Source organism: Lissotriton vulgaris, chromosome 9 (genome assembly GCF_964263255.1).
Source record: "Lissotriton vulgaris chromosome 9, aLisVul1.2, whole genome shotgun sequence".
NCBI classification, from domain to species: Eukaryota; Metazoa; Chordata; class Amphibia; order Caudata; family Salamandridae; genus Lissotriton; species Lissotriton vulgaris.
The window spans coordinates 1,082,458,617-1,083,035,332 of NC_141697.1; positions in this window are offsets into that span (position 1 = coordinate 1,082,458,617).

Sequence of the window (576,716 nt, forward strand, 5' to 3'; positions counted from 1 at the left end):
AACCCACCAGCATTACTGTTAGCCAGCAGAGAAGACTGCCACGGTCTCCTATCTATTGTAGCAACATTTAATACAGCGGGAGGACTGCAATCAGCTTGACAAAATACTGCCACCAAGGTTGGATGTTGGTAGTACCACCAAGATCTATATTGGACACATAGTCTCACTGTAAAAATCCTGTAGTGTTGTTGATGCTTGGAATTTTGTGTAGAGATTGACAAACCCTTTGGTGCCTGAAATAGGACCAGCAATGCCACCAGTAGGGTTTATTATTGTCCCTAAGCAAAACACAGGTTGCAGAATGATACATGATAGCAGCAGTGCCATGTTGCCCACAAGGATTGGCTCAGCAGCATTACTTGGTTGAGAGGGTCTGACAGGTGGGAGTTCCTACCCTATTCAGAGATGATGCATCACACATCCTCCTCTGACTGACACTTCCAGGATGCAGCCCACAGACACTCATTTATTCTGGGTCACATCTGCCACAGTGCTATCTGTGCTGATGCCTGGATGAGTAAGACAAAAGTGTTTCTTGCTCAACCTGCAAACTGTACACATGTGTATGCACGCACTTTCATAAGTAACCTGCAAAGACCTTTTCCCAATTCTTTAAAGCATCATACTATATTTTAAAAGGTGTATACTGAGGGTTACAGATTGAAACCATTGGAAAGAGAAACTTACACTGAGAGGCTTATTTAGAAGCCCCTTGCGCCACCGGTGTGTCACTTTTACCGTGGGTAATAGTGACATACCGACGGCGCAGGGGGCTTGTAAATAAGCTCTGTGTGGCTTTATTTGGGGTATTTGCAGCAGAGGTCCAAAAGCAAACAACATATGGAGTGTTTATGGTTCTGAACCCATTTTCTCACATTATGCAATTTGGATGGAACAAATACAAAAAGATTGAAAATGTTGTGTAGAAGAAGACAGTTGATGTCAGAATTTCATACATTGACAAAGTGACTATGTAGTGTATGTCTAAATATGTCATCATGGACTGAATTACACAGGAAGTACTTTTTTAGCTAATTATGTTATGTATACTGGAGGTCTTGTGTGCTATTAAGAATGTGGAAGTTAATTATCAATGCACTTTGCTTATAAGCAGTAAAATGATATCACACGCTTGAGAGTTATGGACCTGCCCAAGGAACCTTTGAATGAAAATAGAGGTAAGAGGGAGCATCATTTGAGAATAATAGAGTCCCATGTTATATTTATGTTACAGACAAAAGTGACTGGTGGACTAAATTATCACATATAAAATACTGACAAAATCGCTACTAGGATATCCGTTGATAAAGGCTGTGTAGATATGCTTCTGGAACAATTATGCACCTTTCTGCACTTGCAATTTTGTTTATACCCTTTTCGGTTTACTTGTATGCAGATATGGCTTCATTTTAATAAAATGAAAGAGCAAAATAAATGTACATACTTGAGGCTGGAAGCAGGGTGTCAGTCTGAAAGCCTTCTCCACAGTCGCTCCCACAGAGTGCCCCTGAGTAGCGGATGCTGTTGAAGTGTGTGTTTAAAAGTGAGCAATAATTGATATTAAAAAGAGAATCCATAAGTGACAACATAAAGTGAAACATATTTGCTAAGGCTAAGAATGTTCAGAGTGAAATATTGTATCATACATTCATAAATCAATAGAGTTTGGAAGAGAGGAAAAAAGTGGGAATGGCTTCGGATTGGAAGAATACATTTAGAGAATTTGATTCGTAGATTCAGGAGGGTATGCTGAGGTAAAGGAAATCTTTTCACAGTCGTAAAGTAAATGCATAATTATTAGTCACTTAAATAACTGATTCAAAGAAATATCTGGTGAAAATGCTGCCAAGTGAACTTTAGGTGACTTACTCGAGCCAAAAGTTAAGGGTAATGTCTAACTCAATTGTAAATTGCTCTTCACGCCTCCTTCTGCTTCCAGTCTCATTTGAAAATATGTGTATATATTAACCAATACATACACTATCTAGAGATTACTAGGTTTTAAAGACTGACTCGACAATAATCCAGAAAAGCAATTCCACTGCCTAGACCTATTTCACCCCAGGGTAGGCATTACTATCAGAAGCCTATTATTTATTAATTAGATTCATTGATTTACAATATGAGGATAAAAAAAATCAGAACAGATCAAACTTTATTTAGGGGGATATTATCAAAAACGTGTGATAATTATCGCAAAATGTGCTTAACGCAACTTTGCATATCGCAGTCTACCGCGGGAAAATAACGTTGTGTTACTGGTATATTCTCAACCCAGTGGCACCATGCGATAGTCTCACGATAATGTGTCAAATTACCGCATTAAAATAATGGGACGCGGAAAAAATGCAAAACACAAACAAAGTTGTGATGCCCCAAATCGCAATTCAAAAATCTGCGATAACCAGCAACAGGCCTGCAATTCCCACGCGTCATGCGGTAAAATGCATTATAAAAGCAGAACTTGAAAAAGGCAAAAATAAATAAACTGCGTAACACCATGGATGCACCCGGACTGAGTGCAGAGGACAACACATACCCCACAAGCCCCACAGATGACCAGCAAGGAACCTCAGGGTCAGGGAAGGCCAAAGAGACCACACAGACACACTTTGATAGTTTGTGGAACTGGCTACGGGCACGTGCTCCCGGCCCCTTTAATTGCTAGGGTCATATGTCCAGCATATCCACGCCACACTTGGCATTGTGTGCATTCGCTTTCATGGGTCAAATGCCTCCTTTGCACATGCCTGGTTCCCACCTCCCCCCACATTCTGCTATTGTGTGGCTGAGGGGCCATGCTGTTGATGGATTGTGTGCATGGCTAGCCACAGTTACCACAGTAAGTTGTGCTGTCATGTCTGGTAGGTGGGAATGTTGTTTGGCATGCTGTATGTGAGTTTGTAACATGTGCATTCCCAGAGTTGTGAGTTGTATGATTGTGGAGTTGAGATTGTGGTGTGTTCATTTGGTACTTACCAACGAGCAATGCATTCCCATAGGTACCAGCCTCAAAGCGCTGGTTGATGAAGGAATGTCGTAAGATGAAGGAATCATGCACACTGCCTGGGTAGTTGGCGACGACATTGGTGAAGAGTCCCAGGTGGTAGACTATTGCCTGCACATTGATGGAATGCGTGTGCTTCCTGTTGTGGTAATTGTGTGCAGTGGAGGCAGGGGACACGAGGAGTACATGTGTGCAGTCGATTGCCCCCAACATGTCCTGGAAGACAGCTATGGCATAGAAGCCTTGCTTGGTCTCCAGCTGTTTATGCACAGTATGGGGGAAGTGAAGGTGCTGGGGTACCAAACTGATGATGGCATCCAAGACAAGTGTGAGGAACTTTGATAGGGCTGGCTGTGAGACTTCTCCGACTCTGGCGGTTGTTGGTTGGAAGGTACCAGAGGCCAACAGGTGCAGCATAGCCAGCACCTTTGCCTGCGGAGGGATGTTGGTTGTCTGCTATGTTGGTACCGTCAGCCTGTGGGCAATGATGGTCAGGATGTGGAGGATGGTTGTCCTTTTGAGCTTGTAGTGGGCAATGACATCCTCTGGTGTTAAGTCTGTGAGACTGGTGCATTTTCTGAAGGTCTGCTGTCTTTGCGGTGCCTCTCTGGTAGTCCAGGGGGCGGGGGTTACTGGGGTGTGTGTCGGGCCTGAGGGTGGTGGTGGTGGGTGTTGAGGCACTCTTCGGGGTCTGAGCTGCATGATCAGTAGCTCCTTGGCATCTGTTGTTCTACAGGTGTGGCACTAGGCTAAGCTCCCTTTTATGGTGCATGTTGTCATCCGACTTAACACTAGGTAGGAGCAGGTGTTAAATCCATGCTGATAATAGTGTTAGTTGCCGGTGTCAACGGTGGCAATGTTTTTTGCAGCTGCTATCTCAGGAAAACTGGTGATATCAGCTGTTAGCACCAGCTTGTGAATAGGGCGATACATTTATCACTACTTTGGCTGCAATAAAGTGCCGCTAACTCAGCGATAAGTCCTTCAGAATATACCCCATAGTGTGTTATAAAATGTATTGTTTAAATAGGAATAATGATTGGGAGCTGATTTATAGGCAACAATCAAAACGCAAGTGGACTGTATTTGATGTACGATAAAACTCATGTAATTAAAAGCAATGATTAAATGTCCAATTAATGTAATCATTTGATACACAGAAAATATTAATCAGACTAGAACTGTTTTGTGTACTAAATAAAACAATTAATGAATTGGAATAATGGGTTATGTTTTCTGTCCATGTGCGGATGTATTTTATTAGCCATGAGGAAAAAGAATGCTCTGCAAAATAAATGGTGGATAAGCAATGAGAAAAAACAAAACTGTTTTCTCATTATTCAAAATTTGGAAAATTAAATCAATTCAAAACTAAACAAAAAATAATAAATCTCAAAAGGGGATATAAGATATTTGAACACTTTAATTTATGTGCATTTTTTATGGTGCCCTTATTATGTGAATCTGATCTGTGCTGCAACAGATTCCCTTATGGAAAGGGCGCTACATTTTGTGATCACCTTATTTGCTAGGCCTTGAAATCTCAAACTCCTTCACTATTGGTTGTGCATGATATCAAAAGGATTTCCCAGTGGGGCTGAAACCTGATGAGGACTTTCCATCAGTTGATCAATGATAGAATACATATATAACAAATATGGGCCTGATTACTACTGTGACGGACAGGTTACTCCATCACAAATGTGAACGATATCCCGGCCACCAGATTACGAGTTTTATTATATCCAGTGGAACATAATGGAACTCATAATATGGCTCACAGGCTATCCGTCATGTTTGTGATGGAGTAACTTGTCCGCCAAACTCATAAGGCCCTATGTGTTTCATCCTGGATTTTCACTGCATCTGTTTCTGAACTATTTATTTGCAGGCAAGACAGCATCTATCTTAATAAACAAAATTAGATTCAATCAGTAGATAATGAATTGATACAAAATTTCAAACACCTGCAACAAAACAATCTTATGATTGACATGCAGATTGATGGGAACCAGCGGACCTTTCTGGCTGGTCCACTGCTTGGTAAAGGCTGTAAATCAGTACCTCTGTACCCATCCTAAATATTGTTTGTGGCAATGTGATCCTCCCTAACCATTGAGAAATGACTGCCATGTTCTACATAGTGTTCAACATCTCTTCATTGATGCAGCTACTGTATAGGGTTTGAATGAAGTTCCTGGCTGTTTGCGCAACAATATCAATGTCGACTGTTTATACATTTAAGGACAGCTTCACTGCAGGTTCCTGGCTGCTGATACATACTTCAGTTCGAGATTGTCATGAGTATTGATAAATGTTTGGAGGGCACTGTGGGTTTGTCCATAGTCCCAACGGTCATCCTGGTACTTTTTTTTCCAATGCTTATGTCTCAAATGCTTTTCAGCACCAGGACTGGATCACTGAATAGGTGTGCCTCTCTATGTGTGGGTCTCTGATGCCTCAGTGAACTGGTCAAGTGTTAACTAACATCTGTGGTTCTCGATTAGTTTCTGGTTTACACTGTTGGTAATTTACCAGTCTACAACAATGAGCATTATAAATAAATGCTACTAGTGAGCCTGCAGCACTGATTGGGGCACCCATTTAAGCAGCATTTAAAAAAATTCCCAGGCCTGCCATTGTAGCCTGTATGTGCAATTTCAAACTGCCATTTGGACGTGGTACAATATGCCTTTTGCCAGACCTAAACCTTCCTCTTTACTACATATAAATCACATTTAGGGTAGACTGGTGATTGGACAAAATATCAAGCTGGAAATATTGAATGCAGAAATATCGGAACAAATATTGGGACACAACAATATTTTTTATGCAGAAATATCGTTCTCAAAAATATCGATTTGTTTAGGTAAATAATAATGTTTTCAGGAATACTGTTGTTGTAAATGTTGTTTTTAATAGTATAGTTGCAACAAAATAAAATGTTTATTATCTTTATGTGTGTTAGTATATATATTATTTTTTAGTGTTATTATTGTTTGTATTTTAAATATAGTTCATAATGTTAAGTGCTTTATAGTTTTTAATTTAGTTATAATAGTAATGTATATTGTCATAGTGGGTTGCTAGATTTGTACAGGTGTAGGGTGGGAAGTTAATTAAGCATAATTAATTCATATTTAATTATTACTGTATTATTGATTATTTAATGTATTATTAATCAAGTGAATTGTTTTAAATCATTTCCAAGGCGTGGATTGCTGGGTTTTTAGGGTATAGGGTGGAAAGACAATTATTAATTGATACAATGATTAATACATAATCATTAAATGATTAATTGATTGACAATTAATACATAATTTTGATTACAATAATGATTAATTATGAATGTCTTAATTAACCTTGACTTAGTTATTAATTGTGGTAATTGTGTTATATTTATTTATTTTAGGGATATTTTAAATGTGAATGTGTGATAAGTTAATTAAGCAATACATATTAGGCAATTAGTTGATAATTAATTACTAAACTGGTTACTAAATATGTTAAATGTTTCATTGTTTATATATGTATATATATATACTTCTGTTTTGGTTAATTAATAAAGTTTATATTAAGAGTTTTAAATCGGTATTAAATGTATAGAGTTACGTTTTATATATGTTATGTATTTGAAGTGAAGTATGTTCTATTACTGCATTGACTGGAGTGGGAATTACATTGTATTTGTATGCATTCATTTGTTTTCATAATTTTTTGGCTGAATAAGAATGATTCGTATTCAAAACCATTAGACATACATATATTTGTTTTCTCTTGATAACATGTCCGCCATTGTGGTACTCACTAAAAGACACTTTGGGTGTTTTGTCCGTTTTATGGATTACTAGCAGCCCCCCCCCAGCGTTGCCTGTGGCAGAAAGGGGCTGGAGGCAGTACACCTGCTCCCGCCCGACCCCCTCCCTCACCGACTCCCTCCCGCCCCGACTCACTCGCGCCCCCCTCCTGCCACGACTCACTCGCGCCCCCTCCGGCCCCTACTCACTCGCGTTCCGACATTTGCATCACACAGTTTCACTTTCCCTTTCCTTACCTGTGCCACCGCTCCTCACTGCACAGCCGCTCGTCACTGCACCGCCCTCCTCCTTCGTCATCACGCACGTCGCGTAGCGGCCAGCGCTAGGTCCCGGCCGGCGCTACTTACAGGGGACTACTTTGTTTACAAACGTAATTTTTTTAATTTACTTTAAAAAAAAAAATTATATAGCCTATGTCCATCTACACACCCTGACATTTTCATAGATGTATCGGGTGTGTAGATTGGTGCTGTGGTTCCCGAGTTTACCTGGCCAAAAGGTGCAAGTTCTCTCTTTATAATAGTATTATAGACTGGAAAGAGTAAAAGGACAATTGTTTGGTGTTTCACTTGTAAACGTGATCAAGCTGCAAAGCAAAACGCGCTGTTTTCCAGCCTTATTAAATTTCTACGTGCACAGCAACTTCCAGAGAGTTGGTGACGTTTTTATTCAGACGAGTAAAAGTGCCTTTTGGATATATATATATATATATATAGACACACATATATATTTATATGTGTATGTTTGTATTGGTTTATATTAATATACAGAATTAAATGTAACTTACATTTATTTTATTTACATTAAATTATTGTTATATAGCAAAATACTTTGATTTACTAATCCAAACTATACAAATATTAAAAAGCAATCTTTTTGTATGTTTATTAACGATATTAGGGGCCTGTTTATGCCTGTCGGTCGGAGCCCTTCAGCCCGCATCATAATCAGCTGGTCAGATTCTTTTCCGACGACCCATTTTGTTGGGGTCGGTCTGTAGGGAATCCAAATCGGTTTTCCGAATGGCTTCTGACGGGCTCGGAGAGCCTCTCTGCCATTTGGAAAGCCTGCAGTAATCCCGCAGCCTGCTCTTTCCAGCTGAGGGATTACAATGGCAGATTCCCACTGCCTTTCTGTGCCGGCCTTTCTGTCACAGAAAGGCATTGGGAATCTGTCTTTTTCGGGGCCCTCAGCAGGGCCTCCATGGGTGCATGGCCACCGAATGTTGGCCTAGGGGGTACCCTGTTGACACCTGCACCTGGTGGTAGGCCACTTATTTATTTATTTATTTAAAGGTTTTGTAGAGCGCGTAGTAACCCTAGAGCATCCCAGCGCTAAACCTGAGTCTCCGGGGGTTTCAGCCGAGGAGGGAGTTATGGGTGAGGAAAGAGGAGGGTCTTTAGTGATTTCCTGAACTGGAGGAGATTGGGTTCTGTCCTCAGTCTTCGTGGGAGGTTGTTTCAGTGTTTGGCCGTGTGGACCGAGAAGCGGCGGCCACCGGCCCTGGCTTTTTTAACTCTGGGGACTGTGATGAGATTTTCTCCGCTGGACCGGAGGGCCCTTTCCGCTTTGTAGGGGATGATGAATTCCTTAAGGAGGGGGGGGGCCATTGTTGTTAAGGGTTTTGTGGGCCAGACAGAGAGCCTTGAAGGCAACCCTTTCTCTGACTGGGAGCCAGTGAAGAGACTTGAGAGCTGGTTTAGCAGAGGATCTTGCAGGTGTGCCAGTCAGCAGGCGGGCGGCGGCGTTTTGAACTTTCTGCAAGGTGTTGAGGGTGGCTTCGGGAGCTCCCAGGTAGATTGCGTTGCAGTAGTCCAGTCTCGCCAGGATGAGGCCCTGAATCAGGAGCTTCTTGGCGTTCGCAGGGAGCAAGGGGAAGATCTTTCTACAGGCTCTGAGGAGTCCGAAGCATGTTCCTGCCGTCTTTTTTGCCTGTGTTCTGAAGCTTAGGTTGTTTTCGATCCAAACGCCTAGGCTTTTGACCTCTTCCTTGGGGGCGGGGGGGTCACCCAAGCAGTTGGGCCAGAGGTGAGGCGGCAAGGAGGGATCTTTGTGGCCGAGCATCAGTATCTCTGTCTTTGAGCCGTTTAGCTTTAGTGAGGAGAGGTTCATCCAGCGGTGGACTTCGGTAAGACAACTGTGGAGGTCAGAGGGGGAGTGGTGGGGGTGTGAGAGGGTTACCACCAGCTGGGTGTCGTCGGCATAGTTGATGATTGATACGCCGAACGGACTGACCATTTTCTCCAGTGGGGCCATGTATACGTTAAATAACGTAGGGCTCAAGGATGAGCCCTGCGGTACTCCACAGCGGAGGGGGATGACGGGTGAGTGGCTGTCATTCTCCCAAACTTGGAAGGAACGGCCAGCTAGAAAGGATTTTAGCCACTTCCGGGCCGTACCCCTAACTCCGATTTCTCCCAGTCGTTGGATTAGGGTGAGATGGTCCACAGTGTCGAAGGCCGCACTGAGGTCCAGGAGGATCACTGCCACTGATCCTCCCATGTCCAGAATGCTTCTGGCCTTCTCCACTGCTGCCAGGAGGGCGATGTCAGTGCCCTGGCCTGGACGGAACCCTGTCTGGGAGACCCCTAGTAGGTTGTTGCTCTCCAGGAATAGTGACAGTTGTTTGTTCACTAACTTTTCCGTGATCTTGCTATTTCCTGGGAGAAGGGAGATGGGTCTGTAATTAGAGAGGTCCTGTGGGTCTAAAGAGGGTTTTTTTAGTAGGCCTTTGACCGCTGCCGCTTTCCAGCTGGGGGGCACTATGCCCTGCGAGAGGTAGGAGTTGATCAATGCCGTGAGGGGGGATAATGGTGCTGGTCACTTTTTTCAGGAAGCGGAGGGGTGCGGGGTCGAGGGGTGACCCACTTTTGATTGAGGCCAGTGTTGCCCGGACCTCTTCCGTGGTGACTGGACCAAAGGCGTCCAGGGAAGGTGAGGGGCTGTCAGGCGGATGGGGGGGATAGGTGGTAGGAATGGTAGGATCCCGATCCGTGTGACCCGGTTCGGAGGGGGGAATGGTCAAGAGAATTTTTTGTATTTTCTCGTCAAAGAAGGTAGCAAGATTAGTACATTTGCTTTCCTCTTCTTTGGGGTCGAGTGGTTTGAGGGGGGGGTCAGGTTCGTGAAGGAGTTCTTTGAGAACGGCGAAAGTTTTGTGGGCCGAGCATGCAGCATTTTTGATTCTGCTCTCGTAGAATGCGATTTTGGTGTTACGTAGCTCCTTTTTGTAGGCATTTACGGAGGTACGGAATGTTTCTTTTTTCTCTGCTGTTTTGTCCTTCCTCCAAAGGCGTTCGTTCCTCTTGCAAGCCTTCCGCAGAAGGTTGAGTTCGGGGGTGTACCAGGGGGACGGGTTAACTCTCTTGGTGCATTTCAGCGAGCTGGTTTTCGGCAATATGGCATCAAGAGATTGGGTGACCCAAGTGATTAATTCTTTGTCCGCGGCTATGGGGTCTTGAGAGGGGAGGGGAACGTTTTCCCTTAGTTTGGCCGCCCATTCATCTGGGTCCAGTTTATGCCATCTTCTAGTATGGGTTCTGATTTTGGGGGGTTGGGGGGGCGGAGTGTGGATGGCCAATACAAAGGGGACCAGGAAGTGGTCGGTCCAAGGGAGGGGGACGTGATCTTGGGTTTTCAGGTCTAGGATGTTTGTAAATATGGGGTCGAGCAGTTGCCCTCTTTCATGAGTGGCCTGTGGATTTTTTAGGTCAAGGCCGGTGGAGGTGATGTCCTGTAGCAGTTCTATCGCCTGCTTGTCGACCGGGTCCAAGAAGTGGACATTGAGGTCCCCCAGTAGTAGGTAGTTGGAGGAGGACGTACACTCAATGATCTGATCGATGATTTTACTTGGAAATTCTGCCAGGTGGCCCGGGGGGGCGGTATACCAGCATTCCCGACAGCGAGGTAACTGGGGAGATTTGTATGGCGAAGTGACAGCTTTCACATCCCTTGATGTTGCCGTCCGAGGTTCTGCAGGTATAGACGTTTTTGTAAATTATGGATAGTCCACCTCCTCCACCCTCTGGTCTATTTAGCGAGCACATAAGGTACCCGGGAGGGAGTGCAAGGACTATGTCGGGCCGTTGCTGGAAGTGAGCCAAGTTTCAGTTAGAAACAGGATATCTATGGCGTGGTTTGCGATTAGGAGGTTGATTTCGTGCGCGTGCTTCACGAGCGACCTGCAGTTGAGTAGGCCTAGTTGAAGTCCACTAGGAGCCGGGTCCGAGCCGGCAGGGTTGCAGAGGTTGCATCTAATGAATGGGTTGTCGCCCGTCTGGGTGCGCGTGCAGGCTGTGTGTTTCTGGGTTTTTAAAGCTAGAAGCTTGTCCCGTGAGTATGTCAGGTTATTCCTGGCGAAAATGGGCATAGTGGTAGGGCCTGGGGCCGGCTGGGCCCGGACGGGCCCAGACGGGCTTGCCTTTGGCGCGCTGACGGCGCGCTGACGGCGCGCCCGCTGCGCCCGTCCGCTGCGCGTCCGTGGTGCACACATATTTTTATTCGGAGGGTGGGGGAGTGATGGGCGTGGCCTCCGAGGGGGCGTGTCTTCGCGGGTCGCCGGTAATGGCGTCGGGAAATGATAATCTTTCCCTCGAGTCCGTGTCAGCTTGTGATCAGCTGCGCAGGAGAATTAGGACTGAGCTGTGTCCTGTATGAGTAGCGAAGTGCAGTGAAGTTAAAATTACACAGAAATCAGTGACAATTCAATTTTTAAAAATTACCCTCCCGGCTTCCGCCTTAGGAGTGCAGGTGAGGTGCCTGCCACAGGGTGCAGGGATGAACTGCACCTCTGCTCTTTGCAATGAGAGTATGCATTCCGTTCAGAATGGATGTAAATGTAAATGTAAATTGATACTTGTATAGCGCACTACTCACCCGCAAGGGTCTCAAGGCGCTTGTACGAATACCGCTGTGGAACCCATCCTGGCTTTCTCTGTGAGGCGTCCACTCCTGGGCACCCCAAAGGTGGAGGCCAGGCATCCTTAGTGTCGTGGGGGCCGTTGTGGAGATTAAGCAAGCTATTGCCCAGAGTTACAGAGTGGGACTCCATGAATGGAATAGGCCCCGAGGCGAGAATTATCAGGTATGTGGAATTTTGAGCCCAAGACCCGCTGAGGTGGGGAACTGAACCCTGGTCCGGGGCTAGACCTCTGCATCAGGGTCTGCCGCTCTAATCATTGAGCCACACTTCTCCACCTCGGATGGGGATGCTCCGATTGTAATGAATAGGATTGCGACCAAACAGGGTTTGGTCGCATCCTACTTCCTGGACTGGAACCGACAACAAGAGGTTCCAGTTCCTAACCGATGTTAGATGGATACCGGTCTGCAGGTTGGCAGGATGGACCACCCTTGATTGTTGAAGAAGGTGGAGCTGTCACCTGTCATACTTGCACTTCAAAGGCTCTGCCTCATCTCACACACAAAGGACTCCACACTACCATATTGTGCCTGAAAATAGACTAAGACAAGGGCAGGGAGACTCCAGAAGCTTCTCCCATGTCAAAGGGTGCTTTAAGTGTAACAAGAGTACACTCCTGAACCTGTGGATACTACAGAAGAAGGACTGTCCTGCTGCAAGAGAACTACCCTGCTGCTGGAGACCTGCCTTGCTGTTTGAGAAGAAAAACTGGACCTGTACCCTTCATCCCAGGCTAAAGTGACTCCAAGGTTCTGCTGACTGACCACCTGTTTTGAGCTACAGGGACACAATAAGCTTCAGAGCATTCCCTGCACCTGCCCAGCTGAACCTGCTCCACTGGACTTGCTTGGATCTCCAAATGGACCTCCCTGCACCCTGCTGGCATAAGTTCCTGATCACCAAGAGGCCCCCCTCAGGTCTTGTACTCTTCTTGTTGTATTAGTTGAGCTCCTCCTAAAAGGATGGGGCCCATTCACACTAAGATCTTGTCACCCACATCGACCGCCAATACAAAGCTCTGGTAAAGTCGGCTCTTTGTGCTATAGTGATCTCCACTGATGACCGGTGATGACTGTTTATCTGGCCTGTTCTTTGTGCTACAGTGACAACCATCCACAATGTTCTCCCTGCACCCTCTTCCAAAGCAAACAGAACTCTTTGCGCTGGACTTTAAAAAGTAACTTTTTCAGTGGAACAAACCTGGTCCCTCTATTGTGGCTCCATAGTGGTCGGCCTGAACTTGTAACTTGTGCTTTCTGCTTTTACAAGCTATATTTTCCTGAAATATTTAAAATTTCATATCTCCTGTTTACTGATTCGATTGTTTGTTGTTTTGATGTTAAATAATTAATTCAATTTTACTCTATTTTTCTAAAAGGGTGTGGGATTTTCTTGTGTTGTGTTTTCTTTTTATTACTGATTGAGTGCTGCATAAATACTTTGCCCATTGCCTCTAAGTTGAGCTTGACTACTTTTGTGCTGAAATACCAGACATTTAAGCACTGGTTAAATTAGTGACTTTTTGTGGTTCACACTGACAAGAATTACAAGAAGTATGGTTTCAAACCCCTCAACCATCCTCAACCCAGTTTCTCATAGATGTGAATTCTCTGTCAGAAATGTTTTGATGCAGAACTGGAGGACAAGCATCCAAAGACCAGACTACAAGCAAAAGATTGACAGATTCTCAGTTGCCACCTTCTTCCAGTTAAACTTGCCACTGAAAACACTAACTGGCTTTAGACACTGTTCTGCTCAGACTGATTTATATCCATCTTTCAACTTACCATTCATCTGCCTTTTGTGCTCATCCAGTTCCGCAATTACTTTCCCATCCACTGAAAGGCAATCAACTAAATGATCCTGCTGTTGTGTCCTATGGGTTAAGTTTCGTTTCTTGAGACAGAATCGCAAATGAAGCAAACAATACCAATACATCCTATCAAAACATGTACATCCCTACCTGCAAAAAACTTGCTTGGGAAAAGAGAGTAGGGATCTTCCAGTAGATTCCAACAATATGTCCATCCTTGGACACTCTGCTTCAAGCATACAGCCCTATTTTCTCATTTTTGTCTTCTGTAATCTTAGGTTATTCCCCTGTCTTTAAATGTAACCATGATTAGTTATAATGGAAGCCAAGTTCTTCAAATGTATCTAGAAGATGCCATTGGATAAAATACTAATAAACAATGTGAATAGATTGTAAGGGAGCATAGATTAGATTAGATTAGATTAGATTAGGTTTTATAAAGCGCGTTGTCACCCGTAAGTATCCCAGCGCTAAGATCCACACATCTGAGGGTCACTGGGGCGAGGGGGAAAGTCAGATCAAGGGAAAAGGTGCATTATAGCCGCTTCCTGAATCGGAGATAGTCTGGTTCCGTTCTAAGGTCGCGGGGCAGTGAATTCCAAAGGCGGGCAGTGTTAACAGAAAAGCGCCGCCCACCCGTCCGCACCTTCTTGACTCTGGGGATGGTGATAAAGTATTCCTGATCGGATCGGAGGGCTCTTGGGGCTTTGTAGGGCCTGATAAATTTTCTCAAAATAGGGGGGCCTTTGCTTTGTAGAAGTCTGTGAGACAGACACAGAGCCTTGAACTTCACCCGCTCTCTCACTGGCAGCCAGTGGAGGAGTTTCAGGGCTGGTTTGGCGAAGCTCTGGCTGGAGTATCGGTAAGGATCCGAGCCGCGGCGTTCTGGATCCTCTGTAATTTGTCAAGGGTTGCCTCGGGAGCGCCTAGGTAGATGGTGTTACTGTAATCCAGCCTTGATAGAATAAGACCTTGGATTAACAGTTTCTGGGAGGCAGGAGGAAGTAGGGGCAGAATCTTCCTGATTGATTTAATGAGCCCAAAGCAAGTCCCCGCGGTTTTTTTTGGCTTGCGTCTTGAAAGACAGATCTTTTTCGAGCCAGATACCCAGGCTTTTAATCTCAGACTTAGGAGCAGGGGGATCACCCAGGCAGGGGGGCCAGATGTTCTGCGAGAGGGAAAGCCCCTGCTGGCCAAGGAGGAGAATATCTGTCTTTGAGCCGTTAAGTTTCAAAGACGAGCTATTCATCCATCCTTGTATTTGTGTCAGACAGTTGTATAAATCCGATGGTTCTTGGTTTGGGTGAGACAAGGACACCACTAATTGAGTATCATCAGCGTAGCTGATGATACTCACTCCGAACGGGTTGACGACCTCCTCCAATGGGGACATGTAGACATTGAATAATGTCGGGCTCAGGGAAGAACCCTGAGGCACGCCACATTGGAGGGGGGTTTCGGGGGAACGTGTGTCATTCTCCCAGACCTGGAAGGATCGTTGGCTAAGGAAAGAGGTGAGCCAGGTCAGCGCAGTGCCCTCCACACCGATATTCCTAAATCGATGGATTAGGAGCCGGTGGTTCACGGTGTCGAAGGCCGCACTGAGGTCCAGGAGGATCACTGCCACTGATCCTCCCGCGTCCAGAAGTGCTCTGGCCTCTTCCACCGCTGCGAGAAGGGCGATGTCAGTGCCCTGCCCTGGGCGGAATCTGGTCTGCGAGCACCTAAGCAGATTGTTGGTTTCCAGGTACTGCGAAAGTTTTTTATTCACACGCTTTTCAGCTATTTTGCTGGTTCCGGGGAGAAGGGAGATTGGCTTGTAGTTGGCCAGATCCGAGGGGTCCAGGGAAGGTTTTTTCAGTAGCGCCTTGACGACAGCCACCTTCCAGCTAGAGGGAACAATTCCCTGTAGCAGTGAGGCATTAATGAGATGGGTAAGGGGAGGAACGATGGTCGGGGCTACTTTCTTAAGGATGCGTAGCGGAACAGGGTCCCTAGGAGATCCGCTTTTGATGGTGTCTAGCGTGGTTGCGACCTCTTCGGCTGTTACTGGTCCCCAGGAGGTTAGACGGGGAGAGGTGGAAATCGTATTGGTTCCTTCTTCCTCGCTAAAATTAGTAGGAGGAATGGAGACAAGGATTTTCTGAATCTTCTCCTCGAAGAAGTTGGCAAGTTTAAGGCATTTTTCTTCATCTGCTTTGGGGTCTGGCGGAGTTCTTGGTCCGGAGTGAGGGGCTTTAAGTAGTTCTTTTAAAATGATAAAAGTTTCCTTGCTGGAGCAAGCGGAGTTTTTTATCCTTTCCTGGAAAAATACGGTTTTGGTATTGCGAAGGGCGTTCTTGTAATTATTTAAGGAGGTATGGTAAGCATCCTTCTTAGCAATCGACTTATCCTTCCTCCAGGAGCGCTCCGTTTAGGACCCACCTTCACCCTTTCTCCTTTTCCCATACTAATTTCTTGTGACTTAGGATACTGCATTTTTAGAAATTGAGTTTCTGGTTGGCAGAGGTATGCACCCTGTCCAAGCAGGAACCACCATTCTAGTTAGGGTAAATCAGATGCACACCATAAATTAACCTGTTCTAACCCTTTGGTATCTTGGCAGAGTAGGTAGGCTAAACGTAAGAGGAAATGTGTAAATTATTTGTGCAAAACTTCAAACAGTGGTCCTTGGTAAAGCAAGAAGATATGTAGAAAATGATTATAGAGTACAATTGGTTCTATATAGTCTACCCAGCCGGATAGACAGTTTAATATAAATGAAAAAGATTTATGTCTGAGGACAGTTGCAATATCCAGTGGGATACAGTCTTGTATCCAAAACAATACATACACAGTGTGACAAGGTGAAAGGGTGGCAATTTATACACATGAAGAAAAGAAAAACAAAACGAAATGCAAAACAATCAGGTGAAACAGAACCGCAAAGGTTTACTTTCTACCCTTGGATCGTCAAGACTACTCGTACCATACTCTTAGTGTTATCTCAGGCTTAGAGTATTTTGTTGTCCTGATGATGATCCCAGTTACCCCTTGAAAGGGATCGAAACGTCGCCGACCATACAAAACAGCGTACACACAAATAAGTGTATCTCAATGTGTTACGTCTGTGGTTTCATATTAAGCTTGTCGCATTATGCATATTTATGAGCAAGTTTCACTTCTGTTTCACCTGATTGTTTTGCATTACGCTTTGTTTTTCTTTTCTTCATGTGTAATGTATATAGAACGAATTGCGGTCTAGATTCATTGTCTACATATCTTCTTGCTTTAACAAGGACCACTGTTAAATACAACAAATTATTACCCTAGGTCCTTCGCTACCTTTAGGGTTCCCTAGTCTTCTAATAAACACACTTCAAACAGTAACACCATGAAAACACGAGTTTAGAACAATAGATTATGATGTTATAAATAAAACAAGACCGAAATGACAGAGTTATGGATTTTTAAAGAATACATAAAAATATAGTGCTTAAAAGATTAAAACACCAACTGGGGACATCTAGTCACTCTTGACTGGAGTAAATCCAAAGTTTCAGGCTGAATGTGATGGAGTGCAGGTCAGATACAGGGACCAGCCTTGGCCCGGTGAAAAGTACCTGGAATGCATTGTCGACTGAGATGAGATGCGAGAAGCAAAGAGGCGATGCCTCGAACTGCAGGATAAAAGGTGACATGTCATTCTTTAGCCATGCAAATTGGACATGTGTTGTCATTGAGACACAGGATGTAAGCGATGCGTCAGGAACTTGAAGCATTGCGCCACACAGTTGGCAATGCGAGGCCAGCGGTTGTGCAGCAGCGATGATGCATAAGCAATAAGGGAGATGTGCCCTTTCCAATTGGTGCAAATTCATCAATGCATGGGTTCTAGCAGTTGCAGCACTTTGTACCCACTTCCAAGAGCCTAAGACTAGATTGGCAGCACTTGGCAGGGCAAGACTTGCAGCAATCAAAGTCCTAGTGGTGTTGCAGGGTGATCAACATTCTTTGATGTCCCTTAGACTTAAAACAGTGGGTAAGACACATTGCCCTTGGAGTCACTCTTGGTTCAAGTGAGATGGGTCCAGTCCTTCCTCAGCAGGAGAGAGGGTAGCAGACAGCAGGGCAGCACAGCAGAATATCAATTCATTCAGAGCAGCAGTCCAGCAGAATGGCAGTCCTTGTAGCAGCACAGCAGTCCTTCCTCCTGGCAGAGTTCCTCACAGGTCCAGTAGTGTCTGAGTAGGTTGCTGTTAGAGGTCCAGTAGATATATCCAGTTGGGCCTTTGAAGTGGGGGAGACTGGCACGGATTCCTGCCCTTCCTGTCCTGGCTCCAACCTTACTACAGCATGCAGCCCTTTGTGTGTGGACAGGACACAACCTATTTAGGTGTAAGTGTAAGCTCCTCCCTCTCATTCACCCCAGGAAGGCCCATCAAGATGTGAATGGCCCATCAGTCACTTTGTGTGTGGCTCTCTAGAGGGATTGTTCAAAGCCAGCAGTCACCCACCCTAGATGTGTATTCAGAGACAGGTAAAAGGCACCAAATAGGCTAAAGTAAAAAAATTACAACTTTCTAAAAGTTGTACTTTCAAAAGGACAATTTAAAATACGGCTTCACCATAGGTTGTGATTTTAAATTGTGGTTCCAGAGCCACCAAATATGAGGGTCCAATCTCTTCCCAATTGGAAAATACATGTATAAAATGTAACAGGGTAATCCCAATATTATTCCATGGGAGAGATAGGCCTTGTAGTAGTGAAAACATAATTTAAGAATTGTTCACTACCAGGACATTTCCTACTTTTTCTCTTTTAAGTACACTGCACCTTCTACCATATGTATTAAAAAGGAAGGTTTGGGCATGGCGAAGGGTTAAATTGCCAGGTCAACATGGCAGTTTAGAACTGCACACACAGGCTCTGCAATGCCAGGCCTGAGACATGTTTAAGGGGCTACTTAAGTGGGTGGCACAATCAGTGCTGCAGGCTCAGTAGTAGCATTTAATTCACAGGCCCTGGGCACATGTCGTGCCCTTTACTAGGTACTTATAAGAAGGTTAAATATGCCAATTGAGTATGAGCCAATGTGGCCATGTTTAGAGGAGAGAGCATATGCAATTTAGCACTGGTTAGCAGTGGTAGAGTGCTCAGAGTCCTAAAGCCAACAAAGAAGAATTCAGCAAAAAGGGGAAGAGGATGGCAAAAGGTTTGGGGGGGAGGCCATGCATTAAGGGCCATTTCCAAGACACATGCACTATGGTGTACCTTGACTTTCTAAACCCACCCAATGTTAGAGAAATGGTGACAAATAACAAGCAGTCATGTGTTTTCTCAGCTAAATGTTAACCACCATACCCACTTGCCGATTAGCTTATCAATTCTAACACCTACTTTTCTTTGTCTAAGTGCTTGTATTTACTCACAAAGCAAAGGTGTTCAGTGGTTCTTCTTCACTTGCTAAGTTATCTAAGGTTATGACAAAGATGTGTGTATGGTTCTGACCAAGCCACATCAGCTAACATGATGACTTTAGCTGAGGAAACCTGATAAACCCATCACACTGATACCTTCATATATAGAGGGAAAGACAGAAAGTTTATGGGAGAAGCTGAAGACAATATGTTGCCCTGAAATAAAAAAGGACTATCTTATGTTTTATTTATCCCAATAAGCACACTTGGTGATTATGACCATTTGGAATAGGCAGTAATTTTCAGAAATCTCAAAACTCTTCATTTATGTAATTTCCTTCTGGAGATCTATCCATCCGATGGGTCACAGTCCATATATAAACAATCCAGAAGGCTGAAAAATTCAGGAAGCAACACAAGACCTTCTCAAAATGTGACTCCATAGCTAACCAAGGTGTTTGGGTACAGCTTGTACCATAGGGTTTTTGAGCACTTGGTCATAGTGACTTATTGTCCCTGTTCACAAGAAGGTGTACCTCTCCTCGCCTGTCCTTTAGTGTCTAATTTCTTTGCTTGACTCACTAGTGAAAGTTTCAGGCTGTATTATCCTGGACAGATTAGAGGAGTGACCTGCAAGTGTGAGATTTTATCTGATTTACAATGTTTCCGTAGTGGCTTCGGAAGAGTAGAACAGGATCTCAATTTTAATCTCTTAGTTGGTAAATATACACATATCAAGCAGAGTAACGTGTTTTTATCTTTTGTTGATTTAACTGGCTTTTTTGATTGTGTCACACATGACAAGTTAGCAACTCTCAATGAGTCCTTAGGGGCACAAGTCATCTCTTATGCAGATGATACACAGCTTCTTTGTGCTTGTGAGAAGGTGTACCTCTCTTCTCCTGAAGCTGATCTCATGATGTCTCACCAAGGTGTTTCACTGGCAGGATTTGCACCATCTGAGGTGCAACTCTGATCAAATGGATATCGTGACCTTCAGAGATGTCCCTCACAATTTTATGGAAACCTGCTGGCTGAGCGAAGTGCCGCACCCTGGTTCCTCACAAAACTGTGTAAAGAACTTATCTTCGTCCATGCTCAGATTCAATGTTGAAAAAATGTCTACCTCTTCTATCTGAGTCTGCTGGTAGAAAGGTAGTGCAGGCCCTGATTACATCGAGACTCGACTATAGGAATGCCCCGTACCTCGGCCTCCCAGGCTATCTTCTTAACAGACTGCATGTGGTGCAGAACTCAGCAGCAAAATGGCTACTCAGGCTCCCACCTAGGTCTCACATGACCCCTCACTTGAGGGTCCATCATTGTCTCCTGGTAAAAAAAAAGAGGGCGGTCTTTAAAGTTATGGTCCTAATGCATAAGACCTTGCACTAGACGGGTGCTTCATATGTCAGAGAGAGGATCAGCACATACATTTCAGCAGGCACCATTCGCTCTGCCTCAGCGTACCTTGCAAAAGTGCTCCGCATCAATCACCTCAGAATAGGTGGGAGATCCTTTTCCTACCTAGGACCACTCTATTAGAATAAACTCCCACTAGACTTTCGTCTAGCACATAGCCTTGATATTTTCAAGAGGAAACTAAAAACTTGGCTCTTTAACAGCTAATCCAGTTGCCTGGTTGGTCTATCGCTGCCAAGCACCGGGACACTCTCCTGAGTAGCTGTGTGCTTTACAGAACAGTATAACATAACATAACAGAACAAGTTGTGGATTATTATGATTAAGCTTGGAGTGGACCCTCCCATAATCCAGTTCCTGAGGGATTTGGATTTGGGGAGTAGAGCCAGAGTCTGCTATGGCCTCAGGATGCAATGCACTAATCCTTTTAGTGTGGAACTGGGAGTCAACTTGGGATGCGTTCTTGCCCCCTGTTTACTTTATATATTAACAATCTAGGTAATGTTTTAGTAGAAAATTGAGTTGACCTTCCCCAAGTTGGCCAGCTGCCAATTCCGTCCCTCTTATATGCATTGCAGACAATGCCATTCTTAACCCCTGGCTTTGCAATGTTTTCTGTCCGTTTTGTAGATTAAATGAAAGATTGGGGACTTTTAGTCAATATAGGTAAAATGTTATAAGGAAATTTAGGAGGAAACAACTAAACTGTCATGATTTTATGGTCCGTGACACAAAGATTAATTTTACCTCTTCTTTTTCTTACTTGCGTATTTTGTTTGCCTGACAAGGTTTTGTGAAACAGTCGATCGGTACCGGAAAATGATATTTTTGAAGGCTATTAATGCACTACAGAATTTTGTGAAATAAATAGGCAAGAAAGCACCCAAGTAAATCCTAGCTATATATAAGGCCAAGTGTTTGTCACCCACCCTTTATGGGGCTGGGGTTTGGGGTTATAGCGACTGCCAACCTCTTCAAGTGGTGGAAAACTATTTTCTCAAGAACCTTTTATCAGTTCCTCAGAGTTGTTCCTCAGTAATCTGCCATTCAGAACTGGGGGCCTCCTTCATAGTGGATGTTGCTAGAGCGCAGCCAATCTGCCTTTGGTATAACACGTGGACATTAGAGGACACTACATTAAACCGAGAAATTATTAGGGATTTATTTATTTATTTATTTATTTATTTATTTTATGTATTTTGTAGAGCGCCTGAATCAGCCCCGAAGGGTATCTCTGCGCTTTTGCTTCCGTTGTGGTGTTGTGTTGACAGACCAGGACGATACTGCAGTATGGTAGGGGAATTACTAGGCCTGAGTAAAAAGATATGTTTTTAATTTCTTTCGAAAAGAAAGAAGATTGGTGGTATGCCTCAACTGTGCAGGCAGGGAATTCCACAGAACTGGGCCTTTGAGAGAGAGAGCCCGACCACCTTGTCTGGCTCTCTTCACTTTTGGCACCTGCAGCATCTGGGAATCACTGGAACGCAGGACGCGGCCGGGTGTGTACAGTACAAATATATATTTTAGATATTTAGGTCCTGATCCATAAATGCACTTGTGCATTATACAACATGTTTTAAAATTGACACGTTGTCTCACTGGAAGCCAGTTGAGATGAGAAAGAAGGGGACGTGATGGGGTGCGTGGTTGGGCGTTCACGATTAGTCTTGCTGCAGTATTTTGTATCACCTGCAGTTTATCCATTTGTTCCTGATTGGCCGAAATGAGAAGTCCGTTGCAGTAGTCCATCCTGTTGATGACTAATGTCTGTACCAACGTCTTCCTGTGGGTGTCAGGCAGGAAGGGAAAGATACATCGAAGCAGCCCAATTACCTGGAAGCAAGTTCCAGTGACTTGGTTGACATGATCTTTCAGTATCAATGCTTGGTCCAGACGCACTCCCAGATTTTTAATGGTCTGCTTTGGGGCGGGAACCGGTCCCAACTCCAGGGGCCACCAATCTGGGGACCATAGTAGAGTGGCCCCTCCAAACAACATGACATCGGTTTTAGTCACGTTGCATTGGAGAAAGTTCTGGGCCATCCAATCCGCTACAGCTCTCATCCCGTCTGCAAAGGACTGCATTATTGTCGGCGTAAGGGTTTGGAAGGGGAACAGCAACTGGGTGTCATCGGCGTAAGATATTGAAGTGAACCCATGAGATCTTATTATGTCCGCCAAGGGGGCCACGTACACGTTAAAGAGCGTGGGGCTCAAACACGAGCCCTGGGGCACTCCCTTAGTGAGCTCCCTACAGATGGATTTGTGGGAGCCCAACTTGACACCCTGTTGGCGGCCCGTGAGAAAGCTTTCCAGCCATGACATGGCGGTCCCTCCTATTCCCATCTCCCTCAGACGGCCGAGAAGTATTCCATGCGACACCGTGTCGAAGGCAGCGGACAAATCTAATAGCACCAGAATCACTGAGCCCCCCCCCCATCAAGTGACATCCTGATGTTATCAGTCACTGAAAGGAGGGCTGACTCTGTGCTATGATTTGGCCTAAAACCAGATTGAGAGTGGTCTAGGCCGCCCGCTGCCTCGATGTAATTGGACAGGTGCGTATTGACATGTTTCTCGGCTAGTTTGCTAAGGTATGGCAAGAGGGAGATGGGCCGGAGGTTGGCAAGCTCCGTCCAGGGGAGGGCAGCGTTCTTACGGATGGGGTTCACCACAGCTCTCTTCCAATCAGTTGGCACGTGTCCCTTCATTAAAGACTGGTTTATAACATCTTGAATGTAAGGTCCCAGCAGAGTACTCAAAGGGGCTATGATTTTGGTGGGGAGGAGATCATCAGGGGACCCAGTTTTTACATGGGTAATCAATAGTTGGAGATCTTTACTATTAATTTGAGGAAAGGCAGTCAACGAGGAATTGATGTTATTAATTTAGGATACCTTTTTGCTTTTGGGATGTTAAGATTTTTCCATAGATGGAGTCAATTTTATTCTCAAAATAGAGAGAGACCTCATCACACAGAGTCTGTGAGAAGTCGTCCGGACTGATACATGCCGTGGGCTTAACAAAGGTTTCAAGAATCCTGTATAGCTCCCTAGGTGAATTTTCCTGCTTCAGTGAGTTGTTGGGCCAAGCTAGTCTTGCGGGCGGCTTTGATGTTTTTATAATAGTTTACTTGCGCTATACGATGAGCCTTCCTATTTTCCTCAGAGTGGACTCTCCTCCACCTCTTCTCTATTCTCCTACATTCCTGCTTCTCGGTTCTGAGTGCCTCCGTGTACCATTTTTCCTGTTTGGCCACAGGAAACTGCCTAAATGATTTCAGGGGGGCAATTTTATCTATGGCCTCTGTGAGTGAGTCATGGAATTTGTTAAGTGTATATTCCACTTCGTCTGTATCTCTGAGGTCGGGCTTCTCCCAGGCTTTTTGTAGTGCCTCAATGGTTAATTTACGCCATTGTCGGCGCATTATTGGAGATAGAGGTTTCGTACTGGAAGATTTATTAATTTTGAATATGTTGAAATCTATTAAAAAATGGTCAGTCCAGTCCAAATAGATCGTGCCATTGCAAAGTATATTTCCACAGTTCGAGAAGATCAGGTCAATGCAATGTCCTCCCTCGTGTGTGGGTCCCTTGTTTTTTAATATTAGACCCAAAGTAAGCAAATCTGCTAACAAGCTTTTGGTGTCTGGGAGTTCTGGTAGATCAGCATGGATGTTGAAGTCGCCTAAGAGTAGGAAATCTTCTTTTGCTCGTATGTGTGGGGCAAGTATTTCCAAGAGGGAAAAAGAAAAACCCGAACATGATCCAGGGGGTCGGTAAAGGAGTGCTCCCTTATTGGTCTTTCTGTTGGGGAAAGAGATTCTAAAAATTATGATTTCTAGTTGTGGACAACATTTTTTATATAAAATGTCCAATTTCAGATAGTCTTTGTAAATAATGGCTACGCCACCACCTATTTTGTCAGGGCGGTCGGAATTATGGAATTTGTAACCTTCAGGGACTCCCAAGGCAATTGCGGGCGTCGTGTGGGGCTTTAGCCAGGTTTCTGTAATGAAACATATATCTGGGGTTTGAGTGTGCACTAAGTCCCAAATAGCGAACTGGTGTTTGGGCATAGATCGAGCATTTATCAGGATACAGTGCAGGCCATCAGTGGGAGCATTTATCCTATTAGGTTTGATGGGATAGGAACTGGTAAAATGGCAGTTTAAACAAGAGAAAGGCCCTCCTGGGCAAGGCCAGTTGTCACGAGTGCAACCGGAAATGATAGGTTGTCTTAAGTTCAACAACTCTAAGGCTTCGTACCTGAAAATTTTAGGTTCGTGAGTGCTCGGCATAGTGAGGGACCCCTCAGCCCCGTCCTGTCCCGGACGGTTGCAGACGGGCAGCTCTTTGGCTGGTCTTCGGCGGGGCTGCGAGCGATCGCTGCGCGCTCAGAGAGGTGCGAGGGCTAAATAGCCCTGAGTGCAGCCACTAGAGCGCTAACCGCTCCTAGTGGGACCGGAAGTGGTGGAAATGCCTACCACCCCCTTGCTAGAATGGGAGGTGGGAGGCGTCTGCCAGCGCTCTAAAGCGAAAAATAAAGGGCACAAGAGTGTGGCCAGAAGCGAGTGTTGGTGCGGTGAGGTGCGGGGAAATCATCTTCCTTTCTACAAATCCCTTGGCTGAACTATAGTAAAATTCTTTTTTATGATTTAGGGCACCCAGAGTATTTGAATTCCCCTGATACACTGATGCTAACCAGCAGAAAAGCTCAACAATATGCTTGTTTTTCCTTCTTTGAGAACCTTAGACTACCCACTGACCTTATAAGACCCAGTGGGCCCGATTCACAGAACTAACTTAAGACAAAATCCTAAACTTACTACTTTTGGTATTCACAGAAGTTAGGATTTTGTCTTAAGTTTGGCTTAAGACAAACGTAAGACAGACTTAAGACAAACTTAAGACAAAATCCTAACTTAAGTCTGTCTTAAGACAAACTTAAGACAAAATCCTAACTTCTGTGAATACCAAAAGTAGTAAGTTTAGGATTTTGTCTTAAGTTAGTTCTGTGAATCGGGCCCTCTGTTCTCAACCATCAAATGATGTTGGTTACCTATGACATTCAACCTTATCTTATTTTTGTCCAGAATGCTCAACATAGATTCTTTTTAACAAGATTCAGGTTGAACACATTCCATCAACTGATAAACTTTCCTACTACTAATGATTGGTCCAAGACACTGATTGAACTGCCCTTCTGATAATCTGTCAGATCAATGTACTATGCATACGGTGTGATATTGTACATTTTATCAGACTCTGAAGAAGAGTATTTTATTACCTTGTCTGCGTGAATATAAATGTACACAATGCCACACAGGCCATCTGCTTTTAGACTCCCCCTCAGATTTTTGACAGCTAAATGGGTAGATGGGTTGAGAGTTAGTTGCCCTGTTTGTGGTTCCACTAACGAAACTACGGGCCATTTTTTATTTTCTTGCACAGCCTATTCGGACCCAAGACGTGTATGGTTAAAACCGATGTGCAAGAATTTAGGGACTACCAGTAGTACAGTTGCCTTGCGTATTATATGCACTAGCAGTGAGATATGGATATCAATAGCAACTGCCAAATATCTTGGATGGGCATGGTCGATCAGACAGAGACTGCTAGTCATTTGACTATTCTCTGTCTGGGTAAATTGTCCGTATGTTGTATCTATGTTTTTATTACAAATTTGTTAGACTTGGGTGTTTTTTAACTTTTTAGTACAGTTGCCTTGCGTATTATATGCACTAATAGCGAGATATGGATATCAATAGCAACTGCCAAATACCTTGGAAGGGTATGGTTGATCAGACAGAGACTGCTAGTCATTTGACTATTCTCTGTCTGGGTAAACTGTCCGTATATCCTATCTATGTTTTTATTACAAATTTGTTAGACTTGGGTGTTTTTTAACTTTTTAATTATTTTTTAAAAAATGGCTAACTTTTGATGTGTGAAATTGTTCAGAATTCGAACATGTATATTGAGTCATAAACTGTAAATAGTATGCTTTAGCTTTTTAATATAATTGATTGAAAATGTAATTTTATTTTTAAATTTAGACTGTTCTGTGCTTTTATGAGTGAAATCTCGAATAAAGCATATTTTGACTTGACTTGACTTGCTTTTAGACTCTTTGTCTAGCCCTCTGGTCTGCTGCATGTTGTCTTCTTATCTATCCTCAATGTTTAAACAGAGGAAGCTTTTCTACTTCTGTCATGATGCTGATATCCTAAAACGAATTAACATATATACGTCTTGTTTGCACTTTCTCAGATGTAATATGTATTTCTGTTTTAAAAAGTTTTTTAATACAACATTTTTTGTTACTGCTTCTTATAATGTGTGTTCTGAATGTGATGGTTTTTATAACATAAATCGAATAAAGGTTATCTTGACGTTTTCTTTTTTTACACCAGAGCTACGGAACTGAATCTCTCCTGTGCTCAATCTAAGTTCATCACTCCAAACACTTCAAAACCACTCAAACAATTATCGATCAGTCGTGATCTCTCCTGCTTACAGTCCTTGGCACTAAGTTAAAACTGAAATCACACTGTTCTTCTTCTCCCTGTTCTTTAGCACTAGCAAGCAAACACTTATACTTTCGCATCCTCTGCTGACCTCTCTATCGCACGCTTTTCAACATATACTATTCTGCATTTTTTTAGACTGGAAAGCAGATTAATTACTACATTCTAACTAATCTGCTTTCGAGTCTAAAAATCATTATCCATCTTTCTGTCTATGATTTTATTACATCTACATATGCTTTTTATAGTGTAACTCTAAGGCCAGTACTACCAAATCTCCTTACCTTGAATGAGATTATATTTTGTGTGTATTTGTTCTTTTGTATTAAACATACCATTATTTTATGTACACCCTCCAATTTATGTACAGTGCAAACTCTGTCCATATTATGGTGCCTTTAACACCTAATATTTTGTTGTTTATTTGTTTTTAAAGCTTGAACCTGGTCTGCGTTTACCTGGGTTCGTGTTCACAGTGAACTGATAGGCTCCCATTGAAAATGAAGCAATACTTCTTGGGGTTTAAAAAATTTCAAATTTGTGTTTGTGTCCATTTCAACCCCACTTTGCCGGTGCTAGCCAATTTGACGAAAGCCCCACTGCACCTTTACCACGTAACATTAATATGCGCATATTCCATGAAGATATGGCAACAGTATGTCCATCAGATTTCTTTTTCTCAACTTGGCGAACACTTGTACATGTGTATTACATGTAAATGGATTCACTTCACATCCCCTAGTGGACCTCAGGAGGGCGATGCATTTCTAATCAAGGATAGCTACCACGCTGGCTTTGACAACTCTAGGCTAATCATCACTTGTATATGACAGTGTGCCATACTGCCACCTCAAGCTGAATAATCATTGTACTTGTCCTTATTGTTTATTTTCATATGTTTATTTTCATATGTCCTTTCATTTGTAGTATTGTATGTTTTGCTTTATTCGAAAACAGCCAATAAAAATATTTTTGAAATACAAAAAATGTAAATGGATATGTGATATTAGTTATAAAGCATATTTTTGATAAACTTCAAATGTGTACTGATGTTCAGTTTGAATAAATGCAAGAAGATACTTCGATCTTCCTAGTGTCTACTTGTATTTAAAAGTACTTCTCTCGTGCATAAGGACTGATAACTCATTTTGAGCCCCAAGAATGAATGGTTGTGGCTCAGAAAAGCTCACTACGTTAGGAAGCCAAGCCCTATCACACGAGGGGGAAGGAGGAGGCCAGGGGGAGTTGGTAGAGAGTTGGGAGGGGAAGTTGAGAGTCTTACAGCTGCAACTATTGTTCACAAGGCATAAAGAGCAAAGATTGTTCTCCAGAAAACTCATAGTTACCATTTGGTTTAACCAGACCATCACCAATACGATTCTGTGTGCCACCAGTCATCCTTATCAGAATTGGGCTGATGTTATTCAACAATAAAACGGGTGGCATAGCTATCTGAGATTATTATCTTCACATACTACAGTGTGACATCATCGGTTCACCCCTATGCCAATCCAGTTAGTTTTCTTCCAAGACGAACACTTTCTACTCATTACTGAGCGCCAGAGATTGGGAAGGTAAACTCTAGATCCCTCAGTACATTAGGGCTCCTGCTGATCCTGTCCTTGAGCCACAACCTGACTGAATTCTGCTTGGATGTTAGGAAGATAGGGAGTGTTAACTGAGGAGGGGAAGCCGCATTGCTAGTTACCTGCCTGTCGCTGCTCGGGACTCCGGACCACAGGTCTCAGCTTGCCTGCTACCACGCCCAACACCACGTCGGGAGGCGTTTCTTAAGCGGCCTGGGTCTCCTGCATTGCAGGAAGCCGAATTGCCAGTTACCTGCCTGCCACTGCTCGGGACTCTAGATGGCAGGTCCCAACTTGCCTGCTACCACGCCCATCACAGAGTTGGGAGGCGCTTCTTAAGCGTCCGCGTGCTCCCGCCTCGCGGGAAGCTGCATTGCGTTACCTGCCTGCCGTTGTTGGGACTCCGGACCACAGGGCCCAGCTTGCCTGCTACGACGCACATCACCAGTCCAGGATGCGTTTTTTAAGCGGCAGGGGGCTCCTGCATCGCAGGAAGCAGAATTGCCAGTTACCTGCCTGCTGCGGCTCGGCACTCTGGATGACAGGTCCCAGCTTGCCTGCTACCTCACCCATCACTGCGCCAGGAGGTGCTTCTTGAGCGGCCCTGGGCTCCCGCAGTGCAGGACGCATGCGGGCATGCCAGGGCGCGGGCCTATCTACGCCCGTCCGAGCCCGGAGGAGGCTGGCTGGGTCTACTCTTTTGATTCGTCACTGGACACATTCCAATACCTCTCCACGGCAACATCCTGGGACCTGTTTCAAAACTTTTGCATGCCTGAAAAGCTTGCTCTTCCTTTACACCTGCAGCGGATGAGGAACAGGTAGGAAGGCAGTTTGCCTGTATAGAAATTTTGCGTGGTTGTGGGTTAGCAAGCCGGGGCTTCGGCTTTTTGAATTTTGGGAAGATATCTCTTATTGTAACTTGTAACCAAGTCAATATATTCAATCAACTATAAACTTTACCAGCCTCTGGGACATTAACCTGCTATTAAGCACTTCATTCTGGTTGTGATATGGTAAAGGGCAAGGTGAGCTTAGCCCCGGGAGGGCACAGGCTGGCACTACAGCCCAGTGGCAACTATGGATGCGTCTATCCAGCGGCCGCAGCTGTACTGGATAAGGAGATTAAGCTTCTAAATCACTGTCTCACCAGGTCCCCGGTTAACGCTTCACCATCAAAACTGGTAGATACCTGACCAACTCTGACCATCGTTGAGAGTAATCCATCAAACATCTTGGGTTTGCAAGAGACCATGCAGGATCCCATTGAGACAAATAGCTATGCCATAGTTCATCAGCTACCTCTTTCTCCGGCAGTCATAATCACCAACCAGGGGGATGATAATGCACCCTCCAATCAAGGTCATGCAGCAGTTACTCATTGTATGCATTTGGTTAATCAAAAAGCTGCAGGTCCAACAACACGATGGAGCCTAACAGTGGCTGAGTCGGGTAGCTCAGGGACAGGCATTAAATGAAAATTTCTAACAACGGGGTCAAGGCCAAAAGATCAAAACCCAATCCGATGCCACAGGAGTCATTGGCCACCCAAGCAATGACGAAGGATGACCTGATGGGTGTTTTAGAAGCTTTCCAGGAGTCTATGAAGTCTTTATTGGGTGCTACATTGAGTTCATTATTCCAATGTTTGGACTTGATTAAACAAGGCCTATCGGACCTCAAACACTGTGTATCAACAGTAGGGGCAGTTGTCAACCCTGGTCTAGGCACCCCAACTGCTCCTTTAACATCAGATAGCCCTAACCTGACAGGCCTCCCTACAAATGCTAGGGGTCACTCACAACTATTAGGGGGAGAGGGACGAGTAAACCCCTTAGTGTCCATTTCGGGTGCACACCATAATTCCATGGACAGGCCGGCCAGGCGGGATCCTTCAGCTTTGGAGAATGTTCGACCGGGGGCACCCTCAGGGTGGAGGGGAGCCCCCATGCAGATTTTCCCAGTCATCCATCTGCCAGCAGAATCTTCACCTTATGTTGTGATATTGGGGAATGTGCAAACCCTCTCCCTGGGCTCCAAGGAGGATTTTTTTCAATTAAATAAACAAAGTCTTACATTGGTTATCACAGAACACCACCTTGGGATTGAGGGTGGAGCAATATATGGTGCCTAGGGTTAGCTGAATTGGAATCTCCCTTAAACCCTGTAAGGGCAACTGTGTTATTATAAACTTTAACTGGCCCCATATTGCGGAAAGGATCCTAGTACTTGACCTGCACCCTGCTCCTTTTGTTCACAAGTTGTCAATCATGACCTTATGCCTTGGCTTCTTCTATAAACCGGTGGCATTGTGGTACAACAATGTGAACATTTGCAACATGGCTTATTGTAATAGTTGAATGCCAGTAGACAGAACCTGCAGGAACGCTTGTACAGGCCTGCTTTCCACCTTAGCTCCTCCGAACCTGAGGCCTTCAAGTAGACAGGATCTTGGTTCACCTCCTCTGGAGCTGTCAAACAGGTTTTCCTCTCTGGCTGCAATGAATGCTTGTGATAGACTTGGTGGCCCCTCTTCTATGGACCCAACAGAACCCAACCACCAGCGGGCTTGCCCACAACAAAGCCTTGGGTGTTTTGGTGAAAGTGCTAGTAACTTTATATCTTGGAACATTGCAGGAATAGCCAATAAATTCTCTGATTTGGATTGCATTTGTAAAGATTTTCTGTGTGTTATGCTCTCAGGAAACTTGGCTGATTAATAGTAGCTTATTGTTAGAAGGTTACAAGTCTTTCTTTGCTCCAGCATCCCCCTCTCCAGCTGGAAGACCAAAAGGTGGTCTTGTACTTTATATTTCTATAGCAGTGGATTGCAAGACAGTGGTTCTGCCTACACCGAGCCAATGTATTTAGTCTCTGGCACTAAGAAAAGTGTTGATCAATCTGGGTATTGTTAACTTTTATAATTCAGCAAGGGCGGGTGTAGCATCACTATGTTGGGTTCTTTCATAATGCAACACCATAATACAGCTCTTCAAAACCTCATGCTTGCTGGGGATTTCAACATCAACCAATGTGGAGTCCCAGGGGTGGCAATGTTGGCCGACCTGGGATGTCCATGTGTGTGGGAAATTGATTTTGAACACTCCTCACAGGGGAACATGTTGAATGAGTTTCTCCACAATTTGATTCAATGTTTCTTTTATCCACATGTGACCCCCATAGCAAGGCTGTTGTTTTCTCATTTAATGGGAGAGGTGGAGGCTCACTTATCAGTTTTATATTAATTTCAGCGTCTGTAAAATCTCTATTCATTGGATTCAAGATCCAAGTAAGTGCCCATAGAGACCATAATCCCTTGTGTATCAAAATCGTGGTTCTTTACTATTGCCTTAGAGAGAAGTTGGGCAAAGTGGGTCTGTGCGATCAACAGACGGTAGAAGGCGGCTAAAGTGATCACAGATCTCCCCAGATGAATTATATAAGTCAGTAAAAGACTCATGTGCTAGTGAATTAGCACTGAGTACTTCATCACAAACATCTTCAGGGGAGGTCATCAGTGCCTTCAATTCAATTTCTGCTACAGTAGGTGACCCTCTAAGTATCTCAGGCCAACGCCCAGCCACCCAGGCCCCAAGATGGTTCGACCCCTCCTGTTCTCTGGTGGCTAGAAAGCTGCGGGAAGCTCTAAACAGAAGCCCAAGAAATCGGACCCTGGTCAGATTGTGTAAAAAAAACATAAACTGGAACTGGCCAAACGTAAGTCCGCCTTGAAGGAAGAGGCATGGAGACGGTTAATTGAGACCAGCACGATGAGGGACAGCTCGAGATTCTGGGGCATTATTAACAGTCCTCTATTAAACCATGATGAAGGCTGTGCAGTAGTTGCACATATCGCAGAGGATGAGTGTGTGCTCTACTTCGAACTATGTATGAGAGTCCCGTTGAGCTAAATTGCTCGCATAGCTGTGAGACAGTCAGTGTTGACCTGGTTTTTAAAAAAGAAGAGCTCGAGAAGGGTGTCGTCGGGTTGACTAGTAACAAAGCCCCAGGAACAGACGGTATCCCCCGGATCTCTATAAATCTCCTCCAATTTTCTGGGCTCCGGACCTTGCGGCAGTAGCTAATGCTGCGGGAAGGACAGGTTTGCCTTAGTCCTGGGCCACCTCGACCATTGTGCCAGCTTTTAAAAAGGGAAATCGTGATAGCACCCACAATTATAGACCAATTTCAATGTTGGTTTTGGTGGTTAAGGTGGTGGGCCGAGTGTTCCTAAAAAGGACGACTAGCGGGGCAGTGGAATATGCTAAGTTATGAAAAGTTCATTATGTGGTCAGGCTGGTCGTTCCACGGTGGTCCAGTGCCTTAACCTAACCATGAATCTTAATAAATATATAGTTGCTGGTTCTGGTACCATTTATTTTGCATTCATGGACCTGTCCTCAGCGTTCGATTGAGTGTATAGGACTCAACTTTGGCAATCCAGGATTGATATCGGGGTAGAAAGAAACATTGTTTATTTTTCAAAAGATCTTCATTGTGCAACCAACACCAATGTTAGATTTTCACAGGATTTAAGAGTAAGATGCAATTTTTACATAAGGAGAGGTGTATGCCAAGGGTGCATCTTAGCACCCTTTTTGTTTTATCTATATATCAATGATCTAGATAAAGCCCTATTGTTAACAGGGGTAGATTATCCATACATTGGCCACCATGGTCTTCCAGTCCTCCTAAACGCAGACAATGTGGTCCTTATCTCTAGGACCACCAGGAGGCTCCAAACCTCCTTGATGCATTTTTTGCCTATAAATGACTCTAAATCCTGCATCAATTTTGGGTTGGATCTGCTAAATAACCCCGCACAGATGTCTTTTCGTATTTGGGGTAATAATGGACGAGCATATGAAATGGACCCTTTAAAACAAAGAAAGAGGGGAGACTTGGTACGGGTAAATGCAGCTATTTTTAATTTTGCATCAAAACTTGGAAAGAGACCTACCGCAGCTCTTCTTAAGATCTACCAGGTCAAGAGTTTTGTGACAGCTTCTTATGGTAGCGAACTATTGGGGCACATTACCACAGTTGATTTACAAGTAGCTGAGAATGTATTTCTGAAACGTTTACACGCTTTTCACATACCTTGGCTTAGACATATCAAGAACAGTTTTGTAAGGCTAGGAAGAACAGAACTGTATACTAACCCTGAACGGGTATCTAAAAAGTATGTGAGGTTAATAACTAATCTTAGACAAAATCCTAAACTTACTACTTTTGGTTTTCACAGAAGACATTTAGTAGTAGTAAAGTTAGGATTCTGTCTTAAGTTAGGATTTTTTCTTATGTTAGGATTTTGTGTTAAGTTAAACTTAAGTTAGACTTATGTTTGTCCTAACTTTACTACTACTAAATGTCTTCTATGAATACCAAAAGTAGTATGTTTAGGATTTTGTCTCAGATTAGTTCTGTGAAGCAGCGCCAGAGTCTTTCAGCAGCTTAAAGAAACTGAAGAGGGAAGAACTGGAGCTGAAGAAAACCAGTGTTCATAAATTCATCATTTTAAACACAACACCGTTAGCTGAGGCGTATCTCTTAGGGGTTTTAAGTATATTTGAAAGGATTTTACTAACCAGGTTTCGATTGGCTCGCTTCCATTTTTTGTTGGCAATCCCGAGGGGGTTAGCAGAGGGCAAGCGTTAGCATCCTGTGTCTGCGGCGATGAGTCTCCACAGGATCTGCTTCACTTCATATTGTTTTGTAAACTTTATGAAGTCCCTCGAAAATATGTTATTGCCCTGATTTTAAAGAAGATGAATTTTACACAGTCCGTCCAGCTCTTATTTATTTACAGTTGTTGCATGACCAATGTAATTTCTTTGTTCTCAGTTTCCTGAAATCTGCTATGAAGGCTAGGTCTTGCCTTGATTAAATGTAAGCCTTGGCCAAGGGTTTATGCCACCTCAACGATATACATACTTAAGAAAGAGGCCTCGGAACTCTCTGATTTAACTGTTTAAAATCTTAATTGTGGGACAATGGTCCATGTATTTCACTTTGCATCCTAGGCTCTGAATCAACAAGGACTCTCGTGGAATGTGTCTTAAGTGTGATGTATTGTGTTATCTTTTTATGATATTTTATGTATCGACAATTTTTAATAGCGATGAATTGGGTTATCTTTTTATGAGATATTGGGCCATATGTAGGTAAAACGCGAATACCGAATCCTTAATACCGATTCATACCGAATCGGTCTTAAGAATTAGGTAAACGTGATGTAGATAAAAAAATCGGTAAACATTACCGATTCGTAGCAAATCGGTATTAAATACCGATTTTGAACAGATCGGTAATAAAAATAAATACCGAAAGGCTATCACCGAATCGGTGTTACCGAATCCATTACCGAATTCAGAAATACCGATTCGGTAATTTAAAAAATAGCGTTTTGGTGAATCAGCCAATCCTGACACACCCAATTACTCCCCAAACAGGAAGTTGCCACACCCAGCCAGGTGCACAGGGCCTGGAGCTGACTGTGAGGCAGGCAGGCAGGCAGGAGAGCTGAGGAGCCAGCAGCAACACAGCCACAAGAAAGGAAGGAAATAGCACTGAACAAGCATTGAAATGGCAAGCCAGGACAGGGAGAAGGAGGGAGGTGAAAGAAAAAGAAAACTCAAGTTCAGCGACAAGGAGCTTGAGATCCTGATCCAGGATGTCAGCCAGGAGTACCACAAGCTGTTTGGAGCCCAGTCCCACCAAGTGCCAGAGGCACAGAAGAGGCAAATATGGAGTGGCATTCGGGACAAGATCAATGCCATGGGTGTGACCCTGCGCACCATAGAGGACATCAGAAAGAGGTGGTACGACCTTAGAAAAACAGCAAAACTGAGGATGGCTGAGAGACATAGGCTGGCAGGGAAAACTGGAGGAGGAAAAAATCGAGCCCCAGTACCAACACCACTGGAACAAATGGTGGAGTCCACCATCCAGCGGGAGAGTGTGAGTGGCATTGGAGACGCAGACAGCTCTGCCAGAGCAGCTAGAAATCAAGGTAAGAAGCATGCCCAGCATGCTGCCCTACCCCCTCCCCAACCCCAACCCCCATAGTGGTAAAAGTGCTCCCACTCCACACCATGTCTTACTGGTTACCTGCAATGCATTCTGGGTGATGTAGTCAGTGTGAACTCATGATCAGGACTGTCAGGGCAGCTAACACAATAGCATGGTTATAGAATTGGATAGGTCAGGAAAACCACATTGCACTGTTGGCATGTACTTTAATGCAATGGCATTGCAGACAGAGCATTGAGTATATTTACATTTGTGTCATTACAGGCGAGTCATCTCGCAGTGCAGCTGAGGGCAGCAGAGGCAGGTCAGCCAGGCCAGAGGGGACCAAACAGGATGAAGACAGCATGCCTGCAGGGAACACCAGCTCTGCGCCATCGCAGCCAGCCAATCCTCCACCACAGTCATCACCACAGCGCCAGGGAGGGCCGCAATCCCCTCTCACTCAGTCACCACTGCGACGTTCACCAACACCACCACCACCAACACCACCACCACCACCACAGTCAGGCAGGCGGCATGCCATGATCACCCTCCAGGAGATGGGGGAGTCGGAGGAGGAGGGCAGACAGGGCAAACAAAGGCCCATAGGAGAGAGATCCAACAGGGAGCGGGCTGGTTCTGCATCCGAGGGCGCCCACATGTCATCACGACGCCGCAGGGCAAGGCCAGACAGTCCACTGGCATCTGAGCAGGGTGACAGTGTGTTTGCTGGACTGGAAGGCAACATGCTGAAGGTCCAGCGCCTGCAATGGAGGGAGATGAAGTCATTACACAGGGAGGTGGCAAACATTAACAGACATATGCACAAGATGGAGAAGGGCATCAGTGCCATGGGGGAGAATTTGTCTGCAGGGATGGAGAGGGTAGCTACCACGGTGGACAACCTCTGCAGCCAGCTGGAGCAGGACCGTGTTGGCAGGCGCCGGGAGAGACTGAGACTCCAGGACTATACCAAGACGGTGAACCGGCTGGCTACTACGACATCACTGATGTGTCGCCGGTCCATCGCCATGCAGGAGGAGATGGCGCATTGCAGCAGGGATGTGGCCAGGGGGATGGTGTCCATGACCTCAGTGCTAGAGCTCATGCAGAATGCCAAGGCCTCCAATTTGGAGGGGGGGGACAGTGAGGAGGCTACCAGCCGTGGTAGCATTACACCCTCACCCACAGAGTGCAGGAGGCGTAGTGGACATAACGTCCCAGCACAGGAACAGTCCAACTCACGAGACAGTGTTGATGGGGAACGTGCATGTGCAGTGCGGGGACGCAAAAAGTGAAGGACAATGGCTGTCTACATGCATGTGATGGGTGATGTAACCCATGTCCAATTGGACGATGCTCACAATGCTGGAGGTGTGCAAAATAAACACCTCTACATGTAATTTGAAATGGCTCAGTGTCGTCACTCACTCAGAAATAGTTTGTCGTAATCTCTGCCCGTCTCTGTCTCCCATCATGCTCAATAGCAGCACCAGCTGCGCTGGGCTCTGGCTGAGGGTTGTCCTCGTCCTCGTCCTCTGACTCAGTTAGTTCCACTGCTGTTCCTTTTTTTAGTGGCCAGATTGTGTAGCGTTGCACACGTAGCAATTATCTTGCTACATTTGATGGGGCTGTACAGACGCGCACCTCCTGTTTTGTGGAGGCAACGGAATCTGCTTTTGAGCAAACCAAAGGTGCGCTCCACCACGTTGCATGTGCTCCTATGTGCCACATTGTATCTCCTCTCCCTTCAGGTGGTTGGGTTCAGATATGGTGTGAGTAGATACGGCCGGAGGGCATATGCGCAGGCACACATGAACAGAAGTAAGTGGCATTGATTGGTGTGACCAACAGCTTGTGCCAGGGTGTACATCTGGGTGTGTGACATTTACTTACCTAGTATGTATCCGTCGGCAAATTCACCAGCAAGCAGACGTGTATGTATGCTACTGTTCCTGAAGATGTAAGCATCGTGGCTACTCCCGGGGTATTTTGCCACAATGTCTGTTATTATGTGTTTGACATTGCAGATCACCTGCACATTGATAGAGTGGGTGGATTTGCGGTTTCTGTAAATGTATTCACTTGCTGCTGGTGGGCAGATGGAAATATGGGTCCCATCGATGCAGCCGATCACGTGGGGGAAATGGGCAATTTGATAGAACTCCAGCTTGGTTCTCTGCAGCTCCGCCTGTGTACTGGGGAAGGAAATGTAATGTTCAATTCTGTCCATCATGGCGTCCAGGAAGGTGTTGAAGAAACAGGATAGACAGCTCTGTGACACTCCACCCACTGCTGCTATCACACCCTGGAAACTTCCTGATGCAAGGAGGTGCAGGCAGCAGAGTACCTGGACATGGGTGGGGATTGCGTGGGCCCTTGGCGTCTGATGCTCCAGCTAGGGTCTTAGGTCCCGTATTAGCTCCAGGATGGTGTCTGGGTGCAATCTGTATCTCTCATGTATTTCTGGGTCTGTCAATTGGAACAAAGTGATGCGTAATCTGTACACCCGCTCCTCACGTCTCCAGAACCTCATTCCTGCTGCTCTCAGGCGTAGCCGCCTTGCAATGAGATAGAGGCCTGCCATTATGTTCACACTGATGCATTTTGGGTCTGTTTATATAGACTGCTCCTGAATACCACATGCTCCTGAAACGTGCTAAATACCGAATCGTATTACCGATTTTGGTCAAATTCGGTTTTACCGAGGTTTGCTACATAGCATTTTGGGGTTTTTACCGAATCGTTTTTACCGAGTCGGTATTCATTGTTTCGGTAATTTCAATTCGGTAATTTTTGTTTTTTACCGAATCGTTATTATCTAATCAATTCGGTATTACGTACATCTCACATGGCTAAATATTTGTCGGTAACACCGAAAATGACCCCTTTTCGGTGTTACCGATCGGTATTTGGCCTCCTACATATGGCCCATTATGTATTAACAACTTTCATTGTTATATATGTTGAATCCTAAAAAAGTTTTTGATTGATTGATTGATTGATTGACTTAGGAGCAGGAAGTGGAGGTGGTTCAGGTAAGTCTTTGCACTTACAAGAGTCCAGGAGAAGGACTTTCCAGCAGCAGGACCACATATTTGAGCTGCTCTTTTTATTCCTTTGTTTTCTAGTGATACATTTGGGGTTGTATGGTACTTGTTTTCCCTGGTAAACAATGGTGCACTATATCTGAAAAACACACACAAAGGTGAACTTGCTCAGTATGTACTAATGTTGATAAGAACATTGAAATAGAACCAAAATCCACCCTACTAGAGGTAGCACTGTTCATAGGCTCCTTTGCATAGGAATATGGGAAAGTGGTTTTCGGTTTGTGCACCATTTTGTTTTCTAAAGAATACAGTGGTGAACAGCTTAAGGAACAGTGCCTCTGCAAATCCTTCTTTGCACTGTTTTTCTGAAGAATTATTTAGCTTCGTAACTGTTAGTCATGTAGAAAAACTGATTTAATAAATGTTAAATATTCTTTCACTTTACCAAAGAATCAATCATTAAATGTAAATTGACAGTGGTGCGGTTCATACAGAATCCTCTCGAAAATGTCATAGAATTGTTTCTCTCACACTTTGGTAAGTATAAGACATCAATAAAATTGCAGGCTCTGTAGTGTTCTAGTTATGAGAGGCTATCCAAAATACATTCATTGCAGGTAATATCAGCAAGTCAATTCGGCTTGGTCTGATAGCTTATAACTTTTCAGACGTGCACTTTATGAGCCTCAGACTGTCCTTTCTTTAAGAGTGCTTCAGCAGGCGACTTGCAAGGCTGTTTCTTTTTCAAAGTACTATGAAGTGTTTGACATGAACTCCATTCTAGCACATACTGAATAACATAAGACCGTCAAAAGAACATTACTTTCATTTCGCTGAGAAAGATGTCCGAAATTTCTGCCCTCATTTTCAGGAGTCTAGTTTTGAAGTGCCTCTCTGAATACATAGCATGGACAGTTCATTTTAGTGCAATAACAGCAGCCATCAAAGTCAGGAACAATCCATTTGTTGATCTAAAATAGATATAAAAATCAGTACAAAGTTAAATAAAGCTATAATTTAAATGCAGTGGTTTTGTTATCGTTATTATATGTTATAAGCCTTCGACCTATTTGTGCATAGTATTAGTCAAATCTCGTACATCTTGGCACTAGAAGTCCATACATGTTATCTACACTTCAGCCATTTGAATATTGTGGCATTCGAACACAAAATAGATTCTTGGAAAAATCACCTTTCCCATTTGAATATAGTAAAACCCGCAGGTGCAAGTGGAATAGTACAATGGTGCTTGCATCTAGGACCTATAAATTGTAACAGTGTTAAGTAATAGTTTCTAAAACTCTGTTATGAGAAGAGTGGTAGGTGGGATGGAATAGTGGTCTACCGGGTTTTGCTGAGGAAGGTTTTATATATATATATATATATATTCACTGAAAAAACCATAGGTTTCACACCAGTTATAGTTAGGAATTAGCATTTAAAAAACCTATTAAATTCACTGACAAAACCATAGGTTTCACACCAGTTATGGTTAGCTGGAAATTTTACTGACATAAAACCATTGAAATTCCCACGTTATAGTTAGTTGGACTAACTATAACTTGCGCGCCTGCAATGCACTGCTGATGACGTCACATATTACATCACTCATGACATGGTCAGTGACATCACTCATGACATCACTGATGACACCATCCAGTGAATGTGTGTCTTGCTGAAAAATAAATTTGTTTTATATATGTATTTGTAAAGGTCGATGGAAGAATAAATGTTTAAATAAGTGTGCAAATGGATGTTTTTTTAAAAACAAATTGGTTGGTTAACTGGCTTATTAAGTGTATCTTAGTGAATACATATATTAGCGAGTATTGTTTAAATATTTAAATGTTTGTATCAGTGTTTCTCTTTGTGTATAAGTGGCTGCAGGGGTTGGTGACTGACTCACTGTTTGTATGTGTTTTGAAGACAGCATATGTGCAGGACTGTATGGGTGGATGAGTGTGTATATGTGTGTGTTAGTGAGTGAATGACTGTCTCACTAGTGTCTTCATTAGTAACGACATATGTTTTAATCTAGTATATGTGAGTATTGATGTATATAAGTGAGTATATGTGAGAGTGAGAGATTGTAGGAGTTCCTGTTTAAATAAGTATGTGTTTCTATAAGTGATTGTTTAAGAGAGTAAGTATGTGTAAGTTTCCTTAGAAGTAAGGTGGTAGTGTGTGTATAAATGTATATGCAAATAAATGAATGTTCAAAAGTTTATTTGCATGTGTGAGTATGTGTGTGAGTAACTTTTGGATGACTGCTGATGTGTAACAGGATGTATAGGTGTATCACTACATATGATGAGTGAGTATATATATGAGTGACTATATAGAACTGTTGGTGAATGAGTGGATGTGTATATAGATGGTGGAATTACTGAAATGGTTGTTGTTACTGGTTTGGGTATCTCCCTTTTTTTGAAAATGTTTGTTTCTATTTTTGAATATGTGTTTCAAGCGTTACATTACACTGAAATTAGGTCCGTCACTCTAACACAAGGATGGTGTCATCAGTGATGTCATGAGTGATGTCACTTACCATGTCATGAGTGATGTAATATGTGATGTCATCAGCAGTGCATTGCAGGCGCGCAAGTTATAGTGAGTCCAACTAACTATAACGTGGGAATTTCAATGGTTTTATGTCAGTAAAATTTCCAGCTAACTATAACTGGTGTGAAACCTATGGTTTTGTCAGTGAATTTAATAGGTTTTTTAAATGCTAATTCCTAACTATAACTGGTGTGAAACCTATGGTTTTTTCAGTGAATTTCAAAGGTTTTTTAAATGCTAATTCCTAAATATAACTGGTGTGAAACCTATGGTTTTTTCAGTGAATTTCAAAGGTTTTTTTAATGCTAATTCCTAACTATATAAGACCTGAAAGCCCACCAGGAATCTCCAGTATGCGCCAGGGGACTGCATTGCAGAGAGGTGTAATGAAGCCACAACCCTTTTTCCACCTCTCTGCAATGCAGCCCCGTGCATGTTTGAAGAGGGGACTCTAATTCCCCTTGCATTCTGGGGGCCCCTGGGGGCCAATTAGCCCACCTGGAACCTCCAGTATGCGCCAGGGGCTGCATTGCAGAGGTGTAATGAGACTATGCCCCTTGTTACACCTCTCTGCAACGCAGCCCACTGCCGCGTTTGCAGAGGGGGAACTAATTCCCCTTGCATACTGGGGGTCCCTGGGGTCAACTAGTCCACCAGGAGCCTCCAGTATGCGCGAGGGAGCTGCATTGCAGAGAAGTGTAATGAGGCCACACCCTTGTTACACCTCTCTGCAATGCAGACCACTGGCACGTTTGCAGAGGGGGGACTAATTCCCCTTGCATACTGGGGGTCCCTGGATCATATCTGCCCAAACACCGATATTCCGAACGATTGTAAATGACTTTTCTTGAGAAACATTTGGATTTGGATTATCATGTCCTATACTTTGGAATTTTTGAAAGACTGACTTTGAGGATGCTATAAATTACTCAAGTCTGCCCGAATTGTGTGGGTAAAATTGATACCTAGTCACTTTGAATAAGAATATACTTATGTCTCGTCTAACATTTGGAAGAAATATCTAGTTATATGACAACAGGATACCGACATAACTTGAAGGAAATAAGAACGCCCTGAAGAAGTTCTGTTGTACAGAACGAAACGTTTCGGCTGGCTGTAGTACATAAACTTAAGGAAAATAAAAGCATTTGAATATACACCAAGATTCAGCGCTTCAATAAGGACTCTAAGTGATATGATTTGATTGGACTCATTGTGAAAGTGGTGCTGTGCCAAACTTTGGAATATTCTCCACTACTACTTACTCTCTCCTACTCCACTACTCTCAAATACTCACTCTCTACTACTCATTCTCTACTACTCTACTCACTCTCTACTATCTCTCTACTACTCACTCTTTACTACTCACTATTACTCTCTACTACTCACTCTCTACTTCTCACTCTCTACTACTCTCTACTACTCACTCTCTACTACTCTCCCTCTACTACTCACTCTCTACTACACACTCTCTACTACTCACTCTCTACTACTCTCTCTTTTTCAATGTGAAATCTCAAAATTCTAATTAGAATAACTTTGGCGCCGGTTGACGAATCTGCCGGAAAATTTCCTCAAAATGGCCTTGCGGCGTTCCGGTCCTTCCCTGAAAGTTTGGTGGGGATTCGTCAAGCGGGGGCCGAGATAAAAGGGGGGTCCCAAAACGTGTTTTCCCCATGTTAATTACCATAGGGCGGTCGACCTCACTTTTAGCCCGAATGGCTGAATGGATTTCCACCAAACTTGGCAAAAATGTAGGGACTGGTAGCCTGATGTGCCTTTGCTATGTCTCAAGATATGTGCTCCAGTGAATTTTGAGAAATTTAGGTTCAAAAAAATATATATATCTATAGCCGCGCCCCGGTACGCGCACCGGGAAGCGCTCCGGGCGCACGGAAAGCTGATTGGCTCTCGGGTGTTTAAAAACATTTGAAACAGTCCGGAGCGGTCGCCATCTTGTGTCTCGGTAGGATCGAGACACAAGAGGTGGCAAAAGGAGGGGGAAATGACCAAAAGGGGGCAGAGTAGACCCCCCTGACCCCCTAGGTTTGATGTGGGGGCTATAAAAGGGCCCCGCGGGGCAAAAAAAAAGTAATATTTGCGCGGGGGGAGTGTCCGGTACACGCACCGGGGAGCGTACCATGGGGAAAAAGAATGACAGACTTTTCAAAAAAAATGAAGCCTTTTTTTATAAATTGGAGGTAGTTCTAAAAAGAACTGTTTTTTTTCTTCTTTTTGTTGTTTTATATTTTTTTAATGTTTTTTGAACATTTTGTACTTTTTTTGACTTTTATGAACTATTTTGTATTTTTTTTGTTATTTTTATGGGGAGAAACAAAAAACAGGGAGTTGAAAATGGCTCAACTGGAGCAAAAGAAATCAGGAAAAAATTAGGGTTTTTTGGGGCAATTGTGGTTGTCACCAGCAAGGAGGATGAGCTTTATGCTCTGCTCACCATAGGAGATGGTCATACCACAATAAATACATGTAATCCTAAATTCTCCAAACCGTGGTTGTATGCAAAGGATTGTCTCCCTTGTCTCTGGTCCCGATGGAGTGGGTTGTTTTCGTTTGGAGGTGCTGGGAGTAGATTGGGGAGGGTTGCTGGCCAGTTCTCTCATCTCTGCGGCAGCATAGTTGTTCGGATGCCTAATCATGGTATTATTACCAAAAGAATATTTTTTATTAGGGTTACCCCTTGAAAGTTCCATGTCACAGATAAGGCAAGTCACCTTTGCCGCATTCACTTTTTTCTTTCCCTCAGGGATGGAAAAAAAACTCCCATACAATGTGTGGCTTGGGTTGGTATGGGGTATTGTCTTCTGACAGCCACCTCCTCGTCCTCCCCTCCTCCTCTTCCTCCTCCTCTTCTTCTTGACCACCAATGTGATGTTGTGCTGGTCCTCTTGGTGGTGGTGGTGGTGGTGGTGGTACAGATGCTCCAGCTGCTGCTGCTACTGTAGCCTTTTTAAAGTACAATTTTTTTTTACAAAGATCTCCAAACAGGTCTTCCTCAGTCAAAGGACAAAGTCAGAATAAGGAAAAAAGGTGGGGTCTTTCATCATTTGGAAAAAAAAACTGTCCTGAACCAATGAAAAGTGTTATTTTCAGGCCACATGACCCGGGCTTTCTTCATTTGGAAACCAAAACTGTTCTGCACCAATAAAAAGTGTTATTTTCAGGTCACATGACCCGACGCGCTTCCGCTACATGCCCCGGAGCACGCTTCGGGGCGCGCCCTGGGGCGCGTCGCGTAAGCACGTCGGATGCCTACGTTGCGCAATCGTATTCGCTCGAGTGCTTCCGGGTGCGCTTACGCCGTGCGTATCATGTGGACGCGGCTACGCGATACGTCACAATGTAGTTTTCATTCGAGGCAATAGCGCTAACGGGACGCTCACCGGTGCGCGCCCCGGGGCGCGCCGGAAAACTGCGCTTTCCGGTGCGCTCACCGGGGCGCGCACCGGGAGCGCTCCAGGGCAAAAAAAATAAAAAATAAATTAAAAAAAGAATTATTATATAAATATACAATATTGAGGGGGCGGGAAGTACTATTGATTCACCTATACAGTTGCCTAATACTAATGTGGTGGTTCAACTTGAAGACCATAATACCACAGTTAGTATTGCAGAAGGCATACTTCTGGCTAAGATAGAGTTACTAATGAAATCCCTGCTCTTACCACTATTCGAAAGGACAAGACTATTGAATAAAAAAATGGATTCCTTGGATAGGTTGGTTAAAGATAATATAGCATCTACAAACAGAACTCTTGCCAGTTTAGCCCCCAAAGGCTTGCCCCCCACTGCCCTGTCATCATCGAAGTCTACTCTGGTGAATAACAAAGCAGGGGCCTCAAGTTCAAAAGCGGGACCCACTACGTTAAAAGCCCCGCAGCCAACAACTGTATCGGCCCCCAAGAAAACAGTTAGCTCTGAGGGCGCACCTAGACAGAAGGCCGCAAAGCAACCCCAGGCCAAGAAAACTCTTAGTAGTCACGACCAAAACATCCGGCCCTATATCAAACCTATCCCGAGGAAACAATGTGTTAATCTCCCCCCAGAGTCACAGCCTTACACCATCATCTTAACTGGCGTGGCTCCTTTAGTAGATGGTAAAAGAGAAACACACAAGGACCTCTACAATAAAGTAACATTCTGGCTTAATAAAAATCACCCGCTCCCACCCAACATGAATCCTGAAATTCTTAATGTAAGAAGGGTGGATTGGATAGGTTATGGTAAGAAAGATCTTGAGGGGGACTGTGTGGTGATAAGTTTCAGAGAGCCATGGGTGGCTGAATTTATCAGCAGGGAACCTAGATTCGGAAGAGTTGGGGATGTGCAAACATTATTGTTGAATTATTTCTATCCTGCTTTATATACAAGTAGACCCCACACCCCATTTCAACATTCTAGAAGAGACAGGCCAAGAGAGAGATTTCACTTTGATACCCCAGTCTACCCTTTCTTTCACCCGCACCTCACAAACCGGTTTGCTCCGCTATCCGGCTTGGAAGGTGTGGATTGACTTGACAATCTACTACCGATTCCCGGGCCGAGTGAAGTTGTACTGAGTTCCCCTAACCCTACTCCATCTCCCAGGGCTGAGATTGTAACAGGGCTGAGTGGTAATTCCCAAGGGGAGGTAGAAAGGGTAAAACTTCCAAATCCCACATATAGACCCCTGGTCCCTGAGGAGACTGTGAATCCATTTAACAACTTGCCGAAAGAAACAAGTAATACCCTCACAGTCTTGTCTTGGAATATAGCGAGATTAAAAGGGAAAATGTCTGAGGATGACTGGGGCTCTTATGTGGACTCTTTTGATGTTATCATTTTACAGGAAAGCTGGTCAACTGATGCCATCTTTCGGGTTGGCTATCTTAACTACTATAAACCAGCCTGTAAAGGACCTAAAGGTCGTCCTTCAGGTGGTCTGGTTATTTGGATCAGACAATCCCTAGCCTTTAAAATTATAGACATTCCTACCTTAAGTAGTGATATTATTGCCTTGAAATTGTCTGGTAAAAATAACGAGGACTTTTTTCTGATTAACATATATGCAAGAGGGCAACCTGGTGGGAAGCCTGCGAGAGCAGCTAGCGATTTAGATTCCCTATTAAACAATATTGCTAGCGACAAATGTATAATGGTGGCAGGTGATTTTAATTGTTCTTTTGAACCTTTTCCTAGTCTTGACAAAGAAGGATATGGGGAAATCGATCAAATTTGGAATATTCCACCATTATCCATCTCTCCAATTAAAAAAGTTACCGAGGCCGCAATGCAGTGGTTAGGCCTCTGCCTTGAATGGGATCTGCGCGCAGCTAACGGTAGAACTAAATCAGATTCGATGGGAAAGGTCACTTTGACAATTCCCAGCATTCGAGCCGTATTGACTACTTCTTAATAAAGATAGAGTTTTGGAAAATCCTAGAGGATATGGAAGTAGTCCAAAGACCTGAAAGTGACCATAATCCCCTGGCAATTAAATTACTACTGAATGAGGGTCTCAGATTGGATTCTGCATCCACTACCGTTACAGCCGAGGCTGTTCTCACGAATGACTGTAGAACGGTACGCTGGACTAGGCTTATAGACAACCCTACCGTATTAGAAAGGGTTGCGGTGGAGGTCTCAGCAGCCACCAATTCGATGGTACCCATAGTTAATGAAGGCACTTCCCTGGAAGAAATAGGGTCGATCCATGAGTCTCTGTTTAATAAGATTAAAACTTTTTTTAATGAACCCACAAAAGGAAGGAATAATGGTCCAGTACCAACTAGGACCCAATGGTATGATAAATCTTGTCGTCTTGCCCATAGCACCCTAATAGCTGCTATTAAATCCAAGTCAGCCAATGATATTAGGCTAGCTAGGGTTAATTACAAGAAAGTACTTAAAGAGGCAAAAACCAACTGGGTCGAACAGCGCTGGTTAGATTTATACCAAGCAAGCACCTCATCTAACCAACAAAAATTCTGGGAGGTTGTGAGGTGGGGTGGGACTGGGGACTCGAAAGTCCCTGTTAACCATGTGCCTGCAGAACAATGGGTCAAGCACTACGCGACGCAGTTTAGTAACACGGTACGGATCTCCCACACTTGGGAAGATGCCAGTGTACAGACTGCGGTGCCCATACTTGACCACATTGTCTTCACAGAAACAGAAACTGTAGTTGCTCTTAAACAAGTCCAGAACGCTAAGGCCCCCGGTATGGACTGTGTCCCAGCGGACCTTTTTAAGTATGACCAGGTGCATTGGGTTCCGTACATAACTACCCTAGCAAATGCGATAGCTAGAGGGACCAGGATCCCAAATTCATGGAAAGGGGCAGAGATCCTGCCCGTGTATAAAAAAGGGGACAAAACTGATGCAGGAAACTACCGACCCATCAGTCTTATTGATGCCCTACAAAAGGTAGTGGCTAGAATGCTTTTAGGAAAAATCGACACCTGGATGACCGAAGCTGACATTCTCTCTCCATTACAAGCTGGCTTTTGGGCTCACATTAGTACTGTAGATCAGATCTTAAGATTTGTTATGATCTACTGGAAAACTGTGTTTTTGAGAGGTGGCACGATATACGCTGCATTTGTGGACCTCAAATCAGCGTTTGATTTGGTCCCCAGAGGAAAGATGTGGGCTGCATTAAGAAAGATGGGAGTTCCTTCTGCGCTCCTAGAATTTACCATCAGGATGCACGAGGGAAATTTTGCTAGAGTTAGGTGGGGCCGCCAGGGCCAGGTCACAGAACCCTTCCCCGTGACTCGTGGAGTGGGAAAGGGCTGCGTCCTGGCCCCTACCCTTTTCATACTTTTTATTAATCAAGTGGTTAAGTTTCTCTCAGAAACCCCTACCGATGCCCCATCACTGGGTGGGACTAAATTCCCCCTTTTAATTTTTGCTGATGACACGCTCATATTGGCTAAAACACAGAAGGGTCTGCAGGTAGCTATAGACAAATTTGTGGATTTCTGCAATGAGAACGATTTAGAAATTAACATCAACAAAACCAGTGTTTGTTACAACAGAAAGCGGCTCATTAATGAGGGAGAAACGTCTATTTTAGAAGTCACGGTTTTTAAACTTCACGATCACGTTGTAATTTTCGTGCAGCTCTTACTCTATTAGAAAGGACTTTCATTGTCCACCTTTCAATTGTGAAATGTGTGTAGATCACACACAGCAGAAATCTGCAGATTCTGACATAATGATACTCTGTGGTTTAACCCATTATGAAATATGCATATTAGTTGCTTACGCCCTAATTTTCTTTCCTATCCACAGTAATAAATGCGGTTGGCGTTCTCAATAAAACGGGTGACACTAAATAGTGATTAATCATTTAAACTCTGAAATAGAGACTAAAATTATCAAATGAAAATGTCTTTTTTTTTTTTTTCTATCATGCATTTTTAATACAAATATTGGTTGTTGTATCTGACCAGAAAGTTTAACAAATTCGTACAACAAATGCTTTATTCCAGATGGGACTTATCATGGCTCCATGTAGTGTGCAATACTTACCAAAGAACGGAAGACTTTACCTCATACTCCACACGCCTTACTCCCGGTGTATAAAATAAAAGTCCCAAAGGTAAGCCCAGCATTCGTGCTTTGGCGAATTAGTTTGATAATATCTTACTAAGTTACACAAAGGTTATAAATATTAATTGGATGTCTTCACACACTCACAGGTTTAATGCTTATGTGGCCACATGATATTCTGTCGATTGCAATTTTTCTCTGCTCACCATACAACTTATTTGGTAAGTGAGACCATAAAATACTTAAGCAGAAACAATGGTAGTTAGAATTATGGGTTTGGTCGGATACATGGTCTTAGCATTTCCGCCAATGAAATGCACATCCATTTACAGTGGTTACTTTTTAAACTTTTTTTGCAGAATCGTGAAATATGCTATGGCGCAAGATACAGGATTTATGTGTTATGTTTACATGTCTAAACACGTGCAAATTAATGCAACATGGGATTGCCAGCAATACCAATATGGACATGATGAGGGCACATTGGGAGTGTGCATATTTGAGGGTGATGAAATAGATAAATAACAATGTGGTGTTCATATTATCAAGTGTATTTCATGTTATTTATGTACGTACATTTAAAAGAGTATATCATTTTGATATGAACATGATGAGCAAACACTAGGACGATGTGTATAAATTCATGGTGAAATATATAACTAAGTTATGCAAAAGGTGGCTTTTATTCATTGTATCCTTTTGTGACATCCTGTTTTGTATGTAAATTACAGACTTGAAAAAGCCCGCGGAGGGCGAAACGTGTGTCGGCTGTGACGGTGTGGCAAAAGAAAAAAATTATAAATAAATGGACTTTGAATAATAATGAACATTGTACATGTCTTTTTGAGGACTACAAGGAGTTTGTGAAATAACTTGTTTCGGATTGCGGTGGCTGAATGCCAGTTGGAGAACAGTAACTAGAAGGGATGTGCGCTGGTACTTCTATCATAATTTGTGTACGACATTTTGTCTCACTTTGAGTGAGCAGGATATCGTGGGTTGTTACTTTCAGGTGGATAAGCACGATACCAGAGTAGCACTCCAATATAGGGTGTCTAATGTATTATATTGTAACTATTACTAAGGGGAATACCTGTTTGTAGATGTGCGGATCAAACAAAGCAAATCCACCGTGTGTTTCTTGTTGTCTAAACATATTTTACCAAGTAACATTTTTTAAACTCTCCAACCTATGTAGATAATAATACCTTATACGTATTACTATCAAAATTGAAACCTTTACAGCTTCACAGTTTGTAACTTTTCCGAACATGTGCAGACAGTTAAAACGTGAGCACGTGTAAACTGCAAAACGTGCCATCTACATAGGCGGCCAATCTCTGTTGCAGGTTCCGTTTTCTAGCATTGGATTCTCATTTTGCGTCAACAAACATATTCCGGACTTGTAAGTTGTTTCAAAATGGCATAGGCATAGTACTTAGTTATAAATTGTGACTATTTGTCAATATTTAAACATTTATATGTAGAAAAAAATGTTATTCCATGTTTTTTGCTTTTTCTCTGTAATGTCAGCTTGTTCTTAGAAATAGATATATTATAACAAATATTACTCCTTTTCTGGCTCCTTCTATCTTTTTATATTATATAATATTGATACTGTACTTCGCTCGAGAGGTGTTGCTAACCCGTCGATGCAAACCCGAAACATTTACAATCAACGTCACAATGATACACTTGTTATTATGTTTTCCCCAAGAGATCACATACTGTTAATATGTATATTATTACATTAACAGTCTTAGTGATCCTAGCGGAATTCACAATCCGTCGTCACAAACAGTAACGACAAGTAAGCAAAGTTACCGGTTTCGGCTTTCAGTCTATTTTCCCTTTGTAATCATATGCTGTGAGAATATATACATATTATTATTCTCACTGTCATGATCTCAGAGGAGTTTATTACCCGTCGCCAAGAAGATCTAATTTTTTCACCTCCCGGAGAAAAGAAGTTCAGTAAATAATTACCGCTCGAAACTATTTCATTATGGATGTTCTGTTAACCCCTTGAAAGCTCATGACTAGCTGAGCTCGTCATGAGCCACGGCGCTCCGGTGCTCATGACGAGCTCAGCTCGTCATGAGCCGTGGAACGCTCGCATGCGGGGATAATTCCCCTGCTGTGCTGAGCGTTCCACGGGAACGGGTGTGGCCGTGACGAGCTGAGCTCGTCATGAGCACAGGAGCGCCGTGCCTCATGACGAGCTCAGCTCGTCATGAGCATGGGGGTGCTGTGCGCGCCCCCCTCCCCCCAGCACAGCGGCGGAATATCCCCCGCATCGAAGGGGTTAAATACATAACTTTATTTTCCTTTACTTTTTACTGTAACAATGGTATCAATCGTTATATTTAATAGATTGTCCTATTGCTACAGAAGAGGAATGGGAGATTTTTCAACACCATCTGTAATATAATTATCAAATATTTATAAGTACTTGATCAGATATTTTTATATATATTAAAATATAGCTATCATGCCTACTTTGGTACTTTAAATATTTAATAAACCCTACATTTCTGAATGTTATTTTCTGATTTCTATTCTTATTTGCGATTCCTATTCACCTTCTCCCTAAAGAATATATAGGACTAAGCGTCGGCGTAAAATCCGTTTCGCGGGCGAATTTGCGGATTTTTGACGATTTCGCGATCCTCAAATCGCCCGAATTTACCCAATAATCCGCAAATTAACAAGCTACGAATTTTTTTGCTTGGTCGCGCTTGAAAAATACAATATCGCGCGCGCTGCGTTGAATTACCGTGAAAATCATGATTTTGATCAGAATAACTCCTCAGATTGACATTTGGCTGCACTTTTTGGTGCAGGAGTCCATTTTTTGGGGTGGGGTGGGAGGAAGGAAGTGACCCAGAGTCTCCAACTCCCTGTTCTTGTCCAGCAGGCTCCTCCCAGTGCTTTGTCCATGTCCTGGTCACTTTTAATTTGGCTGTGGAGCTGGAAGGATTACTTTTTGTGACTGCTGCTGGATATGTGTATTTGAGGACTTTTTGGACTTTGGAGTTTGGATCACTTTTGGACTTGAGATTTTACAAGTAAGTTGGTGTTGTTTGTTTGGAGCATTGCAGTTGAGGCAACTACAGTTCTAAAACTTTTTTCACAACTTTGACAACATATATATTGTGGTGGGTAGCCACAGTATCCAGTAGCGCCAGGGTTAGTCATGGGTGCATGATACAACTGTTTCTGTGATATGTTTTTAACTTAATTCTCATTTATGTCATGGAATTTTAGCTCACTGTTATATGTTTTTTTTTACATTTTGGGGTGCCTGTAAAGCCTCACTATCCAGTAGGCCCAGGTGTAGTGAGTGGTGCATGGACCTAGTCTTTCTATGGGGTGTCATGAATGTAAACTTCATTGAGGGCATGTATGGCATTGAATTGTGGTGATTTTTGTGTGTTTTTCGACTTTTTGGGGTGTTGTTGGGGCCTGGCCATGTGGGTGGGGGCCATTTTGAGGCCTGGTACAGCCAGGGCCTGGCCATGTGGTGGGGATCAAGGGGCCATTTTGAAGCCAGGCAGTGTGCTCAGGCCAGCACCCAGGTTGGCTTGCTTTCAACCATTATGCCCAGGGGTACTCAGTGGTGCATGGGCCTAGTCTTTCTGTGGGGTGTCTTGAATTTAAATATCATTGAGGGCATGGATGGCATGCGATTGTGTTTTTTTTTGTGTTTTTTGACTTTTTGGGGTGTTGTTGGGGCCTGGCCATGTGGGTGGGGGCCATTTTGAGGCCTGGTACAGGCAGGGCCTGGCCATGTGGTGGGGGTCAAGGGGCCATTTTGAAGCCAGGCAGTGTGCTCAGGCCTGCACCCAGTTTGCCTTGCTTTCTGAGGTAATTGAAATTTTTATGGTCAAGTATGTCCCCTAACGTGTACCCCAACGCCTCCATGTACGAGTTTAAAGTGCATGTAACTTCCCTCCGCAACCGAATCTGATGACGCAAATGCATTTGCGTCCAACGTTAACATGTCCTCTATCAGATCCACCATGAATGGATTGATAATTCAGTTCCTAACCATGCCTTGCCAACGTCTTTACATGGTGCACTTTCACGTTTTTCTTGGCTCTGTAGAGCTAGGCCCTGATTTCTGCCTTCGAACCACTTCTGTCTCTGCCTCTGAAAGCTGCAGCATGGAGATGCATCCCTGACCTCTGCCTTACTTCCTGCCAAGCGAAGCGGTGCCTGGCTCGGCCTGGCCTGCCTGCCAAAACAGTATTTTGCCTTCAAGTTATCAGCGTAGCCAGTTCAGCCTCCTCGAAAACACATTCCAGTCTAGTGAAATAGGTAAACATATCCCCGGCTGCAGAGCAAAGGGCCAAGCCTTCCTGTCTCCTTCATGTAATTCATTGCTCCCGTTACCATGGTAGGCCCATGGCCCCGTGCATTGCACCTAGACACATATGCGTTTAGTATAGAATAGCCTCTGCCCGAGAGACCTTTTACTTTAGATTAACATTCCCCCAAACACAAGATATCAGACATGTTATAGGAACAGGTCGATCTGACATGTCAGACTTTTGTCTCCCCTACTAGTGCTAAAGTCAAGCCCTCAGTTTTCTCCAGATACACGTCAATCACACGTCATACCAGCTGCGCGCGCACCCAGGTTATAGGTTTCAGCTGACTCTGCAGAATCTTCTATGCATCCACCCACTTATGACACGTTTCTGTGACGTTTCCAGCACACACCTCCATGCACGCCTTTGTACACGCCTTTTTGCTACGCACATGTGTTCTTATCATATTCTTTTCACTTGTCATGCCTACTGTATTCATTGCTATTGCACAGTTTTACTATATATGTCATGTACTGTTAATAAATCGTTGACATCTTTTTGCCATCATTGCATATACCCCCGAACCCTTGTATTGATGGAATTGATTTCCATGGCTCGAGCCATCCCGAATTAAAGCCCGAATGACTCAGACACCCCGGACTCTGCCTCTCATTTGATTGAGCTATTCTTTTACTTGTCAGTAATTATACGGAAAAAAAGTATACGGTAAATCATATTTACCACATAATTTGGCGCCCGAATAGGTACCCCTCCCCCACCCCATGCGCCGGCGATGCGTCGCAGGCCTTGCCCCCTGCCACAGCCGTGACGGACTCCTATGCGCATCTGCAGGTTTTCCTGTATCTCCCTCAGGCCTACGGAGGTGACGGAGACTGCGATCGACATCCAGACGAGGCGGTGAGGAGTGCGGAGGATCCCGACCAGAGCCCAGCCGAGAGAACAGTGTCCGAGGTGTCCAGAGGCCCACCTGTCCGAAGCATCGAGGCGCATGCGTAGTGCGCAGCAGCAGTGACGTCGTAGCAATCCAGTCCAGTCGAGTTTCCGAGGCCTTCCGTTCCGTGCTTCCTGGTGAGTACCGTTGCTGGGGACGCATCAAGACGGGTGCATTAATTTGTATCTGGTCAAGACGGGTTTGGGTACACAGATCCGGTCTGCACTGTTTTAGCAGTGTATCTGTACTGTTTAGCAGTGCATCTAGTAATTCAGTTATTCAGCGGTTCAGTTTTGTTTTTGTTATAGAATTCGTTAATAGTCAGGATCTGTTCGAAATGTTTCAATGTGTTTAATATCGTGGTATGAGTGATTGTTTGTATTTCTTTATTGTGTTTATTGTGTCCACGTCCAGAGTAAGGTAGCGATGCCTTTGTTTTCGAAATTACGTCAGATAGGAACTAGGAAAGGGATACTTGAAGAAGCAGTTCCCATCCCACCTAGGGACACTCCAGGACATTTTATGTACCATAAGCATGGCTTAGATGCCATACTGTACTTAGATTTATGGGTGGACTATACAAAAGACTTGGCAGAGAATCAGAGATGGCCCGTTACAGGGACATGGGATGCCGAGTGCATCATGAGAGTAGAAGAAGCGTTATGGAAAAAGAAAGCCAGACAATCACAGAAAGATGCCATAGAATTGTGGCGCAAAGAATCGCATAGACGGACAGAGAAAGCACTCAGAAAAACAGAAAAGAGTAGAGAAGATTCCGAAAAGTCTAAAGAAAAAGAACTACTAGAAGAAGGACAGCGAGTCAGAATGGAACAACACGAGAGACAGAGTAATGCTCTTATAACAGGACTGTATCCAGTTCTGGCCGAGGGCCTGCCCAAGGCGACCCCGGAAATACCAACTGATCTGCCCCCTCCATTGGTCCCGACTAAAGTACGTCATAAAAAGACCGCAGCAGATATTTTCCTTTCAGCCTATTTAGATGATGCAGCTCCCGCATATACCAATGTACCTCGACAACCCGCCAATAATAATCTGCCACAGCATCTTCCTGCTGATCAAGCCACGGCCCCTCCACGCCATCAACTTCCCGCACCTGTTGTCACTTCCCCTACTGGTCCCCCTACTCTTGGTCCTAATAATCCTTTTGGTACAGATACGACTCAGAGGCAGTCGTCCCCGATAAATATACCTCCCCCACACCCAATGACGACAAGTCATGCTCACGGTTCTGCCTCAGGAGGTGCTTCAGGAGGTCCCTATCACACTCCGCCACAATTACACCGAGTGACAATGAGAGAATTAGCAATGTCGCGTACACCTAAAGCAAGCCCAGCCGAAAAACTTAAAGAGTACCTTACAGATTGTAAGTATGATCCAGTACCTGGCAAGACAGGACCCATGATGTTAGCCTCATTACGTCTACGCCGTGTTACAGATTACCTGCTGTTATTACCAGAAATGCCAGAACATCTAGACAACATATATCATTTTATTAGAACAGGACAGAGGCCAGGTTGTGTTCGTGAAGCCATGGCACATCAGAAAGTTGAGACACAAAGTATGATATTACGATTTCTGATTAATTGTTTGATAAGGGAACAAGACCAGCCAGGCTTTTCGCAAGAAGAGATGGAGGGATTGTCGAAGTGGAGTCAGAATATAGCAGATTGTAAGCATGATAAAGAGAAATGTATAGAGGCCATGACTAGAAAGATCCATAAAGAAATAGTAGCAATACATGCCAGACGGGAGGCTGAAAGGCCTCCCGAGTCAGACGATAAAGACACCTCAGAGGAGGAGGAAGAAACAGAGAATCCAACAGCAACTCAAGAAACGATGGCATACGTAGGGAGGGCGAAACTCCCTAAACAGTATTCTCTTGATAGACCTTTCGACAGACCCATTCGTCTGGAAAACAAGAAACGTTACCTTTCCCCGATACCAGAGCAATGTTCCCTTGAACATATTTTCCAAGTTACTGATAAAATCCTGAAAGAAAGAGTAGGTCATCATGAACTCAATACCTTACGTGATCAGGAACTAGCCCGGTCCGCAGTCCAATGGGCCGGGGATGACAGTATATATAAAGATGATTTAGTAGTGCAAACATTTTTAAGTCTCACTCCAGAAGAACAGCGACTAGCTGGTATATACATGACCCAACATCTTATTGTACAGTATGAGAATCAACAATCTGATCCAGGTCCATTGTATAACCTATTGCAAGACTTACTCCTGAATAGATGGAGAGGCCTAGGTACTGATTTGATTAATGTAATTCTCGAACAACGCCATAAATACAGAACGTTCTTGACTCCACGTTTTGTGCCTGTTCCACCCCCAGTAAGCAATCCTTTTCACCTAGATAGACAGAATCCTTTACGAGAAGTACATCCCATCCGTAAACCAGATGATACACTAGAACGTGTATTTGTATACACGCCCATAACTAAAATGGAATTATTAGAAATGTAGAAAATAGTGCCAAGTCATGATAAAGATCCAGCAGGGTTTCACCGTGAAATAAAGGACATGTTACTCATGGGAGATTACACGTATCCCGATATTATGAAAATACTGAAAGTGTTATTGCCTGCCGGTATTTACGAGAAACTCAAAGAAAAAGAATGGGAGGTGGGAGACAAAAAGATTAATTGGACTCAATTGGAAGACAAAGAAAAGGGTCGGACCCCAGGTTTAGGTCTTGGGGATAAGACCAAAGCATTACCAGGATTATTAGTACAGGTTTTGCCAAGATTGTTGACAACTAAAAAGGAGGACTGGGATGCAATCTCAGCCTGCAAACAGAAACACGATGAAGACACTAGTGATTTTTATTCTAGATTCGAGAAATGTTTTATTATAAATAGTGGCCTGAAAACAAGTAGCGAGTCTTACCCACACCTATTTGTGACTAAATTAGTCGAGAATTCCTTACCTCAGGTTAAGAACCGCGTATTGAAAGTCGAGAGCACATGGCAAGCGAATACGCCTTCCCAAATGTTACAAATGTTACAATATCACCAGAACAGAATTAGGGAGGAACATGATCACGAACAGAGACGTATGAAAGACACGAAAATGAAAATGCTAGTTGCTCAGTCAATTCCAGCTGATGGTCAGAAAAAGGGTACGACACAGTCCAATAATTCGGCGGCTCCCGTTAAAGGGACATGCAACTATTGTAAACAGCCAGGTCACTATGTAAACGATTGTGCAGTTCTGAAACACAATATAGCCACAGGTAAAACTAAAGAGAGACCACGTCCGCCTAGACAGGACCAGGTCCAACAACATATTCCGCAGAACGTGCAGCCTATGCAGGTTCCACAACAGACCGTAGAGGTACCACAGCCCCAACCCATTGCCGCGACACAGCATGTCACAAAGCAGATGTACCAGTATGCACAATCTGATTACCCCGATTATCAGCAGTACACATGAAACAGCTTAGAGAGGGAGGTTGGCTTGCCTCTTATTGAGGTTCCTGTAGATCAAGAAGGTCCTTATGTACATAGTCAGGTATTAGGGAAGGATAGAAAGTTTTTGATTGACACAGGGGCAAGCAGAACTACCATTAGCCATGACGAAGTTCCAGGGGCACCCCTCTCAGGCTCACAGAATGTTTCCCTTGGATTTTCAGGAAAGCCTATTGTTAACGAAGTATCGAAACCTGTTCCCCTTGCAGTTGGTCCATTATCCTGTACTACAGATTTATTGCTCACGAAATCATGTCCAGAAAACTTGCTTGGTATCAAGACTCTGAAAGCTCTAGGAGCTGTAATTTGTTTTTCTCCGGAAGGAGTAAGGCTGTTCCTTCGTGATTTCAAGGGCCATTATGTGTTAAGAGATTTCGATCCCAGGTTACAGAATGTTCCTGCACATTTATGGGCACAAGGCCCCACTGATGTAGGTTGTATGCACATTACACCATACCGTGTTACACTCAAGCCAGGAGTTGTACTGCCCCGAATCCGACAATACAAGTTACCACCCGATGCTGTAGTGGCTTTACTGAAAATCATTGACGAGCTCATTGCACAAGGAGTGGTTGTGGAAACCGACTCCAATGTTTGTAATTCCCCTATCATTCCGATTCTTAAACGCACTGATCCAAATGCACCCCCAGTCTATCGATTAGTGATCGATTTGCGAGAGTTAAATAAATGCATTGTACCACAGTATCCTGTGGTCCCAGACATTTCTTCATTATTGACAGCTATTGATTCAGAGGCGACGTTCTTTACTGTAATCGATCTCAAGAACGCCTTCTTTAGTGTCCCCATTGATCCGGAAAGCCAATACCTTTTCGGATTCTGTTTAAATGGCCGTAGCTTCAAATTTGCACGCGCCCCTCAAGGATTCACAGAAAGCCCCAGCATCTACAGCCAAGCATTGAAACGACAACTTGACAGTATTCACATGCCTCCTAATACTGCCCTACTCCAATATGTCGATGATCTATTGATCACCGCCCGAAGTGAATCAGAATGTGAACAAGCATCACTGAAAGTTTTGTGTTTCCTGGCGGACAAGGGACACAAGGTGTCTCCTTCGAAGCTACAATTCTGTGCCCAGCAAGTGGTGTACCTTGGGCACTCGCTGTCCAAGGAGGGGAGACAGTTGACACCAGATCGTATCCAGTTAATTGCACATCTGCCACAACCCAAGACACAGAAAGAAGTCCGAGCCTTTATTGGACTCACTTCCTATTGCAGACAATGGATTCCCCAATATGCATTTCTAGCTAAACCACTTATACAGTTAACAACACAAGAGGCAGCGTCTTCGTCTGTCCTCCCATGGACTCAGGAACATACACAAGCTTTTGATGAATTAAAGAAAGCCTTATGTCAAGCACCTGTTTTAGCGACACCATGTTACAGCAAACCTTTTACACTTTTTGTCACAGAACGCGATGGCACAGCGCTATCGGTTCTCACTCAGGTTCAAGCAGACAAACACAGACCGTGTGCTTATTTTTCGAGTACATTGGATCCAGTAGCCCAGGCCTTGCCTACGTGCTTGAAATCAGTTGCAGCAACAGCTCTAGCAATCAGACAAAGTGATTCCATTGTATTGGGACATCAATTGACAGTACAGGTTCCACACTCTGTGGAAGTTCTTCTAAACAGAACACAGACTCAGCACTTGACCATAGCACGACTGACAGGTTATGAATTGACATTATTCCAACCACACATAGAAATCAGACGTTGCAATACACTGAATCCTGCTGCACTTTTACCATCGAGCACAACAGATCCTACTCCACATGACTGCGTGGAGGTCATTAACACAATCACGAAGCCCAGACAAGACTTGACAGATGTTGCATTACCCGATCCAGACCTGACACTTTATGTGGATGGTTCATGTATGAGAACAAATACAGGAGAGCTAGTGGCCGCATATGCAGTGACCACTGAAACTGAAGTCTTAGAAACACATCGCATTGACACCCTGTCAGCTCAAGCAGCAGAGCTCATTGCTCTGACCCAAGCCTGTATACGAGCCAAGAACCTTAAAGTAAACATATACACAGATTCACGTTATGCATTTGGAGTCGTACACGACTTCGGTGTTCTCTGGCAAGAGAGGGGTTTCCTGACCTCTCACGGAGCCAAAATCCAGCATGGTCCCCTCATCCAAGCTCTGTTGGAAGCAATACATTTGCCTACAGCCATAGCCATCATGAAGTGCAAAGCACATACAAAAGTCACAGACACTATTTCTCAGGGTAACGACCTGGCAGATCGAACAGCGAAACATACAGCCCAGACCCATACTCATACGACTGATATGACAAAGACTGACGTATCTTCACTGACACATTGCATGACAGTTAGGGACCCCACACAAGATGTCATTGATATACAGACACATGCTACTCCAGATGAAATAAAGAAATGGACTGAACAAGGAGGGGTCCAGACTGAACAGGGATGGATGACGAGGGGAAAGACCACATGGTTTCTCCCCGACTCTATGGTTCAAGTTATTATCAACACTGCACACAGTCCAGCACATTTAGGAGAGAAAGCCATGTTAGACAGTTTACAGAACCTCTGGTTCAACAAACATTTACGAGCAGCAGCAAAACAGAAAGTGCGTACCTGCATGATCTGTTGTCAGTTCAATCCAGGAAAAGGTATTCCCGTGGAACGAGGTGGATTTCATCCTCCCGACCATCCTTTTGAAGTCCTCCAGATGGATTATATCCAGATGGACAGATGCCGAGGATTCAAGTATGTCCTCGTAGTTGTATGTGCCCTATCCCGATGGACAGAAGCATATTCCGTCCCAGATTACACTGCTCCGACCACTGCCAAGCAGTTGGTTCGTGAATTCTTCCCACGGTACGGTTTGCCCCGTGTCGTGTATTCAGATAACGGTCAGCCATTCTCGTCCGAACTCATGAAGCAGGTTTCACTTCTGTTAGGTTATCAATGGAAGTTTCACTGTGTCCGACATCCCGAGGCAGCAGGTCTCGTGGAGCGACACAATCAGACTCTGAAAACTCGCCTTGCCAAAGTGTGTAAAGAAAAAGGAGTAGATTGGATAGTAGCTTTGCCAGTTGCCCTCTTTTACACGAGAATGGTAGCCCATTCTAGGACAGGGCTATCCCCGTATGAGGTGGTCTTTGGTAGGCCTCCTAATATGTGGGGGACGCCTATGCCACGAAAAATTACTGATGTTGATAGTACTATGCTGACGGATTACCTTGCTTCCTTGATGTCTGCACTACAATCATGTCGTTCACAGGTTGCGGCAGCCTTTCCAGACAACACCGAGGTGAAACCGCACGAGCTGGTCCCAGGAGATGTCGTCGTAGTACGCAATTTTGACAGATCAAGCCCTCTGGAGCCCCGCTGGAAGGAGCCGAAGATCGTCTTGTTAACCACCAGGACTGCGGTGAAGCTGGAAGGAAGAAAAGGGTGGCTCCACTCGAGCCACGTGAAACGATTTCATGGACTTCCGCCAAAGACTGATTCCCAGCCCTGCCACATTCCAGACACTGATACTAAACTCCCCCTGGTAGAGAAAACTCCTCAACAGGAGTACCGTATGAAATTGAGGTCTAGTAAGTCAGACAGTTTAATTGCTTAAGTCCCCTCCTGGGTGAAGCGGTTAGACAGTTTCTTGACATGTACAAGTTAGACCCCAATAGAGAGAGAGATAGACAGGAGATCAAGAAAAGAAATTATTGTAAAAATCTCCGAAGTCGCTGCATCTGCACATTACTTATTATGTTTTTTCTGAGTCTTACACTAATTTGCATCAGTTGGATGTTATATATGTATTTTCCCATTGCACATTCTTTTTCTAATGACACTACAGAACACACGTTTAGTGAACTACCCCCACATGAATTGTCTTATCGACTTGCGCTGCGCAACAATACATTCATCCGTATGTTACACCATTCTCACCAGATCAACAATGCTACTAATTGTTGGATATGTGGCCGACTCCCTCCCTATCAGAATTACAAGGGGGCTCTGCCCCTCTTTCCTTACACATAATGGTTCCTGTGGTGCATGGTTTAGTTTAATATCGTCTTTAGACACCGAATCCAGAGTTTCCCAAGGCAAATGGATATGGGGAAACCTGAACACAGTCATGAACAAAGCATGTTTCCCAGATGAAGAAGGTCTTCCACAAATGACAGGGACCGATCTAGAAAATGAAGTGTATGGATTAGGCAATTTTACACTTAACCTCATGATACTAAATGTTCAGTCAGAAACTAGTCCAGACTTGCCATCTATATCAGTTTTACCAGCAAAAGGTGTATTATGCGTCAGAAAGAATGGTTCAGTACATCTAGGCCATAGTGACTGTACTACTGTGGTCGAATTCAGTGATGAAGGCAAGTCTACATTCAAAGCTTCCCGACATTTTTATTTTATTTGTGGTCATACAGCTTATGTACGTTTACCCCTAGATTGGGATGGTACTTGTTTCATTGCATTTCTATTGCCACCGGTTTTTCTAGCCCCATCTGATTATCACAGGAATTCCCGCCTCAATCTCGTTAGACACAAGAGAGATCTTCCAATCGTTGATCAGACTGAAACCGCATACAGATTTCAATAAAGGATTCTTTCCTTATTTATGCACTGTCTCAAATAGTAAACTGATACGCAAATTAACCAGAATTCTCGAAGCAGTAGTGAATGAGACTACTTCCGCTTTGGGCAACTTAACAGAGGAGCAGTCTGCTATGAGACTTGTTGTTCTTCAGAACCGCCTTGTCCTTAACGTCATCCTGGCTGATAGGGGCGGAGCTTGTAGAGTCATCGGATCCAGTTGTTGCGTGTTTATTCCTAATAACGCGCCATCAGTCTATAAGGCCATTACCAGACTTCATGAAATTGCCCATCAGATACATCAGAACCCAGGCTCCTGGACTTGGTCCGGTTGGCTCTGGAGTGTAATAACAACCTGGGGATGGAAGCTACTGTCATTCCTAGGGATTATATTGGCCATAGTATTCAGCTGTTGTTTATGTCTTCAATGTGGGCCAGCGATTTGCGGCTTGTGCGCCACAGCTTGTATTCCCCGCTCAAGTTCACGTTCCCATTCCCGACTAAGGAAGGAAGAACAGATGATGTTATATGAACAGATAGATGGTCTCATGAAAATAGATATATCCTGATGGGTCCGTAGGGGACAAGGAGGGAATGAGGTAATTGAAATTTTTATGGTCAAGTATGTCCCCTAACGTGTACCCCAACGCCTCCATGTACGAGTTTAAAGTGCATGTAACTTCCCTCCGCAACCGAATCTGATGACGCAAATACATTTGCGTCCAACGTTAACATGTCCTCTATCAGATCCACCATGAATGGATTGATAATTCAGTTCCTAACCATGCCTTGCCAACGTCTTTACATGGTGCACTTTCACGTTTTTCTTGGCTCTGTAGAGCTAGGCCCTGATTTCTGCATTCGGACCACTTCTGTCTCTGCCTCTGAAAGCTGCAGCATGGAGATGCATCCCTGACCTCTGCCTTACTTCCTGCCAAGCGAAGCGGTGCCTGGCTCGGCCTGGCCTGCCTGCCAAAACAGTATTTTGCCTTCAAGTTATCAGCGTAGCCAGTTCAGCCTCCTCGAAAACACATTCCAGTCTAGTGAAATAGGTAAACATATCCCCGGCTGCAGAGCAAAGGGCCAAGCCTTCCTGTCTCCTTCATGTAATTCATTGCTCCCGTTACCATGGTAGGCCCATGGCCCCGTGCATTGCACCTAGACACATATGCGTTTAGTATAGAATAGCCTCTGCCCGAGAGACCTTTTACTTTAGATTAACATTCCCCCAAACACAAGATATCAGACATGTTATAGGAACAGGTCGATCTGACATGCCAGACTTTTGTCTCCCCTACTAGTGCTAAAGTCAAGCCCTCAGTTTTCTCCAGATACACGTCAATCACACGTCATACCAGCTGCGCGCGCACCCAGGTTATAGGTTTCAGCTGACTCTGCAGAATCTTCTATGCATCCACCCACTTATGACACGTTTCTGTGACGTTTCCAGCACACACCTCCGTGCACGCCTTTGTACACGCCTTTTTGCTACGCACATGTGTTCTTATCATATTCTTTTCACTTGTCACGCCTACTGTATTCATTGCTATTGCACAGTTTTACTATATATGTCATGTACTGTTAATAAATCGTTGACATCTTTTTGCCATCATTGCATATACCCCCGAACCCTTGTATTGATGGAATTGATTTCCATGGCTCGAGCCATCCCGAATTAAAGCCCGTATGACTCAGACACCCCGGACTCTGCCTCTCATTTGATTGAGCTATTCTTTTACTTGTCAGTAATTATACGGAAAAAAAGTATACGGTAAATCATATTTACCACATTTCAACGATTATGCCCAGGGGTACTCAGTGGTGCATGGGCCTAGTCTTTCTGTGGGGTGTCTTGAATTTAAACATCATTGAGGGCATAGATGGCATGGGATTGTGGTGATTTTTGAGTGTTTTTTGACTTTTTGGGGTGTATAACTGATGTTCCTCTGGCTTCCATTGCTTTTAGGTGCACAAGAGAACCACCAGTGCCAGGAATAAGTCCTGCAGCGGTGTGTGCAGCACAACGTCACGTGATGTCACGTATGGCCACAGACAAGACAACTCTGCAACTCGTGCAACTGCGGCCTGCTGTTCTGACATCTCAAGAAGATGGGCCCAAAGAAAGTTGGCCGTAGCGCCTCAGCAAAAAAAGGTGCCAGTGCCACTGCCAGTAAGAAGGAGCAGAAGAAGCAAGTGGCACCACCTACCAAGGAGACTGGTGTGCCCACCGACACCTTTTTTGGGAAAAAACTACGCCTGCAGCAGCAGCGGTGTCCGCCGGGGACCAAGCTGGAAGCAGCACCTCCGCTTCATTGGGCTCAGTGCCACCACGCAGAACATGAGTGCTGCTGCGGCAGCCACTTTGGTTGTTCAATCACCATCGACCAGTGATCTTGGCTCATCACAAGAAAGTACCATCCAATCAACGCCGGGTGTAACTCAGCTGACGAGTGTTCAACAACCACAGCCACAAACACAGGTGCAGCTAGCACAAGTGCAAGTACATGGGCAAGGAGAGGCGCAAGTAGAGCCGCAAGGAGAGGCGCAAGTAGAGCCGCAAGGTGAGGCGCAAGTAGAGCCACAAGGAGAGGCGCAAGTAGAGCCGCAAGGAGAGGCGCAAGTCGAGCCACAATGAGAGGCGCATGGACAGGTGCATGGAGAGGTGCAACTAGAGGTTCATGGAGCTGCACAACTGTTCCTCCAGAAGTAGGGGCACATCAGGAAATTGATATTCAAGAGGAGGTATCATCCGAGGAAGCCACTCCTCCTGATGATGATTATCCATTGTCTTCCAGATCCCCAGCAAGAAAAAGGTCAAGTAGGGATACTACTACTACCACAAGTTCTTCTTCAAGCCCCCTTCATTCTGATGACCTTGATAGTGATTGGAACCCAGCCATGCTGTCTGAGAGTGAGTCACGCCATGAGCCGACAAAGGTAGCTAAGCCTAAAAGGAAGGCTCCTGCAAAGCTTCGACTTATGGGTGATGACGACGAACAAGAAGTGGTGTCTTCTGCTGCTGATGAACAGTCTGACGACGACCCAGTCACTACAGTCATCACTCCAGCCCCAGCGGGCATGCAGCAGACACACATTTTGACTCTATCCTGAATGGCTGCTGAGCGGGATATGGGCGCTTGATACCACCAGATTCCAAAGTACGTGAATGCACGCAGGAAGAAGAGGACACCGACTTAGGTGACGGACGTTCTTCTCTGTTACCTGACCTAATCCTGTCTCAATTCATAGAGTTTGAGACCGAGCCCTGAAAATGACTTACTTTTTTTCGTCCTTATTCACTTTTATTCCTGTTTGTCTTTCTTTGCTTTGCAACTTATACCACAACAAAACTCTAATCACCTAATCACAACAAGTCCATCAGCAGCACTGTCTTCATCTTATATTCCTTATTGATTTAAAGGTGCCGCAGTATGCATTCCTGAGGTTCACAAGTTCACAACTCAATCATGCTCCTTTATACTCCTCCTCCAGACTCCCCCTATCCATTTCCTTCAAGGCAGATGGATGGATTACGACGAGTCCCCTCAAGTGGGACTGAAATTACTGACTGACTACATGCTTGCTGATTGCTGACAGAGTTACGTCTGATATTGACAGGAGAGGCTGCCCTGTGGGCCCTCACTTTCCAAAGAAGATGCGGACAAAAAGTAGAACAGGTAATGAATAATTGAGAAGATGGCATGCAGTGGACAGCAATGGCTGTCTGGCTCTGATGAAACCAATTGCTGTTTGTTTTTTGTGCATGAAATGATGATTCATATGTCTTGTCTTAGTTATTATTTAATCTTTCACACAGTAATTGTAACTCATGTCAACAACTTTGTTTTTTTTACCTTGTTTAATTAAAATTGTACTTCAAATTCAGGGGCCACTATATTGCATTTCACAAAATATGCAAAATGTCCTTGGAGGGAACTCACTTGCCAATATACCATGATGATTGATTAAATAATATATATTTTTTCTTTACAGTCACTCACTGGGATGGATGGATCATCAGCGTCGGTTTACGGAAGAACTATGGCCAATTCGTGAGTGGCAAACAGGTAAACCAGTCTACAACAACTACTACAGCAGGACTACATGTCTATCTATTTGTGGTATGTATTGGTCGAGGGCAAGGCAGTGTACTGTTGTTGTTATGCCAGGCAGATTCCACTCCAGACAGCAGTTCATGTAAAATTGGGGCTATGTGGCTTGCTGCATACAATTAGATATGCTTTGTCTGTCTGACAAAGAGCCTAGGTATGCTACATCAAGTTGCTTCACTCAGTGGTGCCTGCCTTGACACTCTGCATGGCACTTCCTCAAGCTTGGGCCAAACATCTGTTATGTTTGCAAAATTTGCTGTTTTTCGGTATTTCGCAAATCTCGCGAAAGTACCGAAAAATCGCAAATTCTTGAGCGGAACGGATTATTGGCCCATGCTTGCGGCACGGCCATGCAGACGGTCAAGGCTGGCACCACTGAGTGAAGCATCCTCCTGATGTAGCATACCTAGGCTCTTTGACACAGACAGACAAAGCATATCTACGGTTTAGGATTCAGTGCAATTTACTAGGATTTTTGGGTTTAAGTTGGTATGGTTCACGCTGATTCTAGGGCTCGGGGCCCAATGCAGGCTCGTTCACAATGATGTTAGCAATGTTTTAGGGGGGTTTGGTGTTCTTTGGTCCAGAATTGGCAGAATTTTGACCTTTTTGGTTGTTTTGCGGGCACGTGTGTTTGGGTGAAAACTAAGTGAAAACTAGTTGTAGACCTTCGTCTTCTTCTTCTTCTTCTTCTTCTTCTTCAAAGAGCGCAGTGGTTCGATTTTGTTCTGCCTTGCTGAGATTCTTGTGAATCGCTGGAACAAGTGACTGTCCAGGTGAATTTCAAGAGGATCGAAGTAGTGGAAGTGCTGAAAACAGCAATGTTTTGTGAACAGCGCAATTTGCCATGTTCTGAATATACCAGTATTGCATGTTTTTGGGGGGATGTTTGGGGGTGTTTTAGATTTGTGGGGGAGGGTGTGGGGGTCTGGAAGCACTGCTGGGATAGCATAATTTTTATTGGAAGTGATTTGAAGAAAATCCATGGTGGGAAAGAGGAGTTAGGGCCTAGCTGCAGTGCACGTTTGGACCGATGTTGACTGGTTGGCTGAAAATTTTCTAAGTATGAGTTTTTGCATTTTTGATTTTTGCCTGTTTAGGGGTGTTCTTCTTTTTTGCAGGTGGCTGCAGGGGTCTGGGGGCATAGCTCGGAAGGTCTAATATCGGAATCAAGTGTTTTGTACCAAATCCTTGGTGAAAAAGTTTTTCTGTTTTTGCTCACTTGCCTGTTTTTGTGGTGCTGTTTGGGGGCCTTCTAGGTTATTGGGGGTGTGTTTTGGGGTCTGGGAGCACTGCTGGCACAGTCTAATGTTGATTGCATTTTTTTTTTCAGAAAATTCATGGTGGAAAAGGGGAGTTAGGGCCTAGCTGCAGAGCGCATTTGGACTGAATTCCAGGTAGGCCCGAAATTTGCTGTCTCATTTTTTGCGGTTTTGCTTTTTGGCTGTTTGGGGGTGTTAAACTTCTTTCCGCCTGGGTTGTCGGGTATGGGGGCATTGCTGTGAAGGTCTAATACTGGATAAAAGTGGTTTGGAGAAAATCCATTGTGGGAACATTTTTAACTTTTCAGATTTTTCGCTCACTTTCGTGTTTTTAGGGGCCTGCTTGGGGGGGCTTCTGGTGTTTGGGGGGCGTTGGGGGGTCTTGGAGCAACGCTGGGTATGGATACTTTCGATTGCAAGTGGTTTGGAGAAAATCCATGGTGGCAAAGGGGAGTTAGGGCCTAGATGCAGAGCGCGCACGGAGTGATCTGGAAACTAGGCAGAAATTTGTCAAAGTCCCCATCTTTCCATTTTTGCTTTTTGGCTGTTTGGGGGGGTTAAACTTGTTTTTGCCTGGGTTGACGGGTCTGGGGGCATTGCTAGGAAGTTCTAATACCGGATAAAAGTGTTTTGGATAAATTCCATGGTGAAAAAGTTTTTAACTTTTCAGAGTTTTCGCTCACTTTCGTGTTCACGGGGGCTGCTTGGGGGGGTTCCTGGTGTTTCTGGGGGGTTTTGGGGTCTTGGAGCAATGCTGGGTATGGATACTTTTGATTGCAAGTGGTTAGGAGAAAATCCATGGTGGCAAAGGGGAGTTAGGGCCTAGCTGCAGAGCGCGCACGGAGTGATTTGGGATTGAGGGCTAAATAATTCTGTGTCACTTTTTGCGGTTTAGCTTTTTGGCTGTTTTGGGGGGGGTGTTAAACTTGTTTCCACCTGGGTTGACGGGTCTGGGGGCATTGCTATGAAGGTCTAATACCGGATAAAAGTGGTTTGGAGAAAATCCATCGTGGGAAAGTTTTTAACTTTTCCGAGTTTTCGCTCACTTTCGTGTTTTCGGTGGCCTGCTTGGGGGGTTCCTGGTGGTTCTGGGGGGGTTTGGGGTCTTGGAGCAACGCTGGGTATGGATACTTTTGATTGCAAGTGGTTTGGAGAAAATCCATGCTGTTAAAGGGGAGTTAGGGCCTAGTTGAAGAAAGCGTTTGACACTATTTTTAACTTAGGGCTCGTTAGGGTTAGCAGTATTGCATGTGTTTGGGGGTGTTTGAGATTTTGGCAACTGGGTTCTGGGGTCTTTTCTTGGAGCACTTGTCGAGAAATGTCTAATTTTGGTTGCAAGTGGTTTGAAGAAAATCCATGGTGGGAAAGGGGGGATTTGGGCCTACTTTACTTTCAAAGTACGTTTTGTCACCATTTTCCACTAGGCCACAGACAGGTAGCAGTATCGCACGTTTTTTGGGGTCTGATTGGGGGTATTCTAAAATTTTAGCGTCTGTGTTTAAGGGTCCGGGAGCACTGCTGGGAAGGTCTAATTTTGTTCTAAAATCGAAGTTTACACTACAACTAGCATGAGAGGAAAGATCCGCAAAATTCGCCCATACTTATTTATCCTTCAAAAGGAGACTCAGAGTACGCCCTTTCGAAACTATGTACTGTCGATTCTGAAACTGAAAGTGTGACATTTTGCACTACACAGCGTACGTACCTTATATTTTTTTCTCAGTGGTGTTTTAATATCACTTCCTGTTTTTCCATCAACATTTACAGGGCGGCTTTCACCCTGTGCAATGGAAAAAAGGATGAAGTCAGGCTTCACATTAGCGACCAGCAATTCAGCATGGGCCAGGCAGGCAGTGGACAGGGTGTCTTCTGGTCACCAACATTGATCGACGGAGCGTCAGATGGAACGGAGGAGCCGCAAATAAGAGGAATGGCTTGATGCATGCAACTTCCCAAATTCAACAGGACAAGTACAACAACATACAGTAACAGTATCCATTCATTTCTACTTATCTTTTAGGTAATGTTATTGCTGTGAACTTCTATGAGTGTGACTCTGCATTTCTTTGCTCTCTGCTTCTAAATTCATCCCTCCAGCCATTGTATAGTTTTACTTTGCTATTTTTCAAACTAATTTAATGAACGTAGGGGCAACTAACTTAAGACAAAATCCTAAACTTACTACTTTTGGTATTCACAGAAGTTAGGATTTTGTCTTAAGTTTGTCTTAAGACAGACTTAAGACAGACTTAAGACAAAATCCTAACTTAAGTCTGTCTTAAGACAAACTTAAGACAAAATCCTAACTTCTGTGAATACCAAAAGTAGTAAGTTTAGGATTTTGTCTTAAGTTAGTTCTGTGAATCGGGCCCATAGTTTTTCTCTGAGTGCAGAGATAGGCAAGTGAAAACGCATAATTACTGCAGCCCTGTACTGTCGCATTCTTTCATTCATTAGAAAGTACTACTTAGTTTAAGTAACCTAACCATCCATTTAGCAATTAACTTCATGCCTGCAGAAGTGCATGCACTTCCTTTATGTCCCTTAAAATATTTATGGATATCTTCGTACCCAAAGATTTGTTTATCTTCATTTGTTGTTTGTCCATGCTGTGTTTTTTTTCCTCTCTCAACAAAACTTTCCCAAAAAACCCCCTTCCCATCCAATTTTTAACCCCAACCCTCTTCCCCCAGGCTGTGTGGTTTTCATTGATGTGTGAGTAAATGACAGCAATAATTCCACACACACTCGCTGGGGAGGATAAGGTAATAGCAACTGAAAATGAATTACATTTCAAGGCTGGTGAAGGAATCGAAGGATATATTCTTACTCAGCTTGACACAGACCCATGACTATTGGAAAATCAAAGCAGATTTTCAAGGGCGCCATCAACTGGATTGATCATGAAGAACATCCTCCTCCTACACATGGCAAATGATTACGCTGCTGTGTCCTTCACTTCAGTACTATTTCTTGTAGTAGTAGCCAATGTCAAATTCCACGCAAGTAGTAGTTATACTTTCAATACTTTAGCATTTGTAAGGCTACATTTTGGCACTGTTCTAGTGTACTGTCACGTGCTATAGGATCTATCGTACAGTTCTAATGCTCCGCTCTGGCCAACCAAGGTTTCAATTTCTTTTTTTTCATATGCTGCAACTGCCACTGTGTACCACCCCTAGTACCACCGCAATGATGCCATTTCAACAGCCCAGGATTGCCAACCTTAATCGCCATTTGCCATGCAGCCAGCCCTGTGCCTAGCCCTATTTTCAAACACGAATTACAGGTAAGATAAGCGTTTGGGGGGATGAAGAATAATGGAGTAGTATGAGAGACGAGAGACTGGTGGTAGTACTAGTAAAGTCCTAGGACAATTGAATTCACTAACTCTGTGAGAGACACTTACTTTTGTAAACATTTGGGCAATTACTTACACAATTTGAATCAAGAAGCCACTTAAGTTTCAGGAAAACAAACTTACAGTTAAACCCCCCCCCAGCCTCAACTGCAGTAAAAACATGTATGCTATGTTTAAGTTGAAAGTAATAATTATTTATATCCCTAACAAAAATAAACTATCCTGCAAGACCCGACCCACCCCCCCACCTAACCTCAAAGAATTTCTGTGAAATAAAAAGTCCCCAAAGTGCAAAAAACCCAACTCCCAATTCCCACCTCCCAAAAGTCTTTAAAAAAGGGGCAAGGGACAGTCTCTCCTCCTCTAATGCCGCCGGCGGTTTACTTTTTGGGCCAGGTGGTCATGCTCCTTGCGGAGGTTCTTGAGCAGGATTCTCATTTTCTTCTTCTCCTGCTCAAGGTAGGACACCCTGAGGGTTAGGCGGTGCATGCGTGCCTTGCACCTGCTGTGGGGGGGCAGCTGATTTTTTGGCTGCTTGGCGGTGGCGGGTGGCTGCGGTACCACGGCTCCGTACCGCTGGAGGCCTGACCTGACTGGCTGACCCAGGGAGCGCGGAGGAGGATGCAGCAGTCGCTGTGGATGTTGTGGAGGTTGACTGCGTTTCCTCCTCCTCCTGGGGCACCAGCCGCCGATATTCGGTGACAGTCGCCTCCAGTTTCCGTTGCCGGGCCCGTCTATCCAGCTCCTCCCATGACAGTTTGGAAGGAGCATCTATACGAAGAAAGAAAAACATAGTCTGTAACCAATGCTAAGATTAACACAAAATAATTCAGCAGAAAGTTGTGCCACAGTAGAACTAGCAACTTGCAAGCACAATACATAACATTTGTGGCCTGTATCTATCTAACCTCCCACTTCTTCAGCCTTGCTCTAACATTAGTGGGAGTTTCAGGAATCAATTCTATGAGCACTATGGACTCACTACATTAGAGTCGACTATGACAGTACACCAGTCTTCTTCTTCTTCTCTCTTGTTTAGCAAAATTGGTACGTAAACTTCTGGAAGCCGGCATAATGCCAGCGCAGTCAACTTGCACCCGAGAAAAACAGACGCACGTCATGATGACACAGACTTGCATTACTGTACCAGTCCAAACATGCAGGTGGTGAAGCTCTTACTTTTCGATTACGGGTGGCACTGAGAATACTCTGTTACAAGGGCTACTGCTTAATTAATTTAACTTTCACCCTACAGTGCCAATGACTAATAGAAAAGGAAAATGAAGAAGATAAATATTATGAATATCTATCCCTTCACAGGATATGTATTTGATTACACATGGGATGACTTTAGGTGCTTTGTTTTTTATTGAGTGAACACTGATAGGCCACACATGAATGACAGAGTTGTACTAAAATTTTCAACAGAGGTAGTGAGTGGCCCCCGTAATCGCCGGATATATTCTGTGCTTGCAATACAAAGTGCTGCTACTATTCATGGTAGTATTCGGAAAAATTACAACTTCTTTTCCTTGCCTTTCCTACACTGGAACGGACATGCGGGTGCGGTGTTACATGCTCTTCAAAGTAACACTTAGTTCATCCAGTGACCGTCTACTCTCAGATAGTACCATGATCCAGGCATCCATTCATTCAAAGTAAATGTCAATCATTCTTCTTAATGTCTCAAGTGGACAAACCTTACTTTTTCTCATGGGAAAACAACATTTTCATTTTATTTTGGAAACCGCAAGCCATGCATCCGCGCTTGACTTGCATTTGAATTTCAACCAAAGGATATATTGCGCACAAATACAGTTTCTGTTTCACTCACCCAGGCAGTCCTCTTTTCTTTTTTCCTTCCACCCATCCTTGCTTCATCCTTCAACCGGCCATGTATCATATTCCCAGCCACCTCGGGCAGCATTCAAAAACACGTATCATTCTTTGCCAGTCATCATTACTTTTAACTCACTCGTCCTTCCACACTTACTTACACCCTTCTTTCCCTTTTCGTTCATCCCATCCATTAAGTTCATCTCTGATCTGACTTGGATTCTCGAAAAAACTTTCACAGCTGAGTTGAAGTCAATTTAGAGGAGGCTACTACCTGGTTAATAAAAACTTAGTTCTAAATTTGTAAGTCTTCTTAACAGTATAGTATACTTGTACTGTACAACATATACACCCGTGCAGACAGCACACTCTGTATTCTGCAATCTCAATAAGTAAGGAATATAATAGCTCACCACAGTCCGCCACTACCGTGGCATCCCTCACAGCAGCTTCCGCTGGCTGTTGCACCGCCTCCGCCGCAGGAGTGCCCACCTCCGCGCTGGCCCCGGCACCGGTGGATTGTTGTGCCGATGTTCCGCCTAGAAAATACATTTCAGATTCTTAGATGCCATATACACCACTCCCTAGTATTTTGTATAGGAATGAAAAAATGTCACTACGACTACACAAACAAATGTAATAATTTGTGACTGTCTAGTCAAAACTAAAAATTGCACTTTTTTCAGGGAAGGGTTTTGTCTTGATACACTTTTTGGCACAACTGATGAATGCTTGCTTTTTAACATGAACCGTTTTTCTCATAACAGACAGAAGCTTCCCTTCTAAGAACAAGGGCAACATCAGATCATCATCACTAGGACGGAGTCAGCAATGATTTAGCACCACAAAGAAGATTTGAAGTCCCAACCAGGTGAGGGCTCACCCACAATTAATGTGTGAAATCACTAAGCACTTTTCCATTTTCTATCCACCGTTTATGATGAACTTGATTTTAATAAATGTTTTTACTTTTAACCCCTTCACTGCGGCGGCTATTCCGCCGCAGTGCTAAGGGGGTGGGTGGGCCACGTGGCGGTCCCATGCTCTTGACGGAACCGCTCCATCACGGCACGCGGGTGAGCTGTGCTTGTGACGGAACGGTTCCATCACGGCCCCGCCCGCTCAATAGAACGTGCCGTGCAGGCGCGGAATTTGAGCCGCGCAGGCGCGGCGAGTGGGCCATGACGGAACCGTTCCGTCACCAGCACAGCCCACCCGAGGCTCGTGACGGAACGGTTCCGTCACGAGCATGGGAAAGGTTAATAAAGCTTTAGAAGTTAGACTCTGTGATTTTTAGTCATGAGTGAGTGAGCGAAAGGGTTTGCAATTTGCAAGCATGAGTCCGTGGCTCTGACAGTTCTGGACTCTGACTCCGTAGTCTTATGTCCTGGGTTGGATAATCATCATTGGGGACCAATCATCGATGAATTAGGGAGCTAAATTACTCTGTCACACTAGCTAGTCAGTAAGGAGATTGGGCGTTCATATTCTTTTATGACTGAGGTATGTGGAAAGTCTAACTGCGCCTATTATAATTGATAAACAATGCACTATTTAGTGTCCATAGTTCTGTTTGTGCAGAATTGTGCCTGCAACAATAGTAGTATGGATTGTCCTCCTATCCAATCAAAAAGTAAACTAGTATCTTATTCTTTCTTGGTGGTCATTGACAGTTTATTGTTGGGAATTGTCAAAGCATAAACATTAAGAAGACTTCAAAAGACATTATGGACAACACAGAGGACTGCACTCAGTGCATAGAGCTATCGCTGAATAAAATGGGAGTTTCGTTTAACACCTTTTGCCAACTGTGCAAGCTTAGTTAGCTACACAGACAGACTAATAATAATAATAATCTAGTAGTACCACAGGGAGTCATAGTAGAGGCAGGATAAGAATTTAGAAACAGTCTACAAGAAGATCAAAGACGATGTAGGAAAAATCGAATGAGGAACGTTAGTAAAATATAGATACTCTAAAAGATAGGGAAGTATAATTATTAATATTAACATGAAAACTTACTGGGGCCAGCAGAGGAGCCCTCGCCGGACCAATCCTGGCCTTCCTGGTCCTCCGCCGTCGCCGCTACCTCCTCCTCTGTCCTCTTGCCCCTGGGGAAAGCTGATGTACAACATGAAAGAAAGACCCAAACATGGATGATTGTTGTCAACCAAATCAAACAATTCAAAAGAACAATAACAAATTATTTTGGGGAAATAGCAAATAGACAACAATTGCACTACATTTATTGACCTATCTGATGTGGTCTACTAGGATGTTAGTATTGCTGGATTCGCGGACCGTCGACTTGGAAAGTTATGTAACTCACTAAACCAACTACAAAAACGTTTGACTAGGACTGGCAGGCAGCACTACGCAGCACGCGAAGTGACAGACAAAGTCCATTGTGATTGCAGACCAGTGAGAACACTAAAATGTAAGTTTCCTACTACATAACCAGTCATTAAAATACTCAAACTATCAATCCACCACCACTATCTCTTCTTAGTGGCAGGTGTACAAAGGAAGGACTGGACTTGAGTCTCTAGGGGCAGATTTACAAGTCCTTTGCGGCTCTTTTGCTCCGTCGTTGCGTGACTTTTGTGACGCAGCGGCAGCGCTAAAGAGGCGCCATGGGGCGATGTATATTAACAACGTGACGCATCTGGGAGATGCATCATGTTGTAATGCCCTGCGCCATCACGGGGTGTTCCGGCGCAAGGGAGTGCGTTCCTGCGCAGGAACGCATCCTAAAAGTGGCTGAGTGAAATCTACAAGATTTCACTCAGTCACTTTTAGGCCAATGCTGCGTCACTCAAAACCCTGCACCTGCTTGAAGCAGACGTACGGCTTGACGCAGCATTGGGGAGATAGGGCATCCCAGAGCATTGCTGGAGCTGGGTACGTGGTTGCGACACAACTCCAGCAATGCGATGCCTTTAGGGCACAGATGCGTGACGCTTCTGTATCGTTTTTGACCCATGGTGCGACGCATTGTAAATGCGGCGCACCATGGGTGGTGGAGGCGTGGCGCACAATTACTGGCGCTGCTCTGCTAATTTGCAGGGATGCGCCAGTAATTGTAAATCTGCCCCTTAGTGTCTAGCATTACACAGTTCTGTACAGTACACTCATGCATATTTACTGAAATGTGAAAGAAAGGGGGGGAGTCAGGTCCTGGGACGTGAAGTCGGCTGGACCATAAGTTATAGTTATTTGAAGAACAGGATGCCAACTGCACACTTACTTACGGTCCTCTATTTTGATGAAAAAAACAAGTGAAACTCCTGGGTTGATTGGGTATATATTACTCTTACCCTCATTAGTTTATTGTTTTCAATTTTTTACGGTTTCACATATGAATAGGACACTTAACGTTTTACTTTGTTTACACATAAAAACAATTTTCTACAACACACAACATTTTCATAACATAGATACACCATTTGTATGTACACAATTATTCATTTTGATATATACACACAAGACAAGCATTTATTTTCTTGCAAAAACAAAAGTCACGCTATGGACTCAACATTTCAAGAAACAATTAATGATTGAACTCAAACATTTGATAGACAACAAGTTAATGCAACCAGATATTCTTTTCAAAAAATAGACCATAAATTAATTCTTTAGTCTATTAGAAAACTGATGTCTATTCTCTTTTTGCGCCAACGCGTTTCGAACCCGGTATGTTCACTCAACGGATTCTCATCAGGGCTCTGTCTTTTTAGGTTTATCTAAAAGTGTATAAAACAAAACTTATTTTAGCTTCTTTGTCTATGATTTATGGGCTTCCATCTGTCAAGGGATAATGCCGCTAATGTTACCTGTTTTCCAGCGTTCGCTGGTCCGCAAGTACTATTTTATTGTTGACTGGATTTCTTTCACTCTGCACCTATAGACAATTAGAGACATAGTGACCTTTTCTAGTTTATCCTGACAAAGTCACGGTGGGCACATTTCTGCTTGACATACCTTACTGTGTCGAGTCTTTGCCCTTTTTAATATCTTCAGATTTAGTTTCAATTATTGTCTGTTGGTCGCAGCCTACGATTAATGAGACATTTGTTCAGGATTGTGTTCGCAATCAGTTGAGGGAGACAAAGCGCTTAACACTCGGTCGGGCATACCTGCTAGGTTTAACTCCCCGCTTCGGCTACAGACACTTTATTCAACTTCAGCTGCAGGCGCTCGCTCTGCGCATTTTAGATCAGGCTGTTACTGTCCTCCTGGGCCAACAGTCGTTTCCCTAAACATATAAATTTATATTTACAAACTGAACATCGAATGTGGGGCAAAGGAGTTGCTACAATGTTATCAGTTTGAGACTTACTTTGTATCGCAGCGATCCGGTGACTTGCTTATCAGTTTGTGGATGCTGCGGCCATCTTTTGATGGTGTTATAAACCTTTTCAAATGGACATTTTCGCGGCGGCCATCTCTTAGTGGGTTTTAGAAAGGAACATGTTGCATGTTTAATGCGCAAAGAAGGTGAATTGCCGTTTCAGTTGGAAAACTTCTTAGCAATATTAACACTGAAGCTTATTTCTTTCACACCATTTTCTAACTGATGAGCATGGAGTCCCATAGGTTTTACCGTATAAAATATGACCCTATGGTTACAACCTGGATACTTCAGATAATGAGTTGAGGCCAGTTAGTGCACTATAAAATTTCAGTATCAAATACGCCTCTTTTTGTAGCAAGATTTTATCAGGATCCATAGGTCTAGATTGTTGCAACACATACAGAATTGACCACTTAAAGTCATTTTCAGTGTGCTTGTTTTCAATAAAGTGTTCCACCATAGGGGCGGTTAGCACTTTATTTTCAATCTTGATTTATGTTGGGTTATGCACGTGTTTACGTGCTGTGTTGTCTTGCCAATATACATTTTTGTGCATGGGCAGGTAATTACATACACTACATTGCGTGTCTTGCAATTAGAGAAACACAAATGTTTCCACCTCACACTCCCATGTTGAAATTCCTTCCCTTCTATTGTCGTCCCGCATGCCGCGCAGGAACCACATTTCTGGTGTCCCTCTATGGGTCTCAACCCCCACTGTGACAATAAGCCACTTTTGGGTTTGGGTAATGCAATATCTGCCCGTACTATTTGTTGCCCAATACTTTTGTTTTTCCGGTACGCAATAAGCGAACGTGGGAAAGGACAATCAAGATTTTCTAGTAGGTGCCAGTTTTTTAGGACTACCTGTCTCAGTTTGTTAGTATCAGGCCCAAATGTGGTGACACAGACCAGTCGATCTAGTTCAGTTTTTGCTTTAGTCTGCAACAGGCATTCGCGAGGTGTACAACGTGCCCGCTTGAATGAGTTCTTTAACAGTTTGTTAGGATATCCTCTGTTTTTTAATTCATTACAAAATGTATCAGCATGTCTTTCATATTCAGACAACTCCGTGCAATTTCTTCTGATATCGAGCAGTTGGCCATACGGTAAATTGGCCTTCATGTTTCTAGGGTGAGCGCTTTGATGGTGCAGCATTGTGTTTTTGTCAGTCTTTTTTCTGTGAAGTGAAGAGATTAGCCTTCCATCTGTACATGTGATTTCCACATCAAGGAACGTCATTTTTGTGTCACTATGTTCCACAGAAAATTTGATGTCTTTATGTTTGGCGTTAAGCCTAGATTGGAACTCCATCAACTCTGTGTGGCTCCCCTGGCACAGGAGCCACACGTCGTCGATATACCGTAACCACTGCTTAATGTGTCCTCTGTATGGTTTATCATTTTCAATGAACTTTCTTTCATATTCGGCCATGTACAGTATAGCCATCTTTGGGGCATAAGGGCATCCCATAGCAGTACCTTTTGTCTGCATGAAGAATTGCTCATTGAATCGAAAATAGTTAAGCTAAGAAGTTTTCCAACTGAAATGGCAATTCACCTTCTTTGCGCATTAAACATGCAAAATGTTCCTTCCTAAAACCCACTAAGAGATGGCCGCCGCGAAAACGTCCATTTGAAAAGGTTTATAACACCATCAAAAGATGGCCGCAGCATCCACAGACTGATCAGCAAGTCACCGGATCGCCGCGATACAAAGTAAGTCTCAAACAGATAACATTATAGGAACTCCTTTGCCCCACATTCGATGTTCAGTTTGTAAATATAAATTTATATGTTTAGGGAAACGACTGATGGCCCAGGAGGACAGTAACAGCCTGATCTAAAATGCGCAGAGCACTTTTAGATAAACGTAAAAAGACAGAGCCCTGATGAGAATCCGTTGAGTGAACATACCGGGTTCGAAACGCGTTGGCGCAAAAAGAGAAAAGACATCAGTTTTCTAATAGACTAAAGAATTAATTTATGGTCTATTTTTTGAAAAGAATATCTGCTTGCATTAACTTGTTGTCTATCAAATGTTTGAGTTCAATCATTAATTGTTTATTGAAATTTTGAGTCCATAGCGTGACTTTTGTTTTTGCAAGAAAATAAATGCTTGTCTTGTGTGTATATATCAAAACGAATAATTGTGTACATACAAATGGTGTATCTATGTTATGAAAATGTTGTGTGTTGTAGAAAATTGTTTTTATGTGTAAACAAAGTAAAACATTAAGTGTCCTTTTCATATGTGAAACCGTAAAAAATTGAAAACAATAAACTAATGAGGGTAAGAGTAATATATACTCAATCAACCCAGGAGTTTCACTTAGTTTTTTCCTCAAAATAGTGGACCGTAAGTAAGTGTGCAGTTGGTATCCTGTTCTTCAAATAATTACTGAAATGAGCACAAAAAATCGAAAACAAATAAGCATAGTAGCACCGCCACTGAGCAGGAGAGCAGTGCACCTGAAATGCAATCTCAGAACATTTTGAAACATAATTTACCTACAATCTAATCGGCAGCATTATTGCTCTTCGGAAAAAACAAAAATTTGCAATATGATAACACATAAAGCTGGAGAAAACAGAGTAGTGATTAAATAGCTACTACTACTCCCCAAGCCCGGGGGTCTCGACGCCTAGCAGGTCGAGCAGGTCGTGTTCACGGTCAAGGAGGTCGGACCACCAATGCGTGGCCTGGTTGTAGGTGCGTCAGACCCGAGAGTGTTTATACATGACCCGGCACACCTTCTCCCACAGCTTCCGATGCTCCCGGAGCCTGTACCCGCGAGCGATACTCCCGCCTGCCGCGATGGTCTTGGGGAGGCGGCGCTGCACATAGTAAACCAGTGCGGCCACCTCCTCCGCGCTAAAGATCTCCCGGGCTGTGACTTGCTCCCCCTGCAATCGCCTGCATGGGAGCCAGGTACGGGGTGCGGGATACTTCCCCATCTCCTTCCCGGCTCCCTTTGCCATGGTCCTGGACAGTAATGGAAATAATAAATCGGAAAGAGAATAGGGAAAAAGTAAATAAAAGAAGAGGCAAAAAAAAGTCGTTTTCAAGTAACCAAAAGTAGAAGAAAAGAAAACACAAAATATAGATCTAGAAAAATAGAGGGATAGATAATAAGTAAAAAAGATTAAAAAAAACTTCAAACAAACAAAGGATGGCAAAGATTGAAGAAGGATAGGAAAAGCATGCCCAGAACCATAGCAATGAATGAAAAAAAAGATGACCGCGCCCATAAGTTTGTGCGATATTTTCCCAGCAAGTACTGAAAAACACACGCGAACTTGTAATACCGCGCCGCACACAACGCGAGATTGCCAATAGCGGAAACAGAAATACGCAATGCGCACAAGATGGCCGCGCCCATGTATGACCGCATAGGTAACTCTGCGGTCGTTGCGCTAGAAGCGGCCTGCGAAGACGCAAAAAACCCTGCGAACACGCACAAAAAAAAACAACCCACAAATTTGCACGAATTCGCGGATTGCGTGTTCCATTTCCCGTGAATTTGCGCCCCGCGGATCTCGCGAAATTGCAGATAAACGAATTTTAAAAAACTGAAAGCACTTAGCAGGTGCAAAAGTTCAAGCTAATTTGTAACTATTCCCTGTAGTGCTTCCTGAGGGGCCCCTCCAGAGTTCAGTTGCCTACCTGCAACTATTCTCTGACCCTGCTCTGACCCTCAAAGCAGGGTCAGAGAATAGTTACAAGTATGGCACAATGCTCCTGTAAAAAAAATTAAACTGCAATAGGAAGCACTTACAACTAAGGAAGCAGGTGCCAGATTTTAATCTCAAATTCAGTGACACATTAACCAGCCCCAAATTAATTCATCTCAGTTGAGACTGGGCAGGTGTGCTTTCCCCCCATAATCTACAGTGGTGAACCAGAGGGTGCTGTGATGAACCAGAGGGTGGCAGTGCTGAACCAGATGGTGACAGTGATGAACCAGAGAGTGCTGTGATGAACCAGAGGGTGGCAGTGGTGAACCAGAGGCTGGTAGTGGTGAACCAGAAGGTGACAGTGTCGGGATCTAGCCCGAAGCGCCTGCACAACGAACTACAATTACCGACGGTCCTGGGCGCGGGACTACATTACCCAGAGTTCCCGGCGGGGATTCCGGGATATCTGCCGGCCGACCAGGAAGTCCGGTGTCAGTGATTCTTCTGTTGTTTCCAAGGCGGCGGCTGCTCCTCGGATCAGCTCATTCCAGAGGCTCCGGGTATTCTACTCTGACCGGTATTTGTTCGAGCAGGTTATTCAGTTACAGATCAGCGCGCTGGCTAGCGTGCTGAGCTATGTGTGACATATCAATGTTTCCCGTTCTAGAGAACACGGAGATTGTTGTGTAGTGGATTTTCGCCTCGTGGCTGCGAGGAACAGTGGTGATTACGAGCGCTTCGCTCTGTATGTATAGGCTCATTGGAGGGAGAGCATATTGGTACTGTTTCCACCCTTCAAGTGACGGAGTGCAGGGGGGGATTGTAGGACCTCCGCACTGCCGTCACGAACCCAAGGCATAGGGTTCATTGCATCTTGGATTATTTGACAAGGCAAATACCAAAGCGGAGTGTGGTAGTGATTGAACTTCACACTGCCATGTTTGGGTATTCTTGGTATTTACATCCCTTCAAGTGGCGGAGTACAGGGGGGGATTGTAGGACCTCCGCACTGCCGTCACGAACCTAAGGCATAGGGTTCATTTGCATCTTGGATTATTTGACAAGGCAATTACTAAAGCGGAGTGTGGTAGTGATTGAACTACACACTGCCGTGTTTGGGTAATCTTGGAATTTGCATAGAAAGAAGGAACTCATCTGTTTCTGTTCGAAGCAAATAACAGTGTTACGTTACAGTTATTATTCGAGCACAGGAAGTGCCCTTTCATTTCACGTTTGGGGATCCTTTGATCCAAACTCATACGTTATCACAGTGGGGAGGAAGAGGGGAGATACAGCAAAGGGAGGTTTAGTGTCAAATCATATTCAGGTGAATACATGGTGGTATGGTGTTAGTAAGAACTAATGAGAGTATGGTTTAGCTATGTATTAACCCGTGTATTTTTGTCTTTCAGTTTCTTTATCCCTGCTGCCCCTTCCTTCTTCTCTTTATTCTTTCTGGGTTTTTCCCATTTTGGGGTTTTTTCCCTCGCCGTATCGTCTGAGCACCCTGTGTTTATACTTCAGGGTGTTCGGTCGGTCCGGAGGTGGAGCATTGTTGCTGCACGTGAATCCTGCGGAGTGCAAAGCCTTACAGAATCACTGACCCAAGAAATACACTCTGCCTGTTTCATATGTAGCAACAATGGCGTCCATGGAGGATGTGTTACAAGCCTTGGTCCTGGTACAGCAGGAGCTGGCCTCCTCCAAGGCTGAGACCGCAGCCTTGCGCGAGAAGGTGGAGCGTTTGAGTGGTAATCCGTTCAACGCTTCTGCTTTGACTTCTAATGTTCAGGTAACTGTACCCCCACCCATTCCATTGGCTACTCCTGAACGGTTTTCCGGGGATCCTCGTAAGGTGCATGTGTTTATGACACAGGTTCTCATGCATTTTTCCTGTAAACCGTCCTCGTTCCCCACAAATCATTCAAGGGTGGCATTTTTGATTTCTTATTTAATTGGGGATGCAGCTGATTGGGTGGTACCGTTGGTGAAACGTGATGATGCTCTTTTGTCTAATTGGGCAGAGTTCAAAAAGGAATTTGAGAGGGTCTTTGACCGAAGAGCAACCACTTTCAGTGCTGATCGTGAGCTGTTGACATTAAGACAAGGTAGAGGAGAATTGATAACATACCTGACTGCCTTCAATAGGCTTGTGGTAGAAGCATCATGGCCAGAGGAGAAAAAACTGTCTTTGTTTTATCAGGGGTTACATGATGATTTAAAAGATGTGGTAGCGCAGGTGGATCCTCAGCCCACTACCTTTGAGGACATGGTAAACCTGGTGTTAAGGTTGACAGTAGATTAACGGATAGGGGTAGTAACAGGAGACGGTGGGAAAGAGGAGCGTATTTTAGTGAAAGAAACCCAAGGAAAGTATCCGGGGGTACGGACTCTAGGTCTGAACCGATGGAGATAGGGGCTCTCAGAGCACCATTGTCTAGGGAAGAGAGAGAAGCCAGAAGGGTACAGGGCTTGTGCATGTACTGTGGTAAGAAGGGGCATTATGTCCGGGAATGTCCTTCTAAACCGAAAGCATCAGGGACTTTTGGTAGGTTTAAGAAGGTTGCGGTGTCTAAGACTGTACCAGATAACGAGCAGAAGGAGGACCGCACAGCTGGAGTAGACGGGGAACAAGCATGGAAACTTACCTCCCTGTCCTCCTCGGGTGATGAAGAAACAGAACCTCACCTGGTGGTGGTGATGACGTTAGAAAATGAGTTAGAAAGATGTCCGGTAATGGTGATGGTGGATTCAGGGGCGACTGGTAATTTTGTAGACGAAGGTCTGGTAAGACGTCTAGAATTGCCTCGAGTTCCTAGGGAGACGCCGGAAGATGTGTTGGCAGTGGATGGGCAGCCTTTAACCTCAGGTCAGATAACGGAGAGGACTGGTGATTTGGGGTTATCAATGGTGACGCAAGGGTATGTGCATTCTGAGGTGTTAACATTGAATAACATAGATGCTCCTCAGTACGAGATTATTTTGGGCATGCCTTGGCTGCATAAACATAACCCTGTGGTGAATTGGCAGTCAAAAACTATTCAGTTTGAACCAGAGACCTGTAATGACCATTTAACTCCTTGTATGTCTGCTAATGTCACCGTGTTAGCCACACCATTTTTGGCAGCCACTGCTGCGGAAAAGGACGTCAAGCTACCGGTAGTATACGCTTCTTACAGTGATGTGTTCAGCGAGGTGAAGGCAGAAGCTCTGCCCCCTCATCGGGAATACGACTGTCGAATTGATTTAGTGGAGGGGGCATCGTTACCATCCTGTAGAGTGTATGCTTTGTCTGCGCCAGAAACCTCCCATTTGAAGCAGTACATTGACCATTATTCTCGATTGGGATTTATTCGCCCCTCTCGCTCTCCTGCAGCTTCCCCTCTTTTCTTTATATCAAAGGCCAATGGGGACTTGAGAGCATGTGTGGATTACAGAGCATTGAATAAAAACACCATTCGTAATCGATACCCTCTTCCGCTCATTTCAGTCTTGCTCGATCAGGTGAGAGAGGCCAGGATTTACACCCGTTTAGATTTACGTGGGGCATATCACCTGGTTAGAGTAAGAGAAGGGGATGAGTGGAAAACGGCGTTCAAGACACGGTTTGGTTTATATGAATACCTAGTGATGCCTTTTGGGCTTTGTAACGCCCCTGCAGCATTTCAGTTTTTTATAAACGATGTGCTAAAGGAATATGTTGATCAATTCGTGGTGATGTATATAGATGACATCTTGATATACTCTCAGGACGTTTCATGCCACACGAACCATGTCTGCAAGGTCTGGATAAATTGAGAGAACACCATCTGTATGTAAAGCTGAGTAAATGTGAGTTCGGGGTGCATGAGGTGGAATTTTTGGGTGTGAATCTTAGTCCTGAAGGATTACAGATGTCAGAGAGGAAGGTACAGGCGGTGAGGGATTGGCCAGCCCCTAAGAATGTGAAAGAGGTACAGAGCTTTTTGGGGTTTGCCAACTATTATCGCAGGTTCATCGTACACTTCTCCCAAACAGCTGTCCCTATCACTAGGCTGTTAAGGAAAGGGAGGTCATTTGAGTGGACAGTGGAGGCTGAGCAAGCTTTTCAGGCACTGAAAAAGGCCTTTACTACCGCTCCAGTGTTGGCGCATCCTGTTTTGGAACATCCATTCATCGTTGAAGCAGACGCTTCGGATGAAGCCATAGGTGCGATCCTGTCTCAGAGAGATGTACATACTGGTCAGCTACATCCTGTTGCCTACTTGTCGAAAAAACTGAGTTCTGCTGAGGTCAACTATTCAATCGCGGAAAAAGAACTCTTGGCGATAAAAAAGGCTTTCCAGGAGTGGAGACCGTATCTGTGGGGAGCAAGTCAGGCAGTAACTGTGTACACAGATCACAGGAATCTCCAGTACAATTCCGCTGCTAGGCACCTTACACAAAGGCAGATGAGGTGGATGCTGTTCTTTTCCGAGTATAACTTTGTTGTAACATTTCGTCCTGGCTCGGAGAACAGAAAAGCGGATGCTCTTTCTAGACAGGGAATCCCCACCAAACAAAATGCAGAGGAACAGTCCATACTCCCTTCCACGAAGGTGGTTTGTGTAGTAAGAGCTGAGAAGTTTCTGGAGGATATCAAGGACTCTAGGTCCATGGAAGGTTGGGTTCGTTGGGCTTCTGCCAAACCAGACAGGAAGATTAAGCAGGGTTTACCCTTCTATGGAGAGTGCTTGTTTTTGCCTAATATGGAGATTAGAAAGAAGGCATTCAGTTGGTGTCATGAAGCTCCTGCGGCTGGACATCCAGGGATCACAAAGACTGTGGATTTGCTTAGAAGGCATTTCTGGTGGGAAACTCTGGTGAAGGACACCACTCAATGGGTGGGCAGCTGCGAAGTCTGTGCTAGAAGCAAGGGGGAAACATCAAAAAAGAAAGGGTTGTTAATGCCAATGCCCACGCCTGATCGTCCATGGTCAAACATTAGTTTGGATTTCATCACGGGCCTCCCAAAAGATCAAGGAAACACCGCAGGGCTGGTGGTTGTGGACAACTTGACAAAAATGGGCCATTTCGTACCTTGTGTGAACCTCCCCACAGCTAGCCAAACAGCACAGATAATGGCATCACAAGTTTTTCGTTTGCATGGCATTCTTGAGTCATTGTGTCCGATAGGGGGCCACAATTCATCGCTCGTTTTTGGAGAGTATGGTGTCGTGCATTGGGCATAGAATCAGCATTGTCTACTAGCTTCCATCCACAAACTGATGGACAGACAGAACGTCTAAATCAGACTCTAAAGAAGTATTTGCGCTGTTACTCGAAGGAGGCTCATGGGTCTTGGGTGGAGCTGTTGTGGATGGCGGAGATGGCCTACAACAACGCTTGGCATAGCTCCATAGGTATGTCCCCATTCAAAGCGAATTATGGGTATGATGTACGTACTTTGCCGATACATATACCGGAAGAGTTAAACGATCAACCCACGGTAAAGGAGCGGGTGCTAATGATAAGGAAAATACATAGCGCAGTGCAAAAACATCTGCTAAAGGCCAAAGAAACATACAAACGATGGGAGGACAGACATAGGGTACCTGGTCCTCAGTTCGAGGTAGGAGATAAGGTTTGGCTATCAACCAAATATCTTCGTTTCAAGCTCCGAAGCGTGTTTCATCCGCGCTTCATTGGGCCCTATCCTGTGGTGCGCCGCATCAATCCTGTGGCGTACAAATTGAAGTTGCCTAACACGTTACGAATACACCCCGTGTTTCATGTCCAGTTGCTGAAAAAAGCTCTTACCTCACGCAGAACAGCACCTCCTGTGCTGGCCAAGGATGGGAATCTGGAGTATGAGGTGAGATCCATAAAAGACTCCAAGTTTCGCAGGGGTGTCCTGTGGTACTTGGTGTCTTGGAAAGGCTACGGGGCGGAGGAGGACTCCTGGGAACCAGTTCACAATGTCCATGCTCCTAGAGCTGTGCGAACATTCCATGTCAGATACCCCGCAAAGCCTGGGCCTAGGAGGCGCTTGGGAGGAGGGCGTACTGTCGGGATCTAGCCCGAAGCGCCTGCACAACGAACTACAATTACCGACGGTCCTGGGCGCGGGACTACATTACCCAGAGTTCCCGGCGGGGATTCCGGGATATCTGCCGGCCGACCAGGAAGTCCGGTGTAAGTGATTCTTCTGTTGTTTCCAAGGCGGCGGCTGCTCCTCGGATCAGCTCATTCCAGAGGCTCCGGGTATTCTACTCTGACCGGTATTTGTTCGAGCAGGTTATTCAGTTACAGATCAGCGCGCTGGCTAGCGTGCTGAGCTATGTGTGACATATCAATGTTTCCCGTTCTAGAGAACACGGAGATTGTTGTGTAGTGGATTTTCGCCTTGTGGCTGCGAGGAACAGTGGTGATTACGAGCGCTTCGCTCTGTATGTATAGGCTCATTGGAGGGAGAGCATATTGGTACTGTTTCCACCCTTCAAGTGGCGAAGTGCAGGGGGGGATTGTAGGACCTCCACACTGCCGTCACGAACCCAAGGCATAGGGTTCATTGCATCTTGGATTATTTGACAAGGCAAATACCAAAGCGGAGTGTGGTAGTGATTGAACTTCACACTGCCGTGTTTGGGTATTCTTGGTATTTACATCCCTTCAAGTGGCGGAGTACAGGGGGGGATTGTAGGACCTCCGCACTGCCGTCACGAACCTAAGGCATAGGGTTCATTTGCATCTTGGATTATTTGACAAGGCAATTACTAAAGCGGAGTGTGGTAGTGATTGAACTACACACTGCCGTGTTTGGATAATCTTGGAATTTGCATAGAAAGAAGGAACTCATCTGTTTCTGTTCGAAGCAAATAACAGTGTTACGTTACAGTTATTATTCGAGCACAGGAAGTGCCCTTTCATTTCACGTTTGGGGATCCTTTGATCCAAACTCATACGTTATCACAGTGGGGAGGAAGAGGGGAGATACAGCAAAGGGAGGTTTAGTGTCAAATCATATTCAGGTGAATACATGGTGGTATGGTGTTAGTAAGAACTAATGAGAGTATGGTTTAGCTATGTATTAACCTGTGTATTTTTGTCTTTCAGTTTCTTTATCCCTGCTGCCCCTTCCTTCTTCTCTTTATTCTTTCTGGGTTTTTCCCCTTTTGGGGTTTTTTCCCTCGCCGTATCGTCTGAGCACCCTGTGTTTATACTTCAGGGTGTTCGGTCGGTCCGGAGGTGGAGCATTGTTGCTGCACGTGAATCCTGCGGAGTGCAAAGCCTTACAGACAGTGGTGAACCAGAGAGTGACAGTGGTGAACCAGAGAGTGGCAGTGGTGAACCAGAGGGTGACAGTGCTGAACCAGAGAGTGGCAGGGGTGAACCAGAGGGTGACAGTAGTGAACCAGAGATTGCTGTGATGAACCAGAGGGTGACAGGGTTGAATCAGAGGGTGACAGTGCTGAACCAAAGGGTGGCAGGTGTGAACCAGAAGGTGTCAGTGGTGAACTTGAGGGTGCTGTGATGAACCAGAGGGTGGCAGGGGTGAACCAGACGGTGGCAGTGGTGAACCAGAGGGTGTTGTGATGAACCAGAGGGTGGCAGTGCTGAACCAGAGGGTGACAGTGGTGAACCAGAGGGTGCTTAGAGGAACTAGAGGGTGGCAGTGGTGAACCAGAGGGTAGTAGTGATGAACCACAGGTTCGCAGTGATGAACCAGAGGGTGGCAGGGGTGAACCAGAGGGTGGCAGTAGTGAGCCAGAGAGTGCTGTGATGAACCAGAGGGTGACAGGGGTGAACGAGAGGGTGACAGTGGTGAACCAGAGGGTGCTGTGATGAACCAGAGTGTGGCAGGGGTGAACCAGAGGGTGGCAGTGGTGAACCAGAGGGTGGTAGTGGTGAACTGGGGGGTGACAGTGGTGAACCAGAATGACAGTGGTGAACCAGAGAGTGGCAGTGGTGAACCACAGGGTGGCAGTGATGAATCAGAGGGTGGCAGGGGTGAACCAGAGAGTGACAGTGGTGAACCAGAGAGTGGCAGTGGTGAACCACAGGGTGGCAGTGGTGAACCAGAGGGTGACAGTGCTGAACCAGAGGGTGGCAGGGGTGAACCAGAGGGTGGCAGTATTGAACTAGAGAGTGCTGTGATGAACCAGAGGGTGACAGGGTTGAACCAGGGGGTGACAGGGGTGAACCAGAGGGTGACAGTGGTGAACCAGCGGGTGCTGTGAAGAACCAGAGAGTGGCAGTGGTGAACCAGAGGGTGGTAGTGGTGAACCGGAGGTTGACAGTGGTGAACTAGTGAGTGACAGTGATGAACCAGAGAGTGGCAGTGGTGAACCACAGGGTGGCAGTGATGAACCAGAGTGTGGCAGGGGTGAACCAGAGAGTGACAGTGGTGAACCAGAGAGTGGCCGTGCTGAACCAGAGGGTGACAGTGGTGAACCAGAGGATGCTGTGAGGAACCAGATGGTGGCAGTGGTGAACCAGAGGGTGGTAGTGGTGAACCAGAGGGTGGCAGTGCAGAACCAGAGGATGGCAGGGGTGAACCAGAGGGTGGCAGTAGTGAACCAGAGAGTGCTCTGATGAACCAAAGGGTGACAGGGGTGAACCAGAGGGTGACAGGGTTGAACCAGAGGTTGGCAGTAGTGAACCAGAGAGTGCTGTGATTAACCAGAGGGTGACAGGGGTGAACCAGAGGGTGATAGTGGTGAATCAGAGGGTGCTGTGATGAACCAGAGGGTGGAAGTGGTGAACCAGAGGGTGGTAGTGGTGAACCAGAGGGTGACAGTGGTGAACTAGAGAGTGACAGTGATGAACCAGAGAGTGGCAGTGGAGAACCACAGGGTGACAGTGATGAACCAGAGGGTGGCAGGGGTGAACCACAGAGTGACAGTGGTGAACCAGAGAGTGGCAGTGGTGAACCACAGGGTGGCAGTGTTGAACGAGAGGGTGGCAGTGCAGAACCAGAGGGTGGCAGGGGTGTACCAGAGGGTGGCAGTAGTGAACCAGAGAGTGCTGTGATTAACCAGAGGGTGACAGGGGTGAACCAGAGGGTGACAGTGGTGAACCATAGGGTGCTGTGATGAACCAGAGTGTGGCATGGGTGAACCAGAGGGTGGCAGTGGTGAACCAGAGGGTGGTAGTGGTGAACCAGAGGGTGACAGTGGTGAACCAGAGAGTGGCAGAGGGGAACCACAGGGTGGCAGTGATGAACCAGGGGGTCGCAGGCAGGGTTGAACCAGAGAGTGACAGTGGTGAACCAGAGAGTGGCAGTGGTGAACCACAGGGTGGAAGTGGTGAACCAGAGGGTGACAGTACTGATCCAGAGGGTGGCAGGGGTGAACCAGAGGATGGCAGTAGTGAACCAGAGAATGCTGTGATGAACCAGAGGGTGACAGGGGTAAACCAGAGGGTGACAGAGGTGAACCAGAGGGTAACAGTGGTGAACCAGAGGGTGCTGTGATGAACCAGAGAGTGGCAGTGTTGAAACAGAGGGTGGTAGTGGTGAACCGGAGGGTGACAGTGGTGAACCAGAGAGTGACAGTGGTGAACCAGAGAGTGGCAGTGGTGAACCACAGAATGACAGTGATGAACCAGTGGCAGGGGTGAGCCAGAGAGTGACAGTGGTGAACCAGAGAGTGGCAGTGGTGAACCACAGGGTGGCAGTGGTGAACCACAGGGTTGCAGTGGTGAACCAGAGGGTGACAGTGCTGAACCAGAGGGTGACAGGGGTGAACCAGAGGGTGACAGTGGTGAACCAGAGAGTGCTGTGATGAACCAGAGGGTGACAGGAGTGAACCAGAGGGTGACAGTGGTGAACCAGAGAGTGGCAGTGGTGAACCACAGGGTGGCAGTGGTGAACCAGAGGGTGACAGTGCTGAACCAGACGGTGATAGTGATGAACCAGATCGTGGCAGTGGTGAACCAGAGGGTGGCATTGATGAACTGGAGGGTGGCCGCGATGAACCACAGGGTTGCACACAGGCTGGACATGTCGAAACAACATGGCCACGACTGTTGCAACCACACAAGTAAGTTCGCGTTCCCAAACTTGTGAAAAACCATCGCGAACTGGCAAAAACCCGTGCAAACTGGGAAAAAAAAGAAAATCCGCAAATTCGTACGAATTCGCTGATTATGCGAATCGCGAATTCGCTTTCGCACAAATTCACGGAACGCAAATTCGCAAATTTTGCCCATACCTATATAGGACCTGTACTATATATTATAGGAGTAACATTCTATATATTCTTTAGTGAGTATGTGATTTATTACCGGAACAGTCTGCAACTTGTAAACACTACGACAGCACGTTTCTGAATTATACGGAATAAAAATTTTAAAAATAATAATGCATGCATTTCTATGTAATATGAAACAATTTATATTTTACTGTTTTACTTGTTCTCTTGATCTGAGATAATGTAGTGCAGGAGTGTTTGTTGTAGCACTTATATTCTACTTTATCTAAAAGTACCTGATGCCCTCTTACATCAACAAGAATGTGGGGCAACACTTTTACAAACTGTAGCACAAAAAAGAAGTATATAGCCACTCTTAACTGATATTTTATGAAATTCCATTTTTTATTGTCACCCCTTTCATATATATTGCAACAGTTTCTGAAGAAAGTTTATTTGTATTTGCTTAATAAAAACTTTTTAAAACCTAGACTGAATTTTTTGCTGCGCAATCACACCTCCCCATCAGGAAAGTAAACCCCACATTATAAGTAAATAGTACTACTAAGAAGTTTGTCACCTACAAACTTGATCAAAGAAAACAGCGCAAGACACTGTCATGTTTCCACCGTGATTTATACACCACAAGTCAATTATATAAATGGCCCTTGAAACATATATAAAAAAATGTTTACTTCATAATTCCTCTCCACCACCTTATGGGCACTGTACACAGTTAATATTGTTCCTAAACTGCCCTCTACTACTTTCTTTCCCCATACTCCTTTGGAAAATGCATCACAATATCACTGACAACAGTGAACCGTTCCCACCCAATAAGGAGCATACTTGTGTTCGGAACACTTTAGCCCATAAAATGTCAATTTTGTTCCAAAGACGTAAAGGAATGACTGCTAAGCCTTCTACTTTAAACTTCATAAAGTCCCGCTTGGAGTACGTTACCCTAATAATCCCCGAACAGGAAGGAATCCTTAATAAAACTATTTCACGGACTTCTTCTACGACTAAAGGTTCCTATGAAAAAAATAAATATAAATCTCCAGCACAGTAACTATTTCAATTAGCAACATATTGCGATGAACTTCTAACCTCTGTACTCACGCAAGTGAACTATGGTAACAGGCAGAAAGGTAGTGGCTGTAGATTTACCTTGGATCCTCTACAAGACAGAAACGAAATCAAAATACCACAAATGCAACACCTTTGCACAGTTTTTTTTAATAAAAAGAGGCCCCGGGGGTGGGGGGGGGACCGAGTGGAGGAGAAGGCGGTCCCAGGAACTCCGGGGGGCCATGAGCCCCCCGCATACATATAGTTAAAGATCTGGGGGGTAGCGATCCCCATGCAGGGGAGACCCTCTAGCCCCCCGATTATGAAAAACAAAGTGCCCCAGAGAATTGGCCCCCTCGGAGGCTAATTAACAATAAAGCAGGCTTTGCAGTTTTTTTCTATTTCGTCCAAAACACGTACCCTGCGTTTAAAAAATATATATATATCCAACGTGACGTCATATACGGCGCCCTGTACACGTACTCCACGAAAGAATTGTTCAAAACATATATTTAATGTACATATTAAGAGAAGACATTATCTGGGATAATCATGAAAATAGTTTTTGAAAACTTTAAAAAAGTGTATATTACTTTTAAAATCAATTACGGAAATATCGCACATATGTCGTAAAAGTAAAGATAGTTTGAAGACTTATACATTTTATAAAGCAATATAGCGCTGCACACTAAAGAAGAAAAGTCAGCACAATTATTGACCCCTCTCCCAACATTTAAAAGCCCCTGGGGGAGGTGGTAAATTAATCGAGACTGAATATGTTAGTACAGCCTACTGTGCTCACGCTACCAGAAAAACACAACAACAGTACAAAGTCCAGATTTACATTGTAGTGATTTCTTAGTTGCAGGTCTAGTTGTCAGATCGACACACACTCTCTCATGGCTGGTATACACCCACACCACACCTATCCAGCACATCCGTCACTACACATGTGACCCTATGTATAAAAAAGACGGGTCCAAGTGTTCTACGCCATTTTAGAGTTGTTCCCAAACTACCAAACAAGAGGCCCACTACTACATGCGTGGCCTCCTTGGTCACTGAGTTAGTGGTGCCCAAAGCACTGAGTGGGGAGTGGGTGAACAACCTGCGATGATAATGATGGGAGCACGAGTATGTTGTTAGCCATATACATTTACCACCCATGATAAAGGCATAAGCATAATAATGGCTTTCTGGTGACGGACCCGCGTTGTAATGGCTGTGGTTTACGTGCTTCAAATTACTTTTTTGGTATACGAGTGACCAAGTCTGATAACATCGGAGGCCAAGGACAAACACAGGACATCTCATCGATCACAGACAAGATAGGCGGAGGGTGAAATGAAAGTAACAGGTATTAAAAAAACGGGGAAAAACTACTGAAATGGCGGAGAACGGAGTATGTAACAAACATTTGGCACCTCGGCAATATGATTATTAATATATTACAAAAGTATAGCAGCGGATGACACACACGGCCCGGGAGAAGAAAGCGGCAAATTTAATACCTTAAATGAGGACAGCTTTGCTTGGCGAACTTAAAGAAAAAGAAACAAACACGGGCTTGGAAACAAGGCTGCTCATGCATAGAGAGAACAACTGGTGCACAAAAAAAACCAGAAAGTTTCACATACTATCATAGAAATATAGCTCTTTTTTTCACAAGTAAAGTTAGTTCTCAAAAAGAACTGTGGGGCATATCATCAAGCCTGGGCGATAAAATTATCACCGCTTTATTGACAGGAAACTGCCGATAAAGTGGCGATAATGGGCTTCATAATATGCTCTGTGGAATTCCAATCGAAGCTCATGTTAGATGTCCTTCACATCTAACATGAGCTATGATTAGAATTCCATAGAGCATATTATCAAGCCCATTATTGCCACTTTATCGGCAGTTTCCTGCCGATAAAGCGGCGATAATTTTATCGCCCAGGCTTGATAATATGGCCCTGTTTTTTTAACCCCAATGGCCCCACGATATTTCCCGCGTCCTTCGAGAGCCGGCATTGCTTTGTCTGAGAGGGCAGCTTACATGCTGTTCTCTCTATCGAAAACCAATCTGCTTGCCTGCTAGAAAGAGAGAGCAGATTAACTTGCTCTCTCTTTCAAATTGGAAAGCGGTTTGCTGTAGTAAAGTGGGAACAGCGACGCTCCCGCCCTGCCATAGCAAACAGCAGTGCACCTGAGGTAAGCACCCCGAGACACTGCAGTAGCCGGCCCTGGCAGGCGGTGGTCCCCATGGCCAGCAAGGGCTCCAGGAGGGGGACCACACGACCCCCTCCCAACATGAAAAAGCCTTGGGGGATCTAGGTCCCCGGAGCTGAAAGGTCATTTTACATATTACTGACCCAGGAAGGTGGTGGTCCCCAGGGCGTGTACGAGGGAGGGGGAGCTGAAAAATACTTTTTTTTTAAACCCAAGGGGGTGGTGGTCCCCGGGGCTGCGTGGGGCCTTACGAGCCACCCTTTATAGATAAAAATTGCCCCAGAGATTTGCCCCCGGGAGGCTAATTAAGAATAAAACTTATTTCTAGTTTTTTTTACCTATACGCGTACCCCGTGATTTCTTATTTATTTTTTTTAAAATTGGGGCCCAAAGGTCCATGTGGGACCCCCTGAGCAGGCCTAGCAGGTCAGGATCTTTCTACACTGCTCCCTTTCCTTTTTTTTCAACTTTGTGGTACTGTTTTCTTGTGCCTCGTTTCTACCGAGGCACAAGATGGCTGCCAACACTTCCTGGTTTGGAGTGTTGACAGGCAGTTGACATCCAATCAGCATGCAGCTCGTGCTCGTAATTGTATGGATTTCGGTACGCGTGCTGTACTTCGTCTCTAGATAGCGCTATGATTTTACTTTTGATTTTCTCAGGAACTACTGAACGGATTTACAACATTTAACAAAAATCACATTCTGCGCATCCAAACTCTACCTCTCTGCTAAATTTGGTGTAATTCCGTTCAGCCGTTCGGGCTGTAGCCCTGGCTAAAGGTCCCTATGGAAAATTGCATGGGGAAAACACATTTTGGGACCCCCTTTTTTCTCTGCCCCCACTTGACGAATCACCCCCAAACTTCCAGGGAAGGAGCGGAGCAGAGAAGGCCATTTTCATGGAGAAATTCGCAAAGATTCATCCACCGGCACCAAAGTTATTCCAAATAGAATATTGTGGATTTCCTATGGAAGCTAGGTCCTAACTATAACTACCTACTGGCGACCGCCAGTAGGTAATATATATATATATATATATATATATGAAATACAAGCTCCTCTTCAAGTTTCGAAAGCGTTTCAAGCAGCAGCACACGCCGGCAAGTGAGGGAGACGGATCACAGGAATCAGCATAGATGATTTATTGGTTGCAAACACACAGAGAACAGCTACGCGTTTCAGGCTAACTCGCCCTCGTTCACACTGTAACATCACAATGAACGAAATGTTTTTTTATATATTTGCTGAAATGTGTATACACCCACTCTTAGTGACATCATCTATCACGTGACTAAGAAAAGTGAAGAAATACTGCCACTTGTAGTTTTTATAACATTGATTCTGCACGTTTAAGCTTTCAGGATAAATCCCAAAACAGCATAATTTTTGCAATTGCATTCAAAGGTAAACAATTATACACGTTTTAAATGAATAAATTAAAACTGTGTCAGAATACCCGTTCATGCCTCTGGTAAATAGGTTTGTGATAACTGTATCAATACATAAATATATCTCATTTTAAGACCATAAATTGAATCAGCCTTCTTAGGAAAAATGTATTGCAAAAAGCTTTTCAGGAGTTATAAACTCCAAGTGCAAATTTCAGCAAAGCAGCAATAGATGAAAAAAAGTGCAATTAAATTGTGCAAATTTATATGTGCAAAGAAAGCAGAATAAAGTGCAATACTGTCGACATCAAGAGATAAGATCATATTCATATTAAGAATCTCTCAGATCACTAAGATATAGTAACTTTATATTTCCAATGAATTTCATCTACCTCTTAAAAAAATCAGTAAAAAAGTAGCAAAAAGTTAAAACCCACAACCTATAAATATGAATAAGTAATAAATATATACATAAAACACAATCCAAAATATTTATACAATATTATATACATAGAAGTATAAAAAGGTAGTCAGAAAATACATCCTATTATATAATATAAAGAGTCAAATATTTACATCAAGGAATAACTTATTATCATCACAATAAATATGTTATTTAGATAAATTAAGGTACAGTTACATACACTTTGGACAGAAAAACATCATTTTTGACAATGTAGGTAATAGAATAGTTAATGCAACTCACCAACTCAACCTTCAATAGGGAACCTAACTGAAAGGGAGTATGTGTGTCCTAATGGTGAGAACCCAAAAATCACTCTAAATAATTTACCAGTAAGGGAGACCCTTTCAAAAAATGGTGCATCTCTTCTATGTTATTTAACCCATTGGGCCAGCGGCTATCAAATTCAAGTATCATTCTGGTTTCGAGCTGTCTTAATAACAGTTCACGGTCACCCCCTCTTTTTAAGTGTGGAATCGCCCCACCACAAAGTATTTTAGACAAGACAAGTCATTGTTGTGGACTCTTCTGAAGTGGCGGGCAACCGGATAGTCCGGATCATTGTGTAGAATTGCACGTAAGTGTTGTAATATCCTGACATACACCTGAAGCTTGGTACTTCCCACGTACTTTAAGCCACAGGTGCAAGTCAGGACATAAACGGCGTAATCTGTTTTACAGTTATAGTTGCCATTGATTGGTCTAGGATATACACAGAAGGGGTGTCGTAATTGGCCCGATCGGATTAGCGATTAGCTGAACCTACACGTTTCGCTTCTTAACTTGGCTATATACGATAAACGCCATTTTGAATGTTGCAGCGGCCATCTTAGACCATGAGCGGCCTCGTGGCCGACGTGCCCTTTAGTCCTTTGTCCGTTCCACTGACCACTCTCATCTGCCCAGCAACAGGCTATTTTTAGTACTGGTCAAGCCACACATGCGCAGTTCTCACTGACCCGTAAACCTTCAGGAATGTGCCGCTAACTGACCAGTGGGTTTGAAACTCTCCAATGAGCTGGTAGTATTCCAAAACATGACCATATATGTCTCTAAAACTGTGTCTTAACTTATGCCGCCTATCTTTTATTGCCCCAAAATTGTATATAAACGGGGTCACACCGGTGTTCGGTGTGATACCTCTTGCATTACCGAAGGGTGCTGTTTGAGTGTACCACCACCCCATGGGGTCCTAATAAACTTGTTCTTTGCATTTTACAGTTTCCGTGCCAACAGTTCTTGTGTAAGTGGGTAATCTCTGGAGCGTGTAGGCCTTGGGAACCCCGAAATACTTCAATTGGCGACCACGAAGGGACTCATCGGCGACTCGGATGCCCAAAGGAGAGGTCGTGACGAAGGCTTGGAAATCCGCCATGGGCGCGCGCTGCCACGAGTGACCCGAGTCTTGGCTGCCACGGTGTTTTTTCCTTTCCTTCCGATCTGACCTTCCAGGTGGCGCCGGTCTCCGACTGAGTTTCCGAAGTGCCCGCATCACTGAGAGAGTGCCGTTTGGCTGATTTGGCTTACAAGACCTTGGCAGTTGGAACCTGGACAGTTGAGTATTTGGTAAGAATTGTGTTCGGTAAGGTAGTCTTCGGACGCTTACTGAAGTTCTACGAATTGTGTTCGGTAAGGTAGTCTTCGGACGCTTACTGAAAAATCTGTGCTTTGTGACCGGTGAGGACGCTTGCCGAATTCTATGAACTTTGATTTGAGTTAGCTAACATTGTGAATTTGTGATCTTTGAACTTATATGTGTAGTGCACTTCACATAGGCAGGCATGTAGAGATGTTTCTCTAACTTTGTTTTTTCCCTTGAGCGGCACGATCGTGTGGAGAATTGTAAGTGCCATTTTTTTTCTTGGTATCACGCTTTCGTGATACTTTTTCGAACATGCCTGTTTTTAGCACACTCCGAGGAATGTGTTGTTTTGGAGAAGGTGCCTCAATCAGGTTAGCGGAATCACAGCCGGCTCCCCCAGAGGGGACTCCAAATAGGGAAATGTATATCAAGTTCGGCCTCCCCCCTATTATGTACAGTAAATTGTGGCATAAGTACACTAAGGCCGATCCCGAATTGCAATGGCCCCTACACGGGTCATACGATTTGAGTAAAATCCAATTTGTGGAGCAATGTATGTTTCAGCGCAGGTCTAGACAAAACATGTTTGATTGTGTGCGAATGTGGGAGAAAGCGGCGCGTGAACGAATGAAGCGTGAGGTTGCCTTGGCGGACAAAGAGCAGCGCAAGGCTGCTCGGGATAAGGCTTTACAGCTTGAGGAAAAGGAGGCTCAGGAGAAGAAAGAAAGGGAGGAACGGGAACGTAATTTGCAAACTGCTGGTCAGTTTCCTATTCGCCGACCACTTTATCCTGTCCTTAATAATGAAGTTGATGATTTTTCTTTGTTAGATCGGTCACCGCCTCCGTATGTTACGCCGACGGCTCCAGCTGTGGACTCTGACGATGACGGACGGGATAAGTCGGGCAAGAAGGGTGTATTGGCTCTCAGGTTTACTGCGGAGAGGTCCGCTCATTTACGTAGTTGGGCTCGCAAAGTGAATAAGCATAGTGTTACTCAGGATCAATTGATATCAGAGAAAGCAGGGTGGACGGATCTTGAAGTGATGTATTTTTTGTCTTCCTTGGCTGATGAGGTTGTAAGCGCATATCGAGATCTTTCTGACACGTTAGAGCCAAAAGTGTTGTCGGTGTACCGTGAAAATTTAGCTAAAGGTGACTTTGATCTTTCAGATGTTGACGACCTGTTCAAGCAATTGATCAAGCTGCGAGACGAGACAACCCATTTGAGGCAGGAACGGAAACGGAGGCAAAAAGAGTCCGAGCCGGGAAATGACGGGGCGGTTAAGGAGTGTTCTCTCCGTGGTTCAGATAAGAGCTCTGCGTTGCATGTTATGCCTATGCGTGAAGCCGCGCCTTTGTATGTTCCACCAAAAGGGGAAGGTACGGATGATGATAAGTTGTCGAAGGATGCGAAAGGGTATTTTGTGTATAATTGGGTATATACGCCATGGAATAGGGCAGATGTCATGGCACTGAAAAATTCTTTACCTGATCTCCGAAAGAACCCAGCGGCATTTTATGAGGGGGTGGAAGGAGCTATATCGTCTTGTGTGATGACTCTTGTAGATATAGATTTGTTTTTTGGGCTAATTTTACCACCTGATATGTGGAGGCAAATTCGTAAAAATAATGACGAAACGATTTTGGGGGGGACATGGAAAGAGATAAATGCTGCAGATTTAGATAGAGAACCAGCATGTAATCCTTGTCAGCTAATTCTAGATCTTCCGGCAGCTATTTTGCATAAATTGAAAACGCTTGTTCCCGCCAAAAAGATAGATTGGACCATGTTAACGTCGTGCAAACAGAAACCCGATGAAACGGTCTCAGATTTCTTTACCCGCTTCGAGGAGGCATTTCATGATTACAGTGGTCAATCTTTAACTGACGATACGGGTCGGTATTTGTTTGTAGATAAGTATGTGGCTAATCTCCTACCAGAGATTGCAAAGCGATTGAAGTCGAGTGAGAGTTCCTGGGCCACGGCGACCCCTGCGTCCTTGTTAACTATGGCTCAGTATTATGAGCGGCAGGAAGTGGAGGCTAAAGAAAGTGTAGAGAAAAAGACGAAGGAATTGAAAACGAAGGTGATGTTGGCGCAGGTTCGGGGAACACAGGGTAGAGGGAATGAGAGAGGTAGACGAGGTGGAGGTAACGCATCATATGGTCGTACGGACATTGCGGAGGATCAGTGTGCTTATTGTAAGGAGTTTGGGCATTGGGCCGACGATTGTCCGGTACTTCGTGAACAGCGTAGTCAGCGTGGTCGAGGTAGTGGAAGGTCAAGAGGAGGTTATACTGGAACGAGAGGTGGTGGAGGTGATCGTAGACAGGCTGAGGAGAGGGGCCGTGGCCAGGACGAACGAAATACGTTTGATAGACGGAATCAATATCAGATTTCAGAAGGAGAGAACGTGGAACATCAGGATTATGTGCATGCATAGGATTGCGTAGGATGGGGTAAGGAATCAGTTGAAGTGCCAGTAGATCAGCAAGGTCCATATGTAACAGCGGGTATTTTGGGTTCTACTGATCAGTTTCTAGTCGACACAGGAGCTACTCGTAGCGCTCCGTCGAAAAACTTGGTTCCGAGGGCTCCCCTGTCTGGCGAAATGATTACGTGTGTAGGGTTTGATGGCACACCCTCCCCCAGCCCATTGTCCAAGCCCCTTGCACTATGCATTGACAAATATTTTAGTTTTGGCCAATTTTTGTTATCGCCCCATACCCCGGATAATATCTTGGGCATTGACTTGCTTAAATATTTTCGAGCAACAATACGCTGCGCTCCAGAAGGAGTGCGGGTTATTCTGAATGACAACTACCCTGACCCTGACGATTGCCCCGACCCTGACAGATTTTGTGTCATTTTAGATATTCCTGCTCTGGCCTCTCTGCCGCACACGTTGTGGGCGACATCAGATACGGATGTGGGAGAGATGCGCATTCCACCAATACACATTACTGTTAAGGAGGGGGCCCCCCTACCACGAGTGCCACAGTATAAGATCTCGAAGGAAGGTGAAATTGCACTGACGCATATTGTTCAGGATTTGATTTCCGCAGGGGTGGTGGAGGAGGTCCCTTATAATGTTTGTAACAGCCCTATTCTACCGATTCTTAAAAGAGACTCAGATGGCAAGATCTATCGATTTATTATTGATTTGCGTGAAATAAATAAAATTGTCATTCCCCAATACCCGGTGGTGTCTGATATTACGACCTTGCTTACCTTGGTTCCACCGACAGCCACCACCTTTAGTGTTATTGACTTAAAGAATGCGTTCTTTTCCATCCCTGTTCACCCAGATAGCAGATATCTGTTTGGTTTTACGCTCAATAATAAATCGTATAGATTTTGTCGTGTTCCCCAAGGTTATACTGAGAGCCCTAGCATCTACAGCCAGGCTTTGAAACGTCAACTAGATTCCTTTACATTGCAGTCTGGCGTGGCACTCATCCAGTATGTGGATGACCTTCTGCTCGCCGCCGACTCCTATGCACAATGTGAACAGAGTACGCTTGCGTTGCTTTCCTTTTTGGCACACAACAATCACAAGGTTTCCAAGAAAAAGCTTCAATACTGTAGACCCCAGGTGACCTACCTCGGTCATCTGTTGTCTAAGGAGGGGCGGGCATTAACATCTGATCGAATTCAGGCAATTTTAGACACACCAGTCCCCCGCACGCAGAGAGATGTGCGTGCCTTCATAGGGTTGACATCTTTTTGTAGACAATGGATCATGGGTTTTTCACATATCATAAAACCTTTGCTAGCATTGTTGTCCAAAACTACACCGATGCCTCTTGAGTGGACAGACGAATGTCAGAAAGCCTTTGAGCAGTTGAGACAGGCTCTTTGTTCTGCACCTGTGCTAGGAACACCAGATTACACGAAACTTTTCACACTGTACGTGCACGAGAATGATGGGTGCGCATTGTCAGTGTTAGTGCAGTTACACGGGGATAAGCAGAGACCATGTGCATACTTCTCTGCCACTTTGGATCCTGTAGCACGAGGGTTGCCTGGGTGTTTTCGGGCGGTAGCGGCAACAGCAGTAGCCATACGACAGAGTGAGGGCATAGTGTTATCACACAAACTATTGGTGTTAGTTCCCCACGCAGTAGATGCCCTGTTAAACCAAACAAAGACCCAATATCTTACGAGTGCACGACTTACAGGATATGAGCTGACGCTTTTAGCGCCTCACATAACATTGAAAAGATGCGCTACTTTGAACCCCGCGACTTTATTGCCCTATCCGGCCGAGGAAAGTCAGGAAGAAAAACATCATGACTGTGTTTTCCTGACTGAGGAACAGACAAAGGGTCGTGTTGACTTACAGGATGTGCCACTTCCTGATGTGGATGGGGAACTGTGGGTTGATGGATCGTGTTTGAGGCTGCCAGATGGTACGACTTCCGCAGCCTACGCAATAACGACGCTTAAGACAGTGGTAGAAACAGCTAGAATACCACAAAAATCGGCTCAGGCAGCAGAGCTGATAGCCTTAACAAGAGCCTGCGAATTGAGTGCTGGCCTATGTGTGAACATATACACAGACAGCCGGTACGCCTTTGGAGTGGCCCATGACTTCGGACTTCTCTGGAGGGAACGCGGGTTTCTGACATCACACGGAGAGCACATTATGCACGGAGAGTTAGTGCGTGATCTCCTAAACGCGTTGCTTTGCCCCAAGAAAGTAGCAATAGTGAAGTGCAGTGCCCATAAAAAGATCACGGATAAAGTGGGTCAAGGAAACGCCTTTGCAGACAACATAGCAAGGCAGACGGCCATGTCCCGAACTAGCTCCCCTATGTACGTGGTACAATCACAGGCCGAGAGATGGAGTGATGCTAGAGCAGAGATACGGGATATTCAAAAATCAGCTACAGAATCTGAGTTTGCGGCTTGGGCAGCAGATGGGGTGCTAGATGACGAAGGTTGTTGGAGAAGCAAAGACATGGAGAAGTGGAAATTGCCTGTGGCTTACTTACAGGCGATGGTCCAGATGACTCATGGACTGGCCCACGTCGGAGCTCTTGCAATAACTCGGCTTTTAACACGAGTTTGGGAACATCCCGAGATTGCGAACACCGCAAAGAGAGTAGTGCAGACCTGCCTGGTATGTTTGCAACACAATCCTGGAAAGGGGGCCTATACTCCGAAAGGAGGGTTCGTTCCACCTTCTGCACCGTTTGAAGTGCTTCAAATGGATTACATCCAGCTCGAGCGCTGCAATAACTTGAAGTACGTCTTAGTGGTGGTGTGTGCTTTTAGCAAATGGGTTGAGGCCTACCCCACGAAAGACAATACGGCTTTGACAACAGCTAAGGTGTTGCTTAAGGAATTCTTTCCTCGCTTTGGAGTTTGCAAATTTTTGTGGAGCGATAATGGGCCCCATTTTGTTGGGAAGATTGTGGAATATGTACTGAAGGGGTTAGGGATTCAGCAAAAGTTCCACGCTGTATTCCACCCTCAGTCAGCAGGTTTGGTCGAGCGGTACAATGCCACCTTGAAGCTTAAGCTGGCCAAAATCGTGGCGTCTACATCGTTGAAGTGGCCAGATGCATTGCCGCTAGCACTGCTCTCTCTTAGATCAGTACCCCACTCACGAACAGGCCTTACGCCCTATGAGGTGGTGTTTGGCCGCCCCATGAATATCTGGGGGGTGCCCAAGCCGCGATTAATACATGATGTGCCTTGTGTTATGATGAATGATTATTTGGCACGATTAACAAATGATTTGCTCTCTATTCATCAACAGGTTCGAGAAGCGCTCCCTGATAACTCCACTGGAGAAGGCCACGATCTTCGTCCTGGGGATCATGTGATGATCCGCTCGTTTGAGAGAGCAAGCAGTTTGGAGCCCAGGTGGAAGGGCCCCGAGCAGGTCCTCTTGGCGACCCGCACCGCAGTACGAGTGACGAACAGAAAGCGGTGGGTGCATTCGACCCATTGTCGCCGTGTCTCTCCGGACCTGGTGACTCCTGCTGTGCTGACTGATTACAAAGAGATCTTGGAGAAAGAAAAGAGCCCAGCTGTGACGTCGGCCGAAGTGGAGGGAGTCTTCCCGGACCAATCTGCTACTGGAAGAGAGCGCTACAATCTACGACCGCGATAAAGAAGATTTTTGTTCCTTTTTAGACTGGTTGGTAACCGCTCCAGGTTTGTGAAACGGAAACCGGGAATTCCAAGGGGGGGGGATCAGTTCTGCCAGAGTAGCGACACCCGTCTTGGCCCGGAGAAGAAAACAACGGCTACCTCGGAGTTCAGCACCGTATTTTTTCTTTTTTTTTAGGGTATACACGTACGTGTATCAGAGATTATTTGTGAAAAACTGTGAACAATTTGTGTCGTTCGAGACTTTGCACAGACTTCCTTGAACTATGGCATCAACGGCATCGCGTGATAAGAAAATACTGGGTGCCTTTCTTTTTGTTTTCACGATTGTGGTGATAGCTGTTATAGCTTGGGTAGTTGAACTTGTGGTGCCTGTACGAGAACACTTGCTGCCGACTACCCCGGCACCGTCTGAACATTTCCATTTTACATTGCCATTCCATGAAGAACGCCATCGCCAAACGTACTTAAATAACAGCTTCATTCAGATTCTTCACCACACGCATAATATGACCAATACCTCTAACTGCTGGGTGTGTGGAATGTTGCCTGGGCACCAGAAGAGAGGGGGCACCCCACTTATTCCACTCCCGTTTTCGCACAATGGGTCATGCAATGCCTGGTACACCCTCCTCTTTACTTTGAGATGGCCAACCAAAGGGGGGGTGCTTTTCCGTTTGAATAAAGTATGTTCCCATGATAAGGATGGGTTTCCCCGGGCTGAGGGTACACGCTTTGAGTGGGAAGAGTATAGGCCTGATAATGTATCTGCTCCACGAATATATAGCAATCAGCGAAATGTGAATGTATCCAGTGCTCATGTCATAAATGTCATTGCCACAAAGGCCGATTTATGTATCCAAAACAAGGGCACGATTGCGGTAGGGAAAAGCGAATGTAATATTACTCTCACGTTTGATAGCCCGAATGGCATTTCATTTGTTGCATCTCGAAACACCTACTTCATCTGTGGAACGAAGGGGTACCATCAGCTTCCAGTGGGGTGGTTGGGCACATGTTATGTATCGTTTGTGCTACCTCCTGTATTCATTGCCCCTCCGATGTACCACAACGACTATACTCTGTATCACGATTTTGTTCTGAATAGAGTTAAGCGAACTGTTGCTCTAGAGGATATTGATCAAACGGACACTGCTTTACAACAATATGTGGATTTCAATCTGGGACTATTCTCCTTTGTGGGGGCTGCATTGAACAGCCGGAAAATCAGACGGCTGACTCGCGTTGTCGAGGCTGTTGCGAATGACACTGCTGTTGCCCTGGGGAATATTACCGAAGAACTGCAGATTTCTAGAATTGTCACCCTCCAAAACCGGATGGTGCTGGATGTTGTTTTGGCTGATCGTGGGGGGGCATGTAGAATCATCGGAAGCAGCTGTTGTGTCTATGTCCCTGATAATTCTCCATCTGTGTATGATGCGATTTCCAAGCTGCATAAAATCGCTGCCGAAATACACCCGGACAATGGAACTTGGACACTTTCTGGATGGTTCTGGTCCATGATTGCAACTTGGGGCTGGAAACTGTTGACAATTCTTTGTATACTTGTGGGAGCAATGTTCTTTATATGCTTGTGTATCCAATGTGGCCCTGCCTTATGTTCAATGTGTCTATCAGCTTGTTTACCATCGAGACAAGCTCTTGCTCAGGATAAAATGATGCTACACACAGAGGTGACAAAAATTATGTTAATAGACATCGAGGACGAACATCCAGACTATGTTCATTATGAGGTAGATTCAGCTAAACGCTAAAAGGGTCGTCTGTCGTAATTGGCCCGATCGGATTAGCGATTAGCTGAACCTACACGTTTCGCTTCTTAACTTGGCTATATACGATAAACGCCATTTTGAATGTTGCAGCGGCCATCTTAGACCATGAGCGGCCTCGTGGCCGACGTGCCCTTTAGTCCTTTGTCCGTTCCACTGACCACTCTCATCTGCCCAGCAACAGGCTATTTTTAGTACTGGTCAAGCCACACATGCGCAGTTCTCACTGACCCGTAAACCTTCAGGAATGTGCCGCTAACTGACCAGTGGGTTTGAAACTCTCCAATGAGCTGGTAGTATTCCAAAACATGACCATATATGTCTCTAAAACTGTGTCTTAACTTATGCCGCCTATCTTTTATTGCCCCAAAATTGTATATAAACGGGGTCACACCGGTGTTCGGTGTGATACCTCTTGCATTACCGAAGGGTGCTGTTTGAGTGTACCACCACCCATGGGGTCCTAATAAACTTGTTCTTTGCATTTTACAGTTTCCGTGCCAACAGTTCTTGTGTAAGTGGGTAATCTCTGGAGCGTGTAGGCCTTGGGAACCCCGAAATACTTCAGGGGGTAGAGTAGTGAGAAGTATTTATGCCAAATTTGCAAGCACGGCAGCTCGAACACTTGAAAAAACCTTTAGAAGGTTGTAGCCAGGGAATTTTAGATTTTAATTCTGGGAATGCTTTGTCTAGAATAGTGCCCATACTTCTGGCCCGTCTGAATGTAATAATGGGATTACTTGGTAGTTTGAGATTCAAAACATGGTCACTTTGAATGATTGGCCAATTCTTTTTCAATATAGCCGTAAGTTTTCTGTCTTCGCTACTGAATGTGGTTATCATGCGTGGACAGTCATCCTTCACTTCAGAAAATGCTTCCGATGCTGAATCTGTCAAAGTATTTGAAAAAAGACTTTCTCTAGTTCTTGATTTAGCCTTTTCTATGGCTTGATTGAGGATGGTGTCCGAATAGCCTCTGGTTTTGAGTCGTGTCAATAGATCTTTAAGACAAGACTCAAAGTCAATTGGAGAGCTACAAATCCTCTTGAGCCTCAGATCTCCCCATATGGTATGCTAGTAATTGTATGTTTAGGATGCATACTGGAAGCATGCAAGGTAATGTTTCCTGCTGTGGTTTTTCTGTACAGGGTCGTATTAATCTTGGACTCAGAGATATAGACTTCCACATCAAGGAACTGTATCTTATGTTTGTCAATATGGGCAGTGAAATTAAGATTGAGGAATTGTTATCAATGTTTTGTACGAATAGAATGGCCTCCTCCTTGGTACCTTTCCATGCTATAAAGATATCATCAATATATCTCAAATAGCATTTGACATTATTCTCCAGCCATTGATGGTGTTCAGAGGCGAGGACCTGTTCCTCCCACCAGCCAACGTGCAAGCACGCATAGCTGGGGGAGAAACAGGCCCCCATCGCTACTCCTCTCAACTGTTTGAAAATGTCTTTGCCAAATAAAAAGTAGTTGGTATGTAGGCACCACTCTATGAGACACAGGATGACTTTATTGTGCTCATAGAGGGAGGTTGGTCGTTTCGCCAAGAAATGTTTAATGGCAGAGAGCCCATGTTTTGGTCAATGCTAGTATATAGCGCTTCTACGTCAAGCAAGATTAACCACATATCTTGATCCCAATTGATATTTTGTATCTTGGTTAAAAAGTCACTAGTGACCCTTACAAAACTAGGAAGGTTTTTTGCTATGGCTTGAAGAAAAAAGTCGATGTATTCCCCTGCTTTCTCTCCCATACTTTTTATAGCCGATATAATGGGTCTACCCGGCACCGGTTTTACAGCTTTATGTATTTTGGGAATTAAATAAAGGGCTGGCAGTACAGGGAACTCAACATCCATAAATGTATATTCTTCAAAAGAAATAAGTCCTTCTCTTCTCCATTGCCCCAGCATTTTGTGTGGGACTCCTTTAGCATTGTCATACTCTTTTGATGTCGATTTTTTGTAGCAGAGGGGGTCACTTAACTGTTGTGTTGCTTCATTCACATAGTCTGCTTTAGGCCAAATGACCAAGTTCCCCCCCCTTGTCCGACTTTTTGATTACAATTTCATGGTTTTCCCCCAATTTTTCATTAATTTCACGTACTCCCTTTTTATGTGAGTAGTTTTTTTTTGTCTTTTGTTGTTAGTCCTTAAATATAATTTCTTGATGTCATTAGTGACACAATCATGGAAAACATTGATGGCGTCTTTAGGCATTACAGGTACAAATTTAGATTTACTTTTGAACGGGCTTAGCCCAGCTCCCTTCCGTGAAATCGAAATATATACATATATATATATATATATATATATATATATATATATATATATATATATATATATATATATATATATATATATATATATATATATATATATATATTTACATATGTAGATATATATATATATATATATATATATATATATATATATATATATATATATATATATATATATATATATATATATATATATGATAAATAGCTCACTGTCGCTCATATTCAGTCCTCATTACATTTTGTATATTTATGAAACTGTTATTCTGGACAGTGGAACAAGAAAAGCTCGTCAGACACTGCCAACAATCAATTAACATTTATATTTGTGTATGACTTTCTGTTATTATCAAGACCAACGTATTTCATTTCACTTTCTTGTTGAACGTTTATGAAGTCTGCAGGACCTATACAAAACATTTTGCCAGGAAGTGAAAGTGCTCCTCGCTCCAGACATCATCTGTCTTCGAGTTTTGACATTTAAAACAGAACTCGCAGTAATTTTAGTAGGAAACTGATCATTTGGGGCCCTTCGAGATGTTCAAAACCATGTCTCTTCGTTATATGCACTGCAGTGAGAATATCCGTAGCAAATTGAAAACAGGCTTTTGCAAACAAAGAATGGCGATGCCATATGCAAATCAAAACTTACATTGTGACTAGTTCCAAAAGAACAGTTACGTGCAAATAGTACTGCTAGGGCGGGCCGAGTGGCTACTGGGACTAAACTATAAAAGGAACACTCAAAATGCAACACATACCTTCACAATGGCAGTCAGATAAGCTACGGTGCGCACAACGAGAATCTTGTCAGCTCAACAAAGGAGGAGGGAAAGAGGTTACGTACAAGTGGCAACTCTATTGGAGATAAATGAGAAATAATTATATAGAAGGTACAAATTCTGAGGCAGATCATCTTTGGTATCATGGAGATGCCTGCTGCCTAACTAGGCTGGAATACACAACACAGTCAAGCCTTGCCAACTCATGTGCATATGGTGCGTTTGAGTCAAAGACTGGATGCTGTGAACATCTAACAAATCTCCTTCTTATTTTATTTATTTATTTATTTTGAAGTTTTATAGAGCGCTAACCAGACCCGTGAGGGTATCAGAGCGCTTTACAGTATTAAGGGAGGTGTCCAGCGCACAGGGAGGGGAGGGATCATTGTGTAAAAAAGGGGATACATAATGCAAGTAAACAAGTAGTCAACGTGCCAGCTACATGTGGGAAGGAACATTGGGTTAAAAAAAGGGATACATAATGCAGGGAAACAAGTAGTAAATGTGCCAGCTACAGGTGGGAAGGAAATTACAACAGATAGATATGTTGTATAGGAAAGTGCCTAGTCTCAACTCTTGCTCAATGTCAGTAGAAGGATAATCATGACACGTGTTCGTTAGGCAAGGTATTTACCAATTTTTTTGTCTTCTTCCTAAAATTTGCCAAGGATGGAAGTCTTCGGATGGCGGGTGGGAGAGAGTTCCAAATCCTTGGCGGAGCCCCAGTGAAGGCCCGGTTGTAGGTTTTCTTTTTCCGGAAGCGAGCAGGTTGCAGCAATAACGGGAGTTTCTGGGTCCACCTGATACCACGAGTTTTTGTGCTAGGAATGGAGGGGAGTTGTTATAAAGAGCTTTGTGGGTAATGCAGGCTAGTTTAAATTGTATTCTGGCCTCTAGGGGAAGCCAGTTCAGCGCTTTAAGGTGGGGAGAGATGTGGTCGATTTTCTTTGAGCCGGTTAGTAGTCTGGCAGTGCTGTTGAGGCAGGCTTTCAATGGGGCCAGAGATATTTTGGGTAGCAATGCAAGGGTAGATCATCCATATTCTAATCTAGAGATGACAAGTGCCTGTACTGCCGTTTTAAGGTCGGACACATCAAGGAAGGGTTTCAGGTTTCTTAAGTAGTTCAGGTGGAATCTAGCCGTTTTAGCCATCAAGTTTATATGGCCACGCATGTCCAGGCTGACGTCCAGGTTTATTCCAAGGGATTTTGCCGAGTCAACAATGGTAGAAAGGCAGTTTAGTGCTGAGATGGTCTCAATGCAACCTTGGATGTCTGGGTTTGGGTTTGGGAGGAGAGATCAGGAGGAGTTCAGTTTTATTTGCGTTGAGTTTAAGCTCTGTATATGAATTTCGCAAATTCTGAAAATATGACTGGTCGAAAATGGCCTACTCTGAAGGGTCACTCCAAACTGTTTGCCTTTCTCCTCCCATTTTTATGACATTTGTTTTCTTGGCTTTAGGACTCTGCTCACTTTACAACTGCTGATCAGTGCTAAAATGCATGTTCTCTCTGCATTAAACATGATATCATTGGTTTACAACTGTTTGGCAGATTTGATGTACTTTTAAGTCCCTTGTAAAGTGGTATACCATATATCCAAGGCCTGTAAATTAAGTGCTACTAGCAGGCATGCAGCACTGATTGTGACGCCCACAGAAGTAGCCTTTCAAACCTGTCTCAGGCCTTCCACTCCAGGGCCTGTGTGTGTAGTTTACCAGCACTTCAATTTGTCATTTAAAATTACTTGCCCAGCTTGAAATGTCCCTTTTATTGCACCTAAGTCACCCCTAAGTTTGCCCTAGGTAGCCCTAAGGGTAGGGTGGTGTGAACATTAAAGGTAGGACATGTTCTGTGATGTCCTGGTAGTGGCAACCAGTCTGTTTCATGTCACACTGCTGTGAGGCCTACTCCTCTCATAGGTTAGCATCGGGAATTCCTTAATACACTGTAAAACTGTAATTCCTGATCAGAAAAAAAGTAGCTTTTTCATGTTTCTTATGTTTGGAATTGTAATGACAAATCCTCCTGACTTGTAAAGTTGGATTTGGCATTACTATTTTAGAAATGCCACTTTTAGAAAGTCGAAATTTCTCCTTGCTTATAACCCTGTGAGCTTTACAGCCTGTCTCCAAAACATGGCTGGGCTGGGTGACAGCCTCGACACAGAAAGGTTAGGTGTGTCTGAGTATCCATCTCCATACATCTGCCTTCTGATGGCCATAATAGAGCAGGGTGGATGGGAGGGACTAACACTTCACTTCAATAGGCAGTGTCCTCTCCCCACACAAAGGCATGATTACTCCCTACAGATAGCTTGGCAGACAGGACTGGGTTGAAAAGGATACTTGTGCAGTTCAGTGAGCTGCTTTGAAGTTACTCCCACATCAAAGGCACTTTTGGGAAAAAGTACTGGGTCTCTGATCCCCTAAAATGACACTTTTGGATTTTGAAAGGACTCATCTTTAGATTGCAGACTTGGAAGGAGTGATTTTCTCTTTGGTGCCATGCTTTATGCTGTTCTCTGACTCTGCTGAAGGAGAGCTGGACTCTGACTTCTTCCAAGCGATCTCCAAGGGCTTGTTGGCTTGCCTTCTGTTGTTTGATACTCAGGGATATCAAAGACTCTACCTCTCTTGTGTGCCTGGCTCATTGGAAGTGGCCCAGATACTTGCAGGCAGGTTTTGGTGCATCTCCTGTCTGTGTGTGACAGTACAAGTACATCAACCCTGTTTGAAGGAGTAAAATCAGCACAGCATATCTGAACCAGAGGTTTGCCTCCTGAGATCAACATATCGGACAGTGTGGTGAGATCGACACATCCCCTTGACTGCGTGGCAGAAACCGACGCATGATCAACACCTGTCAACTCCAGCACCCGTCTTTGGATCCGACACATCGCCTTGACTGTAAGGAGAAGATTGATGCATCTCGTTGCTTGCGACCAAAAAAGGTACTTTGTCCACCAGTGCCTGAATGGGTTCTCTAGCTGGCCTGCGCTTCCACGAGGTCGGTCGGAAATTTGAGTTTACTCTGGTCCAGGATGACCTTAAGTAATCTTTATTACCGCTACTTGCTTCTAAGTGCTTCACTGCTTTTATTCTTTAAACATTCAAAATCCCAACTTCTATACATTGGACTATTGTTGTTTTTGTTTTGTTTTGTTCAGAATATAATAATCAATTTTTCTAAATCTATGTGGAGTCTTTTTGTGATGTATTCATTATGTTACTGTGTGTATGATTTGCACAAATACTTTACACATTGCTTCTTTAGATAAGCCTGACTACTCTGGGTCAAACTACGAGATGGTGGGAGCAGGTTATCTGTTAGTGTGTATCTAGCTTACTCTGACTAGAAGTGTGGCTTCAGTTTAGGCAGGGTGAATTCCTTTGCCAACCAGAACCTTAATTTCTTACAATGAATGTGTGATCACTTGAGCATCCTGGTTGTATTTGTTATTGTATATATTCATTACATTACTAAATTAAATGGTGGCAAATATTGTTGATTAATTCCACACTTGAGATTATGCTTTTTGTCTCATATCTATATTTAATTCTGATAATCTATGGTACCAAAGCAAGGTATTATGTTCAACATAGTTTATATACACACATATAGATTGATAATATGCCTCAATCTTCTGTTTGGTTGCATGAGAAACACCTGATTTAGAAATGCTGGTAAATTTCTTGCACAGTTGTAACAGTATGTTCAATTTCATGGCTTTTTGTAGCTATAAAATAACCATTACCATTTCAGGGGAGGTAAACACACACACACACACACACGCACAGACCCACACACACACACACACACACACACACATATACACACACACACACACAGTCACGTACCAGATACAATAAAAGAGCTTCAGTAGATAAGGAAGAAATGTTATGACATTCACTATTTCCCACACATCATTGGTAATTTTGTTGGAACACACATACTGATCTACCTTCAAGAAACTAATGAAGATAGAGGTGATGTCCCAGTTAACTTGTACTGTAAAACTGGCTTCACCCAACAGCCGTATTTAACCTTCCAGTAAGGCCATTTCAAGTTGCACAGGAAATGCAGTAGGGGATGGGAAGTTAAATGTCAAATTTGAGCACCAGTATATTTTTACACTATCCACATGAATGGCCAAAGTGTATGGCTTCAGAGAACGCTATTGCAGTGCTGTCTAGGCTGCAATTGTAATACAATTGCTGTAACATATGTGAAAGAAAAGGACTCTGCCAAGTACAAAACATATTTTATACATTAGATACATCACCTCTAATAATGCCTAATATATAAATGTAACATAGAACGCATATTAAAGAAATGCATGCCCCCCCTTAGGGAGAGGTGGTGGTTCCTCATTCCATAGCAGTGTGCTGGGAGGGAACACCATGCTACTACAAATGATCCTGGCTAGTGCCATCTTGAATTAGTAACTCTGGAAAGATTACGAAAAGGTGAAGAGAAGTGCTAACAATTAGTTTGAAGTCACCTAGAAACTCTATGCCAATCTCAAATCACTGTGTAGTGCACAGGATTAAAATGGCACCTCAATTCTACGTCCTCTAAACATTTATCGCCTGTAAGAATACAGAAAAGAAACAAGTGGAATTCTGCCTGTCTGACTACTAGATAAAGAAGCTTGAAGAGCCTCTGATCTCGATTGATACCTATGGACTAAAGCAGTTCTCTGATGGACTTGGCCCTTTTTGGCTAAAGTTCCCTAAACGTTTTGCCTTCCCCCTAGACTTTTTTTCTGATATGGTGTTGCCAACTTAGATGCTTTGGGCACTTTGCCACTGCGGATCAGTGACAAACTGCAAGTGCTCCCTTTGTAAAGTGTAATGGTAATTTGTTGTCCATCATTGGTATGTTTCCCTTAATTGTACAGTCCTTAGTAAAGTGCACTATGTGTGCCAGAGATGGTAATACAATTGCTACTAGTGGGCCTGCAGCACTAATTGTGCCACCCACACCAGTAGCCCTAAAGAGAGAACTCAGGCCTTCCACTGCAGTGCCTGCGCGCAGTTTGTTAAACTGCCTTGTTGTCCTGACAAGTACACCCAATTGCCAGGCCTTACCCTTCCATTTTTATGCACATCAGACACCCCTATGGTAGGTCCAAGGTACACTCCTGGGCAGGGTGCAGTGTATGTGAAAGGTAAGACATGTACTAGTGTGTGTACCATGTCCCGAAAGTGAAGTACTCTCCATTTTGTTTTTCACTGTTGAATGGCCATCTTTCCCAAGGGACAGAATGGGGGAAGCTGTGTGATATGTTTCCAGCCTATCTTCCCATAGGCTTAAGATGGAGAGGTTAAGGTTAGTGTGCCTGAACTCACAATTTAATAACACATCTTTTTGTGAAGGTGGTTTGTTGCATTGTGTGTTTTAGAAGTGGCTGAGTTTTTGTGTTTTAACATTTCTGTGTGTCTCTACCTGGCTGTGGATTGACTGTCCGGATTTGAATGTGATAGGCTCTGGGGAATATCTTGACCCAGGGGAGGAGGTGAGACAGTAACAGGAGGGGGGAGGAGTAGCCCCTGGAGGTGAAGAGGCCTGGGCTGCCACCATAAAACTATGGCTCCCTCTGCTGCCGAGTGATTAAAGATCTAGACCTCCACTATCAAAGGAAGAAGGTGTCACTGGCATGGAGAAACCCAGAACTGGTTTGGACAGGGGTCAGTGCCCCCTGAACACAAAGGCCTCAAAGACATTTAGGTCTATAACTATGAGAGCTGAAACCCCTGGACTTTGGGAATGGAATTGCTCATGACTGTTAAGGATTGAAACTACTTTGTGGTCAAGAGGAACCACTGCCAAGAAAGAAACAGCTGAAGAGACTGAAAGAAAGGACTGACCCTTGCTGTGTGTTCTGAGGATGGCCTGCAGTTTGCTGATTTAACCAAGGAGATGCCAAAGGGACTTTGCTGCATGATGTGCCCCTCTGCTTGAAATGACTTTGCTGTGTGCTGTGTCCTGAAGTAATTTATCCTCAAGTGCCCAAGGAGAGCTGGCTCCCTTTTGTGGAAACTCAGGAACACAAAGGTTTCCAGTGTGTATCAGCGACGCTGTGTGCGTGTGCTTTTTGAAGCCTTAGACCCTCGTAAGAATTGCCCTGTAATCGTGGGCACCAGGAGTCCAAGTGAGTCTCAGTGACTCTGTGTGCGTGTGCTTTGTGCAGCCTGAGACCTTTGTGAGGATCATCCTGTGATCATACGTACCCGGAATCCACGTGAGTCTCAGTGACACTGTGTGACTGTGCTTTGTGCAGCCTGAGACCTTTGTGAGGATTGCCCTGTGATCGTGTGCACCAGGAACTCAAGTGAGTCTCAGCGACGATGTGTGTGTGTGCTTTTTGCAACCTGAGACTCTTGTAAGAATTGCCCTGTGATTGTGGGCACCAGGATTCAAAGTGAGTCTCAGCGACGTTGTGTGCATGTGCTTTGTGCAGCCTAAGACCTTCGTGAGGATCATCCTGTGATCGTGTGCACCTGGAGTCTGAGTGAGTCTCAGCGACGCTGTTTGCGTGTGCTTGGTGCAGCCTGAGCCCATGGTGAAGATTGCCCTGTGATCGTGTGCACCCTGAACTCAAGGGAGTCTCAGCGATGCTGGGTGTGTGGACTTTGTGCAGCTGATGAGTACAGGCCTCAGCAAGGCCTGTGAGTGCAAAGGGTTCGCCCTTCTGTGCATGAAGTCCTCAGACTATACAAAGAATTTGGCACGGAAACTGAAAATACAAAAACATAGTTTAATAAACCTTTAATGGTGGTACTACAGCCCACACAACATTCTACAGTATTGTACAAGGTAGCACAAAAAACTCGAGCACACAGTCCCCTTTTATACACAATGAAGGGGCTCATAAGTAGGCGGATACAACTCAAGACATGATTTACAACCATATATGGACATTTCTTGAACATGATCAATACATAGGTGGGGTTAACGGTTCTTGAGACTCGCGGAAATGCACATTCTATCTACGCTAATCAAAGACAGATGTGACTCCTACTGAGCATGCGCTAGACGCACAAAGGACTATTTATAGCTTGTTGCTGGGCAAAAACTTCAAGGGTGACTAGCGGAGAGGTAGGACTCGCCACATGTCGAGCACATGGCAATATGTAGCAAACAAGATGGAGGCCAGAAAACGAAATGGAGTCCAGCCGTATAAAGAATAGGAGCGGGAAAACGGACAAAAGTTCACGATATCATGTCTTTAGCCAATGCTTAACATTATCGCTGTTTTTTTTTACAACAGACGACCCTTTCAGCATTAGCTGAAGACATTTGGTTTTCTAGGATAATCTAGATACTCATCGTTAATATCAATGCTCATCATTTCAGCTACCTCTCTAGTTATACTTTTCTGGTGGACAGCCTCAGCAACAGCTCTTTAATTAGGCACACAAAATGAAACACACAGAGAACATATCATTGGACTGCATTGAATACATACACAACATGTAAAAATAATTGCAATAATTATACAAATACCAGTGAGAACTTTCCAACCCCATGTGGAGTCCAGAGTCCAGAACCAGTTTGAGAATGTCCAAGTCCCATTTTTTCGACATGTATATCAGCTGCAATCTTATGTAATTTATTGATGGCTTTATACACAGAAGGAGTATGATCAGGGATAAACACGCAACAGCTACTCCCAATAATTCTACAAGCACCGCCTCTATCTGCTAACATCACATCCAAAACCATTCGGTTTTGTAACGCAACAATTCTAGTAATTTGTAGCTCTTCGGTGAGATTGCCAAGGGCTGCGGCAGTTTGATTAGTTACGGCTTCTACTACTCTCGTTAATCACCGTATCTTTCTACTATTCAGAGCAGCTTCAACAAAGAAAAACAATCCTAAATTGAAATCTCTATATTGTTGCAGACTAGTGTCTGTCTGATCTACATCATCAATAGACAAAGTCCGTTTGTATCTGTTTACAGTCACATTATTCAATAATTTCAAATCTTATGATATGATGCATACAGGTGGTAGTAAAAATGCTACATAACATACTCCAGACCATACAGCTGGTAATCGGTAATAACCTCTATTTCCACATACAAAGTAAGTGTTATGAGAGGCAAGAAATGTGCTATTACTTAAACCATGTTAATATGTGCAATAGGTACCTACAACTAGTAAATAATACCACATCACTAATAAGGTGCAGTCAAGTATGAATAAAGGAATCCTTGCTTAACTCTTGGGAGCTTGGCAGACAAGCAGTCAGGCTTATTTTATAGGAAAGCATTTAATGTAACCAAAACATTATGTAAGTAAAAACACAATACAATACAAATCAAGCACCAACTTATTAAAAAGGAGAATATTTGTATCTTTAAAATGACACCAAATGACAAAAATCCAATGTTGGGGAACAGAGAAATGAATTTATAAATAATAAACTGCAGTATAGGGCCTAGAAGCATAAAGTTCCAACTGTGGCTGTCTGGTCACAATGGACCGGGTCAAATCTAAAAGCTCAAGCCAACCACAATGGCGTTTGGGTAAGATACAGTTTCAGGTTAGTCCCAGTGAAGTTTTACCTTCTCGAGAAATGTGCCAAAAGTCCCATTTGCTGGGAAGACGCTCACCAGGATGAAGGAGAGAGTCACTGGCAGGGATCTGTGGGGCACGAAGAGTCATTTGACGTTGTGGATGAATTAGCTGGAGTCTCGCAGTTTTGAGCGGTGATACTTGCTGTGCAAAGAGATGCACTTGTGCATTTAACGTGTTGATCCTTTGTGTGAGCTGCATGGTTTTGAAGCAAATGGCTCTGTTAGTAAAGAGTCCATAAGCTTTCATTTAAGGGTTTAGACAGCACTCAAGGGCCCGTGACCTGAGAGACACCTCTTGGAGGTCATGAACTTCTAGCAGATGGGGCCGGGAGATGTAGTTTTGTTGATTCTTTGTTCCTTTGGGGAGATCAGTGCTGGCCAAGGGTTCAGAAGCGCTGGAGTGCCACTTGGGGCCTAGGACGCAATCTCCCACAATGCACCTGTGCAGCTCAGGACAATTCAGGTGTCAGCTGGAGTAGGCTGCTGCATGTGGCTTTATAAAGCACTTTTCCACCTGTTGCTGCTGAGGCAGTCCACTCTATATCTTTGATAACAGACACAGTCCTTTCTTGTGTTGGGCCGTGAGAGTGCAGCAGATGAAGTCCTTCTGAGTGCAAGTCATCTGTAATGCAGTCCAAGGGTCCAGCAGGGCAGTCCTTTTCCTCCAGATGTTTAGTGTAGGATCACCACAGCTCCTGCAGATCTCCCATATTTTTTCCCCAGTCTGGGCTGATAAGAAGGGATACACCCCAACCAATGGTGTCCAAAGTACCACTTAATGTCATGACCACTTCCTGGGAAGTGTGGCATATTTGTGTCCAAGAATACACATTTCTACAAAACTAAAATGGAGAAATGCTCTCCTTGGAATGCTGGTCTGGCTAGCCCAACCCACAGGTGTGGCTAACTTTTACCTACACTGCCCTTCCAGCCCCTCTCCTAATTTTTTGAAGTGGAGTTCCAATCTGGCTCATTCAGAGGCACGCGCTGAGGGCACCACAGTTCTTTACATTTGCACCTTGTATCTGCTATTTTGCATGAACTTCTTGTGTTTTTAAAATTTTACATGTACTTGCCTCAATTGCACTAGCTTTTAAAATTAATAATTTTAGCCTCGCTCTTGCTCACCTTATTTCTGTTGTCCCGCTGTAATTCTTGCTCGCCCCTCCTCCCTGTTCCGCCGCGGGTGTTCCCGTTTGCGCGGACGGAGACCTGGGCTACATTGCTAGTTGGCGGGGACGCCATCTTGGGGGCCAGGGTTAGCGGTCTAGTCGCCTGCCCCACTCGAGTGCATAAAAAGCAATGCTTACCTGGACGCGCAGCGGACGCGCGCATTGGGAGCGCCAAAGGCAAGCCCGTCTGCGCCCGTCCGCGGCCGGCCGGGGCCAGGGGCCACAGACCCTGGTCCCCATGCCGGCCAGCGGCTATGCTATAGCCCAGAGGCACTTCGCCACCTGAACTCCCCTTTGATGGGAGCCTGCAAACACACCGTCTAACTGTACAGCCTACCTCCACTATGTCAACATTGCAGCTTTTAGCTAGGAAACAATCTGCCCCCCCCCTACCATTAACAACTTGAATTTCAAGATGTTTTTAATAAATTGCAGATCCCTGCCATGCCACGCCACCAAAATCTCTATTCTTCTTGAAGAAGAAGCGCCAGAGGCGGTTTTCCTTACAGAAACGTGGCTCTACTCTAATTCTGATCCTGACCTCGTCCAAGCCTTGCCCCTGGTCTACGCCATCACGAGGATGGACTGCCCAGTAGGGAAAGGTGGCGGAATCGCTATTATCTATAAACACAAACTACCTGCAGAATCCTGGGCAGCCCTGCCATAGACTGTGAGAATGTTATATTCACCATCAAGTTCAGCCCAGTTCTCACTTTCACAGGCATGTTAATCTATGGACCCCCCGGTCCTTACCTGAACTTCTGCAAATCCCTTCCTGACCTGGTTGCTAACCTAGCCAGCTCATCTGCCAATTTCTCTATACTTGGGGATTTCAATCTCCATTTTGACGAACCCTTACAGACCCCTTCGGTAGAACTAATTAAAGACCTTGCGGTCTTCCAAATTTCGCATAAAGTCTCTAAACCCACTCATATAAAGGGCCACTCACTGGATGCAATCTTCTCGAACCTGGATACTGTGGTTGGGGAAAACCCTATACCAGTCCCCTGGTCCCCACCAGGCAAAACTATGAATACAGCCCCCATTCTTGTAAAATCCAGGCCTTGGTCCAATCTGTCATCAGAAAAATGGGCTACTACTCTGAAAGCCTCCAAACCTGCACCTTCGGCAGATATAGCTATAGCCAACGAAATTTTCAACCGCTGGATTACAAGTGCCCTGGATACCCTTATTCCTGAAAAAGACCCAACAGTCAAGGCCAAAAACCCCAAAAAGCCATGGTACACGGATGCTCTCCGAGTCTTAAAACAGAACTGTAAAAAATCGGAGAGAGCTTGGAGGAAAAACTTTTCCCCAGATTCAAAAGAAAAATACAGAAAAAATATCAGCCTCTACAAAGCCAATATTAGAACCGCACAGGCTACCTTCTACGAGGGAAAAGTTACTCCAACTCAACGCGCGAGATCTTTAATGTTGTGAAAACCCTCTCAAAACCTCCCCCAAATCCTGCTCACCCGACACATCAGGAGCCCAGTGTGACAAACTTGCCGAATTCTTTGTCACAAAAATCAACACTATTTTTTCCTCCTTTCCCCCTGTAAATAAAGACATCCCACTCACTCCCCCCGGTAACAGGCAGCCCGGCCTTGATCACATTTGCCGCCCCTTGGAAATGCCAGAATTAGAAAAACTGTTCTTCAAAGTTAAAAGTGGCTCTCCCAAAGACCACGCTCCCATACGTAGGCTCACACAGGTAGCAGATGTAGTCCTTCCGGTAATCCTAGAGTTAGTCAACACTTCACTCGCATCAGGAATGGTCCCCCCTGCCTGGAAGGAAGCCATGGTGAAGGCCTTGCTGAAGAAACCCTCCCTGGACCCGTCTGTTTTAGGAAACTACCGGCCCATTTCTCTTCTGCCCGGGATAAGTAAAATTCCGGAAAAATACTTCAACACGATTCTTTCCTCTTTCCTAGAGACCCACAATCTTCTCCACCACACTCAGACGGATTTCCGCCCACTTCAATGAACAGAAACTGCCCTGATCTCGGTAGTAGAGGAAACTAGAAAGATAATTGACTCGGGTGGCACAGCGGTAGTCCTGCTTCTTGATCTTAGCGCGGATTTCGATACCGTCAATCACCACATTCTAATCCAAAGGCTGAGCAACATAGGTATCTCCAGTGCCGCAATGGCTTGGCTCCAGTCGTTTCTTGATAATAGATCACTTCAAGTGTTCCACAATGAAGTATCCTCCCAAAAAAAAAACCTCCAATGTGGAGTGCCTCAGGGCTCCTCCCTATGCCCTAATCTTTTCAATGTATATACCCACATACTTGCCGAAGCAGTTCTCTCCTTTGGAATCCATAATATCACCTATGCTGATGACACTTAGCTGGTGATTGGATTCAACAAAAAGGACAGTAACCCCCCAGGCCTAAACTCCTGTCTTCAAGAAATAGCCTCCTGGATGAGGGACTCCTTTCTGAAACTAAATGGGGATAAGAACGAAAATATGGTCTTGGGAAATCGTTCCCCACTTGACATGAGAGAAATCTGGCCCACTGTCCTGGGCCCGGCTCCCATCCCCAAAACCGAGGTTAAGAGTCTGGGCGTTTGGCTGGACCAGGACCTATCCTTCAAGTCTCAGGCTCGGAAGACGGCCGCTACCTACTACGGCAAGGCAGGGCTGGCTTTAAAAATACACCAAACATCACAACAGTGCACACTTAAGTGCATAATGTCTCTGCTGGGGTATCTAAACCATCATGCCCTACCGTATAGCAGGGACTACTTACATGTTTGCACTGGAAAGTAGTCCCAAAATAATACCAAGTAGCACTTTGCTCTGCTTTGCATCAAGGGTACATGGGCTATATGTACATGGGCTTTGCCATGCCACCATCCCTGGGCTTTGACTCAAATCCCCATCTACCAACATTGATAGACAGGGATTTGTGTCAAAAGGTTATACCGTCTCAAGGCACTCAAGGCAGGCACAATGCATAAAAAAGTTTTTCTTTCTCCAAACGTTTCTAACTTTGAAGTGTGCTGTATTGTATAGAACACAAACAAATTGATAAAAGCAGGAAACTTCGCCAAAGTGTAGAATTTCGTAATGGAAAGGACCCATTTCAGTTCAAAACCTATGTTTCACACTCCCCCACCACCCTTGCATCATTGTTAAAAATGTGTGGATTGTCTCAAGGCAGCCTAAAGTATCCCAGCACAGAAAGACAAAAACAGCACCATATTTAAGTAGATATGATTCTGTTCTGCTCTCCCTCTCCTTTTCAACGTTTGTTGCTGCGCTGCATTGCATGACTTCTTCGCAAATTTGCCCCGTAGTTTTCTGTTCCCTTTATCCCAGAACCTTGGCATCTTCATGGAGACATTTGCTGAGGTATATGGGATGTTGATGATACCATTAGACAACAGATGAAAAACTCTTCTTCCTTGGTTTCATTTTCCTTCTCAGTAGGGATCATGGAGCATATATTCTTTACGATGTCTCTGGCCAAAAAGATGGATTTCCATTCCATCCTCCCTCCCTTCTATTTCCAGGTTGTTGCATTGAGTCAGAGATGAGGATAAGCTTATTATGGTCCTACTTTTTGAAAACAAATAACTTGCTTTCATCTACTGCTTCAGATTAAAGGCAAGGAAAAATGCATTCTTTTCTCAGATCCCTGTCTGTTCCCCCTATAACTTAACAACCGGATATAGTAATGGAAACTACATTGTTTTATGGGAGTGTGACCTCAACTAGAAGAATGCTGATAATTGTCAACCAGGCCACGCCATTAAACATGCATACATTCAGCCTCTGCTGAGAAGGAAACAATTGATTGTTCGGGGTTGGGCATATTTGTAGTACAGAAAGAGATTAAGGTTTGTATGTCAATGGGCATCACAATTCTCTTCGTACCCACCAGGCATCAGATTGTGATCCTTTGGTGCACTTCATCACAAACCAGAGAAGATGTAGATGGAGAACCACATCACAACATAGAAGACTGAGGTCCGGAAGCCAACCAACATGATTTTGATGAAGCTTGAGGTGAGTTTAGGTTCAGCCGATGGACACCGAGACCCAATGAGACCCTCCCCACATGAGCTTTCTAGCAGAACATTTGGTGTGCTCATGATAATTCCATTCTGCTGCTTCTGTACGAACACTGCCACATATCTAATGGTTTTCCAGGAATCCCCGAGTTGATGTAGTACGCGCTGAATGCACTTACTTCAAGTGTAATCCCATAATTGTTATTGTTATTGTTATATTGGATTTATATCGCGCCAATCACCTGCAGGTCTCTAGGCGCTTGGAAATCGATGGAATTCATACAATAACTGCATACAACACAGAGAGATAGTGCAACAGCCAACCTACAATGTACCCAAAACCCTTCCAAACAGCAATTTCTTTAGAGATTTCCTAAATCGCAAGCGATTCACCTCTCTGCGTAGCCCCTCAGGTAGCTTATTCCAGACAGAAAAAGGCTCTCCCTCCCTTGGTTACCAGTTTGAACCGAGGGCAGATCAGCAACTGAGAGTCAGAAGATCTGAGTGTTCTTTTTGGACTATACACTTTCAGATGATCTCTAATGTAAACAGGTGCATGGCCATAAATTGCCTTATGGGCCGTGCATAGACTCTTGAACTCTACCCTCTCTTTTATAGGGAGCCAAAGTAAGCTCTGTAACAAGGGAGAGGCCTTGGTCCTTCTGGGGAGTCTAAAAATCAGTCGCGCTGCGTCGTTCATCACGACCTGCAACCTGTTGGTTAGAGTTTTTGGGAGACCAAAATAAAGGGCATTCCCATAATCTATTCTTGAGATAATGGTTGCCGCTACAACTGTTCACAACATGGACTGAGAAAGAACAGGGGCTAGCTTACGTAGCTGCCTGATGATATTTGTGCAGCTTCCAACAACAGAGGAGATTTGGCTGTACATTGACAAGTCACAGTACAGCTTAATCCCCAGGCTCTTTACATTTGCACTCGGCTTTGGGGTTGACCCCAACTCCTGTGGCCAATAGAGGTCGCTCCATGGTGAGGTGGTAGATGGAATTACCAGTACCTTGGTCTTATCTGGATTGATCTTTAGCAGGTTTCCAGTCATCCACCGACCGTATACCACAAGATGTTCTGCGCTTGGGACTGCGCGGACTCTGTGTTATCGATACTCAGCACAAGCTGAGTATCATCAGCGTAATTAAAAACTCTACAGCCCATACTGGCCAGAGATGCAATCAGAGGTTGAAGGTAAAGATTAAACAGTAGTGGGGACAATGCGGAGCCCTGAGGCACCCCACACTCTAAAATTCCCACATCTGAAATCAAATCCCCCAGTTGTATCCTCTGTGTCCTTCCCAAAAGAAAGGATTTCAGCCAGTTGAAGGCCACACCCTTGACCCCGAAGTCATCCAGTCTTTCCAGGAGCAGGGCATGGCTGACAGTATCGAACGCCGCTGACAGATCTTAAAGGATCAGGGCGCTCGGTTTCTTAAAGTCAGCTATGCCACCTAATTCATCCAGCACCGAGAGCATCACCAACTCGGTGCTGTGATGTGCTCACAACCCTGCCTGTCGCTCGTGGAGTAAACAATGAGACTCCACGTGAATAGATAGAAACTTCAGGACAGAACATAACATAAAGAGCATACAATGTGCCATCTTAACTGGTTTCTGTAAAGGTGAAGTGACTGAATCCACTACCCCACCCTCCGTGTAGAATCTTGGTAAGTAACTATTGATTTGCATGCAGGAATTCCAAAAAACAGGTTGTTTGCTGGTGTCTCTGAAATTATTATTCACCTCTGCTAGTGTTGAGAAGACTTGTCAGATATCTGATCAGAACTGGTCACTGGGCTGCTCTTGCTCTCGGCATCTCTGACGGAACACTGGTTATCTTCTTGGGTTCCAACAGGCAGGTAAATCCACAAAAGAGAAAATTACGGCTCACGAAAGCACAACGCGAAAAGAAAAACTATGACGAGTGGGAGTGTCACAATGGGATTCCCCAGTAGACTCCTGAGTCTAATCGTAAAGCTCCATGAGGGGAATTATGCGAGGGTCAGATGGGGTTCCCAGGGGCAGTTAACGGATAGGGTCCCTGTGAGGAGAGGAGTACGCCAGGGCTGTGTTATGGCCCCGACTCTTTTCTCCCTATTTGTGAACGGAGTGGTGGACCATCTGAAAGGGGAAGAGTCGGATGCCCCATCCCTGGCGGGGGAAAGAATCCCCACTTTACTCTTCGCCGACGACACCTTATTGATCTCCAAATCCCCAGTGGGTCTGCAAAAACTCTTGAATCGATTTAGTTCCTTCTGCACTAATAGAGGCTTAATCATCAACACCTCGAAAACTAAACTGATGGCATTCTCCCCTTGCAAAAGATTTAAAAATAACTTCTTGCTTAATGGGGCTCCCCTGGAGTTGGTCGATTCATTTGACTATCTTGGAGTTCGGATAAATAGTCGAATGACCTGGAAGGACCATCTGGCCAAGATGTTACTCAGCCACCAAAGAGTATCTGGGGTGACTCTGAGGGAGCTTCGTGAGTCAAGTAGCAAACCTGTCTCCCCGGCCATGGCGATTTATGAGGTCCAGATACTCCCGGCGGCATTATATGGCTCCGAGCTCTGGGGGTTCGAAAATGTTTCAGATCTTTCCACAGCGGAAAATAACTTTTTGAGGAAGGTGGTGGCTCTTCCCGCTTCCACCCCGTTGATCCCCCTGAGACTAGATTTGGGCAGAAGAGCCCTTAAGGACTTGGTGAGGCTACGCCCATTGCTTTTCTGGACCCGTTTAAGAAGGACTGAGGAGCTTGCTAAATATGCTGAAGGGTTGGATGACCTTCTTCTGCTCGACACTGGCAAAAAAATAGGATGGCTGAACAATGTGAGAGACCTGGTTCTCAAACTAGGACTAAGGGATGCATGGGAGTCTCAAATGCCGCCGCCCAAGGAAGTGATTAAAAAGCTATACTGGGACTGGGTACTGGGCGAGGCACTGAGTGGTCCGAATGGGGGTTCACTCACGGATCGGTTTTTGGAATTTAAATGGGTGAAAAAACTGGAACCCTTCCTTGACCTGATAACCAAACCCCTAGATAGAGCGCTATATCTAAAACTGAGGTATGGGACGCTCCCGGTGTATGACTTCACGATGAGGTGGTCCAACTCTGGTGCCCCCTTGCGTTCGTGCCCAGGCTGCGCAGCACCAAAGGAGACTGTGGCCCACCTATTCTTTGCTTGCCCCGCCTATAAAGTGGCCTGGAAAATCTGGCTGAAACCTGTATGTAGGGAGCTGGGGTTGAGGTGTCATAGTCAGGCATTACGTGTACTTTCTACCGATTCATCATCCACTGTCATGATATGCGGGGTGGCAACATTTTTGGGTAGTGTATGGCTGACGCGCTCCCGGTTACTGAAATTGCATTCTAGGTTACCAATGGACTGATGCTTGTAACCTAAGTAACCCTCACTTAAACTAGTGTCTGTGGAGCATTCCTTAATCCAGGACTTCTTTTTTATGCCGTATCATTTTATAGTTTTAGCGGGAGAATTGAACATTTATTATGTATATGTATTCTTTCATGGTGAACAATTTTGCCGAATAAAGATTATTACTACTACTACAATGGGATTTAAAAATATAGGCTCCGAGAAATTAAGGCAATGAAGGAAGTCGAATGAATGAGTTCTGAAAGCTCTGAGGCAATGTACCACATCGGATAGCGCCAATTTAAAGGTTTAAGAAAAGTTTAACAGAGTGAAGGAAAAGAGAAATACATTAACCCAGTTCCTATAAACATAATACCCCAGGTCAGGGAAAATCTCATAATTCAATTTGAGAAGTTTCACGAGTTAGAACACAGACTGAAACCCCAGCTATAAAATACAATCTTTCTATTTGATCTCACTCTCATAATAATCTCGCTTCCTGCATAAAGTGGGCGTTTCATAAGAGATTGTTGGATCCACTGGTATGCCATTGTACTAGTTGACTAATACCAATGCTCTAATATCAACTTCTGTAATTGAGGTGAGAAGTTTACAGAAAGCCCTATCTTGACCAGCTACCTTTTCTGTGTGTATTTATGTTTTTTGTCCAATTTGCTTATTATAAACCTAGCGAAAAGTGTAGTTAGTGTGCTTAATTTTCCCTTATGGGTAGCAAGGGGAGTTAGGCCCAACGGGCCAGGTTCTGGCTGGACCGTATATATATCTGTGACCTTTAAAGGTTTAAAAAACATTTTAAATAGGTATAAATAAAGTACCAGATCAAATGAAAATAAATAGTTTGGTCTAGCCGTAATTTAAGATGCCAGAAGTTACACAGGTCCTGGCCCTTCCCCTTGTCACTGATAATTTTCCCTTATGGCACATTTATTTTGTCATACATCTACGATTTGTGTACTGCACATCTCATGTAATGTTTGTAGTTGTCATGCTCAAAGGGCAGGGAATCCATTTCTTGCCTTCTATTAAAATGCTTGTGCACACTGGGCATTAACGAAACATGCAAACTCTACTCTGATTAACTATTTATAAGATACAAATTATATTATAGGTATTTGTAAAATTTATTAATGAATATTATGTGCACACTGTACAATTGTCCATTTTAATCGGTCGGAAGGGCCCCCGAATACGATTCAGTCGGAACTGATTCCGAGACGTGTCGGTTGGAAGAGTTTCCACCGACCTTTTAATGAGGCCCATAGTTGTTTAAAATACAGTTTTTTTTATTATTGTTATATATTTTAGAATATATTTTTAAAATGTGTTTGATGACATTTTTTTGTATAAATATTGTTTATATTTTAAATATATTTCTTACATTTTTAATAGTTATTAAATGAAATGTAATTACATTTTGTGCTTTTAAGTTCCGTACTGGGTTGTGGGTTTATAGGGGTATAGTGTGGCAAATATTTTAGGTATACTGAATTAATGATTATTTTCTCTTTAATGTTATTCATTTAATTGATATTAAATTATGTTAATTGTGCTAGAATGATTTCTAATGTACATTTTATGTGCAAGTTGTGAGGCCTATAGGGATAAAGGGTGGGAAATATTGTATTTTTAATTAATTATTAATTAGTTGTTATTTCATATTAATTAATTAATTAATTGATAATTATGTTAATTGCCTAATTATTTTTTTAGGTGCAGCTTGTGGGGATTATAAGGGTAGGGAAGTAAATTACTTTAAGTAATTAATTAATACTTAGCTGTTAAATACTATAAATTATTTCATTGACAATTCATTATTTTAATTGTGTAACACATTTTTTAAGTAGAATTTTAGGTGTGGGTTAAGGGCTTTCTAGGGGTAAAGGGTGGAAAGTTAATTAATTTTAATGAAATAATATTTAGTTTGTAATTAATAATATTTTTGAAATTGAGAATTATTAATGCTAATGTTGCATTTACAATTGTTTGTAGAGTTTGACCGTGGATTGTGGCTTTTGTAGGGATATGGGCTTTTGTAGGGGTATGGGGTTGAAAGTATATTAATTTTGAGAAATTAATAATTATTTTTTAATTTATATTTATTAATTTGATGATTAAATATATTAATTATGTAAAGAATTTTCTGTTAAATTGTACGAGTGTGTTGTGTGTGTTACAGGGTATATTGTGGAAAGTACATTAGTTATAATTAGTTAATAATTACAATGTAATTAATGATAATTAGTTTAGTAACAAATATTGATATTAATAATGTACATAATTCTTTTTAAAGTTACGTTTTAGGTGCAGGTTGTGAGTTTTGTGGGGTTATAGTGTGGCAAGTAACTAAATAAAATTTTGTTATATGTGTTTAACATTGTATTCAACATATTTATATTTTTTTAGTAAGCTTTTTTTTTAAATAATTTGATTTTGTTCAAGATACTTTGGCCCTCATTAGGATGGCAGGTGGACTTTGCCCGCCCGCCATCCTCCTGGGGATTTGGACCGCCCGCCATAAGGGTGGGGGTCCCGTGGGGGGTATTAGGATGCGCCCGCCACAGTGGTGGGCGCATCCTGCATTTTTAACATTGTGGCAGGCGGTGCTCTCAGCACCGCCCGCCACAATGATAAAAATGCATGTATGCATTTGCATACACGAAGCGGCAGGCACGCCTGATGCCTGCCGCTTTGTGTTTGCAAATCCTGGGGTACCTACCGTGTGCACCCCCCACCTCGCCTTCACTCCGGGGGCCCACAGGGGGCCAGTGTCTGAAAAGTTTCAACGCTCCGTCCATCATCTCCTTGTGTTTGCTTTGTTAACACTAAGTTGGCAGGGTATGCCCAGGTTTGGGTCCCTTGCTCACTTTGGCACTGGATTCATGCTAGACAGGCTGATGAGGGGTGTTATCACAAAACTAGTCCCAGGATGCTTGTTTTCGGTCCAGGAAAAACCTGGGTTGGCACTGCAGTTTGGGCTGGACTGTTTCCATGAGGGACAGGGTCAAGACTGATTTGCAATTGGCTGGGTCTGAGCTGGCGTGGTAAAGTGAGCTAAAGAATGATGATGGATTTAAACCAGATCTGCGACTGGGTGTCTGAAAAATTTCATTGCTCCATCAATCATCTCCTTTTGTTTGGTTTGCCTACCTTGCAACTGGCTTCAAGCTAGCCTGGCTAATGAGGGGTCATACCCCAAAACCAGTCCCAGGATGTTTGTTTCTGGTCCAGGGAAGACCTGGCTTGCAGTTCTGGCTGGACTGTTCCCATGAGTGACAGGGTCACAACTGATTTTCACATGGCTGGCTCTGAACTAGGGTGGAAAAGTGAGCTAAAGAATGATGATCGATTTAACCCAGATCTGTGACTGAGGGTGAGTGTCTGAAAAGTTTCAGCGCTCCACCCATCATCTCCTTGTGTTTGCTTTATTTGCCCTTGGTTGGCACAGTATGCCCAGAAGTGGGCCTCTTGCTCACTTTGTCACTTGATTCACGTTAACTTGACTGATGAGGGTTGTTACCCTGAAAACTGTCCCAGGAGGCTTGTCTCCAGTCCAGGGAAGACCTGGCTCGGCAGTTTGGGTTGGACTGTTCCCATGAGGGACAAGATCAAGACTGATTTGCAATTGGCTGGGTCTGAACTGGGGTGGCGAGGTGAGCTAAAGAATGATGATGGATTTAACCCAGATCTGTGACTGGGGGTGAGTGCCTGAAAGGTTTCAGAGGCTGTCCATCATCTTCTTGAGTTTGCTTTGTTCGCTCTAAGTTTGCAGGCTATGCACAGCAGTGGGTCCCTTGCTCACTTTGCCACTGGATTCAAGCTAGCCTGACTGATGAGGGGTGTTACCCCAAAACCAGGTCCAAGATGCTTGTTCCCCGTCCAGGGAAGACTTGGCTTGGCAGTTCGGGCTGGACTGTTCCCAATGAGGGAAGGGTCAAGACTGATTTGCATATGGCTGTTTCTGAACTTGGGCGGCAAAGTGAGGAAAGGAACGATGATGGATTCAACCCAGATCTCTGAATGGGGGTGAGTGTCTGAAAAGTTTCAGCACTCCGTCCAACATCTCTTTGAGTTTGCTTTACAAATAGACATACCCATTACCTCGATACTCCATTTACTACAAACAATATTACTTGTGCAACCTTTAGATTGCCAGGTGACAAGGGCCCCAGCCTGGATGGGATGACTGTCCAGTTTTATAAGGAGCATGCAAAGGAATTTGCTTTACTTTTTGGTGGCAATGTATGAGGAGGCCAAAGGCATTGGGCACTTTCCTCCCTAAATTTGGGAACCCTCATAGTAATGCCCTTGAAAGCTGATAAGCAGCCCAATCCATGATAGGCATGGATATTAAAATACTGGCCAAAATGCTCAGTGGTAGGATTCTCCAACTTCTTACAGAAGTTATGCGACCAAATCAGTTGCGCTTTGTCCTGGTGTGCTCCACAGCTTACAACCTCTGCATTTTCTTTGCATTACTTCACACCCTGAACCCGCAGTTTTCAGATATAGCAGTGTTACTGGATGCCTCAAAGGCCTTCGAATCCCTGAAATCAACCTATCTCTTTGCATTTCTGTACTGTGTTGGCCTTAACTCCTCATTTCTCTATTGGATCAGGCTCCTAAATATGTTGCCCACCACCAGGCTCAGGATTATTGTATGGTCTTTGACCCCATTGCAATCAACAGAGGCACTCAACAGGGTGCTTCCCCAGATCTCATATGTTATTGTCATGGAGCACCTCACATCCTGACTGAGGCAACATCACACTCAACGTGGACTTAATTTTATGGTCTTGAGGCTTGTTGTACCTATGTACACAGATGATGTGATCATCTGTGTAAAAGATCCTGCTCAGTACGTTGTGCTAATGCTACACAAATTCATCAAATTTGGTGCAATAGCTGGGCTCATCATTAATTGTTTGAGCTTCCCTCTGACTTAGATCATGGTGTGGTTCCTCAAGGAGTTCCCCTTTGTGTGGACTAGTCCAGATGCCCGGTAGCTGTAATCTGGACAAGCAGAGACATGACCCATCTTTGGCAAGAACATTATGGAAAGGCTGTGGCTAGCTAGAAAAGTGGATTCCAACATGTGGTGCTGCCTACATTACTTTATTTATTTGTCAATACTTCCATGCACCTCTCTCTGGCCTACTTCGACTGTGTAAGCCCACCCATGCACAAATGGTTGGCTGAAAGATGTGGCCTAATGCCGAAGGAAATTGGAAGAGCACTGGATACTAATGCTAGTTAATTCACGTCCAAAGAACATCTGGAGCTTAGTGGCGGCTCCAGGCTGAAAGATGTGTCCTAATGCTAAAGGAAACTGGAAGAGCACTGGATACTAATGCTAGTTAATCCACGTCCCAAGAAGATCTGGAGCTCAGTGGCGGCTGGTGGAATTTGAAACTGATAGGGCATAAGAAAAATGAATCAATTAATGCTAGCAAGCGAGTGAAACAAATGAACTCAACATTGATAATGGGGTTTGCGAGGGTTTTCCCGCCAATAATCTTTTTAACAATTGGTGTGTTTTGGTGTAATTTGCAGGACTATTTCTGTGATAAATGGACTACAAATAAAATTCTTATAGGCATTCCTAAAGCAAAACTCACAAAGTATTTAATAAAATTCTGGGTTGCCAAGCAAGTCTGACCTCCGAAGGGAGCTAGGGTACCAGGCAAGACTGCTTTGGCTCTACTGGGGTGCCACACACCTTGATGAAAATGCAATGCAGTGAAAAGAAGGTCACAGCTTGTTATCACTTCACAGGTACTTAAGAGAGACATGCTTTTGACTTTGTTCATTCCCTGCATAAAAGACATATGCATGCACTATAGTAATGTCAGATGTGCTGGTTTGTCACAGTATTTTCACAAATATCAATTTAAACAGTACTATTTTGTTTCTGTTTCTTTTATAATTCTACTCATCTATATGTATAGTGTCAGAGTGCTTTAGATTACATGTACACGTTATATATTGACAATAAGTCATGAATGTGTAAAATAATGTAACAGGATATGTTACATAAGTAGCAAGGGGTAAGAGTCACATGTCCCTCAAAGCTCACTGTGCTATATTATAAGGATGACAATTTATGAACTGCAAATAACAAAAGCATCCGTGTTTTAAAAGCAGTAACCCACTTAGCTACATTAAACAAAATCTGTCATCAGCATTTTACATGATGCGCTTTGCAGGAGACATATTAACCCTCCATGCTACTTTGATTCAACACTGAGACTAGATAAAACAGATCTCTCAAGCAAATGCGTTAACGCCTAGAGTTAGATTTCCATTCTTATTATTCACTTATATATTCTGGTCTCACAAAGATCTCTACAACAGGTGCCTTTACACCATAAGATATCTTAAAATGCTGACTTTGCAAATAATCGAGCAGAACAGATTTAATGGCACGTTTCTCCTTGTTGCCAATTTCCTTATGGCAGAGCTTTTAAAAATATAAATGCATAAGTTGAGGCCCAGATTTTTCGTCAGGGTTGCATTACTTTTTTGGGCACAACCCTTGCACAAAATCTAACTTGTTAAATCTTGTAACGCTCAAATTTACTCATGATAGACTCATGATTGAATTCCGTTTGCAGATCAGGTACGGGAAGCAGAGGTAATGCTGCTGCTTTGAGCATTGCTCATTTAAATGTTGCCTGTTGTTTTAAACTGTTTTAGTAATTGCACAATAGTGTATTAAAGTGTATTGAATCTGACTTGTTCATTCTTTTGATACTTTCATCCCTGCGTTTCTATCTGTCTTCCTCAGACCCTAACGCCTGTAGCATTCTTTTATCAGGGGCAGCCAATCATGAAGGGTGGGGCCATCTAGCTGCTTCCGGACATTTAATGCCGGTTGCAGCGCGGGAGCACAGCAGGCACACTACAGTCGCGCTGATGGCACACCAAAGGCAAGCCCTTCTGCACCCGTCCGCGGTGAGGAGCGAGCCACCATGCCCAATTTTTAACTAATCCTGCATCTCAACGTAAACAACAATACTCTAAAGACTACTTCCTGAACCCTGAGACTCAAGGTAGATTGACTGACCTAGGGATTATGAACCCCAGGAATAACCAAACTTAACTTACCTCCTCTTAAGGGTAACCCCACTCTGAAGAAGTTCACTCATGAATATAGGGCCCCAGTCCTAACTTTGATATATCTGAACATTCGGTCCATTGTGAAATATCGATTGGAAATGTTTAATCTTTTATACTCCATAAAACCAGCTATACTCCTTCTTTCTGAAATGTGGCTCACCCAGGAGTTCATCTCGGGCATTCTTGCTGCTCTTCCCAGCCACTATTACATTATTCAGGCCAGTTGGCCTTTAGGTAAAACTGAGGGATATGGAGAGTAGCGGCCATAATTAGCAATGAGTTGAAGGTCACTACCGTAACAGGAATAGACATTACTTTTGTTCACTGTTTAGTCCTCAAACTTGACTCCCCTCCCCCTTAATTTGTCTATTGCTGTAAAGACACCCTCACAAAATGCCTCTCTTCCCCCAATGATTGGTGGGACAAATGTCCCACCTGGTAATCCATCACGCTAAAATATTGTTAATTAGAACATTGGAATGTAGAGCACTCCATTGAAGACAATGGAGTGCTCCCTGCTTCTACGTAAAGGCCCGCAGAACAACATTCCAATGTTCTACAAAGGGTTCTCGAAGCTCGAGGGGACTTATATCCCCTCGAGCTTCGAGAACCCTTTGTTTAATTTGTTAGAACATTCTGCCCTCTAGTGGCAGAATGTTCTAATAGCCTTATAGCCCTTCGTAGCAGGGCTATACCGGCAATTAAAGTCCCGCTGTCTGGTTAAAGTCCCTCGCCTCCGGTTCAGGCCTTTAACGATTCAGTGGGCATTTAATAGCCGGTATAGCCCACTACGGTGGCTATAAGGCTATATTAGGGACTTAAACTATTGGGCCAATAACAAATTAGGCAGCCCACACTCAACAGGAATGACCGACCTCCTCAATGGGCTAAATTGCACACAACATGTGACTACGCCCACTCATATAAAAGGTCATATTCTTGACCAAATTTGGACCACCAATCTTACAGTGCCGTATCTGACAGTATCCCCCTGCACTTTGTCCGATCATTTTTTCTTGAACTTCTTCCTCAACAATCTGATCAGAACTAAAAGTTCTGTCAAAACAAGTCTGATGACATTGTTTGGAACCATATTATTATCAGTGCCTTCTGTAACTCATTGCAATCTACTGTACCTATTTATCATACCTCTATTAATCTAATTGAAGAAAACATTAGATCCTGGCTGACAGATGCCAATAACACCTTCCCCCCCCCCCACCCCCCCACGAGGAAAGGTAATATGGGAGTCAGGATGCACAGAGGTTGTTCTCTGATGACTTGAAAACTCAAACATTGGCTTTATGCCAGGCTGAACGTACTTGGAGACGGAATTACAGTCCTGATAAAAAAGAAATTTTTCAAAACAACTTAAACAATATAACAAAAACGTTTCTTCAAACTAAAGTAGCTTACTTCTCGAACACAATTGTGAATTCTACAAACAAATCTAAAGATATATAAAGATATATACGCGATTGTGAATGAGCTGTCCTATCCTGACAGAATCACTGTTAAACTAGCCCCTACACAGGCACTGTGTGATTCGCTGAATACCTTTTTCATCAAATGAATATAATAATCTCATAATATCCGTCTGTAATTTTCTAAAGACTACACAAAGGACAACAATGCCTAGCACCTGCATAGGTATGGAAGGAGTGGCATAATATTTGTTGTCAAGGAGATCCTATGCGTCTATGGAATAATCCTATGCGTCTATGAAATAATGAGTTGTTGTCAGGAAGCCTTATCTGCCCGGCATTTTGAGATAAATAAGGATAGTTGTGTCTGTTAAAAAAAAAAATGTATTTTTGTATTACATAATTTCTTTCATTGAGTTGTTAATTAAATGTGTGTGGGTCTTGATTTCACTATTAACCTTTTCTCTACAGTCAGCATAAAGATTTATAAGAAGTTGGATAATATACATTTTGTTCAGCAGCAGAGGAGTTTGTACAACAGAGAAATGCATTAGTTAGACTATTGCTGGATTGTGTGTAGTCTGGTTTTAGTCCATCTCTAACTATATTGCGTTAACTGCCTCTCCAGTCTTGTCTCCATTCTTCTACATCTTTTTAACAGACTGGTTCTTTCTCTTAGGCATAAATTGGTAGCCTATTGCAGCTCAGAGAGCTCAGTGCTTACTGTGCCACTCTTTTATTGAAATCTTGGGTCCATAGAAGCACTGTGTTGATCCAATGTTCCCACCACAACACCCAAAGATAGGGGTTGCCTCCTACTGACTAGTAGTTGACCTACCCCTTTCTTGGTGAGCTGCCAGGATCTCATTGCCAGATTACCGTCTGACATAAATGTCAAGTCCTAAATCTCGTTTACAAAAATATGAACCCGTTGAAGTTAATATTAGCAAAATGACACACAATAGGAGTATGGTCACATATATCCTCATGTAGTTATAATAAGGTGGACTCGAAATTGTTACATTTGTGATAGAGTACTTGTGCACCAACATCTTAATGAGGCTCTTAATTCTTGTAAGTGACACTTAGGAACCAACATGTATGTCAGACAATAGTTACACTGCAATATTCAACATACAAGCCCCACAAATGACATACACGTAGGGAAGTCACTGGCTCACCTCTGTCGGCCACGTTGGCAGTGGCGTGCCAGTGGTATGCTTTCAATATGCTGAGATTACCACTGAAGAAGAACATTGCATCTGGTCTTCAGCTCTCACGGCTGTAAATTGGAATGACTAATGCAGTGGTAACCCGTTTTATGTAATTCAATTCACAAGTGAACCCGTTTAAGGTAAAAAACAAATACCTCCCATTTAAGTTATTATATTTGGATCAAGATTCATCAATGACATCGGACGATAAGTGACATGATATTCAGGGACTTAATGATTCTTTTTTATATAATAGATATGTTATTTTCCATCAGTTTAATTAAATAGTTACTATCTCTGTTTTGGTTTTACAGTTGTTATACCTAGGGAGTGATTTGTTCAATTAATTCCCGATAGAGATCTGCTGGAAAGCTGTCAGGTACCGTCGATTTATTTTTGTTCATCTTGTTAATTGCATTACTATTTTGCATTCTACCACACTATTTTTCATCATTTAGTTCTCTTCAGAAGATAATTGGGGAAGTTGAAAAGACTTCTATTGTCTCTTCCGCCACCTGTATTCTCCTGTGAAGATGGGAATAGCACTTCCCAATCATTCAGCACTAATTTGAACTTTCTTTACCATCATCTGTTATTTCTGCTGTTCGTTTTTAATAATTCATGTCAGCAGTTAAAAAAAACTTGTCATCAGTGTTCCAATCACTATAACACACAAAAGTGCCTTGTCAGCGTTTCCTTTACACTATGGTGAAGGCTCATGTATCATTGGAAGTGTACACAGACCTGTATTTCAATACCACCCATCTGCAGTTAGAAAATAACAAAGGACCAGATGTACAATAAAAGGTTGCAAAATGCTATTTACAAATTATGATCAGTAGTTTTGCAACCTGTTCGCAAATTTCAACCAGTATTTTTGTGACCAGTAAAGAACCTACCTATAGACTAAAAAGTCAGTTTTAAATAATTTGAATCATAGCGTGTTACAATCCGACTTACCTCATACATGTTATTGAGGTATGTCACAAATTGGGTTTCACTGTGATTGTCCATTATAATTCTAAGTATATTTTTCACAACGCATCAACACTGAAACACCTTAATGTTGTTGAGATGCTACACATTACTTTCCATCAGACCCAACAAACAATGTGTAAGGCCTGTCAGTGAACAATGTGCTTTTCAAATCATAAATGATTAATTCCTTTTTGAACTTTACTTCTTTTGCACTTTTTTCACTGGGTGGCACTTCGTCTTTCTGAGCTGTACATTCTGTTGTTTATGAATAAATCTGTAAGGTTATTGTGTTGGGATACTGATGAAGTCAGCTTGATTTCATTCAAAATGGCAGGAGAGCTCTCTTCTTCACCTATGTGTAGATGCTGAAGGAGATTTTGATATATGGTCCCAAGAAGTTGAATGTGCTGTGTGGGAGGGTAACCGTGTGTGAGATTAATTATTGTAATTATACTTTAGCCCATATATGTCACATACACCTCATGTTCGCAGGCAGGTCACTCCCCACTCCACCACACAGCCGCCAGCTGCCTCGTGTCGTGATTCCTCCCGCTGCCTGTTTCCCGCCGTCTCCTGATTCGTTCCTGCCGCTGCTTCCCTGCGGCCCGCCCCCCTGCTCCCCATTGGCCACCCTGATCCCACCTCCCAGCTGCTCCTCCCTCCCTCTCCCCCTCTTAAGGGGGCTGCGCAGTGGTGTAGGAGCGACCTTTGACCCTGCTCGAGGCAGGTCGCTGCCTCGTGTCCTGCTTCCTGCTGCCGTCTGGTTCCCACCGGCTCCCGATCCTTTCCTGCCACTGTGTCCTTGCAGCCCTGCCCCCCTGCTCCCCATTGGCCACCCCGTTCCCACCTCCTAGCTGCTCCTCCCTCTCCCCCTCTCAAGGGAGCCGCGCAGTGGAGTAGGAGCGACCTTTGACCCTGCTCGCAGGCAGGTCGCTCCCCACGCCACCACACAGCCACCAGCTGCCTCATGTCCTGCTTCCTGCCGCTGCATGGTTCCCGCTGGCTCCCGATCCTTTCCTGCTGCTGTGTCCTTGCAGCCCTGCCCCCTGCTCCCCTTTGGCCACCCCGTTCCCATCTCCTAGCTGCTCCTCCCTCTCCCCCTCTTAAGGGAGCCGCCCAGTGGAGTAGGAGCAATCTTTGACCCTGCTCGCAGGCAGTTCGCTTCCCACGCCACCACACAGCCGCCAGCTGCCTCGTGTCCTGCTTTCTGATGCTGCCTATTTCCCACCGTCTCCCAATCCTTTCCTGCTGCTGCGTCCCTGTCGTCCCGCCCCCCTGCTCCCCATTGGCCTTCTCGCTCCCCCCTCCCAGCTGCTCCTCCCTCTCTCTCCCTGTCTTATGGAGGCCGCACAGCAGGCGCGCCGCTGGCATGCAGAAGGCGCGCCAAAGGCAAGCCCGTCTGCGCCCGTCCATGCCTGGACCGCACCCAGCGCCAGAAACCCTGGATCCCGAGAACGGCCCAACACCAGACTCCACTACGACGCCAGCACCCTCTACGCACTCAACGCAGGCCATAACCACACCTGCTTCCAAGCCACCCCGAAATGGACTCACAGACCTTTCTCCTGCCACACCTGCAGCTTCACCTGCGACAAAACCACCAAACCCCTAAGGACTGGACCCAACCACCTCCACTGCATACTCCTCAACACCCGCTCCTCAAGCAAACACGCCGTCGAGCTCTGGGATCTGCTCGACACCTCTGCCCCAGACGTGGCCTTCCTGACCGAGACCTGGTGGAACGACTCCTCAGCGCCTGACATGGCCATCCCGGACGGCTACAAGATCACCCGCAGGGATCGCGCCAACCGAATAGGAGGAGGAACATCCATCGTCCACAAATCCACCCTCAAGGGCGCCTCCCATGCAGACGACACCCTCAACACTGCCGAACACCTGCACTTCCGTATCCACACCGACCCCAACACCACCCTCAGGGGAACACTCATCTACAGACCACCCAGGCCCCAAGCTCAATTTAGCGACTCCATCGCCAACATCGCCATTACCCAGACACTCGCCTCCATGGACTACATCCTCCTTGGGAACCTGAATTTCCACCTTGAGAACAACAACGACACCAACTCCGCCACCCTGATCGACAACCTCGCCAACCACGGCCTCAGACAACTCATCACCTCACCCACCCACGCGGCTGCCCACATGCTGGACCCCATCTTCTACACAGGCACCCACGTCGCCTTCGACTACACCACCGAACTCCACTGGACTGACAACCACTGCATCCATTTCACCTTCAACAAACCAAACATGCACCACCGCTCCCAAAAACCGCCTCACCGCTGCTGGAGCAGAGTCACCGAAGACCCGCTGCTAACCACCCTCGCCTCAAACCCGCCCACCGACCCCACCAGCCCAGACACCGCAGCCCGCAACCTCAGACAGTGGATCGACGACTGCGCCAACACCCTCGCCCCACTCAAGAAACCCTACTACAACCATGCCAGCAAGAGAGCCACCTGGTTCACCGACAAGCTGCAGACCTCCAAACGCGGCTGCCAGAAAATATAGAAGATATGGCTCCACGAACGCACTCCGGACAACCACGCAGCCCACAAGGACGCCACCCGGAGACATTACTACCTCATCAGATTAGCCAAGAGATCCTCCTTCAAAGACCGCCTGGATAATAACGCACACGACAGCAAAGAGCTCTTCAGCATCGTAAAGGAACTCTCCAACCCGAGCGCCAACGACATACCACCCTCACAAGAACTGTGCAACTCACTAGCCATCTTTTTCCACCGCAAGATCGCTGACATCCATGACAGCTTCAACACCATGACCGCCCGACCACGCCAGACCCCACCTCCCCTGTGAACACCACCAGCACCAACCGCCTGACCTCCTGGTCCAACGTCAATGACGACGAAACACGCAAGGTCATGAACTCCATCCACTCAGGATCTCCGTCAGACCCGTGCCCACACCACATTTTCAACAAAGCCGCGCTGCCATCGCACCCCAACTACGGAAGGTCATCAACATCTCCTTTGAAACAGCAAAAATCCCAGAAAGCTGGAAACACGCTGAAATCAACGCCCTCCTTAAGAAGCCCAAGGCGGACCCCAAAGACCTCAAGAACTTCCGGCCTATCTCCCTGCTCCCATTCCGGGCAAAGGTCATCGAGAAAATCGTCAACATGCAAATGGCCCGCCAACTGGAAGCCAACAACACCTTGGACCCATTCCAGTCCAGGTTCAGCCGAAACCACAGCACTGAGACAGCCTCATCGCCGCCACAGACGACATCATGCGCCAACTAGACAATGGCGAAACATCAGCCCTCATCCTCCTGGACCTGTCAGCCGCCTTCGACACGGTCTGCCATCGCACTCTAAAGACACGCCTCCTAGAAGCCGGAATCCAAGAGAAGGCCCTTGACTGGACCACGTCCTTCCTCTCCAGCAGAACCCAGAGCGTCCACCCCCCGCCCCTCCGATCCGAGGCCACCGACATCATCTGCGGCGTCCCCCAGGGCTCTTCCCTCAGCCCAATGCTGTTCAATGTCTACATGGCCCCCCTCGCACAAGTGGCCCGCCAACACGACCTCAACATCATCTCCTATGCCGACGACACCCAGCTCATCCTCTCCCTCACCCAACCAACCTCCACAAGGGAATGAAAGCTGTCGCCGACTGGATGAGGAACAGCCGTCTGAAGCTGAACTCGGACACGATGGAGGTACTCATTCTCGGACCCACCCCCTCAGCCTGGGATGACTCCTGGTGGCTGACCACACTGGGAACAGCACCGACACCCACCGACCATGCACGCAAACAAGGATTCATCCTCAACTCCTCCCTCTCCATGTCTAAACAGATCAACATTGTCTCCTCCTCCTGCTACAACACCCTCCGCATGCTCCGCAGGATCTAGAAGTGGATCCCATCCGAAACAAGAAGAACTGTGACATAGGCCCTCGTTTTCAGCAGACTGCACTACGGCAACACAGTCTAAGCAGGAATCCCATCCAAACACCTGCGTTGACTACAACGCATCCAAAACGCCTCCACACGACTGATCGTCAACGTCCCCACTGCAGCCACATCACCCCCCACCTGAGAGACCTACACTGGCTCCCCGCCGACAAGAGGATCACCTTTCAGCTCCTCACCCACTCACATAAAGCACTCCACAATTCTGGACCGGCCTACCTGAACAGCTTCTAAACACCGATCCGCCAGCTCCAATCCGCCAGCCTTGCCCTTGCAGCAGTCCCCCGCATCCAACGAACAACCTCCGGTGGCAGATCCTTCACCTACCTCACCGCCAAGACCTGGAACACCCTCCTTACCCACCTATGGCAGGCCTAAGACCTACTCGCCTTCAGAAGACTCCTCAAGACCTGGCTCTTCGAGCAGTAGCGGCACCCCCTCCCCTCAGCGCCTTGAGACCCTCATGGGTAAGTAGCGCGCTTTACAAGTACTCTGATTGATTGATTGATGTTACTGTTATAAACATTGTTTCCTCCTAACCATTGTACATTTATTGTCCGGTCCCTCCAGCTCAATTTTATAAGCAGTGTCTGTGTTTGTCCATTTACTTCTTATAAGCATTTGTTTCCTTTTGATCTTCCTTGCCTGGAAAATGTAAGAAATCAGGTGGGGGCGGGGTGTGTGTGTGCGTATCTTCTTTCTCTTCTGTCCTCTTAGCACTGTATAACTAAAATTCATACTTGCATAAATAAATTATTTTTTTCCTTGCCACTGAGTTTTGGATGCTATGTAGGCTTTAGCCCCCTGTTTATTTAGAAGTCAAACTTAGTGCAGTGGTGAAACTTAGCACCACCATCTCTTTTTAACATCTAAAGATCCTAGGCATTCATTTGCTGGGTGCCCCATAATTGCTTGTCCTGCTTACCTGGCCAGGTGGCAGTTACTGTACATTTTTCCCATTAACTTCTTCAAGCAGGCAATTGCCTTTGACCTCCTTCATCTTTGAAAATGTAAGTTGGTCGAGTGGCTGCACATACTCTTTCCTGTGGGTCTCCTGGCTGTGGCCCATAACCCCTGAACGTATTCATGGAAACAAAACATTGATAAGTTGAAAGCACTGAATTAATCTCAGCCACTGACAAATGACTTAAGGCTGCATACCAGGTCAAAGTTTTCTTGCACACCTTTCCACTTCAGACAGGAACAAGGAATATGGAAACTGGACCTGGGCCTGTTCCAAAAGGAACAGATAAGCCCGAACTGCATGACCAAGCCAACTGTGAATAGGAATGGATTCAATACTTGTGAAATGAAATCAAGGTTGCTAACTATAGAAAGCTGTGGACAGCTCTACTAACTCCACTAACGTCCCAGTAATACCATTCCAATCATTGTAAAAGAGTTTGCTGCTGTTTTCGATCTATGGGCTAGATGTAGGTAATAGAAATTTACCGATTCGAAAATATCGAATTTTACCGATTCTGTATTTTTGATTTGGTAAATGCTATGTAGTTAAATAATCTGTAAAAATTACAGAATCGTTAAGATTCAGTATTTACCTAATCAGTATTTACCGATTCGGTAATTGCCATTTATTCCTATGGGCCTGGAGGCCCATAGGAATGAATGTCAATTACCGAATCGGTAAATACCGATTTGGTAAAATAGGGAAAGAGTCAAGGGTGGCAGGGTGTCACATTGACACCCTGTTGCACCCCTAAATAGTGTTTGTGTGCACATGTGGCACACAAACATGCCCTAAGGGCATGTATGTCTGCCACATGGCACTCGTGTGAAGGCACAGATTTGCATTTACAGCGGTATTTGTTATTTACCACCTACTTATAGTTGGTGGTAAATAACAAATCCTTAAAGCAAAGAAGCACTCTTCAAAGTGTTTCCTACATGTCATTTACAGATTCGGTAAATATTGAATCGGTAAATGATGATTCGGTAAATACCGAATCGGTAAATACCGATTCGGTATTTACTGAATCTGTAAATTGGCCACCTACATCAGGAAGGCCTATTACCGGTCGGTAACAGCCAAAATTCATTAATTTCAGTCGTTACTGACCGGTAATACCCTTCCTACATCTGGCCCTAAGTTTCATAAATGTAAGTGAATAACAGATGACCTAGGTAGTCCTTGTCAGATGCTGAGTAGGGAGCAATGAAACAATTTGAAAACGTCTTTGTCCAGCTTTTTGAAAATTAAAATGATATAAATGATATCTATAAATGCTTCAAACTGTGACAAGAAAAAGCAAGTATAAAGCCCATAATAAATATTGATGGAAATGTCTGATATTATTTTCTATTGTAAAATGTATTGTTCCATCCCGTATTCCAGTTAGGAATGATATAATTCAAATCATCTCTCAAATCAGAGGCAATACCGTGATCGAAAATAAAATCGACCGAATTGATAAGATCTCTCACTTTTGAGCACAGTTTGCAGGTTTTTGCAGACCTGCATTCTTTGGCACGGTACTGGAAAAATATCCCTTCAAAAAGGCATACCTGTCTCTTTCCGCTTCTGGGACAATATTTTGGTTGTAAAGCATACAGATGATAGCAATGTGGAACTTAAAAAAAAATGTCATCTTGTGACACCTTGGGACACTATTGCAGAGGAAAAGTGAATTGTGGAGACTCAGTTCCACAAGACATCAATTATTTCTATCTGATTCTGTTCAACCTAGTATCTTGGCATGGTTTCGTGTGACTTTTTGCCTTCTGACCTTCTGCTTTGCTGACTTCAGTTTTGCTGGCATTAGGATTCTGGGCACCTTCCCACTGCTAACCAGTGCTAAAGTGTATGCGCTCTGTACTCTAAACATGGGAACATTGGCTTATCCCCAACTGGCATATTTAATTTACTAATAAGTACCTAATAAAGTGCACTATATGTGCCCAGTTCCTGTAAATTAGATGCTCCAGCACCGATTGTGTCACCCACTTCAGTAGCCCTGTAAACAAGACACTGCAGAGTCTGTGTGTGCAATTTTAAAATGCTATTTCATCCTGGCAAGTTAGTCTACTTCCCTGGCACAAACCTTCATTTTCATTGCATGCAAGTCACCGCTTAGGTAGGCCCTAGGCAACCCTAAGTGCAGGGTGCAGTGTATTTAACAAGCAGGACATGTACTTTAAAATGTTACATGCCCTGACACTTGCACGTGAATATAGCTGCAAACCTCCCTGTAGTTAGTCAGGAGCCAGGGCAGGGTAAACATGTACTTTGTGCATTTCAAAGGTCTCTCTTTGAAGTCTCCCCCACTTCAAAGGCTCAAATGGGTATAATTTACAACGACTTGCTGTAAGGGGCAGAAAGTGTTGGATTTTTGGATTTAAAATCCAACACCTTCCCTACTGTCGCACAGACTGGAGTTGGAATAGTAAATGATACTATTCCAAAATTCAGCACTCCTCCTACAGCATATCAATTTAACAACTTGCGTTGTAATACTTTGTGATGTAACAACGCAGTCGTGGTAATGACCACTTTGTAATGGCATGCAATATATTGTATGCGTTGTAACGTGGTCTATTCCTTCAAGGACATCCCTGCGTATCTAAATGACAATGCGGACCTGACTGCAAGGTTCTATGATGACACAGCTGCTTCAGTGTAAAGAGTTCAATGATGTATGGGACCTGGCTGCGAGGCTCAATGACAACGCATCGCTTTCAGGACAATGGTGTTATGGATGACACAAGAGGCCGGATGACGGTGCATCTACCCAACTGCATGAATCCAAACCGATGCTTTGTGCTCTCGCCATTGGGGCTTCCTCTGAAAAGGTACTGTTTTCAGCAGGGCCTGCTTGGCTTCTGTCTCCAACCCTCACTCCGTCGTGGTCAGCCTGAAATTTTGAATTTACCATCGTTAAGCGTGACCAGATATCCTCACTTGGCGCTTTATGCTTTCAAGCACTATATTACAGTTTAATCTTTAGAAATTCACATCTCAAGTTCTACCTATTTGTTTTTTGTCATTTTGGTCTTCTTTTACTCATACAAATATTCTTTATATTTCTAATCAGGAGACTTTTGTGGTATGTTTACTGTTGTTCTGTAATTAAAGCGTTACACACATACTTTACACATTGCCTCTTACGTTAAGCCTGACTCCTCTATGCCAAGCTACAAGAGGGTGAGCACATGTTAATTAGGTTTACTATGGTTGTGGTCCCTACTTGGACAGGGTGCAAATCTCTGGCAACTAGAGACCCAATTTCTAACACATACTATAAATGTTCTGGTCTCATTGTATGATTGATTGTGTTCTGCTGACACCACCCATTCATTGGTTGTAACAAAGGACACACTGAGGTTTTCTGACAGGTATGTCCTTACCACACAACATATCGGCCATTGTTGACTCATCATAGAGGTCGTCAACACATACATGTCTTTTTTTATCAGTGAACTTTACAGCTAGAAGTTCTGTGAATCTCATTGTTGAGGTTTCTCAATGTTTTTATGTGTTACCAATGGAGCTGGAAAGCTCTTTCGATTTCTGCTCGAGCTTATGCTCCCCAAAAAACTCGCAGTTGCAAGGGGAAGGGATCTGCCCCCTGGTTCAACGACACATTGAAAAATATGAGGCAGGGCTGTAAAAAGGCTGAAAGAAGCTGGAGAGGTGGGGGAATATAAGAATATGATTGAGATCTAAGGCAGACTATTATTCCTCCTTGATTTGTAACTCTAATAACAGCTCCAGGAGCATTTTCAATATACTGAACAGCTTTACCAACCCTGATTGCTCAAAGAATGCAATTGTTCCGTCCCAAGATCTTTGCGAGAACCTCGCCAAATTCTTTAAAGAAAAAATCGAGAAAATTATTGAAGATTTGGAGGTTTCTCCTGATCCTGCTCCCTCTCTCAATATGAGACTCGGATCTTTAGTGTGCGGCCCGGTTGGGTCAGCTGAGAGACCTCAGGAGCTCTTACTTGAATTCCCTCTCTTTACGAAGGAGGTATTTAGCAGCCTAGCCAGAGGGATTTCCTCTGGGTCTCCTCTGGACCCTGTGCCACACAAAATTTGGAAAGAATATGAAGAGGAACTATTTCCCACACTGCGTCCTGTATGCAATCAATCTCTGGCTACTGGTACTGGTCCAACCCAGTGGAAAAGGGCGGTGATTTCTCCTTTGCTGAAAAAGCCCTCCCTAGACCCGGACTGCTCTAAAAACTATAGACCTATTTCCCTGCTGCCTTTTCCAGCCAAGATTGTCGAGCGCCTGGTCAGCACCACCTTGTCTAAACATCTGGAAAATCATCACTTACTAGATGATGATCAAAGTTTTCGCCCACTTCACGGGACAGAAACAGCCTTGGTCACCGCCATGGATGAGCTTCAGAGGCGTGCAGACAGGAGGCAGGCAGCGTTTCTGATCCTGCTGGATATGTCTGCCGCCTTTGATACGGTCAACCACAAGATCTTGTTGAACCGGCTATCTGAGGCTGGGGTGAGAGGCGTTGCTTTGATGTGGTTTCGCTCATTCTTGCAGGATTGGCAGCAGGCGGTGTCTCTACCCCCTTTCAATCAGCCTTTACTCAGGTATCCCATGGGGTTCCTCAGGGCTCTGCAATTAGTCCCATACTTTTTAATCTGTATCTTAGACCTTTGATCTCACTTATTAAATCGTATAACATCAGGATTGTAAATTATGCTGACAACACGCAGATGATCCTCTCCCTTGAGGGCGACGACTCAACTTCTGTGGAGGTTTTCCACAACTGTCTGCGTGATACGTCACGATGGCTAATGGGTAACTCCCTGAATTGATTCCGGTTCCGATTCCGGTTCCGGGTCGCAAGCAGCAGTGAGGAGCAAGCAGCAGCGAGGAGGAGACGCGAGGAGGAGACGCGCAGTGCGGTGGAGTGGCGGAGCCGTATTGAGAGAGGCACTGCAAGTTGCACGGCAAAGCCCGTATGAAGAAGGGCGGTGGAGCAGCGTTCTGAAGAGGTGGGGCAGCGGAGCGGTGCGGTGCGGTAGAACAGCGCGGCACGAACCGCAGCCGCAACTGAACACCAGAGAGAGCAGAACATTTTTTGAGCCGCAAGCTGAAGGAAAGCTGAAGGAGGCGAGGCAGTGCAACGGTTCAGCAGCTGGAGCGAAGATAAGATAAGATAAGAATAAAAGTGAAAGAGTGGGGAAGGGGGGGCTTCAACCAGTGCCATTTTAATCCTGGTCCCGAATTTCACGGCGTTCCACAACTGGATGAGACTCAGTAAATCAGCAGGTACCAAGCGGTTTTAAGTATTAAGTATACCCAGCTGAGGAAAAATGCTGAGGAAACGCGGCGGTGGAGCAGGGAGTGATTGAGGGGGAGCGGCAGATTGCGCTGTGAGCACTGCGAGCAGAGGCGTGAGCCGTGAGCCATAGTCATAAAATTGATTTGACTAGTGCATTGAGCAGCATGCATTGACTTGTGCCGGCTCTGGTTTTATCTTGTGACAAAGCTCCGCCAGCTCTGCCCAGCCCCGCCAGCCTTTTTAGCTCTCCTTGGTTCCATTCATAAATAACATTACATCACGTCCCTTACATTCACTAAACCTCCTGTTATTTCCAAAGCGTTTCTGTTTCCGGAGGAGGAGGTGGAGGAGCTAGCATGTGCGGCATGAGCTGATGCTGTGTGTAGAGTATCCCATTCTGCCACAAACTTTTGCCATAATTCTTTTCCATCAATCTGCAGAGTCTACTACGGCGTCTATTTCGGTTACTACGGTTACAACATTTATCACGCCACCGCATCCCCAGTGCCAGACGGAGGTCAGAGTGTGGATCTGATTGGTTTCTGATTGGGCCACTGCTGAATCGCCCAGGGCTGGGGCAAGGTGGTTTGTGAATAGTAGTGAGTAGTAGTGAGGTATCTATGAGGCAATTGAGGAATTTTTGAGCCTGTCAACTCTGCAATCTTTTCCAGGGTGGTATTCTACTTTAATCTAATCTCATTTTGTATGGTTATCTGCCTTCAAACGCCTTTTATTAACAGCCGGAGGAATAATAGGTCTCAGTGGCGTTAAATCGTTGGGGCAATGGTGATGTCTATCAGGCGATTGCGCTCACAGTCTAAAGCAAAGTCAACAGAAACTATAGTTCAGAGCGCCAAGACCCTCCTGAGTCCTTTAAAACCTCAGATAACTATTCGTAGACGTAGAAGTGGTGCGCATCTAACATTGTTGAAATCATATCCATCAGTAAAGTCAATGTTTACTAAAAAGGGAAGAAGTACGAAGTACGGAACTAATCAAAAAATTGGAGACGAAGGGAAGGAGGGGAATATAACAGTGGTCTCAATGGACTCCGAAATACCTGCCAAAAATGGAGAGGAGAGTCATATAATAGGTCCAGAGGTGCTTTTCCCCATTGTAACTATTGTAAAGATGAAGGGGGATGAACCAAATGTAGGAACCCCTCTATGTGCAAGAAGAGCAGATCTGCAGCAAGCTGATGGGGATGAGCTACAGCAAGCTGATGGGGATGATAATAACTCGGAAATGGAAATGGAGATGGCCCTATCCAGTCTTGAGACAGTGGGCTCCCCTCAAGGCAAGGGTAGTGAAAGAAAGGAAGTAAATTCAAACTCTCCGCTAGCAGATCTGATATCCCTTTTTGAAAAGGCAAAAGACAATGTTAGCGTGTCCCAGAGGCTCATGTCGGACTCCCCTTTAGTAAAAATAAGTGATCTTACTCCAAAAATGGAACGGAAGAAAGAAGGCAGCTTACTTATTGGGCAGGCGAAAACAGAGGATTTAACCCTTCCGGATATTGCCATTCCATTGGAAAAGAATGCCGATCGAGTGAAATAGCTAGAAAAACTGGATGCTCAAGGTTTGGTTTCAGAATCTTATCATAACAAAGAAGAATTGACATCTCGAGAAGGAGTTCATATATACACGCCTATTATGTATAGTAGTACTCCTACTAAACTATCTTTGGTATCGGACTTACATGATTTGTCTGGTGAAGAACAATCAATGTCATATGATAAAAGGATAAGGAATTCCCTGTATTCACTGCTCGTGAATGAGAATACAGGGGCAGAGGGGCTAATGAACACGTTTTTTAAACTGGAAACCACCCTATCCGCAATCCTGCTTTTGCTTGAGAAAAGTACTTCTAACACCGATCATATTCTCAGAGTCCTCACGCCCATTTTAGGAGGGGTTTTAGATCTTAAACATCATTGACAATCTTGCGTGAAATGTGCTTCTGCTACAGTTAGTAAATCATGTCAAACGAATAATACAATAAATAATGCTGATAAAGTGTATGGGAAAGGGGACCCCAAAGATTTGTTGGCAGACTTTGATAGCTTGTCTCCTCCAAGAAATACAACTTCCAAGTCCGACCCATGTTAACGTTAAGGATTCTGTAAAGGTCCCCATACTGGGGGAAACGTTAAATGTAAGAGTCTCTCCCGTAACAGACACAGTGCGTGTTTTTCCTATCTTCAATATGTGTAAGTTAAAAAAACTTAAACCACAACAACCAGATGAAATAATTACTATCTTAGAGAGTTCAGCTGTGGGGGAAGCTTCTATAGTAAGAAAGTTAGCAAATAAAAACGGTCATAGGAGAAAAAAAAAGTTGAAAAATTGCTGGTTCCCAAAGCGCAAGCAGAGAAAGTTGCGGTTCCAACCAGCAAACGAAAAGGAAAACTCTTACATAGCCCCTGTGGACGAAAAGAATACTATGTCTTCTGTGGGGCAACTGAAAATGAGTATGACACCGAATCATGAGCAGGATTTTGCCCTTCAGCAGAATAGTTTGCCTATTAGGCCGAACACCAATCCGAATAATGATGGGGAAGGTGAAGGCAGGTTAAGAAGGGGCTCTAATCAGCACAGTAGCCTAGGTTTTAAAGAGGCTAACTTAAAAAGCACCATAACATTCCCGAGAGAAGAACTAAGTGGTGCCGCACAGGAGTTAATTGGTCCCATAGTGTCTTCAACGATCCCAGAATCAATTAATATCGGGGGAGTTAGTCGAAGAATGATTATAGTGGATAATAAAAATAAAGGGGTGAATTTAAATGACGATCTCCGCAGAAGTCAGCAAGATATTAATGCAATTAGGCTTCCTGAATCAGGAGCTCAGCAAGTGAATAAGACTTTAATTTTTATCCCACTCTTTGATGCTGAATTAATAACATTGAATAGAAGCACTCTCCTTAGAATTATATCTGAAATTGATGATTTAAAGCTAATTACCAGTAATGATATAGAACTGGTTCATCTAGACTGGAGGTACAAACCACATGTAACTAAAGTTATTTTTACATCTGCAGTAGTGTACTCACTCGTTTTAGCAAATGTGGACGGATTTAGAAAAAGAGGAATAGACGTTCTAAATGTTATGGTCCCTTGTGTTGTCCCGCCCAAAAAACCCAAAATATCTAATCATCGGCAGGGGAAAGGATTTATTAAACATGAGGGAGAGAATATACCCACAAAATTTGAAGTTTTGGAAATAACAGTAGGTAGGGTATCGGGTGCAAGAGAAATTAAGTTTTCAGCTCCCGAGGTCCAGGAGGTCCTTAATATAGATGGGGGAGATGATGTGTCCAAATGGAGCTGGATCGCAAGCACTTTGAATGGGGTAAAATCAACTAACACAAAACCCATAGAGCGGGGGTAGCCTTTTGGGGACAATTGTGTCGTGGAACATGGCGGGGCTAGGAAAAGAAAAACATAAGCTCAAATCTGTAGAATACCTAGCACCCAAGATAATTTTCCTCCAGGAGACGTGGGCAAGGGAAGAGTTTCAGTTAGAGAACTATTATGTGTTCTGTAGTGAGGCAAAAAAATCTATAAAGGGGCATGCTAGTGGGGGTCTAGCCATCTTGCTAAGTTGTGAGTTAGCATGGGACCCAGTGATATATAAACATTCTTCCAATTGCTGTATCTGTGCTAAGGTAAAAAATGGACAAAGATATCTTGGGACATGCAACCTTTCTGCTTTTGGTAAACGTGTATATTCCACCAGGGAAAGCATTTACTCCATTAGTTGTCTCCATTTGCTCTTTTGTGCAAAATTTATGTAGTGATGGAGAAAAAGTATGCATATTGATGGTAGGGGACTTTAACGCTAAAATAAGCAACAGCTCCATCTCATCCTTTTCCAATGTGGACGTGGAGGATGTTTGGTTTATACCGGAGTCAATATTCCCGGCCAATTTAAAATCTGACAAACGTGGCCTTTCATTGTTGCAGAATCTTAGGAATCTTGACCTAGTTTTATTAAATGGTAGATTCCCAGAGGACTCTCCCGCAGCAAACCCCTTTCATGGGACATTTGGCTATTCCCTTCTTGATTATATGGCAATGTCGTTTCAATTATTTGGGGCATGTTCACAGTTCAAAGTGCTTCCCACTAAATTGAGTGACCATAACATCTTGGCTGTAAATTTAGCATTAAACTTTGAGAAACCTGAAATCTGGAATCAGAGGAATGACAATGTAACTTATTCTCGAAATTATGGTCGCACCTGCTGGTCATACAAGAACCTTCCGAACTACCTGTGGGTATTTAAAAATATTGTGCCCCGTTCAATCTGGGTGAGCCCGATTATGAATTATGAAAGCTTAATGGCTGCCATAAGAAATCTGGGTAGAAAGAAGCAAGTTGTACGAATCGCCCCTAAAGTAATATTCCCTACTGAAATTAAAAAGCTTAATAATAAGATCAATGGGTTGATTAGATCCCAATTTATGGATCCTAGCCCTGTAAGACAAAAAGAGATATATAGATTAAAACAGGTCCAGAAAAGAAAACTAGCAGCAGTCCGTAGGGCCTCTGAAGATGAAAAATGGGTTAAGCTTAGGGAAGTGCATGCTCGGGGAATACTAGAAAGTACTGGGCCTTAATAGCTAAATTCTGTGATAGCAGAGAAAGGTCTCAACCCATGGTAATTCCAGAAACAGAGTGGTCTATTTACATTTCCTTACTGTATGCCCCTAATCTAGTAGATGAGGAAGTTGAGGGGTCTGTTAATACTATAGCATTGGCGGGTGATGTAGAAGCGCCATCAGAGAGGGAAATTGAAGGATATATTAAGGGGTCGAGATACTGGGGTGCAATGGGTCCGGATGATGTCCCTGTTGCCATAATAAAAAAGGACTGCGGCGATTGGGCAAAAGCACTATGTAGCAAGGGCACGGGTTCTCGCCCTACAGGGGGGCCTCCTTTAACGATATGCGACCCCCCCCTCTTGTCTCCACAGGCTCACCTTCCCCTTGGTTGGACACCGGCAGAAAGGTACAGCTGTGATGAGGAGGAAGAAGAAGGATGGGGTCCCTTTAAGTGGACGACGGACCTGATGGAGGAGGAGGAGCCTGTTGACGTTGAAAAAGGCGATCGCAACAGTCCACAGGTGTGTCTATTCACCGGAGGAGCGGACAGAGTGCAGGAGAGCGGAGTGGCGGGAAGCAGCGAGGCGGAGAGGAGTGGAGGAGAGAGTTGGTGGAGCGGAGCGGATCAGGACGGCGGATCAAGAGGATTTACTGAAGCGGACTTGAGAGGCTGCACGAGTTGGATAAGTGAAGAGGACGTGCAGGAAGAACGAGAGCCTGAAGGGGACAAGCAGGAAGCGGACTGCACGAGCCAAGAGACAGCGTCAACGGGGACGGGGAAAGACGAGACGGGAGCTGTGAAGCCAGGAGGCCAACCCCACGAGCCGCCCAGCCGTGCGCCAGGAGGTGTACGGCTAGCTGAGGTACGTGCCAGGGTCCTGGGGTGGTGGAGGAGGAAGGGTAGACGAATCACGTAAGGATAACTGGCCGTACTAGTAATAACAAAACACGATCCGGCACAGAGCACTTTCCATCCCTAGTCGAGCACTGTTTGAAACTTGCACTTCTCCCACACGCCCTTCCCTATAAAACCCAAGACTGCGGCCATAATCGCTGATGGTGTCCTCTCTTCTGTTTTCCTTCTTGGTGGCCGGCGAGGGTGTGCAATACGGAGCCTCCGGAGGAGCCCAGCAGTAGGAGGAGGAGCCCCGTCAGGAGGAAAGAGGAGGGAGTTCGCAGGAGGAATCGACAGGACAGGAGCAGGTCCCCCAGAAAGACATTCTTAAGAAAGAAATGTACCGATGACTTACTGTCCAGAATAAATACCACTGCTACAAAAACACGCTTGCTTCCAATTCCTGGTCCCGCCGTCACAGTGGTGGAGAATGCGGGCAATCCGTCCGTCTGCATAGAGAAGATGGAAGCAGTGGTGCAAGCCCTTGTGCATGGGCAGGAAAGACTGGAGAAAATAGCGGAACAACAACTAAGAGCCGCCGAAGCTGATAGAGAGATCATCAAGGCAGCCGTAGCGGCCCGTACACTGGACCCTCCTGTTACCATCGCCACAGCGGCCGTGGGAGGAACACCACACACCATAGGAGGGGTCTCTCTTCAGAAATACCAACCTGGGGAGGACCCGGACGCAGTCCTCCTAAATTTCGAGAGAGCAGCACGGGCCTGTGGCTGGCCTGTGGTCAAATGGCCGTTTTTTTTGGCCCCTTTGCTGGTAGGAGAGGCTCAGGCGGCCTACCAAGTGGCCAACCCAAGGGGGGACACAACATACTCAGACATTAAAAAGATAATACTGGACCATCTTGGCTTAGATAAAGAGGCCTATAGACTGAGGTTCCGCAAGGAGAGGGGCATACCAGGAGAGACCCCTAAGACCCTATTTGTACGGCTTAAGATGGCAGCGGACAAATGGCTTCAACCGACCGAGAGTACAAAAGAAGAAATCATGGACAGGATTTATCTTGAGCAGTTTCTGGAGGCTCTACCCTTTGCCACTCAGCGGTGGTTGAAGCAACATCCTAACCTGACCACCGAGCAAGCTGTCGAGATGGCCAATACCTTTGCAAGAGCTCCCCAGAGGACTCCCTTTATAGTGGAGTCAGACAAACAAAAGCACGTGATTAAACCCGATAGGAGATCCATACGGGTGCCGGAACAAGGGAAGCCCAGAATGTGGAAACCTGAGGCACTACCACACAGCGGACCCCAGTGCTTCGACTGTGGAACCTGGGGGCACATCGCCAGACACTGCCCTCGTAGAAAACAAGAGGAGGAGCCCATGGAGGTCGGCTATCTGCCCCGGACTGTATTATACTCAGCCAAGATGGGACAAGCTTACAGAGTGAGTATAAGTATTAACGACCATCCTGTAAAGGCGCTTCTTGACTCTGGATGTAGACAGTCTGTGGTCCAGGCACAACACGTACGACCCCATCAGATTGTCCCCCGAGAATCGGTGTACATAAGGTGCGTCCATGGGGATGTAAAGACATATCCAGTAGCCGTGATCCCCTTGGTACCCCAAAATGGCCGCCCCTCTAGAGTCAAGGTGGGTGTCCTGGCATCCCTCCCCGAGGACTTGATAATCGGAACGGACAACCCTGCCTTTCTTGAAATGTTCAAGCAGAGCCTAAAACCCTCTCCTCTGAGCGAACACCCCTCGACAAAACAGGTCCCCTCGCCTGCCTTGGTGTCCTCCGAACCTTGGGTTTTAGATAGGAGTTTTCAATTCGCTCAATCGAATGATGCAACTTTAATGAACGCATGGGAGAGGGCCCACCAAACACAAGACCAACTCCCCATCACGTATCCCCGCCTGTACATAAAGAATGATCTGCTCTATAGACAGGGGAAGGAAGGCGACCCCGAACAATTGCTGGTCTCTTTGGCCTTCAGGGACCAAGTGCTGTTCTATTCACATTCACATTTAGTGGCAGGACATACCGGTGCTGAAAAAATGACCCAGAACTTGTTACAATGCTTCTACTGGCCAGGAATATACAAAGATGCAATGGTATACTGCCAGGAGTGCGATATATGCCAAAAACGTAACATGACTCGTCCCCCTGCTGTTCCCCTACAACCCCTTCCAATAATCGGAGTGCCCTTCGAAAGAGTAGGGATGGACATCATTGGCCCTCTCCCAAAGACCAGGAAAGGCTACCAATACGTCCTGGTCCTTGTGGATTATTCCACCCGTTTTCCAGAGGCCTTCCCGCTGACTACGACTACCACAAAGAACGTAGCCGACAGGATGTTAGAGTTGTTTTCCCGTGTAGGATTCCCAAAAGAGATCCTAACCGATCAAGGGACCCCCTTTGTTTCACGACTCATGAAGGAAGTGTGTAACCTGCTCAACATACACCAGATAAGAACAGCCGTATACCACCCCCAAACTGATGGCTTAGTTGAACGATATAACCGTACATTGAAAACCACTCTTCGCAAGATGTTAGAGGTGAATGGGTCTGAGTGGGATCAGATTCTCCCCCTGGCACTGTATGTTATTAGGGGGCAAAAGCAAAGTAGCCTGGGCTTCTCGTCTTTTGAGCTATTATACGGCCGGCAACCAAGGTCCCTTTTAGATATGACCAAGGAGGCATGGGAAAAGGAAACCCACGACGACGTGTTGAACACCCTCGAGTATGCCCGAAATCTTAAGTCTAAATTGGGCAAATTACGGGACTTGGCATTCGCCAATCTAGAAAAAAGTCAAATCAGACAAAAGACGGCATATGACAAAGGAAAGAGATGGAGAAGACTCTCGGTGGGGGATTGGGCCCTGGTTTTATTGCCGTCATCAACGCACAAGTTCAAAGCCGAGTGGAGTGGGCCCTACCAAGTCATTGAAACAATTGGGAACACCAGCTACAAACTGAAAATACGTGCCAATTCCACTCAAGTGTATCACATAAACATTCTAAAGAAATGGCTAGGTAAAACCCCGGCGGAGGTTCACTTTACGAAACCTGACTGTCCTACACCGTTCAACACCATGCAGAGCCTAGTGATCAACGAGGACTTGACTGAGACCGAGAGGAAAGAGTTAGAAGTGACTCTACAAAAACATCCCCATGTCTTCTCCGACATACCAGGAAAAACCCGCCTGGCAGAACACTGCATCAATACCATCCCGGGGCGGGTAGTAAAGATTAAACCCTATAGGATTCCTGAGGCTCGGAGGAAGGGCATACAGCAGGAAGTGGAGGAGATGTTGAAACTCGGGGTGATAAGGCCTTCCCACAGCGAGTGGTCCAGTCCCATAGTACTGATCCCAAAACCTGATGGATCAAAGAGGTTTTGTATGGATTTCCGTGCCCTGAACGAAATCTCCACTTTCGACGCATACCCCATTCCACGAATAGACGAACTAATTGAAAAATTGGGAGAAGCGAAATACATAAGCACGATAGACCTCACAAAAGGGTATTGGCAGGTGCCATTGAAAGAGGAGGACAGGCATAAGACAGCATTCACTACGGACAACGGGAGATATGAATTCACAGTCCTACCCTTCGGACTCCATGGGGCACCCGCGACCTTTCAAAGATTGATGAACACTGTACTGAAAAACCTTTCATCCTTCACCTCTGCATACCTGGACGATATAGTCGTCTTCAGCCCGGATTGGGACACTCATCTGACACATTTGCATAGGGTATTCGAAACCCTCACCATGGCCGGGTTAAAAATTAACTCCAAGAAATCCAGGATAGGGTTTCACAAGGTCAAATACCTGGGTTATGTACTCGGTCATGGTATGATAGAACCACAAATCGAAAAGGTCAGAGCCATCATGGAAACCCCTTTTCCTCAAAACAAAAGAGAGCTAAGAGCGTTTTTGGGCCTCATTGGTTATTACCGGCGCTTTATCCAGGGATTCGCGGACTTAGCGTCCCCTCTCACGGATGCCCTACAGACCAGGGTGAAACAGTGCGATCTGAGAAATCCCTCCCCTGCCATGTCGAACGCATTTGTTTCCCTGAAAAGAGCGATAACCTCTGCACCGGTTCTCACTTCCCCGGACTTCTCGCGGCCCTTTTCTCTGCATACCGATGCCTCTGACTACGGCATAGGAGCAGTACTGTCACAGGAGAGTCCGGACGGTTGCGACCATCCGATCCTGTTTATCAGCAGGAAATTGTTTCCCCGTGAACTCAAATACCCTACTGTTGAGAAGGAGTGCTTGGCCATAAGGTGGGCCGTGGACAAGCTGGCTTATTACCTGGAGGGGCGCCGGTTCCGGTTGTACACGGACCATGCTCCCCTACTCTGGATGGTTCGCAATAGGTCTTCCAACGCGAGGGTCATGAGGTGGTTCCTCGCTCTGCAACCTTTCGTGTTCACGATATGCCACAAACGTGGGATTGACAATACCGGGGCGGACTTTTTGTCCCGCAATCCACTTCCCGAGCGGAAGTGTTCAGGGGGGGAGGTGTGTAGCAAGGGCACGGGTTCTCGCCCTACAGGGGGGCCTCCTTTAACGATATGCGACCCCCCCCCTCTTGTCTCCACAGGCTCACCTTCCCCTTGGTTGGACACCGGCAGAAAGGTACAGCTGTGATGAGGAGGAAGAAGAAGGATGGGGTCCCTTTAAGTGGACGACGGACCTGATGGAGGAGGAGGAGCCTGTTGACGTTGAAAAAGGCGATCGCAACAGTCCACAGGTGTGTCTATTCACCGGAGGAGCGGACAGAGTGCAGGAGAGCGGAGTGGCGGGAAGCAGCGAGGCGGAGAGGAGTGGAGGAGAGAGTTGGTGGAGCGGAGCGGATCAGGACGGCGGATCAAGAGGATTTACTGAAGCGGACTGGAGAGGCTGCACGAGTTGGATAAGTGAAGAGGACGTGCAGGAAGAACGAGAGCATGAAGGGGACAAGCAGGAAGCGGACTGCACGAGCCAAGAGACAGCGTCAACGGGGACGGGGAAAGACGAGACGGGAGCTGTGAAGCCAGGAGGCCAACCCCACGAGCCGCCCAGCCGTGCGCCAGGAGGTGTACGGCTAGCTGAGGTACGTGCCAGGGTCCTGGGGTGGTGGAGGAGGAAGGGTAGACGAATCACGTAAGGATAACTGGCCGTCCTAGTAATAACAAAACACGATCCGGCACAGAGCACTTTCCATCCCTAGTCGAGCACTGTTTGAAACTTGCACTTCTCCCACACGCCCTTCCCTATAAAACCCAAGACTGCGGCCATAATCGCTGACGGTGTCCTCTCTTCTGTTTTCCTTCTTGGTGGCCGGCGAGGGTGTGCAATACGGAGCCTCCGGAGGAGCCCAGCAGTAGGAGGAGGAGCCCCGTCAGGAGGAAAGAGGAGGGAGTTCGCAGGAGGAATCGACAGGACAGGAGCAGGTCCCCCAGAAAGACATTCTTAAGAAAGAAATGTACCGATGACTTACTGTCCAGAATAAATACCACTGCTACAAAAACACGCTTGCTTCCAATTCCTGGTCCCGCCGTCACACACTACAACCCTTATTTGTCCATTGCTATAATTTTGGGGACATCCCTTACTCCTGGAAAGGAAGCATAATAGTCCCGCTTTATAAGAAGGGCCCTAAAAACTCCCCGGCAAGTTTTAGGCAAATCTCCCTGTTAGATGCGACAGGAAAACTGTTTGCGAAAAGCATCCTGGTTCATCTACAAGAGTGGGTATTTGGAAATAATTTAATTCCCCTCTAACAAACAGGGTTTAGGAAAAATAGTGGTACTTTAGATAACATCTCTGCTCTGCAAACTTTAATTGATAAATATCCCGTTAGTCGGAAGACACCATTGTATGCAGCATTTATTGATTTCTCCACAGCGTTCGAAAGGGTGGATCGGGGGACGCTGTGGAGGAAATTGATCACTATGGGGATCCCGGGGAACCTGCTAAGAGTAATAATTGCTCTCCACTCTTCAACATGGACCCAAGTTTTGTTAGGGGGGACTCAAGGTCTCTCAAAGAAAATTTTAACTAACAATGGTTTGAAGCAGGGGTGTTTATTGGCTCCTTTGCTTTTCTCAATCTACATAAATGATTTACCGAGACAGATTGGGGAAAGCAAAGGGGATCCTCCCCAATTGGGTGACCTAAAAATAAGTTGCTTGCTGTATGCAGATGACGCTATACTAATGGATTTAACCCCAATTGGACTGCAGAGACGTCTGACGGAATTGGTTAGGTACACTAAGGAATACTTTTTAAAAATAAATGTCTTAAAGAGTAAAGTGATGATTTTTAGTTATAATGGCTGTAAGATTAGAGCAAAGTAAAAATGTTTTTAGGAAATGAAATAATGGAAATAGTAACATTTTACCCTTATCTAGGAAAAATTTTCACTAATAGGTGTTCTGCTAACAGACATATGGACCACTGCAAAAGTAAAGCTATTTCACAAGCTTCTGCAATTAATCGCTTGTACCTGCAATGTGGTAAAAGACATTTTTCGCATACTATTGCAGTGTATAAAATAAAGATTACCCCCACTTTGAATTATGCAAATGAAATGATAGATGAATGCGATTGGGTAAAATTCGAAAAAGTGGAAGGTAAAATTTGGCGAAAACTATGTAATCTGAGTCATGCTGCATCAATCGCCGCCCTTAGGCTTGAATTTGGACTTCTTTCGACATATGTTTTAACAAGGGCAGCTTGTTTAAGGTGGGGAAATGCATTGATAAATTGTCAGGAGAACCTATTAAGGTTGGCATTGTATAAGGAAATTTTCACTAATATGCAGTCAAAAAGTGTAATTTTTAGGAATTATTTAAAGTCTTTAGGCAGCTTTGGTTTAGACTCTGAAGGGGCAGAAGGTTTGGATAAAATCGCATTAAAGCATATAATTAAAAGTAGTATATATGTGATTTCATGGGAAAGAGACTTGAAAATATGCCGTGTGAATGGAAGATTGGACTGTATCGTGGAGAGCTCTATAGTTAAAAATCCTCAGCCGTATGTTCTTTGGAACTTGAATCATGGAGTTCGCAGAGTGATTTTATTATTAAGACTGAACCAGTTGCCTTTAAGGGTTGTAACAGGCGCTTGGGAGGGTATCCCCAAAAACGAAAGATACTGTGATCTATGCAATGGTGGCATACAAGTTCTCAATCATGTTCTGATTTTGTGCCCAGCCCTTCTTTCAATACGCCGCAAATACTTAAGGCCTGGTTTTTTACAGTATAAAATTTCCACAGCAGAACAAGCCCGTAACTTTCTCCTGTTCCCCCCATCTGAATTGATTTGTTTTAAAAATTTTCGTTTTTTTAAAGAATTTCTGAATGTCTATTAGAAAAATTAGTGGGTGATGGTGATCCTTAGGTTTCTATAGTATTGTATGATGTGACTTTATGCACTAGCTTTTTAAGTACTGTACGCATTTTAATCAGTTACAGAACATGACATTTAATAACGGATTTTTAATTGTGGATTAGTATTCCTGTAAGAAAGTTTATTTTCCAAGTGCATTTTCTTAGAAGTATAGCTCCTGGGCAATTATTTGTGAGAAATGCTCTCGAATAGGGTTCAAAGCGCTAGCACTTTATGTAACGCATTAGCACTTTATTTAGCACTTTAAAAAAATATTTGCTGCTATCGTGAATCTATGTTATTCTCCTAAAATGTTATGTGTATATAGGATGATAACTGTACTCTTTTTAAAATATGTGCCAACTAAACGTAGATAATTTTATAAAATTAGGGAGATAGTTAAAAGTTTTACCCACCTGAAATGATCTTTATTAGCCGGAAGTGTACATATTAGAATATTGTTGCCCATTGGAAGTGATGAACTCTATGAAGTAAAATGTTTTCCATTCCTTGAAGGATGCAATTAAGAAACTGAATTTGTAACTTTTTGTATTTTGGACATTGACCTCCGTAATAGTACAGAGTCTAAATGAAGAAAAATGATTGTTTCCTTGGGCGTAATCCAGGAAAATCGAATTTATACCCTTTTTGTATTTTAAATATTGTGATCTGTATTAAATGTTGTTTTAGGATATTTTATGTGGAATTCCTCGGAATTCCAAATCATAATAAAATAATTGAAGTGAATTGGATAACTCCCTCCAGTTTAATGCTGGGAAAACGGAGGTGCTCTTTACCGCCGGGAATAAGATCCCCCGTCCTTTTCCAGATAACTTTTGGCCTCCGGAAACTGGGACCAAAATACTACCTGTGAACTCAGTCCATAATTTAGGGATTATACTAGATCAGAGGCTCAGTATGGAGACCCATGTAAAAAAGACAACTGCCTGCTGTTTTGCCATCTTACGCTCCCTGAGGAAAGTCTTGCCACTTTTACCATCTCAAGTGCGTGCTCAAGTGATAAGGCTGAACTATTGCAACGCCCTTTTGCTGTGGTCCCCTGAGTTTTTGCTGGATAGACTCCAAAGGGTTCAATCAGCGGCGGCCAGGCTTGCTCTGGGGTTGCCTAGAAGAGCACATGGGTTGTCCGCCCTTGTGAAACTGCATTGGTTACCTATAAGGCAGAGGATAGATTTTAAGGCCCTCTGCCTAGTTTTTAGGGCTCTACACGGAACAGGTCCTGCCTCCCTGCAATCGAAATTTGCTTGATTCGCTCCAACTAGACAGCTTCGATCTTCCACTGCCAAGTTGGTGAAGGTGCCAAGGTTCAGGAAGGTCAGAGCCGGAGGCAGATCCTTTGAGGTGGCGGCTGCCAAACTCTGGAATTTGCTCCCGCTCGAGATCAGGCAAATCTCTGAACTGCTTCCGTTTAGGAGAAAGATTAAAACATGGCTGTTTCCCAAGGTAAATCTCTGAAAGATCACACTCTAGTCGCTAACGTCCGTTCTGAACCAGTCAGCGCCAGGATGCCTGCAAGGTGACATTGCGCTTAATAAATGTTTTAAATAAAATAAATAAATAAATACCAGATGATAGAGTGTTGATGGCATAGAGGCTCTGAATACTGGGAAGCCAGTTTAAGAATTGTACACATTTAAAATGTAGGCACAAGGTATTGCAGGATACATTAACAATTTTCTCCAGGATATTCATCGATAGGGGACAATGTTAAGGGACTAACTTGCTATCTTTGCCAGCACATACCCTGAAATATTGCATTTAACCAATTAAAGTTTCACATTATTTACATATGTTTATGTCATTTATAGACAGTTTCATTTGGATATATTGCAACAGTAAATGTCTACCTTTGTGAAGCATGAGAGAGTCATTCAATGATATGTACTGCATGGGGATGTACACCAGTTGGAAATGCATGGAGATATTGACAACAAGAGGCCTAATTCTGTGCAGCCAATATTCTTCTGGATGTTTTTTTGGGAGTGCTTTGAAATTGTTAAAGAAATGAAGAAATTTCAGGTGAAGTTGGTCGCAATTCCTATTTATTTGAGAAGTAAATGAATTAGAGAAAAGAAGAGGATGCCTTGAACAGTATGACTGAATGCTGGGTTTACAGTAAGACTGTGCCTAGTCTAAGACCCCTATTATTTTTTATATCAATTACATCCGGGGGAACCCATGTCCAGAACTTTGCATGCAAAGTTTATTTAGGATGTTGCTGGAAAACCGATCAGCCTACAGACCTGACAGTGGTACTTATTGCTCAAAAGAATGAAATAATCTTGAAAGAATTGGATTTGTGAGAAAGGCTGAAATGCGAAGAACACATCTGCACCTGAGAGAGGCATATGAATTTGGGAGGTAAGTGGGCACTGTATTTTTTTTGTCTAAAAGCTGTGAATGTGTTTACTGTGTTTGCATAAATGGGGCCTGCATCAGTTTGCACCTTCCTGAGTAGTGGTGATTGGTTTTCGTGCAGTTCCTAAAAATACATAGGATCTGCACATTTGTAAGTAACACAAACTAAGGTATTGGTGTCTAGACTGATTCTGGACATCCCCAGAGGATATGTCAGCCTATAGACCAGCTAGCTCACAGTGCCACTGTAAGCCCCCTAACCTTACCAATGAGCGAATAGTTTCTGGCAACCATTGAACATGACAATACTTGACCCTTCAGGGATTGTGGAAACAGTGTAATACTTTTTGCTCAGTGAATCATGTCCATTTTATCTCACAGAATAAATGTTGGGGACATTTTCAATCAGTATTTATTGAGCCAGCGTCATTTTAGTAGAAAACATGTTTGCTGCGACAATTATCAGACAGAAACAAATGTAAAAGATTACACGCACCAATAGAGTAAATAGAAGGTGGAATTCTACCATGGTGCTAAAACAGTGAATATATGCAGGCAGGCATATAAAAATTACTGTAATCAAGTGTATCCTACAACACAAACCCAACCTAAGTTACCTAAGCGTACGTAGCATGTATGTTGGTGTAAAGCCAAGAATTCCCTAGGAAAGAGCCAATCCCAATACCTGATGGGACAGAATGAAGCACCCCATCTTGGTCACAAGTTGGACACCTCACAAGGGATGTCTGACACCTGCGTGTTGAAGCTTCAGCGTGCAGGGACCTTAGTGTCTTGTGTCAGTGTAGAAGCATCTCCTCTAGTTACCTACAGAAGGTGCAGTTCTTTTATGCCACAATGATAGCCTTGGAGTTCCAACCACAATCAATATGCTGTGAGTAATTATGGAAGTGAGTCAAAATCAATAATTGTAATTTCATTTATTTTTTAAAACTTTATTCAGTCTAATCTAAGCCAATAAAGTATGCACATTCAATACATATCAATCAATCAAAGTATTCTTCCCAATTTCTAAGATATAAAAACTTCCATAAAACAATTTAAAATTACAATCAATTAATAGCATCCTCTCATGTAATAAAAGTGCTTTGTGCCTAATGGAATCAAGTAATCATAATAAGATATCTCTGGTAACAGCGTCCAAGCTTCCCTAGGCAAAATGACATCTCAATTAGTATAAGAAGCATACTGAGCATTTAAAATCACAAATGCTTGTCCCTGAACCAGACATTCAGACAATGGGGTTTGATGTGTCGGTCTTTAAAATCCTGAAAGCAACCAAATAGTGTCTAACTTCCAAATTGTGTCAAACAGGTCAAATCAACTTTCTTCGAAGAAAGTGATATTCAGTACAACAGTTTCTGGGATCTAGCCGCAAGCTGGGAAGATAAATGAGTGTGATTCAAAGGCCCAGATATTAAAAGACTTAGGGTTAAACAGCCCAAGAGAAATCTCACATAGAGGCTTTTTGCCATTGAAGGTGTAATCAAATTATGAAAGGGTTCAAACTTAGGATAGGACTTAAAACTTAAGAACTCAGTGGTTAATCGCCCTGCGGTCATACTATAAGCATACCGTTCAGCCACGGAAGCCCAATACAATTTTACAGTGGCTATGTCTGATTTGTTAATCCATTCTGGGAAATCTCAAAAATGTGTCACTCCCAGGGATCAGCACCAAGTTGCAACATGAAGTAGCCATGGGATCTGTTTGGTGCCGCTCGTATTTAGGACTTCTCCTAGGGATTTGCAATATTTCATTAACTCTGGGGTAGTCCTCAAACGCAGGCAATACATCAATGGTTTTATTGCAGCCCCGTGCCCAATTCTCCTCATCCCAAGATCTAAATGCAATGGGATCAGCAGAGTACTAGCTGGAACAGATATAAGGGATCTAACATATACATTCTCGCACACCACCAACTTATGTGTATCCTACCATCAGTTTATTGCTTGCTGCATCACATGTTTTCGAGCACAAAACGTGTTCAAACAATGACTTACCGTGAAATGCTTACATATTTTTTAAACAAGTACCAGAATTTATTTATATGTGTTTATTTCCATAGTACACATCCCACTTTTATATTATATCTGCAACTGCTCTAAAGGTAATGTGGTATTGGTTGCATATGTAGTGTTGTGCGCATGGCATGTCTCGTGTGTGTGTTAGCGTGTGTTTGTGTGTGCACGTGTGGAATGTGTGGAATGGATGCTTGGAGAGAATGTAAGGGACAGAGAGAGACGGTTGCTGAAGGATGAGGGTGGAGGTTGCTGTTGTGGTCGGTGTCGCTGTAATGTACTTATTACTCCAATAAAGAAGAAGTGAGTAATCCTTCCCTTGAAAACACATCCTCTAAAAACTCAATGACCACATCCGTAGTCCAAGGGAAGGAGTCCCAGAAGTTCTGGTTTCGGATAATGGGCCTCAGTTTGTGTCACAAAAGATGGAAGAATTCCTAGCGGTAATGGGTATCAAGCACATTAAATCATCACTATATCATCCCGAAGGTAACAGTCAAGTTGAGCATTTACTGGTTTAGTTCCTTGGTGGTTGAGGAAAAGGAATGAGAAAATGCAGTGCAATGACAGGGATATTGATAAAGAAATCAGATCGGAGGTCAAAAAGTATCAAGATCGCAGTCAGCAGTATCATGGAGGTAAGTGTAGTTGGCCTTTGGTTAAGATAAGTCAAATGGTTAGAGTAAAGAATCCTAGGATTGTGTTGAATGGTGAAAGTGTATGGTCCAAACCCTTGAGAGTAATGAAGGTGTTTGGAAGTGCAGTAGAATTGGAAGATGGCAAGAAGTGGAATTTTTGGCAATTGAGTTTTTGCAATGAGGGGGATGGTGTGGTAGGTTCATGATCTGGTGGTGTTGATGACGGAGCGTGTAGTGGATATATGTTAGGTGATGATTTTGGATTAATGAAGGATGTGGCGTCAACTGGTAGTACGGGTGGTTGTAGTACTAGATGTGACACAGGAGGTGACGTTGGAGATATTGTTGATGTTGGTTCATCTTGTACCAATATTGGTGTTGAAGGTGAGATTCTACGCCGTGGTAATAGAACAAGGAAGTTGCCTGTCCGGTTTTCTGATTTTAAGTTAGGGTAATTTTTTTGGTGTTGACTCAAGCTATTGAGGAGGAGGGTGTGTGGTATTGGTTGCATATGTAGTGTTGTGCGCATGGTATGTCTCGTGTGTTTGTTAGCGCGTGTTTGTGTGTGCACGTGTGGAATGTGTGGAATGGATGCTTGGAGAGAATGTAAGGGACAGAGAGAGACGGTTGTGAAGGATGAGGGTGGAGGTTGCTGTTGTGGTCGGTGTCGCTGTAATTTACTTATTACTCCAATAAAGAAGAAGTGAGTAATCCTGATGCCTACGATCCTCTTTTTCACAGGTAACAAGTTGGTAAACGGAGGAGCTCAGATTTATAAAACACCACTTCAAACAACTGGAGCGTAAATGGAGAATGAGTCAGGACAACATAGAGAAAACTACATTCAAATATGCCCTGAAACGCTGCCTCCAAATGATTCAGACCACCAAATGAGCTGCTCTGTTGGACCACATTGGAACCAAGACCAACTGAAGCAAACAAATCTTCACCATTGTGAAGGATTTCATGTCACCAGTGACCACCTCCAACCCGTTCACCCCCTCACAGGACCTCTGCAACAATCTCTTTCAATGTTTTAGCAACAAAATCATCACCCTTTGCAGCAATGTCAATGCACAACTGGATCCGACGGACCTCACCAAAAGCATCCTCATCTTATCTGAAAAACCAATGATAACCACATAGCCTCAGAAGATACTGCTGCCACCAGGAAGTCCAACCACTCAGGCACCTCAACGGATCCCTGCCCCACCAATCTGACTTTAGACTAACAATTTGAGCACTATGGTCACACTCATGCTGAAGGCCTCCACCTCTTCTCTGACCTTCAGATGCTTGGAAATATGCAACTGTCCACCCATCACTGAAAAAACCCTCCACGGTCCCTTGACTGCTTGCCAAATACAAACTGATCTCTCTGATACCATTACCGGCCACAGTCTTAGAGAAAATAAAAAAAAGACACCTCACTGAATACCTCGACAACAACTAACTCCTCCACACTACTCAGTCTAGGTTAAGACCTAACTACAGCACAGAAACTGCCCTCATCACTGCCATGGATGACATTTATATGATTCTGGACAGAGGAGACACAGCAGTAATAACCGTTCTAGAACCTCCAAAACATTTGACATTGTCGCGCACCCCATCAAGAACCAATGCCAATATGACATCCAAACACCCACACTCTGATGGACCTCCCCCTTTCTGAATGCAGAACACAGTCAGTCAGCATGGCACCATACACTTCGACGCATTTGATCTAATCTGTGGTATTACACAAGGATCCTCCCTGAGCCCAACCATCTTCAATGCATTCATGATCTCTCTAGCCAACATAAAGGACCTACCTACCTTAGAAGTCTCCTAACCATTCATCGACCGATCAGAGACTTAAGATCATCTGGCATGACACAATTCAAACTTCCCCGCATTTCCAGAGCAAAAATGGGGGGTAGATCCTTCCGCTACTTAGCAGTGAAGCATTGGAACGCCCTCCCAGTGCATCTGCGAACGGAACCCTCGGAAACTCTATTCAGAGCTAAATTAAAAACCCACCTCTTCCCGTAATAATTCCTTTTTGGTCTGTCTCTCCCGGTTCCTTTCCCATGAGAGTTGTCTGTCAGCAGTTAGCGCGGGGATACACGGTTTTGTGCAGACATGCGCTCTATTAATGTCCTATTATTATTATTATTATTAACTTCATACGCTCTCACAACATCAATGCTGTCCCCTATGTCAACAAAACTCAACTCATTCTATCATTCATGGAGAACATGCCCAGTACCTGGATCAAGTTCAATGCCTAATGCCCACAAATCTTAAATTGCCCGCTGGATGAAAACCCAATGTCTGAAGCTGAACAAAGAGAAGACTGGAATTTTGATCTTCAGGAAGAGCACTTTACCGTGGGACTCCAAATGGTGGCCAACAGAGCAAGGACTGACACCCATCACCTACAACAGGAACCTTGGGATTGTCATTGACAGCAAACTTGACATGACCTCCCAAGTCAATGCCATCATTGCTAATGCTTCCATACTCTGAAGATGCTGAGGATGATTTCAAATGGCTCCATATCAGCTCCTAGAAAACTATCATGCATGCCCTCGTAAAAAGCAAGCTGGACTATGAGAACACCCTCTTTGTTGGGATCAATAAAAAACTCACCAGACCATTCAGAAACCTGCAACCAGAATCCTTCTTAATCTTCCAGGCCACACTTACATCACACGACACCTGAAGGAGCTCCACTAGCTCCCCATACACAAATGAGCACAATTCCAAATTCTCACTCATACTTTCCAGTCAAAAAATAACACCTCAACAATTGTATCTGCTTTCACAAACCTTCCACACAACTCTGCTTGTCCAGACTACTTGCAAACATCGCATGCATACAGAAAACTAGACCCAGAGGTCGAGCCTTCTCCTACATTGCAACTAAAACGTGGCATAATCTGCCAAACACTTAAGAGCCTCCTCCTCACCTCTTTAATTCCGCAAGAAGACAAGGCTTAGTCCAACTAGACCCTAGGTGTAATTAGACTCAACCCTGCTCAGTGCCAGGATACCCTCTGAAGTGAGCGTGCACTCTACAAATCTGCATAACATAACATACCCATACCAACTAGAGACCAAGAGAGGAGGAGGTGGGGCAGAGTGTCTTGCAACCTTCCTTTACGCAAAAGAATATTGCAAACCACCCTCTATTTTTGGGACCTTACAGGAATGATAAGGAAATATGCAATACAGCGAGTCGCATGCCAAGAACTGCAATCTATTGCGAGGAGTAACTATACCACATGTGTTTCAAAACAGAAACTGTTAAAAAGGAAATGTTGGAAATAAGCCGTTGGAATTGCTGAAAATGACAAAAAAGTACATACGTTATCAAAATATAACTGTGCTAACAAAGGTTACCAACATTATTGAGTTTTAGTTGCATTTCTACACCTGACTCATTTGGGTAAATTAACATTTAAATGGTCCTTGAATGATTTCTGCACAGGTCCAAAACTCGCAAGTACCTTTCCCACTTAAATATTTGCTTCTACCAGAAATAAATGGCAGTATTTTGTAACTTTTATGTTTAATTTATGAATGTAGTCACCTACATGGTTCTGAAATCTATCATGCACATATTCATTAATCACAAAAATGTATACATCCTGTCGGATTGTGTTATTTCTATAAAGGTGTGTAAAAAACACTTTTTGTTGATAAACCCATTGATTCTGTCCAACAACGTCCCTTCTGCTATACTATAATGCCATTATGTACTCTTCATTTCTTCGATATAAGAACAAACTACTAGCAAAACACACTCAATTACAAAAATATGAGATTCATTAATTAGAATTAAGTCCAGTCTCCAAATACCGAGATAAAACGAGCCCATTCGCTTATTATTAGCAGATAAGGTTTCATTTTCCTTTCCCTTTTGCATTGAGCCACAATATGCTTCATTAAAACACCCTTGCTTTCAGAAATCTAATGCATGTTCAAAAAGTTCTCACCACTGGGGAAAAGAGTCTCCATTTGAGCTGTGATCCAGAGAAGCATTTATGGCCGATCGAGGATTATCAGCATATGGAGTCTATGTGTGTAGTGCTGCACACATCATTTGCATGTAGTTGCGCGCGTGCTCCTTTCAATTAACATATTCTTTGGCAGCAGTGGCATTCCTCAAAGTAGTTCAAGTGGTGCAGATGCCAAGTTCCTTGCTTGAGTGGCCTGATGTCTAGTGTTGCTGTCACTGGCAGTCAGAGTTGCACTTGGTACTTTGCCCCTGAGCTATTGGATGACTTGGCATTGGCTCCCGCTTCTTCTCCTTCCACAGCTGTTAATTATTATATTTTGGCATCAACAGTTGTTTCTGGATAGCTTTTCTCTTCTCCTTCAGTGTGCCAAAATCAAATGAAGTTTCTAGTTGACATTTTGAAACGCTTAACCAAACTTGTTCAAAGAATTCGAGACAGATTGGGTTGATAACCATTAGGATAATGATCTTCGTGGCATAGTTTGAGAAACAACAAATTAATACTGTCCAACTTGCAAGGCTGTGTCAGAAATCTTGCTGTAAATCCTACCGTGCTGCATTTAAAACACAAGGAATTGGGGGTGGGGGGGGATATTACTTTGTATTGGAGATGATTTGAAGCCTTTTTAGGATTGAAATTCAATTAAATATGCATATTGTTATGTGACATTTGCATAGGGAATCATCTGCCACTGGTAAGTCATGGCCTTGTTTTTAGGAGTCCAATGGTGATTTTCTAAATGTTTCAGACGTTTATCCCAGTTACTAGTCTCCATTTGGGAGCAAGCCATTAAGATCCTTGCAACAACAACCGCACGTGGTGCAGCCATTGAGATAAAATATAGAATTATGGCTGAGTAACAGTGATTTACGTGGATTTGTTTCATCGAGGGGTTCTGAGTGACGTCAAATAGACAACTGCAGTGAAGGTCGAGTTGTCTATGATGTCACTCGGAACCCCAAGCTGAAAAACATCCTGCTGTTCAATTTTTAACCATTTATAATTTTATGTTATGTATGGCCCCCATAATCCCTTTCCCCTGGCTTCAACTATTGCTCTGGAACAGCTTCTTCTCCCTGCTATCCTTAACCAAAACCCACTACCTTTCCTGCTTTTCTTCCTCCTCCTCCAGCTGTGCTTTCTGCTTTCCACCAAAGTCCAGAAGCAGAGCTGGGCTGGCAGGCTCTCAGAGAGTCTTGTCACCCGGCCTGGAAGGCCTTTATGAAATCGCAACAGTTGATAACCAGTTTTGTTAACAACTGTTTTGATATCAAAGCAAGATGCTATGACTTTCAGAAACTGAAATAAACGACGAAGGCTCTCTATGAGAGCCATACATAAAAATTGAATAAATTACAATTAAAAGTAGAATGATGCTTTTACAGCAGCAGCTCCAAATCTGGGGTCATCACTGGTTAGAAAAATGTAATATTACCTAGGCATATTACAGATTAGGAGGTACACACACATTAAATAGCAACATTGAAAGTAAAATAAATCAATATGCTTTGTAAATGTTAAGAAATCTAGATAGTTGGAAATAGCACTTGAACAGCAAAGGAAGTATTATAAAATGTTGAACATCCCATTTAGGGATGCATGGGATGCTCGCAGAGCAAGCACCCTCTTCTGAAGATGACTTTTCCTTCTTATTCCCTTCCTTTATTCTTTCATCTTTTCGTCTTCCTTTCCAGCTTTTCAGCTCTCTTTTTTTATTTTCATCTTGAATCCTTTTTTCCCCTGTTTTGTTGCTAATTTGCCTTTTCGCCTTTTTTCTTTTTCATTCTCCCTTTGCCATTTTTATGTTTCTACTTTTTCTTGATTCTTTCCCTTCTTCCTCTACTGCTCTGATTTAGCATTCTTTATTCTCTGTTGGTTTGTGACTCTCTATTTTTGGCATTCCCTTTTTCTTTTCTCTGGCTCATTCCTTTATAATTTTGCTTGTTTGGCTTTCACTGATTCCATTGTGTTTTACTCCTCTTTTTTCACACTGTTGGTATCTCTTTTATCTGCTTCTTTCTTCCTTCTTCTTTCTTTTTTCTTCCATTTCTACTTTCCTCTTTCCTTCTTCCCTTTTTTCTTTTTTCACATTTTCTGCTGCTTTTTTTTTAATTCCTCCCTTTCGTTCTATTTTTCAGGTTCTTTTCTTTTTTTCCGTCCAAATCCTTACTTTTTTAAACTTCTTTATACCTTTCTTTCACCTCCTTCTTTCCTTTTCTTTATTTCCTTCAGCGCCCATCCTCTTCTTCCTTTCTTCCATTTTTTTTGTCTTTGCAAAGTACTCCTAAATTAAGAGGAGTAACATCAGTTCCTTGGGTGAGTTTAAGGTCTGTTCTTTCTTCGAGTAGGAATATGATTGCTTTAGCAATCATGATGTCAATAAAGCCATCTACTGCTTCTGAATCTTATAGGGCCCAGCATTCTTATGGCCCTGTTGGATTTGCTACAGTAACTTTCAACAAAAGGTGATCTTGACTCTCTCCAGGCATTATGGACAGCTAGAATTACTGATTTGCAATTTGCAATTAATAGTGGCTCTCTAAAAGGGAGCTACTGTGGGCCAAATTGCATTTGCGACTCTCAATTTGCGGCTCGCAAATTAGGATGTACATCAGTGTCTCAGACACGGTTTGCAATTCTTAATGGGGTCGCAAATTGCATGCATGATTAATATTAACGAGGCAGGCTCAATTTGCGACCCCATTAGGAATGGCTAACACTCACAAGGATGGTGGCCTGCTGGGGTCAGCAGACTACCTTGTCTGTGACTGCTTTTAAATAAAGCACTCACAGGAATGGTGGCCTGCTGGGGTCAGCAGATTACCATGTTTGTGACTGCTTTTAAATAAAGCAGTTTTTTTTTTAAATGCAACCCGTGTTCCTTAAAGGAAAACGGGATGCATTTAAAAATAGAAAAATCAACTTTTCAGTTTCATTTTTCAAGGACAGGCCTGAGGCCACTGCCTATCCTTAAAAAATCTTTTTGGACCCATTCACAAAGGGGATCGCAAATAGTGACTGCGGTTTGAAAAAATGCACAATACCTTCCAAGAGCAGCTGAAGGACCACAAAACAGGAAGTGGTATCCCTGGAGGATCCTGATCAGCAGTCAAAGCATGTGTTAAAGTGCAGCGGCACAAACCAACACTGCAGGCAGGCTTCAAACATAGCACTGCAATGGCCAGCAAGCAGAGTGAGAAGTGAGCAAGGGAGCGCCGCTGCAAACGAAAGTTTTCTGAGAGGGAATTGGCCATCATCAGAGCAGAATGCTGCAACAGTCAAGAACAGATTTTTGGGCGTACATCTCAGACTGTCCGAAACTGTCAGAGAGTCTGAGAAGAGTAACATTTGGAGGAGAATGCAGCTGCAAATCAATGCCCTGGGTGTTGCAGACAGGTACATTGACAAAATAAAAAAAAGTGGTATGATCTGTAAACTTGGTTCAAGGAGAGGATGGCAGAATCGCTGTGGGACATCCAGGGAACAGGAGGAGGTGCATCTAAAGTACCCCACACTCATTTGCAAAAGCAATGGTGTAGAATACACTGGAGACAGAGGCAGTGTACGACTTAGGACCTCTCGACACGTCTGAACCACCCCTTTGGCAATTGCAATATGTCTACTATATCAGCATTCTTGCCAATACCCTGTTCCCCACATGCATGCAATGCACCCTCAACCAGAAGCACCAGATGCTTCACTTAGATGGTCAAAACATCACAGCTAATGCATTATGGGAAACGTAGTCAGTGACATAAACAGTGCAGTTGTAGTCTGAAATAAACTGAACATCATTCTACCACCACTGAGATAGTGTCTCACACGTTTATTTTATTCAACTTCACTTTTTCCACATATATACACCTCTGGGGGGAGAGGAAAGGCCTTGGTTATTTATTTATTTATGCAATTTATATAGCGCACAACTACTCGGGGCTGTCTCAGCGCTTATGATGTGGGCGAAGACAAGGAGCAGGGCCATATGGAGCAAGGGCAAGATGGGAGTACAGGAAGTCAGCAAAGCTACTCCCATTTCCAGGGCAGTGCTGACTTCAGATCACCACAGGCTACTGAAATTAGGGCCCCAGCATTCCACTTGCCAGCCACAATCACATGCAGTCCTTTCGCCAGGGTCCAGTACCTGCATCGAACACAGCAAACACAAAAGGCAGCAGCAGTCAAGGCTTGACCTTCACTCCCAGGCAGGATCTGGCAATCAGGCAGTGTTTGGTGGTCCAGAAAACGCCATGCTGTAGGTTCAGTGCCTGTAACAAAAACAAATAAGGCTTATTAAAAACAAGCAGGATTGAACAACAAGAGCCATCAATTGGCTAACAACGAGGCATGTTTAGTTGAAAAATGTGATGCCCTCACAGGGATATTTGGGCAACTGTGTACGGAGCTGTCAGAGGAGAGAGGGCAGCAAAGGTGCATGGAGCATGACTGAGCATGCTGAATTTAGACAATGACCATAAGGGTAATAGGGAGGTTGGTGCAGGCAACCACCCAACACTCATAGCGCACCCTGGGCATGTAGGTTGAGATGGGCCACTATTGAGCGAGGCCTGCAACAAATAACTGCAGCTGGTGAGGCAATTCAGTCCACCACATTGCTATTGGAGGAACTGGAGAGGGAGCAGACAGGTGGAGGTGTCTTGCCACAGTAGTGTCTCTGCTGTAGAACACATATGCTGCGGAGGAGCAGCAGCTGCCAGCCTGGTACTCCACTTGCCCGATCCCCCCATGCCAGATATGAAGGGAAGAAATAACTGTACACTGATATTGTGCCATACAGTTGCCCCTATTATTGTTTATGTTAGTGGTGGAGTAACTGCACAGCATGAACATCCATTTCTGTTATGAAGTTCATGGTGGGTGGGTTGTCCAGCACGTTTTTTTTGTGCCCAGAAAATAAAGGGTTACATATAATGTGAAATCTACGTTTCGTTGTGTCATTTGTGAAGGAAATTGTGTAAATGGACATATCGTACAGTGCAAAGTAATGTTTGATTATGTTATCCCTGCACCTTCTCCTCTCTGCTGCTCTGTTTCCCTTGATTTGCTGTTGGGCAGGTGGGCCAGGGTCATCATCCTCTGTGTCTGATCTAGACACACCTATGGGTAAGCCCTTCCTATAGGCAATGTTGTGGAGTATGGCACAGACTGCCACAATTTTGCGTGCAGTTTCAGGCGCATACGGCAAGGCGCTGCCACACTTGTAAGGCACCGGAAGCGTGATTTGAGGAGGCCAAATGTGCGCTCTTTCAGGGAACTGGTGTGCCTATGTGCCATATTGAAACACCTTTCGTGTGGGTTGTTGGTAGACAGTTAGGGTGTGAGGATCCATAGCCACAGGGCCTATGCACTGTGTTCTGGTGAGACAGATATAAGGGTGAGCCAACATACAGAGAGTAATGATTATGCTAATACATTTGTTGACAATACATTCCAGTACCTAGTAGGTTCCCTTCATCGAAATCCCCTCTTTCTAGTTGCTGGTATATGCAACTGTGCCTAAAAATGTAGGAGTCATGGGCGCTCCCTTACAATTTGTCCACAATGTCCGTGATGATGTTGTATGCATGAAACATTGAGGGAATGGGTGTTTTTGCAGTCCAGAATATGCATTCCAGACGAAATGGACATTTGGGCACATGAGTTCCGTCTATCAACCCGTTGACCAGTGGAAATCTGGCTATCCAGTAGAATTGCATTTTTGTGGTTTGCTCTTCCACATCATACCTGGGCAGGTAGATGGATTGGTGAATGTGGTGGAGCATGGCATCTAGGAAATTGTGAAAAAACTGAAAATCACACTCTGCAACACCCTCCGGCCACTGCTTTGACATCTTGGTAACCTCCACTGGCCAATAGGTGGAGAGAGCACAACACCTGAAAAATCTCAAAAATAGTCAGCTTGACTCTACAAATCCTCTCCTGTCTGCGCCTCCTCTGCTGTGAAGCCAAAATCCACATCCTCATTGCTATTGAATACAGGACAGCCATTGATAAAAGGTCTCTGATGTATTCTGGACCTGTTTTTATAGCTTGGGCCCAGTTACCACCTGATTTGCATTAGTGGTAAATTGCATATGCAAATGGGTAATTTTGCAGCTTCTCTTAATTTGCGACTCATTTGTGCTTACTGATTTGTGAGTCGCAAATAGCAACTCACAATTAAATCCGCCCACAAATTTTTGCGAGTTAGTAATCTGTCTCATCGCTATTTAAGAGTTGAAAATGCCTGTCGTACGTTGCGTACAGCCAATTTTGCACTCGCAAATCATATTGCGACGGATTTGCGACTTGCAAAACTGTCGTAAATCTGGCCCCTCGATTCTCCTTCTCACCCCATCTTGGTCTGCAGCTTAAGACCGTGGTTTTGCGCTTTCCCTGCAGATAAGGGTAGTTCATTACAAAATTACCTGTTTGACTACAACGCATGAGAGCGCCAGCCTTACACTGCTTCTCTCTCTCTACAAATGAAAAAGTTTTGGGCACTGCCAATCTGCATTGGTATTTCTAAAGTCAAAACTGACTTATTTGAATAAATGGGTTAGCGGTGGTGGGTCTGTTACCTAATGGGTCTTTTAAATCATCTTAAAGTTCGCAATAATAAAACAGGGCTGCAGAAGCTTCATCCTTCCGTCTTGTTTTCAAGTTAAGCTCACTGAAACATAAGAGATCTAGCCCTATCAATCGAATAGCAATTTGCGTGGTCTTTCTTTGTCCGAGGATAGCTTTGGGTTGTGCAGAAGTAAAGGTTAAGGGTTTGAATTTTGTGATGTTAAATGGAAGGCAGACTAGAAGACAGATCAGCACCTCAGTGACATGATGCTGAATCAGTGTTTCCCCTCTCACCACATGCTTGTCAGATTTTGTAAGGAATATCTGACAAGTTCGTACGGCAATCTACCTCACTCCAGCGAGTGTGTGCCTGTTCATACTAGCTATGGGAATGGAAGAAAGAGAGAGGGAGAGAGTTAGATCTGGGGTATGTCTGACTGACTGTCTGACTAGGGAAAGGGAGTGGGAGAAACACAGTCTGACCACAAAGCCAAAGCCGAGGCCAAATAGTAAAGTCACCATAAACCGGCAAAGGGTTTAATGTGCCAAAGAATAGGAAAGCCTAACCAAATCCAAACAGAATCAGGTCAGTGTAAACAGGCACACAAGTCAAGAAAGCCAAGTAACCGTAAAGGGATCCAACCAATAAAGCTGAAGGACAAGTATGGTGGCGGAATTAGCGACAGTGAAGTCCAGTACAACGCAAAGTTGGCAGGTCGCTACCTAGTGCTTCCATGACTACTAAATATTGCTGCTGCCCAGAAGTGCTGGTATACCAATGTGATCGTTTTTAACATAAAAGATATGACAATTAAGAGCGCTCTTGTAGAGATGGTGCTTATTTTTCTGATGATGGTATTGCTATATTTTGCATCAAGTGCAAAGTGCACTCAAGTTTACTAATTAATCCCCTCCTCTTCGATCTTTCCAAAAACCCCCGCAGCTCTTTAAAGGAATCAACTTTGGTTTGATGTGTTCGGTTTCTAAAGTTCCTTTAAAAAAAAAAACATTCACAGACATCTATTTGATGTCTGCAAACATCAAACTCAGAAAAAAAGTCTCGTGCAATTAAAATGTTTGGCATCCCACAAGAGGACGTTAGAACACGTAGTGATACAGTAAAGGGTAGAGCATGTGAAGATTCAAAAGTGAGTGATACTGTTTATAGACACATAACTTGATTTTCACAAATGAAAAAATTCTATTTTTTACTTTTTATGCAATACAGTAAATGTATCTGGCACAATAATCAGAACGAACATAACAAGGTTAATTTTGTATGCCTCTTATGTACTGGCACTTTCATAGAAGCATCTGATACTTGGTCTACTAGTTTGGGAAGTAGGTTCACCAAAGTAAAAAAAACGTAACATACTGGTTCTTGTCCTGCACGAGCTAATGTTCATATAACAGGGGTGTTTCAATGTGGCCAATCTGGTATTGGCTGTAACCTGGAAGTAGCAGCAGACATATTTTATGAGGAATTCTCTCATAGTGGAAAGTTCATAGAGGCCTTATCTTTGCCAGTGTTCCCATTGTGAAACATTGTGTAACAACAATGAAGTTGACCATTTTTAAGAACATCACAACATTGCCAACAGATTACTCTTTCTGCATGTTTACGTTCTGCGCCATCGCAGGGTTAAAAAAAACTGTCATACCCAAGACAGTACTGGACCCTAACAACCGACTAGCACTAATTGATTAGTTACTTTACGTTCTTTGTCTTAGATACTAAAGGTGAAAATTCTGCTCGCTGAGCTGGTCTACTTGCCTTTCCTTAAGGCATTCGGCAACATTATGCATCATGCAATGTCAGACTCCAATATAAAAGAAAGTTGGCTTTCCAGCTTTCCTAAGAAGTGGTGATATATGCCTTGCTGTTCAACTATGAAAACAGAACATAAAAGTTAAAGATAAAAAATGATTGTGCTGGCAAAATTTGAGATATAAAGGAATTGGTTCCGTGTATGCTCTGTTGCGATGTTCAACGTATTTTTGGAACTTTAACAATGTTGAAAAGTGTGGCACAAAAGTGCTTTTTGAAAAAGTTTTTCTTGAACTTAGAATGATCTTTTTTATTTAATTGACTAAAAAGAATGTTTCACTTCAGTCTTTTGCTCTGTTTATTTTAAACTTCAATTCGAAACATCATTTTGAGTCGTTTTATTCATACTTTTAATACTTTTCATTCTTACTTTTAATATATTTGTTTCCAACATTACTTAAAGTCAAGTGAAATGAAACGTTCATGTTCTTTTCTAGTAATTTTCTGCTTCTACAAAATGCAGCCTTGAATGCTTTAATGTTTCATTTCTTGTCAAGTTACACAAAGTTGAGTTTAACCTAGTAGCGGTTCAAACCTTTTAAAGTGTAATGTGGTTGTTTTTACAAAATGCGTATTTTTCTTTAGAAACTAAACATGGGGAAAACGAAACATGGGGCCAATTAAAAGGATGTTACGTTATAATAGTATATGGTGTAATAAAATGGTTAACAGTCCTTGCAGATTAACTTTCTGTGTCAAAACACTAAGCAGGTATGAGTAATTAGAAGAGGTTACTGGGTACCCTACAATATGACGGAGTCCATGGGACAAGTAGCTGCTAGTACCTCAAGTAGGAATGAAGAAAGACACAATAACGCTGTAGCTGTTAGAGAGGTGCTTTACCTCTAGCAGTGATGTTTGGTGCGACCTCTGTTAGAAGAAGAGGAATCCATGACTCATGGATATGGTTTCATTTCACTGCAAGCACAAACGGCGAACGCCGAAAAGCATTGCTGGCTAAGTACATGATGATCGTTTAAATCAGCAGCAGTGAAAAATGTCCTCACTAACTGGAAAGACACAAGTAAGACATTGTACAAAGGCTGGTTCAACAAATCACGCATCCTAGAGGAGCGGATAACATGGCACTACAGAACTCGCCCTGGAAACCGGCCTCCAGAAGGATGTGGAAGTCCCTGGACACATTCCTAGACTCTTTTGAGCCCCCATGAAAACGAGTTAGGCTGGCGCGACACAGCCTGGCACCCCAAGTGAAGCTCCACCCTATCAAGGAACTTAAATGGGCCCTACAGGTCCCAACCAATGTGACCCTCTAGGACCTCAAGGGATGACATCTGGTGTAACAACAGCCACACTGTATGTCAGACGTAATTTATAAGCAATGTAACTCTCAGATGCCTGTCCCCTATCTCTTCTTTCACCCCTTGCTTTCCTGCTCCTTTCTGTTCTTCGTTCTCTCTTCTTCACTGTTATGACGTGTAGGGCTTGCTAAGAATTATATTGTCTAATAGCGAGCGGAGTAAACAATGCAAACCCTGTAACAGAAGTGCTAATGTGTTCTTGTATAAAAATTAATGATACATTTTGAAATAAAAATCACCCAAAAGTGTCTGAATGCTATGTAGGCATGATAGCAATTATGTGACAAGCCAAGTGTATTTATAGCATTTGGAGTGTGTTCCATGCTGTGGACATCACATTTGCACACTGATGTTCAAAATGTACATACCGGTGAAAGAGGCCAGGTTGGATCTTCAACCTTCTCCTATTAGTTCCCATGAGTTAGGAGAGTGAGAAAGGGAGATATTTTCCAAACCTCGCTTTGCAGTACAGCGTGCAGTACACTTAAAGCCCCCATGAATCTACAAGTAAATTTTAAAATAGAAGAATGTATGTTTTATTTTATTTATGTTTCTTATAAAGAGCACTATCACCTTGCAGGCATCCTGGCGCTGGTGGCTCAAAGAGGGCGGAACTGTCGGACAGGACAGGGCAGAACGGGCAAGTGACACATACTGAGGAAACAGCCAGGTTTTAACCTTTTTTCTGAACGGGAGAAGATCCTTGATTTGCCTGATTTCGGGAGCAATTTCCAGAGCTTGGCCGCGGCCACCTCAAAGGATCATGAGGTGGCCGCGAAATGTAATATTTCTATGACCCTAGTGATCATAAACATCTGTATATCTTTTAATGTTAAAATACATTAGGGTGTGTGTTATGTATATGTTACGTACATTGTTATTCCAATGTTTGCAAATTTTTTTACAAATGTATCTTGCGTGGGTGAGTGGGTTTGCACTGATGATAGGCTTCATCTATTGCAGGAAATAAAAAATTCTAATGTTTTACTCTGTGTCTATTCATAATCCAGGTGGTGAGATAATTTATTATGTTGGCTTTCTGTGTGTATATATGTGTGCATGTGTGTATCTTCTTTGTCAGATATTTGCTAAAAGGTGACGCTGAATTAACATGTGCTTTGTACATAGTATGCGTGTGTGTGCATGTGTGCTTGTGTGTGCAGGCATGCGTCTTCCTTTAAATGCTTCCAATCATAAAGAATGGTGCCAAGTTGTTATGTGCAAATTAAAATTCTAACTTCTCTACTATTGTTTTTAGTGTATCTCTGGAATTATATTGATGGTGTGCAACTGACTGTCTTGCTTAAGCCTAATTTCAATTGTGCAGACGTATTTTGAATAACCGGGAATTTGGTGTTATTCTTACTATGTAAAATTTATGAAATTATGGTATTATGTCACATTGTGTATTTATGCAGATTTTGCTAAAGAGTTACTGTTGGCCCTTTTTGCAGGGTCATCCCAGAACCTTTTCCTCCTGTGTTGTTTCTGACCTGTTTTAGTTGGTTTTATGACTCTGAGCACTTTACCACTGATGTTGAGTGCTGTACTGGGGTGAGTGTATGACATTGTTCTGGATTCTGTCCATCAATTGTTGTTTTTGCATTTGTCACCCCGAGTGTGATGGGTATGCTAAGACGTGAGTCCCATGCTCTCCACACCACTGGAGTCAAGCTATCCAGGCTGATGACGGCTGATAGCCAGAAACCGGTCTTTGGATGCTTGATTCCGGTCCAGGAAAGACATGGCTTGGCAGTTCGGGCTGGACTGTTCCCATGAGGCACAGGGTCAAGGCTGATTTGCATATGGCCATGTCTGACCTGGGGTGGTGTGGAGTGCAAAAAACTATGGATTTAGGCCCAGATCTCTGTACTGGGGTGAATGTATGACATTGTTCTGCATTCTGTCCATCAATTGTTATTTTTGCATTTGTCATCCCGAGTGGGATGGGTATGCTCAGACATGAGTCCCATGCTCTCCACACCACTGGAGTCAAGCTATCCAGGCTGATGACGGCTGATAGCCAGAAACCGGTCCTTGGATGCTTGATTCCGGTCCAGGAAAGACATGGCTTGGCAGTTCGGGCTGTACTGTTCCCATGAGGCTCAGGGTCAAGGCTGATTTGCATTTGGCCATGTCTGGCCTGGGGTGCTGTGGAGTGCAAAAAACGATGAATTTAGGCCCAGATACCTGTACTGGGGTGAATGTATGACATTGTTCTGCATTCTGTCCATCAATTGTTGTTTTTGCATTTGTAACCCCGAGTGGGATGGGTATGCTCAGATGTGAGTCCCATGCTCCCCACACCACTGGAGTCAAGCCATCCAGGCTGATGACGGCTGATAGCCAGAAACGGTCCTTGGATGCTTGATTCCGGTCCAGGAAAGACATGGCATGGCAGTTCGGGCTGGACTATTCCCATGAGGCACAGGGTCAAGGCTGATTTGCATATGGCCATGTCTGACCTGGGGTGGTGTGGAGTGCAAAAAACGATGGATTTAGGCCCAGATCTCTGTACTGGGGTAAATGTATGACATTGGTCTGCATTCTGTCCATCAATTGTTGTTTTTGCATTTGTCACCCCGAGTGGGATGGGTATGCTTAGACGTGAGTCCCATGCTCTCCACACCACTGGAGTCAAGCTATCCAGGCTGATGACGGCTGATAGCAAGAAACCTGTCCTTGGATGCTTGATTCCTGTCCAGGAAAGACATGGCTTGGCAGTTCGGGCTGGACTGTTCCCATGAGGCACAGGGTCAAGGCTGATTTGCATATGGCCATGTCTGACCTGGGGTGGTGTGGAGTCCAAAAGTCCAAAAAACGATGGATTTAGGCCCAGATCTCTGTACTGGGGTGAATGTATGACATTGTTCTGCATTCTGTCCATCAATTGTTGTTTTTGCATACTAAAAGGCACATACGCCCCGGATACCTGGCGCGGTGCCGAAATAGTCCCCATCTGCAAAAAAGGCTGTCCTCTCAAACCGTCTAATTATAGACCAATCAGCCTGATTGACGTTAACCAAAAATTGATGGGACATATTATTTTTGATAGAATGCAGTGCTGGATGGATGAAAACGAGATTTTAACTCCATACCAGGCCGGTTTCAGGATGAGTACATCGACCCTGGACCAGATATTTAGACTCCAGGTCTTATACTGGCAAACGGTGAGTGTGGAGGGTGGCAGCCTCTACATGATCTGCGTTGACCTGCGGTCAGCATTTGACCTGGTCCCCAGGGGTAAATTATGGGGTGTACTACTGGACCTTGGTTTACCATCCTACCTTTTAAATGTGTTAATTAGGCTCCATACTGGTACCTACGCGCAAGTTAGGTGCGGGAAGCACTGTGAATTGTCAGCATGCTTTCCGGTGAACCAGGGGGTGCGCCAGGGGTGTGTCCTGGCCCCCACCTTGTTCTCCCTGTATATCAATTGGCTTATTAACCACCTTCTTGGAGCAAAGGACATTGATGCACTGAGGTTAGTTACGGGTCGGGTGCCCGCTCTGATGTTCGCGGACGACACCTTGTTGTTGTCCAAGACATCAACGGGCATCCAACGAACCTTGGACGGCTTTGCCGACTTTTGTGCAACCAGGGGCCTGGAGATAAATTTAGATAAAACTAAGTTTATGATTCTCAATCCCCCCAGGCAGACACGCCCAAACCCCCTTCTGGGTGGAATTCCTCTGGAGCGAGTTAAGACCTTCGAGTACCTGGGTATCACTTTGGGAGAACATTTGGGATGGGATACTCAGATATCGAGGGCTGCACTCAAGTTAACTAAAGTGGTGGGGGGATCCAGAAATTGCATAGAGAGTCTATGTTCAAGCCTGCTGCTCCTGTTATCGAAATTTACAATGTATAGGCCAGATCGTCCGCATTGTATAGGGCCAAATTCTGGGGCCATCAAAAACCCACCAATCTCGTGAAGGTAGAACATGCATTTTTGAAGAATTTATTGGGTCTCCCAGTGAGTACTCCACTTGTACCCCTTCGCATGGACCTAGGGCTACTCCCTATTGAGGTGGTAAGGGCATTGCGCCCCTTAATGTACTGGAGAAGACTATGGTCTGTGTCAGAACTTGTTTGTTACAAAAATGAATTCAGGAAAATTTGGGATGTACGGAAAAGTAAGAAGATTCTGTGGTTAACCCACATTAAGGCAACTAGTTCCAGGATTGGCCTACCAGAGCTCTGGGATCCTCCTGATCTAGCATGCTCAGTGATTATCAAGGTCGACTTAGTCCGCCACTTTAGGCGCCACAATTTAGCATCTCTACATGCGAGTTCAGAAGGGGGTAGACTGACCACCGAGTTTCTGCAAGTCAAAATGGACTATAAAAAAGGAAGAATTCCTAGATCTGATCTTCCCTTCACTTGCAACAAAACTTTATATGCAATTTAGGTTTGGTACTCTCCCACTTAGGGTGTTTACTTGTAAATGGGTCAGTAACAAGAGCATAGACTGCCCAGTTTGCAATTACCACCTGGAAAATGAAACCCATGTCCTCTTTTTCTGCCCAGCGTATCAGGCTGTACACAAACGTTGGGTGATACCAATCTGCAGAAATCTAGGCTTCCGTCAGTGTGATCAAGCATTCAGAGTCCTAAAGTACGATACGCACCCTCCCATTGTCTTTGCTGACTCGCATTTCTTGCACGGAATGTGGCATAGATGCAGGAAATTTATCAATAATGCAATGGGTCATTAGGAATCATTTCTGTTTTAAAAATATAAAGAACTATTTTGATAATGAATTTAATGTTTAATTTAGTTTTATGCTAATGGATTGAGCTTTAGTTCCAACTCTCCAAATATGTGTTTTAATGATGAGTCCAAATTTGTTATTTGTACTGGTATTATTTTTTTTTAATTCCTGCTATGTATCTATTTTATTCTGCACTTTTATGGTCCGTTGCGACCGAAATAAAGTTATTGAATGAATGATAAGAGAAGCAGACGAGAAAGAAGCATTGGTAAATTTACAGCCAATTGAAATGGATGAAAGGTAAGAGGCACAGGCGCAGAAATTAATGAGAAGCCAGGAAAGATGGGAGGCGCTTTTAACTTTATATTAAAAACAATAGATTTCTCAAGCAAGCGGAAGCGATGTGCAGGAGAAACCTAAAAGCCAGCCTGATTCCCGAAGTATGGGAGTTAATTCTGGAGCGCCTGACTGCTTTGCCAGGTTCCTTGCTACCCATCAGAACCTAACTAATAATCACTCCATTTATGAGATGCTTTCAAAAAGTGACATTATTCATAACATTAGTAGTATTAGTGATAATAGTAACAGTAGCGGTAGTAATAGTAGTGGTAATACTAATAATATACGGTTCCATACCAATCTTCTGCCTTAGTGAATTAATATTGATTTACTTAATTTAAAATCAACTAAGCCCTTATCCTTCATCTCTCTTATTATTACCATTCGTTTATATGTATTTCTATGTGAGGAATTTGGCATTCTGAAGCCCTTAGGCCAGAAACAGTCCATTTGAACGTCGCCTAATGTCCATATTGATTTACTTCATCATTTCAGTAGCTAAAGCGCATTTTTGGGGCTCAGTTGACTCTTAATGGACTTACGCTCGTTTAGCAAAGCACATTCATTTTGTGATGGCAAAGTGTTCATTCAATAAACACAGTCACAGACATCTTTACAAAGACACAGAGTGCATTAACGAGATCGTGAATTGTCCAGTCTTAAAACCACCAAGGAAATGGTACTAAATAGTGTCATCAATATTCAGCTTCCTATGCATGTGTTGAATCTAAAAACAATATAACAATGGATAGGAATAAAATAAATACCTATCATAAAAGAATATTTAGGTATCATTTCATGAGTTTTGTCTTTCTTTTCAATTACCATAAATTGGAAATACACCGTAAAGAAGTAAACAACATGTATTACTTCAGTAATGTTTCTTTAAAAAAAATCCTGGATCCAGGTTAAACTAGAGACAATAATTCTTTAAATATTAACAGGAAACTTGTGCCTGCTGAAAGCTGTTCAAAGACAGGTACACTTCAGAATCACAGAATGTGGAGTCCTTTTTGTTATGCAGATTGTTCAGGTGCTTCTTAAGTGCCCTTCTGATGTGACTTGAGTATTTCCTTTATATGCAGGAGAGTGCGTTCTCGTGCAAAGTCTTGGGCTGAATCAAAACCCAATCCCAGAGACGCAAACCGAGTTTAGAGAGAACAGCAACACATCTGATATGTATGCTAATTCGCGAGAAAGTGAAAGTCAGTAGATTCAATCTGTTTGTGTGCTTTATTTTATTTTTTCAAGTGGCTTTTGACGGAGTAGACTGGGACATGCCTTTGTTGAAATTAGCAAAATGGGGCATTTTCCCGTCAGTGTCGAGGGCCAGCCAGTCCCTGTACTGGAACGCAAGGGTTCAGGTTAAACTGGCACAGCATGTCGCTGTTTTAAGCAGAAGGACGACCTACAGAGGACTAAAGCAAGGGTGCGTCCAGCACCACTGGTTTTTAGTCAGTACATAGCTGACTTACAGACCTGCCAACTCACACGGTGCCACTGTGTGTCTCACAATTTTGGCTTCTATCACACAGACATCTGGTGAGTAGCCGAATTCACACCGTGACAGGAAAGACGAGCTGGAAACCACTGCACAAAGTGGCTGCCCAGCTTGTCTTTGGAGGCAGTAAGCAGTCGAAGTCCATTAAGGGGTGTAAAAACACCCAAGAAAATCGGCGAACGTCTCAGCAACCTTTTGTTTTTGGAGTGGAGGGGATGGTGAGCTTAATGGAGGTCTGGGATTGCACCACTTGCTGTGTGTGTGCATGGATGCCACACCTCTAGAACAGATACCCTCTGCATTCAATGTCTGCAATATGCAAACAACACAATAAAATTAATCCACACAGCAACAGGGGTACATGAATAGCTGGCAGCTATTCATACATGTAAAATTGAGAACAAAGTAACCGTCGGTACAAGTAAATAGGCCATTTTGGTTTTTAGTAACAAACAATGACAAGCATTGGCATAGCCAATAGGTCTCGCCTTTGGGCCCTTATAAGTGTTTTGCCAGACCTATTGTCTTTGCCAATGTGTTTAGGCTATGTTGTAGAGAAGTGTACCTGCTGTGCGGCATGTTGAAAAGTTATAATAAAGTAATAAGAATTTTTGTTACCTTATATGGCCATCCTGTGAATGATGTCACAATAGGTCTCAGACCCAGACATAATCAAACATTGTTGGCGATTGCTGGATATGTCATGCCAGTACTAGGTAAAGAGAAATGTTGTTTCCCTTCCCTGGAGGGCCCCTTTTAAGTGCTAATGAGGTTAACCTTTCCCAACCTGTAGTTATTGTCCCAGATATTGTTCTTAGTAAAGCACTTCACCCACCCCCTGGATCTTTTATGTTTATTTAAACACACTCTTAAATATAAACATAGATGCACAGATAGACACACACAAACGTGCAAGGACAGAAATATAGAAACATGCATGCATAGACAGACAAGCACACTTTTGGAAACACAGTCACCTGCAGCCGCATACACTGATGGATGCAACCACGCAAGCATACATATAGATTTGAAGTGAAAGCGCGAGACACTTAGAAAGAGAGCACGAGAAAGTAAATGAGAGACAAGAAAATGGGCTGTACTGATAGATAGAGACACCTGGGTCGGATTGGGATCACAATTTGGCCCGGGCACTGACGAAAAAAGTGGCCCACAATCATGAGGCGTGGCCCATATTTAAGGGGCGTGGCCCACATTCAAGGGGCGTGCCCATTCACGAAAAACCATTTGCCCAGACAAGGAATGAAAGTGGGAGGATACTCTTCTTGCGCAGGACACAGGGCCACGTTGACAATGGCCTACATGCTGATCAACTAAAAAAAACAGCAAGGCCCCTTTCTGTCACAAAATTATTCGAGCCCTCCAGCGCAGGAGCCCCTAAAAAGCAGGAAAGCCCCTGCTATTAGGAACCAACTTAGCCCTCCCCAGACCTTCAGCTCAGGAGCACATGAACATAGGTAAGGCCCCTGCAATTAGTAAATTAATCAGCCCTCCAGGCCTCAGGGCAATGTCCTGGCAGGGGAGCACAAATGCAGCTGCTGGGTCATCCAAGGTAGCCAGGTAGCCAGGGGGAGGCTGAGGTGAAGGGTGCGAGTTCCAAACATCACCTGGCCCCCACAGCGAGACCCATTCTTCCTCGTCCACTAAGCCCTGAATGTGAAGGGCTGTGGGCGAGATGTTAAGACAAACACTGTTTCTGGGCTGCGTGGGCCCCAGGGGGGGCGGGGTGAAAATGGCTCATAGAATTGAGCAACACCTTGCAAACAATCACCCCTCCCCAGCCCAGCCTCTGCGTGATTGCTTGGGAGGGCAGGGGGTGAAGGAGAGGCCACAGCTGATAATTGCTGTACGGCCGCACAGCGAGGCTGCTTTCATTTCTCTGTCTCTGTCTCAGTGCCCTCTTTGGGCCGTTTTTTTTTCTCTCCTTTCCTAGCCCACCCTCTGTGGACTGGGAAAGGGGAGAAAAAACCAGCCCACAGAGGGCACTGAGACACCGGCCCTTCGGCCGATGCCCGAATGCCCGCCTTGCCAATCCGCCCCTGAGAGACACGGATCAACTAGAATGAAATGTCAGCACAGAGCATGGGAGGTAGAGTGGGGAGCTGGACGATGTTTGACAAGTGAGAGTCAAAGGGACAGAGCCACTCCACGTTTCTCCCAAATACTGCACCGAGGAAGAATTTGAATCTACGGCAGAGTTTTTATTTCTCTCTAAGGTTTTTAACTGGCACGTACAGCCAACGACTGCTGTTTGGCTAATAAAAAACAGCAATAATCAGTGGTCGGTAGGCCTTACCGCTATTGTTTTGATAAGGAATTTGTTGACACTAATTGTTGCATTTGAATTTTCTCGATTCACTTCTCTGATTGGTGTTCCCGCCCCTGTAGAAGCACTATAACATATTATTCTATGCACACAGAATATGATTAGCAGCACATACAAACACAACCAACAAGATACACACCACTCCCAGCACCACTTTCGAGCGCATTCAGGCATCACACGCTACACACAGAAGAGGCACACACAAAAACACACAGAGGCGCACTCACAAAACCCAAAAATACACACTGACTAAAGGCAATAATACACGCGCTCACATACAGAATGCAATACATGCGTACATACAAAGAGACGCACATCATAAGTGGAAGTGGCGAAAGCCGCACTAGAAAGCCAGCCCATTGTATACCTTGGAAGCTATTATCTTTTCGCAGGCATGGCAAGAGCGACTCTGGGAAGCACTTCACAATGTGAGGTAAGCAGGGGGGGAGCAGAGGAAGAGGGGTCGGGCAGTGAGCGGAGGGAAGGTATAAATAGCTGAGTATTGAAGATTGAACGTTGCTTGGGCCCATAACTAAACTAAGAAGTTCTTACTAGAATAGAAAGCACATTTGATATAATATTCATTCCGGAGACCAGGGCCCAGGTCAGTATCCCACTCATTGGTTATGCAGAATTCAGATAGCCGGCCGAAGAAAGCCTGAACATTCCTGCCGTACTGGGGGTTGTCTGCAGGACCGCGGGATACGGGGCAGACCCGTCCTGACTGCGATTGAATGCCGGGGATCCTGCTCCGAGCCGGGCTTGAAGACGGGCCTGCGGTGGACTGGCTCTGCGGCCTGAGCACCTCTGTGGTGGTGCGTTGGGACCCGGGACATGCTTGTAGCCCCGGTGAGAGGCCCACAAAAGCAGGGGGTCCCGACTGCTGCAACAATGCTCCTGCATTAGCCCCCAAATGCTCTTTAAATACAATTAATATCGATTTCTGGCCCGAAACGCTAGTCCACCTCAGATGCTTTGTCCATTGCGAGGGATGCATTTCAAACAGTTCTAAACAGGCAAACACGCATGAGCTCGCTAGGGGGTATGCCTTTTTGTGAGACACTAGCTCCTCGTGGGATATCATGACCCAATGCTCTGGTAGTTATTTGACAGGTTGGCTCCTTCACAATTCTCATCTGGCTAGGCTTCAATACTGGGTGAAACGAGCGAAGAACATTTTTCACATAAAACACATTGAGGACATAGAAATGTTATGGTATTATCTAAGAAACCTCCTGGCCCTTCATTCCACACATGCAATCTGGGCCTACCCTTGAAATTATTAATTTGGGCGATTGAGGATTTTTAGGGGCTTGTTGAAGCTTTGTGATTTGACCCACAGTGGGCCAAAGTGAGAAACACGAGTAGTGTACAATCGCGAAGCACAAAAGTGAATCTGTATGTTGATGCTTACTGATTTAAATATACAAAAAAAGAAATGCCTCCATACAACCTCTTTAAAAAACAAACGTGTGTAAGCCGCGGTTTCTGAGTGTTTCTTACTTTTCAGGGGACATTGCTGCGAGCGCATTCCTCGCGTGCTTAGCACGTCATCGCGATTGCGGTGAAAACAAAGGTGATCCAGATCACTATGGCGTTCTAAGCACACAAGAGATGCGCGCACAGCAATGGTTGGAGAGGCGGAGTAAGGAGCGCGTGGTTGTGCACGTAACCGCAAGCTGGTGGCCGGCGGGTAGCAGTTTGAAAAGCCCCTTACTAAAGTCGAGCAAGCAGTGCATGCGCTGCTCTAGGCTCGACCTAAAAAATGAAAAGATAGCTTATAGGGGACACTAAATTTGAGACAGTGTCTTCCCGTGTTTGACCACATGGTGGCGCTGTCTGTCAAATTTTGCACAGCAACTGTTTTTATTAAGTCAATATACATCAATCATGAATAACACATGCCAGCCATTATTATTGGTTTGAGTGGCTGGGAATAGTCTGAATTGTCACACTTGAAGGAGAGTGATGGTTAGAAGTTGTGTTGATTCTGTCATTGGCAGTGCTAGCAGAGACAATAGCTGGTGCAAGTTACAGTGGCCTAATTTACAAATTAAGCACTGGACCTTATTTGAGATCCATAGAGAACACTGTTATCTGGGATGTCGCTAGATGACACTGGCTCTCCGAACAAATATTGAGCCAACCTGAAATCGAAAATTGTTTGCCTAACGCACAATTTTCCACCTCTATAACAAATTGTATGCACCATAGGTTACTTACTTTTGGTAATAACAGATAACTGTCTTTCTTTCTTCTATTGATTACGGACTGGCTGCTTTTCCAGGGAAGTTAGAGTCTTGGTTAGATCAGTCACATTTAATTTAATTTGGCAAATTTCCCATCTACATAATTCTACCTGCCAATCGTAAATCAGGCTGGAATTCTAATATTCTCCCACTTTCTGACCACCTGTTATGCATTATGACAAGTAAAAAAAAAACAAAGTTCAGAGCAATAGTTTGGCATACATTATCAACATATCCCAATAAATACTCACCATGATCAAAGTACCTAAACAAGGCACTATGCACATTACATTTTGAAGCACTTTAGGAAAAGTCTGCTTCATGATCGCACTTCAAACTTTTGACCAAGAAAATGTAAAAGGGTTATCTTTTCTTAGGGACACTGAAGTTCTAACATAAAAAAATACTTAACTAGGATTGAGGATTAGGGCATGCCAAATACCCTTTCCCATCCCTTTGCCAAAACAATGAGGCATCGGATTATCCGCATTTGATTCTTATGCGCCTAAAGACTCGCGCATCTATACAGCTCCTAGCGCAACCTGGATGATGAATATGCTCTGTGTGAATTGATTTTAAAAATTACACTTAGCTCGATCTTTTAAATATCATATGTGAATTTTTGCACTGTGTTTTTACTTGTTCTTAAAATCACGATTGCACTTTACCTTCCTGTCTTGTGGCGATAGTTGCCGCCCCTGCTACCCCGGTCCACCTTCAAGCGCTAGGCTTGTTTGTTGTGGAGGGTGCAGGGCGCTTCCTACTTCCGGGTTCCTTTGCCGGCGCAGGACAGTGATTGGTTAGAGGGTAGGGAGGCGGTGCTGAGTGCTAGCGCGGCCCCTACAAAGCCCCAGAAACTCCAGACGCTCTTCCTAAAGACACGCTGTTAGAACCGGCTGTCTCTAGTTGGCAGAGGTATGCACTTCTGACAAATAGGGACACTCCTTTTCTAGTCAGGGCAAGGGGATCACACCCTTCGATAACCCCTGCTCACCCCCTTGGTAGCTTGGCAGAGCAGAACAGGCTTATCTCAGAGGCGGTGCGTTAAGCAATTATGACCACATACAGTAACACAGTGAATACACTACAAATGGACACGACACCGTAGTATTATAAAAATAAGTATTTTTATATAAGGCTTAGCACAAGACCAAATAACGGCAAAACTGTACACAATCGGAATAAATACGTTCAGGAAGGAAAAAGGATAGTTCAAAGGTAGTTTCTTCTTTAGCACAAAAGTCTTTAGTATCAAGCAAATCTTCTTCTTGGAAACACAGTTCTTAGCAACAGGGTAACTCACACGGGAGCTACACAACGTCGAGGCAAAGATAATCCACAGGTGTGGCGTCGACCGCGAGGAGCGCTACGTCGGGCCTGGAGTCACACGGACCCCCAACAACACAGTACCTTAGGAAAATGAAGCACACGATGATCAGCGGCATCGGGCAATCCGGCGTCGCGTCTTCGGTGTCGATCAGGCCTCAGCAGGCGTCGTCGATGATGCAGTTGCACAGAGTGAGCAGCGCTCACGGCGTCGAAGGGGCACACAGGTGATGCGATCAGCAGCGGTGCAGACACGAGGTCCTCTGGAGCTAGAGCCGTACTCCCACTCACTGGCGTTGCTGCTGGCGTCGGTCGGGCCCAGCGTCCGGTCGTCGTGATTGCTGGTCCTTTCAGAGGTGCTGGATTCACACTTCCAGCAAATAGCACTTTAGCAGATGAAGTCTTTTAGCCCTGTGACTTCAGCAGGAGACTGGCACTCTCCCAGTCCTTGGAGATTTTCTTAGCAAGCGTGAGAGTACACACACAGTTCCTCTCTCCTGGTTCCTTGGCAAAAATAAAGAAGCACTGCAGGATTCCCCCAACAACAGCACAGTTGGCAGAAGGGGTAGGCAGTCCTTTAGATCAGCAGGCCTCTTGTCCTTGGTTACAGGGTTCCTTGTCAGAAGTGATCTGATTTCCTAGTTCAGGGGTCCTTCTCTTATACCCCTTTTCATCTTTGATCCCTTTGTCTATGCCGGGGATTTCCCAACATCCTGGGTCTGTGGTGGGTGGATCTAGGCAGTAGCACCTGGCCTATTCATTGAGCCGGGCTGAGTCCTCAGACGCCCCGCAGGAGGTGGAGCCAGCATTGATACTGGCAGGAGCAGAGCTATCGCCCTCCTGGCAGGAGGTGGGGCTAGGATCGTCCATGGCAGGCACAGAGCCATCAGTCGCTTAGCAGGAGGTGGAGCCAGCATTGTATCAGGCGAGGCAGGCTATCAACAACTACTCTCCCCCTACTCTCAACGTAAATGTCCCACTCATCCCACACTGACTCATCCAGACCTGTGGAGCCACCCAGCTCCTGTCACACACACGCAAGACCAGCAGAAACCAGATATGGTTAGGCAAGAAAATAGACACTTTCTAAAAGTGCTATTTTCGAACCCAGAGTCCAAAAACCATCCACACCAACGGATGCGTAATTAAACCCGAGTTCAGGGATACCAAACTCGACATTGCACCGTGCTCTCCGAGCCAGCTAGGATCATAGCATTAATAATCCCGGCGGCCCATTCTAAGCAATGGAGAGCAGGCTACCTCGCAATAGTGAAGCACGAAGATGGCGGTACTTCACTATCAGGACATGCCAACTTGGTCAGGCGTGTCCTACCTTACACTTACAATGCACCCTGCCCGCGGGCCTACCATAGGGGTGACTAACATGAAGTTAAGGGAAGGTTGGAGGGACTGGCAAGTAGGTATACTTGCGCAGCCGGCGTGACAGTACAAGACTGCACGTGGGTCTCGCAATGACCGACCCGTAGACATTCTTTTACGAAGCCGCTCCTGTGGGTGGCACAACACGTGCTGCAAGCCCACGAGCGGCATTTGTATTTACAAGCCCCGGCACTCCTGGTGCACTAGACTAGGGACTGACAGTAAACCAAATACGCCAAACATGGATACAATAGACACATCACTTTAACATCGGGAGCACTTGCGCTATGGCACTGATCAGCAGTGACACGGCGCCCAAAGCATATACCAGCAAAACATCGTAAAACAGTAGAGGCAAACAGAAAAAATGGAGGAGAGACTCAAGCCAATGATGTCAGGTCTAACACACGCGCATCTATACAGCTCCTAGCGCAACCTGGATGATGAATATGCTCTGTGTGAATTGATTTTAAAAATTACACTTAGCTCGATCATTTAAATATCGTATGTGAATTTTTGCACTGTGTTTTTATTTGTTCCTAAAATCACAATTGCACTTTACCTTCCTGTCTTGTGGCGATAGTTGCCGCCCCTGCTACCCCGATCCACCGCAAGCGCTAGGCTTGTTTGTTGTGGAGGGTGCAGGGCGCTTCCTACTTCCGGGTTCCTTTGCCGGCGCAGGACAGTGATTGGTTAGAGGGTAGGGAGGCGGTGCTGAGTGCTAGCGTGGCCCCTACAAAACACTCAGATGCCTAACACGCGCAGCGGCGACGACCATGCGCCGAAGACCCGCCAAAGACTAGCCTGTCTGTGCCCGTCCGTGCCAGGACGGGCCACAGGGCGGAGGGCTATGTCCATCAACTCAGCACTATACAGGTACTGTCATCCGAACAATTACAAGCTCTGCGCCCAACACCAAACCACAACTGCATTTTGTTCGAAATCCCCGACTCGGGAACAATTACTTGTCCCCATTGCAGTTGTACAATTTCATCCATTCAACCTTACCCCCCTCGTAGAAATAGACGCAGGAAACAAGCAAAGCAGCCCCTCCCTACTAACGATCATTACCTGTTTTATAGCATTAACTGTCGCTCCCTGCCTATGCATAGGTTAGATATTTTTGATTTATTAATGGATGATAAACCAAGCGCTCTGTTTCTTACGGAAACCTGGCTACACACAGGGTCTGGCCCTGATGTAGCCATGGCTCTTCCTCCGAACTATGCGATTGTTAGGATGGACAGAACTCGCAAAACGGGGAGTGGAATCGCCATTGTCTATAATAAAAAATTTAAATGTACATTTGAGTCAGTACTAATCCCTGAATGTGAAGCTGCATCTTTTAAAATCTGCCTCAGTCCTAATTTTACTATGTCTGGTATTTTAATATACCGACCTCCCGGAAACGGTACTAAATGGGCAGCTAAATTGGCTAATCAGATCACCCCTTTCCTTTTAGCATCCAAAAACTTCTCCATTATCGGGGATTTAAATCTTCATCTAGACAATAAATTAAATACGACATGTGTCAATTTGTTGGAAGATCTCATAGCACTTAATATTCACCTCATTAACTCTGGGCCTACCCATAGGGCAGGACATCTACTGGACCCCGTATTTTGTAATCTCCCTCAACTTATCTGGCTGGATACTACCCCCGTATGTTGGTCAGACCATTTTTTAATTAAATGCAAGCTTGAAGCACTTACTGCTTCCACTGTACAAGCCAGGTTGTTGCCCTCTTTTAAGAAAAACTGGAAATCCCTAGACATCTCCAAACTTAATGCAGAACTCAGCAGGTACCCACCAAATAAAAACCTAACTATGGAGAGCATTGCGACGGCCACACAACAATGGCTTGCAAATGCAGCAGAGTCCTGTTTATCTACCCCTAATATCAAGAGGAATTTACACCGTCCCCCGGCCCCGTGGTTCAATGAATCACTAAAAGAGGGAAAAACAAAATGCAAGGCCCTCGAAAGAGGGTGGCGGAAGGATTTCGATCCTGATAAAAAACCATATATCATACAGCTAGCAATCTTTATCACACTGCATGCAAAAAAGCATGGGCCACATATGTAGCTAACACCATTATGGGAGCTGCAAATAAAGCTAAAATACTGTTTAACACGGTTAAAGATCTCGCAGGAGCACAAACTACTGCTCCATTATGTCCTTTGAACGAGAAGCAGTGTCAGGACCTAGCTCAATTCTTTTCTGATAAAATTGACAAACTAATCACCGAGATAGATGGGAATAATCCTGACCCTTTGAAAGAAGAGTGGGAGTATACTCCGACTGTAAACCAGACCCTCCAAAAATGGCCACCTATCAATACGGATACCCTTATTTCTATTATGAAAACGATTAAATCTGGTTCTCCACAGGATCCCATTCCCATTAACATAGTTAAATTACTGGACGCACCCGCCCTTGAAATTATTGCAGACACTTTAAACTCGTCTCTGGAGCTTGCCACAGTACCCACTATTTGGAAGCACGCCATTGTGACCCCACTGCTGAAAAAACCGACAGCAGATCCAAACAAATTGGTCAATTATAGACCTATTTCACTCCTCCCATCCTTCTCTAAATGTCTGGAGAGGCATGTGCATTCAGCCTTATCTCTTTTCTCAGAGGAAAATGCCCATTCTTCACCCTACCCAGTCAGGTTTCCGTACAGGTTTCTCTACGGAAACTGCCCTATTGGGTATCTCTGAAACAATTAGAAAACTCCTCGACGATGGTCAGACGGTTGCGCTTGTTCTACTCGACCTAAGCGCAGCCTTTGACACTGTGTCGCATAAAAAATTACTTACTCGGCTGGAAAAAAATGGAATCGGTGGACCTGCTCTGCAATGGATCAGATCCTTTCTGAGCCAACGGACATACCAAATAGCCTCGGCTGCTGCATGCTCGGGACACTTCAAATCCCCCCATGGAGTACCACAAGGTTCGATCCTTAGCCCCCTTTTCTTCAATCTCTATCTTAGACCTTTAGCAGACCTTGTGGAAAAGGTGGGACTTACCTTCATGTCGTATGCAGAGGATTCTCAGATTGTCTTTTCATTATCTAAACCCCAGATATCATCTTCATCTCCCCTAAAAGAGGGACTTCTGCACATTTTCAACTGGATGACAACTAACCAGTTGAAATTAAATGGAGACAAGACGGAGATTCTCCTCCTGGGCAAACAGCCAGAGTTGTGGAGTACACCACACTGGCCTGCCCAGTTTGGCAGTCTTCCTATACCAGTGACCCATGCAAGGAATCTGGGGGTAATTCTGGACAATTCCTTGTCCATGAAGCAACAGGCCAACAAGGTAGTGGGCCTTTGCTTTACGATCATGAGGTGGCTCAGGAAGATCCTTTGGATGCTGCCTGCCCCCATGCAGAAAACGGTGGTCAATGCCTTAATTACATCCCGGCTTGACTACGGGAACATCCTGTATCTGGGCGCTAACAAGGCAGTTACTAAGAGGCTGCAGCTTGTACAGAATGCGGCCGCCCGACTCCTCTGTTTTATACCCAAGAACAACAGCGTGTCCCCTTACCTGCGTGAGTTGCACTGGTTGAGGGTGGAAAATCATATCAGGTTTAAGGCTTTGAACTATATGTTTAAAATCAAAACAGGTACCGCGCCCAAATACCTCCTGACACTGGCTTTTCCCTACATACCAGAAAGAAATCTACGATCCAAATCAGCAGAAAAATTTTGGGTGCCTAGATTCAAACTAGCCAGGATGGGAGGAAGATCCTTCGCACATCTAGGCCCATCCATCTGGAATACCCTCCCAATCCATATACGAAAGGAGCAAAGTCTTACCAGGTTTCGAAAAGAGATAAAGACCTGGTTGTTTGACCAGTGTTTTTGAACAACCACTGCTGTATTTCTTATCATTTGTCTGTGTTCTTAGGCGCCGGGAAACCCTTTCAGGGTAGCTGTTTGCGCCATATAAGTTCAAAAATAAATAAATAAATAAAAATAAATGCACCTGGCAGTTGAATTCGGACATGCAGGGTCAACAGAACAGAAACATGGATGAACGCCTCATCAGCCCCAGACATCACCATTGCCATCCCGGAAGGATACAAGATCATCCGTAAGGACCGCACCGACCAAACAGGAGGAGGCATCGCTATCGCCCATAAGAACTCCATCCGCATCTCAACCAGCTCAGACGTCAACCCTGCCAGCGCCGAACACCTTCACTTCCAGATCCACACCGACCCCAAGACCACACTCAGAGGCACACTACTCTACCGACCTCCAGGACCCCGTGCACAACTCAGCGACGTTATCACTGACTTTATCACCCCACACGCCCTCCCCTCCGAGGAATACATTCTACTGGGAGACCTCAACTTTCACCTGGAAAAGAGCAATGACAGCAACGCCACCTCCCTTCTGGACAATCTCGCCAACCTCGGACTCAAACAACTTGTCACTACGCCCACCCACATCGCAGGTCACACACTCGACCCTATCTTCACCTCCAGCAAACATGTTTCCTTCAGTCACACCACTACTCTCCATTGGACGGACCACAGCTGCGTACACTTCATCTACAATAAGACCACAACTCACTACCATCCTCAACCTACTCTGCGAAGAAACTGGAACAAAATCACCATCGACCAGATCTCCTCATCGCTTCTTCAAAACCCCCCTGCTCACTCCTCAAACCCCGACCAAGCAGCCATTAACCTCACCCAATGGCTATCCAACAGCGCCGACATCATAGCACTGCTGAAAAAACGTCAAATCAAACTAGGCAGCAAAAACGCCTCCTGGTTCAACGATGATCTTAAGAAATCGAAGAAACTCTGTCGCTCCCTCGAGAAGGCCTGGAAAAAAGACCCAAACACCAGCACCAGGGACGCCTTCAAAAACGCCACCCACATACACCACCAACTAATCCGATCTGCCAAGAAAGCCGCATTCAAAGACCGACTAGACAACAACGCCAACAACAGCAAGGAATTATTCAACATCATCAAAGAATTTACCAACCCCTCAGCCAACTCCAACGACATCACCCCCTCTCAAGCCCTCTGCGACTCCCTAGCTTCGTTCTTCCACAACAAAATCACAGACATCCACAACAGCTTCGACAACTGACCCGGAGACCAACCCACCCAACCTCCTGCAGGACCTTCACCCCCCTTGAACATCCTTAATGACTGGAACCCAATCTCCACTGAGGACACCATCCACCTGATGAACTCCATCCACTCAGGATCCCCCACAGACCCCTGCCCTCACCACATCTTCAACAAAGCAGACTCCATCATAGCACCACACCTCCGAGACGTCATCAACTGCTCCCTCAACTCCGCCACCTTCCCGGAAAGCTGGAAACACGCAGAACTTAGCGCCCTTCTGAAAAAAACCACAGCGGACCCCACCGAACTCAAAAACGACCGCCCCATCTCGCTCCTTCCATTCCCGGCCAAAGTCATCGAGAAAGCCGTCAACAACCAGCTCGCCGCCTTCCTCGAAACCAACAAATCCCTCGACTCCTCACAGTCCGGCTTCCGAGCCAAACACAGCACGGACGACATTCGAACTCTACTGGACAATGGAGACACAGTCGCCCTCATCCTCCTCGACCTCTCCGCAGCCTTCGACACAGTCTGCCATAGCACCCTTCTACAGCGCCTCAGAAACATCGGAATCCAAGGAAAAGCACTGGAATGGATCACCTCGTTCCTCACCGGAAGAACCCAGAGAGTCCGCCTCCCACCATTCAACTCAGAGGCCACTGAAGTCATCTGCGGCGTACCCCAAGGGTCCTCACTCAGTCCTACCCTCTTCAACGTATACATGAGCCCCCTCGTGGCCATCGCATGCCAACACAACCTCAACATCATCTCCTACGCGGATGACACTCAACTGATCCTATCACTCACCAAAGACCCTAACACCGCCAAAACCAACCTACATGAAGGAATGAAAGAAGTAGCCGAGTGGATGAAGCACAGCCGTCTGAAACTGAACTCAGACAAAACAGAAGTCCTTATCTTAGGTACCTCCCCCTCTGCCTGGGATGACTCTTGGTGGCCAGAGGCCCTTGGAAAAGCACCCATCCCGACGGACCACGCACGGAACCTGGGCGTCATCCTGGACTCCTCACTCTCTATGAACAGACAAGTTAACGCCATTTCATCATCTTGCTTCAACATTCTTCGCATGCTCAAAAAAACATTTCGCTGGATCCCCACCGAAACCAGAAAAACAGTCACCCATGCACTGGTTACAAGCCGCCTGGACTACGGAAACACCCTATACGCCGGTATCACCGCAAAACTCCAGAAAAAACTCCAAAGCATCCAGAACGCATCAGCCAGACTCATACTAGACATCCTACGTAAAGACCACATCTCTAGTCACCTGAAAAACCTCCACTGGCTCCCCGTCAATAAGAGGATTACTTTCCGCCTCCTAACCCACGCACACAAAGCACTTTACGAACTTGGACCCGAATGCCTCAACACACGACTTTCCTTCTACACCCCCTCCCGCCAGCTACGATCCTCCAACCAAGCCCTTGCTACCGTACCTCGCATCAATAAAACCACCATGGGAGGTAGATCCTTCTCCTACCTCGCAGCTAAAACCTGGAACTCACTCCCCACTCCCCTTCGTCTCACTCAGAACCACCTAGCATTCAGAAAGCAACTTAAAACTTGGATATTCGACAAGTAATTCCCCACCCTTCTTCAAGCGCCTTGAGACCCTCCGGGTATGTAGCGCGCTATATAAATCTTTTGACTTGACTTGACTTGACATACAAAGATGTCCCAAAAATCTACTTTCTTGGGGTCTATAAGTCTCATGTCCCATTTTTTAGCAGAACAATTGCTCTGTCCACTTTTTATCAAAAAGTGGTGCCGTTAAACAATGGGTACTTTGGGATTGCTTTAAGGGGAAAAGACCTTCAAATGACAGTGAACTTAGTCAAATTCATGGACGTCGCAATGCTTCAATTGAGGACAATAAAACCGGGTTTTAATCATTAACTAATCCCTTCTGATCGCTCCGTGACTTGAACGATTTGTAGATCTCCACTTGAAGCAGCATTGAGACTCCGGGTTTTATACCTTGGCAAATCTTACTATCTTCTATCCCTCATGTTTTTATGGTTTTAAGCCTTAATGATCTCCTTTAAAAAAATGCTGAGGTGAAATTATTTTATTGTTTTAGTTCATTTTACAATTAAATATTACATACTTCTTGCAAATACAGAAATGTCTTTAATTGTGTGAGTCAGTCATGTTCTGATGCAGGTACATAATCAAAAAAGCCTTGGCATTGAAGAACCGGGTTTTAGAACCCAGCGGCACAGGGATAACGCCTGATGTCTTCGGATTCCCCTGCCTTGGCAAACAGACACGGGACACTTCTTGATGACGTCAAAGACCAAATTTATTGGCTGCAACCAGGAACAGAGGTCTACGAGGCACAACACGGGTGGTTCGCTAGAGACTGCACAAATTCATGGAGCGGAGCATCGTCTTTTATGCTAAAAATCACATTCTTGGCTAGCATCAATTACATACAAACTGACCAATAGAGAGGTGACATTTCAAACATATCGCATGACGACAATCCCACTTTCCGTTGTCCAGCCCACCAGAAATGACAAGGCAAAATCCAAAATTCCTGTTCGAACGGGCCGGACAACCCCATCGTAAAGACCTCAACCCAAATCAATAATTAAGCCATAAAGGAAGGAACAGAAGCAGATGAGAAGCAAGATAGAAGGGTGTGTGCATGTACCATAAACTCAGCAATGTACTGCTCTTTGATCTCTATCTGACCAGCTTCTTAACAAGGAACTGGCTCAACGAGGTCAGCCTCGGGCAAGGGAGTCAGTTCGGCCAGGTCACACAGAAGTCAGCTAAGGTGTACGTGTCCCAAAGACTCGTTCAGCCGCAGTCACCAGCCTATATGAGGGCAACCACACAAAATGGATGCCGCACACAAAATGGAACCCGAGGGTTCAAACGAAATCCCTGAATACGTAGTGTTCTCATTGATCGGTTATGACGAAAACACTAGTACACACCGCACTCTTCATTTGTGGTCCATTGATACCAAAATCGTCTATATCCGACGACCTTCATTGAACGGGTTCAGAATCTACAGAACCACAGCACCTGTTAACTTTGAGCAATCTAGAAAGTAGGTCAGTGTTAGTTAATGTTAGTCATTAATGGATGGTAGTTTGTGGCTTAACGCATGTTCCAGAATTTTTCATGACATAAATGTGAGGAAAATGTGTTTTGTTGTCAAAGTTTGAGGCTTGCAAGGGATTCTGGGTAAAAAAGCCTGCTGAGAGCCGTGCAAGTCACCCCACCCTATGTTTCCCTAGAATGTCTGACAGAATATCAACAGACAGAAACTCGACCTACGAAAATATCGACACCGAAATATCAACATCAAAAATATCGAAGTCCTATCTACATAAAGGTGAGTACAAAAATATCGAAAAAATATACCGTAAAAAATATCGAAGTAAAAAATATCATTTTTTAAAATGTTTTAATAATAATGTAAAAATAAGTGAAAAAAATACATATAATTAAAAAAGTTATAAATATAAACATTAAAACATTTGAAAAAAATAATAATACATATAATTTTAAATAATAAAACATCTACATCTAAATTAATATATATATATACTTACTCCACATATTGCAACAATAGGGAAAGCGTTGGATAGCGTAGGGCTAAAAATTACTATTCCCACTCCAGTGAGTGCAACAGTAGGGAAAGCTTTGGATACCATTGGGGTAACAATTACTATTCCAACTCCAGAGAGTGCAACAGTAGGGAAAGTGCTGGATAGCATAGGGGTAAAAATTACGATTCCCACTCCAGTGAGTGCAACAGTAGGGAAAGCGCTGGATAGTGTAGGGGTAAAAATTACTATTCCCACTCAAGTGAGAGCAACAGTGGGGAAAGTGTTGGATTGCGTAGGGGTAAAAATTACTATTCCCACTCCAGTGAGTGCAACAGTAGGGAAAGCGCGGGATAGCGTAGGTGTTAAATTAACATACTTATCAATTACAATTTTTTTATGCAAAAAATAACATTAATATTAAATTTACAAAATATATTAATAAATACCAATTAATTAAAATTAATATTTACTTTAATTACATTAAATTATCCCACACTATTCCCCCTTTAACACACAGCACACTAGACATACAAAAACACAATTAATTTAACTATCAAATAATAACAAGTAATATTAATAAATTAGTATAATTATAAATTAACTAATTAATAAATATTAATTACCAATTAATAATGAATTCCCAAATAACAATTAATTAACAATAGATTCATTTACAATGACAATTAATACTAATGATTAATAAATGTATTATAATTATTATAATGAACTAATTAAAAAAATACCAATTAATTAATAATAAATTAATTAATAAGAAATCTCAATAAATAAAAACAATCTCCTCAATTTATTTAATGTAATGATTTCACACCCTATTCCCTTATAAACCCACAACCCATTACACATAAAAAATCACATAATCAATGTAATTATCAATTAATCACTTAATAAAAGTTAATCACCAATTAGTTATTAATTAAAAATAACAATAAATAAAAATGAATAATAAATGAATTCTAATTATTACACTTAACTAATTAGTCAAATTTAATGACCAAATAATAATTAATTAATTAATAATCAATATCAATTAAGAAAAACATAATAATGAATTATATAATTAAATTACTTCCCACCATATTCCCCTATAAACCCACAACCCGCTCTGATACTAAAACGCAAATTTTACTTTAACAAAATTGCTAATTTCTAAACATTTATTTAAAAATTTATAAAAATGCTGTAAAAATGTTTAACATACATATAAAATACATAATAAAATACTTAACACTAAAAAAAATTATATTATTAATAACAATATTTTTGCTTACGACATTACTTACTTCGATATAACTTACTTCGTTATTTTAAAAAACAATATTACTTACCTTGGGGTCGATATTCTGATCAACGATATTCTTGACTTCGATATTCTGTCACTACGATATTAAAAACTCAATATTAATGTAGGTCAATGTTTAAAATTTGATATTTTGACTACCCACCATTCCCATAGGTGTCTTGTTTTCCAAAATGTGTATGTTTTCTAGGTTTCCTTCGGTGCCAGCTGATATAGGGCCAAAAATCCACAGCTACCCACTTTGCAATAAAAGGTTCAGTTTTGAGTGGAAAATTGTGATGTATCCATTTGGTGTTTTGGAACTTTTGCTGTTCTTAGCATTAGGCCTACCCATGCAAGTGAGGTACCATTTTTATCGGGAGACTTGATGGAATGACGGATGAAAGAACATTTCTGTCTCCCTGCAGATTCCAGAACTTTCGGTCACAGAAATGTCAGGAAAATGTGTTTTTTAGTCAAAGTTTGAAGCTTGCAAGGGATTCTGGGTAAGTAAACCTGGTGAGAGCCACACAAGTCGCACCACCCGGGAAACCACTAGGTGTCTAGGTTTAAAAAATTTACAGGTTTGTTAGGTTTCCTGTTAGAAATGGGAGTCTCTAGTTGGCAGTGGCTTGCACCCTGTCCAAGTAGGGACCCTTATGCTAGTCAGGGTAAGGAAGCGTTACACACCCAAGATATACCCTAGTCACCCCCTTGGTAGCTTGGCACGAGCCTTCAGACTTATCTCAGAGGCAATGTGTAAAGCATTTGTACAAACACACATAGTAACACAGTGAAAACACTACAAAATGATATCAATAAAGTTTAGAAAATAACCAATATTTATCTGAATAATACAAGACCAAAAACAACAAAAAACAACATACACAAATCACGATATCCCTTTCAAAAGGATCAAAATAGTTCAGTCCATAGGAAACTATGGATGCATCACTTTTATCACAAAGTTCCTGAGATGTGTCAAAATGAAAGTCGAAATCAGGTGTAGGAGAGGTGAGGCTCCAGAAAAGCAAAGGATGCAGTGGTTCCTTACTCCAAGGGGAGTTGATGCGTATGTTCCTTACTGCAGCACAGAGGAGGTGATGCGTGGGTTCCGTACTGTCAGGGGAGGTGATGCATCAGTTTCCTACTGTGAGGGGAGGTGATGCATTGGTTCATTTCTGCACAACACAGCGACAAGCAGAGTGGTAGTTCCCCATCTACAGCTTCTCCAGCTCTTCTTTTTGGCAGAATCTCCTCTTAGTCCAGAAGTGTTCTGAGGTTATGGTGTCACAGCTCATGTGGGTGCACTTGCCTGGTCAACATGGCAGTTGAAAACTGCACTCAGACACTGCAGTGGCAGGTCTGAGACTTGGTTAAAGGGCAACTTATGGAGGCACAATCAGTGCTGCAGGCCCACTAGTATCATTTGATGTACAGGCCCTGGGTACACACAGTGCACTTTACTAGGGTCTTACCAGTAAATCAAACATGCCAATCATGGATAATCAATCCTAATCAAAATGTACACCACAGAGCATATGCTTTAGCACTGACGAGTAGTGATAAAGTGCCCAGGGTCCTAAAGCTAACAAAAACAGGTCAGAAAATAGGAGAAAGAAGGCAAAAGGTTTGGGGATAACCCTGCAAAAGAGCCAGGTCCAACGCAATCCCCTTCCACCTAAAGCCAACGTAGACTAATCAATACCTATATGGACTTCCCTGTTTAGTGCCATAGAACATGGATCCTGGCCCGCGAAAGCAGGGGCATGTTCCAGTTCTAGGCCTCTCTGAACCCAGTTGGGTCCCTCTGTCCATACCCTCAGAGCCCATTAAGCTAGCTCATGGGGAATTCTTCTCCTCACCTGTGGATCCTATCCATGCAACACCTAACCATACTTTACTTACGGATGTCTACCAGGAGACTGCCTATACCACCATGGCAAACACAGTGGTGTGGCCCATTTCACCCTTGAGGTGAAGCTCCTGTCCCCAACCCAAGGGCCACTCTATCCACCAGGACAGCAACCCAAAGTGGCTACTGATAGCTGTCAGTGACAAGAGCAGGGCCTCAGGCTGTCCAGGGCTCTCTAACCTCTTCGGTACTTCAGAGTGGGAGGTGGTAGCTCCAGGTGACAGGCACCCTTTGTCCACTCTCTCTCCCACCAGTTCAGGTGTTGTATCCTGAAACTGGTCTGTACTCTGTGGCTGAACAGGAGACTGGAGTTGGCTCTTACACACCTTGTCTTCCCCTCTGGGGTCCTGCACCCTCTACTGTGGAGAGGTACCCGCAAACTCCAGAACTATCATGGCACTTGTGGCAACTGTCCTGCACAATTCTCTCACCAGTTCAGAGGTGCTATCCTGCAACTGGTCCCCCCACCCATGGTCTGTACCATTAAGCTGCACAGGTGCCTGGCAAGCCGGGACTTTCAGGGTAGTACTCCTCCCCCCACCAAGGGAAAGATATTCTTCATGTGTTGCTTGAGAGTCTGCCTGGCACTGATCTCCAGGATAGTGGTCCGACCACTGTATTATGATGCAGTCGTTCAGAGTGCAGCAGGTGGAGAGACTGACTGATACTTCCGACAGGCTCAAGGAGCCCATCAAAGCATCAGTCAGAGAGTAATCCCTACAATGGGAGCGGTGCATGCGGAGGCACTGCCGTAGGGTTTACAATGTCTCTTTACCTTTGCCTTTACATGGCGGTCCGACCGCTATGTAAAGGCAGAGGGAAAGAGACATTGTTGGACACTCGTCTGACCGCCATTGTAATCAGGGCCAAAGTGTTCAGGGGACCAAAGGAACAAATGAGCTGGCACCTGGGCATTCCCAAGTATCTAGTTCCATTGTGGCCCTTACAGGAAAGTGTCATGTTTGGAATCACACAACCTGTCTCATCAAACCCGACTTATTCTCAAAATCTTATTTAATGTGGCATGCATCCAGGTGGCTACATTAGAGGTTGTATGAAACATCAAAGAGAGGAGGAAGAAGGGACTCATCCTCCAAGACGTCATAATAAGATGTACTTAGACTTATAGGTTGCCCACCTGGATGCCTCAGCCTTTCCTATGCCCTGGCTAACAGCCTGCAGCTGACAAGAATAAAATGTGACTCCCTGCCAGGATGTGTGAACGCACGCCAGGAGTCGGAAGCAAGGGCGGGAGGCGTCACCTCCCTTCATGACAGGATGCCTGGCGAAGTGGCATTCCACAGCGGTGAGTTTGAAAGCTCTCACCATTTCTGATATGCAGGTAGGTTTCCTCTCAGACGCGGAAAAGCCAACTCCCTGCCTGAGCCACATTTGCAACTCAGGCAGAAGGGAAAATTAAGTAGTCAGAGGGTGTACACCTCTAGAAGACTAGTCACACCCCTTGGGCGGGCTACCTTTTCTGTACAGCAGAAGAAGGTGTCTGCCATTTTTGATTGTCACTCATGGCTAAACGGAAAACACAAGGGGACAAACCAATTAACGAAGGCAGTACTTCGAGGGCACAACTTTGGACTCCTTTTTGGCTTGTGCTGTTAGTGTTGTTTCTAAGGAAATTGTATTGGTCAAAAGGATTTTGGTGTTGCCTATGGCTGCCTCTTGACTTCCCCGGCTGGCCAACTTGTTAGTCCATCACCTACCTTTCCAACTAGTCTAAAGGAATTCAATTGATTTGGCTACATGCCACTCACCTAGTATGCCTGTCCTAACAAGCAATAACAACTTAGACACTACGCAACATAGTGATAATAAACCCTGCGCCCAAAGAAAATGTCAAGCTAAGTGTGGTAGTAGTACCAAATCACAACCCAATAGCAAATGTAAAGCTGGAGCTAAGGAGCATGTGGTTCTTCTTGTGGCCCCCAGGCCGCTAGCAGGGCAGGCTCTGAGTGGGTCAGTAGCTGAAGTGGGTAACTCGCAACCCTTTGACTGGGATTGCATTTTGACAAAATCTCTTCCAATGTACATGTCTTTCTTTCCCCTCTTTTGGACAACATTTGTTTCCTGGACAATATTGTTAAACAATTGACTTCTTCTCTGAATGCTATTTGTGGCCAGTTGGCTTCAGTTGAGCCCCATTCGCAGCCCCCAGCATTGGTCATAAAAGTTCACAGCAAACTGTTGCTGTTCCTGTGCCTAGTACCGTGGGTCTTGTAAAGCCTCCACAAACCATAGCCGCAGGTGCTTCTTGCCCCCAACAGTTGGGATCTGAAGGAGCAAGTGCCCGTATGACACCTACTACAGGCAAAGATGACTCAGGAATTTCCCCTCCCCATCTTCAGGACCGCCTGAACCTCCACCTGCCTGTTGTCTGTATGTGGCCATTTCAACAGGAGTTCCCTCGGTCCAGGGTCCTGATATGGAACCCTATGCACAGCCTAAGCACAAGGTTTGTCATTGGCTGACCAGGCATATGGATTTCCACTTGCTTGAATATGATGATGTTCTATTAGTAAGGAGGTTGGGATGGGTTGATCCATCTTCTAAAAGCATTGGAGGAGATTGTGTGGTTGTTAATTGCTGGAGTCCTGATCTGACCCAGAGGTTTAGTTAGGAGGGGGCTAGAGCACATCTGGGGAGAAATGACAATAGCCTTGTTCCCTTGTTTTTTTTTACAAACTCCTTGTACCAAGGGAAAGGTTAGCGTCGAGAAAGGCGGGCCAGCATCGGCATCGGCCCGTCGCAAGTATGGCGGGAGCATCTGTGGTGGGGGCACACCCCGTCGCGTCACCATGACGTGGCGGGCACGCCTCAACATTGATTGGACCCCGGGTCTCCTAGTGACCCGGAAGTGATTGAATCACTTCCGGGTCACTGTGGAGCAAAGGCCAGGCCGGTTAGAACCAGCCTGACAAGAGAGGGGTTAAAGGGCCAGGGAACGCAGGAGTCTGCCTCTTTGATTCCGCGCTCCACGGCCTGCCCTCCAGCCTCTAGGAGGCTGTAATTCTTTTTCCCCACCCACCATCCCCTGAAGCAGATGATTGGTATTGTGTTTCATGAAGGTTTTTTCACAGGTTTGTTCCAAATGTATATAGATAACAGGTGTGTCGTACTAATATGTTAGGTTCCTTAGAACTTTATACCGTTTACAGGTCATCAATCATTGTATTTATTGCTATTCCTTGGTCAGGCGGTAAGGTCATGATCAGTGAGCAGTAAATTTAAGGTCCTTAGAGGGCGGCGCCATTCTTGAATTGGGTCGCCCAAGGGGCAGTAACAGCCTGTTGGCTAAATGGGTGTGGGGGAGGGGGGAGTCACGCTTTCTCTAGGCTGGTTGGCCACCCCGCACGTGCACAATGATGCCAGTAAACGGCGCAGAGATGCAAGGGCCCTCTTTAATGGAGTTAATAGAGCGTACGGGGGTAACCGGGGGGGGGGGGGGAGTACCCTCACGATAAATGGGCTCTCTGCGCATGCGCACTCCGACTGGAGGGCGTGGTTAAGTGAAAAGGATCTGACACCAGTTAGTGACCTTGCCATAGGCCCAAATAGGATACGCAGAAAAGTAATTACTGTATGATTATGGTTGATGCGTTAGATTCGGATAGGAAATACCTTGTACTAGAATTATATTAAGGTTTGATATCTGTATATACCTATTGTAATCAAATGCCATGGAACGTTTTTGCTCCAAAGAAATCCCTCTCATGTCCTTTTAATAATGTTTGTTAACGTAAGGGGGGGGTTCTCCGGCAGTCCGAGGCCATATAGGCCCTTACCCCGTGGGATTACTAATGGAGATCAGTTACCTGTCCAATTTTAAATATATTCTTGCCACTCTCTGACTTGGATGGCCTAGACTGACGTTCAGCTTTGTCCGTTAGTCGTGGCAACCCACTGGCTGTTGGGACAGTGACTTTGAACTCGCCCCTTTCCAAGGTTGGTTCAGTCACAACTTTATCCCCTGCGCCACAAAGCTCTGAATCTATTTCTCTATATACAGGTTCTCTACTAAGGTGTCATGCAGGGTCCCAAGCTGAGTCCCTCACAGTGATGGTGCCACTTGTCTTGGATGACTAAGCATCTCCCATGCCTTCGTATACAAAGATTCTCTCCTGGAATGTTGCTGACCTGATGTCCACACTTGAGTACCCCAATTGGGGTTCACTCAATAATTCATTTGATATATGTGTGTTTCTGGAGACCTGGTCAGTTGTCCTGCAGTACCAAGCTCAGTTTGTTAATGTTTCCTTGGCTGCTTCTTTGGTGAGGGGCAGACCTTCAGGTGGGCTGGCAGTTTGGATTAAAACCACCCTTTGTTGTACATCCAAAATGATTGCTTTGGGTAGTGCTGATGTTCATTCTGTCTCCCTCTCCTTTCCGTCAAGCAGGGTGTATTTGTTTATGCAATGTATATTGCAGACATAAGGGTAACTGCGCAGAGCTAATGATTATTGATTTGACTGAAACCCGAATGGCCACCCTGCCTGCAAACACTTTTAAAATAGTGGCAGGTGATTTTAATTGTAAGTTTGAGCCACTGCCTGTTCTTAAAGAGGACCCTATGGGTGATGAGGATCAAACTTAGGGAATGCCTGACCTTTCTCTTGACTGCTGACATCGTCCAGCTTACTGCTTATCGTATAGAAATGCCCTCAGGACATGCAATGCCAGAACTGTCTCCAGGACATCACACGTATTATCTCCCTCAGTGCACTAGTCTTATCAATTATATCCTAATAGGTATAAGGTTATGTTATATCTCTTGTAGATATGGCTGTAGTCCCCAGGCAGGATAGTGATCACAATGCCCTGGGACTAACGCTGGGTGCCTTAGGCATCTCCCTCCCATGGTCCCTGTATTACCAATTTAATAGAAGGTTGGTTCCCACTAATAACTTGGCAGGATCTGAGGTGGACTTGGGTAAAGTGTTTGAGATTGTGGCTGCAGGCCTAGATGCTATAGTCTCTGTAATTGAGAGACCAGTTAGTGCATATGTGTTGCCTAGCTTGGGTGAAACCCATAATTGCATGTTTTCATCACTTAGGGACATGTTCATGGTAGAGTCCCAGTCTATCCCTAAGAGGAAGTAAGACGCTTGCAGGTGTCCAAAATCGTGTTGGCTAGCTAGGAGTGTCTTTTCCCCTGCAATTAAGTCTGGGTTTAAAGCTGCCATTCAGATGGCCAGGTCACCACTGTATAAGTGTTCGATCTCTGATGCAAAAAGAAATTGAGAGCGGTCTAACTGGCAGTCCATGTTGAACACTATTGATAGTAAGGACTATCACTTTTTCTGGCGCATTGTTGTTAATAAAGACGCCGGTACCCAGAAATCTTTGGATAGTAACATCCCTGCAGCTGCCTGGGTAGAGCGCTTCTCCCAGTTATACTCGGGAGCGGTGGAACTGCGATCAAAACAAGCATCCCCCAATGACCTAGCTTTTATGGTGGTGAGTTCCACTCCACTCTCGCCAATGCAAGTGAATCTTCAACTAAACCAGCATTGCAAGTAATTCCCAGTGTCTCTGAATTTAAAATCTCAAGAGCCATGGATTGGATTATACCAAATATAGCCCCTAGGTTAGACAAGGTGCCTGGCGCCCTTATTTCTCAGTGTCTTTTAGTGCTATAATGAATGGCGCACCTAAGCCTCCTATCTGGGCTGGGGCAGAGATGATTCCAATCTTTATAAAGGTTCAAGGTCCCTGCCCTCAAACTATAAGCCGATCAGCCTCATTGATAGCGCACAGAAGCTGTTTAGTTGGGTCATTTTGAATTGGTTGAGTGAGTGGATAACCAACTGTAATAATTTCATTATTTTTCAGGCGGGTCTTTGAGATAGTATAGGGACTATGGATCAGGTGTTCCTCTTGCAACTGTTTATCTTAACGTGGTCATATCATATGTGCTCTTGGGAGGAGGCAGACTGTATGTTATCTGTGGGGATCTTCATTCTGCCTTCAACCTAGTCCACAGAGACCTGTTGTCGAAGGTTTTGAAGGAGATGATGATGCCTGGGTATCTTATAGAAATCCTCAATAAATAATTACATCTGTATAAGTATGCTCAGGGCAGATGTTAACCACAAGGTGAATTGTTAGACCTCATTCCGGTTGCTGGGAAGTCAGGCAGGGGCGAATTAGACCCAACTCTTTTTCTTTGTATATTAATGAACTGGTGTTGCAATTGGAGCAATGGGAGGGAGATGCTTCACATCTTGCATGGGTCAAGTTCCCAACACTCATGCTTGCAGAGGATACCCTTTTGTTATCCAAACCCCCCAATGGGAATTCAGAATCTGGATCTTTTGGATTGCTTTCGGTCATTCTGCAGGTAGCAGGCCTAGAGATCAACCATGGCAAGACCAAGTTTCTTGGTTTTTAACCCATGCCCACCACTCATGCCAATCTGACATTTAGGGCCTCATTAGGATCGCGGACGGACTTGCGTCCGTCCGCGACCACAGAGCAGGAGGGAACCTGGCATGCGGAGTTCCCTCCTGTGCAATTAGGATGTGACCGCCACCCTGGCGGTCACATCCTCTATTTTTAACATTGCAGCGGGTGCGGCTTCAAGCTGCACCCGTGGCAATGTTAAAAATGCACGCATTGCATTTGCATGCAGTAAGAGGCAGGCACCGTGCGGTGCCTGCCGCTTTCTGCATGCAAATGCAGGGGGGTACCATAGGTACCCCCCATGTGCACCCCCCAACCCCCTTCACCTCGGGGGCCCGCAACGGGCCCCCGCAGTGAAGTTCCGTATGCTTTTCCACGGCGGAAAACCCACCACGGAAAAGCATAATTTACAGGCCATCCTAATATGGTGGACGGTGTCTGGAAGACACCGTCACCATATTAGAGCTTTTCCGCCGCGGTTGTAATACGACCGCGGCGGAAAAGCTGTGGACGGAAACCAGGACCCACAAGCCATCCTAATGTGGCGGTGGGTCTTTGGTCAGTCCGCTGCGGTTTTTCCGCATCCTCCGGGCCGGCGGTGGCTTCCGCCGGGCCCGAGGATGTGGAAAAACCGCAATCATAATGACCCCCTTAATGTCTACACGTTTTAGCACCAACTTTAATAAATGGTGTACAGTAACAGAGAGCATCAAAACGCTAGAGCACTTCACTTATCAAAATGTCATCAGTGTACATTAATAAGCAACATGTGCATAAGAAATGTATTCGTGCAACTTCGTTTATATGTATTAGCATTATTTAATAGGTATGTTTTCTTCATCTCATGTTTTAAAGCATGCTTTTACGGTGCTTCTACTATACCTGTCTCAGTTTGATGTGTCACTGTGTTTAGCATGTGCAGAGTAGACCTTAAACTATTGGTCTCTTCAGTCAGCAAATGTGTAGTGTATTATGGTTTTTAAAATCATGCTGCATCAGATGGCCTTCTGTTATTTCACAAAGAGCACGTCCACAAAAAGTAGTTCCATTCACTACCAGGAACTGCTGTAGCCAAGTATGGTTTGCGAGGCCAAAATGTATTAATGCTTTTAGTCAATGTGCATTTTTTTTTTAAATATATTGTTGAGCATCACACAAAACATGATAAACCAAAGCAAGCATTGAAAAAAAGACAGCATGCTATTAGCACCCAACGCAAATGTTTGTTGTTGCTTGTGATGTTATCCGGCACATAGAAAGCTTACATTAGATTCCATTCACGACAAGCGATATGGCAATCAAAAAAATGAATCTACTTTAGCTGCCTTTGAACTGGAAAACGTGGGCTGATGTATATGCACCGAGATAGCCACAGGGAATACACACCTGTGATTAACCCAACTGGTCACTGGAATCGGTATTGCTCTCCCTGAATGCAGCTGAAACAGCATTTTCAGCGGCAAAAAAAGTTTAATTTTGAAGACGGCAGTTCAAGTGTGAAATTTTCCTGTTAGCTCTAGGCAGCAAAAAAGTGCATGCCTGACCCTGCTGACAGGATTCTAATATAAAACTGAAAGTAAGGGGCATGCTGCATAATGCAAGTAGCAGACCACATCAGACAGCAAAGGAAATTACTTTCTCACTATTTTTATTCCCAGGCAATACTACCATTGTGTTGACATGGTTTCTAACATAAGCAACAGGGTCTCAATGTAATCCGTGGCCTCCTGCTATAAATGTGTTCATCAGTGGAAGACTCGAGTGTACTGCAAATCCTTACACTCATAGCAACTGGGCGCCTCCACTTCAACCCATTACCTAATGAGCATATGAGGTTGCTGATTAAATGCTGTGAAGTTTGTTGAATCACTACATTACGACTTATTGCCAGTCTCAAAACAATCATTGCTAAAACCCTGCTTAGAGCAGGTTCTAAAAACTGGAAAAGGCAAAAAAAGCGTGTCTCAAAAACATTCTCAATATGTGATGCTCCCTGCGGCATGTTCATATGCTCAATCGTCATAAAGGGAGGATGTCTTGATCCCTGCTGCCTGAGGAATCATGATGACCGACTTTTAAATTGAATCTCAGCTTCCTTGCAATAAAAGACTATAGCAGCATAGCCTTTCTGTCTTTGCAAGGTTACATTAATGGAGGTCAGTCACTACATATGCTTGCTGGTGACAGAACTGCTCCGTCACCAGCCGCGGTTGAGCTGTGCTCATGACGGAGCGGTTCCGTCACTGCCCCGCCCACTCAATAGAACGCGCCACCCAGGTTCGAAATCAGCGCCACGCAGGCACGCCGGGCGGGCCATGACGGATCCGCTCCGTCATCAGCACAGCGCTACCGCGGCTGATGACCTAGCGGTTCCGTCATCAGCACGGAAGTGGGTAAGGACCTCAGCCTGGGCACTGAAGAATTGAACAGGGCAATGTTGCTGCCGGGTAATATTAATAGATAGGTTCATCGAGCTCGACTGCTGCCAAAATACAAGTACTCCTGCCTGAACTGATTCATTCATTAATTGTGCTGCTGAATCTGCTGGTGGAGGTTTGTCCGGAGGCAGCTGTCAAAGGGTAATAGACTACATCTAATCTGTCGTCCCATTGAGTGCCATATGGCAAACTAGGACAAGCGTATATTAATTTTAGTTTTTTCCCTAGTCAGCCCGCTAGAGAAGGAAAACGTGATTACTATTGTGTGGCACCACTGTGGGGGACACAGGGTACGCTTCGCCCCTGTGTGGTAGTAAGGTATCACCTGGACCTTTGGGCATGGATCAGAGGTACTCCTTATCCCTAGGTGATAGTAAGGGATCACTTGGACCTTTCGGCGTGGTTCAGAAGTACGCTTCATCCCGAGGTGTGAGAAGGGGCTCGCTTGAACCTTTTGGGCGTGGATCTGAGGTATACTTCCTCCCTGGGTGTGAGGAGGGGATTGCCTGGACGTTTGGACAAGGTATGCATGGGCCCTGAGTGTTATAAAGGGCTACCACCTTGATCTTATTGTTTTAGCCAAATAGTTTTTCTTAGGTACTGCCGGTTTTACAACTGGCAGTGTATGAAAGAAGTGGAAGGTGTTTTTATTTTCTTTTTTAAACAGTGAACACACCCTACCCTAAGTGTGATATAGAGTAATTCGTATGCTAGGGAAAATTGGGACCTCAAACAAGGTATAGCTTGTGTCTGGCCACAGATGGCCGATAACGGTCACGTTAATCCTTTTTTTCCACACAAACTGTTGCTAATTTTTCTCCTCCGAGCTGACAGTGACAGACGATTAGGCTTACTTAGCTCTGTGTGTTATGTAGAGCATCCTCTCTCATTAGGTTGTATATGTTAGGAGAAGGCTACATTTTGTACAGAAATAATCATTTTTCCTGTCAACCTTTCTCTCTTAGTCTCTTTTAGATTTTCTCTTTTTTGCATTTGTTGATATCTCAGTGCTGTTATATTTTGTAATATAATGCATGCCTAAATGTCATGTTGTGTTAAGTAAGTCTCTGCTTTATAAAGTAGTAATCAATGTTTCTGTACCAGAATTTAATGTTTGCTAGTTTACTGCTATAGATCAACTCGTACTGCTCTGAAAGAGCAATCACAGTTTGTTACAGGTTGTTACTATTTCATTTGTATTTGTGTATTATTTTTTGTTAAATGTACATAACAATGCATTGATTGTTTTGAGCTCATAATCAGTAGATTATTTTTCGGTACCACCCAGTGTACACTGTTCCCCAAAATTAGAGTAGGATTTGTGATAATTTAAAGTCTCAAGACAGTTAAAATTTTTAAGATTCTAAAATCAAGCTCCCCAATCCATCATGGAGACCCCCGTTTAGTCACATGCACCCGAGGTTCCCCACTCAAGCTAGAAAGTTAGTGGAACACTTCTACAAGTGGCATGCCCATACCAAAGCACACTTATACCCCTGGCCAGAGCGGAGAGCATTCAACACCAATACCATATAGTATATAAAGACTCACATTCAGACCCGGTGAATCTGACATAAAAAGGCTAAGTGAGAAGACCTACTTGATCTGTGGGCCATCTTTGATGTGGCCCCAACCTATTAGACTATCCCCCGGTCTGTAGGCAAGGCATCTCCATCTTCTACACCATACACTGGCAGAGATGTGCTCTTATTGATGCCAGACATCCCAGTCGCCGCTGAACTGGGTTGTAGCAATTTACCAGTCGAAGAGACTGTTGGACCTCCATAGGGACAGCAAGCTGCCGTGCAGGGAAGAGGATCACAGATCCCACCAGCCTGAGCGCAGACAGCCCCATCACAGTCAGGTGCCTGGCCCTCTTGGGGTTTGACCCCCACCTGTTGGTTGAGTTGAACCAGGAGAGCGTACTCCAGAGTGCCCCACTAGGTGCCATATGGTTAGAGGAAGGTTTGTGGCCCTATTAGAAGCTGATTCAATCCTTTGGAGGGAAAGAAAGGAGCACCAGTCCTGCAAAGTCCAACTCCGGAGGGGGAGTAATGGACTCCACTCCACCCAGGCAGGCCTATGGCATGGAGGAAGCATTGGGGAGTGGGGCTGGACCAATACATTGCCTAGGAGAGCAAGACATAGAACTGGGGGAAGGAGGCAACCCAGGAGGGAGATAGAGGACAGACAAGGGTTAAAGATGGAAAGAGAAAGACCTCTTGCCTGGGAAGCCCAGCATTAAGAGGAGCAAAATCCCTCTCCAAGGTCCCCCATGAAGATGAGCATGGAGGTTGGCCCCTCACTGAGTCATGAAAACCACCTGACCGTCAGTGCAGAGGGGGGCTGACCAGGAAATAAGCAACCAGAAAAGCCTGATAGGAATGCAATTGAGACATAGAAGGATCAGCATGGCACCGTTACGCATGCACGAGGAAGTGGCGATGAGGACACCTGTTGCTCTCCCTAAACTCACTGGTCAGACAGACCCATCCATAGAGAAATAATATCTGGAGAAGAGGGTGAGGCCTTTGCATGACCTTTCTGTCATCTACTAGCCTGCTGGACTGAAATGATGATCCACCAGTATGGCTTTCCCTGTCAAGAGGAGGGATCCTTCGAACCTGAAGACATGGCCATAGCCGAGGACTACATTCGGCATGGAGAGTGAGATCCGAAATGGAACTACCCCAACATGCAGGAGTGCTTGAGATGATGGGAGCGCTATGTCAGGGAAAAACTGACAGATCCACCTGAGCAAGGATTTGTCTGCTACTGCAGTAATGTGCAGCAGGAACCATCTACATGTCTTGGGCACAGATGGACAAAGAAGGGCTCGGGAATAAACTGCCCTCATTGATGAATGAGACAAGTAAATGGATCTCATGCTTCAAAAAAACACCACCGGTATAAACCAAGCTTTAGGAAACATCAAAATGCTGCTCAACAGCCTCATTGGGGAACAGACTGACATGGTGTTTTCTGGAGCCCGCATACCCACAGTCACGCTTATCAACACGGAGCATGACGGGACTGCATTTAACTCATTTAGACACCAAATCTGGACATCCCAAAGGGAGATAATCTCTGACCACCCAGACATAGGAGGACCTTGAGAAGAGAGCATGAAGCTTGGGGAGACTGTGATGGAATTCTTAGACATATGAGAGAATGATGAGCCAGGAGATAGGTCATTTCTAGACCAACACAGGTCACCAGGTCGCATTCTACTACAACATCCTTAAGAGAGAGTTACCCACCGAGATCCATACTGGACAAGATACTGTGGTAGGGCTAGACACCAAACCTTGGTGGGAAATAAAGGTCCACATAGTGCACTAATACTGGAAGAGAAAGGAAAAGGACACGGAAAAGCAAGAGCAGGTCCAGAGAGGCACCACCAAACTGGTACAACATAAACTAAAGAAGACTGCCCTTTACGGGGACCGTGCTATCCACGAATGTTCCAATGGCACCCATCTCAAAGGGAACTCCGCCTATGGACCCCAGAGGGAATCTACCCAGTCCTAGTGGCCATGGTCAGGGAGGTTGAGTCCAATCCAGCTTCAAGTGCAACTACTGTCACTAAATGGGGGGTATGGCTCACCTGTGCAGCCTAAAAGTGTACCACCATCAGAATGTGATAGTGCCAGGACCGTGCCCACAAAATATACATCCCCAAACCCAAGGAAACCAGTCTAAAGCCACCCCTACAGGGGATTGACTGAGCACAGGACAATCACTGCAAACGACATGGAGCTCAGCCCCTCAGGGACCAAACCCGCAGCCATGGCAGGGTGTGGTAACTGCCTAGGGTGGCAGTACCCTAGCACAATGCCAAAATACAAACACACCATAGTAAACATTTCCCGAAATGACCTATCTCCTTGATGCCGCTATCAGTCATATTTCACTGCCTGCCACCGCTGCCAGCCTTCAGGACGGCCATGCTATGTTGATCATGTGTTCATACTAGAACTCACCTTCTGGGTACCCATAAGGGGCCCAGGGCCACCACTTCTGTAGGTCCTCCAGGGTGGATATGGCTGAACCCACCTCAGGGCAGAAGACAGTCTCACATGGGAGCAGGGTGGGTCCACCAACCGGTGCATAAAAGCAGGCACCCAGGACCGCTCACCCAAGAACAACTTTGGGTGGCCTGCATACGTCTCCATCTCCTCAGGGGTTTCTGCCCAGTAGAGGGGCCTCTTTAGTTCCAAAATGACATGAATGCTCCAGCATCTGCAGCAAGGTTCCTGAACATACACAGGGCAGTGTTGGCCATGATTGCAGCAGAATCAATGAAAACTCGTCGAAAATCCAATCACACAACCCCAAAATACATCAGAATGCATTCACATCACAATCATCAAGCCAAACACATAAATTTCCCATGATACCTCCGATTCTTGTTGGGAAAACACTGCAAACATACACAGCACCAGCGATTTCCCTGCAGACTCCCATGGGGGTCCACATGCAACCTTCCAACCACTTCCAGTGTCCTTCGCTTAGAATTAAGACCACACCCAAAAGCACAGGTAACCATCCACCAGGACCCAAACATAGCAGCACAAAAACAGCCCAAAGATTCCCGATCCTTCCAGGAGAGCGTAGCCCAGTAATAAAGCTCAATTAGAGACAAACCTCACTCCAAGAAATGTGCCACGGCCACAAGAAAAAGCATTAAAAAACAGAACAATTAAACTGAAATCCAAACTCCCACTTCCCTTCCTAGTCGCACTCAGCAAATCTAGGTCAAAAGGACACCCCGGCCCAGATCAAAGCATCACACCTTTAAATTAAATGTCCCCACAGGTAAAGAGTACAGTCCATCCATAGCTAGAAGAGGCGCAACATTAAACTAAAAGAACACTAAAACACTTTAACACCCATTCCTGTCTTAAAATTCTATCCCCTCTCAAAGCAGTTTAGAGCAAACACTCCTAAATAATTCAGAACTTCCTTTTCAGTGCCCCATGAGGAATCTTTTGTTCATGGCTAAACCATTGAGCTCCTTGGTAAATTGTAAATGCAGGTATTTGTCAGATAACAGCCTGCATTTTCCAAAATTACCCACAAAACCACTTATCCTACAGGTCCGTGATCGAGCTGAAAGTGCACCAACACTTCTGTAACGCACTATTCCTTCAACCAAAGCTTTTTTTTTAAACTTATTATTATTATTATTTTTTTTAAATCCAAACCGGGTCATAGGAAAAAAGAAAAGGCAAGAGAAAGAAAGACACACTTTTAAGGCTGGTCAGTGTTACATACTCAAAACTTGGGCTATTTTCAGTGAAAAAAAAAATCAGCATTGACTAGACAGTAAGTACTAAGCTAAAAGGCTAACGAAGAACAAATTATGTCAAATAAGACAATCATGTACTGCCCAATAAATAAGGGGTGCAGGAAGGGCGGAGATGGGAGAGATGTCGAAGGCAGGGGGGGAGCGGAGTAGCGCCGGGGGTGCCGGAGGTAGGGCCAGGGGGGGCCAGAGCCCGAGGAGGGAAAAGAAAAAACAAAGTAATATAAAGAGGTCAGTGCATTATGCAGCCTGAGTATTCATAGTTCCAAGCCATCTGTTCAATGGGTCCCAAACCAGAGCTTTTAAGGGCTTTCTTCACAATGACAATCACTCAAGTAATACAGGACATTGACTTTTTGCAACAACCCCCTTGAAAGACATTGTTTACAATGCACCAAGAAAAAAGCAATTCTGGGTGCTCATTTGACAGACACCTCACTAAAGACAACTCTACATCTGACAAATGCTTTCCAAGTTATGTTTTTTGTATTTTTGTACATACCCTACTTAGCAGAGGTACTCTCGAGCTCCTCAGGAACTAAATATATGCTTATATTCTGCTTCTACATTCTTGCAATGCATACGCAGAGACTTCTCTCACCTTCTATACAATCACACTGAACCAAATGCTAGTATTCCTAATGCACTACACAGTGCACTTCTACACAATACCTGGTATCAACACATGACCACAGTAGATCACCTGTTCCAAGACCAACCCCACTGCACTGAATCTCATCACCGAGCCTAACAACATCCAATCCGAGGTAGACAGGATGCGCAGAAGAGGCACCATAGGTCAGGGCACTGTTTGGCCACAGAACCTTATAAAGGAAAGGTTCATTGAGGTAGCAAGACCACCACAGCAGTGCACAAATACACCTTCTCCCAACTCTCTCTGCAGTCCCAGGGTGAACCAAGGCAAGGACGAAAAACAATAAAAAAGTAAAGTCAGCAGATATTTGTATAATCAGAAGTATAAATCCAGCTCTCCCAGCACAGAGTCAGTACATCATGAGCACAAGACGTTTCAATAATTAGTGTTGAAGCTTCAGTAGAATGTATTATGAAGGGTTCAGACCAGGTCATAGCTAAATGAAATGCCGTAGTACACCACAAATGAAGTCATGAACTGCAGATACAGAGTTGAAATGAAATAGGAGAGAAATTTATTTCATAACATGAAGCTCCAGCCACTGGCACAAACAGTCCAGCTTTTAACTCGAACTGTCATTTCACCCCACGTCTCTACATTCTAAAGCAGCCCTTACTAACAGTGAGCACAGGTGAAGGGGGAAAGAACATACCATTATGGGATAAATGATGCAAGGATACCACATGGGGACACCTTCTTTAATGACAAATGGACCCCGGACATGGAATTCTAGTGCAGTGGCGCTAAGATACCAAGATTAATAGGTACACATAGTTGTATTAAAAGGGTCAGTCCCTAATTGTATGGAAATTTACGATGTACACTTTATATTTTAGAGGCAAATGAACCATAGATTTGGGTTACAGTTTGGCTACGATGTGATATTATATGTTCTGGACCTGCAATGGGGCACCTCTACATTGATGGATATCTACTGGCAGTGTAGCAATCTTGCTTACACCCTACTCGTCCCTAGATGGCGTGTCCTCTGCACCCTCATGACCATGCACACCTCTAAGCTGGTCAACCCTGGAAAAGATCTGTCTAAGTTGTCTCAACATCCGTTACAGAAGAAAACAACTCTGTTGCATCAGGCTTGAAGGAGAAGAACCGCTGATTATTTTGGCTGGGCTCAGTACAAGGACTTTCCAGGAGAATTTAGATTGTTCACAGAGACTCAAGTAAACGCCGGAGGGTCAATAGCCTTCTTTACCATGCAAACAAAAGCCAACACCTGCTGGTTACAAATAACCAGGTGGGAGCTGATGCTTGGCTTAAATGCTATCAAGAAAACTGAGAGCTATCCGAATTTTGGTGATGTAACATTGGAACTTGTTGGACTTGATGACAGCGATGGAAGGAGGGTGTTCACCAAGATTTGTGCTTCCTGTTGTACTTTTGTTCCTGGCAATGTCATGAACAATGGGACATTAGCTTGTGCCATCTAAGGACTACATCGCCTGTAAGCCAAAATGAAGAAGGAGGGAGGTGAGCCGGTTTCTGACTGGTTGCATACTATCTTTTCGTGGTCCCCCTATTGGTGTCCAAACTACTCATAGCAATGATGCCAGCCCTCATTGTAATACTTCTGTTTTGTGATTTCCTACAAGTGGGGGTTTCCTGCTGTAAAAACACAGTTCTCAAATTAGGTAGTATACACTGAGCTAGGGAAAAAGTTACAGCCTCTACACACACACACACAAACACACACACACTTTCCAATAACATAACTGACATATCATATGAGGAGGATAAATTAGTTGAAGAATCATCTCGTTGGAATGGGTAAATACAATGTCAATATGTACCAAGATATGTGCAGGCCCAAAAACGACAATACCAATAAATTCAATACCAATGTATGCTATTAACTTTGTCCATATGACAATATCAGTGCTCATGAATACAATGTCAATGTATGTTATAATCTATGCCTGCACAGCAATGATGACACCAGTGGTAGCAATCTCAATGTATGCTATAATCCATGTACAGATGACGATGTTGTTACCAGTAAAAGCGTTGTCAATGTGTGTGATGATCTAGGAATGCATAAACATGCCAATATCAGTTAAGACAATGCTAATGTGGACTATGACAACTGTACACAAGTTGTTGGAAGTACATTGATAAAAATGACACCAGTGACTGTCATATTAACTGTAGGACTTAAATGAACTCTTATCATTGCTGATGGAATTACCCAAAGTGACCTTTCCATCAGTCCTGAGTCAGAGATACGTGGTCAGATAAGCCCAGTGACCCATCCGCATGCCTATCGAATAACAGGTCGGAGGTGGGGTCTATCTTACCCAAAGACATATGCACACCCAGGGAATACCTATACCTGACTCGATTCCACAGATAGATAGTTACATCACAAACAGATCCATGGCAGGGTGGCAAGATGGCAGCGCTTGAGTCGAGTGAGCGTCACTCCCTGTCTCACCTGTGAGTTTAAATGGTTTGGAGCTGCTAAGGAGCCGCCGAAGGAGCTGCCGTGGAGAAAGGCTGTAGCGGTAATTGAAAACGGGGCCCAAGATTCACAAAGAGACGGTCGGCAGAAGTGCAAAAGTGGTGTTTGAAAAAAGTTTGGCAAAATGAATGCTGAAGGGAGATCTGGAGGCTGTGGTTGCGGTCTGCACGGCTCGCTTTCACTATCCTTCGGAGCCGCGCACACCTGGGAGCCTGTCGGGCGTGGTCAGTGGAGAAAGCCCAGTAGTGTTGTCTCGAGTCGGCTGGTGCTCAGCTCAGCACAATGCCGCCGCGGAAAAATGGAAAAGGGAACGGACCCGCAAATATGGTTAAACCTGCGGGGGAAGTGTCAACCCTCGGGACAAAGAAACAGCAGCCCTCGGGAGAGAAAACGGAGAGGCTGGGTAAACAGGATAAATCGGACAAATCGGATAAACTCGACAAGAGTGGCCCCCGAGCTATGCCGGTGAGTGCAAAGAAAGCAGGGCTAGTTAAAAGGAAACCTCCTCCCTCCGCAGGCTCCAAAGAGAATGACATTGCTGGCACTGAAGACCATGGGAGACCGGGGATTACTGCTGCTGCTGCACCAGGGGCTATTACAGTCGCACCGGAGGGGCCAGGACAGGGGAAAGTAGTTACAGTCCCTGCTATGTTTTCTAGAAAGACCGAGGGGAAGACTGTTGGTGGTGGTAAACATCCTAAACCAGCGCTGGCACTAAATTCGCCGATCAGTGGGAGTGCTGTTGATATCACCAGCGACCAGCGTACACCCGAGCTGCAGAAAACAGGGACTGGCGATAATTTGAATTCTGGCGGTGAGGGGGAAGAGCAGAGTGACAGCCTTGAAAGTGGGCCTCTCTCTCAGACAGTGGAAGAGCCATGTGCAATGGGACGACAAGAGACCGTTAACGCGGAAGAGACGGAGGGGTTCAGCAATGGGACTGTGGCTATAAATCTTTTTAGTGGGCAACCACACCAGCGCACTATTCCCTCTAGCATCGCGCCAGCGGAAGAGATTAATGGTAAAGGAGCTCCCAGCTCAGTGGATCCCCTGGATGGAGACCGTTTTTTTCCCTGGCTGAGGAGTCAGACACCGATCTCACGGCTAACTCTGAGAGCGGTAGCCTCACCTCAGATGAGGAGGATGGCAGCCCCCCTAAAACAGCTGACACTCTTAAAAAAAACACACCCCGACATAGCCGCAGTAAGGCCAAGCTAATTCCCTCGCACAAAGATGGGTCTGAGACCAGCGACAACCTTCAGTGGGACTACGCACAGGCAGCGATAAGCCTAACAGGCTCAGGGGGCTCAAGGGAGCGAGGAGGTGATCGTAAGGGATCTAGGGGTGAATCTCATTCACCGCCATCAAATACCCTGATATATGAGATGCTTAAATCTATCCAAAGCGAGGCAAGACAAGAGCACAAGAGGGCACAAATGGCGACTATGAAGATACAGGGGGCCATAAGGAAGAGCACGAAGGCCTGCTCAGTAGTCATTGCCAGAACTGCAGCCTTGGAAGAGAGGATTGTTGAGCTTGAGTCTGGGCTTCAGAGTACTGTCAACAAAACCACAGGACTCCGAAAATAGACTAGGATTGAGGAGAAAGTAGAGGGCCAGGATATTAGAGGTTTTGTCAGTAAGCTGCTTCAAGCCGCGTTCCCGGAGCTCTCTCATTGGTCTTGGGAAAGCGAGATCCAAAGAGTTCATCGCTTTCCTCTAATGTTGAAAAAAAACCCGGACCCCGGAGCTAAACCAAGGGCCATTCTGATTGTTTTTGGCAATTTTTTGTTACGGCAAGCCATCTTTGAGAAAGCCTGACCTGAGGCTAAGCGATCGGCAGAGGGACATTTATTTTTCGTCCGCCCGGACTTTTGCCACACAACTGTGGAACGCAGGTGGCGATTGCGCCTTCTGATAACTCCATTCCAAAAGAAGGGCTGCGAGGTCTTCCTAATTAATCCTGCACGGTTAAAGGTCATCTTCAAGGGCAAGATCCAGGTGTTCACCTCAGAAATACAGGCCGAGGAGTACCTTAAGGAACTTCCTGATGTCTGACGTTTGATGTTTAGTGGCCTGTGGATCTTGGACTGGGGTTAAGGTGGCAAGAGAAGTCAGGGATTGAGCTCTGAGTACTTGGTATGGCTTATCCGCTACACGCTATATGCTGATGTTTAATTAGATACTTTCTTCTTTGGGTTCTCCTTTTTTTTCAGGAAGGATATATAGACAGGGAGTGACCTTGGGGCACTCGGGAAGTGGGAGGCATCATATCGGTCGGCTGACCTATTTTGCCTGTTTTTGGGGTTGGGAATGGGTTCAGGGTGGGGCAGGGGGAGGGCGAACTAGGGTGGGGGAGGAGCTGTGGGAGGAGGCATGTAAAGGGTTTGAGGTTACCTTTAGAAACAATCGAAATGAAGTTAGATTGCTGTAGGGGAATGGCTGTTTTATTTGCTCTCTCTTCCTTTTCCTTGCTGTTTTTTCATAGGCATATGTGTTAGGAAGTATGGCTAGTTTCCGAATAGCCACTATTAACATTTGTGAACTAAATGACCCTGTTAAACGGCGCCGGGTTAGAGAAGATCTGCGTTTTCTTCTGACAGACATTATCTGCCTTCAGGAGATGCACATCGAGGCTAGCAGGCACAAACTGCTGGACATTGATGGGTATCAATTAGTTTCTTGGACCAGATTGGAGGCTAAAACCAAAGGAGTGGCAATTTTGGCTCGTAGGGGGAAGATGAGTGTAATTCGATCCTCGGTGGATAGTCTCGGCCGTTGGGTTATAGTACATGGTAGATTTCTTGATAAAAATGTTACTGTGTGTTCTATTTATGGCCCTATACTTGATGACCCAGAACTATATAAGTGGCTAAGGGTGAAGCTGGTCGGCTGGCCTTCACCACTCATTATTTGTGGTGATCTCAATATTAATTTGGGTTGCGAATGGATGAATCAACCTATGGTGTCTTACGTAGGGAGAAAACCCAAAGTCTATCAGGCCCTGTGATATCTTATGGAGCTACATGGGCTGATTGATGTATGGGCTGTACTAAAGCAGAAGGACCCGGGATTTACTTTTTTTTCGGCACCACATAAGACTTGTTCCAGACTGGATTATTTTTTTATCTCTGCTGCTCTTATGTTAGGCTCTAGTACTACGAGGTTTCCTAGAGTCATGTCGGACCACAATCCGCTTGTGCTCGAGGTCAAGGTACAAATCTGTAAAAATAAACCGGATGCTTGGACCTTTAATTGTGGTTTGTTTACGGATAGTAAATACACTGACGTTATGGCGCCCTGGATCTCGACATTTTTAGAGGAAAATTTAAATAGTACCGGGATCCAAAATGTATGGGATACGCTCAAGGCTGGGATCAGGGGGGAGACAACTCGGTATGGGTGGGAAAGCCAGAGAGAAGAGAAGGTGAAAATGCAGAGATTGTATAAAGACCTAGAAGAAGCCGAGACATTATTGGCTCAAGTAATACTAGGGGGTAGAGACAGTGATTCGGCTCAAACTCGGACCATCATAGCCAAGTCAGCCATCACAGAAGTGTCACAGGCTAAAGCAGCAGAGAAATTTATGGGATGGCGTTCCAGAATGTTTGAAAATAGTGAAAGAGCGTGACAGGTATTAGCTGCAAAAATTAGAGAAAGAGAATCTGCCTCTCGGATTAATGCTATCCTGGATCCTGATTCGGGTTTGGTGACAGAGGAGGGGGCAATTGCGCTAGCTTTTCAAAAATACTATAAAAAATGATATCATGAGGTTACTCTTGATAATGATATTTTGCAGGCTGAGATTCAGGAATATTTAAAAGATGTCGAGGTTGATGCCTTGTCCACTGAGGAGTTGAGAATTTTGGATGCCGAAATTAGAATAGACGAGCTCTGGCAAGCAATAGACTCTCTTCCGGCGGGCAACAACTTACTCCTGTTATGCTGGAGCTGTTTTGTAGGGTCTAAAGGGGGGAGGCACCCCCGGAATCATGGCAAAGAGCCAGATTTGTTTGCCTTTTTAAAGAAAGGCAAGAATCCAATTGAGACAGGATCTTATCGGCCCATCACGCTCATAAATAGTGATGTCAAAGTTTATGCCAAGTTCCTCGCTAATCGGCTCTCCGGGATGATCAAGAAGCTAGTATCCCCACAACAACACAGGTTCGTCCCCGGAAGAGAAACGATAGACCATATACGCCGCACTATTGCCCTTTTTGATTTCACCAAGGTTTCAGGAGACCCCATGGCTTTAATTCTGCTGGATGCGGAGAAAGCTTTTGACAGGGTCTCCTGGCCTTTTTTATGGGCCGTTTTACGGCATTATGGTCTAGGTGATGGGTTTTTTCTGTGCTATTCGGAGCATGTACCAACAGCCCACGGCTCAAATTTCGGTCATGAGAAGACAGACACCTATAATCACCATTCTAAGAGGCACTCGCCAGGTTTGCCCATGTTCCCCCTTATTATTTGCCATTGATATTGATCCTTTAATTAAAAAATTCCTTTTTAATATTTTGATACAACCAGTTAGAGCCAAAGGAGGAGATACTAAAATCCTTGGGTACGTGGATGACCTTGCCATATTGACTGTTTCCCCACAGATTGCTTTGGCAGAAATCCAGAGTTTGACAACAAAGTTTGGTAAGATCTCAGGATACCATCTCAATGACTTCAAAACACAAATAATTTGCAACGAGAAAATCAGCTTGATAGACTCACGTGTGGTTGGCAAGGCAAAATACTTTGGGATCGAGCTAAGTGCCAAACCTGAGGAGAATATAGAGATCAATCTTGTTCCTTTATTAAGTAAAATTGACTCTGAGGCGTGTAGGATTAATAATTTGCATTGAGAAAATTATTTAAAATCGGAAGATTACATATATATACACTCCTGTCACTGGAAATACTCTTTTGCCAGAAATTTTCAGGGATGGCCATTTTATAGAAAGGAATACGCAAGGAGTTTTGCAAATAGGGGACATTGCTTTGGAAACAGGAGTTATGTCTTTTGAATGTATTAGACAGAAATTCGGTATAAACAACCGGTATTTCTTTAAATTTTTGCAGATACGTGATTTTTTGAGTCGTAAAAGGGTTAGCTGGGTCCATATTCCGCTGGTTGTTGCGATCCAGGGTGGTCAATCAACTATCTCCACGCTGTATAAAATGGTAAATGAAACCAGATGTGACGATCTGGATAAACACTTTGGTCGTTGGCTGAATGTCGTACAGGCAGGACAAGAAATATGCAAAGAGTCATTAGGCTTCAGTCAAACAGCAACCATATCTGCAAACCTCCAGGTACAATGTTTCAAGACCTGGTTAAATCTGTATGTTACCCCACATCGTATTCATCAATGGGGTGGGGTGGATGGAGTTAATTGCCCTAGAAGTGGGGAATTTGCTGTTGATAGTGTTCACATGTTCGCCTCATGCTCCAGTCTGACCTCATTGCTGGTTGCGGTCGAGCAACAGCTGGAACAGATGTTTGGTTACTTGATCAAACTTTCACCACTGCTGGTAATGTTAGGAATAGCGGATATGGATATGAATGTATCAGAAAGAAAGTTATTATTTATTGCGATGGCCACACTGAGATTGAGCATTGCAACGGTTTGGTTGGATCCTGCCCCCCCCGAGATTTCACGAATGGTTTAGTAAATTTATAAACATCGGGAAGTGGGAATTGTTGGTCTTTAAAAGGAGAGGTCCGAGGGCTCGGAGGGAGGGGGAACGGATCTGGGAGCCCCTCTCAAACTGGTTGAACTCTAGGAGTTAAGGATGAGGGTAGAATGTCAACTTTCGAGGCCCAATGGGTCTAGGGCTATCTTTCTTGTGCTGGTTCTCCTGTTTTCTTTATGGCATTTTGGTTCCTTTCCCTTCTAAGCTTGATATGTATAGTCGGCTGGTTCTGCAAAGTATTTTTTTGTCTATTTTATGTATCGTGTTCTGCGACACTCCTGCAGTCCCGGGGGGGGGGGGGAGGAAAGGGTGGGGGGGGGTGGCAGAAAACCTGTGAAAAAGATGGGGAATGACAAAGATTAAATGTATGTTGATTTTTCTTTTTTCTATTTCTGAATATGTTCTTTTGTCATTCTTCTAATAAAAATTAAAAAAAAAAACCAAAAAAAACAGATTCATGGCAATGGGCATCAATAAAACACACTTGACCAAAAGCTTGCATTCCCCAAAAGTATCACCAGGCTATATGTCACATGTAGATAGAAACACTCAGCCAATCGGGAAATGACAAGCACACCACACATAGTGATCAAGCGTCCCTCATGTCGATCATCTGGACACATACAGATTGGCACACACTAGCTCTCCCCTAGGTCAAAGAGCCATTTGTGTCCTTATCAATATGCCCAACCTTGTTTATCTATGACTGTAATGCATTTGAAGATTGCAGCAAGAGGTTTATGGTACTTTCAAGACATGCATAAAACCAGCCAAAATGTTGTACACATGGAGAGTTTCCTCAGACAAATTCTGTTGAGACTCTCCTGGCTGCAGCATTCAATTAAACCAACTTTTACTGCATAGCCAAATGCCTGTTGTCTTTTCATTTCTTTAAGGTAAATTCATATCCGAGCAACATTGTCATGTCATGGGCAGCAAATCAATGGTATTTCTTAAAACTGTTAACCAATGTATAAATTATACCTGACCCCATGTGACATCTACTGATTAAAGCATAATAGACCTATTTAATGAGGGCTCGATTCGCGAGCCCCGGATTTTCGAGAGATAGTGACCTGCTCCGAAACTTGAAATTTTCCATCAGTAGTTGATACTCCAGGGGATTTCTGGGGGTATTTAAGGTGAAATAAATGCAAAACTGATACTGCCTGAACATTTATGAAGAGCAGGCAGTGGATGCAAGTTATGTTCTGTGAGTAGCAGTCTCTGATGTAGGCCACTGGTTGGTGTCAAGCCTTCTCTATTAGCAGAGCTTACTCTTGCCAAATTTCTTTTGGATTAATCTATTTGTACAATTAAGTCATTAGTGTAATCAGAAGCCTTTAGTGGAGGTTCTTTTGGAAGATCTGAAATGTTTTGTTACAGTCACTGTACCTCTAAATGCCGATGCATTGCATTTAATAGTCTCAGTGCTCTTTAAAGACCTTTACCTGAATGTGAGGAGTGTGGGTGTGTGAGTTTCATAGTTACAAATACTCAGGATTTTCATATTGAAAACTCCCTCCACTTAAATGTTTGATAAGGTATTCAATTAATCAGTTTCTAGGATATAATGTATTTATAAGTGCAAAGTGGCCTCACGTGACATTTAATACCTCCAATCCCACTTTAAAAATGAGATTTTTAAGCCAAAAGTTATTACATACTGAAAGACGACCTAGTCTGTAAAATGCAGGTAGCTAAAAGGCCTGGACTGGCTGAAGACATAAAAAAAGAAAATGATCCTCTTTGCAACTACACAAATAAAATGAAATAAAACAGGATTCCAGTAATGCCATAGACAAGAACATATAGCGATCAATGTGTTTGGCGAAACCTTGATTCAGTGGCAACTTTCCTTTTAAGTACACAACACTGTAGTCCTACAAAGATCATCAACTTTTCTCCAGAGGTAAATAGTAAAGTGTCTGAGGCACCAGCTATATATGCCTCTCTGTAGATTGCAGTGCATGTATAGCATAAACTAAACAAAAGAACTAAAAGTCAACTGTGTTTCTGAAGTGGTGGAGGGCAGCGTAAAACCAACATGGCTAACGCAGTGTTCCGTCACTTCATTGTGAATAAGCCCTGTAGGGGCATATTTACAAGCTTCTTGGGCCACAGTTGCGTCACTTTTGACATGGGAAAAAGTGACATCCTGGCAGCGCAAGGGACTTTTAAATAAGCCCCCATGTCATTAAAAATGTTTGATTATGTTGCGTCATAGACAATGGGGCATATTTACAAGGCATTGTGTCTCAGGAACGTCACTTTTAACGACATTCCTGTGGTGCAATGTCGTGCTCCATATTTACAAACTGGCATTAATCCACTTATTGTGCTTAACAATGTTTTGTAAATATGGTACCCTTTCACACAGGTACCTGCGTGAAAAGGGCTTGCAATGGGTGTTGCTGTGGGTGTTTCACCCCCATTGCTTTTGAAACTGCCTCAGATTTACAAGGATCTGTAAATCTGAGGCAGTGCCAAAAATTAGGTGTAGCGGTACTAGGAGACATTTTTTTATTTCTCCTCGTTTTTGCTTATTCTAAGTGTGCTGAATTCTGCATCTCACATAGAAAGAGCAAAATGCCATTAATGATTGTTCATGTGCAGGAAGGTGTTCCTTCCTGCGCATAAACAATTTTTAAATAATGCTGTTATGCTACTTCTACACATAGAAAGAGCAAATCACCATTATGGATTGATATGTGCAAGAACGAAGACCTTCCTGCATATAAACAATCATTCCTTGCAATGCAGGCACCCTTCTGCTATGGGGCAAGGGTGCCTGCGTTGGCCCTAGGCAGCTAATTTTAGTGCCAGGACCTTTTAAGGGTATTGATGGGTACAGAGGGCTACCAAGACAGATCATCACAGTTGAAGGTCAAGTTCCTTTGTAGTGCCACAAAACTCTCAGGTCACTTGCATTAGCCTTATAATGTCCAGTAAGGGTCTGTTGGTCCACGTATACAAGGTCAAATCTTCACCCTACTGCCAATTAACGAAAACCTTCACAGGTCAAAATTCAATGTCAAAACCATAAGGATTTATTCAAATTAAGAATCATTACTGAAGGCAAAATGTATTTAGTCAAATTCAAATCAGCATCAATAATGCATCAAAAATCACCTATTTCAAGAGATAATAACATAAGGTTCCCCTCAAAAGTAAGCAAATAGCCAGAACCAAAATATAGTTCAGCAAGAGGGTTAGCATTATTCTGCTCAGTTCAAAAGTCAAAGTGAAGTGTAAGTATTCTTAGGCAGACTAGAGCAGAGTCTGCTCAGTTAGAAAGGCAAATTAAAGTCTAAGACTAAATCAAATGTTATAATATGGAACTGCTGGTTGAGAAAGCAAAATAAATCTGGTACATGTCCCAATAAGTGCATATTGTATATGTTTCATACCGCCCAAGGCATACTCTTGACATGGTGAGCTTTGTCATAAAAGGGCTGTACTAATAATGTTTCATTCAAACAATCCAATAGTAAAACAAGAAAATGGGATCAAATAGAAACATTTAGGAACATGTTCTTTCATGCATACTTAAGGCAGGACATGAGAAAAATAATATGTCATTTATTCAACAAGTGAAAACAAAAAAAGAGTACAGCTGCTTAGAAAAGACACAAACAAAGGACCTTGACTATGTCACAACTACTGAAACATTCAGCTCATGGCTTAGTTCGTGAGGAACAATAACACATTTCAGCTGAGCTAATAAACAAAACCACGAAACAAATGCTATTTCACAGGAAAAGCACCGAAAAGAAACATACACATAGGCAACTCTTTTATGGAATTTGGAAAGCCATTTCATTTTTGTTACTGCACATCAAATGTCAATGCATGCTGACTTTGGCCTAGGCATGTCAAATGAAGCATAGTTTGCTAAGGTAAGCAGATTTAAACTAAGAATTATTTCAGTTTATAAAAAAACACTCCAACATTGCTATACCTGATGACTTCTAAATTATCACCATATAAGTTCTAAAAACTATGATATTAGAATTGGACCAATTATACGCATGGTTATAACACTTGCCTCCTGTTAAGAATATTCAGGGCCATCAAAGACTTTACCTACCAGTGCCTGGGCTCTTCTGCTGAGAGTCCTAACTTGCCAAGTGGTGCCAAATCCAGTTCCTGGGCCCCTGAAGGTAGAATCTGGTGAACTGAATGAGAAAATCCATGCATCCACTCCAAGCCTGATTTTATTGACACATTGCAACAAACTTCGATGCATCATCGCTGCTAGCATTTTGGATGTTTCCCGACCATTGCATCGACCATGGCTTTCACCGCAGGCCCCAGCTTTCTGTTCCAGCGCATCAGAAGAACTGCCACAGCATGAGTTTTAAGCACCACATCACCAAAGTCTGGGACATGCCTGCTTCGTGGCTAGTGAATTGGAGCAGTGCATCTGGATTTAGATGCATCTTCCCTAGGTGCCAGTTTCTTCATCGACATTGCCCAGCAGTAAGGAACCAAAGCTGCATGTCTGGATATCGATGCATCACCTCACCTTCTAGTAAGGAACCGACGCATCACCTCTTGTTCCACGAAGGAACCGATTCATCACCTCCCCTGCACAGCAGTAAGGAACCAACATATCACCTTCCCTGGCATTAAGGAATCAACTCACCACCTCTGCCTTGAGTAAGGAACCAATGATTCACTTTGCTTATCTGGCTCCTTGCCTCTCCTGCGCCTCGCACCGTCTTTGAATTTCAACATATCCAGGATACTTTGTGCTAAAAGTGATGCATCTGTAGATTCCTATGGACTAAATTTGCTTAGCCTTTGAAAAGTGATATATTTGCTTGTGTATGTTGGATTGTTTTCATTTTGGTCTTTTGGTTTTATTCAGATAAATGTTGGCTATTGTTCTAAACTGGTGTGGACTGCTTTTGCAGTGTGTGTATGTACAAATGCTTCACACATTGCTTTGAGATAAGTCTGACCGCTCATGCCAAGCTACCAAGTAGGTGAGCAGGGGTTACCTTAGCTGTGTGACTCCCTGACCCTGACTAGAGTGAGGGTCCCTACTTGGACAGAGTGCAAACCACTCCCAACTAGAGACCCCATTTCTAACACAGATCATCATTACTATTCAGTAGACCATCTGAAGTTATTCTGTGGCCATCCCCATTTGTGAGGGCATAATCTTGTTAGTTTATTTGGTGTGCTTCTCATACTCAGTAGATGCAGAGGAAGGGCATCTGATCATTTCAGTGAGGATGAAGCAGAAACCTCAGTCTATTTTGCTTTTGACATGCTGTTGGCCCTCTCTGATATACCTGATGTTTCATTATAGTAACAACAATGGTATTTCTGGTTGATGTTTAGTACAATACATAGGAGTCTCATCCCCTTATTTTACATATGAGTTCCTTTATCTGTTTCAAAAGACGTTGACAAGCCAAATTGCTCTATGAATTCTCCCAGCAGTTGCCTGGCTACAGGGAGTATGTCACAAGGCCTAGTTGAAAACACTCCGATCCTTTTGCTTAACAAACAACCACCCAAAATATAACACAAATCACTACAAGGTAGCCTCTCATCAAAATCTACAAAACTCTGGTGAAAAATGTTTCCTGTTTGTCACAATGTACCCGCTGCCTGATAATAAATCACTGACACAGATAAGAAATTTGGTAATTTGTTCAGGGGAGTGGAAGCCCCACTCAGGTAAAAACCATGGGGCATATTATCAAGGACAGGCGATACATTATCGCCGCTTTTATCGGCAGGAAACTGCAGATAAAGCGGCGATAATGGCCTTGATAATATGCCCTATGAATTCCAATCGAAGCCCATTTTAGATGTGTTCACATCTAACATGGGCTTTATTGGAATTCATAGAGCATATTATCGCCACTTTATCGGCAGTTTCTTGCCGATAAAAGCGGCGATAATGTATCGCCTGTCCTTGATAATATGCCGCCATAATCCTTCACATGGTGTACCATAAATGTAACTAAATTAATCTGTGCTTAACCCTCTGGTAATTTGGCCCAAAAGCAGTCAGGCTTACCTTAGAGGTAATGTGCGAATCATTTATGCAGCACACAAATGGTAATAAAGAGAAAACACCACCCAAGAAAAATCCCAAACCAATTTAGAAAAATTAGTAAAGTTTAATAAATACAATGATACCAAAATGGTAAAAATCCAATCTGTGGAACTATAGAAATTCCAATTTAAAACGTTTTGTGAAAAAAGCATAAAACACCACACAAGGTCATCTGGCTGCACATAACTGGGAGAAAGTCACAGGTTCAGGTTGACAGTGATGGAGCACAGGTCAGCTACAAGGACCAAGTTAGTACCACTAAAGAGGAGTAGTGAGAGAATCACTGATGGTCATCGCAGTAGAGTGAACAGCAGTCTGGGCATGATGGACTGTCATGTCATGTATCATGCTAAGATGGTCATATATCGTGGACAATCATTGCTGGACCTTCGCATTGTTAGTCACCTTGGGCTATTATTTCTGTAGCTCAGAATGCAGATCTCATGTTGCTTGTCTCACAGGAGCTTCAGGTTGGTGGTTGTCGCGGGCAGCAACGTCCCGGTGCAAAGGGACCCGATCGAGAAGAGACAAACTAAAAGTTTTTACCTTTTCCTCTGTGGAGAAACTCACCTGATGCCAATTAATGGCTCAGGACCTGGTGGGCACCTCTTGGGTATTAGGAGCTCATTCCGGAAGAGACCAGGAGGGCTCAGGCAGCTCCAGTTGCAGGTCCAGGCAGGTCAAGTGCAACAGGTCAGCTGGACAGTTGCATGGAGGACTCTGGTGCTTGTTATGTCCCTTTAGCTCACACAGGAGGCCAGCCAACTTATCATTGGAGTCCCTCAGGTTAACTTGGGATGAGGTTAGGTAGGTTCAGTTTTCTTTCTCAGGCATGAAGGCAGTCTTCTGGTAGCAGGCAGTCCTTCTGTAATTTCCACACGTCCAAGAATGTTCTGAAGATTGGTTCCATAGGTCTAATATTTATACATGGTGCCACCCTCTGTGTCGGGGGGGGCGGGGTGTAGGTCCAACTACCACATCTGGGTCTGGAAGGTTCCCCCTCCTTCCCTTGACAAGGCCCCAAACTATCTGGGGTGATAGAAGACAGGGTATTTTCTTATGTGTGTAGGTGGTAAAACCCTTTGAAATATACATAGGGCTCGGTACAGCTCTACCCAGCCTTCCAGCAAATATGGCCCATCCTGGCCACAACTAGGCCCCCTTTGTGTTACTGTATGAAAGCAAAACACAAACCACAACTGCAAAGCCTTTCAAAGTCATGTGGTTTAAGACACTGGCATAAATGGATAGGACAAGAAAATACCAAATTTCTAAAAATGTAATTTTCTGAATTGTGACTTAATATCCAAATTTACCATTAAAGACGATTTTAAGCTACAATTTATTTGAGTGCAGTTATTACATTTAAAAAAGGTACCCCGCGTCAATCAATGAAAGAGAAAGGCCTTACAACAGTGAAAAATGACTTTTGGATTTTTTACTGCCAGGACATGTAAAACGTAAGTGCACACATCCTACTTTTTAAATACAATTACCCTGCTCTATGAGCTTTTAGGACCTACTTTAGTGGTGACTTATTACTATTAAAAAGGAAGATGTGGCCCTGACAATTGTGTTTTTTTTCCCAAGTTGAAATGTGAGTTTATAGCTGCACTGAAGACTGCTTTTAATGTGCTATTTTAGTGGGTGGCACAATGAAGTGCTTCAGGTCTGCTAGTAGCTTTTAAATTGGAGACCCTGGCTACATTTGCTAATTACTTACAATTAAATATGTAATAAGGTGTAGGTCCAATTTAAAACTGTTTAGGCAGGAAGAAGCAGCACTTTACCATTGAGTCCTAATGCAAACAAAAACAGGTCCAGCAACAGAAGGAAACAATCTGGGGTGCCCCAGCAAACACTATCATGTCCAACACATTGTAAACATAACAGTCAAGCTATCATGTCTCAAAAGTGCAGGCTTATGTATTTATCTCACCATCTGCAAAACCATTGAATCTGGCACCACAACCCTCCCGTCTGTTGACATCCAAAGATCATCTTTCTCGTAATAATAACCTGTCTTTTCTCGACCTTTTCTTTAATCTACTGATGCTTCCCATGTATGTCTCTCAGCTCCTCAACTGTTTCCACTATCATAGAGTAAAGAGGATTCCCTTATCTGGAGGACATGCTACATTATTAAAAACTATTTAATCTGAGAAATGCTCAGTGTATCGCGATTCATCTTCCACTATTGGTTTAACCTTGTTTCAAAGCATCTGTATGTCAACACTATATCACGTTTGATGTACCTGCAATTCACATCTCTGCAACTGGCGCTTGAAGTGTACAAAGATTACAGTTCTTAGCAGAGATTGAGCTGTACAAGTGACAGATACATTTTTGGTGACCACTATGGTGAAAACAGGATATCATCATTGTCTAATTGTGGCCTTTCCTGACGAAGGCACTCCTCCAGTGCCGAAACGAATGTAGAATACAACAGTCAAATATTTGTGCCACACTGTTTATTTATGAAATTGAACACTAAATATCAATTTCTATGAACAATTTTTTGCCATTTATATGTTCTCTTTAAATTGAGTGTAGATTGTATGAGATGTGTGATTGTAGGCACAATTGGAATAGTATGATTGTATTTTCTTATTATTGAAATGATTATTAATGATTACTAATAAAATATATTTTGTAATTTTTGAAAATAAATAGTTTTGTTGGTTCTTTCTTCTAATCAATTCTTCTGTTCTTTTATTGATTACTCAAATGTTTATTGTTCTGTATTATTATTGTTGCCTTAAATATTTACACTGCACTATTTGAACTAACATTTACAAAAAGATGCTAATTTTGCTCTTATCCATTTCTGAATTTCAATACATCTCTAATGTGCTAGACATATAAAGCACAGTATTTTACGACTTCATCTGTAGAGTCATTAACCAAAGTGATTGTGTCATCTCAACTTTTGTGTGTGGCACATTTTATGACTGGGGTGTGAGCCCTGGTTAAGCCACAGCCACAATTCCTTGCAAGGTGAACAACAAAAAAATCCCTAAATTAATCTGTGCTTAACCATGGGGACACAAACTTTTTCTTATCTTAGAGGCAATGTGTAAAGTATTTATGCAGCACACAAACAGTAATAAAGTGAAAACACAGCACAAAAACATTGCAAACCAACTTAGAAACATAGAGTACATTTTTATAAATGATTTGACACTAAAATGAAAAAAAAGAATCAGTAGAACCACAGTTCATGAAAAGTGGAAACTAGCACCTACAAGATGCCAACCGCCGAGTTCTAGTGCCTCAAGACCAGGTAAAAGTCAAAAGTTTAGGCAGACAGTGATGGAGAGCAATTTGGATAGTGGAATGGCCCCGTCAGCGCTTACCTTTGAATTTAAGAGAATGATTGAATGAAAATGTCTGAGATTGTAAAGTTCAGTGGGGCAGACTGCAGGAGCTGTCCCAAGAGAGAGCATTGTCGTTGTATTGCCTTGGGTTGAAGCCACGTTAATCTGGTTGCCAAAACGGAAGCCAAAAAACTCCTGCTAGATGAAGCAGAGGGTTGTAACCAAAGGTAGTTTTATTATGTCAGATACCCCTTTGGCGAAGGACGACTGAAACAGATCTGCTGCTGTAGAGAAGAACATAGCAGGAGAAGTTGTGAAGTTAATCCTACTGGCGATACACCTTGGGTGGATAGGCGAGCGGGTTGGCCCCAATCTCCAGATTCTTCTCAAAGAACATTTTGGTCAACGTTTTGAAATCAAAATTTGAAATTGGCCTTCTGGGAGCATTTAGCATCTTAACTAAGAGTCCAGGACTGTTGGGACACCTCTTGAAGTTCAGGACTCAGTCCATCGAGGTCAAGGTGATTGTTCAAGAGGATGAGAGCCTATTATGTTACTGTGGCTCTGAACAGGAGATCAGCAAACTAGCCCTTGGAGTCACTCCCGATAGTCCTAAGTGCAGGTAAAGAAGCAGGGCTCAATTGCAGGGCTAATATTTGATGGTTCAATGCAGTCTTCAGGCAATAAAGCAGTTCTTCCAGGTACATTCGCTGCCTGGCAGAGTGCACAGCAGGTCACAGCAGCAGGCAGTCATTCCACAGGTCCAGTAGTAAACCGAAGAGTGAAACTGAAGGTCCTATTTTTATATCCATACGCTGATCTGGAAGATGGGAGAAGCATTTGCAAAGGTTCTTTGAAGCACATGGAATTTTCTGACTCCCCTGCCTTGGCTTCAAGCTGGCAGCAGTGTAAATACAGGGTTGCTCGGCCCAGGCTTTTCAGGTGAAAGTTGGGCTGCGCTCAGCTCTACCCCCCTTCCTGACAGCAGATAGCCCATTGAGGCACACCTAATCCCTCTATTGTGTGGCTGTCTAAGAGTAATTCAAAACTTTTAATTGCCGGCTACAACCAGTCATGTGACCCAAGACAGGACGCAGGCACAAAGGACTAAGGGCAGGATAATGTCAACTTTCTAAAAGTGGTATTTTAAAAATTGAAATGAAAAATATGACTTTACGATTAAAGAGGGTTTATCATTACAATTTCATATGTATCAAACATGACATATCTACCTACTCCCAATTAGAAAATATATCTATGGAAGGAGTAGGCCCGCAGTAGTGAAAAACGAGTTTAGGAGTTTGTCACTACCATGACTTGTAAAACTTAAAAGTACATGTCCAACCTTTTAATTTTAAAGCACCTTGCGCTATGGGCTTTTTAGGGTCCACCTTATAGGTGACTCATATGTAACAAAAGAAGAGTTCAAGGCTTGGCTAGGGTGCTTTTAAAGCCAAGTGAACACGACAATGTAACACTACAATTAACGTGTCCTAAGATAGGTTTTAGAGTGCTACTTAAGTGGGTGGCACAATAACAGTTGCATGCCCAGTGGTAGCGGTTAATTTACAGACCCTGGAATTATGGTATACCATTGTACATGTGACTTATAAGTAAATGAAATATGTCAATTAGGTAAATCTATGTTTTGAAGAGTAAACATAAGCACTTAAGCACTGGTTAGCAGTGGTAAAGTGCACAAAGACCTAAGGCCAACGAAAATGATTTTCAGAAAAAATTGGAGGTAAGAAGGCAAAATGTTTGGGGAAAGAACACCTTAAGGCTGACAGGTCCAAGACTTGTACAGTGTAACACTCAATTATGTGGTCACTTAGACGGCTCTTATAATTACAATCAATTTTGTAACTTGTAGTGAAGTTGCTTTGCACAAGGATGATTTCACAATATGTTTCACCCTTCAAACTGCATATGCTGCTCAAAGAGTTCCATGATCTTCCTTAAAATAGACAAGAACCATCCACAAATTAGATCAAATCAGCCAACTCTAATGGTACAACTTGAATGCCTCATCTTGGTTTGCTGCACAACTCACATCAATACAACCATGATCATAGTAATCTGTTTTGTCTCCTTAATCATCCTTTTACACAACCAAGAATGTGACAGGTTTCAGGGTGCTACAATGTCTCATTAAAATACTTCCTGCTGTCAAGATTATCTGCTTACACTACGGCATGCAAGTATTTGTAGGATGCTAAGTTTGAATGTGAGTCAATAATGTCTCCACTGAATGTGGAACAAACACAGTAAGTTTGTCCCCACCATAATGGCTTCACTCTGATTGATTGCTAAAGAAGCTGATGCAATATTCTTTATACAACCAGGCAGAGTGGCAGCAACGAAATCCAGTATTTCAGAAAAATATGCAATGGATCGCTCAGCTTCTCCATGTTTCTGAGTCAGAATCGAAAGTGTGCTCCGTTCGATGTCATGACAGAATAAATAAAAATCTCTCATAATTTCGCATTCCTAGAGCAGGTGCTCTACACAAACTATGTTGGCCCGCGTGTATTCAGCATCCCAGGGCACTGGGCCTTTGTTATCATTGTAAGTCAGCCTGTGTGGAGGCTTTGTAATGAGGGACATTTTTGGAATTCACTGGCGACAATAGCTAACTATTCCCAAAAATATCAGAATTTCTCTCTGTTTAACTGGTGGGTTCATTCTCCTATTTGTAGAAATTCGTTCTTTGGACACCTTTCTCACTACTTTTTAAATTACCTGTCATAAATAAATGAAGGTTTATCAGTACTGTAGCTTAGCAGGAATACTTTATGCTCATTGTGCCGTATGATTTAATACGGATATTCTATCTCTAATGAGTCTACTTCTCTCTCTTGTACTGGCTGCTATCACTAAGTCAGCAATAGAACTGGCCAGCATGGAATAACAGGGCAAATCTATCACTCTACAGTACATGGGAAAAGATTGAAGGACTCTCTGTATACACTTCTGAAATCCTACATCAAATAGGAATTTGTTTTCAGAATGGCAATTCTCAGATTAACATGACAAGAGAATCATGGTTTTATTAAATATATGGAGGCTAGCATTATGCATAAGCTTTTAATTGCCACACACATGCAGCACCTTTAAAGTTTATATCATATAGAACAATTCCAGAATTAGAATCCTAATCATCCATAACTAGTAGAACAACAGAACACTCTTCCTCTTTTCATTGCCAAACAGTGTAGAATTTGTCCAAATCCCAAAACGCGGAGTCCTCTTCTCTCTCTCCTTTATGAAAATAATCCTATCTAACAAATATTAAATTAACTCCCTTGTTCATTACTTAAACTTAAAACAATGTTCCTCCTCCGTCACTTTAAACTTACTAGAATTATAATCTCCTATTGTGTTATGTGAAACACTCCAAACAGAGCAAAATACTTCTTAAAATCTGGGAGTAGAAATCGGGATAATGCTAGCCTCTGTGTCTTTATTGAAATTCTGATTCTCTAGTCATTTTAATCTGAGAATCGCCATTTCGTTACAAGACAGGAGGCGATCATTATGCATGTTGAAAGCCCTTCAACACTACCTCAGGCATTTCCTCAATTGGCTTTAATAATGGCTTGCAAATATTTCCACATTTGACCAACCAGCTAGCTTTAAAATACCCTCTACAAACCAAGAAGCTTTACTTGCCATAGCTCCCCTGTGAGAAGTTGGCCTGGTATATGAAGTTCACTAATTAAAGTGGGCACCTTGCACCAGTCTTAACAACCCGTATGATGATTTCAGAGGTCAAATATAACCTTAGAAAGCTATTCAATTGGTAGCTGTGGAGAGCAGCTTTGAGGCTCAGTCTTGAACGAATGTTAAGCTGCTTGTTCTACCAGAATGCAACTTTATAGTATTGGTTAAATAAAAAGGAGAACTACAAAGTAGTTATAAAATTGTGTATTTATTATTAGAACACACCTTAAATACCTCACAGTATTTGCTACATGCAGAAAAACACAATACTGTAGCACAGAAACAATCATAAGTAGCACTAATACACAGTGGGCTCCCAGGGGACACTAAATCATATACTAAAATAGTGGTATAAGAACAAGGACTCGAGTAAAGACAGTGTCTAGATGATGTAGAATCACTGGGACCCCAAAGAACCACCTAAGGTGAGTAAGGAGGGACCCCACGGATGGCGGATGCAGTGTCTGAATACGGTGAACAGACAAAATATCGACTCCAAAATATCGACTGGACATAATATCGAGTTTTAAATATAGACTGGACAAAATATCGACTGGACATAATATCGACTACAAAAATATCGTTTTTCAGGTAAGTGAAGTAATATCGACTGTTTAAAATATAGATAGCAAAAATATCGAATTTTTAATAATATATAATATTTTATAGTGTATTTTTATGTAATAATATGTGTGAAAAGTGTGTATTAATGTTATAAAATATTTTATTAAATGGAATTAGTTTTTTTAATAATTGCGTTATGTAATTCTGTAGCGGGTTGTGGGTTTATAGGGGAATAGGGTGGGAAGTAATTTAATAATAATTAATTAATTCATTAATATATGTTTGTAAATATTTATAATTAATAATTAATTGATAATTAATAATAATTAGTTAATTAATTAATATAATTTTGTACATATTTTGAATTAGTAATTAATTGGTAATTGATTAATTGTAATTAGTTAATTACATTAATTAGAGTACATTTTAATATATATAATATTGTGTTATTAAGTAATTAATTGGGGAAAATTAATATTAATTATTAAAATAATTACAGCTAATGTGCTAATATATTTACTTTATTGTTATTGTTAATTAATAATTAATTGCTAATTAAATAATATTGATACATTTTGGGTAAAGGAGTATTTTTAGGTTTCAGGGTCAGTTTTTAGTTTTTGGGTAAAGGGGCATTTTTAGGGTTCAGGGTCAGTTTTCAGTTTTTGGGTAAAGGGGCATTTTTAGGGTTCAGGGTCAGTTTTCAGTTTTTGGGTAAAGGGGCATTTTTAGGGTTCAGGGTCAGTTTTCAGTTTTTGGGTAAAGGGGCATTTTTAGGGTTCAGGGTCAGTTTTCAGTTTTTGGGTAAAGGGGCATTTTTAGGGTTCAAGGTCAGTTTTCAGTTTTTGGGTAAAGGGGCATTTTTAGGGTTCAGGGTCAGTTTTTAGTTTTTGGGTAAAGGGGTATTTTTAGGGTTCAGGGTCAGTTTTGGGTTTTTGGGTAAAGGGGTATATTTTAGGGTTCAGGGTCAACAAATAAGATTGTAATTTTTTTTTTATTATTTTCATTTATTATTTAAGTATTATAATTTAATTTAAGTATTTTTAAGTATATTTTAGTAATTAAAATTTAATATTAATTTAATTTAACACTGTTTTTAATAAAGTCGATATTTTTTACATCTATATTATTGTTAACGATATTTTGTACTCGATATTTTTGTACTTACCTGTTTGTAGATAGAAAGTCGATATTTTGTCTGTCGATATTTTGGCAACGATATTTTTGCAGGTCGATATTTTGGCAGTCTATATTATTTCAGTGATCCTCTGAATACAACTGTATGCTACGTACAATTCAATGGGAGAGTCATAGTTGTAGTTTTAGAATGTAAGGACACTACCCAGTGGATTACGAGGAAACCCTTTGGAACATAGAAGGTTGGAGAGCCACCCCACCCATGGAAACCAAAGTACCAGAGTTGCCTATCAAAGGGAAGCCGGATGCATAGGGCTGAAGTGGTGTTGGAAACCGCCATTATTTTCAATGGGAGTCTTCAAAGAAATGCTACTGCTGGTAAGAAGAAAAGTGTCCGGTGGAACCCACAGGTGGATTCTTGAAGAAGGAGCCTGAAAGCAGTGGGGACAGAGTCTGGGTCACTCAGGAGTGACCAGGGCTCAGTAGACGAATACCCACTGATGTCGGGTGTTCCTGGTGTGAAGATGGAGATCTTAACTCTACAGCTGCAGGGACCAGAAGATGTTGAGGACAGCCAGGAGCCAGATATGAGCTGGTTCACAAAGGATGTTGAGTGATGAGGGATCGGTGTCCGGCGGGAGCACCAACAAGCCTTGACCACGGCAACCCATGAAGAAAGTCAAAGAAGAATATGGTCTGGCCCAGCAAGGACCAGGGGACTCCCCACAGCAAGGAGAGTCAGGGAAGGCCTAAAGCAAGCAGGGGAGCCTAAGAAAAGCAGTTTTGTCCCTCAAGTGGTTCCACAGACCAAATGCCCAGGAGTCACAAGGGGACCTCTAGCAGTTTTACAAAGTTACAGCAAGCAGGGCACAGAGTGCAAGCAGGCTAAAGTCCTTTGTACAAAATGTGTGCAGAGGTTGGGGCTATCAATAGCCCAATGCACTTAGTTGAGGAATGCCAACAAAAATATGCACTTGCAAAAGTAATTGGTGAACAGGGGTTTGGGTTATACAGTTCCCACGAGGAATACTGGAGTCAAACTTGGTTAGAAGGCAGCTTCACCTCAGGAAACATAGGAACCTACCACCTGTGTTGCTGGAGCCTTCAGAGTCCACAGGAGCTCAGGATCAGCAGACCAGTCAGTTGTGTTATGGTGCTTGCAAATGCAGTGGAATGACTACATCACCCGAATGGAGATACTTCAGTTGTTCTTGATGCTCCACAGGTTCTACATGGAGCCTGTATAGTGCACGGGCACAGACAGTGCTGTGGACAGAGAGGGAGATGAAGTTGGGTCCAGTCAAAGTCCAGCAAAGTCCAGAGTGTCTAGACGGTCAAAAGTCAGTGGTTTCGTGATCAGAATCTTGTCCTACAGTCAGGTAGGACAAGGTTTGTATCCACAGGAGAGGGTTGGACAGAATCAGGGGACCCTCCCAGGGTAGGGTCCGGACAGTGGGGAGGTTACTCCCATGTCTTTTGTCCAGTTTCACAGTGGAGCAGGAGCAAACGACTCCCAGGACTGGTTTGAACTGCACTATGCACAGGTACACCAAATGAGCCCCTCGTGCAGACTTGCAGGCACTTTGGAAGTGCACCCACCCAGCTCCAATACACTAAATCCTGTCTAGGAGGCGGTCACACCTACCTGTGACAGGATACCTATTGTGCTGCCATCTCTGCTCGAGCTTTGCTCAGCAGCAGGAGGGCAAAAATGTGTCTCTGGTCAGCAGCAACCCCTTTGTGCTGTCCGGGTTGAAAAGGCTGGTACTGGGAAGACCAGAGACTCCACGAAGCTTGCTTCTGAAGGAAGAAATCATACCACCCACACCGGTTACGGGTGTGGAGGTATGGTTCCAAGGTATTTGACACCAAACACGACATGGCTTTTTGCAGCCATTTTCAAGATTGCAGTTTACGCGAGCATATAATGCACCTCTACCTATATGTCAGGCTGCATCACCGACAACCCAGGAGAATGGTCTCCGAAGGCTGAAGGGGTGCTCTGCTCATGCAGGTGCATCCTCTCATGTAAAACCCAGCACCCTGCCTTCAGGATTGTCAAGGACTGTTATAGGGGTGACTTATAGTTTTTGTGAGTGGTGACCTATAGATATTGTATGGAATGTACAAATTTATGTGTGGTACATTGTCTTTAAAGAGTACTCTTCACTCATACTCTTTTAAGACAATGTACCACACATACATTTGTACATTCCATACATTTTGGTTAAAATACAGAAGTAGTCATAGTTTTAGTCCTTGTCTTAATTTAAAAAGATAGATTCTGTTACTTACTTCCAACACTTCACATCTGACACCCTCTTGCATATTACCAAGAATGAAGGATGCACCAATTAGTATGTATTATACTCAAGTTTCTATCTATAAACCACAACAAAAACAACCCCAAAAATAAATTAACATCCCGCTCCTGTAATAAATCATACACTTGCACTCGGAGGCCTCCTAATTATTATGCTCTTTATAATCCTGCATACCAAAATATGCCTTCCTACCAACTTTCCTCCAATTCATGCGCTGCTGAAAACACAGATCTATAACAGTTTACTGTGCAGCATGAAAAACCTCTTTTGAATTGCTCTACCAAAACGTTTACCACCTCTACCATAGGTACCTTCATGGGATCCAAACCCCTACTTTCCAAATTCCTCCATACCTAAGTCTTATTCCTGGTGCCCATGACTGCTCGAGTAATTCTGCTGCCCCTTGCGAAGGAACTACAAAGGCTCTAAATATCTGGACATCTTCCATACAAGAAGGTCCAACTTGTTATTCCTATCAAAGGATGCTCTTCCCCTACCTAAATTGTTAACAACCTTTCCTCTGCCAACATCTATAATGGTACTTAGCATGCTAGCTCTATAGCTGTTGGAAAACCATGCTTTTGACACCCAAAAGGGAGTTATCAGTATTGACTGACATCTCTCCTTCCTCACCTTCAGAAGCACTCTCTGTATCATTGCAAAAGGTGTTAATGCATCCCCCACTCTCTGACCATTTCTGTTAAAACGCATCTATCGCTAGTGCATCTGGGTCTGGCATCCAACTGTAATAAACTGGAACCTGACAAATCAACCTTGTCGCAAAAAGATCTCTAATGGATTCCAATTATGATCTGTTCTCTTGGACTTTAGGATAGACCAAGCTTCCAATTGCTGTAATCCATTCCATTCATATGTCTTGAATATCAATCTGCCACTGAATTCTTTTACCCCATTGATACTCTGCTCTGAGACCTATGTTGTGCTCCAGACAAAACAAAATAGAGCTATTTTACACTACCTGACAGATTCCTTGATCTGCTCCCCCTAGCTGATTTATGTAGCTTACCACTGAAATGTTATCCATTTTTATCAAACTGAATGTTCCTGGAAAATATTGCTGAAACTTCTCAAGGCAGGAAGCTCTTCTGCCAACTTCAGACAATATATGTGCTGATTCTTCTCCATGCTTGACCAAAGACCACCTGTCTTCTGCATCTCTATCCAAACTCCCCAACCAGAAAGACTTGGCATATGTCCCCAGGATGTAATCTGGAGGACACCTAAATGGTGGCTTCCCATTCCAAGGCACTAGATTGTGCATCCCAGCACTCCAACTCGTCCTTTTCTCTATACTCAGCTTAACTAAGTCGCCATAGCATAGTCCCTTTCCTAATGCATCAGCGTTTACACTGTGTAAGGCTAGATAATGTAAAGGTCCTGGGAATGAAGCTTGGCTTGACAAAGAACACAAGCCTATCATCCTTGCTAAACCTTTCAAAGTTTCCTTTGTCTTCCTACCACTCTCAACACTTCCTTTTTATCACTTTTCTTTTCGTTTCCGGTAAAAATATATATTTTTATTAAACTACTCCATCCAAAATACTCCTCACCTTTCTCAATTACTTCACCAGCTCCTCTTTCTCTTGAGACATGATAAATATGTCTTTGAAATAATCAATCATGCAAATTCCTCTCTCTCGCAAATGTGCTACTGCTGCTTGCATCACCTTTGTAACACACCAAAGCACTGATGACAGGCCAAAAAGAAGGCATGGAAACTGGTAGAGCTGACCTCTTCATCCGAGCTGTAAGTATTTTTGACTTTCCTCTTTAATTGGTACCGTAATGTAAACATCCTTGAAATCCAACTTTACTAACCAATCCTTTGGAAGAAGCAAGTCTCTCAATAAATGGAACCCTTCCATTTTGAAATCGACTGTAAACTAAAAACTGGTTCAACACCCATACGTTTATTACTGGTCTCAATTGTTTTTCATTTTTTTTCTACTAAAAATAAATTACTTACAAACTCCTTCAGGTGTTCCTCTACTGCACATATCACTCCTTTTTGTAACATGGCCTTTATTTCGGGTCCTCTGATAACTTTATTTCTATCTGCACTTATTCCTGAACTGGCAACCTCTGAAATTCTATCTCGTACCCCTGAACAGTTTTTATAACCCCCGGATATTTTGTTATTCACCTCCATGCCTTTACAAATCTTTTTAGACATCCTCCCACTTTCTCTTCGGAAAAAATAATAGTAATCCCTGCGCTCACCTGAAGATACTAAATTTGCTGATCCCCTTCCTCTACCTCCTCTTGCTCTTCTTCCTCTGTGGGAAGAAATTTCATGAACGTTGGAAGCCTCTTCCAGGTGCACAATAGAATTTGTAGTGGGACCTTGGCAAGTGCCGGCCAGCATAAGGTCCTTGCCTGTTGACCCGTGTTCAAAACACTTTTGAACACCTTTCTCAAATTAGTCTGTGTATTATCTAACAGTGTAAAAGTTTCAAAATGCTTTCCTGAACTTTTTTCAATGCCCTCACCAAAGAGCAAACCTTTAGCATCCACTGAAGCCTCCTTAGTAGCCAAAGGGGCCAATTGCGGCTTATTCTCATTAGAATCGTCTTCCGGCGCTCCATCAATAATCAAGCATCGGCATTTCCTAAGAACACCATATGCCGTTGGTTTCATCCTCTCAATAACTCATTATCAACCAGCTCAATAATTAAATTTCATGGCCATATTTTTGACTAATGGACCCCAAAACATTCAGAAGGTGATCCTGACATTGTTTCAAGGATTTTTCCAAACCTTTTCATGGGTCTCAACCCAGTTTAAATAAAAATGTAATCATGTCTGGATCAAGATTTGGTGGTAAACACACCTTTTTTCTCAATTTGAGGTCTAGAACACTCTGTTCTAAGTACATTCTGTATATCTCATACTAAAGATGTCCTTAATATTCTTTTATGAATTTACTTACATGATCAAAAGGCCACCAATCTGCACTTCTTGGATGACGTATATTATGAGGACAAACCATACCTTTACCCAAACGGGGTTTAACTACCTATATTTGAAGTGAAACTCGGATCATCTTTTATATCATCATTCAAATATATTCATCCTAATCCTTTCTCCCAAGAAGCCCCTTTTAGGAAGGCATTGAAAACTTGGATTTTCTCCATGTCTGACTCTCTGTGTAGAACCCTAGTGTAGTGGCTGTGTTTTAGAAACTGGACTTCTTTCCCTATCCAACTCTTCCACCTGGGTTGTGTAAGCGCCAAGATACTCCTTGGAGTGGTAGCAGCGCTCTATAAATGCCCATTACATTTACATTTACTCCCTTGAACAGGTTTCTATCCACATTCTGAAATTCATCATCTGACTGATCTTTTGTGCTTCTAGAGATACCTTCACTCAGCATGCCGCTGCAGGCACCTACCTTTTTTAATTGAGTTTAATCCATCTTTCTTTCCTTTCTCTAAAAGTTAAGTTTTTTTCAGACTTTTCACATGATTTTAATTTCTACGAAGTTCTTCCTTATCTGACAGAGACCAAAATTCCTCTGCTGACCCAGCATCTTCTCTTTCTGTCCCTCACAACCTTCACTACTTCTTTAACTGATGCCATTACTTCACTCTGAATTAATCTTTGTATATTATCCTCAGTAATTCCTTTATCCTCAACTGATAAATCCTACTATTCTCATCAGACGCCATCTCAATGTTTAATTCTAAGCACTAATCCCTTTCAACCTCCTAATGATATCCGTTTCCATGAATGAGCTCAAAAGGTGACTGCTGTTAGTTAACGGAAACTCCTTTGAAATAGGAACATATCTGTATAATTCTGAATGATTGATTGACCAAACAAAGATGGCTGTAAAATCTCTAGATTTTTTATAAAAGCAACTATCCCACCTTTTTTCGTCAGACCTGATTTACTTGTGGAACACAACTCCTACGCATAAGTCAAACCAATTTATTAATCTCCTTTAATATTAAAAAAAAAACATGTAACTTGTTGTGCTGTGCTTCCATTCAGATGTGGAACATGTACATCTTATTCCATTATAAAAAAATCTTCAATTTCACTCCTTTTTATTCATGTGCCACACAACCTAAATGGCATGCAAGCACACCAGTTGAAACCCGCCAGCCCCTCAAGAGTTGCTTGAGCGGCATGCAAACTCAAACACTTCGCAATTGTGAGACACAGCGGCACATGAGTACATCAGCGCAACATCGCTTGCCTCTTCAAAGTGGCACAAGTGCCCAGCCACCCCACAACTTTGAAATACCCTTGTGTGTCACTCCTAAAACGACATATGATCGCATTTTTGATTGATCCAGATGTTTTTCAAAACTCCTCCCATACAGTTTGTTAGCTAATAACTCATGCATTGCCTACAGCAATGCAGCGTGCTCTCTAAAATAGGTAACAAATTAACTTGTACGCGCAATGTCCTTTAACCAGATCCCATAATAATAACTTAATATTGCTTCTTAAAATTTATCACATACCAATAAAAATAACGACACCATTGTACAAACACACCCCAAACAGATCAGTCACAAGGCTTCTGGAAAATTAGAAGCTACCAACAATTAAAACAGGAAGAGTGTTCTGTTGTTCTACTAGTTATGGATTGTTAGGATTCTAATTCTGGAAATGTTCTTTATGATGTACCTTTAAAGGTGCTGCATGTGTGGGAGAATTAAAAGGGCATGCATAATGCTAGCCTCCCGTCTTGTAATGAAATCTGAATTTAAAAAGATGATAACTATTCTCAGGAGGAAGAATCAGGAAAAATGGTTGAAAATATATGGTTGTGAACCACTCAGTGCCTGCATGAATCTGTAATACAATTACTGCAAGATTCAGAACTCTAGAACAACACGGGATCACTATATATGTTTCATTTTGCATATGTCTTGTATTATGCACCATTTCTGCTCAGTTTCTTTATTCCAATAAACAAAGAGTTACATAGACTCCCTAGCCCTTCTTTTAAAATGCCCTGTTAATGAATGTTATCAATGGTAGGTGAGTTTTGTTTTACAGTAATCAGCCCAATTTCTTTTCCGATAAAAATCTAAAACCTGATTAATCACAGTATGTCTACATTCTGGAGGTAGATCTTCTGCAGTGAACACTGGGACCAATTCATCTTTGTCTTTTATGATCTTATTTTGATGTCTATGTTTTTATCTTGTGTTGGAATGCTGACACCATCCGATATGCAGTAAATCACACAGTTCAGTTGACAGAAGAGATTGCGACCCAACAAATTAACTTCACTCATCTCATGGACCTTATTAACTGTAACATTGATTTATGGGGCTTCCTTATCACTTACGGTTTCAATAACTCCTTGGGTAATAAGATTCCATACTTCTGAATGGTTTCCATTATAGTTCCTATGATTAGAAAAGGGGACTGGAAATCACCCAAATTTCACAGACTGATCCCCTTTTAGATAGCACTGTTAAGGTTGTAGGAAGGGTGATTTTTAACCGCATCAGAACTTTGGCAAATCAAAGTAAAATCTTGTGTCCCCACCAATATAGTTTCCGTTCGGGCTGGGTATGATGGAACAGTGCCTGGATTTGTATTTGTTGTTGGCAAGTATACTATTGGCATGGACTGCAACTGGCCTTTATGGACCTATCCACAGCATTTGACTTTTTCAATGGATCCAAGCAATTGCTGATATGTTCTAAATGAGGTTTGAGCTCGAATAGGTGGACAATTTTCATATCCTTTTGTGTAACCACCAAATTGAGATATGATTCTGCAGTTGAACTTGGCAGATACCTTACCTCTTGCGAGAGGGGTGCGTCCAGGCTGTATTATGGCTCCTGTATTTATTAATATTAATATAAATAATTTGTGTTCATATTTAGCCAGCACTACTGATATCCATAGAGTAGTGAATATGTTGGTTCCTGCACTACTTTACACAGACAACGCAGTTCTCTTGGCCCAGAACCCAAGAGCGTTGCGCATTCTCGTGGAGTCATTGGTGACTTTTATGTGTAGCCTTGATTTAATCAAAATTTCTGGAAGCTTCATATAATTGTGTGTGGTCCAGGTAAGAAAGAGTCTCCCTTAATGCAAATTAGTAGTCAATATCTGCACAGTGTGAGTCATTTTTTATCTTGGCATAGTTTTTGATTCATATGGCTCTTGGCAGCCTCATTACCTCCACAAATCTGAAATTGAACAGATTAAGGAAGGTTAAAATGAGCACCGATCAGAATATAGGTATTGTAACAATCGTGATGTGCCTAAAAATGTACAGTGCACAGTGTGCTCCTGCAGCGTTGAATGGTGCAGGAGTCTGGGGTTATCACAATCCGTATCCCCTATAGTTAGAGGAAAATCGTATTTGCAGATGACTTATTCATCTTCCTCCTTCAAGCTCCCATTTCATTATCCATTCATTCAGAGCTAAGCTTATCAATGATTTCAAACAAAAATAAGCTGGATGATGTTTTTCTATAGCTTGGTTGAGATAGGTTTCTAAATCCTTTTGTGAAGTAGGTTTACCTGATAAGTTACATGCATCTGGCACTTTACTTAAGTATGCCAACATTTTAGTTAAGACTAGATTTAAAGAAAACTGCTATTCTAATAGGTTGTGTTTTAAATCCAATAAATGCTCAGTTAAGGACTATATAACGCATTACATGCCTGAAGCACAGTCAATTCATCTATCTTCAACCCTTTAAAATGGGAGAGATTGTTACTTTTCCATTTCAGGGACGGCATGGTATGGCTACTTCCGAGTTTTTAGGAAGCCCCATACGATTTAGGTGCTTATGTAACAGCCTACCCTGGTAACAGGTTGTCTGTCCAAAATCCATTGCGTTTGATTTTTTTTTGTACATTTTATAGATCCCTTTTTTTTTATCTTTGAAGCCAATTTCAAAACACTTTAAAATTGGGAAGTGTGAAAATAAGCCATATTATCTTTAACTTATAGATAGCCCTGATGTCTGTCTCTGAGTTTGCACTTTTCTCAAACAAAGTTCAGCAAGGTGCAGGAAAGTGATGGAGAGCTGATTTGTCGGCTTTTCAAACTCTTTTAGTGCACGGTCTGTGCAGCTATGGTCCTCAAATATCTTATGTGAGCTACACAAGTTATTATTTTATTATTGCTTTTGTCACTGTTTTTGCTCACTGGTTGAATTTTCATGATAATTGATTGCTGGACTAATTTTCACTGGGACATTAGCTGACAACTTATTACCTATCTGTTTATTTGAAATGCCTACAACTTGGATTCCTTTTCCCAAGACTGGTAGGTTAACAACCTCCACTGGCTGAACAGTGCAACAGGTATAACCTGCATGGATTAATGTTACTTGATGATGTGAGAATGTGGATTATTAGCTGGAGCAGATGGTAGTCCACAGAAGTTAATAATGAGTGTATGCTTCTTAAAGCTTTTAGTAATTTAAACTTGAGCTCAACCCCCGGTAGCTACGGCAGAGAGCAGATAGGGTTAACATCTGAAAATGTACAACGTCTTTAGAAGTAATAAACTAATTCAAAAGTCAACAATACAACACAATAAAAATAGAGAATAATTTAATGAAAGACATGATACCAAAACAAAAGAAATAAAATAAGGCGAATTGGAGATTTGAGTATTTAAATGTTTAATGATAATAGCCACAAAAAGAGCTATGTGCCAACTGCGGTCACTTGGCTGCGCTTGACTGATATCTAGGCGTGGTTTATGGTTGACCGTGATGGAAAGCGGGTCATACACAGGGACGAGGTTGATCCCAGTGGAAAAGTTGCATCGAGAGCCTTCAATAAATCAAACAGTAGGGTTGGTGTCCAAAGAAGGGATGGATTCTAGCATCCGGATGAAGACTCTTTTTTTATCTTTAAAAAAAAATCTTTTTATCGAGCAGGATAAAAATAGGCATCACATTGAGAAATTGCAATATTACCAATAAAAGACATTGAAAACATGATCCAATATGTGCATTAGTGCACCTGGTGATTCACCTTCCGAATGAGCATTCAAAGCAAATATCAAAATTCCTTCTTAGCAGCAGTAACCTGGGTCTTATAACAGTACTTAAGTGAATGCAAAACAAAAATCCATTACATTATATAATATTATTAAATTCCTAGAGTGTATTGAGACCTTGAGATAAATTAACAAGAAAGTGCTCCCCCCTGTTAGTGCTTACTTAAATCTATTAACCTCGGCACAAAACTAACCACCTTAAGAAAGAGGAAAAAGTTCCCCAAATCACAATAAGCCTCTGGAGGGCCCCTACTCAATTTCCATATGCCTTCTCGAAAGCTTTAGTCCTAAATTAGATTAACCATTTCACCAAGGCTCCAGATTTACACATCTTCACTATGCCATATTACCAGTGATGATTTTGATATTTTGTAGCATTTTCATCCTTATCAACCAGACTACTTCCCATATTCAAAACCCTAAAGAAACAAAGAACTCCCTCCTGCTGCATTCCAATCATGTTTTCACTTACAAAGATACTCCCCTCTTCTTTGCCTGTTCTATTTCAGTGCTCACACCCCCACAGCAATCCTCCACCCTTGACCCCCACTCTCGAATCTGGGGATTACCCACCTTCCCCTTTGAGTATCCCTTCCTGCAACTGGTGCCCTGAAACTGCACCCGGTGCCCGTCATGTGATCCCCTTGCTTCCCATATAAAATGAAAAAAATCTCAATCTCCTGCAAGAAAATCTATATTTTTGATATCTTGGACAACAATGCTTTGGCCTTCTCAACTGTCACAAACAGATTAAATTGGCCACCAATGAGACTATTCGATTTGGACAGCTGGAGCAACAAGACTTGACGTCCCCCCCCTGTATTTTGAACTTCCTGATGAGACCCTCAAAGGCCTTTCGGCGATGTGCTGCCATGATAGACAAATCAGAAATCCTCCTCATGTAGGCATTGTCATCAATAGCAAAGGATTTTTTATGAATTGCAGTAGCTAGAATCTGCTCCTTAATACGAAAGTCAGAAAAGTTACATGGGTATTTTGCATCAGCTGGCTGATGAGCTGAAACCCTGTTTGCCCTCATTACTGTCAAATCAGACAGTGCATCGGTTTGAATGTACTTTTTGAACAACTACTCAATTAACTGCAGAGCACTCTGAATGGTCCATAGAGCCCGCTACCCTCCAGTCACCCAATTAATCAAACATCAGAGCTCCTTGAATGATTCTCCATCTATTCAACCTTTCTCTCTAGATAGTGAACCTTTTTTTGCTCATTTAGGTCTTTATTAAATGACACAACTTTATCCTCCAAGTTTGAGTTTCTCTGCTTGGCTTTTTGGATCCATTTCACTATCTGCACAAATCTCTCCTCAATCGTGGCCAGCTTTTGATGCAAAATTTCGATCTCCTGAGCCTGCTGCTGCTTCAGATCATAAATTTCTGCCAAAATAGTCTGTAACAACATTAATAATTTTGGTTGCTGAGTGAATAACCAGTTGCCATATTTAATTCCATTATCAATCTGCTTATCTAGGGACAGAGAAACGGAATATTTGGGAGCTGCACACTCCCCTCCTATTTTTTTTCTTTGAACTTGGGGTCGTCCACCTCACTGAAATGTGTGTGTTATATTTGCAGAGTCCAATACCTGGAAATCTTCAACTGACAGCCACCCCTATCTTTCTGGCCCATTTGACCACTATCCCCTCAACACATAACTTGTTTACCCTGATTTTTCACTGTCAATTAGACAATAGCTTTTAGAACAGGGGATAGTACTTGACCTTAACTGCTGGATTTAAAATTGAAATAGTAGTTAAATCTGTATTTGTGATGCCAGATATCTGATTAACTTCAAGAACATTTCTCGCTGATCCCAAGCCTGTGACTTTGTTGGGCGGGGGGGGGGGGCGGGGGGCTGGGGCTTGCTTCAGGATTCTCTCCATCGGAGTTCACCAGCAGGGTCCAGGACGGGTCCAGTTTAAATTGTTCAGTTGGGGTCTTCCGGAAAAAGCACTCCTAGAAGAATGTTTTGTCCTCGTAGCGTAAAAGGGGTTCTTCTAATTGACACTTGAAGTCTACTTCTATGTCCTGGTTGCAAGTGGGAACAGGTCCATCCCTTAGAGTTCACTTCAAAGGTATCAACAGCAGGTACAGTCCTTTGTCCTTCTTCTACAGTTCCAGTAGCGTTTTCACAGGGTAGCAAGGGCCTCAAGAGCCTGTGAGTGGGGCTGGCTCCTCTCTAACAAAAGGAAAAAGTTCCCGGGGGTAACTCTACCCTGTGTGCCATATTGCAAACAATCCCACAGTGCCCCTCTCTACCTAAAATCGAGATGGTAAATTCTGTTCTTTCCCTGTGCAGATATCCGGTGCCTGCTCTAGAGGTGTGGCAAGGGAAACAAACAACTTCTCCACTGTGGTCCATCAAAACCATTTTAGAGGGCAGCTCTTCTTCCACTGGGATTGGTGCCTGGCTGACTAAGGGGGACAAAGGAGGGGACAGGCCCTACATTTAGCTGCATCTACCCGTGACAAGGCTGGCCTCTTTTAAGTTTTTTAAATCCAAGGCACTGCCCAGATAGTCATCCTGTCAGAGAAAAATAACACCTCCCACACCAATACCTTTGTCTCAGCTCTGGGGAGAGTTCACACCTTATCAAAAGGGCTATTCAGCTCCTGGGTAACAGTTTTAAGTGTATACAAATAGGCTTCTGTAGGATATAGGCAGTTAAAACGTAACCTTTTAAAAGTACCTTTTACAAATCTGACTTTACCAATAGATAGAGAATGTAATAAATATTTTAAAAAGTCCAAGAATTAACTTTGTTGCTGGGTCGTAGGGGGACAATTACATTATTAATTTTAATATTGTTTCCAAATACTTAACTATAGAAAAGCTAACCCTCCTACAGTGAAACTAACTTTTAGGACCTTGTGTCTCTAAGGACATGTTTACCTTTGAACTTTTACATGCAAGCTTACTTATAAATACCATGTACACTACCTTATGAACATTTAAGTCTTTAAGTGTGACTGATTAATATTTAAAAGTAGTTATTTTGCAATTTGAAAACTGCACTGTCACTGCAATGGTGGCACAATGTGTGCTGCAGTCCAACGACGCCTTTTAACTTACCGGCCCTGTGAAGTCTAAGTACCTCATACTAAGGACTTATAGGTAAATTAATTTTGTCAACTAGCAGTTTCACAATTTTATATGCTGTTAGGGGTCAGAGCACATATGCTGGGCATTGGACAGCAGTGTCGAAGTATGGATAGTTCAAAACAAAGAAATAATATCCGGCAAAATTTTGAATTGACCATGCAAAATCGGGCATTTTCCTACATACCCCCAAACAAAAATAAAATAAAAGCCAAGAAGCTGCAGCCATTCCCTTGTTAGTTCTTTTTCATTTCCATCTGAAAGGATGTGGAAAAGCTCTGTTTTGGCTCTGTATAATCTGAGCCTGGGTGGAGTTTGCGGAGTTCCACGTAGCATAAATCCGCGAAGTGCAAAAAAACCTGCACTGAGCTCCGTGGAGCTCCGTGAGCAGCAGAGTGCGTTAAGTAAATGCAGTTCGAAGTGGTTTTCAGTACCAGGTGCTTGTCCGCACTATAAATTCATCGCGAATGGCACCATGCACAGCGCAAGTGGGCGCTGCTTTCTTTCTGATGCTCGAGTAGATTTTTACCCGAGTGGCAGCATTCTCAATGCAAACAGACGGTTTCTCAACACGAACGGTCGCGAGCATACGCAACCACTCACAATGAGAAATCTGACCGCCAGTGTTGAGAAATCTCGCTGGGAGGTTGTTTTTCCACACTTGTGCTTGCCAACTTGACAGGGAGGTGGATTTTCCTCACTCGCACTCACCAACATGACGTTGATGAACGCGAGCGAGCAAGAGAAGAAAAAAACTCTATTTTGCAATGCGAAGAGGAGTTTTTCAGAACTCCGCGATCTCCGCATAATGCAGAGTGCGCAAAACTCCATGAGCAGAGTTCATCGCCAGACTTAGTTGAATCCAGTCTCACATCTTCTTGTCAAGTCCACTCACTGTGGGAAGCTACATCACCACAACAGTATTAGGTTTACCCTCCTATTCTGCCTTTGACAGTACTGCTACTGTCAAGCTGATGTCAGCCTTTACCTGGGGAACCCTTCTCATATGCAGATCCCACTTGGTATAAAGCTAACTCTAGCCTGCCCAGAGAGGCAGCCAGGCTGGTGAACAGCACCTCTACGGCGAAGGAGGTATTGTGACCAATCTTGCCTCCCAGGTCAGTTGTCTGTCCCCAAATGAGGACCAGTGCAGCCCAAAAGGCAAGTAACCAGCTGAGACTACAGATAGTTGTCACTGTCAGGAGCCAAGCCCCTAGCCATCTATTAACAGATAGAAGTTCCAACTGGTGCCTGGAGTAAGCCTTGCTTTCAGCAATGGAGCTGGCAAAGAGTCACTGAGTTGTGCTGAGATCCCATTGGCCTCTTAGGTTTTCCAGAGTAAGGGTCAGGTGAACTTTACGGTTCAGACACCCTCGTTCTGCCCTCTCAAACTCTGTTTCCTGTGAATAAGTAGGGGCCTGCCAATCCAGAACTTCTAAAGTTGACACAGAGTCCGCCTCAAGTGTGACACACTCTTGTGGTGTCTTGGGGAGTTCCGGAAGTCTGTTTAGCCCTGGTCTGATGTTTCCTGTTGCTGTGAAAGTACAGAAAACACCTTTAGTTCAGCTGTTGCCTCAGCAGTGCCAGTCTTGCAATCTTCTCCTATCAGAATAGGTTACCTCTGGCTCGCTAGTCCTCTCACTGTAGGTGGCCTCTTGCTCTTACCCTTTCCTCTCCTCCAGGGCCTCTGTACCCTTCGCTTATGGTCAAAACTCCCCAGAAATATAGTTTTTTGCGGAGCCATGATCAGTCGCCCCACATACCTGCTTTTCCATGTGTAGGAGCTCAGTGCAAGGATGCAGTCTAAGGAAGGAGAAGACTGACAATTGCTCTCCTCTTGTCAAGTACATCTCCCATTCTAGGGATACCAAGGCCACAAGGCAGACAAATTCCGGCCATTGGCATTTGTTACCCTGTAAACCTCTCCTGTTAGACACTGCTTAGTGCAAAGTAGCCCCCCAATACCATGATTTTGCTGCCATCTGTATTTCTTGTTGCCTAAACTGAGCCTCTGGCACAGCTCTACACGGTTTGGTTTCACCACCCATGGGTAAAATGAGTGAACTCAGTTCCAAGAGGCAACACTTGAATGAAAAAGACATGTTTTTGTAGCTCCAGAGGAGAACCCCACCTAATAAATAATTGTGGTGTAGTCAATGCTTTTGGGCTACTAACAGTTACTATACAGGGATCCAGGGAGACAGTAGTAATAAGAAACAAACCTCTTACCATTTCTTCAATACCACACACACAAACGGCATTACGAAGAAAACACTTTAACTAAATAGCATATTTATTTCAACAGGTGCACCTATTGCTCAGCACATCTAAAATATTCACATAGAATATGATAAAAGCAGCAAAAATTCATGTTGCGAACAACAAGAATAAAAGGAACATTTTTACCATGGTTAAAATGTCATCTAACAACCTAACACTGTACAATCTACTTATATGCACTGTGCTAGGAGAACATGGAGTAGCATAATTTACATCTAGATTTTCTTAGAGAGAATTAGCGCACTGCATACCTGTTTGCAGCCAAATGCTGTAATTACCAGGAGTCAAGGAGGCTGTCTTCCCTGTGAAAGAAAAACACATGTTGCATCAACATCAGCTCTTCTCGGATTTGAGGTTGCTATCATCTCTCAGTAGAAAGTGCAATGCCAGAGCAACTCTGACAAGTAGGATCTTCTCTGGTAGCATCTTGCTTGAGATAATGTGAGGCAAAGGACATATACTCACAAGTGGTCAAGTGTCAATCCTTTTATAATATATCTTATCTAAGATGGAATTTCCAACATCACCTTAGGAATGTTTGATGTAACCAATGAGTATAAAGACGATAGTCTAAGACAGATCCTGTTTAAACAAATGAGGTACAAAATATGACAATTCAGACTACACTGTTTTGCCTATTGTTCTTATTTTGACCTTAAAATTGAGATAACAAGGCGCTTGTTGCAGGCTGATATCGCATTAGGTGTCTTGTCGATGTCTGTTAGTCCTGTCTGCCCTAGGGTGGGCATTCCCAAACATCTTACCTTAACCCTCCTATTTTGCTGAATTTGTTTTTGTTGGTCTTAGGACTCTGTGCACTTTATTTCTGCTAACCAGTGCTAAAGTGTTTGTGATCACTCCCTAAAACATGGTAAAATTGGCTTACACCTGATTGGCATGTTTAATTTACATATAAGTCCCTAGTAAAATGTTATACCATATATCCAGGGCCTGTAAATTAAATGCTACTAATAGGCATGCATCACTTATTATGCCAACCACTTACGTAGTCCCTTGAAACAGGTCCTAGGTCTGAATTGCAGCCTGAATGCCATTTTATATGGCTATTTCGACGTGGCACAATAAACCCCTTGCAAAACCTTGTTTGAATTGAATGTGGGTCAAGTGATTTCCAGTGGATGAGATGAAATCCAACATTCCATGCATCACCTTCTTGTTGTTGCTTTTGATGTTCTAAGCGTGCCGGGTATTCCCAGACATAGGTCCTGGGCTTACTGTGCCTCTGGATCCAAGCTATACTCAACTGAATAGCTCATCTCATGGGCAAATCCACCCCTGGGTTGCTTGTGTTCTGGTTCAGGGAGGACCTGACCTAGCAGTTCAGGCTGGACAGGGTCAATGCTAATTTGCATATGGCTGGGTTCAAACTGAGATGGAATGGTGGGTGAAAAACAACGGACTGGGAGGTGGCCCTGAGTGATGGGCAGTGGCCGAGATTATTTCAAGGGTACACAGTCAAAATATCGAGTATTAAATACCGACCTACCAAAATATCGTGTATGAAATTTCGAAGGTGTAGAATATCGATGTCAAGAATATCGTTGGACAGAATATCGACCCTAAGGTAAGTAATATCCAAATTCTTTATATCGATGTAAGTAATATCAAAGTTAGTAATATCAATAGCATATATATCGATGTCACTATTTTCGATGATACTAATATCGATATTTGTGTCATTTTATTGTTTTTTATTATGTATGTGTTATATGTTTAAGTTAAGTATTTAAAATAATTAATATTATATGTGTATTAATTTTATATATTAATAAAACTATTTATGAGCAAATTATATGTTTTAGTACCGGACCGGGTTGTGGGTTTATAGGGGAATAGGGTGGGAAGTAATTTAATTATGGTAAATTGATTATTAATTAGTAGGATTTATTATTAAATTGTAATTAATTGGTAATTATTTTTAATTAATTGGAAATTAATTTTAATTAATTGATTAATTGATAAATATGTTCTGTAGCGGGTTATGGGTTTATAGGGAAATAGGGTGGGAAGTAATATAATGAAGTTAAATTAATTAATAATTAGTAGTTATTATTAATTAATGTTAAATAATAGGTAATTACATTTAATTAAGTGGTAAATCATTTTAATTAATTGATTAATTGATTTATATGTTCTGTAGCGGGTTGTGGGTTTATAGGGGAATAGGGTGGGAAGTAATTTAGTTATGTGTAATTAATGATTAATTAGTAGGAATTATAAATTAATGTTAATTAATTGGTAATTCATTTTAATTAATTGGTAATTAATTTTAAATAATTCATAAATGGCTAAATGTGTTCTGTTGCGGGTAGTGGGTTTATAGGGGAATATGGTGAGAAGTAATTTAAATTTCATTAAGTAATGTTTTTAAAATATTTATTTTGTTAATAATATAATTGTTAAATAATTATTAATTGGTAATTAAATATTAAAAAATAGTATTTTTTACTATTTAGTATTTGTTAAATCTATTTAGCTAATCATGTTTTTTATAATTATGTATAGGTATGGTATATGGTTTATATATTATTAAAAAAAAGCTTTTATTTATAAGTATGTTATTTTAACCCCTACGCTATCCAACACTTTCCCTACTGTTGCACTCTGTGGAGTGGGAATAGTAATTTTTAACCCTATGCTATCCAACGCTTTCCCTACTGTTGCACTCTCTGGAGTGGGAATAGTAATTTTTACCCCTACGCTATCCAACGCTTTCCCTACTGTTGCACTCTCTGGAGTGGGAATAGTAATTGTTATCCCTACGCTATCCAACGCTTTCCCTACTGTTGCACTCTCTGGAGTGGGAATAGTAATTTTTACTCCTACGCTATCCAACGCTTGCCCTACTGTTGCACTCTCTGGAGTGGGAATAGTAATTGTTACCCCTACGCTATCCAAAGCTTTCCCTACTGTTGCACTCTCTGGAGTGGGAATAGTAATTTTTACTCCTACGATATCCAACGCTTTTCCTACTGTTGCACTCTCTGGAGTGGGAATAGTAATTTTTAACCCTACGCTATCCAATGCTTTCCCTTCTGTTGCACTCTCTGGAGTGGGAATAGTCATTTTTACCCCTACGCTATCCAACGTTTTCCCTACTGTTGCACTCTCTGGAGTGGAATATTAATTTTTACTCCTTGTTATCCAACGCTTTCCCTACTGTTGCACTCTCTGGAGTGGGAATAGTAATTTTTACCCCTATGCTATCCAACGCTTTCCCTGCACTCTCTGGAGTGGGAATAGTAATTTTTACCCCTACGCTATCCAACGCTTTCCCTACTGTTGCACTCTCTGGAGTGGGAATAGTAATTTTTACCCCTACGCTATCCAACGCTTTTTCTGCTGTAGCACTCTCTGGAGTGGGAATAGTAATTTTTACTCCTACGCTATCCAACGCTTTCCCTACTGTTGCACTCTCTGGAGTGGGAATAGTAATTTTTACTCCTACGCTATCCAATGCTTTCCCTACTGTTGCACTCTCTGGAGTGGGAATAGTAATTTTTACCCCTACGCTATCCAACACTTTTCCTACTGTTGCACTCTCTGGAGTGGGAATAGTAATTTTAACTGCTACGCTATCCAACGCTTTCCCTACTGTTGCACTCTCTGGAGTGGGAATAGTAATTTTTACTCCTACGCTATCCAACACTTTCCCTACTGTTGCACTCTCTGGAGTGGGAATAGTCATTTTTACCCCTACGCTATCCAACGCTTTCCCTACTGTTGCACTCTCTGGAGTGGGAATAGTAATTTTTACCCCTACGCTATCCAATGCTTTCCCTACTGTTGCACTCTCTGGAGTGGGAATAGTCATTTTTACCCCTACGCTATCCAACGCTTTTCCTACTGTTGCACTCTCTGGAGTGGGAATAGTAATTTTTACTCCTACGCTATCCAACGCTTTCCCTACTGTTGCACTCTCTGGAGTGGGAATAGTAATTTTTACTCCTACGCTATCCAACGCTTTCCCTACTGTTGCACTCTCTGGAGTGGGAATAGTAATTTTTACCCCTACGCTATCCAACAGTTTCCCTACTGTTGCACTCTCTGGAGTGGGAATAGTAATTTTAACTGCTACGCTATCCAACGCTTTCCCTACTGTTGCACTCTGTGGAGTGGGAATAGTAATTTTTACTCCTACGCTATCCAACGCTTTCCCTACTGTTGCACTCTCTGGAGTGGGAATAGTAATTTTTACCCCTACGCTATCCAAAGCTTTCCCTACTGTTGCACTCTCTGGAGTGGGAATAGTAATTTTTACCCCTACGCTATCCAACGCTTTCCCTACTGTTGCACTCTCTGGAGTGGGAAAAGTAATTTATACTCCTACACTATCCAATGCTTTCCCTACTGTTGCACTCTCTGGAGTGGGAATAGTAATTTTTACCCTTACGCTATCCAACGTTTTATATTATTAATTTTAAAAATATTACAGGTATATTTAATTTTTTTATATTTTTTACATTGTATCAATGTTATTGTTTTATGTTTGTAAATGTATTTGTAATTTAGAATATAATTTATTATTTTATAAATTAGTAATTTAATTATTACAACTTATTTTTCAGTACATTTATATTATATATTTACTGTATATATTTAATTAATTTATTATTATTATATATGTAGTATTTATTAATTTTAAACATTATTAGATACTTTTAACTATGTAGATGTTATTTATTAGTGTTGTTTACTTTATTTTACATTTATATTTCATAAGAAAAAAAACAATATTTTTAACATCAATATTTTTAACATCTATATAATTTTTTCGATATTTTTGTACTTACCATGTTGTAGATAGGATGTCGATATTCTTGCCCTCGATATTTTAGACTCGATATTCCTGTAGGTCGATAGTTTGTAGGTCGATATTTTGTCAGTGATCCTAATTCAAGCATTCCATTCATCACCTTATTGTTTTTGTATCTGGTGTCCTAAATGTGGGAGGTATGCCCAGGAGTGGTTCCCAAGCTCACTGTTCCACTGGAACCAAGCTATACCCAGCGGAAGAACCCATAACAGGTGCAAAACAGGTCCTGGGTTGATTATATTCCAGTTCAGCGATGTCCTAGCCTGGCAGTTTGGGATGGACTGTTTCCATGAGGAACAGGGTCAAGGGTGATGTGCATATAGCTGGGTCCAAACTGAGGAGGCATGGTGGGTTAAAAACAATGGATTGCTATGCAGCCCTGAGTGATTGCCAGTGGCTGAGATTAGCTCAAGCATTCCATCAAGCATTCCATCAATTACCTTGTTGTTTTTGCATTTTTTGGGCATTTCTCTGCCCTAACTATTTCGTGCCTGTAGTCTGTTCCTGGGTCACATGACTGGGTGTTGTTGGCAGTTGGACTTAGTTTATTCCTCTCAGACTGCTACACAATAGAATGAACCACTTCTGCCATAACCGATGGCCTCAGCAGGATCCTATTCCAATGGCCTTCTGCCTTTGAGAGGAGTTTGCTGGATATAGTCTTCAATCTTGGCCTTCTGGAGTATTTTACATGTAAAAAAGACTAAGAGAGAAATTTAGAGTTTGTGGAAATGGTTCTTCAGTTTTCTAATGGTGGTGATGGCTGGTTCCTCTTTTGGAAAACTTACTCCAATGGCCCGATAGGTAGGGATAGATTTAGTAAAGACATCAGACCACTTGCTCCTTTGTGACCCGACGGTCTGATGATTTTTTTCTTTCTGTCCAGACACAGAGAGAATACAAAATAATGACTCTCTCACCCAGGGAAATATCCTCCTGGGATTGGGGCCATTAGTTATTTGTTTTTTTAAAACAGATTAATGTACAGAGATGTCTGCTGGGCCGGTGGTCATCTCTAAATATGGCAGACAGAGTTCCTATTGAATTGTAGAGGAAAAATCTTCAGCCATCTCAACTGACTACAATCCTAAACCAGGCCCTATGTCACAAATGTCTACAACTGCTATAAAAGGCCTTCCTGGTAACTCCTGCAGCCTTCAAGTCAGAAGGCTGGCCTCCTGATGCCAGGTCTCTCTCCAGTCAGGGATCCTTCAGGGTCAAGTTCACAGTGGCCAGCAGGGCCTCCTTAGAGTCAGCAGTCCTTCTTCTTTTTTGGACCTATAGTAGCTAATAGGAGGACTTAACCCCTGGAGAGCAGTTCCAACTCTTGCTTGCCAGATGAAGTCATTCAGGAATCCCCTTTTTTCTTGAAGATGTTTTCTTTCCAGGTCCTAGAGTATTCTGAGGAGTTAGTTGTGACAATCTCAGCTTATACACTTGCCAGTGATCAAAGAAGTGCCCACCTTGGCTACTTTCTTGTAGACTTCCTTCCGTTTCAATACTTCGTTTTTAAATTTACCGTAAAACATTACAGAATCCATCTGAGAAATGATGCAAAACAGTCAGGTGTTCGAGATTTCTGAGTGCTTTAGCCAATGAGAGCATGTCTGAAGCATTATTCTGTAAAAGTGTGAATTCAAAAATGCATTTATTTTTGGGAAACGACTGAACATGCAGCAAAGATTACAGAAAGCTGAGGTAAATGTATTAATTAAGGATTACTGAGGAACTGGACAAATATAAACATGCACCAAGGATTACTAAGTGATGGGGCAAATTGGAAAATGCATTAAGGATTACTAACTGATGGTGCAAGCAATTCTGATTTATGGGTAAAAATTATCCTCAACATTTATGAGTAATGATGCAAATCCAAGCACACCTTAAAGATGTCTGACTATTTCTTGAAATACCAGCACACACCGATTATGGCTGAGTGACTGTGCACATTTGGGTATACATTAGTGAGTGATGGTGTGAATCTGAACATGCACTAATGGTTACTAAATGATGTGGTATCTCTTAATATGCAGTAGAATCATCAAGCGTTATACTGTACTGAACAGACACGAATGATAAGTGATGGTCCAAAGAGGTGGCCATGCCCCCAAGACTTTTAAGTGATGATGCAAATCAGTGGCAGCACTCGAGGTGTCTATGTACATTTCTGAATACACACTCAGAATTTGTTAGTGGAAATCTAAGCATGTAGGATGGTTCACTTAGTGATGGACGATATTTAAAGACACACTGATAACTGCTAAGCAACAGGCGAATCTAAAAATGCAGTAAGAATAAAAGTACAAAATGTATCTCTAAGCATTCTTTTGTAATGTGTGCATTGGCATAATTGTGACAATGATTGAAATGTTAGAAGCACACCTTACGCAATGTTGCTCACCTCTAGTGTAACAATTAATGTAGCACAATGGCAGTAGTCCTTTATAAATTGTAGACATTCTTTGCACAATTGTGCACACTCATGGTGTAATGCTTACCATGGCATAACACATGCAATGTTTGGCAATATAACATTGTGCTCTGATGTCATGTTCTGTTAAATGAACAAGTGTTAAGATGCTAAGGGGCATATTCTCAAGGAGCTATCGCAGAGTTAACGGCACTTCATCACAGGCAATGTAGCAATAAACTTACCACCCCATTCACAAGCTGGTGCTAACAGCCCATAGCACCAGTTTACCTGCAATAGCAGCCGCAAAAAACATCGCAACAGACGACCCCGGCAACTATCGCTAATGAGATGCAGAGTAGGAGTTCCTGTGCAAACACCTGTGACAACTCCACTCCGCCGCATTCTCACCGACCAGCCAGATCTGCAATATGACCACAAAACATGCAATAAGGCATGTTAGCAGCAGGAAATTAACACCTGCTCTGACCTGGTGCAAAGCCGGATGGCAGCTTGCCCCACAAAAGGGAGCCCAACCCACAGCCATACTGATCTGCATGATCAGTTGCTCCACAGATGCCAAGGAGCAACTGATCATGCAGATCGGAGCCCCAACAGTCCCACAACACCCACCGCCGCCACCCCCAGGCCCTCCACAACCCCCCCCCCCCCCACCACCCCCCGGACCACCACAGAGGCATGGCAGACACAGACTGTGGACCTTCACAAAATGCCTCACAGACATGACACCAGAGTATGTAATTGCCCACTACAGGCTCAAAAGGATAACCATCCTCCGCATCCTGAACATCATTGCCCACAGGCTGATGGTACCAACACAGTGGACAACCAAAATCCCCCCATAGCCAAAGCTGCTGGCTGTGCTGCATTTGTTGGCATCTGGTACCTTCCAACCAACAACCTCCAGAATTGGAGGAGTCTCACAGCCAGCCCTATAAAAGTTCCTCAAAACTGTCTTGGATGCCATCATCAGCTTGGTACCCCAGTACTCATACTTCCCTCACACTGTGCAGGGACAGGTGGAGACCAAGCAAGGCTTCTACGCCATAGCTGGATTCCCACATGTCTTTGGGGCAATAGACTACATGCATGTCCTACTTGTGCCCCCTGCCGACACTGCACTCAATTACTGCAACAGAAAGTACACATATTCCATCAATGTGCAGGCAATAGTGGACCACCGGGGACTCTTCACCAATGTCGTTGCCAACTACCCATGCAGTGCACATGATTCCATCATCTTCCGACAGTCCATCATCAATCAGGGCTTCCAGGATGGCACCTAACCAAATGCTCTGCTCGTTGGTAAGTACCAAATGAACACACCACCCACCTAAACTCCACAGTCATGCAACTCACAACTCTGGGAATGCACTTGTTATAAACTCACATACAACATGCCAAACAACATGCCCACCCACCAGACAACAGCACAACTTACTGTGGGAACCTGGGCCAGCCATGGACATGAGCCATCAACGGGATGGCACATCTGCCACCCAGTTGCAGATTTTGGGGAGAGGTGGGTACCAGGCATGTGCGAAGGGGGCAAGTGACCCATGAATAATATGTACACAATGCCAAGTGTGGCATGGATGTGATGGCCAGACTACAGTATGCAGACCACACACATATCCATGTCGACATACACCGCTGTTGTATGGAGTGTAGTGGACAGTGAACACAACCATGTCACCACAGTCAGTGGGAAAAATTGCGGAAATGTAGCTTGTTACATCCCCCCCTGTAAGCGTGTGCGGAGTGGGCAGGCCAGGCGTATGCTAGACCAGTACAGGGGTGTGAATAAAAAACATGTAGCTCTGGGCGTGGTTCTCTTCCTGAATGCCCAGCGCCTCTCCCCCCCCCACGAAGCCGACGCCATCACCGTGAGCAGTGTTGCCTGCGATCCTGTGCACCTGCTGCACCCCAGGCCGCTGCTCCCCGAATACATCTTGTCCACCCCAGCGCATCCAGGCCTCAATGCCCACCTGCCAAGACCGGTGTGTGTCGAAGAGGGCCCATCATGTGCCGGTGCAAGCTCCAGGCCTGGGGCCCAAGACCTTGGCAGCCTCCGCGGACCATCACGGCCTCTACGACACAGGCCCGCAGAACTCCATTCTTTTGGACGTACTACACCGGCATACACAGCGGATAAGTAGGAAACACAATTGGTACTGAGTTTTGATTACACCATGGCAGGGAACAATTATTTAAGGCTGAGGTTAAGTCACTATACTCCCTTCAATGTGGTGCTACTAAGGCTGTGCATAGGACTTGCACCAAACATGTCTGTGGGCACTTGCTGACTGCGGCCTTTGGCCCACATGGCGGTCATTCAGGCCTCACACCAATCCAATGTAGTGCGTCACCGGTAGGACACAGCATCATCACTGGCTAAACACATGCTCAGCTCTGGTGCCACTACCTATGTCACCCACAAATCTAATACATATGCCATCCCGTCATGTGTTAGAGATCCAGGAGGAGATGGCTGGACAGCAGTTAACCCAATCTGACCGCAGCCTCCGTCAGACACTGCAGCCAACTAGGTCGCATTTTTGGAATGGAGTCTTGATATCTTCTTGGCAGTTTACATGTCACAGTATGCAAGGAGATGAGTAAGGGGAATACACGCTTCAGTCCGGAGAAGAAAAGGCTCAGCCTTACAGAGGTGATAAGACACTACCAACAACTTCACTGGTGCCACTGACTCTGTGCAGCGCATGCCTACCTCACGTGGCTGTGGGCTCCTGATGACCGCTGGCTCCGGCACACACTGCAGTGGAGTAGGGCACACATTTTGAACCGAGTCTTGCCCTCTACATGCTAGAGTCCATGTAATTGTACAGGCCTCATTGCAGACTGTATCCCCTTCCAGCTCTGGTGCCACTGAGTGTGTGCCCTGAAATTCATGATCATTCTCAGTTTGTTCGTCTGTAGCGTCTGGGCCCATGGGCTGGAGGTTGTTGTCCTCTACATAAAGCTGATACTGACAAGGTGGAAAAGTGGAGTCTGTAGCTTTCAACTCCGCTTTTTGCCTATTCCTGCTTGCTTCTGCCCTTTGTATCATGCCCTGGAGGGACCTGTCCCCCACAACCCTCTGCGATATTCCCCTTGGACATTGACGAGTACATGCTCAGCTCGCGTGGCCCTACCTTAGTGCACCGCAAGTCACCGTCACGTGGCAGTGTGCCTGTGCCGGCCGCTGTGTAACCGGGGCCACAAACTCTGTGCGGCTCAAGTCAGGGACACATGATGTCCGTACCTTGTACTGCTGATGGTCTGCTCACTGTTGTGGTTGTTGCCAGCACCACCTAACCCCTGAGTGGTGGCTTACATTACCCAAAACCCATCCAGCTAGGCGTCACTGGAGATGAGACCCTGGCAATAAAAGGGGCCAGGTGCACATGACTGTAGCCAGTCCCACAAATTCACTCAGTGTGCCCTTGTGGTGATTATTTATGCATGTGGGACCTGGGCTATTCCACATTACATTGTGCTGTGTACAGTGTGCATAACCATGTCACTGCAGGCAGTGGGGTAGACCCAGAACATGTAACCGTGCTGTATCTTCAATTGTGAGTAAACGGGTTGGACAGGCGTATAACGGTATTGGGTAGGGGTGTGGCCCCTCCACACGTGGCTCTGGGTGTGGTTCAGCATGGGCCTTGCCAAGGATTTGGCTGATGTGTGTGTCTCTGTTGTAGTGTCTGCGCCACCCATCCTGAAATGGACAATGTTGCTATGTGGCTTGCCCCCGGTGTTCATGGTCGGCCAAAGGGGTACATGGGGGAGGGCATGTCCGCTCGGGGTCAGGAATCACACATGCCAACTGTTGTGTGTGTCGCTGTTGGCACAGCATGAGCCAAAGATGTACCCTCAACTACATTTCAAGTGCAGCCAGGCAGGTGTTATACATCTGTGTCAGCCCTGTCCTTGCAATGGGCCTACACACACATGGCCGGCCACATTCTGTGTTGCATCCTCAGTGTGTCATACTCAGGCTTGTGGACATGCGCATAAAGGCATGTCAATGGTGTGCCGTAGGGGTGCATGTGATGTAATTGCGCTGAGCACACTAGTGAATGTGCTCGAGGGATGTGCAGCAGTGAGGCTACGTGGTACACAGTGATGCAGCTCATGTGCAACACGTAGTACATGTCATTCAGGAATCACTAGGTCACACATTTTACACACCAATGAACCAGTGAGCCTGGCAACACATCATGCTGTATGTAGTCATGACTCATGTCTCTCTGCACTGTCACAGGTGACCAAGGATATGCACTCTGCACTTGGATGATGACACCCCTCCGACATAGCGGCAGTACAATTTGGCCCACAAATGCAACAGGAGTATGATGGAGCGCACATTTTTTGGCATGTTGAAGTCACTTACAAGGTGCCTGGACATCACAGGTGGTAAGCTCCTATACAGACCAGACCTCATGTGCAAGATGATCGTTGCATGCTGTGTGTTGCACAACATATGTGTACGCAGTAAGGCCTCATGGATACGAGTGCCAAATGCACTGGACGATCATGATGAAGATGAGGCAGGTGGACCACACCACACTGCAGCCGCAGCAGGAATAGCCCATTGGGACTACATCATTGACAATTTCTTCTCTGGTTGACTTCACATTGTGTGGGTCCTTAGCAGTGATGGCACAGTACGGTGACAGACTACAAGCACTGCATGTGCTAATTAAAGCATTCCGATACACATTCCCACGTCACTCATTTGTACAGGCACTTCATTCAGACAAGTGTGGATGCAACATGATTTGCTGTCAATTGAGGGATTTGTTAATGGATGGTGGGTTTGTCACCTCAGTGCGGTGAGGCTGTTTATGGTGTCACGTATGCAAACTGCCAGTTCTGTGTGTCAGTTATTAAGGTATCCCACTCTTCGGCGTTTCACATGTGTCCCAAATCATTCCATTCTGGCTGTCATATGTGGCCTACAAGTGACAACAGGGATTCTTTAGTGCTCTGATATGTGCCGCCATGTTGTTGGGATGCACCCTGTGTCTCAAGTCCCACAACATGGGCAACATGTATGCAAGGGAGAGTCACTGCCCCTACATGAGTCCGTGCTTTCATTCTTGTTTGATCATGGACATGGCACGTCGGTGTGCAGGGGGTGTTGTTTGTCCCCCTGCAATGTGAGGGGGAGATGCGATTTCACGGTGTGTATCATGTTTGTTTCCGTTTTGGTGCAAGTTACATACTGAATGCATGTTGATGTACATTGTGGCTGTTTGTGGGGAATTGCATGTCTGATTTGGACAATGGTCATTTGTTCTACATCACAGCTGTGGGGTTATGCTAGCATGTTGTCATTTCACCATTTATTTACTCTGCTTTTATGAATGAATGAATGAATGAATGATGTAATTTATAAAGCGCTGGTTATCATGCCAATGAAGTATCTTGGCGCTGAGAGTGGGTGTAGAGGGAATGTGGTCTCTAATATCGCTGTAGTCAGATGAAAGATAGGGCCAAACTGTCTGGTACAGTGAAGATCCAAGTTTCAATGTTCTCTTAAAAATGGACTCCGTCTGAGTAAGTCTCAATTGGGTAGGTAAATAGTTCCAGGCTTTTGTCCCTAGTACAGCCATAGGTTTGCCTCCTCTAGACTTCAAACAAATGTGGGGGGGTGCTAGTAGGTTTTCCTTAGAGGAGCTCAAGTTATGAGCAGGGACATAGGCTTTTAATCTGGTCCTAAGGTATTTGGGACCACTTTGTTTTACAGCTCTGAAGATAGTCACAAGGATTTTAAAGAGAATTCCCTTGTTATGGGTAGCCAATGGAGGATTTGAAGAGCCTCGGAGGCAGAGGACCCCTTTGGTGAATTAAGTACCATTCAGGTTGCTGCATTTTGTACAGTCTGCAGCTTTTTAGAGTGCTCTTTTTTATACCTGCATAGAGGCTGTTGCAATAATCTAGTCGTGATAAGATCATTGCCACTGCGACTGACTTGCGGGCTATGGCTGGCAGGAGGTCAAAGAGTTTTTTCAGAGTTTTTATCCAGTGAAAACAAGTACCTGCTACCGATAGGGCCTGCTGATGAAAAGATAGAGAGGTATCAAATCGTACTCCAAGATTTTTTACAGTGTCCACAGTATTGGGGGTGGTGCAGCGTTGGTTGGCCACCACATTATTGGGTGAAAAGATATAACATTTTCCCAGCAGCAGAATCTCCGTCTTTTGGCTGTTACATTTAAGATGGTTGGTCTTCATTCCTTCGAAGACAGCCAAGAGACATTGTTGGAAATTTTCTCCAACTGCTTTGGATTCTATATCCAGGGCATGGATGATCTGTGTATCATCGGCGTAAGACACAGTCTCAATGCTAAAAAAGATGATATTAAATCTAGCAGGGCCATCATATTTATATTAAAGAGTGTGGGGGTTAAAATTGAGCCCTGAGGCACACCTGAGAGCAGCAGCTTCTCAGTTGAAGTATAGTTGCCAAGTGTTACTGATTGTCTTCTGTTTCCCAAGAATGATGTTAACCAGGCAAGTGCCTTCGGTGAAATCCCCACACTTAATTGTTTACCCAGAACAACATGGGCGACAGTATCGAATGCGGCCGATAGGTCCAACAGAATCAGCACTGCCATCTTTCCTTTATCCAAAAGCAATTTTAGCTTCTCCGCAGTGTGTAGGAGCACTGATTCTGTTGAATACCCAGCCCTAAGACTTGATTGCCTGGGGTGTAACACGTTGGCATTTTCCCACCAGAAGCATGGGATTTGAAGGCCGGTCGCTGGTTTTCACTGGTTTTTGTGCCGCGATATGCATCATCGCAAGATTTATTGCGTTTGCGTTTTGCATTTTTGCGGGTGGCATTGATTTTAATGCATACATTTGACACGTTATCTGGAGACTATGGCATGGTACCGCCGTGTTGAGAATGCTTGGTTAACACAGCATAATTTTCCCGCAATCGGCTGCGATGTTGTAAGTTGTGTTAAGTTACTTTTGAGATGGTTATCACACGTTCTTGAGAATGATTTTTTTTGTAACATGCATTCCACTGTAGAAGTTATTTATGGCACTGATATTCACTTTAGGTGTAGGGAAGTGAATCACTCTCATTGTATAGGTACTTTGATATACATTTGTTGTGTTACCCTAAAGGGGCTTCAGCGTGCCAGCAGGAATTCCTACTTTGGATAATAAGAGTGAAGCAAGTCTGATTGTTCTGTTTGGCTATATTTCTGGCACAGAGATTCACAATGTTGTCTGGGAAAGCAGAGCCCAGTGGCATGGGAGGGGCGTGGTGGGGCAATAGACTGGCCGGTAGTGGGTGACTAGTGGCCATTCCATATTACCACAATACTGTGCAAGGTGGGTCCAGTCCTGAGGACAAACATTTCAGTGTTTCAAGTATTAATTGATTTCACTAATGTAGACGTGTGCTAAGTTTCTGAGAAGCAGATGTGCTCTAACTGTGGACAGGGTGTGAGAGCGTGAGAAGTCAGACACACTGAGCAGTGCCAGCCACCCTCAAGCTGTGTCTGGACTCACTGTGTGCATCCTCAGATAAGCCTTCAGGTGTGAGAACTTGCTGTACACCTCGCCACAGCCGGGGTCGGGACACTTGTTTTTTCTGGGGCATCTCTGGATCGCCCCGGTCCCTCCTATACCTCTCTTCTCTTTACTAAAGTTCTCTTGCTCCCTCTTGATTACATTCTGGGGATATAAAATAAACACACCGCTGCACACATGAGCCCCGATAGCGCAATGTTTTTGAATTACTTCCTTATACGGCTGATTACTGGCGTGGGTGCCCACTGCAGACCTAAAAGACGTAAGTCTGAAGCCGGGCTAGTGCTTGTTAGTTCAACTAGAGTGCTAAGTTTCACGTTGAGGTTCCTGCTGCAGTCCGTGAATAGCGTCTGCGGTTTCAGTCACCCAGCTCAGCGCCAAACGGTCCTGTTTTGAAAGAACGAGAATACAGTGGCCTAGATATGTCCTTGCAAAAACTGCAGGGTGGACATGAGGAAAGGTATATCATTTCTCTCCAGCATGTCAAAAACAAAACATAGCATCTGCACCAGGGGTCGAAGAGAATAAAAAAAATATTTATGATGCAATAGGTCTCACATTTAAATATGAGACCTGTGGCATTGGAAAGAAGTGGCCGCCATTGTCCCGGCTTCTTGAAAAGAGAAAGCGCACATGGCGCACTGAATGTAAGTATAGCACGTTGTGCCTGCAGTAAGAGAAAGTCAATAAAGAAAATTGTGCTTACAGACTAAACAACTCATACTATGTAACGACAGAAGTAAAAGAGCTAGTCGCCATGGGAGGTTACTAATGAAGACGAGGCAATACTAAGGAGGGTCTAACAAGCCTATTTACGAATCAGAAACCAGCATTTACGAAGGATATTGACACAAGCCGATGATAAATATGCGAGGAAAGTGGGTGGGGTTTCTATTCCATACTCCAGTACAACAAGTCTTGCAGAGCAACGCAAGTGCTGACTCTAGGCTTGACCTAAAAAATTTACTACCGTGAGGTTGTCATGTAATAATGGGTGCAGCCAGAGCTAGTAGCCATTGTGAAGTGCAGGTCACAGAGCATTATATAATCTAGCACAAGCTGGATGTTAATTCTTCTGATCTGTTTTTCTAAAGCAGGAAGGAGATATTGTTGACACCTTTTTTTTTAACTCACTGTAGTTCATTACAGGAAAGCTAAAATATCTGAGTGTTGCTACACATTCTGATCTACAACGCTTTTAATTACATTTACACCCAAAAGCAGGGTCGCTTTTTTGTTAAACAAAGAGGGAAATTGAAAAATATATATTTTTTTACTGAGAATACATTTGTCAAAAATAATTATATGCAAAACAAATGCTACAGCACTTTCAAAATTTTGAATTAAATATTTAATCTAAATATATGAAAATAAATTAAAAATAAATTCCTAACTAATAAAACCAAAATATATTTTATATGCTTTATTAATTAGCAAAAATGATGTGTAGCATTAGGTGGAGTGTCGTGGCTCACTGGTTAGAGGCGGCAGACCCGGAAGCAGAGGTCGGCCCGGGACCAGGGTTCGATTCCTTCTTGCCTCGGTGCCTACTCCAACCATGGGTCCCACTCAGCAACTCTGGGCAATAGCTTGCTTAATCTCTACTAACGGCCCATCAGCGCTGGGGATGCTTGTCTTCACCTTGGAGATGCCCAGGAGGGACCATCTCACAGGGAAAGCCAGGATGGGTTCCCCAGCGGTATACAGCATCGGGACGCCCCTTTGCTGTGGCAGCTGTGCGCTTTACAAGTATACAACATTTAATTGAAATTAATGTAACTTTATTTTAAATTATTGTTACGATAATGTTTACATTTATTAAAGATTATAATATTTTATAATTAAATAATACTCATGTTCATTTTGTATATATTTCCTAATATTACATTATAAAATATTTTTATGTTTAACTATTTTAAATAATGTAATATAGTTTAGCATTATTTCCTATGGAGTTTAAAACTGAAGTCTCTAACTCCATTATTCTCTATAGATGGTATTGCAGTACCAGTACAAGGTCATGTGTGTTGCTGGACTTTCTCCATCTCTGAACTGAAGAAATTTGCTGCTGTTTTGGGTCCCTTTTGGGCCTATGTAACTCGAGCGGCGCAGTTTGTGAATGCCAATGTGCATACTATTTGTGGGTGTGTAAATTTCCTTCCCTAAACCCCAACCTAAACACTCTCAATACCCCTCCCATTTACTAGTAAGTATTCCCCTTTGTCCGGCCACTCCTCATGGGCCTGTTAACATTTACACCTAAGTAATGACCTAATATGCGTGAGGAACACACCATAGAAAAGATCGGATAGGTGAATGTTGACATTTAGATACGTAGGCTTGCGAAAATCATTTTGTAGCAGGTCTAGTATTACTATTTTAGGGGCTGGTAGTATACCTTGGCTTTCATTTGTAAAGCACTCTTTCAGGGCAATTGGCATGGAAACCCTTTGGATGGATCCAGAAGTTTCCTACCTAGCTATTTCTAAGAAAACCCTGGCAAACGCTCTAAAAGAGTATAAATTGACAAAATGTTTGCAGTTAGCTAATCCAACGAGCCTTACGTACCAGTTTCTTTATTTTAAGAGTCATTATGAATTTGAGAGGGCCCTGGATTCTATACAACCAATATTAGCAAGGAAGTTGTTCCTTCAATTTAGATATGGAACTCTGCCGCTACACGCGACTACTAATAGGTGGGCAGAAGCTCCCAATCGCCCGTGTCCTGGGTGCCTCGCAGAGCAAGAATCGTTAATTCATGTTATGTTCTTCTGCACGACATATAAACAGGCCAGGTCTAAATGGATCATCCAACTTTGTAGGCACCTGGGCATTAGGAATTTCCTAGATTTTTTTAGGATCCTTAAAACTGATACTGATCCGGTTTACGTGGTTGCAATTTCAAAGTTTTTGTTCTCTATGTGGTTATCTCGTAGGAATTTGTTAAAATTGGAGTAGATTAAAAGTATTCAATAGCACCCCCTCTTCTGTTATATCTGGTACTAAGATTATCCTTGGAAGTTTTTTATCCTGGGTTGTCATGGAGGGAGATTTGGTGGTATGCACCTAGGGACCGGGAGATAAGGGCAGCTTTTTTAGATTTTTTAAAGTTTTATGAATTTGTACATTTGAATTATATTCTTATAGTGTGTTTTAAAACTACGAAATCCCATAATGACGATTTAAAAATAATTGTATCAATTTATTCTCCCTAAACGCCAATGTACGTTATGATGATTTTCGAAGTTACCTTGGATCTGTTTCAATATTTTTTTTTAATTGATTGTGCTTTTATGGCTATAATTATGGAAAACAAGGACGTTTTTTGAAATGAATTACTATTTTAGTACTACTAAACATACAACATAATGAATTTTGTGTGTAGACTCTTAAGGTTTAAAACACATTTTGTTAGAAAAAGATGCTAGAAACCTATCTGCCAAGATTAATATAATTTTTTCCTTGACTGATTTTCCATTGAGCACACAAGATACTACTTTTTAATAAACCGTTATCAGAGATTCGTTACAAACTATCTAGGAGCCACAATCCCTGTATAAAAGCCAGATTATAATGTACTACAGGCAAGGTGTGACATCTTCAGTCACCTGAATTAAGAAAATGATGCAGATGATCAACTGTAATGAGCTTTTACAGTTGTTTTGTGCGGTCACCATGCTATTGACTGATTCAGTAGCCAATGTAAAAGGTAGGTCACAGAGCATCATATAAGCTACAATTGAAACAAAAACAAATACAGGCTTTTAATTCATCTGATCTGTGATCTAAGGCGAATAGTGATCACCAGAATGAAGATATTTCTAGCAACCTACATGTTTCTTTCCATACCGTAAGTCATTACAGGAAAGTTAGAATCTGTGCACTTTTCTACACATTTTGAGATTCAGCATTTTTCTGTCTGATTTACATTAAACCGCTTCGAATATTTTTTTTCAAATTACTACTGAATTTTGGTGTTTGATTTTTTTCTGCCGATTTTCTGCACACATACAATTTCTCTAAGATGTAAGACAAGACAATACCGTTTTAAGTGGTTTGTTGGAAGGGCAATGGTGTGACCATGTCTTACAAAGAATAAAATACCCCTAAAGTCTGTATCTTTTCTCTAAATTACTTGTTACTTGTTACCATATATATCTTACTTGAGGTTTACTTCATGAAATATGTCAGTCGTGTAACTGATGAAACAGAGGACAGTGGTCCAATACAGCATTTCATGTTTATACATATTTTAGCAAGGTCAACTTTACTGTAAACATATTTTATCAAAAGCAATTTGATAATGATGTTGTGATCACCTACAGTCTCAGGTCGTAATTCGACTAAGGCGTTATCCAAGAATAGCTGCAATCAAGGTTATGTGGTCTCCATCAGTAATGATGTATTCAAAACTGTGAAAACTGAGGATAGATGGCCATCATTAAACTAGGGAGAGGACAAAATGCTGCTGTGCATGTGTTGACAACCAATTTACTTTTCACAGTTTAGTGAAAAATTGAGTATACATCCCTTGTCAGTAGGAGGACAGCGTGCTCTATTTTTTCCCATGATCATTACAGGGATTATAGATGGCTCACCAATGATCTGATCATACAGCTTTTATGCTAAAATGTCAGCATAAAGATAATAAGGATACGTTTTTAGTTCTTCTTTTTCTAAGAATCTGCCCCATTGCAGTTTAAAAGGCAGAACTGCATTTTAGATCTTAGAGGACAAATTTACTAAACTTTGAGGCATCACAGCAAGGAAAATTGCTGTTCTACATTACATACAAAATGAAAGGTACGAAAATGTGCATATCCACTAAGGACCCAAGTACAACTTTGACTTGCGGTGCCGTGTTCGCCCGCACCACCTAAAGCTGTAGTCAGACTGCCTGCCACATTAGGAGTTTCCTTCTATCAGACGGGCTTTGTTTTCGACGTTCCCATGACAGTGCCCTGAAAATGGGCAGCGCAATGGAAATACCTAAAACAGTTCCTGCACGGCATGGACTGAAAAATCCATGCCGTGCAGGAGCAGGTGTGCAGCACACAGGGGGACACATGTTGTGCACATATGTGCATCCACAGGGTGTGATGCGCCAAAGGGGCCCTTTAGGGCATCCTTTGCTTCCTTTCTGCCACAATTTTCATGGCAGTTCCACTGTCATGAAAATCGTGGCAGAGAAGAAGCTTGTAATATGATTGGCGGGACTGCAGCTCTCTCGCCAAGCATATTAATGCCTCCTGACAGCCGCAACATCGCCCAGGAGCGGTGGCTACCTGGTGGCTGGGTAAGTCCCACTGCCCATATCGTATAAGTGCAGTTGGGAGACTGCTAACGGTGAGCCCCCGTGAGTCTGACGATGTGCCCGACTCGCCACACTTCAGGCTGCTGAGAGCCAATGCAACCCAAGTGTTCCTCCGTTGTGGTCTAATAGTTCTGGTGTAGGAAGGGGCTTAATCCTCTTTGTATGTACAGCACAAGGGAAAGTGATGAGGAGAAATAAACATATATCTCATGTTAACCCACCCTCAGGTAGGCACACAATTTCGGCAGAAACCCATGTTACTGCTTTTTGTAAATTTGGCTTCTGTCTTACTCACATTTTGAGCTTGAAAAGGTTGAATCGGGCAAAGCCATTGAATGTGTTTATAAAAAGACATCAATAGGTATATTTGATTGCTGTGAGACTGGGCTTTCAACAAACCGCAAAGGCCATTGGTTGCTGATTGTTGTACTTGGCCCTTTCTGCAGGATCATCCCCAAACCTTTTGCCTTCACCCTCCTGTTTTCTGAAATCGTGTTTGCTGGCTATAGGACTCTGCACACTTTTCCACTGCTAACCAATGCTAAAATGGCTGTGCTCTCTCCTTAAAATATAGTAGAATTGTCTTATAACAAAGGGCATTTTTTGTGTATTTGTACATTTTTAGTAAAGTTACACTGTCTGTGCCCAGGGCCCATATAGGAATCACTATTACAAAAGCCCTTCTTGGAATCAGTACTGGTCATTTCAAACTCTTGCCACTCCATGTAGAGCAGGGAGAGCTAGAGGAGGTATCCTCACTCTGATAGCAACCACTACTAGTGTAAAGGTTTTAAAGTTTTGGAATAAATCTCCTTTTTTTCACAACCTGCTGTATGAAGGTTTTAAGGTTTGAGACTGGACTTTTATGAAATATTATAATAATACATTTGATGGTGACTCATCCACAGTGGTGGACCTATTAGAATAAGAGATAGTTTCAGAATGTCCGGAACATCCCAAATAGCTTAACATATTTAGCCTAGGCAACTTTAATACACACAGCTGTGACCTAATGTGTAAGCCAGTGTGTGGGCTGATGAATGTGGAGGGGGACATGATGCCTCACTTCACCCATAGCGAGTATGTCGATACATTTAATAGGAGATGGTCATCAGAGACCTGGAGATGATGAATCAAGTGAAAAACCCTTCTGTACTATTAACACCTTGGGTGCTAAGCTGATCCCCCTCTAGTACTGAAAGTTATTGAATCCTCTTTTTCATGACGAGCTCAGCTCGTCATGAGCACACGAGAGGTGTACTTCATGACCAGCTGAGCTCGTCATGAGCATTGAAGGGGTTAAGAAGAACTTTTGGGTCCCACATTATGAGCTATATCATCAAATATATTGTGTCCTCCAATATGTTGGGTCATTTATTGATGAAAATAGAGGTGAATCGATTACATTTTAGTGACCATGCGGCTCTCTTTCTTTATGATTTTGTGAGCTAAGAGCAATATAATTGAGATTAAGGTTCGTAAACCAGTCCTAACAAGGAGAAATGGTTACATATTAAAAGGGCAAGGGTGGATAAGGAGAGATTTCTACCAATTATTCTGGCCCAAAGACAGCCCGAATTGGTGGTCTGACTGGATCCTAATTCTGATCCGGGCAGCTCACTGGAGGCATTTATTGTACTGCTGGCTGAAACTAACAGCCAGCTGGTGCGGCCTTACCCCACTAAGCAGTCTGCAATAGTTAGATTATTTGATGCTCTAAATAGCCTAAATAAAGAGATTAAGGGTGATTCCAAGAGATATAGCCTGCATGATTAGCATCAAGCATCTCAGTGGCTTAAACTAAGAGAGCAAATAGAGGAAGCTAGGGTGAACTTGCTATCTGCAGCATTAAGTAAAGATAGTCTAGAATTTTGGAGTTATGAACACCCCTTTTTTGAAAGAAGGAAATGGTCTGTCCTTAGATCTCCACTTTGAGGAGGATGTTTGGGTAGATAATTTTGTAAAATTATTTGGGCAGACAGATGAGACCTTAGCCCCTTCTAACAACTTGTGGTTGATAGACCATGGTGGCAGACTGGCATTCAACCAGGCTGAGGTAAGACGAGGAATGTCCCAGTGTAGCACGGACAAAGCTCTGGGACCAGGTGCAGTTCCCATAGATTTTTTGGGGACCTCCTGGATCTTTGGGCCCCTCTATAAACCAATATTTTTAATGCTGTAAGCATGATAGGACCCGCAGATTTATGGAGAAAAACAATAATTATCCATATTTTCCAGAAGGGAGATAAGTCTTTGCCACAGAACTACAGACCAATCTCCCTGCTAGATCGCACTGCCAAATTGATAGGTCGACTCTTATTGAATAGGCTAGAGGAATGGGTAGAAGAGAGGAACGTCCTTATACGGATCGTATGGATACAAAAAGGGAAAGAAACAACAGACTAATGCCACATTTTAGTATGGTAATTGCCAAATATGCAAAGGCAAAGAAAGGCCAAATATATATGGCCTTTGCAGACCTTTCTGCCCCTTTCGACTGCATCACCCATTCAAAGCTATGGATAGTCATGGAAAGTATGGACATAGACAATTTAATCATCGTCTTTATTCACCAGATGTACTCCCAGGCAACCGCCTGCATCCGGTATGGGAAGAATGGAGAGTGCACCAGGCCTTTTAAGATTCTTTGTGGAGTTAGAAAGGGCTGTGTCCTCACACCCTTCCTATTCTCATAATATACTAATGGGGTGGAGGTAACTTTGTTAGGAGTTATAAAAGGTGTTCTACAATTTAACTCAATTTCCTTGTCCATACTGCTTTATGCAGATGGTGTGGTCCTTAGAGCAAGAACTGGGAGCAAGAACTGGGAAGTTTCTGCAGAAACTAATTAAGGGGTAGACCACATACCTGCACAGTTCAGACCTATGGGTTGTTGAGGCAAAATCCTATGTTTTGGTGGCAGGGGATCACCCAAAGGAAAATTTCTGGAAAGAGTCTATCAGTATGGAGGTAGTGGACACATTCTCCAATTTAGGTATACTCTTTGACACAAAACACTCTTGGAAAAATATGGCCAGTAGAGTACTTCTCTTAGAGAAATGTATAGCAGGCATCGTTACATCGGTTCAAAAACCCATCCCAGAAGTTCTGAATGTGTATATATGAGGCTGGGGTTTGCGGTTTTCTGTAAACAGATTCTCTTTAGCATACAGAAGATGGTTTCCTTGAAGGGTTGCTAGCCCTGCCAGGGACGTGCTCAAATTATATCTGTCACACAGAACAAGATGCCCCATACCTTTCAGACAATGTCCTCCCTGCATCAATTATATTGTGGCACTCCAAAGTGTTGTGTATCGATTTAGATTCCTTATGAATTTCCCGATTCATGCCCTTATATAGGTATAATTCACATTGCCCTTATATAGGCATAGAAATTCAGTCTTTTTTAGGCATAGTCCATGGTACCCAAATACAGGCTTGGCTACTTCCATCGTTCATCTATGTCACAACGAGTTCTTGGAAAACCAGACTCTTAAGCCGTTAGGAACTTCCCCTTGCTTGGATATTGATTTCTCCAAGAACTCACTTATTATGCATGAACATCTATTCCTTAGGGTTTCATTCATGATGTTCACATGCCCGACTTTTACGTCAATACTGGCATTCCTAAACACCTTCATCGTGGAGAAGTGTGGCTCACTGGTTAGAGGAGGCAGACCTGGAAGCAGAGGTCAGCCCGGGACCAGGGTTCAATTCCCGGCTCGGCGGGGTCTTGAGTCCTAAAATGTCCATGGACCCGACAATTCTCGCTCCGGTGCCTTCTTGATTCACGGGTTCACACTCTGTGACTCTGGGCAATAGCTTGCTTAATCTCCACAACGGCCCCTTGCGGGGGATGCCTGGCTTTCACCTTGCGGATACCCTGCCGGGGTTATCTCACAGGGGAATACCAGGACGGGTTCCCTAAGCAAGCGCTTAGAAACCGCTTGGTGATTTGCGCTATATAAATTCCTGTACATTTACATATAAATGTACATTCACTTACTATGGCAAAGCATGGTGTGGTTCGGTGCAGTTCTACCTACTTGCACGACGTAGCTCGCCACAGCAAGTACCAAAGGAAGCCAACTCCCCAGCTGATGCACTGATTACAAGCTGTCATCCTCCTGCCGAGAATCCAGCTCCAGTGTTTCTGACTCACCTTGCGGGGTGTTGGGAACTCGAGTCCCGGGAAATAGATACCAACCTCTCTCATTCTAAGGTATGAAGCTGATAAGAGCCTATAGAATCCTTTGGCAAATCTTGGCAAAACTAAACCTATGCTAAAACACCACCTACTTCTTCCCTCGTACTAGACCTAGCTTAGGTACACTGGGGTAGGTGTATTTTAGAAGCACCAGTTGAGTACTTTAGCCTGTGTTATTTATGTATGTATTTTTAGGTCTCGCCTTGGCAGTGCATGCATGTGCTGTCTAAGGGAGACTTAAAGTAATCTGTATATCGGCTGAAACTCCCTGTAATTAGTCTTTCCTCTTGGGATTAGTTTACCTGTGGCATTGCTGTTCTTATCTTGCTTTCTGTTGGCCGTTGATCCTCTTGTAACTTCTGTGTAGTCCCAAAGCAGCGGCGCCGAACTACAGTTTTCGTCCGCTCCGCTTGCACTTGTTTTTTTTGTAATTAAATACATTTGCGGGCACTATTCTGCTTTCAGTTTTGCAGTGAGTGCGCAGCTTTCTTTGTATGTGTCTCACAGTATTTGCATTTTTTTGGGGATGATGCATGAAGCAGGCGCCAAGTTATTTAAATACATCTGCTGACTAATGCTGTGCGAAAATAATGAGAAATCAGAAATTTCTGTCCTGCTGAACAGCTGTAACTATACTTCCCCAATAGCACGCAAGCTTCCCCTTCTTTGTAGTGTGAGACACAATTTTATTATAGCAGAATGATGACATCGGGCGAAACAGCAGGCATACCATTTCTGCCATTGTGCGGTGCGTGGACATTAGGGGGAAATAAAAATGCAGGAGAGTGAGTGGCTGAGGAGTCTGTATTCCCTGCAGTAAAATGGTTACTGTTGTGGGAGTGAGGCCCTCTAGCGCTTGGTCCCTGGTGCCATTGCTCCTGCTGTACGAGCTCAGCCTCTCTCACACACTCACGTGCTGCACTTCGGCCTTCACTCTGGAGTTTGCCCGGGCCCCTGAGACAGACGCTCTGAGCAGCACATGCAGTGCAGGTGAACTATGAGGGAAACTGTTAACCAATTTGGAAGCCACCCCTGCCTATCCATGTGGGCCATCGGGATTGTAGATGAAACATGAGGATAAGGACAGTGGCTGCTGGCATCCTAGCCCCGAAGAGAGCTGACAGATAAACACAGCTCACCTGCATTGGTCAAAGAAGTCTGCTTCTACCCCCCCCCCCCCCCGGGGAACTTAACTCATCCCAGAATTCAACTGGATTTGAATCAAAGGGGGCCTTTGCTTTTCCCAACCTCACCGGACACTGAGAAATGCATACTTCTTGTACATTGATTCCAAAAATATTTACCAAGTGCACACCACAAATGTAAATGCCTCTAGGCGCTTTGAAACAGGCATTCTTACCAAGCTCAATGGCAGCCAGCTCAAAATGTAAATAAAATTAAAAGAAATTCCCGTGACACATTTTAGGGCATGTCTATGTTATAACTGGAGTAAATCTTTGCAAGCCTGCTCGGCCTTTCAGTGTGCTGTGATTAAGAAAAAAAAATCCTATACTATATATCAACAAAAGAAATGTTTAACAGCCAACCTCCCCTAAACACCCTACTTGAACCTGGTTTTCCTTCAGTTGCTTCCCGCCTTCCAGTAGTTAAAGGAGGAATCCATGAATAGAGAGTTGAGTGCGATAAGTAGCAGAATATTAGAACACAATTTTATCGCACTTTTCCCCAAACTTCTTCTCCAGTCCTGCGAGTTTTAAACAAAGACTTGTCCTCTGTTTATGCACTGGTGCGGAAATGCTTCATGGTCTGGGACTGCCGGCCACCCCCAGCCTTAACATGCAAACAATAATTTTCTATAATTTTTTTTAATTTTTTTTATTTTTATTTTATTAAATTTTACAATAAATTGTCACACATGGAGACAAAAACGTTACACATACACATTTGCAGTATAGCATAGCACATGTTACAATCCGCACATGAAAATACACAGTTGCAAACCTTGAAATCAAGAAGTAATCACTGGCTAGACTGTGCAAAGCAGGCGCGTCTCAACTCCCATACAGAACCGTGCATATGTGGACTTTGACCTTAGGCAATGAAAAACAAACCCCCCACACAACAAAGCAAAAATAAATAAAAAAATTCAAAGAATATAAAACAAACCCCGTTCCAGTCCTAATGCAAGACTGATCAATCCAGATACCATCTGCAGGTCTGAACATTGCTCTAGGTCTGCCCCATTGCCACTAAAAGGGTCCCACCTCCACCTGCACCCCCTCATCAGCAATATCCTCTCAATCAAGGGCAATCTGTGCTCCCCTTGGCACGTGCAAGCAAATATAGGCGCAGTGGCTTCCAGATGTCTTTCAGCCTGGACCTCAAGGGTAGTTCTTCCGCATATACACTTAGGCTGTCTCTACAATGCACCAAGTCGGCCAGCCAGTCCTTCAGCGCAGGGCACCTACCCCTCCCCCACGCCATCGCCACCCTCCTTGCAGCCATAAGCAGCGCCAATCGCACCAACCTGCCATTCACTCCCTTAATGTGTGGTACACAGCAGAGAAGGCACACCAGCGGCGTACTGGGGAGATCTACCACAACCATTTCACACAAGCTACACACTATTGCCTCCCAATAGTCAGCCACCGATCGATAGTTCCACACCAGGTTCATAAAATCAGCATCGTCCTGACCACACCTGTTGCATCTCGCCGTCTCCCGCAAGCCATACTTACACAGACGTGCTGGGGTGTGATACACTTGGTGTAAAAATTTGAAATGAATAATTCTGAGGTTGCCATTTGTACTCAGCGACCCAGTCAGTCCGCATACATTCCGCCAATTGTCTTCAGAGATAGCAGTATCCAGACACTCATTCCATGTGGCCCGACTTTTGTCTTCACCCACCACTGATTCATCCTTAATTATCTTATATAATTTGGACAGTAGGCGTTTCTTATTAGGCACTGTGAGAACCGCCTGTAGAGACTTCAGAACCGGAGGCTCCTCGGGAAAGGTGACGTAGTGTACCCTGGCCGCTCCTCTCAGATGATGTACCGCGAAACGGAACTGATTCCGAATGTGGCTAAGGTCCCCCTGCTCTAGGAAGGTGCCATTTGGGTAGACATCTCTAAAATGGGTTATTCCCACCTTTCGTAGCACTCTCATAGATGGGCCTTCTCTCGTGACCGATAGCTGCCCATGCCATTCTAATCGCAAGTCTGGTGCATATAATGGTAACTTCTGCGCCAGCCGTGCTATACGTTGCCACGCTGAGACCGTGGCATCTATAGAGTTGATCTCCAATTTAGGGGTACCTCGCGAGCTGTGTTTGACAACGCTGTGCAACGGAACCGGGTCAGCATCACCCTCCTCCACCGCGACATGTGGCGTGAACGCGTGTGGCCTGCACCAGTAGTACAGGTATTGAGCCTGCGCGCTCAGATAATACACATAAAAATCCTTAGCTGCAAAACCACCATCGCTATACCCCCTGGTGAGTGTGGACCACTGAACTCTCACCCCTTTACCTCCCTACACCGATCGGAGCAAATGTCCCCGAAGCGTCTTGAAGAAGGACAGATTAAGCACTATAGGCACTTTTACAAATAGATACAGGAACCAGGGCGACACCACCATTTTGATGAGAGCTATGCGATCTGCCAGCGAAAGCGGTAATAGCAACCAACCCTCAAGCTCTCTAAGTGTGCGCAGGCTCTACCATAATTCTCCCTGACGACAACCACCGGATCCCGGTGCACCCACACTCCTAGGTATTTGACAGGGTCTGCCGACCATACCAGCGGGTTCTCAAGATCAGGGCATCTGGTCACCTCCGTGAGTGGGATTATAAACAACTTGTTCCAATTGATTCGGAGTCCGGATATACGACCAAACCGCACCAACTCTCGCAGCATTTGCGACCGAAATCGAGACGGCTCCTACACAAACAACACCATATATCAGCATATAGGGAGATCGAGACCGGGCGGTGGTGAAAGTTCAGCGCCGCCTCCATGTGGCGTTGTCGTATTACACACGCGAGCGGTTCCAGAACAATCGCGAACAGCATGGGTGATAGGGGGCAGCCCTGTTGAGTGCCTCGCGTTACACTCAGTGGCTCGGATGTTAAGCCACCTACCCTCACCCTGGCCGACGGCGCCGTGTACAGCACCGTACTCTATTGGAGGAAAAGAGGGGGGGAATCCCATACGGCGCAGCACGTAGTGCAAATATCGCCATTCGACAGAGTCAAACACTTTGGCAGCGTCGAGTAACACCGCCGAGGCCTCCAGCGTGGGTTCAAGCACATGGAACATGGAAAATAGCATGCGTAAATTGTGCGAGGTGGACCGCTCAGGCACAAAGCCCGATTGATCCGGCAAAACCAGACCATGCATTAGGGGCTGCAATTTGGTAGCAATAATTTTCGCCAGGATCTTTGCGTCGATGTTGATCAGTGACAACGGGCGATAGGAATCGCAACACTCCGGGGGTTTATCTTTTTTAAGCAATGTGACGATGAGTGCTTCCCGAAGGGACGGAGGGAGCATCCCGACCTTGAGTGCCTACGCATAAACCTCCAGAATATGTGGCGCAAGAAGGTCAGCGTACTTTTTATAAAACTCAACCGAAAGCCCGTCTGGGCCCGGCACCTTGCCATTAGCCAACGCTGCTATCGCTAGCTTGGCATCCTGCTCATCGATGGGGAGACACAAGTACTCGCTCTGTGCATCTGACAGCCATGCACATGCAATGCCATCTAGATACTCATCCAGGTCCTCCGTAGACGGTGTGCTCCCCATGCCATAGAGGTCCGCATAGAAGCCACGGAACTGTTCCGTTATGGCCTCCGGGGAGCAGTGCACCCCGCCCCTGTTGTCCACTATCCAATCTACCCGGCTCTGCTCCACCTCTCTTTTATCTTGAACGCCAACGTCCTGCCTGGCCTGCCCGCTTCTCCATTACAATGGGCTGGCTGCTTACGCAATACATATTTCATCTCTGCCTCCTCTTGCTCACCATGCTCCACAACCAACTCCTTGATTCTGGCCAGTGTAGCCAGGTCCGGCCGGCCAGCATACTCTTGCTCAAGCTCACGGAGCTCCGACTCCAAGGTCTGCAATCGCGATCTGATATCTCGAAGGATACCCGCAGCCGTCCCGATACAGGTCCCCCTAAAGGTGACCTTGAAGGCCTCCCACAGCGTCGCCACCTGATCAACCGTGCCTTTATTTAGAGCAAAGTACTGCACTATGGCGTCACGCACAGTTTTGTGCATAGATTGAGTCCAGGAGCGCCTCGGCTCGCAACCGCCATGTGAAAGGGCGGGTATCTCAATAGTAGATGCACTGGGTTATGGTCCGACAGTGTGCGGGCCAGTGGCATCACCTCGATCACCCACTCCAGCAATTCCTCCCCCATCAACCAGTAGTCCAGCCTCGACCAGCTGCCATGCACTGGCGTTGCATGTGTGCCCTCTTGCCTGTCCGGGTTACGCACTCTCCACACATCCTGCAATCCAAACGCCTCCTTGACTCGCAATATGCTTGCAGCGACCTTAGGGGTGCGGTGCGTTCCTGGATTTGACTTGTCTAACTGCGCATTTAGGTAGGTATTGAGGTCTCCGCCCCAAACCACAGGCGCAGCAGGCCATCACCGCAGTTGCTCACAGATGCGGGTCACGCACGCTGGATCGTCCACTATTGGGCCGTACATGTTCACAAACACCATCAGCGTGCCACACAGCTTCCCACATAATATCACACATCATCCTTCACCATCTGCATACGTGTGTAGCTTTTGAAAATCAACCCCCCTTTTGATCAGAATCAACACTCCCCGCGCATAAGAAGAATAAGATGCAACAAACTGACAGCCGGCCCATCGGCCAAGCGCCCCACATATCGTGCTCGAGGCCATGTGCGTCTCCTGCAAGAAAGCCACCTGTATGCCATGCCAAGTTAGGTGCGCCGCCACCTGACGCCCTTTCTTGGGAGAGTTAAGGCCACGCACATTCCAAGTTAACATGGCCCAATCAGTTAACAATGCTAGATAGCCGCAGAGGGGCACAAGAAACACGCTCCATTGACGCTTTAGCAGTTCAGGCGATGAGCGCCACAGACATTGTCTTGCATAGGTAAGATTGATCATTATTTGGCATAAACAAAAAACATACATTAACTCCAAAAACCTTCCCCACCTCCACCCACCTCCCACTGCAACCTTCCAATCAGGTCGAGACCATCCCCCCCGTCCATCCTTTGCGGGTGATACCCATTGGGGGAAGAGGTACAGCTGCGCAAACTCGCACTGAAGTGCGGTTGCCGGAATCAGTCTTGTTCCAGCACCCCTAAGGCTCTTTCAGTAATAACACAGTGAAAGCACACTCCCCTGCCCTGGGTCCCAAGGAGAGTAACAATATACATCAACGCCATACCCTCCTATCCTCATAAGCTAACTAGAGCGATAACTCCCAGAGCGGGCTATAACAGAGTTAGACTGTCAATATTACAAACTTGAGATAGAAGTCCAATATTGCAAGTTAGCAGTTTTTCAGTCAGCCTCATCCAAGCCCGACTCCTGCCTCTCTGGCGCAGTACGCTGCTCGCGTTGCCTGCCCTTGCAGAGGTGTTTCATGAATTTTAGTGCCGATTTGAAGTCCGTGAAAAAATTAGCCTGTTCGTCATGAGTCACTTTCAATTTCGCGGGGTACAGCATGGCATAAGGCACCGGCGCCTTTTGGAGCAGCTTTTTCACTGGGACAAACTTGCGCCGTGCCGACTGGACTGCCGGGCTTTCTGTTGGCCGTTGATCCTCTTGTAACTTCCGTGTAGTCCCAAAGCAGCGGCGCCTAACTACAGTTTTCGTCCGCTCCGCTTGCACTTGTTTTTTTTTGTAATTAAATACATATGCGGGCACTGTTCTGCTTTCAGTTTTGCAGTGAGTGCACAGCTTTCTTTGTATGTGTCTCACAGTATTTGCATTTTTTTGGGGATGATGCATGAAGCAGGCGCCAAGTTATTTAAATACATCTGCTGACTAATGCTGTGCGAAAATAATGAGAAATCGGAAATTTCTGTCCTGCTGAACAGCTGTAACTATACTTCCCCAATAGCACGCAAGCCTCCCCTTCTTTGTAGTGTGAGACACAATTTTATTATAGCAGAATGATGACATCGGGCAAAACAGCAGGCATACCATTTCTGCCATTGTGCGGTGCGTGGACATTAGGGGGAAATAAAAATGCAGGAGAGTGAGTGGCTGAGGAGTCTGTATTCCCTGCAGTAAAATGGTTACTGTTGTGGGAGTGAGGCCCTCTAGCGCTTGGTCCCTGGTGCCATTGCTCCTGCTGTACGAGCTCAACCTCTCTCACACACACTCACGTGCTGCACTTCGGCCTTCACTCTGGAGTTTGCCCGGGCCCCTGAGACAGACGCTCTGAGCAGCACATGCAGTGCACGTGAACTATGAGGGAAACTGTTAACCAATTTGGAAGCCACCCCTGCCTATCCATGTGGGCCATCGGGATTGTAGATGAAACATGAGTGTGAGAAGTTGGCCTGATATGTAGTGTTTCCAATTCTGGAACCACTTGGTATCAGTCCAAACAAACCCCAAAGATGTCTGGTTGTAAGTCAACCTTGTTAGACAAGCTATCCTAGAGGTAGCATGGACTAAGCAGCCTTAAAGGCTTAACTTAAGAGGTCGTGTTAAGCGAGCTGTTTTACCACATACAATCCTGTAATCAAATGAAAGGACACCACACAAGTATATATTATAAAAATATATGTATTTATTTCTAAATTACTCCCCAGTACTCTTTATGAGGAAAGGGGCACAAGCGTTAAATCAAAAGCACAGTATAACATACAAAGTTGCACAATTTTGGATGAGGGCCGGTGGCCACTCAAACCATATACTAAAAAAGTGGTATAAGAGATACCAATCGAACAGTGGTTAGGCCTAGGGCCTAGAGAATCGCTGGGAGCAGTCAGGACTAGCAATGCTGAAGTCGGGAGTAGCCCACGGGACTCGGGTGCAGCACGGAAAGTGCGGCTTGCACCAATGCAATGTCAATGGTGCGTAAAAGTTACACAAAGTGAGTTTAAAGATACTTCCGCTGAACCTAGAGGAACAAAACTTAAGACACAGACCCTAGAGGTGTGTACCAGTGTGGGAACACCGGCGTTGCAATGTTACCTCACCCACAGGAAGCGGGTGCACAGGGTCGAAGTGGCGTCGGGTTTTGACACGCAGGCTCTTGGTGCTTGGAGCTGAAGAAGCTGCAGGCGATGTGAAGCAGAAGCGTCCGGTGTGATCCAAGGGTGGATCGAAGTCGAAAAGTACCTGAAAGCAGAGGGGACAGAGTCTGGGTCACTCAGCAGTGACCAGGGTGGAACCAGGACGGAACCAGGCAATGTCGGACGCAATCAGGTGGTTGTCGAGAGGCTTCTCTCCGCTGTCACGTGGGCTCTGGGGCATCTGCGATGTCCAGGAGCAGGTCACAATCTGTCCCACGTAGGCTCTCGCCGTCAGCACCGTCGGCTTCAAGATTGCAGCAAACAGCACTTGGCAAAAGCAATCCACGCGGAACCGGGAGATTGCTTCTCACTCGAACCAGGAGGGTCAGAGTGGGGGCTCCTTTTCACAGGAGCTGGTGCAGATCTGGAGAAACCAGAAAAGCAAGTCATATTCAAGTTTTCGTCGGCACAGGGGCCACAAGCCAGCTGGCAAGTGACCGGGCCAACGCGTCGAGCCAACACAAGCAGAAGGGCCCCACGCAGCACTCGTCGAGTGTGGAGGGGGTAGCTTTGGTGCAAGTGTAGCTCAGGGTGGGGGCTTCTCAAACCCCGGTGTACAGCTTCGAGGGTCACTCGTGGGCTGCACGGTCAGCGTCTCGTGGCCTTTTCAAGATGGCGTGCCCCACGCTTCCGGTCGCCTCCACTGGTCTCAGCTCTGCATGGACTGTGGATCGGGCTGGGAGAAGGCAGGCAAGCTTGATCTCGTCAATCTCTGTCGCTCGAGTTCTGGCGGGAACTGCAACAAAGCAAGGGTTGAGGGCTGGATGGTGCCTGTTTGCACAGGGTGGTCACTCCTTGACCACAAGGGAGATTCTTCAGTCTTCTATGTTGAGTAGAATGTCGAAGGGTCCAGAATTCGTTTCTTATGTTTCTTCAGGATGATCTGAGTTACATTGGCACTGCTTCCACTCTTATTTGAATCTGGTGGGCTGGACATCCTGCTAGGTCCCGTCCTATGGGTGGGAGCCAGGAAGGGGGTGGTTTCACCCCTTTCCTTTGATCCAGGCCGCGCTGGGACGGGGGCTGGGATGCCCCAGAACCGGTTTGGGCGGATTATGCAAGGGGCAGCCTTGTGCTCCCCAGGCAGTGTCTGGTTTCTTTGAAACCTCCCTGCTACAATCCACTATCTCCTGTCTGGGGTGGTTTGACACCTCCCTGCGACAGGATACCCTTTGTCCAGGCCACCATTTGCTGAGTTTCGGTCAGCAGCAGGAGGCCAGACCCGTGTCTGTGGCAGAGGCATCCATTTTGTGGATCTGAGGCTCATTTTAAATCAACCGCGTTTTAGTAAAGTAACATGTCTTATCCCTCTAGAAGGGTGGAATGCTACCCCCATCGCCAGAACTGGCGAGGGGGTAGTATTCCAATTCGTATGACACCTTACACGACATGTTTTGATAAAGCCAAACCAAAGTTGCTATATAACCGCGAGGATTATAAGGCGCTTAAGAGTATATGGTATGGCATTATCCTGGATCAGCTTAGGGAGTTGTTCCCGACAGCTGCAGACAGGCTCAGCTCATGCCAGAGCTCCATCTCACATAAAACCACGCACTCTGCCTCCAGGATTGCTGAGGCCTTCCATAGGAGTGGCTTACAGGCTTATATATGTGTCCAGATATAGGTTTAGATATAGGTATACTATATCTAAGCAAGGGGTGATTACACCCACTTGCCCCAGCTGAGTGATCAGCCAGTTGTGTCAATTTAAGAACCAGCCAGGGGTGGCAAAAGCTATGCTTCAGCCCCTGGTAGGCCATTTCCAATTGTGGTATGTACCTATAGCACATGTATTATAAATTTAGTGAGAGAACAGCAGGCTGGGGGTCTGATTAGCAGGCCCACAGCCTCAGTAAGTCGAAAACCAGTGAAGCAAAAGCAAAAAATTGGGGTGACCATAGGATAGCAGACCCTACTCTCCTACACAACCCCCCCCCCCCCCAAAAGCAGGGACATTAAACTTAACCTTGACCAGATAAGTCTTCATGTTCTAAGTGGAAGTACCTGGAGAGACCATCTGCATTACCATTGTCAGTCCCTGGGCGGTGCTCCACTGTAAAGTCCATCCCCTGTAGGGAAATGGACCACCTGAGCAGTTTGGGATTTTCACCCTTCATCTGATTTAGCCACAAGAGGGGCTTATGGTCTGTCTGAATTAGGAAGTGAGTACCAAACAAGTATGGCCTCAACTTCTTCATGGCCCAAACCACAGCAAAGGACTCCCTCTCAATAGCTGACCAACGTTTCTCCCTGGGGGTCAGCCTTCTGCTAATAAAAGCAATGGGCTGGTCTTGACCATCTTGATTAAGTTGTGAAAGCACAGCTCCCACCCCCAACTCAGAAGCATCTGTCTGTACAATGAACTGTTTGGAGTAGTCAGGACTCTTCAGGATAGGTGCAGAGCACATGGCCTTCTTCAGGTCATCAAATGCCTTTTGACAGCTAACTGTCCACTGAACCTTTTTGGGCATCTTCTTGGATGTCAAGTCATTCAATGGTGTCACAATGGACCCATAGTTCTTTACAAATTTTCTGTAATACCCAGAGGGCCCAAGAAGGCTCTGACTTGTGTCTGGGTAGTTGGAGGAGCCCAGTCCTGTATGGTCTGGATCTTGCTCTCCAATGGTTGAACTTGACCCCCACCTACTAGGTGGCCCAAGTACACAACCTTGCTCTGCCCTATCTGGCACTTGGTAGCCTTGATAGTCAGGCCTGCCTTTTGCAGGGCCTCCAGAACCTTCTTCAGGTGGATCAGGTGATCCTCCCAGGTGGAGCTAAAGACAGCAATATCATCTAGATATGCTGCACAGAAGTCATCCAACCCAGCAAGGGCTTGATTCACCAACCTTTGGAAGGTGACAGGTGCATTCTTCAAACCAAAGGGCATTACCACAAATTGATAATGTCCACTAGGGGTAGAGAATGCTGTTTTGGCTTTTGACTCTTCAGCTAGTCTGATTTGCCAGTAGCCAGCTGTCAAATCAAATGTGCTCAGAAACTTGGCAGAAGCCAATGTATCAATGAGCTCATCTGCTCTTGGAATGGGATGGGCATCTGTCCTAGTGACAGCATTGAGACCTCTGTAGTCCACACAAAACCTCATTTCTCTCTTCCCATCTTTGGTATGAGGTTTTGGCACAAGGACCACTGGGCTAGCCCATGGGCTCTCTGATGGCTCAATCACTCCAAGCTCCAACATCTTTTGCACCTCAGCCTTTATACAATCCCTGACATGGTCAGGTTGCCTGTAGATCTTATTCTTCACAGGCAGACTGTCACCAGTGTCCACCTCATGGGTGCACCAATTAGTCTGGCTGGGTGTGAGTGAAAACATATGTCTGTGGGCCTGCAACACCTGTCTGCAGTCCACCTGTTGCTGCTCAGTGAGGCTGCCTGCCAAGGCTACTCCATCAACTGAACCATCATCAGGGTTCTGGGAAAGCAGGTCTGGGAGAGGGTCACTCTCTTCCTCCTGATCCCCATCTGTGGCCATGTGGAGACTCATGTCCTCCCTGTCAACAAATGCTTTCAAACGGTTTACATGGAGCACCCTGTGGGGGCTCCTAGGGGTGCCAAAGTCAACCACATAGGTGACTTCTCCCTTTTTCTCAATGATAGGGTAGGGTCCAGTCCGTTTGTCCTGGAGAGCTGCTGGGCCCACTGGGTCCAACACCCACACCTTCTGCCCTGGCTGGAACTCAACCAGAACAGCCTTTTGGTCATGCCAAGCTTTCTGTAATTCTTGACTGGCCTCAAGGTTTTTGGATGCTCTCTCCATGTATTCAGCCATCCTGGAGCGGAGACCAAGTACATAGTCCACAATGTCTAGTTTAGGCTTTTTGAGAGGTAACTCCCATCCTTCCTTCACCAAACTCAATGGACCTCTCACAGGGTGGCCAAACAAAAGTTCAAAAGGGCTGTAGCCAACCCCCTTCTGTGGGACCTCTCTGTAAGCAAAGAGCAAGCAGGGTAAAAGGATGTCCCATTTCCGCCTAAGCTTCTCTGGTAAACCTTTTATCATTCCCTTTAGGGTCTTGTTGAACCTTTCAACAAGCCCATTGCACTGTGGATGGTAGGGTGTGGTAAACTTATAGTTTACTCCACACTCTTTCCACATTGCTTTTAAGTATCAGACATAAAGTTGGTACCTCTGTCTGAAAGAACCTCCTTTGGAAAGCCCACTCTTGAGAAAACTGCAATGAGGGCTTTTGCCACCACAGGTGCTGTGGTGGTCCTCAGGGGAATTGCCGCTGGGTACCTGGTGGCATGATCCACTACCACCAGTATAAATCTGTGCCCAGATGCTGTTTGAGGATCCATGGGACCCACAATGTCTATTCCAACTCTTTCAAAGGGTACCCCCACCACAGGTAGTGGTATCAGGGGGGCCTTTGTTGTGCCACCTGACTTACCACTGGCTTGGCAAGTGACACAGGAGCGACAAAACTCCTTGACATTTTCTGACATGTAAGGCCAGTGAAAGTGTGGAACAAGCCTGTCCTAAGTCTTATTCTGGCCTAAGTGTCCTGCAAGGGGAATATCATGGGCCAAGGTAAGAAGGAAACCCCTAAACTTCAAAGGTATAACCAACCTCCTGGTTGTGCCAGGCTTGGGGTCTCTAGCCTCTGAATAAAGGAGTCCTTCATCCCAATAAACTCTATGGGTACCTTGAGCATTCCCTGCAGCCTCAGCAGCAGCTTGCTGTCTGAGGGGTTCAAGTGAAGGGCAATCTAATTGGGCCTGCCCCAGGTCTGCCCTTGAGGGTCCCCCTGTCCCCAGAAACTCAACCTGGTCAGGTTCAAGCTCCTCAGAGACAGTCTCCTCTTGGACTGCAGAATCAGTTTCCTGTGAAACTTGATCCTCAACCTGGGGCAAGTGGGAAGGCACAGCCTTAACCCTCTTGCTCCTTCTCTTGGGTTGTGGTTGGTCTATTGTTTCAAGATCCACCACTGGTTCAGGAAGGCACTTCTTAGCCTGAGACCTTGTCACTGCAAGGACGTGAGCTGAAATCCCTAGCATTTCTGCATGAGTCCTGTACTCCACTTCTGACCAAACTGAGCTTTCAAGATCATTGCCTAACAGACAGTCTACTGGGAGGTCTGCACTCACAACAACTTTCTTTAGGCCATCTACCCCTCCCCAGGAGAAGTTCACAACAGCCACACTATGTGAAGTAGTGGAGTTGCTTGCATTGGTCACTAGGTAACTTTCACCTAGTACAATCTGACCAGGGTCCACAAAGTCTGGTGTCACCATAGTGACACTGGCACAAGTGTCCCTGTAGGCCTGAGCCAGTTTCTCATTGATTAAGGGAGTCTGCCTATATTTGCCCAGGTTACTGGGGCTTACTGCAGTGGTCAAAGATAAGTCCACATCATATAGGAGAACTGCCTGTGTGGGGATTCTGACTAGGCCAGATTCCACCTCAGTACCCAAGGTTAACCCTACTATCCCCTTAGGTTGTGCACTACCACTGCTGACTGTACTAGGGGGTGCAGTTGCTTTAGGAGCTGCAGTGGCAGGAACTGGATTTTTCTTAGTGCATTCACTGCCCCAGTGTGAAACGGATTTGCAGGTATTACACCAAGGTTTCTTTGGGCCATCATTCTTCTTTTTTTTGTTTCCATTTTGGGAACCCCCCTCCTTATTACTAGTTTGGGGGCCTGAAGACGTCTGGTCCTTTTCTTTATCTTTCTGATTCCCACCCTTCTGGTCTGTTTTCTTCTGGACACCATGGTTCTGGGCTTTCTGCTTAATCCTTGTTCTGACCCATTTGTTTGCCTTCTTTCCCAAATCTTGGGGAGAGGTCAAATCAGAGTCAACAAGGTATTGATGCAACAGCTGGTTCTGACAGTTATTAAGGATCTGCTCTCTCATGATAAGATTGTACAATCCTGTATAGTCTGAAACTTTACTTCCCTGCAGCCAACCCTCCAGAGCCTTCGTGGCACAATCAACAAAATCAGTCCAGTCCTGAGTCTGTGCTTTTTGGGTGTCTCTGAACAACAACCTGTATTGCTCAGTGGTTAGGCCAAACCCTTCAATAAGAGCACTCTTCAGGACAGAGTAGTTTTTGGCATCCTCAGGTCTAACAGTGAGGAGCCTATCCCTCCCTTTCTCAGAAAAGGAGTACCATAAAATTGCTGCCCACTGATCCTCAGGGACCTGCTGTACCATGCAGGCCCTCTCAAGAGCAGTCATCCATTTGTGGATGTCATCCCCTTCCTTGTAGGGGGGCACAATTTTTGTCAGGTTTCTATTATCATAGGCCCTGTCTTTTTCTTTAGGAACTTTGCTGCCACCAGTGGCATCTAAGCCACACAATTTTCTTTCTCTTGCTAAAGCAAGTTTAGCTTGAGCCAAGGCTACCTCTTCCCTCTCTATCTGGAGTTGGACAGCCCTCATTCTGGCCCTATGCTCTTTCCTCTGGGAGGGAGTCATCCCTCTTTGAGATTCTCTTGAGGCACTAGAAAGATGAGAGTCCCCTGATTGAGATCTCACCCTCCTGTTGCCTGGAAGAATTTGGTTATGAGATCTGGAGAGGTGCTGGCCCTCTCCATTCCCATGTAGGTCTAGGTTGGCCTGGTTAAGCCTGGCAACCTGTACCTGGGTCACCCTCTGATCCTGATCTTCAGGCTCATCTACATCTGAGCCTTCCTCTTCCTCTTCCTCCTCCTCTTCTTCTTCTTCTGGAAGATCCTCATTCTCAGGGGAGTGTACCCCCTCACCTGAATCTAAGGGAGCCTGACTCACCTTATCTAAGTCATCCTTTTCCAGGATAGCTATCAGGGAAGGGATGGTAGAGCCTCTGCCCTTTTGTTAGCCCCCTGGCTGTGCACAAGGCACTCAGGTCTTTGTGGCTAAGGTTGTCATATCTGGAAGTTGCCTTGATAGGGTCAACTGCTACAGGAGCAGAGCCTGAGGCTCCACCTGTATCAGACATGACTGCTAGTGAGGTGTAAGTGATGCACTTACCTACACTAAGTGTTTTCCTACTGTACCTTGCTAGTGAGTTGTAGTCAGGGTGTGCTAATCCCTTTATTCTACAACTACTAAGTTCAGTAGAACTTAATATGCTAAGCTTTTGATTTATATGTACCTAAGGTACTTGATGTGATCTTTCAATTTGATGTAAAGATTGCAATGGTAAAACAAACAGCAAGCTCAAATCCGCACCGCTGCACACCAATGTGAGAAGTTGGCCTGATATGTAGTGTTTCCAATTCTGGAACCACTTGGTATCAGTCCAAACAAACCCCAAAGATGTCTGGTTGTAAGTCAACCTTGTTAGACAAGCTATCCTAGAGGTAGCATGGACTAAGCGGCCTTAAAGGCTTAACTTAAGAGGTCGTGTTAAGCGAGCTGTTTTACCACATACAATCCTGTAATCAAATGAAAGGACACCACACAAGTATATATTATAAAAATATATGTATTTATTTCTAAATTACTCCCCAGTACTCTTTATGAGGAAAGGGGCACAAGCGTTAAATCAAAAGCACAGTATAACATACAAAGTTGCACAATTTTGGATGAGGGCCGGTGGCCACTCAAGCCATATACTAAAAAAGTGGCATAAGAGATACCAATCAAACAGTGGTTAGGCCTAGGGCCTAGAGAATCGCTGGGAGCAGTCAGGACTAGCAATGCTGAAGTCGGGAGTAGCCCACGGGACTCGGGTGAAGCACGGAAAGTGCGGCTTGCACCAATGCAATGTCAATGGTGCGTAAAAGTTACACAAAGTGAGTTTAAAGATACTTCCGCTGAACCTAGAGGAACAAAACTTAAGACACAGACCCTAGAGGTGTGTACCAGTGTGGGAACACCGGCGTTGCAATGTTACCTCACCCACAGGAAGCGGGTGCACAGGGTCGAAGTGGCGTCGGGTTTTGACACGCAGGCTCTTGGTGCTTGGAGCTGAAGAAGCTGCAGGCGATGTGAAGCAGAAGTGTCCGGTGTGATCCAAGGGTGGATCGAAGTCGAAAAGTACCTGAAAGCAGAGGGGACAGAGTCTGGGTCACTCAGCAGTGACCAGGGTGGAACCAGGACGGAACCAGGCAATGTCGGGCGCAATCAGGTGGTTGTCGAGAGGCTTCTCTCCGCTGTCACATGGGCTCTGGGGCATCTGCGACGTCCAGGAGCAGGTCACGATCTGTCCCACGTAGGCTCTCGCCGTCAGCACCGTCGGCTTCAAGATTTCAGCAAACAGCACTTGGCAAAAGCAATCCACGCGGAACCGGGAGATTGCTTCTCACTCAAACCAGGAGGGTCAGAGTGGGGGCTCCTTTTCACAGGAGCTGGTGCAGATCTGGAGCAACCAGAAAAGCAAGTCGTATTCAAGTTTTCGTCGGCACAGGGGCCACAAGCCAGCTGGCAAGTGACCGGGCCAACGTGTCGAGCCAACACAAGCAGAAGGGCCCCACGCAGCACTCATCGAGTGTGGAGGGGCTAGCTTTGGTGCAAGTGTAGCTCGGGGTGGGGGCTTCTCAAACTTCGGTGTACAGCTTCAAGGGTCACTCGTGGGCTGCAGGGTCAGCGTCTCGTGGCCTTTTCAAGATGGCGTCCCCAACGCTTCCGGTCGCCTCCACTGGTCTCAGCTCTGCAGGGACTGTGGATCGGGCTGGGAGAAGGCAGGCAAGCTTGATCTCGTCGATCTCTGTCGCTCGAGTTCCGGCGGGAACTGCAACAAAGCAAGGGTGGAGGGCTGGATGGTGCCTGTTTGCACAGGGTGGTCACTCCTTGACCACAAGGGAGATTCTTCAGTCTTCTATGTTGAGTAGAATGTCGAAGGGTCCAGAATTCGTTTCTTATGTTTCTTCAGGATGATCTGAGTTGCATTGGCACTGCTCCCACTCTTATTCGAATCTGGTGGGCTGGACATCCTGCTAGGTCCCGTCCTATGGGTGGGACCCAGGAAGGGGGTGGTTACACCCCTTTCCTTTGATCCAGGCCGCGCTGGGACGGGGGCTGGGATGCCCCAGAACCGGTTTGGGCGGATTATGCAAGGGGCAGCCTTGTGCTCCCCAGGCAGTGTCTGGTTTCTTTGAAACCTCCCTGCTACAATCCACTATCTCCTGTCTGGGGTGGTTTGACACCGCCCTGCGACAGGAAACCCTTTGTCCAGGCCACCATTTGCTGAGTTTCGGTCAGCAGCAGGAGGCCAGACCCGTGTCTGTGGCAGAGGCATCCATTTTGTGGGTCTGAGGCTCATTTTAAATCAACTGCGTTTTAGTAAAGTAACATGTTTTATCCCTCTAGAAGGGTGGAATGCTACCCCCGTCGCCAGAACTGGCGAGGGGGTAGTATTCCAATTCGTATGACACCTTACACGACATGTTTTGATAAAGCCAAACCAAAGTTGCTATTAAACCGCGAGGATTATAAGGCGCTTAAGAGTATATGGTATGGCATTATCCTGGATCAGCTTAGGGAGTTGTTCCCGACAGCTGCAGACAGGCTCAGCTCATGCCAGAGCTCCATCTCACATAAAACCACGCACTCTGCCTCCAGGATTGCTGAGGCCTTCCATAGGAGTGGCTTACAGGCTTATATATGTGTCCAGATATAGGTTTAGATATAGGTATATTATATCTAAGCAAGGGGTGATTACACCCACTTGCCCCAGCTGAGTGATCAGCCAGTTGTGTCAATTTAAGAACCAGCCAGGGGTGGCAAAAGCTATGCTTCAGCCCCTGGTAGGCCTTGGTGGCACCTATGCCCTGAGCACCTATAGTGCATGGTACAGGGGCTGACAAGGAGTCCATTTCCAATTGTGGTATGTACCTATAGCACATGTATTATAAATTTAGTGAGAGAACAGCAGGCTGGGGGTCTGATTAGCAGGCCCACAGCCTCAGTAAGTCGAAAACCAGTGAAGCAAAAGCAAAAAATTGGGGTGACCATAGGATAGCAGACCCTACTCTCCTACAATGAGGATAAGGACAGTGGCTGCTGGCATCCTAGCCCCGAAGAGAGCTGACAGATAAACACAGCTCACCTGCATTGGTCAAAGAAGTCTGCTTCTACCCCCCCGGGGAACTTAACTCATCCCAGAATTCAACTGGATTTGAATCATGGGGGGCCTTTGCTTTTCCCAACCTCACCGGACACTGAGAAATGCATACTTCTTGTGCATTGGTTCCAAAAATATTTACCAAGTGCACACCACAAATGTAAATGCCTCTAGGCGCTTTAAAACAGGCATTCTTACCCAGCTCAATGGCAGCCAGCTCAAAATGTAAATAAAATTAAAAGAAATTCCAGTGACACATTTTAGGGCATGTCTATGTTATAACTGGAGTAAATCTTTGCAAGCCTGCTCGGCCTTTCAGTGTGCTGTGATTAAGTAAAAAAATCCTATACTATATATCAACAAAAGAAATGTTTAACAGCCAACCTCCCCTAAACACCCTACTTGAACCTGGTGGTCCTTCAGTTACTTCCCGCCTTCCTGTAGTTAAAGGAGGAATCCATGAATAGAGAGTTGAGTGAGATAAGTAGCAGAATATTAGAACACAATTTTATCGCACTTTTCCCCAAACTTCTTCGTCAGTCCTGCGAGTTTTAAACAAAGACTTGTCCTCTGTTTATGCACTGGTGCGGAAATGCTTCATGGTCTGGGACTGCCGGCCACCCCCAGCCTTAACATGCAAACAATAATTTTCAATACTTTTTTTTTTTTTTTTTTTTTTTTAATTTTATTAAATTTTACAATAAATTGCCACACATGGAGACAAAAACGTTACACATACACATTTGCAGTATAGCATAGCACATGTTACAATCCGCACATGAAAATACACAGTTGCAAACCTTGAAATCAAGAAGTAATCACTGGCTAGACTGTGCAAAGCAGGCGCGTCTCGACTCCCATACAGAACCGTGCATATGTGGACTTTGACCTTAGGCAATGAAAAACAAAACCCCCCACACAACAAAGCAAAAAAAAAAAAAATTCAAAGAATATAAAACAAACCCCGTTCCAGTCCTAATGCAAGAATGAAAGACTGATACCATCTGCAGGTCTGAACATTGCTCTAGGTCTGCCCCATTGCCACTAAAAGGGTCCCACCTCCACCTGCTCCCCCTCATCAGCCATCTCCTCTCAATCAAGGGCAATCTGTGCTCCCCTTGGCACGTGCAAGCAAAAATAGGCGCAGTGGCTCCCAGATGTCTTTCAGCCTGGACCTCAAGGGTAGTTCTTCCGCATATACACTTAGGCTGTCTCTACAATGCACCAAGTCGGCCAGCCAGTCCTTCAGCCCAGGGCGCCTACCCCTCCCCCACGCCATCGCCACCCTCCTTGCAGCCATAAGCAGCGCCAATTGCACCAACCTGCCATTCACTCCCTTAATGTGTGATACACAACAGAGAAGGCACACCAGCGGCGTACAGGGGAGATCTACCGCAACCATTTCACACAAGCTACACACTACTGCCTCCCAAAAGTCAGCCACCGATCGACAATTCCACGCCAGGTGCATAAAATCAGCATCGTCCTGACCACACCTGTTGCATCTCGCCGTCTCCCGCAAGCCATACTTATACAGACGTGCTGGGGTGTGATACACTTGGTGTAAAAATTTGAAATGAATATTTCTGAGGTTGCCATTTGCACTCAGCGACCCAGTCAGTCCGCACACATTCCGCCAATTGTCTTCTGAGATAGCAGTATCCAGACACTCATTCCACCTGGCCTGACTTTTGTCTTCACCCACCACTGATTCATCCTTAATTATCTTATATAATTTGGGCAGTAGGCGTTTCTTATTAGGCACTGTGAGAACCGCCTGTAGAGACTTCAGAACCGGAGGCTCCTCGGGAAAGGTGACGTAGTGTACCCTGGCCGCTCCTCTCAGATGATGTACTGCGAAACGGAAGAGGAGCGACTAATTCCGAATGTGGCTAAGGTCCCCCTGCTCTAGGAAGGTGCCATTTGGGTAGACATCTCTAAAATGGGTTATTCCCACCTCTCGTAGCACTCTCATAGATGGGCCTTCTCTCGTGACCGATAGCTGCCCATGCCATTCTAATCGCAAGTCTGGTGCATATAATGGTAACTTCTGCGCCAGCCGTGCTATACGTTGCCACGCTGACACCGTGGCATCTATAGAGTTGATCTCCGATTTAGGAGGTACCTCGCGAGCTGTGTGTGACAACGCTGTGCAACGGAACTGGGTCAGCATCACCCTCCTCCACCGCGACATGTGGCGTGAACGCGTGTGGCCTGCACCAGCAGTACAGGTATTGAGCCTGCGCGCTCAGATAATACACATAAAAATCCGTAGCTGCAAAACCACCATCGCTATACCCCCTGGTGAGTGTGGACCACTGAACTCTCACCCCTTTACCTCCCTACACCAATCGGAGCAAATGTCCCGAAGCGTCTTGAAGAAGGACAGATTAAGCACTATAGGCACTTTTACAAATAGACACAGGAACCAGGGCGACACCACCATTTTGATGAGAGCTATGCGATCTGCCAGCAAAAGCGGTAATAGCAACCAACCCTCAAGCTCTCTAAGTGTGCGCAGGCTCTACCATAATTCTCCCTGACGACAACCACAGGATCCCGGTGCACCCACACTCCCAGGTATTTGACAGGGTCTGCCGACCATACCAGCGGGTACTCAAGATCAGGGCATCTGGTCACCTTCGTGAGTGGGATTATAAACGACTTGTTCCAATTGATTCGGAGTCCGGATATACGACCAAACCGCACCAACTCTCGCAGCATTTGCGACAGAAATCGAGATGGCTCCCACACAAACAACACCATATATCAGCATATAGGGAGATCGAGACCGGGCGGTGGTGAAAGTTCAGCGCCGCCTCCCTGTGGCGTTGTCGTATTACACACGCGAGCTGTTCCAGAACAATCGCGAACAGCATGGGTGATAGGGGGCAGCCCTGTCGAGTGCCTCGCGTTACACTCAGTGGCTCGGATGTTAAGCCACCTACCCTCACCCTGGCCGACGGCGCCGTGTACAGCACCGTACTCCATTGGAGGAAAAGAGGGGGGAATCCCATACGGCGCAGCAGGTAGTGCATATATCGCCATTCAAACACTTTGGCAGCATCGAGTAACACCGCCGAGGCCTCCAGCGTGGGTTCAAGCTCATGGAACATGGAAAATAGCGTGCGTAAATTGTGCGAGGTGGACCGCTCAGGCACAAAGCCCGATTGATCCGGCAAAACCAGACCATGCATTAGGGGCTGCAATTTGGTAGTAACAATTTACGCCAGGATCTTTGCGTCAATGTTTATCAGTGACAACAGGCGATAGGAATCGCAACACTCCGGGGGTTTATCTTTTTTAAGCAATATGACGATGAGTGCTTCCCGAAGGGACGGAGGGAGCATCCCGACCTCGTGTGCCTCCGCATAAACCTCCAGAATATGTGGCGCAAGAAGGTCAGTGTCTGGGCCCGGCACCTTGCCATTAGCCAGCGCTGCTATCGCTAGCTTGACATCCTGCTCATCGATGGGGAGACACAAGTACTCGCTCTGTGCATCTGACAGCCATGCACATGCAATGCCTTCTAGATGGCGTGCTCCCCATGCCATAGAGGTCCGAATAGAAGCCACGGAACTATTCCGTTATGGCCTCCGGGGAGCAGTGCACCCCGCCCCTGTTGTCCACTATCCTATCTACCCGGCTCTGCTCCGCCTCGCTTTTATCTTGAACGCCAACGTCCTGCCTGGCCTGCCCGCTTCTCCATTACAACAAGCCGGCTGCTTACGTGATACATATTTCATCTCTACCTCCGCTTGCTCACCATGCTCCACAACTAACTCCTTGATTCTGGCCAGTGTTGCCAGGTCTGGCCGGCCAGCATACTCTTGCTCGAGCTCACGGAGCTCCGACTCCAAGGTCTGCAATCGCGATCTGATATCTCGAAGGATACCCTCAGCCGTCCCGATACAGGTCCCCCTAATGGTGACCTTGAAGGCCTCCCACAGCGTCGCCACCTGATCAACCGTGCCTTTATTTAGAGCGAAGTACTGCACTATGGCGTCACGCACAGTTTTGTCATAGATTGAGTCCAGGAGTGCCTCGGCTCGCAACCGCCATGTGAAAGGGCGGGTATCTCAATAGTAGACGCACTGGGTTATGGTCCGACAGTGTGCGGGCCAGCGGCATCACCTCGATCACCCACTCCAGAAATTCCTCCCCCATCGACCAGTAGTCCAGCCTCGACCAGCTACCATGCACTGACGTTGCATGTGTGCCCTCTTGCCTGTCCGGGTTACGCACTCTCCACACATCCTGCAATCCAAACGCCTCCTTGACTCGCAATATGCTTGCAGCGACCTTAGGGGTGCGGTGCGTTCCTGGATTTGACTTGTCTAACTGCGCATTTAGGTAGGTATTGAGGTCTCCGCCCCAAACCACAAGCGCAGCAGGCCATCGCCGCAGTTGCTCACAGATGCGGGTCACGCACGCCGGATCGTCCACTATAGGGCCGTACATGTTCACAAACACCATCAGCGTGCCACACAGCTTCCCACATAATATCGCACATCATCCTTCACCATCTGCATACGTGTGTAGCATTTGAAAATCAACCCCCTTTTGATCAGAATCAACACTCCCCGCGCATAAGAAGAATAAGATGCAGCAAACTGAAAGCCTGCCCATCGGCCAAGCGCCCCACATATCGTGCTCGAGGCCATGTGCGTCTCCTGCAAGAAAGCCACCTGTATGCCATGCCTAGTTACGTGCGCCGCCACCTGACGCCCTTTCTTGGGAGAGTTAAGGCCACGCACATTCCAAGTTAACATGGCCCAATCAGTAGACATTGTGTATGTTAAAAAATAACAATGCTAGATAGCCACAGAGGGGCACAAGAAACACGCTCCATTGACGCTTTAGCAGTTCAGGCGATGAGCGCCACAGACATTGTCTTGCATAGGTAAGAATGATCATTATTTGACATAAACAAAAAACATACAATAACTCCAAAAACCTTCCCCACCTCCCACTGCAATCAGGTTGAGACCATCCCCCCCGTCCATCCCTGAGCAACAACTTTGCGGGTGATACCCATTGGGGGAAGAGGTACAGCTGCGCATACTCGCACTGAAGTGCGGTTGCCGGAATCAGTCTTGTTCCAGCACCCCTAAGGCTCTTGCGTAATAACACAGTGAAAGCACACTCCCCTGCCCTGGGTCCCAAGGAGAGTAACAATATACATCAACGCCATACCCTCCTATCCTCATAAGCTAACTAGAGCGATAACTCCCAGAGCGGGCTATAACAGAGTTAGACTGTCAATATTACAAACTTGAGATAGAAGTCCAATATTGCAAGTTAGCAGTTTTTCAGTCAGCCTCATCCAAGCCAGACTCCTGCCTCTCTGGAACAGTACGCTGCTCGCGTTGCCTGCCCTTGCAGATGTGTTTCATGAAAGAATTAGCCTGTTCGTCAAGAGTCACTTTCAATTTCGCGGGGTACAGCATGGCATAAGGCACCGGCGCCTTTCGGAGCAGCTTTTTCACTGGGACAAACTCGCGCCGTGCCGACTGGACTGCCGGGCTGTAGTCAGGGAAAAAGGATAGAGTGTCGCCCTTGTATTGCACTGGTGCCTTCGCCCTGGCCTCCCGCAAGATCGAGTCTCGATCCGCATAGTTGAGAATCCTGGCAATGATCGGCCTCGGCGGCGCACCGGGCTTCGGCCTGGGCCCCAGCGACCTGTGAGCCCTCTCAACTATCATCACACTGGACAGGGCAGGCCCAAACAGTTCACGAAGCAAACCATCAATAAAAGGCTCCATCTTAGCAATCGGCGTGGTCTCAGATAGGCCAAGAATCCGCACATTATTGCGCCTAGACCGCGCTCCTAAATACTCATTTTTTGCACTTATCACCTCTAAGATCTTATCCATTTGTAGAAGTTGAGTGTGTGCCTCAGCCTGCAAGTCATGTCCATCCTACACTCTGTTTTCCAGAACATCGAGCCGCTTCTCATGCTTATCCACCTTTTTCTTCGCTATGTCCAACCCTGTCGCAAGGGCATCTATTTTGCTGTCAATGGACTTCATCCCTGCACGCAATTCAAGGAGGATCGTGCGGTTACTGTCCTCAGCATTCCCCTGCGCAGATGAGGCCCCCCCTGTCTCATTCTGCCCTTGCACTTCCTCCATGAGTCGTGTCTGTCGCTTAGTCTCAAAGGCCAATTTGGCCTGCCTGGATTCCGTCTTGCCCATAGCCCCTGTGACCACAAGCCGGCAGCACGCACCGTCACCTCCAAGAGAGCACGCGGCATGGAGCGTACCAGCCAAACGTGAAGCAAACCTCTCCCAGCAACTATGTAGGCTGTGGCGTCTTTTTCATCCCCACGTGGCTGCAAAGGTCTCCGGAGTCTCCACTACCCCGCCTCCAGCACCAGCCAGCTGCCGTCACCAGGGCGAGAAGGCCTCTCAGCGCAAGCAGGCTCCTCCTAAGTGCTCCCCCCGGCAGTGCTCACAGTGCCTCCCAAGCCCCTCACCACCCGACGCCCCCACGAGGCCGAGCCCCAGCTACCCACTTGCCCTCGGTCTGCCGTAGGCGCGGGGGCACCGTGTGACAGCCAGCGGAAAATACCCCACAGCAGCACCGGGCAGCGCGGAGACCTACAGGGCACCACGTGGAGCACCGCTCCAGCCCCAGACCACCAAGAACCGCTGCGCAGTCCCCACAAGGCGCAATCTTCTCCCTGCGCGCCCCGCAAGGCCCCCACAGCGGCATCAGCAGCCCGCCCGCGCACAGCGCTCTCACTTACCGGCAGTCGCCACGCAGCACTGCTCCTCCGCTTCACTCCAGCTCCAGCTGAGCCTCAGGCCTCCGACAGCACCCCACGCCGGCCGGACACCTCTGCCTCCGCAGTCTCTCAAGGTAGAGTGTCTCCAGGGGGTGCCCCACTGCCAAAGCGGCTCCGCAAAAGTCTCCCCTCATTGCAAGTCATTCTGTAGGCAGCGTAGGGCAGCCGAGCCTCACCACCGCCGCCACCGCACTGCAAATTCGGTCGCCTCAGGCTCAGTCTCTCGCTACTGCACCCGTTGCGGGTCCGCCATTTTGTCCTTCACCGCTCGGCCAGAAGACATCAGGATTACAGGGCAATTTCGCGGTTCACAGCGCTCCCGCTCCACCGCAACTCATGCCCGTTCTCTCCCTGGTTCAACAGGTTAATTTTCGAGCCACAAACGGGGGCTGAAAGGATGGTAATTGCCCAGTATTAGATTCCGGCGCGTGGAGCTCCCTTACGAGGCAGCCATTCCGAGTCGCGCCGTAGCCACACCCCATATAATTGTCAATAACTTATTAATCAGTCAAGCAACAGAATTCTTTGGAAGGCAGGGGGTCTCGTGAACCCCGGCTGTATTTATTAAAATATGAAAACAAATTAAAATGATTAAAAATAACATTATTTACATAATTATTAAATGCAAAATTCAGACATTAGATTTACAGCAAGTTAGACAGGTATGATGGGCTAACCTTAAAAAATGTCTAATACAGCGTGTTTCCTAACCAAATCTAACATCCTACATATCAATTTTGCATTCTAATAATTTCTGGTCCTACGGCAAGGTCGTTAACTGGTGTCAGATCCTTTCCCCAGCTACGCCCTCAAGTCTGAGTGCGCATGCGCGACAAGGGCCCAGTTACCGGGAGAGATCGTCCCTCTCCTGGTTACCCCCGTACGCTCTGTGAACACCATTTAACCAAAAAGGAGGGCCCTTACACTCACGCCATTTGCTGACGTCATAGTGTATGTGCGGGGTGGCTACCAGCCCGAGGAAAGCGTGACTCCCTCCCCCGCACCATTCAAAGCAAGCGGATATCCTGCCCCTCAAGTTCTAGGAGAGACCAGTGGCTCCTCCCCCTGGGCAACCCCATTCGCTAATGGTGCCGCCCCCTAAGGACCTTAAATTGCTGCTCACCGATTATGACCTTACCGCCACAGGCCAGCATAGTTGACCGACTATCTGGCCCCCCCAATTGCCTACACTGAAAGGTCATACCCTCCTAGCAAAACCTTCTACCCATGCCAGTATGTTCCCTACCAGTAGGTCATTCCCTTTCTCTGTCAAGTGGAGCCCATCCCGCAAGTAGAACTGTTCTCCCCAAATGCAACCATATGGGATACTCTGACCCTCTTTACCGAGTGATTCAATGCCCTGACTGATTCACCCCCCCTCCACTGAAGCCTAGGTATCAACTGTGACCACACTATGGTGCAACCCGGTAACAGCTTCGCCAGCCATCCTGCCGCTGAAATGATTTCTTCCAACAGGACCCTTCTGCCTAACTCAACTAAATCATTCCCCCCAGATGTAGGATGACCGCTGAGGGCGGTGGGGCGTGTCTTTCGAGTAAGTCTGAGATGTAGCCCCTTAGCTGACTGAGGCGGAGCCCCCCTCTGCCATGAAAGGAAACTTTGAAACCCCCGCACTCCGCCCTCCGTCTACCTTCTCCTGCAAGAAAAAGTGGTTTAGCACGTTTCACATAAGAATGACCAACTACCCATACAACATGTGTCCTCCTTTTGTCTTCCAACTGTTGCTGAGATGTTGATGGTTGCTTTTAATGACCCTGTAGGAATTTCCGCCCTGCGTCACAGGCCAGAGAAACTAAAAGATAAACATAAACAAAGCAGGTGTCAGGGGAGGTGGACTGACCCTTACAACATGTGCAGCCGCACATAACGCTTATAGGCATTGGAAGACCATCTCCCAATCCTCTTCACACTATTGGCATTCAATCCCCTCGCAGTGGCCTCAGTGGCTGCCCCTATCCGGAAAGAATGTGTCCCAAATTCCTTGGGATTTAAACCTGCCCTGGCGACAGTCATTGCTAAAACTCTTTGGAACTGAAATCTGGTCAATGGGGTCACATCCGCATGCATTAGCAATGCTCCCATTTCCTCACCCGCCCGTTGTCTGATGAACGCCTTCACATGCGCCATCGGGCAGCACTGGTTATTCAGTGCCCGATATAGTACCAAACTCTCTCCCCTGGTCTCCTGATCAGTCTTGGATTTCCAGATGGTAACCCACATTGTGTCGCCCCGTATAGTAGTATCTCTCAGCTGAAGGCCACCTATCCTGTCGAATTTGTTGTTAGCAACTAGTTCGCTTACCCGGAACGCCCCGTAAAAGGCCAGGGAAAAGGCTGCTTTGAATAGGAGTACCTCTACCGAAGAGCTGCATGTGTCCGGCAGGGCGAGCAATACTACTGTCAACCGCTCTAGACCTATTGGCCTTCTGCCATCGGCTGTGTTTGCCTGTAGGCGCCGCCACCACTTTAATGCCTTTTGTACTAAGAAGCTGTTCGTAGGACAATGGCTCCCCTTGTCTATGCGAAAAAGGAAACAGCTGCCTTGTGTCTGCTAGCCGTCGCAGCTGAGCGCCCCTCCCTGTGTAATGTGTCCATGTACCCATTAAAATTTGTCTCCTGATCCCATTTGGTCTCCCAATCCTGTCCCAGAAATTTACAGTAAGACCTGAACGCCCCTTCGTAAGATGTCCTGGTCCTGGGAGCTAGGCTGGCTGCCACTAGGTCATGTAGTTGGGGGCACCATTCTGCCAAAGTGTTGATGGGAAGTGAGCTGGGGAGGCCTCTGCAGCTGGTAGGTGTTCCCTGAATACCTGCATCTTAAAGCGAGAAAGGGCATCAGTTGCGTTATTCAAAACCCCTGGAACATGTTTGGCCCTGAATTGTACATTCAACTTCATGCACCTCAGCACAACCTCCTTTATTTGGCGCAGTATGAACTTACACCGCACTGCCTGTTGATTGATGCATTCTACTACAGTCATGTTATCTGACCAGAAATTGACAGACCGATTAGACAATTGTTCAGGCCATACCTTTAAAGCAACCAACATTGGGAACAGTTCAAGGAACCCAATGTTTGTTGTCAAACCACTTTCTTCCTAACAATTGGGCCATCTTTGTGCCACCCACTTATTGCCAAGTATGGTGCCAAACCCTGCACCGCCGGCAGCGTCAGTCCATAGTCCTAACTCTGCTGAGGTCAGAGTGGGGGCACCCCACAGTCCTCTGCCATTGAAATCCTCCAGGAATGCAATCCATATCCGCATGTCCTGGCGAACCTCGACTGACAGTCTTGTGCGATGAGGTTTGTCCCGCAAGCCCTTCATGGCTTGTGCAATTGAGTGGGAAAATGGGCGTGCCATAGGGAAGACCCTCAATGCAAAATTCAGCTGGCCGACTGTCTGCTGCAACTGCTGTAATGTGACTTTCTTTGTCAGCAAACATTGTTGAAGGGTTGCCCTGAACTTCTCAATTTTTTCTTTGGGAAACCTGAAACAACCCTCCACGGAGTCCTATTCAATGCCCAAGAATTTTAGGCATGTCGATGGCCCCACCGTTTTTGTCCCGGCGCGAGCGGGACCCCAAAAGCACGCATGAGCACGCAAAACTCATGCAATGCCCACGCGCACTCCTGTGAGCCCACCACACCCACGAAAAGAAAGTCGTTGAGGTAGTGCATCTCATACTGGTGGCCCATAGATTGTCTCAGAACCCACTCCAGGAAAGAGCTGAATGTTTCAAAGTAAGCACATGAAATGGAGCAACCCATGGGCATACACATGTCCATATAATGTGCTGACCCCTTAGTATTCAGTAATTATCGGCCTATATCACTTCTGCCCAAACCTGCTAAGATCTTGGAGAAGGTGGTACAGAACCAGCTGGCACGGTATCTAGAATTTAACCAACTCCTACATGACTCCCAGTCCGGTTTCAGAACCGGTTACAGCACTGAGACGGCGCTGGTAGAAGTCTCTGAGATTATTAGGGAATCAGTGGATAGGGGCGAGGAGGCCATGTTGGTCCTCCTCGACCTATCCGCTGCATTTGATACTGTGTCCCATAACATACTTGCCACCCGTCTTCAACAGTTAGGGGTAGGAGGTTCAGTTCTGGCCTGGATTAAATCTTTTTTGGCCAGTCGATCTCAGAGGGTTACGTTGTACCCTTTTGAATCTGAGGACAAACCCCTTCTGTGCGGAGTGCCCCAGGGTTCGGCCTTGAGCCCTTTATTGTTCAATGCGTACGTTGCTCCTCTTGCCGGGGTAGTTGAGTCTTGGGGTGTCAGAGTGGTTTCTTATGCTGACGACACTCAGCTTGTCTTCTCCTTTAGAGACCACTCTGACTCCCACTTCTCCAACTTTAGAAACTGCCTTGGCAACATTTGCACTTGGATGGCATCTAATCATCTTGCCCTCAACACAGACAAAACGGAGGTTCTCTTTTTCAGTAAGAAATCCCCCCCCCCGCTAATCTCTGGTGGCCTACTGTTTTGAATCCCCCCCCCCTCTCCTGTACAAGCGGCTCGTAATCTTGGTTTTACCTTTGACAATGCCTTGTCTGGAAGGGTCCAAGTCAATAAAGTGGTAGGTGCCTGTTTTTCCAAAATGCGAATGATCAGGAAAATTTTTCCTTACCTCCCGCAATCATCTCGCAAAACAGTTGTCCAGGCACTCATTACCACTCATTACCACTCACCTAGACTATGCGAATAGTCTATATGCAGGTGCTCCCCTTTACCTAATTGACCGCCTGCAAATTGTCCAGAACGCGGCAGCGCGGCTCATTGGTAATATCCCCGCTCGTACCTCGGTCAGGACATACCGGGAAGAGCTTCACTGGCTCCCCATAGCCCGTCGCATTGATTTTAAAATTCTGACCCTAACATTCCGAGCAATCCATGGAATCGGCCCTCTCTATCTGAGAAAGCGTCTTATGATCTCTTCATCAGTTAGACACCTAAGATCTAATAGTTTGTGTCTTCTGAAGGTGCCAAGATTTCGGCTTTCTCGTAGTGGCGGCAGATCGTTTACCGTTACTGCTGCTAAGCTCTGGAACAGCCTTCCGCTTGATCTCAGGTTGTTGGACTCTGAGCTAGCCTTCCGTCGCCAACTTAAGACCTGGCTGTTTACTATTCATTAGAGCTGCAGTTCTTTAGGCTTAGTATTTTCTTTCTGGATTTGATGTATGCTTGGTTTGCTCCTTTGGGGACTCTCTTGTAATCTCAGCGCCGGGACACTTCCGTTGGAGGTAGCCGTGCGCTTTATAAGCTTCAAATAAATAAATAAATAATATTTGCCTTCGAAGGAAAAACCTAGCAGGTGTTCGTCTACTGGATGCACTGGTAGTAGTCTGAACGCTGACTCAATGGCTGATTTTGCCATCAGTGCCCCAGGACCCAAAACGCTCAACATCTCCACTGCCTGGTCAAAAGACACGTATTTCACACTACAAATGGTCTCATCAATCTCATCATTCAATGATAAGCCCTTGGGTGCTGACAGATTGAGTAGGAGTATAAATTCGCCCTCTTCTTTCTTCGGGACCACTCCCAGAGGTGAGCAGACAAAATGTGGTACAGGGATGTCAGGGAAAGGACCCGCTACTCTACCTAGACGCAATTCCTTCTCTATTTTGTTTGCTACCACCCCGGGATTATGCGTAACTGACAACTGGTTCCTACACTGCGGTGTCCCGGTATAACCCCCAGCTGGAATCCGGAAACTGTGTGTGAAACCTTCTTGAAGCATCCTTGCGGTAGTATGGTTTGGGTATCTATTGAGCCAAGGAATCATAGCAGCCACGACAATAGGTGAGTGCGCAACCTGGGGTGTTCTCCGTTATTCTGGTTTCCTTCTCCCTCTGTTACCTGAAGCTCTACCCTTTGACCGGCATGCCATTTCTGGGTGGGAAGGGTGGCCGCATATGTAACACGTGTGCCTGAATTTGCACATGCCCGGCGCCCTGGTACAAGTTCGCCTATTGAAATCCCAGCACACTCCTTTCCCACCTGTATTACTTCTGGCCTTATTGGCCACTTCCCCGCCTTGCTCTGATGGAAAGGGCTGCTGGGGCTTGGGTGAATATCCTTTGTTCCAGCTAGTGCTAGCGCCTGCAGGTTGCCCCCTTTCAAACTGAGAGTGCCAGGAAATTGAGTCAACTTTGTCCCAGGCCAAAGATCTGCTAAACTCCCTAGCTTTCCTGAAAGCTATGTCATATTCTTTCCATGAATCACCCCCATGATTCTCATTGAACATTGTAATCCTACTCTGATAGCAAGTCATCTCCGCCTGCATACCGGGGGAACGCTCGGCGGTAACCACTGTAAACACAGAGAAAGCCCTAATCTAGTTGATGAGCGTCTCCTCTCCCCTAAACTTGTACAACTGAGACCACCATTCACTAGGCAACATCATCTCCTTCTGTGATTTGGCATATTCCCACTCCCTTTTGTCAATCAGCAATGAGAAAATATTTATATATTTATCTGCCCAAATCAATTCTTTCACACTTTGAGAGACATGTTGCGCCAAATTCTCCCCCTAGAGGGAATCGCGCCTACGCTCAGTACCGGCAGGGCCACCTCCTTAGCACTTTCAGCGGGTTGCGTTGGTTCAACGGTCTTGACTGTGCCCCCATCGCTCGCTGGACCTGTTTGGGGAGAAATCGGTGCGCTCGGCATACTACTTTCACCCCTAGCCACCATGATTTGTGCAACCATTCTCTGTGCCTCGGCCGTAAGGGTCAGCTGCGGGCGGTAACATTCCCCCAATCCCCAACCATAGAAGCACTGCTGCTATCTGCGCCACTAATTCTGGGGGCACCTGACCCGCCCCAGGTGATGGGCTTGCTGGAATTACCGGTGGGACAACTACAGGGACTGGGTTAATGGGTGGCGTGACTGGTGTTATCGGCACGCTTACCGGGATTTGCGGGGCAGGCGTGGGCGACCCAGGTGCAGTTGGCGCTCCACTCGGGACTGGCCCCGGGGACCCCCCTTCTACATGGGGCTTGGGGGGCGACTACAACCCTTCTTAGCTCTGCTACGTTTCGGTGGTGTCTCGAACTCTCCCCTCGGTCTCGGTGGCACTATGTTCCGCTTGGGCCTCCCCGTTGGCCCTGCCTGTGCCTCAACCCTCGCACCCAACTCAGCGACAGTCTTACCCAATTTGTCCACCTTCCCCAATCTCTTGTCCATTGGTGACATTCTGCGCATTATGGTTTGAAACATTAGCTCCAAGCGGGAACTCCATGCACACCCGTCTAGCAGACATTCCTAATGTTCTAGCACCTACACTGAACAATGCGTTAATTCTTGGCACAATGTGCCCTGTACCTGTTCCAAGTAGGAGGCTCACAGGCTGGCCGTAAGCACCACGCAACTGTGACCGCACACACCAGCTAGCCTGGAGTGTTTGGCGATTCAGAAAAGGGGGTTCAGAAAAGGGGGTGGTGATGGACAGAGTATCTGAATTAAACAGAACACTCATACCCAGTCAACAGATCAGGGCTTGATCCATCACCGTTTTTTAGCTCACTGCACCATCCAAGCTCAGAACCTGGCTATATGCAAATTAGTCTGTCTCTGGCCCAGTGCATCATGGGAACAGGGCAGACCAAACTACCAAGCCAATTCTTATACTGGGAAGGAAACAAGCTTCCGGGGACCGGTTTCTGGCATTACAGCCGTCTTCGGCCCAGCTTGCTTGAATCCTGATGGTTCAATGAGCAAGGGACTCACATCTGAGTATACCCTTCCACGCTTATGGTGGCCAAAACGATTCAGAAAAGGGGGTGGTGATGGACAGAGCATCTGAATTAAACAGAACACTCATACCCAGTCAACAGATCAGGGCTTGATCCATCACCGTTTTTTAGCTCACTGCACCATCCCAGCTCAGAACCTGGCTATATGCAAATTAGTCTGTCTCTGGCCCAGTGCATCATGGGAACAGGGCAGACCAAACTACCAAGCCAATTCTTATACTGGGAAGGAAACAAGCTTCCGGGGACCGGTTTCTGGCATTACAGCCGTCTTCGGCCCGGCTTGCTTGAATCCTGATGGTGCAACGAGCAAGGGACTCACATCTGAGTATACCCTTCCACGCTTATGGTGGACAAAACGATTCAGAAAAGGGGGTGGTGATGGACAGAGTATCTGAATTAAACAGAACACTCATACCCAATCAACAGATCAGGGCTTGATCCATCACCGTTTTTTCACAATGTGCCCTGTACCTGTTCCAAGTCGGAGGTTCACAGGCTGGTCGTAAGCACCACGCAACTGTGACCGCACACACCAGCTAGCCTGGAGTGTTTGGCGAGCAAACTCTAGCCCCGCGGCCCGCCAGAAGCAGTGAAATGCAGGCCTGCAGTGTCCTTGGATTCAGCCGTACACCGTGAGCTCCTCAGCCAATCGGTCAGCAGTGGCCCCTGTGCGTAAGCCATCGATGAAAGGGATGTTACAACCGATTCTTAGCTACACAACACAGAAAATTCCTTTGTAAATAGCACCCCCCCCTCACTTGCGTAGCTAGCTAATAAATGATACATTTTTAAAGAGGAGGGGTCGCTACAATACCGTCAAACTTTGGCAAGTGTCCTTACTAGTGTGTGCTTTATTGGAATTTAGCTGAGTTAAGTACCCCTCACCAGCCTTTGGCAATCAGGCTCAAAAGTATTCCTTTTAAAGTATTCCTTTTAATGGGCAATATCACATCAATGGTGTATCCCCAATGTCTGTCTTTACAAATTTTCAGCGTTATCCCCTAAAAAATATCAGGCAGTTTACCACCAAATTCAGACTTCGACCGGGTAAGTGAGCGATCCGATTTCCATAAAAATCTCTCCTCGACATGATGACGCACTCCAAGCCCCTCCGCTTTGCCACGAAAATGCACCGACGGTCGACTTGAACGCGCAGCACCTGAAATACAAAAAATAGAGAAAATTATGAGCCCCACAGCGGGGCAAGGAGCGAGCCTGGGAAGCGCGGGCAGAGCCCCACAGTGGGGCGAGGAGCGAGCCTGGGAAGCGCGGGCACAAAGAGGGTGCTTCCCGCGCTCCCCAGGCTCTTAAACCCCCCCTTACCTTGGTCCCGCCCCTTGACCCGGAAGCGCTCGAAACTGCTTCCGGGTAAACGGCGGGACCCATCAACCAATCGGGGTGGGTGAGGGGGCCGGGCCCAGCCATGTGTGCTTGGGGCCGAGTGCCCCCCCTTTCCTGAAGTGTCTGGAAAGGGGGTGAAGTTTGAATGCACTTTTTGCCAATTGTTACTGCAGGACAGCCAAGTATGAACAAGGCTGCAAGTTTGGAGGGCAAAATGCGTGTTATACCCACATTTGAGGGTGAAATATGTGAACTGGAAGAACTGCCAACTGCAGACACCTATATATGAAACAAATCCAGTTTACATCCCTAAGGCAGTACACGCTTTGGCGCCCTGCCCTGCCTGCATCCGGCAATGCAATAGATGTGTATGCACAGCGCACATCATACACTCATAGGCACTGTGCCCGAGCACTGCACCCCACAAGGCAGCAAACGTGTCCATACAGCGTGCCTCTAGGCGCTGTGCCCTCGGCCCGGCATCCATCAAGGCAGCAGATGTGGGTGTGGAGCGGGCCTCATACACTCCTTTGGGCGCAGCATCTCTTAAGTCAATAGACGTCTGAGTGGAGCTGCCTCATACACTCCTAGGGGCTATGCCCGGTGCCTGTACACGATGAGGCACTATACGTGTGCAGTGTGCAAGCAGCATGCCTCATATGCTGTTCTAGGCACTGTGACTGGGTCATGCACCCCTTAAGCCAGTATTGTATTGTATTGTATTGGGACATTTGTAGAGCGCTGCGTTACGCACACCGGCGTGTCCACGCGCTAAAAGAAGAAGAGGCAGCGAGCAGGGATCACAAAAACAGAGCCGACATTTATTTTGTGTAGAGGAATGTTTTCAGTCTCGCTCGGAACCTGGCTTCCTCCGGCTCCAAGCGCAGGTCCACTGGGAGTTTGTTCCAGTTTTTGGCCGCCAAGCATCTGAAGGACCTGCCTCCCATACGGGCTTTCTTGACTCTCGGGGTCTTAAGGAGACCGCCCCCTGCAGATCGAAGCGCACGTGTTGGTTGATACACTTCGATCAATTTTTTCAGAGGGTCGGGTGCCCTGCCATTCAAAATACGATGACAGGTGCAGAGGGCTTTATACTCCACTCTTCTCCTTACGGGGAGCCAGTGTAGCTTCTGAAGCACCGCCTTAGAAGGCGCCCTTTTTGGCAGCCTAAGAATCAAACGAGCTGGCGCATTTTGCAGCACTTGCAGGCGTGCCATGCTTTTCTCCAAAGCCCCCAGGTACAGCAGGTTCCCATAATCCAACCTAGCTGTCACCAGGGCATGGACCAGGGTTTGACAGGCACTAATCGGGAGCAGGTCAAGGACTTTCCTCAACTTCTTCAAAATCCCGAAACAGACTCCTACCACCCGATTAATCTGGGGGCCGAAAGTAAGATCCGCATCAAACCACACCCCGAGATTGCGTGCCTCTTGACAGGGGGTCGGGGTAGGTCCAAGACAAGGTGGCCACCATGCCGACGACCAAGCAGACTGGGCTCTCCCCACCACCAGCACCTCTGTCTTGCTGCCATTAAGCTTCAAACAGTTGATAGCCATCCACTCGGCAAGATCTTTCATGCACGAGCGGAAGCCATCGGCAGCAAGACAGGGCGCGTGCGATAGGGAGATCACCAGCTGCGTGTCATCGGCATACGAGACCAATTGGAGACCATGACTCTCCACAATCGAGGCAACCGGCGCGACATACATATTAAAAAGGGTCGGACTCAATGACGAACCCTGAGGTACGCCTTGGCCCAAGGGAACCCCCTTTGAATAGCAGTCTCCCTGCCTAACTTGAAAGCTTCTCCCCTCGAGGAAGTCCTGGATCCATCTCAGCGCGGTGCCAGAGATGCCACCTCTGTTCAGACACTGTAGCAAGATGTTATGAGCTACAGTGTCGAACGCCGCGCTGAGGTCCAACAGGATCAGAGCCATAGTTTGGCCTGCATCCACCCCCTCCCTCAGATGTTCCGTTGCCATAAGGAGGGCAGACTCGGTGGAGTGGCGTGGCCTAAAGCCAAACTGTGTCGCGTGGAGCAATCCCCTCTCTTCCACGTGCTTCATGATTTGAGTATTAACCACCTTTTCTGCCACTTTGGACAGAAACGGCAGGAGGGAGATGGGCCTCAGATTCTCTAATACCTCGAAGCCTAGGTGGGGTTTCTTCCGGAGCGGGAGCACCACCGCCTGTTTCCATCCCTCAGGCAGCTTCCCCGCACTGAAGGAGATATCCAGGACGTGCCTGATGTAAGGTTCCAAAACTTCAAGGCTTTCCGCCAGGCGATTAGGAGACACTGGGTCCCACGGGGACCCTGATTTAACAGAGCGACACACCACTACTAACTCCTCAGATGGAGGGGTGTAGAAGTTAGTAAGGTGCCCTGCCGACTCCGTGTCCGCAAAAGCTGCTACAGTAGACCAGTGCATGCTGCGTGCCTCAATAGCCATTCAAGAAGGTCAAATTGCACCTTCTATTATACATACTTTAATTTAAATGTTATTTGTTTATGAAACAAAACTCTATCATTTTTACAAATCATTTATTCCAGCCAAACCAACTTGTTTGTCTTAAAACCAAGCACGTACTAGTCATATCTTGCACTTCCTGAAAACTCTTTTTGGTGCCTATAACCCTGCCTCATCATGACAGTAGCTCAGTCTATTGATTTCAGACACAATGTCTGATGGGAGGTTTGTCGCAGTATTAGTCAATTCTTAAAGTCCCGTAGATAACCTTTTAAAGAGACAATAGCTTCACCCATGTCTCTGGAATGCTCTTTCTACACATGGAGCAATATGTCACTCTCTGGGTTGTGTCTGTGGAGTTATCAGGAATGTGATAATAGCCCAGTCTGTCTGCATGATCGGCCTCTTAGTGACCTGTTCTTGGCTTTAGCCCGCACCTTCGCTCCTCCCCTGTCAGCTCTGTGGGCAGGCGGGGCTGGGGCTGCAGCAGGATCCCTCATTGCAGTGTCTGGCAGTTCAGACGCTCATACCGAGGCCGTGTGCAGCTACACGCGCCCTCCTTGGTTAGACTCTGAGCATTTCATTTCTTTCAATTACTGCAACCTTATTCCTTACCTAAGTGCTCCCCTATATGCAGACATGAAATGGAGTGTTCTAAGTGTCCTGGATTAGGTGTGATAGTTGCTCTTTTCACATTCCTGCCCATTAACAAAAAACACTAGGGTGCGAGGGTACACTCCATCTACAAAACATGCATCTGCAATGCAATAGGTCTCGCATTTACGCAAGTTTAAGCTATTGGCATTGTAATGACAATGCCTTTTATTTATGTTTTAAAAACAAAAATAAAAGGCATTGGTATTTGCAATGTCAATAGCTCAAACTCGCGTAAATGCGAGACCTATTGCATATGTCATAGCAACAGACAATGCTATTACAGTATTATTTTATATTACTGTTTATGCTGTACGCTTTATACTTTGCACTTCGTCTAACGATTGTAGATGTTCATATCTCTTGCATGAGAAATAAGACTGTTCAATAAACCCCTTTTATTGAAACACCCGTCTCTCTATTTCTATGCAACCCTGTAGAAGCAAAGGATGCACGATTGACTAGGTGAAATAGTTATCTATTGTTTCCACGGCTCTGAAGATATTGTTCTGGTTCTAGAGGAAACAAAGTTGTCATGTTTATGCGGTTGTCAGAGACTAATCCCTTCTTGTTTATTCGAGAAAGTTTCTAGTGACCTCTGAGTTAGCTGACACACACACACAATTAAGTTTAATATACTCGTTAGAGACATACTGACCTCAGTCCTATGTCAAATCTATAGTGTATGTTATTTCAATGTGCAGAGCTTATTAGGGATATAGGAACTACACTACAATAGGGTGCAAGGAACTGGTGACTCTGAACCAGATTATTCTGAGAGGTTGTCTTGAGTTGGATTCAGCTCACAAGATAACATGGTTACAGTATGTTAAGAGCACACTAAGAGCACTTGGGTTAGCAGGATTATATGAGAACCCAAGTAGCTGCGCACATATATCCAAGACAAGGATTAAAGACATCTTCCCACTGAAAATGGCAAATAAAAGATGGGAGACCAATAGCAAAAAAGCTTCCAGTACCCAGATTTTTCATTCATATCTAGCTACAGTTTCAAACTCCCAGCACAGTTTCATCTTAGTGAGATTTAGTTTAATTTATATACCTTTGATGCTGGGCTGCCCTAACAATGTACATTCTCAAGGTAATCTGACTTTATGCCCTTATGATGGGACATCAACACAGACAGATTTGTATACCCTTTGCTGCAGTTTTTTTATAGTTTTTTAAAGAAAAGATGTATAATTATAATCGTGAAAAAACAACTTTGTCGTCCTGCTCCCTATTTTTTTTAAATGTTGACTGATCCTTTGGTATGTTACTCTCTGGGGTCATTTTATGGGCTGCCATGAAGAATAGGAGAGCTCAGTTCATTTTGTATGTGTGATTATTGTAAATGGATCTAATGATATGGTTTTAAGTGTGGTTCAGTTGTTTTTTTTTCTATACGATACAAAGAGATTTTAAATATATCCATTAACGACATTGCTCTTACTTATAATGAAACTTTAATGCTTTTAGTTTTTAATATCATATGTCTTTGAAAATGTATTTGTTTAATAATATTTAGCAAAATAAAGATTTTTTGATTGATTGATTGAAATGCTACTAGAGTGTCTGGAGTACTGATTGTGCCACCCACTTAAGTAGCTCTTTAAACATGTCTCAGGTCAGCACGTCTTAAAGTTAGGATTTTTTCCGTTTAGGAATCCTAAAGTTAGGAGTCTTAACTTTACTACTCCTAAACTGAGAAAAACCCTAACTTGAAGACTTTTGATATTCATAGAAGTCAAGTATTAGTCCTAAAGTTAGGAATCCTAACTTTACTACTTCTAAACTGAGAAAGTTAGGAATCCTAACATTAAGACTTTCAGTATTCACAGAAGGCATTAAGGACTTCTGTGGATACTGAAATGAGTAAGTGCCTTCTGTGAATACCAAAATGGTAGTAAATTTAGGATTTTGTCTTAAGTTAGTTCCGTGAATCAGGCCCATAGATCGGTAGTGGACAACTTCTTCAAAAAGATCTGTGTGCTGGTAGAGTTGTTGACTAGCACATATAAATCAGGAGCCTACCCAGGAACTTTGCATTATCTCAGAAGAAAGCATAGGGCCCGATTCACAGATCGAACTTAAGACAAAATCCTAAACTTACTACTTTTGGTATTCACAGAAGTTAGGATTTTGTCTTAAGTTTGTCTTAAGACAGACTTAAACAAACTCCTAACTTAAGTCTGTCTTAAGTCTGTCTTAAGACAGACTTAAGACAAATTCCTAACTTCTGTGAATACCAAAAGTAGTACGTTTAGGATTTTGTCTTAAGTTCGTTCTGTGAATCGGGCCCAATGTGAGGATCTATAGGAGTCTCTTGAGCCAGCTTAGGTACACAGTTTTCCATATTTTGCAAACTTGTAAATAATAATAACGTTTTCATCAGCTCCATACACATTTACAATTTGGCATCAATCACAGTGACCACTCCTGCAACTCATATAGAAAATGAATTAATATTTGTTTGTATGATACATGGGTTCAAAAGCAAGAATGTTGTGGTTTTATCTGTTTTCTAGAATGCATGACATTTCTTTTTAAACTGTGAGGACAGTATTGGGGTCCACAACTCTGTAGCTAGTCTGGATCTAACAGTCTAGGGGATGTTGTACTTTCAATGTTGCCTCAATATGAGTTAGAAGATAATAATGCTGTAGAGGCTCAAAGACAACAATTTACAGAGTGCAGTGTGGTATTCTAGGATAATGCAGATGATGCAGGGAAGTTATCTGATATGAATGTATTCAGAGCGATAACTCCCAGGGCTCTTTGGAAAAACATTATTATATGTCCTAGATGACACAAAAGGGCAAATACAGTAGAGAATCCAGACCAATTTTATTGGAGTAGGAAATGTGGTGGAGTTCAAATAGCTTATCGTGATCCATGACAAATCACATACAATCCATGACCTATATGGGGAGACTAACATGCCAGTATTGGAAATTGAATGATATGAAATATTTCCTAGTAACCACCTTTCTCCAACGTCACCACAAGAAGGACAGGAACCCAGGTGACTGTGGCAGATCATGTGGAAGTTATTCCTGTTCCCATGGTGCTGCATTATTAAGGGCCTCATTTCAAGATCTATCTGAATCTCATATGAGGAATAAATTGGCAACCAACTTTGAGGTATAGTGGAATTTCACAATTTGTGGAATTCCAGCTCAAACAAAATGTGTCTCTTTCAGTCTGTGTCACACTTGATATTATAGAAACCATCTGTATCGATTTTACAAAAATAAGTATCATTGCATGAAAGAATGAAACACATGGAATGAGGCCAGGCATCGTTGATAGGCCCAAACTTTCCTGACCACCGGGATAGGAAATTGGTAAAAATCTATACTTTTACAGCCACAGAACATTTCGGCATATGAGCATAATTTCTACAACCAATCATATTAGGAAAACATGCTGGTCATCCAGATTCCCGTAAGGAGTGGCATCAGGCATGGCACTCAGGTTATTAGCATTAATATTTGTGAGTTCATGACAGAGTACGGGATGGGTAAGGTGAGCGCCTGCAAGGATTGGGTCCACACAGAGATTTATGCTTCTTGTTTTGTTACTTGAACCATGTAGTGTGTGAGTGAAAGAATTTCTATCTTTCTCAAAATAATCTTATATCCAGGAAGCGGATGAAAGGCCCATGTGCGTTTGAGAAGATTCATCATTTTTTACTGACTTGATGATGATCACTAGAGATCTATAAAGCACAAAAGATGCTCAGAAGAGTGTACCGACAATAGACTCACTGGCAGGAAGTTAGATCATAGCAAAAAGCCATGATTTCAATCTTTTTCTTAAAAATCTGTTCTGACTCAGCAAGTCAATGGTGAAGAGGAAGTACGTTCCAAGCAGAAGGCCCCAGAAAAGGAAAGGAGTGTCCACATTCCTTGAAGCGATTTAACCTTGGCACCACTCCCAGAGCAAGATTGGAGGAACAGAGTTCCCTAGAGAGAAAGTAAAAATGCCTTCTTGATACAGGACACTGAGGGCCTACATGATGTAAGCCTCTAAAAGTCAGTACAAGAGTCTTGAACGGAATCCATTTCTTAACTGGGGGCCAGTGAAGAGACTAAAGATGTGGTGAAACTCTAGTCTTCAGAGGAAGATTAAGAAGAAGCCATGCCACAACATTTTGCAAAATCTACAGCCTTTTGTGTAAGTAGTCTGGGGTGGAAGCACCCAAACACTATTCCAAAATACAAACACACCATAGTACAAGATCATATCCCAAAACCGCCTATCCTCTTCATGCTGCTCTCAGTCATTTATCCTTGCCTTTCACCACCACCTGCCTTCAGGACGGCCATTCCATGTCAATTGGAAGTCTGCACAGAATTCACCATCCAGGTACACCCAGGGAACACAGGTTACCCACTACTTTTGATTTCCGAGGGCGGGCTGGCTGACCTCGCACCCCAGGGGGGGGAAACAGTCTGAGGCAGGAAAAGTGAAGGCCCCCAACCGGTGCACAAATGCAGGAACCTGGTACCACTCACCCAACTCCAAACTTTGGGCAGACTACATTAGTCTCCACTTCCTCAGGCTTTGCTGCCCAATAGAGGCTGCTCTTTAGTTCTAAAATTAAACAAACACTCCAGCATCAACATTAGGAGCAATTTTCTTCAACACAGAGGCCAGCGATGGCCATGACAGCAAGAAAATCATTAAAACATCAGGAAAATCCAATCACACAACCCCTGTCCATAGGAAAATCCATCTAATTCATTAGAGCCACCACCATCAGGCCGAGCATATACAATTCCCCAAATACCTCCGATTCTTGTTGGGAAAAGACCACAAACATACAAAGCCCCAGCCATTTTCCTACATTCTCCCATGGGGGTCCATATGTAACCTTCCAACCACCTACAGTGTCTTACGCTTAGAATTAAACCATGTCCAAAAACACAGATATCTGCCCACTGGGACCCATATAAAGCAGCACAAAAACAGCCTGAAGATTCTCAACCCTTCTAGAAGAAGGGCATAGCCCAGTAACACATCTCGATTAGAGACAAACCGCCCACCATGCCATGTGCCAAGGCCACAAGGATACACACATGTCAATGCAACAATTAAACTAAAATCCAAACTCCCACTTCCCTTCATAATTGCACAAAGCACATGTAGGTCAGAAGGACATGTAAGCCCCGATCAAAGCGTCACACCTTCCAATGAAGACAGGCCAAAGGAAAAGATTATGGTCTCCCTGTAGCTAGGAGAGGGGGGGGAAATAAAAGAGAAGTAAAAACAGTTTAACACCTACTAGCCTAGTGGCATCCAATCTGTGATAGACAGCATGCACAGAAGGTCACCATAGGGGAGAACACTGTTTGTCCACAGGACTTCGCAGAGAAGAGGTTCCTGGAGGTAGCAAGACTACCACACCAGTGCACAAATACATCCGCTCCCGCCTCCATCTGTAGTCCCAGGGTGCCCTTAACATTTTTGAGGCCACCTTCTTTAATGGCAAATGGATCCCAGACATGGAATTTTAATGTAGGGCTGCTAATCTCAATCACGCAGGTGTAAATGAGTTCCATGGGAGGGTTTCCAATGCTTGCTTAGGCACCCCATGCCAGGATATCTGGGATACCAAGATTAATATGTACACATGGTTGGAGAGAAAGGGGCACCCCCTAATTGTACATAAACGCACAATGCACTCCTCATAATTCAGTGGCAAAGGAACCATACCATTGGGTAACAGTTAGGACTGAGATGTAATATTATGAGTACAGACCTGCAATGGGGAACCTCCATATTGATGGAAATCTACTGGCAGTGTGGTGACCTTGCCTACACCCAGCTCGTCCCTAGACAGTGGGGCCTCTGCTCCCTCGTGACCATACACACCCCACGGCTGGTCATCCCTGGAGAAGACCTTTCTGAGTTGCATCAACATCTGTTACAGATGAAAACAACTTTGTTGCATCTGGCTCAAAGGAGATGAACTTCTGATTATTATGGCTGGGCTTAGTCCAAGGACATTCCAGAAGTAACTGGACTATTCACAGACGCAGACACTCAAATAAACACAGGGTGGCCAATACCCTTCTTCATCGTGCAGACAAAAGAAAACACCTGCTGATTACAAATAACCAGGTAAGAGCTGATGTGTATGATAAATAATACTGAACTCGACCTACACGCTATAAAGGAAGAATTGAGAGCCATCCGTCTTATGGTGATGGAACATCGGTACGTGTTGGATGAGGACAACGGTGGAAGGGGGCGGTGTGTGCCAAGATGAATGCTTCCTGTTGTACTTTTATTCTTTATAATGACATAGACAATGGGACATTAGCTCGTGCCATCCAGGAACTACATCGCCTGAAAGCCGACATGAAGAGGGAGGGAGTGCCCCGGACTGGTTGCATAATTCAATTTTTGTGGATCCCCCTTGTGTTGCCCAAACTACTCAGGTCACTGATGCCAGCACTCTTTGTTATACTTCTGTTATGTGGTTTCCTACAAGGAGGGGATTCCTGCTGGAAAAACTAATTTCTCAAATTAGGTAGTATGCACTTAGCTAGGGAAACAGTAACAGATGCCCCCCCACACATACGTTCCAAAAACATAACTGTAATGTCATATGAGGAGAACAATGTATTTGAAAAATAAACTAGAGGGGGAGTGTTGAAACGGGTAAATATGATGAAAACGAGTACTGTGATGTGTGCAGGCCCAACAACGACAAAACTCATAAAAGCAATAACAATGTGTGCCATAACTAGTGCCCATATGACACTATCAGTGCTCATAAATACATTGCCAATATATGTCATAATCTATGCCTGCACAACAGCGATGATACCAGCAGACTCAATGTCAATGTATGCCATAATCCATGTACAAAGGATGATGTTACCAGTAAAAGTATGTCAATGTAGGTCACGATCCAGGAATGCAAAAATATGCCAATATCGGTAAACACAATGCCGATGTATGCTTTGAGAACTGTACACAAAATATTGAGAATGTCAATAAAATGACACCTGCGACTGCCATATTAATTTTAAGTGGTTTCTGTGAACTTGTATCATTGCTGTAGGATTTGCCCATGGTGACCATCAATCCAGAGTCAGAGACATCTGGTCAGAAATACAATGCGACCCACACCCATTCCAATTGAATAACAGGTCACAGGTGGGGCATCTCTTCTTACCCAGATAGATAGTTACACCACAAACAGGTCCACTGGAATTGGCCCCAATAAAACAAGTTTGTCCAAAGGCTCTCATTCCCCCAAAATACCACTAAGCTAGATGTCACATTAAATTGAAACAATCAGCCAATCCGGAAACAACATGAACACCACATGTAGTGATCATGTGTCCCTCTTAATGGACATCTGGACATAAACACACTGGCCCACACTAGCTCTCCTGGAGGTCGAGAGCCATCTTTGTCCTTAGCAGGATGCCCAGCCTTATTTATTTTGGACTGTAATGCCTTTTAAGAATGCAGCAATCAGTTTATGGTACTTGCAAGAGATATATAATACCAGCTAAAACTTTGTACATTGGGAGATTTTCCTCAGACGCATCCTGTCGAGACTCTCCCGGCCTCAGCATTTAATTAAACCAACTTGTTCCTGCATTGCTAAACGCCTTCTGTCTTTTCATTTCTTTAAGGTAAGTTAATATCTGAGCAACAAACCTGGCCATTTGTTGCTGTTTTATTAGCTTACAAAGGCCTGTCTGTAATACAAAACAAGACTGTAAATGAAATTGGATGTATTCCTTTGTAACATTATTTTTCAGTCTTCCTTTTATGTAATTATTAGTCACAGATCATTACCCAGTTCTCAAACACATTTAAAACTGCTTCCAAGTTACAGTTGCTGTTTTAATGAGGTAACAGATAAAGGCTCAAAAAACCTGCCTTATGTGATTTTGTAAACTTTTACTCCAGCAAGGAAATTAAAATACTGGTGGTGCTGGAAGAAAGCCAGCCTGGTGGCAACCATATCTGCCAGTGAGCAGCTCTTCACCGGAGAACGCTAGTGTGGCGAGAGAGCTCAACTGCAGTGAGTGTTCAGGAACCAGAAAACAAAGTGTAAAGGCAGGCCTTAGTCTGCACCAGCCCACTGTCAAACAGCATGCGCCCCCTACAGCAGCTCAGCCTACAGCAACATTGCCACTGGGAGCTAACTTGCCCTCTTGCAGAACATGAGCCAAAGACAATCTCTGGCTCACACTGGCACCGCAGAGAGGAGGATATACTTCCAGTTGCGACACAGGTGAGTACAGCTGCATAGTTCAATAGGGGCAATTGGCTTAAAGCACACATAATGACATGTACCCAGAAATATACAATTTTATGTTCTTTTTAGAGTGTCTTGTTGCTCATAAAAATGCTCATAAAAATTAAATGTTTAATACAGATGTCTTTTCATGCACTTTTTGTTGGTTTTATTTGCACGGAAGTGTCACTCTAAGTGTTATGCATTTAGTCTTTGAATGCCACTCATAAGTACTCTGTAACCATGGTAATATCACACATAAGCAGTCTAGAAACTTGGCATCTATGCAGCAGGCAGCTTTTGGAGTTGTTCTTGAGTCTGTTCGCAAAGTACAGGGACTCCTCAAACTCTGCAACATTCCCAACGGTCCCCAGTGGCCACTTCTGGTATCTGGGGGTCATAGACATTTTCGGCTACCAGGATCTGGTTGGGTCTTTTGAATTACATCCTCAACTGTCCTCTGCTGCCCTCTCTCACCAAATAGGTGGTCACACACAAGAGAGATGGCCCAAAACCTCAGTTGCACGGGCGGTGGCCCACAATCTCAGTTTCACAGGCAATAGCCCCAACAGTCCTAGTTGCTTCCTCCGGGTGATGGCTCAAAAAGAACAACTATACCAGGCAAAGGCCTGCAACTTCATATCAGACCAAACTGGGGTAGGCAGGCAGCAGGCTGGTGCTCCAGGCTCATGAAAAGTGGTCTTGGCTGATGGCCCATCACCCCAATGGGAGGCTCGCAGACCTTTGTACGCAGTCATTGTTCCAGAAACAAGAACGTTTGGCTGAGCTTCCCTCTCTTGATGAGACAGTGCGTTTTAAAAAGTCTTGGACACATGAATGCACCTTTATAGTTCAACTCTTAACATACGTGATTTAGTGTATTCCCTTGAAAAGTTATGATGTGGATGTCAGCTCCTTTAAAATAATCATTCATCTGCACTGCTCTTTGTCAAAGAGACAGTCTGCCACAGCAGTAATGGTTCTCAGTGACTCACAACAGATGCCAAGAAAGTAACTAGGCATCACACCTGGATGTCAACCTCCGCTGAAATATGCCCAACTGAGGTCCAAAGGACTAAACCTTAGCCTTTATCAGAGGCCCTGGCTGTGCCAACCTTACCAGTCCCACCATCCCCCTGACAATGAGCCAGCCCCACTGACTGGTAACTGTTCCTGAAACCAAAGAGCCCTTTGGTATGCACAGAGTTGAAAGAGTTAGATCTGCTGCTCTTCCTTCAGTGTAGGAGTGTCTCCCCGGACCTCAGGAATGTCATCAATACAAATCTCTTACCTAGGGTTTACCATACTCAGCCTGTCTAGGCCCTAGGCCTCCAAATCGGAACCCAGACCCCCTTGGGATATACTATCCACAGGAACATGCATGCAATTCAGGACACACATGCAAGTATCACATGCATGCTCTCTGGCACCACACACACTGCATGCAGTCAAGGGTGAGTTAAATGCAAAAACACATAACTTTACATGAGTAGGCCACCTGGCCAAGTCCTGCGACACAGGTAAAAAGTTTTGATCACATCACTGCTTCTACTGAATACAAAAATGGCTATGCTGCCACTACTGCACCTTTGTCACTTAAATCCAGGTCTACTTTCACCAGGGTAGCGCTAAGTAAGCCCTTTCCGGTCTAAGCAGGCTACTTTGCCATGTGGCAGGCTGAGATCATGGTGCACACATGTGATCTGTGTTCTTCATGATGACCAAAAATCAATACAATGGATCCAGAGGGGTGGATGTCCGTCACCATGCAGGGAACTTTTCCATCCCGAAAATCTCAAGCTATGCAAATATTGTATGTGCTTTTATTGACGGTACCATTGGTATATTCTAGGTTCCCCTCTGCATGATTCTGTGGGCCGTTGAAAGTATGAATGAGATGAGCGGATTTTGCGGATTGGCAATCCCCGGATTTGCGGATTGCCAAAATCCGCACGGATTTTTTTTTTTTATGTTTGCACAGGTTTCTGCAAGTTCACACGCGTTTTGTACAATTTCGCAAATTGCGAAATTGTACAAAACGCGTGCGAACTTGCAGCAACCCGTGCAAACACGAAGAGAAAGAAGCTCCTGGTCACAGGAACAGCACGGGGATTGCGCTCATGAAAGTCAAGGATGCAAAGGCCTCTACCCAGCATCACAGCTGATTTTCCACGGTAGATTTGGGAAGAGGCACACCTGTCCAGCCTCGAAGACGCTCATGATTGTTTTTGGGCTAATGAATGAGTCACAGAATTTGAGCATTAACTAGTTCGAGCGACCATGATTTGCGGATTTTGTGGTGGGGGGGGGGGCTTCCATGCGAGTTCACATGCCTCTTGCATGTATAAAAGGTCAGAGAAAGATCGGTTCAGCAGATGAAGAAAAATAAGCTCCTGGTCACAGGAACAGCAAGGGTATTGCGCTCGTGAAAGTCAAGGATGCAAAGGCCTCTATCCAGCATCACAGCTGATTTTCCGCAGTACATTTGGGAAGAGGCACACCTGTCCAGCCTCGAAGACGCTCATGATTGTTTTTGGGCTAATGAATGAGTCACTGAATTTGAGCATTAACTAGTTCGAGCGACCATGTGTGTGTTACTATGCAATCGCCCTGAAGGGCGCAGGGGTCCCTTGAGTGACCTGTAAGGCTGTGCTGCCCTGTAACTATTTTACAATGGCGCCAGCAAGCTGCCAGCGCCGTTGTAAAATAGTTACAAAGTTAGCTTGCACAGGAAGCACCTGCTTCGTTTTATCTAGTGGTTCCTGTGCAAGCTAACTTTGTAACTATTTTACAACGGCGCTGGCAGCTTGCTGGCGCCATTGTAAAATAGTTAAATGAGTGTGGGTTCAACTTTTGAACCCGTTACGTTCGCGGATTTTTTTTTGCGGATTTTGCGGGAAATCCGCAAAATTCGCGGATTGCGGATTTCCCGAAAATCCGCAAAATCCGCGAGCGTAACGGATTTCACGCTCATGCTTAAATGAGAACCACATTTGTACAAGACAGAGCCATTCAGACTTGAATCTGCAGAACTCACTGTTATATTTGTCTCTTTTAATCTAATGGCATACTGTCCTGTGCACTCTTTAAATAGTTCTTTTTTTGCATAGACTATTCTCTGCATCTTGTACAAAATATTAGTCTCTGTAAACTATATACATAGAATTCAGCTTCTGCCGCTGCAATAAATCATCAAAAATCACACAAACAGGATCAGCTTTTATACACAAACTGAGACAAATTGAGAAAAAGCTGTTATTGAAATTATAAATATGTTGGTTATTCAATGTAAATAACAAATCAAATTGTTATGAAAAAAATGTATTCTTAAAAGGAACATCACTTTTTTAGTCCAAAGATGGAAGTATATAACATTAATTACTGACAATAATATGACAATATTAATCTACACTTGTGTTGTGTTGACTTTTTCTCTTTCTTTGATGCAGTACAGCGTGAAATATTATTGTCCAAATTTCAAATCTAGAAATTTATTATATTTCGGAGACATTCAATTGCTGTACACCAATACGTGAGCAGGGGTAAGGCTGGGAAAAGGTTCATTGGTTTTGAAGAAAATCCCCATAAGTAACAGCCTCAAACAAGGTTGTGTATTTGCTCCATTTCTCTTCAACTTGTATTAGGCAGAGCTGACAACTTTGCTTAGTGTCATCAACTCTCATTCTCATATAGTGGATTTAGTGCGTCTAACATGCTGCATGCAGATGATGTCGATCTGATTAGTTATACCGAGGTCGGCCTACAACGACTGATTACTGCAACGGCCCAGTAAGCTACAAATCATGGGCTACGAGTTAATGTATAAAAAACAAAAACAATGCTGGTAACTATGAGAAGATGCCCACTGCCAATTTACCATCTGGAGGGCTCAGCTCTGGATCCTGTGTTGGAGTACATAAACCTGGGCGTAATTTTTTTCTCAAGAGATATTTTGACTAGTGTTATGGGATTCAATGGAGTAACACTTTAACCTCCGCTTTCTGCTCCTTAAGGAACTCTTTTAAAGGGCTGTCTCTCCAGCAACTCCTCCAAGTTATAGCTGCCCAATATGCACCCTCTCTTACGTACAGAGTAGAGGTGCTAAGAGGAAGAGAGCTGATAACATAATTGACAAAGCTGTAACACGGACATATCGTCGTGTGTTTTAATCTTTCTCGATGTGCCTGTCTAGCTCAAACCGTCTGGAGTTTGGTCTCCGAGGACAGACCGTAGGTAGTCTGGGTACGTACTTGAAATGTTGTCATAAGCTAAACAAAAATATCCCAGACTTATCCGAAGTAGTACTGTGTGGAAGGCTACAAGTGATCCAAGAAACACAGAGGCCTATGACTATTTAAATCGGGAATTAACCACCTTCAAGGCAGAGGCTTTGGGCCTTAACCCTTTCATCACTTTCTTTCAATAGAGATAACTACTCAACAGGGAAAATATGTCATCCCTTGATGATAGAGAGTTCATGCTTGGATGGAAATAGGCTCATATGGCCTCCTAAAGCCTCAATCATAGTAGGGGGAACTGTTTGGGCTAAAAACTTAGCTTAAATTCCTGACCTTATGGTTCGGCCAGTTCCAAATCTGTTATAAATCCACCCATCTGGAGGCAAACCTCCACTGAGATAACATATTGGCTTTGTAATTTTTCAAGGAGGACATTTGCCACATTGCTTGTACTTGTTGTGCTCTTATAACGGAGCCAAATGGTTTGTTGAGACAGTTTTTCATTAGGAACAGCATACGTTCGTGCTGGCAGTCGATCATACTGCCTTTAAGGAGAAGACGCAATGTTCTGTGGACAATGTGTTTTGTTTTTTGCAAATTGCAGAATTAAAATTAGCAAAGATAGAATTATGAAGGAGCACTGAAATGCCCTAGTTGTCAAGCACTTATTTGCAGGGTATTTAATGTCTACAGAAAAGCAATTGCCAATTTCTGTCATGATTGTTTTTTAAACATATTTTAGTAGTATGAGTTTTTTTAGTATCATTATGCTTTTGGTATGGGGAAATGAAATTAAGTCAAAGCACTTTGAGGTAGAAATCTGCACTTTTAAAGCTGTCTTGTGTTAGGCCCACTTCTCTTACTTGTTTAGTACTACCTGGTTGATGAAATCAAATCAAAGCACTAAGCACGTTTGGGGCGTGGTTTGCGCGCTGCAGTGTGATGGCGAGTCGCGCTTGAGCTCCGGGACAACAGAGGCCAGCGAGAAGATTTACTGTCCTCGCAGGCAGGGAAACCCTTTCTGAATCGACATTGCGGCAAGCGGAACATGCGGTGAGCAGCCCTGTCACATTTGCGCTGCTCCTGCTGCCTGCTTTCCATTCTTCAGGCTTGCGACGTCCTTCTCCTCAGCATTTTCGTGGTTGGCCGCCATTTTGCCTCCAGGTGGCGCCGTTTGTATGCTCATCTGCCCATGCATTTTTAGGTTTTGCCTGCAAATGCTCACGTAGTGAGCATTCGCTAAAAAACCTATTGAGTTCTATATATGATCGATGACCCGCCTCTGCCTCTCATTGGCTAGCTCCATAAATGGAGGCTAGCCATTGGGAGACAGAGGCTGTCAATCGCGCTTTCTCCCGAAAACGCGATTCGGGGGCGTTTCTGGTGCTTTTTTTAAGCCCCGCCCCTTTGTCCCGGGCCGCGCTGCGATTGGCTGCCGGCCCGGGACACCCCCGTGACGTCAGCCAATATCAGCGCGGCCCGGGACACCATGACTGTATCTTGCCTACATGGTGAGCCATCTAGAACAAAAGTAACCCTCTCAGAATGAAGAAACTGGGCTTTCCAACATTATCACCTGTAAAGGGGGGGTCTGATTTCCATATGCAGTAAATGTACTTTTACATCTGAAGGGAAGTTTTATTCCTGAAAATCTGACACCGATCAGCATTTACGCAACCTTTGGGATGCATAGCACCTGCTGATTATATCTGTTTGAGATTGGCCATTTTCAACATCCCCTCTCTCCAATCCCCCCCATCCCATGCAGCGCCGTATTAACAGTCGTCCTGCATAATTGTTCGAGCCCTGTGTCGTTACCTGACGTAAGTCTGTGAGGAAAGATCAGTGACCTATCGGCGGGAAACGTTTTTACAACGCGGGATTCCCCGCGCGCCTGGAACGCGCTCGACCAATGGCAGCAGCGCTTAATCTCTTCCCACTCTTCGTCACCCGTGTGTCTGTCAGCTGTAGGCGTGGCGGGGTCACGTCAGGTCAGGGCATGATGGACTCCCAGTGTAACAAAGCCGAGGCGTGTTCACCCGCTGCCGGAAGGCACCAGTAACCGGAGCCGGTGGGTCTCCTTCACCTTGTGGAGCAGCGCGGCCTTAAGTGTGAGCCGTGTTGGGACGTCAGCAGGTGAGGCCTTTATTTTTTTCGTTTAATTAGAGGTCACGACAGGCTCAATGCACGACTTGGAATCAGTCGCTGCAGTTGGAGCACAGGCTACACCTAATTATTTTCAGTGAGTCGTTATTTACGTTTACGTTGCTGTTGATTCCTCCCCCCCTCAACCCACCCCCCCCCCCACCCGAAAGGTAGCCGTGTGTATCATTTTCGGTGAGGGTACGATTAATCTGTATGGGCAGTTGTTGGAACAACAATGAAAGTTCTTTTTTTTATTGGGCGGTGGGGGTGGGGGGGACTTGACTAACTTCACAAGAGTTAGTGATTAGGGGCATATAGCAAAATCAGTTTGTCACAGAAGACGCGACGACACGGTTCTTCACACAAGAGGCCACGGTGTGGTGCTAATCTTTAAAAATAAATAAAACGAGGAGTTCAGGTGACAGAAAATAACACTGAGCGTTTGAAACCCACCCAATGACTCAAGCCGGTGAAGGCCCAGATGATGTAATAGTTTGTTGGAAAGGCATTAGTTGGTCGGTATTTTGTAAATTATTTATAAACATTACCACAATTCTGCAGTTTATTTAAGGAGTCAGCTTGGTATACTGCACTTAAAAACTTTTGAATTTGAGCCTCCTAGATATCTGATAACAATGATAAAGCGCCACTAACATTTTAAACCACACAATTGTTTTTGAAATATGTTTCTCTCATTGTTTGTTGTTGTATTTGAATACATTAAAACAGGTGTGAAAAACAAACCGAAGTACTAGACTGAAGTTTCTGACAGATGTACTGTGAAGAAAAGTGTGCTGCTCTGACGAGTAACCACAGATCCCGAAGAGTGGCCCAAAAACCTTAGTGGTTATACCCCGAGGGTTCTGTTAGCACAGGGATTCGAAATTGACAGTTGACCTGGAGAGCACAAAAAATAAGAAGCTAAACCCCTCGGCTTCTGATTCTCGGGTTGGGCTTCTTGCCATACTTCTAAGGGTAGCCCTGCAGGTGCAATGAAGTGCCCGTGTGACAGTAAAGAAACTGCTGGTGATTACTAAATTCTGCTCATCATTTCTTTATGTGGGGTGCGATAAAAGTGTCAAGCAAGGGAGTAGCCAGAAAATTAAAGTACCCCCACTTTGAACCAAAGCACTGATGGTACCAAGCAAGTGAGCCTGAACCTCCCTAGAAGAGCTTCCTTATCTCTTCCATCGAAGCAACTATCTATTCATCCTTTCAGCCTTCCACCTACCCGCTGATATCCACCGTTTCACCTTTGCATTATTTCATCTATTCATTCTTTCATCCATCAGTCTTTCATCATTCCATCCATCTATTGGCCATTCTATCCAACCATCCATCTGTTCACACATCTGTCATCTATGCATGTATGTATCCATCCACCCACATATCCATAATCTGACTTACCCATCCATTGAGAGTCTTTCATCCATCAGTTGATCCTTTTATCCATTCATTCAATCCATCCATCCTCTCAGATTTCCATGTTCTCATCATCCTTTCACCCACCTATTTATCCATCCTCACATATATATTCAATACACTGCTAACCTTCCATCCACTGTTCCATCCAGTCACTATTTCAGATTTCCATTTACTCTACCATCTTTCACCCATCCACCCTATACCCATCCATCCTTCTCCTCACCCCTCCTTCTACTCAATCATCCTTCTACCCAACCATCCTTTCACCCACTCATCCATCCATCCTTTCACCCTCTCATGCAACCACTCATCCACCCTTCTTTGCCTTTGGTATCAACCCAACTTTCTTTCTTCAAACATTAATTATGAGCTGTTTCTGCCAAGTTGCAGATAAGAGGTCTATTGACCAAGCTGCTAAAGCGCAGAGGTTCACAACACCCCTGGTATCAAACAGCGTGTAGGTTCTGGAGTACCATAGGCTCTGGTGGTAACGGTGACCATCCAGCACAGGTCCCCAACATTCAGTTCTGCCGTTTTCATAATTTTCCCTCCCATTAGACCGATAATATATGTGCAGTTTCACTCCCGTTACAAATTTCCCAAACCCCATTTCAGAGAAGCACCTCTCCGCTGTCCCTCCCTGAAGAACAGATGACCATGGTTAGAATGCACACAGTGTAGCTGAGAAAGTGCAGTGCCGGGTGAGCCTATAATGAGTTTGGATTCAGGGGTGTGCAAAGATGAGTAAGGACGTTCGCAGCGTTTTATGGCCTGCAGCATATGAGCCAAATATGGTAGTGGACACGGGTTATTTTCAGTAGTTAATGTTTTTGGCACGCATTTGCAAGTAGCTCTGTGGTCTACCAGCAAAAACATCATACATTTTAATCTCTGTGTGTGAGGTAATTAATAGTTGTGACTTTGAGATGGAACATCTGAGAAACCGAATAGAATAAAAATACCAGGATTCTAGACCTGTCAACTTCAATCTTGCATTGGAAAAGGCTATATGTCTTTTCTTTTGAAAGGAGTTAGCTGATGTTTTGGTTTTGCCAGTGCTTTTTGCTGATGTTGAAGAGCATCAGTAAAAAGGCAAAGAAATGGTTGTGGTGATACTGAACGGCATTGACAAAGGCAACAAAAAAAACTGCCTCCAGCATGATAACATTTTCTTTATTTATTTTCAGAGTTTTATATAGCACTGACTAGACACGGAGGTATCAGAACGCTTTACATGAGGATCAGCGAGTTACAGGTTACAAAATTACATCTGTTACAGGAGCCAAGAATAAACATAGGAGAAAAACAGTGATTACACAATACCAAGAGATATTAACGCATAGCCAAGACACACGTCTAATGGGGCATGGAAGGTAGACGGGGAATGGTATAAGGGGTAAGGAATGCAGATGGTGTCAGGCAGACCGGCAAGGGGGAAAGTACTTCAGAGCGACAAAGCAGTCAAAATGAGAGACAGACAAATCGGCTGAAGACCAACGATCCAAAACATCCTGTATATCGGTGAACGTATACGATGAGAGGGGTGTTTTGCTCATGTATTTGTCAAGAAACTGTAGCAGGTATTTTTGTTTATTCACCTTTCCAAGATGGTAGATGCTCATCTTGGAGCAGTAAATAAAAAAATAAAAGTGGGGCATAATCTTGTGGCGGGGTGACCACAAAATAAATTGCAGGTGGTGCGTCCTCCTTAAACGAAAAAAATAGAATAGCGAAGGATTGGGGAGTAACAGAGTAGCAGGGGAATAGGGGAGCAAGTCAACGCTGCTGATCAATGAGAGCAATGGGGAGCAGGGAGTGTTATGTGTGCAACTTTGGAGCAGTGATTAATTTCAGCCAGTGCTTTCCGCTGCTCAGTGCCAGCACTTAATTACCAACACCGGCACTTATGACAGTCCAACACATGGTCTGTCTAATTTTGGAAAATAGCACAACAGCATTTGTTTTATAATTTTAATGTACTAAAAAGTACTAATACCTGCCACCTAAGCCGTTGTTATATCTTTGGAGTGCCTGAAATAGTCTGAATTGTCACATGTAAGAGTGTGATAGTACTTGCGTTAGTACGCTCATTGACAAAACTGGCAGGCAGGGGCATTGGGTGGTGCAAGCTGAGAAGGAACCTGCCATTTACCTTTTTATGAATTTAGCACTGCGTAGGAGTTGTGGGGGCAGGTCACAAAAAAGGCGATGGGTAGGAGGAGGAATGATTGAGATGGGGGAAGCAACACAGAGTGCGATAGGGGCAGAGATGTGAGGGGGAAGCAGCACATGGGGAGGGGAGCAAGAAGAAAACATGTACTCCAAAGGAGTGCTGAAATAAAGAGACACTAAGTTCACTGATGTCTGCTGTGGAATGATATAAGTCACAGGTACTCACAAACTTTCTCTTGGGGCCCTAAATTTACAGTGTGGTTTGTGTCCGAGGGCCGCACCGGTGGGGGTGGGGTCGTTGGGGGAGGGGGTGGGGCTAGAGCAACAAAAAAACTGATACCATGAGGTTGATCACTGGTCCCTGCAGCGGACGCCTTCGTCCACTGAGCCGCCAGACCCGGCATACAGGGGCGGATTGGCAAGGCGGGCATTCGGGAATGGGCCGAAGGGCCGGTGCCTCAGTGCCCTCTGTGGGCCGTTTTTTTTCTCCCCTGTCCCAGTCCACAGAGAGTGGACTAGGAAAGGGGAGGAAAAAAAACGTCCCACAGAGTGCACGGACACAGACTGAGAAAATGAAAGCAGCCTCGCTGTGCGTGCGGCCGGACAGCGATTGTCAGCTGTGGCCTCTCCTTCACCCCTACCCTGCCAAGCAATCAAGCTGAGGCTGGGCTGGGGAGGGGTGATTGTTTGCAATAATCGGCCTCCCTGGGGGCCAGGTGTTTCTCAGGCCTTTGAGCCATTTGCACTTCGGCCCCCTGGCGCCCATGCAGCCCAGAAACGGTGTTAGTCTTAACACCTCGCCCACAGCCCTTCACATTCGGGGCATAGTGGGCGAGGAAGAATGGGTCTTGCTGAGGGGGCCTGGTGATGTTTGGAATTTTTTTGTTTCATTTATTTATTTATGCGATTTTATATAGCGCGGACTTTACCCGAAGGTGTCAGAGCGCTTCACACTAGGAACAGCAATAATACATGAGGAGAAAATTATAAGTGGACAAATTACAAAAGCAAACGTTAAGTTACATGAATCAAAAGTGACAATAGTGAGCAACCAAAATACAAGAGGAGCAAACGATACATTACAGGAGGAAAAAGAGATATGTGTGCAGGTTACAAAAGCGTACAAAATACAAGTAGAGGTATAATACTGCAATTAATGGCAGACACTCCAGCACAAGAACAAACGTTACGTAGGCAATGATGGCACTTGTGCAAGTATCTAAAGCAAACAAAAGTGAGAGGAGCAAACAGTGTGTTACAAGAGAAAAGTGACTTGTGCAAGTTACAAAAGGGTACCATACATAGGTACAAGGGTAATACTACAGTAAATGGTAAATACTCACACTGCCAGAACACACTGGGAAGGCACTTACCATGCACCAGCTTCACCTCAGCCTCACCCCTGGCTACCTGGCTACCTTGGATGACCCAGAAAGCTGTGTTTTGTGCTCCCCTGCCAGGACATTTTCCCAAGGCCTGGAGGGTTGATTAATTTACTAATTGCAGGGGCCTTACCTCAGTTCATGTGCTCCTGAGCTGAAGGTCTGGGGAGGGCTGAGTAGGTTAGTAATAGCAGGGGCTTTGCTGCTTTTCAGGTGCTCCTGTGCGGGAGGGCTGGAATAATTTTGTGACAAAAAGGGGCCTTGCTATTTTTTTTAGTTGCTCAGCATGTAGGCCATTGGCACCTTTGCCCTGTGTCGTGTGCAAGAACAGTATCCTCCCACTTTCATTCCTTGTCAGTGCAAATGGTGTTTCATGAAAGGGCACGCCCCTTAAATGTGGGCCACGCCCCTTAAATATGGGCCACGCCTCTTGAATGTGGGCCACTTTTTAGGTTTTGCCTGCGGTTTGCGCACGTAGTGCGCAAGCGCTAAAAAACCTCTTGAGTTCAATATCGGCTTGATGACCCGCCTCTGTCTCTCATTGGCTAGCTCCATAAATGGAGGCTAGCCATTGGGAGACAGAGGCTGTCAATCGCGCTCTCTCTTGAAAACGCGATTCGGGGGCGTTTCTGGTGCTTTTTTTAAGCCCCGCCCCTTTGTCCCGGGCTGCGCTGCGATTGGCTGCCGGCCCGGGACACCCCCGTGACGTCATTCCCGGGCTGCGCTGTGATTGGCTGCCGGCCCGGGACACCCCCGTGACGTCAGCCAATCACAGCGCGGCCCGGGACCTGACTTGTTTTATAGGTCCTTACCTGAAAGTGAGAAAAGAAAAAATATATATAATATTTTGGGGTTTTTAGCGACACCTTTGTCTCCATGCTCACTCACCCCGGTCCCTTTGTACAAAGCATCAGCTTCCATATCTTTTTAATGCACTTCGACCACTGCATATAGCATATTAATCCCTTCCGCATGTCAAAGATGACGCAAGCCCTACCCAAGACAGTCAACTACAGAAACATGAGATGAATGCAAGAAAAAACGACTATTCTTCTGGTATAAAGTGATCTACATTAGATTCACTTGAAGTGTGTGCAACGCTTGACAGGCTTCAATTTGGCATTATATATACTTTCATGATCACCTTTTACTAGATTTGCTCTTGTTACCTTCCCTCCCTCCCTACCTTCATGCCTAGCAGCTCCCTGTAAAATGTAGCAGTCCGAGTTCTGTCTCCCACTTTGAACACAAAGTGCAAAGCTCTTCTGGATGCCATGATACAATATGGATTCTCCAAACGTCCCGACACCAACCAACGTGGTATCGATTACACAGGTTATGCCTTACTACACTGCGCATGTCAATCCTCCCAGCTGGTCGGCCTGTCCTAAGCGGCGGACATGACAGGGACAGGCAGTACGTTTCTCCACCTTCTCTTCGTTTAAATACATTATTAATCTGTGCTTTCATCCTAAATGAAGGACGTGAGCGAGCTTGATTTGTTTTAAAACAGCACTGTTATTATGAATCCATCCATACGTACAAGGGTTAAACTTTAACATCGATTGCTAACCAACTTCAAAATGCGGTTCCGAGAAACCTGGATAAACCCAGATTAACACGCTGACGAGAGTAATACAAGGATTTTTGCAGTTTACTATCCCAATAGTGAGATTGGTTATGGTTAGAAAAAAGCCCCTTCCAAAATACCCATGCTGCTTAACCGGAAGAGACATCACCACTGCTCCGGAAGACATCCACTCAGCCGCACGCTGGTCCTGGTTTCAAGGCAGTGTGCCTTGTTGCCTGCCGCAGCACTCGAATGTCCCGCTCTTCAAACAGTTTGAACTGCCTGTCTTTCCATGCCTCCGTGGAAGCATAGGGCTACAACAAACGGAAGCCCGGGCGGGCAGGGTCTACTTACTGCCAGCGTGATGCCGAGAAGTGTGCATGACTGGATAAGCAACAAACGCCGAGGTGTGTGATTCCTAAGGAAAACCGATCCTGATTTATTCTGCCATTCTGGACCTTCCATTTCCGGCACGGTGTGTTCCGGCGCTGGTTGTTCGTGTATCCGTCTGTCTCTTTCCCTGTACTTTTCTGTTGCCCGTGCCTGCCTGCTAGTGAGAGTCTGTGTGGTGTGCCCTTTCTGTGTTTGCTTTTCTGTCTGCGTCCATGCGCCTGCATTTTTGTTTCTATATGTGTGTGTCGGTATCCCTCTGTGTGCGTTGTTTTTGTTTGTGTGTTTGACTCTGTGTGCATGCGTGGCAGTATGTTTCAGTGTATGTGATTCTGTGTGTGCTTGAGGTTGTTTCCGAGTGTGTCTCTGTGCATATGTGTGGTTTCTGTCTACAAAGTGGAGGGGGGGGGGGGTTGAGGTGTCACGCACGCAGTGGCCACGGACTTGCTACTTTCTGTCGATCTCTGGTCACAGGGGCGGGGGGACACATAGACAGTATCGGAGGGGCCGTCTGCTTCCGGGATGTTGGTCAGGGGGGAGAGTGGACCTACCATTTCCGGCACGGTGTGTTCCGGCGCTGGTTGTTCGTGTATCTGTCTGTCTCTTTCCCTGTACTTTTCTGTTGCCCGTGCCTTCCTGCTAGTGAGAGTCTGTGTGGTGTGCCCTTTCTGTGTTTGCTTTTCTGTCTGCGTCTGTGCGCCTGCATTTTTGTTTCTATGTGTGTCTCGGTATCCCTCTGTGTGCGTTGTTTTTATCTGTGTGTTTGACTCTGTGTGCATGCGTGGCAGTATGTTTCAGTGTATGTGATTCTGTGTGTGCTTTAGGTTGTTTCTGAGTGTGTCTCTGTGCATATGTGTGGTTTCTGTCTACAAAGTGGAGGGGGGGGTTGAGGTGTCACGCACGCAGACTCGACGGTGTACAAAGGCTGGCATTGTGATGACGAGAGAAGGTGACGTCAGACTGCAGCAAGCATGTCAACGTGTTGGTTGAGCAAACTATTCAAGGCGTCCTGGTCCGTGGATCTAAAATATGATAAAGAGGCCAGGAAGGTCAGATGTCTCATTCTGAAGTTAGGCCTTTGTTGGCACGGGCAATAAGGTTATTATTAGAAGTCCTAAGAAGGCGGCACAAGTGCGTCTGCAGAATTCAGAGTAGGCAACAGTTGACCATAATGTACTTGTTAACCCTCATTTTCACAAATAGGCTTCCTATTGGTTGAAATCCAAACCTCCCAGAAATGGTCACATATGTGATTTAGGATGGCGCCGCTGCTGCCACAGGGGCCAGGGGACACATAGACAGTATCGGAGGGGCCGTCTGCTTCCGGGATGCTGGTCAGGGGGCAGAGGGGACCTTCCACTTCCGGCACGGTGTGTTCCGGCGCTGGTTGTTCGTGTATCCGTCTGTCTCTTTCCCTGTACTTTTCTGTTGCCCGTGCCTGCCTGCTAGTGAGAGTCTGTGTGGTGTGCCCTTTCTGTGTTTGCTTTTCTGTCTGCGTCCGTGCGGGTTCTGTCTGTGTGTGTGTCTGTGTGTGTGGTTCTGTCTGTGTGTGTGTGTGTGTGTGTGTGTGGTTCTGTGTGTGTGTGTGTGTGTGTGTGGTTCTGTCTGTGTGTGTGTGGTTCTGTCTGTGTGTGTGTGTGTGTGGTTCTGTCTGTGTGTGTGTGTGGTTCTGTCTGTGTGTGTGTTTGTGGTTCTGTCTGTGTGTGTGTGTGTGGTTCTGTCTGTGTGTGTGTCTGTGGTTCTGTCTGTGTGTGTCTGTGGTTCTGTGTGTGTGTGTGGTTCTATCTGTGTGGGTGCATGTGGCTCTGTGTGTTGCTCTGTTTGGGTGCAAATGCAGTAGGTCTCGTATTTGCAAGAGATTAAGCTATTGGCATTGTAAATTATTATTATTATTATTATGCGTTCTTATATAGCGCTCGATTACCCGTAGGCATCTCGGCGCTTGCCTTGGGATCCCGTCCTGGCTTTTTTCCCTGTGAGATACCCGTACTGGACATCTCCAAGGTATTTATATATTTTCAAAACCAACACATAAATAAAAATGTTGTCATTTACAATGCCAATAGCTCAAACTTTTCCAAAGGCGAAACCATTGCATTGTAAATGCTTGTTTAATATTGTGATTCTGTGGCAGGAATATATTGAAGATGCTGCACGACTCTAATATTTTGACACTGTACACTTGAGGAGGACTTCCTTTATTTTTGGTCTTCACTGGAATTTCAGAGGGAGGTATATATCCAGGTGATGCGAGTTTCTCCATTTCCTGCTTTTATTGACGCCGTTTAGGTCTACCCTTGTGGCATTCACATTATATTTCCAGCTACTTGTGGTCTGGTTTTGGAGGGTGTTTTGCGCATCTGATATTTCGCCTGAGGTTGTGACGTTGGACCATTTGGCTGTCTCCTCTGATTTGCTCCTCAAAATGGCGGCATATGTTATCTGACACGATTGTCAAGAGACTATCCAATGCTGTTTTCAACGTTGTAAGTCAGTAGGAGTGCTTATTTTTCTGGCTATGACTTGTCCATTTTGCTCATTTCCTAGGTGCTGTTTTTGAGGAGTGAAGTCTCTGGTGCTACTTCAGCTCCGTTACTATACAGTGTGGGCTTGTGCATTATTTTTTTTATTGCCTTTTCCTATGGCAGACAACATGGGCCTTTCTCCCAAAACCAAGGAGTCTAAAGGACACCTTAAAAGATCTAAGCAAACCTCTCCTACTCCAGATTCTGTGGCGAAAGATTCTGATATTACTTTGGATGCTATTTTATCTCGCCTAAATGCTACACTTCCAGATCCACACCGACCCGAAGACCACCCTCAGAGGCACCCTGATCTACCGACCCCCGGGGCCACGCACACAATTCAGCGAGGACATCGCCGACTTCGTCAGCCCGCATGCCCTCCCCTCCGCTGACTACATCCTCCTGGGGGACATCAACTTCCACCTGGAGAACAACAACGACCACAACACCACCACCCTGCTCGACAACCTCGCCAACCTCGGACTCAAGCAGCTAGTGTCCACCCCCACCCACCTCGCCGGACACACACTCGACGCCGTCTTCTCATCCAGCAAAGACATCGCCTTCACCCATGCCACTGGACTCCACTGGACGGACCACAGCTGTGTCCACTTCACCTTCAAAAGAACGACGATCCACCACCACCAGCAACAGGTTGCCCGTAGAAGCTGGAACAAGATTACAGCCGACCAGCTCGCCGCTTCCCTGAGCCAGCACCCTCCCGCCAGCTCAGCGAACCCCAGCCAGGCCGCCGACAACCTCACGAAGTGGATCAGCAACTGCGCGGACGAACTCGCCCCACTGAGGACCCCGCCCAGCAGACCCGGCAGCAAGAAGGCCCCATGGTTCACCGACGAACTCAAGAGCTCTAAGAAGAACTGCCGAGCCCTCGAGAAAGCCTGGAGAAGGGAGCCAACACCAGACAACATGACCACCCTCAAGCTCGCCACCCGGAAGCACCACCAACTGATCCACGCCACCAAGAAAACTGCATACAAGGGCCGGCTGGACAACAACGCACACAACAGCAAGGAACTCTTCAACATTGTGAAAGAGCTCTCCAACCCCAACGCCGGAAACAACGACATCACCCCATCGCAAGAACTCTGCAACTCCCTCGCCTCCTACTTCCACAACAAGATCGCGGACATACACAACAGCTTCAGCACCCAACTGACGAACGCCACGACCGACAAGACTGAACCAACGCCCCCCACCACCACCCTCCGCGCCTGGACCCCGATCAGCACCGAAGACACCGTCCGCATGATGAACTCCATCCACTCCGGATCGCCGACCGACCCCTGCCCTCACCACATCTTCAACAAGGCCGACGCTGTCATCGCACCCCACCTGCGGGACATCATCAACACCTCCTTCACCACCGCCACCTTCCCTGAGAGCTGGAAGCACGCCGAACTCAGCGCTCTAATCAAGAAACCAACAGCGGACCCCACCGAACTCAAGAATTACCGCCCCATCTCGCTGCTCCCGTTTCCGGCCAAAGTCATCGAGAAGACCGTCAACAAGCAGCTGGCCGCCTTCCTCGAGACGAATGGATCCCTCGACCCCTCGCAGTCTTGCTTCCGGGCCAACCACAGCACTGAGACCGCCCTCATCACTGCCACCGATGACATTCGAGCCCTGATGGACAACGGAGAAACAGCGGCCCTCATCCTCCTAGACCTCTCCGCGGCCTTCGACACCGTCTGCCACCGCACCCTAGCGCAGCGCCTCAAGAACGTCGGAATCCAGGAGAAGGCACTGGAATGGATCATCTCCTTCCTCGACGGAAGGACACAGAGAGTCCGCCTACCACCGTACAAGTCAGAGGCCACCGAAGGCATCTGCGGCGTACCCCAAGGATCCTCGCTGAGCCCAAGCCTCTTCAACGTCTACATGAGCCCCCTCGCGGCCATCGCATGCCAACACAACCTGAACATCATCTCCTACATTGACGACACCCAGCTGATCCTCTCCCTGACCAACGACCCCGTCGCCGCCAGAGCCAACCTTCACGAAGGGATGAAAGAGGTAGCCGAGTGGATGTCGACCAGCCGCCTGAAGCTGAACTCGGACAAGACGGAAGTCATCATCCTGGGATCCTCGCCCTCCGCCTGGGACGACTCCTGGTGGCCCCCCGCCCTGGACACCGCACCCAAACTGACAGACCACGCACGCAACCTGGGCTTCATCCTGGACTCCTCCCTCTCCATGACCAAACAAGTCAACGCTGTCTCCTCGTCATGCTTCAACATCCTGCGCATGCTACGTAAGATCTTCCGGTGGATCCCCACCGAGACCAGGAAGACGGTCACCCAGGCCCTCGTCACCAGCCGACTGGACTACGGCAACGCCCTCTACGCCGGAACCACCGCCAAGCTCCAGAAGAGACTCCAACGGATCCAGAACGCCTCAGCCAGACTCATCCTCGACGTCCCACGACACAGCCACATCTCCGGACACCTGAGAGACCTGCACTGGCTCCCGGTCAACAAGAGAATCACCTTCCGTCTCCTCACCCACGCACACAAAGCCCTTCACGATCAAGGCCCGAGCTACCTCAACAACCGCATCAACTTCTACGCTCCCAAACGACACCTCCGATCAGCCAGTCACGCCCTCGCCGCCGTCCCCCGCATCCGAAGAGCGACGACAGGAGGAAGGTCCTTCTCCTACCTGGCCGCAAAGACCTGGAACTCCCTCCCGACCGACCTGCGCCTGACCCAAGACCACCTCGCCTTCAGGAAGAAGCTCAAGACCTGGCTGTTCGAGCAGTAGCAGCACCCCCCCCCCTAGCGCCTTGAGACCCTCTGGGTAAGTAGAGCGCTCTATAAATGTCTATGATTGATTGATTGATTGATTCATGATATTGCGCAGTCAACTAAAACCAATACAGACTTGCTTCAAGTAGAGGTTGCAGCAATCAGAAATGATTTTAAGTCCTTATCACTTCGTGTTTCTACTGCTGAATCACAGATAAGTGGTGTGGAAGATACTGCGCAACAACAGTCTAAATCAATGCAACAGATGAAACGCTCTTTGTCTGCGTTGCGGAGAGATCTTACGGAGCAGGAAGACAGATATTGTAGAAGTAATCTGTGTATCTTTGGCTTGCCCGAGGATGCAGAGAAATCAGCGTCATCAATGCTCGACTTTTTGCTTCATTGGATCCCTACTGTGCTGCAGATTTCTTTTCAGAAGGACTTTGAAATAGAACGTGTTCATAGGGTTCCTACATTTAGACCGAAGTCTTCAACTCATCCTAGATCTGTGGTTTTTAAACCATTGCGACATCAGCATTCTGACCAAATCTTGGCCCAGATGCGGAACATCAAAGTGTCAGTCAGTCAGTCAGTCAAGATATCTTTATTCGACTTTTTCCAAGTCATACAAAGAGAACATACAACAGATAAAACATAGCATAAAATACATGAAAGCAGTTAAATGTTAAAAAAGTGCTACAAACAGTGATTTAAGAAGGCGAAATTTGACCCGCAGCATTCACCCTTGCTGCGGCCACTAAAAAATTTGCAATGCAAAATGTTACCCGTGGATTTAGTACAAGCTGTAAATGAAGCAGCGCCGGACGCACCTGAGTAAACCCCAGTTCTCTCAGGATAGGCAGCAGATATTTTTTCCTAGGCTCCTGATATCGGCTACAGAACATTACAAGGTGCATTGTGTCCTGCACCGAAAAGTCATCACAACTGCAAGGTGGGGCTAACTCGGGCTTCAGCCATTTTTTAAAAGAAGAACCCAGGTAAAAATGTATCAGGTTAAACCTGAGCTTCGTCAATAAAAACCTGTGGTAGGGGTGTGTAACAAAGCATAGGTAAGGGGCTAAAGAGGGAGTGCTGACCAGGAGGTTATGTGCCCTAACTGAGGGTTTTAATAATTCAACATCCTCACGGCAAGCTGCCTTCTTTTCCAAAAATGCCTTTTTTATATGGGCGATATCTGAAGCCTTGATTATTTTCGGGTTTAAGAAAAGTTCTGGACGGTTTAAATCAGCAAATGATTTGTCTAAATAGGACAGCCATGGAATGCTCTTGTGTTTATCTAGGGAGAGTACGTCTTTCAAGATGGTATGGTTCAGTGGGAGGTCCTCATTCAACCATATTTTAAGCCATAAAATCAGTGGCGCTAGGCTTAATAGATCCGTCAAGTAGGATAGGCCCACCTCCTGATGTATCGAGTAAGTTGGGGCTGACTGGGGTAAGGAGAGGAGTGATCTGATAAATTTATTTTCCGCTCTCTGTATAGGTTCAAGGTTTACATACCCCCATAGCGGAGATCCATAAAGTGCTATGGCCACGGGTTTGCACCTATAGATTTTTAAGAGGGCTTCCATTGGCCTTGCCCCCAGCTTGCCCGCAAAGCCAAGGATTGATAAAGAAGACCTAGTTACTGCCAGTCTTTTTGCTGTTACCTGGGGCCCCCATGTTCCCTTGTTATCGAACAAAACTCCCAAATAGGGGAACGTGGTGACTTTTGATACGGGCACCCCACTGCAAAGAAATGTTTTATGGCATTTTTTAAAGCGCTCACGCCCCATAACCATCGTGTGGGATTTTGACACATTCACCTTCAAGTCCAATTTGTCCATGAAGGAACCGAAGGCATCCAATAAATGCTGAAGTCCGATGCCAGTGCGAGCAATCAGCACCGCGTCGTCCGCGTACAGGAGGGCTGGAATATGCACATCTCCTGCACGTGGTACGTCCGTGCCCTGGCTGCGAAGGTGTTCCCCTAGGCCATTAATATACAGGGTAAAAAGTGTAGGGGCCAGAATACACCCTTGCCTCACCCCCTTTAAAGATTTAAACGTGGGGGTACATCTGCCGTTGTTTGATACACGCACTGCAGCAAATAGTTCCCGATGCAGCGCAGCCATGAATAAAACCAAAGCTTTGTCAATACCTAACTCTAGTAAAATCGCCCACAATTTTGATCTGTTAACAAGATCAAATGCCGACGAGAGGTCCATGAAGGCAAGAAATACAGAACCCTCCTTGGCGACTGTATACTTAGCGATGAGTAAATGCAAGTTGCAACATTGTTCAATGGTCCCTTTCCTCTCCCTGAAACCGTATTGAAGATCGGACAGCCCCCCGCAGGCCTCCACATTCTCCCTCAATCTGGCCAGAAGTACTCTGCCCAAGATTTTTACAGTTGAATCCAGGAGGGATATTGGCCTATAGAATGCTGGATCGTCCCGCCGACCTTTGTTTTTAAAAATTGGGACGATAATAGATTGGGCCCATGAAACGGGGGCTGGATTTCCGTTCACTGCGTTAAATACGTTTGTCAGGACCTCGGCCCAGAGTTTGGGTGAGAACAAGAAAAAATCTGCGGGTACTCCGTCTGGCCCTGGTGCCTTGTTTTTTGTGGTAGCCATCAGGGCTTTTTCAACTTCTTGGTGGTTAAAGATGATATGATGATCATCATTGTTCGGCGAAGAGCCTGTCTTTGCTCCCTCGTCAGCACCCCCATATACTTTTTCAAAAAAGGACAACCAAGACTCATCAGTAATCACGCAGTCCATGGGGTCGTTACTGACTTCAAGGAAAAGAGGCTGTTTAATAATTTCCCAAAATCTTCGGCTGTCCTTCAATACTGCTGCCGAGAGGAGATTTTCCCAAGCTTCTTGTTTGATCTCATCTTTACGGGTCTTTATAGCAGCTTTGTAGACTTTCCTTGCACTCACAATGTCCTCTTTGACCCTGGGCACAGATTTAAGAGCCGCCAATAAATCTCTGTGAGCTTTGGAGCATGCATGGTCGAACCAACGCTTGTGACCATCAACACCCTGGATGGGTTTAGCGAGTAAGTCCTTCGAGACCTGGTCACAAATTGCCTCGTATGCTGCGATGATATTGTGCCCTTGAATATCCGGATCTCTGCACTTATCCACCTGTGCTTTGATTTTTGGATAGCATTTTTCATAAAAGTTTCCGGAATAACTTTTGCCCACTTAATACGTCTGGCTTGGTCTGTGGGCCTCAGAGGAAGGGCAGGTTTGTACTTTGCTGGTGATGGTCCCAGGTGAGCTCCCCATGCAGCTTCAAGCAGGACTGGGTTGTGATCACTATAAATTGTAGGGACTGTGCTATAAGCCATATATTGCTGTAAGATACCTGATGAAACAAAGATATAGTCGATCACTGTTCCCTGCTGAGCTCCATTGAAGGTTGGGAGTCTCTGCCCACAGTCTGGTTCGTGTAGGTCAAAATAGGCCAAAAGCTCCTCAAGCTCCTGCCCCTCAGCGGTATGTTCAAAGTGGGGTCCACGTGTGGCTGCGTCATCAGCCTCATCTACATCTCTGCCCTTACAGGTAGAACCACATGGGTGAATATTAAAATCGCCTAATAAAATTAACTCAGAAGAAAGCTCGATATCTTGTGAGACTGTGTTTAAAATGTTTTCCAAATTGGCAATATTGCGGCCGCTGTAGTCACTATTCCCTGAGTTATAAAAATTGACAAACAAGGTCCTACAGTCTTTGTTTATCACCCTCTCAACTATCAGAATATTATCAGAGTCTGAGCTTATCTGTCTATAGGTACCTTTTAAGGCTAGTGAAAATAGAAGCACCAGGCCGCCTTTGGCTCTGCCTGCTCTACTGGGACGTGCAGGTTTAACGAAACTAGAGAACCCATCCAGCCAAAAACTAATGGAAGTGTCCCAGGTCTCTTGTAAGGCGATAATATGGTGTTCTGAGATAAAGCTCAGCCAAGCTTTGTCCTGGCGTTTTGCGTTTGTCCCTGCAACGTTCCAGCTTAAGATTTTACATGGGACAAACGATGATGGTTTATTGGTGTTTGGAACTGCTGAGACTGTTTCGCCTGGATGTTGTAAGGCCATAGTGCCACTTACTGGTGGTAACTCGTTTGGTGCCTCCATGGCTTGCCTAGAACCTGGTTCAAGTCAATCGCATATGTTTAAATCCGATAGAGGGGCAAACCTGTTTCCTGTGCTAACACCCCAATCAAAAGGAGTTGCTACCTGACCCTGACCATATTGTGATGGGTTCCATGTAAGTAGAGGAGTGTTGGGGTAATGTGGTAGCTGATTATTTCTCTGCCACTGAGCTTGCCTGAAACCCCAGGCGTTACGCACCTCGCCCGGCATGCCCCCATCCCATGCGCTACCTCTTGGCTCTTGGGCCAAGGCAGTTCTGGAATTCAGGTCTGTCGTGCGATGCGGTCTTCCAAAGTCCTGATAGACTATAGGCTGAAGCCAATCGTTCGGGTGTCGGGGTCTGGCGGTGTCTCTCCAGTTATTCCTAGTGGGGTATCTATTATGACCAATAAGTTTAGGTAAGGTACAGAATTTTGTTTTGTCATAGAAAAACTTTAGGGTGAGAGGGACTATCGAGCCTCTGCGTCGTTGGGGCGGAAAGACATTATTCAGAACATCTGGGAGAACCTCCGCGTTAGCGAAGTTAAGAATAACGCAATCCCCAGTGAACTTTTTGGGCTTGCTTCCTATCCAGGATACCCTCCTGGACATAACAATATCCCCTGCCAACTTATCGTGGCCTTGAGCTGTCATATGCATATTGTTAGTGAGCCAATACAGCGCTTTATCTTTTAAATCCTGATTGGACTCAGTCTTACCATCTGCTAGAACAGGGACATTTGCCAGCACCAGAACTACTGGTGCAGCCTCCAAGATAAATTGAGCGGAGAGATCCTCCTGCTGTGTCCCCACAGGGACTGAAGTTTTACTAGTGTCGGGAGCTAACGCTTCCACGCCTTGACCAGTAACAGGCAATGCAGTTGGTAGTAAGGAAGGTGGGGGCGAAGAGCCCTGGTGAATAGATAGTGGGTTACTTGCACTAGAGGTGTGCTCTTCATTTGTAGGTAACAAATTTAAAATAAGAGAGGACAAGTTTTCAACCACTTCCGCCATCTTGCTATGCCCGGTACCCAATTTTTTGACCTCAGCTGTTAGTTTATCTAATTTCCCAATCAGGGGTTTAATAATGGTCTTGATCTTGATGTCCATCATTTCCTGGATTCTGTTAAAGAGGTCATCATCTTTATTACTTCTAACCTCGGTCTCATTATCAAAATCATCCTGTTTCCTTAGCCGCTTAGGAGGTGGGGTGGTGACCTTTGTCCTACCTAGATGTTTCCCCCCCCGTTTGGCTGTAGATTTACGACAGGCTCTAACCGCCCGTGTAGCTGGCCGTGGTGAATGGGATACTACTTCCGTGATAGATAACTGGAGATTTGGATCGATACTGGTGTTTGTTAGAAGAACTGCTGGGTCTGCTCTATCAGACTGAAGATTATCCTCAGCCTCTTTGATGACTTCAGATCCATTAGAGTGAATGGTCATGTCTATGAGATTTATTTCGGGGTTATCTTGCAGTGGGTCAAGAGCCTCAGTGCTAAATACACTTGTGGTCGGGCTTGCAGGGGGCATAATAGGGGACTGGCTAAGGCCAAGAGATTGCCTACGTTTATTATTAATGTCACTGACCCTTTGTACCATATAAGATTTAATGGTGTTTGTTGTCTCCGCCGGTGCAGGTAGCCGTTTTTTCCCCATAGCCTTCTCAGCAAAGTCAACACTTTACAGAGAACTCGTTCTCAACAAATTAGCCAAGGTAAAAACCGATGTGACAGTGTGGCAATTAATATTTGATGTGGGCCTAATGCGTGAACACTACAGTGTGAGTCGAATTGAAGCAGTACCTTGCAGAATCGGCCGGCAGATGTCAAGGAAGAGGCCTAGCCTGGCCTCCTCGTGCCCCTGAGGGCCACAGAGGGCCCGCCCTTTGCCCGGGCTTCGCCCCGGGCGTCCCGCTCGCGTCCCGCGACGCTGAGGGCTTCCTGAGTTATAGAGCCCCTCCCGGCGCGTTGACCGCGTCGGGGAACGCGCCGCCGCAGAGCCTGATGGGATTTGTAGTCCCTAGCGGCGGCGCTGTCTGGTGGCGGGAAGTTCGAGTCCTTGGTCCGCTGGTGGCTGGATCACTGTGCGCTCTCCCAAACTGGCGCTATCAGGTGAGATGGCCCCCGCTCGCCGTGCACCTCACTGGCTCAAGGATTTCCTCCCCCGCTCCACCGAGGGCTTCCTGAGTTATAGAGCCCCTCCCGGCGCGTTGACCGCGTCGGGGAACGCGCCGCCGCAGAGCCTGATGGGATTTGTAGTCCCTAGCGGCGGCGCTGTCTGGTGGCGGGAAGTTCGAGTCCTTGGTCCGCTGGTGGCTGGATCACTGTGCGCTCTCCCAAACTGGCGCTATCAGGTGAGATGGCCCCCGCTCGCCGTGCACCTCACTGGCTCAAGGATTTCCTCCCCCGCTCCACCGAGGGCTTCCTGAGTTATAGAGCCCCTCCCGGCGCGTTGACCGCGTCGGGGAACGCGCCGCCGCAGAGCCTGATGGGATTTGTAGTCCCTAGCGGCGGCGCTGTCTGGTGGCGGGAAGTTCGAGTCCTTGGTCCGCTGGTGGCTGGATCACTGTGCGCTCTCCCAAACTGGCGCTATCAGGTGAGATGGCCCCCGCTCGCCGTGCACCTCACTGGCTCAAGGATTTCCTCCAAAGTGATTACTTGGGAGGGCCACAGAATTGCCATCTCCCAAGATTTTGCTAGAGACACTGTTATCAGACGGAAAGGCTTTCTTAATCTATGCAGACGATTGCTTGACATGAATATTCCGTTCTCTTTTGCTGGCCCTTCGCGATTTCTTATAACTTTTAGAGGTCGCACTCAGATTTTTTATGAGTCTTCTGACCGATCGTCCTTTTTGGATAATCAGACGGAGTTCCTGATGGAATCTTCTTCTCCTCCTGGTTCGTCTGGTTCTTGAGTTTTATCTGGTGGGATGTTTTGTATTCCTACCTGCATGTTTTGCTACATCCGTACGCTAATGCTATGGTCTGTGCTCCTATTTTACTGCAACAGTTAGGCAATGTTCCCGATGTTTGACATGTTTCTAACCTTTTTAGATTCTGCTCTTTTTGTCAAAGATGCGTCTCTTTTAGATCTATTATTGTTGGTTCTCTTTTTCTTTTGTTTTGTTAGAGGTTTTCTTGTTTCTTTGTTTTTTTTCTTTTCTTTTTCTATTTATTATTAGTGCAGTTCCTTTCCTTTTAGTGTTGCTATTGCTGTGACAATATTGTTGGAGTTTGTTACTTGCTCTTTACTATCTCTTGTTTTTCATTAAGTAGCTCTTCTTTTCTCTCTTTCTCTTACGTGAGTCTAATATATGTATGTATGTTATCTTGAAGTCTTGTTCTCTGTTTAGTGTAATCTTTTTGTCATCTTGTTCCTGTTCATGGGTGGGTTTGTTTCTGGATGATGGATTATGTTATGTTAGTTTGTTTCTTTGTTTGTCTCTATATGACTATAGTGTATGATGCATTTCTTAATGTATGCGTAGATCGCTCAAGTTTTTTAGTTATGGTCAATTCTATCTTTTCTGTGTTTGAATTTGTAATTGTAATATATGGTGTACTTCTAAACTTTTCAAAGATGATTCCTGCTCATAGTTCATATCTCTTTTGTCTCTGTGGTTCTACCATTCTATGTTGGTAATATAACCCACTGATCCCTTACCCTGTTCTGGGTAAGTTATTAATAATTTGTGCTATTTTTTTTTTATAGTTGCCTTTTACCAATATGCTATATGACTTGTTATATATGAATTCTCTGTTAATGCTGAGAATGTTTATCTATTTGGAGATGCTTCCTTTATTTATACTGTTCTATCATAATATTGATTTTGCGTATTGATATGTTAATGAATATGATGATCACTTTATGAGCTATTCTCTTCAAATACAGTTCACATTGATTGATGGCTCATTGTTGGATCAATTGCTCTTCATCAGTTCCTATATTATAATGTATTCATATATTTATTATGCTTTGCCTTTCTCTGTTATTTCTGTATTTAACTCTCTATTGCTTTTTACCTGTGTGGTAATTGGATTTTTTCTTTTGCTGGACTCCTTGATTGCCCCTTCACGTTCCCCACTTGTATGCATTGTGTCTCTTATAGACTTCCCCTGATGGGTTCTTTTCTCTCTTTTGTCTGTACTTTCTCTCTTTTCTAGTTCTCTCTCTCTCTCTCTACTCTCTTCTTATTCTTTCTTTCCTGGAGTCTCCTGCTGGTGTCCTTTGTTCATGACTTCAGCGGTTTTGTTTTTTTCTTGTTGCGCAGATGTCTCTGTTATGGAGTTCTTCTTTCTGGCACCAACTAATACTTGGTCTTTTGTTTTTTCGCTATTATGCCAGGTTTGAACGTATTATCCCTTAATGTGCGTGGTTTGAATCGTCCTGTAAAAAGGGCAAACATTTTGGATTATTGTAAAAGCCTTTCTAGTGACTTAGTTTTGTTACAGGAAACCAAAATATCATATAAAGAAACGTTATTATTGCGGAAAGAGTGGGTTCTTGATGTTGACTGTTCATGAAGCCTTTGGAAAGAAGAATGGAGTGGTGACTATGATTTCCAAAAATTCTGGTTTGACTGTTGTTGCTTCTGAACATGATATGGAGGATACGTGGTTGCTGACTCGTTTATCCAATGGTTCTCTTGATATCTATGCCATGAATATTTATGCACCTAATTGTGATGATCCATCTTTCTGACGTTCTATTACTAAAAAGATTCCTTTTTTTTAATATATATTTTTTATTTTTTCCCAGTACACACATTGTATTACATATATTATACATTTACCAATTAACTTTAGATTTATGATTTACCATATCTGGATTGATGACACTACTCACACTTTACATAGCTTCAACAAAAGAGTAAAGTACAAAATAAAAAAATATGAAGTATTTTGCAGCATATACATAAACTTATGCTTACTACAGCCTATAATTCCTATTACATTTCACATAAACATAAATTGCCCTACAGTGCCATAATCTCCTTCCATTTCGCTATTGGCTCCCATATTTTTAAACCTAACCTTCTTCCCCTTTTTCCCTTACGTGCATAAATTGCCTTCTCAAGATTATACATAGCTAATAAATTTAATTTGACAGCCAAGTATGCATAACCGGGGGGGTCTTATCCAACCACGCTCTTGCTATTGTCAGCCTCAGTACTGCGGTAGCAATAAACAGAAATTCCTTATAAGCAGAATCTCCCCCCGTGACCCTCCCCAACAAGATTAACATAGGTGTCAGCTGTGCTCGTAATCTTAAAGTGCTACCAAGAAAATCTTCTACATTTTTAATCAGAGTGTGTAGCTGAGGGCAGGTAGAAAACATATGAACAATATCTGCATCCGCTGCATTGCATCGGGGCAGGTGGTACCGGTGGAGCCTCCCCACTTAGCTATTCTGGCTGGGGTGTGGTACAATGAGAACAAAGTCTTATAATGCTGAGATTGCAGGGGACCCGAACATAAGATGGTACGACCCAAGTCCAGAGATTCCTGGAAACTTCCAGGCTCCCCCCCAACTTTTCAGCCCACTTGTTACTAACTTTATTCATATCATCAATCTTCCCTTTTGCAAGACTTGCATAGAAGGATCTGATCGTAAAATCCCCTCCTAATTTTATCTTCTCCAATATTTAATTACGGCCAAACCCCGCGGCCCCACCCCGCTTATTACTAAGAAAGCTCCTTACCTGCAAATATTTAAAGAAATCCCTTGTTTCGATACCATACTTAAGGGTAAGATCTGCAAACTGAACAATCTCCTCAACATCCATTAGATCCCCAATCTGTATTATCCCTTTTTGTGCCCAACCAGCCATTGTTGAATCAGCAAAGACTTCCGCAAGGAAGGATTTATTCTTATATAGCCAGACATACCTATTGTATCTTCCTAAGTCCGCCTTTTTTAAAAGAGCATTCCATATCTTAACTACTGCCACTACAGTCTTGAATCTTGTCATTTTGTAGTACCCAAACTCTACTCTATTTAAGAAACAATTTTCTGCCTCCGCCCCCAATACTACAGAATAGACTTTCGTGGACATGGTCGTAACTCTTTGCTCGAGTCCCCCACCCCCAATTAATCCCGGCATATACTGTAATGCTGCAGCCATTTGATACAACCTAAAATCAGGGCCCCCCCAGCCCCCACTAAAAAGATTCCTGAAGTCTCTCATAATGGTAATTTGATTGTCGGCGGGGATTTTAATCTCCCAATGGATCCGATTTTAGACAAACATTCTGCTTTTAAATTTCGTCCTCCTAGGGCTCATGAACAGATGTCTAACATGTGTTCCTCCTCTAATCCTACTGATGTATGGAGATTACATAATCCCTCTGCTAGTGACTTTACTTTTTTCTCTTCTCCTCACTCTAGCTTTTCTCGTATTGACTATATCCTAGTTCACTCAGCTCTTTTACAATACTCCTCCTCTCCTGTCATTCATCCCATTCTTGTGTCTGATCATGCTGCGGTTTCTTTTACTCTCCTCAATTTGTCAGAAACCAGGGAGGACTTGGCGTCTGAATTCAGAGATCTAACATCATCGATCTCAAGTTGAATTGCTCAACAAGGATATTGCAACTTTTTTTTGTGAAAATGAGTCTTCCGTTAGTTCTCCAGTGGTTTTATGGGATGCTTTTAAACGCACAATTAGAGGGCAGATTATTAACAAAATGGTGAAAAAGAACTCAAATATTAAGATGGGAACTTGCTACTTTTTAGCAGATACCATTAAGCAGAAGGAATCTTTATATCGGACAAGACGCTCCTATAAGATATCAAGAATTTAAAAATACTCTTACAATTCTATTGTAACTAAGAGAGCTCACATTGGCGTCCAGGCACAATAGTCTAAACGGCTTTTCCTTAAAAACCGAGCAGGGAAGGTTTTAGCGACTATATTAAAATGTCAGGACTCAAATTAGATCAGTACAGATTTGTTGTATAAATGATTGTGCTGGTTCTAGGAAATTTCAAACCAAGGAGATTCTTGAGGTCATTCGGGAGTTTATAGTAAATTATACACTCCTCACAATCAATTTTCTCTTGATCAATGTCAGCAATTTTTAAACACAATTCCTATTCACACTGTTTCTGACGCTGATGGGGCAAGATTTGGGAGATCAATTAAATCCGAAGAAATTATTCATGCTATTAAGGCCACTCGCTCTGCAAAAGCTCCGGGTCCAGATGGTTTTCCCATTCTTTTTTATAAAACCTTTCTTCCATCTTTTTTACCTCGTCTCAAAGATGTTTGATAACTTTATTTCAACAGGTTCGGTTTCTGGTTCTGCGACGGAGGCTACCATTGTTGTAATCCCTAAAGAGGGTAAAGATCATTTGGATCCTAAAAATATTTGCCCTATATCTCTCCTGAATATGGAAGCAAACAGGTTTGTCAAGATCTTGGCCAAACGTCTGGAATACTATATTCCTTTACTCATTGACCCTTTGCAGATCAATAGAAAGTAAAAACAAGAGGCGATAACGGACACCCTTGTCAAGTACCTTGACACAGATTAAAATAAGAAGTAGTAGCACCATTACCTCCAATATTTGCCCTAAGATGTGCATATAAAGACATCACCATCTTAATAAAAGGATCTCCAAGATTGTGGGCTCGAAGGACTGCTTGAAAAAAGGGCCATGAGACTTTATCAAATGCCTTTTCGGCATCAAGGGCAAGGGATACCGCAGGCAAAGTGGATAATTTTGCTCTCCCTAGGATATGACAAAATGTTCGAATATTATATCAAGGTCCATTTTAACCCAAATAAGGAGGCCACCAGATGGGTATCCCATCCATGTAGAGAGGGTTGGTATGTGATATGTTATGCATCCTGATCTGTCAGTAGATCACATGACCAAAATTCCTGCAAGAGGCAAATATCAAAATAATCAATGTCGTTCCCCTAGATTGGATCACCTAGTTTGGACTTAATCCCCGCTATATTTCAGGAGAGGATGATAATTAGAGTGCGGGTTCTAGAAAGGGCCTTGACATTCAAAATCAGGGATAAAGTATATACAACTTCATTTTGCATGCGCAAACAGGTTTGCGCATGCAAATTGTGAAAGGGCTGTGTTCAATTCCTAAATAATGTATTTGCGACTCGTTATTTAGGAATTGCGACTCGCTATTAGGAAGGGGCCTTCCCTTCCTAATAGCGATCGCAACCCCATGTATGAATGTTTTAGGACCGCAATTACGGTCCCAAAACACTTGCACTTTACCATCCTCTTGAAGAGGGTGGTAATGCAGTCGCAAATTGGAAGAGGTCCCCAAGGGAACCCTTTCACTTTGTGACTGTCTCTAATAATATTTTTTAGGGCAGGCAGTGGTCCCAGGAACCACTACCTGCCTGTAATAACTGAAACAAAAACGTTTACATTTTTATTTTCAAATGCTACCCGTTTTCCTTTAAAGAAAACGGGCTGCATTTAAAAAAAAAATAACGTTATTATAAAGCAATCTCAGACATGGGGTCTGCTGAGCCCAGCAGGCCACCATCCCTGGGAGGGCAAGCCATTCACCAATGTGGTTGCAAATTGCGATAGGCTCATTCATATTCATGAGCCTCACAATTTGTGACCACATTGGGAATCGCAAACAGTGTTAAACACATTGTTGTGTATGGCAAAAAGCACCTTGCAAATTGCAAGTCGCAAATGCGACACAATTTGTGAGGCGCTGTCAGACCTGGCATCCTTGGCGTGGTTTCCCCCTATCTTTTTGCCTCTACCTCCCGTATTTTTGATGCTGTGCTAGTTTCGTTTTTTCTGGTTTAGATGCTTTGAGCACTTTGCCACTGCTGATCAGTGTCAAAGTGCAAGTGCTCCCTGTATAAATTGTTATTGTGATTGGTTATCCATGATTGGTATATTTGTATTACCAAGAAGTCCCTAGTAAAGTGCACTGAGAGTGCCAGGGTAGGTGATTCAAATGCTACTAGTGGGCCTGCAGCACTGATTTTGCCACCCACATGGGTAGCCTTAAAATGGTGTCTCAGGCCTGCCACTGCAGTGCCTGTGTGCAGTGTGAACTGCCATGTCCTCCTGGTCAGTGTCCCCACTGACCAGACCTAGCCCTTCCCTTTCTGTGCACATTGGTCACCCCTATGGAAGGCCCAAGGTACCCCTTGGGCAGGGTGCAGTGTATTTGAAAGCTAGAGCATGTACTAGTGCAGGTGACATGCTCTGGTAGTGAATTACAGCCATTTTCGTTTTTCACTATTGTAAGGCTATCTTGCCCCATAGGCTATCATGGGGCATGTTGGCTACAGTGGCTACCAGCATATCTTGGGAACAACAAAGTAGGAGACTACCGGTCAATGCGTGCAAAGACGAAAAAGTTTTGGATGGAAGAACGTAAAACCAAGAGTAATAGAAAAAACACACCAACAACCTTACTTAGTTGAGATAGATCCCATCAGCCCACCGTGCTGGCGGAGCATCGTCATGTGGGAATGACAACACAAACTTGACCGGTAGTCTCCTACTTTGTTGTTCTGATTATAATTGGGGATCAGGGGCTACGGGGTCGGTAAATATATTTTTCCCTGGGACCCTCTTTTGTAAAGATGTATTTGTGTACCAGCATATCTTCCCATAGGAGCAAGATAGGACATAAAAGTCTGGTATCCCTGAACTCAGAATTTAATAACACATCTTTTAGGAAAGGTTGTTTTTAATTCCTGTGTTTGAGAACAGCACTTTTAGAAAGTGGCTGTTCTCTTATCTGACCTTTCTGTGGACCTTTGCCTTTGACTGTCTGGTTTGTGAGTGACAGGGGCTGGGTGGCTCCCAGAGGCTGAGTGGGCCATCCCTGGGCTGAATATTCCATCTGCATCTAGAGTGGTGGGAGGGGATAGCACCTGGGCCTGAATAGGGCTGTGCCTGCCTTCCACAATGCTGGCTCTACCTCCTACTGGGCGACTGAGGACCGTGCCCCTCACTCTAAAAGGAAAGGAGAAGCAAGGAAAACAAAGTGCTCAAGGAACACCCAGAACTGGTTCAGACCAGGCGCAGAGCCCTCCTGCACAAAGTGAACAAAGACTTTTAGGGTTATAAGTACAGGACCCCTGACTACAGAAAATTAGATCATCCTGGAATCAAGAAGAAACCTCTGCCAAGGAGAAAGCTGGAAGACTGAAGAAGGAAGACTGTCCTGCTGTTACGTTGCTGGACTGACCTGCAGTTGCTTTGCTGCCAAGGAGAGGGGAAGCACTTTGTTGTTGCCTTGTCCCCTTGCTTGAAGAGATCTCCAAGGGCCTATTGTGAGCTGGCCTCCTGTTAAGAAGTCCCAGGAACATAAAACTTCATCCCCAGCTTTCCCTGAACTCTCCTGAGAGAGTTCTTCCCTTGCTGAGTGCTGAATCCAACTGATATATAGCGCATTCACTGCCTGCAACCCGCTGTGACAGCAGACCCCCGGTTACGGCCAACCTTCCTGATTCAGTCAGGACTCGCCAGCACCGCTCGCTGCCCAGACGGTAGAATCATTCAGTAACCTTGGACGATTGAGTCTATAACCAGGATTTCAACCACGTCATCCTGCCTAAGCTTGAGTCACTGTTTCTCATCGACAACCCCGTCCTGATGAGGATCCCGAACAACTGGGATCGAAACGCCGTTGACTAGACAGCTTGAATCTCACGACGCATTTCACGTCTTGTGCTCCCATTCAAATAATAGTGTTTCAAGTAATGGTTACTTGTCTCTGTTGGGGCCATTATCTGATGTTTGAAATCTTGATCAATGCGTCGCCATTGCTGTTGTTTTTAAACACTTGCACACTCACTTGTCACTGATTGTATATAGCACCTGCACCAAGTGTCACCGGGTTGTCACAAGATCCACTCTGTACAGTGCTGCTTTAACTGTATTGACCTTTGAAAGTTTCTTACCACTTATGAAAATAAGACTACCTTCTCTGAAAATTTCTTGACTCCTTGGTTTCCTTTCTTTGTAATGCATACTGCATACTTTCTCAAAATTGTCTCCGCATAATACCTGTTGGGAACTGTCTTTACTCACACAAATCCAACTGAGGGGCATCTGGAAGTTGTGGCCTGCTTGTTCAAAAACTGGACAGCAAGAAACTAAGACTATCTGCAAATTTTCATGCATCGCTCGCTTGCGGAGTGCACCCCCGTCAGTGCGAGGAAATTCCAGCCGCCGCGAAGATCGAAATAGTCGCAGCGCCTGTTGCCGCTGCAAGAACCGAGGCATCCATCGCTTGTGGAACGCATCAATCCGGTGCGGGACTAGTACCATTGCTGCGAGTTTTGTCGCAGAGCCTGTCATCGCTGGGTGAGACCACATCACCTCGCCACCGCAGGTCTCAGGTGCATCGCCACCGCACCTGAGATCATCGCCGTCCCGAAAATTGTTGCATCGTGCTTTTGCAAGACGCTCCCTACGGAACCTACGCACCGGAATCCATAAAAGGTACCGCCTACCTCCCCATACAGACCAGATTCATTGCAACACGCCCACTGTGTTCAGCGGGGCTGTCGCATCGCCTCCCCAGGGTCTCAGGAGTGACGCATCGCTTGTTTTCCACCGCACCAGCTTCTGTTTTGGAACTTTGTCGCATCTAAAGGTACTGTTGGCCAAACGTGACCAACTGTGAACTATTTTCACCCAATTGTGGATTATTTTATCGCACCCTTAAGAACTCCTTTGAAACCATAATCTTGAACTGTGTATGTTGGATTTCTGTTGTTTTAGTCTTGCCTAGTTTAGATTAAATACTTCTAAAGTATTGTGGAGTCAATTTGTGATGTTTTCACTGTGTTACTGGAGTGTTGGTACAAATGCTTAGCACATTGCTTTTGATAAGCCGGACTGCTCGTGCCAAGCTACCAAGGGGGTAAGCAGGGGTTATCTAAAGAGTGGTTCCTTCTTACCCTGACTAGAAGCAAGGGTCCCTATTTGGACAGCGGTACCTACCTCTGCCAACTAGAAACCCCCAATTCTAACAGGTGATATTTGTCAGGTCGTGCATCTGGCCCTCAATGTCCTGTCAATTTACCATAGAGTTGTTGGAGTCTCCTGCCTGATTACACAGTGTCACCTCTCATTCATGCCAACTAATTTTTTGGGTAAGTCACAGGGGGTGGGGGATTTCGTTTAAATGTCATCAGTGAATTGGGTGATAAATCCCTGTGCATACCTAAGTGAAATAAACCATCTGCCAGTGATTTCACTTTCAACTCTAGGCTGAAATAATCAAAGCACCCTGAGGGCTTAGAGGGGTCAGGACAGCATTCTGCATGCAAGATATCTGATCGAATAACAGAACAGCAGGTATTTACTGACTGTATATGATGTGTGCATTTATTTATTAGTGACTCTACATCTTTGAACGCTTGTTTTGGTAATGTGGGGACCTTTATCATATATAACAGTGGTGGTTTGTCTAACGACTGAGGCATTGCTGGATTATGATTAGGCCCAACTGGACCCCTCCCTTTGGATCAGATTCAGAACCATAGTGGGCCCTACTATCTCAACTTTTATTAGAGGAAGACGATAGTTGCAAGTTTGTATTGGGGATCAGGTGTAAGCCGCCATTGGAAGGTGGGATTTAAGATGGGGGAAGGAGTAGGACTAAATACACACTGCTTCATGACACTGTTGTTTCTCTCACCATTGTTTTGGTCAATTAGTGAGGTGTAAGCACGACTAGCAGCCACTTGTGCTATGACAGTAGAATGGGCTGGCTTGACAAGAGCTCTGAGCCCCTCAATTTCCGTTGACAGTAGGTTGATCTTAGATCTCAGGTCAACCACCTCTATATGAAAGTTTTGCAACCAGACACCCAAACACATAAAGAAATGTTGCGTAGGCAATGGTGGTACTTGTGCAAATATCAGAAGCAAAGAATGTAAGGGGTTGCCTTCGGTGGGTTACAGGAGAATAGAGACGGGTGCTTGTTACAATAGAGTACCAAACACAGGTAGAAGGATAACACTGCAATAAATGGCAGACCCTCGAACCACGCAGACTCTCCAACCACAAGAACACTCGGGGAAGACACTTCCATAGCCAAGGAGAATAGAAATTTCTATATGAATAGGTCTTCCATCAGATAAGAGAATAGTAAAGGGATGAGTTAGGAGGTGACGCTAATCACACACTCCATGGTTCATTGATCATTAGCAGATTCAGCAGGTGAATAATTGACATAGTTTCCAGACGCTACATTGATGCATCTGGCTCCAAACATGCTTGGCCTGGGTAACTTGTGGTACTTTCTTGGCCCCTGTGTCATTACGGAGAATCCGGATTGGTAGATGAGGGGTGGGGGGGCCGGGCTTCTAATGAATGTTTTCTGTCGCTAATACAGGAACCGCGCTGGAGAACCACCCTACTCACAGGGTGGGGCCACCTTCCACCTACAGGTTTAAGGGTCGTAGCACACTGGGGGCAGCGTGCAGGGTCGGGGGGACCCATGTTCTCCTCAGTGTCATTACGGTCCCTGGTTGGGGCGCGCTGGTTACTCTCAGGAAAGTGAAATATTAGGTAGCCCCTGGGAAATAGTGGTAAGTTCTATCTTGAAGGAACTACTGTAGAGTCTGGAAAATTGGGTTTTGCTGGGCAATTATTGGGGTGTTCTCACGGGAAGCTGTGGCAGAGCAAGGGGGAATCATGCATGACTTCCTAATAATTTGAAAAGCCATTATCTTTTAAACAACAGGTGGATCTGGGCATAGTAAGCACCCCATGTGCGTAGGGAATGTGTTGTGTGGTACAGAAACTGGGGCGCAAATAATGGGCCCTGATTCTGGCGTTAGAGTGAGCAATAAGCGTACCTGTCAGCACGGGTTTGGGATGTTTTTTATGAATTTGTTCTTTCTTCCAGAAACGCACGGGCTCGCTCCAGAAGGGTCAGATCCCACCGAGCTGGCTGGCATGCCAAGGCCAGGAGCCGGTACACTGGAAGAGGACACCGGTCCAGTGTGTGGGGGCTGAGTCAGAACGTCCAGGATTAGAGTTTAACCTTTTTCTAAATTGCGGGACAAACGGAGCAAATTTGCAGGCACCAATCTGAGTAGGTCAGGTGGTAACGTAAGCAGGAAGAGCCGGGGCGGGCTCGGTGCTGGGAGCCGGAATGCGTTTCCGGGTTAGGGGCTCTAGGGGGCAACCAGGATTTGACTGCTTGTAAGGGAGAATGGAAGCAGTGATAAGCGTAGCGATTGCGCAAATTACCATGGCATTTGCCCCAAGTGTTTCCATGTACTCTAGGCAGCTGCTGGCATCAGATCATAGGTGAAAAAGAAGTAACCACAAGGGTAGACTGTCGCCCGGAATATTGCGTATATGTCTGGCTCACGCATGCACGATCCATGATCAGGATTATCTCACACAGGCTGCCCCCAACCATGGTCTGCTGAGAGTTTCTTGCTGGTTGAATGGGAATAAATATGTAAGGGGTCTCCCTCATCCTCATTGTTTTAGTGATCAGCAATAAAGTGCCATTCGTAGTCTTAATGTCACCCCCAGCGCATCTAAAAGATGGGAATGTCAGGCGGGGCAGTTGAGACCGGGGCAGACATGGCAGGGGTGGTTAGCTATCAGTGGCTAGGCAAGGAAGCGATGTGGTAGCTATTCATGATATGCAATGGGGAAGCATGGACTAAGCCAACAGTAGCCCGGTTGAAGATGTAGTGTCCTTTTTTTAGATGTGGCCAGGTAATAACAAGCAGTCTGGATTCGATATGCAGGGTTTACGCAGTGGAAAGCCATGGGCTAGGTGCCCGAGTAAGCGTGCAGCCTGGCTAGGTGCCCTAGTAAGTGTGCGGCCTGAGTCAGATTTAATTAGTGGTTATTCAGGTTCGAAAGTGGGTTGTCTTAGGTGGTAATTTCATGCCTGGAGGACATGTTCCAGGTGCCCAACTTGATTTTCACGGGATATGGTGCTGGTTAAATAGCCGCCTAGGGTCCAACGAATGCCCAATAGGGGTGACTAGTCACGAGACAGAGGTAATAAGTACTATGCACGGTGTACTGGAACGGTGATTGTCTAAGTACGGCTCAAAATAGCGTTAAGCGCAGGTTGGAAGAAATTAGTGACATGCCTAAAGAGGTAAGCCTTGGGTAGGGACAAGATGCCAAGGTAGACAGCCCGGTCGTCATACACAGGCAGGTGATTTCAGCAGGGGCGTAGCTAAAGCTTGCGCCAGGCAGGGGCTTGCACAACTAAGGCGATTACATTAAGGTTGCAAGCATGCACCAAGAGATGGCGGCTCAAGCCCATCCTAGACAGTCAATAGCACCTGCGCTAGAGCCAAGATCAGGCAGTGGTGGTAGTTGCCAGTTAATTGCGTGTGGTGGTGCAACAACCTGTGGAGAACGTGGGGTCACCATAATTTGACTATAATGATTGAAGAAGGGTTTTGGTGTCCCGACTGCCCAAAAAAGGACATGGGTGTTGCGCTCAGGTGCTCCCCCCTCTTAGATGACTAGGACACCCGTTTTCAGTCACTTATCCAATGGCAGGACAGTCCCCAAGGGGAAATGGCCATTGTTGGGGGGAGATCTTAGGCGGATACATGCCCGAAAGTGCATAGCGGGGAGGTAATGGTGTTCCAAGTTGTCCAACTGGACTTATAACTGAACAGGGTGCTTCTCAATAGCCGCCTGTTATCCAACGAAGGACCAACAGGGTTTTGTCTGGTCACGGACTGGGTTACTCAACTAAGGCGATTACATTAAGGTTGCAAGCATGCACCAAGAAATGGATGCTTACGCCCATCGCTTGTAAGATAACCAGTGACCCACTATCTGGCAGTCCGACACTATTACTGGCATAAGTACCCAGGGTCACAGGTGGATACCAGGGTCCAGCCATCTGCAGTTTGACACTTCACGAATTGTGCAATGTCTTAGGACGGACACCTTGCACTATGCCTTTATACCTGTTGTGACCCCATTGCCAGGGCGCCAGGGATAATATGAACATAACCAGGAAGTGGTCTGGTCAATATGGCAAAGTCAGGATGGACGTTTCTCCTGGATGTGCAGGATGCCATTGAAGCTGTGGGTTGCAAGTTGGGAACACAGAGGTGGGGGGGGCTCTGTCATCGACGGTAGACTCCTCCAGAGCTGAGGCGGAGTTACAGGGCGATCTGGAGGAGACGGGTACAGTAAGGGTACCTCTGCGGCAGACTGGTACTGTAAGGGTACCTCTGCCTGGCACAGTAAGGGTGCCTGAGCCATAGACCTGGAGCCGCAGGGAGGTTCCAGGAAAACCACGACAGCGCCCCGTTAGTCCTCCGGGCGATTGAGGGGGCCTAACCAACCGGGGGTGTGCCATACCACGCTCCGCCCTGAAAGGGGCGGGAGTATAAGACACGATCACGTGATTCGTTAGGGGATCAGCAAAGGCTGCACTGTCCGGGTGTCGACCCACCGTGCCGGCTGGCTCATAAGGCGGGCGGGCAGCGAGGGGGTGCCTGCCCTGGATCGCCCATAAGATAACCCACTAAAACGTCATACTTTTGGTTGTATGAAAATAAACCTGCAGCAGTTCTTTACCCATAACAATGTGTCCTGTGTAATCATTATGGGTAAATGTATAATATGCAAGGGGAGCGGGGGGACATCAGCAGGGCAGCCCCCTTAGTGCCCATTAGTCTGAGCACCCCCCCTCCTCCTCCTCGTAGAGAGGGAGGCTCAACCAGTTCTCCAGGCCCTTCTCTGGCCGCATGCACCAGTGTCGTACATCCGGGGGAGGGCGCATTGGAGATAGGCTGGGTATTTAGGCCCCTGCATCCCAGTATACGACCTCTTTGCGGTCGGTCTGCTTTTCCAGCTGCTGCTGTCCGGCCTCTTTGCCAGTCGTCCTGCGCCTGCCTGCCTCGCTGCACCCACCCTATCCTCGTACCCAGCAGCTGGTCAGGGGGCATGCTAATTTGGACGTTCTAATGTTTCTTTTTTGTGTTGCAGGCAGAGTTACAGGGCGATCTGGAGGCAGACGGGTACAGTAAGGGTACCTCTGCGGCAGACCGGTACAGTAAGAGTACCTCTGCCTGGCACAGTAAGGGTGCCTGAGCCAAAGACCTGGAGCCGCAGGGAGGTTCCAGGAAAAACGCGACGGCGCCCCGTTAGTCCTTCGGGCGGTTGGGGTGCCTAACCAACCGGGGGTGTGCCATACCACGCTCCGCCCTGAAAGGGGCGAGAGTAGAAGACATGATCACGTGATCCGTAAGGTAATCAGCAAAGGCTGCACTGTCCGGACGTTGACCCACTGTGCCGGCTGGCTCATAAGGCGGGCGGGCAGTGAGGGGCTGCCTGCCCTGGATCGCCCGTAAGATAACCCACTAAAACGTCATACTTTTGGTTGTATGAAAATAAACCTGCAGTAGTTCTTTACCCATAACAATGTGTCCTGTGTAATCATTATGGGTAAATGTATAATATGCAAGGGGAGCGGATGGCGGTGTGGGCACTACATGCCGGGAAATTGTAGGCAGAGTCCCATCGAATTTGGGAGGCCCCTTTAGGGAGCGCAAGGCCGGGATGGGACTTGCAAGGGGCAAAAATCTATTTACACATGTTAGAAGAGGAGAAAGTGGCACAGGCACAGATATATTTGTCATATAGTACAGATTTCGGTGAAGTGGTAATGGTTCACTTTCGCACACGTCAGCCTATTGTTAAAGTCTGAGCAGAGGCACGGTTAGGGTTAGATTTAGCCTGTGGGATCAGAGTTGCACTGGCCTTCCGTTTTCTTTAAAAAAAATAGCCAGAACTTTCTTTGAGGCTTGTCTAAAGATTTGCAACGTCTTCTGAAAGATTGTCTATATCCCCAAGAGTTAAGTTGTCCATTGGGTCATCAGAGCAAGGGCATCTAGCAGATTTATGATTGTTGACCCTTTTTCCTGGAGAGTGTCAGTTGTCAAAGTACAGATTTCACAAAGATAATGGAGAGAATTTAGGGCTTCGTGGATATAGACGAAAGACACAAGTAGAGATCATTTTCAGCTCTTGAAAAGGAGACACTGCCAGCGGCAATTGAGGGCCAAGCTAAAGGACCAAACAAACACGACAATACGGGCAAATTAAGTCCAGGGTGCTTGCAATGAACACAAAACTAAATGTCTTCTTCTGGGCAGCCAAATCGTTGTGGCAAAAACCCATTGGGATGGACCTGCTCTGTCTCCCCCTGGCACTGACAGGGGTAGAACGGTGCCTCCCTTGGCATGCACGCGTCCCTCACTACAAGACTGCAGCCTGCCGTAAGTAGTGCCGAAGTAATCAGGTACAGGTGTGTCATTAAGGGGAATTGAGGGACTTACTCTCCCCAGGAAGCGCCCATGTCCTTCAATCACCGCAGAGTGGTGCTGGTCTCCTCTGGATGGCAGCAGTAGAAGACAAGTATTGTATTTCCCTAAAAGCATGTCTTATAGCAACAGGCGCAGACCCCAGTATATGGGACTGCAGTGCGCCTTAAGTGGTGCCAATGAAATCAGACACCACTTTGTCAGCCAGTGCGATTATGGAACATGCAGTCCCAAGTGGCAGCAGGAGCATCCACTGAGGCTCTCCCCAGGAAGTGCCTGTGTCTTTCAATCACAGCAGAGCGGCGCTGATCTCATTGGGATGGCAGCAGTAGTAGGCAAGTAGTGTATTGCAACACAAAACTTTAGACGCAACTATTGACTGCCTTTCTTGGCCCAATATTGCATGAGTAATAACACTGACACCAATTTAAAGTATTCAGAGGAGAGGATGTAGCCGAACGGGCCAAGGCTGTTGGTTTCAAAACTGGGCAACAAGGTTCGAGTCTCAGCAATGACGCTCAACATCTTGTGATTCTGGACAAATCACGAAGGGGCAGATTTACAAGCCCCTTACGCCTCTTTTGCGCCGCCATTGCGTCACTTTTGTGACGCAGCGGCGCCGCAAAAGATGCGCCATGGTGCGGGGTATTAACAACGTGACGCATCTGGGAGATAAGTCACGTTGTAAAGCCCTGCGCCATTAGGAGGCGTTCCTGTGCAGGGGGAGGCGTTCCTGCGCAGGAACGCCTCCTAAAAGTGGCTGAGTGAAATCTACAAGATTTCACTCAGTCACTTTTAGGCCCATGCTGCATCAAAACCCTGCGCCTGCTTGAAGCAGGCGTAAGGCTTGAGGCAGCATTGAAATAATAGGCCCCCCCAGAGCATTGCTGGAGCTGCGTCGCGCTTTTGACGCAACTCCAGCAATGCGCCACTTTTACGGCACAGATGCGTGATGCATCTGTGCCGTTTTGGCCCCCATGGTGCGCTGCATTGTAAATGGGTGGCGGAGCTGCGGCGCACAATTACTGGCGCATCCCTGCTAATTTGCAGGGATGCACCAGTATTTGTAAATCTTCCCCATAATCTCCCCGTGCCTAACAAAGATGAATGTGTCCTTGTGTAATGCGCTCATGAAGCTGGTCAAGATCGCCCTATATGAAACTCTGAAAAAAAATAATTCAGTTTTATTTGGCAATTTTGTTAGTAATACAATCGTGATTTATGATATTATAGAGTAAATCTTTCAGATATGATGGTCAGTTCTGTCAAGTGTTTTGAAATGAAGACAATTGCAAAAAGATACGTAAAAAATGTACGATTTTTATTTAGCTGATCTTGCCTTGCATGACAGTAAACCGAATCTTGACAATGAAAACAAATTTGAACTTTGCAAACGTCGTAAAAAATAACACTTCAACTGAGAAAAAGTTGATGTACCAGCACTGTAAAAGTGTGCTTGACTAGGTAGAAACAGTAGGATTGGTCAAATAGTGAATTTAAGATGTTTAGTAGATGTCATATTCTTAACAAAGATGTCATGAAAACCAATGACAATGTAGCATTTCTATTGACTTAATTGGAGAGTGTCATAACAAACTCAACGTTGGTGCAATTCGTACATGCAACATGGTAGATGTCTCAAACCTGCAGTACAGCATTATAAAGATCTTTTATTAATAGAAACGGTTTTATTTTGATACGTTTTTGAAATATTTTACATGTTGCTACTTTTTGAAAAATTTGTAGTAAGCCACATTTAAAGTTGAACATTTCTGCCTAATCATCACAAAGAACATTACAAAATGCTTATATATATGTGTGATTTATATAATTATGATGTAACTTCATTAAGAGATTAATGATGTAACTTCATTAGGAGATTAATTTGCTATATAAGGAATGCTAACTTTAAAATTTATAGAGAGACTTTTCTCCTTAGGCTGCATTATTTCATAACCTTGTGCAATGGACTTTGATACATTTCTTCAAATGTTGCTTTATTTGTTCTGGTTCATGCGACCTTCTTCAAGCACCGCAAGACTTTCTCACACCCTTCTGTGTATTAAGGGTGGGCCACGACCATTGAACAATATCCGTGGCAAGAAACAAAGTACATATGCTCTTTATCAACTGTTGTGGGTGGAATGAAAAGTTGTTGATGTGCATGGGAAAATATGCTGCAGTATCAATTTATAACTGGAGAACGGACGAATGGTCACATGATGATCAGACCATTGTGTACCAACCATTAATGTTATAGTGACAAATATGTACAATATAAAGTGACTTTCCTAGGAGGAGGAGGCTATCCCTTTTCCCCTTTCCCTTTTCTTGCCTCCAGTCTGTCTGCTGGATTATTCTCTATTATGCTCCTTGCATTTTTGCCCTTGCTGATGAACTTGCCTGTTGGACAATTTGGAGCAGTTTAGTGAGAGACTAGACTTGAACTTTGCTGAATATTGCCCCAGCCTATGGACTTTCCCCTAGTGGACCTGATTCCTCTGCCCATACTGAGAGAAGCTTTGTGAGCAATTGATTTACTTGAACTAGATGTGTGGTTTTAGATTTCAAGCCATTAAATATATGGCTGAGCTTCTTTAAATGTTACTTATAGGCATTGGTTTGGGATCTTTATTACAATAACCAAATTATCTAATTATGTCTGAGTCTTATTGTGTCTAAATGTTCTTTTTACTGACACTGTACTAATTTCTAAATGCATAATAAAGACTCATAAATTATGTTCAGAACATCGGGGTCTTTTGTAATTGGAATTGCATTTATATAGTGCATACACCCCTGGAGGCATCAGAGTGCTTTTCGGCAAGGAGAAAGCTACTCCAGATTCCAAAAGGATTAGTCCGGAAAAAGTGCATGGAAATATTAAATTACTTTGAGCGATGGACATTTGAGTCTGTTAGTTGATAATGATAGTGGAGGGATAGAAGAGAGAAGGGTCTGCCAATTGTTTTTTGCAGATTATAGCAGAAGGAGGAAGTTTGGGATGAGTGGCTGTGAACAGTCAGAGGGAAGGGTTGAGAAAGGCTCGATTGGGTGATCTGATTAGGAAATGAGGTTTGAGATGATGCAAGGGAGAGGTAGAGGAGGAAAGAGTCTGGAAAGAGTTATTTTGGGGATCATAGTAGTCAGAGAGTAGAGGTAGAGGATATATTGAGAGCAATATAAGGTGAGAAATAGGGTACTGCATTACAGACAGCAGTAGATTGAGGTTTGGGATGAGTCAGAGAGTAGATGATATATTGAGAGAGGTATGGGGTGAGATATGGGTAGTGCATTAGAGGCGCTGAATTAGGGGAAAAGTAATAAATATAAAGATACATAAGTAGATGGTAGGTATGTAAATATATAATAATGCACCTATTTATGCAGTGACCTATATATGTTAAATATACAAACATGTTTCCATTAGTTAAATGAACATTTGTTAAGAAGAACTAATGACAATCTATAAATTTAGAAAAAAGATTATTATACGCATTTATTCAAAGGAATACACATATCTAGGTACACATATATGATCCAAATAAATGCTTATAAATACAGGGATATGCTGTATATTTATATTTGAGTGTGGTGGTTATGTGGGGAAGAATTATTGTGTAGTCTGCAGATAAGGTATTTATCCATGGACCTTATGTTTGTGGGTAAAGAGTTCCATTGTTTGGCTGCTTGAACAGGGAAGGATGTGCCCCCTGTGTTTTTTTTCTAGTATGGTGGGATTTTGAGATGAGATGCCAAACTAGAACGGATGTTCCTTTGTTGAATGTATTTAGTGATGTTATTCCTGATGAAGAGCTGCCCTGTTCCATGTATCACTTTGTAGGTGATGCAAAGCAGCTTGAATATGGATAGTCTGGCAGCTGGTAACCAATGAAGGGCCCTCAAGGCAGGGGCGATGAGGGCTAATGGCTTTATATTTAAGAGTAGCTGGGAGAAGTGTTCTAAATCCTTTCTAGTCTTTTCATAGTTGTTACAGATGATTTGTGGTAGACGTTATTGGAGTAATTGAGATAGTAGCCTGGACTGTGTGTGGAAATCCCATGTGAGGGAAAATGTGTTGCAGAGTTTTCTTAGTAATGAAGCTGGATCTTGCTAGTTTGTCCATTTAGGCATTCACCGATAGCTTGGAGTCCATGATAATTCTGAAGTGTCTTACTTCCTTGGAATCTTTAGGCAGTGTTTCCAGATTGTCAGGCCAGGCAGCAAGTGAGTCATACTTTTTCCAATCGCCACATTTGAGTATATCTGTTTTGATATGGCTCCATGTCATCAACTAATCAATGGCTCTGAGGTAACTGACAATTTGTCAGTTTCCAGTGTCTTTGGGGCTTTCAATTTTAAGGAGTATTTGTGGGTCATCTGCTTAGTTATAGCATGCATGGTAAAATTGATTGATTGATCAGTGCCGGTAAGGACTTTATGTAGATGTTGCAAAGCATGGGTGAGATGATAGCGCCTTGGGGGACCCCTGCTTTTGTGAAGTACGCTTTGGATGAGAAAGTGAGGGATATGGATGACATTGCTTCAATTTGGAAGGCAGGATGTGATCCAGTCGAGAGCTGTCCCCTCAGTGCCAAATTCATATAGCATTTGTATTAAGGTAGGATGGTCAACCATGTCAAAAGCTGCTGAGAGGTCGATAGAATCCGTCATGGGGACACCGCATTAACAGGACGCTTTTTAGCATTTATGGTGGCAGCTTATTATGGTCTGCGCATGTGCTGTTCTTTGGATGCCAGAAATTTTACACTAATCTTTGGAACATCACCTTCTTGGATTAATTGTGTCTTTTACGTATAAACCCTTGACGTGGTTAAAAACATTATCCGGATATCGGAATTTTGATATAGGCATCCGTACTGTTTTGATCAAACTATTTCATTGACGTCATTTCGTCGCTTCAAGACCTGACCAAACACCCTTGCCCTGATGAAGCTCCCATGGTTGGGGAGCGAAACGCGTTGGCTGTCTTATAAATGAAAAAATAAAAGAATTTATTTTTGATACTACGTGGTCCTGGTCTACTTCATCCTTGGTGCTGCCTCCGTTCTGTTTCTTAAGTCTTTGTCTGGATTTCCAGTAGGACCAAACCGCAGCAGGTCCTGGAGGTTATCAGCACAACATTAAATTGGACATTAGAGGGACATCGGAAAATAGAGGTGCTGGCTGCAAGATCCGCTGCGGAACTTTTTTCTTTGGTCAGAGAGAAGTAGTGGAGCAACACCATTCTTATCAACTGTGTTTGTAGGGTCATCCCAGATGGCAATGAGGAAGATTTTGTGCATCTTCCTTGACAGTATCCTGCTCGGAAGTCTGAAAGTATGGAATTAATTTAAATACATTATGACATCTGGGTAAATGCTGCTCTTTCTATCAGTTTGCCTAGGAAAGGGGCATTTGTAATTGGTCTGTAGTTGTAAAGGGTTAAGCAGGTCTAGGTTTTTGTCTTTAGTAATGGGCATATGTATGACTTTTTTCAGGTCTTCTGGAAATATTCCTGTAGTTAAGGAATTGTTGAGGATTAAGTTTGTGGTTGACACGGATCAGAAGGACCACAGCTGAGCTCTTAATTGGTATGACTCTTGTCAGACCAAACGTCTTTAGGAGGTTGGGTTCACCAATCTCAATACTAGCATAGTTCTAAAAGGCAAATATATGAACCTGATCATAAACTAGTGAATTGGCTACCAATTAAAGGTCCTCAATGGGTGTCCGACAGTTGGGAATCCTGATTTCTCACCCGTCACTATGACAGAAAAAATAGATCGGAGGACCTTCACCTCTGAGGTTGGAGTATAGTACAAACATAAATATGTAAGGGGCTGGTGCCAGATAACCATAAAGTGCTTCCGCTGCAATAGGTAATTGCGCTAGTACTACAATTTTGATTTATGATTTTATAGAGTAAATCTTTCAAGCATGGGTGTTCAGGTGTGTCAAGTGCTTTAAAGGAAGGACAATTGCAAAGAGATACATAATTTTTTTTATATTTTATTCATTTACATTTTTTTAATTCTGATTATTCAATGATTGCAAGTTTTAATTAACTGAACAATAAAGAATAATTTTTAATGGATTGCAGACAGATAACTTCTTCATAATCATTTTTAAAGTTTGATGTCTTCATAGATCCCTCTAGGCACAATTCAGGTTGCATAATAGGAGCTTCATATGACAGTATGGCTTAGTTTTTACTTTTTTTACCAACAGCATGTAGCTAGGAAAGGTAGAGATTTTTACAATGTTAAAAGCAAAACTATAAGTGCCAGAACTAGCTATAGGCGTCATTTGACACAAGTGCACCCTATTATGGTAAATGCACTGCCCTCAGGGTCAGCCACAAACTTGTGCTACCCTAGGAGCAGTGCATTGAATTGAAAAACAAGGTTGCTGCTTCACAGGCGTTCAATGTTTCACAGTACAGCAGCAATCTGTGGCCGACCACCCTCTTGAAAAGGAGGTGGTGCTAAATATGTGCCAGTGTTGTCAGTATTATAGAAAGGGCACTCACAAGTATTAATGTTAATACGCTGGGACTACATTACAGTTAATGTATCATGCACCTTGCTTTCACTTTCTTCTAGATTGCAAGTTACCCAGTGGGGGCTCCTCAAGGAAGTGCTGCAGGGTGGTGGGTGGGGTGGGGCAGGGTGGGGTATAGAAACTCCAGCATACGGCAGAATTACATTGTGGGTGCTGCAACGCCAAATCGGTGACGCAGCGCGCAATTTAATTTGTTTTATTTATTTATTTACTTAACTTCGTTCTGCCGTATGCTAGAGTTTACAAACCCCCACCCTGCACCTCACTCAATCAGGAGTTTGTTAAAGCGTGACTACTCACCCGTAAGGGTCTCAAGGCGCTAGGGGTGGGGGGGTGCAGGTTCCATTCCATCAAGGAGGGGGTCTGTCGAAGAGCCAGGTTTTGAGGTTTCTAGCGAAGATGAAAGCGATGTTGTCTGTCTGAGGTGGAGCGGAAGGGCGTTCCATGCTTTGGCCGCGAGGAAGGAGAGGGAGCGGCCTCCCGATCTGGTCTTTCTGGTGCGGGGGACCACGGCGTAGGAAAGCTGGGCTGATCGTAGGGTCCTTTGGGGTGCGTGGAATTTGAGTCGGCTGTTCAGGTATGCTGGTCCGGTGCCGTGGAGGGCCTTGTGTGCGTGGGTGAGCATCTTAAAGGTGATTCTCGCCTCGACGGGGAGCCAGTGGAGTGTGCGCAGGTGCTGGGAGATGTGGCAGTGTTTTGGTAGGTTGAGGACCAGTCTTGCGGCGGCGTTCTGGATGTTCTGTAGCTTGCGGATGAGGTTTTTGTTTATTCCGGCGTAGAGTGCGTTGCCGTCCCACCTCATCGCCTCTTGGCACTCCCTCGAGGAGCCGCCACTGTAGTTACCCCTGATTTAGTGATGAAGGGAAGACAGTAATTTAGAGGCTTGGGGGTGAAGATCTAAGATTTAAGGGACTGTCGGAGAGGAGACAGGAAAAAAAAAAGAAATAAAATATAGGAATGAAGCAAGCAACATTAGACATAATGCCATGATGTTATATGTAAGGTTTTTTTTCATTACATCTTCCCTGTTTCTCTGCCTCTACTGTTCAACCGGTGAGAGTAAAATGTTAGTGTGAATGGTGATGTCATTGGAATGTGTATGGGACCGTCAGTTGGATCTTTGGCTGAGCAGCAGAGAGGCTGCTCCTGGTGGGGTTGATTACATCTTTACTGGAAACATCTAAGCTCAATAAACTTTTCATCTGTAACCTAACCAAGTCTACTGGAACTCCTTACCTACAACACAACATAAATTAGTGACGAGTTGGATCAACACTACGTGTGGGAATCTTCTTCAAGCTTCAAAAGGCACTTTTATACAATTTTTTACTGAAGAAAAGAACCTACCAAAGGATTTTACGCCCTTCCGCCCCACCATTGTCCAAATTCACTGGACAGCTCGTTAACAGGACGTAAGTTTCCTGCTAATTGCTTCTTCCTGTCCGCTTCCTGCTGCCCCACCAGGGTCCAAATTCTCGGGACAGCCCATTGACAGGGTGTAAGTTTCCTGCTACCTGCTTCTTCCTGCCTGATTTCTACTACCTGCTTCTGACTGGGCACATGTTTCCTGCTCCATGTTCTTCCCGCCTTATTCCTGCTGCCATTGTCAGAGATTGCGTCTCCTACTGGATGTATGTTTCCTGCTGCCTTGACAACCTGCTTCTTTAAAAAATATTTCTAAAATCTTTATTTATGATTTTATAGATTACATCTTTCAAGTATGGGTGTTCAGGTGTGTCAAGTGCTTTAAAGGAAGGACAATTGCAAAGAGATACATAACATTTTTTGGATTTTATTTAATTACGTTATTTAAATTCTGATTATTCAATGATTGCAAGTTTTAATTAACTGAACAATAAAGAATAACTTTCGTGGATTGCAGACAGAAAACTTTTTCACAATAATTTTTACAGTTTGATCCCTTATTCCAGTAATATTGGCTTTATTGCTGTGTGCAGGGCTTTTAATTTCCAATTCTTGACACTTTGAAACAACATGACCTTTGTTTGACTTCTTTGCAATGATACGAAGTAGACCATTTTTACATTTTCATTGTCACTACCACTGGTAGTCTCAGCAGAGGCAGGATGAAACCGGACATCTTTCTGTCTAGGACAAATTGTGTTTCTGATGTAAAGGTTATGATGTCACAGAGCTGATTGATGTCATAGAAATAGCTGTGGAAACAGAAATTCTTTAACTGGAAGTCAGTGTGCTGTCTGCTGTGTACAGCAACATGTCAGCATCTATCAGGGATCTGCTGCTTCTGTTTAGTCTGGTGCCAATGAGCGGTTACATCAGGAACCCCACACAATTGGGGGATAGCATGCGGCCAGTCTACCCACATGATTCTTCTGTGGGCGATATACCAGAAGAACATTTCATTAAAAGTTCGATTGGGGGAAACCCAGAGGGATATGCTGACACCAAAGAAAAGGGACAAGCTACATCTGTAAGACAGGTCTTTGTCTATCTGTTAGAAATGACCTGGTATCTGCGGTCAGTCTGCAACTTCTTACTGATTATATGTTATTCTTTCAACTGGCATCAAACTTGGCACAAGGTGAGCTATGCATTCTCAATATCTTTTGGCATTCGTTCTGGTTTACAAAAACAATCAGTCATATATATGCAGCAGTCATGTTTCCTCTAAAATGTATACATTTTATGTAAAGCAATTTAAATGAAAACATGTTGGTCAAAATGTCAAGAGAAGTTTGGCCTTTATGCTTGCTGCCCCACTGTCATTAAGAATGCCAGCCACATGGGAGATCTTAGGGCCCCATGTGGTAAGTGCTTTTATAGTTGCAAATGCTGTGATTAACAAGTCATAGGATTTGTGACTGCACCATCACAATTCACACCATACTAACATTAATTCTTGCTGACAAAGTACCATTTATGACCAAATCCCAAACAGGAGGGACAATGAAAGGGGCTTCCCTCGCCTTACTATGCCTCACTATGCCTCACAATGATAATATTCCCGCAATTAAGCACTTGATCAATCATTTTTCCTTCTGGTGTGGCAAAAGAGGTCGTTAGAAGGCTTTTCTTGAAGGTTTGTGGTGGACACAGTGTTATTATGAACACGTCCAGTAGAGGAGGTGTAGATTATTGATAGAGGTTTACTTATCTTAGTTAGGATGGCCGTGTAGTAAACTCTGTAGTTAAAACCACCAGGGGCATCCTCCCTGCTGCTCAGCTCATAAACACAGGAGTACAGTAGGAACATACATGTCTAAGCGCCTAGCGCTAGATAACTGTAAAGGGCTTCCGCTGCAACAGGTAATTGCACTAAGTTCACAATCTTGATTTATGATTTTATGGAGTAAATCTTTCAAGTATGGTTGTTCAGGTGTGTCATGTGCTTTAAAGGAAGGACCGTTGCACAAAGATACGCAAGTTATCTAGTATTTATTTTAATTACACTTTTTAAAATGTGATTTTCTAGTGATTGCAAGTTTTAGTTAATGGAACAATAAAGAATAACCTTTGTGGATTGCTGAGAGAAATCTTCATCACAATAATGTTTTTCAGTGTGATCCCATAACCCAGTAAAATAGCTTTACTGTTGTGTGTAAGGCTTTTAATTTAGGATTCTTGACTCTTTGAAACACCATGTCTGTTGTTTGGTTTATTTGCAAATGATACAGATTAGATCATTTTTGCTTTTCCATTTTCACTATCACTGGTAGTCTCAGCAGAGGCAAGATGAAACCGGACATCTTTCTGTCTAGGACAAATTGGGTTTCTTATTTAAAGGTGATGATGTCACAGAGTTGAGTGATGTTATTGAAATAGCTGTGGAAATTAAGGTTATTTAACTGGAAGTCAGTGTACTGTGTGCTAGCTACGGCAACACATATGCCTCTATCAGTGAGATGCTGCACATAGGAGAACTTAAGGCCTTATGTAGCAAGTGTTTTTATAGGTAGAAAGACTGTTTAACAAATCACAGGATCTTTGACTGCAACATTACAATTCACACCATACTAAAGTTATTTCTGACTGACAAAGTACCTTTTGCGACCAACTAAAAATAATGAGGGATCATGAAATGGGCATCCCTTGTGGTCTTGTGCCTCACAGTGATAAGTATCAATGCCTTGCAACTGCAATTGCACATAATTGACACGGACATGTAGGCTCATTATGAATTGGTTAGAATTTACTGTGGGTCTGATACCATTGTTGGGGGGAATAACAAGGTTCACAAAAACACCAAGGATCATTAATATTTCTGCCATAGATTTCACCTGCCAAGCAGCTGAAGTCTCTTTTCAGTTGCAATTCCTGTGGACAATGGAAAATTAATTGGAATCAGAGTTAGAAATAACCAATAACCCTAAAAATTCCTTAATGCCCATGGGATTTTCATCCTATAATCACTGTTAATTCAGCACCGCCTAGAGATTACAGGACCTCTGGTATCACTAACTGTGGGATACTGCGTTCACACACCTTGCATTGGAGCGGCCATAAAAAGCGAAAAACTCATCGTAAGGAAGGCAGAACGCAAATGGAGACATACAAAAGACAATATGGATAGACAACAATATAAAACCCTACACCACCACTACATGGAAAGCATAGCGAAAACCAAAAGAACATACTTAGGAAACCGCATTAACCAAGCAGTGAACTCCCATAAGGAACTATATAAGATTGTGAAGGAATTCACTAATCCCCCTTCCAGTTTACCATCCCAAACCGCCTCCCAGGAATGGGTTGACTCACTCGCAGATTCCTTTATCACTAAAATAAATGATATCCATAAAACTTTCCCTCCAACAAACAACACTCTACCACAGGATAAATTGGTAGCATCGCTCCCTAGCCCTATAAACCACTTAAAAAACTTCAAGGCAATAACAGAGGAAAACACCTCGGCAACACTTAGAAAGATGCAATCCGGTTCACCAGCGGATCCAGCGTTCCCACAAATCTAAAATTGAAAAAAAGTCTCATCTCTAACCTAACCAAAATCCTAAATATATCACTAGTGCAGTCCACAGTTCCTTCTCACTGGAAGGAAGCTGTGGTTAGGCCAATCATGAAAAAAGCATCTGCTGATCCCAAACAACTATCGAACTACAGGCCTATCTCATTGCTTCCCATGTTTGGGAAAGTAATAGAGTCAATGATCAATAAGCAATTATCAAATCATTTAGAAAACAGCAAAATCCTCGACCCGTCACAATCAGGCTTCTGATCCCATCACAGAACGGAAACGGCCCTATTTGAGATTCCCGATAACATCAGGCTCTGGCTAGATGCTAGACAGTCCGCCATCCTAATTCTGTTAGATCTATCGGCGGCCTTCAACACCATACCTCATACTATCCTTCTGGAGCGCCTTAGGGAATGGGGTGTATGTCGTTACTATGCCTGCTTTTACAATGCATGCCTTTACCACGCTGCTTTTACAATGCAAGTCGTTACAACGACTTGCGTTGGGGGGCGCTGGATAGTGAATAGTTTAATTTACTATTCCAACTCCAGTCCCCGTGGATAGTAGAGAAGGTTTTGGATAGTAAATTAAACTATTCCCTATCCAACAGCGCCCCCCCTTGCGTTGTAAAACTTGCATGGTAAAGATACTGCGTGGTAAAAGTTGCGTTGTAAACGCTGTTCCCCTAGGGAATGTGGTGGTGAGGGCCCGATTTACAGTGGATTAAAAGTTCTCTCAGACCGATCTTTCAAGGTTGAAATTGATGGATTCTCTTCCAAAAGTCAGACTATCGACAAGGGCGTTCCCCAGGGATCAATCTTAGGCCCTACCCTTTTTAACCTATATATGTCACCTCTGGCTAAATTAATCAGAGCACATGGTTTTGATACCGTGTCTTATGCCGTAGAAACATAGCTATTGATCACTCTGGGCCCTGATCATGTCAATATGCAGCACAGCTGTATACAGTGCATGATCACCATAAATGACTGGATGTCCAAAAATCATCTCCTGCTCAACGCAAGCAAGACAGACATTCTGCTCTTTGGTGATGCCCAAAACATGGTCTTCTAACTGGTGGCCACCCTCATTAGGGTCGTGCCCCTCACCAAAGTTAGCTGTCTGCAACCTAGGAGTTATAATGGACAACAAACTTTCAATGGCCGACCACGTAAATACCGTGATGCGTACCTGCTATGGTATAATGCGATCCCTCAGAATTTTTTTTTAAATGGCTTCCACTGCCCTCTCGCTTACCCCTTGTTCAGGGATTAATTATAAATCGCCTGGACTATGAAAACGCATTGTTTGAATCCATAAATGATAAGCTGCTATCTAAACTCCAAGTACTGCAGAACACCCCAGCTAGGCTGGAATTAAATCTTCCTCCGCACTCATCATGAGCTCCCAGCCTAAAGACTTTTCACTGGCTCCCTATCAGAAAGAGGATTAATTTCAAGATATGCTGTCTAGTACACAAGACAGTCAACAACAATGGCCCAACCTATCTGGCAAAGAAATGGAGTAAATATCAACCAGTAGGAACACTCCGTTCAGCCAGCAAACACCTTCTGGCTGTTCCAAAGGTCCACACGGTGAAAAAACGGCAGTAGGCCCATCTCCAGAACCGCGCCAAAGCTGTAGAATGCATTGCCTCTGCAGCTCTGTCTTGAAACAAACCACAAGGCATTTCGTATAGCCCTAAAAACATGGCTTTTCTAAACACTCTGTTTTGACCTGACCTTCAGCAAGCGCTATGAGACCTATGGGTGAGATAGGCGCCTAATAAAAACCAATGCATACATACATGCATACATAATGAGATCCAAAGGGTGGTGACCCATTTGCAATGTAGAAGCTGACTTTTGGACGGTTTCCATCTTGTAATTGTGGTGGGAAGCATGTAGGGTAACAGGCTTTTCCAGGGGAATAAGCGAAAATATACTAGGCAACGGTCTGCAAAATTACAGCGTACTTGACTGGGGTAGGCAGGCAGCAGGCTGGTGCTCCAGGGTCAATAAAGGATTCTCAGTTCCTGGTTGATGTCCGCTCACCCCAATGGGAGATTGGTGAACCTTGTTCGCAATCTTGATTTCAGCAGCAATATCGTTTTGGCAATCGTCCCACACTTGATGAGACAGGGGTGTTCAACAAAGTCTGGGACACATACTACCTTCTTTATAGCCTAACACCCGCCACATTTGATTTAGTGTATGTCCTTTGAAATTGCGATTCTCCTATTAACATGACCAGAGAATCCGGATTTCATTAAAGACACAAGGCTAACATTATGTATTAATCCTTTAATGCTACTCACAAGCAGCTGCTTGTGTGTGTGTGTGTGTGTGTGTGTGTGTCCCTCCCCAGCACTTAGGAATGCCAATGATGTACATCTCCTGCCTGGGTGTTGCCGTCCTCAGCTTCTCCGGGCCCCAGGCTTTCAATACAGAGCCCACAGGTTCCCATGCTATGTACTATCCACAGGCACTCACATGCAATTTAGCATGCAAACCAAGGGTGAGTTAATTACACAGTCACAGAACTTTACATGAGTGGGCCATCTGGCCCCGCTCCTGTTACATAGATAAAAAAGGCATGTACACATTACTGCTTCTATTGAACATAAAAATGGCTATACTGCCACTACTGCATGTGTCTGGCATAATTCCAGGTAAAAGCAGTAGTCCTCTACTTTCACCAGGATAGCTCTTTGTTGAAAAGTGAGTGTTGTGTGTCCCATAGTGCATGCGCCCACACATCTCCCTGTATGGAGCACACTTTCATTTTGAACATATCACATCAATTTTGCATTAAATCCTATGAGCTGATAGTCTTAAATAATCCAGACTTTCCTTTGAGTACAGCTACCCAATATTGCTGAGAAATACATATGCAGTGCTTTACCAGTGCTGTGAGGTGGAGGGAGGCATTATGGATGATAATGATAGAGATCCACCTGTAATAAGCATGATCCTGCACTCCATCTGTGTCTGCAAAATGTCCCCAAGTGCAACTGAACCGAGACAAGATAGATGCAAAAATGTAATGTATCTATTCAGTGCTTAATTATTGTTTTTTTGTTATCCAGCAGGGCTAAAACATTTTCTTAGTAGGGCCCTACCCATTTGTATAGCTGGCAACAATGGCTATCTTCCGAAGCACTTCAAAGTTGTGATGTTATCTTTAACCTAGTTAGCAGTTTTCAATTTATGAGCCTTTGGAGAAATGAACTCCCAGTTAGCCTTGACAGGATTCAAACTCACGTCTTGCCACATGTCTTCATACATCATTCTAGGCACAATTATTGTTGCACAATATGAGCATCATATCACAGTATGGCTGAGTTTTTGCTTTTTTACCAACAGCACATAGCTGGGAATGTAGCATGGGGTTAAATGAAAAGAATCCAATGAAATCCGTGAAGGAAGCAAGTTATGTGATATTTAATATTAAGTTAAATACACAGATAGGGAGCCCACGGCAGAGGTTGTCAATGTAGGGAACATCAACAGCAATCGGACCAGGGAGGAACAGAATGAACAGGGAAAAGAATGCATAAGCACTCCAAACATAATGTACAACAAAATGGAACAAGATCCTAAAGGTAAAGCATTTATAAATCACTTACAGCATACTACATACCCCCTCCCCTTAAACACAAACAAAACTAAAAAAAGAAAATATATATATATATATATATATATATATATATATATATATATATATATATATATATATATATTACCTACTGGCGGTCGCCAGTAGGTATATATAGTTAGGATTTTTTCCCTATGGGACTTTTGAAAATTCTATGTCTAATAACTTTGGCGTTTGTGGACGGAATCGGCTGAAATTTTCAGGAAAATGGCACATTTTGTTTCTGAGCAGCCCCTGAAAATTTGGTGGGGTTTCGTCAAGGGGGGGCTGAGAAAAAAGGGGGGTCCCAAAACGCGTTTTTTGCATTGAGTTTTCCATAGGGCGGTTGGACTCACTTTTAGCTCGAACGGCTGAATGGATTTGCACGAAACTTGGCAAAATTGTAGGGACTGTTAGCCCGATGTGCCTTTGCTAGGTCTCAATATATGTGCTCCAGTAGTTTTTGAGAAATTAACGTTCAAACCAAGATATATATCTGTAACAGCGCTCTGGGCAGCGATCCGGTCCGCTTACTTTTCGCTTATCGGAACTTTGCGCGCAGAAAGCTGATTGGCTCTCCGGTGTCTGTCAACATTCTAAACAGTCCGGAGCGGACGCCATCTTGTCTCTCGGTAGGATCGAGAGAGAAGAAGAGGTGGAAAACGAAGGGGGAATTTAATGAAAGGGGGCAAGGTATCCCCCTCTTGACCCCCTAGGAATGTTGTTGGGGTTATTAAAGGGTCCCGTGGGGAAAATAAAAAAAAAATGATTTTTCACGGTAGAAGCGCGGCCGCGAACTGGTAGCGAAACGGGAATTCGCCATTTTGTGCTTCGTAAATTAAATTACTAGTTATAAGTGGGTGCGGGAGACGTATCCTAATCCCCTATGTTTCCTGAGGGTGGGTGAGGAGGCTGATATATGTTGATACATCTCTTCCAGCGGCTGTGCGTGAGCTTTTTTTTTTTTTTTGCTGCGTGACAGTCCGGAGCGGCCGCCATCTTGTCTCTCGGTAGGATCGAGAGAGAAGAAAAGGTGAAAAACTAAGGGGGAATTTAATGAAAGGGGGCAAGGTATCCCCCTCTTGACCCCCTAGGAATGTTGTTGGGGTTATTAAAGGGTCCCGTGGGGAAAATAAAAAAAAAATGATTTTTCACGGTAGAAGCGCTTCACGGGCCGCGAACTGGGCCGCAAACTGGTAGCGAAACGGGAATTCGCCATTTTGTGCTTCGTTAATTAAAGTACTAGGTATAAGGGGGTGCGGGAGACATATCCTAATCCCTTATGTTTCCTGAGGGTGGCTGAGGAGGCTGATATATGTTGATATATCTCTTCCAGCGGCTGCGCCATCTTGCCTTTTTTCGAATGCCACAATTTTGTCGTGCACGGCAGCCATTTTAGATGCCAGGCTGGTCCCAGGCTATCACCTACCCCTGCGGATGTAGTTTATGGCCCCAGCTGTAGAGAATTCAGACATGCCAATCCTCCTGATTGAGGCGTGTGAGTACTGATTTCAGTGCTAGTCTCCCGCCTCCCGATTTCTGCAAGCAAAAACCCGGGGGCATATTACGAAGAACTAGCGATAATTTTTGTCTATAACTTGTTTAGAGACAAAAATTATCGCCGCACATCGGCGATTTTTATCGCAGATAAACCTTGCTATTATTGCAGAAAAGTCAGCGATATTCATGTATTATCGAGCAAATGCTCTTAGCCATGTTATCCACCTCCCATTGGATAACATGGCTAAGACCTGCTCAGGGCAGGTGTTAGCTTTTGGAGATATTCGCGCTTAGTGCGAATATCTCCAAAAGTTGGTAATAGAAGGTAGCGATGTTAGGGACTGTTTCCAGTCGCTAACATCTTGGCACGCCACTTTGCATGTCATTAGTGATAAGTATCACTGACATGCAAAGCCGGGCCCAAGATGGTCGCTATCTCCTTTTAGGTGTCACTAACTGGTGTTAGCGACAGCTTGATAATAGGGAAATAATTTTATCTCCGCTTTCATGGTTTTTAAAGCCAAAAAAGCGGAGATAAACCCCCTTGCTAATATGCCCCACGATTCCTTGGGGGTTTCAGCTGATAGGGCTTGGTATTGTGTTACATGGTAATTTTTCCATGAAACGTCAGAGGGTCGATGTAGGGGTTCTAGAAGAGGTGATAAACCATTTAAGCCTCATGAACAAGCGCATGGTCTTTTAAAGATTTCTGAAGTACTCGGGGCGGCGGTGTGTGTGTGCCCTCTTTCAGGAGCGGGCGGGGGGGCACTGCCAGCAACTTGCCAGGTCAGGTAGTGTTCAACACGTGCATCACCCTTTCTCTGCTTGCTATTGCGCTCCATGCTTCGGAAAGGTAAGAAAAAGAACGTGCATTTGAGTTTGAAATGTCCGATCCTGCAGCAGCACACTTCCAAAGCCCACACATGACAATAACCCGATTCAAGGCCCCATTCACCCGTTTTTCAAAAAATAGATAACACTCCAACAAAGTAAGGTTATAAAACTTTATTAACTTTTAACGATAATGAACAGAACAAAAACTAAAAACATTTAAACATTTATTAACACAAAAAGCAACAATGGTTAGAAGCTGTCTTTTGTGCGAATAGTCCCAAGGCAGCACAACGTGCAGAGTTCTGGACGGCACCCAGGTGATGTCGCCTGGGTGCCGCACTGGTTTAGGGATCCTACAATGCTGCTCCGAAAATTGGCGTGGGGTGTCCCGGGTGGGGCGGGGGGAGGCCTCGTCAGTAGCGGTCTGTTGTGCGAATAGTCCCAAGGCAGCACAACGTGCAGAGTTCTGGACGGCACCCAGGTGATGTCGCCTGGGTGCCGCACTGGTTTAGGGATCCTACAATGCAGCACAGAAAAACAGCGTGGGGCGTCCCGGGTGGTGCGGGGGGAGGCCTCGTCAGTAGCGGTCTGTGTCCAGTGTCACATGGCTGACACAACATGTACGACAGGCACCCAGGTGATGTCCAGTAAACTGCCGCACTGGTTTTGGTATCCTACAATGCTGCTCCGAAAATTGGCGTGCGGCGGCCCGGGGGGGGGGGGGGAGGCGGCGTGAACGGGCCTCCCCAGGTGGCGGCCATCTAGCTGAGTTGCGTCTCGCTCACCATGTTGTGGAGTTGCTCCCACTCTTGCAGTGCAGCGATAGGCGGCTGCCACATGGTTGTCAAAATGGCGGACGGCTCTTCGGTTTTGGGCCTGGTCCACTGAAATGGCCCTGGGACACCTTGGAAGTCGGACGCTTGCCTGCTAGGGCTTGGGCTCCATTCTCGAAAAGCGTCCCCTCAGCCGTGAAGATTGTATAAAAGTCTTGGGGGCCCCCGACTCTCGCAGGCTTCCGGTGGGGAGCGGCTGCCATGATTGCTCGCGGAATGACCACGACGGAGCCACGAGATGGTGGTGCTCTCATGCTGACGCCAGCTTCAGTCTGAATGATCCAGAAACAAGGTGGGGCTTTCATCGTTTGGGAAAAAAAAAGTTCTAAACCAATGAAAAGTGTTATTTTTAGGTCATATGACCAAGCCTTCCATCTTTAGGAAACCAAAAGTAAAATGAACCAATGAAAAGTTTTATAAACAAGTCACATGACCTGTTATGCGACATAGGGCTACAAAAAGCGTAGAAAATCCGTTGGCACGTGAGGCGGCGTCAGTAGCGGACCGATGTGCGAATAGGCCGAAGGCAGCACAACGCGCCGAGATCCGGATGGCACCGAGGTGGTGTCCAGCAAATTGCCGCACTGGTGTGGCCATCCTACAATGCTGCGCCGAAAGACGGCGTGTCCAGCAGAATTGCGGTCACTGTTGCGGTACAGTGACTCGAACGCGCCGAGATCCGGATGGCGCCGAGGTGGTGTCCAGCAAATTGCCGTACTGGTGTGGCCATCCTACAATGCTGCGCCGAAAGACGGCGTGTTCTGCTGAGTTCCGGTTACTCTTCCGGCACAGTGACTCGAACGCGCTGAGATCCGGATGGCACCGAGGTGGTGTCCAGCAAGTGGCTGCACTGGTGTGGCCATCCTACAATGCTGCGCCGAAAGATGGCGTGGGGTGCCCCGTTGGCTTATGAGGTGATGTCAGTAGTGGACTGATGTGTGAATAGGTCGGAACCAGCACAAGGCGCCAAGATCCGAATGGCAAGTCCTGGATGTTGAGTGCCTCAGTTGAGAGTTCTGAGCAGTGCTTGCAAGACTGTCTGAAGCTTATTTGCACCTGCTGCAGCTTCACTAGGTCCGGCGGAACTTGTTGCCTTTTCCTTTGTGCTTCTTTTCCTACAATGCGTTTCTTCTGAAGACACGACCAGGTCCCTGAATGTGTGCAGGGGGACGCTATTGAATGAATGAACGCGCCAAGATCTGGATGGCACCGAGGTGGTGTCCAGCAAATTGCCGCACTGGTGTGGCCATCCTACAATGCTGCGCCGAAAGTCGGCGTGGGGTGCCCCGTTGGTTTATGAGGTGATGTCAGTAGCGGACCGATGTGTGAATAGGTCGGAACCAGCACAAGGCGCCCTGCACTGTTGAGCCTTTTTCAATGTCTGTTTTTTGTTCTTTCCCCTCCATCAAAAACAAAACAAAAATACAAGGCGCCAAGATCCGAATGGCAAGTCCTGGATGTTGAGTGCCTCAGTTGAGAGTTCTGAGCAGTGCTTGTAAGACTGTCTGAAGCTTATTTGCACCTGCTGCAGCTTCACTAGGTCCGGCGGAACTTTTTTCCTTTTCCTTTCTGCATCTTTTCCTACAATGCGTTTCATCTAAAGACACGACCAGGTCCCTGAATGTGTGCAGGGGGACGCTATTGATTGAATGAAAATGGCGGCTTGACACAAAGCTGACTCAAGCGTTACTGTTGGTGCTATACAGACAAAAATTGGTTTTCAGTTTGTACATTCTTCAGGTTTTTTTTTCCATCCAAGTCTGATTGAGAGTTTGTAGAAAAATGGCTTCAGATTTTCCACATACTACTCTTCAACATTCTTCCTAAATGTAACAATGTGAAACTCACTAGGAGAACGGCTGTTTCTGTTTCCTTTCAAAATGCTGCCACCAATATTTTCTGAATGGAAGACACCATCTTGTAACATAAAGGGCCGAAAGGGGTTCTGGTCTGGCCGATGGTTGGTGGAGACATTTTGACTATATCTTGGACCTGCCCGGCCTCGCCCAAAATGGCGCCGGTATAAATGGGACTCGTAACTCTTTGCCCGCAAATGTATATCTAGAAAATGTTATTGTAAGTGGCCCTGTCGTATTTTAATTACAAAATGTACGTCCACCGATTCCGCAACTGTTAGACACCTTTGTTCTTGTCACCTAATGGCCCGCTCGTTACGTTCTTCTACAGTGTAAATGTCTCCTCATCATATACGATTTGAGTTTGCTCCGTGGCCGGCCCACGTGGTTATAGGCCCGTATTTGTATACTGACATTTTCACAATAAAGGTTTTTAAAACAAAACACGGTAGTAGTATTTTCATTTGTAAAGTTTTTACTTTTAGTGACTGTTTTCGAATCAGTAAAAGGCAAGTGAAATAAAGCAGTCCAATTACATGACGGATAAAAGGTATAATATGTAGGAACGCAGTAAAGATAAATGGTCAAGGGCAGTTGTGTTTTTCATGTCTGCAACATAAAGTGATCGATAAGAATCTGATAATCAGGCGCATCGGCGACTAAGACAGCAGGCCGAATCTCTTTTACTCAACGGCTCCGTCATGGAAGGAAGAAACGCCCTTTTTCTCGAAAAAGGAATATATTTTACTTGCCAGACAGTTGTAAATTTTCCGGGAAAGTACATTAGCCTGGAATATTATAACATATGTTTGAAAAAAAAATATTGTTCGAAAATAATAAAAAGCGTAATTTTTAGGTCATATGACCAAGCTTTTCATCATTAAATTAACAAAAGTAAAATGAACCAATGAAAAGTTTTATTAACAAGTCACATGACCTGTTATGCTTACGTTACGCGCTGCGCGCCGCGCCTCGGATCACTTCCGGGTGCGCTAACGCGGCGTGTCATAAAACGCATTACGCGACAACGTAGGTCAAGAATATAGTCTAAATGTCTCCACCAACCAGTGTTCAGAACACAACCCCTTTCAGCAGTCCAAAAAGTTCTGTTAAATGACAACAGAGGGGACAGGCAACAAGAACCATCAGTCAAAGAGGGGAGGGCAAGTTCTTCTCTTCCGGGTCATGTTGGGGCGCTACCGGAACTGATCGAATTGGTAGTCTACAGTGTTTCTGGATGTTTCAGACTAAAGCTGGCGTCAGCATGAGACCACTACCATCTCGTAGCTCCGTCGTGGCCATTCCACGAGCAATCATGGCAGCCGCTCCCCACCAGAAGCCTGCGGGAGTCGGAGGCCCCCATGACTTTTGTAGAATCTTCACGGCTGAGGGGACGCTTTTCGAGAATGGGATCCAAGCCCTAGCAGACAAGCGTCCGAGTTCCAAGGTGTCCCAGGGCCATTTTAGTGGACCAGGCCCAAAACCGAAGAGACGGCCGCCATTTTGAGAGTCCTGTGGCAGCCGCCTATCGCTGCACCGCTAGAGCGGGCGCATCTCAACTACATGGTGAGCGAGACGCTGTAGTCGCAAGAGCGGGCGGAAAAGAGCTGAATGGCGGAAGAGGCACAGTGTAGCAAAAGCGGGCGGAATGGCAACTAAAACGATAAAGGGGCGCCTCACTACAGCTTGTCTTCAGGTCAAACGGATTGTGGGACAAGGTCCAGAATTGAAGAGTCATCAAAAGGCAAAAAGTACCGCCGGACCCCGGGAGCCGGCCGCCTATGTCGGGGGCGATCTCAGGCTACACCAGTGCTATAAGACTTGGGGAGGGTGTCGGAGCCAAGCGTCTTCTCCGAGTCCATGGCCATCACAGCGCCCCTCAGGGGTCTCCGTCAAGCTGTTTAGGAAGGTAACATATCATATTGTTTTCTAATGCAGTCAGGTCCACAAACGACACTCACTTACTTTGAGAATAGTGAAGCTGCAGTAGGAGGAAATAAGCTTCAGACAGTGTTACAAGCGCTGCTCAGAACTCTTAACTATGGCACCCAACATCCAGAACTTATGCTATTTGAGAATGGTAGTGACATCGAAGCATCTCGGGGACCAAAACCATTAACGTACTTTCACGTATGAAAATCTTACTTGGGGAGGGGGCAGGAGCGAAGCGCCCCCTCCCAGTCAGCGCCACCACACCGTATGTTGAAAATCTGAAGCCATCGTTCTACAAAGTCAATCAAACTTGGATTGAAAAATCTAGAAAAATGTACAAACTGAAAACCAGTTTTGGTCTGCATAGCATCAGTAACAACGCTTGAGTCAGCTTTGTGTCAAGCCGCCATTTTGATTCAACAAAGCACAGGCATTGAAAAAGGCTGAAATTCAGAACTCTAAACTATGGCACCCAACATCCAGGAGCTTGCTATCCGGATCTTGGAGCCTTGTGCTGTTTTCGATCTATTCACACATCGGTCCACTACTGACATCATCTTATAAACCAACGTTATGTAAATAGTTTTTTAATAAAATGTTTTACCCTGTTTCTTTGCTGGTGTGTTGTCTATATTTTTAATATTTGCATAGGGTTTGTCATTATTTTGTGCGGGATGGGTGATGGAGCCGAGCTGTCTTGCAGCCCTCATGGTGTGGAGCTCAGTTCATCTCACTATTTTCGTATTTCTCAAGAAGGGTTGTTCCTAATATTTCTATTTTAGCGAGGTCAAAAAGAGATCCAATTAGTGGCCTACTGATTTTGCTCGATTACTTTTATTTTTTTACACGATTTTTCACTATCTGCAAAGACTAAACAGAGTATTGCGACTTTGTGCTTGTTTGTAAATAGAGAATGATCCAAAGAGAACCAATTTTAAAACAGTAAATGCTTGGACAACAATCAATCAAATGGAGAGACAAGGAGGTACGACGGATTACAACGGGGGTAAAGGCCTGCGTTAACTACCCTTCTGTATCTGCAAAGAGAGAGTACTACTAAGGCAAAAGAGGGGAGGGGGGGGGGGCAGCGTTCAAAGCACATCAGCGTGCATAAATACGAAAATGTTTTTATCTATCACGTACTTGACATTTTAAAGCTTTTCATATTTGCTATTAAAAAACCAATGAAATTCACAGAAAAAACCATAGGTTATAGTGGATATATAGTTAGGAATTTGCATTTACAAAACCTTGAAAATTCAATGAAAAAACCATAGGTTATAGGCCATATATAGTTAGGAATTAGCATTTACAAAACCTTATTTTACTCGCATAAAACCATTGAAATTCCATATATAGTTAGCTAACTATAAGCGCTAACTATATATCGCGCACCCGCAATCCACTGCTGATGATGTCACATATTACATCATTCATGACATGGTCAGTGACATCACTGATGACATCACTGATGACATCTCAAATGACATCACTGATGACAACTCAAATGATATCAATGATGACATCTCAAATGACATCACTGGTGACAACTCAAATGACATCACTGATGACATCTCATTTGTCATCACTGATCACATCACTCATGTGATAATACAATGAACCTCTTCAGACTCTAATATAACCTTACATACACTCAGTATAAACAGACACTCACAGACTGTCACTCATCCATGGAGTTACTCACACACCTAGTCAGTCATGCAAAGAATCAATCACACCTCCATTTCCTCAACTATACAGTTATACACATCTTACTTATTCAAACATATAATAACACATATTTACTCTCTTATATAATCCCTGATACAAGCTCACAGTGATCGATACAGCCACTCACACATTCACTGGCTCTTATGTTCAGTTATTTATATATCTCAACTCTCACATGTATTGTGTTTTACATACGTACTTACTTGCACATGTAGCAATGAGAAATCCATTCACTCACCAACACACCCATGCACAGTCAACCGCCCATATAGCTGTTTCCACATGCACTCTTGAACTCATACTCCTAGTGAATCAACTGCTTACACATCTATGCACAGAGTCACGCACCTCCCAGCCACCCACACACACACTCAGCCTCACATTCAAATACTTGGGCAACCAATCAATAACCCATATGGCCACTCTTATAGCTACTGATCAACACATGCAGCAGCTTACACAACAACAAACATACTGATGCACGAATTAAGACAGTTTAGTCACTAACCCATGTACTCAGTGAGACACATTTAATCACTCACTCATACAGTCAGTCATGCACCTACTAAATTCTTCATCCAGACACTTATACATCCACTCATTCTTCAATATGTGAAACATATTTAAACTTTACAGACACATACAATCACTGGATGTTGTGATCAGTGATGTCATCAGTGATGTCACTGACCATGTCATGAATGATGTAATATGTGACATCATCAGCAGTGGATTGCGGGTGCGCGATATATAGTTAGCGCTTATAGTTAGCTAACTATATATGGAATTTCAATGGTTTTATGCGAGTAAAATAAGGTTTTGTAAATGCTAATTCCTAACTATATATGGCCTATAACCTATGGTTTTTTCATTGAATATATATATATATATATATAACAATCTTTAAATCTGATAGGAAGTTGTGAATACGAGTATTACAAGACACCTTAACATTAATATCATTAGGAACATCACATTGAAAGTTATCATCACAAGAAATAGATGCATCAATATGATCATTTTTACAATCAAATCCAGGACCAAATGTAAAATCAGAATCATTTCCAGATAGATCATTGCAGCATGTTCTGTTAAAAATATCAACATGACAGTCAGAAATGTTCACTACATTGTTCTTGCTCCACCAACCTCTATTGTCAAATACCCAGAAGAATTTGTAACTTTGATGATGCGAGCAGGTAATGTGAATTTAGATTGACCTCTACAAATCCTAAAAGGTTTTTTGATAATAACCCAATCATTCACATTGAAGCCACAATTAGAATGTGTAGTGTTTCTATCATAGAATCTTTTCTGAATAGCCTGTTTATTGGCCACAACATTTTTTGTATCTTGTAAATCAGTGACCAAACTTCTCTTCTTGTTTAAATCCTTCCCAACAGAGAATTTAGAAAACCAGTGTGGTAAAAGTTTAGATTTAGCCTCTCTACCGCGGAGAGCTTTGAAAGGAGTAACATTCGTGCTTGAATGTGGAGTATTAAGGTATACCCAAACTTTGTTACGTATAAATTCAGCAACATCAACGTTGGATGAAATAGCAGATTGTATACCTTCCTTAATGACGCGATTAGCTCTCTCAATCAGGCCATTAGAAGATGGACTATACAATGCAACTCTGAGATGACTAATCTCATTAGATTTAAAGAAATCAGTTATCTGATTCGCAATAAAATGTTGACCATTATCAGTAACCACAGAATTAGGAGTACCTTCAAATTTAAAAATGTTCTGAAGCAAACTGATAACTGAATCAGAATTTGCATTTTGTACAAAAGAATAGTATATCCATTTAGAGTGATAATCAATGGCGAAAATACAATACCTTCTTTCAGATGGGAGAAGTATGAAAGGACCTAAAAAATCAACAGAAATTTTATCCCAAAGTTGATCGGGAAATGGAACTGCAAACAAAGGTTGTTTGTTAACCTTCCAATGTTTATCTGAAACAATGCATGTAGAACATTTGTCATTAAAATAATTTAAATGTTTGTCTATGTTAGGCCACCAATAAATAGTTTTGATTTTCTTACACGTAGCAGAAATGCCTAAATGCCCCTCGTGTGCTAAGGCAATGATCTTGTTCCTTAGTGAAGTAGGAGGAACAAATAAGCCATTCCTGATAAAAATTCCGTTTTCAAATGAAATCTCTTCACAGACTTGTGCAAAAGATCTTAATTCACTACTAAGACTTTTATTGTTTGGCCATTTAGTTCTGATGAAAACCTCCACTTGAGAAATACCGCTAGAACATGAAGCAATGGCATCAATTAAACCCACAATACAATCAGAACCAGTGTGATCTTCATCCTCAGCATTGCTAGGAAGTGGCAACCGAGAAAGGCAATCAGCACGTACATTTTTCCACCCTTGAATGTATTTCACCATCTGATTGTACTCCTGTGATTTGGAAAGTAATCTCACCAATCTGGCAGATGCTTTACCCAAACAATTACCAGATAACAAAGATACTAACGGTTCGTGATCAGTATACACCTAACATGGGATACCCCAAATATAGGTTTTGAACTTTTGAATGGCCCACACAATTGCCAGTGCCGCTCACTCAATCGTGCTATAGCTACATTCAGCTGTGGTTAGAGCACGAGAAGTGAAGGCAATGGTATTTTCCTTATGATCCACCCATTGTCCGAAAACTGCTCCCAAAACATTTTGGCTAGCATCTACTGAAATGAAAGGTTTTGCTCTAGGCACAAAAGGTTGCAAGGCAGGAACATTAATAACTAACAGTTTAACCTTCTCAAAGATATCCTGAAGAACAGAAGACCAGTCAAACTTACAGCCTTTCTTCAATAGACTCCTGAGTGGCTGAATTGTTTGAGCATATCCGGGCACAAATCTAGCATAGTATTCGCAAAGGCCAAGAAAAGACCTCAAAGTAGCTTTGTCTGAGGGAGGAGGCGCATTGCGAATAGCTTCGATGTTACAAAATGTAGGTTTAATTCCATCTTTAGATATTAAGTGCCCTAAATATTCAACTTCACGAACAAGTAGTTTACATTTGTTAGCCTTTACTGTCATACCTTTCTCACGTAAGATAGAAAGTACCTGTCTTAGAATAATCAAATGTTCTTCCTCAGTTTCAGTATGTATCAATATATCATCTTGGAATGCCTGCACTTGACTTAAATTCCCAAAAAGATTGTCCATTAATTTCTGAAACACACTTGCGGCCGAAGCAAGGCCGAAAGGTAATCTTAGATACTTGGTTGAGATTCAAGTGACAGTTGGATTTGATGGTATGCTGAGTGCAGATCTATGGTTGAGAAAAATGTAGATTTACCAATGTTGGCCAACATTTCATGTATGTGTGGTAACGGGTGTGTAGGAGAGTAGGGTCTGCTATCCTATGGTGACCCCAATTTTTGCTTTTTGCTTCACTGGTTTTCGACTTACTGAGGCTGTGGGCCTGCTAATCAGACCCCCAGCCTGCTGTTCTCTCTCTAAATTTGTAATACATGTGCTATAGGTACATACCACAATTGGAAATGGACTCCTTGTCAGCCCCTGTACCATGCACTATAGGTGCTCAGGGCATAGGTGCCACCAAGTCCTACTAGGGGGTGAAGCATAGCTTTTGCCACCCCTGGCTGGTTCTTAAATTGACACAACTGGCTGATCACTCAGCTGGGGCAAGTGGGTGTAATCACCCCTTGCTTAGATATAGTATACCTATATCTAAACCTATATCTGGACACATATAAACCTATGAGTCACTCCTATGGAAGGCCTCATCAATCCTGGAGGCAGAGTGCGTGGTTTTATGTGAGATGGAGCTCTGGCATGAGCTGAGCCTGTCTGCAGCTGTCGGGAACAACTCCCTAAGCTAATCAGGGATAATGCCATACCATATACTCTTAAGTGCCTTATAATCCTCGCGGTTATATAGCAACTTTGGTTTATCTTTATCAAAACATGTCGTGTAAGGTGTCATACGAATTGGAATACTACCCCCTCGCCAGTTCTGGTGACGGGGGTAGCATTCCACCCTTCTAGAGGGAGAAGACATGTTACTTTACTGAAACGCGGTTGATTTAAAATGAGCCTCAGATCCACCAAATGGATGCCTCTGCCACAGACACGGGTCTGGCCTCCTGCTGCTGACCGAAACTCAGCAAATGGTGGCCTGGACAAAGGGTTTCCTGTCGCAGGGCGGTGTCAAACCACCCCAGACAGGAGATAGTGGATTGTAGCAGGGAGGTTTCAAAGAAACCAGACACTGCCTGGGGAGCACAGGGCTGCCCCTTGCATAATCCAGCCAAACCAGTTCTGGGGCACACCAGCCCCAGTCCCAGCGCGGCCTGGATTAAAGTCAAGGGGTGTAACCACCCCCTTCCTGGGTCTCACCCATAGGAGGGGACCTAGCAGGATGTCCAGCCCACCAGATTCGAATAAGAGTGGGAGCAGTGCCAATGCAACTCAGATCATCCTGAAGAAACATAAGAAACGAATTCTGGACCCTTCGACATTCTACTCAACATAGAAGACTGAAGAATCTCCCTTGTGGTCAAGGAGTGACCACCCTGTGCATACAGGCACCATCCAGCCCTCGACCCTTGCTTTGTTGCAGTTCCCGCCGGAACTCGAGCGACAGAGATCAACGAGATCAAGCTTGCCTGCTTTCTCTCAGCCCGATCCACAGTCCCTGCAGAGCTGAGACCCGTGGAGGCGACCGGAAGCGTGGGGCACGCCATCTTGAAAAGCCCACGAGACGCTGACCGTGCAGCCCACGAGTGACCCTCGAAGCTGTACACCGGGGTTTGAGAAGCACCCACCCCGAGCTACACTTGCACCAAAGCTACCCCCTCCACACGCGACGAGTGCTGCGTGGGGCCCTTCTGCTTGTGGTGGCTTGATGTGTTGGCCCGGTCACTTGCCAGCTGGCTTGTGGCCTCTGTGCCGACGAAAACTTGAATACAACTTGCTTTTCTGGTTGCTCCAGATCTGCACCAGCTCCTGTGAAAAGGAGCCCCCACTCTGACCCTCCTGGTCCGAGTGAGAAGCAATCTCCCTGTTCCGCGTGGATTGCTTTTGCCAAGTGCTGTTTGCTGCAATCTTGAAGCCGACGGTGCTGACGGCGAGAGCCTGCGTGGGACAGATCGTGACCTGCTCCTGGACGTCTCAGATGCCCCAGAGCCCACGTGACAGCGGAGAGAAGCCTCTCGACAACCATCTGATTGCGCCAGACATTGCCTGGTTCCGTCCTGGTTCCACCCTGGTCACTGCTGAGTGACCCAGACTCTCCAAGCACCAAGAGCCTGCGTGTCAAAACCTGACGCCACTTCGACCCTGTGCACCCACTTCCTGTGGATGAGGTAACATTGCAACGCCGGTGTTCCTACACTGGTACACACCTCTAGGGTCTGTGTCTTAAGTTTTGTTCCTCTAGGTTCAGCGGAAATATCCTTAAACTAACTTTGTGTAACTTTTACGCACCATTGACTTTGCATTGGTTCAAGCCGCACTTTACGTGCTGCACCCGAGTCCTGCGGGCTTCTCCCGACTTTAGCATTGCTAGTCCTGACTGCTCCCAGCGATTCTCTAGGCCCTAGGCCTAACCACTGTTCGATTGGTATCTCTTATACCATTTTTTTAGTATATGGTTTGAGTGGCCACCCGCCCTCATCCAAAATTGTGCTACTTTGTATGTTATACTGTGCTTTTGATTTAACGCTTGAGCCCCTTTGCTCATAAAGAGTACTGGGGATTAATTTATAAATAAACACATATATTTTTATAATATATACTTGTGTGGTGTCCTTTCATTTGGTATTACAGGATTGTATGTGGTGAAACAGCTTGCTTAACACGATCTCTTAAATTAAGCCTTTAAGGCAGCTTAGTCCATGCTACCCCTAGGATAGCTTGTCTAACAAGGTTGACTTACTACCAGACACCATAAGGGATTGTTTGGACTGATACAAGGTGGTTCCAGAATTGGAAACACCACATATCAGGCCAACTTCTCACAGGGTGGCAGTCAACCAGTATGTTTTGATTACGAGATCTTAAATCTACACATACTCTTAAATCCCCATTGGATTTCTTTCGCAAAACTACAGGAGAAAGCCACTCTGAAGCATTGACAGGTGCAACAATACCATCAGCTTGAAGATTAGAAAGTAGGCTTTTAAGGTGTACCCTGACACTAATAGGGATAGGGCCAACTTTGTGTGTAACGGGGTTTGCATTGTCTTTCAATATTATAGTATGTTCAAAACCCTTTACCTTACCAACCTCACTTTTGAAAACTTCAGGAAAGTCTGCTGTGAGATTATAAACAATAGTATTTTCATTTGTTATGGCTAAAACATTTTGAGGTAATTCACCAAGAACTATGGGAGGATCTTGTCCCGGCCTTAGGATAATTCCTAACAGACCAAGATCTTTCCATCCAACTATATTTCTTCCTTTAAACGCTACATAAATTTTAGTTTTATTTGATTTACCTAGGCAAGTAAGTATGTCCCAAAAATATCCAATTAAGTCAATATCCTGTTTTCCAAATGCTCTCAGATTGATGTCTGGGGCAAGAAGGGGAACTTATCAGCCCATAATTCACAAAATGAAACATCAGCAAGGATTGTAACAGGTGTACCTGAATCAGCCATGGTAGAAATAACCTTATTATCAACAATAATATCAACAAATGGGCCCTTGATAGGTTTGTCAGAATACTCAGGAACATCAATGGCAACAACCATGTTTGCAAATTGTGAAGAACAATCTGACACTTCAGACGTATCAACCGAAATAGTACTAATTCGGGGTTTATAGTTCCTAGAATTAGAAGTCAGAATTCTTTTGTTACAAACATTGTAGAAATGTCCAAATTTCTGACATTTGGTGCACTTTTTCCCTAGTGCTGGGCCTAAAGGATTGTTACCAATATGATTATGAGAACCACAACAGAAACAGATTAATTGAGGTTTAGTATTAATCTGATTCCTGAAAACCCTCCTGTCTGGTCCTTTAGGAGTGATAGTACAGAGAGAATGTTCCTCAGATACCAAGTTCATAGATTGAGTTAGGTCATGGGGAGAAGAAGTTCCAGATTGTTGACTGGTAGCTAAAACTTTGGACGTAACAATTGACCTTTCAATGCTTTTTGCTATATCAATTGTCTCTGTCAATGTAGGATTTATAGAAGTAAGTAACCGTTCTTGGATTTATTTGGAACAACAATGAAATATGAATTGGTCTCTAATATATATATATATCAACACCATTACCAAAGTCACATTTCTCAGCAAGAACTCTTAAATTGGCAATATAGTCTTCAACAGATTCTTCTGATGACTGCTTGCACATAGTAAAATTGAATCTCTCTAAAATTACACTGGTAGCATCTGGATATTGCTTCCCTAAACGTAACTTTGCTTCAAGGTACACATTCCACTCTGCATCTTCTGACACTGGTGGAGGATAATGATGGAGATTTTGAAAGACTCTATGACCAGCAGTCCCAAGATGATTTACTAATAGTGCCAATTTCCTAGTATTAGTATAATCATCAGCATCAATAGCAGTCAAATAATTTTCAAAGTCTTTTTTCCATACAGACCACTTTAAGTATGGTTTGCCAGGTTTCTGTAGGAATGGTGATGGCTGTATGACACCTTGTATTGTAGCCATGAATAAAGCAAATGAAATAATACTAAATAAATTAAATGAAAATAAAATGAAAGAAAGCAAAAACTCACAGATGGCGATTTGAATTTTATAAATCCATGAAGAGACAATAATCTCTTAAAGTCGGTGCTGTAAACGGTGCTATAAATCAAAGCGTTGAGATAAGATTGCAGTAAATATTCTGTCATATAGTTACTGCTTACCTATATACCGTGTTAAGTTAGCATGAGCTTATTAAATGTTTAAACGCCATTTTACCTTTTGCTGCCTCTGTACAGGACACATAATTGTTGTATTAGCTTTCAACCCAGAATAGCGTTGTGATTTACACGAGAATAATATGTTATTGCTCTGATATTAACTTTGCTTAGTAAACAGTGTCTGTACAGTGAGTGCTGAAGCCTTCAAGGGTAACTAAACAGTGTTGTTGTAAGGTCTGATCTTCGCACTTTCCTAGACATAACATAAATGCAGCTGCTGCCAAATCTGTCTTTCGGCGCGTTTTATATTGCTTTGCTTAGAGCACACAAACACACTTGATGGTGCTTCGCATTCAGAGAGCTGGTGGCAGATGATGTGATCCTCTGCCACTGAGAGATTGAGGTATGGGTTCGCCCTGCTAAAACCCAAAGAGACCTTCTTAGATATAATACAATATGCTAGTTAGGGAGGGTGAGAATTAGGTGTTGTTAACTCCTATTCATTTCAACATTTTAGCATGTTGTTAATTTTGCCTTTTATGGACTAGTAACTATGCTGTTAACTTTGCTTCTTATAATATGTTTGCTTGTATTATCTAAGATACTGCGTTTGGGAACCCTGCATTAGTAAAGAAATATTTCAAATATGCACGAGTCCTCATTTACTCCACATTCTGGTTTGAAATGATTATATAACGAAAGAGTGTCTATGTGTTCCACGTGACCTGAGGTATTCTAAGATCATGTTCTGGTTTGTCTAAACATTGGGAGTTTGTTATGACCAATGAGACACTGTAGCTAGCTCGGTAAGGAGATTTTGGGTACTGAGGTGAGTTTTGGGCCATCCTAATTCCCTGAGGTTCCAAATCACTATGCACAGTTCTGTAGGAGAACGTAATCCCTGCTAAAACTCTATCGAGTATGAAATAATAACTGTAGGATGATCGGGATGTAAACTTCGGAGTTTAACAAATTTAAAATGGCAGCCAGACGTGTGACGTAATCACGTTCAATCCCATAATCCTTTGCGGTGCTTTGACGAAATGATCCCAGAAGTCTTTGCAAGATGTCACAGGAAGAATGAAGAGAGAGTGGATGGCTCGAGCATCGATCGCGTGAGTAGCGATTCAAATGTCGCCTGAAAACGGCGGTTGCTTGCAGTATAAGTAAGCGAAGAACTCAAGTAAAAGTCAAATAAACTTGTTTGACGCACCTTCCAAAAGACGAGTTCTTGATAGAATGAGACACTCTTGTCCGTAGGCTCCAAGTATTCCGAAAGGCTTCAGAATAAACCAACTTTGACATTTATTTAACCATGGGAGAGGTGATAGAGGGTCCTTGAAGGGGTGAGCCCTTGGAGGGGCAGGGATTGAGCTCTTTATTGTTTTATGGTCCACACAATTACACAAGGGTATCCGTTATGCAGAGCATCCATTTAGGAGCAGGTACCCACTTTCTGTAGAGGCGTATAGTTTAACCTATCTTACACTGTGTTCTAGTGGCTTCTCAACTGTTGATCCTGTGACACACAGCGCCGATGTGTGAGTTACAAGTCTGGTTACTCCAAAGTTGGGACCTACCCTCCCTCGAATTCAGGGGAATAATCTGATCTGACTATGTGCATCTGTTTCTGCTGGTGTTTCTTTATGTGCAATAGCTCTCTTTTTCTCAGTAGGGCATTGCCAACCTATCTCTTCCAACATTATAGAATCATGGTTTCCCTGTACCTCTTTCTCTCCAGTGGGTAATCAGACAATCCTTTTTTGACTATATGGGCCTGTCTGTCTTTCAGCTAAAATTGCAAGTGTCCCAGTCTGTCTGTAATGCACCTTATTGTGTGAAGGCATTTTCTCTGTATTCCAAGGGTGTTTTCAGTTTAGCACTGGCCGCAGCCTGGTTAAGATAGTCAGAGTCAGTGCCCTCCAGCAGACTGTGTGCCTTCAGGTTGGCTGGCCAGATAGGGCTGTCAAAGCACGATCTGTTGACAACTGGGCATACCTCCATTTGCTTGTTTTTAGGTGTATATGATTTTTATTCCATATCCCATCATATTACATATGATTTTTATTTTATCCCAAAACAAAAAAAGGGATTCAGTTGCGAAAGTGCTGATAGAAACATAAGTTTGTGTTAGGTAAATCCAGCAACACTCAAACACAGAGATTAACAAGACAGTAACCTATATAGTCCTACAGAGTAAATAACAGGTCAAGCAAACCGGCAAAGAAGCAAAAGAACAATACTGTGAGAAAGAAGTCAACACCTTATTCAAAATCCCCTCATTCCCTTCCCACAGACAAGTTCCACTCCTTGTCCTCCGGCTCAGGAAAACAATAAGCACATCTTCCCCAAAGACCTCACACCAAGAATACACCATATTTGCCAGTATTTTTTCCACCTTCTTCTCTGTCGTTGGCCTTCCAAGAAGGAGGTTAGCTTTCTGATGCTGCTGGAGCCACTTACAATGTCAGATGAACTGGTAGGTGGGTGTGACGTTTGACTCTCTGTAGTACCTACTTCTACTGAGGTGGTTGTGGCGGATGTAGGTCAATGCCGGGACTTTGTAAATATGACAGCTGGAGATGATGTTGGTGGTATCTGTGCTGGTGGTATCCGTGCCCAATCATTCACAGCAATTTGGGGTGGGATAATGTCAGTCTCCACTGGGGCAGGGCTAACATCCATGATGACTGGCTCGTCATCATCCTCTTGTACATCTACCTCCATAACCCTAAGACTGTCAGGAACCTTCCTTTTCCCTAGCCTTGTCTCGTGGGCGTGGCGTGTCTCAATCTCAGACTGAGGCGGTATCCAAGTGGTGTCTAGATCATCAGAAGGGGGGCTTAGAGAAGAAGTTGATGGACTAACCCTCCCCTTGCTGGGGATCTGAAAGACAATGGATCTTCTGAAAGAGCGGCTTGCTCTTCTTCCTTAGCAGGAAGCTCGATTTCCTGAAGTGCACCTACTTTGGGAGGAACTATTACTATTAGTGGTGGTTGTGGCTGTTGTTGCCCACTTCTCTGAGTTTCCTGCATTGATTGGGTACTACTTTGCGATAATGATAAGTCAATTTCTATGTCACTACTTGTCGACTTTGTCAGGGTTGTCAAGCTGCGCCACCTAAAATCGGAACTACATCTCCCAGAACTCTAGTGTGTGGGCGGGGCATCATAAAAGCAGGGCGGCCCATCTGCACGTTGTTCGTGATTTTGTCTTTCCACCTTGTTTGGGAGAGACTGGAGAGGAGTGAGGTCTTGGTATCCCTCGGAAGCGGAATTTGGTTCTGGTTTGGACTTTAGGCACGCCGGTGCTAAGTGTGCAGCGGAGCGCCTTTGACACCGAAGTCTCTTGACTTCCCCGTAGCGCAAGGTCGGCGCTTCCTGTTGTTTCTCTGTAGCGCGAGGCCAGCGCTTCTTGGAAATCCGATTCCTCGCGGGAGTGACTGGGTTTCAAGGACTCGAAAGCAGGTGACTGAGACGCCCGGATAACGAAGGAACCGGGAATAAGCGGCGACTGTACTGTGAGTTGGTCTGAAAGACGCGTGAGTTTAAACGCGTTAGTTGCCAAACGCTGATGTGTATATATCATAGGCTGCTTGAATCTAGGGCCAAAGGAATCAAGGCGCCTGAACTGTTGTAGTTAATCGGGAAGGATTATTGCTTATTATTTACAGTGAGAACGGAGTACCGCGGAGGATTCATTCTGCGTACTTCCGTTACGAAGAAAGTTACTAGTGCTTACCTCGGCAAGTGCCAAAGCGGAAGGTAGTGGGGGGAGATCCTACACCTTTCCGTATTTGGAGTGTGAATACTAAAGGAACGCTGAGTGTGATCTAGAGAGCGGAAGACAGTAGTAGGAGGCTACGTCTTACCGTGTCCTTCCTGAATCGTTTTTGGAGTATTGTATATATGTGAACATAATTATCTGAAGAAGGGAATCGTTGCTAAAAGCACATAGGAGTTTGGGGTTATTTCACTGGATTATAATTTGAACTTTCTTCAACACAAGGCAGGGTAGGTCTACCACTAAATATAGTATTACCTATTTGTGCTGGTAAAAGGCTAGTCAATAACGGTGTTTGTGTTCCATAGGGTCTATTGGGAAGCACATCCTATTACAGAAAAAACAGGGAGGAGGAGGAGCAATCTTCTTTACATAAAGGTGAAACATTACTCTTACTTAGTGAAACTACAATGAGTGTAGGGTTTCAAGGTGAATACGAATAACCTGTATGAATGTTTTCTTGTCTTCCAGCTGTCCCTTCCCCTGCAGTCCCCTTCCGTCCCTTCCTTGTTTTGTTTCCTGTTTTCCCTCGCCCTATCACTCGAACACGCTGTGTTGCTATTACTAGCGTGTTGGTGAGATCGGGAGGTGGAGTCATATGTGCATCAAACGGATTCGGCAGCGTGGAGTCTGACAGAATCACGAACCCACGAATTGCATTCTGCCGGGTCGGTTTGGAGTACATATGGCCACCTTGGATGATGTGTTGAGGGCCTTGGTTTTGGTTCAACAGGAACTGGCGGCGTCAAAGGCAGAGGCTGTTCTGCTTAAGGATAGGGTGGAACAATTATCCAAGAACCCTTTTTCTACGGGTCCTGCGCAAAATCAGGTTACGGTTCCCCCTCCTATCCAGTTAGCCACCCCTGAGAGGTATGGGGGGGATCCTAGCAAAACGCAGGCCTTCATGACGCAAATTATGCTCCATTTTTCTTGCAAACCTGCCTCATTTCCCAATAACCATTCTAGGGTAGAATTTGCCATATCTTATTTGGTGGGAGATGCTGCTAATTGGGCAGTACCTATTATAAAACGAGACGATGCCATGTTATCCAATTGGACAGCATTCAGAGAAGAATTCGAAAAAGTCTTTGACAGGAGGGCCACCAATTTCAGTGCTGATAAGGAGTTATTGTCCCTACGGCAGGGTAGGAGTGATTTGATTACTTACCTAACTACGTTTAATCGTTTGGTTGCCGAAACTGAATGGCAAGGAACCTCTGGTACCTTATGTGTCTTCCCCTGTAGAGGTGTTGGCTTTGAAGTTTATGGTGGCTACAGCCGCTGAGAAGGAGGTGAACCTCCCGAAACAATATGAAGCTTTTCGAGACGTTTTTAGTGAAAGCAGAGCTGAGGAGTTGCCACCACATAGACCTTATGACTGCCGGATAGATCTGATTGATGGGGCAGTGATTCCTACGTGCCGAGTGTATGCCTTATCTGTTCCGGAAACGGTGCACTTAAAGGAATACATCGATCATTACGAAAGTATAGGCTTTATAAGACCATCCCGTTCCCCTGCAGCTTCTCCACTCTTCTTTATAGCTAAAGCGAATGGTGATCTGAGGGCATGTGTGGACTACCGCGTCTTGAATAAAAATACCATACGTAACCGAAACCCTCTCCCCCTCATTACAGTACTGATTGATCAAGTGAGGGAGGCCGTGATCTATACTCGCTTGGATTTGCGAGGAGCCTATCACTTGGTCAGGGTGCGTGAGGGGGATGAGTGGAAGACGGCATTCAAGACGCGGTATGGCCTGTATGAATATCTAGTCATGCCCTTTGGGCTGTGTAATGCCCCTGCGGCATTTCAGTTTCTGATCAACGATGTCTTGAAGGAGTTCATCGACTTATTCGTTGTGGTATACATTGACGACATCTTGGTGTACTCTATGGATGAGGGTTGTCATGTAGAACAGGTCAGCAAGGTACTGATGAAATTGAGAGAACATCGTCTCTTTGTTAAACTCAGTAAGTGTAAGTTTGGGGTGTACAGTGTGGAGTTTCTGGGGGTAATGATCAGCCCCTCGGGGTTGCAAATGTCTGAGCGCAAGGTGGAAGCAGTGAGAGACTGGCCGGTACCGAAGAACGTGAAGGAAGTCCAGAGTTTTCTGGGCTTCGCTAACTACTACCGGCGCTTCATTTTGCATTTTTCCTTGCTGGCAGTGCCCATTACAAATCTATTGAAGAAAGGGGTTCCTTTCGAGTGGACAACTGCGGCAGGGGAGTCTTTCCAAACTCTTAAATCTTCTTTCATTTCTGCCCCAGTGCTGTCTCATCCCAATTTAGAACATCCTTTTGTGGTTGAGGCGGACGCTTCGGACGAAGCTATCGGGGCAGTACTATCTCAGAGGGACAGTAGTACAGGTCAGTTGCACCCTGTGGCCTTCCTGTCAAAGAAATTGAGTTCGGCTGAACTCAATTACACCATTGCTGAAAAGGAATTGCTTTCAATTAAGAGAGCTTTTCAGGAATGGAGGCACTATCTATGGGGGGCCCTGCACACCATTACGGTGTACACAGACCATAGGAATCTACAGTTTATGTCCTCTGCTAGGCACTTAACAGCAAGACAAATGAGACGGACACTCTTTTTTGCAGAGTTTGATTTTGTGGTCACTTTCCGCCCGGGGTCTGAGAATAGGAAGGCAGATGCCTTATCTAGACAAACAATGCCAGTGGAGTGTGTGGACGAGAAACAGGCAATTATTCCATCAGGAAAGGTTCTGTGTGTGGTGAGGGCTGAATTCTTTTTGGATGAGGTGAGGAACCATCAGTATCCGGGTGGATGGGGGTCATGGGCGCATGACCGACTGGATTGCAAATTGAGAGACGGGTTGCCATTTTTTCAGGGCAAGTTGTATTTACCCACAATTCCGTTGCAGAAGAAAGCTATTGGCTGGTGTCATGAAGGGGAACTGTTAGGACACCCTGGTATACGTAAAACTCTCGATACAGTCAAAAGACACTTCTGGTGGGCAACCCTGAGCAAGGATGTTACTGAGTGGGTGGCCCGTTGTGAGGTGTGTGCTAGAGCCAAGGGTATGACCACCAAGAAAGCAGGGAAACTGATGCCCATGCCTACCCCCAGTCAACCATGGCAGCATATCAGCTTGGACTTTGTGTCGGGTCTTCCAATGGATAAGGGCTCATCAGCCGTGTTGGTAGTAATAGATAGTCTCACCAAGATGGGACACTTTATCCCTTGTAAGGCCCTCCCGAATGCCAGCCAAACGGCTCAATTGCTAGCTAGTAATATGGTCAAGTTACACGGAATTCCTAGGGTGATCGTGTCCGACAGAGGACCGCAGTTTATTGCACGTTTTTGGCGCATGTGGTGTAGTGCCCTGAAAATAGAGTCCAATTTATCTACCAGTTTCCACCCACAGACTGATGGGCAGACTGAGCGTTTGAATCAGACGTTAAAGAAATACCTGAGATGCTATTCTAAGGAAGCTCATGAGTCTTGGGTGGACCTGTTATGGATGGCAGAGCTGGCCTATAATAACGCATGGCATAGCTCAACGGGAATGTCCCCTTTCAAGGCCAATTACGGTTTTGATGCTAATACACTGCCAGTTGACATACCCTCGGATCTTAGCGATCAGCCAGCGGTGAAAGAAAGAATCTTGATGCTGAGAAGGGTCCATAAGGGGGTGCAGGTACATTTGAACAAAGCGAAGGAGGTGTACAAAAAGTGGGAAGACCGTCACAGGATAGAGAGTCGCCAATATGTGGTGGGGGATAAGGTATGGCTGTCTACAAAGAACATCAGGTTTAAATTGAGCAGCGTGTTTCATCCAAGATATATAGGCCCATACACCATAGTGCGACAGGTGAATCCCTTGACCTATAAGTTGAAGTTGCCAGGGTCGATGCGCATACACCCAGTGTTCCATGTGCAATTGTTGAAACCTGCCCTTACTTCACGCAGAGTAGCCCCTCCGCCAGTGGCATGTGATGGTGGTATGGAGTATGAAGTGAGGAGTATCAGAGATGCCAAGTGGTGCAGGGGAGGGCTGAAATACCTGGTGTCCTGGAAGGGGTATTCTGCTGAAGATGATTCCTGGGAGCTGAGCTCGGATGTGCACGCTCCCGCTGCTGTGCGTTCTTTCCACAGGAGATTTCCAAATAAGCCGGGCCCTAGAAGGTGCTAGAAAGGGGGGCATTCTGTCAGGGTTGCAAGCTGCGCCACCTAAAATCGGAACTACATCTCCCAGAACTCTAGTGTGTGGGCGGGGCATCATAAAAGCAGGGCGGCCCATCTGCACGTTGTTCGTGATTTTGTCTTTCCACCTTGTTTGGGAGAGACTGGAGAGGAGTGAGGTCTTGGTATCCCTCGGAAGAGGAATTTGGTTCTGGTTTGGACTTTAGGCACGCTGGTGCTAAGTGTGCAGCGGAGCGCCTTTGACACCGAAGTCTCTTGACTTCCCCGTAGCGCAAGGTCGGCGCTTCCTGTTGTTTCTCTGTAGCGCGAGGCCAGCGCTTCTTGGAAATCCGATTCCTCGCCGGAGTGACAGGGTTTCAAGGACTCGAAAGCAGGTGACGGAGACGCCCGGATAACGAAGGAACCGGGAATAAGCGGCGACTGTACTGTGAGTTGGTCTGAAAGACGCGTGAGTTTTAACGTGTTAGTTGCCAAACGCTGATGTGTATATATCATAGGCTGCTTGAATCTAGGGCCAAAGGAATCAAGGCGCCTGAACTGTTGTAGTTAATCGGGAAGGATTATTGCTTATTATTTACAGTGAGAACGGAGTACCGCGGAGGATTCATTCTGCGTACTTCCGTTACGAAGAAAGTTACTAGTGCTTACCTCGGCAAGTGTCAAAGCGGAAGGTAGTGGGGGGAGATCCTACACCTTTCCGTATTTGGAGTGTGAATACTAAAGGAACGCTGAGTGTGATCTAGAGAGCGGAAGACAGTAGTAGGAGGCTACGTCTTACCGTGTCCTTCCTGAATCGTTTTTGGAGTATTGTATATATGTGAACATAATTATCTGAAGAAGGGAATCGTTGCTAAAAGCACATAGGAGTTTGGGGTTATTTCACTGGATTATAATTTGAACTTTCTTCAACACAAGGCAGGGTAGGTCTACCACTAAATATAGTATTACCTATTTGTGCTGGTAAAAGGCTAGTCAATAACGGTGTTTGTGTTCCATAGGGTCTATTGGGAAGCACATCCTATTACAGAAAAAACAGGGAGGAGGAGGAGCAATCTTCTTTACATAAAGGTGAAACATTACTCTTACTTAGTGAGACTACAATGAGTGTAGGGTTTCAAGGTGAATACGAATAACCTGTATGAATGTGTTCTTGTCTTCCAGCTGTCCCTTCCCTGCAGTCCCCTTCCGTCCCTTCCTTGTTTTGTTTCCTGTTTTCCCTCGCCCTATCACTCGAACACGCTGTGTTGCTATTACTAGCGTGTTGGTGAGATCGGGAGGTGGAGTCATATGTGCATCAAACGGATTCGGCAGCGTGGAGTCTGACAGACTTTGCAGTGATTAGACTGGCTGCCTATGCGAAAGACATGAGCTTGGGCCTAGTTTGGTGGGGTTGGTAAACTGATGCGGGTGCTGCTCCCAGCTTGCTCCCCAGACATAGCGGCTGCAGGCGCAATTTTTGTTTTTTCCCCCAAAAGGTGCTGGGCGACATATCATTTAAGGTAAGTGGCAGTGCCTTCTTCTTTTCAAACAAAACAGGTGATGGACCGAATGTGGATCAATGTCACACATTCATCCCAGTCCAAAGATCTGGGCCCAAATCCATCGTTTTTTTGCACTCCACACCACCCTGGGTTAGACAATGGCGATATGCAAATCAGCTCTGACCCTGTGCCCCATGGGAACAGTCCAGTCCGAACTACAAAAGCCATGTCCTTCCCAGAACGGAATCAAGCATCCGAGGACCGGACCGGTTTCGAGGTAACACCTCTCCTCAGCCCGGCTAGCTTGACTCCAGTGGTGTGGAGTGCCTGGGACCCACGTCTGGGCATCCCCAGCGCACTTATGGCGGCAATTGCAAACAAAACAGGTGATGGACCGAATGTGGATCAATGTCACACATTCATCCCAGTCCAAAGATCTGGGCCCAAATCCATCGTTTTTTTGCACTCCACACCACCCTGGGTTAGACAATGGCGATATGCAAATCAGCTCTGACCCTGTGCCCCATGGGAACAGTCCAGTCCGAACTACAAAAGCCATGTCCTTCCCAGAACGGAATCAAGCATCCGAGGACCGGACCGGACTGGCAACATTGACTCTCTTGGTACTAGTAACTTTTTTTGGGGGCCATCTTGAAGCAGTCAGTTAGCACATAGCGGAACTTGTTTTACATTCACAAGTTTAAGAGAGGTCTGTGGTCATACGTCACATGATGTCGTGAGCAGGGAGGAGGCCTTCTGTCTGGCAATATAATGGGTGATGTTGTCTCCCCCTCTTGTACACCAAAACCAAAGAAGCAAAGAAGCAAGAAGAACATCAGTGAAATGTGGCATTGTAGTAGTTCAATAATTACTAGTACAAACAAATATTATAAGATATAATTTAGTGTGTGGTCACACTTGTTAGTGTTACTGTTACCACAGTTATTAAAAACAAATAGCACTACAGTGTAACCATTCGTGAGAATTTGACAACAACAAGGGCTTTCATGGTGTACTGTACAGTCCAGTACACTCAGGAAAGATAGGAAAGAAGAACAAAAGCAAAACAAATATAACAATTTGGCATTGTGCATCACTTGATGCGGCACTCAGGAAGCTGCAGCTAACTAATGACAATGGAATGGAACAATCCCTAGACAATGAATACTGTTGAGCACGTCATATAGCAGACATGAGGCTAATGCTTCATTGATGCCAAGTCATGTTACTTTGAAACAAATTGGAAAAATTAAAACATGAAAATAAAGAAATAATTATAAATAAGTAAAACTTAGAAATTACCCTCACGTGTTAAGCTGCTTATCTCATCGATCAACCATTCACGCAAGCATATGGCAAAGGATCACACTAGCTGAAGGCACAAAATGGCTGCCAGCCACATGGCCAAACCACAGGGGAACAAAGGGAAGACATGCCGGCCTATGGCAACGCACACTGACTGCCTTCACAAAATGGCCACCAGCCACATGGCCAGGCCACCACAACAAGAAGCAATAAGCCAAGAGGAACAAATGGAAGACATGCAGGCCTAAGGCAAGAACAAACAGATTTCCTTCACAAAATGGCCGCCAGCCACATTGTCACATCACAACAAAAACAAGGAGGAGGTCTGGAAAACAATGAAGACAAGCAGGCCTAAGGAGGAGAAAGACTTTACACAATGGTCTCTGCCACATGGCCCTGGGAACCAACGCAAATGCATTGCTGTCCTACTTGCAAACACACTCACACACTGACCAGACAAGGGAGGCATGCTTGCTGAACAAAACATTTTTTATGCAACAATGCCAAAAACGAAAATCCATTGGGCTAAAAACTGGTTTGCAAGTTACAAACACACACATCCAACAAAGACATTTAATTAATTTAATATATGAAAACAAAGTGATATATCACAGAACAATATATTTTATATTTCAATCCAATGCCATCCATGCCTTAAATGACACTACAGAAACAGTTGTTGTTTCATGTTTTGTTATGTTATGTGAAATTTGTAGAGCGCGCTGACACCATGGGTTTCCTGGCGCTATAGAACAGAGGTGAGACACAGGCTGGGAGTTGCAGGATTAGCAGGGTGGGGGGGAAGAGGAAGGTTTTGAGCTGCTTCCTGAAATGAAGGAGGGAGCTGCTGGATTTGATGATCAGGGGGAGAGGATTCCAAAACTTCGGGGCCAGGAGGGCAAACCTGCGGCCACCGCGTTTATTAGTTCTGGTTTTGGGTACAACAAGCTTGTGAAGATGAGCAGAGCGTAGATTGCGATTTGGGCGGTATGGATTGATGAGTGAAGTCAGGAAAGCGGGGCTGGTGCAGTGGAGAGCTTTGAACGTGTGGCAGCCCAGCTTGAAGGCCACTCTTTGTTCTATAGGCAACCAATGCAGTTTGTGCAGCAGGTGTTTGGCCGATTGCCATTTAGGAGATTTGTAAATGAGGCGAGCTGCTTGGTTCTGGACTACCTGGAGGCGGTGGAGAAGTGATTTAGGAAGTGCGTGATAGAGGGAGTTGGAAAAGTCCAAGCGGGAGAGCACAAGCGAGATGATTACTTGGATCAGAGCAGCTGGGGGAAGTAAGTGGCTGACCTTCCGAATCTTTCAGAGTTGGAACGAGCAAGATGATATCACGGAGCCAACTTGAGATCGGAGGGAGAGTTCGGCGTCGTTGGTCACGCAGAGGCTCTTTACAGATTTCGCGGGGATCGGTGGAAAGCCCAGTTCAATGGGCCAGAACTGGGCTCCCCAAAAAGAGGGGCTGGAGCCCGGGAGAAGGAGCTCGGTATTTCCAGGGTTTAATTTCAGTTGGTTGGAGTTCATCAATTCGTGGATGGGAAGAATGGCGGAATGGAAATTGTCCACAGCGTTGGGGGAGTTGAGTGGAAAGATGATCTGCAGATCGTCAGCATAGTTATATACTGTGATTTCCCAGTTTCGGAGTGAGTGGATTAGGGGCCGGAGGTAAAGGTTGAACAGTAAAGGTGACAGGGAGGAGCCCTGGGGAACTCCGCATGTCGTGGGGGTTTTGGGCGCTGGGTAGGGGCCCAAACGGAAGGCTTGTGTTCTGCCAGTTAGGAAAGACTGAATCCAACTGAGGGCAGGGCCCTGGATGCCAGCCTGTTCGACACGGTGAAGCAAGATGTTGTGGTCAACCGTGTCAAATGCGGCCGATAGATCCCGGAGTACGAGGGCCTGGGGGGTCCCCGAGTCGGCGTTCCTCCTCAGCGTGTCGAGGACAGCCAGGATGACAGCCTCAGTGGAGAAGGCAGGCCTGAAGCCGGCCTGAATAGGCTCCAGGTAGCATGAGGTCTTGATGAAGTTGGAAAGGCATCGAGTGGCATGTGCTTTGATTAGTTTTTAAAAGTAGGGTAGAAGCGATATGGGGCGCAAGTTGGACAGTTCTGCTGGGTCCGCGCCAGGTTTCTTTAGTAGTGGGACTAGGATGGCCTCTTTGAAAGTGCTGGGGACAATACCTGTGCTGAGCGAGCCGTTCAGCAGAGGTAAGATGCATTCATGCACCCATGGGTAGCTCTGTGTCTACTGAATGAGAAAGGCCTATTGCCAGACTACTGGGTTACATAGTGAATTAAAGGTATATTGCAAATTGATTTCAAAACATGGAGAAAATATAGTAAACTGTGCAACATGTTTCGCTTATAAAAGCAGAAACATTATTTACAAAGAAACAACTAGGCCCCTACTGAAGTTACAGGCCACCCTGCACAATACATTTTTAAAAATCTATGAAAAGTACAAGCAAATCTAGGTGCATGGCCCCAATCAAACAAAACAACACCAGTTTTCCAACTTACTTGTGGAATCTCAAATCCAAAGTCCTCAAATCCAAATATATATTGCTACATCAAACACAAAGAGTGATCCTTCCAGGTCAAAATCCAAATAAAAAGTGTCCAGGAGATAGACACTGGAAGGAGCCTGTTGGACAGGAACAAAAAGTTGGAGGCACTGGGGCAGTGTCTCTTGAAAAAAAGTAGAAAAAGAAAAAAGGACTGCTTGCACAAAAAGGTATAGTCAAATGTGAATTTGAGGAGTTTTTTACTCCAAATTATCATTTTTGAGAAGGATTTGATGCTGCTTGGGAAAAAAACCTTCTCCGTATTACAGTCATGGTAGATCCTGCTCGTTCGGTATTGCATGCTTCATAAACCCCCAACGGAAGTCCGTTGGTGTGCTCAAATGATGTGTTGGCAACAGCAAACTCTCGCGGGACCATGAGGCCGCCCAGCAAATATTGTAGTACTTGCGAACGGCTCGGGAAACTTTGCCAGAGATTGCAGGCACCCGGTAAGTCACTCCCACGAGTGTGAAAACACATTTTGGGTGCGCCAAAATAAAAAAACTCTGCTCCGTTGCGGAGTTTTTGGGCAACTCCGCATTCTACACGTAACACGAAGTTGCCAAAACTCCACAAACTCCGTGAGCGGAGTGGAGTTTTACGCCCAGGTTTGATCCCAACTAGATACCTCAAATTCAGACTTGTGAAGCTGAAGTTCAGAATAGTAAATTAGTCAAGGAATTTGAAGAGTTGTTTCTAGATAAACTGGGTAAATTGCATGGATATAGACACACAAAAGGTTAAGGGAGAAAGCGGAACCAGTTGTGGCCAAGGTCTGAAGTATTCCCATAAGTTTTCAAGCTGCTGTGGAGTAAGAATTGGAAAGACTATGTGGAATTAGAGTGATTGAACCTATTGAAGTGACAGAATGGTTGGTCCCATATTGGTGGCACACAAAGGAAATGGGGAGTTGCTCTCATGTGTGGACTTGAGGGCTCTCAACAGGGAGGTGGTCATTGATAAATTCCCTTTGCCCAATATTAAAGAAATGGTTACAACTCTCTCTGGAGCAAAAGTACTCACAACAACGCCTCTCAAGATCTTATAGCTTTCATTACACTATTTGGTGTATATCTTTTCAAGAAAATGTCTTTTGGACTGATTTAGGCTCTAACAGTATTTCAGAGAGCCATGATGAACATTTTGAAATGAGTATCTAGAGTGAAGTGCTACCAAGACAACATTTTAATTTTTACATCTGCAAATGCAGAGCATGATTAGAGAGTGAGGGAAGTGCTACGCAGGTTACAGGAAGCAGGCCTTACTCTTAAAGTTGGGAATGTAAGTTTGGAGTCAGTAAAGTCAGCTATTTGAGGTACGAAGTTTCCGAGTCAGGTATAAAGCCACGCTCTAAACTGGTGGCTATCATAAACTCATTGGAAGAGCCGAAGAGTAAAGAAGAGATGTCATCTTTCCTCTGCATTGTGTAATCCTATAGCACATTTATCAAAGACTTTGCCAGTAAGACATTTAACATGAAGAAGTTGTTGGAAAGGTGGGATTTTTATCTCTAGAATCAGGATAGTATTTCTAGAGTCCCGCCACAGGTCGACTAGACCTTTTTACCTGTCATACAGTGTAGAAGGCAATCTCTTTCAACAGAATAGCATCAATCTGAACCATCCCCATTGTACTCCCCGAAGAACCACTGACAAAAGTCAAGTTTAAAGACTTATTATAAAGCCAAAAGCAGTTGTGTATATAAACACCTCAGTAAAAGGTTCAAAAGGTAAACAGGCACTAATACAAACATAATCCTACGGAAAAGCCTCAATCGACTAAGAAACAATACGAGCATAATCTCCAAAACCACCAGACTAGCAAGAATTGCTATGATCTGTGTTTTAGTAGGCATCGAAGAAAAGAAGAAATACATCCAGATTAATCTGTCCCTACTCTATACTAAGGAACGTCCCTACTTAACAAAGTTCCCTCCTAACAAAGGTGTCAGCTGTGGTGACTTCCAAGGAAGCACACTCACTTGTTCGGACTTTGCCTAAGAACCCATCTCGCATAGCAAAGCTCTCTGCCTACCCAGCATCTTTCTTCGCCCTCATGCGCATCTGCTCTGATCTCCTACCAGGGTGCTGTCCCCAATACAAACCCCACAATAAGGGCGACACGCCCTAGGGTACGCCCCTCTCAAAAGTATTAACTTTCAAAAAGGTTCCATTACGACATCTTCATCCTTGTTCGTTGAAAAATGTCCTTGGGTCCCAGAGACTTCTCCTCTTGAAGTTGCTTCCCTAAATTCCGCAGCCACTCCTCCATGTCTGGGACTACCATCCTACCGCTCATACACAATGGGCCCTTCCCTACTATCTTTTCCTGCAAAGGAACGCACATAAATCGATTCACAGTTCCATGCTACTTGCAATTAATTTTCTAAAGCAACCCTCTAGAGAAGACATTTCCATGATTTAATGTTAAAAGAAACATTCTTAGTTCGGCCTACACAGTCTTTCTCCCCACCTGGGCCTCTGCACGTTTCAGAATATCACATTCTAACGTTGGCAAAAATGTTCCCCATTCATTAGGCTTTCATCATTATAATGAAAAGAATACTTTTTCCAACTTGAACACTTCTATGTCGTTATATGAATACAATAAAGAATTTCTAAACATACATTCAAATACATCAATGACTATTCGAGCATCCTTTAACTGAATTAATATTTCACTGCAAACAACATTTCTAGGTTAACATGGCATTAGTATTTTCGAAACACTTTACGTTACAACTATGTAAATTCTAGAACATGGTTTCATAGCCCTGTGTCACATTTTAAACACGATTATAATCCTTTATATATACGGGTGCTAATTACTCATGAATATGGTGCACCCCTCCAATTTCTAACTAAATTTTGCGCTCTCTCAGTCCCCCCTTTGATGACCTGTGTCATCACCACCAACCCAACATTCTTTAAGGTAGGGACCGAGCTAAACAGCACTTGTTGCAAGGTTCCCTCGCCTGAGCATTTCTAATGCTCTTAGACTTCGATATTGATTTTCCTGCAAGTTCTCCATTCTCTGTTCCTGTACTCTCATCGATCTTGCCAATCTATTGGACCTACACCATTTGTACAGTCTCAACAAGCCCCATAGTCCAATCACACATGCCACTATGATGATAAGGGGTTTCAGTATATATCCAAGGAAACTCCTCCCCAGGCTGGCAAACCAGTTTCCAACACTTCCAAATCCTTTACCAACTTTCTCCCATGCATTCTCTTGCTTCAAATACTCAATTTCATAATGAATTGCGGTAATGTTACGTATATATTTCTTCAGATCCTTGGAATTATCTGGAATATACGTGCAACATTGCTGAACCTTTAAAAGTTTACAGACTCCGCCCTCTTTCGCTAAAAGAACGTCTAAGGCAAGACGATTTTGTAAAACCATCGCCCTTATCGACAACATCTCGCCCTCAATCAACACCAATGATTTTGCTGTACTTATTGACAATTCATCCACCACAGTTGCCAACCGCCATATTTTTACGTCATTCAAGATCACTCCCAACATTGGTATTGCAGCTCCAAACACATCCCCCACTATTGCACCAGCACTCTCTCCTCGCTTCACCCTCGTCAATTGTCCACCTTCCACCAGAGCAAAGTCCTCGGTGTGGTATATCTTAGGAAAAATTATCGCCAGGTAACATGTCCCATACCACTTATCTGGCAACCTCACGTAAGCATTTTTCCCACAGACAAAGTACACCGTAGGGATCACTTGCATCACACTTTTTAGGAAATCCTTAGTATAATATTCTAATGTGATGGTGTGTTCACAGGTTGTCTGGCCCACATACACATTTTCATAATACGTCTTTGGCCTGTGAAGGCACAATTTCCCTTTCTGTACCTCATCCAATGCTATGGGACCATAGCTTCCCCTTGTCTTATGCAACTTCTCCTCATCCGTCCAATCTACTTTACCTTGGCCTGACGCCTGCAACTGCTTCTGTTTTTGATACCTATCCTCTACCTGTTCTATAAACTTCTTCTCTACTTCTGCCAATGAACAGGTCAAATTGTGTCGATGAGCATATGAGGTGTCTATTCCTTTCCTTGGAATGAAAAAGTATCTAAGTCTATCCTCTGACTTATAATAGTCCCACTTGTTCAAATGCTTATAGTTTGGGACTTCCGGTAACACAGCATCATAATTCGAAAAGAAATATTCAAAATGATTCCGCCCATAAAATATGCTAAGCAGCAAACTACATGAAATTCCATACGTCAATGACAGGTGATGGTATCTAATACCCTCGTCTACTGAAGCTGGCAACTGCATACACACATAACAATCTTTTGCATCCATCGCATCAATATACTCATACAACAACTTGGCATATGCATTCTTTCCAAAGTTTCCTTTGGACAAATCTGCATGTAATCTACGGCTTTCTTCTGCTAGCAAAGCTTTCTCGGCTCCTATGTTTACCTCTTTCTGGCTAGGAGTGGTAGGTGTAGGTGTTCCCTCGACCCCCGATTCCTGCTCTTGGGGTGCTAAATAAGAAACTAAAACTACTACAAATATAAAGAAAATCACTAACCCTATAAGTGTGCCTATAATACATTTTGCCCTACGAGTCGGGTTCCCAGCCTCCATGGTCTCAGACAGTGCCATTCGTTTCTAGCAGCAACACAAAGTCTCTTGGATTTATGAATTTCTCGAACCACACCTGGAAGCAGAGATCCCCTTTTAATTCTTCATTTTCATTTTGCAATCGGGCGACCCTTCTCTGTCTTCTAAAGGATGTCCCTAATTTTCTTCCTCTTCCCCTCGGCTCTAAGTAATTTCAACAGCTATTTATATAGTCTTTATTGATCAACTATGAGATTTCCTCCAACTGCACAGAGTACGTAATCCAAGAGTTCCATGTGAAGGACTACAGACTCATAAGCAGGTATCTCAGGGCCAAATGTAGGGAAAACCAGTCTATTCAGGATTAAGTAATTTATCTTGATTAGGAAAGGGGGATTGGGAATCGTGATTGTCAGTATACCTTCAATTTCCAGTCCAGGTACCAACAGTATCACTTCCAACTTAACATTGGGAGTCGTATCGGTCACAAGCACCGACCTCACCCTCCCGGATCTCAGTACACCTGGCATTTGTCAAAGGGTAGGTCCACTCCGGAGTGGCGTATCTTCAGCAAGGTACTCTCACCCTCCTTGATCTCCTCGGACCCTTTTCCTCTGACTCTTTGTTTTCTCCTTCCGGGTCGGACTCTTCAGATACAGGTGCAAGATCTCTTTCAGAGGTCAGCCTCACGTTCAGCCTTTTCTGCCTTTCAGGCCAACTTGCCTCTGTGCTGTTCACTCCTCTGCTTCTCATCGGCACAAACTGCTCGTCACTGCCTTCAGCTCTTTCAGGGTTGGGATCACCTTCACAGCAGCTTCCCCATTCGGAGGCGGATTCTGTGTCGCTTCCGTCGTGATCTCCCTCAGCTTGGTCAGATGAGTTACCAGCCTCTTCAGACGCCCCCACAGCTTGACTTGTCCCGTCTAGTGGATCTTCCTCCACAGCTGGATTTCCGTCAACGAGAGGAGCTGTTTCTTCCAGGGGCGCTGGGACTCTTCGGGTGTGAGAAGCATGTATCCAATTCGGCAATCCACCACACTTTACGGCAGTGTTCGTCACCAGGATGACTTGGAACGGCCCTCGCCAGCGCACATCCAAGCAGCTCTTCCTCACGTGCTTCCGCACCAGGACCCAGTCACCGGGACATAGGTCGTGACAAAGGTCTCTAGAAGCTGGGATTTCAGCAGTCTGCACCTGAAGAGACACAGAATGGATGACGTCAGATAGTCCCTTGCAGTAGTCAAGAATCAGATCATCTGTGATATTTAGCAAGGCTGCTGAAGGAATGGACGCAATCTCATGGCTCTTCCCATCAACTCACTGTAACGGGGCATCAACACCTCATGGGGTGAGAGTCCTGTCCTCCTGTCTGGTGTACTACGCATGCTCATTAACACCAATGGTAAGCATCTGGCCATTTCAGGGACGTAGATGAACACACTTTCGCCATTCGAGCTTTGAGGGTTCCATTTATTTGCTCCACTATGCCAGAAGCCTCTGGTCGATAGCTACAATGCAACCTCTGGTCAATGTTCAGTGCAGAGCAGAGCATTTTCACAACTTCACTGTTAAAATGTGTCCCTCTGTCCGATTCCAAAGAGGTCGGGACCCCGAATCTAGGCACTAACTCCCTCAACAATAATTTTGCTACTGTGAGTGTATCGCACCTACGAGTTGGGTATGCCTCAACCCATCTGGAAAACACACATACAATCACCAAGACATATCTGAGGCTATTACATTTCGGCATTTCAATGAAATCCAGTTGCATTCTGTTAAAAGGCTCTCCCGACCTCCCAACGTGACTTAGCGTGACTGGAGTCCTCTTCCCAACATTCATTTGTTGACAAGTAACACATCTCTGACACACCACTTCCGCAGCCGTTCTAAACTTGGGATTATACCAGGTCTGCCTAAACACTCGTATCATTGCATCCCTTCCCAAATGCACAGGACCGTGTATCTGTCGAGCCATCGGGCTTACTAGTTCGTTTGGCAACACAGCTCTCCCATCCGCTGAAATCCACAAGTCCAGGTCCCCTTTAGTACACCCTGAAGTCATCCACACTCTTTTCTCAAAATCAGACGCTTGTCCCTGCATCTTCCTCAATTCATCCCAAGTATCTGCCACTTCAAGTATCATGTTTAGCTTGGTCCCTTTACGCATTCCCTCAATGACTTGATCAGTAAATGAGAAAGCTTGTTCTGCACAATAACGTGCAACTTCATCCGCATAACGGTTTCCCAGGGACACAAAATCAGCACCTTTGCTGTGTGCCGTACATTTCACCACAGCGATTTCTGCTGGGCCCTGCAGAGCCTCCAGCAGTAACCTGACAAATTCTCCATTCCTGATAGGGGAACCTGACGATGTCATGTAACCCCTCCGAGACCACAACTGACTGAAGTCATGAACCACACCAAACCCGTATCGGCTGTCGGTGTATATGGTGACTCAAATTTTGTTGGCTGCCAAACAGGCACGCGTCAACGCAACTATCTCAGCCACATGAGCAGAGTGTACTCCTTCTAAACAGGCAGCTTCGATTATCCCATGGATCGTGCAAACGGCAAAGGCCGCTGTTAACTCTCCAGCATTGTCTCTTATACATGAGCCATCTACAAAGAGAATTTCATCGGGGCCTTCCAATGGCTCTTCGACAATGTCTGGTCTAGGTTTGGTGCACAGTTCAGTCACCGCCTGATTTTCCGCCAACCCAGACATCAGCATGTCACTCCTCTTTTTCGTAGTCTGCACTGGCTCCCAGTCTCCAAGCGCTGTACCTTCAAGATGGCATGCTCAGTTTTCAAGGCCCTCTCCGATGCAGCCCCTGCCTTCATCTCTTCTGCCTTGACTCGCCATATCCCCTTGAGAACTCTTCGCTCAGCATCTCTCAACCTCCTTGTGATTCCCAAATTCAAGCGGAATAAGCACAGTGTTTGAGTTTTTCTGTCCTTGCCCCCTCCACTTGGATCTCTTTGCCACCTTCCCTTCGTTTATGCCCCAATTATGATTGTTTCCGCAGATTATTAAAAACTTTTCTGTTCCAATCTGTATACGCATAACTCCCTCACCTTGATCACTGCACCTGTCAAAGAGCGCCATGAAACCGTTGGTGAAAGTGCGCGGTACAAAGAATTTAACGTAACGTAACGTAACGTAATGTTAACGTAACCTCCGGCAGTCGTGGTCTTCAAAATCATCATCTAAAACATTTGGCAATGACATCAACGTAGCAGGATTCAAAACAGAGCACCTCTTTAGGGTCACATTCTCCGCGGCAAGTATAACCTGCTCGTAGCGTGTGAGCCTATTGTTGTTGCTGCGTTTTAGTCCTAGTCATTAACAGTTCTACTGAATGTGGAACACGTACCACCAATTGATGTCCCATCACAATACTTTCACATCTCTCAATGCTGACACCTGTTGCAGCAACGGATTTGAGACATCCGGGCAACGCTGCGGCTACTGGGTCTAAGGTAGCCGAGAAATAAGCAACTGGTCTACGGACACCTCCATGATCTTGGGTTAAAACTGCTAACGCGCAACCCTCTCGATCGCAGCAGAACAGTGAAAACAATTTGGTGTAATCAGGCATTCCTAGAGCCGGAGCACGGCACAAGTCCTCTTTCAACTCAAGGAAAGCCATCATGCAGTCTGTGTCCCATGGTACCGGATCACTCACGTCCTTGAGCGTCAGTTTCTGTAAGGGCTTCGCCTTCAAGGAGAAGTTAGCAATCCACTGGCGACAGTAGCCAACCATTCCCAAAAACATTCTAACTTCTCTTTGTGTAGAGGGCACCATCATTTTCATTATTGCCTCTATTCTGTCAGGAGACACTTTCCTTATCCCCTTCTCTATTCTGTTTCCCAAATACTGTACCTCGGGGAGACAGTATTGTAGCTTGCTGGGAGATACCTTGTGACCATTTTCTGCCAGATGGTTTAACAAAGCGATGGTGTCTATTCTGCAAGCATCTTCCGTTTCGGACGCAACAAGGAGGTCGTCTATGTACTGTACGAGAACCGAGTTCTGGGGCAGTACTAGACTCTCAAGATTCCTTTTCAACAATTGATTAAAGATCGATGGGCTCTCTGTATACCCTTGAGGGATACAACACCATGTTAGTACACGATCTTCCAGCTTAAAAGCCAAAAGAAATTGGCTTTCCTCATGCAATGGTATTGAGAAGAATGCCTGACACAAGTCGATCACTGTGAACCATTCAGCCTGTGCTGGAATCTGGAACAGTATCACTGATGGATTTGGTACCACTGGACAGCATGGGACAACTATGTTGTTCACCTTTCGTAAATCCTGCACAATCCTGAACTTCCCGCTGGGCTTCTGCAAGCCCATGATCGGAGAGTTACACGGACTGCCCATTATTTCCTTCAGGATTCCCTGTCTAATCATGGATTCAATCACGGGTTTTATTCCCAAAAATGTTTCCGGGGTCAGCTTGTACTGGGGTGTTCTTGGGAACTCTGCATTAGGTCTCACTTGAATCTTAACCGGCTCCACTCCTTTGATCAATCCAATCTCCTCTCCTGTAAAGTCCCAAACTTCCTGTCTGACTGTCTCTCTCAAATCCCAGGGGAGTTCCTCCACCGTTAGGGCAGGGTTCAGTTCTATGCACACACGGGTGTTTGCAACTTTGAAGGCGGCATCGTCATCGTTCGTTTCTAACTCCACTCCCTTAGGTGTACAGTAAATGGTGCAGTTAAGTTTACATAATAGATCCCTTCCTAGCAGACACACAGGACTAGAATCGCATACCACGAATTGGTGGTTGTCCCTGAAGTTTCCTATTTTTACTGGGACTGGCTCAGTCAGTGGGTTTGTCATCTTCCTATTTGCGACTCCCACCACTTGGATAGTTTGTCCGGAAAGGGGCAAGTTGGGAACTACTGCGGACCGTACGGTAGAACGAGTAGCACCCGTATCCACTAGAAAGGTGGTGGGGTGTCCGGCAACATCAGCTTCTACAAAGGGTCCTCTCTGGTCTATCTCTAGTACTGCTACCAAGGTACAATCTTCCCCTTCGTTCAGGCATCGTCCTGTCACTGGGTCAAAGTGATAGTACTCATCTTCGTCTACCAGGAGAGGCATCTGTTGGTAAGTCTTGTTCCCTGTTACAATCTTTGGTGGCTGGGGAACTGGAGCTCTAGGAGCGGAGGTCCCCCCTTTTGCCGCCTTGAGCTTAACCACTGTTGTTCTCGATACTGGAGGGGCCTGACTCTCCTCTTCCTCTTCCTGTACCTGGTTTTCTGGGTTGTGAGGACACTCGCGCCTCCAATGCCCGATCTCGTGACATTGATGGCACCTAGTTGTCTTTTTCAGAGTCGCCAGGTTTACCCTTGGCCTTGGACCATCCTCACTGTCCCTTTTCTGACCGCCCGATCTTCTCCCTAATGTACCATTTCCAGACTGACCCTGTCCTCCCGGTTGCATCTGTACTAGCATCAGCTTATCCTTGAGCTTCTTAGTCTTCGAGTCTATCTCATCACTGCAGTACCTTGCATACCTCAGGATCTCATCTAAAGGTTTGTTCTGCCAACAAATCAAATGTTGTTGTATCATTAAACAGATCTCGGGTCTCAGTCCCAAAACAAACTTAGACACAAACTGTCCCATGTCCTTCGGATCCATCACATCCAAGCCACTGCACTGCTTGAATATCTGCAGCAGTCTCTCATAGTAATCATGAACTGTCTCCTTCGGTTCTTGCCTAGTTCGGTCTATTTTCACCCAATCTATGTCTTGTGGTGGCACCTTTGTTTTTACCCGCGTGATCACCTGCTCGTACTTTATCATTACTCTTGGGGAAGGTCCATTTGTGAGTGCGTCTCGTTCTGGCTCCTCTGTGGGCCATTCAACACTGATCTTACATGCTACCCACAGATCTCCTGGAACCACAATATCAAATAATGTGTTCAAATCGACACACAGTACCTTCGAAATTTTGACAAACCTCTCTACCTGCTTGTACCATTCTACTGGGCTCTCTCTCAACTTGGGGAATGTATTCGTGAAAGCAGCCAAATCTCCCCTACTCCAGGGTACGTGCACATATCCTCCATGAGCAACTTCCCTCAAGGGGTATGCTTCTGCATGCATTAGCCCTGCTCCTGGAGGAGTCTCTATAATGCTCCGCCTAACACTCTTCTTTTTTGACCACCTTTCCTCCGATTTATCCAGTTGTATCCATGTTCGGATTCCCACTATTAGTTCTCTGATGTGGGTTTTTAATCCGATCGCCCTTTTCTCGTCTAGTTCTTGATCTGAGTACTGCAGCCTATGGCCACCCTGCAAGGCCCTTGTCCTGGTCAGATCCACTGAGTATTTGTTCGCTAGTTCCGTTAGCTTCTCATGAGCTGTCCTAGCTCTGCGAGTAACATCTTTCGCTACAAACAACAGTTCATCTGGTTCGTTGAGTTCTATTCTTTCCAGGGGTATTGTACCTTCCACTATCTCCTCCACCTCTGATTTCAGTCTCAGCACATCTATTCTCCTTGCCTTTATTGCTGCCCTCAATGTGCCTTGACTAGAGGTTTCACTCGAGTCTCTCCCCTTACATTCCTGGCTCACTCGTCTGTCTTCCTCGGGTGTGTTATGGGGAGCACTTCCTCTCTCCCATCTTTCACGGTCCCAGTCTGGTCTTCTATCTGTAGACGCAGGGGGGGACGCACCCCTATTTTCCTCCCCCTTACAGTCCCATTCATGCCTGCTTCCATTAGACGTACAGTGGGACACCCCCCTGTTCTCCTGACTTTCAGTGCCATTACCATCCCTAGACCTGTCGCTTTGGGTATCCGCGATCGTCTCCCAAGTTTGCAGATCTGGTCTTAGTTCTCTGATTGGCCTTGGCCGTGGCCCTCTCAAATCCATCGGTCCTCTTAGACCCCCCTGTTCTCTGGATGAGTCTGCCGATGCTGCCAAAGGGGTGCTCCTTTCTACAGGTCTGGACCAGTGGTTCCACTCGTCCGCCACATTGCTTCTATCTTCGATGACATTCCTTTCTCTATCTATTTGTGGCAGACTCTCGTTTTGTGTCTGTTCTGGGTTGTACACTGATACTATGGGACCTATGGTGACTGGTACTGTAAGAGCATCTGGTAGCCTCTGAGCGCTGGCCCCCTCTTCACAATGTACCTGCTGTACCGTAAATCTTCCCACTACTCTTGCTTCTGGGGTCTGTTGAGGTATCCCCTCACCTTCCACCGAGCCGGACCGGTTCCCTACTGGTCCTAAGTCACTCTCTCTTAGGATTCCACCGTCTACTACAGATGTCTCCCTTCCTGTTGGTGGTGGTGACCTCCCTTCTATTTCTGGATTATATGGAGGTGGTCTCTCCGACAACAGTCTCTCTATCAGACTGTCTTCTGTTTCACTGTCATCATCCTCTGTACTCTTTTTCTGCGCTTCCACTGCATTAACCAACAGTGGGTAAAGCCTGTCTCCCTCTATGGTCTGCACTCTCCACCTCTTGGCAAGTGCATCCCACCTCGCGTCCTGTACCGCCCTAACTGATCTCTTCACTCTTTCCTGTCTTCTATCCCTGTTCTTTTTGTGGGCTGCCCTGATCCATGCATTCAATGCTTCAAACTGTGTTGGTCTAGGCAAAGGTCGCAAAGAAGACATAGTCGCTTTTAACTGGTACAACACTTCTAATCTGAATGTTCTGTACCTAGGAAAGGTTAATTCCTCACTCCCGTCAGTCATCTTACACCAGTTCTCAAGCCACAGTATGGTATGTAACCCAACATTAGTAGCCATGTAATGGGCTGGCGTATCCTCAGGTAGAGCCTCTTCCCCACCCCGAGGTTCAAGCCTCTTTTCTCCCGAAAAACAGCTTTGTAATCCTTTTAAACATTTCATGATGAAACCCACAACATTTCCTTGTTTACTATGCTCGTTTTACTTCACAATGACAATTCACCAATCCCAGCGCGGCTTCCCTCTAACCGTCCTATCCCAGCGCGGCTCTCCTCTGACGTCACTCGCTTCTTGCTAACCTCCCAATCCCAGCGCGGCTACACGCTAACCGTCCTATCCCAGCGCGGTTCTTTCTGACGTCACTTGCCTCCGTTTTGCAGCAGTTCCCCTCCTTCCTCAGCTTGTCTCTCGGTCATGCATGCGTCCCAATCATACACTTGAAATGATTACTTCCGACCAAGTGACCACTTCTTTTGACTGTACGGCCACAGTCTAACTGTAATTGTCACCGTCTTTGCAAATGTCCGTCCGTTTAACGACCAGACAATCGCTTCTCTGATAGGTTGCATACACACGGCAACTTCCGACCAGCGTCCGTTACCCACGCATTCACACATTCGTTCCCCCTATCTCGGTCCTGCTGGCGGTCAATGGTACATCATGACCCCCTTTCAATGGTCGACAATTACTATAGGTGTTCGATACACCCAAACCACTTAAACTCTCCTCTTGAGCTTAAGATTGTCACCGGCTGCGCGCGCTCACAACCTGATTTCCTTTCACACTACAGGCATTCAACTCCGCTAGACAATACAATTCAACAACACAATGCACACCGCAATCTAACACGCATGACCCTTTTCATACTCACTCTCTTACGACCTGCTGCTTTCTGCCGCACCGTCACTCTCCGTCATCTTCCGTGGAACGCCATCTTCCGTCCGCGGTTCTGCAGACGCACATCTCCGGATCTCTATGGGCCTTGGGGAGAATCTTTGGCCTACTCTAGATTACCCTCACTCCAGAAGATAAACCATCCTCTGCTACCAACTGGAAAGGTGTAATTTTTATCTCTAGAATCAATATAGTATTTCTAGAATCCCGCCACAGGTCGACTAGACCTTTTTACCTGTCATAGAGTGTAGAAGGCAATCTCTTTCAACAGAATAGTATCAATCTGAACCATCCCCATTGTACTCCCCGAAGAACCACTGACAAAAAGTCAAGTTTAAAGATTTATTATAAAGCCAAAAGCACTTGTGTATATAAACACTTCAGTAAAAGGTTCAAAAGGTAAACAGGCACTAATACAAACATAATCCTACAGAAAAGCCTCAATAGACTAAGAAACAATACAAGCATAATCTCCAAAACCAACAGACTAGCAAGAATTGCTATGATCTGGGTTTTAGTAGGCATCAAAGAAAAGAAGAAATACATCCAGATTAATCTGTCCCTACTCTATACTAAGGAACGTCCCTACTTAAAGTTCCCTCCTAACAAAGGTGTCAGCTGTGGTGACTTCCAAGGAAGCACACTCACTTGTTCGGACTTTGCCTAAGAACCCATCTCGCATAGCAAAGCTCTCTGCCTACCCAGCATCTTTCTTCGCCCTCATGCGCATCTGCTCTGATCTCCTACCGGGGTGCTGTCCCTAATACAAACCCCACAATAAGGGCGACACGCCCTAGGGTACGCCCCTCTCAAAAGTATTAACTTTCAAAAAGGTTCCATTACGACATCTTCATCCTTGTTCGTTGAAAAACGTCCTTGGGTCCCAGAGTCTTCTCCTCTTGAAGTTGCTTCCCTAAATTCCGCAGCCACTCCTCCATGTCTGGGACTACCATCCTACCGCTCATACACAATGGGCCCTTCTCTACTATCTTTAGTTAACCTTGCACCTGCAAAGGAACGCACATAAATCGATTCACAGTTCCATGCTTCTTGCAATTAATTTTCTAAAGTAACCCTCTAGAGAAGACATTTCCATGATTTAATGTTAAAAGAAACATTCTTAGTTCGGCCTACACAGTCTTTCTCCCCAACTGGGCCTCTGCACGTTTCAGGATATCACATTCTAACGTTGGCAAACATTTTCCCCGTTCATTAGGCTTTCATCATTATAATGAAAAGAATACTTTTTCCAACTTGAACACTTCTATGTCGTTATATGAATACAATAAAGAATTTCTAAACATACATTCAAATACATCAATGACTATACGAGCATCCTTTAACTGAATTAATATTTCCCTGCAAACAACATTTCTAGGTTAACATGACATTAGTATTTTCGAAACACTTTACGTTACAACTATGTAAATTCTAGCACATGGTTTCATAGCCCTGTGTCACATTTTAAACACAATTATAATCCTTTATATATACGGGTGCTAATTACTCATGAATATGGTGCACCCCCTACAATTTCTAACTAAATTTTGCGCTCTCTCATTGTTGAAGAAAAGAGTAGAATTTCTGTGGGATAAAGAGTGTGCAGGTGAATTTACTAGAGTAAAGACTGAACTGTGGATACTCCTTCATTGCATGCATATAATCTAATTTGTGATACCAAGGTTGTGTGTGATGCTAGTGTGAAGGGTCTAGGAGCACTTCTTATTCAAACAAATGTGTGTAAAGAAAATCTGGTAGCTTGTGTTTCTCGCGCTTTAAAGGAAGCAGAGTGTTTCTCGCACTTTAAAGGAAGCAGAGTGTAACTATTCTGTTATTGTCAGGTGTAACCTTCCTCAGGGTCTGACGCGATAACACAATGGCCTACCCCTCGATACCTTCAACTCTACTTGTAGATTTCACAGAGGATTGAAGTGATCAAGCGGGGGGAAGGGAAATTAGGAAGGGAACAGCAGTGAAGGAGATCTGTAAAGGAATAGTTAGTAGACAACAAATATTTTGTTGCTGCACAAATTTAGACTTTCAACTATTCGATTTACTTTTAGAAGAACTCACTGAGCAGTATTCTTTGTGCCAATGTCCATCAGGCCTATAACTGCTGCTTGATAGTGGAACTTTGTTTCTCTTGAATGGCTTTTCTACAAAATAACTTGCAAAGCTGGCTTTTAGCGCTTTTCGGCCAAATGTATGCACAACCTTATCATTAGCCTATGTTTTGTTCCACAGTTTCTAAGTTAACAGTGTCATTCACTCTAAATACACATTAGTTTGCTAAAAAGACTAATTGGCTTGACAAGCCAAAAGAAACAAATTACTGAATTAGTTCATTTATCAATATGCCAATTCCCTAAGAAACTAAAACTGAATGACACGAATTGGTCTTTGTTCAAGTTGTTTTGAGAAAGATGCAAATTAACTTGAAACGCTGTAAGCAGAGCGCTCGGTTCGTTCGGTAATATGCTAATGAGCAACAGAACACTAAGCGTACTTTAAATATTTAGATTCAGTAAAATGTCTTCTTCCTACCTGCAGAGCACAACCTACTCTGCTAAACAATGTGAGGATCAGGTACCTTTTCTGCGGGAGCCGGCGCGTGTCTCCAAAGATCAGCGGGGCGCCATTGAAACACAGCGGTAGCCGGCTTCACCGGTTAATGGCCTCAGAAGGATTCGGGTTCTTAGACTCTTGCTGGGAGAAAACCCAGAGCCCAAAGGAAAAGAAAGAGCTCACCGACCTGCAGGAAGGGCTCCAGGAAGCGGTAGAAAACCGGAATCCAAGTGGGAAGCTCCTCACCCGGTGAAAGCCAAAGATTAGTGAGCACGGGGAAAAGGGCGTGGTCGCTGACTTTAACATGGCCATGCTCCCTGTGCAGCTCACTCTAAGGATGCTGGGAGATGCAGTCCACAGACAGGAAGACTGCCTGAAAAGCAATGGAAGGTGTTAGAAAAGCTTACCGAAAGAGAATAATGTAGTAGACAACTCAGGGGTCGTTATTAATTACAATTACTCAACAGAACATGAACTTTGTACACAAGCACAATATTACATGCATGATGGTTAAGCATAAGTTCTGTACATGTGCATAATATTACATGCGTGATGTTTAAGCATACGTATGAATTGCAGATGAACCAGAATTAGCACACATGAGGGCAAAGTAACCACCAACACCCCAAAGAAGCAGACTCATGTGCTTTGCCACACAAATGTTTTAAGCATAGCGGCATGCATGCGCGCATGGTGAGTGGGGTGGGTACTAGACCGCGTGGTACCGCCCTAATCCCCAAGTGGGTCAGAAACCCACTAGATACCAGGAAAAGTGTCTCTGTATCTGTGTGTAAACTGGAGTTTGACTGATGGTCTGCATGTACTGGCGTTTGGATGGCTGTGTGTGTTCTCGCAATTTGCTGGCAGTGTGTGTAGACTTGCAAATGGCTGGCATATTCATGTGTACTAGCACATGATGGTTGAGTGTGTAGAATGGCACTTGCCTGGCAGTGTGCATGAACTGGCGCTATGAGTGGATGCTGCTTGGCTGGGGTGTGCGTTGGATGGTGCTTGGCTGGCAGTCTGCGTGGATGGTGTTTGGCTGGTGGTATGCCTGCATGGAGCTTGACTGGTGATATGCCTGGACTGGCACAGAAAATAGTTTTTAGTGTTAGCATATATTTTGTTGCTGTTACCTTGCTGCAAAAGGGAAAAGCCGTAAAATGTTACCATTTTATTCTTGTTTAAAAAAAAAAAATAAGGTTGGAATTCTGAAACTTAAATGTCGTACTTTTATGTGCTGTTTTCAAATATCTAATGCACTTTCCAGCACTTGCACTTTACTAATTCTCGCCTAGAACTCAGATTCCTTCTATGAAGTTAAATAAAATAATAACTCTAGTGTGTTGAATGGAAGGCTTAACATTAGAATGTTATTATTTTAGTGTGTCGATGATTAGGCTTGGCAGTTAAATTTTATTCAATTAAATTGAGAAATGTATTATATATATTATAAAGATAACATCAAACTCATTATGACCGCTACAGTATGAACTATAGAATGATTGCTGGTAAATGTGTTTACATAATATGTATGAATTGTTTTAATATGTATCTTTGATGGTTTTCCAAACCGAATAAAGATTGATGAATAAATGAATGCCTGGACTGGCCCTTGGCTGGCAGTGTGTATGGACTGTCGCTTGGCTGGCAGTATGGCTTGCATGAATCCTCCACCGTTTTCTTACCCAGAATTCTCTGCAAACAGCATATTAAGCTAACAAGTCTCCTTTTCTTCACATGTCTGTTTTGGAAAGTTCAGGGATTGCCATGCAGAACAAATTTCCTAACACCCATTGTTCCCCTTGACCTCCTGATAAAAATGATACCTCACTTGTGTGGGTGCCCAAAGCAGAATCAGCCTAAAAATGTATTTTTTTTAAAAAATACCCTATGGGTATGTTTTGGTGCCCTTCAATATCTACAAAACTTTGGCCCTTCCCTGTCACAGGCACTTAATCCATCTACACAAGTGAGGTATCAGTTTTATCGGGAGGCAAGGGGAATGCTAGGTGGTAGGAAATGTGTGCCGACATGCTGATGCCGCACAGGAAATGTGAGGGTAATGTGATTTTTTTTTTAGCTAAGTTTGAGGTTTGCAGGGGATTCTGGCTAAGAAAGCATTGGATTATCCATGCAAGCCACACCTTCTTGGACTCCCCTAGGGTGTATAGTTTTCAGAAATGTCTAGGTTTGTTAGGTTTCCCTAGATGGCCCCCGAGCCCCGTACCAAAAATGCAAGTGACACTCTTACAAAACCGGGTCTTTTTGTGGTAGATAATGTTGATGTCTCAGCAGTACATTTTGGGCCCTTCTCTGTCACAGGCACTTGGGGCCCGATGTAGGTAGGGCGTTACTGATCGGTAACGGCCGAAAATACCGATTTTTGGCCCTTACCGATCGGTAAACAGCCATCGAGATGTAGGGAACAAAAAACATAAAGAATCGGAGTGAAAACCGATTCGGAATGAGTACCGAATGGGAAAGAATCCGATACGTACATACCGAAAATCGGATATGTAACGAATCGGAAAAACACCGAATCGGATGCAAACACCGATTCGGTCCATGTACCGAATCGGTAGTGACACCGATTCGGAAATTCACCGATTCGGTCCATGTACCGATTCGGTAGTGACACCGAATCGGAAAATCACCGATTCGGTCCATGTACCGATTCGGTAGTGACACCGATTCGGAAATTCACCGATTCGGGCCATGTACCGAATCGGTAGTGACACCGATTCGGAAATTCACCGATTCGGTCCATGTACCGATTCGGTAGATAGACCGATTCGGACATGAGCCGAATCGGAAAACATGCCGATTTGTATGAATCGCCGATCGGGAAATACCCCGATTCCGACAGACGGGGAGATGTAGGGAGGCACAGAAACACCGAAATCGGCTCAAAATCGGTAGAATTCACTCGGTATTTACCATGGATTGCAATCAGGTGGTAACCAACTCCAACCCATATAAACAGGCCCAAAATGCATTGCAACTTGCAGGATGGCAGCTTTCTATGTCATTGCGAGGCGGCTACGGCTACAGCAGGAAGGACAGAGGGAATGGCTAAGAAATGAACAGGTCTACAGACAGAGGATAACCCTGTTCATGCTGACAGAGGCAGAGATACTACAGAGATACAGGCTGGACTCTGACACCATACTTGAGCTCATCAGGGATCTCAAGCCATTCTTGGACCACCACACCCCAAGGGCACACGCCATCCCTGCGCACATCCAGGTGCTATGCAGCCTACACCTGCTAGCGTCTGGCAGCTATCAAAGTGGAGTAGCAGCAGCAGGAGGGGTGAGCCAGAGCAGCCTGTCAAGGTTCTTCCACACATTCCTTGACGCCATGATACACAGGATGGACCAATACATCTCTTTCCCTGCAACCCACGCAGAACTGCTACAAACCAAAGCTGACTTCTACCAGATGGCACAATTTCCACAAATCATCGGTTGCATAGATGGCACGCACATTCCGATTTGCCCACCAGCGGACAACGAATACATATACCGCAATCGCAAGTCTACACACACCATCAACGTGCAGGTGATCTGCAATGCAAAGTGCACCATCACAGACCTGGTAGCAAAATTTCCAGGGAGTACCCATGACTCCTATATTTTCCAACAGAGCGGCATCTATGCACGGCTGATGGCTGGCGAATTTGGTGAAGGATACCTCCTAGGTGAGACACATCATCAGACCCCCATAACACATAGTAGCTAGGTGGAATACATGTATGCATGTGTGTAATGTAACCCCTTTCTCTTCCAGGCGACAGTGCATATGCCCTCCGCTCATTCATACTCACCCCCTACCTCAACCCCTCCACACCCAGCCAAAGGAGGTATAACCGGGCCCACATACGCACAAGGAATGTTGTCGAACGGACCTTTGGCATCTGGAAAAGTAGATTCAGATGCCTGCACAAGAGTGGAGGTGCAAGGCAGTATACCCCCATCACCTGCTGCAAGATCATAGCTGTATGTGCAATGTTACACAACCTTGCGGTGAAGAAGGGCACTGAGGTGGAGTTGTCTGACTACGAGGACCATGACGACGACGAAGCTGTGCCACTGACACAGCCAGCTGGGGTGTGTACGCCAAGTGATGGCAGATACAGACGTGAAGAGATTACTGAGAACTATTTCTGAGTGAGTACAGATGCAAAGACAGCTAAATGTTGGTTGGGAAAAAACAAATTTTAATACTGTTGCAACACAGTTACAGCACTGATGTGCAACAAAAAATGGTGTATAGGAAAAAAACAAAAGTCCAAGGTTCAGGTTGCCTCACCCGCCCTTGCAAGGCTATTTCTTTGCCCGCTTGTCAGACCCACTGGGGTGTCCCTCAGCCCCCTCTGAATGCCCAGCAGCATCTGCGGAGCGCCTGGTGCTCCTACGTGGCTCAGACGCAGCGCTGGCCGGGCTGCTGCGGCTGCTGCTGTCCCCAGCATCACCCAGGTCCAGGGCAGGATTGGAGGCCGTGTTCGAAATAATCATGGCCTCCATAGCAGTGGTGATCCGGGCCATCCCCCTTGTGAGCTCTGCCGTATTCTGACTCAGGCTAGATTCCATGTTCGCGCTGCGATGGCACAGTTGTGCCGTCGCCGCAGCAAGGCGGCTCATGGCGCGGTTCAGCACCCGGGCATCCCGCCTGCGCACCAGCTCATGCTCCTCCTGTCTGCTAGATGATTGGGTTAGGGCAGTGGTTAGCCTGCCTAACCCTGCTGCCACCTCCTTGTTCGATTCCACGAAGGCCTGAAATCCCTTTACCATTTCTCCCATCTGCAGGTTGTGCTGCAGGAGCTGGCGTTGGCAGGCCATCGTGGATTTTGCCTGTTGCCTCTGAATCTTCACCATCTGTCCCTCGAGGCCCAAGAAGACACTGCCCTCCCGTGCTGGTGCAGCAGTGGTGGTGATGGTACGGCGCCGGGCACTGCTGCTGCCGGCCTGCTGAGTGGGCTGGGGTGCCACCGGTGGGGGTGTGGTGCTGGCCGGTCCCTGAGCCCCTGCTCCCAGGACAGGTTGTACAGGTGGCAAAGCCATGGTTGTGGCAGGAGCTGGTGTAGGTGGAATGGTGTCCCTTGTAGGGGAGTTCTCTGGGGAGAACTGCAAGGGGGGTGTGCTGGCCATTTGTGGGGAGTGCAGTGCATCGAAGTCTATCACCAGGTCTCCCTCCATACCTAGCCCTAGGGTGTTTCCGTCCTCCTCCTCCTCCTGGGCAGCCTGGCTGGTGCTCGGCCCTGCGAGTGCAGTGTCAGACGGTGCTGCTCCCTCTGATGACAATGTCGTTCCGCCTGATGGGGCCCCTAGGTACAAAGAAGCATTTGTAAACTGAGTGCCGATGTATTACAGTCAGTACAATTAAAGCATTCCACATGTCCTTGCATCTCCTTACACTGTGTCACACTGTTTCCTGTCTTGTGATTCTGCACTGCCATATTTTGCTAACTTCTGCTGACTACATGTACCATGATGCTTGTCTCTTGTATGTTGGTGACAGTACTGTGCTGGGGTTTGCCTATGCATTGTGTCTAATGGGGAGGTGTCTGGTAGGGTGTGTCATGATGCGCATGCTTCTTACCTGTAGCTGTAGCTCTCGCAGAGCTGTCCAGGGTCCCAATTCCACTGACACTCTCCCTCTCAATGGTGCTGGAGACCAGTTCCTCCAGCTCGGTGAGGGGTGGCGCCGGGTTCCTGCCTCCTCCAGTGGCTCCAGCCTGCCTCTGGATCTCTGCCATCTTCCTTTTTGTGAGGCTGCGGATGTCGTAGAATCTCTTCTTGAGTTCTTCTACGGACCTGGGGGTGACACCCGCAGCATTCACCTTTTGGGCGATTTCTGCCCAGATCCTCCTCTTGGTGCTGTCTGGCACATTGAGGGACAGCTTTCCAAACAGCTGGCGGTGCACCCTCACCACCTCCTCGACCAGCACCTGAAGCTCGGTGGTGGTGAACTTCGGCTTCCTCTTCTGGGAGGACTTCTGGCTCTCGCTCTGTTCTGCCATGTTCTTCACTACAGTTGACAACCTCCTACTCCCACTGCTGCTAACTGTGAGTGTTGAGCTCAGGCAGGCTCTCCAGAAACTTCTTAATTAGCTGCACCTGCCAGGGTTGCCACTCCCTGTTTGGGTGGGGGAGGGGGAGCCACCTCATTGGCTGAATCGGCTTTTGCCGAATCGGCTTTTACCGATTCGGATATTACCGAATCGGTAAAATCCGAATCGGTATTGTCTGGTTCGTATTTTACCGAATCGGTTTCTTCAATGCATTCCTATGGGCTTTTTTGCCATGGGTGTGTTTTCATGGCTACGAATCTATGATTGCCGAATCGGATTTTACCGATTCGGCTTTTACCGATTCGGTGTTTTCCGATTCAGGCCTATCCGATTCGGTGTTAGCCGAATCGGTAATTTCCGATTCGTTGTTAGCCGATTCGGTACTTTCCGATTCGGCCCGTGCCGATTCCGAACGTACCAATTTTCATTACCGATGCCGTCCGAATCGGGATTCAATCGCTTATTTTTACCTACATCTCGTTTTCCGATTTCAGAATACCGATTCGGACCGCCTCGGTATTTTGAAATCGGAAAATCGCTTTTACCTACATCGGGCCCTTGGTTCACCCACACAAGTGAGGAACCATCTTCATCAGGAGATGCAAGGAAATGCTGCGTAGGAGGAAATGTGTGTCGGCACAGTGATTCCACACCTTTCTCACACAGAAATGTGAGGAAAATTTGACTTTTTTGGCTAAATTTGAGGTCTGCAGGGGATTCTGGATAAGAAAACGTTGGGGTATTCATGCAAGTGACCCCACCCTGGATTACCCAAGGTGCCTAGTTGTCAGAAATGTTTGGGTTGGTAGGTTTCCCTAAATGGCTGCCAATCCCAAGACAAAAAGACAGGTTACTCCCTTGCCAAACCAGATCATTTTGTAATTTTGATGTTTCCACAGTATGTTTTGGGTCATTTGCTGTCCTAGGCACTAGGCCTACTTACACAATTGAGGTACCATTTTTATTGGGAGACTTGGGGGAACACTGGGTTGGTAGAAGCTGGTTGCTTCCTGCAGATTACAGAACTTTCCGTCACAGAAATGTGAAGAAAATGTGTTTCTTTAGACACATTTTCAGGTTTAAAAGTAATCCCGGGTAACAGAACCTGGTGAGAGCCGTACAAGTTACTCCATCCTGGATTCCCCAGAGAATCTAGTTATCAGAAGGGTTCGAGTTTGCTGGGTTTCCCTAGGTGCTGGGTGAAGTAGGGCCCAAAATCCACAATTAGGCACATTACAAAAAAATTACAATTTTCAGTGGAAAAATTAGATGTACCCACGTTATGTTTTGATCAGTTTTCTGTCTCAGACATTAGGCCTACCCACACAAGCGAGGCTCATTTTTATTGGGAACTTGGGGAAATGCTGGGTGGAAGGGAGTTTGTGGCTTCTCACAGATTCCAGAACTTTCCATCACAGAAATATGATGATTTCTTTTTTTTTTTACAAAGTTTGAGGGTTAGCTAAAGATTCTGGGTACCAGAACCTAGAGAGAGCCACACAAGTCCCCCAATCCTGGATTCCTTTGGGTGTCTAATTTTCAAAACATACAGGCTTGCTAGGTTTCTGTAGGTACCTAGGTGCCGGCTGGGCTATGGCTCAAAATCCACAGCTATGCATATTGCAAAAAAAGGGACAGTTTACGATGGAGACTCGGAGAAATGCTGAGCAGGTGGAAGTTTGTGGCTCCCTGCAGATTCCAGAACTTTTGGGGAAGTCGCAGAGATTAAGCAAAAGCTGCAGAGTGGCTAAACTAGTTGCCCCCAGATCACCCACAGCAGGATGTGCCGACTCTGTTGTTTGCACTCGGGGTGCCTTTATCTTTCTGTCTGGGCTCCCACACAACAATGTGGTAATGAGAAGAGATTGAGCCAAAGCAGCAGGGGGGCTAAACTACTTGCCCCAGGATCACCAAAGCAGGATGCCGCCAATGCTGTTGTTTGCGCCCAATCACCTTTATCTTCCGGTCTGGTCTCCCACAGTGCGGATATGAGCAGAGATTGAGGCAGAGTAGCAGGGGGGCCAAACTATGTGCCCAGGATCACCCACAGCAGGATGGCGCAGACGCTATTGTTTGTGCCCCAGAGGAGCCTTTATCTTTTTGTCTAGGCTCCTGCAGTGCGGGAATGAGCGGAGATTGGGCCAGAGCAGCAGGGTGGGCTAAACTACATGCACCAGAATAATACATGGCAGGACACCACTGATGCTGTTGTTTGCGTCCGGAGGCACCTTTATTTTCCTGTTTGAGCTCCCGTAGTACAGGAACAAGAAGAGATTGAGCCATAGCAGCAGGGGGCTAAACTACTTGGCCCAGGATCACCTGCGGCAGGATACCGCTTATGCTGTTGTTTGCACCCGGAGGCCCCTTTATCTTCCTGTCTGGGCTCCAACAGCGCAGGACATGCAACGGCCACACCTATGCAAAGACTGAGCCAAGAGCGAGCCCGTCTGTGCCCATCCACAGCAGGACAAGGCTGGGACCGCCCTCGTTCAGCCAAGCTAATGTCAACATAAGGTGAGAATGTTTGCCCTTATATCCTATTAACTATCAGGAAATAAACAGGTCATACAGTTAAGCATCCCTCTGTCACTATTGACACCATGTTGGTGAGGGTGGCTAACATTGTAACTAATTAAATCGAATTAAGTGGGTGCTGACTGTACCTGGCATGTGAGGCGACACAGACTGTGCCGGGTAGTGGTGTTACTTCTGTTTCTGTGCCAGATATCGGAGGTCTCTTGCACATTGTGGCCGATCCTGAGCACCTTACTGGTGATATTGCAGACTCTGGATGTGGTCCTCTTATGAATGAACATGTTATGAATGCCCACTTGCGACTGTGGCAATGAAATCCAAAAGACCTGCAGGAAGTTAATTAGCACTAAAAGGAAGCAGTCCTCATGCACTGTTGCATCCCAAAGTGACTTATCTTCTTGGATACAGCCTCCATGCAGTTCCTATTCTATGGCCAAACCATCAAATAATTTTGGCTCGATCCTCTTATGCCCAGACTGAAGCCATACCTGAGGCAACCGGCATAGAACAATCTCTTATCAACGCATCATATTCCCGGGTTTGTGATTTAATAAACAAGAAACTGATCCCTTTGATGGATCTTCTGGTTCACCTGGAGACTTTAATGGAAAAAAAAATTAATCGGACAATGGCTCCTAATATTGTTGCCACGGTGTGTGGAGTCAACCGCCTAATTAGTGTTTTAGCCCCAAAGAGTTTATCTAATGGGTCACTGTCCATTTGACGGTTCTCTAACTGTATCTCCTTTTAATATATTTCTGCAATTAAGTGATCCGCAGCCCTTGAAGACCATGGCCGTTAAAGCACATTAAAGTGAATCTTGGGGAGAGTTGCACAACAAATGTGCTGACTGGCTAAGTAAGAACAAACAGCTTAAAGTCATGAATATGAATTAGATAATCATTGTAGGGTTGGTGGTTCAGCCATATTAAGACATTAGGAGACCCCTGCTTCTAGACCTATCAAAATGTGGCCATTGCCCCAGGTTATATTTAGGAATCACCCTCAGGTGGCACTATGCCAGGCCCACTATCTTCTGCTGATCAGAATACATTGCAGTGCTGACCGACCTCGAAGACTAGGATTGACTGACGCCAATACCAGCTAGCAGGTCTGATTCACCACCTCCACACTTATTGTGTAAATGTACAATCAGCCATAGAGGGGGTACCAGCTTGTTGTAACCAGGCCCTGAAAATACTTAGCTGGAATGTGGTAGGTCTACAATCAAAGACAGCCTTAACTGACTGCCTGCTGCTAATTAGACATTATGACAGCTTAAGGTTTCAGGAAACCTAGGCTACTAGAGATATATATTTCGAGGGGTTTGAGTGTCATAATATTCTTGCACCACATGGGACAGCCCTCGGGACCTTTGCCCATGTTGGTGAATATCACAGCGTGCGGCTGCATTATGCCCAAATCAACTCATTATGACAAATTTCAGGTTATAGAGAACAAAAGGGGAATTCCCCTATATCTGATTCATTTTTACAATAATGATTTTTGTACTAAACCCAACACTAAATGTATTAGCTTTTTTTGATTCATTACTTCCCTTAGAAATTCAAAACATGAACATCAACCCAGGATCCTTTTTTCGGCAATCTGAGTAGAACTCAAGTCTGTAACAAGGATATAGAGCTAATGGAATATTTGACATCCAAAACGTTGTGTAATGTTATGAACATCGCTGCTTTTAACAATAAAGATGAAATACAACCAACATTAGGAGGAAGGGGTTGCACTTCTATAATAGGTCAAGTTTTTATCTCTTCCAACCTAGAGAAATATTTATTGTACAGTAAAGTTGTTGTAACACCTTGGGGATCACAACTCGATTGAAGTGGCACTCAAAATGTCCTTGAAGCCTGAGTATTAAACCGAATGTGGTGCATGGAACCTGGCAGCTTCCACAGATAACCTACGATTGGTGTGGCATGGAGATGATGTTGCCCAGCAGTTTTATAAAGTAGTCATGGAGAACCTCATACTGTTCGAGTCTTGTCAGACAGTGCATGGATCCAATCCTAACATAGCTCCTGCATTTTCTCATCTCTGTCTGAGTATTAAGATGGAATTAAACCAAAGTGCTTGTTCAATCTCCCATAGTCCTAGATGGTTTACCACAAATGCTCTTTAGTGAACCGACAGTAGCGTCAGGCCATTGCTGCCAAGCACAGGAGCCTGTAGGTGGTGTACTCACTTAGGAAAAAATATACGCTGGTTACCTCACTAAGGAAAGAAGAGGTTCTGGCCGAATGATGGCATTCACTTGCCACCAGTGCAAGCCAAAAGAATAGTAAACGTTTTTGGGCAGCCATAAAAGTTATGCGTAAGATGGGCCAGAAGCTAACACCAATTAGTTGGAACAGAACCAGTGAACACACATTTTTCTGTGATATATGCCGCTTTGTCCCATGATAATGAGATATCCCAGCTGCCCACCCCTAAATGAATAATGAAGTCTCTAGCAGAAGTGGGGAAGCCATAAACCAGAGTATAGGCAATAGGGTTCCGGGACATGATGGAGTACCAATAGATCTCCTCAAACAGGAACTAGATTATTTGGCCCCATTTTCTAAATGTTTTTAACAACCTAGTTTGCTCTCTGTTACCAAGTACATGGTAAACAACTATTTTTGTACCAGTTTTTAAAAAAGGCGACTGCTCCCTGCCTGGATGATACAGGCCCATTTCTTTGATAGACACCACATTGAACATCTTAGGTAGGGTTTTGTACAGCAAGATTAAAGACTGGGCTGAAGAGAATTCCATCCTGTACCCTTGTCAAAATGGTTTTAGAAACAACATGGGCACAATAGAACAGTGTCTAAATTACAATTTGATAATCAGGAAATACACCATTGCCTAGCGTTTATGGATCTTACCTCAGTGTTTGACTATGGAATGGACTAAACACGTGTGCATTTCTTAGCCTACTTACACAGAGATTTGAAGGCCAGGATTATATTTAACACACATTGGGGAAGTTTCTAATGATATTAGTGTTTTTAGAGGTGTTAGACAAGGGTTTGTTTGGGACCCACTACTTTTTATCCTGTATATTAATAATTTAATTTTCATGTGTTTTTATCAACTCTCACTAAAGATATTCCAAAATTCAATGGATCTATCCTCCCATCCTTATTATATGCAGACAATGTGGTCTCAAAGGGCCACACTCTTAAAGCCTTGAGCCTTTTAGTATGGGGCTCTCTGGATTTTATGGCCTCCTTAGATTTACATACTAATTTTACCAAATCATTTATTATGGCCTGTGGACCGAGAAAGCATATGTTAAATACCCTCTCTGTTGGCAATCAAAGTCTATAAGCAGAAGCGTTTTTCCTTATATGGGATCGTTTTTTGCTGCTAACGGCCTCTGGACGGACCATATTGTCTACTGCAGGACTAAGGTCTATAAGTCAATTAATGCTGTACCCCAACTGAGGAGGAGGGGGGGCTATTTTACCCATTTAAAAATATGTTAAACCTCAATGTACTTCCACAGCAATCTACGGGCCAGAGGTTTGGGGCTTTTCCAACTGTTGCAATATCCACATTGAAGAGAACTGGTTCTGATCTAAGTTCCTGGGTGCCCCAATCACGTCTGTCAAATATGTGTTTCATAGTTAACTAAACTTACACTACAATGAGGACTATAGTAGAACCCGCCCAGCTTTATTTTGGTTAGCTATATGGAAAAATAAGGCAGCGTCCCTTACTAGAGATATCCTAACAGATTGCCGTAAATATGAAAAACATATGGATATTCCATTTGTTTGCAGGGGTGAGAGCCAGTTTACGGAGGACTAACTAGGGACATGTTTTTGACAAACCTAATGATCTTGATACTGTAAATAAAAGGAGCTTTGGTCGGCAATCTATAAGTGTTACCTCGACGATAGATTGGCTAAAGAGACCAGCAAACCAAGTGTGTCCTTGTGTTTAAATATTGAGAATGACCATCTATTGGCTGGTTAACTGACTAAACCCATGGGCCGTTGGGAGTGAGCTCTCCTTTTTCATTTAAGGGTGGGCACTGTGAAATACCAACTAAGCTTCCTTTTGGGTTTTCAAGCTAACCTTGATGTTGCTCCTTGTCCGTGCGATGAGATTTCACGCCAAACTATACTACATTTCCTATTTTTTGCAAGTATTATATGCAATATTCAAAACTATTTTTGGTAACTCTTTTTAAAAGGCGCTCTTATGTGGATAATAGGGATGCATATAAGACCCTTCTTAAGTTTAATTAGGACAAGTTAAAAATGTGTGCAGGGGCCTTCTTGAAAGCTGCGGTTAGAGCTTGTAACTCGTTGAACACTGTATGATTGCACTTTAGCTGTTTTGTATTGCATTAAACTTGTATGTGATTATTTTTTAATATATAACAATATTGTATGCTTTTAATATTTCAATGAACCTGTCCATTTATGGATAAGCTTTCATCCGAATAAAGGTATAGAATGAATAATGAGAACTTTCAGTCACAGAAATGTGAGGAAAATTAGTTATTTGACAAATGTGAGGTTTGCAAGGGAGTCTGGGCAACAGAACCTGTTGAGAGCCACACAAGTCACTCCATTTAGGATTCTCCTAGGTGTCTTGTTTTAAAAAATGTACAGGTTTGCTAAGTTTGCCTAGGTGCGAGCTTACTTAGGATCAAAAATCCACAGCAAGGCACATTGCAAAAAAAAGATCAGTTTTCAGTGAAACAATGTGGTATCCATGTTGCGTTTTGGGACGTTTCTTGTCGAGGGCACTAGCCCTACCTACACAGTAGGATAGCATTCTTATCGAGAGACTTGGGGTAATTCTTTGTGCATGGAAGTTTGTGGCTCCCTGTTGATTCTAGAAGTTTCCATCACAGAAATGCGAGGAAACTGTGTTGTTTTAGACAAAGTTTGAGGTTTATATGGGATTCTGGGTAAGAGAACCTAGAGAGAGCTACACAAATCACTCCATCAAGGATTCCCCTGCATGTCTAGCTTTAAAAAACTGTACAAGTTTGCTAGATTTCCCAAGGTGCCGGCTGACTTAGGATACAAAATCCACAGCTAGGCATATTGCAAAAAAAGGGTAAGTATTCAGTGAAAAATTGTGATTTGTCCATGTTGCATTTTGGGACGTTTCTGGTCGCAGGCACTAGGTCTACCCACACAGTGAGGTAGCATTTTTATAAAGAGACTTGGGGTAATGCTGGGTGCATTAAAGTTTGCGTCTCAGTGCAGATTTCAGAACTTTCCATCACAGAAATGTGAGGAAAATGTGTTTTTTAGACAAAGCTTGAGTTCTAGGTAAAAGAACCTGGTGGAAGCCGCACAAGTCACCCAAGCCTGGATTTCCCTGAAAGTCTAATATTCAAAAATGTGCAGGTTTGCTAGGTTTCCTTAGATGCTGGCTAGGCTAAGGCCCAAAATCCACAGCTATGTACATTACAAAAAAGGTTCAGTTTTCAGTGGAAAAATGTGATGTATCCATTGTGAGTTTTGGCCATTTCCTGTTGCTGGCCCTAGCCCCACCAACACAAGTAAGGTACCATTTGTATTCGGAGACTTGGGGGATAATAGGTGGAAGGAAGTTTGTGGCTCCCTTCAGATTCCAGAGCTTTCCATCTAAGAAAAATGAGAAAAATTCGATGTTTGACAAAGTTTGAGATTTGCAAGGAATTCTTGGTAGCAGAACCTGGAGAGAGCTATACAAGTTACCGCTTCCACAATTCCCGTGGGTGTCTAGTTTTTAAAATTGTACACGGTTTCTAGGTTTTCCTAGGTGCTGGCTGAGCTAGGACCCAAAATCCACAGCCAGGTATATTGCAAAAAAAGGTTGAGTCTCCAATGGAAAAATGTGATGTGTCCACGTTGTGTTTGGGCTGTTTCGTGTCATGGGCATTAGGCCTACCCACACAAGTGAGGTACCATTTTTAGTAGAACAAGTGTTATATTGCATATTGTCTTTCTATGCTTTTCTGCCTTCCAAATGTAAGACAGTGTGTAAAAAATAAGTCATATTGAAAAGTGCCCTCTAATTCACATGCTAGTATCGATGGGTACCCGCAAATTCAGAGATGTGCAAATAACTACTGCTTTTAAACTCCATGTCTTGTTCCATTAGAGAAATACGGAGGCTTCCTTGATACATATTGTTCACTCTTTATATTCTACCAAATGAATTGCTGCATAACAAGTACCTAAAGAAATATCATTGCAAGGTGCTGATCAGTTATTGGCTCTGAGTATCTTGGGTTCTTGGTGCACCTACAAGCCCTATATATCCTCGAAACCAGATGTGTCCGGTGGCTATAACAGTATATTGCTGTCAAAAGTTTGGCATAGTTAGAAGAAATTACAGGTGAACATGCAGGTAGAAATGACTGTTTTTTGCAAATACATTTCAATTATTTTTTATTTCAACTGTTAATTTCTTTAGGAAAACCTTAAAGGATCTACACAAATGACCCCTGCTAAATTTAAAATCTTGTCTACTTTTCAGAAATGTATAGCATTCCAGAATCCACTATTAGTTTAATTCCCATTTCTACCACTAACTGGAAGGAGTTTAAAAGCAAAAAAAATAGAAAAAATAGGCTATGCCCCAGTTAAAAGCCAAAACGGTGTGGAAAAATGTGGTTCCCTGACAAAAGTCTGACTATTTCTGAAAGCAGGGTGGATGGGAATTTTAGGTCTGTAATCCTTTTGTTGATATTATTTGCAAGGAAAAATGCGGATGCTTTTTTCTGCAGCACTTATTTCCCCCAAAAACCAAAATCTATATGTATTTTGCCTAATTTCTAGGTGTGGGCAAAGTATTCTGCTCCACTAGCAGATTTTGCAGAGTTTTGCCCACTTCACGCTCCATTCTCCGTGCAGAGTTCCCAAAAACTCTGCAAAGTGACATGGAGCTTTGTTTTTTCTCTCAAGCGACCCACCAACAGTAAGTTGGCTAGCACTTGCGAGAAAAAATAATGCGCTAATCACTGGTAGTGGCGGCAGGTCGCAGCCGCTCGCATTGAGAAGTCTGTCACTTGCATTGAGGAAGCTGCTGCCAGAGTAGAATGTCTGCTTGAGCGGCAGAAAACAGCAGCACCATCTGGGCTGACGAGTAGTGCCGTTCGTGCTGGTTTTAGTGCATGGGACAAACTCCTGGCCCTAAAAATCAGTGCGAGCAATGCAACTTAATAGACACCGTGCCGGCGAAACTCTGTGGAGCACAGCAGAGGTTTTCTGCCACTTTGCAGAGTTCCGCAGAATAAACTCTGCAAACTTTACCCAGGCATACTAATTTCTCAGTCTCCTCCGGGGAATCCACAAACCTTGGCTACCTTTGGAATCCTCAAGATTTTGAAAAAAAACCCACAAATTTGGCTTGGATACCTTAAGGTCTAGAAGCGAAGCTGTTAATTATTATGCCCTGATTATGTGCAACATGTAATAAAAATAAACAGTGTTATACTGTGCATCGCAGCAACTAAGTTTCATGTCCCAAGGTTCGATGTCAGAGCAGGATTCATTAGTATGACACTGAATACATTGTATCTTCACTTACGGGAGTCACTTCCCTAGGTTCTCAATCATTTGTAATAAATGAACAGGACATGAACTGCTTCGCCAGGACCCACCATCTTAGTGGACGGAACTTTATACACTGGAAAACATGCACTCTTACTTCGCAAATCGAATTTATCTAGTGGGACTCTTCTCCGGCATCTCATAACTATTGCTGAGCGGGCAGGGATTCACCAGGACAGCATTGTCCAATAAACCAACTATATTTTGAAGATCAAGAAAGAAATTAAGAATAGTGTTACTGGTCGGGATGAGTCTGTTTTGTCCAGTTGCAGCACTGACTGTAGACTATTAGCTAAAATATGGCTCAAAATGTTGAAGTCCTGGTTTAATGAAGATAACGCCTATAGGTAGTGGATCTTGTCTCTGCTTGGGGAGGACAATGTTAAATGCTTCCCTCAACAACTCCGTCAATACCCTAAGTTACTTTGCCACCTTGTACATTGCTAGCAGAGTAGGGGGGTTGCAATAGCAGTTCGAAAGAAATGTCGTAAAGATCTCAATGGATAATTCATCCATGCTATCTGGGACATGGCCTCCCTAACCATTAAAGCGCTATGTTATGGGCTCCTCCAGAATGTGACAATGTAATAGGTCTATCTGTGGTAACAGGAACCCACTGAGATAATTTTGAAGTTTATGTATATCTGCCCCATTCACAGCAGCATACAGTGGTCTAAAGTGATCAGTGAAGGCATCATTTATTCCCATCTGACTGTTATAAATATCCCCGTTTGTGGATTTGATAGCCCTGATTGGTATTCCGGGAGACTTTGTTCTTAGTAGCCAGGAAAGCAGTCATCCCACTCTGTCCCCTTTTGCATGTTGTTTTGCTACATATTCCATGTAGTTTATTTTCCCCAGTCCATCCAATAATTCAGAGTGCTTACCCTTCAGTGTTCTAAGCCACTTCTTTGGATCTGTCTGGATATCAAAAACAACTCACTGTTCAACAGTCTGTCTTTTGCCCCACGTGGTTTTGATGCAATGTTGTTGTATATCTTTTTAATCTCCTTCAATTGTCTTGTCAAGCCTAATCTTATCCCTGATTGTGAAAGTCTATCCTTATCTATTCTACTCTCTGCCACTCATACTTTCGCAGGGATTTTAGTCTATCACTGCCTATGTGTCTGTAGACAATTTTTTAATTCTCTTCCTGAAATAATGGCTGCCACAGCAAGCTCTTCCCCGAATATAACTCTTTTGGGGGAGTTCAATTTATATTTTGTTTACCCAAAAATACAGATACCTTGAATCTTTCCCAAGACCTATTAGCCATTCAGCTTTCACAAAAGGTGAAAGGCCCTACACATAAGACATGCCATACTTTAGACCTTGTTTTTTCCAACAACAATGTGCTGTCTTGGGTGATCCTCTTCCTCTGCCTTGATCTGATCATATTTTGATCATTATCACCCTGAAGTCGCTACCTTAACCCACCACTATTGATCCCACTAACAGGAGAGACCATTCATGGTCCAAACTCTCTGTAGAATCCTGGATCACAGCTCTTGAAAATTCTAAGCCTAAGTTAGACCCCAGCCCTATCTTAGTCACAAAAATGTTTACTCACTGGATAGAGTCCTCACTCAACACAGTTTGTAATGTAGTTCCAATAGTACCCTTTCATGCGGGACCTACACTGTTTACTGATAACATATACTGTGGGCTCGGTAGCAAACTGACTCTGTACACCCCCACCGAATATGCCAGCCTATGTTTTCGCATTAGCTAGCTCGCAGTGCACACTAGAATCTCCTATTATCAGAGAGATTCTTTTTTGGCAACCTCAGAACATAAGAGACTCAGACGCATGGAAACAATATACTATTTTCACTCAATCACTTGTGCTTGCTTGTTTTGCTCTGAGAGAGTTACACAGAAGAAACAGTTGAGGGTGTTTACATTAAGAATTTATTGTACTGTTGTTCTTCTCATGTAAACTATGTGCGCTGCTACAACTGTAACAAAGAAACAGAGATAAAGAACCAGCAGTACGATGAATAAAAAGAAACAGTATTGTTCTGCCATTTTGCAATAATGAACACATTCATGGATATGAAATGCATTTTTAAAATAAAGTGCTACTCCTAAGATGCCTGTCTAGATGTACCTAAGTGTACTTAGCATGTGAGTAGGTGCGAAAGAGCCTAAATCTAAGAGCCTAATTCTAAGAACCAAGAATCCCACTAGGATTTAGTCGAACTGCCAAACCTGAATAGTGAGAGTGTGGGACTTCATTCTCGACTTGACCTGGACACCCCGCAAGGGATCGTCAGACCACTGTCAGCTGGAGCGATGGCATGCTGGAGCGGCAGCATCTCTGGTCAGTCTCTGGCCAGTGTGTCAGCCTTGAAATCTCAGTTACCTCCTGCTTACTGATAGCAAGAGGTGCTCTATTTATACAGTCTATGTGCCTATGTTCACCATTGTTCAGTATGAGGATGACGTTGGGGATTAAACCTTGTGCGTCGATTGGAGAGGTGAAGTGTGCCTCCTGGATAGTGTACTCATAAATTATTCCTATGTGCTAAGGACGCTGTCTTAGCAATATTGATTGCGAAAAACCCAACCTGTGCATGGAACCAGATGAAAGGTTTAGTCCATAAAAGGCTATAGTAGTTATAAGGCATTATGTCAGTACAAGGCAGTCTGTCCTTATTTGGAGATATGTCCTTATAAGGCTCGTTAATATGAAATGACGGGGAGATGATGTAGGGAAGTATACAATGCTCTCTGGCCTATATAATGGTACTGATACGAAATATAACAAGTACTCCCTGTTATATCTACTGACAAAATTGTGAGAGACAGAATGTCATGGTATTCGCCTAAATTTCGATTACTGAAACAAATTTGCAAATGACTGGAGAGTAAATGGAGGAAAAATTACAATGAATTGAGTAAACAAAATTATAAAGAGTCTATAACATTTTAACAAACAGAAATAAAAAAAAGACCAAACACATTACTATGAAGGAAAAATTGATTTGGCAGCTAACACTGCCAGGGAAATCTTCCACATAGTGAAGAATCTCCTCGAACCTCAATCATCAGACACACAAGTTGTCTCGTCAGCTCGCTTCACTGAATTAGCAGAATTCTTCTGTGGCAAAATTCAAGATATTTACAATGCTTCTCCTGGTTCACCATGCCCTAGTAATCTTCTACGAATGGATAAGCCCCTTCCTCCTATTGAGCATTTACTAGAGGAATTTCTTGCCATGAATTTGGATACCTTTTCGGAAATGTTCTCCCAAATAAAATCTGGCTCTCCTCTTGATCCATCATCCCCACATTTCCTATGCAATGTTAAGGAAGTAGTGTTCCCAATCATATTAGAAGTGATAAACGTATGTAATTCTTCCGGTCTAGTTCCAGCCCCTTGGAAGCATGCCATGGTGAATGCTTTACTCAAAAAGCCAAGCCTAAATCCTGATGTCCTGGGTAATTACCATCCCATCTCCCTGATTCCTGGGATCTGCAAGATCTTAGAGACGTACGTTAATACGATCCTTTCCATATTTTTTGAAACTCACAACCTACTGCACTACTCACAGACTGGTTTTCATCCTTAATATGGAACAGAAACCACTCTTCTGGGTGCAGTTGATAGATCTAAGAAGACTCATAATCAGAGAGAAGCAGTAGTTATTATCCTCCTCGATAAAACCCCTAGATCCATCATTGGCATGTTTTGCGAGTCTGTAATAGCGATTAATAAGGAATCGCTATTACAGACTCGCAAAACAGGATTCTTGTAGGAATCGCAATATTTATTGCGATTCCTACAGCTTCCTTATTTGCTATTAGCTAATTGCTAATCGCAAATAAGGAATAACTCCCCATTCATTCCTATGGGCCTAAAGGCCCGTAGGAATGAATGGGAAGACATGTCAATGTGCGAATCGCTATTAGCGATTCACATTTTGAGTTTGCGATTTCAGGGTGCAGGGGTGTCCAAAGGACACTTTGTTGCACCCCTGAAATGATATTGGATGCTGGTGTTACGCACACACATGTCCCAAGGACATGTGTGCGTGTAACATACAACTTAGAAAAATGCACTTAAGTGCATTTTTCTAAGTTTCCGCTATTTACTACGAGGGTGACTTCGCGGTAAATAGCGGCCCAATATTGCGAATTCACAATTTTTAAATGTTTCATGAATTGCATTTAAGGAATCTCAAATAGAGATTCCTTAAATGCAATTCCTCGCAAATTTGCGAATTCTATAGTAGCGATTTTTGCATTTGGGATGATGAATTCCAAATGCAAAAATTGCGCTCGCAAAGGGCCAGATTCTCAGAATCTGGCCCTTTGCAAGCCGATTTTCCGTTGATGAATCAGGCCGTAAGTCATGCATTCAATAAGGTGAATTTTGATATTCTTTTAAATAGACATTTAGTGTCGGAGTTTCAGGTGGTGCTATCACCTGGCTCAGGTCTTATTTAGATGGTAGAACGTTCCATGAACTTGCAGGAGATTCCATATCCAAGAGTGCATTACTCAGCTGTGGAGGGCCCCGGGCCTCGTCCTTGAACCCCACACTATTTAATGTCTACATGACTCCGCGCACCGATATTATTTTACCATACGGGATCAAAATCGTCACATATGGAGGAGCCATGCGCAGAACCAAGATGGCCGCGTGAGCGCTCGGCTCCCCAGACCCCGGCCGCCTCCAGCACTATCCTGTTGCTAATCCTGTGCCCTGAGCCTAATTTCAGATGGTGGAAGGGAAGCGACGCCCGATGCGGTGTTTCTGGGCTTGCTCTGGTGTCAGGGCACAGAGCAGTGCCGCCTGGAAGTTTGCGGCCCTCAGCCTTTTGATCCCGGGGCTAAAGTAGTTTCTGACTCCAGCTGCGAGTTGAATAACAATGGGGATGGAAACCAGAAGTTGCCGGTCCGGCCCCATACACGTCACTGCCACAGAATTGGTTGGAAATTTGCCCAGCTTAGCGGGGATCCTGATTCTGGCCGCTGACCTTCCCTACTGTGGCGGTTGGTGGCCACTGTGGGTGTGTTGCTGTCCGGAGGATTTGCGGGACAGACACACCACCCTACGGAGGTCCTCTGTTGGGGAGAGACCGCAGTGCTTCGCCGTGCCCGCTGATGAGGCCGTACAGCAGGTGGGGTCCCTGGGGGACGAAGGAAGTGGAGTGAGGCCCCCAGGACCGAGAGGCGACTTTTGACGGATACGACCAGGCGGGGAGCCCCAAGCACTGCCAGTGTAACGCCGAGGTCCCATAACTATTGCCAAAGGCATTCGGACAGCAGGGAGTGGCCGTAGAGATGCCTGGTGGCAGAGAAAGGGCCGTGAGAGGATCTTTGATGGGACTGCATGAGGGGGCTGCTCTGTGCGCCTGGCAGCAGATGGGACGTTGACGGAGCCAAGCTGTTTGCTAGCGGAGGCAGATAATTGAGAGAGCCAGAGTGGTGAATACAGGCCAGACAGACCACCCTTATGCTGGAAGCGATAAGTGCCATCTGGTACTGTCCTGGTGCTTTCTGCTGAAGTTGTGACCCGGTTGAGGCGTATTAAGGGTCTCCCTCTGCATGGCATACAGCTGCTTACACCTGAAGTGAGGTACGGTCACTGAGACAACCAGCACTTGGTGATGCACCCGGAAGAGGACCTTATAAATATACACATACCTAGGGGGAAAGGCTCACTGACTGTGGCACCGTACAGGGCAAAGGTCTCCTATATATTCTGGGCCGCAGCGGACCATTTATGATCTCAGTTCTAAGGTGACAAGTTGAGACCTGCAAAGTACCACCGGGGAGTGGTGACCGCGGTGATGGCAACTAAGCCGCATTCAGATTAGACTCTGCCCAGGTCCTCGAAAGGGGCAAAAGAAGTGCAATCCAATAAGCTCGACCGCTACACAATTCCCAAAGGCTCCCCAGTGGAGTCTGGGAGGTCCCTGTCATCAGGGGGAGACACACACGGCACCCTCTCGAAACCAACACTGACGGATGTTATGGCAGCAATAAAAGGGGTCCAGTCTTCGCTGGGGGGAAAAATGGAATCTCTAGACAATAAATTAGATGCGGTCACGATCGAAGTCACCTGATACATGCAGATCTCACGAAGGCCCACGAGAAGGTGAAGTCACTGACATCAAGACAGCTAGTTTAATAGACGATGTGGCGGTGTTGCAACAGGAGGTGCGTGACCTTGGAACCTCTCTGGATGCCACAGACCGGAAGCTTGATGAGTATAAAGGGAGAGCCAGGCACAACAACATACGTATTCTCGGAGTGCCCAAGAGGTCAGAGGGACTGGCGCCGGATTTGTTTGTAGAAGACATCGTCATTAAATATCTCAAGCCAAAGGGTCTCTGTTGTAAGAATGAATAATCTGAGGCAAGGTAAGTTCAACATCTTTATTCTGTCATCCACTCTCCGTAACTCACATGCTCCCCAACATTTTAAAGTGAACTCTCAAGGAACATTCCAAAGGGGAAGGAGGGAGGAGGGGGGTAAGGATTGTACCAAGGGAAGGAGAAAGGGAGATTACAACACATCTCCCTTCGCAGGGGAAAGATACAATGGAACCAGGAGATGCTAAAAGAGGTAACACATTTGTGCTCAGGAGGATAAAATACTGTAGGACACATCTGTGAGAAGGAAAAATAGAGTAGATTACATCAGATTACAACACATATCCCTTAGCAGGGGAAGGTCACATCTGTGAGAAAGGCTACATACTTAATTTGGCAATCCGATCTCTTCCCCTGATGGAAGCAAAAGGGGTTACTCCTGTTACCAAGTCGGAAGAGGTGTGATATATGTTCAAATGCCTTCTCTTACAGTTTTGACCACGTCCATATTGTTGGCAAAAGCTAGTTGAGTGAGATTTCTTATCAGGGTTACAGATTTACTCATGAGGTCAATGTTCCCTTGACCGTGCAAAGTGGATTTCACATGCTTGATGCCCAGATCGTTTAGGAATGCCGTCATTTCAATAGAAGAAAACTTAATACTATTGTTGGTGATTATGCATCCTGGCACACCTTCACATGCGAATGAATCTCTTAAAAAATCGATGAGGGACTTGGTAGAAACCCCTGGAACAAACTTGCATCTGATCCAGTTGGGAGTGTAGTCCACAAGTATGATCAGAAATCTCTTCAGAATTCCTAAATGTACCATGGGGCCGATTATTTCTAATCCTAACTTAGTCCAAGGAGTTTCAGGAATTGCAGTAGGATTTCCCCCCAGAACATTGATTTGCTCTCCAGGCCCCATATTAACACCATCAGATCCAGAACCAGAACTTTGGTTCTTAATTATGTTCACTTCTGTGAGAAGTATACTGCAGGCATTACTGTCTTCTTGGTAGCCTCTTCCGGGTAACTTTTCAGATAGATTAGATAAATTACTGCTGGTTACCTCCTCCCACTCAGCTAATTGGACCTGCTCTTTATTATTTGGGTCGAGCATAATCCCCAACTCTCTTTGATGGTGCCAGCCCAATAGATTGGCACCCTTGCTTACCATGTACAATTTTGCCCACATGGTTCTCCCTTTGAATTGAATACTCGCCATCATCATCCCCACTAATGGGATATTCTCTTCAGCATACCCTACAGCTGAAATATCAGATTCCACAATGTTGAGACTGAAGGTATCAAATATCTCATTTATGACATCCATACTACATAAGGTGACTGGGGCACACGAATCAGCAAACACTTCAATGGGCAATCCGGATATGTGGCCACAGTATTGTTCTTGAGAACTTGGGTAAGTTTGACAAACTCTAGTCTTTACTTGGAACACATACTTAGGGGCCACATCACCTTCACTGTGTACTACTTTCACTTGGTAGTTTTCACTCCTATTACACACTCTACCCAAATGCCCCTACTTGTTGCATTAAACACACGTGACATTGCGGGCAGTGCACCATACATCATTGGCAAGATGATTGCTGCTGCCACACCTGTAGCACTTTAATCTTTTTCCTCGACTGGATGGTTATCCTTGACCTCTCTCGATCTGAGCTTGAGCGCTTCATTATCACTGTAATTGCCTTGCACATCATTGCTATTTCGAACATTGGCAACGAGCTCATTAGGAGCCTTCATCTCTTTAATACACTTAGCCGTGTGTTCTGCCGAGACTGCTATATTGACCGCTTCTTTTAATGTGTTTTTTTTTTGCTAGAAGCATTTCTTGGATGCGACTATTATTTGTGCATCTGACAAGTTGGTCCCTGATGAGTGAGTCAGTGAGTTCACCAAAGTCACATAGTTGTGTCAGGCCTCTAAGTGCCGCAATATAATTAATGACAGACTCCTGTTTTCCTTGGATGCGGGTAAAGAACTTATGTCGCTCCAAAACCACATTCACTCTGTCACCAAAATGTGCTTCTAACTTTAAAAGGGTAATTTTAAACTCATCAGTATCATCCTCGTCCTCCTCTAACTCAGGTTCAGGTAAGGTGTCTTAAATTTTCCTACCATGTATACCTAGGTTGTGCAGCAATATATGTTGTTTGTGGAGTGACGAATACCTCTCGCCTCCTATGGCAATGAGGTAAGAGGCGAAAACATTTATCCATTCCTTCCAGTGGATTTCTGGTTCTCCGATCTCTTTTCGGAAAGGAGGAGGTTGACGCATAGCTTGTCCGGCCATGGTGGTGAGGGAAAGCTGAGCTAGACACGCAAGAGGGGATGTACCAATGACTGAAAGGAGCAGCAGGAACCTTACCTGTGGAATAAGGATGGGGCCTGCTACTCGGACCAGGAGAATTTTTACTAAACGTAGCCTCTGTAAGTATCAACTAGAAGTGAGAAAAAAAATCTCAGAAGCACACTAATTGAAGCATGCAAAAACATTGCTTGAAAAGGTACTTAGTAAGCAAAGAACATCAAATTCACCCTAAATATTGGAGCATGAAAACAGGTTCTATACATAAGTGCACTATAGGATAATACAACTCAGCAGTGTATAGGGACAGTGATAGGGTGACAAAATAGACAGGAAAGGTAAAATGGATAGCAGGGAGGCAGGTCTAGAGGTTTACCCAACCCAATTCTTGTCCAAAAAAGGATGTTGACAATAGGGAAACCTCAATACATAGCAATTTAAATAGGCTAAATAAAATTGATAGGCTAAAAGTGTGCATTAGCAAGCCCTGTATTGATTCTAAAACACTTACAACCATAAAATCATGCAGGAAGACATAGCTTGTAAAGCAGTACTCATTAGGCACCATACATTATATACTCCTTAAAAAATGGATGCAGGAAGACTATGCCCGTGACACAGAACAAGAGATCACAGATAACCTTCGAAACCCATACTAACGTGGCAGTCGTTTCATTTAGGAGATTGTAAATACAATGAAGTATGCAAGAACCTTGCTTGTGATTTAACCAGAAATAAACGCCACAGCAATCCAATGAAGAAGGTGTGTGTGTCACCGTGTAGAGGTGCACACACTGTGCATGACTGAGGAGGAAGGTATGTGGAGATCCCAAAAGTTGTGGAGAGTATCGCCCTTGATGAAGTGTAACAGGGAGGAGCAGTACTCTTCTACGTGTCCTGATAGTGACCGAGGAATAGTAGGAGAGTCACAGTGGAAACTGCTAAGTACCGGGGGTGAAGGAAAATCTTGCTTAGAGGGAGGAGGCTTCACAAAATGTGCCTCGGTCGGAGCAAGTGCACACACTGTGCTATGAACAGAGTGGAATGTCTAAAAAGGCAGAATAGGGAAGGGAAAAAAAATAATAATAATAATCCACATTTGTAAAGCGCGAACACACACCAGCAAGGGTCTCTAGGCGCTGAGGGCCGTCGGGAGATTAAGCAAGTTATTGCCCATAGTCACATGGTGCTGGGCTAACCTACCACCGGAGCTGGGGATCAAAACGTGATCCCCAGATTCTAGCGTCAGTCACCCTGGCCGCGGCGCCACACCTCTCCCGTACCTGAGGCTCTCATACACAGTGATGGATATGGCCTTTAATGAACGTTGAATTGAGGACGAGCACTGCACAGGCAAGAATGGTGCTCACATGGGAATAACACCCTCAGAAGGTATGCCGGCACGCTACAAGCTGGAAACATCAGCGTACAATTTGGTGAGCTCCTGCTTTTGCGCAGAAAGAACAGGATTGTCTCGCTGTGGGAGGGTTGTTGAGCATATAGCTTGAACTATTGGGGTTAACGCTGAAATTGTTGAAGCTTACTGGAAACCGGCCATCAGGTGGCTGGGGAGCCGGGAGGAACTTCTGACAGGAATGATGACGAACAGGCTGTGAGGAAGCTGGGACACACGGGAACTGATGAACTTGACAAGCTTGTGTAGCCAGGTGAAGGAGGCAATGATGGGACCGACAGATTCCTTTCTAGCTGCTGTGCAGTTAAGACCCAGCTCGGCACTGAAAAGGAAGCAGCTACGTTTCGAGCAGGGCCAGCGAGGGCTGACAGGCGTAGGAAACTGCTGAGGAGCTGACAAGGGTACCCAGATATTTAAAAAACGGCCCCTGGGAATGGTGCAGTGATTTTCTGAGGAAACGGCCATTAAGAGCAGGGGCGTTGACAGTTCCAAGAAGAGCGGCCCGTAGTAAATGGAGCGCTGTTAATTCCTGAGGAGAACGGCCCTTTAGGAATGAGGTGCCAGGCACGTCTGACAGGAGCAGGACCAACCGCAAAGGAGGTGTGCCGGGAGATTTACACACTACCACTGTCCCAGTGCGATGAAGGCATTCAAGATACTTCCCTAGTTTCAATGAAGAGTAACTACACGCAATGAGAGCAGATCCACAATCTTTACTGGGCACACTGGAAACCAAGCTCAAACTCCAAGTGGAAATGTTCAAGAGTCTGGTACACACCACACCAAGGAAAGAGTAGAACGGGAATCCCCACGCAATTTCTCAAGTACCTCAATGCGTGTGATGAGGTTCCCGGGACTCGTCCGACGTGAGATGAGGAAAGGATCACTCCCAGAGATGCGGAGCAGCGCCATAGAAGGCAGGGGAAGAAGAAAGCACACCCTGGATACCTAACCCGGCTTCGTAGACCAGAGAAGGTCCTGAACCGCAGCAGGGAACACCGACGGACTTCCCCCAAAGAGCGGGGACGTTCACAGGTATCTCTTCATCACGGAATCAACAAGCAGGAACCTCAGGGCAGGCACCAGAGTTTTCAAAACATGTCCATAGATGATCTCTCTTGCAACACCATGTGGAAGGGCAGGAAGAAGAGAGCATTGAAAGGGGATATGACAGAAATGGCCTCCTTCGTCAAATCATCACCAGTGTTGTAAGAATGAATAATCTGAGGCAAGGTAAGTTCAGCGTCTTTATTTTGTCATCCACTCTCCGTAACTCACTTGCTCCCCAACATTCTAAAGTGAACTCTCAAGGAACATTCCAAAGGGGAAGGCGGGAGGAGGGGGGTAAGGATTGTACCAAGGGAAGGAGAAAGGGAGAGTACAACAGTCTCAGTAACTTCTTCACTATTGAGAGGGCCGACAGAGTGCCGGTAGGGAGACCAAGACCCGGGGCGCCCCCTCGCCCGATGATTGCCAGAGTGATTAATTTCCGAAACCGCAATGCCATCCTACAGGTGGTGCAGGCGGGGCTCCCCTGCAGTCTGAGAACACAATGCTTTCCTATTTTTCCCAGACTTCACCCAGGCAGCACTGAAACTAAGGCAAAGTTTCCTCCCAGTGAAGACGAAACTCAGGGACAATGGACTGCAATATGCAATGATGTATCCTGCTCGGCTACGAGTGGAAATCGAGGGGAAGGCCTGTTTTTTTTGACAACCAGGAAGTGGCATCCGATTGGATTGATAGCAGGGCCCCTGGTTGGGGCAGCGGAGCACAAACTCGTTGGCGAGGAGTAATGACTAGACCAGAAATGTTGGCAGCCATGGAACTGTTTGCACTGTTGGAGACACTTGGATGTGTGGGTGGCTCAGCTGCTGTTTTCTCCTGATCCTGATAGACTGCACTACGGCTGCGAACTGATTCAGGACACAAAAGGTTCCTTTGGGGGTTGGGGGGGAGGGGCGGGGCAATTGTTACCCCCTCATTACTACCTTTAGTTAGCCATTGGGGGGGTATTGGGCGACTGGCACACTGTAAGTTGGCGATGGGCGTTAGCCATATGTAGGGGTGCAGGGAGGGAGGGGTGGAACACGGGGTGGACAAAGATGTTTGGATTGGAGTATTGCATTGTTGGCTTTTTCTTTACTTTTTTTCTTTATGCATCGGGTGGCAATGTTGCAGTTCGACAATACACATATTGATCAAATGTCATATGTTAGCCAGGGATCGGGGATAAAGGTGCTGAGTTGGAATGTGAATGGTCTGGGGGACAGGATCAAGAGAGGAATGGTTAACCAATTGGTGAGACAGCACTTTCCGGATGTAGTATTATTGCAAGAGACGCATATTGTTGGCAACCGTTGCATGTCTCTCCATAAAGGGGGATATAAATTTGTGGCTCATGCCGGGTTTACCACGGGGTCCAGGGGGGTTGGGATTTTGATGAAGATCTCCTTTCCTTTAACAATCCAGGCTACGTGGTCTGACCGGAGGGGCCGGTATATAGGAGTTTCTGGGCAGTGGGGGGGGGTGGGGGGGGGCGGGGGGAAACAGTTACCTTCTTGTTGATATATCTCCTGCCTGGCCTCCAATCCGATACTTTTTGCGACCTTGGGACTGTCTTTCTCACCTTGCCCCTGGGCCTCCGGGTGTTGGGAGGTGACTTTAATGCGGTGCTTGACGGGGAGATTGACAGACACCCTGGGAGAGTACTCAGACCGGATCATAGGTGGCTCTCAGACGTCCTTGAAAATGTGGGGCTTGTAGATAGCTGGCGGATACGTAATCCGACTCAAACATATTTCACACATGTGTCCGCCGCGCACCGCAGCATGTCCAGACTAGAATACGTGTTGATACCAGCGGCACAGGCAGCTACGGCCAGAGAGGCACGATACCTTGGTAGGGGTATTTCCGACCATTCTCCCATGTGGTTGCAGGTGGAGCTTGGGCAGCCTGCGGTAGGCAGAGTGGCTTCAATTAGTGCGTGGCACTTAAAAGACCCCACAACTAAGAAAGAGGTTGCCATGATTTCGGAAAGTTACTTCCAGGAAAATGTAGGTACTGTTGAAGTCCTTGTGGGAAGCGTATGAGACGGTGATACGCAGGGAGGTCCTGAAGCTTCAGGCAGAGGTTAAGAGAGCAGAAGCAGAAGTGATAAGGTTAAAAGAGAGGGTGGCTAGGACAGCTGTTCTGGCGGACCTGCACCTTTTAAAACTACAACAGGATGAGTACAAAGGCCTAGCCAGACATAGGGCGATAGCTCCGAATAATGCCACCCAAAGTCGCATATATGAACATGGTGACAAGGCTGGTAAACTGATTGCGTGGCTCAAACGTGGGGAATGGGCATCGCGGCTGGTACCTGAGTTACAAGGGAAGGACACTGTCATGGTTACAGACATAAAGGCAGTGGCAATGTGTTCTCCGACTATTACAGAGAAGTATATACCTCAGTCGGGGATATACTGAGGCTGAGAACAGTGACATGATCAGGGACATCCGTATGCCTGAGCTGTCAGAGGAGGATAAGAGATATCTGGACTCCCCTTTTACTGACAACGAGGTGGCACAGGCAATTAGAGGGGTTAAATCCAGGAAGGCGACCGGCCCAAACGGAATCCCTATAGAACTGTATAAATTGAATGCACATGAACTCGCCACGTATATTTGATCCATGCTCACAGAAAGTAGAGAGAAAGCTCGACTCCCATACGATCAGCGGGTGGCAAATATAGTAGTTATCTATAAGGCAGGAAAACCTAAGACGCATTGCTCCTCATACAGACCTATTTCACTGCTTAACGCCGAGCCTAAAATACTGGCGAAGCTACTCGCTACTAGATTGGTTAAGGTAATCACTACTTTGGTGCACCCGGATCAGTCGGGCTTTCTGCCACGTCAAAACACAGCCCTTAATTTGCGGAGGTTGCATGGGATTTTGGGTGGTACCCCAAAGATTCAGGAGCCGGTAGTACTAGTGTCCTTGGATGCCACTATGGCGTTTGATAGGGTTGAGTGGTCCTACTTGTTTGCGGTACTAACGAAAATGGGTTTTGGACCGGAGTTTGTTGGTTGGGTATGTTTGCTATATGTTGCCCCCTTGGCCAGAGTTGTTGTGAACAACTGCAGGTCGGCATACTTTCCCCTTGGTAGGGGCATGAGACAGGGGTGGCCTCTGTCCCCGCTTCTCTTTGCTCTTGTACTAGAGCCTCTTTCGGCGTGGGTCAGATGGGACCGGTAAATACGAGGCCTGCGGTGGTCGTCGGAATGGGAGGATCAAATTTCACTGTATGACGATGATATTCTGCTTTATCTCACCAACCCTAGGGAATCCTTGATCGGATTTCTGGATGTGCTGGCCATATATGGGAAGTATTCCTGATTTGCAATCGCTTGGTCGAAATCGGTGCTCTTCGTCCTCAGGGGCGAGCCACCAGTGATCCCACAGTCATGCCCTAGACAAATTGAGCGAGTAGGGTTTAAATGCCTAGGTATTTATGTTACACTTGACTCGAAGTTGCGGTACACCAATAATCTGGGACTCCCTTGAACCGGTTTAAAAGGGACGTGGAGCGCTGGAAGGGCCTTCCACTCTCCCTGTTAGGTAGGACAGTATTGTTTAAGATGATGGCTCAACCCCGATTTTTGTATGTACTCCAGAATACAATGGACCCAGTACCGGCATCCTACTTTAAAACTTTAAAGAAATAGAGGCCCTTCAGAGGAAACTTCTTTGGGGCGGAAGCCCCCGTATAGCATTCTCTAAACTCACTCTCCCCTGGTACGGCGAGGGGATTAGACTGCCAGACCTGTGGAAATACTATTGGGCTTCACAACTTGCAGCGGTGAACCATGTTGTTTACGGACCGCCAGGGGATCCAGGGTATGCCATGGATCATGGCCAGGCCCCAGGTGGGGATTTCACCAGGGCGCTGTATGCCAGGCCTCAGCGGTTTCCCTGGCGGGTACCACAGCACATGCAGTCCACGTGTGGCATGCGGCCAATAGATATCTTTCCTGGGAGGGGAAGCTAACTTTGGCCACCCCCTTATGGAATTCGGAGAGACTTGGGAGCTTGTGGAAATCTAAGGGATTTGACAAGTGGGATCTATTCGGATTCACACAGATCAAAGATGTGTGGGGAGGTGACATGATGCATACATTCGACTCTCTCAAACAGCAATACAGCCTACACGATAGAGAGTATTATCGTTACCTCCAGATTAGGCATGCTCTCCTCACCCACATACCTGGAGGCACTATGCTACCAGAGGCCTCTCCTCTCGAGGATCAAGTGTTGTACGGATACCTCCCCAAGAAGACTATCTCTTTAATATAAACAAGCTGATTAATAAATTGGAGGACCCGCTGGGGCTAATTAGGACACAGTGGAGTGCAGACGGGATGGATCTAGATGATGAAGACTAGACAGAGGCGGTCTCCTCCCCGAGGGTAGTTGCGATCCAGATGAGACTTAGACTGGTGCAACTAAAGATCTTACATAGGTCGTACATTACAGGGCCTCGTCTGGTACGAATGGGTCGAATGGAGAGTGGAGAGGGCCCGTAGGGGGTGTGGAAAACTTGGCACCTTTATGCATATTCTGTGGCACTGCGCCGAAGTGCAGGAATATTGGACGAAGGTTCATGACAAGATACAAGTCGCTTTGGGGGTAGAGATACGACCGGAGGCCCGGAGGTGTATACTGAATGTGTGGGAACCCACAGACTTGAATACGTATGGGAAACAATGGGTGACACTGGGCGTGTATGGTACCGAAAAGAAATATTGCGCAGTTGTGGAGAGCCAGCCAGCCACCCCGGGTTTCCAAATCGGTGGAAGACTTGGTTTGGTGTATGTTTAGGGAGAAGTCGGTATATGTGGCCAGGGGTTGTCCCGAGAAATTGGGGAAGGTCTGGGGGGCCTGGAATAGTTACCACAGAGAGATTTGTGCACCTCCGGCACGACTAGCAGTGGTGGAAGCGCAAGAATCCCTGTGATCCATAACTCACATATTGGCTTTATAATTCTGTATAAACGACATTGTATTTTTGACCAAGATGTAACTGTTTACTCACCCGATATCTTTTTCTTATCTTTGACAATTTGTTAATAAAAAGATGTACAAAAAAAAAATTGTCACATATGCTGACAATACACTCTTGACCACTATCAAAACACTCCGTACGACCTGCAAGCCTGCTTAGAGATAGTAGCATCATGGGTGTATCACTCCTGTCTTAGACTCGATAGAGGAAAAACAGAGTTATTTCTCTTGGGCAACACACTGTATTTGGATCTTAATCATGCTTGGTCAATTTGTCTTGGCCCTGCCCCAACTCCCAATACTAAAATCAAAAGCCTAGGTGGATGGTTGGACAAGTCCTTTACATTTGACCACCAAGCAGTGATTCTGGCAGGAAACTGCTAAGGCATTCTTAGACTGCTGCAGAAAGTCTTACCCCTCCTTCCATGAGGGCAAGAAGAATTACGGTCCAGGCCTTGGTCCTCCTTCGTCTGGACTAATGGAACTCCCTTTATTTGGGAGCTCATAACTGAAAAATAAGGAAACTCCAAGTCATCCAGAATTGTGCTGCTCAGTTGCTGCTTGGCTCACCTAAGACTCAGTCGGCTAAGCCAGCTCTGAAGTTTTTACTTTGGCTTCCAATCTCAGAAAGAATAAAGTTTAAATCCCTGTGTATATCTCACAAGACCTTGTTGGGGAAAGGCCCATTAATCAATGGTTCTCTTAACACTTTCTATCACCCCACGAAATGCCTTCGCTCTGCTAATTTAAATTTAGCCATAATCCCCAAAATTATAAGAGTGAGATGTGGAGGCAAGTCCTTTGCGTACAATGTAGATACGTTCTGGAACACTCTTCCTTTATATAAAAATATTAACCACCTTAAAGTTGTCTCATTTGTTTTGATGCAGTGCCCTTGTATAATAACCACCTTAAAGGTGTCACATTTGATGGTAACATCCATCGCTGACTCCTCGTTTTCAGTGAAATACTGCAACATATGACAAGTGTATTCCTGAAAGGGGTGTCCATCAATGCCGCCATCTGTATTTTCCAAGTTGGTATTTGGGAACGGCCCCTCCCACAGTATAAAGTGCACCTTAAGTAATTAGGGACAGATTTACAAGCCCATTGCGCCACCCGGACATCACTTTTCCCATGTTAAAATGACGTAAAAGTGGCGCAAGGGGCTTGTAAGTAAACCCCATTGGTTTCCAATACCTTTGGCTGCATTGTGTTGATTCTGGAATGTAGTTCGAGGACTTAGAGAGTAAAAAGGGTATTCACTGGCCTCAGTGTGCAAATGTCTCCACACTTTGTAAAGCCACCAGCAGTCCCCTATTTCTGAAAGCAATGCATCATCCTAATGTGTGTAGTATTAGACACAAACAGTCCATATCGTTCCGGGTCAGTATTACAGATGAAAATAAAATCGCTCGTCCAAATATTGGGAGCTTGACAATTATGTACCAAAGATGGCAACAGTGTTGTCCAGAAAGGCTTCCTGATTTGGAGCAAAAACCACTGGTCCCCCATTCAGGAGCCCTTCCGTACCACGTGCCTGCCCCCAGGTCAATGCAGGTGCAATGCACCACAAAAGAAGTCCATGAAGGGATCTAAACCAGAGTGCTCTAGCGAACACCGAGTACAAAGTGCAAAACACTTGACCCCTCCTTGCTAAGTTCCAGCCCTGTAAGCAGAACCCATGTATGTTTCTATACTTCATGTACGCAAGCACTATTGAACTTATTCACAAAGAGCCTCTACACTCGTAGCGGAGGCCCCACAGTGATGGGTTGGTGTTCACACTCAGTGCAGGATCTCCGCAATGAGAATGCACAGACCACCCCCATGACTCCGGGCCTCCACCATGAGTGCAGAGGACCTTCTGAGAATCAGGCTTGCAATGTCTTTCCATGGGTATTGCCATCATCTTGCTATTACATGTTAACCAGTTATACTTGGTGGACATGCCTAGCTTGGGTTCCAATTGTGTGTTAGTTGACCACATCAGGTGGACCCCACCATGCTCAACCATGATGTACCTATGTCTGCCTATGCAGTAGAGATCTCCATAACTTGAAACAACAATAAGAAGTCCCACGGCTAGACTAAGGGCAGAACAGAGTTCTTGCCTTCCCAACATCCAGAACAATTGTCTCTTAGTAAGCTATCTATGTTTTCCTGGATATTGGGAGCATGGGATCTTTGCAGCTCTGCTTCTGGTCTGCTCCCTGATATACTCTATGCCTGTCTGGTCCATCACTGTGACTCCAGTCCCCCATATATCATGTTATACCTGTGACTATCACACCGCACACCAGGTAGGCATTAATACATATCATTGCAGTCTGCTTTAAACTATATTGTCCAGTACTCTTTCTGTCAGGGCAGCTCCAAGTATTCTCTCAGAGACAAAGACACCGGTGTCGTCATCTTCCGATCCAGCCAGTCACTTGCTCAAAACCCCTGCTCTGTGGATTGAGTTATACTCTGAGATAGTAAATCGGCCATCACTTGTGTCCTTTCTCTGGTGGCCTGTTCCTTCATAGGCAACCCTCAAAGACCTGGGCTTTCATTTTCTTGGATGCAATGACTCCCATCCTATTGCATTTACTCTTTTATCTATGAGTATTCTAGTCCTCTTCTTCTGCACAAATGTACATACATCTTGTTATGTCTGAAAGAAGAGTATTTGTGTATTATTAATCGCTCGTTCCTTAGTTGGGCAGCTTAGTGGGATAGCTTAGTGGGGTAGCTTAGTGGAGTAGCTTAGTTGGTAGCTTAGTGGGGTAGATGAGGGATTATCACAGGTTCAGTGCTTGTAACTGTTTGATCTTAACTGTTGGTAAATGTTGACTGTATTTGCATCCGTCTTATATTAGGGGCTATCTATAGGATCAAGGGCCAGATGTAGGTCGGTCGGTAACGGATTCGGTAAAATAAAAAATCGGTAAATCTACCGATTTGAAGCCACCCATATGTAGGTGGGACTCTTCAGAGTCCCAGGAGCCTTAACGAATCGGTATTTTACCATCAAAACCAATTTGATGGTAAAATACCGATTCCTTCAAAGCCCATAGGAATGAATGGGCATTACCGATTCGGTATTTACCGAATCGGTAATAATGAATTGTTAAGGATTCGGTAACGAATCCAGATGTTGGGACCTACATCCCATTTACCGATTTTGAAATACCGAATCGGTAAAATTCGGTATTTCAAAATCGGTAAATGGGATTTACCTACATCTGGCCCCAAGTCTCTGTCTCTAAAATTAAATGGTCTAACCACTATGCTCATGGGTGCCATCCAAGGTTTAGGAGGCCAGCCAAGCCCTTGATCTTCTCTCAAATGAGAAAAAAATCTGTTTTTTTCCCTTGCAGCAGCTCTCTGAGAAGCCAATCCTCTAAACACAGTTCCATATTTGGATCCTCAGCCTGTTTAGGTACAATAATTATCCTGACGTTATTGCGCCTCAAGTCCAGTTCAGTGCCCTTAGCTCAGAACTTCAATGTTTTAATCTCTTCCTTTAGGACATTTACTTGTGGTTACATTTCTTTCACTGTTTGGTATTGCAAGAGTGGATTTGTTGATCTTGATCCTCCCACTATGTTCCTGTGAACAGTTATCAACAGCCCAAGGTCTATTGTCCTCTGAATAGTGGATTTAGCGTTTAGAAAAACTTGCAAGATTTTGTCACATTTCCCAGAGTGACTATCAGTGTTGACGCAACATGGTTCATGGATTCAGAATATTGGAGATACTGATTTAGCAGCTCTGAAGGATCTTAGCCAGCAGCAATCACAAGGATATGGGTTTGAACATTATTGCTTATGACCCCAGCCTCCAAGATCCATGGCGGTATGATTCTCACATCTCCACCACTGTTTTGAAGTATACTTTCCAACCAACCTTTCTTTGTGGTAAAGCTTGGCCCATGCTTGTGTCGATCAGCACCCCTTCTCTGCATGGAGTTCTCAAATTAATAGTCTGTGGCAATGTCACTTTTGCAAATGCCCTATGCACACTGAATATTCTTAATGGTAAGGTTGTGGTCCCCAGGCATCGCCCACACCGCTGTACTTGCGTAACTTATGCTCAATGTCACATGCAACCCTACTGGTGATACTCATCTGCAATGTACTGCGCCACAATGCAAGCAGTAGGTATTAAAACTTAGCAGATGCACACTAGCCTGTGTCACATGCCCAGTGTGGGTCTTTTCCCAACCACCTGGTCTAGTGAGCATTGAATAAGACCAGTTTCTATTTCAAAGAGCCATGAGGAGTATGTGGGGGAGAAAAAAATGATCTGTGCTACCTCTGGCACTGCGTGTGTGACAACCTCCTTGCTGGACTCAGGCCGCTTGCAACCATCTTTTACATGTCTCCGACAGCCACAGCTGCCAGGTAGTGCTGTTCATAAGTAGTTAATGTGGTAGAGCTGCCTTAGAATGGCTTGGCTTGCCTATATGTGTATTGTTGGTTTGTGTGTGGTGTGTTCATGGCATTCGGAAAAGTATGAAAAACCTTCTGTTTGTGGACCATAAGCACAAGGTCTGATGCTAGTTGTTCACTGGAAGGAACTAATGCAAAAATGTGATGGGCCCAGAAAATTGCATTAAAAACTGATATACACGTTGTTTCTCTATGTGTCTCTGTACAATTAGTGTGCCCTGTTAGTTTGCAATAATCTTGTCCGACTTTCCCCTCTAATGTCCTTCTTTTTCTCCATATGTTGAGCGTGCCCCTCAACATTTCCTCTCTTTCAGAGTTTAGCTTAGTTTTCCACTTCTTTTCTCTGTCACCATTTTATTTTTCTCTCAACTGTCGTTCTACCTCTTGTTTTTACCATTTCCCTTTGTTACTCCTGCATGTTTCCTCTTACCTAGTGTCTCTTAATCTTCCTCTCCTTTTTGTTAGGATTTGTAGTGGTCACCTGTTATTTGCACTTATGTCAATAGGTCCAGACTCAATCATAGATGTTTCGAACTGCCTTATTCATTTTTTTTAGGTATACATTTTTATAGCACAGTTTATTATTCATAGTTTTCCCTGCTCTTCCATGTGATGCCTATCTCTCATTGACTTTGTATGCCATTCCTTTCTGCCATATTTTGCTACATGCATGCCTGCTATTGTTCTCCCACCCTGCCTAGTCGCTGTTCACCTCTCCTTTGTCCTAGAGTTTCCCTTGTTTACCCCTTTAGCCACTGTTGTAGTTTCAATTCTTCCCGTTTGTTTTCTCCCTATTCTTTTAGTACTTGGAAGACCAAGCACCCCACGAACACATTTGCCTGGACTGTATTTACAGGGAAATACGGAAACTAAAGCGGCTTCGCCGACAGACCAATTTACAGCGAAGAAAAAAAAGGAAGCAGAGAGCCCGTAAACTGACATGCCTCAAGGTAGAGCTGATAACTCATCCTGGATGTGATGAGGAGCTATATTTCCTCCCTATTTTATTTCATGAAGCAACGACCCAACATATTTAAGAATAGTTTTTCAGACTCTTTCCATCTCAAGAAAGACACAGTTTATCTAATTTTAAGATTGCAACGTCTTCATCAATTAAATGTATCCTTCCTAGTTGCATTGACTGTGAGAAGGAAAAAAAAAGAATTGTTACAGAATACAGGCCTAACACCACAAGAAGGGGGTGCAACGTTGTACACGGGCTCTAACATAACCTCTTCCATGGGGAGTGGGAGTCCATATAAAATAAAATGTACTATTGCCAACGTTTCTGAACATCTTCTTGGTCTTCGTGGTTCCACGGCTCCAGATATGTGATTTTTATTCTCCACTGAAGCATGTATGCCAATCAGGGGTGGGTAGCTAGTAGTTGCTACTCCTGAGTGGCTAAATCTTAATGTAGTTGAGAGCAGACAGGTGTGTAGAGTTTCTAATTTTACTGTTGGCATTTTGGTAGATTGATCCCCAATTATGTCAGCAAACGGTTAGATATCAGAAAGCCTGCTTTAGTGTTTTTGCTGTCCTAGATAAAAATGCCCCAGTATGCCTCATCACACATCCCTCGTATGAACGCACATACAGGCAGAGTGATGCAGACTTTCCAACAGCAGCAAAAATTATCGATATTTCCATCCACCTAGACAGCTTCTGATGATTTTACGCACCCTAACATTTAAAGACCATCAACCATTTATACTGCCCTCTCAAATTCGAACTCACTCCATAAGAGACACTCACTATCTTGTAGAAACTGATGATGCACGAACTCTGACAAGCAAACACTGCCATCTAATACATACTTATCTCATGAGACACACACCAACACAATCAGAAAGGTCGTCAGACAAACACACTCACACAAACAAATGATCATATGCAATGTTTGCCATGCCTAATGGAACCACTTGACCTAAACACTGTAATACACCTATTCTAATCAGATACTTAGCTGCAACCAAACACCAACTTATTACAAGTCAGATGTTTATAGTCTGACATTGGGTACTTCTATTAACTGACTCATCAAAACTACGATCAGACATCCAGGCATTACCCTCTGCCCCCACCTCTTCAATCTCTACCTCCTCCCACTAATAAGATCCTTGAAAGAAAGAAGAGTGTCCATTTTTAACTACCCAGACGACCTCCAACTTATGTTCAAGATTGACAACTCTCCCCAGTCAATCTCTGACTTCCAATCCACCATGACATTCATCCGTCAGTGGATGGACCATACCCACCTAAAGCTGAACCCCAGCAAGAACTGATACTGACGGGCGATGCACACAGACATTGGGGCCCACATTTACTGGCCAGACAACCCCCCCCCCTACCCCCACCACCTCAGTAAAAAGCCTAGGGGTTACCATTGGTAACGACATATCCCACAAAACACACGTAGGTGCCGTGGTTCCACCTGCTTCCTAAGGAAGATAAGCAGGTTACAATCTCAAGCTGCACTGGTTTAGTTCGTGGTAGTCCTAGTCCTGTCCCGTCTTGACTACACAAACGCCACGTTCCTGGGACTCCCACTCGGCCTCACTAGGCACCTTCAAGTGGTACAAAACCAAGCAGCATGATTAATATTTAAACAACCAAGGTGGCAACATGTTTCCACTCTCCTTAGGAAACTGCACTGGCTCCCCATTCCCCGTCGCTGTACCTTCAAGGTTGGCTGTTTGGTATTCAAATCCCTAAATGTCTGCAGCCCCAAATTCATCGGTAATTGCATCTCCCGTTACATGCCCTCATGCAACCTCCGCTCTGCCCAACTCCACCTGGGCCCTCGACTATGGAATTCCATTCCCCTGGAAATCAGACTTAGCACGAACCTACACAACTTCAGGAAGTCTCTCAAATCATGGTTATTCACACTTGCTTACAACTCATCTGCCCCGGGCTAGCAACTCTCTAGCCTCCCCAGCGCCAAGAAACCAACCGGTGAAAAAGCGCTCTATACATCATTGCTAACGCAACATAACATTGCAACAATTGGGTATCAAGGCATTCTCATTATCTGTAACTGTGAACCATTTTCTTGGGGGTGCCAGGATGGAGGATAACAATTTTAACTATTGAGAGCATTTACAACAGGTTTCCTGGTGGCAACAATATTTTTACACTGCAAGGAGATGGCCAAGTGCTCCACTTAAGCATGTGTCCCTTCTAGGAAGTTCAAGTAAACAAATCTTATTCAAGGTGGGTAAAGAGGTAGTGACTCAGAGTACAGTACCACAGGTAGTAAAAAGCAGTTTTTTACCTTTGAAAATAAAGATCTTTAATTGCACATAAGAGTCATAGTCTGTACATAAAACTGCGATGCACAATGCAAAACAAAAGTATTTAACATATTTTGAGTCTGAGATCTAGTCCTAAAGAGTTGTATAGGTTCTCATCAATAATTAGTTGAAATCTAGTTATTATTGAGCCCTACAATGCCTTGTGGACAGTAAATGAGAGAACCCTCAATGGACTATAAAGTTCACTGAGAGGAAAAAGCACATGGGGCTTTCAAGAAATCTATATAGGTATGGGTGACGGTAAAATACCATCACTCCGCATTTTTTACTCCGCATACTTTCACTCCTCATACCATTAGTACGCAGGTACCTTTACTCCGCATTTTTTCATTCCGCATGCCTTCATATATTATATGCTTTTATCTTGCATGCTTTTATGACGAAAATCATTTTAAAAGCATGATTGGTAAAAGTATATGTTTTAAGGTAAGTTGTAAGGTAAGTATATGGGGTTTTTTTGGGTTCAGGGGTATTTTAAGGGTGGGTTTGGGTTATGGGGTGCAGGGGTATTTAAGGGTTAAGGGGTACAGGGGTATTTTTAGGGTTCAGGGGTAGGTTTGCGTTTTGGGGTACAGGGGTATTTTAGGGTTCAGGGGTAGGTTTGCGTTTTGGGGTTCAGGGGTATTTTTAGGGTTCAGGGGTAGGTTTGGGTTTTGGGGTACAGGGGTATTTTTAGGGTTCAGGGGTTGTTTTGTGTTTTGGGGTACAGGGGTATTTTTAGGGTTCAAGGGTAGGTTTGCGTTTTGGGGTACAGGGGTATTTTTAGGGTTCAGGGGTTGTTTTGGGTTTTGGGGTACAGGGGTATTTTTAGGGTTCAGGGGTTGTTTTGGGTTTTGGGGTACAGGGGTATTTTTAGGGTTCAGGGGTTGTTTTGGGTTTTGGGGTACAGGGGTATTTTTAGGGTTCAGGGGTTGTTTTGGGTTTTGGGGTACAGGGGTATTTTTAGGGTTCAGGGGTTGTTTTGGGTTTTGAGGTACAGGGGTATTTTTAGTGTTCAGGGGTTGTTTTGGGTTTTGGGGTACAGGGGTATTTTTAGAGTTCAGGGGTTGTTTTGGATTTTGGGGTACAGGGGTATTTTTAGGGTTCAGAGGTTGTTTTGGGTTTTGGGGTACAGGGGTATTTTTAGGGTTCAGGGGTTGTTTTGGGTTTTGGGGTACAGGGGTATTTTTAGGGTTCAGTGGTAGGTTTGGGTTTTGGGGTACAGGGGTATTTTTAGAGTTCAGGGGTTGTTTTGGGTTTTGGGGTACAGGGGTATTTTTAGGGTTCAGGGGTTGTTTTGGGTTTTGGGGTACAGGGGTATTTTTAGGGTTCAGGGGTTGTTTGGGGTTTTGGGGTACAGGGGTATTTTTAGGGTTCAGGGGTTGTTTTGGGTTTTGGGGTACAGGTGTATTTTTAGGGTTCAGGGGTTGATTTGGGTTTTGGGGTACAGGGGTATTTTTAGGGTTCAGGGGTTGTTTTGGGGTACAGGGGTATTTTTAGGGTTCAGGGGTATGTTTGGATTTTGGGGTACAGGGGTATTTTTAGGGTCAGGATGGGTTAGTGTTTAAGGGTGCTGGGGTATTTAAAGGGACTAGGGTGGAATTAGTTTTTAGTTTTTTTTATATATATATATATATATATATATATATATATATATATATATATATATATATATATATATATATATATATATATATATATATATATATATGTGTGTGTGTATTATTAATATAGTTCTGAATATAATGTAATTTTAAAGACTTAATTCTTCATTTTATTTTAAATTATATATATATGTGTGTATATATATATATATATATATATATATATATATATATATATATATATATATATATATATATATATATCTTTAAAGATAAAGTACTTTTACAAAGTATATGACTTCACCACACATGCATTTGCGTTATAATTGCATGCGGAGTGAAGTCATATGCGTTGTGAAAATTTGCGGAATCATGGCATGAGGAGTAATGGGTTTTGCGGACTTAAAAATGCGGAGTGATGGTATGCGGGATTTTTTTTTGCGGAATGGAAAGACATATTCATGGGTGACACATCTATACAGGATCAATGGTGAAGTTGAACACTCAGGAACATGGACCTCACAAGCAACTTGTCTTTTTCATCCATAATTGATTTCTGCCACTTGAGGTGTATGTGATACATCTACACCACAATCTGGTCCCAAACAAGTAGGATCTGACTCTCCAAATGAATCACATGACACCATAGCACTTTTTCTCACTTACATTTCATTTCTGGTCCAGCAGGAGTAGTCTGTGGCTAATAATGGTCGCTGAATGCTCCTTTATGTATTTGATGAGTTGGGTAAGAACTTTCAGTACTCTCTTGCATAAAGCATTCAAATTCAAAAAAAATAAAGCATTCATTTACATGATGAAGGGCTGACTGTGTTAAGGAGCCTTCATAACTGGCACATGACTTACTGTGTCCTTCGGGTCATCAAAAGATTTATAATATTCTGTAGATCATTTCAATTCCTTAGCCGTTCCTTCAAGGTTATATCTGCCAGGGGTTATACTTTGATCCAATAGTTGGCCATAGATTTCTGGTGGGAACCATCAAGGCCTGGCCATATAAAGCATTTATCTTATCTGGGCAATAGGAACCACCCAGCCATAACATTTTTTGAAACGTTGACATATGAAACACAAATTGCATTGGTTTCATCTGAGGGATCGCAATATAAAATAATGTGCAGGCAATAGGCCAGAACTTTGCTGCTTCCCTGACAGATACACACAGTAGAAAATAAAACAGCGTGTTTGATTAGACAACCTTAAAATGATGCAATACTCTGGGATTGTGCTTGAAAAGACATGAATTCAGCTTCCAGTGGTTTTTATCACTTTGTGTGCCAGTCCTGAACATAATCAAGGAGTGTTATGTCATTTCATACCAGTTTCATCCATATGTCTTCCACCAACAGCCTATCTCGGGCATCTTAAACTACATCTGTATCGGGGGCCTCTAGGCAGTATCCAGTGTATCATTATCTTACGCTTCACTAATAAGAGCACCAATGCTGTAAGAATATAATGGATTTTGCTTTTTTTAGTTTGAGGTGTAAGCCCAGCATACAGTGTCTGAAAGAGCAATCAACCATCAATGATGGAATCTTAGCCAGAGCCCCTGTCACCATGCCCCTGTATTCGCTGACCACTGGACACAACCATATTATGTGAAAAAAATCAAACTCAGCTTGTGCACATCTTGGATGGTTTCCTCTATGTTAGTTGAGTACATCTTTCTAAGGATGCCTGGGTTTAAGTAAGCTTGATTCAAGATTTTAAATTACAGCAGGTTAAATCTACCACTGCATGAATCCCACTAATGGTATCTAAGCACTTTGTCCCAGTTCAAGTCTGTGATGACCTCACAGGTATCATGTTCCTAATTAGAGAGTGTTACCAGGTGGTCACGCATCCTATCTTGCAGCAATGCTTTATTGATCAAGGAGAAACATCTGCCCCCATCTTGAAGTCACACAATGCCATTTGGTGTATGTAATTCAAGATGCCCCTTAAAGGCAGCCCAGCATCATTGCACATCGGCCGTCAGTTTAGCGCATGTAAGGAAATGGCCCAGGAAATTCTGAAATTTGTTCCTGGATTCTTCATGTGGGATAAATGATACTCCCTCATATAGTCCCTCATTATCCGACATCCATTCTCTAGTCAGCTGGCAGTCTTCGCTACCCATTTTAAGCAGTGGGACCCCGGGTGAGGTCATATCTCCATGTTGGACCCAAAAAGAGTGTCCCTCACTACCGGAAACATAAGCACTATTTATTATATCACCATCTGATATTCATGTCTTCAGGTCAAATAAACAATGCCAAATTCTCCTCGGAGGTAACAGCCTTCTAGTACTGTATTTTCTCTATTGTGGGTGGCCAAAATCCAGGGCAGAAGGCGTTGTAGACAGGAAGCTATTCAAAGTCTTGGAGTGACAAACTGCCCTCCTCATGCTGAAGTTTGAGTGTACTCAATTTGATCCTGGAGCACCCACCACCCTATGTTTGTTCAATGAGTATTGTGTCATTCCAGTGAAAAATAGACTGGGATGGGTGGCATATCGTACCCAGGAATGCAAATTGACACCTGAGAAATATAATCATTTTACTAATGGCAACTCTGCCCATAAGGGACCGTAAAGCTTCTATTCCTTCAATCATGCCACTAATATTCAAACTAATACCTACTGATAACATATGGGTATTGTGTATATTCAAATATTTAAGTGCCATGTTTGCCACATCATCCCCAGATCTAGAAGATTCCCAAGTGGCTCACGCACCAAAGAGCCCCTTAGGACAACCTTGGCTTCATCCAGTTGGTGGCCAACCCTGACAACAGTTTAAAATCCTCTAATAAGTGTAACAGGCATCGGACAGGGTTAAGTGCCTTTTCCATATAGCCCAAGTTGTTAAGTGCATACATTGAGACTATATGTGTCCTTAGATTCTTGCTCAACATACTTGCCAGCAGTTTAATGGCCAGGACAAACAACATGGTCAACTGTGGGCACACTTGGTGCACTCTCCACACCTGTGTCACACTGCGGTGACACAGCTTTCATGTTCGGACCGTTGCTTCCTATTGGAGCGTTTATTCCAAAGAAGTGTATCAGGCCCAAAGTTCATTTCTCACAAGATGCTGAACATATAGTCCCACCCAACAGTGTTGAAGGCCTTTACAAGATCAAGCGAGGCCACAGCATATTGACCCTCATCCCTATGTGTCAATCTCTACAGATTGAAAATTGTACTTCTTTGGGGTATGAAGCCTGGCTGATCTCAGTGTACGTGCACAGGCATACCCCACTATTGACCTATGGGCCAGCAGTTTGCTGATGATTTTTATTTCTGTATTAATTATAGGTAACTGGTGATATGAACCTATTTTCCCTGGGCTTTTCCCCACCTTAGGGAGTGTGATGATAAAATCTTCACTCATTATTAGTATGAGACAGCCATCTTGGCATGCCTCCTATGCTACCTTCGAGGGCTTCACCATAGGATTGGGGCAAGCTTATACATTTATAGCTGCAACAAGTCTGTACTTGGGGTCTACCTGCTTTGCATATCACCTAAAGTACTCGCAGCTCCTCACTGGTTATAGGTCTGTATAGCTCTTCTCTTATATCCATGGACTATTGAGGTAATTCTACTGTCCTTGATAGTCTGTAAGTTTGTGCTTGTCAGGTATCCCAGTCTGAGTATATGCTCTCTGTAAGGGAAATTGGAATGCCCCATTGATGGCCTCCTATGTCTCCTGCACTCATCCATCATTGTCAATAATAGAGCAAATAATAGTTCCCTGTGGATGAGCGAGCCAGCAGCATCCTAGATTTTTGCCTCTCCCTGTATAATCATTGTTGAAAGGTCCAATGAGTGTATTTATCCAGTCTCTCATACATCTCTTTGAGATGTCATTTCAAGTCTGCCAGTGCCTTAATATTTCCCTTGAGTGTAACGTCTTTGTCTTCATCTCTGTCAGACTTTGTTCTCCAACTAGGATCTCATTTTCGAGTTGTCCTACCACCCTCACTGTCCTACCAATGGCAGCACCACCTGACCACCTCCTTTATTGCCTCACACTCAGTAGTCAACTTAGTAGTGGAATGCCAGTTAATATTGAAGTACTCACCCCATCTTCTGGCATCTCAGTCATCAACTGCAGATACAGATAAGTCTACATTGCAGCCAGAGCGTCAACATCATAGGGGGTGATCTGAATGGAGTCTCCTCAACCAGGCCACCTGAAGACAGTCAACACATAACTGTTGATTAAGAACGACATAAAGCAATGAGGTGGTGAGTAAAATGAGCATGTTCTATTCTGCAGGTGCCTAGATCAGGGTTCTCCAAAGTCTGTCCTGGAGGGCCGGATCCATGCCAGATTTGTAGCATATCCCCATTTAGATAAATGTAGGTATCGTAAAAAACTGGCATACATCCGGCCCTCTGGGCCGATTTTGGAGAACCCTGGCATAGATCACCACACATCCCCCATTTGTATTTGTTCTGTTATATCTATTAATTGGTTTAACATTTCAGGGTAAGGGTTTGTTTCTGGGTGAGTGCATATCCAATCCAAGTGAGATAACAATTTTAAAATCTCCTGACCAGAATATAGGGACATCCAGCTGCGAAAGCACCAATACCTGGAGTTTGGGGAATAGAGGCACCCTCCACGTTGGGTGCGTAAACATTAAGCAGAAATATAGGTGCCCCATCCACAGTACCTGTAATCAGCATAATGTGAGCCTCCAGTTCTTGATTCACAGTGGTAGTTGTGAAGGGCACCCCACCATCCACCCAAACAGAGATTGCACATGCATAAGATGAGTACACAGAGGAGTACAGCTGTTCCTCTGCCTTAAGGATAATTTAAACTGCTCCGATTGGGTGAAGTATATTTCGTGAAGAAACACTTTAGCAGCATGCTGGTATTTTTATATAGGAAAGGATATTTTCTCTCTTGGTGTAATTTATAAATCCTCATTTTCGAAGTAAATATTTTATTCTGTCAATCGTGGTGGTTGGTATGGTATCATGAAGAAAATGTGCAGCCCGGGTCTCAATGTTTAGGCCATCAACCAGGCAGGGCCAATGGCCACATTACTGCATGTAGTGTAACAGCCACATTGTATTCCTCAAGCTAGGTACATGTCTATGGTAACTCTACCCCCACCACCTCCCTTTTACACTAGTTAGGTTCCCTTGCTGAAGCATAATATGTGGCCTAGCACCACAGATCATGCAAGTTCCACGTAATATTGCGAGGAAGCCCACACATTTTTCCCAGTTCCTGGCCCACAGTGCCCTCCCGCCCAACAAAACCTCTTCATGAAAACCTCAACCAACAAAAGCAACTGCAAAAGTATAAGCTATAACCTCCTCCCAACCAAGCAGAATAAAACCATGCAGGACAGCTATAACTCAAGTTTCTAAGGTCTCGCATCTCAACAGCCATTGTGGCGTCCAGCAAGAGTGCAGTCTTGGGTCAGGGCACGATGGCTGCTCCACCCACTCATTGAAGTTCAAGAAGTACATCAGTATTTAAATTTATAAGGATATCGTAGACCATGATCCCCACTATCTGCTGTCTTTCAATGAATTAGTCTAATTCCTTTAAGAGTGCAATTTTATTTAGAAATCATTGTGCCATCAGTATCAACCTCAATGCATTGCAGAGAGCAATCCAGCACTTTGTCTGTGTTTCTTCCAGTGACAGTTATCCACTAGAGCCTGTTAGCCTCATTTCTCTAAGGCTGCACCAGCTTTCTAGGTTATCCCAAGCCAGTTCATGGGAGGGGAAAAAGTGTGTCCTCTTGTCTTTGATAATTGTAACTTGACCAGGTACAGGAGCATGTATATCAGGCCATTTTCTCTGGGACTTCTCTTAACTGGCTATTGGGAATTCCTATGCTGTTAGACACGTCAAGTATAGTCCAGTAATCTGGGTTGGTATTTGTTAGATTTGGGGGTCTCTAGTTGGCAGAGGTGGGCACTTTTGACAAAATAGTGACCCTTGCGTCTAGTCAGGTGAAGGGGGGTACATTCATAAAATAACCCTTGCTCACCCCCTTGGTAGCTTGGCATGAGCAGACAGGCTTATCTCAGATGCAGTGTGTAAAGCATTTGTGAACACATACAGTAACCCAGTGACAACACTACAGATGGACACCACACAAGTTGTAGTATAAAAATAAGTATTTTTATATAGGCTTAACACAAGACCACAAACGACAAAAATCCACAATACTATACTTTAAAAATGGCAGGAATAGCTTAGTTCTCTTTAGATGTAAAATGTGACACTTTGAGTTCAATGTACATTTGGATGCATACCGCTATACCACGAAAGTGTTGCACGGAAGGTGATTTGTCGGTTCCCTACATGCAAGAACGGTGATGCGTCGGGTCCCTACTGCTGCGCAGGGGATGGGCCAGTTCTTCTCCGTTTGAGGAGGTGATGTGCCAGTTTCTTACTGCGCTTCCGTGGGGATGCGACTAGCAGAGCCGTGATGGGATGAAGATCCGGTGCAATGAAACAAAATGGCATCTTCTTCTTGATGCGACACGATGCGTGCACGCCCGACGGCTGTGCCGCAATTCAATAAATCTTCTGAGCCACGACAGGCCCTGTGACATGCTTCTCCGGTGATGCGACGACAACGTCTGTGGCGGCAACACGCTTCTTCGTCTTGAGTCACGCTTCCAGCTCCCAGCGACACTCAGTCTCTCAGAAGGACCATCTCACAGCAGGCACTTCAATTCCCAGCAAGGGACAGCAGGGGAGCTGTTTGGTGAAGTCTGTTGTCCCTGAGACTTCAGCAGAGAGTCAAGCTCTATCTCAAGCCCTTGGAGATCCTTTACAAGTTTATTTGAAAGTAGCACAAAGTACGTTCTCCTTCCATTGGCAGTCAGGCAACCACTGCAGGCCAATCCCCCAAACAGCACTCAGCTTAGTGATAGTCTCCTCCTCAGTTTCTCTGGTTCCTCTCCTCAGCAAAGGTTCTTTTTGTTTCCCAAAAGTGATCTAAAGTTCTAGGGTTTGGGTCCCTTCTTTTATACTAATTTTCCCTTTGTTCTCTGGAGGCAGAGAGGCCCTTGCCTAGTCCAAACCAGTTCTGGTCAGTCCTGGAGCACTTTGTTGACAAGATTCCTTCTTTCCTTTCACAGTGTAGGCCAGGGACATCAGACACACCACAGGAGGTGGAGCCAGCATTGTGGAGGGAAGGCCCTGCCCTATTAAGGTCCCAGGTGCAACTCCTCCCACCTATCTACATGCATATCTCTCTATTCAGCCCTGTGCTGACTCACCCTGTCTCCTGGAATCTCCCAGCCGCTGTTACTCAACCTCCAAACAAGGAATACCCAACCTACCAGAGGCAGGCTTGGAAAGTTAGACAAGAAAATACCTACTTTCTAAAAGTGGTATTTTCAAACAGAGAAAGTTAAAACCATCTTTATTAAAAAATGTATTTTATCATTCTGGATTCAGGCATACCAAACTCGAATTTCTTCCTAGTTCCCTGATTCAGTTAGGATTACAAGATGTTATAATCAAACTGCCCATTCTGGCCTATGGGGAACAGGTAGCCTTACAATAGTGGAAAAAAATGGCTGTAATTCACTATTAGGACATGACACACCCATCAGGGCATGTCCTACCTTTTACTCACAATGCACCCTGCCCTAGGGCCTACCATAGGGGTGACTAATATGCAGAAAAGGGAAAGTTTAGGGACTGGCAAGTGGGTGCACTTGCCCAGTCAGCATGGCAGGACCAGACTGCACACAGGCTCTGCAATGGCAGACCTGATACACAATTTTACAGGCTGCTTTTGTGGGTGGCACAGCCAGTGCTGCAAGCCCACCAGCAGTATTGGATTGACAAACCCTGGGCACACTCAGTGTACTGTACTAGGGTCTGACAAGTAAACCAAATAAGCCAATCATGGAGTCACTAATCCATACATCAATTTAAAATAGGGAGAGCATATGCACTTTAGCACTGATCAGCAGTGGCAAAGTACCCAGAGTCATAAAACCAACAGAAACAGGTCACAAAAAATACTGGAGGAAGGCAAAAAGTCCAACAGTATTCCCTCGAAATGTGGCACATTTGTACAGCAGATAGCGTCTCTGTCACAAAAATTGAGGAAGCAAGCTATAACTGTTCTAGAACATTCCCCTGGCCTCAGCAGGTGTGTCAGCACTCTCTACTGAGAAATAATTGGACAAACCTTTAGGTTAGAGAACATTTAATATCCAGTCCTTCAGGAAGACCTCCATCAAAATCCCTTCTGACCTTTCTTCAGTCACAGGAAACACATTATTGCTCCAAGATCTTCCTTCCACCTCCTTGACCCTCTCTTGGAGTATACTCATGGATTCTTGTCATTTAATTACTGTTGCTCGTATCTCTTGCATATTCGTCCAGATTGTGTACACTGGGTCCTCTATGGTCTTGAATGTGTCAGAGAGGTTCCAGGGATCCATTTGCAGTAAGCTAATTTCAACTTCCATAGAGTCTATTATGTTTTACAAACTTGGCATCATCAGTCTGTGATGACTTGCCGTACGTCTGACTACGACGGTTTGAGGTTCCTACCCCAGTACTCCATCGAGGGCAGAGGCTGTTCGTTCCGCTGCCGCCATTGTGCACTGCAGTAGCTTGTTGCTTTGTAACGTCTTGCTGGGTTTATCTTTCACCTTAATGGAAACAAGGGAAGGAATATTGGCAGAACCGAATCTTCTCCACTACCATCCCTGCTGTCACAGGGTTCCCCCTGTAGCTACAATTCCAAATGATCAGGAATCTTGCAGGTGTCGGAAACAAATCAATTTTTGTAGCAGGTGTAGTATCTTAGGTCAGTAATCGAGGTTTCCTGTGTCAGTCACAGGCTTAGTTTCAATTCTCTGCAGTACCCAGGGCCACTGCTTAGTGGACATTGTCACAGGATACCAACACTTGCATCTTATTCTCATCATCCTGGAGAATTGTAAAGCTTCCACCAGCCCAGTGTGGCCTTCTCTCTGTGGAGACACAGAATGGCATAACATTCCCAAAAAATTAGCACATTGATAACTGTCTACAATTAATTTATTACATTTTTGGAACATGCCAGGATAGAGTGGATATGAATGAATGACCATTAATCTCCTTGAAATGATCCTGGAGCTGAGTGAACAAAACATGGTTAAAATGAGTTACGGAAGAGAAATTGATCTGTCTTTAAGGAGTGCTTGAAGGATGAAACATAAGCACATTTAACCCCCTAAAATCCATCTTTAAACTGTAAATAGTAATCCATTTGGAAAACTGGAAACATAAGAATTTACTGATGCACATCCATTTAAAGAGACGACTGATGGCTTCAACCCATCCAGGTGGATGAATCCTGTCCTGTTGACTATTACTCTCCGTACCAATATTAAACTGAAATAAAATGATTGGCTAAATTGAGACAGGAAACAGGAAAATTCAAACTTAAGTCAGTTCAGCGATCGATGAGAAAATGACTGTTTTGATTAATGATGACAAGTGAAATGGCACAAATATAAAGCAATTTATGTTTGTAAAAAACACAGTCCAAATATTTTGTGGGGAAAGTTAAAATCATCATTGGGGTGCAACTATCCAGTGAGACGGGTCGGCATTTCTGTATGCATTTTGCCCTGCACCAAATTAAGAAGTTCTCAGCAGGGGCACAGCCCATCATATGACACATTCGATTCGTCACTTTAATTAAATGCAATATCCCTAAGTGCACTTCAGCTTGAGTGGTGAAAAGGATTATTTTAGCACTGCATACAATATAGATATTTGTTAGTTACCATTTCCTACAGCACAGGTCTGCAAACCTTTTTGCTTTGAGCCCCACTCAGCATTATTTTTTGAAGTTGGGCCATCCTTCAAAACTATATGGAAAGCATTTGGGGAGCAAGATGGATAGGCTGAGTGCAGAAAGTGGTGCTTTTGAGATCACTTCAGAAGTACTTTCCCTATAGCTCATAATCCACACTTAATGTGAGACTCAAAAAAGAGAAGATGAATCAAACAAAAACAAACTGGTCATAAAACACTGCTTCCCATAATTAGGGTGATGTGAGCCTCTCATACTCCTGGATCCCCAATACAACTACATCTTGTGGACTAATGCACTAATGATAACAGTGACTTGGAGTAGCAGGCTGTCTCATGTGCCTTTTTCACTTTTCTTTTGCAATGCCTGGTTATCACTCCAGTCTTAAAGTAGGCTCTCTTCTCTTTCAGAAAAAGATATGTTCCACATGTTGCCCCACTCTCTGCAGCAAGAATACTAACATTCCTGATGTTAGCAAGGAAAATGAGCAACAGTTAACATTTTGCAAAGTAATACAGACTGTGATGTAGTGGGCCTTTCACCCCATTGAGGCACATAGCCACTGGGTGTGCTTCACTAATGATAGCTACTAGCTCACAAAGTGAGCTTCCTCTACCCTTTGTCCTCATCTTGCCCCATCTGCTCCCTTATCTTATTCCATCTGCTCCCCACCATCTCTCTGAGTCCAAGCTAAGGTGCCTCCTATGCTTCGATGTTCCCCTCCATAGATTCATTGCTCTGAGGCACAAAGCAACATTGGCACAGCAAGTGTTCTCTGATCCCTAATGCACGCAAGGAAAGATAGTAACATAGCAATAATTGGTATTTAGTTGTCATCTGCCCACTCCATCAAGAGATCAATTCTTCATCACTCCTAAGCCTGAGGCCCCAAGCAGGATGTCTACCAGTTCAGAATGGCATACAGTAGTAGCACATGTAAATCATTATTTTAAAATTGTATTACACACTGCACAATATAGACTGTCAGAAAATGGTTTAGTGTTTAAGATAAAACAATTGCTTTTAATGTAAACATTTTAGCAATATGAAATCAGACAATAGCTAGTGCAAACACGTTTATACCTGCCCATTAAAATGATGCATTAGAGAACCCAGCTAATAACCCCATAAATCTTTATTGCCTTGAAGCTTCAAGTGTCTCCATTGCATAAAGTCTGTACAGGCTCCCAAACCCCTTTTTATTTGTGTTGAACTAATTGCACACATTTACATTTCTTTCAGGTAGCAGGCGCTCTGGTGAGAAGGCCTGTTTCTTCAACTTCCGCTCCATCTCTTGGCTTCACAGGACAGGTAACCTAACACCATCTTAATTTACACCCAGAGAGAACTTATGGTCTGCATTAAACATGCAGGGATGGTCGTGTTTTTTAAAAAAAAGTATGAGAATTGATTTTGTAAAATTAATAAAGGCATGTCCCCATAGATCCTTCCCCCTTTGACCTCAGTATCATGCAGTTATCCTTTCAGGTGGATCGATTGGGTGGCAGGGTTGAGGGCAGCAGGGTGGCATTCAGATACACAGCCCTAATAGTCCAGATCCCTGGGTCTTCAAAGTAAAGGTGCAGGAGAAAGAGTAAAGTAGCGAGTTCCATGGTATCATCAAAGAGACGACCAAGAGGAGGGGACACTATGGGGGTCATTAGGGCGGGGGTTCCCTTGGCTAGTATTAGGATGCGCCCACCACAGTGAAGGGCGCATCCAGCATTCCTACCATTGTGGCGGGAGGTGCACTCAGCACCAACTGCCACAATGGCAGGAAGGCATGCTGTGCACTTCCATGCACCACGCGGTACCTGCCATGTCTGATAGACACCACCACCATATGAATCCTTTTCCGCCCCGGTTGCAAGGCGAACAGGGCCGAAAAGCGGCAGACGGTCTTTCCATCCACTGCGGACTACCCAGCCATACTAATATGACGGGGGGTCATTCCGGCTAGGATGGCGGGCTAATCGCCCCCACCAGGCCGGCGGTAGCCACCGCCGGCCTGGCAGGGGCAATCCACTTGCCATCCTAATTGGGGAATATGTGAGAGCTAATTTGTTAAATTATGAATGGACAGAGAAAGCTTCTTCAGAGAGATGCCCTGAGGAAGTGGGTGAGATTTGCGGGCTATCTTTTTTTTTAAGTGCTGCAGGTGCAGTGGCACATTAGCCAGGAGTGCTCTTTCAATTCTGGTACTTAAGGCCAGCAGCATTTTTAACAATCAGGAATTGTATTTGCTATACAAAAGGGAAATAAGGCATATTTTCCTTGCTAGCATGAGGACGCAGTTATTTACAACAAGGGGTGGTGAGGGACAGAGTCTCTGAATTAAGCAGAAAGCTCTCACCCAGTCAAGAGATCAGGGCTAGATCCAACACCGTTTTTTAGCTCACTGCACCATCCCAGTTTCAGAACCTGGCTGTATGCAAATTAGTCTGTTCCTGTCCCAGTGCATGATGGGAACAGGGCAAACCAAACTACAAAAGCCAATTCTTACACTGGGAAGGAAACAAGCTCCCGGGGACCGGTTTCTGGCATTACAGCTGTCTTCGGCCCGGTTTGCTTGAATCCTGATGGTGCAATGAGCAAGGGTCTCACATCTGAGAATACCCTTCCACGCTTAGGGTGGACAAAAATATTTACAACAAGGGGTGGTGAGGGACAGGGTCTCTGAATTAAGCAGAAAGCTCTCACCCAGTCAAGAGATCAGGGCTAGATCCAACACCGTTTTTTAGCTCACTGCACCATCCCAGTTTCAGAACCTGGCTGTATGCAAATTAGTCTGTTCCTGTCCCAGTGCATGATGGGAACAGGGCAAACCAAACTACAAAAGCCAATTCTTACACTGGGAAGGAAACAAGCTCCCGGGGACCGGTTTCTGGCATTACAGCCGTCTTCGGCCCGGTTTGCTTGAATCCTGATGGTGCAATGAGCAAGGGTCTCACATCTGAGAATACCCTTCCACGCTTAGGGTGGACAAAAATATTTACAACAAGGGGTGGTGAGGGACAGAGTCTCTGAATTAAGCAGAAAGCTCTCACCCAGTCAAGAGATCAGGGCTAGATCCAACACCGTTTTTTAGCTCACTGCACCATCCCAGTTTCAGAACCTGGCTGTATGCAAATTAGTCTGTTCCTGTCCCAGTGCAGGCTAGAGGTGTGGCAGGGTATACTCAGACATGAGTCCCTTTCTCACTGCTCCATCAGGATTCAAGTAAGCCGGGCCGAAGAAGGCTGAAATGCCAGAAACCGGTCCCCGGTAGCTTGTCTCCTTTCTGGTGAAGAATTGCCTTTTTAGTTTAGTCTGCCCTGTTCCCATGATGCACTGGGCCAGGGACAGACTGATTTGCATATAGCCAGGTTCTGAGCTGGGATGGGGCAGTGAGATAAATAACGGTGATGGATCAAGCCCTGATCTTTGGACTGGGTAAGAGTGGTCTGTTTAACTCAGACACTCTGTTCATCACCACCCCCTTTTTGTAAATCAGCATGAGGACGCAGATCACCTTGGATATGCAGGGAACAGGAACCAACCAACAGGTCTGAGATTTGGGGCTTTCATTCCTTTTTCATTTGGGTGAGGTTTTAAGCTGACCTGATTAAAATTCAGTCAATTTTATTGTGGCACAAAGTATGTTCCTCAGAATGTACTACCTAAAACTGATCACTCACCGATGATTGTCGTAGGTCGAATGATTTTCATCTAAATACCCTGGTTTAAATTTATTAAAGAGTTGGCATCAGACATTGGACAGGCAAAGTATTTTTCCACACTTGAAACTCTATACACTGTTAGTAGAAACGAACCAAGAAACTATAAGGCTTATTTACAAGCCCCTTGCGCGACCGGTGCGTCACTTTTAATATGGGGAAAAGTTATGTACTTTTATATAAGCCCCTATCTCTACATGTACTTGAAAATCAAATGCTGACCCAGGAATCAACATAAACAAGTGTAATAAAAAATCTGTTGCTTCTTGTAACAAGCGGTGTTCAACCTTATTTTAGCCTTGTGCATAATTTTTGACACATGTTCTTGCTAACCCACTTTAGGTTGGACATCTTCAACAGTCTAGTCAGTATCCCGGCTTAACTATTGGTCAGTTGTCTTGGCAAGTGTACCTGTGACAATATGTAGACACTTTGTATTGCCTATCTTTCATGAAATTAATTTTAATCAAAGTAGTCCATTACTTTTGTTCTTACAACAACTACAGTCTGCTGCATTTTGCTGTAGAATGTATGACCAGCTTTTTATGCTCAGCCGAGCACATAAGGAAAACAATGGTTGCTTAGCGATGATGAGTCACTGTGTGTTCTCCCTGCTTTTAATATGATTTTTTTCTATGTATTGTATTATGCATTTTATACTGCACAGTATGCGTTTATGATTTTCATGAAAATTGAATAGAGAGTTTAATTTGATTTGATTTTGACATACATATTCACATTGTTTTCTGTCACAGGCTGAAACCTCGAACAAGTATTCATCCACCAACCAGGATTGATTTATGTTGTGACTCTCTGATAACACACAGAGGCATCTGCAGTGATTGCATTAGCCAATTGATGATTCATAATGCAAATAAAAGAGTGGATTTCCCACCTATTAGTTTAACTTGTAAGTATGTTTTATTTAATGCGCGTGTGTTACATTATATGCAGTAATCTGGGATGAGAAGACCAACAAAGTAGTTACTGAGTATTTTCTTCTTTTTTAGCAATGTCTTTGACCCTGCCATCAAACTCACTGACCCTAACCCACACTGCACTCCATAAGATCACAATTTTCAGGCTTTTTTTAATGCATTTCAACCCTTGTAAATGAAGACGGTTGGAAATGCAGCTAAATAAACAAGGCTGCACTTCCAGGCATCGCAATTTACAAGTATTTGCAGAAGCACTACTCCCACCTTCCCCTGGGGAACAGACCATGAACCCCCAGAGACACTTGCGCCACAATGTGAAGGCCTTTCTCTTACAGAGACTTGCCATACAATCCTGCATAGAGTATGGTGGAGTTTAACTTGCTCCCTGTCCCTGTTCATAAGGGGAGAACACAAGTGGCTAGGATATTGCATAATGACGGGTGAACTAAGTCATGCTTATTTTTGTCTAGTGCCTTATGGCCAAGGAAATCCATAAGTAGTGGAAGCCTTAAGAACACTGTATGTCAGCCCTAAGCCTAACTTGTCAGCAGGAGAAGTCGCTTGGCAAGTACAAGCATTCATGGAGAGGAGCAGGGCTTTTGGGCTCCAGGGTGCTTGTATGGGCACAGTTGCACATGACCAGCAAATGCTGAAATTATGTTTTGGAAAACTGGAGATCGCATGCTGCCACATTGATTTTTACATGAAAGCGTGATGAAGGAGGAGCTACTGAGAGGGAATGCGAGTTGCCAAGAAGATCAATAGGAAGCAGGAAACAGTAGTGATCCTTGTATTCTCCATTTGGTGCTGGGCAATATTACCTAGAACCTAGGGTGCCATATGTGGCACTTGTTGATTTCCCTTGTTATCATGATGAGGCTCATTGTTATGACTTTGCTTGGAGAACGTTTGCCCAATATATGGTTTGATGCTGCTCAGAGCTTCTGCTTGGGCAGTCAGTACGACCAAGGGTCCTCTGTTTAATTGGGCACGCCGTGTCTCCCTCTGAGTTCTGTTCCATTTATAAAGCAGTTGGTTTGGTGTCCTGTGTGCACACTGGTGGCTTACCCCGGGTAACAGGAGCTTGGGAATCTTTTTGCTTTTTTTTAGGAGAGTGTTATTCTAATAAACTAACTGGTGCCACCTGCAGCTGCTGCTCTAGCACTGTTGGGACAGTGTTTATATTCCCCTAAAATTAGAGAATGCATTCAGTTCACTCAGTTGTACTGCCTCTCAGAAACACGTTTGAGGGCGCAATGCTCACAGAGTTGTCGTCCATGGGATAGAGTTCAGTTATTTGGCAAATGCAGCACTTGCGTTATTTTAGTAAAACTTAGGTGCACTTGAGATGAAATAGTTCCATTTAGGTCAGATGGGGGAGTGAGAGTTTGCCAGTAGCCTACATGTGCTTTGGCCAAAACTGCAGTAGAAAGGAAGTTTATGGACAAGCGTATGGTCTAAACTGACGTTGATGATATGTATGGTCTGGTTGGAGATGTAGCGGTGCCAGCTGGTAGCCTTTTTCCTCTAGCTCTACCTGGGCCTGCTCTCATCATGGAGTCCGAATTTGCTGTGAGGCCTATAGCATGACCTTAACATGGGTGGCTTTCCTTGGATATTTGGTGTCAGTCATGTAAATTCCTGATATGCCATAATATAAAGAAATAATATAATGTACATTTATTTATTTATTTATTTATTTATTTATTTTTGAGATTTATACAGCGCGTACAATTGCCCGTAGGCGTCTCGGCTCTGGAAACTTTGAATGTATTCCCGAGGTTAGGCCGGTAACTATTCTTGATCAAACAGCCAGGTCTTTATCTTTTTTACATGATGAATATATTTAGACAATGATATAAAACGAAGTTATGTCAAGCTGCTCAAGATGTTAACATTGTCATTATTTCATAGTCTGCAAGATCTGTTATCACTGGTATATGGGCCCAATATCTATAATGAGGTATTCCTCATATTTCAAAATGTGTGCCAAAGTATTGTGAGGAATGTAAAGTTTTCAATTCATTCAAGATACTTGAGAGGTTCATGGCTGATATAATAAAATAAGCTACATGACTAAATGCCAAACAGTGATCATGTCTTCTTATGTGTGTGAAAATTACCTGAAGGTCCATACAATGAGAGGGGAGGCAGGTTGAAATGATGAACTGGAGGGAGAGGAGATTCAAGAGGTGACGATTCATAATGGAGAAGAGTTGGGGGAGACAGATAGATGCACACCTAGGTGAGAGATTGAGGAGGGGTAAAGTGGGTGGGCCAGAGGAATTGAAGAGGAGCCATCAAATTGGGGAAAGAACGAAGGAGAAAACGGATGCAAACACACTGGGGAAAGAGGAAGACTCATGCTCACCCAGTGAGGGCTGGAAGTCCAAGCAAGGCTAGTCAAACATGCAAAAGAAACATAGGGGCATAAGGGCAACAAACAGCGATAATTATCGCTAAATGTGCTTAGCGCATTTTTTTATTGCCGGATATTATCGCAGAGATAACGTGCTATTAGTAACGTTTATCTCCAAAGAGATAACATATCCGGCGATAGCGGCTCAATGCGTGAATATCTCTGGAAATCCAGCGATATTCACGCATCATCGCAAATGGGGACTTAACCTGAATATCCACCTCCCATTGGATATACAGGTTAAGAAGTAGTCTGAGCAGGCATTAGGTTTTGGTGATAATCATGCTTAGCGCAAGTTTTTTTATCGCTTCGCCTGCCTTGCTAATAGGCGATATCTGTGTTAGTGTCTGCTTTCAGTCGCTAACAGGTTGGGTACGCCCACTTTGCCTGTCATTAGCGACAAATATCGCTGACATGCAAAGCGGGCCCCAAACCTGTAGCTATCACCTACTAGCTGTCGCTAACTGCTGTTAGCGACACTTTGCTAATAGGGCAATAAAAATATTGCCATGTTCGCTGGAAAAAGTCCAGCTAAAGCGGCGATATCACCCTTGCTAATATGCCCCATAGTTCTGTGACAGCAGCAGTGAAGGCACACAGAGTATACGATCAAAACACTATGAAAGTGAAACGCTCCTAGAAGGGACAACACAAGAATAGGGATGAAAGCCATTCATTCCAGACAGACAACTGAGATAAAAAGAGAAACACATGCCATCCGAACATGAGCAAAGAGCTAATTACCACGAACATTTTCAAGATGTTCATGTTAAATGTTTTCCATCTAAACCAAACACAGAAAGGGAGCTAACTTCAAACACAATGGGACATATTCTCAAGTCCCTATTGCCACAGGAACATCACTTTTTCTGACGTTCCCGTGGTGATAGGGTCAGCGACTTATTCTCAAGGCAGCGTTAACCCACTTAACCTGGCTTTAAGACCCATTAAGGCCCATTTTGCGCTAAATTTAGCGTGAAAGGGGCAAGCAGTGGGTGTTGCAGTGGTCATTCCACCGCAACACCTATTGTGATAGATGCTGCCACCTATTACCAAGGGCGGCGATAATAGGTAGCAGTGCTGAACTTAAGACCAGAAAAATCCTGGTCTTATCCCCTTCGGTGCTCATTGGCACGTGTGCTCGTGTGCTCATGACGAGCTGAGCTCGTCATGACCACACCCATTTCTATTATGGTCCAGCACAGCAGGGGAATATCTCAAGCAGCCAAGGTGTTAAGTTTAGAAAAGGAGGAGAAATGCTTCATTTGTCTTTAGTTTTGCACACGGAAAAAGCAAAATGGTATTTCGGGAATGCTCATGTACAGGAAGGGGCACCTTCCTGTACATGAACAACACTCCTGTGCACACAGACACATTTGCAATCTGGTGCGAGGGAGCCTGCGTTGACGCTAAGTCGTGAAACTTAGCGCCATCGCAGGGGGAAACGCTAGGCTGCACCAAATTCTTGAGAATAGGGTGCAGCCTCGCGTTTATAAAGTGGCGGTGAGAGGCATTAAGCCAAGGAGGCTAGCGCCTTTCACCCCCACTTTATTGAGAATATCCCCCAATATTGCTCACTAACCTAATCAACAAACATATATTTCAAACAAAATTTTTTAAAACTTTCAATCTAGACTCTCCCAGCACAGATTGGTATAGAGCATCATTGACGATGTGACTAGCCTGGAACACATCATATGATCCGAAACTATGGACGCTGCAACATTCTAAAGTGCCAGTCAGAGAATTCCTACCGCACGTTTTATATTAGACAGCTCTGAAACTCTGTATGCTATATTTCTATGATTTGACGTGATAAAATTAACCCAATCTTGTCAGTCTTTAACTTCTATTTTTCTTTTTCTAGGATTACAAACAATAATAGTTATATTTAGCTTTCGATTTTAATCACTGACATAATTTTTGAATACTTTGAAAGTAGAAATAACATCAGATTGAATGAATGATCTGGTGCCTGATAGTTTATTTGCTTTTATCTTTTAATGTGTCTTCACATTTGATTGATTACCTTTACACTTCCGCATTTTGATACCTGAAAATTCCAGTGTAGAATATGTGTGCACTACCGTGGAGAGTTAGTATTTATTCATACTGCTCAATGTTTCTGACTGGTTTGTGATGATTGAAAGGTTATATTTTTACTGTTATGATTGTGGTAGCAAAAGCTCCTTCAACCAGAACTTTGAGGATGTGATAATTATTTGCTTGTTACTTGGGAGAAAACACTAACATTGCGAGTGAATTTAAAAACATGCAAGACAGTAGGGTGAGCACAGTTGTACTGCTGCAAAGTTGTTACTATCTCCAGCTCAATAAAATGGTTAGCATGCATGGTTGAAGAATTAATTATGTGCCAATGAGGTCTTTCACAGAAATCGGAGTTAGATTTTTGAAAGCACTCTAACATGGTTTCCCCAATATTTGTAATTCAGTCATTTAAATACCTACTGGAAGTGTAATCTTTTTTTTTTTGTTTTTTTTATTTTTTTTCAAATTGCAAAGTATACATACAAATTAACATTGAGGGTCTGTGGCCCCCCTCCCCCCTCCCCCCATCCTCCTATGACAGAGAAGAAAAAGGTTACAGCGGGAATTGGAATAATGGGCACAAAATACACCGGAGGAAAAAAAAGAAGAAGAAAAAAAAAAAAAAACTAAGAAAGAAAAAGAAAGAGGGAATAGAAAGAAGCAGACATAGAAAGATGCAGAAAAAACTGTCTGGGAGGACTGGCACCGAATAGTATAAAAAAGGAACAGAAATACACGAGCTAATCGGGCAGAGTCAACCAGTTAGTTAGATTTTCCCATACCTCGGTACCCTTTCTCCGGCCCTTACGTCCTTTTTTTGCATATACAGCTATTTCCAAGTGGTATGTTGCCATAAATCTGGCAAGCCATTGAGAAAAAGAAGGGGGTTCTGGGTCTAACCAGGCTGTAGCAACACAGATCCTCCAGACGGCCATTGCTATAAATGTTAGGCCCTCCCTTTTCAGATGTGGGGCTTCTGTTTGTGTCCCGAGCATGATGGTAGTATAGTTCAGAGTTATTGGCTGGGAGGTGACTCCTCTTAGAAACCCCTGTATTCGGTTTAAAGTAGGCGCGAGCTTGGTGCAAGAAGCAAATATATGTATGGAGTTGGCCCCGAATTCAGCGCATCTGGGACAGAGAGTACCTTGGCCGGTCCCCCATTTTGCTATTTTGCTAGGAGTGATATATAAGAAAAAAATTGTTTTAAAGTGCTGAGCTTGTAATTTAGCAGACAGTAAAATATTTTGTGAAAGGGTAAGTGAGTTAAAGAAAACATTTCTGGTAGAATCAAGTTTGGTAGACCATTTGCCTGCAATACTTTGCAAATCGTCAGGAGTCTGTCTATTTAGGATGCAGTATAGGAGGCCAATTCGGGGAGTCAGAGGTTTCCGTAAGACATTAAGGAGTTCTACCTCCATAAAACCTGAGGTTCCCCCTACCTTTCTAGAGAGAAAGTCGTAGATAGACATATATTTAAAAGCGTCCTCTTTCCTGAGGCTGAATTTATCAATAAGGTCAGGAAAGGGGATAACTCCCTCGTTGGTAATTAAGTCACCTAATTTTCTAATACCAGCCCTGTACCAGTCAGATAAATAGGCCCTTCCAAAGATGTCAGGGAGATTACTATTATTTACAATAGGAGAATAGTGATTGTATCTGCCTATACCAAGGTATCTACGAATGCTTTGAAATACTTTAAATGAGTTGAGCAGGGTCTTAAATCTAACCCGTTTAAAGTATCCAAAGGTAGTTTCTCGTAGCAGACACCCCCAGTGGTGTTCCCCCACCAATAGTTGAAAGGGAGAGGGCAACATTGTAGGAAACACATCAGGACGTTCTTTAGTTAGCTCAGTACTATATTGCATGACCGTGGCCCAGTAGTACAAAGTGATGTTGGGGAAGGACCAGCCGCCTCGGTCTTTAGGCAGGCATAGTTGTCTGAATGCCCTCCTAGGTTGTGAATATGCCCAAATAAACTGTGTGTAGATTTGTTGGAATTTCGTGAGGTTGGCTTTACTAAATTCTAAAGGTATGGTCCGGAAAAAATATAAAAGTTTGGGAAAATAGGTCATTTTACGACATTACATCTACCAACTAAAGTGAGGTGAAGGTTATTTATTTGTTTCAGTGCTTTCTTGGTTTGTACTGCGAGCGGGAGCAGATTATTGGAAACAACTTCGTCCAGATTAGAAGAAATGCATACTCCTAAATATTTGGCTTTGCCTACCACCCTCTGATCGGTCCAGGAGATTTTGCTGTTAGTGATTATCTGAGTCTTATTTTTATTAAGAGTGTAGCCAGAGATCTTTCCAAATTTTTCTGCCTCATGATCTAATTCCATTATAGCTTTTAGAGGGTCTGGTGTTGTAATGGCCAAGTCGTCTGCGTATGCTAAAATGTTTGTATTGAAGCCTTGGAAACTTATCGGTGGAATGTTGTGATTGTTTTCAATTTGTTTAATAAAAGGGTCCAGGTACAAGGCAAACAGCAGAGGGGAGCAGGGGCAACCCTGTCTGGTGCCTCGGGATATCTTCAGTTGCTCGGTTAGTTGGCCGTTTATGGAAACACAGGCTGAGGGGTTAAGGTAAAGCGCTTTCACGGCCTGTATGAACTTCGGCCCAAAGCCCATCCTCTTCATGACTGCCCACAAGTATCTCCAGGAAACCCGATCAAAGGCCTTCTCGGCGTCAAGTAGTGTTAATGACATCGGGTCTCCTGCTGCCTGTGCGGCGTCAAATAGAGTAATGGCTCGCCTAACGTGTTCTGTGGTGCCCTTTTTTGGGATAAACCCATGTTGCCACTCTGATACCAGGGATTCCACCACAGAAGAAATTCGGTTTGCCAGTACTTTGGAATAAATCTTAGAGTCGCAGTTGATGAGTGTTATTGGCCTGTATGAGCTCATCTCGAGTGGAGACTTATCTTTTTTGGGAAAAATAGCTATCCTAGCGTTAGACCAGGAATCTGGAGGAGGAGAGGCCCCACTGAAAATAGATGTTATCAGATCAGTTAATATTTTCTAAATTTGGGGCGCAAAGACTTTATAAAATTCCATGGGGATCCCGTCCAGACCTGCAGCTTTACAGTCGGGGAGGGACTTAAGAGATTTCTGTATCTCTTCCCAAGTAGGAATAAGTTCTAATATGTCGGCAGAATTTGTAGAAAGTGTTTCAAGATGAATCTCATTCAAGTAACTGGAGATATCGTTCTCAATTATATCAATCGAATCTTTATTCTCCTCAGTGTACAGTTTAGCGTAAAAGTCCTGAAAGCCCTTGCGTATTAAGTTAAAGTCTTTGGTCTCCTCTCCTGATTGGAGTTTAATGGTGTGTATTTCGCTGTTCGACACCTGTATTCGAGTCTTGACCGCCAAGTGGTGCCCTATACTGTCGCTGCATTCGTAATTTTCTTGTCGTGTAGCGTCCCACTTTGCAGCGATTTTTTCAGAAAAAATTGCTCCAATTTTAGCTCTGATCAAAACAACCTCGTCTTGGATAGCCTCGGTATTTAACCCTGCTTGAATGGCTTGTGTTAATTTAGTTTCGGCAGTCTTAAGCTTCTCCTGGAGATCAGAGGTAGCAAGTCTCTCCTTTTTGTTTTTACCCACTGAAAAACCAAGAGTTTCGCCCCTGATGCCTGCTTTAAGTGTGTCCCAAACTATGGTCAGGGGTGCTGTCCCCATATTTATTTCTAGAAAATCCTGTATCCATCCCTGCATATGTGTCTGATATGTTAAATCTTGCAGTAGGGCTTTCTCAAAACTCCAAGTAGTGGGAGGTCTAGATTTTGACAACCCCTTGATGTTGAGAATAAGGGGGTTGTGATCGGACATAAAACGCGGGACTATCTCAATAGTGCTGTTGTTAATAAGACAGGATGAAACGAAGAAATAATCTAGCCTGACAAGAGTGTGGTGAGGGGCAGAGTAGAAAGTATAGCAGGGGTTGGAGGGTTTCAAGCTGGCCCAAGCGTCTTTCAGGCCATGCGTCTCTACCAGATTGGTCAGGGCCTGAAAGACGAGTGGTTTTCTGCCCTTATACTTCCAGGTACTATCGGTAGCCCAATCACTAGGTAAGTGTAGGTTGAGGTCGCCACAGAGAATTATTGGGATAGGCCAATGTGCTAATTCCCCTGACACTAAGTTGAGGACCCCTGGGTCATCCGTATTACTACCATAAATAGAACAGAGTGTGAAAGAGGGACTGCCAGGAAGAAGACATTCCGTTATGACCCACCTGTCGAGAGGGTCTGCTTTGGACCTGGGAGTGTTCAGAAGAAGTCTTTTTTCAGCAAGGATTCCCACCCCCCTGGTTTTTGATCCTTGAGAGGTAGCCCCCAGGATTTTGAATCCTAGAGAGTCAAGCAGGTATTTCTGTGAGCCTTCGACATGTGTTTCCTGCAAACAGTAAATGTCTCCCCTCAAGGTTCTGAGGCCCTGCGAGACACTTTGTCTACTAGAAGTGTAAAGAATGTTAGAATAGGGTGTCAATGTCCATTGTACTATTTTGCCCACTAGTTGAAATGAACCAATGAGTGTGCATGAACAACTACTTTTCAGTTTTAATTATCTATTTTTCCCAATCTTTGTATTAACAATAACTGTAGTTCAATTGAGCAATACATGTTGCTCATGCAATAGCATTGCCAATATTCTTATAGACTGTATCCTATTTTAAAACATAAACTCGATCAAACTGATAACTGCAGGAATTGATTCACACTATCTGAGATTGTTATAACATGCTCACTACAATGTAATGTGGATACAGTTCATGAAATTAGAGTGTTGGGGCATATTCCACCTGATTAATTAAGTATAGGTTCAATTGGATAGAAATGTGGCAGGTGTTTCAACCATTGGACTTTTTATTCCTTCTGGACAAAACACAGGTAATTATGGTGCTAATGTAAAAACAGAATCCAATCTTGTTCCAATATACATAGTTGGGACCTAAGTCAATAAAGGGTGATAGGAATACAATTATCACCAGGTCTTTCCTTACTATATCAAACTTACACCAGGAACATGGAAAAGAAACAGAATAAAGAATTCCACTTGAGAACTGCTGAAGTAGGACATTATGTGTTACATCTAGGGTCGGTGGCCTGCAAGTTTGGAAAGGTCACCATCACAACACGTAGCACCAAGGGCCACAGGACAGCATCAGTGATAAAAATAGGAAGAATTTGACAGCACAAGGAAACAAAACAACAAAAAACCGAGTGAAGATACTGTGCCTTCACCACTAATCCTACAGAAATATCAATTTTTCATACCAACAATGTACTAATGACAGATTAGTCAATATCTCTATTCATCAATTAACCCAGAACATGATAGATAACATATCTCAAGCAAACACATTCAGGCAGGCCCTAATGGAGGCTGCCATCATCGTTAGAAATCTGGGGCTATGACCTGAGCGCGTATAATAATCTTGCTCTTAGGGTTTGTTTCCGCAAAAATTCAGCAGACATTACCTTCTGATTACCTCCTGATGTTTAACCCACAAAACGTTTCTTCTTATCTCTCCCAAAATGGAATGGAAAGCAGATTTGACTGCATTACTCATTACTGAATACACTAAAACTGGAGGGGTTTTCTCCAACACTGTGTCCCAAGGTAAAATATCTGTTGTTTACGCTTGATAATATATTGTCACAATCCTCACACATAAAAATGGCGAAGCAGCCAAAATGTATCTCTATTTCCTACAGATAATTGCAACATTTTTCATCCCTAAATCAACAGAGAATAGCAGAGCACCCCCTCATTATTTCTCGATTGAAGTACGCATATCATCCTAGCTGACATGCAACAGTCATCCATCATCCCATTAAAGCCATCTTTCCCTCAAAACCAGACTCACCCTAGCCAAACATAAATCCAATCATATTGTTCTAATTATAAAGATTTGCATTGGCTACTACTAGAAGCTATCATCCAAATTTAAATATGCTATCTTGCATAAAAGACCATTCACTTGAATCCTCCACCATCTCTGGCCAATCAACTTCTGCTCTCTTGTGAAACACAGGGTTTAAGGAACAAGGGCTCATAAAAATAGAAGACTTTGAAATTCAAAACTTAAGCCATGAAGCAACCACTTTTCATACTAATGGTGAAAAGGAAGACCAGGTTTAGTTTATATAGAGGTTATAAGCCTATGCGAAAATATGAGTCTCTTACAATAAAAATAGAACATTTCAACTTTTGAATCAAACACTTAAAAAAAGGCTACAACTATGCGATTTGTGGTATTCTGTACATAAAGAGATTGAAACTAGAATTAAAGTCAACCAATACCACAAACTTTAACTATCCACTTCAAGGTCTATTGATTGTCCTTATTTCTCACATACAAATTTCAAGCTAACATTTCCTCCCACCTCAGATTCAGGTAAGTTCAGCTATATCCATCTTACATCCATGAGAATAACCCCAAATACCCACTCTAAATCAGGGTTCCGTCTTCATAGTCTGGGAAGCACCTACTGCTCCCTGTTTTCTAATGATTCAGAAAAGGGGGTGGTGATGAACAGAGTGTCTGAATTAAGCAGACCACTCTTACCCAGTCCAAAGATCAGGGCTTGATCCATCACCATTATTTATCTCACTGCACCATCCCAGCTCAGAACCTGGCTATATGCAAATCAGTCTGTCCCTGGCCCAGTGCATCATGGGAACAGGGCAGACTAAACTACCAAGCCAATTCTTTACCAGAAAGGAGACAAGCTACCGGGGACCGGTTTCTGGCATTTCAGCCGTCTTCGGCCCGGCTTGCTTGAATCCTGATGGTGCAGTGAGAAAGCGACTCATGTCTGAGTATACCCTGCCACACCTATAGTGGCCAAAAACGATTCAGAAAAGGGGGTGGTGATGAACAAAGTGTCTGAATTAAGCAGACCACTCTTACCCAGTCCAAAGATCAGGGCTTGATCCATCACCGTTATTTATCTCACTGCACCATACCAGCTCAGAACCTGGCTATATGCAAATCAGTCTGTCCCTGGCCCAGTGCATCATGGGAACAGGGCAGACTAAACTACCAAGCCAATTCTTTACCAGAAAGGAGACAAGCTACCGGGGACCGGTTTCTGGCATTTCAGCCATCTTCGGCCCGGCTTGCTTGAATCCTGATGGTGCAGTGAGAAAGGGACTCATGTCTGAGTATACCCTGCCACACCTATAGTGGCCAAAAACGATTCAGAAAATGGGTTGGTGATGAACAGAGTGTCTGAATTAAGCAGACCACTCTTACCCAGTCCAAAGATCAGGGCCTTTTCTGAATCATTTTGTCCACCATAACCGTGGAAGGGTATACTCAGATGTGAGTCCCTTGCTTATTGCACCATCAGGATTCAAGCAAGCCGGGCCGAAGACGGCTGTAATGCCAGAAACCGGTCCCCGGAAGCTTGTTTCCTTCCCAGTATAAGAATTGGCTTGGTAGTTTGGTTTGCCCTGTTCCCATGATGCACTGGGACAGGGACAGACTAATTTGCATGTAGCCAGGTTCTAAGCTGGGATGGTGCAGTGAGCTAAAAAACGGTGATGGATCAAGCTCTGATCTGTTGACTGGGTAAGAGTATTCTGCTTTATTCAGAAACTCTGTCCATCACCACCCCCTTTTCTGAATCATTTTGTCCACCATAAGCGTGGAAGGGTATACTCAGATGTGAGTCCCTTGCTCATTGCAGCATCAGGATTCAAGCAAGCCTGGCCGAAGACGGCTGTAATGCCAGAAACCGGTCCCCGGAAGCTTGTTTCCTTCCCAGTATAAGAATTGGCTTGGTAGTTTGGTTTGCCCTGTTCCCATGATGCACTGGGACAGGGACAGACTAATTTGCATGTAGCCAGGTTCTAAGCTGGGATGGTGCAGTGAGCTAAAAAACGGTGATGGATCAAGCTCTGATTTGTTGACTGGGTAAGAGTATTCTGCTTTATTCAGAAACTCTGCCCATCACCACCCCCTTTTCTGAATCATCTTGTTTTCTAATGAGGCAGCGGTGCCCACCATTAGCCAAATGCTTTATATTCAAACACCCATTTCTCAGTAACTATTCTCAGCAGTTCCTGCTTTAGTGCCTTCCTTTCTTCCTCCCATCCTTTTTTAGTAGGTTGAGGGTAGGAAGCAATGTGGGATGGGGTCAAGAGCTATTTTTCCAGGGGAGAGCAACTTTCCATATAATTATAATCTAAGAGGAGATTTCTTAGATTTTTTTTCAATTGAACTTAAATAGCAGGGCATGAAGAGGGGACTACTCACCAGGTCTGAGTATGATTGAGCCAAGTCAGAGGTGATAATTATTGCATCTGGGAAAAATCCAACAGCAAGGTTGTTGTAATTCACTGTATACGATAATGCCTTGTTTTTGGCGGAGCAAATACCACACGAAAATCTTAATGTACTGTTTTGCCCTTTTAAATTATGTCCAAAATTTAAATAGGGGTGCTATGTTTATACTTCCAGTAGGTGGGAGGTGCGGTAAATATCACACAACTCGGATCCCTGTGAAGTCAGGGAGTTCCACAGGAGTAGGAAAATACCAGTGACTACGACCCAGATCAAAAAGCCCTTTACAAAATCATGTTGTTTAATTACAAGCAATTAATCATCAAGGAGAAAAGTAACTTCTATAGCAATCAAATCAATCTTGCACAAGACTCGACCAAACAACTTTTCCAGGTAGAGACGCGCCTTTCTGGACAAGCAGCGACCACCCCAATCACACACACCCAGGAGTTATGTAACTCTTTGGCAAATCATTTTTTTTAAAAAGTCACTGATATTTTTTCCCAATTTAAAGCTCATGCTATTCGCATTGGACATCCTCACTCCACTTCTAATGCCCATACTCCACCGGCCCGGGCATGTACCAGCCCCCCTCGATCAAGCCCCTCTGGTTCCTTCCAGGAATTTACCCAGATCTCTTCAGAGCTGGTATCTCATCTCTTATGTACCACGAACTCCGGATCTCCGGAAGATCCATGCCCCCCCTCCACTCTCAAAACCTTTCCTGAAATTATAGGCCCTAAACTCACTGAAATTTTTAATGCCATGTTCTTGTCCACTACCTTTCCCTCCATCTGGAAAAAAGCCATCGTCAAACCACTTATCAAGAAAAGCTCACTGGATCCGACGATAGTCGCTAATTATCGTCCAATTGCTTGCCTCCCGCTCCCCACCAAAATTGTGGAAAAAATCATGAACACTCAAATCTCAGACTTTATAGATCAAAACAACTGGCTGGATGATACACAATTTGGCTTCCGGAGGGGACACGGGACGGAAACTGTGCTTATTAAAGCCACAGAGGAAATCAGGAAGACTCTTGATGATGGAGGATCAGCAGTGCTCATTTTACTGGACCTGTCCGCAGCCTTTGACACGGTCGATCACTCCACCTTGATCGACCGTGTCACAGCGGCAGGCATTACAGGTGCGGCGAAAGACCTTATTGCCTCATTTCTTGCCGATCGAGTTCAATCAGTTGCCTTCGGCAATTTCAACTCACCTCCTTTCACTCTTCCTTGTGGTGTTCCCCAGGGATCCTCGCTAAGTCTCACACTATTTAACATTTATGTGTCAGACTTAGCGAGGATCATAAAAATCCATCACCTGGCGGTAACATCCTACGCCGACGACACCCAGATTGTCTTAGCCATAAACAAAAATGGAGATGAAGTGGCCTCCAACTTTAATCTGGGAATGCTGGCAATAAGTAATTGGATGGCCAGAAATTGCTTGAAACTGAACTCCGATAAAACGGAGGTGATGTTGTTTGGTAACCTCTCCCCTGCCTGGTCTCCCACATGGTAGCCTGATGCCCTAGGACCACCCCCTCCCCCAGTGACCAAGGCAAGAAATCTCGGAGTTATACTGGATACCAAACTCACCTTCATGCACCACGTCAATGCGGTAGTCTCCTCCTCATTCTATACCATGAGAATGATAAAAAAAACTTCTACCCTATCTTCCCATGAATATGGCAAAAACTCTGATCAGCGCACTTGTCATGGCCCGCATTGACTACTGCAATGGTCTGCTAGTTAATGCTCAAGAAGGTGTTTTAAAGAAATTGCAACTGGTGCAGAACGCTGCGGCCAGATTGATTCCTGGAAGCCCCAAGTATGCCTCCATATCTGGCACACTTCGAGAGCTTCATTGGTTGCCTGTAAAGAAGAGAACTAAGTTTAAAGCTCTTTGCATTGCTTACAAGGCAATTCACGCTCAAGGTCCAGCGTTTCTGAAAGACTCATTTTGCCCGTATAAACCTGCTAGATCCCTTCGATCCTCAACCGCTGGTCTCATGCAGGTCCCCAGGACAAAGAAAGTCTCCTGGGGAGACAGATCCTTCATAGTTACCACCACCAAACTATGGAACAGTCTTCCACCTCACATCAAAACCTCTACATCCCTTCTTTCTTTCCGCAGACAGATAAAAACCTGGCTGTTCACGCAATAACTCCTCATGGATTAGTTCAATAAACACTCAGCGCCGAGACACCCACGGGTAGTTGAGCGCTTAACAAATCTCCTAAATAAATAAATACCAGGCTGCTTATAATCAGGGCAGATATCTGTTATTTTAAATGTCAATTAACCAGGGCTTTCGGAAGCAGACCAAAGTAAACTGCACTTTCTAATAAAAAGAGTATCACATGTATCACACCGGAAATATAAACCTAATATTTTGTTTTTATTGTTTGAGTTCTTAATTCAGATGCTACATTTAAATAATGTGTTAACTTTCTACAATAAAATACATTGAGGTATATCTAATTCAAAAGACAAACGAAACATGAATGAACAGAACTTAAGTTTATCATTACAAAATCCAAACTGGACACGCATATACACATTGAGTTTATTGTTTCAACATTAAAAAAGCTTAGGTTGAAACAGAGGACAGTATTTTGAAGCTGAAGTCTGTGGGGCTTCTGGAATGTGTATTAAAAGCCTTAAAAAGTCAAATTCTTTTAAAGCATGTAATTGTATTAAGCAGGGCACCTTTCACCTTATAAGAGAAGCTTTGCCTTATTTAAGTTGAGAAGGTTTAGCTACATGGAACAAATTGTCTCAATTCATACTTAGTTCCTCAATAGTCTGGGGTTAGCCCAGACATGTTGATAAAGCTATAATATATATATATATATATATATATATATATATATATATATATATATATATATATATATATATATATATATATATATATATATATATATATATATATATATATATATATATATATATATATATATATATATTATACTACCTTATCGGGGCTTTCAGACAGCCATCTTCATTCATTAATCTATTATTGTGTCATTCACATTTCTCTGTCGCCCATCACAGTTTACAGTATGGGGCAAAGGGACAGCCCACTTCAACCTTTGGCTAACTTAAGTGATGGCACTCAGCCCATTTACAAGGAGCATCTCACACTTACAAAATACTTTTCTTTGGTGGCAGCACTACTATGGCAATTAATGCTTTTTGAAATGGAAACATATCTGGCAGTTTGCAATTCTCTAAATGCAATGCAGGAAGGGCTTCTTAAATTGCGACCCTGCTTTAAGGAATCGCAATTTACCACCACCTTCAAGTTGGTGGTAAATTGCAAATCCTGAGAAAAATGCACAATTTTGCTTTTTTCTAAGTGCCACGTGGCGCACATGCATATTTCAAGGGTGCAACAGGGTGTCCTTTTGGCACTCGCAAATTAAGCATGCAATTGCCATTCATTTCTATTCGCCTCTATACCCATATGAATGAATGTGAAGGCATTTCTTAATAGTGGTTCGTAATTTGCAACTTGCTATTAAGGAATATGTAGGAATCGCAAAATATTTGCAGAAACGCACATACATTGCATTTTGCGAGTCTATAATAGCGAATCAGTAAAATTCTCTATTATAGACTCGCAAAATGTAATCTTGATACATCTGGCCGTAGATTCGTTGTTTTTAAGTTTTTGTAGACCGTCGACATGATTCAAAATCCTATTGTTTCCTCAGGACTTCATTATTAGGAAATTACGAGCGCCCCGGCACAACACAAAATGGCATCCTCATGAACTCAAGCCTGTACTACATAACCCCCATGAGGATGGTTCAATGTAGTTACAATCAACAGAAGAGTGCCCACACAGGGATAGTAGTGTCCAGCACAGAAAAGAAAAGAGAATCAAATCAACCTGAGCAAGAATTTCTCAGGGATTTCTTGGATGCCCTCACTCACCACCCTGGGTGGTGACATGCATCATCATCGGGCCCACCAGGAGAAGCCGAATGCCTCCCTGGTGTGCTGCAACGCCAGGTTACTGCGGAGCGGGATTTTTTTTTTTGTGACAAAGTGTATGAAAAAAGTGAGTTTAAAAATACCAAACAGCTTTTCCAAACAAAAAACTTTATTCTGTGGTTAGCTGGGTATAGGTTAAAAGGTATGTGCAGGGAAATATACCAACTAATGTGTTGGGTGTTTTCCCCTTTTATTTACAATGGGGTCAACATGTTTCTGCCCTTTAAGTGTATGGATATTACTGTGCATTCGTCAGGACCATGTAATTGTGTACCTCGGTGGTGTAGGTGCGCTAAGGCCCACCCTAGCCAGAGGACGTGACAGTTAAAAAACAGGATTATGTGTCAAAAAAGTGCAAAAAAACAACAAACCAGGAAAAAGGGGTTCGAACAATTTTGATGAACCTGTGGTTTGTGTATTAAAAGATCCACACTTCATGGGTCTCGGGAATGGGGTGGTGGCGACAATGGCACACCGCCCGCAACGCCAAACACCTGCTAGGCACCTAACGATCTCCTCGAACCAGACCCCGTGGGAGATAATAATGAGGCGGAGCAATACTACATTCAGAAACAGGCACTAGCCCATGGCACCTGTGAGTACTTCATTTAGTCATCATATTGATTGGGTGTTGTACTTCATGGTTTAGTTAGGCCTTTTAATGTCAGAGCAGCAAATGCCAAAATGCACAGCCTTCAGAGGGCCATAACAGGTCTTTACAAGGAACCATGGGCATCAATTCACCAAAATGCCAGGGGTAGCGGAAGTGATATTACATGTGATGTAATTTGACTTTAGACACACAGCCACCCTTTTGTCAGCTGTTTGTGATCTGTCTAACTTTTCTATGCTGTCACATCTTTTTCAGCTGCTATTGACTCTTGTTCACCCCTCCTGTCTACCTTAACTGTGTCTTTCTCACTGATCTCGTTGCAATACGTCTTCCCTTCTCTCACTGATCTCCTTTCTCACCTGTCTCTTCCTCAACTATATTTCAAATCTTTCTCCATCCTCTCTTACTCCCTAATCTGTCCCTTTTTACTTGTCTATGTCACAGTATTAGTGGTGTCTTTTTCATCCCTCTTTGTCTATCTCAAACATACATCCTACTGCGTTTGTCTCTTGATCTCTTACCCTTCCCTCTGTAGCGTCTTCTTCCTTTCATTACTTTACTCTTATTTCGCCTCAAAGCCTTTTACCTTTACTCTCTTTCTCTCCGCCGTATTTCTTGCTTACTCTCTCCACAAGCTCAGGGGCAGCAGGAGGCAGGGAGACGACCCACACCACTTGCAATAATAAATCATTGTTTCCAATGTAACTAATGTCATCAGGGGTCAGGGGGTTGCAGTGACAGCGCTGGGGGTCACAGGAGCCAAGCCAGGAGTCACAACTAGGAGCCTTGGTGACCCCTAAATGGCGCCTGTGCTAGGAACCCAAAACAACACTGGCAAATGTTGTCAGACTAGCCACTATACTGCAAGTAGCAAATAAGCACAGGGAAAGAGCCTGCTCACTATAAAGAAACTGGGAGATGGGTTGGGGGGGGGGGCTCTACCAAGAATGTATATATTGCATATCGGTTTTCGTTATCACACCCTGTCCAGTCATTTAGTGAAATGGTGGAGACTGGACACAGGGCTTCATGGCTGATAGAATAAATAGTTTGTTGGTGAGGAGAGGTTCGATGAAATAATATAAGTATTAACGACAATAAATACTTACGCTTAGCTACAAGGAACAAATAGTATCATTGCCTTGACCAAAGATGGGTGCACTGGTTTTCATTATAGCATTTATTAGTCACCCTCCCAAAACACGACCTCTACCAAACTCTAATAAAAATGCATACCCTGGATGCATTTAGCCCAGTGCACTGATTTAACACCTCAAAGAAGTAAATACAAAACTTTAAGTTGTGATCTAAAAGTTAGAAACAGATAACCATGTATTGGCGAAATTGCATAATGCGAACCACAAAACCTTCCATCGATTCTGACTTCCACTCGAACAAATAGCGTAATTCTAGACAATTACTTTTTTCACAATAGAACACCTTGAAATATATCGCTTCAGGAGGTGCCCTCCATAAAAGGCTATAATATTACTAAATCTATAGTAACACCCATCACTTTTAACCATGAGTACTCAATGGAATGGTATAATTTAATATACTAAACTTAAATTCACTTCAAATATCACATTATAAAAACACTGTTTTGAATTTTGAAAAGTCTTTATCATATATGTCCTGCGCAACCTAGATCCTCGGGCTTCCCAAGCCGATCGATCGAGCACAGACTCTGGGGTGAGGCTGGAAAACACAGGGAGTGTCAGAGAGATGCCCAGGAGGTGAGAGATGCAGCTGCCAAAACAACAGGGAGTGAGGGGAGGCCCACAACATCGCACCCGGCTTGGGCATAACCTCACTGACCGGGGATCTAACAGATGGGAATGGCCTTGTGAGAGGCTCCCCACACAGGGACAGAAAGGCGCAAAAGTCAGCACCCCTGGGTACATGAGCCTAGGTGGATATAGGTCAGAAAAAAGGTGATGAATTCATGGCTCCCACGTTGCCCAGCACAGCTACCAGTGCCCCGGGGGCAAGACGCCATCATATTTCATTATGGGTGTAGATCCCCACTTCGACCAGCATCCAAAAAAGGCAGATTACCCAAGAGGCCCAACCTGGGCCGAGGCGACGTTAGGGCCATACCTGGCAAAGCTGCTGACAGTAGGCCAGAAATTTGACAGGGGGTGGCTCGGTGAGGTCAGGGTACCAAAGCTCGAGTGGGGTTTAATCAACGCCACTCCAAAACAGTGAGAGTATATAGCCGGCCTCTCGCTGACAGCGAAGACGCAATCCCTACATACGGCATACCGGTGCAGACGCAGCAACCACGGAAAGTGGCGCTGCATGGCCATACAGATGGGGTTTAGGGCCCAACACGCAGGCCCGGGACAGATCTGAATCACTGCAGGGGGTAGTACATAACAAATTCAGAGCCCCCACCCACACAAGCGCAACTGGACATAGCATGTGCGGGAGGGCTGCCTCAGAACACAATTCCGAGGCCCTCAGTTCAGTAGACAAAAGCAACCACAACCCTCAGGGATTGGTCCTCTACCCCATAAAGAAAGAGGGATCGCTTAAGCAGATGCTCACACACCCCTCCGGCAGCACTGCAACCGAGAGCATGACAATGGAGGAGCCATCCTGCACGCAGACTGAGGGAACGGTAGAGGAACCGGTGATGCGTGTGTTTCTAGAGTCGCTCTCCACAATGCCCCGCGAGGACTTACAGATAGTTTAGAGGGACCTTACCCTGGAAATCAAAGACACTAGGAGAGATGTGGATGGCCTGGGGGAATGAGTCACGGCACTGGAAGACAAAGGAGACAGTCAGGAAGTGGAACTGGAGGCTCTAGAGCAGGAAATTATCCGCCTCCAGGACCAGCATACAGATCTGTAATCGCACCTGGAAGACCTTGAAAATAGGTCCGGCAGAAATAATGTCCGCATACGGGGTGTGAAGGCAAAGGCAGAGGAAGGAGAATTCTTCAGCTTCACTCGGGACCTTTTCAATCACCCAGTCCTCAGCTCAAACCGGACAGAGCATATAGAATGGGCCTGCTCCATCCTGATAAAGTCCCCTCTGGTAGACATTCTGGTCTGTGTGCAGGACTTGCAAACCAAAGAGAAGATTCTGCATAAGGCATGGTCTATGTACCACATCATATTTAAAGACCAAACCCCAGCGCTGTACCAGGATCTTGCTTCACTCACACACACTACATAAGCGGAGAGACTTTTGCCCAGTTACCACCCACTACCGCAATCAAGCCATTCTATAATCGTGGGTCCATCCATTCAGGCTTAGTTTCACCTGAGACGGCAAGCTCCTGCAACTGTGATCTCTCTCCGAGGCCTGCCAGCTTCTGGGATTAGACCTACCCGAGGAGAACAGAGAAGAAAGGACCTTGCCCCCTGCTCGAGGGGGAAAGCAATTGGGATGACAGTGCCAGGGTCGTAGACAAACCCAGGGAAGACCAGACCAAGCGGATATAGTGAAAGGACAACAAGAAGCACTGAACTCTATATCTGATGCTCTAGCAAAGTCAGAGGTTACATGAGCATACTAAGTGGACATAAGCCTCTCACAGAAACCGAAGGCGGGTGGCAGGCGGGGTGGGAGCTGAGAGCTTGGCCACACTATGGACCCCAAACTTACTTACTGCCGGCCACGAATGGCTGAAGGACTAATTTTGACTACCATACTAGTTAACTTAGTTCACTTTTTGTTAAAGTTTGTATGGGTTGCTTTTGTGGCCCTCCTCTCACTGTACCACTACATTACCAGGCACCCTATAGGGGTTTATGGATCCTTCATGCAAAGAGGTGGAGAGCAGTCACAGCAGCATGCACCCAAGGCCCCTACACCAGGGACGTTACCCACCCTTAACAATGTACCCCACTGACCTTAAAATCATCACACTTAATGTGAGGGTGCTCCATAACCCGGTAAAACAAAGAGCGATACTATCATACCTAGAAAACAAAAAGGCTGACATCTGCCTCCTGCAGGAAACCCACCTTCTTGCTTGAGGGTATCATAGGCGCAAGACCCGTATGTTCCCCATACAACTGTTTTCCTCATGCAAGAACAAGACTGCAGGGTGGCTATTTTGGTGTCCCGCACCTTTAAAGGCAAAGTGGACCAAAAAGAGCCAGAAACTAAAGGGAGGCTCCTTTCTCACATATTCACATTGGGTGGCCAGACACTAGTTGTAGGTTCGATCTACGGACTAAATGAGGGGCAGGAAAAATGCATTCACACAGCACTGACAGAGGCTACAGCCACGGAAGAACGTAAAATACTAATTGCGGGGTGACCTTAACTTAGTATTTGATAACACACTAGACAGGTTAGCCCAACTTTATGGACAGAAAGGTGCCCTGTCCTCAGAGGGACAAGCTTGGTTAAGAGACCTGGGTCTGACAGGCCGCTGGAGAGCATTTCACACCCAAACCAGAGAATATTCCTTTTTCTCTAACACTCACAAGACATACGCTAGGCTTGACTATCTTATTGGCTCCAGAGATGTTCACACACATTGTTGCTCCCCCCTATACAACACTGCCTGAGTCAATGGCGCCTAAGAGACACACTCCTGCAATGTTCAGAGGTAAAAAAACAAAACCGGCAAGCTATAGAAGACTATCTCCTGCACAACAACACTCCAGAAAGACGTACAGCAACACTGTGGGAGACACTCAAGGCAGGGGAGTTTATTGCAATTTCAGCTGCAGATAACACAAGCCAGAAGGGAAACAAGGGATGATCTCTCCCAGCAAATATGGGAATCAGAGCAGATCCACCAGAGGACAGGGGCTCCCAGAATCTGGCGGCAATTCTTGGCCTTGCGATCCCAACTAGTGTCGATCGATCAGGTGTTTAATGCACACCTCTATGCATGTCAGACACTGGATAGGGCAGAGACCAATGGCTATTTATTAGGCACATAATCCACCTCACTGACCTTAGACAAGCACAAGCAGCTAGAAGGGGACATTCGCATAGAGGAGATTATCATCGCAATCTCCGGTTAAAATTTGAAAAATCCCCTGGACCAGACTACCTCACAGCACATTTTTATAAAACATTCTGTCCATTGTTGACACCTCTCCTAACTTGGCTTTTCAACATATTTTCAGAGCTCAGAGTGATCCCAACTTTGATGTTGGAAGCCGGAATTATAGTAATTCCTAAATCGGGGAAAGAAAAAACTGGTTGCAGTTCGTTTCGACCCACATCACCTTTAAATATAGATCTGAAATTATTTATGGGAATACTTGCCCACAGACTGAACACATACCTGCCCATCCTGGTCGATCCCGCCCAAGCGGGTTTCATACCTCAAAGACAACACCAAGCGAGTTCTCGACATCATAGAGAAAGCCTCTCGGTCCTCTCTCAAATGCATGCTATTGACCATAGATGCTAAAAAGGGTCCATTGGCCCTACCCCGAACAAGTATTAGCAAAATTTGGTCTAGGGGAAAAGACGAGCACGCAGATCTTAAACTGCTATCGCCTCCCCACGGCAATGGTGAGGATCAACGGACACACATCGGCCCCTTTTCAAATTGGTAGAGGCACAAGACAAGGGTGCCCCCTATCGCCCTTGCTCTTCATGCTATACATGGAGCCACTAACGCAAAGTTTGAGAATTAACCCACATGTTACTGGAGTGCCATTTGGTGGAGACAAGCACACCAACAGTGTTTACGCAGACGATATCTTGGTAACATTGGACAATCCTGACACCTCCCTAGATGCCTTCCTCCTGGAACTAGAATCATTTGCCAGGGCTTCAGGATTTAAGGTGAATGTAGAGAAATCAGTCACACTCAACCTTTCCCTTCCACCTCAAATGATGGAACAACTCCGTCCAAACTCAGCACTCTACACAATGGTCACACAACACTGTTTCCTATCTGGGAATTCAATTAGCACCCACAACACAAGCCAGCGTCACCATTAATTACCTCAATTTGCACACAAAAATTTGCTCTGATACCTAACGGTAGAGACACCATCCCATCTCATGGTTGGGTGGATTAGCCGCAATCAAAATGATGATTCTCCCCTAAATCCTCTGTCTGTTTCAGACTCTCCCCTTGCACCCGGCCCATTCTGATTAATAGGATACAGACAGTGATTCTGCAATTCATCAAGCAATCCTGTAAACCACGGATGAAAAAAGCCCATAGCTTCCTGCCACCCAACGAGGGAGGGCTGGGGATTCCTGACCTACAATTGTAATATTATGCAGCACAACTAAGATTCCCAGTGGAATGGAGCCATCCTGAATTAGAGAAACACTGTTTATTTCAAGATAGTGTGGTGGCCTGTACATCGTTACAGAAGGTTTCCTTTCTAAGAAGTCACACAGACCTCAGAACCTATACTCGTCTCCCATCACACAAACAACAATGGCAGCATGGGACCAGACTAACACTAAGCTCAGCCTGACCAGATTTCCCTCCCCATTGACGCCTTCGGTCAGTAACCCAGAGTTTGGTCCCAGGATTGGAGAGGCCAGATTTACACGGTGGCGCCACTTGGAGCGCCACGGCCTGGGTCATCTCTTTGACATAGAGGGGATGCTCCCCTTTTAACGGATCAGAGCTGATTATGGTTTGCCAGAGACAGAGAGCCTGAGATACCTATAACTGCGGCACTGGACATTGCAGCCACAAAACAGACCTCATGCGCAGAGACTCCTCACCCGGGGCAAAAAGTAGCTTTTATCTAAGTCTTCCGATAAGAAATTAGTCTCCGAAATACTATACACTACTGAATTTGGGAAACACGCATATGCACAACATGGGCCGCGCATGCTGGGAAAGAGACATAGGGAGGGTACTGAGCAACAAAGAATGGGAAGGAATATGTTATAGATCAAGACACACAGCGAGTAATGTGGGGATGACAGAAATAATAACAAAGGTAGCCTCCTATTGGTATTATACCCCAACGCGGATTCACAAGGTAGACCCCACACAGAGTGCAGAGTGTTGGTGGGGTTGCGGGGAAAGCAGCACCCTAGTACACAGTTTTTGGGAAGGCAAACTCTTACAGAAGTACTGGGCTCAAATACTGGATGAAATTGATACACACTTGGATACCCAACCGCCAAGATTCCGAACATATATGCTCCCGGAGGTACCAAACCCTCTTACATATCACTTGAGGTCCAGAGAGGGCACCAGATTGGGTTGGTCCTAGGAGCAGCCATTCAAAATGTACTCCCCTCAATGGGTGACCCCCGGATTACCACTCATACGGGCTGACTCCAACAGTTATGAAACATCTTGAGAATGGTGACGATATTGCTCACGTTATCTGGACAAGGCACAGCTTTAGCAGAAATGTGGCAGCCATTTTTAGGTCGAGGGACTGTAGGCTTGGCCGTAGGCCTAGACCGGAAGTCCGGAGAATTAATGTTACTTAGAGTGGCTCCTTTATCCCGCCTCTCTTTTCGTCTCTCCTCCATTGGCTGGCTTCCTAAACAGAGGCCAGCCATTGGAGGAGGGAGCCATCCCTCCAAAGAAGCTCCGTCTTTTTCGGATTCGGGGACGTGATTTTTTGCGTTCTTTAGCCCTGTGACGTCATCTGTCACTCAGAGCGCAAAAAACACGCCCCCGAATCTGAAAATGGCGGCGCTTTTCTTCATGCCATTTCGCAACGACCGGCGCCCCAAGAAGTCGCCGAGTCCTCGCCCCTGCTGCTGCCACTCTGAGACAGGTTTTGGTTTTCCATGTATTGAGAAGTTGTCGCATGTGTGTGCAACCACCATCGCTCATAAATGCACACGCGCCTGACAGTTCTGCAGCTTGTCCCTCCCCCAGAACCACCTCTTACTGACAACTTCGGTATTAAGACCACCTTGTACTCCCACTGACAGACCTTTAGTATACACTGGCCTTACCTTACTGGTCCTCTCCTAATACCCATATACCCTTCCCTCACCTTCCGCACCCGACGCTCGAGCAGTGCCTACGCAGCAAACACTCGCTCCCCAAGAGCTCCATGTCCGCCCCGCTCCCTACACCCGTCAGTGGCCCAGGCAGCCCATAATACTCTCATGACGTAACTGTCGTTGCCAGCGCCGTTGCTAATGTCTGAGCTCCGTGGAATATTCTGCTGTACCTCCATTGGCTGGAACGCCAGTACCGCCCCTCCCCTGTCCCAGAGTGTTGCTACGTGACCTGCCTACCAATAAGCTTTCCATGGGGGGCGTGGTAGTTGGACTTCGTGGACCGGGCCTCAAGCCGGAAGTGACGTAGACGAACGACTCATACAGGAGACGTAGAAGAAGGACTTACCAGGGGCTCACTGAACAGAAAACCCTAGTCTGTCGCTGGGTGAGAGGTTCACGCCTCATTAATGCCCTAAAGTGCCTATTATGCCCCTCAAACAGCACACCGCCGCCATACACCTCGACCAACCTGGCTGTTCCAAAATACTCTTCATCTTTTACATCACAACCGTATAATATACATCAACTTTATATACCCTACATGCCTCATATAGACTTAAGTTATGCAAGTCAACCTTCCTTACCATGCACTCATACTGTCCCACAAAACATCTCATATATGTTCCAGCATCCTATAAGATACTTTAATCATAACGTAAGAGTCCAATATTGCATCACAAGTGTGTTATAGTTATGCCATTATACACCCAGCTAGCCCCGATTTATCACAGCTGCTAATAGTATAACACTTTCATAAATCAGCTGTCTCTTCATACACCCGGCTACCTGGATGAAGATCCAACTGCCCGTAATACTGCCATATTCATAACTATTCCGTAAGAGCCCGCATATATTACTCAACTTCTCTTTAATATTCTTCACCTATGTTTGTATACATCGGTATTGGTGTAGGGGTAACCAAGCTAAAGAGGAACGGAACGGTGAATATTAACGGGTGGTGGTCAGACGGTCACGATCATGTGCACGAAGTGGAATTGCACAATTAGAATGACACAATTATATACTGAAAACCGAATAAAGTTATTTTTGAATTTGACACAATTATATTACAATTCAAATATTTCAATCACATAAACATTTACTAAACCAAACTACCCCTCAAACATATGTCTATTGTCCAACAAACATTTCTTGTCACACTAACTGTCCCAACATATTAAAACTCTGCACCCCAAGTGTTTTATGATCGACCTACATCTGTCCCACAGTGTTGTACATATACCCAAACTTGCCCATGACCTATATACAAACCGCCTCTATCAGCATACTCCGGATGTACCTAAATGTAAATGTAAATGTATTTGAGCTTATATAGCGCACAGCTACCCACAAAGGGTTTCCCGGCGCTTGCTTAGGGAACCCGTCCTGGTATTCCCCTGTGAGATAACCCCGGCAGGGTATCCACAAGGTGAAAGCCAGGCATCCCGCCGCGAGGGGCCGTTGTGGAGATTAAGCAAGCTATTGCCCAGAGTCGCAGAGTGTGAACCCGTGAGTCGAGAAGGCACCGGAGCGAGAATTATCGAGTCCGTGGAATTTTTGAGCCCAAGACCCGCCGAGGCGGGGAATTGAACCCTGGTCCAGGGCCGATCTCAGCTTCCGGGTCTGCCGCCTCTAACCCCTGAGCCACACTTCTCACTCTATCGGTGTCTTTGTAACCCATTTGCACATCACAACAGTCTGAAACAGCCATCTTATGCAACACTTATATTACAACATTCCCCACCATACATACATAGGTCTCATAATAATTTTACTTACCACAACAGAAGTACACTCCATTCTACCTTGTAAGCCCTCATATACAACTACATTCCCCACCATAATGGCTTATGCACCAAATGTCCCTGTATTATTTCTGGCATATTCTAGACTTTCACCAAAAAAACACGTAAACACCCCACCTGCTAAATAGTCGAGTGCTTCATGTCACCCCTCATTGTTAGACGACTGCCATATAATATCCCTTTAAAAAACAAAATTAAGTGTTAACCAGGTACACTACAAGTATACCATAATGGCCTTCATTATACAACACATAACCCACCGTTGTTGTATCTGGCTCGTACGTCTTACCTATCCAGAACGTCCACTATACTTTCCCTAATGATGACTAATGCACGGTATAATGTCTCTTATAAATGCCCTATCTCATAATGCACTCAAAGCCCCTATATGTTCCATTGTGCACTCTGTAATGTCCGTCATTGCCACCAAGGCATGCCCCGTCGGGAGCCCTTCCTCGACAAGTGAAATCTACGTATAGTTCCCAAAAGAGTATCTCTCACCAGCACATTCTTTCCAACACTCGATATTACCCCTCGCATCTGCACTTCACCTACAACCCCCAGATGCTGCATGTCAGGTTTGAAGGGGACCCGTGTGCGTGCAATTGGTAATTACCTTTATGCACAGAATTTTTCATGTGTACCTCCGATTTACCTCATTCTTTTCTGTCTCATCCGGTAAAAGGGCTCACACACCAGTAAATGCACAGGTGTGCCAAATCACCCTTTATTAATCACGAAAACACGCTTAATTTAGCTTCAGAAAGTTGCATTATTTACTTAAAGCGTCCATTGTTAAAACGTTAAATTTTAAAGATGTATTATGTGCACTTAAAAGGTCGTTGTAGTATACGGCTGCTGTTAGGTGTGTCTCCCGACTGCCTAAGTCACATGACAGTGACGTTTTCTCAAGGTCCAAGCGGTACCCGAAAACGTTTGTTCAAGTATTACAATGAATTTCCACCATTTATGCCAATGAGAGAGTGCAAAAAACTGTGTTAGAAATTGTAGGGGTGCATCATATTCACAAATAAGCAGCACCCGCATATGTAGAGGATTATAATCATGTTAAAGTGTGACACAAAGCTATGAACTCATGTACCAGAATTTTACATAGCTGTAACGTAAAGTGCTTTTGAAATACTAAAGCCATGTTAACCTAGAAATGTATTTGTGAAGTAATGCTAATTCAGTTAAAGGATGCTTAAATAGGCATTGATGTATTCTAATGCATGTATAGTAATTCACTGTTGTATTCATGTAGCGACATAAAAGTGTTTAGTTAGAAAATGCATTCTTTACTTGCTATAATTATGTAGGCCTAATGAACGAAACTGTTTGCCAATGTTAGAGGGAGATATCTCGAAAACGTACGGAGGCCCAGGTGGGGATAGAGGATTGTGTAGGCCGAGCTAGGAATGCTTCTCTTAACATTAAATCATGAAACCGCCTTTTCCTAGAAGGTTGCCTTAGAGAATTAATTGCAAGTAGCATGTTAATGTGAATCGATTTATGTGCGTTCCTTTGCAGGTGCAAGGTTAACCAAAGATAGTAGAGAAGGGACCATTGTGTATGAGAGTTAGGATGGTAGTTCCAGATCTGGAGGAGTGGCTGTGGAATTTTAGGGAAGCAACTTCAAGAGGAGACGACTGTGGGACCCAAGGCCGTTTTTCAACGAACAAGGATGAAGACATCATAATGAAGCCACTTTGAAAACTAATACTTTGAGAGGGGCGTCCCTTAGGGCGTGTCATCCGAATTGTGGGTTTCGTATTAGGGACAGCACCCCGGGAGGAGAGCAGAGCAGAAGCGCACGAGGGCGAAGAAAGATGCTGGGTAGGCAGAGAGCTACTATGCGAGATGAGTTCAATAGGCTAAGTCCGAACTAAGTGAGTGAACTTCTTTGGAAGTCACCACGGCTGACACCTTTGTTAGGAGAAAACCTGGTTGTAGGGATGTCATTTAGTATAGTGTAGGGACAGATTTATCTGGATGTATTTCTTCTTTTCTTCCATGCCTACCAAGACCCAAATCATAGCAATTCTTGCAAGCCTGGTGGTCTTGGAAATTATACTGGTGTTGTTTCTTAGTCGACTGAGACTTTTCCGTAGGATTATGTTTGTATTAGTACCCGTATATTTACTGAATCTCTTACTGAGGTGTTTATATACACAATTGCTTTTGGCTTTATAATACCTTTTCAAATTTGACTTTTTGTCAGTGGTTCTTTGGGGAAGGAGATGGAGGTAGTTCAAATTGACTTGTTGAAAAAGAGTACCTTCTACACTCTTATGACAGGTAAAAAGGTCTAATCGACCTGTGACGGGATTCTAGAGTTCTGATTCTAATTGTAGATTAAAATTTCCCGCCTTTCCAGTTGGTAGCAGAGTAGGATGGTTTATCTTCTGGAGTGAAGGTAATCCAGATAGGCTAAGATTTCCCCGAGGCCCATAGAGATCTAAAGATGTGCATCCATAGAGCAGCGGACGGAGGATGGCGATCCACGGAAGATGACGGAGAGTGACGGTGCGGCAGGAAGCAGCAGGTCGTAAGAGTGTGAGTATGAAAAGGGTCATGCGTGTTAGATTGCGGTGTGTATTGTGTTGTTGAAATTGTATTGTCTAGCGGAGTTGAGTGCCTGTAGTGTGAGAGGAGAACAGGTTGTGAGCGCGCGCAACCAGTGAAAATCTTAAGCTCAAGGAGAGCTTAAGTGGTTCAGGTGTATCGAACACCTACAGTAATTGTCGACCATTGAAAGGGGATCATGAGGTACCATTGATCGCCCGCAGGACCGAGATAGGGGGAACGAACATGTGAATACGTGGGTAACGGACGCTGGTCGCAAGTTACCGTGTGTATGAAACCTATCAGAAAGGCGATTGTTTGGTCGTTAAGCGGACAGACATTTGCCAGTCGGTGACAATTACAGTCAGACTGTGGATGTACAGTCAGAGAGGTGATTGCTTGGTCAGAAGTGATCATTTCAAATTGTATGATTGGGACGCATGCATGACCGAGAAACGAACAGGGAAAGGAGGGGAACTGCTGCGAAACAGAAGCGAGTGACGTCAGAAAGAGCCGCGCTGGGATAGGACGGTTAGCGTGGAGCCGCGCTGAGATTGGTCGGTTGGCGAGAAGCGAGTGACGTCAGGAAGAGCCGCGCTGGGATTGGTGGATTGTCATTGTGAAGTGAACGAGCGTAACAAACAAGGAATTGTTGTGGGTTTCATCATGAAGTGTTTAAAAGGATTGCGAAGTTGTTTTTCGGGAGAAAAGAAACTAGAACCTCGGGGTGGGGAAGAGGCTCCACCCGAGGATCCGCCAGCTTATTATGTCTACGAATGTTGGGCTACATACTATATTGTGGCTTGAGAACTGGTGTAAGATGACTGAGGGGAATGAGGAACTGACGTTTCCAAAGTACAGGACATTCAGATTAGAAGTGTTGTACCAGCTAAAAGCGATTATGTCTTCTTTGCGACCTTTGCCTAGACCGACGCAGTTTGAGGCATTGAATGCGTGGATCAGGGCAGCCCACGAGAAGAATAGGGATAGAAGACAGGAAAGAATGAACAGATCAGTTAGGGCGGTGCAGGACGCGAGGTGGGACGCTCTAGCCAAGTGATGGAGAGTACAGACTATAGAAGGGGACAGGTTGTACCCACGGTTGGAAGCGCAGAAAAAGTATACAGAGGATGATGACAGCGAGAAGGATGACAGTCTGATAGAGAGGTTGCTGTCAGAGAGACCACCTCCATATAATCCAGAAGTAGAAGGGAGATCACCATCACAAACGGGGGGGGGGACATCGACAGTGGACGGTGGAGTCCTAAGAGAGAGCGACTTAGGTCCGGTAGGGAACAGGGCTGGATCAGTGGAAGGTGAGGAGGTACCTCAACGGGCCCCGGAAGCAAGAGTAGTGGGAAGATTCACTGTACAGAAGGTACACTGTGAAGAGGGGGCCAATGCTCAGAGGCTACCAGATGCTCTTACGGTACCTGTTACCATAGGTCCGATAGTGTCAGTATACAATCCAGAACAAACACAAACCGAGAGTCTGCCACAGATGGACAGGGAAAGAAATACCAGCGAAGGTAGGAGTAATGTGGCAGACGAGTGGAATCAATGGTCCAGACCGATAGAAAGGAGCACCCCTTTGGCAGCATCGGCAGATTCCTCAAGGGAACAGGGGGGCTTAAGAGAACGGATGGATCTAAGAGGACCACGGCCCCGGTCAATTAGAGAACTAAGACCAGATCTGCGAACTTGGGAGACAGTCGCGGATACCCAGAGCGACAGGTCAAGAGAAGATTGTAGACAGTGGGGTTCGGAGAATAGGGAAGTATCCCATTGCAGGTCTAATGGAAGTAGACAAGAAGGGGACCGTGGGAGTGAGGAAAATAGGGGTACGTTTACCCCTGGGACCGCAGAAAGACGACAAGAGTGGGATTGTGAAAGATGGGAGAGAGGGAGTGTTCCCCATAACACCCCTGAGGAAGACAGAAGGGTGAGTCAGGAATGTAAAGGGAAAGACCCTAGTGAGACCTCTAGTCATGTCACATTGAGAGCGGTGATAAAAGCAAGGAGAATAGATGTGTTGAGACTCAAATCAGAAGTAGAAGAGATCGTGGAAGGTGCAATTCCCTTGGAGAGAATAGAACTTTACGAACCAGATGAACTACTGTTCATAGCGAAAGATGTTACTCACCGAGCTAGGGCAGCTCACGAGAAACTAACGGAATTAGCAAACAAATATTCAGTGGATTTGACCAGGACTAAGGCGTTTCAGGGTGGCCATGGGTTGCAGTATACAGACCAAGATCTTGACGAGAAGAGAGTGATCGGATTAAAAACCCACATCAGAGAACTAGTAGTGGGAATCTGAATATGAGTCCAACTGGACAAATGGGAGGAAAAGTGGTAAAAAAAAAAGTGTTAGACAGAACACTATAGAGACGTCTCCAGGAGCGGGGCTAATGCATGCAGAAGTATACCCCTTGAGAGAAGTCACCCACGGAGGATATGTGCACGTACCCTGGAGTAGGGGAGATTTGGCTGCTTTCACGAATACATTCCCCAAGTTGAGAGAGAGCCCAGTAGAGTGGTACAAGCAGGTAGAGAGGTTTGTCAAAATTTCAAAGGTACTATGGGTTGATCTGAATACACTGTTTGACATTGTGGTTTCCCGGGAGATCTGTGGGTAGCATGCAAGGTCAGTGTCGAGTGGCCCACAGAGGAGCCAGAAAGAGAGGCACTCATGAATGGACCTTCACCAAGAGTGATGATAAAGTATGAGCAAGTGATTACATGGTTGAAAACCAAGGTGCCACCACAAGACATAGATTGGGTAAAAATAGACCGAACTAGACAAGAACCGAAAGAGACCATTCATGAATACTATGAGAGACTGTTACAGATATTCAAGCAGTGCAGTGGCCTGGATGTGATGGATCCAAAGGACATGGGACAGTTTGTATCCAAGTTTGTTTTGGGATTGAGGCCCGAGATCTGTCTAATGATACAGCAACATTTGATCTGTTGGCAGAACAAACCTCTAGACGAGATCCTGAGGTACGCAAGGTACTGCAGTGATGAGATAGATTCTAAGAATAAGAAGCTCAAAGATAAACTGATGCTAGTCCAAATGCAATCGGGAGGGCAGGGTCAGTCAGGAAATGGAACATTGGGGAGAAGATCGAGCAGTCAGAAAAGGGACAGTGAGGATGGCCCAAGGCCAAGGGTAGATCTGGCGACTCTGAAAAAGACAACAAGGTGCCATCAGTGTCACGAGATCGGGCACTGGAGGCGTGAGTGTCCCCACAACCCAGAGAATCAAGTACAGGAGGAGGAAGAGGAGAGTCAGGCTCCCCAAGCTCCGAGATCAACAGTAGTCAAGCTTAAGGTGGCAAAAGGGGGGACTTCCGCTCCTAGAGCTCTCGTTCCCCAGCCACCGAAGATCGGAGCAGGGAACAAGACATATCAGCAGATGCCTCTCCTGATAGACGGAAACGAATACTATGCCTTTAACCCAGTGACAGGAAGGTGTCTGGACAGGGAGGAGGAATGCACCTTAGGAGCAGCATTAGAGATAGATCAGAGAGGACCCTTTGTAGAAGCGGATGTAGCCGGACACCCCACTACCTTTCTGGTGGATACGGGTGCGACTCGTTCTACTGTACGGTCCGCAGTGGTCCCTAACCTGCCTCTGTCAGGACAGACCATTCAAGTCATGGGTGTAGCAAATAGGAAAATGACGAATCCACTGACCGAGCCAGTTCCAGTAAGGATAGGAAACTTCAGGGACAACCATCAATTTGTGGTATGTGATTCTAGTCCTGTGTGTCTGCTAGGAAGGGACTTGTTGTGTAAACTAAACTGTACCATCTATTGTACACCCAAGGGAGTAGAGTTGGAGACAAATGACGATGATGCTACCTTTAAGGTTGCAAATACACGTCTGTGCATAGAATTGCATCCTGCACTAACAGTGGAGAAACTCCCCTGGGACTTGAGGGAGACAGTCAGACAGGAGGTTTGGGATTTTACAGGAGAAGAGATTGGACTGATCAAAGGTGTAGAGCCAGTCAGGATACAAGTAAGACATGATGCAGAATTTCCAAGAACACCCCAGTACAAGCTGACCCCAGAAACAATTGCGGGAATAAATCCCGTGATTGAATCCATGATTAAACAGGGAATCCTAAAAGAGATAATGGGCAGTCCGTGTAACTTTCCGATTATGGGCTTGCAGAAGCCTAGCGGGAAGTTCAGGATTGTGCAGGATCTACGAAAAGTGAACAACATTGTTGTTCCATGCTGTCCAGTGGTACCGAATCCATCAGTAATATTGTTTCAGATTCCAGCACAGGCTGAGTGGTTCACCGTGATTGACCTATGTCAGGCATTTTTCGAGGAGAGCCAATTTCTTTTCGCTTTCAAGCTGGAAAGCCGTGTATTAACATGGTGTCGTATCCCACAGGGGTATACAGAAAGTCCATCGATCTTTAATCAATTATTGAAGAGAAATCTTGAAAGTCTAGTACTGCCCCAGAACTCGGTTCTTGTACAGTACATAGACGACCTCCTTGTTGCGTCAGAGACAGAAGATGCCTGTGGAATAGACACCATCGCTTTGTTGAACCATCTGGCAGAAAATGGTCACAAGGTATCTCCCAGCAAGCTACAATACTGTCTCCCAGAGGTACAGTATTTGGGACACAGAATAGAGAAGGGAATAAGGAAGGTGTCCCCAGACAGAATAGAGGCGATAATGAAAATGATGGTGCCTACCACACAAAGAGAGGTTAGAATGTTCCTGGGAATGGTTGGCTATTGTCGCCAGTGGATTGCTAATTTCTCACTGAAGGCGAAGCCCTTACAGAAACTGACGCTGAAGGACGTGAGTGATCCGGTACCATGGGACACAGACTGCATGATGGCTTTCCTAGCGTTGAGAGAGGACTTATGTCGTGCTCCGGCCCTGAGAATGCCTGACTACACCAAATTGTTTTCATTGTTCTGCTGCGAGCGAGAAGGTTGCGCGTTAGCAGTTTTGACCCAAGATCACGGAGGAGTCCGTAGACCAGTTGCTTATTTCTCCGCTACTTTAGATCCAGTAGCCGCAGCGTTGCCCGGATGTCTCAAATCCGTTGCTGCAACAGGTGTCAGCATTGAGCGATGTGAGAGCATTGTGATGGGGCATCCATTGGTGGTACACGTTCCACATTCAGTAGAATTGTTAATGACAAGGACCAAAACGCAGCACCTGACTAACAACAGGCTCACACGTTATGAGCAGGTTATACTTGCTGCAGAGAATGTGACCCTAAAGAGGTGCTCAGTTTTGAACCCTGCTACATTGATGCCATTGCCAAATGTCTTAGATGATGATTGTGAAGACCATGACTGCCTCGAGGTGACTGAACTGTGCACCAAACCTAGACCAGACATTGTCGATGAGCCATTGGAAGACCCTGATGAAATTCTCTTTGTGGATGGCTCATGTATAAGAGACAATGCTGGACAGCTAAGAGCGGCTTTTGCCGTTTGCACGATTCATGGAATAATCGAAGCTGCCTGTTTAGAAGGAGTACACTCCGCTCAGGTGGCTGAGATAGTTGCGTTGACACGTGCCTGTTTGGCAGCCAACAAAATTCGAGTCACCATATACACCGACAGCCGATATGGGTTTGGTGTGGTTCACAACTTCGGTCAGTTGTGGTCTCAAAGGGGTTATATGACATCATCAGGTTCCCCTATCAGGAATGGAGAGTTTGTCAGGTTACTGTTGGAAGCTCTGCAGGAACCAGCAGAAATTGCGGTGGTGAAATGTACAGCACACAGCAAGGGTGCTGATTTTGTGTCCCTGGGAAACAGATATGCGGATGAGGTTGCACGTTATTGTGCCGAGCAAGCTTACTCATTCACCGACCAGGTTGTCGAGGGAATACATAGAGGGACCGAGCTAAACATGGTACTTGAAGTGGCAGATACTTGGGATGAATTGAGGAAAATGCAAGAGCAAGCATCAGACTTCGAGAAAAGAGTGTGGGTGACTTCTGGCTGTACAAAGGGGGATCTGGATTTGTGGATTTCGGCAGGTGGGAGAGCTGTGTTGCCAAATGAACTGGTGAGCCCGATGGCTCAACAGATACATGGTTCTGTGCATTTGGGAAGAGATGCAATGATACGAGTGTTCAGTCAGACTTGGTATAATCCCAAGTTCAGAACGGCTGCAGAAGCGGTGTGTCAGAGGTGTGTTACATGTCAACAGATGAATGTTGGAAAGAGGACACCAGTTACGTTAAGTCATGTGGGGAGGTCTGGAGGGCCTTTCAACAGAATGCAACTGGATTTCATTGAGAGGCCAAAGTGTAACAGCCTTAGATATGTCTTGGTAATTGTATGTGTGTTCTCTAGATGGGTCGAGGCATATCCCACTCGTAGGTGCGATACACTCACAGTGGCCAAATTATTGTTGAGGGAGTTAGGGCCAAATGTAGGTATCCAAATACCGGTCGGTAACGGCCGAAAATACCGATTTTCGGCCGTTACCGACCGGTATTTAGATACTGAGATGTAATGCTTCTTAAAATACAGATTAGGTAATTTTACCGAATTGGTAAATTTACCGATTCTGTAAAATTACCGAATCTGTATTTTAAGATGTAGGTTGCACTGTAAACAGTGCTACAGGGCTTTAAGGATTCGTTATGTACCACCAACTATTGGTGGTAAATAACGAATACCTGTGTATATGCAAATCTGTGCATGTACACATGTGCCATGTGGCACATGGCACACAAGCCCTATGTGCCACATGGCACACAAGCCCTAATCAGGGGTGCAACAGGGTGTCAAAGTGACACCCTGCCACCCTTGAATTATTTGGTATTTACCGAATCGGTAATTACCGATTCGGTTTACCGATTCGGTAATTGACATTCATTCCTATGGGCCTCCAGGCCCATAGGAATGAATGGCAATTACCGAATCGGTAAATACCGATTCGGTAATTACAGAATCTTACCGATTCGGTAAAAAATACCGAAAATTTCCCTACATCAGATTTGCCGATTCTAAAATACCGAATTGGTAAAATTCTGTATTTTAGAATCGGTAAAAATGATTTACCTACATCTAGCCCATGGTGCCTAGGTTCGGGGTCCCGACCTCTTTGGAATCGGACAGAGGAACACATTTTAACAGTGAAGTTGTGAAGATGCTCTGTTCTGCACTGAACATTGATCAGAGATTGCATTGTAGTTATCGGCCAGAGGCTTCTGGCATAGTAGAGCAAATAAATGGAACACTCAAAGCACGAATGGCGAAAGTGTGTTCTTCCACGTCTCTGAAATGGCCAGATGCTTTACCGTTGGTGTTAATGAGCATGCGTAGTACACCAGACAGGAGAACGGGACTCACACCTCATGAGGTGCTGATGGGAAGAGCTATGAGGTTGCCATCCGTCCCCTCAGCGGCCTTGCTGAATATCACAGATGATCTGATTCTTGATTACTGCAAAGGACTATCTGACGTCATCCATTCTGTGTCCCATCAGGTGCAGACAACAGAAATCCCGACTTCTAGAGACCTCTGTCACGACCTGTGTCCCGGAGATTGGGTTCTAGTACGGAAACACGTGAGGAAGAGTTGCCTGGACGTCCGCTGGAGAGGGCCGTTCCAAGTCATCTTGGTGACGAACACTGCTGTGAAGTGCGGTGGACTGCCCAATTACATCCACGCTTCCCACACCCGAAGAGTCCCAGCGCCCCTGGAAGAAACAGCTCCTCTCGTTGAAGAAAATCCAGCTGTGGAGGAAGATCCACAAGAGGGGCCAAGTCAAGCTGTGGGGGCGTCTGAGGAGGCTGGTAACTCATCCGACCGAGCTGAGGGAGATCACAACGGCAGTGACACTGAATCTGCCACTGAATGGGAAAGCTGCTGTGAAGGTGATCTCAACTCTGAAAAGGCTGAAGGCAGGGATGAGCAGGTTGTGCCGACGAGCAGCAGAGGAGTGAAGGGCACCGAGGCAAGTTGGCCTGAAAGACGGAAAAGGCTGAATGTGAGGCTGACCTCTGAAAGAGATCTTGCACCTGTATCTGAAGAATCAGACCCGAAAGGAGAAAGCCAAGAGTCAGAGGAAAAGGGTCCGAGGAGATCAAGGAGGGAGAGAGTACATTGCAGAAGATACGCCACTCCGGAGTGGACCTACCCTTTGACAAATGCCAGGTGTACTGAGATCCGGGAGGGTGAGGTCGGTGCTGGTGACCGATACGGCTCCTAATTATAAGTTGGAAGTGATACTGTTGGTGCCTGGACTGGAAATCGAAGGTTTACTGACAATCACTGTTCCTAACCCCCCTCTCCTAAGCAAGATAAATGACTTGATCTTAAATAGATTGACTTTTCCTACATTTGGCCCTGAAATACCTGCCTATGAATCAATAGTCCTTCACATGGAACTCTTGGATTACGTACTCTGTGCACTTGGAGAGAATCTGATCATTGATGCGCAGTAAAGACTTTGTAAATAGCTGTTAAAGTTACTTAGAGCCGAGTGGAAGAAGAAGAAATTTAGGGACATCCCTTTAGAGGACGGAGAAGGGTAGGGAAACCTGAATACGAAATGGACAATGAAAATTTGAAAGGGGATCTCTGTTTCTAGGTGTGGTTCGAGAAATTCATAAAGCCAAGCAAGAGACTTTGTATTGCCGAAACTTTGTGTTGCTGCTGGAATCGAATCACACTGTCTGAGACCATGGAGGCTGGGAACCCGACTCGTAGGGCAAAATGTATTATAGGTACACTATTAGGGTTAGTGATTTTCTTTATATTTGTAGTAGTCTTAGTTTCTTATTTAGCACCACAAGAGCAGGAAGTGGAGGTCAAGGGAACACCTACACCTACCACTCCTAGCCACAAAGAGGCTCATAGGAGCCAAGAAAGCTTTGCTAGCTGAAGAAAGCCGTAGATTACATGCTGATTTGTCCAAAGGAAACTTTGGGAAGAATGCTTATGCTAAATTGTTGTATGAGTATATTGATGCGATGGATGCAAAAGATTGTTATGTGTGTATGCAGTTGCCAGCTTCAGTAGATGAGGGTATTAGATACCATCACCTGCCATTAACATATGGAATTTCATGTAGTTTGCTGCTTAGCATATTTTATGGGAGATCTCATTTTGAATATTTCTTTTCGAATTATGATGCTGTGTTACCAGAAGTCCCAAATTATAAGCATCTGAATAAGTGGGATTATTATAAATCAGAAGATAGACTTAGATACTTTTTCATTCCAACGAAAACCATAGATACCTCATATGCACAACAACACAACCTGACCTGCTCATTGACAGAGGTAGAGAAGAAGTTCGTAGAACAGGTTGAGGACAGATACCAAAAACAGAAGCAGTTACAGACGTCAGGTCAGGGTAAGGTAGATTGGACGGATGAAGAGCTCGGACATAAGTCAAAGGGAAGTTATGGTCCGATAGCCTTAGATGTGGTACAGAAAGGGAAGTTGTGTTTGCATAGGCCAAAGACGTATTACGAAAATGTGTATGTGGGCGAGACAACTTGTGAACACACTTTCAAAATAGAATATTACACCAAGGACTTTCTGAAGAGCGAGGTGCAAGTGATCCCTACGGTGTATTTTGTTTGTGTAAGAAATGCGTACGTGAGATTGCCGGATAAGTGGTATGGGACATGTTACCTGGCGATTATCTTTCCTAAGATATATCACACTGAGGATTTTGCTCAAGTAGAGGGTGGCAAGTTGACAAGAGTGAGATTAACGATTTGACACAGGAAAATACATGGGAAAAGGTTGGCAAGGGATTTGGAAGTGTTGGAAGTTGGTTTGCAAACCTGGGAAGAAGCTTTCTTGAATACATATTGGAGCCCCTCATCATTATAGTGGCCTGTGTGATTGGAATATGGGGTTTGTTGAGATTGTACAAATGCTATAGGTCCAATAGGTTGGCTAGATCAGTGAGGGTACAGGCACAGAGAATGGAGGAGTTGCAGGACAATCAATACCGAAGCTTAAGAGCTTTAGAAATGCTCAGGCGAGGAAATGTTGCAACAAGTGCTGTTTAGATCGGTCCCTATCCCAAGGAATGTGGGTTGGTGGTGATGACACAGGTCATCAAAGGGGGACTGAAAGAGCGCAAAAAACTGTGTTAGAAATTGTAGGGGTGCATCATATTCACAAATAAGCAGCACCCTGGAGTTCTGGACTTTTTGGTTCCGTCCAGAGGTGTCAGGGACAACACCCGAAGACCCCGGAGTTCTACCTGTCTCGGTGCACAAATAAAGAGAAACACGGGCTTCTCGATGGTGGCGTCAAAGACCAAAGGTTTATTACTGCAGGGACACAGAAATCACAGAATCTTCACACGGGCAGAGTCTAGGAGACTGTTCGAATTGTATTAAGTGGTTGCTCCTTAAATACAGATATTCTAGCTTGAGGCAACATTCTCCACATTCTAGTGTGCTTCTAAAACATGGTGTCCGAAACAATAAATATTTGGCGTTGCACAAGAATCGTCAACAATATCTGATGTCAAAACATTACAATCAAGCGGTTCCCACTGTTCCATCATAATTTCATGTCATCTCTTCATTCAAGAGCCGGACCGCCTCATCGTAAATTTCGTTACCTCCCCCTAATAAAGGCCCAGAAGGAAAGGAGCAGAACCAGGTGCAGAAGATAGAAAAACAGGATAAGAGATGTTTGTGGGTCGAAAATGGGCAAGGCTACCAGCTTCGGCCGCTTAATCATGATCAGGCCAACGAACACAAGAACCAGTATAGCAGGACTGGCCTCGGGCAGAGGAGGCAGCTTCTGCCGAGTCATGAAGCCAAGGCGTTTTCTGTCCTAAGGTACACGTGTCACTAGCAAGGTGAATCGCCGGCCAAAGCTTACGTGTCCTTAAGTGAAAGAGGTCACTGCGTGTCCATTGACTATGTGAGGGCAAGAATACAAAATGGCTGCCGTATTCTAAGATGGATGCCATGGGTATTTCGGAAATGTGGTCATAACAGGAATGCGCTTGCTCGTAGCATAGCGAAAACACCAGGGTATGCTAAATGGATCATTTGCGGTTCACTGATACCAAAATTATGTATTTACGACAATGATGAAAACATGGGTTCAAATCGTCACGGAACCTCAGACCCTCCTTTTGCCCTTACATAGGCAATTACTCAGTCCATGTCAGAGTCTATTTCGATGTTCATTAGGTCAGTGACATGTTGTTGCATCATCATTCTTTCTCGTACCTTGTCTCCAAACGCAGGTGGTTTTCTAAGACAGCTTGCAGCACAGAGACTACACAAAGCGGGACCACATTGGATGATAAGGCAACACGAGAACAGGAATACTAGGATGATACCAACGACCATTAGAACCTTCCATCCCCACGCTGAGAGTAACGTCCAGAGCCATTCCATTAAGGACCAGTTTCCCTTGTCTACATGGATAGAGTCGGAAATCTTATGAAGCTTAGAGATCGCTTCATATACAGTCGCAGCATTATTGGGAATAAAAACACAGCAGCTCGATTGGATCATTCTGCATACCCCACCTCGATCTGCAAGTATTACGTCTAGAACCATACGGTTCTGCAACGTCATGAGACGATCCGCCTGGAGCTCAGCTGTTAAGTTACTAAGGGCACCAGCAGTTTCTGTAATAGTAGATTCAACTACCCGTGTTAGCTGACGTAGATTTCTACTATTGGCCATAGGCCCCCAGAACGGAAAGAAACCTTTGAAGAAGTCTCCGGCTTCCTGACAAACGGTGTCTTCCTTGCTGAAAACACCTCTTGCTACTTTGGTCTTGTGATAATCTGGAGAAGCTGTGTATGTTGGAGGTAACAGTCGAGCAATATAGCAGGAACCTGAAAAGTCAGCAGGCAGCCATGTATATGCTCTATCCTGACAAATGAAGTAGGTACCCCTAGCAGTAAGAAAGGCAGGGGAAGAGTTAGACGGATATACGTAAGTCTCAACGCACTCACTCTTCCCTAGCTGAGCTCTTGGATTTCTCCCATTACCTTGCAAACAGACTTGACCTCGGTGAGGTACGACCCAGACTGGAGTGGAGCTCTTACGCTTGCTTTCACTCAAACTAATGCGATACTCCGTAGAATTCCAACTCAGATATACTCGTAATTCATCTCTAGGGTAAGATGGGGTGTTATTGATGTCTTTAATCATGTCAATGATTCCCTTGACTAAAGCTTTATTAGCAGAGTTATATCTAGTGGAACGTGGTGGACGCGGAGGATAGGTTTCAAGGGCATAGACAAATATAGTCTGGAAGGCCTGAAATGATCCATTATAGCTAAAAGGCAAGACTAGATAGGGAATGCCTTTATCCATAGTGTGTGGTATCAGACCACATACCCAGCAGTCTGTTGTGTTAACTACCAGTTGGTGTTGATGCAAGAGTTGTACAAAAGTGTTATTAATGAATTCTGAGCGTCGAGCTTGTTTGTGTTCAGGAAACGAGTGAAAAGAATGATAAGAAGCAACAGTAGAAGAAACCGGATCAAGGGGAGGTACTGTACTTGTTATTGGTGTAAGTATTAAATGCATACCAAAGATGATTCCACTCACCAACGTTATTAAAACAATCAAAAACATAATTGCACATTGTATCAGGAAACATTTGTGATGAAGAATCTTGTAAAGTCTATTTCTGCGAACATAAATTACATTCTCTCGGTGCAGCTCAGGAAGCTCCATCTTCTACAACCGCTCGCGACCACTGATGATGTGTACGTAGTTGAAAATGCCTCTATCAGCCCTGGGAGTTCCCAGAACTAACAGAAAGATCGACCTTGTGTCTGACCCCCGCAGATTCAATTAGGCACACAGCCACGACCCTACGGCTACCCAGACGGCAAGGTAATTTAAAACAACATAACAATACAAAATATTAGCAAACTTCCTGGCTGGAGGCAATGTATTCAAATATGTAAAATAGGCAGTTTCCTGCTTTATTTGTCCTTTGTGTGAGAGCGTAAATTGTATCTCAATTTTCCTGGAGCTGTTTGATCCAAAAACAGTGTATTTTCAGCAGGGGTTGTAATGTTCAAGTTCGCAGATGGCAAATGTTCTTTTGATGCAGAGGACAAATGTTCAGGGTTCAAAGAAGCAGTTTCAGAAGGGGAGTCAGAGTTCGGTGAATCGGTGATCAGTTCTGCATCGCTGAAAGGAATGTATTTGGGGACTTGTTCAGTTTCAGAAGCACCGATTCCCTTTTTCACCCAGCTGTCATAAGGAAGTGGAAGGGGCACACGTTTTGTGTGCGTCGCATGTATCCAGTTCTTTCTGCCAGCCACACGTATAGCAGTCCTCGTCGCCAACAAGACCTGGAATGGTCCGCCGAATTTGGGTTGGAGATTTCTCGTCCGTCCAAAGTTTCTGATGACCACTTGGTCACCGGGTTTCAGCTGATGACCTGGACTCTCCGGTGGCTTTGGCAATGCATCGAAAACCTGTTGGTGAATAAGACTCAATTTAGCAGTCAAGTCGAAAAGGTAATCAATTAACATTGGATATTCCAGCTGCTTAAACTCCTTCGACCTAGGTACCCCCCAAACATTTGCAGGTCGACCGAATACAATCTCATAAGGGCTAAGCCCTACTCGAGAATGTACAGTCGCTCTTGTGGATAACAGAGCCAAAGGTAGTGCGTCTGGCCAGGACAAACCCGTGGAGGCCTGTATCTTGGCAAGTTTCAGTTTGAGGGTGCCATTGTAACCCTCAACTAAACCAGCAGACTGGGGGTGATTCGCACTGTGGAACTTTTGCTTTATCCCTAAGCCGGCACACACACTCTGCATAACTTTCCCTACGAATTCACTTCCATTATCTGACCATACAATCCGTGGCATTCCAAATCTGGGGAAGTATTCCTTGAGAAGGATTTTGGCAGTGGACAAGGCAGTATTGTCTTTAAGTGGATAAGCTTCGATCCACCTGGAAAAAGCACAGACTACCACTAGGACGTACTTTAGATTATTGCAACGATCCATGTGAATGAAATCTAACTGGATCACTTCAAAGGGGCAAGAAGGAGGAGCGAAGTGACCAGCGGGTGTGGGGATTCCCTTGCCAGGATTATGCATCAGGCATATCATACAATTTCTCACCACTCTTTCTGCACACCTACTAATCCCATCATTCTTCCAGACTGGAGCCAACATCTTACAAATCCCTTTAGAACTGATGTGCGCTGCTCCATGCACCATCGTTACCACCGCAAGCACATACGCATCAGGCAACATCCAACGCTGCTGTTCTGACAAGTCGATCCAACACCCACTCGAGTCCAATTTACCCGTATTCTCTTTCCATGCAAGCTTTTCCTCCTCAGTCGCCTCTTTCTGAATTTCTTTCACACTTTCCACTGTATCCTCACACATTCCAGATTCAGTAATCCATCTTGCAGGCGTTGCAATATACATTCTACTCATGGTATTTCTAGCTGTCTGTTTAGCGGTCTCATCAGCAAAAGCATTCCCACGACCAACATCATCCGTAATTGCTCGATGAGCACTGCACTTCACAATCGCAACTTCAGTCGGCAAGGTTAGAGATTCCAACAAGTCATTAACTAGCTGACCATGTTGAATCTTAGTCCCATGGGACGTAATGAAACCTCTCTCTTTCCACAAACGGCCAAAACTATGGGCCACGCCGAACGCGTACTGACTATCTGTGAACACATTCACTCTCTTTCCCTTAGCTAAAACACATGCTCTTGTTAATGCGATCAATTCTGCAGCTTGGGCAGAATTCTGACTCACTCTTGCAGTCTCCACAACCGTACTCAAAGTTGTTACTGCATAGGCAGCTGTCACATCACCATTCTCCAATTTAAAACACGACCCATCAACATACAACGTGCCATCTGGATCTGGTAACGGAGTGTCTTTTAAATCAATTCGTCCTTTTGTCTCTTCCTCTGTTCTGAAACAACAGTCATGTGGTTCCGAAACACTCGACTCTTGACTAGTCGGCAACAATGTTGCTAGATTCAATATATTGCATCTTTTGATCTGAATATGACTCGCTAGCAGTGTCAGCTCATAGCCTGATAATCTAGCACTGGTAAGATGCTGTGTCTTGGTTCGGTTCATGAGTGTATCCACAGCATGAGGAACCATGACCACTAGCATGTTGTTCATGACCAAACCAGCAGATTGTCGAATGGACGCTGCAGCTGCCGCTGTAGCTCTCAAGCAACTGGGCAACGCTCTGGCTACCGGATCTAATGTTGATGAAAAATACGCACAAGGGCATTGTTTATCACCAAATCTTTGCGTCAGAACACTCAATGCGCAACCTTCTCTCTCGTGAACATAGAGCGTAAATGGTTTACTGTAGTCGGGTGTACCCAACACAGGAGCTGAACATAGTGCATTTCGCAACTCAGAAAAACTTTGCTGACATTCAGCAGACCATGGCATCGGACTCGGAACACCTTTCCCAGTCAAAGCCACCAATGGTTTTGCCAAAAGAGAAAAATTTGGGATCCATTGCCTACAGTATGAGGTAATACCTAAAAAGGCACGCACTTCTCTCTGTGTACTAGGAACACTCATCTGCGTAATTGCTTTTATTCTCTCTGGGGTCAACCTTCTTCCCTCCTTTGACAAGAGATGACCTAGGTAGGTCACTTCTTGACAACAGTATTGCATTTTCGAAGGTGACACCTTGTGATTTAAGTTGGACAAATGATGCAATAAGGAAATTGTAGCTGCTTTGCAAGTTTCCTTGTCATCGGCAGCCACTAGAAGATCATCGACATATTGCACTAACGCAGAACCAGGAGGAAGTACAAAGGAATCTAACTGACTTTTTAATGCCTGACTGTGAATGGACGGACTCTCACAATAGCCTTGTGGAGCACGTTTAAACCTGAAGCTTCGTCCTCCTAGAGAGAAGCCGAAAATATCTCTGCTTTCCTCGGCTATCGGAATGCTGAAAAAGGCATTCTTCAAGTCGATAACTGAAAACCATGTGGCTGTAGCAGGAATCAACGTTAACAATGCAGTGATGTCTGGGACCACAGGAAACTGTGGAATCACAATTTTGTTAACCTCTCTAAGATCGATTACAAACCTATATACTGGAGGCTTTGAAGGATCAGTGCGTTTCAGAATTGGCAGTACAGGACTGTTACAGACATTTCCTCTAGTTTCTTCCACTACGTCTTTCTTGATCAAATCCTGCACAATCAATAAAAGCGCACGTTCACCTTCACTAGAAATCTTGTATTGTGGGATTCGTGGAAATTTGACATTCGCTTTCAAAGTGACTACATATGGTGGAATTTCTAAAAGGCCTACGTCGTTAGGACCAGTCGCCCAAAGAGAATCAGGGAGAGAACGCAGCTCTGGTGGGAGCGCATCCATTGACAAGTACATCGGAGAGATGATTCTCTTGCCCAATGTAAGCTGTACCCCTGAAGGAGAACAGTACAGAGTCGCGTACAGGCGTTTCAACAAGTCTAAACCAAGCAGATTTTCATTACAACCAGTCGTCAAAATCAAGGGAGCTTTCAATTGACGGGGTTCAACAGAAATAGACAAAGGACCAGATATGGGGTTGTAAACAGGGGCGCCTGAAAAACCTACAGAAACATTTGTTAAGCCAGACAAAGGTGCGCCAGGGAGTTTCGCATGTATGATAGAACTTTTTGCTGCACCAGTATCCAACAGAAACGGTTCGACTACACCTGATGTTGCTACTGCGACATAAGGCCCACTCTGATCTACTGGAACTGATACTACTCCCTCTTTCTGTCCATGGCTGTCCTAGTACTCATTTTGCCGAAATTCCTCACTAACTTCACAGTAGTCTTCAACGTGATACTGTTGAGATCTATTTGGTTGGGCAGAATGCCCATTTCGCTGATCAAAGTAATTAGAAGGGCGGTCATTCGTAAGTGGAGGCATAGCACTTCGTCCTCGACCTCTAGAATTTTGCATAGAACCACCACAACCTCTCTGAGCTGCTGCAGCATTATTTTGTGCTAATACTGGACACTCATTCTTGTAATGACCTTCTTTCTTACAGTAAGCACATTGATTCCATTGATATTGCGGTCTCTGAGAACCATAATCTGTCCTCTGATATGGCCATTGCTGCGTGTTAGTCTGATTCGTGCGAGGCGGATATGCTTGCTGCAAAAGAACTTTAGTTTTTAAATCTTTCGTTTTCTTATCTGACTTTTCCTTCTCTTCTTTATCCCTATTTTCATAATACTGAGCAGTTGCAAGTATTTGCGCAGTCGTAGAGACAGCCCACGCACTTTCAGAATCTTTCAATTTATTACTTAGCTCTGGTAAAGATTGTGCACAAATTTATCAACAAATAGTCTCTGTCCTCCTTCCGTGCTCATATCCTGACCACTGTGATCTACGAAAGTTTCTTCAAACCTTGTGAAAAAGTCAGAGACACTTTCGTCCTTCTTCTGTCTGCATGCGGATAACTTGTCCCAGTTAACGCGCAATGCTGGCATCAGAGTCTTCATTAAATCAATTATTGTACCGGGTAAATCAGCAATTAGAGGTTCGGGTTTAGAACCACCTATTTGTTGACCATCCGCCGCTATTATAGCTGCCCAATCACCACCTAGAGCAACTGGATGATTTTCTTTACGAATTTTAGCCCAAATTGGTTGCGGAACTACATTCCCAAATAACATGTCAATGTCCGTAAATTCATTACGCAAGCTTCAACTGTCTGCGCTATTTCTTTGTAGTATCCGGCTGGATTCTTACGTGGATCTGGCAATGCTTGTTTCACTGCTAGCACTTCGGCTCGCTTCCACGGAATGTGTATCCACACTCTCTGGAATTGGGCCGGAGCGGCAGCAATACCATTCGCCGCATCAGCTTGCACAGCTTCGCGCCATATTGGAGGAACCTCCCTCATAGGATATTGGCGACCTTGTTTCGTACTACGTTTCTCTAACTCCCTTGGTGAACGAAGGGAAGGATCATTCCTATAACTTAAAATCAATTCCATCGCTTCTTTTATTTTCTGACCAACTATCATACCTGCAGCAAATTCTTTCTGAACATGAATTAATTCGTTTAGAATTGATTCAGAGTCATCCTCTTCCAATTCCTCTCGCAAAAGGGAGCACATTTCATCAAACACATATCGCTGTGTTGGTTCATTCCATTGCATAAATGTATCTAATACATCTCTTACACTATATCTTCCACTTTTCGAAATCCATCTAAGAGCTGTGGAATCTAATATTCCCCGTTCTTCAGTGCTGGGAAGCTGACTACGTCTCTGAACGGAGTCAGAAGCAGGAGTCTTAATTAAAGTCTTATAGATGGGAGATAGAATATTAGAGACAGAGTCAGTGATTCTCCGACGAACAGAAAGCAGAGTCATAATGCTAGCAGAAGCCGTAAATAGAGTAGCAGTCGGAACAGAAGAAACAGGAACAGTAGGAGTAGCAGGCAAAGTAGCTTGTGAAACAACAGGTATGAGCGGTGCAGGTATAGGCAAAAGAGCAGGCAACCCTGGAAGAGGGGGTGCCGGAGGAACATTAGCATTGACCACAGGAAGTACAGGGGCTTGATTCAGGGGAACAGGAATACCAGGCTGTCCAGCAACCGGTAATTGAACATTCGGTAAAGGCGGAGCCGTAGCACCCTGTGCATACGGTGGAGGTGACCTTAACAAACAAGACAACAGAGGATCATTTTCAGAGTCCTCTACTATCTTAGCCGTACTCGATGGCAAAGCAGGGTAGCATGTGTCTATCGCTAGATTACGCTTTCTGTCGGCTACCTCCATCGCTTTCTCAGACTCGTTGAGTGCAGCTGCTTGGCAGACTGTTCTAAAGTCAACTCTTGTTCTTTCTGTTCTTTCTTTTACTTTTTAGTTTCTCTCTGTTTGGATTCTTTTCGCCAATAACGGAAAGAATCAAACATTGCCGGCCGGGCTTTCTTCTTAAACAATCTTTTTTTTAGATTATCGAGAGTTTCAGGTTCGAAACTACCATGTAGTGGCCAACTAAGGACACCATCTTTCTCTGTATAGCGGATCCATACCTCGTTATAAGATATAGGACCCACACCATGTTTACAGTACAGATCATAAAGAGGAGTTCCAATCGGGGGAACCAGACATGAGTCCTCCAACCGGGAATCCCTGTTGCAACCAAAACACGACAACATACAATTTTTCCGACTTACCATTTTATAATCCAGAACACAGAACAAACAAACACAAACAAAGGTGCGCGCTCGAACCAAGAACTTAGGCCTACCAAAGCGAACAAATGTATCGATACCCAAACTAAACCAACAGCCTTATTCATGAAGGCTAAATCGGCTCGCAAAGGGCCGGATTCTGAGAATCCGGCCCTTTGCGAGTGCGATTTTTGCATTTGGGATTCAGCATCCCAAATGCAAAAATCGCTAATTGCGATGTCGCAAATGTGCAAGGAATTACATTTAAGGAATCTCTATTAGAGATTCCTTAAATGCAATTCAACATCCAATTTAAATTTGCGAATTCGCAATTTCTTGCCGCAATTTACCGCGAGGTCAGACCTCGCTGTAAATTGCGATAACTCAGAAAAATGCATTTAAATGCATTTTTCTGAGTTGCATGTTACACACACACATGTCCTTTGGACATGTGTGTGTGCAACACCTGTGTGAAATTTCATTTGAGGGGTGCTACAGGGTGTCCTGTGGACACCCCTGGCACCCTTCAAATCGCAATCTTATTTGCGATTAGCTAATTGCTAATCGCAAATAAGGAATACTCCCCATTCATTCCTATGGGCCTTTTGGCCCATAGGAATGAATGGCGAGTTATTCCTTATTTGCGATTAGCAATTTGCTAATCGCAAATAAGGAATCAGTAGGAATCGCATTTTATTATGCGATTCCTACATGATTACCGTTTTGCGAGTCCTTAATAGCGAATCGCTATGATTCGCTATTAGGGGCTCGCAAAACGGCCCCTTCATGAATAAGGCTGTATATGATTATCGTAACTAGAACAACCAGTGATAATCTTACGAAACCAAACCAAACCAAGAACTAAAAGAATTATCCAAACAGGAGCAACCCTTACGAAGTAACCAACTAGCAACCACTTAATACTTAACTGAGGTACTGAAGACGTCACCAAAGAGAAACCCGTCTCGTCTCGCCGTACTAAGGTCTGCACCTCGGGTCCAAGACAGGGCGACGGTCAAGGCAACGGACCACTGCAGCCGTCCGAACGGGAACCCTCGTGGAAGAGAACGTCGGGCCACTTTTGCGATATGCCGGGATCGATGAAGTGGGGCGCCTCCCTCTGGAATCTTCACACGAAGCTTCTCGAACTCTTCAGGCTTTTGGACCGGTACCGAATGACGTCGCCCCACGTGGGCGCCAATTGGAGTTCTGGACTTTTTGGTTCCGTGCAGAGGTGTCAGGGACAACACCCGAAGACCCCGGAGTTCTACCTGTCTCGGTGCACAAATAAACAGAAACATGGGCTTCTCGATGGTGGCGTCAAAGACCAAAGGTTTATTACTGCAGGGACACAGAAATCACAGAATCTACACACGGGCAGAGTCTAGGAGACTGTTCGAATTGTATTAAATGGTTGCTCCTTAAATACAGATATTCTAGCTTGAGGCAACATTCTCCACATTCTAGTGTGCTTCTAAAACATGGTGTCCGAAACAATAAATATTTGGCGTTGCGCAAGAATCGTCAACAATATCTGATGTCAAAACATTACAATCAAGCGGTTCCCACTGTTCCATCATAATTTCATGTCATCTCTTCATTCAAGAGCCGGACCGCCTCATCGTAAATTTCGTTACCTCCCCTTAATAAAGGCCCAGAAGGAAAGGAGCAGAACCAGGTGCAGAAGATAGAAAAACAGGATAAGAAATGTTTGTGGGTCGTAAATGGGCAAGGCTACCAGCTTCGGCCGCTTAATCATGATCAGGCCAACGAACACAAGAACCAGTATAGCAGGACTGGCCTCGGGCAGAGGAGGCAGCTTCTGCCGAGTCATGAAGCCAAGGCGTTTTCTGTCCTAAGGTACACGTGTCACTAGCAAGGTGAATCGCCGGCCAAAGCTTACGTGTCCTTAAGTGAAAGAGGTCACTGCGTGTCCATTGACTATGTGAGGGCAAGAATACAAAATGGCTGCCGTAATCTAAGATGGATGCCATGGGTATTTCGGAAATGTGGTCATAACAGGAGTGCTCTTGCTCGTAGCATAGCGAAAACACCAGGGTATGCTAAATGGATCATTTGCGGTTCACTGATACCAAAATTATGTATTTACGACAATGATGAAAACATGGGTTCAAATCGTCACGGAACCTCAACCCGCATATATAGAGGATTATAATCATGTTAAAGTGTGACACAAAGCTATGAACTCATGTACCAGAATTTTACATAGCTGTAACGTAAAGTGCTTTTGAAATACTAAAGCAATGTTAACCTAGAAATGTATTTGTGAAGTAATGCTAATTCAGTTAAAGGATGCTTAAATAGGCATTGATGTATTCTAATGCATGTTTAGTAATTCACTGTTGTATTCATGTAGCGACATAGAAGTGTTTAGTTAGAAAATGTATTCTTTACTTGCTATAATTATGTAGGCCTAATGAACGAAACTGTTTGCCAATGTTAGAGGGAGATATCTCGAAAACGTACGGAGGCCCAGGTGGGGATAGAGGATTGTGTAGGCCGAGCTAGGAATGTTTCTCTTAACATTAAATCATGAAACCGCCTTTTCCTAGAAGGGTTGCCTTAGAGAATTAATTGCAAGTAGCATGTTAATGTGAATTGGTTTATGTGCGTTCCATTGCAGGTGCAAGGTTAACCAAAGATAGTAGGGAAGGGCCCATTGTGTATGAGAGTTAGGATGGTAGTTCCAGACCTGGAGGAGTGGCTGTGGAATTTTAGTGAAGCAACTTCAAGAGGAGACGACTATGGGACCCAAGGCCGTTTTTCAACGAACAAGGATGAAGACATCATAATGAAGCCACTTTGAAAAAAAATACTTTGAGAGGGGCGTCCCTTAGGGCGTGTCATCCGAATTGTGGGTTTCGTATTAGGGACAGCACCCCGGGAGGAGAGCAGAGCAGAAGCGCACGAGGGCGAAGAAAGATGCTGGGTAGGCAGAGAGCTACTATGCGAGATGAGTTCAATAGGCTAAGTCCAAACTAAGTGAGTGAACTTTTTTGGAAGTCACCACGGCTGACACCTTTGTTAGGAGAAAACCTGGTTGTAGGGATGTCATTTAGTATAGTGTAGGGACAGATTTATCTGGATGTATTTCTTCTTTTCTTCCATGCCTACCAAGACCCAAATCATAGCAATTCTTGCAAGCCTGGTGGTCTTGGAAATTATACTGGTGTCGTTTCTTAGTCGACTGAGACTTTTCCGTAGGATTATGTTTGTATTAGTACCCGTATATTTACTGAATCTCTTACTGAGGTGTTTATATACACAATTGCTTTTGGCTTTATAAAAATTTTTCAAACTTGACTTTTTGTCAGTGGTTCTTTGGGGAAGGAGATGGAGGTAGTTCAAATTGACTTGTTGAAAAAGACTACCTTCTACACTCTATGACAGGTAAAAAGGTCTAATCAACCTGTGACGGGATTCTAGAGTTCTGATTCTAATTCTAGATTAAAATTTCCCGCCTTTCCACCAACGAAGGTTCCTAATGCATATGCACATGTAGCCATCCTTTAGACGGAGTAGTCACGAATCCTCCTAATTTTCTCGACATAAGTTAGCATAAATATGTCAACATTTTAAACTCTGAACGAGCGCATCCCTGTGTTATCCATGAATGTTACACTCGTTCAGTGTCAGCAATATTCCTCGTGGGGTACGAGTTGATGTGAAGTTGTTCGTCATTAGAAAAGAATGGCAACATTTGAGAACAGAGCGCTCTAGAAGGCTTAGGATCTTTCTTTTCCTCATTACTTAAGTAAGAGATATTTGATATTTTATAAGTTGGGAAACACCGAAACGTTTGCCCGAAAGTGAAAAGAGCAAGCTGCCTCTGATTGGTGTGTTTGGCTACATTATATTTGCCTGACATACAGGCAGTGCGGGCCGAAGAGCCCTCTTTTTTTGTACCATGCATGTTTTGGGGGTTACGTCGCTATAACATGGTTCCCTCTCTTTAGAAAGCCCTAATTTCCTTCTCCCCCCCCTTCCCCCTCTAGTGCTAGTAAAAGTGCCTGCACGTCCCCTCGCAGAAGAGAACACGCCAGCGATGGTCTGTTATTTTCTGGAATCAAGTTTGTGCTCTCTACACGCTCCCACTCTCTTCAAGAACTAAGGCCAGCATGGTCCGGGGTGTAATACTACACTACTGAGAAGGTGCGGGGCCCTTGCGAGCGAGGGGACCTAAAAAGGCATCGAAAGGTACTTTTTTTAGAACTGCGAGCGGTGAGAAGATAGGTGAAATATGTGACAATCCGTGAATTTATACTGACCGCAAACATAATATAAAGAAAGGGGCTGGGCCAGTGTGATTACCTTTACAGTGATGACAATGTATGGCAGCACCGGGTGATCCCCAGCTTGACCTTACCTTCTGCCTACCCCAGCAGTCGCGCTCAGAAGATGGTGCTCGGAAGACTACTCGTGGGGACTGCAGCCTGCCCTTCCATCTTTGTCCATGGAGTGCAGATAGTGCCTAGGATTATACTTTGACATCCCAGGAGATTTGATTGTTCCCATCTTTCGCCCTAGCAGCACAGAGGGCGTGGCAAAGGGTCTGGGTGAGAACACGGACTCTAGTTGGTTTTTTTTCACTAGTAGTGCGATATTTTCTCGGATCTGTGTAGGTGGCTCTATGTGAATGACTGTGTGGGAGGCTCTGTGTGGGTGGCTCTGTATGTGTGTGTGGGTGGCTTTGTGGGTGTGGCTCTGTGTGGGTGTAAATGCAATAGGTCATGCATTTGCGAGCGATTACGCTATTGGCATTGTAAATGGCAATGCCATTTATTTAACGATTAAGCTATTGGCATTGTAAATAACAATGCCATTTATTTATGATTAAAAAATTATGAGCAATGCCAATAGCTCTACCTTTATTAATGCCGAGACCATTGCATTGTAAATGCTTGTTATCATTGCTCTTGATAGAATTCCACGAGCTGACCTGTCCTAGGTATCTACGATTGCTACGTTTACCTGACACTGCTGCCACTCCTGTCCCACAGCAGAATTAATAGACAACACTTCTAAATTAGGCCCCTAAAATTGTTACAGCAAAGTGAATGGAGGGAGGGGGGAAGGGGAGGTGTGGATGATAATTTGCCTAATTGACTTCCATGTATGTGTTTCATGTGCAGGGCTGTGTATAGCCCAACTACCTGCAAAGTCTACATCTGGCACTGTTGGTTTGATTTCATAAAATTGCAATAAAAAGTTCAGAACCATAAAAGATGGGACCCAAATGAGTTGACAAAGGATTTTAATGCAGGCGTGGTCAGATTAAAAAAAATGCCTTCACGTACATGCATTGTTTCCCTCTCAGTTTTTCATTATATATGTTTTAACGTTGTGAGGGAAATGTGTTTTATTAGGTGATTTGGAGGTGTGCATGCAATTTTGTGTAAGGAAACATCATTGGATCCAAGCAAGCCACACCTCCCTGGACTCCCCCAGGTGTCTATTTTTCAGAAAAGTCTCTATTATATACATCCTGGGTTCTCTGAGCCAAGCAACAGCAAACCCTCACACCCCCTTCCCTCTAAATCCCTGAAGGTGAGTGCAGGTTGTGGCGATCCTGCAAAAGATGGGAACCAAATGAGTTGACAAATGATTTTGAAGCAAGCGTGATCAGACTGGGCACACTTTCAATCAATTTGTTTTGCATTGTTTATTTTGAAAGTGCTGAAGCACTGCAAGCAGAAAATGAGGTCAAGCGGTAAATAAAAAAAATGGCCCATGCCATCCGACAGGGAAAATGCCTTGTGTCCTGTAGTGCCAGTAACAGACTTATCAGCAAATTGGGCAGTAGTAGCACCTGTGCTTAGAAATTGATGAAGTACGAAGCACTGCGCGTAACACTTTATCCTGTAAAATAACTAAGCTAATTTGAAAAAAAAATGATTCAGATAAATCACAAATGTAAATGCACAATGCTAGGTTACCAAGTTGCCAATTTCAAAGAATAAATGTCCGCCACCTTGAAACGCTCTTAAACTAGAGTCACTCAGTGTAGGGTAAAGGAACCATACAGCAACATAAAAAACATGATTCACTCTTCCAATGATGGGATATATAAAATTGGAGACAGAGACTAGGACAGGTCTATAAAAAAGTGATAATATCCACCATGGCAAAGGCTCCCCAATCCCAGGCAGGTTAAATACTCCTCTACCCTCCTGTGTATGTGATGCTCATCAGCTGGCCACCACATGGGGTGCCCTTACTCCCAGAATGTCCCAGTGTATGGCAATCCAAATAAAGTGGGGCAAGATTTTTTTTAAACCAGTCCATTTGACTCGGTCAGCACCAAAGGCAAAGAGATGCAGCGTTGACCTCACGGCAGGTTTAAAACTCTGTAGAACTCAAGTACCTGCCTCGCCTAAGTGGTTGGTGCATTTAATCTTTTTTTTGGGGATCTTTCCATTTCGACCTAAGCCTGAACTGTGGCAGTCCCAATTTTTTAAGCATGCTTGGATAGATCCTCACTTATCTTGCTGCACGGTGCTCAGGTGCTGAGGACGGAACCATTCCGTCCCTTCACATGACCACCCCGGGGGGGGGGGGAGGCAGAATGCCCACTAGGAACCAGAGATGTATTTGTAGATTTATATGTATCTAGGGGTGGAGGCTACCCTGAATGGGCATTATAATGCTCCCACCCTCGCAAAAATTGCCATAGTCTTTCTGCCTCCCCTGGGGTGCAGATGAGGCATAGCCCCCAATATGCCCTCCCGGAGGCAGAAAGCCCACTAGGCATTATTGTTTTTTTTTATATAAGAGGGATGAGGCTGGCCACGATGGACATGACATTGCCCCCACCCTCTCAACACAAAAGGGACAGTCCTTCTGCCACCCGGGAGGCAGAGGGGGTTAGCATTAAGCCCGCTAGACACCATCTAAAAAAGCGGTGGGAGGCTGCCCAGAATGGACATGGCAATGCACCCACTCCCAAAAAAATGTGCATATTATTTCTGCCCCTGCGGACATACTGGGGCAATAGCCCTTGATCTGCTCCTGCGGGGGCATAAAGCTCACTAGGCACTATGAACTATTTTTATTATCTTAGTGTAGGAGTAGAGACTGCCAAGAAGCGGCATGCCCAATTCCCCCCTCCCCTCCCCCCCAAAAAAATGGGCACACTTTTTCTGTTACTCCTAGGGGGACAAGTATGTGTAATAGCCCCCATCTGCCCCTGAACAGGGCAGAAATTCCACTAGAATCCGGGGCCTATTTTTACTTTGTTAAGGGAGGGGCTGCCCAGAATGCTCTGTGGTTATTACACCTGATCTGCCCTCCCCAGGGTGGGGGCGGAAAGTCCACTAGGCACCCGGGATTTGTGTATGGGCATGGTAGGGAATGGCCCCATAGGCACGTGTCGCTCCCCTTTATGTTTTTGCACACATTTTAGCTGCTTCTGACCCCCTTGGTGGCAGATCAGGGATATATTTAGGCTCATCTGCCCATGGAGCGGAAAACCACTAGACACCAGGGAACGTTTCTGTATGTATGAACTGGAGTTAGGCTGATGGTCTGCATGTAGTGACATTTTGCTGGCTGTGTTTGGAATGGCAGTTTGCTGGCAGTGTGTGTGGACTTGTGCTTGGCTGGCAATGTGTGTGGACTAAGGCTTGGTGTCGGTGTATGTAGACTGGCTCTTGCCTAGGAATGTGTGTGCACTGACACTTGACTGGCATTGTGTGTTGGATAGTGCTTGGTTGGGGTGTGCATGAATGGTCCTTGGCTTGCGGTGTGCGAGGACTGCCACTTGGCTGGCTGTGTGTGTGGACTGTCATTTGACTGACAGTGTAGCTTTTGTGGATCCCCCACATTGTTCTTACCCATAATCCTCTGCAAATCTCAAATTTAGTTAAAAAGCAAAATTGTCCTCACACTTGTGGTAAAGTCTAAGGATCAACGCGCTGGCACAAATATTCTACCACCCAGAGTTCCCCTCGATTGCCTGATGAAAAAAGTTACCTCACTTGTAAGGGTGCCCAAAGCAGAGGCAGCCTATAAACAGATACAAACTAGCCACACCTCCCTGTACTCCCCCTGGTGTCTAGTTTTCAGAAATGTCTGGCTTTGGTTGATTTACCTAGATGGCAACAAAGTATGGGAACAAAAACACAGGTGACCCCCTAGCAAAGCCAGGTTGTTTAGTGATCAATCATTTTGAAGTCTCCACTGTACAAGCGAGGTGCCATTTTTATCAGGAGACTTGAAGGAATGCTTGGTGGGTGGAAGTTTGGGCTCCACACAGATTCCAGAACCTTCCATCACAGAAAAGTGAGGAAAATGTGTTTTATTTTTACAAAGCTTGAAGTTTGCAAGGGATTCTGGGTAACAGAAACTGTTGAGAGCCCCACAAGTTGGTCTGTTCCTGAAAGCTGTGCAGATTGTGATTATGCCACCGCAAACCCTTCATTGATACCATTTGCAGGAAAAATATCAGCTGCTTTCTTTTACAGCACTTTTTCCCCATTTTCCTCCCCCAAAAACTAAATGTGTCGGTATTTTGGCTAATTCATCGGTCCGCTCCAGGGAATCCACAAACCCTGGGTACCTATAAAATCCACAGGATGTTGGAAGAAAAGGATGCAACTCTGGTGTGGATGCCTTACATGGATGAAAAGTTGTGAGAGCCTAAGCGCGAACTATGCCAAATTGCCAAAAAAGACAGCATGGGGGGGGCAGCGAAGGGATTAAAAGAAAGTGTAAAGTGTTTACACTCACACACAAATGATAGATGCCTGTTGTTTAGGCTGAAAGTTTTTATTATTATGATGATATCATCATGGATGCCAGCTATGAATGGTGCCATTTTATTATGAGCCCCCTCTGTATAATTGCCATGCTTTTATTTATTTATAGTAATAGTGGTTTAAGATCAATATGTGGATCAAGTTGACGTATTTTGCAAAATGTTAGTTTAGGCTCGTATGTGTTTTAGTGCCTCCAGACACTGTTATATCCTGTAAATATGAGAGAAAATCAGTGGTCAAACAATATATAAGCCCTGGGATTTGAAAATTGATTAGGAGAGGTCTTCGAGCTAGAATTATCGCCTTAGGTTACACCAGATTGCCAAGCCAATTTCTCTAAGTAGGCAGTTGATTCTGGGAGACGTGCTAAAGGTGCGCTTCACCAAGAGCTCATATTTGCACTTCCCCCGCCGAACTCTGATGAAGAAAAGCTAAACTAGTTGTTCAAAGTGTGATGTGAGATTCAGGTTAAGAAACTCAAGAGACAGACTCGTTATTTACTGCATTAGCTCAAATTTATCATAGTGCTTAGGAATAGCATCAGAGTGTTAGAATGTTAGGAATCACTTGCTAAAATAATAGAAATGTTACTCTATTTTTAGCTACTTTCAACTACTTTTATTTTTTCATTCTGTTTGGTTACAGTTTATGTTTTATGCACTAGACTAAGGATTTTAAAATAAACATTTCATAATACACATCCCAATTTCCTAGTGCTATCTTTAATTGTGTTGATCATAAATGAAAGATTGTTTGGATTGCCATCGTATCCCCGAAACAGGAACAGGATTGATAGTAACCTGAAAATGATGCCTGTGAGAGATTGCACAGTGAGCTTGTGTGAAGGCTACAGTCAAATAAGCTTTCGGATTCAGTCTTGGTGCATCAAACTAAATAAATATGATCTCTACAACTCGAGGGATGCACCATATTTCGTGTCACCAGGATATGGAACAACATTCCTGTACTCATTAGGACCACCACAATGCTCGTCCAATTTAAGAAAGCGTTGAAGATCTACCTTTTCATAGACACTGCATCACAGGGTATTAATATCAACAATTAAGCTTCCTCTCCATTTACTTGATAACGTTATGCTTGTTTTCAACCATGTACAGCACTCCACTGCCTTTTGCTAGGTTGGTGCTATAGGAATACAATATAGATACAAACCAATTACAAACTAATTACTGTGAATGTGATAGAGCGCGCATGTCACCCGACTATTTTTTTACCAAATATGCACACTTGGGCCCATACTTTTATTTAGTACACTTTTATTTAATCGGGTAACCTACACTCTACTACCAGTAACCCTGTTCCTTTCTATCTATTTCCAATGTACCTGACTTACCAATCCTTGTCACAGGTACCTAAAATCACAATGGATCAAGGAGCTAGCTGTAAAGATAAGCAGCCATCACAATACAATATAACATTAAATATTTGCACTCTTTATAATAACCACAGACTCAGGAAGTTTTGAAAACCTTTATCTAATCATCATCATCATCATATGTCATGAGCCAAAGATTGACACAGATAAGACTATCTATAACTAGAATTAGGAAAAGCAAATTGCTATGGATAAGGCAGAGAATACTATACTAATCATTTAGAAATTGAAAAATAAAGGGAAGGAGAAAATAAGGGATATGCTATTTTAGATCAACAGACTTTCACAACTTCACTAAAGGCGGGTAAAGAAAGGGAACATGCTAAATCAAAGTAGACTTTCGAAATTCACTAACTGCATTTGGCTAAAGGTAGGTAGAAAAGTGGAACATGCTATTAGACAAATAATACATGGAAATCTCATTTATAATGGGACAGGGGAGAAAAAGGAATGTATGCAATTTATGCTTTGCAATATTTGAGAATTAGAAATGCAAATATAGATAAGCAATCACCCACACAGACTTTAAATTTACCTAGGATAGAGTGAAGACCAACCCTGGCCACGGGTCAGTTGGAAAAGACGGGAAAGGACCCTCAAGGACTTAGATGCCAGTAGGCGAGCAGGTACAGCTCATGGACAGTCAGGACAGGATAACCCCAGAATTTGGATCAGGACCGGGTTCACCAAAGGGTACGACCAACACCCGCAGCTTCGGTTGCAATGCCTGCGCTACTCCCTCTCTGCAAGGAATCTGCCAATAACCCTGAATGGGTTCTCGAACCTCCCAGCAAAGTGCTTCACCAGCACTTTAAGTCTGCATAAACCCCAAATGGGTTTCTCGAACCACCCAACAGAGTGCTTTGCAGCTCTCTGAGTTCAGTCACCTATAGAGTGCATTGGGTCAGTGACAGGTCAGCTATTCGGACAAGTCGGACAATTTCTCTAGCTAAACCTACGCTAGTTATACTGTTTTTTGGGTCAGTGTACCACCCCCCAATGTTGCAAGTGCAAGGATCCACAATTCTGATTGGACCAAGGAGGAGGTTAGGTCATCACACCACCTAAAATTTAGACTTTCCCAGGCTTAATATTCAATCTTTGTACCCACCCCCTAATTTCTAGCTTCCCATGGCATATGATTCTCACATAACAATGGTGAATACATTAATCAGGTACATTTGTAGCAAATGATGTACAGTTCAGCTTCGTTCGGCTAGGTCGCAGGTCGGTTCCCAGGAGCATCTCGGCTGTGGCTGCCAGCTGGCTGGGTTCCACTGCTGCATGGTTTTCTTTTCCCCCATCACGTGACTGGTACCATATGGGCTTTCAAAATGGGGTAGTAAGCAACTCCCAGGCCCAAAAAATACGATACATGAAAAGCAAGCGAAAACAATTTAGAAATACAGAGCAAAGTGATTACACTGTATACCATGAATGGCTATACTGCATCCCTTACTTTATAATAACTATAGCATTAGGGTAAGTGCAGAACAAACAGCTTTGCGAAAGCGGCAATGGAAGCTCATAGCATGTGAGAACACAAAGCGGCCATATCAGCTGTATTGCGTATGAGCAAACACTTTCCCACCAGAACTGCGAGTACGTTACGCCACATAGATATGACCGACGTATGAGCAGTCTAAATTCCCGCGTAGCAGCAGCCATTTTAATGGCAAGCGTATTAGGTTTAGTAAACACATAGGCAAGCGTCAATGGGACACCCCTGTGTAGTGTAAAAATTTGCAATATTAGTAACACAAACATGTTGATTTAGTTTTATTAACATTATTTGAGGTTCTTTATACAAGCAAGTCGCTTAACGTGCGAATCCTTGCTCAATCAATACCCTCTTTGATGATATTTACTATCATCACTATTAATGGAAACTGGTGGCAACTTTTCACATTTCACCCATTTCAATCTCTTCAAACTTTCTATTCAGTTTCTTTTCTGCATCTATGTTAGGATGAGAATTTTTCATCTTTTTATATATTTTATTATTCAATTCTTCTAGTTCAAGTTCTTCAACATTTCGTTTCACTCCTCTCTTATTCACAGCATACTTCTTTTGGTGTTTTCGACAATTACAGCAAATCATTATGATGAGTACAAATAAGCCTATCCCCGCTATTGGCATCAGTATTTTACTCACAAGACTTCTACCTAGATTAGAAAACCAATTACCTACAGAGGAGAGACCATCAGTTAGTCTCTTCCAGTCATTATCAAACTCCAGTGGTTTGAGCTCTCTTTCCAAATTAGTAATGTTTCCCACATATTTCTTAATTCCAACCCTTTTATCTGGAATGTAAGTGCAACAATGTTGCACTTTCAACATTCTACAGACTCCGCCCTCCTTTGCCAATTAAGGGCCTCATTATGATGGAGGATTTTCCGCCTCCTCCGGGCCGGGGGAAGCCACCTCCGGCCCGGAGGAGGCGGAAAATCCTCTGCGGACTCACCAAAGACCCACCGCCGTATTACGATGGCTGGTTGGTCTTGGTTACTGTCCGCTGCTTTTCCGCCGCGGTCAGATTACAACCGCGGCGGAAAAGCTCTCATTTGGCTGGCAGTGTCTATCACACACCGCCAGCCAAATTAGGAAGCATTTGTAAACATGCTTTTCCGCGGCGGTTTTGCCGCCGTGGAAAAGCATGTGTACTTTTGATTTTGGGGGCCCGTTGCGGGCCCCCAGGGTGTTGGCGGGTGGGGGGTGCACATGGGGGGTACCTATGGTACCCCCTAGCATTTACTTGCACAAAGCGGCAGGCACCGCGCGGTGCCTGCCGCTTTGTGCATGTAAATGTTAAACATGCACTTTTAACATTGCGGCGGGTGCTGCTTGAAGCAGCACCCGCCGCAATGTTAAATATCCAGGATGTGACCGCCAGGGTGGCGGTCACATCCTAATCGCACATGAGGGAACGCCGCAGCCCATGCGGACGTTCCCTCATCCTCTGGGGTCGCGGACGGACGCAAGTCCGTCCGCGATCCTAATGAGTCCCAAAGTGTCAAGAGCAAGTCGATTTTGTAAAACCATAGATCTGATCGCAACCATTTCGGTATTAACCATTAGGAATCCTCCAGCAGTGTCAGTTGATAAACGATCTACAACTGTAGACAATTTGCAAATTCTGTGTGTATTCAGAGCCACTCCCACTGTAGGTATCATTGCACTAAATATATCACCTATTATTTCTCCTACACTTTCTCTTTTACTACGCATTAATCCATTAGTGTTTTCAGTGCTACCAGTGACACTCCCCTTATGGTAAATCTTTGGAAAGACAATACCAAAATAACAGCTTCCGTACCAATGGTCTAGCAATTTGAAGTAAGCCTTGTTCCCACATATACAATAAATTCCAGGAAACACAGGCTCTGACCCATCTTTGAAACCCCAACCTCCAATTACCTTGTAATTGTGTTCACATTCACTGGAACCAATGAATATGTTAATATAATAACTTGTTTTTTCTCTGTGAAGACAAAGTTTCCCTTTCTTTTTGAAATCCAGCAACAATGCAGCATTAGCTCCACCATTCGAGGTGCTATCTATATTTTTAGCCCACTTGGGAATTTTCTGATTCTTGTCCTTTGCTTTCTTTTGGAAACTCTCTCTTCTTTTCTCTACTATATTTAGAAACATATTTTCTTGTTTGTATAATGTACAGGTCAAGTTATTTCTGTGTGCTTCATCTATACTTATTTTACCTATAGTTAGAAAATATTCACCCATGTATTTTGCTACATCTCTAGTAGAATGTACAGGATTCAGATTTCTTCGCACAGGAAGTTCAGAAAATATCACATCTGAGTTAGAGTAATAATAGTGTTAAGGTCCTCTTTTATAGAATAAACTAGCTAAAATACTACAGGAAATTCCATATGTTAATGGCAAGTGATGATAGGTCACACCCTCAGCTACTGAAGTAGGTAGCTTCCTGCAGACATAACAGTCTTCTATCTCCATTGCTTCTACGTAGTGTACTAACAAGTTTGCAAATACGTTTAAATGAGTTTTGTTCTTGATTCTATGATAATGTAGTCCTTCCTCATCTGGTGTATCTAGGACCATTCTAGTTTGTTTAAGGCTAACTGCTTTCTCTAGTGTATCTACACTTTGTGGTGCGTCTTCTGTTTGTAGCTCTTCTGTGTCATCTGTCACTGGTTTAGTAGGGTACACATTAGTATCTTTACTCATCATGTAAGGAATAGTTATTGTTAGTCCTATCCATAATATCAGTACTAATGCTATACTACACAAACATATTTTGCAGCATGTTTTTCAACAATTTCGTCTTGGTCTTCCATTCACAGTGGAATCAGACATTTTGGCTCAAAAGAAGCTTCAACCCCTCTTTGTAACTTTTACAGGTTGCTTACACAGGGCAACTTTCAGGTAGGTTTCACTTTTTTGTCAGTCTGGTCAGCAATCAATTCTTCATCACTTTTGTCACCTATCTCAAGGTTTTCAAAGTCTTCCAACACCATATAAGTCCATTCAGGACTCTGATCCTATTTGTTTAGTCTTTTTATTCAGGCACTTCTTCTCTTAGGCTTTGCTCCAGACTGGTCAGCTTTACTGGAGTCTTGATTTTCTTGCTCAAGTTCTTTGTCGATAGTTTTTAGTCTCAGTCTCAGTCTTTTGACAAATCTTGGTACTTTATCTCTGTTCTTGAATCTTTTAACTGGCACTGTAATTTGGCTTTCTTCAAGTACTCTTTTATTCTTGTTCAGTTGTGGCACATCTGCTTCAGTGTCTTCTTCTCCCCTTCCTGTCTGACTAGTTCCAGGTCTTATGTCAGTTTCTTCTGCCTGGTTACTAAACTGGCCTTGTTCGAGTATGTACTGGATTTGGCTTTGTTTTGTTTCAATTTCTTCTTCCTGAACACATTTATCTATTTCTATCTGATCCTGTTCAAGCACTTCAAACTTTTGATTTTCTTCCGCTCGAACTTCTGCTCTAATTTCTGTTTGCCCCTTTTCAGGCTCAGGAGTTTTTGGAGGTGTGTCAATAACCTGTTCTGTCCCTATCTGGCCTTTCTCATCATCAGATTTGATTTGGATTTCGATGATCTGATTATCTTCTTATATTCCTGTCTTGTCCTCACTAGCCCACTCTCTATCTAAGTAGGTTTGTCTTCTGGTTCTTATTGGATCGAGTGTCAGGTCAATTACTGGGACCCAATCATCTTGACTGGAGCTCGGTTGTTCTTCTTCAGCTACTTCAGAACCAACTTCTGAAGACCCCTCAGCTGCACAACCTTCAGCCTCAGTTTCTTCTTCTTCTGTCACTTTCTTCGTATGGCTGTCATGGATCCACCATGGCACGCCTGCACACTTCACCACTGTTGTGGTAACAAGAATCACCTGTCTTCTTTTTCCCCACTTCGTGCAAGGCAACTCTTCCGAGTATGTTTCTTAATTACAACCCAATCACCAGGTTTCAAGTCATGGGCTGGAGCTGCTGGTCTGGCGACGGCGTCTTCTCCAATCTGGTGAGAGATAGAACGCACTTGGTCACCCAGTTGCTTACAGTACTCTAGCACCAAATCATCAGATATGTTTATCAGTTTGTGTCCTGGCTCCCATGCTTGCCGCATTGCTCTTCCCATCAGTATCTCATGGGGACTCAAGCCTGACTTCCGGTCTGGAATACTTCTAAGTCCCATCAAGACAAGGGGCAAATCATCTGGCCATTCCATTTGAGTCGATTCACACATTTCTTCCCAATCTTGACTTGATAGTGCCATTCAGTTGTTCTACCACTCCAGAAGCCTCTGTGCGATACGCACAGTGTAGTTTTTGTGTAATTTTGAATGCCTCACAGATTTGTCCTATTATTTTGCTTTGAAAATGCCCACCTCTGTCTGATTCAATTGTGACTGGAAAACTGTACCTAGGTATCAGTTCCCTCAGTAACAATTTGGCTACAGTGATGCTATCGTTTCTGCGTGCAGGATAAGCTTCTACCCATTTTGAAAACAGGCAGACAATGACGAGGACGTACTTCATTCCTCGACAGGGGGATAACTGGATAAAGTCAATTTGTAATCTTATGAAAGGACCTTCTGCTTTTCCAATTGTACCTAGTAAAACTACTGTTTTCTTTCCGGGATTGAATTGCTGACATACTAAGCACCTTTGGCAGAGTAACTCTGCTATGTTTCTGAATTTCGAATTGAACCATGTCTCTCTAAAGACACGGATCATTGCATCTCTTCCTAAATGGGTATCTCCATGTATCAATCTAGCCATAGGAGCAAGCAAGTAGTCTGGCAACACAGGCATATCATGAAGATAAACAATGACACCATCCTCATTCCTTCTTCGACAACCAAATTTTCTCCACCTTTCCTTTTCCTTTGGTTCTGCTGCATCCTGCAAATCTCTCAGTTATTCCCATGTTTTTATTTCTTCAAACACCATCAGTTGGCAGCTGTTTCCGCCTACCCCATCTTGGTATTTATTGCTATTTTGTGTTTGGCACAATGTTGGGCCAGTTGGTCAGCATATCCATTACCTGCTGTCACTTTGTCATCGCCAGATTTGTGAGCAGCACACTTGACCACTGCCAATGCTTTTGGTAACTGGATTGCTTCCAGAAATTTTTGCACACAAGTTCCATTTCTGATAGGAGTACCTGAAGAAGTCAGGAACTCTCTTTGCAGCCACAATTGGCCAAAGTCATGCACTACCCCATAACCATACTGGCTATCAGTGTATATGGTTATTTTCATGTTCTTACCAAATTTACAGGCTTTTGCCAATGCAACCAATTCGGCTACTTGTGCAGACTTGACTCCAAACAAATAGGATGCTATCACTGGACCTCCTAAAGTGCATACCGCAAAAGCAGCACTTAAGCCTCCATCCTCATGTCTCATGCATGAGCCATCTACAAACAGCTCGTAATCTTCATCAGTTAGGGGCACTTCTCTTATGTCAGGGTGTAGTTTTGTGCTGAACTCTGTCAGGTCTAGGCAGTCATGCTCAACTTCTCCCCTCACTCCTGCTGTGAATGAATTTGGTAGGAGAGTGGCTGGATTCAAGGTATTACATCGGGCAATGGTTACATTTTCTGCACCTACAAGAATTCTCTCATACTTAGTCAGCCGACTAGGTGTGAGGTACTGAGTTTTGGTTCTGGTCAACAAAATTACAACTGCATGTGGAACATGCACAGTTACAGGATGTCCCATTATGATAGACTCACTTTGTTCAAGACTCATGCAAGTTGCAGCTTCTGCTTTCAGACATCCAGGTAATCCAGCAGCCACTGGATCCAAAGTAGAGGAAAAATATGCTACAGGTCGTCTGGTTAAACCATGACTTTGGGTCAGGATTGAAAGTGCACAATTGTCTCGTGTGTCACAAAACAGTGCAAACTCTTTTGAGTAATCAGGCATTCCTAATGCGGGAGTTGTACACAGACATTCTCGTAATTTCACAAAAGCTGTCATGCTCTTATCATCCCACTCCACTGGGTCTTTTTCTCCTTTCTTTGTCATTTTTATCAATGGTCTTGCTAGGACTGCAAATCCCACAATCCACTGCCTTCAGTATCCTACAACTCCAAGAAATGTTCTGATTTCTTTCTGGGTATTGGGCAGATGCATGTTTCGAATTATCCTAATTCTTTCTGTGGTAACTTTCCTGGTAACTTTCTCTATCTGGTGACCCAGATATTTCTCTGAAGAGGTACAGAACTGGAGTTTGTCTGGTGACACTTTATGTCCCCCTTCACCTAAATGGTTCAGTAAGGCAATGGTGTCAACGACACAGTCTTTCCTGCTTTTAGACCCCACCAAGAGGTTGTCTATGTATTGCACCAGGACTGATTCTCTAGGCAATACCAAGGATTCAAGGCATTTTTTCAGAATTTGATTGAAAATCGAAGGACTCTCCGTGTACCCCTGAGGGACACGTTTCCAGATGTAAACATGACTGTCGAATTCAAATGAGAAAAGAAATTTGCTGTCTGGATGCAATGGAATTGAAAAGAATGCATGGCATAGGTCAATGACAGTAAACAATCTAGCATTCCATTGTATTTGGTACAAGATCACTGCAGGGTTCGGCACAATAGGACAGCAAGGAACGACAATTTAATTTACCTTGCGCAGGTCCTGTACTACCCTGTACTTACCACTTGGTTTCTTGATTCCACTTATGGGTGAATTACAAGGACTGCTCAATACCTCCTGTATGATGTCAGCTTCCAACAACCTTTTTATTTCAATAGCAACCCCTGCTTTCACTTCTGCACTCATTTTATACTGTTTAGTATTCGGGTCAACTGCATCTTCTTTTATTGAAAATTTTATTGGGTCAACATTTGCCATTAATACTACATCTTTCCCAGTGAAATCCCACACTTCTGGTTTCACTGTCTGTTGGAGCTATCAGGTAAGTCTTGTATTGTCAGTCTTTTAATTTCTGAGTCAAGTCTTATCAGCATTAATTTGTAAATTCCGTCTTCATCTGGGGTCTGAATTTCAACTCCATTTGGTGTGCAAAAGATGGTACAGTTCATTTTGCACAGCAAATCTCGTCCTAGTAAGTTCACAAGACTTGAATCGCAAACAACAAATCTATGCATTTCTTTGAAATTCCCTATTTCAATTTCCATGGGTTCTGTAACTGGGGTACTAATTAATTTATTAGAAACGCCCACTACTTGGATCGCTTCTCCCGAGAGGGGTAGGTTTGGAACGTCTGCTGGTAGCACCAGTGTCCAACAGAAAGGTGACGTCATTTCCTTCAACCTTTCCTTCAATGTATGGCCCTGACTGGTCCACCGTCAAGGAGGCGCCAAGCACGCACTCCTCGTCCTCCCCCTCAGGCACCGTCAGAAAGGTTCGTCACAGAGGAATGTATCATTCAACAGAAATTGCGAAGTTGCTGCATTTCTATCCTCCCCTCCTTCCCAAACCTCTGCTTCCTCACCCTGTTGTGCTTTGCTCCTATAGTTTGGCCTAGGTGCACGGGGCAACTGATTCTGTTTTACCTGTTGCTGTGTCTTCCGTGGTCCCTCATTCTGCGCCTACAAATTTAAATCATTAATTTGCACATTATCATTCTGCACAGCCTTACACTCGTCCCTCCAGTGCCCCCTCTTTCCGCACCCATGGCAGGGGAACTTTTTCCTAGCCTCCTCTCGACTCATTTTTATTCTTGGTTTTCCTCCACTCCCAGGGTTCTGATTCTGAGTATTTGTCATTTTGCTTAACTGCTGTTGTTGGTGCTCTGCTAATTTTACCTGTGCCCACATGACGTTTTCTTTTAATTCCTTTTTCTTGTTTTCTAGCTCATCTTCACAATACTTTGCTCATTTCAAGACCTCATCTATAAGTTTAGCTTGCCAACAGATCTTATTGTCTTTAATCCATCGGGAAATTTCAGGTTTTAATCCTAACACAAATCGATAAATGAAGTGGGTCATATCCTTCATCTCAATATTATCCAAGCTACTGTATGTCTTGAACACCTGTAACAGTTGTTCATAGTATGAATGCACAGTCTCATCTCGATTCTGGGTAGTTCTATCTATTTGTGTCCAATCAGTTTCTTTTGCAGGCACCTTTCTTTTCAAATACAGCATTACCTGGTTGTACTTCCTCATCACCTCCCCTGAGGGAGCTCCTGTCTTTGGGTCTCTGGCGTATTCTTCACTTGGCCAATTAACAGCAATTTTACATTCTGTCCATAAATCTACGGGAACTACAATGTCAAAGAACCCATCTAGATCTTTCAGGAGGCACTTTTGAACTTTAACAAATCTCTCAACTTGTCTGTACCACTCTACAGGTTTTTCTCGTAACTTTGGGAAGTCATTAGTAAATGACACAATATCTTGTCTGGACCATGGCACATGTTCATATCCTCCCCCTGGTACTTCTCTCATAGGGTATAATTTCTCTGCCTGGTCAGCTTATTTTAAGACATATTCAGAAGTCATTTGTTTGGATCTACTATCTTCTTTTTTCTTTGCCAACCTGGCTTTCCATTTTTCTAAGTCTCCCCATTTCTGTAACAGGTTCAGCAATTCTCTTATCTGCACCCTTTTCCCTGATACATTCATGTTTTCTAAATCTTTGTCAGAAAATTCTGCTCTGTAGGGTTTTTGCAATACTTTGGATCTGCTAACGTCTATTCCCATGCTAGCTGCGATGTCCATTAATTTTTCATGGAACACTCTTATGTTTCGGGTAATGCTTTTGCAAATGAATAGTAATTCTTCCTCACTAAGGGTGTTCAGCCTGTCCAATCCTACGTTCCCAGCCATTAATTCTTCCAATTCTATTCTTAATATGTAAATATCTAATGGTTTTGGCTGAGGATTTATTTTCTCTAGTTCTCGGGTCCATCGATCTATTTCTTCAGTAGTCACTACTGTGGCACTTCTGGTACCGGATGAAGACTCTATCTGGACTTCTCTGGAACTAAAATGAGTGTTCTTTCTCTGTGAAACGCCTTCTAGTTCTCTTGTGGGTAAATCCATCAGGGAAATTACAGATTCGCATTCACTTGCCTGGTCATCAACTATTAAGGGCTCTTTTCTTGGCTGCACTACAGATGGAGTAACAACTGGAGTTTTTGGACTAGCCTGTTTATACCTGTATAGAGGAACAACTGGGCCAATAGTTACTGGAATTGTTAGAGCTTCAGGACTTGTATTTAACTGGGAAATTTTCTGGATGAGTTCAGTTCTCTGTTTAATTAAAGCCTCTCTCTCTCGGTCCTGTAATACATTTTCCATGGTGGTTTCATCTACTCTCTGCAGAATCAAAGGAGGGTAAATAGTCAGTGCACTTGGATTTGCTCTACTTGGTCCCTTATCATAATTTGGTTTCAGGAATGGAGTTCTCGTATTCAGGGACCTAGGTTCCTCATTATACAGTGGTGGATTTTTCATTAATAAATCCTCCAGGTATTCATCCTCAGAATCACCAGCAGTCATTAAGTGTCTAGTTTTCTCTGTCCTTTTACCTCCCATAGGCTCCTCTATGGTTAGTACTGGGTAAAGTCCTTCTACCATCATGTTCTGTCTCCATTCTTTCATTTGTTTCTCTCGCGACCCTATCTGTACTTTCGGATAAAATTTTGCTAACCCTTTGTCAATTCTGGGTTTGTCTCGCTCAAAAGCCTCTATTTCCCATTCTTCTAAGGCCTCATATTGCATTAGTCTGGGTCTGGGATGTAAATCATTCATTCGAGTCCTAAAATTAAACAAAATCAGTGACAGGTCAGCTATTCGGACAAGTCGGACAATTTCTCTAGCTAAACCTAGGCTATTTATACTGTTTTTCGGGGCAGTGAACCACCCCCCAATGTTGCAAGTGCAAGGATCCCCAATTCTGATTGGACCAAGGAGGAGGTTAGGTCATCACACCACCTAAAATTTAGACTTTCTCAGGCTTAATATTCAATCTTTGTACCCACCCCCTAGTTTCTAGCTTCCCATGACATACGATTCTCACATAACAATGGTGAATACATTAATCAGGTACATGTGTAGCAAATGATGTACAGTTCAGCTTCGTTCGGCTAGGTCGCAGGTCTGTTCCCAAGAGCATCTCGACTGTGGCTGCCAGCTGACTGGGTTCCACTGCTGCATGGTTTTCTTTTCCCCCATCACGTGACTGGTACCATACGGGCTTTCAAGTTGGGGTAGTAAGCAACTCCCAGGCCCAAAAAATACGATACATGAAAAGCAGGCAAAAACAATGTAGAAATACAGAACAAAGTGATTACACTGTATACCATGAATGGCTATACTACATCCCTTACTTTATAATAACTATAGCATTAGGGTAAGTATAGAACAAACAGCTTTGCGAAAGCGGCAATGCAAGCTCAGAGCATGTGAGAACACAAAGTGGCCATATCAGCTGTTTTGCACATTAGCAAACACTTTCCCACCAGAACTGTGAGTACTTTACGTCACATGGATATGACCGACGCATGCGCAGTCTAAATTCCTGGGTAGCAGCAGCCATTTTAATGGCAAGCGTATTAGGTTTAGTAAACACATAGGCAAGCGTCAATGAGACACCCCTGCGTAGTGTAAAAATGTGCAATATTAGTAACACAAACATGTTGATTTAGTTTTATTAACATTATTTGAGTTTCTTGATACAAGCAAGTCGCTTAACGTGCGAATCCTTGCTCCATATAATGTACATTTAAAATTATCTACAAATCTGTAATCTTACAGACTAAACATAGAGAACAACAATCTAAGCTTGAAAAATGTAAAGACCCCATTATATTTTTGACACTGTGTTATTTGCTAGAACTCCAAGATTGTGTCTGTATCTAGGATTTAATTAGCAGAGGCTATCATCCAGGAAGTTTTTAAAATGATGATAAAATAGGATGCTGAGGACTGAAAGTGAGAATGTTTTTCTGCATGTAAACTACTATCTCTTTGTTGCTTTACAACAAAAACCATGTCGATTTAGGGCTGTACTGAAAATTGCAAACCTACCACAAAGAATCCATACAAGGGAGAAATGGGAAAAGATAACATAAACAGAAAGAAAGATAAGACAGTTCTATCCGTCTCGAATTTGGCATGGATGATGGAGATTGTCAGCAGGTAAACACAGAATCTCAATAATATACAATAAGCTAATAACCCAAGAATCATGACCATTTCCAGCTAAACTGATGAACACAAATACCCTATAGTTTAGTATAAAAGATTTCTCAGGCTCATTGGCTGCTTGCAGATTTATATCAATGATACATCTAGGTAGGACCAAGAAGAACTTAAAAGCACATCCCAGCCACAGAAATACATAGGCAGTAGCAACATTCAGTAATAAGTAGGTGACTGCAAAGGTATTATACGATTACAGAGTTTGATGGAGCTCAATGCTCATCAGGGCAGTTGGTGGATGTGAGGAGGAAGATGGGGAGGGAGGAAGGAATAGGAAGATGTAAGTACAAGAATGGAGATGAGTGGATGTGCATCCAAACACTGAACTTTGACATCTAATCTCCTGGCTCTACCACATGTGCTTCAGATTTCACTGACCCATATGTCAATGTTTTCTAGATTCTCCCTAGAGACGCGGGATTCATGCGAGCTAGTTGGAGGACCCATCCCCCTTTCTCCACCACTCTACGAATGCGACAACTCATTAAAACCATAGAAACTCACTTAAAATACAGAGGTTACAGGGACGTTAGAGTTAGACTGACATATTCACTCTTACAAAACCAGAGAAATTCAGCAGTCATAGTTAACGGAGCTAACTATAGCTTGCGCCCAAAACGCACTGCTTATGACCTCACATATTACATCACTCATGACATAGTCAGTGATATAACTGATGCCATCACTGCTGACATTTCAAATGACATCACTGATGACACCTTCCACAAAATTACTAACGCACATACTCACACACACGCTCTTACCGAGTACTTGCCGCTGGGTTATGGAATTCTCTCCCGGTGCACATTCGAGCTCTGAACAATCTGTCCGTCTTCAGGCGTGCTATTAAAACTTTCCTGTTTCCTGTACTTGCTTAGCCGTCTGTTTCCTTCCTTTTGAGTGTTATGTTTTGGTACTTGTTCAAGCGCCAGGACGCCCCTTTGCTGGGGCAGCTGCGCGCTGCATAAATAATATTACCATAACATAACACTCCCATTAAACCATTCATACACCCACTCCACACAATTATTCAAAAACCCATTCACAGACCCATACCAGTACTTACATACACAGTCACTGATTCAGAGCTCTACATAGACATCTCCTCACTCATCCATACTGCCACTCACAAACCCACTCACTCACTAATACAGCCAATTATATATCCACTCAGACACCCAAACAGCCACTCACACACTGATCCATATATCCTACTGGTAGTTATAGTTAGAAACTATTTTCCATAGCAAAGCATTCTTTGTTTTGCCACTAACTTTGGCAACGTTTGACAAATGTACACAAAATCTTCTGGTATGACTGTTGTACTGTGTTGAAAGTTGTGGTTGATTTGCCAAGCGGGGGCCAAGAAAAAGGGGGGTGAAATGTTTTTCCCTATGCAATTTTCCCTAGGTTTTTGAACCAGGCTGTTGGATGGAATAACACCAAGCCTGGCAGAAAGGTAGTTCTTGGTTCAGGAAGCGACCTTTTTGTTATTTGGTGTAAATCTGGTCTTTTTTGAGATATTAAAGAAAAAAGAAATACATATATCTGGGGAAGCAGACCCTCCGCAGGTTGATCCGTGGCTCCATTAATGTTTGAGTGAAAGAGTCATGTAAGTCATACCATGGATATTCTGCACAGGTCTGACTTAAAAACCAAGAATCTTTTTGTATAATTTTTTGATTGTTTTATCTCCAATGTTAATTGATGATTTTTTCAACAGTGCATCACTTTGGGTGTATGAGTATAGAACCTGAGAACAGTAAAATAGGGAAAATGCACCCACAGAAGATAATTGTATGGCGATAAGCATATGAATTTCCACACAGAGAGTAAGACTCTCACTTGAATTTTTTTAAACTGGTGCATTTATAATGACTGCAGCTGATGGTGGTTCTTGCAAAGGTTCTGTACAGATGGACAGCCCTGTTGCACCTACTTTGACTCACATGATTTAGTTGTGGCCCCTTTCTGTAATTGTTGTTAAGTGCTTCCACATAGAAGTTGTCCTATGTAAATAATTATTTGTAATGCCCAGAAAAACGTCTTGCTGCAAATATTACAGTGCAAATACGTATCTGTAACTTTCTTTTCCCTTGACATTTTTGTAAGATACTTCAAAACACCACTTTGTTTTGTGCTTCCTTAAATACTTGTGCGCAAAAGTATATTTGTAAATAGTTAAATAAGTTATAATATGTGTATTTGTCAACTTATTGGTTTAAGTTGTTATCTAATCTGTTAATGAAAAGTATTTGTAAAGTTATGAAAATGTATATTACTAATTTAACTTATGGTTCAGAAATAAACCCATCCAAACGCTCATACATGAATTCACACACCTATAGAGTCATTTACACATGTACGGGCACATACACTCCAAGATGCTATATAGTCAGTCACACACCCATGTACACATGCGAACAGCTACGTACATCAACTGGTACATCCATAATGCCATTCATACACCCACTCACACTCATACAGTCACTCACACATAAGAAACACACAATACAACCATGACCCACACACCCAGTTATACACTAATACACCCACTCACACACCCACGCCCACACACATACACCAGTACAACTACTACAACACACCTAGGGACACACTGATACAGCCACCAACATAACCAGGTACACACTGATAAAACTAGTTATAAACCCAGCCAAACTATGAAATTGACACACCCAGACGCAGGCACATGCTCATAGGTAATGGCACCACCAGTCACATATTGATACATCCACTTACAAATTCAGCCAACTACTGATACAGCCTCTCAAACACCCACACACATACTGACAGAGCCAGTTACACACCCATTCACAGTACAACAAAAACGAACAGGTGAGTGAGGGTAAATTGCACTGGGAAGAAATCCTAGTAATACAATGCAATATCCGGTTAGCTCAAAGGATAAGGTCCTGGTCACCCAGCCAGAACCAAACAATGTGACATATAAACAGGCCACAAGTGTAAAGTTATAAAGCAGACAATATATCCTGAGCTAAGAGTTCTTCAATATCAAGAAACAAGTATCAAATCTAAAAGTTCAAAGTGTCTTCATTTCATCTTCATTTATTTTCATTTTCAATTGAGTCCAATCTTCACCAATAGAGAATACAATAGCCGCTGCCCATTCACACACTAAAACAAACACTAACACATCTAGCCAAACACTAATGCATCTAATAACGCACCCAGGCAAACTCTAATGCATAAACTGCCTCATTCAGAGATAAACCAGTGCAGATATTGACACATCCATGTATACAGCAAGGCAGACACTGATACACCTAGTTGAACGCTAATGTATCCAATAACACACCCAGACACACACTGACTCACACTCTGACACTACAATGGATAGTATTAAAACACTTTTCTGTATTGACCTTAAATTTGTTTTTTATTCACATCAGGTGGAGGCTCTTTCATGGTGACAGTGAAAGACCACTGGCTGCAAACTGGTATCATGTTTTAATAATTAAGTGTAAAATTACAGCCAGGTGTAGGACTCCTTTTAATTTGTTGTGTAATTGCAGGGTCTTTACATTCTTATGTGAAGAGGGCTTTCCTAATGAAGGGGCTCCTGTGCTGAAACATATGTGGACATACGCCACAAGATGATTGAAAACAAGGCATTTATTCAATCAGTGTATTTTCAAAAGTACCATCAAGTTGTGTGTCTTTGTAAATAAACAGTACATTTAATTAAGAAATCCTGTGTTAAAAAAAATTCCATTGCTGCATAGATTTAGTGTACTTTGCTGTCTGTGTTTGGGTGAGATGAATGAATGATGACATGTATGTTAAGACTTATGTTGGACATGAGTGTTCTTATTCACACTGCATGTGTACATCAATATAGCAATAGACATTGGACAGAATGATGTTATGAGCCCTCTATTTAAAGGCTCGAGTTGCCATGGCTTATTGTACATTCATGGTTTTGTCCCTGCCCTAGAAACATCTACTATTAACAGGGGTACACCTTTCTTTCAGATTTCATACATTGACACACCCAGGGATATACTAATGCATACACTGTCACACCGAGGCATACATCACTGCAGGCACTGACACAGCCAGGCATACACCAAGGGAGACTTTAATACATCAAGGCAAACACTTATGCATCCAATAACACACTCAACCACACTGAGACACACCCAGGCATACACTGATGCATAGACTCAGACACCCAGGCCTACAGCAATGCAGATACTGACTCACCCAGCCAAACAATAAGTCTTTCAATAACACACTTAGTCACACACTGATACATACAGTAACACACACAGGCATACACCAATGCAGTCACTGACTCAACTATGCATATACTGAAGCAGGCACTAACACATCCAGTCAAACACTAATGCATCCATTAGCACATCCAGGCACAAACTGATGCACCCACAGAAACACCAATGCACTGGCACAACCAGGCATACAGCAATGCACAGACTGATACACCCACTTTACAATAATGCATCCAAGAACACACCTAGAAACAAACTGATGCATACACTGACACATCCACGCATACACAGATGCAGTCACTGACACACCCAGGCATACAACAAAGCAGAAACTGACACACCCAGACATACACTAATGCTTTCAAAAATACACCCAAGCACACACTGATGCATACATTGACACATCCAAGGAGATACCTGTGCCTACACTGAACACACAGGCATACAGCAATGGAAACACAGACACACTCAGTCATACACAAATGCACCCAATAACACACCCAGTCACACAATGATGCATACACTGACACTCCCAGGGACATTCCAATGCATACACTGACACACCCAGGCATACATCAATGCAGACACTGACACAGCCAGGCATATGCCAAAGCCAACACTGCTGCATCCAGGCAAACACTAATGCATCTAATAACACACCTAGACACACACTGACAAACACAATCATACACTGGCCATATACCGAGACACCCAGACATACAACAATGCAGACACTGACACATGCATCCAAAGACTAATGCATTCACTAACACACTGTTGCATATAATGACACACTCAGGCATACAGCAATGCAGACACTGAAATACCTAGGCTTACATCAAAGCAGACACTAACACACCAAGCCAATCACCAATGCAGCCACTGACATGCCCAGGCACACACTGAATGTATACGCTGATACACCCATCCATACACTGTTGCAGACACTGACACACCCAGGCATACAGCAAATCAGAAACTGACATAACCAGCTATGCACTAATACATCCAATAACACTCTCAGGCACACAATGATGCATACACGGACACACCCAGGGAGAGACTAATGCCTACACTGACCCATTGGGTAATCAGCATGACACTGACATACCCAGTCAAACACTAATACCTCCACCAACACACCCGACACACAATGATGCATACACTGACACACCAATGCATGCCTTGAAGCAGATGCTGACACACCACAGCATGCAGAAAGGCAGAAACTGACACTTGTAACCGTACAATCATGCATGCAGTAACACACCCAAACACCAGACACACACTGATGTATACACTGACACACTCAGGGGCATCCCAATACATACACTGACACACCCAGGCGTATATCAATGCAGACACGGACACAGCCAGGCATACACCAAAGCAGACACTGAATAAACCAGACAAACACTAATGCATCCAATAACACACTTAGGCACACAGTGACACATACACTACACTGACCTGCCCAGGCATACACCAATGCAGACAGACATACCCAGGCATACACCAAAGAAGACAGTGACACACCCAACCAAACACTTATGCATCTAATAACACACCCAGGCCTACACCATCGCATACACCGACACACCCAGGCATACACGGATGCACACACAGTCACACCCAGGCATACATGAATGCACACACAGTCATACCCAGGCATACACCAGTGCAGACACTGACACAACCAGGCATATGCCAAAGCACACACTGACACATCCAGCCACACATTTATCCTTCCAATAACACTTCCAGGCAAATACTGGTGCACATACTGACACACCCACTCTCACACTGACACAACTTTGCCTAACCAGATGGTAGTTCTAAAAAGAACACGTTTCTGTTTATTGTTTTCTTCTTTTTAATTTTTGAACAATAAGTAAACATGGTAGTAAAAAGAGTAAGGACAGGGAAATGCAAAGAGGGAAGTGGCTCCAGTCTTCAAAAAACATTAAGGGCCATATGTATGAAACTTAGGTTTTGTGATTCTCAAATAGCGATTTTTAGAGAATCGCTATTTGAGAATCGCAAAATGCTATGTATGCAGGATTTGCAAAATTATTTGCAAATCCTACATATTCCTTTTTTTTATAACATACTTTATTTGATGACCATTATATCAAATCCAATGCAATGAATATTACACAGAGACAGTCATTTTCCACTTACAATTGGTAAAACATATATATTTTGTGAATCTACTGTTCTTTTTCTCCCTATTTGAAATTAGAAATTTGAAATTTATTAGCTGTATAATTAATTAAAATATTTACAGTGAAAACAATCAGTAATGAAAAGATAAAAACAATGGTTTCAGACCTCAGTACTAAATAAAATTAGTCTTCTCTTAGTCTTCTCCTGGCATTTAGGGACGTGTTCTTGGAGCCCCTGTTTATGCCCTGAAGATGAACTGCTTTGCAGAGCTCTTGAACTGCCCTCTATGGCTCAATTGGTCTCTCTCGAGGGGTGATGCTGTGTTTAGAGACCATGCGAGAGGGGTACTGTCTGTGGATCTTTGGTGCATCGTTAAGAAAACCCATCAGCTATCCTCCACAGATATTACTGTGTTCTTCCCCTGGGTTTTGCTGCTTTCGTTGGCGACTTGTAGGGCTATCCTAATTTGATGGATGAGTTCTGCCAGTCTCCCTGGTGCCATGGTGTTGGTGGTTGAAAAACACAGGGCTGATGCTTCGCTGCACGACTTTATGCCTTTATTGAGACAGATCAGGTGCAGAAGTCGACGATGTTTGTTATTAAAGTTGGGGCAGCAGCACAAGAGATGCAGCCAGGATTCCCTGTTGTAGGGGCAGAGTCTACAGGTTATGGATTCCCCTCTTCGGGCCCATGCAGGGTTGAAGTCCGAAATCCCTAGCATGGTCAGCCTGTGTATAAGATTTTGCATCAGACTTGTGTGGTGTTGGACTCACTTAGGTAAGGTTGTGCTTAACCTACTGTGTAGGAATTATTCAACGGGTCTAAATGAGAGCTGCAGCGGAGAGATTTAAAGTCTTGTTGAAAGGAGATTTTGCGCACTTGTTTGTTGATTGCTGTCTTCCAGGCATTCAGGGGGATGTCGAGCCGCCGGATACTTTCTTCCTCGATTTTCAATGCTTCAATCGCGTTTCCTAGACTAGAGTGCCAGACTGAGCCCGGCGTCTCAAAGATTAGTCTCAGATAATTTTTTTAAGAGTTGGCCGGTGCCCTTAATTTCCCTAGGTATGCCTTTATAATCTCCCCCTGACACATCAAATCTGGCCTTGCCAGACCTAACTCCAGTCTTAGCCTTGTTTTTCTGGCTGTCCTCGGTATCAGAAGCACAGCCTTGTAAGCCTTGGCTGGGGCTGTGTTGATTGAAGAGGGCGTCCAATTTCCCGGGAAAGGCAAGATGACTGTAATTAATTGCTGGAAGGAGCTTCGCTCTTAAGACTATAAGAATGGCTGATCAGATGCTGGCTTAGTTGTTTTAATAGATGTATCCCCTAGCTGGCTTCGAGCTCTGCTGTTTTAGGTGTACATTCGCCTTAGCACGTTCCGTCAGCCAGACCCCTTGCTAATTGTATGTGGCCGCCGAGTTGATTTTCACGTTTCCCAGTTGCCACTGTGCATTCTTTTTCAGATGGTAGGACCCAAAAATGATGACCTTGGTTTTTCCTTGGTTGACTGTCAAGTTATTAGTGATGTTGAAGTTATTTAATGCGTTTACCTTCGTGTGGTCCATTATGACGGTGTTGTAAGCATACTGTAGGACTGGCAGCCTCACGCTTCCTAGTCTTGGCGCTACTATACTAGCTCCTTTTAGGGACTCCCCCAAATCCGCCGTGTATAGGTTGAAGAGGATGGGGGCCAGCACGCATCCTTGCTTCAGCCCATTCTCCGTGCTTATTTTGGGGGATACTGTGCTGGCACTTGTTTTAATCAGCACCCAGGTGTCCTCATATAATGATCTTGTTGCCCTCAGGAGATGTGATGGAATACCCAAGTTTTCTAACTTCCACCATAGTCTTTTTCTGCCTACTTTGTCGAAATCTGTACTATAATCCACGAAGCAGCAGAAGAGTGGAGGCTGCTACTTCATGGTTGCCTTGGCTGAAAGATACAATATCGCCAGGACATTGTCCATGGTTGATGCCTGTTGCCTAAAGCCAGTCTGATGCAATGCTATTATGTTTCTCTCTTCAACCCACTTCTCCAAGTCTGTCAGAAGTAGACGGGCGTAAGCCTTAGCTTCAAAATCGAGCATGGCGATGAGCCTATAATTAGACAGCTTTTTTGAAAATAGGGACCAATATGGAGCCCCTCCAGGACTCCAGAGTTAAGGATGTCGAGTAGATGTAATTGAAGAGCGGGGTTAAGAGTGATGCCCAGAATTCTGGTGCCAATTTGAAAGCCGGTGCTGGGATCCCATTAGGCCCCGGGCCCCATAATATTTCCTACTCTTGATGATATTGATGACGTGTTGGGGTTTTATCTGAGCTAGTAAGGGGCCCTGGGCATCGGCCGGGATCTATTTTCTGTGGAGACCTTACCTGGGCTTGAGAGCCTGACTCCTGGCTTTGCATTGACTTGCTCGGCTTGTCCACCCTTCCACTTGTTGGATCTCTGTTGGAGGGCGCTGTTACAAATAGCTGTTTCACATGTAGCAACCATTCTTTTTCAGACACTCCATTTTCTCTTGAGGGTCCTCGATTACTCCGCCGATTTATGTATCTCCAGAGTTGCACTGGGTTCCTTTGTTTGAGCAAAGATAAGACTTTGAGCCATTCGCTTTCAATGTTGGCTTTTTTGTGTTCCCATAATCTCTTCATAAAAGATGACCTCAGTGATGTAATTGATGGTCCCTCTATTCGACTAACCCCTCTTTTCTTTTCTGCGAGGGCCTTGTGCAGAAGCCTTTTGCATTCTCTTACATCATTGTTTGGGCAGATGCTTCCTGGTCTCGGTTGCCCTTTCAGTCTCGGATTATGAATCTTGATATTAAATCGCTTGATTTGTAGGTCCTAAATAATGTTCTCCCATCCTTTTATGGGCGAAGGCTCGGTGAGCAAGCTCCCTTCCTGAATCTGGGCCAACCAAGATTGAAGTCTGTTCCTGGTCTTTTCTGACCACTTGATCCTCCTCAGAACACTGTGTTTCCTCCCCACTTGCCACCCCAATGGGTTGGGAGATAGTAGCTGGTGGAACTTCTAGCTGAAACGCTGCAATTGAAGGCATGTGATCGCTATCCTTCCGGTCTGCGACTTTGAAGTCTTCCATTCTGGCAGCCATTTCTTCGCTGGCCATAATGTAGCTGATTCTTGACGCGTCCCGGAAGGTGAACTGAGGATGCCAGGAGGCCGACCAAGCTTTTTTATCAGTACATGGGTTGACGTCCGATTGTATTTGTTGAGAAGGTTGTGCAGGGGAGCTGCCCTGCCTGAGCCCAGAGGGAGTAAATCAGTTTTATCAAGGTCCTTCAGGTTGAAATCCCCGGTTAGGATGACCTAGTGTGATTTATATTTGTTTAGCAAGTCTTCGAGGTTCTGTGCCATTGCCTCAAGCTGGTCTTTCATAAAGGTCTGTGCTGGGTTGATATAACAGTTTAGTAATAAGAGGCGCATTGGATGTTTATTAAAATTCAGACCTCTGATCTGTAGGGCTTGTAGTCCGTTAGAGTACGGGTTGATAGCTGTGGTGTTTAATGTATTAAAGATACACTGTGGGATTATGACAGGTAGGTTCACAAAATAGTATAATAGGCAAGGGAGCATCACTATCTTGGAGATGGCAACATGCCCCATCACTGACAACGGTAGGGAGGACCAGAAGGCCACACTAGCCCGGAGGCCTGATATGGCTCGTATTATATTACCTTCGATTTGATCTACCTGTGTTCTATAGGCTTGAATAACTAAGAATTTAAAGGTGGTAGGGGCCACTGGCAAGACATAGCCGCCAAACCGCAGGGTATTTGGGTATTGGATAGCCCTGATAAAAAAGGCCACAGATTTTCCTGGGTTCATAGCCAGTCCCGAGAGACGTTCAAAGGTGGTAAAAATTTCATGAAGGGGAGTGTTCTCGGCTGACAGGTCACGTTGATACAAAAAGATGTCGTCAGCATAGAAGTCAGGTGGGTCTCACCATCGATGGGTCTGTCAAGCCGTTCTGCCGACACTCTGAGTGCAATTGCTAAGGGTTCCAGTGCAAGAAAAAACAATAATGGTGATAAGGGACACACCTGTCTTGTGCCCCAGTGGATTGTGTATTGGTTGAAGATGTAACGACCCGTACGGGCTCAGGCTGTACGAGATGTATATAGAAGGCGTACCCATTTAAGATATGTGTAAGCTTGACGAAGGTCTAGTGCTATGCAACCGGTGGACTGATAAGCATGCGGAGTGGCCTTACTTACATTATGTAGTCGCCTGGTGTTGAGAGACGTACTACAGTTCGGCCGGATTCTGCACTGGTCATTATGTATGAGTGTATTGAACTAGGGCTGTATACGATTGGCGAGAGCTTTAGTTAAGATTTTATATTCCTTTGCTAGCAGGAAGAGGGTCTAGAATTGTGTAGGTCTAGGCTGCTGTGTCCTGGTTTGGGTAAGGATGTGACCAGTGCTTGCATGGTGGAGTGTGGTTGGTAGATGGCCAGCCTCGAAGGTGGCTTTATATACTGATTCCAGTGTAGGTACCAGGGCCTCTGAGTATGTGTAGTAAAATTCAATAGGTAGCCCGTCAATCTCAGGCGTTTTGGTTTGATTTATACCTTTTATCGCAGCTCGAATTTCTTGTTGTGTTATGGGACATCTTTTCCCTTTTGTATCTCTTCGGATAGTACTGGAATAGGTAAATCCTGCAAGAATTCCACATTAGAAGAGTTTTCCACAGGTGGGGGTGCAGCATAAAGTGTATTAAGTAATCATGGAAGGCTAAGTTTATTTCCCGTTGGGTATGGGCTATATGTCCATTAGGTGTACCGATGCTAGATATGACCAGTTGATCGGGCCTATCCCGGACTATGCAGGCTAGTAGTGTGCCAGACCTGTCTGCTTCAGTGTGTTTGCAATGCAGGAATGCCCTATGATCAATTACCCATACTGTTTCTAATGTTTCAGCGGACTGTAATTCCTCTTTATTGTCAGGGTCTGTCACTGCTTCCTGGTCTACTGTGGTCATCTGTTGTTCAACTCTGAGTAATTGTTGGTGCATTTCCTGCCGGGCCCCCACTAATTGTCCTATTGATGCCCCCCTTACCACCATCTTTAGTGCATCCCATTTGATTAAATTAGAAGAGGTTGTGTTCCAATTTTCAGCTAGCTAGTTAGTGATAGTGTTGGAAAGGGCTGTTCGAAATGGAGTATTCTCTAGTAGTTGCGGGTGTAACTTCCAGGTGGGCACTGGAGTGAGCACATTACCACAGTTGAGTGTAAACTCTAGGGGGTTGTAATCTGAGGTTTTAGCTAGGTAGGTGAATTGGCAGACCTGGAGGACACTGGATCGAGAACAGAGGAATCTGTTGTTTCTAGTATGAAGACCATGCACTGGGGAAAAAAATGAGTACTCCTTGTGGGTATGGTATAGACATCGCCATGCGTCTGCAAGCGCCCAGCCATCCGCCCAGGTAGTAAACAGTTCAGTCAGTTTAATGGCATTTGTACCGTGTAGGGGAGGGTGAAATCTATGTAGGGTAATGTCCAATACAGCGTTCCAATCTCCTCCCAGCACCCAGGGAATACCATCCGAGTCCGCCAGTGCAGTACCCAGTCAATGAAGGAAACAGTCCTGTTCAAAGTTAGGGGAGTATACACTGCCTAGGAATTTCAGGGATCCGTCTAGTGTGCTTTTTAATAGTATGTACCTCCCTTGGTCATTGACCCGGTGTTCTAGTTCAAACAACGGGAACCCATGGAGCACCAAAATAGTCGCTCCCCTGGCGAACGCAGAGTAGTTAGTGGAGTATAAATGTCCCCTCCATTTTTGGGGTGTTTTTATTGTTTCCGACTCGGTTAAGTGGGATTCCTGTAGGAACACTATATGTGCTCTACGCCTGAGAAAATATGCGTGCACGCGATGTCTCTTCTGTATCGCCCCTAACCCACGTACATTCCATGTGAACAAACCATGGGTTAGCGCCCAAACTACACTGGGCTCAACAAAATTCACAGCAGTCACATAACAGAAAACGGTGCATACGCTCGTAGGGGGGCCGCCGCCATTGGTCATGGCCATGTTTACAGTAAAATCGGCTGCCTGGTTGCTCCACGGGGCCTAGCAGAGGGGGGGGGGGTTGTAATTAGACATGTCATAGACAGTGTTTCTGCAGTAAATAAACATATGTGTACTTGAGATGGAATCCCCGCAAACCCAAGCCCTATTTGTCTACAGATAGAAGCAATCTGGTCATACATTCTTAGCAACAATTCTGACCTACTATATTATTATACAGGTTATTATGAGATAACATTGAGCAAATGTAGGATTACGGAAAAAGGAAATGATGGTCTCCAGGAGTTGGAGTCTATGTCATCTGCATAAACGCTTGCCTATCCACAGGTCCAAAAGAGTTCTATGCTCATCAAGTGTGCTCCTCGGCTGTCAGTTATCAATTATGTTGTCTGCCCCCCTGGGAGTAACTGTAGGGAAAAGTGTTATACTGTGCTCGGAATCCGAATTCAGGGTGCTGTCCTCTTAGTCCGTGGGGATTTTATTAGAGTCTTTGCGGAAAGCCCCAGCAGCAGGCACATAGCTTCAATCCATTCCTCAGTGTTTGCAGGGCTCTCGAAGAAGTGAGTTTTTTTTCATAATGACTTTCAGCCTGGCAGGGTATAGGAGTGCGTATTTAAGTTGCGCTTTTTGCAGTTTCTTCTTGACAGCTTGGTAGGATGCTCTCTGTCTCTGAACCATGATGGTGTAGTCAGGAGAACAATGAAATGCTGTGATTTTCTCACTAATTCAGGATTTTCACTATCAATGGGCAGGGTGGTGCGCCTGGTTTGGGTGGCCCGGTTGGTATTCTATGGGCCCGTTTGACACAGAAGTATGGGGAGAGTCCCTCCGGTGCTACATGGTCCCTAAACCATGCCTCCATAAAGTCTGCCGCTTTGTTACCCTCACTTGGTTCTGGTAAGCCAAGGACGCAGATATGGTTGCGTCTATTTCTGCCCTCCGCATCCTCTACCCTATCTAGGAGGCCTGTCATCTGTACGTGCAGCTGCCGTATTGTTGTGGAATTTGTGGTTCCTCAAGGGTCCAGGTCCTTGACGGTGTCGGACAATTTTCCGTGGTTCGCCCTGAGTAATGTAAGGCCTATAGTGAGCGTGCCAATCTGCAATTCAAGTGCTGCCCTGGAATCTCAGATTTCCTTGAGGATTAGGTCCAGTTTGTCAGGAGCTTCCTCTGGCAGCTCCGAGGATATGGCCCTTAGTGAGGAAGGCTGGCTGGAGGGTTCCACTGTGGCGGAGGGAGGGAGGCCTGTTCCTTGATGGCCATCCAGCGCCTTCGCCCATGATGTGAATTTGCTGTGTTGGTGAAATGTGATCTTTTCCCCATTAGTGCCTAAAGGGGATATTGGCTGAACTCCATGTGGTTATGGAGAGAGGCCCAGGCCACCCACCGGTGCGTCTTGAGTATACGCCACTGTCAAAATTACGCCGTTTGAAAAGGGATCAGTCGGCTTGGAGGGTCTTGTACAGGAGTCAGTGAAAGCACAACCCTGGCAGAGTTACCAGTAGGATCATCAGGTAAAAGGATCGAGCTATGGTTGGCAAGGTCAAGCCGGCCAGTGTAGGTCCCAGAGCCAGGCACGGACAGCTATTTGGTTAGGAGAGGCTGCTTACGGATGGCACTGCTCGGTTCAATCCAATCGCGCCCTTCCCCTCCCTGGCATTGCACCTCGGGTTGTAGCTGGGATTCCTCAGCGCACACCGGCCGGTAGGAAGGCCCTGTGCTAGTGATATAGGCCCCACCACTGGTTGAGCGGGTGAATGTTCCGCGGCACAGCAAGGGACAATGCAGGGCCTCTGCAGTAATATGGCTTGCTGTGAGGGGGGAGAAGCCTTCTGTATGCTCTGGGTGAAATCTGGGACATGCTCAGACATTCCAAAGGGGTCACCATCCCACGTCCAACATCTCAAATCCCCCCGATGGCCCTAAATCGTGAGGGGGAGGAAACTCAGCGGCGTGCACCAATGGAGTAATCAGGCATGGGGCAGGATGTCTAGGCCGCAGCAAGTGTTGCAACTCACCGCCTATATCTTGCAGGTCCTCCAGGTGTGACAGTGTGGTGTTCAAGGCTGCCGGGCGTTTCAGGGTCGGCACGGGACTCAGGCCGCGAGGTCACCCGCAGTCGCCTCACAGGAGTCCCCGTGCAGTCTGTCAGCCCACCTGCGATTCTTCTATGAGGTAGAGCAGGCCATACCTGTTACTAGGTGCCTTTATGAGCCTTTGTCGTGCGTGCGTCACCGTGCACGCCCAGGTCCTCCGGCACCCCCGATGTTTTCGATCGTCGGGCGGGGCCCCGCCTCGCGGTGCGCCCCGAGCGTGTTCCACACTGCAGGCCCATGCTTCTGCCGATCACTGCGGCGAGCCAGCCCGGGCTCTCAACTCTCTTATGCCATAGTCTGGAGCTTCCCCCAGGGCACACAGCGAAGCAGGGGACTCCAGCGCATCAACGTTAGGTTCTCCGTCGTCTGATGGTTGGAGAAAGCAGCACAGTAGAAGTAGAACCCCCCAAGGTACCGGAACTCTATCACGAGTCGACCGCCATCTTAGGCGGCTAGCCACGCCCCTATCCTACATATTCCTGGGAATCGCAAATTGCAATCCGCAATTAAGGAATACCTCCCCATTCATTCCTATGGGCCTAGATGCCCATAGGAATGAATGGGAAGAGATTCTGAATTTGCGATTCTCAATTAGAGAATCGCAAATTAAGAATGCAATTTCAAGGGTGCCAGGGTGTCAATAGGACACCCTGTTGCACCCCTGAAATGTGCATGTGTGCACATGTGGCACACATACATGCCCTAAGGGCATGTATGTGCGCCACATGGCACTTTGAAAAATGCAAAAAAGTGCATTTTTCAAAGAAATCGCAAATTGCCACCAACTTGAAGTTGGTGGTAATTTGCGATTTCTTAAGGCCAAATTGCACTTTTTCTGTGCTTCTTACATTGCATTTAAGGAATAGCAATTTGCGATTCCTTAAATGCAATAGCAAAATAAGGAATCGCAAATTCTACGATTCCTTATTTTGCGAGGCAGTTTTGCTTTCATACATACCATTAAGCCTAATTGCGAAGCAAAACAAAAATAAAATAAGAAAACTCAAAATAGGAAAACTAATAGTGATGCTTCTTAACTATATCAAAGAATGAACCCACATAAGCACTGTTCACAATAAGCAAGTGGCATTTCACGCTGTGATTACCTATGTCACTGAATTCTTCACAGACAGCTGGTATTTTTATGAATGCAGCTGATGATGGCTCTCCCAAGGCTGCTGTAGATGTTGACATTCCTGTTGCACCCGCTTTCTACTGCTTCATGCGGTTGTAGACCCTTTCATGAATTGCTTTTAGGTGCTTCCACATGGGAGTTGTCCCATGGGAATACTTCCCTGCAGTGCCCCTGATTAACTGCTGTCACACAAATATTGCACTGCATATATTTTGCTGTTACCTTCTTTTCCCAGAAAGTATAGCAAAGTGCATCCAGACATCACTTTCTTCTCTGCAAGGTGATGTATCTTCCTCCTCATCTTCAACAGGTTGTGGATGTCCATCCTGCATTGGAGATGGAACTTCAGCTATACCGTAAAGAAGGAGCACCATTGGTTCTCAATCCTCCTCCAAGAGACTTCACTGGAGGACTAACTCTTTTTGAATGTGGTTTTCTATGTATGTGGGTTGGGAGCGGTTTCGAGTGAATCTGCGATTACGATACATAGATTTGAAGAATCGCGAAACTCATAAAATGGGTAGCTTTGTCTAAAGACGGATATAAGGTAGTTTATAAATACTTGCAAATATGTTGAGACTTATGTCATTAATGAAAATGGAGGGTGTAAATATTTGAAACAATTCATAACATTTTCAATAGATCTGCAGATTTGGACTCGCAAATTCATTCCAATCATGTGATCGGGATTTAAAATCATAGAGTAGTAGCCCATCTATGTTTACGGACCGCAAAGGTACCCAAATAATAACTTCCAGAAACTTAATTTGTTTAATTATATTTAAAAAGCTTCATATATATTACATTAAGTACATATGTGAATTTTAGGTTTCTAAACATATATAAAGTATATTTATAAAACAAAGAACATCTACATAATACATTTACATTCCCCAAACCGACAAAACACGTGTTGGCTGTGACGTCTCCTGAAATAAAGCTACAAAACAACCCTGAACAAAAGGATTGAGAATCTAATTTCATTTGAACTGTATGGTGGAAACACATGTATATCATTGATTATAATTGACCAAACGTGTGCTAAGGAGTATCAAACAATTGTGTGGGTTTACCTAACTAGAAGAGGATAGTGGTTCTCTTCTCCTTACAGCACCGTGAAATTATTATAAGTAAGTACCCAAACTTTGGACGGGTGCACATCCCTTAGTGGCGCCAACACCTGGTAAAATTACCACTATTCAAGTAACCATACATTTGTTTGCAACCAGGGGCAGCCTACGGGAACACCATGAACTCTATGACAAATAATAGAGTAGACAGAGACAAAGAAGCTGAAGATTTGTTTAACAACATAGGTATGCAACAACCTAGTACCTCTTCAGGTCAAGGAGGACAACCCCCTAGACTAGAGGGTCTTAAAGAAAAATTTGTAAGATTAGAAAAACTTAATATCACAGAATCATCAAGGTGGTGGGATGCAGCAACCCTAAAACAATATATAAAGGTCAAAAGGATCCCAAGGGGCCTCAGATCACAGATCATGCCAACATACGAGGACCTTGAACCGGATCTTTTACTAGCCTGGGAGAAAGAACTAACCAGTAATTCAAACAATCTGATAATGATACTAATCGAGAACTGTGAAAGAAAAGTGGCCAAATTACAAGTAGAGATAGACAAACTTGAACAAGAAATTAAAGAGCTTAATCTCCCTGATGTGACCACAAAGAACTATCAGATTCTGAATGATATAGTACAACGACATGTCACTGATATTAAATATAAAAAGAGTAAGAAGCTTAAGAGGGATGAACGTGACTACTTGGGCGGGGGGGTATTCACCTTCGCCAAAAAATATGATCACCTCATCCCTAAAAATACTACCCAAACTCCTAGTGAAACCGTGTCAGTTGGCTCCAGCACAACCTCCCTAGATACCATCAACTCAAGTGAGAACAGCATAGAAGTAATGGGAGCTACTAGTGCAGTTGACCCTAATAATAGTTTTTTATTGGAAATCAACAGAATAAAGAAGGGGAACAGGGAAAGCAAAAAACCAGGTCCACAAGGAAGACAAGGAGAGGCAAAAGAGCAGGCGCCAGGTCCAAACCGAGAGGGAATGAGAACCAGGTCCTGGAATCAGAACCAGAAGAAATAAATAATGTAACTGTTATGAATTTGAGTGACCTTGACCTCACAAAAGATATGATATCGGTGTTAGAAAAGGGCATGAGTTTCTGCCCGAACAATGTTGGGGATCTGTGTAGTACGAAAATTGATTTGTTTAAATTTACCCGACGTCTAAAATTGAAAAAACATTTTGAAATGACTAAATCAACAAATAAAGAATTGCAGCAAAATTTAGGTATGATGTCCAATGGTAATTATTGTATCCAAGATATTTTAGATACCAGATTATTATTGTCAATCACAGAATGTGAAGATGAAGTCATACTCACAGAAAGAATTATGAGAGATTTTGACATAAACATGGACTATAATATCACGAGTGGGTTAAAAGATAAATCCAAATGGACACCAACACTCACAGCGGGTGATAACATAGATCAGTTCTACAAAGCAGTAATAGCTGACCTAGACCAACACAATACCAAGAATACCGTTGAACATATACACAGGGACAACCTAACTAAAGAGGAAAGGAAAGCACTCAAAGAACTGAGCTCAAACAAAGAAATAACAATTAGAGAAGCAGATAAGGGGGGAAACATGGTGATAATGCTAAGTAAAGACTATGACCAAGAAATACTTACCCAACTGCAAAACACTGAATGTTATGAACAAATAGGAGCCAACCCAATGTGGAGACTGACGGAATACATTAACAGACTACTCAAACAGTGGCATGGAAAAGGTCTAATAGATGATAATGAACACGCTTATTTAAGAATAGATAGACCCAGATACCCATGCATTTACACAGTACCCAAGGTACACAAACCCCACACTTTCCCCCCAGGTAGACCAATTATATCGGGCATCGGGGGGCCAACGGAAAGGCTATCAGAATATGTAGATGTGTTTTTAAAGCCATTAGTACAAAATCTTCCTTCGTACATTAGAGACACCAAACATATTCTGGGGACCATGGCAGACCTACCATGGGACGAAAATATGATAATGGTTACTCTGGATGTAGTCTCTTTATATACTTGCATCAGAAGAGATACGGGACTTACAGCTGTTAAACATATGCTTAACAGAAGACCTGCCAGTGCATGGTCACACATGGAGATGATTTTAGAGATGATTGAAACAATTTTGGACAACAACATATTCCTTTTTAAGGATCAATGGTACAGGCAAAAGCAAGGAGTGGCGATGGGCTCCAGGTTTTCGCCCTCATATGCCAACCTAGTGATGGGAAGGTTTGAGGAAACGAGAATTTGGGGCCTACCGGCCTCGGAATGGAATAAAGAAATCCTATATTGGGGAAGATATATTGACGACTGCTTTATGATCTGGACAGGAACACCAGATAAACTGCAAGAATTTTATTTATACCTCAATGATAATGATCAGAACATCAGATTCACCATGGAACACAGTAACGTAAGATTACCATTTTTGGATGTTGAGTTCTTTATAGAGAATAAAACAATCCAAAGTAGACTATACCGTAAAAGTACAGCTTGTAACTCCTTACTTCATGCGACTAGCGCTCACCCAGAACATCAGAAGAAGGCGATCCCTTATGGAGAACTAGTCAGAACACGCCGCAATTGCAGCATAGATGCAGAGTTTGAAACACAGAAAAGGGGAGTGATAAAAAGATTTACCAATAGAGGATACAAACAGAAAGAACTACAGA